This window comes from Dunckerocampus dactyliophorus, chromosome 18, assembly GCF_027744805.1.
Source record: "Dunckerocampus dactyliophorus isolate RoL2022-P2 chromosome 18, RoL_Ddac_1.1, whole genome shotgun sequence".
In the NCBI taxonomy this organism is placed as follows: Eukaryota; Metazoa; Chordata; class Actinopteri; order Syngnathiformes; family Syngnathidae; genus Dunckerocampus; species Dunckerocampus dactyliophorus.
The window spans coordinates 10,361,139-10,937,854 of NC_072836.1; the positions used below are offsets into that span (position 1 = coordinate 10,361,139).

At 40.9% G+C, this 576,716-nt stretch overlaps 28 protein-coding genes and 2 non-coding genes across 59 annotated transcripts; 18 read left to right on the forward strand and 12 right to left on the reverse strand.

Annotated features, from left to right (window-relative positions):
- The first annotated feature begins 66,394 nt into the window (after positions 1–66,394).
- pitpnc1a (phosphatidylinositol transfer protein cytoplasmic 1a) lies at positions 66,395–79,987 on the forward strand. Its single transcript, XM_054760071.1, has 6 exons — positions 66,395–66,433; positions 71,090–71,161; positions 74,376–74,471; positions 77,782–77,937; positions 78,273–78,336; positions 78,446–79,987. Exons 1-6 carry the CDS (start codon positions 66,395–66,397, stop codon positions 78,757–78,759), a joined length of 741 nt encoding a protein of 246 aa, XP_054616046.1. The 3' UTR covers positions 78,760–79,987.
- A 423-nt stretch (positions 79,988–80,410) lies between these two features.
- slc25a19 (solute carrier family 25 member 19) lies at positions 80,411–86,164 on the reverse strand. 5 transcript variants are annotated; one of them, XM_054759667.1, is made up of 7 exons: positions 86,034–86,164; positions 85,440–85,591; positions 85,208–85,363; positions 84,957–85,127; positions 83,727–83,907; positions 83,344–83,474; positions 80,411–80,925 (listed from the first exon to the last, which is right to left on the reverse strand). In XM_054759667.1, the coding sequence occupies exons 2-7, from the start codon at positions 85,569–85,571 to the stop codon at positions 80,728–80,730; spliced, it is 969 nt and encodes a 322-aa protein (XP_054615642.1). In that variant the 5' UTR covers positions 85,572–85,591; positions 86,034–86,164; the 3' UTR covers positions 80,411–80,727. The 5 variants fall into 5 exon arrangements, 4 of the variants coding, with proteins under 4 accessions (XP_054615642.1, XP_054615643.1, XP_054615640.1 ...); XM_054759668.1 differs by having other exon boundaries at positions 86,030–86,150; XR_008566758.1 differs by adding an exon at positions 81,336–81,606 and having other exon boundaries at positions 80,785–80,925; positions 85,440–86,151.
- Positions 86,165–86,434: 270 nt separating this feature from the next.
- mif4gdb (MIF4G domain containing b) lies at positions 86,435–92,634 on the forward strand. 2 transcript variants are annotated; one of them, XM_054759127.1, is made up of 6 exons: positions 86,435–86,584; positions 87,041–87,160; positions 87,233–87,342; positions 90,028–90,183; positions 90,322–90,414; positions 92,096–92,634. In XM_054759127.1, exons 2-6 carry the CDS (start codon positions 87,082–87,084, stop codon positions 92,321–92,323), a joined length of 666 nt encoding a protein of 221 aa, XP_054615102.1. In that variant the 5' UTR covers positions 86,435–86,584; positions 87,041–87,081; the 3' UTR covers positions 92,324–92,634. The 2 variants fall into 2 exon arrangements, with proteins under 2 accessions (XP_054615102.1, XP_054615103.1); XM_054759128.1 differs by lacking the exon at positions 86,435–86,584 and having other exon boundaries at positions 86,594–87,160.
- Positions 89,758–95,220, reverse strand: mrps7 (mitochondrial ribosomal protein S7). Its single transcript, XM_054759126.1, has 5 exons — positions 95,144–95,220; positions 94,615–94,806; positions 94,485–94,548; positions 94,147–94,314; positions 89,758–93,141 (listed from the first exon to the last, which is right to left on the reverse strand). Exons 1-5 carry the CDS (start codon positions 95,185–95,187, stop codon positions 92,920–92,922), a joined length of 690 nt encoding a protein of 229 aa, XP_054615101.1. The 5' UTR covers positions 95,188–95,220; the 3' UTR covers positions 89,758–92,919.
- A 209-nt stretch (positions 95,221–95,429) lies between these two features.
- Positions 95,430–104,586, forward strand: gga3b (golgi associated, gamma adaptin ear containing, ARF binding protein 3b). The gene is made up of 17 exons (XM_054759122.1): positions 95,430–95,469; positions 95,750–95,834; positions 95,913–95,988; positions 96,054–96,152; positions 96,817–96,940; positions 97,001–97,104; positions 97,256–97,336; positions 97,478–97,615; positions 97,682–97,763; positions 99,703–99,822; positions 99,905–100,144; positions 100,212–100,297; positions 100,366–100,478; positions 101,899–102,140; positions 102,220–102,389; positions 103,517–103,627; positions 103,696–104,586. Exons 1-17 carry the CDS (start codon positions 95,430–95,432, stop codon positions 103,804–103,806), a joined length of 2,022 nt encoding a protein of 673 aa, XP_054615097.1. The 3' UTR covers positions 103,807–104,586.
- Positions 104,587–104,863: 277 nt separating this feature from the next.
- On the reverse strand, positions 104,864–114,754 carry nup85 (nucleoporin 85). 2 transcript variants are annotated; one of them, XM_054759124.1, is made up of 19 exons: positions 113,974–114,754; positions 113,718–113,808; positions 113,477–113,633; positions 113,332–113,402; positions 113,202–113,245; positions 112,223–112,292; positions 110,819–110,940; positions 110,044–110,178; positions 109,208–109,330; positions 108,940–109,071; positions 108,756–108,862; positions 108,608–108,691; positions 108,472–108,537; positions 108,251–108,402; positions 108,047–108,164; positions 107,874–107,974; positions 106,626–106,777; positions 105,891–105,989; positions 104,864–105,086 (listed from the first exon to the last, which is right to left on the reverse strand). In XM_054759124.1, the coding sequence occupies exons 1-19, from the start codon at positions 114,004–114,006 to the stop codon at positions 104,991–104,993; spliced, it is 1,953 nt and encodes a 650-aa protein (XP_054615099.1). In that variant the 5' UTR covers positions 114,007–114,754; the 3' UTR covers positions 104,864–104,990. The 2 variants fall into 2 exon arrangements, with proteins under 2 accessions (XP_054615099.1, XP_054615098.1); XM_054759123.1 differs by having other exon boundaries at positions 104,864–105,089; positions 113,974–114,751.
- On the forward strand, positions 114,665–121,396 carry LOC129170951 (small ubiquitin-related modifier 2-like). The gene is made up of 4 exons (XM_054759129.1): positions 114,665–114,817; positions 116,074–116,205; positions 117,027–117,098; positions 120,662–121,396. The coding sequence occupies exons 1-4, from the start codon at positions 114,797–114,799 to the stop codon at positions 120,722–120,724; spliced, it is 288 nt and encodes a 95-aa protein (XP_054615104.1). The 5' UTR covers positions 114,665–114,796; the 3' UTR covers positions 120,725–121,396.
- An 841-nt stretch (positions 121,397–122,237) lies between these two features.
- LOC129171695 (jupiter microtubule associated homolog 1-like) lies at positions 122,238–135,661 on the forward strand. Its single transcript, XM_054760596.1, has 5 exons — positions 122,238–122,401; positions 124,777–124,919; positions 134,258–134,406; positions 134,786–134,816; positions 135,136–135,661. Exons 1-5 carry the CDS (start codon positions 122,346–122,348, stop codon positions 135,270–135,272), a joined length of 516 nt encoding a protein of 171 aa, XP_054616571.1. The 5' UTR covers positions 122,238–122,345; the 3' UTR covers positions 135,273–135,661.
- Positions 135,662–151,435: 15,774 nt separating this feature from the next.
- Positions 151,436–230,578, forward strand: LOC129170837 (septin-9-like). 5 transcript variants are annotated; one of them, XM_054758902.1, is made up of 12 exons: positions 151,436–151,677; positions 161,829–161,891; positions 193,739–194,482; positions 222,134–222,325; positions 223,645–223,773; positions 224,333–224,414; positions 225,065–225,202; positions 226,358–226,475; positions 226,731–226,826; positions 226,918–227,014; positions 229,378–229,429; positions 229,500–230,578. In XM_054758902.1, the coding sequence occupies exons 1-12, from the start codon at positions 151,656–151,658 to the stop codon at positions 229,642–229,644; spliced, it is 1,878 nt and encodes a 625-aa protein (XP_054614877.1). In that variant the 5' UTR covers positions 151,436–151,655; the 3' UTR covers positions 229,645–230,578. The 5 variants fall into 5 exon arrangements, with proteins under 5 accessions (XP_054614877.1, XP_054614880.1, XP_054614878.1 ...); XM_054758905.1 differs by lacking the exons at positions 151,436–151,677; positions 161,829–161,891 and adding an exon at positions 167,289–167,674 and having other exon boundaries at positions 229,500–230,574; XM_054758903.1 differs by lacking the exons at positions 151,436–151,677; positions 161,829–161,891 and adding an exon at positions 181,182–181,508 and having other exon boundaries at positions 229,500–230,575.
- On the reverse strand, positions 201,055–205,066 carry LOC129170838 (uncharacterized). Its single transcript, XM_054758907.1, has 2 exons — positions 204,556–205,066; positions 201,055–204,257 (listed from the first exon to the last, which is right to left on the reverse strand). The coding sequence occupies exon 2, from the start codon at positions 204,254–204,256 to the stop codon at positions 202,799–202,801; it is 1,458 nt and encodes a 485-aa protein (XP_054614882.1). The 5' UTR covers position 204,257; positions 204,556–205,066; the 3' UTR covers positions 201,055–202,798.
- A 22,646-nt stretch (positions 230,579–253,224) lies between the features above and the next one.
- On the forward strand, positions 253,225–309,264 carry tnrc6c1 (trinucleotide repeat containing adaptor 6C1). Of its 6 annotated transcripts, none has more exons than XM_054758598.1 (21): positions 253,225–253,362; positions 260,850–260,952; positions 261,369–261,390; positions 274,298–274,618; positions 288,007–290,550; positions 291,410–291,604; positions 291,804–291,970; positions 292,058–292,135; positions 294,268–294,486; positions 295,844–295,987; positions 296,085–296,204; positions 296,334–296,417; positions 296,592–296,832; positions 296,915–297,076; positions 297,164–297,340; positions 299,489–299,638; positions 299,902–300,012; positions 300,495–300,713; positions 301,970–302,043; positions 302,131–302,270; positions 302,354–309,264. In XM_054758598.1, the coding sequence occupies exons 2-21, from the start codon at positions 260,890–260,892 to the stop codon at positions 302,727–302,729; spliced, it is 5,607 nt and encodes a 1,868-aa protein (XP_054614573.1). In that variant the 5' UTR covers positions 253,225–253,362; positions 260,850–260,889; the 3' UTR covers positions 302,730–309,264. The 6 variants fall into 6 exon arrangements, with proteins under 6 accessions (XP_054614573.1, XP_054614574.1, XP_054614578.1 ...); XM_054758599.1 differs by having other exon boundaries at positions 295,847–295,987; XM_054758603.1 differs by lacking the exon at positions 274,298–274,618.
- A 135-nt stretch (positions 309,265–309,399) lies between these two features.
- LOC129170721 (uncharacterized) lies at positions 309,400–313,911 on the reverse strand. The gene is made up of 4 exons (XM_054758605.1): positions 313,548–313,911; positions 313,139–313,486; positions 310,518–310,624; positions 309,400–310,418 (listed from the first exon to the last, which is right to left on the reverse strand). The coding sequence occupies exons 1-4, from the start codon at positions 313,594–313,596 to the stop codon at positions 310,203–310,205; spliced, it is 720 nt and encodes a 239-aa protein (XP_054614580.1). The 5' UTR covers positions 313,597–313,911; the 3' UTR covers positions 309,400–310,202.
- A 775-nt stretch (positions 313,912–314,686) lies between these two features.
- Positions 314,687–318,817, forward strand: LOC129171428 (zona pellucida sperm-binding protein 3-like). The gene is made up of 10 exons (XM_054760072.1): positions 314,687–315,052; positions 315,118–315,233; positions 315,298–315,401; positions 316,186–316,360; positions 317,213–317,330; positions 317,393–317,475; positions 317,536–317,693; positions 317,751–317,906; positions 318,316–318,420; positions 318,478–318,817. Exons 1-10 carry the CDS (start codon positions 314,687–314,689, stop codon positions 318,654–318,656), a joined length of 1,560 nt encoding a protein of 519 aa, XP_054616047.1. The 3' UTR covers positions 318,657–318,817.
- Positions 318,818–319,187: 370 nt separating this feature from the next.
- On the forward strand, positions 319,188–322,807 carry LOC129171241 (zona pellucida sperm-binding protein 3-like). Its single transcript, XM_054759700.1, has 8 exons — positions 319,188–320,900; positions 321,084–321,199; positions 321,804–321,895; positions 321,969–322,146; positions 322,219–322,336; positions 322,406–322,491; positions 322,559–322,668; positions 322,727–322,807. The coding sequence occupies exons 1-8, from the start codon at positions 320,544–320,546 to the stop codon at positions 322,783–322,785; spliced, it is 1,116 nt and encodes a 371-aa protein (XP_054615675.1). The 5' UTR covers positions 319,188–320,543; the 3' UTR covers positions 322,786–322,807.
- A 727-nt stretch (positions 322,808–323,534) lies between these two features.
- c18h17orf75 (chromosome 18 C17orf75 homolog) lies at positions 323,535–329,736 on the forward strand. Of its 3 annotated transcripts, XM_054759913.1 has the most exons (10): positions 323,535–323,878; positions 324,044–324,118; positions 324,323–324,448; positions 324,524–324,652; positions 324,731–324,791; positions 325,069–325,188; positions 326,006–326,070; positions 326,141–326,280; positions 326,354–326,457; positions 326,964–329,735. In XM_054759913.1, exons 1-10 carry the CDS (start codon positions 323,736–323,738, stop codon positions 327,171–327,173), a joined length of 1,173 nt encoding a protein of 390 aa, XP_054615888.1. In that variant the 5' UTR covers positions 323,535–323,735; the 3' UTR covers positions 327,174–329,735. The 3 variants fall into 3 exon arrangements, with proteins under 3 accessions (XP_054615888.1, XP_054615890.1, XP_054615889.1); XM_054759915.1 differs by lacking the exon at positions 325,069–325,188 and having other exon boundaries at positions 326,964–329,736; XM_054759914.1 differs by lacking the exon at positions 324,044–324,118.
- On the reverse strand, positions 328,306–337,582 carry rhot1a (ras homolog family member T1a). Of its 2 annotated transcripts, XM_054759910.1 has the most exons (20): positions 337,199–337,582; positions 336,835–336,893; positions 336,307–336,388; positions 336,182–336,225; positions 336,042–336,095; positions 335,768–335,820; positions 334,234–334,342; positions 333,698–333,799; positions 333,520–333,618; positions 333,309–333,417; positions 333,105–333,225; positions 332,914–332,998; positions 332,472–332,617; positions 332,286–332,386; positions 332,083–332,213; positions 331,592–331,675; positions 331,384–331,506; positions 331,111–331,313; positions 330,141–330,263; positions 328,306–329,068 (listed from the first exon to the last, which is right to left on the reverse strand). In XM_054759910.1, exons 1-20 carry the CDS (start codon positions 337,233–337,235, stop codon positions 328,951–328,953), a joined length of 1,983 nt encoding a protein of 660 aa, XP_054615885.1. In that variant the 5' UTR covers positions 337,236–337,582; the 3' UTR covers positions 328,306–328,950. The 2 variants fall into 2 exon arrangements, with proteins under 2 accessions (XP_054615885.1, XP_054615886.1); XM_054759911.1 differs by lacking the exon at positions 330,141–330,263.
- A 521-nt stretch (positions 337,583–338,103) lies between these two features.
- adap2 (ArfGAP with dual PH domains 2) lies at positions 338,104–342,514 on the reverse strand. Its single transcript, XM_054759219.1, has 11 exons — positions 342,156–342,514; positions 341,976–342,100; positions 341,795–341,886; positions 340,737–340,825; positions 340,526–340,638; positions 340,307–340,456; positions 340,149–340,232; positions 340,008–340,070; positions 339,107–339,184; positions 338,774–339,002; positions 338,104–338,678 (listed from the first exon to the last, which is right to left on the reverse strand). The coding sequence occupies exons 1-11, from the start codon at positions 342,241–342,243 to the stop codon at positions 338,650–338,652; spliced, it is 1,140 nt and encodes a 379-aa protein (XP_054615194.1). The 5' UTR covers positions 342,244–342,514; the 3' UTR covers positions 338,104–338,649.
- Positions 342,515–342,524: 10 nt separating this feature from the next.
- atad5a (ATPase family AAA domain containing 5a) lies at positions 342,525–354,004 on the reverse strand. The gene is made up of 22 exons (XM_054759208.1): positions 353,264–354,004; positions 352,843–352,906; positions 351,230–352,764; positions 351,082–351,148; positions 350,822–350,983; positions 350,621–350,747; positions 350,267–350,527; positions 350,030–350,178; positions 349,107–349,248; positions 348,760–349,032; positions 348,547–348,643; positions 348,385–348,467; positions 347,318–347,454; positions 347,080–347,251; positions 346,832–346,999; positions 346,510–346,752; positions 346,266–346,330; positions 345,982–346,171; positions 345,708–345,856; positions 343,834–344,654; positions 343,248–343,406; positions 342,525–343,094 (listed from the first exon to the last, which is right to left on the reverse strand). The coding sequence occupies exons 2-22, from the start codon at positions 352,891–352,893 to the stop codon at positions 343,019–343,021; spliced, it is 5,127 nt and encodes a 1,708-aa protein (XP_054615183.1). The 5' UTR covers positions 352,894–352,906; positions 353,264–354,004; the 3' UTR covers positions 342,525–343,018.
- A 255-nt stretch (positions 354,005–354,259) lies between these two features.
- On the reverse strand, positions 354,260–367,450 carry rfx1a (regulatory factor X, 1a (influences HLA class II expression)). 7 transcript variants are annotated; one of them, XM_054759215.1, is made up of 19 exons: positions 364,031–364,178; positions 362,674–362,729; positions 362,354–362,631; positions 361,963–362,072; positions 361,783–361,878; positions 360,528–360,625; positions 360,012–360,441; positions 359,202–359,383; positions 358,504–358,623; positions 358,265–358,398; positions 358,073–358,191; positions 357,837–357,943; positions 357,558–357,709; positions 357,265–357,362; positions 356,585–356,734; positions 356,294–356,502; positions 356,043–356,196; positions 355,902–355,947; positions 354,260–355,824 (listed from the first exon to the last, which is right to left on the reverse strand). In XM_054759215.1, exons 2-19 carry the CDS (start codon positions 362,706–362,708, stop codon positions 355,664–355,666), a joined length of 2,679 nt encoding a protein of 892 aa, XP_054615190.1. In that variant the 5' UTR covers positions 362,709–362,729; positions 364,031–364,178; the 3' UTR covers positions 354,260–355,663. The 7 variants fall into 7 exon arrangements, with proteins under 7 accessions (XP_054615190.1, XP_054615191.1, XP_054615189.1 ...); XM_054759216.1 differs by lacking the exon at positions 364,031–364,178 and adding an exon at positions 367,290–367,450 and having other exon boundaries at positions 362,486–362,729; XM_054759214.1 differs by lacking the exon at positions 364,031–364,178 and adding an exon at positions 367,290–367,450 and having other exon boundaries at positions 359,202–359,377; positions 360,063–360,441; positions 362,354–362,729.
- Positions 365,654–366,839, forward strand: LOC129170989 (relaxin-3-like). 2 transcript variants are annotated; one of them, XM_054759221.1, is made up of 2 exons: positions 365,654–366,316; positions 366,417–366,839. In XM_054759221.1, the coding sequence occupies exons 1-2, from the start codon at positions 366,157–366,159 to the stop codon at positions 366,689–366,691; spliced, it is 435 nt and encodes a 144-aa protein (XP_054615196.1). In that variant the 5' UTR covers positions 365,654–366,156; the 3' UTR covers positions 366,692–366,839. The 2 variants fall into 2 exon arrangements, with proteins under 2 accessions (XP_054615196.1, XP_054615195.1); XM_054759220.1 differs by having other exon boundaries at positions 365,904–366,316; positions 366,414–366,837.
- Positions 367,451–367,456: 6 nt separating the features above from the next.
- On the forward strand, positions 367,457–382,005 carry LOC129170986 (interleukin-6 receptor subunit beta-like). 2 transcript variants are annotated; one of them, XM_054759217.1, is made up of 16 exons: positions 367,457–367,544; positions 369,642–369,793; positions 369,880–369,978; positions 371,574–371,715; positions 371,795–371,946; positions 372,049–372,191; positions 375,257–375,401; positions 375,506–375,582; positions 376,274–376,511; positions 377,531–377,731; positions 377,819–377,923; positions 378,010–378,144; positions 380,570–380,743; positions 380,843–380,912; positions 380,993–381,086; positions 381,153–382,005. In XM_054759217.1, the coding sequence occupies exons 3-16, from the start codon at positions 369,891–369,893 to the stop codon at positions 381,483–381,485; spliced, it is 2,097 nt and encodes a 698-aa protein (XP_054615192.1). In that variant the 5' UTR covers positions 367,457–367,544; positions 369,642–369,793; positions 369,880–369,890; the 3' UTR covers positions 381,486–382,005. The 2 variants fall into 2 exon arrangements, with proteins under 2 accessions (XP_054615192.1, XP_054615193.1); XM_054759218.1 differs by having other exon boundaries at positions 380,573–380,743.
- A 199-nt stretch (positions 382,006–382,204) lies between these two features.
- On the forward strand, positions 382,205–398,957 carry LOC129171506 (transportin-2-like). Its single transcript, XM_054760208.1, has 25 exons — positions 382,205–382,334; positions 383,377–383,476; positions 383,673–383,748; positions 387,597–387,746; positions 387,947–388,053; positions 388,996–389,129; positions 389,352–389,433; positions 389,535–389,657; positions 389,858–389,976; positions 390,062–390,122; positions 390,201–390,372; positions 392,190–392,342; positions 392,425–392,650; positions 392,836–393,007; positions 393,123–393,209; positions 393,315–393,422; positions 393,497–393,655; positions 393,727–393,814; positions 393,935–394,033; positions 394,273–394,368; positions 394,440–394,515; positions 395,804–395,903; positions 395,990–396,064; positions 396,274–396,406; positions 396,597–398,957. The coding sequence occupies exons 2-24, from the start codon at positions 383,378–383,380 to the stop codon at positions 396,379–396,381; spliced, it is 2,670 nt and encodes an 889-aa protein (XP_054616183.1). The 5' UTR covers positions 382,205–382,334; position 383,377; the 3' UTR covers positions 396,382–396,406; positions 396,597–398,957.
- Positions 383,224–383,292, forward strand: LOC129171809 (small nucleolar RNA SNORD41). Its single transcript, XR_008566841.1, has one exon. It is a non-coding gene; the product is annotated as a small nucleolar RNA SNORD41 (small nucleolar RNA).
- On the forward strand, positions 387,799–387,866 carry LOC129171810 (small nucleolar RNA SNORD41). The gene has a single exon (XR_008566842.1). It is a non-coding gene; the product is annotated as a small nucleolar RNA SNORD41 (small nucleolar RNA).
- Positions 398,958–399,456: 499 nt separating the features above from the next.
- fbxw9 (F-box and WD repeat domain containing 9) lies at positions 399,457–406,718 on the forward strand. The gene is made up of 7 exons (XM_054760800.1): positions 399,457–400,095; positions 400,166–400,313; positions 400,405–401,230; positions 402,574–402,722; positions 402,852–403,055; positions 403,172–403,237; positions 406,062–406,718. The coding sequence occupies exons 1-7, from the start codon at positions 400,019–400,021 to the stop codon at positions 406,137–406,139; spliced, it is 1,548 nt and encodes a 515-aa protein (XP_054616775.1). The 5' UTR covers positions 399,457–400,018; the 3' UTR covers positions 406,140–406,718.
- Positions 406,719–406,771: 53 nt separating this feature from the next.
- On the reverse strand, positions 406,772–408,030 carry LOC129171790 (guanine nucleotide-binding protein G(I)/G(S)/G(O) subunit gamma-7-like). Its single transcript, XM_054760806.1, has 2 exons — positions 407,807–408,030; positions 406,772–407,677 (listed from the first exon to the last, which is right to left on the reverse strand). The coding sequence occupies exons 1-2, from the start codon at positions 407,885–407,887 to the stop codon at positions 407,552–407,554; spliced, it is 207 nt and encodes a 68-aa protein (XP_054616781.1). The 5' UTR covers positions 407,888–408,030; the 3' UTR covers positions 406,772–407,551.
- A 631-nt stretch (positions 408,031–408,661) lies between these two features.
- On the forward strand, positions 408,662–417,922 carry dhps (deoxyhypusine synthase). Of its 3 annotated transcripts, none has more exons than XM_054760802.1 (10): positions 408,662–408,815; positions 409,105–409,307; positions 409,390–409,551; positions 409,642–409,763; positions 410,326–410,422; positions 410,508–410,594; positions 412,123–412,228; positions 412,304–412,407; positions 412,958–413,083; positions 416,121–417,921. In XM_054760802.1, the coding sequence occupies exons 2-10, from the start codon at positions 409,113–409,115 to the stop codon at positions 416,214–416,216; spliced, it is 1,095 nt and encodes a 364-aa protein (XP_054616777.1). In that variant the 5' UTR covers positions 408,662–408,815; positions 409,105–409,112; the 3' UTR covers positions 416,217–417,921. The 3 variants fall into 3 exon arrangements, with proteins under 3 accessions (XP_054616777.1, XP_054616780.1, XP_054616779.1); XM_054760805.1 differs by lacking the exon at positions 416,121–417,921 and adding an exon at positions 412,740–412,806 and having other exon boundaries at positions 412,958–413,082; XM_054760804.1 differs by having other exon boundaries at positions 408,691–408,815; positions 409,077–409,307; positions 416,121–417,922.
- A 23,006-nt stretch (positions 417,923–440,928) lies between these two features.
- LOC129171788 (Na(+)/H(+) exchange regulatory cofactor NHE-RF2) lies at positions 440,929–478,422 on the reverse strand. Of its 2 annotated transcripts, none has more exons than XM_054760801.1 (7): positions 477,965–478,422; positions 475,906–476,217; positions 466,327–466,374; positions 449,881–450,102; positions 445,450–445,603; positions 445,262–445,380; positions 440,929–445,177 (listed from the first exon to the last, which is right to left on the reverse strand). In XM_054760801.1, exons 1-7 carry the CDS (start codon positions 478,169–478,171, stop codon positions 445,019–445,021), a joined length of 1,221 nt encoding a protein of 406 aa, XP_054616776.1. In that variant the 5' UTR covers positions 478,172–478,422; the 3' UTR covers positions 440,929–445,018. The 2 variants fall into 2 exon arrangements, 1 of the variants encoding a protein (XP_054616776.1); XR_008566830.1 differs by having other exon boundaries at positions 445,149–445,177; positions 445,450–445,643.
- A 25,117-nt stretch (positions 478,423–503,539) lies between these two features.
- Positions 503,540–505,898, forward strand: LOC129171138 (suppressor of cytokine signaling 3-like). Its single transcript, XM_054759520.1, has 2 exons — positions 503,540–503,695; positions 504,499–505,898. Exon 2 carries the CDS (start codon positions 504,580–504,582, stop codon positions 505,198–505,200), a length of 621 nt encoding a protein of 206 aa, XP_054615495.1. The 5' UTR covers positions 503,540–503,695; positions 504,499–504,579; the 3' UTR covers positions 505,201–505,898.
- A 43,600-nt stretch (positions 505,899–549,498) lies between these two features.
- Positions 549,499–568,098, reverse strand: LOC129171628 (transmembrane protein 235-like). The gene is made up of 4 exons (XM_054760478.1): positions 567,674–568,098; positions 566,875–566,952; positions 564,788–564,925; positions 549,499–553,792 (listed from the first exon to the last, which is right to left on the reverse strand). The coding sequence occupies exons 1-4, from the start codon at positions 567,837–567,839 to the stop codon at positions 553,548–553,550; spliced, it is 627 nt and encodes a 208-aa protein (XP_054616453.1). The 5' UTR covers positions 567,840–568,098; the 3' UTR covers positions 549,499–553,547.
- Between the last annotated feature and the right edge of the window lie 8,618 nt (positions 568,099–576,716).

Consider the following 576,716-nt stretch of genomic DNA (forward strand, 5'->3'; position numbering starts at 1 on the left):
CGGTCCTATCCACTTCATGTTTTTCTTTATCTTCCTGTTTACACACACATCCACACACACAATATGAAGCCATTTTTGTGATGTTCAGAGTGTCCCTGAATGCAACATGTTGAGGAGCAAGACTCGACTTGTCACATCATCGAAAGGAGAACACCAACAAGTCACCAGTGAGTCATGAGTCCTTTGCTGACCTCTGACTGAGTGCTGTCATACCTGTTACTCCTCTCCAAACAGAGGTCAAGTCGACATGCATTTTCCATCCATCTGAGCCCCCCAGAGAGTGTGGGAACTGCAGCTAAAAGGTTGGGAAAAAATCCCAAGGTTCTTGCTGGTCTTGTAGAAATCAGTGTGAAATTTGGAGTTTGCGCTGTCATAGGAAAGTTTCTTGAACTTTTGCCACCTTGGTTTTCCTTCGTGGGTTAATCTTAGTCTTCAGTATGTTATCAGATAAGAAAAAAATCCCCAATAAAAACACGGGCTGCTGTTTCAGCCGTAACACATGCCAAACGAGAACTCACCTCTGAACCACCGACGTCACTTCCTGTCCATCCCGCCACTCAGTTGCCCTAGGGAACACAACAACACACACAAGCATGAGTCTTATTTATGTCTTAAATGGCTTATTTTCTGTTATCATGTCTACTGTATTTTGTAATACAAGTGTAAATGTGTTTCAGTGGCAGATTACTATCACTGTCCTGCTCCACTGAAAGACTGAGGAGATCATTCTTCCCCACGCCATGGGACTTTTTAACAGAACAGAGAAGGGGCGATAAAAACACACACAGGACTGGACTGAATGTATTATGTATTATTACACTACAAATTTGAAATGATCTGTTCCATATTTATTTATTTGTTTTTCTTTATTTTTCTTATCTGTCTTGTCTGGAAATGTGCATTTGTAATACATTTGCATTACAAAAATGCAAGTCTGACCTCACAAAACGCTCGGCATGATATATTTGTCTCTCGCCGTTTCGCCTGTGCAGTCATGTGTATGTGATGAAGACACTCGCGTTATGCCACTCTTCTTCCGCGACGGAGCGCCGCGGCCATTTTGTTTATGTATGTGTTCCACAGCGGAAGAAGATGCGAGCTTTTTGTGAGGTCAGATTTTTTTGTGAAGGTATTTTTGTGATGCAAATGTATTCCTTTGTAAAATGCATATCGTTGAGAGAAGCCAAACTCTTTACTTAAATATCCCCAGCAACTAAGCGGATCTTCGTTCTTCATCACCAAAATCCGACCACAACTGGACTTTGGAGACCAAGTGGGGGGTAAGTGGCTGTTGCTGGACTACACTGCTCATGGGGATGTCACACAACTTCATGCCAAAAAATCCCAACTCTCCCTTTAAGTGTGTGAATGAGGGTTTCCCAATCCTTTTCCACTCAAGACCATAAAATACATCATATATTGTCATAATCCTGGCATTTTAATTGTCTGCTGTGTGTCGCAGTGCACCGCTGGTCCTGCAGATGCGGAGGCACCGGTGCACACCTGTGAACAGTTAGTCATCACACCTTCTTAAGTCAGTGCCAGATTGTTTCTTGAACTTCCCTCGCTCCAGAGCAACCACACGTCGTGTTGTGCCTGTATGTGTGTTGAAGCTTTCTGCTCTTTAGTGTTTCTTGCTACTGTGAGTATTTTCCCTCCTTGGCTTCTAGCAGCAGCGTAGTGTTTTTTGGGCCATAGTATTAGCTTAGAGTCCTGCTTGGTTTTCATCAGCGCTTTATGTTTCAACCTTGTCGGTATTTTTGTCATGCTAGTCGCAATGTTACAACATTTTGAAGTTTCTAAAATCAAGCCTGTGATGAATTCTATGATACTAATTGTGATACTAATTTAATCAAAAAGTCCAGGGAAGAAAGCCAAGTGTCATATTTTGCATGTGTATGCTTCACACTGCATATACGCTGTGTATTCCTTTTCAGCCCACACTAACCACAATGCAAATGCGACATGCAGTATTTCTCGGCAAAAAAACATATTTCGCACAATTCAATTTCAATGACATTTTGTCTGCAGACGGATATTAAAGTAAATTAATATCCCATATGCCTTTTATCTTGTCCTGAAGCTCCGGTCCACGAATTTGAAGGTTTAAAGTTGTACTTAATTTTCCAAGCACTAATTACACTTCATTTGGTCCAACAATCAATATATAAATCGAATCCCAAATTGAAGATGAAGAAGTAATCTACCTAACAAACATGTATACGAAATGAAAATACACCCGATATCGATATATGTGAAAAAATAACATTTTTAAGGACATCCGCACGGACTCTCCTTACAGGGCGCCCACGCTCAGTGTCAGATTTTTTCACCTCTTTGTAACATTGCCACTGCTAGGGCGTTTTTCCAGCAGTGTTTTTCGTTACCCTCTTTGTGTGGCTTTGCCTTGTATCTTTGTTGGACTCTTTATATGTCTGCGTATGCTGTTTAGTTGTATCAGGTATTAAAATGAACGTCATATGTATATACATACATGTATATGTATATGTAACCCTCAGGATCTGTCAAGAAGTATCAAATGACTGTCTTACTGCGTCCAACCTCAGCAGCAATGGCACGCTGCAAGAGGCCTTGCTTATGCAACTCAACAATCCAACCGTGTTCAGAGAAAAAACGTTCTTGTCTTTGCCATCAAAAGATCATGACAGTGTGAATACCTGACAGAAAATGACACTGAAGCAGCTTCTTTACTAAGATTTTGGCTTTTAAAGGCTGTGGTTTTAAACTTTTGATCAGCTAAAAGCCTATTTCACTTTAATTGCTTACTAAAAATGTTTTGTGTCCCTCCCATTTCTTCTTTTTGCATTTTGAAGCACTACTTAGAACCTCTTTAAGAACCAACAGTGCAAAATGTAAATTCTTTCCATTTTCAACTGGTCTTAAAATTTTAATCAGGTGTGTATTATTTCCAATGGGGGGAAAAATGTGGAGGAGCGCCAAATTGTATAGCATTGTAATAACTTTTAAAAAATGTCAGATCAGTGAGTCAGACTAATGTCATCTTAAAAAAATAAAATAAAATAAATTTCCTCTGTTTGAGCTGTTACCTGATGTACATTATTCTAACAGCATCAAAAGCGCACAAAAAGCACAGCCGTGCATCCATGTTGCTGCCACAGACATCAAGACTAGTCAAAATGTTAAATGCTTTTGTTGTAAATTATTAATCCAAGTCTGTCTGCACAATCAATAGGAAAGGGGAGGAGGCGGCAGAGAAAAGGTCAGGAAATAATTGCCCAAAAAACAAACCCACAAACACAACACAGGAAACAATTGTTCTAAGAATGATGGGCATGGAGGCGTTATTTTTGCTCCACTCTTGTGGAAAATAGATTTTAGCTGCACCATTATGTTTTTTTTTTGTTTTTTTTTTATATTACATAACAACAAAACACAGCAGACAGGAAGGGAAATAATGAGTTGACACACCATACAGTACACCATCATAAAGGCAAGTACTGGGGAGAAGTTGGTGGGAGAAAAGTCAACATTTATGATTCATATCTTCACTATATATCTTTTTCTATATTACTCATTTCTTCTAAATGATATTATTTTCCGAGTGCGTCTGTTGGCTTGTCAGGCTGCCTGTTCCATTGTGTTCGAATTGTCTGAACCTATTTAATTGATTTGTGTGAGTATTTATTCAAAACTATTTTTTTTTATGACTTCATCCACTTTTCATTTCATTTACAACCATTTCTTGGTTACCCTGTCTCATCTTTTTCTTTATTTGGGGCTATGTCCATCGAGGCAAGTATGAGGATATAGTGAAAAAGCAGCAGAAAATGTATATATCTATATATGAGTGTGTTTATGTGTGTGTGTGTGTGTGTATATATATATATATATATAGATATATATATATATATATATATATATATATATATATATATATATATATACAGTATATATATATATACCATACACTGCTCAAAAAAAAAGGGGAACGCTCAATTCACACTCCAAGTGGTGAGCGTGACTCCAAACCCAGACCTCCATGGGTTAATACATTTGATTTCCTTTGATAATTTTTGTGTGATTTTGTTGCCAGCACATTCAACTATGTAAAGACAAAAGTATTTAATAAGAATATTTCAATAATTCAGATCTAGGATGTGTTACTTTAGTGTTTCCTTTATTTTTTTGGAGCAGTGTATGTACAGTATATAAATAAAGCTGATGCTAATTGCCCTTTTGAATGACGCTTAGTGAATATTTTCTCACTCAAAAGCACTCATCTCCATCACACAAGCCTGTGAGTTATTCATGGGCAACATGTGGGTGGAAAAAGAACATAAGTAGAGCCAAAGTTTTCTCAATCTTCATTTAAAAAAAAAATCTCTCCACAGCTTGAGCTTCCTCTTTTTTTTCTTTAAAAAAAAAATCTGATCTTTTTTAGTCGCCATGGTGACCATGAGGGAGCAAGACGGTAAAAGAAAGAACGAGGGGTTGGTGAAAAGGTCATGCTGGCTTGGCTGACTCCTGGCATACGTTTCTCCACGGAGGACATGCACACTGTCTGAGTTGTGGGTTTTCACATTGGATTTAGGATTTTTTAAAACATTGGATATCAAGAGTATGTTAACACCTTGTTTATTTCTCTGACAACCTAATCAACATATTTTGCAATCTAGCAAAAATGCAACAAACAAACACGAACACGCTTAGCAGGCCTACTGTGGCCCGCGGGCCGCAGTATGCCCACCCCTGTTCTAGCTGGATCCCATCAAACACACACACACCTGCAGCAATGCTGACTGTGAAGGATTTGGGAATGAAAGCACATTGAGACATTTGAAATATGCTGGTGAACAGGCTAGAAAAGCAACAAACTGGTTTTAGATAGATGCTATCTCTCACACACACACACACACACACACACACACACACAGAACGCACCAGCGTCATCACCACCCACTTGCCGACACAACTGCACACATGCAAATGTAATTTCAGAGCCAATTTGAATTGCAAAAGGGGGGAAAGTCAGTGGCGTGTGTCGTTACATATACGACATTTCCACATCCCAAACTGTGTTGTCAGTGGAGGTCCAAATTAATCCTAATGATGAAAATGAAACCCCACAATGAGGGCTAATTGAAATATGAGTACAATCAGCTGCTAAACTGTAAAGGTCAAATGCATTTTTAAGAATATCACCTGAGTGACAAGCCATTGTACCTCTAAATGTACTTTTAAAAAAGAACAAAAGGCGTTCTCATTCTGCTCTGCTCTCAGTGTTTCCAGTCTACCTACTGTCTACCTAGTGTTAACTTCACTAATATTAGGGGAAGGAATACATCAATCGCTCATGTTGCATCTATTGCACAAGCATGAAGAAAGAGGCTTGTGCGTGTGTTAGTATTTCACTTTTATCAAGGTGTAGACAGCTCCACAAAACCCTCTGGGATGAACTCATTACCCTAAAGGATTCTTAATTAACCTTTCCCATTTGCTTCCTGTTTCTCTCTCTCTGTCTACTTTCAGTTTCTCTTCTTATTTTGCTCAAATCTGCCAAATGTTACACTCTGTTAAAAATGGTACCTCTTTCTTCAGTTTTGATGCAGTTATATGACCTCATGTGATATAATTTCAATGCATTCAAAAGACTATGGTAATTTCATTACAGCAGGGGTGCCCACGCTTTTTAAGTCTGCGAGCTCCTTATAAAAACCAAGTCTCAAAAGATTTACCTCCTACCATAAACATGGAGAGTATATATATTTAGTTTGATCAGGAGTGTATATCAGGGGTGCACACACTTTTTCAGCAGGCAAGTTACAAGTCACAATAATCTACCTCTTACTATAAAATATATGTACCGGTAAACTTTGAAACTACCATACTAAATACCATACTAAATAACATGCAAAATACCGACTAAATACTTACGATTAGGAGGCCTACAGTATTTCACATTCACGGTTTCAAAGTTTACAGGTTATCAAAATAGTTTATATCATTCAGTAATTAACAATTCAAATCAATATTCACATAAAAATAACATAAGAGTTCAGTACATAAAGTAGTATGTTCATTATACACACAGTTCATGTATTATGACCCGTTAGCATTTACTATCAAACAGTACAGATATACAAGAAATGAAAATGATTAAGCAAAAGACAATGCAGCCAAAGTCAAGGCCACATATTAAAAATGTTGGTGGAGCACATGTCAGCAATGGGCACATTTTCCAATTAATCATGAAATAATAGTTTCACAAATAAAAGTGTAGAAAACACATATTTCTATAGTGGAGTTCAGCAAATAAATGCCTTTTTTCCTACATAACTATCTGCTACAAGTGAATGGATAAGCTTTATTATAGATATAGGCATCTGACCACCCAGTTAGTTTATCCGTAATCTGAATAATAAAGATGAAAATTGCGTTTAATCTTTTCCGCAGAAGAGAAACAGGGAATCAGGAGGGCCACTTAGTGTCGGCTGACTGATGTTACACAGTGCGTTTTGCTTTTTCTTTGGTTTTTGTGTTATAATTGCCACAGTAGAATGATAACCATAATGACAAATTGGAAAAGTGGGACAATTACCTTCGGATAATAAACAGAACTTATTGGAATTAACCTTCCTGACGTGTTCAGGTCAAGTCTGATTTGATTGCTTCAAGGCCTTATGATATTCTCCACATTGTGCACTTGAACATACAAAAGTGATGATCACCACTTTCATTGTATTTTTAGTGGTTTAATCAACCTTGTTACACCTGTGGTGTTCCCAGTCAAAAGTTACCACCATGGGAAATGAATTGGTACCCAGATTATATTCATCTATAAAATGAGAAAACATCACCTTACACACCAACCCGACACACACATGAACCACACATTTCAGATTTCACAATGTCTTTTGTGGGTACACATCTCTTTCCCACGCTTATGTGCCGAGCTTCCCATGCGAGCCACCTTCCTGATGAAACAATGTATCATACCTTCACACAGACTTTTGTAAACCCATCTCTTTCCCGTGCTTTTGTGCCTACTACCTCCTCCCCCATGTGAACCACACTTTCCAGACCAATCAAAGTATCTTATCTTCACACAGACCACCAAAGTGTAACATGATCTTTGACTTGCACTCCTTTTACTCTGAGCACAATGAGGAGGCGAATGACCAGGTGTTATCTGTCAGAGAGGCTCTGGACCAGATTTTAGAACAAGATAAAGAGGGCACTGAAGCTGAACCGGCAGTCGAGGACGATGTCACAGAAGTGAAAGGCAACACTGATTTTGATCCAGACTTTGAGGAGACTGACCAGTCAACAGAGGGAGAGGAAGAGGTAACTGAAGAGCAGGCACCTGAGGAGAGATTCCAGTCCAAGAGTGGAGACTTGCTCTGGTCTTCATCACGCCGGGACATAGGTGGTAGAGTAAGAGTGCAAAACATCATAAAAATTGCATCAGGGCAATCACGGTATGCAACATCTTGTGTGGATGACATTAGGTCCAGCTTCCAAATCTTTTTACCAGAGTTCATTGAGGGAATTATACCAGACATGACAACTTTGTAGGGGAGGTGTGTGTTTGGGGACTCCTGGAGAGAATTAGACCGGGTAGACCTCCAAGCCTAGATGGATCTATTGATTCTAGCAGGAATGTATCGCTGAAACAATGAGGCGGCAAAAAGTCTGTGGGATGCATAGTTTGGCAGGCCTGTATTGCGGGAAAATACTGTATGTCCTTACAATTTCATGTTCTGTTCAATTTGATAACGGAAATACACACACACAAATTCATACTGAGGAGTTTGGTCTCTGCTTTTCCATTTCGTTTTTACATTACATGTTCATTTTGGCATACATTTTCAGTGCCTATATGTGTTTTTACTAAGGATGTCCAATATTGACTTTTTTGACGATATCCGATATACCGATATTGTCCAACTGTCAATTTCCGATTCCAATATCAACCGATACCAATATGTGTAACATCAGAGTGGCTGAAAGCTCTGCTTCTGAGGGAGCGAGCTGGAGTGTCAATGTGGAGGAGGTCAGTCAAGTACGGAGGGCTGAGATTGTGTATGACCTTGAAGGAGTGTAAGAGGAGTTTGTACTCTGTTCTCTGCTGGACCGTAAGACAGTGAAGTTGCTGTAGAATGGGGGTGATGTGATGAAATGAGGCGGATCAGGTTCAAATCCGGGCAGCAGAGTTCTGAACCAGTTGAAGTTCTTGGAGGGACTTCTGGGGAATCCAAAAGCGAGTGAGTTGCGGTAGTCAATGCAAGAAGTGACCAGGCTATGGATAAGGATGGAGGAGGCATGGACAGTGAGGGAAGGGCAAAGACGATTAATGACATTTTTGACAGATTTTGATGGATTTGAATGACAGCTCACTATCCAGGGTGACACCCAGACTCTTTTCCTGAGAGGAGGGGGGGACGGAGGAGCTGTCGATGGTGAGGGTGAAACTGTTGACCTTGGAAATAATGATTTTGTTCCAATTAAAAGGAATTCGGTTTTGTCACTGTTGAGTTTGAGGAAGTTTCTGGTGAACCAGGATTTGATTTCAGATAGACAGGAGGTGAGGGAGGGGGGAGGGAGTATGGAGTTTGAGTTAGTGGAGTGGTAGAGCTGGGTGTCATCAGCAAAGCAGTGGAAATGGATATTGAACCTGCGGAAGATATTGCCAAGGGGGAGGAGGTAGATGATAAAAAGAAGGGACCCCAGGACAGAGCACACCTGTAGTGACAGTAGAGAGGTTGAAACTGAACGACTGTATGAACTGAGTGCGGTCGAAAAGAGTTGTTGCTTGTTGTTGAGAGGAGACTAAACCGATTGGTGCCACCTATCTCGACTCCTGTCTCATTTGGTGACCCTCGACGTGGGTAAAAATGTGGACTGACAACAGTGACAACAATGAGCTACAAGCTAACAAGTTGGCTAACGTCAGTGCAACACACTTTTGGCAACACAACCCACGCCCGTGCTTTCAAAACATCAAAGCCAGTTCCGACTGTGAGGAGTAACACAGGACGGGACAAAGTATTTCCACGTAGTGGCCGCACTGGATGCCTCGATGACGGCCAGTACGGGAGCTCAAAGGCCTAAATACTGCAATTTTTAAAATTGGTTTTCATTATAGGGAAAAACCCGATACCGTTATTTACCGATATTACATTTTTAGACCAATATCGGGTCGATAATATCGGCCCACCGAAACTTTTATCCCTAATTTTTACTGCAGTTATTCATGTTAAACTCTACTCTGAGACACTGAGTATTAAATAAAAATTGGTGGTGATTAAAGGTTTTTGTGTTAATTTAAGAACCGTTAAAACAGACTGCTCAGACTGAGGGTGAACACAGCAGGAGCATTAAAAGTGGTACAGGTGTCTCTCTGTCATTATTATATAGACCAGGGGTCGGGAACCTTTTTGGCTAAGAGAGCCATAAAAGCCACATATTTTAAAATGGATTTCCTTGAGAGCCATATAATATTTTTTAACATTGAATACAAGTAAATGTGGGCATTTTTAAGGAGGACCTCTAAAGTTATTCTTTTTATTAACATTGTTACACTGAAGCAATCCAATAATAAATAAATTACTTCTTACCATTAATGCGACTTCTGGTGCTGCGTGCTTTTGCACCGTACTCCGTATCTTTTTCTTTTTCCAGAATTAGCGATCTGACTATTTGATTTAAGGAAGGGAAGTTCATGCGAATAGGCTACCGCGAATAGGCTACCGCATTATCCAGTGATAATCGAATTTTGGCGTTTGACCCGGAAAATATTGGAAGGACAGCTGGCACTGGCTCTGGCCACCCGCATTGTGGTAGAAAATGGATTGATGGACTAAAATGCATAACAAAGTTTTATATTTTGAGTGTTATTTTTAACACTGTGATTTCTGTAATGTACAATAAAAGGTCAGCGAACAAAAAACCAAAAATACATTTTTATCGTGTTAAGACATGTTTGAGAGCCAGATGTAGGCATCAAAAGAGCCACATCTGGCTCCCGAGCCATAGGTTCCCTACCCCTGATATAGACTATTATATAGACTATGGTGTCAGTTGTGTTAAAGTAATGAGACACACCTCCCTGGCACACACATACTTTGAATGTTACTGAACTAAAAACAATGTTTTATGGTGGCAACAATATTACTGGAACAGATTAAAACTATTTCCTTTGATTCAAGGTTCCACTGCATTCTTCAACTGATTTATTAGGTAATTATTTCTCTCGAATGCAATTGCTATGATGCTGTGGGAAAAGTGCCAGAATAAATTTGCAGGATCTTACTAACAGTTTTTGATGGAAAGCAAGGAAGACAATGAAATATGGCTTGAATATAGTTTTTAACCATCCTACAAACGTTATATAAATATTCCATGTCAGTTGTTAATTGAACATGTTTGTGCCCACTTTACTTCAAGCAATCATTCAATCACAATCGTTGTTTTTGTCTTTTGTGAGACTTACACACATGCTGACTAAATAACTTTGTAACATCTTGTTTCTTTCAGCAATGATCGGCTTATGGATGGCAACCACTGTCTCCATAGAGATGTGGAGGCAGCATTTTGGGTGATGATCTGCAAGCCTAAAATGTGTTATGGCCACTGTGACGCGCTGTGTCAGACTCTACACACACACCCATGCAAAGGAATCACACACATCTCCATCTCCTTGGTGTGTGACAAACACACACCCTCACACTTGTGTGACTGAGCAGTTGTCATTTAATCGTCAAGGAGAAATGCAAGCTGAGCTTCAAGATGCAGGGATGGCGGGCAGAAATGGAAAAAGCAATAACATTTCACTGGCAATAAGTTGAGATTGTATTGTACATTATGCAAGAGACAATCTTGTGGTTTGATGCCTGGGTGGCTAGATTGTGACCTGCTGGGCTGAGAAACAGGTAAATGACCTGCATAAAAACACATGAGAGGTGTCTCATTTATTGAACTTTCTATATGGTTGGGTACAGGCAAATCTAAGAGGTTGGAGGAATTGCCATGGTAACGGTGCTGATGAAGAAGCGTCAATCATCACTTTAGAATGTTGCTAAAGGAGAATGATGAAGTTCATAATAATGACACTACACTGCTTTTTAAGGGTTTTTTAAAAGATTTATCAGGTATTCATGGTCGCACTTCAGAGTTGCAGACATCCCGCAAAGGTACTCTGTGTGTAGGTACTCTGTCTGAGCGCAGTGGCGACTCATCCAAGAGCTCACATCCAAAGAACTGCAGGCCTCACTTGCCTTAGTTAAAGGTCAGTGTACATGACTCCAACATAAGAAAGACACTGGGAAAAAACAGCCTGCATGGCATGGAGTTCCCAGACGAAAACCACTGCTGAACAAAAGGAACATTAAGGCTTGTCTCAATTTTGCCAGAAAACATCTTGATGATCCCCAAGACTTTTGGGAAAATACTCTGTGGTCTAACGAGACAAAAGTTGAACTTTTTGGGAAGCGTGTGTCTCATTACATCTGGCGTAAATGAAAAAGAACGTCATACCAACAGTAAAATCTGTTGGTGGTAGTGTGATGGTCTGGAGCTGTTTTGCTGCTCCAGGACCTGGAAGACTTGCTGTGATAAATGGAAAAATGAATTCTGCTGTCTACCAAAAAATCTTGAAGGAGAATGCTTGTGACCTCAAGCTGAAACCAACTTGGGTTCTGCAGCAGGACAATGATCCAAAACCCACCAGCAAGTCCACCTCCGAATGGCTGAAGAAGAACAAAATGAAGACTTTTGAGTGGCCTAGTCAAAGTCCTGACCTGAATCCTATTGCAATGCTGTGGCATGACCTTAAAAAGGCGCTTCATGCTGGAAAACCCTCCAATGTGGCTGAATTACAACAATTCTGCAAAGATGAGTGGGCCAAAATTCCTCCACAGCGCTGGAAGAGACTCATTGCAAGTTATCACAAACGCTTGATTGCAGTTGTTGCTGCTAAGGGTGGCCCAACCACTTATTAGGTTTAGGGGGAAATCACTTTTTCACACAGGGCCATGTAGGTTTGGATTTTTTTCTCCCTTAATAATAAAAAGGTTCCATTAAAAACAGCATTTTGTGTTCAGTTGTCTTGTGATTGACTAATATTGAAAGGTGTTTGATGACGTGAAACATTAAAGTGTGACAAAAAAAATGCATAAAATAAAAGAAATCAGGAAGGGGGCAAACACTTTTTCACACCACTGTACTTGTTATTGAATTTAAGTGTGAAGTTCTTTGTGTGTGTGTTTCTAACTTTTTGCCAACCAGAGATGAAGTCATGGTGACCCTATAAGAAAGGTTGATTTTAAATTTCCCACACAGTTCAAGGTACTGTAAAAAAGGAACCACCTCACTATGGCTGCGCTCTGTAATTATGTGAGTTGGCAATTACTGTAAATTGTTACGTCACAAAACAGGAAACGACGTGAAAACTAATGAAAACGAAGCTAAAGTCCAACCTGTCATGTGGGACATGACATAAAGTGGTTCTGCAAGGGGGGCTGTGTTCCTTCAATAGTTCTATTACCAATATCAATATCTAATATCAGTCAATATCAGTCTAATATCACACCTGAGAGAAAATCAATCGGCGTCACATGCGGCGTTTTGGCATCTGTATCTATAACTTGTATTGCAAATGACAGCATTAGTTTTGCACAGTGTTTATTTGTGAAACACATTCAGTGTCATCACAGTAGAAGAAGAACATTGCGTTCAATACGTGACATTAGTTTGAGGGAAGAGCTGATGCCAATATCAGTACCAGTAACGAAGTGCTGGACAGAGACGCTTCTTGCAAAAGGTAGACGAGGTGAATGCTTAGGGCCCCCAAGCCAACAGGGGGCCCCAAAGCTGCATGTTCAGCCTCATCTGAGAAGAATGAAATTGTTCTGTCTTTGTCTGTAGCTATCTGTGTGTTTATTACATCCCTTATATGCTGTCCTACTGTGGCCCTGTTGTCCTGGTTTGTGTCCACACTAACCCATTTCTGAGTGCGTGGTGGAGCCCCACAGGACACCGCCATGTCTAACTTGGGCGGTGCAATCAGGTGGCGCTAATAGCATGCTAGCAAGGAAGGACGTTTTCTGACTTGGAAAAAAAAACACAAGAACACAGCTGGCCTCACGCAGTGTATTAATAACACAACAAGACGTGCGCCTTATTGGATGAGGATGCACGCAAAACTGAAGCAAAATTGTGGTGCAGATTTCCTACGTTAAACGAAAAACACGCTAACCGGGGCGGCTGCTAACCGAGGTTCCACTGTATAAGGTGTCATGCTGATAAGTTTGACATGGTGATGTTAAATGAGCATTATTTTCATTGTTGCACTTTAAAATAGATGTTGGTTTGTTGTATTTTCTGATTCAAAGCAACATTTTTATCAACACTCAAAATCTGTTTTATTTATTGACATATCGAGTATTGTTCTTTTCCTTGTATTGTAGTCTTTTTCAGTTTAACTCAATTTCAGATGTTTCATTTGAACTGCAACCTGTTTTGCTCATTAAGTGTAATAGATGTGGTATCTTAGTGGACCATTTAAGGGTTAGGAATCTCTTCGTCCTCCAAACAGTATCTTGCTTAGGGCCCCCGCAGAGCTAAACGGCTCAGATATTAGAAAGAAAGCCAATGTCAAGCATCTTTAGCGTAAAACTGCCATACAAATATGCAAATCGCTTACCATTTCATTTAAGGATATTTGTATTATATGCATGCTAGCATGTCTTCCACAGCATTTTGAGCAGACCTCATAGGGGGTGCCACAAATGTCATTTACACTCAAGTATGGTCAATTCTAATGTTTCTATTTCTGTGCTAATATGAGAGAACCAAACGAAGCAACAGCTCAGGCATCATGGATGCCCTATTAAGAAGCAGAAACGACGCACATCCTCAGCCTCTTCACCTGAATGTAATGTAAAACCCCTTATTAATGTTGGCCCCTTGCAAAGCCCTCCATTTGCTGTCGAACGTGCTAAGAAAAAAAAAATACACTTTCTGCACGGTAACAGAACGGCTATATGAAAGTGACAGCAAAAGCTAATGATGTTGAGAGGCGAGGAAGCCAGGTCTCTTAGCAACAGCTTCACCCTCTCACGCCGCCACTCCGGCACCAGCTGGAACGCACACTGTTTGTTTGTTTGTGTGCGTGTGTGTGTGTGTGTGTCTGTGCTTTTAGTGTGTTGCTGACAGCAGATCTGAATGTGCTGGCCAAACTGTGGCAGGTATCATCAATGAGAACATAAACAGCTTTAGCACAGTGTCACATTATATTTGCTATTCAGTCCAATTAAAGATGTTGCCTTGCGGTAAGAAAGTGATGAAAAATGTTTAGCTTCCACACATGAACTTGCCGTCTGTGTGTGGGAGCAAAATGAACTCAGTTACATCTGTTAAAGGAAGGTTATGCTGGAGGCATGTATTGAAATATGGAAATGCAACACAGTTATATAACTAATATCTTTGTGGTTAAATGCATTTTCTTGATTTAGTTAGTTTAGTTAGTTTTAAGTATTTTCCTAATTAAACACAAATATTTATATTTTCATTTTCTTTATTTAATGGAAAAAAGGCAGCATTTTCTCAACTGTATTGTTGCGGAGCAACAACTTGCTATAGCATGGCGCCCCCGTGTGCTCACACCAGCAAAGGCAATAGCACTGTACTTTTATCATCATCGACCACACGCAGGATTAGTACTCCTGCTTACCTACTTGTAATCACAGTTGCACAATACATTTTTATCCCTAGACCGCTGACCTTTTGCTCATTCATTTGTTTTAAGTCTTTGTCATGTGCCCTGTGCCATTGTTATACAGTACAGTCTTCCCTCGATTATCACGGGGTATAGGTTCTAAAATAGCCCACAATAAGTGAAATCCGCAAAGTAGCCAACTTCATTTGTTTACAATTACTACAGTATATATGTTTTAAGGCTGTAAAACCCCTCGCCATACACTTTATACACTTTTCTCAGGCAGGCATTTTGTTTGAATTTTTATTTTCGATCTTCTAGGTTGGACACAAGAAATTATTAAGTGACTCACGCGTATTCACTTCTCTGCTTCGTCCTGGCATTCAGTTGTAGCGTTTCTGTATCCTTGTTAAATCATATTGCTGCTCCCATCGCCCTCCTCCTCGATTCATTTAGCCGGTTAGCTTCTTTTTCTTCTATTGTTTATTGGCGGTTAGCAAGCAGCTCACACATCTAGCTAGTTTGCTGGCGGCTATTGAACACAACAGGAAACGGTACGAAGGGGATTAATTGACAATGGTCTACAGCCAATCAGGACGCAGAACACAATGGGTGGGTTCTCCCTTAGCCAATAAGGACTGTTGTGGCTGTATATTTAGCTGGCTATTGTCTACTGTGGGTTCCTAATATGCGTAATGTTCAGGCGTAAACAAACATATACTAAGAGCTGCACTGTCTTCAACTGTCACGAGTACAACACCCTCTACTGGTAGCAGTAGTAAATACAATAATAGACACATACAACAGAGCACAGACAAATTGCTCTAATTCACCACAAAGACACAAAACACAATGCGTGTTCATACACTGTTAAATAAAAATATGTAAAATTGCGCTTAAAAAAAATCAGCGATGTAGCGAGGGAACACTGTACATCAAATTTATTTGCTTTATGTCACAATACAGTGAAACCTCGGTAAGCGTCGTTAATCGGTTCCAGAAGTTTTGAATCACACCAAATACATTTTTGCCATAACAAACCTGATTGTTGATGTTGACAAAGACAGCAGTGACGAGCAGCGAGGGAGGAGAAGAGAGATCCATACTGATGACACCTTTGTGTTTTGCTATGAGGTATTTCTTGAATTCAGTCGCGTTTTTCATGACGCAATCCCATCGATCTGTTTTACGGCAGGTACAGAGCGTAAATATAAAAGAGTTCTACTAAACATGGAGCATTAACATTTGAGAAATGACAACACGTTTTTTTCGCCACTGAAAAAATACAGACAAAAGCATTTGCTCGCAAGATATGTTTAGATGGATGGTATTTCTCCGTTTAGAAAAAAAACCTTTAGATCCTTTCGATTAATTCATCATTGCACTCTTATGATTGTTTACGTTCAAATATAACTGCATTTTATGTGTTTTACTGTATTTATTCATGTTATATCATGTTATACGTAACCGGATATGATGTCTGTCTGAAGTCTGCTCTACATGCAATGCGTAAGTTTTTACGTCGCTAATTCTTGGTGAATAAAGACGATAGAAACATCCTCATGCTAACATGGTAACAAAGTCTTTTAATAATTGTCACCAATAAAATAACCCCCCAATATATTATATATGTGAAGTATGATTATTGACCAGGAAGTGACGTAGGTTTCTCGCATGTGCAGAACCCATCACGTTTCCAGTACGGATTGCGTAATTACAGTGTTCTCGCTATTATTATTGTCACTATTACATTATTTTGCGGCAGAGGTCAATACGAAAAGCAACAGACCTGTGGCATAATTGTGTTAGTTGCTAACGAACTACAGCATCAACCGCTGATTAGATCAAAGACGGGCGACGAAGCTGGGGCACAATGACTTTCAGTTCCGAGTTCTGTTTTGTTAGCTTGCTAACAGGCTACGTTTTCTGATAAAGATATGTTACAAACAGAGTTGGACTCACGCAGTGTACCAATAACACGACAAGACGCACGTCATATTGTATGTTAACCGGAAAATGTACGTATACCGAGGCAAAATTTTGGTGTAAACCGAAAAAGTCGCTAACTGGGGTGGACGCTAACCAAGGTTTCAACGTATGATATAATCATATCACCTTGCAAATTTAATGCACATTTTTGACTCAGTTTTTCTCGTTTGATTAAAAATATTTACTGTATTTTCCGGACTTTAAGTCGCTCCGGAGCCTCTTTGAATGCATCTTCTGAATGCCTTATATTTGTATTTTGCTTCATTTACACATTTTTATGCTTTAAATGCTTATTTTTTTAATAATGTTTTATTTATTATAATTACTTTATAATCACTTAAAAAAAAAAAAAATATATATATATATATATATATATATAAAATATATATATATTTATATATATATATATATATATATATGTATATATATATTTAAAAATATATATATATATATATATATATATATATATATATATATATATATATATAAAATATATATATATATATATATATGTATATATATATTTTTTTAACTGTGAGAGAGTGAAGCCACAATATTCAAACCGCAAAGTGGCGAGGGACGGCTACATAATGAGTTTTCAAGTTTCAGAAATAATAGCCTTTCTCCAATTATTGCCTGCTTCTAATTAATGGCAAGTCCTCTTTGCGGTTTACATAAATAACACCACAAGAGCATTCATAGCAGCCTACAATGTATCAAAAACCCATAAAAACAAATTAATACATATTTTGAGGCACATTGGAGAGATTGACATCATTTCAGTGCTTGAAGTTGGACGCTCAAAGGCACCACAGCGGATTCAAACATGTGCACCTTTAGTAAGAAAAAACTCATCCATTGGTCCATAACTGCTCAGGGCGCAACATCTCCACTCTTAATGATCCTCTTGAGCGTACATCCACATGATCTGATTGTAGTGTTACTGTATATGTAACTGTGGCACAAATGAAAGCTTAATGAGCTTCTTGTGCGGACACTAACAGGCTACAAAAGATTGAAGATTGGATTCACATTCGCGAGGAGGACTGAGTGAGTGCCACACGCCATTGGCTGCACGGGTAGCTTAGCAACTGTTTGTTGTGGACAAGATGCAGCTTTAATTGAGTGGAAAGGCCAAGGGAAGCAGAACACAAAGTCCACTGGAACACAAAGTCCAGTGTTGGAGTGGTCTTATTGTCCACTGTTTGTTGACACGTAGTGATTTGACCTCGGCAGATCATCTGGTTTTGTACTGTTTGAGACTAGAAATGAAGCCACTTATATTTACACTCATATCCGGGACGTGTTGTAAAGATAACAGGTGGCAAAAAAGAGAATTATATGGTATTTCTTTAACTTTATTTGCTATTAGGGTTGGTGTGTGAATGTGAAGTGGTCTTTCTGTCTGTGCAACAAAGGCTCTCTACTGACATCTGTCATTCTAAAGCAGAATTGCATGCAATTGTTCTCAGCTATACGGTACTTTTTGTTGGTGATGATGGGACAGGGTTGTCCAAAATGTTTACACCGAGGGCCGCATACAAAAAAAAATGAATGTAGGTCCAACTTTAGGTCAATATATGCTAAGGTATCTAAACAAAACAGCAACATCTTAGCTTTTGTGTCATCGCTGACAAAGCAAATTAGTGTAATATCGATCATAATGAATAAATGAATGATGATATGGGCGGCAGTAGCTTAGGAGGAAGAGCAGCTCGTTCAGAAACCAGAAGGTTGGTGGTTTGTGGTTGGATCTCCGCTTCTTCCACCCAGCCACTGTTGTGTCCTTGGACACACTGGTGTATGAATGTGAATGAATGTTTGGTGGTGGTCAGAGAGGCCAAAGGCGTGAATTGGCAGCCACGTTTCCGTCAGTCTGCCCCCTGGCAGCTGTGACGACAGATGTAGATTACACACCAAAATTAATAATGAATTAATTTTATTTTATTGACTATGCAGAGGACCAATAAAAAAGAGCTGGGGGCTGAAAATGGTCCACGGTCCTCACTTTGGACACACTTGATCAAATGCAACTCATTAATAATAATGTATATGTGTGCATGCATCAAATAGCTTGCATTAATATATTAACATTGTTCTAGTAATTAGTAAGTAGTATGTAGTTAGCTCCCTGAAGACAGACACATAATTGTACACATTCAAAATACAGCTTTGTTTGTGTCGCTAAATATATATATTCACCTCTGCCAAGGAGTTTATTTTTTTGCCACATTTATCTGTTTATCTGTTTGTTTTTTGGTATTCAAAATAACTTGAAAAGTTTTGAATGGATTTGGATGGAACTTTCAGGAATTGTCAGAAATTGGATATGTAAGAACTGATTACATTTTGGGGGTGATCGACCGTCTGGGTCCAGGAATTTTTTTTAAGGATTCATTTACATTGTGAGATAGGACAATTTTTGCCATTTGTGCATATAACTCCACATAAAAAGGTCAGAGCACTTGGAAACAAAATACAGGACAGGTTTCCAGCAGTCTCTACAAAATATGAAAGACTGATCCAGGTAATGGAATCATTCCAGATCCAGAATATGAAAAAAAATAGGGGACCTTTGGAATTTTCATCGTAGGAAGACAACACCCAAAGCTATAAACATGCAACAAACACCAAGACACTGTGAAATCTGAAGTGTGCCAATGGACTTGTTATATCTCCGAAAGCTATGGAGCTTGATCCAGAAGAAAACCAACATTATGGAAAATGCCATTTTTGTGAATAACTATTGAACTAATATTGATATCATCCATCCATCCGTTTTCATGCCGCTTGTCCTCACTAGGGTCGCGGATGTGCTGGAGCCTATCCCAGCTAATTTTGGGCGAGAGGCAGGGTACACCCTGGGCTGGTCACCGGCCAATCCCAGGGCACATATAAACAAACACCCATTCACACTCACATTCATACCTATGTTGCCAATTAAACTAACATGAATGTGGGAAGAAACCCACGCACACACAGGGAGATGTCCAAACAGAGATTTGAACCCAAATCTTCCAGATCTCCTGACTGTGTGGCCTACATGCTAACCACAAGTGCAACCATCGATATCATCATGAATCCAATTGCTAATAGCATGTTTTCATGGTCAAGGAATCTGAATATGTAGATAAAATAAATGTAGGGCTCATATTATGATGTAAATCGCAATATGGGGGGAACTGTGGCGCTTGGCGGAAATGTGCGCTCTCCGAGTGCTCTTCTAGTTTACTTTATGGAATTATAATTAACTGTTTTCATTCATTAGATCAATTATAAAACCCTTTCAGCTCTGACCATCAGGAAAAATGTACATTTAGGTAAGTGTATCAGCTTTGCATTTTTGGTGAAGCCTTGATTTGTTATTTTAATGGATGAAATATGTATTACTTACTGAACTTATAGAGCTAATCGTCAATTGTGGCTGAATATCAGGATGAAGGACTTGTCCTCTGCCACTTTTTTTTTTTTAAACATTTCATTTAGTATATTCAATGATGTAACATCCGAGCCCGATTTTGTTGAAATTCGTTTTAAAAGCTTCAATTCAATCATGTATTATTAGATAATCTGTTTTAAATTAGCTTTCATTTTCAGCTTTTACAATTGTTTTTGTGACCGAAATCACTGAGGTCATAAAGCCTTGTCTGCAGTTTCCACGAAATAGAAACATGATTAAGACTTCCTGCCATCAATTGCAAACTAAAACCATTCTCAACGTTAACGGCGAAACTCCGGTGCACTATACACACATTAATATACATATAGGACAGATTATTTAACTACTGGTATGTGTGTTTAATGTCCATACGCATTGGACAACCCCAACTCCACGTGTAATTCGACTATTTAATTCGCCACCGTGCTTTTATTGTGACGGTCACACCCCAGTGTTTCCCGTCGTACATCGTCACAAACTGACGCTTGATTGCGCTTTCATTGTTTCATCTCTGCACGGAGCTGAGTGGACACAACTCACAGGAGCACAGGAGTTCTTTAACACGGTGTTTGGGTGCAAGGAGGCGAAGCTCAGTTCGGCGACTGTTCCGTTCTTTTCGGCTCTTTTGTGAAACTTCCAACCCCAGCTGACGTTATCCACAGAGGACCGTGGTGAGGGACTAATTGAAGGTGCCGTCTGTGAACTTTACAGCAGCATCTTTGTGAGCAGGTGTAGTCGATGCTGCCTGCAGCAAGAAAGGATTTTGTGCACATTATGGGTGGCATTCCACTAAATTAATGATTTCTACTCACTCACTTGAAGCTTCTCTGCTGTGAGACTGAACTGTGCTTTTAAAACAAGCAGCATTTTGTGTATAAAGATTATGTTGATGAAGGAGTACCGCATCTGCATGCCCCTCACCGTGGAGGAGGTAAGTCAAAGCTTTACTGTACATGCTATAGGGAGTCATGTTTGACTTGTTTATTCACGTTGTCAGGGATGCTCCTCATACTGTGTTAAATGATGTTTGGGAGATTGACGGCAGCAGCAGCCAGGGGGAGCTGCTACCCTCTTTGGGCTCCCTCTGGTTTGGGTTCGGGATTAATATATGGATTGTGCACAACATCAGCAGAGGAATCATGTGGTTCAGAGTGCGTCTAATAATTGTTCGTTTTGGTTTTGTGTGCATTTTGTGCTTTGTACCTTTACCCTCTTCGCTTAAGAATGCACTTGCTTGCTTTGATTAATGGCAACCATGCCTAACGTCTTCGCTCATGCACATGTCTGTGTTACACAGTGGAACCTCTTAGGCTTCCAGACAGTTTTTCACGTAGGAAATATTGGAAAAAACAGCAATTAATTAATGCAAGGTTGGCCATCATTAAACCCATCTTAACAGTAGACGTTTGACGTTACATTTTAATATGATAAACTACAACCCCAGTTAAAACGAAAACGCAACAACAAAATAAATTGGATGCAACATAAACGACTAGTGGCTTAAGCCATATTGTACTTTGCAGGGTGGTCATTTTTACAATTTCAATACATGACCGTATGTTCCATTTCTTTGCCATCATTAGTATTACGTCTGTGGTTTCAACAGCAAAAAAACTCCCAAGCATTGTAACCTATCACAGAAATTATGTCTGGTGTTTTTTCTTGATTTTTCTTGATTTAAAAAATTACTTAGAATATTTTGACCTATATGCGGTCGGGTATAGCATGTTTAATAATATAATGTGGAGGACGTCAAAGTGGCTGCCACAACCTTCAGTTTTTTTGTATGTGGCCCTGGAAACAATTTGGACAACCTTGCTTTAGAGGCATATATTTACCGCCAAAAGTTCCTAATATTTACTATAGAGTGGAACTTTGGTTAGCATCATTAATGTCACGATCTATGTGTTAGCCTGCGTGACAGTTTAGTGTGTTTACACTTTTATGCCTTAGTTCCTGTTCTATGCTCTTATTTTGGTAGTACTTCCTGTTTTGCCTGGTTTGTGTCCGCCTGCTTTGCTTTCTTCTTTGTCTTGCACCTGTTGCTAATTTGAGTTGTTCCTATTTAGTTCAGGTGTGTGGATCTTTCTGTGTTGTTGCATTTCGTTCATTTCGTTCCTTGGTTCGTTCGTTCCTTTGTGTCGGTGTCTGTGTAAGCCTGACACGCTACTGCAAAGCGTCCTTTATCAAGTTCCTGCCGCTGCGCTGCAGCCATCATTAAAGATAAGTTTTCCTGCAACGAGTGCCTGCTTTCTGCATACTGGGGTCATCGCCACTATGCCAAGAACAAGACGTGACAGAATGCAACAACCAGAAGAAGATGACCTCGCAGAGAGCGATTTCTGGACCTGGCAGATCCTAAAGGCTATGGAAGAGGAGTGCACAAAGTTCTCTCCAGAGGAGCTGGAGGACATGGTGTGGGGACCGGACGGCACGCTTATTCCTATGGCGTGGGTTTACCCGGGACCCGCCAAAGACACATCTGACCATCCGCGACGCCAAGGCATGTGTGGACCGGCTCCAGCGAGAGGTTCACGGCGTAAAAGGGTGAAGCCACGCAACTCCTCCTCACCACGCCAAGCAGAGGTGCAATTCCCTCCTTGCAATGTTTCTGAGTGCCGGCTGATTGCTCAGCCCATTACGGTTCCCGCTCAGCGTCAGCACGACGAGCTCTGGCTGCCCCCCTCCTCCGTTTCTCCGCTTCCCACGCAACGTCAAGAGGAGGTCAGTCTCCCTCAGATTCCCGCGTCCCGAAGCGCCGAGCTCCAACTGCCCTCCGTTGTTTCCAAGTTGCTTCCCAGGCAACGTCAAGAGGTCAGTTCTCCTCCCACCCCTGCACCTCGGCTCAAAAAGTGTCAGACTCACCCTGTGCCCACTCCACGCGGTGTGAAGTCACAGACGCCGCTGGAGCCCACACCACACAGCTTCAAGCTTCAGTCCCTCCCGGTGTCCGTGCCGAGTTGCTTGAGGTCACAGACTCCCCCAGAAGCCACACCTGGCTGCCTCAAACCTCATAACCCCCCCGTGCCCACCCCGCGGCATTTCAAGCCCATTCCAAGACCACGCCTGAGGCCACCTGCAGTTCCGTTCGGGAGGTCAGAGCAGGTGGAACTCCTGACCCACCTCCAAGCCCCCCTCCTCCCTTCCCTGGTTCCGCCGATGGCAGTGAACGGCGTCTGGGATCCGCCTTCGGAAGGGGGGGCTAGTACTAGCAGCTGTGAGTTGGACGCACAGCTAGCTCCTCCGTCGGCAAGCCAAGACGCACAGCTAGCTGCTCCTCCGTCGGCAAGCCAAGACGCACAGCTAGCTGCTCCTCCGTCTGCAAGCCAAGACGCACAGCTAGCTGCTCCTCCGTCCGCAAGCCAGGACGCACAGCTAGCTGCTCCTCCGTCCGCAAGCCAGGACGCACAGCTAGCTGCTCCTCCGTCCGCAAGCCAGGACGCACAGCTAGCTGCTCCTCCGTCGGCAAGCCAAGACGCACAGCTAGCTGCTCCTCCGTCGGCAAGCCAAGACGCACAGCTAGCTGCTCCTCCGTCTGCAAGCCAAGACGCACAGCTAGCTGCTCCTCCGTCTGCAAGCCAAGACGCACAGCTAGCTGCTTCTCCGTCTGCAAGCCAAGACGCACAGCTAGCTGCTCCTCCGTCTGCAAGCCAGGACGCACAGCTAGCTGCTCCTCCGTCCGCAAGCCAGGACGCACAGCTAGCTGCTCCTCCGTCCGCAAGCCAGGACGCACAGCTAGCTGCTCCTCCGTCCGCAAGCCAGGACGCACAGCTAGCTGCTCCTCCGTCCGCAAGCCAGGACGCACAGCTAGCTGCTCCTCCGTCCGCAAGCCAGGACGCACAGCTAGCTGCTCCTCCGTCCGCAAGCCAGGACGCACAGCTAGCTGCTCCTCCGTCCGCAAGCCAGGACGCACAGCTAGCTGCTCCTCCGTCCGCAAGCCAGGACGCACAGCTAGCTGCTCCTCCGTCCGCAAGCCAGGACGCACAGCTAGCTGCTCCTCCGTCTGCAAGCCAGGACACACTGCTTAGTCCTCTACCTGGAAGTCAAGCTGCAGGGCTCGTGGCAGCAAGCCAGGAACAGCAGCCCGCTTCGCCTATTCCTCCTTCTTCAGTTCCAGAGGACGAGACTCCTGCATATGTTCCGCTTTCAGTTCCTGTCCTGGCGTTTCCCACACGTCAGCCGGCTTCGCCTGGAGTTCCCGTCCTAGCGTCTCCAACACGCCACCGTGCCCCAACTCTCGTTCCCATTCTGGCATCTCCCACGCGCCAGTTGTCCTCTGCTGAAGTCCCAGCTACTGCTCAGCTCTCCTGCCAGCTCCGCCAGGCTCACCATCCTGGCCGTCCTCCGGAGAGGTTCCGCCACTCACTCCGCCGGACCTGCCATTCTAGCCGACCGCCGGAGGGGTCCCAACTCCTTTGCCAGGCTCACCATCCTGGCCGTCCTCCGGAGAGGTTCCGCTACTCACTCCGCCGGACCTGCCGTTCTAGCCGACTGCCGGATGGGTCCCAACTCCTCTGCCAGGCTCACCATCCTGGCCGTCCGCCGGAGGGGTCGTGCCGCTGACCCACCACCGGTCCTCCCACCACCCATCCCTCCTTTTTTCTTTTGTTGTGACTCTGGACTTTTTCGGACGTCTAGGATCCGTCCTTGAGGAGGGGGTACTGTCACGATCTATGTGTTAGCCTGCGTGACAGTTTAGTGTGTTTACACTTTTATGCCTTAGTTCCTGTTCTATGCTCTTATTTTGGTAGTACTTCCTGTTTTGCCTGGTTTGTGTCCGCCTGCTTTGCTTTCTTCTTTGTCTTGCACCTGTTGCTAATTTGAGTTGTTCCTATTTAGTTCAGGTGTGTGGATCTTTCTGTGTTGTTGCATTTCGTTCATTTCGTTCCTTGGTTCGTTCGTTCCTTTGTGTCGGTGTCTGTGTAAGCCTGACACGCTACTGCAAAGCGTCCTTTATCAAGTTCCTGCCGCTGCGCTGCAGCCATCATTAAAGATAAGTTTTCCTGCAACGAGTGCCTGCTTTCTGCATACTGGGGTCATCGCCACTATGCCAAGAACAAGACGTGACAATTAATCCATCCAGAAGGTCTGACTCTAACCAAAACATACTCTAACCAAATCAATTTTTCCCATAAGAAATAATGTAAATCCTAATAATTCGTTCCAGAAAGTCAAAAATGTTAAAACATTTTTATAGTTTTACAGTTGTTGCATATAACTTTTGAATGAAGGGATATATGCAAATTAACGGTTACTTTTATCTTCACTGAAGACGTGACTCGACTCGCAGCGAGATCTACACGGACACTAGTGCTGTGCAATATTCTGATATATATCATAGTGCGACAAATGTCTACTGTATAGTAGGGATCCACATTATTTGGCTTACGATCCGATTTTTTTTATAGTCTTGCCGATCCGATGTGATCTTTTTTTTTAAATACCTTTTGTTATAAACATGAATTTGTGGAATTGAATATGGTTATGAAAATAGCTCTTCAAAGTATTAAAAATAATGCAACCAAATTGCTGAATGTACTTTTTTATTACACAGCATGACCAACAATATTGTTTGGCTTTTGTAACAAACCTCTGAGCCTGGTCCCTAATCCAATAAAAGTCCATCCAATACAAGATAAAATTGGAAAAAATGGGAGTGCAAAATACTTTTAGGGTAGGACTAATCATTTGACATGGTTATACATCAATTTGTGGCGTGATTTCGAATGTGACATTTTTTGAAACAAAGTAATTTATTGACGGTCCCTAGTATAAACAACCAGCGGTTACAGCTGCACTTCTCGTGCGAGCTCCCCGCACCATGACACAGCAGTCGTGAGAGGGAACTACCGCCGTAGCTACGGAGCCGAATATCCAACGTGAAAGAGTGTGGCCCAGACTTTCGAACTTTATACGGCAACCAGATGGGCCCAATCTCGTGGCGGAAGCTGATTTTATTCGATTGCCAAAATACAACAGATTGGCAGCCAATCCCGATCCTGAAGATCGGATCAGGACATCCCTACTGTGTATCTATATGATATACATTATTCTGTTGTTTATATCATAATTTTAATGTCTGACCTGTGGTTAGCTCGACTAATGTAACTGCAGCAATGCAACTGCTTTAGCGGTAGATGGAAGCTAAACCAACAAAACCCGAAGAAGTGGTGCCAAAATGAGGGAAGAGAAACTCTATTGTTTTCAGACTTTGGTTTGGATTTTAAAAGTCAGACACTGAACAAACCATGGTAATCTGCAAAACATGAAGAACAGTACATAGACTGTTAAAGTACTGTGATGCCCCTGCTTGTGGTTAAGGACAGACTTACGCAATGCACTTTCTTCATTTTATTAATTATTTACAAGTGGAAAATTGTGTAGAATAACATTCACACAAGAGCTGCTGTCGGCCACAACTCGCAACAGTCATTCACACTCCAACTTCCTACTCCCAACTTCCTAGAAACTGAGCCAACACAGCCTGACTGCTTACTCTAGCTCGCTGACATCAGACACGTCACTCAACAGGCACCGCCCCTTAAAGGCGCACACAATGAGCCACAGATATTAAAGTACTAACGTTACCTCAAAACCAAATGATGAAAAAAAACAAATACACACACCGAACGAGCCTGAAAGAGTCGTTCAAAGGCACAGTCTATGACGGGGGTCGCGCAACTTGTACCCTCAAAAGAGCCATTTTGCCTCTTCCAATAAAAATTTATAATTTTTAAAATTTTACCTATTATAACAAGAAAATGCAACTAACACAAGGGCAGTGTGTATATGTATGCCTTCTCTGAAAATCACCTGTAAGCCTTTTTGAGCGGTTCCCGTATTTGTGTAAAATTAAAACAAAACGTAGCCAACTTAAATTCAATCAGTGCTGTCTGCTCGATACGGTTTACGCCTGAGCTGAAATAATGTCATTCATTTGCCTACTTGTGATGTTTGTTGCCACTATTGGTCCTGTCCTTGACTATCTTTGCAGAGAGGCATTCTTTCATTTTCGGAATAACTTCCTGTTTATTTTTGAATCTGGATAATAGATGCGCTGATATTTTTAGGAATGATTTTCCATGTATTCTCCATTTGTGAACGGCTTCCCCCTCCTTACGATCTCATGTGCAGCCCAGTGTTGCCAACTTGACGACTTTCTCACCGAATCTGGCGACTTTCACAACCCTCTCGGGGACTTTTTTTGTCAAAAGTGACTACTGACAAATGTAGGGACTTCTCCTGGCGTCGGTGGAGACTTTTTTGGTATTTGGAGGCTTAAAAGTGAAAGCAGGTGTTGTTCTGCGGTCGCTGCTGAGATGTCCACCCCGCCCCAAAGCAGTCACAAGCAGTCAGTGCACAGTCAGCTCCTGCAGCACACTACCTGTCTCTCATCACCTCGGTGATTAGCGTGTCACAGGCTCTGAGCTGCGCTCTCGTTTCATTTCACTGCACAGTTACTTGCTTCAAAGGTCCCTCACCTGACTGCACACGCTTACCTACCTCCCCTTCTCTTGCTCATCCAATCCAGTCAGAACGCAGTCTAGAGTCGGATACCTCAAAAGCTTGGAAAATGTTTCTCCACTTTGATGTAAAAAAAAATCACCGTGCTCGGCAGAGGGAGCCGCAACAAGGTGGCTGAATGCTCCGGAGCCGTGGGTTGCCGACCTCTGGTCTATGACAAGCAATCCTGCAGACATCTGTGAATTTACAGGAGTCATCTGTAAATTCACGTGTAAACATGGCCTTATAAACACAGTTGGAAAGAAGGGCTTCTGGGTGTTTTTTTTTGTCTAGTAAGGAGACAAAAAGTAATAACAAAAAGAGGGACTATGGCATTGTAAAGTGTATTTTTATATGTAAAAGGAAGATAAGAGAAAATTAGCATTCATTTATAGTAGGGCTGTCAAAGTTATTTCAAGTTTCCTTTAACGGCACTTTTTTTTTTTTACACATGAGATCAAAGTTATTTGTATCTACCATCGCCGTGGTTGGAAATGTCACGGACTACGTCGTCGACTTGCCAGAGAGAAGCGGAAAGGTACTGAGGCACTGCCGGTATTTTTTTGAAATTGACATTTATACAGTGGCACGGCATACAAGTGTCCCAACTAACAAGTGTTTTTTTAGAAGCGAGCCGTCTCTGGGCTGATTATTTTTTTTTTGCCCAGAACTGCGAGCTACAATTTTGATACAAGCTGCAAGTTAACGGCAGGCATAGCCGAGGACAGCTATGTTGGCTCTTCTGTCATTTCAGCGCTAGCAGCACTAGCATTAACTAGAATTATCAGTGCACTAGCTAGTCATCAACACATCAGTAAAAGATACGTAAATTATAGGAGTGGTCCCCAACCTTTTTTGACCCATGGACCGGCTTGTGTTCCCACAAATCTCCCGCGGACCAGGGGGGGTAGGGTCATACATTATAGCGATCTAATTTATCTTCTTTATTATGTATTGTGTAAAACTAAGACATGAATAACATCAAATTAAAAGCACAAAATGAATGCCGACCCACCATCCACCAGTTCAAGTTCCAGAGAGATTATTACATCGCTGTTTGACGTGCGTGGTAAAAGGCAGTGCGCTAGCATGAATTAACTTCAGACAAATGTGCACATTAGCACTCAATAAGTCATCAAAACTTACCTTTATGCATTCCCACATAGTATCAGCATTTGAGACCAAGTATCAGGTGAAAGAAAAATGGTAAAAATACAGTAGTAGTCTATCCGTGCGGCGAAAGAAAGTTAGCACACGCATAATAAACATGCGTCAAGTGAGACGGATGTAACAGAGAATCCGGCCACTTTTCAAAATAAAACATCAAAAAAGGAATACTGGGAGTTATTTTTTCTTTCTGTGCGGCCCGGTACCAAATGACCCACCGGGGGTTGGGGACCACTGCATTATTGCAATCTAATTTATCTTATTTATTGTGTATTGTGTAAAACTCTGACAGGAACAACATCAAATTAAAAACACGAAATGAATACAGTTACATCCTGGACTTTTTTTCCCATAAATATGCACATAAGCATTTAATAAGGTAATCAAATCTTACCTTTTATGCATCACATAATATCAGCATTTGGGAGCAAATATGAAGTGAAAGAAAAAGGGCGAAAATACAGTATAGCAGTCCATCTGTGTGAATTCCTTTTGTGGATGAATAGAGTATCAATTTGTGCAGCGTGTGAGAACGGGAGAAGATGTGTTCAAGGACGGTCAAACAAAATGGGACAAACCGCCGCTCATATTAAGCATTCATAAACTGGGGGATTTCTAACTATATATTATTTTTGAACCCACCATCCACCAGTACGAGCCTGGATTTGGCTTTTCAAAGAGGTTGTGTACCAAACAAATATGCACATTTGTACTCAATAAGGTAATCAAATCTTACTGTAATGCATTCCCACATAGTATCAGCCTTTGAAACCAAATGTCAGGTGAAAGACAGTATAGTAGGACTGTGCAGCGTGGGACAAACTTCGAAGGTGCGTTCAGGACTGTCAAAGTGGGACAAAACGCTGCTCGCATTAAACATGCAAAAACTGGGATTTGTAATTGTATATTCTTTTTTGAGTAAAATATAACTTAAATTTTGATGTAGTTGTAGTTGCATATCGAATCATTTACCACAGAGACTTACATCCTATTTATTATAGATAAAAACGTATTTCATCTGCGATTTAATGCGATTGAGTTAACTATGGACAAAATGTGATTAATCACAATTAAATATTTTAATCAACTGACAGCCCTAATTTATAGATATCGTTATCTGGATATATATATTTTTGTCTATATCGCACAGCACTAGCGGATACCACCTTCGTGTTATTTCTCACCTCAAGTCTCTGCTTTTCTTTTAATCACGGCTGCAAAATAACCCAAAATGGAGACAAAGAAAGTTGCAAGTTTAAGCTTTTGGCTAAAAAGGTGAGAAACACTATTGAACATGTTTTTAACTCATTCAATCCCAGCCATTTTTCAAAAGACAACCGCTTCATTACCGGCCATTTTAGACGATTTTGAGTGATCTTTCAAGGCACACAGAATATTGTGTTGTACAGCTATATAAACATGGAACCTACCAAAAGCAAGATTAGACTCCTGTCTTTGATCTGAAAAAACGTTTGTTTCTACCTTTTTGCATTTTTTTTTCGCAATCAATAGAACATAGGTAAGTTTCAGGAAGATATCAGTTCTCGAATTGAAAAAAGACAAAACCAGCTTGTTGTGGAAAACGTACAATTCAAGCATAACTTTCACTTTGACACAAATACTTTTTGATTTTGTGACGACTCAGATATCTATACAACTATAAAAGGGGTTTTATATCAAAATAACTAGGGATGTCTGATATTCTCGGCCACCGATAATCATCCAGTCGATACTGGCACAAAAACGTGATATCGGCCAACATCGGTATCGTTTTTTTGCCTACAATAAAAGTCGATACAAAGCTTTTAGCGGCAAGGTCGCAAATTTGCAACACTGCTGAACTTGCTGTATATACAGTGTGAACCATACACAGAGTGTGTGTGTGTGCCTATATATATATATACACAGCTCAAAAAAATTAAAGGAACACTTCGAAAACACATCAGATCTAAACTTGGGGAAAAATGATCTTGAATATCTTTCCTGATAATAAGTGGGTGATGTATTAGTATGTATATTAGTATGTATGTATATATATACATATATATATATATATATATATATATATATATATATATATATATGTATATATATATATATATATATATATATATATATATGGTTTTAATGCAATAAAATAAGAATATAAAATGAGAACATGAAAGTTGACAATTAATAATATTCAGCAAATTCATGTATTTTAAACAATAACCATTAACTAAAATTAAATGAAATCTTTCCAAAAATAACAACTCAATGCACAAGAAACACAAATGTATTTTGATATAAAATTTGTAATACATGAATTATCTACTCTGACATGGGTGAAGTAGCCAACAAAACAACTGTACTCATTTAATAGTATTGTTACTTTACAACAATTTTACTGAAGAAAAAGATGTGTGATGTTAGCGGTAACGGTATCGGTTGATATCGGAATTGGAACCTGCAGCAAGTTTGACAATATCGGCATATCAGTTATCGGCAAAAAAGCCAGTATTGGACATCCCTAAAAATTACAATTTTGCCAATATAACAACATGAACTACAATTTTCACATTTGGAACTGAACTATGTGTGTACACATGTGTTAAAATTTCTTGTCAAATGCACCTCTGCCACCCTGTGGCCGTTTTTATGGCTTAACAGTGCTCTGAAGTGTTAATGCATTAGTGGAGAGTTGCATCATCTCTTTTTGCACAAAAAAACGCGAAAGACGTATAAATATGTTGTTGGGATCGGGTGTTCAGGACTATAAATACATATAAATACGTCTTTCGTATTGAATGACTTAACAAGGGTATAAAAGTCCTTGAAGGTACCCTCATAGACTATAAGAAATGAGGGTACAGGAAGTATCCAATATACACAAACAAGGTCTCCAGTGAAACTGTTAGCGCCTTTTTCAGGAGCAAAACAATGGTTTCCAAGAGAGATCAATTGTACAAAAGCCGTAGTTTGAGTTAAGTCGGCAAGATATGGTAGAAAAATGTTTAGGGTGTTAGTTCTTTTCTTCCACATGCTTGATTTTCTTGTATCCATGATAAGTGCCCCGATGATGATGCATTTCACTGTCACCTGAAAGTGAACGCCAGATGTTCCCCTTCAAGTTTTTTATTGAGCACACCGTCGTCGTAAAGGTTTTAGCCGGTGCTTTAAAGTTTACAGAATGACGTGACCTTCCACCTCATGGAGTCAGGGGCACCTATAAATAAATGTGTTGCCATAGCGGTTCGTAGACCTTTCAATTGTATCTTACCGTTTGTGAGCCCATTTACTGCAGACCTTTTTTATTGTCTTTACATTAGCAGCAGTTTGAAATTGAACTCATCCATACTTTGGAAACCAAGCAGCCTGTCCTGAAGTCTATTGATCCTAATCTTGCTTGATGGTCCTGTTTTAAAGCCTTAAGTGGTTTTTCAGAGATTCATGTTTATCATTACCACTACACTACTTGATCACATCTTGACTTTAAGGCCTCTAAGCTTCACTCAAATGGAGGTGGTAGACACACAGCTGTTCTCAGACCAACTGAAAGCCGCCACTGCCATGTGTGTGATTGTCACAAGGCCTATTATTGAGCTGTCAGCGACTTGTGTAAAATTTGCTTTAAACACTTCGAAGTACTGCGTGTCTTCAGGAAGTAGGACGGTGCACACAGTCGAGCGCAAACAATTCTACACAGTCTGACATTGAAAAATCATTATTACCTTAAGTTTTTCCATCGATCCCTGTAGGCGCAGCTCCATTTGCTGGATCAGGCTCGTCACTAAAGCAGGTGATTTTAATGATCACCTTCAATTTGAGAGAAAACCTGCAGTGTCTCGGCCCTCCATGGCACGAGTTTGACACGTGTGGAGTAGACTGTAAAGGCAAAAGGTATAAAAATGCACCTATTTTGAAGCAATCCATGCAAAGTGAAGTGTACTACTTGCTTCAACCAGCAGTGGCGCTGCTGATTCAGCCCAAAGTCCTAGTTTGCTGTCTAAAGAGGAACCTAATGACATCAAATATTGGAAGTTCAGCTACATTACTCTGCTGCATATGACGCTGTGAGGAAGCGGGAGTTCAGAACATTCATAAGGAGTTAAAACCATGCCAAAACCTCACAAGACATAACTCCATACATACAGATATAAAAATAATCAAAAAATAAAAAGCTTGATTGATTTTTCTCGTTGATGGCCATTGCATTTTTGCGTAATCCTGCTGACACACCAAAATAGGTGATCATAATGCAACCAAAGGGGAGTGATGATCATATGATGCAAACATAAATTCATTGATGATTTTAATGGGTTTCTAAGTAAGTCTCAATGAGTAAATGATGATAAGTAAGGTAAATAAAAGCACATAAAGGGTTTTTCCATGCATTTTCCCTTTGACTCATGTTGAGTCATGACTCTTGGCTATGCAACACATGGCTTTGACTGCACGTCACGATTCAAGAGAGTCACGAATCCAAGCCGTGTTAAAGAGGCTCTTCACAAAGGAATTGGTACATACTTAGTCAGCTGAAGGCTGTTTTTACTAATCAGTCTTCACATGCATTTAAGTACAAAATAGGGTCATTTCAATTGAATGTATCTACTGAAAGGCCTCAGCATGTAATGCATTTACTCTGTATTGTTGTGGTCATGCTGATTGTATGACTCATGTTGCATGTTGCACGACAGCAGGGGACATCAGTGCACCTTGTAAGGGCTGTTTTGTTTTTATTTATAATGTGTGCGCGCATATGGAGATGCCCCCTGATATATATCTAACTAATGAGAGTCCTTCTCCCCTTATTGTAGCGTGTGACCCCCCACACCCACACACACGCACACACAAACAAAGCAGATGGAGCGAGACACACTGATAGGCCAGATGTCTAAGGATGAGACATTAGGGGAAACGACGGGGTGTGCGTCAATAACATCGGGTGACTCATTGTGCTGAAGTCAGCATCATTTACTTGCATTTGTTTATTTGCTCTCACTCGTTCGTCTTCACATATCTGAATTTTCAAACGCTGTGCAGCTTCCCCTGTAATTAACCAGATGCTGGTTAGACTCCTTTGAAAGCTTTCGTTAGTGCTTTTATTCCCACTGCTCCAGCGTGATGAAAAAAAGCGTTCCATGTAAACGTAGCCAATGTTACACCTCACCACCTATTTCTGCCAGTTGGTAACCATCACATCATGTCAGTCACATCCCATTTTGCTCTGTAATAATGTATCGGTTGCCCTGCAGCATTGGTATCACTTTAATCCCTGAATTAGACTGTGGGCGGCAGGTCACATCTTATGGAGGGAACAACCAGTAATTAATACAGTACAATTTGTCTCCACGCTATGAAATGATTAATTTTAATAGTGTTTTGGGGTTATTTGATCCTCTGCTTTTTGATGCACGGCGAACAGCTAGCAAGTGGTTGTTAGAGAGCGTGCAACGAGCAGAGACTATCTCGCATGACTGCATGATATGCAACTACAGTTTCATGTCTGTCTTGATATATTTTAAAGCAAGGACACGTTTTGAACAACTGCAGTGCATATTTAATAATAAAGAATAACAAATAATAAAATAATATAATAATACAGTAACAAAATACTATTTTTTTTCATGGCCTGAAAATGGCTTATGTAAGAGATCAATGCCTTTACAAATCACTTGTTTCAGCCAATATGTCAGAAAATGACAATATAAACAAACAGCATTATGAAGTTTAGTATTTAGCATTGAAATATCAGGAGAAAGACACATTAGAGTCCACAGACGGGTACAAGTATTAAAGAGCATTGAATGTTGAAGAAACACATTAGCTGCTGAAATTAGTAGTATTTATTGGTGGTGCATGAGCAGTATTATCTGCCTGATGTGATTGTACAATGTGGAAAAATAGAAAATGGATAAACAGCATAGCTCCAACCTATTCTCAATCCACATTATGCGTCCGAGGCCATTTTTCACCAGCACGCACACACATCAACTATTGCATTAGGGTGAGGGATGATGAGGGGCTTATGTAAATGAGGCTGCACACAAAGTTCTCGTGGTAAACTTGAGTGTGAGGCAAGAAGTGACGTTGCAGGGCTGCAACAGCAATACACGTATCTCCTGGCAAACACAAAGAGTCATACCTTTCCTAATAATAGCAGCGAGCCAAGGACTAAATTTAAAGCAGGGAGTGAAAGTCACTAGTAAGTCAGGTGACTAACTCAAAATACTATGGGTCACTGTAACACATTGAAAGCATTTTAATGTGCACTGAAATGCAACAACACACCAGCCATTTGTATACAGTTGAACCCCAGTTAGCGTGTTTTTTGGTTAACGTAAAAAATGTAAGGCAAAATTTTGCCTCTGTTTGCGTACATTTACGTTTCCGTCATTTATTTACATACAAAATAGCGTATGCCTTGTTGTGTGAGGCCTACTGTGTTCTTTATCTGTATTTTTATCACAAAAGGTCCTTGTTAGCAGCTTGCTAATACATGGAAACAGGAGCTGACCTGTCTGACATCATCATTTGTTGCAGTTCTTTGCTAACTAATACAGTTATGCCACAAAAATGTTCACACAAAACACTTTTTAGTTTTACAAACATAAAATAATTTTTAAAAAATTTATATAAATTAGCCGCACGGTAATCTCCGTTGGGCATTTCTGTGTGGAGTTTGCATGTTCTCCCCGTGCATGGGTTTTCTCCGGGTACTCCGGTTTCCTCCCACATTCCAAAAACATGCATGTTAGGTTAATTGGCGACTCTGAATTGTCCATAGGTATTACGCCAATGTTTACAATCTTACTGCAAATGAATATCTGCTTCAAATAGCGATTATCTGCCTCCTTAACTACTAATAATGGTATCAGTTCTGAAAAACCCATATCGGTCGATCTCTAATTTAGAGTCTCCAATATGCATGTTTTTTTAACTGTGGGAGGAAACCGGAGTTCCTGCAGAAAACCCACGGAAGCACGGGGAGGACTTGCAAACTCGAGAGGCCTGAGCCGAGAATTGAACACAGAAACGTCTGGCCCCGAGAGGCCCTGAGACAAAAGTGCTAATCACATTCATTTATAAATGTATAAACACCTTGATTAATTCCGCCACTCTGGTTCCATTGTGGATTATCATCAATTTAATTAAAAGACCTCCTGACTACCTACGGTCTGTGTCGCAGCAGCGCCTGACACCTGTTGCGCCACTTTACTGCTGCCTGCAGCTATGCGTTTTAACATGTGCACATTGTAGCACTGGGCTCCAGAGGTCAGGTTAGGCAAAGCATTGCCAAACGCACACACCCACTGAATGTTGTCAAGACGGAACTAATTTCACAATTTAAATAAAGTTTATTAGCTGTGGAATTGTTTATTTATAAGTGCAAGCTCATTTTGACAGATTGGTGTAATATACGGAAATTGGGGATGTTAAAAAAATGAATCGATAAAGGGCCAGCCTGCAAATCATTAATAAAAGTGACTGTACAGCGCTGCAAGGTTCTTAAAGGACTGGTGATATGTAGTTTCAATTAACATGTAAGTCTTTTGACATTTGTTATTGCTTGGACCCGCTCTGCCCTGCCTGTACACTTTAAAATGTTTACTGCAGAGCTGTGCAGGCGTGCTTAATGGAGGAGGTTTAAATTGGACCCTCCACTCAGCCTAAAGCTGTGCCCGTGCAGCTGTGAAGACAACACTGCATTCATCCTGCACAGACACATGCCTGTGAGGCTGAAGAACTGACACACTGGAAATAAATCCCACACGGTGTATCATGAATAAATCAGTCCTGCTGTGATCTTGGAGATATGGGGATTCACTTTAAATCTGCCATCTGTTGCTCTTGTTTTCACAGAATACATTCATTTGACAAGTGTTTCTGTAACGTTTGGCATTAGTTCATGAGATCTTCAAATGCTCATGACCCTTGTGTTGTTCTTGTTTACACTATCTGTGTTGCTCTTGTTTACACTATCTCAAGGCTCGGGAATAAGGGGCGTTTGATATTGCAGCCTTACGTTTCGGCCAAGAGCGATATCAATCTGATATTCGCACAAATCAGTTATACATTTATTGCTTATTTTTTTGTGTTGAACGTTAGAAAAAGCTTGATCGGGTGATTTTAATCCGAACAATAATCAGCAACAGTAAGTATGAGAAAAATGGACACATCTACTTCTTTTAAGCATGTGGGGTATAGTTTCATATACAACGTAGTAGAAGCTAGGCTTAATCTAGCAAACTTCGAGGTGCTCAATTAAGCGTTCAAACCCGACTATACTCACCAACAACGGGGGCTGGTCATCTTTTCGGTTATAGCTAATGACTTCATCCTGTGGGAGTTTCCCATGTAAACTATGCTTCAAATGCAAATGCGTGATAAGTTTGGTCAAATTAAACTTGACCGGTTCCACAGGAAATAACAAAAAATACAGCCGCAAGCCACATTTCCACTAAGCAGCATATAAGTAATGTATAGTAGCTTAAAATACTCGGTGTGACGATGACAACTGACAAAAAATAACAGAAACAAGCTGAAATGATACCGCATGACACAGGTGTAAGAACAGAAGGGAAGGCAAGGAGCTGATCAGCTCGAAAGACAAACGGATGAGGCGAAGTTGGAAACAGGAAGTAAACATTCAACAGGAAACTCGTAATAATCCGTCACCTCAAGCCGTACTTTTGTGTCAACACGCTGGCTAAACACGACGCGATAGCGGCCGCCGAGAATAGAAGCAGCACTGACACGCTGCAAGTGAGGCAACAGAGTTATGGGACAGGTGGTCGCGGAGATGCGGCGGCGTGAGGGGGAGCAGCTGGCCATGCCACACGACAATACAATCACAATGTATCAGGACCCATTGTGCACTGCCATTGGTGATGGACTCATAATGTGGTCATGATAAGTGGTGCTCATCAGTACTCATCTTGTTGAATGTGTCACTGAATGCTTTGGTTGAGCTTGTTTCTGGATATTGGACAGACCTTGGTTACTGAAGCGCTATCGGGAGATATACAGGACAAAAACATGACATTACTCTGCAAAACATTTCGCACTTGCAGCAGACATCTGAGTAAATAGGCTACTTCAGAAATCAAAGAAGCCAAATCACCATTTTTGAGAACACAGTTTTGTGCTTGTCTGTAGCTTTCATGCGAATGAGCTGTATTTGTCCACAGAAGCGCAAATGTGTACTTCACTTACACAGTGTAACTCTGCACTTGTCCAACATAATAACATTTTAAAATGTTCAAACATATCCGTGAACAAGTTGTGAATACAACGTGAGCGCACCGCAACAAGCAAACAATGCAGGCAGTGCGTATCAAAGCGTGTCTCGTTCACATGAATGGATTAATTTCTGTAGCCTCTTGGAGCTTCCGTGTGATTTTCTGTTAATAAGTGATCATAATGCCCCAAGGGATGTCTTTATAGTCCGCAATTCCTTCTCTAGTGCCCTATGATTTCCACGTTAACGGAATTGCGGACGCAATCACGGAATTGGCCAATAAAGAGGAGAGGAAGCTGGACAACGACATGTTTCTGTTGAACACCTTCGATACACAACTATTGTTTTGAAGAAAAGCCATGAGTATTACAATGATAACGGGAGAACAAGATTGTTAGGTGACACTAAAAAAAGTTGATGATGGATGAACATAATAGCCACTTGTAGCTCCACTCGTGTGACAAAAACAAGCTAGCTACCTAACCACGCAAAATGTGTAAACAAGAATGCCAGAAGGTTGAACGAGCTTTAAATGTGAGCGCTCACACACGCAAACATAAATAGGTTTAGCATGTGACAAGCTGTCGCTAATTGACTACACATTTTACCGGCTATTGTTCATTCTCCCGACAATAAACAAAAGTGAAAGTCAACACAAGACGTGTCGCGTATCTGGTCACACGTGTGCAAGTGCCAGCAAGGCAGACAGGCGATTCCGGTGCATGCTTATCAAAATAAAGCGCAGTGAAACATTTTTGGTGCGACCCATTACATGTAGCGGAAACCCTGGTTCCCATGTCTGTCAATGTTTGGCAGAGATCCAGCTTTATTTTAAGATGTGTAGCGAAACCTGCATTTTACAAAGCAATCCTCCCGTGAAATTGTGGGCATATTCACGGGGGCGGGCTCATCTAGTTAGGGGAGGGTTAGAGGCAGTAACATGTCCATAAGGAAGGTTTTTCCTTCTAGTCATGGAAACCCGGAACTTTTAAAAGCACCCGGATAAGCACGTCCTCTCTCGAAATTGGAGCAAAATAGTGAAGGAGATGATTTGTGCTCAGAAGGCCACATTACTGTTATACAGTATATAGTTAGCTGTAAAATAAAACCACAAAAACACAAAAATGTTCTGTCTTCCAAATGAAGGCCATGCTTGCGTAGTGGCCCTGGATGGATTGACAGTCAGTGTTTAAAGGCCCATTTATTTGTCTGCTGTACATTGCTTGGCCTTAAAAAGACAGAAGTACCAACAAGCGCACTGCTATTTCTCAAGGCGACAAATCTTTTATCTTTTTTTTTTCCAGCCGGCGGACATCTTTGCCTGAATGCAAACATTCTACACATTTACAGCCGGAGAGGTGCATCGAATGGGGTCGAGACTTGTCTGTGTATCTGCACATACACAGGAGTTAACAAAGTCAGGGTCGTGCACATAATACTCCCATTCTCCAATCCCCAGCTGCATTGGATGACGTGAACTCTTAAGAAGTTATCATTTCCAACATAAGTCACTTGATTTTCTAGTACAATGTCAGTACAGTTGAACTGTATTTTCATTAAAATGGCAACAGGTGCATGCCACACGCACAGAGGGCCACTTCATCAAGAAGATTTGTAATCATGTGTGCGTCGCTGGTGTTTCTATAGCAACAAGGGACACTTGTACCTGAGGTAGACCTTTCTGCATACACCCACATGGGATAAGAAACACAGCAAGCTTGCGTGAGAGCGCAATAGTCAGTGCCTTTAATTGTGTAGTGTAATTTTAAATTTAAAGAGCCTTTAGTTTACAAACATGTAATGGCACACGTGGTTAGGTGCTGTTGTTGAGAGGGGGGACTCATTAACCTTTCAAAAGCTTGAATGATAATCATGTGCCTCATTGACTTAATAGGTAAATCCATTGCTTTGATCTTCTAAAATGAAACATCTCGATTGACGGTACAACACATTTTATCTCCAACAAATTGGTAGCCTAAAGCAATCACAGGGTCAGAAATGCATGCCAAACATGGGATCGCCTTAATTTTTTTAAATGAATTTACATCTTCTGTCGAAGGGTTTGATTAAAGTAATTTACAAACTTCTGCACTTCCCCGGTATGTAGAGTAATAATAAAGCTTTCATCCATGTGAATGGTAATTCATGACAAAATCCAGAAGCTGTCTCATGGAGTACACTTTGGCCGTCTACAACGTGTTTCTAGTTTATTCTTTTAGATTCTTCAAAGATGACTGTTCAACTGGATCACTTTTTATTTTCATTTATAATTAGCAATATTTTAAAACATGGTACAGTTAATTAGTGTTGTAGTATTAAAAAGTGACTAATTACAGTACATGTTTTAAATGACATAAAATGACTTCCAGCGTTATTCATGTACTGTATTTGTGGCAGCCTGCCACAATCAAATATTACATGTGGACTAGAGCCCGACCGACATAGGATTTGTGGGGCCGTTACCAATATTGGAGGCTGAAAGAGAGCCGATACCCGATATATCGGCCAATAACCGATATATCAGCCAATATATGAAAAAAGACATTGATATACACATGGTATATACTGTACATCAGTGGTCATCAACCTTTTTGAAACCAAAATACCTGGTCTCGGCTGTGAACCCGTGAAAAAATATTTATATTTAAATTACATATTATAGATAAAAGTAAATATATATAAATATATAGATAGATATTTTGTAGAAAGTAAAGTAAGAAGTGATACATGTTTTAAATCTTTGTCTTTAAATACAAAGCTTTGTGTTGTTATTCTGTGATGGCGTCAACATTTCAGCTTTTTCTCACATACAAACTAGGGCTGTCAAACGGTGGTTACTAATTTATTTCATGAATTATGTTAAGACTCATGACTATGGTCATGAGCTTTGGGTAGTGACCGAAAGGACAAGATCGTGGGGTACAAGCGGCAGAAATTAGTTTTCTCCGTAGGGTGGCTGGACTCTCCCTTAGAGATAAGGTGAGAAGCACTGTCCGGACAGAGCGTGTGATTAAAGTTTATGAAGAGTTAATAGGCCTGCTTAATTCTACACCACCCACAGAACACTACCTCTTTTAGTAGAGTCTAACTACGACGACGATTTGTCCTTTTTTCAATAACTCCTCCTCCAACTCCTCCACAACGACATATGCTCGACCACTCCTCTTCAAAGGTAAATAACATTTATCATTACGTATTATTATATCATTTTTATTTTTATTAGGTTTTTTTCATTAATTATCCTCATTTAATATTACTACTGCATCCAAACTCATATTTACATACATACACATATACTGTATATGTATACACGTACATGTAGTACCTATATCATTGGTAATATTACCTTTTGTTGGACTTAGGAACAAATCGACTTGCGAACGGTCGTCTGGAACCAATTGTGTTCGCTAGTTGGGGACCGAGTGTATTTGAACACCTGTGTCCTCTGGACACAGATCTTCTCTAGATCAGCCAGGTTTCTGCGCTGTCGCTGAGAAACAGAGTTTGAGCTCCGTCCAAAGATTTTCTATTGGGTTTAGGTCTGGAGACTGGCTTAGGCCACTCCAGAACCTTGATATGCTTCTTACGGAGCCACTCCTTGGTTATCCAGGCTGTGTGCTTCGGGTCATTGTCATGTTAGAAAACCCATCCACAACTCATCTTCAGTCCTCGAGAGAAGGAGGTTGTTCCCCAAAATGTCGCAATACATGGCCCCTGTCATCCTCTCCTTAATATACTGCGGTCGTCCTGTCCCATGTGCAGAAAAACACCCTCAAAGCATGATGCTTCCACCCACATGCTTTGCAGTAGGGATGGTGTTTTTGGGATGGTATTCCTCATTCTTCCTCCTCCAAACAGGGCGAACGGAATTAAGACCAAAAAGTTCTATTTTGGTCTCGTCTGACCACGTAACTTTCACCCATGACTCCTCTTGATCATACAAATGGTCATGGACAAACTTAAGATGGGCCTGGATTTAAGCAAGGGAACCTTCCGTGCCATTCATGATTTTAAACCATGACGTCTTAGTATATTACCCACAGTAACCTTGGAAACGGTGGTGCCAGGTCTCTTCAGGTCATTGCCAGCTCCTCCCGTGCAGTTCTGGGATGATTCCTCACCTTTCTTAGGATCATTGATTTTCCACAAGCTGAGATCTTGCTTGGAGCCCCAGTCCGAGGAAGTCCAAGGGGTCTTAGCCATGTTAGTAGTCGGAGTCTTACTTTTTAGATTATGTCTGTCACAGGGCAGACTTAGGACACGCTGGAGGGCTTATGTCTCACAGCTGGATTGGGAACGCCTTGGTGTCCTCCCGGTGGAGCTGGAGGAGGTGGCCGGGGACCGGGAAGTCTGGGCTTCCCTACTGAGACTGCTGCCCCAGCGACCCGGACCCAGATAAGCGGAGGAAAATGGATGGATGGATGGTCTCTCACAGTGGACATTAGGGGTGTTTAAAATAATCGATTGGGCGATATATCGCGATATTACATTGCACGATTCTCATATCGATTCAAAAGACGTTCAAATCAATGTTTTTCTATGTATTTTGGGGGTACTGTATTCATTGCAGCGCCGTTTGTCCTGCACCTAACTTGTCCTGCGTTGGCAGCACACCACCCAAGCCCGCCAGAGTAATAATAGCATCTCGCGAGAGTTATTCTAGCGCAGTATCTTTACACTATATTCTCGCCGTAGTTAGAGAACAGCTAAAGTTTCAACATGGATAGGGAGTTACGAGATGCTCCGAAGCACATTTATAAATCTGTAATTTGGACTCATTTTGGCTTTTACAGCACCACACACGGGGGCCCAGATTATGACAAAAGCTATGTGTTACGCGAGAATCAAATACTGCGGAAACACCACGAACCTCTGTGCACATTTTGCCAGACATCACGTGAAGTGGAGGTAAAGGGAAAACAAGGGACTCGTCTCAACTAACTCTTGAACAAGTCAATTTAGCCAAACTGTCTTGAAGCTCACCGCGTGCCACCAAAATAACACACTCTGTTACTTTTTATATGTGCAAAGACATGCGCCCTCTGAGCTCGGTGGAAGGTGATGGCTTTTGTTACGTGATGAACACTTTAGAGCCACGTTATTCCATACCGTCCTGCCAACACATCACTGATGTAGCTTTGCCCTGATTGTACAAAGAAGTAAAAAACGATGTGCTGGATGATCTTTATTTTGCAGAGCGAGTTGCATTAACATGTGATGCTTGGGCTTCCAGGGCCACCGAGTCATACATAACAGTAACAGCGCATCACATCGACGACATGTGGAAGATGCGTTCTCATGTGTTACAAACACGTCCAATGTATGAGAGTCACACGGGAGAGAATATAGCGGCTTTGCTGCGTGAAGTTGTGGCTGATTGGGGCGTAAGTGCAAAAAATCCCGACAATGCTCCCAACATTGAAACCTAAAACACAGTCTGCAACTTGTTAAATACAGTTGCTGCTGCAGTTATGTTTCTGACATTTCAGATAATAAAATATTTCATACAAATTTTCTTTTGAATGTGTACTAGTTTAGTCATTAGTTGTTTCCAGAATCATATATTTTTAAATATCGCAATAATTGTCTTGCGCTTAAGTATCGGGATATATCGAATCGTGACCTATGAATCGCGATACGAATCGAATCACCAGATAAAAGGCAATGCACACCCCTTGTGGACATGCACCTAAGATGAAAATTTCAGACCCCTCCATGATTTCAAAGTGGGAGAACTTCCAAAATCGCAGGTTGTTCAAATACTTATTTTCCTCACTGTATATCAGATGACAACTAAACACATTACTTGGAACATTTTCAAAATTATTTGCATGAAGACAGGAACTTATGAATGTATGAGCCTCTAAAAAACCTGCATGGAACCATGAAATGAAATGGGACGCTGTGTATATCTGCAAAATTAAACACTGTATAACAGTCTTAGATAATGGTGGACATGTGAATTAATAGCTGCTAATGTTTATCTCAGAGATGCAATGTATACGACGTTAAAGCGCTGTAATACGCTCTCTAAAACTTGTGTGAAAACTGGAATGTTCTCCTTGACGGGCCCTGACAGCGTGGCACTCAAGTGTAGTGTTATATTGTTTTACAAACAGCTTACCACGGTGAAAAAAAAAAGTAGTTTCTTTTCACGTTTCAGTGAGTGAGAGAGAGCGGCAGAGAGCGCTGCTGTGTGTGTGAGGGGAAGGGGCCAGGTACAGGGAGCAAGCAGACAGACACTGGGAAGGAGCGACTGAATCGCGGCGTGCAAAAACAAAGTTATATATCTGCTACATATTCACCAATATTGATTAATGGCTGATATGTCATAGTCGGCCCGCCGATATATCGGTCAGGCTCTAATTTGGACCGACACAAATTCATTAGCGCGATGTTATTCCTCTCTGGTGGTGCAACCCCACCACCACAAATAGACTACAGTCCTGTGGGAAACACTGTTGACATCTATTGGGAGTACAAGCATCCCCCGCCACTTCGCAGTTGGAATTTCGCTGCTTCACTCTGTCACGGTTTTTCAAAAATATACAGCCTATTAGTAAAAACAAATATGCACATGAAGCAAATTTTACATTTTTTGCCTAAATTAAGCATTTTCAAGCATAAAAAATGATCAATTATAAAATACAAATACAAGGCATTCAGAAGACTGATTCAAAGACCCGGTGAATGATATGTAGTATTACACACTGGTCACTAGGGGTCAGTAATGTTACTGTAATGTTTGGTGAGAAAAAAGCCAGACTTGATTGTCGGGACAAGTACAGGGTTTTATTGCACGTTTGAATGATCTCACAATAGACACAATAATCCTTAATAAAATTTTCTAATAAAAAGACGGGCTACTTTTGCTTAAATCTCAACTCTGAACCCCTGACGTCTCATATGGCCGCCTGCTACTCAGCTGCCCTAGGGAACACATTTATAGCAACACACACAAGCGTGAGTCTTATTTATGTCTTAAATGGCTTATTTACTCTTATTATGCCTACTATATTGAGTAACATGAATGTAAAGGTGACTATGGGGGCGTTATTTCGTGTCAAGAGGGCTCTCATAATGTTAAACGTATTTAGAAGGTCATAAACAGGTTTTCTATGCACAATAAAAATAACAAAAATATTCCATTCATAAAAGGAAGCCTACTTTGTCAGAAATTCATATATCATGGTTGGGTCTGGAACCACCGCAATAAACGAGGGACTACTGTATACCACACCAACAAATAGCACCTAAAATAGTCTATAAAATAGTCCCAATTTATTGTACAAGCCTTATGTTTTTAGTGCATTATTGATTTTGGTGATGGCTTGAGGATAAAAACTAATAGTCTGGTGATGCGTGTCTTTGCTGCCTGGTAGCGTCTCCCTGACGGGAGAAAGTCGAACAGGTGGTGGGCGGGTGCGATGTGTCTCAGGATAGTGTCTGTTTTTTGGAGTCAATGGGAGATGAAAATTGATTCAAGGCTATGTAGGCATTTGTTTATTTTTTCAGCAGCATTGCAGGGCCTTTTTGTCTGCTGAAGAGCTGCTGCCATAGTAAACCAGGATGCTGTAGGTCAGGACACATAGGACTGGTAGAGGACTGGTAGAAGGACAGCAGCATATGTTGTGACAGGTTGTACTTCCTGAGGAACCTCAGGAAGTCACAGTCACTGAACCGTCGATGCTGTGCCTTCTTAACCAGGCTGTTTGTATTTTTTTTCCCCAAGTGAGGTCGTCTGAAATATGTGTGCTCAGAAACTTGAATGTTGGCACCACCTTCCCCGCATATCTCCAGTGGCTTCTCATTCCTCCTGAAGTCGATGATCATATCCTTCGTCTTCCTGGTGTTCAAGGTCAAGTTGTTTATTTTTATACCACTCTGCCAGCCTGTAGACTCCTGCCTGTACGCCATCTCGTCTCCACCACTGATCAGGCCCTGGTATGTCATCTGCCAGTTTAATGATGGCATTGGATGATGGCATTATAAAGACACTGGGTTCTGCCATCAGACAATGTACTCACACATTGAAAGTCTCGTTAAAGAATTCATCTCATCCTTTCACGAGTGATATATATTCTCTTGGAAAAATAAGTCAGATATGGTTTTGTCTAAACTAAGGTGATTTTGTGGTTCCTTTTTTTCTGATCTGGCCAATAGCCAATAGAATTCTGGGCCCCACTTATTTTTTAATAATTACCTATTTTTTGGCCGATAAAATTCATTATAAATAAAATGAAATATAAATAAACCAAATGGTTTATCTATGTGATTTGTATAGGCCGATCCCACTCATGGATGATTAGCATCAGAATCGTAAACCCTGATCGATCCACTTTGCAGTTTGAACATCGCTCCCTCTACCGTGGTTTTTTAGAAATTAATAAATGATCGCTGTTTCCTAGTTGACCATGGCTTATCATTAGTCAAAAAATATTGAAAGACAAGTTATATGTAGTATTGTGGTCACTAAGGCGTCAGCAATGGTACACTGATGAGACATTACATTACATCACACATACATGTGGAAGTGGTAAGTTTTTGGCTTCTTACTTTGGCCTTCCCCATTCTGTCTGAAACACTTAAGTTTAGAATAAATAAACTGGAGGCTGACTAGTTACCTAGGTAACTTGCTGTGCTTAAAGTGGCGGCCGCATGTTGTGTGCCTGCAGTGATCTCGTAGCCTGCACATAAGAGTTGTGCAATATAGTATAAAAGGTGACTATAGGGGTGTTATTTCATGTAAACAGGGCTCTAATAATAATGGTCAAAAACTTATTTGGAAGGTCATAAGCAGGTTTTCTACACTCTTAACTCTTCAAATATTCAATTTTATTAATATCGAATCCTACTTCATGGAAATTCACTTATCGCAGTCTGGAACCAATTACCCGCCATAAACGAGGGACAACTGTAGTTATAGTAGTGTTTATTGCTTTGGCATATGTGTTTTTATGCAGAAAAAATATTTTTAGGACAATACTTGTGTAGGAGTGGAGGTTGATTCAAGCAGATGAGGCCAGCAACGGACTGATAAGTATTGTATAATAGTCTCAAAAAATGTCCATCATTTGAAATATAAATATATGACTAATTATTGTTCTAGGCGAATGAAATTAAATAGGCCTCATGTTGAAAATTAAAGTTTTTCATTTATCAAAATTCCAGACAACACGACAAGTCTGTAGGCCAGCTCCTGTCAAGCATGCTGCGGTATGTCTTGTGTAACATTCTCTAATGCCTCAATGATTCTCTCTAAAATGTCAAACTTGGTTAGTTTTTACACATCTCATTAAAACGTTAGATCATATGAGCGAGAACTGGCTTGTTGTCACACCCCGAAATGATGTGAAATATTTTGGGACACCCGGTACTTTCTTGTAATAGTCATCTCATACAGTTTAGACAGCACAATGAGAAACGTGTGTGTTGCTGCGCCTTCTACTCTTGTGCATTTCTCCCCTTTGTATACTCATTCCTCTCCATCTGAGCTGGAGTCGTACAGTGAAGTGAACACTGTGTTCTCTATATGCATAATAAATGAGATGGATTCCCCCAAGCTGTCTGAAATTCAAGTTGTACCAAAACACTCATGAGTGGAACAGAGGAGTGGGGGGGGATGCTTGGCCTTACATAACACACAGAGATTTGTTTATCAAGCCGCTCAATGAGCTTTGTGAATATAGAGTCACCTCGTTCTTGGCTCCAGTCTTCCCAAAATGGAAATGAAGAATATGATAGATAGAATATGGAGCAAAGAGGGTTACAGTTAGTTACACATGAGCACAGTTAGTGGAAATGGAGTATATACCTATACTACGTTTCCGGCAAGTTTGTCCTTCTGTGGCGTATAGCTATATATACTGCTGGAGGGCATCAGAAATGTTCTGAGCAAAGATGTTTTCCCCCATGTGCGTCCATCCATCACCAGCATCAGAGGCTTGTCTATATATTGTAGGCCTACAATCATGACACACCTTGGAAAAAGGTGGATGTGACCATGGGAATGAGAAATACTGCAGGAATGAGATTGTGCAGGTAAATAGAGAGGAAGATGAAGGGGAAATGTCTTTCCACAATAGGAGCCAATTGGAGAAAAAAGAATAAGACTCAAATCCTCTTATGTAATGGCTCTCCTATCTGCCTGTTCCCTCAACATCTTGTTCCCTCTGCGGCGCGAGACCTTTTCCTATGCTCTAAGTCTCTCTGTCATCTTCTCAACCCCCACCCCTCCTGTCTTCTCGTCATCCTCACCCCCTTCCTCCTCTCCAGTAACACCCCCGCACCCCCCACACCCTTCCCCCCCAGTGGGCCACCCAGTGTGCAGCAAGGCAGTGAGTAAAGCTAGATGATGCAGAGTGGAAGCAACCATAGTGAGTGATCTTGACGTTATGCAATCAGTGGTTCATTGACCTCAGACACTGCAGGCGGGACGAAAAGACGGGGTGAGGAGGAAGACGGTGGTGGGCGAAAGTCAACACCTGCAGAGATCAGGATAAATAAGTTGTATTGATGGGATGCTCAATCGTCTATCAGTGCCCATTAAAACCAGCATTATCTGCTTTAATCTGCTCAAAATTGCACATTATAATGTGAATTTTATCCACTAACTTTAACCCTTTTAATGGGCTAACAACACAGGGCAAAATATTCGGAAATAATGGGAACACAGTGGAATCTCATTTAGTGTCATTAAACTGAAACCTAACGAAATAAATTTCAAACAGCTGAAGGGAAAGAAATTCAAATGGTCTCATTGTACAAGTACTTAGGCATTATTATCGGTGTGAGTTTGTTCTTTAAAACCAACATATTTAAGCATTTTGTACGGAAACTGAAGCTAAAACTTGGTTTATTCTTCAGAAATAAATCCTCAGAAATAAATCCTTCTTCTCATTTTATACAAGGAAGCGTTTAATTTCTTCTTTCTCACCTTTATGGTCAGGATTATGGTGACCTCCTTTTTATGAATGCGTCAGAGTATCTTTTAAAAAAGCTTGACACTGTTTACCACTCTGCTGTACGCTTCATGACTGGCTGTGGCAAAGGTGTTCACCATTGTACATTGTATGCTGCAGTTCCTGTATGTTCGCAGGTGGACTCACCTGCTGGACTCACCAGTCCAGCTGGGGTAGACTCCAGCATGCCCTGCGACCCTAACAGAGGAGAAGCAGTATAGAAAATGGATGGATGGATGGTGAAATTAATGGGCTTGGCCATTGTAACGTTTTTTAAATGGCTGAAACTGTTGATTGTTCACTGTAAACGTTGCATTGTATGTTGGGAATGTCTTTGTGTTGAGCTGCCGTCTTGGCCAGGTCACTTGTGTAAAAGAGATTTTTAATCTCTGAGGCTTATATGGTTAAATAATTTAACAGCACTTTTACCTTAGAGAACATGACTATGAGGCAGCAGCAAGAGATGAGCAGATAACGGCAATGACACCATCTTCGTGATTTGTTAGAGTTCCATCCATCCATCCATCCATCCATTTTCTATGCCGCTTATCCTCACTAGGGATAGGCTGGGATAGGCACCCCCGCGAGGTTTTTTATCTTTTTAATTCAATAGTGTTTCTCACCGTCTTTAGGAAAGTGCTGGCACCTGCAACTCTCTTTGCCTCCATTGTAGGTTATTTTGCAGCCATGATTAATAAAAGCGGAGACATGTGGCATAACATATATATGTTAGTTTGCCTACAGTCAACTGCTAATGATGTCAAAGATATTCTACGGCAACCGAGGAATGTACCTAAACGGAGGCAAAATACTCAAAATACAGGGTCAAACTGTTGCCGTCATAACGTTTTTTGTACGACCTTGGCTCATTTTCCACTTACGACTATTATTATTGCGACAGGGCCGCACGGTGGTCTAGTGGTTAGCACGTTGGCCAATACATGAACAGCCTGGAGATCGGGAAGACCTGGGTTCGATTCTCCCCTGGGCATTTCTGTGTGGAGTTTGCATGTTCTCCCTGTGTGTGCGTGGGTTTTCTCCGGGTACTCCGGCTTCCTCCCACATTCCCAAAAACATGCAGGTGAGGTTAATTGGTGACTCTAAATTGTCCATAGGTATGAATGTGAGTGTGAATGATTGTTTGTCTATATGTGCCCTGCGATTGGCTGGCGACCAGTCCAGGGTGTAACCCGCCTGTCGCCCGAAGTCAGCTGGGATAGGCTCCAGCATGCCCCCGCGACCCTAATGAGGATGAAGCGGTATAGAAAATGGATGGATGGATTATTGCGACACATAATTGCTGTTTTTAAGGATATTTTTCTGTATTGTTTTTAGCTGATCACAATGCTCCACATGCTGATTCCCTTTTTGGACACCCATTCGGGTAACCACATGTGCTTCCTAAGGGGCTTAAATAACAAAGCAATGTGGTGTGCATGCACGGGTCTGACATACAGTGATATTACTGCCTCCCTAATTCTTGAAAATCTTGGTCATTTTACGATGATCAAAGGAAGAAGCACTACAGACTACGATAGAGTGAAGAACTTCTTCCTGAAGAAAAAGCCACTGCGCTCATGTTGACAGCTTTATTACTCTAGGATATATCTTTGAATCAAGTGCTTGAGTGAAGCATTGAAATTAGAAAAAAAAAATTCTGCCTGTTTTCAGCTTGCCCTGCCTGCGTTTCCCTGGCATCCTGCTCCATGTACCCTGATGAGATTGGATCTAACTATTAGAGAGAGCTTCACTTTTTGCTGAATCGCAGAAATGTGGCCAGTCATGCGCTCACTCTCAGTAGCCTAGACACTTGGGGGATCTGCTGAAACTGCAAAGGACACACACTAATGCAGTCCTTGGGAGGAAAGAAGTGAGTTTTGGAGCTAGAGAGTACCGTATTTTTCAGACTATAAGTCACCCTTTTTTTCATGGTTTGGCTGGACCTGCGATTTATACTCCGAAGTTACTTAAATGTTTTTTCCCCACACTGACATCCATGAGACGGCGCTCTAGGCTTGTTTGACAGTATCTGCTACTCTTATCACTCCTGTACCATTGAAAATTTACAATGTAAACATGAACTTATAAAGACAACTGAGAAAGACGGAACACAAATGACCCCCAGGAAGAAAATCATATTCTGCAGATTACAAGCTGCAACTAAACTAGTTATGTTGTTTAGGCTATAGTTATCCGAATAACTGTTAGGTTAACATAACACCAATTGACATTACGTTAACAGACGCCTATTTAGCCTGTTCTCCATTTTATTATTACTACTACTTGCCTTTCAAAATGAAATGTCTGTTCTTGGTCTCTGATTTCATAAATTTGCAAAAAATGCAATTTATAATCCAGTACGACTTGTTTTTTATGTTTTTTTAAATCTTTTTCATTGTGCATTTTTGGTTAGTGCGACTTAAGACTCCGGAGTGACTCACAGTCCGGAAAGTACGGTAATATGACTGTGCAGCAAGGAAAGCTCATCAAGTCATAATTTCTGTAGGAGTCGTTTAATAATGTGTGATGACCCAGCAGTTCTGCATTGTTAAGTTGTGTTACAGTTGGCTCCATGCCTTTGCTAATTACGTAATATCTTGGCACGGGCAAAATTATTGACACAGTTTTTGAATCGCCTCTCATGGTCATGCTGCGAGTCATTTAATGTGGACCTTAATAGGAGTTTTGCTTCACTGTGTGGGAAATCAACCTGGGCAGAATACTTTTACAGTGGTTAGCATATGCCACGGTTAGCGTCATCTTTGGTTAACATCGAAATTTGGCCTTGGTTGGTGGACATTTTCTGTTAAATGTATAATATGATGCACATCTTCCCGTGTTATTAATACATTGTGTGAGTCCAACTGTGCTACCTTATTTCATTAGCACTCAATTAGCATGCTACATGGAACCAGGACCGTAAGTCAGCTCCGTCACCCATCTATGATGTCATCGGTGGTGGACTCTGTAGTTGTTAGATAACTAGCATAGTTAAAGTCTCTGCTTTTATTTTGATCACGCCTGCAAAACAACCCAAAATGGAGCCAAACAAAGTTGCGAGTTGGGCCTTATGAAATTAATTTATTTTTTTCCCAAATTCCATTGTATTTTTTTCTGTCTTAATTTTTTGAATTTATTTTTTTTACTCTTTACACTTATATTACCAGCCAAGTACTCATTCATGCAGTAGTTCCACTGTAAATTGCTGGATAGCTCAGTGGAAAACGGGGATCGGGGTTTCTGTGTGTTTGAGCACTTTCCATCCATGGATGGATGGATGGATGGATGGATGGAAAATGGCAATGACTGCCAAAATGAAGGAAAATTGCCGGGATTGGACAAAGTTGCGAGGTCGCACATAATTCACAGGGATTGGTTGAATTTGCATAAACTGGTGCAATTGTGAAATCCTGTAGGGTCTGCAAAATGTAATGGGTCATTTCTAGACCCATGCTCCCAACCCTCTACAAGGTTTGTGTGTATGTTCACAACATGTATTTTATGTAGTTCTATTTGATTTTAAGGATTATTGTGGACTATTAAAACTTATAGATATAGAAATGTGCTCTCCCAATGTTACATGTGATTCACATTCTCTCCACCTGATGATGCCTGAGGACTGATTTCCAACTTGTCCAAAATTCCTTATTTATATTCACAGTGAATCTTGAACCTGCGGCCTAAGCCATTATCCACTTATCACGCTATATTTAATCACGTTACAGCGCCCGTTCTTCGCCAGCTGTCAGTGTAGCAGCTACTTATATCACCTTCAGCCTATACCTACCAAAGTGTCTTTGTCCTGTACCATTTCTGTGTTCTGTGTTCCTGTGTTCTGCTTTTGGCCCCAAAGAGTGTTGCATGCAGTGCGTTACAATGCTATCATTAGTATGATGACACATTTTTGGATGTGGTGGTAAAGATTTGACCAGTTTGAGCCTTGAAAAGTGCGAACTACATGACAGCCAGTCTTCTTCATCCACGCGCAATTTTGCAAACGGATATCAATAGGCATGAGCTATTTATCTCATTTGCGGTACAGTCACTTGTCCAAGAGTACAAAGTGCTCAAAGCAGTAATTACACTGCCTGTGGCTGAATTTTAATTACATGTTAGTACTCTGCTTGCTACTGTCTTGAGTACAGTGTGTGTGTGTATGTGTGGACACAAACACTGATTGGCTACAACAGTGACCACGACTTCCCTCCCTTCCTCCCCCCACCTGCTGTTGTGAGAGAACAGAGGCAGAAAGAAACGGTTTGATCACATAATAGCCTCTGAAGCTTTCTTTTAAATGTGTATTTTACATTTATGTTTGCATGATGCACCAAGGTGGCATCTGGGTGACACTGCTGGCATATGTTGGATGCCTTAATTTGAAAAATGCACTTCTTCCAATGGAGCTGAATTTGACCGTATCCATAGCTACCACCATCATGTCCAATCGTTTTAATTATCACATTGTCACTTTGTTTGATTATCACATTTGTCTCATCTTTTGGTTTGTGTTTTGTTTGGATGAGGTCCTAAAGCGCTGCAAGGACACTGCAATACGCTAGTGTGTTGTCACACAAAAGAGTCGCTGAGAGTAGTAGTGTGAGCTGAAGCGTAGGCTGTGTGTCACTCTCCAGTTGTTCAGTGCAGGTACGCTGAGCTGTGCATGCAGGATGGATTATATTGCTGCGCAATGAGAGCTCACACAGTTTAAGAGATTGAATATTTGCAGGTGGAAGACTGGATATGTGAATGACTTAAATGTTGTGCTACAGTAATTTGCAGCCTCAATTTCTCATTTTGTGATCCCCACAAAAATTGCTTTTTTTCTGTATGTCAAAGACAAGTAAAATGTTTTATTAAAAATACTGAGGCAGCAGAATTATTGAAACACCAAATTTAAGTCACTCCCAAAACTTTATTTAGGTCAGGACTATATATAGGTTGATTTAAATACTAGTCAATGACAACTGAGCACAAAATGCAATTTTTAAATGAAATTGTGATGAAGATGCATCTGCGACGGAGCACCGCGGCCATATTGTTTATGTATGTTCCTCAGCGGATGAAGATGCGAGCGTCTTCATCACATACACACGAATGGAGAGGCGACAGTGCGCAGGGACACGGCGGGAGACAAATACAACGCCGAGCGATTTGTGATTTTTTTTTTTGAGGCGGCATTTTTATGATGCAAATGTATTACTCTTTTGAATGCATCTTGTTTTGAGAAGCCAAACTCTTTACTTAAATGACTTTTACTTTTACTTTTACTTTTCATGCCATGTTGTTCCTAATTTTCACTTTGCTGTGTTCCGATTTTGTTCGTCTTGCTTTCTGTGTCACTAAATAATTAAAGGTACTGTTGTTGCACACCTATTATTAGGCCTGTAACTAAAATAAATAAATAAATCAAACGATTGGAAAAAAAAAGGAATTTGACATATCTTTCGCCAGCCTTGATAAATTGATATGTGCATGCATGCGTATTTGTTTTCCTCGTCTTTACCACACAGGCTGGATGAGAAGAGGGTTCTCTCTGCATGTGTCTGCGCACATTGGTTCTATAGTGGAATGAAGGGAGAGGGTGAACCCTCCTGTTAGCCATTCAGCCTCTTTGTCCCAGTACGTGGAGGCGGGGGCTACTGGTGAGTGGACACAGAGTGCGAGCAGCAAGTTAGCAAACAAACCCTAATATGAATAAGGCACAAAGCGATGGTTTCTAGACCCAGTGTGGAGGTGCAGCAGAGCCTTCGTCCCGACAGTCAACGCTTACTGAGGCATTTGGTTGGCAACGTAAATATAAACGAAACAGTCACAGTGTCGCTAGCTACATGGCAAAATAAATGCAACCATTCAATACGGTTGAAAATCCAACATTTCATGAAATGTTAGAAATTTTTGACAGACACTACGAATTGTCTGGGAGAGCGTACATGTCATAAACAGCAATTCCTGAACTGCATAACCGAGTGAAAGAAGACGCATTGAAGAACATCAGAAACACTGCATTTTACTCCGCCACCACAGATCAGTGGTCCAGCTCAAATATGACCCCCTAGACTAGTTTTAACAATACACTACATAACTGTGTGTGTGTGTGTGGTTTTTATTGGAGTGTTTTTTTCTTAACAGACACGGGCTCTATTTTTTTATTGTTTTTGTTATGATTGTGATTTTTATTCAAATGCAATTTTTGCTGAAAGAGACTCAGCCCATTTTATTTTAATTGAGTTTTTTTGTCTTTTTTAATTTGTTTAATTTTATTTAAAAGCTCTTGACATTCCAATTACAATGTTGAGAAATTGAAAGGCAATGTACTCTCATTATACTATATACTGGCGTCTAAAAATGTCAATAATATTGATTAGCGACAATAATTTCTAGGACAATTATCATCCAGCAAAATTGATCGTGACAGGCCTACCTTTTATGTTTATGTGTTTATCAGAGTGTTTGAGCATTCTTCTTTGAGGTGGAAAAAGTCACATACAGTATGAGATCTGTTATTTGTAGGGATCCCCATTAGCTGTGCTCTAAAAGCTATATAAATGAAAAACGACAACATTCGACAAAATCTAATGAATCAGATCAGTTGAAGACTGCCCTAGTATGCATAAAGAGTGACTGATTCTAACAGAGGGCTGGCAATTTGGTTGTAATATTTCTACAATGGCTATAATGGCAATAAAGCTATCTATGTATTGAAATCGGAATGAAAACATGACCTCCATGTGAACTGTAATTTTCAGGCTGACCTCTAAAAGTGATCCCCTGGACAACATCTTGTCTCATTTACATCAGATCGTGATCCTGCCCAGCGCTTCCTGTATCTCCCCAGAGAATAAGATAAATGTTCGCTTTCTGCCTCATCAGAACACGGCCACTTCTTTGCCCTATTATTGTGGTTGACAAATCAATGCAGAAGAGGCTGAATCCCCAGGATGACGAGGAAAACAACACAATGGCTAATGTGCATGTTATGTCAGTACACCGAATGAGCCGAAAGGAAAAACAGTCAAAAGACGGTCCTTAATGTTTAATATGCCGCCGCCAGCCATCATCCGAGTGGCACTCTGAGGTCCTCTCGAGTGGGCGCTCGGCCGTGATGCCTTTCACCCGCCAGGGAGATTTAATGAGCGGTGTCAACAGTCTCTCATCTTTGTTTTGTACTTTGTCTACAGACAGGAAAATCCAACATCTTCCGTTGGCTGTCTGCTTGTCTTGTGCTGTTCACTCGTCACATATACTTGAAAGGAAAAAAAAAACCTATTACATTTTTCACTTCATTATTGTACCTCAGCAATGGATTTACGCTACACCCTTCAGAGGAGCGCCACTGTTGCCGTCCATGATCATCCAGTTTTAGTTGTCTGTCTTTTCTGCAATTGATTCCACATGGTTTGCATTCCGGCAGCCTCCTGGCTATTGTGGCTGTTGATATGTATATGTAAAATACGAGCTCCTTTTTTTAATCATGGCCTGAAAATGACTTTGTCATTGCACCAGAATTTATGTTGCAGTCCTACAGCTGCTCAGTCAGAAACATTAAACATTAAATTCCCTCCCTTAAAGTCCCTCCTCTTCACTTTCCTCACCTGATCGTCAGGTGGAAAATTGTGATATAAGAAGTTACACCCCAGGCTTCTTATCTGGTATAGACCGGCTCTTGATTTTCCACAACACAATTCCATGCTCTCCATTCCTGGCTTTTTGTAGCTGTTGTGGAGTCACAAGCTAGCATCCCATGCCATACTTGTCCTTTTTCCATTAGCTTAATGCAGCTATCCCGAGTTGGCGGTCCCGCTTGTAAGTGTGTGTGCGTGTGTGTGTAGTAGGTGGGGGCAGCAGAGCTCTAGATGACCCCTTCGCATTCCTGCCAAGTGGCATAAGTCATCGTGAGGGCCATATCCATTTCTCAGAACTGGAAATAGGACTACAAGCAGTCGGAATTCCGTCCCGGAACACTGACTCTAGTGCTTGCCGTTTTTCAAACCTATGGAAAATAGTTGGCGCGTCACTCGCCATTCCAGCCTGTCATGATGCCCAAAATGTTACTGCATGGGGCCAAGTGGGTCAGTGTGTGATGAGTGAAAGGTGAGGGCTCCGTGGGATAGGACTCTCTGAACTAAAGGTTACTATTGTTGTGTTGTCTGGTACTCACTAGTAATGAGGGCTTTGTCATTGCGCTGCAGACAGCTGCTAATCTGTCTTTCTTTGGCTTTTTTCTTGCTATGGTGCCCTTCATGTGGACATGGGCCAGAAATATCCAGACCTTATTTTGGAAATTTGGAAATATCCAAACCTTATTTTCAAATCCCAAGGTATGGTTCACATACTGTTGATATTCAATGCTTTATAGTGAATAGTTCATATCGTAAATCCCACATCTTTTATTCATGTACATTCTTGGTGTCTTTTTTCAGTAAAAACCTATAAAGTTTGATTCTGTTTTTTGAGGTGGTCTGTTGCTATAATATTTTTAGCATGCAGTAATGCAAAGCAAAGCAACCTCCAGGTGTTTAAAAGTGCTCCTGAAAAAAGGGACCCCAGTAAATACAGTAAATTTTACTGCTAAAATAAGACCAGTTACTTCCAGGTGGACTGTTATAATTATAGGTGTGAAATTCTTTTCCATTCATACCACGGTTTGCAAACACCCCCATTTTATATGATTCGGGTTATAAACAATTTTTGCCTCTGTTCTCGTCCAGTCTTCATATTGCACCTAACAAAGTGGTATTACTGTACAGTCATCCCGCGCTTCATTGTGGTTCAAATATCGCTCACTCACATGAACGCAGTTTTTCAAAAGTTAATAAATGATCACTTTTTTGTGGTTGACGATGGCCTATTCCGTGTGGAAGAGATAGGTGGCCGTTTTGGCTGATTTTTTTTGTCCTTTTGCCTCACTCCGTCTCAAATTTATTCTTTGTTTAAAATTGGATACTAACTAGTTAGCTTGGTATATTGCTATGCTTAAAGCGGCGGCCGTCTCTTGAGATCCCGCAATTATGTTTGAGATACTACATTAAGAAGGAATTTTACCAATGCTAACGGTGAGTTATTATGTCTTATTGCTTATCATGTCTACTATATTAGGTATACGAGTATAAAGGTAACTATAGGGGTGTTATTTCATGTTTACAGTTCTCTAATTATGTTCTTTCTCTAATTATGTAACGTTTTTAGAAGGTTACATATCAGTTTTTCAATGCTCTAACTATAAAAATATTTCATTTATTAATATTGAATACTACTTGGCAGAAATTAACTTATCATGGTCCGGTCTGGTACATTGATAGCGTTGCTCCTTTATTCAGCCATCTTGGATCACACACCCAACACCAAATCTCGTGATACTTCGTTTACATCATACAGTAATCCCTCGTTTATCGTATTCAATTGGTTCTAGACACAACCATGATATGTGAATTTTCACAAAGTAGGAGTTCTTTATAAATGGAATATTTTTGTAGTTATGACATTAAAAAAAAAACTGTTTATCAATGTCTAAATACAGTTTTTAACATTATTAGAGCTGTCTAGACATGAAATGTCACCTTTACATTTGAACTTCCCAATATAGTGGATATAATCAGATAAATGTGTTGCAGGGGAGATGAGTGACTGGTGGACAGGGAGTGACGTCGGGGGCACTGAACACAATAAAAAAGGCTACAAAGAGCCCTAGACCAAACTTCATCTCAATGTCTTTGTCACTGGACACCTCAGCATCAAACATAGTCCCATCGTCAGTGGTTCGAATAAATACGGCTTAATCCCGTGTTCTTCAATAGGGCTTAATCCCATGTTCTGCAAGTTCCCAGTTTAATCTCCAGATGTTTCTTCCCTTGAAACCTACTGACACATCGCTCAAATCTTGGCTGTAATCACTGTAAACATCTTCTATCTCGTCCATTCTCTCTTGTTTGGTTACTCTGCCTAAAATGAGAGCTGCGCCTTCGCCAGTGTCACTTGGGAAACGCCGCTTGTCTAAGAGGCTTGACACCCAAAATGGTGGCCACCACATACAAAAATAAAATTTTTGTAAGCCAGCCATCACACAAAAGTTTGGACTTCTGGACATGCTGAAGGAAGGCAGAAGTCATGTGGCTGTAGGGAGCCATTAACACTTAAAATCAGGGGTCACCAACCCGCCAATCGCAAGCTCCTGGTCGATCTTTGGGCCTTTGTCAGTCGATCGTGAGAATGTTAGAAAAAAACATTTATTAGATCTTGTGCAGATTCATGGCCGAGACCAGGGATCTTGGGCTTAAAAAGGTTGGTGACCACTGCTGTAAATGAATCTTCGGTTCATGGAGGATGAGGAAGAGGAGTAAAATACAACGACAGGAGCAATATGTTTTAACAAGGATACAAAAATGCTACAGTCCAACGGCACCAGGACAAAGAGGCATGGTCAGAGGAGAGAAATGGGCACAGGTAATCTAATAATTTCATGTGTCCATCCTAGTAGGTTGATCATTAAAATTCAAACGAAATTTGAACTTTGAGAGTGTTTAAATGAGAGAAATGTGGGAAAATGTTAATGCCTATCTGAGAAAAGTGTATGGTGAGGGGTTTTACAGCCTTAAAACACATATCATTGTAAAAAATAAAGCTGGCTATTTCATGGATTTCACTTGTTGTGGGCTATTTTGGGATTCTATTGCCCGCGATAAACCACACGAACACAATATTTCTCTTTAGAAAAATTGCTTCGATTTTCGCAAAAACCAAGGTACCACTGCCTGTGTTTGGCCCCCCTGCAAAAAGTTATTCCCCAATATGCCCCGCGAGTCACAAGGTTTACCCCTGGCCATGTGCCACAAACATGCATTTTAGCTCAACTTTTACAAAACAACCACATCTGTATGAGGTGGTTTGCTGGAATTACAATGTCAGGATGACTTTCACCTACTTTACTTGATTGAATGATTTATCTAATATGAAGTACATCAGATTTTTTGTCTCCTATCCTATCTTCCAGTACCGAATCGGGCAGCTGTACATGATCAGTAAGCACAGCCATGAGCAGAGCGAACGTGGGGAGGGGGTGGAAGTGGTGCAGAATGAGCCCTATGAGGACCCTGAGCACGGAGCGGGACAGTTCACTGAGAAAAGGATCTACCTCAACAAGTGAGTGTCCTCTGTTTGACATTGAGTATTTCACTACAATTTCTGTTCCATTGCATGGTAGTTTTGTCTGTTCACAGCCTGGTTAAGAGTTCTATTCATATTTGAGCTTAGAACTGATTGGTTGTGTGGCTTTTGAGGTCCAGTCGAGGGGGTGTTTCCTCAATTGAGCCTCCAATTTCCTCATGAAAAAAAAATAGCACTGAAGGCTTTGATGGATGCTTTCACTCTTCTCTCCAAAGTAGTTTATTTTTCTACTTTTTTTACGTTTTTTTTTTTAAAGTGCCTGCCCTTTGTTGTGGATGTTCTGGTTTCTAAATTCCCAAAGGAGACATTTGTTTTGCATTGTGTATTATTCAACAGCTCAAATTCCAACTTTGTCTTCTACACTATTCTGGCCTCACACGCGTTTGATCACATGTCCGCATTAGGCTGCTGCAGCATGAAACTGTCAGAGGAGATTTGAGCATTGAAAATATGATGACGTGACACTTGCAACATGTCAACATCTATAAGCGGTCTTACTGAAATGAACAGCTGTAGCATAGGTAGTTACACACTGTAGAGTACATGATATTATGAGCTTTGCAAGCTGCATTAAGCATGTTTATAACATTTGAGGAATGAGTGAGGGATAAAGTGTACTGATGTGACCCAGTCCAATGCATTCCAAGTGGGCCCTGTGCTCTCCTAAGCTTCACAAAGTGTAAAATTGACCGCTTTAGATGATTGACTGAATCCGATGCTGCATTCCATAATTCTCAAGTGTCTTCTCTTCCAAAAGAAATGATTGGTTTGTACAAAATACTTCAGAGAGGTGTGCTTTTCATTGAGTTCACCGCTGAGGTGAATCCAAGTGAAAGCTCCAGTTCACTTCATTGATTTTTTTAGCTTATTGAATTTCCAAACGATTGCAGAGGCGCAGCTGTGAAACAACAGAACGTTGCAGATGGAGAAGAAATGTAACTGTCTTAAGCAAATGTTGTATAGTTATTATCAAATCCATGTCAAAAAGTATTGACAAGATACAGCAGACTTTTCCATCACACACTCCAGTAAATCCCACCTAACACCTGGCACTAGCATTTTATGTCAACACTTGCTTCTCATGTGGAAGTACAGTGGAACCTTGGTTAGCGTCATTAATTCGTTCCAGCAGGTCCGACTCTAACCAAAACGGATGTAAGAAATAATGTAAATGTAATTAATCAATCCCAGAAAGCCAAAAATGTTAACACAAAACACGTTTTTATAATTTTACATGCATATGACAATTCTAAATGCATATAAATACATATAAATGATGAACGAAAGGGATAAATCAATATTTAAGGTTAGTTTTACCTTCATTGAAGACATGATTCTTGACGTGACTGAAAACAGGAAGGTGCTGGTGGTTGATCTTGCTGCCACTTCATCTTTAGGAGCGGTCATGTCTTCAATGAAGGTAAAAGTAACCTTAAATGTTCACTTATCCCTTTCATTTGTCATTGATATGCATTTCGTGTTGCATGTGTTTTATCCATGTAAAACTATACAGTCGTCCCTCGCAACATCACAGTTCGATTATCGCTCCCTCGCTATATCGCATTTTTAGGAAATTTATTTGATAATTAGGGCTGTCGAATGATTCAAAATTCTGATCAGATAATTTAGTTTTTAAATTCATTCATCAAGACTAATCAGCATTAGCAACTATGTCTGAAATATGCCCATTTTTACTGAATTTTGTTGAAAGAAAGATAAATGGCAGCACAGGATTATATATACACTGCCCAAAAAAATTAAAGGAACACATCGAAAACACATCAGATCTAAACTGGGGGAAAAATGATCTTGAGTATCTTTCCTGATAATAAGAGGGTGATGTCTTAGTAACAAAATGATGCCACATAATTTGATAGAAATGAAAATGATCACCCTATAGAGGGGGGAAATCAAAGACACCCCAAAAATGAAAGTGAAAAAATGATGCAGCACACTGGTCCATTTTGCTAAAATGTCATTGTAGCAACTCAAAATGATTCTCAGTAGTTTGTGTGGCCCCCACGTGCTTGTACGCATGCCTGACAACGTCGGGGCATGCTTCTAATGAGACTACGGATGGTGCCTTGGGGATCTCCTCCCAGTTTAGATCTGATGTGTTTTCGAAGTGTTCCTCTAATTTTTTTGAGCAGTATATTTGTATGTACTAACAGCTCCAAATGAACTGAATATCAATCAACCTAAAAGATAAAAGATATCAAGCTAAGTCTAAAAATCGTATTTGTCTAACACTAGTCTGTTTTAATAGTAGCAGAACATTTGAATCACACTTTAAAGCGTGGTATGAGCAATGAGGGGTTGCGTTCAAAGACATGGCGTAATTTAAGGTATTTACTTGTTTTCAGTGTATTTTCCAGCATTCTTAAAGGTAGCAAATAGTACACCCGAATTAAGAGTTACAAAGTCAGTGATAAGAATATCCACTTCACACACGCATTATAAAGCCATTTTTGTGATGTTCGAAGTGTCCCTGAATGCATCTCGCGTTCTTGTAATGAGGATGAGGAAGTGTCGTTCTCAGGATGAACGGACTAGAGACGTGTGTGAGTAGGAGATGCATACAGTATACAGTGTTGGAATTTCACTGCTGTTGATGTGTTCGGGTCAGAATGATAAAAGAATATAAAAGTTCATCAGACTCTGTGTGACAGTGTGGGGACGCTCTTCCGCCTGCCGTCATAACAGAGGCGTGCTTGCTCTGGTGCTCATGCATTAATTACAACAAAAAATTTTACGTCAAACAAATTTGTTACCGCCGTTAACGCGTTATATTTGACACCCCTGTTAATAATAAATGATCCCTGTTTTGTGGTAGTATAAGGTCTGTTATTAGACAAAACACATTGAAATACAAGTGAGGCAATGCGGCAGTAATGACAAAAAACATTGAGACATTACCTCAACACCGCATGACGTCATGATGTCAAGCATGAGAAAGTGAAAATAAGTTCTCCTCCCATTCCATGTGGAAGTGGTATGGTAAGTTTTTGGCTTAGGTTTAGAGGAAATAAATTCGAGGCTAACTAGCTCGCTTTCTAGCTTGCGGCCGTCTCAAGTCCCTGTAGCCTAAGAGTTGCGCAATGTGTTATATGTGTTGTAAGGTGACTAGGTGTTTTTTCATGTGTACAGGTCTATAATAATGTTAAAAACAATATTTAGAAAGTATTTAGAAAGTAATAAACTATGAAAATATTCCACTTATTAACACTGAATCCTATATTGCAGAAATTGATTTCTCATGGTCAGGTCTGAGAGTTAATCATCATAGATGAGCAACGTAACGTAGCTGGCTTCCGTTTCCGGTTGCCATTTTGTTTAGCTGGCTGATAGGATGCTAACAAGGAAGGACGTTTTGTGATGTTAAAAAAATGTATTAAGAACACAGCTGGACTCACGCAGTATATTAACACCACCATATAACAAAGCCATATTGTACGCTTACTGGACAATGCACGCAAAATTGTGGCATAAATTTTCGACATTAACCGAAAAACCACCTAACCGATGTTGCACTGTACAGTCGCTCCCACTGAGTAACCTCCATGATACAGAGGCAGGAGGCGCTTTCTAGAATAACATGAAATCCCCAATATTACAGCCAGTCCAATATACACTGCTTTAATGGTTTTGCCCTGGGCTTCTGCTTTCTTAATAAGCTTTTTTAAGTTCATATTAAGGACAATGTGGTACTTTTACGGACATCTAGGCACTCAATTCTTCAAAAAGCTGGGACAGGGACGAAAAGGCAGCCGCAAGGAGAACACCAAAGTGGCAGGATAAGATGGCGGGATTTTGTGGTCATAGATGACAAGTAAATGGGCCTTTGGGAAATTTGAAGTGAAATGCCTATGACAGACTCGGTGTGTGCGCGTGCGTGCGTGCATGCAGAGAGAAATGTGAACTCTGGATAATTTAAGAAGACGGCGGACTCTTCTCCCACCAACCACCTGTTAACATGTTATTGCTGGCTCTCCGTGCGTGTGCGTGTGTGCATGCTTTCTCCATTAAGCGCTTCTATGCACACAGGAATACATTTGGAGACATGCATATTTTGTTGCTGCAGGCATCTATAAGAAAATTAACCGAGATAGTTTGGGGAAAAAGAGTAAATAGTTCTGTACCCACACCTCCTCCTCCTCTTCCTCCTCCCTTATTTGCAAAACTACTTTGGTGAAAAAGGGGAATGATATCAGCCACTCCAAATAGGTGGTGCTCGGGTTATGGTGTTCCGTGTTATGCTGTTTTGTGTGTCGTCCCTCGCTAGATCGCGGTTCGAACATCGCTCCCTCACACTGTGGCGGTTTTAGAAAAATTTGTAAATGAGCACTATTTCGTGGTTGACTATGGCCTATTATTGGTCAAAAAATATTGAAAGAGAAGTGATATGCAACTTAAAGATCTGCTCCTATTAAAGCAACAGTAAAACTAAGCAGCATAGTGTTGTTTTGTTCTTTTTTTTTATTACTGTTTCATTTAATTATTGTATTTAGTATTTTTACGACTGTATTTTATGTCCTTCGTGTGATCTGTCTACAGCACACGTGTCAAACTCGTGCCCTGGAGGGCCGAGACGCTGCAGGTTTTTTCTCCAACCAGTTTCTTCAGCAGGTGATTTAATTGATGAGCTCCTTCCCTCAAACTGAAGGTGTTGATCATTAAAATCACCTGCTTTAGTGACTGGCTGGAAAGAAAACCTGCAGTGTCTCGGCCCTCCATGGCACAAGTTTGACACCCCTGGTCTACAGTGATTTGTTAATTTAGTTATGAGTTCCGACTTGGACTAAAATTAGACTTAGAACGTGTCGTACCAAAGGAACTTTGTTCGTAAACCAATGATCACCCATACCATCAAACTGCTGATTGTGAAAATGCATTACTCACAGCTTAATGTAAGCTGCTGGGAACAACTGTGATGAAGTGTATACGTTTTTTTCGCTCTGGCACATAAGCAGTATGCTTTGTCTGGAAAATGATCTAATGACCTGAGGAGAGAATTGCCCAAGTGTCTACTTTACTGTTAAGACTCGTCCATTACTGATTTAAGAGCAAAAGGGCTTTGTGCGCAACTTGCTGGGTCCGACCAGCCTCGCATGATTCATTTCAACATTTTCAGTCTGTGGACCAAGGCTCATTTGGGCTCCGCATTGCTGTTTGTGATGGAACTCCATAATGAAGCCGCCGTTCCTTCTGAATGTCCATTCCCCATCAACTGTTTTATTTCATTTGCCTGCAAAGTTTTACATTTTAAAAACCTCAGGCTTGATCATTTCTCATCAATTTCTGTCATCTCAACTTCTCGCAGTAAGCATTCGTGTTTAATTTGTATGCCCAATGAGGTGCCTGCAACTACTCAGCATTAAGAGTCCATAGTGTCGTTTTTATGACAAACTCCACCACAGGGTGCAAGGTGTAATCAACATTAGCAGAGGCCATCATGGCTGCCTTGCAGCACCTCTGGTAAATCTACACTGCTGGATACTTTCACTCCAGCTGTTTGTCTCATTACTAGTGTATATTTTACCTTCCACCCTGTTGCTAATAATCCCTTTGCATTTGTTTCTGGGTTACAGCAAGCTGCCAAGCTGGGCCAGAGCAGTGGTGCCGAAGATTTTCTATGTGACAGAGAAGGCTTGGAACTATTACCCGTACACTATTACAGGTGCCGTTTAACATTGTCAAATTTGGTGAAATTGTCCGAGATGATATGGTATGTGGATGGAAGTCATGGCACGCAGGTCTTAAGTCAGGGGTCTCAAACTCGCGCCGGGTCATATTTTGCGGCCCGTGACTAGATATGAAGGAGTAGTGCAAATACTATAAAACATATTTCTTTTTGATATGATTCTACTTTATAGCATTGATCTACTTGAGAGACGTGAGATGTTGTGTTTTCTGAATGAGTTTAAAATAGCTTTACTGTTTTTCAGACACCAAAACTACAATCCTACACTTATGTTGCTAAAACATCCTCGTTCTTTTTGTACCATTGCTGCTTGTAGTCTGGTTAAAATATGCTGCAAAAATTCCACCCCTTTTGTATCGCTTGTCTTTATTAGGGTCACGAGTAAGCTGGAGCCTATCCCAGCTGAATGCAGCAAAATACAAACGATGACGTGTATTTATTTTTTTGTTTCACCCTATCACTGTATCGAGATATTATCATTATCGGGAGCCGTGCATCGCGTATCGTAACGTATTGTGGGGTACCCTGAGATTCCCAGCCCTATTCCCAATACTTCATGCGGCCCAGCCACAACCAGATCTCCAGCGGCCCTCAGGTAAATTGAGTTTGAGACCCCTGTCTTAAGCAAATGAATTTAGTTAATTTGATGTTTGCATGGTGACTTTGAACACGATATACTATAAAGTGCTTATGCCATATGTATGGACACATTAGTACAGCATCACTGTATGGTACATCGGCCCCGGGATGCGGTTGCATTACCATGCTTGGAGGTTTTAAATGCCACCAAAAATCCCTTGTATACTTCACTTGGCACACCTCCAAAAGGTGAACTTTCATTACGCAGAACATGACAGTTACATGGCTGCACAGTGACGTGCACTTCACATTGTTGGTTCATTCAGTGTGCTTTCACATGGAACTGAGGTGATATTGCAGCTCCAAATGGTCTTTTTCGCTCCACATCACTCACATTGTTTTTCCTGCTTTGTTCTCTTCTCCTTCACACATTCTGTCCATTATACTGACAACCGCTGCTGGGGATTTGATCAGAGTACACGGTGAGTACTTTCAATATGTCTACACACAGCTGTACCAGTAAAACAAATGTCAGTAAACACAGCAGTGCAGTGGAAACTTCACTAGGTACACAATCAGTTGACATCAAATACAATAGCTATACCAAAACTTGGACGGTCCAAAGTGGCGTTTGTGTGTATTGCTGGAATGAATAAAGCCTTGTGATACTGAATAACCACAGAAAAACGAAGAAAAAGTGAAACACACTGGTAGTTATTTTTTATTGATGCTTACCAGTCACAAACGTGTACCCTCAATACCCTAAAGTATAAGCTGCACCCACTAAATTTAGAAGAAAAAACGGATTTGTACATATATAAGCCGCACCAGTGTATAAGCCACACGTGTCCATGTCGCAAAATGCGTGCACGAGTCTGTGAGGACCAGGCAGCTCTTTGACAGGAGCCAATCATGAGCTTTGAGAAACTCAGGACGAGCTTGTCAACCCATTGGGAATTGCAGGAGGTCTACTCAATATAACAGGTTGACTCACGGTGTCATCATGTGTTGTTGTGTCGTCGTCACAAATAACACTAAACTCATCCCACAGCAACTTAACACTTAAAAGTTATAAATATACAAACATATACTAATACAAGTTGATAATGAAAAAAACAACAACATTTTAATAACTAATAAAATACAAATGTGAGACAAATGTGTGCTGCCAATACAAGTTTAAAATGAAAAAAATCATTTAAGTTTTCCCATGATGCATTTCGGTTGAGCAAAGCATTTCATTGGAGGACAAGCAGCATAGAAAATGGATGGATAGTGCAGCAATGCTGCCTCTGTCCACCAGTAGGAGCCAGAGGAGCCCAGAGGGAGGCTGACATCATAGCAGTGCCCCAATGAATGCGTTGCTCAGACACAATGTATTATGGGAAAACTTGAAAAGAGTTTATTTTTCATTTTAAAACCGTATTGGCACATATTTGTAGATTTGTCAGGTATACCTGGTTCATTCTATTGCATGTTAGTTGTGAGAGACAGCTTAGGAGGGGTACCTGGCAGAATTTTCAAAGAAAAGGGCCACACCGTATGACGTATACCAAATATTTTGGCAGAAAAATTCTCCAATGATTTGAACATTCTTTCTTGGAGGTGGTCCGAATTGGTTGAGAAATGTGAGAAATATGTAACTTTGAAAAACTCCCCATTCATTTTCAATGGGAAAAAAATCTCAGAAAATGGGGAATTGTGGAAAAATCTGGAACTTTTTTGAAAAACAAAAATGGTACGATACTATTCCCGAATGAGCTGAACAACTTGATGCTTGAATGGTGTGAATCGGATGAAAAATGAAGGAGGAGTTAGGCGTCAATATTAACGAAAAAAAAAAAACGGCTGAGAATATTAATAGTGTAAATGTGATACGCATTCACACCAATTAATAGTAGTCCTGAAGTAAATTAGTTCAGAAGTAAAGAGATGTCACGAGATTAGAATTTAGCCAGAAATTAGCCATACCAAAAAGTAGCGTCTATACACCTGAATTTACGGTAAATAAATGTTAAGCACTGTATGTTAAACCTAAAACAGTACTACTAGGGGGGTCTTACAAAACCCAATTCCAATGAAGTTGGGATGAAGTGTAAATTGTAAATAAAACCAGAATACAATGATTTGCAAATTGTTTTTCAACCTATATTCAATTCAGTATACATTACTAAGACAAAATATTTCATGTTCAAACTGGTAAACTTGATTTTTTTGCAAATATTAGCTCATTTGGAATTTAATGCTTGCAACATGTTCCAAAAAAGCTGGGACAGGTGGCAAAAAAGACTGAGAAAGTTGAGGAATGCTCATCAAACACCCTATTTGAAACGTCCCAAAGGTGAACAGGGAACAGGTGGGTGCCATGATTGGGTATAAAACGTCATTCACAAGCAAAGATGGGTGAGGTTCACCACTTGCCTAGTTATTTTTTTTTGCCAGCTAATGATCCAATTTGCTATTAGCTATATTTGTAAAAGCAGACTCCCAACAGACTGTACAGGTGTACCTAATGTTGTGACTGTACTGTATTACGAAACAACACTATATGCTTTCCTAAAGTGCAAGTGTGTGTGTGTGTGTGACATTACTGTGGCCTTCGTCCATCAGATTGTGCGCTGATATTTAACTGTGACCATCACACGTGACACAAGTCATTTCACCTAATTTAGGAGCCGGGTGAAATCAATACAGTCCAATCAATAATTGCATTTTTCCTGTGACTTTCTGTGTATTTTCTTCTTTGTATGTGCTGTCTGTATAGCGACAGCCCATCTGTATTAAATAATATCTTCCAGGAGATGCATCTGTTGATCCAAATCTCAGTCAAATGTCTGCCTGCAAGTCTGCATCAAAGAATCAAGGACATTCCTCAGTGAACATATTAAGACTAACAACCTCTCCGTGCTATATAACGTGTTGTGCTATATAACATGTTAATTGATTTAAGATGAGACGACACACAAATGATTGGTTCCTAGACTTAAGATGGAGTACTTGTCCACTATCTTAAGTCCATCCATCCATTTTCTATGCCGCTTTGTCCACTATAGTCAGTAAGGGGAAAAAAAAAAAAAAGTTAGGTTTTTTTTTTTGTTACACATACTATTGTGACAGCATGCATGGGCCATTTACATTTTGGTGCAGAATGTTATTAGCACTGGCCTTGGCTGGGGTCTCCACTGTTCTCCACAGAGCCCTCCTCGTTCAATCAAGTGTTTGTTGGCTGTGCCGCCTCATTTACGCATTCAAGCTTGAGTGGCTTTTGTAGAGGTGTGCTGATGCAATCGATGGAGTTTGTCACTGAATATAGACAGGCATGGGATTGCTTTTTTTTTTTTTTTACATAGCGTTAATTTGAAAGTTATACTCATTCTTTCTTCACGTTGATCCTCATGTGTTGTTCTGCTTTTAACGCACATTCGCACCGTTTTTTTTTTTTTAATATTTGCTTATGTAACCAACATTATGGCACTCCTTGCGTGTGCAATCATTTCAAATGTTAATGTAAGCAATCCGTTGTGTTAAAGAGGTGATGGACAGCCGCTATGGTGGCCACTGGCAATAAATCTGCATGAGTTAGAGCGGGGGTGGGAAAACTGCGGTCCGCAGGCAACATCAGGCCCGCCAAGCGTTTCCAAATTCCTTTTTTTTTTTAAACCTTTTAAAAGGGTAATTCTGATTTTTTGACATGATGCTGTATGAAATCCCCATCAGCAATGTAGTCCAATAACAGCGACTTACCCCTCACTTGGTCTCCTGAGTCCAGATTTATATGATGAAGAACGTAGTTCCACTTACAGTGTAGTTGCTGAGGACAATTAAGTAAAGTGTTTGGCTTCTCAAAACAATATGCGTTCAAAAGATTAAAGCATTTGCAGCACAAAAATGCCTTCTCAAAAAAAACAGACGTCACAAAACGCTATGTTCCTTATCACGGAAATCTGACCAGAACTGGACTTGGGAGACCAAGTGGGGATGTCATACAACTTCATGCCAAAAAATAACTATCCCTTTAACATCAAAGCTGTAGCCGGCAACCTGGCTTCCAGCGCCATTGTGGCACGTTTCAGTCGTACAGGAAATAGTCAGATGGAATCTGTAGCTTGTACAAAAAGGCGATCCAAACAACACAACATGTCAACGCACAAACGTAACCTACCTACTGCACATGCGTGCATACAATTAAATATCTACGCAAAATACCCATGCCAAAATTACACACATAGCGTCCTGCCGCAGGGCATGCTGGGTAGCCTGTACTATTCTCTCCCAACATTTTTCTGTGTTTGTCTCATTTTTGATTGATTGTGAAATATGTTGAGGAGGACTTCAGGGAAAAAAAGGCGTTAACATACTCTTTGATATCCAATGTTTTATTGTTCATAGCTCATATTGTTGTTGCTGCTGGACTAAACAACATGCCCTGCGGACACTTGTAAATAACAGTTGCATTTACCACATAGCTTTTGTTTATCACCCACGTAATAGTAGTAGTTGATATGTGTGTTAACTTGCTGTGGATGTGTTTTTTGTTTTGTTGCACTGTGAGTATGTCATTCTTTGATGGCCAAATTCTGTAACCCAATATGGCACGCAAGTCAAAAACGTTTGCTCACCCCTGTGTTTGTGTGTACAAATCACTTTTTTTTTTGCTGTTTGTCATGGATAGTGCTCCTTCCTGCCCAAGTTCTCCATCCATATAGAGAGCAAGTATGAGGACAACAAAGGCAGCAATGATAACGTGAGTAAAGAGCAGTTCCATCATCTTTTTTTCAGATGTCAGCTTTTCTCTTATCTTTTTCTTTAAAAGTATAACTATATGGTATATTTTAGTAAATTCAGTGTGAAATATATACATAATACTAAGAAGAGGTAGTAGGTGGGTGCTGCTGTGGGTTTATGCATGAGCTGGTAAAAGTGTCTGAAGACAGTGTGAGACGCGCCACACTGAGGAAAGACGAACGGGAGTCAGTCATCAATTAATCATAAATCAGGTTTTAAAAGTGAAGAAGATGAGTGGCAGCCCTTGCATATGTCATCTTTCATTCCTTTCTGTTTGTGATCATTAGGACATCATTGCTTCTGCTCAACTCCACGTGCACTTAATTATTGACACCGCTCCCTCACACGTCCAGTAAAAATAGAAACTTAAAAAAAAAAAAAGTCTTCTCACTAATATAAATTGCTTACAGCGTCCCCCGTCAAGTTACGCAATGCTGGCCCATTGCTTTAAGAAGACGCAGCACCACCCAGTGGCGAATGAGGGTCGTTGCATCCCAATTATTATCGCTGTCACAGATGGTCCCTCCTAAAAGTTAACCTTTGAGCGTAACAAGTGTGAGTGTTGTAGCACACTTCAGTGGGAGTGTTGGCTCACACCGTTCTCAAGTGTGCACCCGCCTCATCGCCTTCATTATTTGTACAACTGCCGCTTTTCGTCTCATATTTATTTGACTAACCTTCTTGTCTCTTTCACTGGCCCTCCACATTTCCTCTATAGCTATATAACAACAATATAGGAAGTGTCCTAAAACTATAGCTTTATTCGGAGTCTGCACAAAATATTATGCACTATTGTAGTAGTAGTAGTATTAGTAGTAGTAGTGGTGGTGGCACTTTTTATAATATACTTTATTTCATCATAATTATATAGTGTTTTCACTGCAGGGGTTTGATCATGCAATCAATTTCACTTCCCGTTTAAGCAATATACTGTACACTGAAGGCTTTGAAGCTTAAAGTTGAAAATTCCAACTTTTTTTTTACACTCGTGTGACCATTAGGAATGTTTAAAAGTGACTTGCCTTCATGAGAATCTTTTGTTTTTATACAGTGGTACCTAGGTTTTCGTTTTCCAATAAAAAAATATAACATGTAACATAACATAATGTAACCCGTTCCAGACACCTAAAATGTTAACAATAATAAAAGGTTATAGAGAACGAGAGATGTATGCAGAAAACAATGCAAAATAATTACAAATGACGTATGAAATGAATTAATGAACATTTAACATCACTTTTACCTTTTTATTGAATGAAGGCTTGTTGTGAAGATGGTGGGAAGCGGCAACCTTTATTATGGTGTATTAGAGTGAGCTCTCAGTGCTGGATTATATCAGACTGTCAATGTAATCATTACTGCTACCACTAGAGGGTGTGTTTGAATGACCTGTCAGGAGACGTGTAAGGCTACAGAAAATAGTGGACTGGTACCTCAGCCTCGTCTTAGTGTGTATTCGTTTGCCATGATGAGCATATTAGAAACCGACAGTATTGCTATAACTGACGATTGTTGATGCGGCAAATGGACTAGTTTGTGTAACATTCTCATTTGAGTTTGCCAAATCAATGTGCCTTACAGGATACTGTAGTACAGTCATCCCTCACCTCATCACGTTTTCGAATTTTGCAGATTCTCTCTTTTCACGGTTTTTCAAACATATGTTAGTCAATAAATCCTGTTTCATGGTTGAGTACATATTTTTGCCAAACATTGAAATGCTCAATGAACTTAAAATACCAGACATAAAGAAGACTCATTCAAATTGTTAGTGTCATATTCTACATTGGTCACTAGGTGTCAATAATTGTTTGGGGTGACAAGCACCAGACTAGATCGTTGGAACAACAGGTTTTTATTGCAGGTTTAAATGATCTCACAACAGGCACAAAAATAATAGCATAATAATCCTAATCCAGTCGTTCCTTGTTTAGCATGGTAAACTGGTTCCAGACCCGACCGCGATAAGTGAATTTCTGCGAAGAAGCATTCGATATTATGCGTAGTGCGTTGTGCACTCATTGGCAGCAGAGGGCACGCGCGTCACACGGATCTGTAGCCTCGACGCAGCGGTTCCTCCTATTCTAAAAGCGCTATGTCGCGTGTGCGTGCTCCCAAATCCGCACTGAGGCTGTACTCAACACGTACGGATCCCAAAATTTTGCCCACGTTCTTGCAAGTAGACAGCACGCACTTGAAAGTACAGCGGGTTGGGACCACCGCTAAACCCACACCAAGCTAAAAGTCAACTCTGATTCTCTTTCGAGGTCACTTCCTATCGTTCACACATCCGGAACACATTCACTGCAACACACACGAGCACAAGTTTGATTTATGTCTTATAGATAGCTTATTTTCTCTGATTATATCTACTGCGTAAAACGGGTAATACGAATGTAAAGGTGACTACATGGGTGTTATTTCATTTCTATAGGGCTCTAATGTTAAAAACAAACATATTCAGAAGATCATAAACAGGTTTTCAATGCCATAACTACGAAAATATTCCATTTATAAAGAAGGATTCCTACTTGGCAAAAATTCACTGATCACGGTCGGGTCTGGAACCAATTAACCGCGATAAACGAGGCAAGTATCATAAGGTTTGGTGTTGGGTGTGTGATTCAAGATTGCTGAATAAACCAGCAATTCTGGGAGTAGTCGGCCCGCATCTTTATGACTACCTCGAGATTAACGTGCCAAAGTAAAATATAGCAGTTTGTTACAACTGAGACAATGTACAAGAACCCAGGCAAAATTTTGGCAAATTTTTTTGTTGAAAACCCAGGTTTTCTTATACTTTATTATTATTACAGTACCGGTACTTATTTTTAGACTTGAATGTTAAAATTGTACTTTGCATGTGCAGTTAATAAACAGTTATATGATGGCCACAATTTGACCATGGAACAGATTATTTCTATCATATCCTGTGCCGCTACTTTCAAAACCAGCAGGAAATGATTATATTGTTGTACCTGTTAATATCTTCCAGTCTTGCTTTCCTGGGCTGCATTTGTTTTTCTCCCACAGCCATTTGAACACACACAAACAGACACACACACAGCATGTGGCTGGGGAAATCACAGCAAGCCACCACACATCATTTGTCAATTCCCCCGAAAGCGCATTTATTGATCCAGCTGGCCTCACACGGTTGTCTTTATATGCAGATATTCGGCAGTGAGCCTAAAGATGAGGAAACTGAGGTGTGTTTCGTGGACATAGCCTACGACGAGGTCCCTGAACGCCACTACAAGGAGTCAGAGGTAAGGATGCTGCCATTAATTCACCTGCAACTACGCCTACCATTTGTTTTGAGAATGAATCACATGCAAGAGTGATTAACTTAATTTGTGACCATGCGCTAGTGTATTTATCTATTGAGAGGCTAGGGACTTGCTTGTTTATATGTGCGAGTGTGTTTAAGGGGGAGTGAAGTTGGTGACGATGGACAAGCCCTGAAGTGATTTGTGTGTACGGTCATAAAGAGTCACTGCAGTGGTGTTTTATTATCGGCAAGTACTGACACCACCACCGGCACACTGGGGGAAATGTAATAATTTAACGCAGGCCCAATTTAGAATGTGCTGGAAAAATACACACATACATAAACTGAAATGCACATACACTAATTCCTCATGCCGCTAACAAACTGATTTTAAAACTATGATATGAGTAAATACTAATAACATTTTATTATATGGTTATATGTGCTGAAATATTAATGTAATGCATTTGAGTACATGCTACATATTCAAAGCCAGAGACACACCTCCCACACAGTTATTTTGCACAAGGGGGCGCATTCTCTGTAAATGCGAGTTGTGTGACATTGCGCCATTGCGACAGTAATTGAGAACACACAGCAGAATAAGAGAATAAAGAGGCTGAATTCGCCTACTCACCTGTCAGTCCCTGGTGGTGTAATGGTACAGCTGCAGTTTTGTAAGGTAGAGACCACATGATGGAAATCAACCATATTTTGCACTAAAAATAATGTATTGAACAATTTTTTCCCATGTATTCCGTGTATCTTTTAAGTCAAATAATATAAAAATAACTTTTAATGTGCCAGTTGGGCCCTAGAGATGTGGTGACCACAGCTGTCCATGGGGGGCCCAATGTGATTTTATTTTATTTTTTTCAAAGCTAAACCATGATGGTAAGCGAAGATAGCAACAACGATGGTACTTGCAAAGCAAAATATTTTATTATTTTGCTCTTACTACATAACAGCATCCGAGTTTGAAAGCAACACAGCACACCTTACTATAAGGCAGTATGAACCATGTGATCTCTATCAGCCAAACAAAAAAGCATAATGATAACAAGGTTATAATTAAAAATAAAATATCACTATTAAAAATATAACCTATTTTTCCAAAGTAAATAATAAAAAATCCAAAATATTTTCATGTACGACAATAATTTTCCAACTGTCAAAAAATTTTATTTCTTTCCCCCAATTAAAATGTTTAAAAATGATGTCAAAAATGGGTACAAAAATACAGTACTTACTGATTAACTAATGCAGAACTAATGAGGAACTAATGACTAAGGCACAAAGATTTTGACTAGTGTTTGAGGAACTAATGAAGAACTAATGAGGAACTAATGACTAAGGCACACAAATTTTGAGTAGTTATTGAGGAACTAATGAGGAACTGATGAGGAACTAATGACTAAGGCACAAAAGGTCTGACTAGCTGAGGAACTAATGGAGAGCTAATAATGACTAAGGGACAAAAGGCTTGACTAGTTATTGAGGAACTAATGAACTAATGAGGCACTAATGTGTACAGTAGTTACTGAGGAACTAGGGCACATACATTTAGAGTAGTTAACTGAGGAACTAATGACTAACTAATGAGAAGTGGTTAGGGTTATGTAGGTTCATTCCTCATTAACTACTGTCATTTTGTGTACCTTACTGTATATTAAAAGGCAATGATGCTAATAATAGATGTTTGAGCTATTTACCATATTTCATTCAATTTCAACTCAAGTGTCATTTGTGTCAAGTGATGTCGTCCTGTAAAGCTTACCTGTAGACAGCAGATGTAGACATCAAGCAGAGCACATGCACTCCCTGCAGGGGACGACACGTCTGCCACAATCCCAACATGAGTGCCTGTGACAAATGAGCACAACCGTATAATTTGTCTGGAGGGAACGCTGATTAACCCACATACGATTCTTAATTAGAGCCCCTCCTGTTGCGCAGATTGTCTGTGCACGTGGCTTGTAAATGGATGCAGGTGTTGGTGGTTTTATGCTGTTATGTGCAGGTGAGATTAATGGGGGTCAATTATTTTGGGTCACAAAAGGTGTCCAAAGGGAGTATGTATTTTCTACATTGGTGACAAATGTACTCATTTTTGAGTCATCATCATTTAACAAGCAGTTATTTTTTTTTGCAGCATAACCAATGCATACGGTATGCCACCAATACATTTGGACGACAGTCAATGGATTTGGTTGCAGCAAGCTGTTAAGTGGTGGTATGCACCGTAACTGCGCTCCGAATTCCCACGCGGTTTGCATTAAAAGTGAAAGACAGGAAGTGATTTTTGCATCATGCATTTACTCGGTAAAACTAGTAGAAGAGGCCATGAAAGACCAAGTACGCACTGCGGGAGCGAAGTTCCAGACGTTCATGGCACCTCCACAATCCCTGGAAGTGTGCAATTGCCACCACCGTGATAGGCGAGGTGTGGAAGCGTGCAGCTAGTGATAGTGCTAAGAAGACAGAGCTTGGAGACACTGGGAAAATGGAGGAAAAAAGGCATAATATAACGAAAAAATACTAATCAGCATCACAAAGATGTTCTTTAAATGTACAGTGGAACCTTGGTTAGCGTGTTTTTCAATAGTGTCATCAAAATGTTGGCACTTGCAACAAAATTTTGGGTTAGTTTGCAGCCATGATAAAAAAAAACAGACTTGAGGTGAGAAACTATTGAGTTCAAGAAATAACTCATGGAAAAACACAAAGGTTGTGTCCGTGTTGCTCTCGCTGCCACATTGCCAACAGCATGTCTTCAATGAAGGTAAAAGTCACCGAAAATGTCCCTTTCATTCATCATTTATATGTATTTCTCAGCATTTTGACTTGTTTTCTGCATGTAAAACTATAATTGCAAACCTATAAAAATTTCTTTTCTGGAACGTATGAATTGGATTTACATTATTTATGGGACAAATTGACTGTTAGTGTCCATTTCGGTTACAGCCGGACTCTCTGGAAAGGATTAATGACGCTAACTATAAAGTTCCACTTATAACATTTTGAAGCCTTTAAAAAAAAAATACATATGCAACATGGACAATTATGTAAATATGACGTAATTTAACCATCCACCCCCTGCAACCAACCACCTGTCTTGGCTTCAGTGTTATCCACGTTTCTGCAGCAGCCCATTTCCAGCTGCCCCCAGTGACCTCTTGAATAAAATGCGGCTCCTTGCTGTGGCCAACAGCCATGTGCCAAGAAGTAAATACAGGAGACCCCATAGTGGCATTTTTTAGCATGTTCTATGATCTCACCTGATGATGTGTTGTCTCACGGCCATGTAGGACTTGCGCTACTTCAAGTCAAGGAAGACCGACCGGGGACTCCTGCAGGAAGGATGGATCCACACTCAAGACCCCATCATGTGCTCCTACAAGCTGGTCAGCGTCAAGTTTGAAGTGTGGGGCCTGCAGACACGCGTGGAACAGTTTGTACACAAGGTCAGCATAAAACAGACGTGTTTGTATCTTGCAGAGTTTGCGCGCCCATGTGATGCACGACCAGATGGACAAGTCAGATGTTGTATCACCAGCCTGCAAAATTTGGTCACATGGCACAGGTCTTGCTGTGCCATCTCTCTCTTGCTACGCTGCTAATACTTCATCTAATACTGTATGTCCTAAATGCATTTGTCCCAGCCCTTTCTTGCCTAAAGCACACAAAAATGACAACAAAAACGACTGATATGAATCATCTTATCTCTGTAGAGTAAATGAAAATATTTCAAACAACCAGTAGGATGCAGTTTTGACTGTTTTCTTGGTATGCTTCTCAGGTAATCCGAGACGTCCTTCTGTTGGGACACAAGCAGGCCTTTGCCTGGGTGGACGAGTGGATAGGTAAGTGACTAAACATGTTTTCTGAGTTTTTAGTAGGATTTTGCTAAAAAAATGTAAGGCGTCTTCATTCCTTTTACATTGTCGTTTCCGATTGTCTCGTCCCTGCCAGACATGACAATGGAGGAGGTCAGAGAGTACGAGCGTGCCACTCAAGAAGCCACAAACCTCAAAATCGGCACCTTCCCTCCAGCCATCTCCATCACAGAGACTCCCCTTCCATCCAACACCCGCAGTGGCCCAAACAGCGCCCCGTCTACCCCTCTCTCCACCGAAGCCCCCGAGTTCCTGGCTGTTCCGAAGGACCGTCCCAGGAAGAAGTCTGCCCCGGAGACCTTGACCTTGCCGGATCTGCAGGGCCGGCGGGATTCCATTTTCAAACTTCCCAGCTTCTTCTCCTGGAACGCCAGTCCTCAGCCTGAATGAGAGCGTGTGAGAAGCCGTCCCAAACGTGTATACGCCCTCTACTCTCAACAAAGCAGAGGATGCCTGCCTGCCCAGCACATCCCATAATGCCCCATCAGCCAGCCAGCTGAAGGAGACTTGTCAGCATCACTGGCTGGTGTTACAGCACAGCCTGCAGACAGGCAAGCCTGAAGTCTTGCTGTTCCTTAAAAAGGGATGGAAACTCCACGGTGGCCCTTAAGTCCAGTAAAGTCAGCCAGTGAGCACCACTTAGCCCAATTATGTGTAAAATACATTCCTTTAAAAAAAAGCTCAGGGTGTGGATGCTCAGATATGTTATGGTTGAAACACATGATGCACATGTTGTGGTTTTTTTTGCTTCTGGCGTGAGTGAGTGTAGTTGGGCCTGTGACTGTAACACTGACTACTATGGTTGCTACACTTGGCTCTAAGGTGACGGTATAGCTGTAAATGGCATATGATTTTTATTATGAATATACTGCCAAACAAAATCTTAAGACCGGGTGGGAAATTGCAAGTATTTTCAATTTGGGCTGGTGGAGCATCAACAACACGAAAAAAGAAGAAACATAATCGTCAAAAATGTATTGAAAACTGTACTATTGTTCATCAGATGATCAAGATGAAGATCAAAGCTTTAAAAAGTCAAAATCAGTGCCAAAATCGGGCTTCCATGTCATTTTTTCACACTCATGACCTCCGAATGGCAAAGGGAAAAAAAGGCTTTCAGTCCTTGAACAGGTTTGTTAAACTGCACAACTAAGGTCCCCTGCCATACGCCATTGGACGCAGCAAGATGGTGATGTTAAATAAGAATGCTGCCACATAGCCGGCCACCAAGTGCTGCCATCTTATTGGCTATATTGGGCTGCAGTTAGCATCAGTAAAGATTGAAATTTGAATCCAGGATAAACAACTTGTGTGACTTTAAATAAATAAAGCTCTATCTGGTTACAATCCTCAAGCACATAATGCAAATACTTGTCATTTTCCCCCAATCTTATGATTTTGTTGAGGACTATCAATAATAATCCTGCTGTCATGCTAAACTGACTGTTGTGTATTTAAATGGACACACTACCTATTTACTCTGCTAGTGTTTTGCATGAATTTGGCATAATTGTGTGCTTTCTGTGTATGTGTAGTTGTAACATCAAACTGTATTGCCTTTATGCTGGAGTTAACGTTATGTAAATGAAATGAATTTAAATAAATACGATAGCAGCCATTTAGGTATGTTTTTTCGCTAACGACTTACCACAACTCGCTTTGATGAATTATTGAGGATAGGGTAGTTGATAAATGGTTGCGGTAGCTAGCTGACTTCCTAACGTCATGCCAACGGTTGAAATGTTCACAAAAATGGTAGAAGGGCAACACGTTTTTCTTTCTTAGGAAAAAAAAACAATTTGAAAAACGATAAGAACGAATTTTCAAATCACATTTCATGCCTGTAATTATTTTGGAATAATTTCCCGCCATGATCGTTTCTTCTGGTCATATTCTTTCATTGAGGTAGCTTTACACACTGGCGCCCCATGCTGTTAGACTTGAGTACTGCACATTGACTTATGGCTGGCATTACAAGGACTGATTTCCAAGCCTACTTGTGTAGAATATAATAGAAATAGAAGAAAAAAGTATCACACGGAACACAAACTACATAACAACCATAAACTTTAATAACAAAATGCAGTTTCAATATACTTTTCTCAGCAGTGCATTCAGAATTTATCGTACAATATACGCATGTTGTGTACATCTTTGATTATTAAACACGAGTCAAGAGGTTAAATGTGCAAATGTTCAGTTCAATATTAAAATGACTACATGATATCCTTTAATAGAAACAAACCACGACAACGCTTAATAAAATATTAAAGCCGTTTTCACCAAAAAGACAAAACCACATTAAGTGTATGTAAACTCAATATAAAGCACCGAGCGACTACTTCCTGTGTCCCTTTGCTATGTTTTGCCGTTTACTCTCTGGCTGTCCTTGAGGTCACGTAGCATGTTGAGAAAAAACTCGTACCAGAAAAAAGTGAAACCGGTTGACAGTGCGGCCTTCAGCAGGCTGGGAGAGAAGCCTTTGAAGAAGCCTTGAACGCCCTCCTCTTTGGTGATTTGGACCACACAGTCCACCAGGCCTCGGTAGTGCCGCACCTACACATGAGGGTCACACTTAAGAGATTTATCTAGGAACATTTTTCCAACTGCAAACAATATAATCGAAGATTTTTTGTAGCATTCTCAGGTGGTATGCAGGGGTGTATTGTATTGGAGATCTATTTAGTCATTTGGGGGCCCACAGCAAACACAGTCATTGGGGCCCTCCACATTTTTAATCAATTAACCTAACATGCATGTTTTTGGATGTGGGAGGAAACCGGAGTACCCGGAGAAAACCCACGCACGCACAGGGAGAACATGCAAACTCCACACAGAAATGCCCAAGGGAGAATCGAACCAAGGTCTTCCCTGTGACTGTGTGGCCAACATGCTAACCACTAGACCACCGTGCGGCCCAAGAACATGAAGCAACATTTAATATAGTTTACTGCTTTAATACTCACATGTTTGTGATGAACAGCGTCACTCTCAGCTTCATCTCTAGAACTACAAACTACTCCATTCTCCGCGGCTGACGCTGACGCTGACAGCCGTGCTGCTGCTGCTGGAGTTGTGTGTCTACATTTGTTGACTGTTAAAAAGGTTGATATGATACCTTCGGCAGTTTTGATAAAAAAAATAAAAAATTTCCTCTCGCCTTCTCATTTCTGCTCCACTGGGGTAACCCCGCTTCATTTTTCTCCAAACCACACCAACAGGTTTTCTACCGTCTTCCTGAATCAATATGCACATGCACCATAACATGGAATAGTCATGCATGAGAAGGGATGTGGGAGCGGTCGATATGATCATGATGGATTACACATTTTGATGTAATTTTAAGCACGAGTTAAGACTAAAACAGTAAACTTTAGTAAAAAAAAAAAAAAAGACGTTTGGTGGCCCCTGGAAATCTCGGAGCGTTGGGCAATTTCATGTGTTTGCCTAATGGTTAGTCCGCCCTTGGTTGTATGCATTTGAGACCTAAGTGATTAACACCCATATTAAGGTGTGCACAATTATTAGGAAGCTTAATAAATGGGACAAAAAAAAAAGAAAAGCACAAGTGAAAAGATGTAAAAACGCATTTCATATGACAACACTGTTCAAATTCTCCTAAAATGTTAAAAGTAAATGAATCAAAATATTGGAAATTGGAACTTCACTCTTGTTATAAAATTATGAACATTCTCATAATATTACTTTATACCCATAATATTGTGAAGACTTTACCCTTGTTAATAAATTAACTTTCTTCCCATAAATGTATACATTTTTATTTGGGCTGTCAAATGTCAATTTTAATCAGATTAATCAGTTTTTCAATGAATTATGATTAATCACCATTAGCAACTATGTCTGAACTATACCAATTTTTACTGTAATGAACAAAGATTACCGACAGGGCAGGATTTATATATATTTGTGTGTATTAACAGCTCCAAATGAACTGAATATGTCAACCAAGCTAAAAGATACCACACACGTCAACGAATCTATTTGTCTAACATTAGTCTCTTTAATAATAGCAGAACATTTGAATCACACTTTAAACTGTGTTTTATGAGCAATGAGGAGTTGTATTCAAAGACATCATGTAATTTAAGGTAAATTTACTCGTTTTCGGCGTATTTTCCAGCTTACTTAAATGTAGCAAATTGTACATCCGAATTAACAGTTACGAAGTGAGTGATAAGAATATCCACTTCATGTTTTTTTTTATCTTCCTGTTTATTTACACACACACACACACACACACACACGCATTATAAAGCCATTTATAATGATGCATACATTATGTGCATCATAACACATCATTTTTGACAGCCCTAATTTTTATTGTTTTATTTATTTTTCCTGTAAAATGATGACTTTACTGTCAGATTTTGAATATATGCTTGTCAATTAAGACTTTATTCCCATTAAATTACGTAAAAAAAAATAAATAAATAAAATCAAGAAGATTCTCATTCCCGTTAAATTACAACTTTTTTTTCTCAATAAAATTACGAATATTTTGATTCCCGTTAAATTACAATTTTTTTTCAATAAAATTACGAATATTCTGATTCACGTTAAATTACAGTTAAAAAAATAAAATTAAATTAAGAATATTCTCATAATATTACTTAAATGTAATTTATTATCATAAAATTACAACTTATCTCAAAATATTTCAACTTAATTATCATAACCATGACTTTACTGTCCTATTATAATAAAATTACACAATTTCTCGTAAAGTTAAGTTATTCTCAATACTTCTAATTTGTTCTTGTCAAATTAGAACATCTTAATATTTCACTTTCATAGCATTCTACTTTTATTGTAATACATTTTTCTCTCTCTTTTCTCTCTTCCTTATGGACTGACTAACTGACTCATTATATGAGGTAACAATAAAAGATTAAAGCTGCGGAATGTGTTTTGTGTGCGTGCACAAGTTGTACTGTAAATGAACGAGCACCTCACCTGCCCAAATTGTACTCTGGCCTCCTCAAAACCTCCAACCTGGAGTCTTTTCTTGAAGAGGTCAAATGGATACGTGATTGTTTTGCTAATCACTCCAGCTCCACTGCCACAGACCAGACTTCTTATGTTTTCTTGGGGAAAAAAAACTCAAATCAATATCAATCTAACTATACATAAATCATCAAATGACCTGCACATGCACAGTTACAGTACATGGAAGAGTCCATTGCATGAGAAGGGAGGTGGGAGCGATCAAAACATTCATGATATATTACGCATTTTGATGAAGCATGTGAATTCAAACTAAAACAGTAAACTACTTTAAATCGAAGTAAAGAAATCAATCAGTTTTTATGATGAATCAACAAATGACCGGCACTGACCTCCTGATGTACCAGTGAGGGGGGGCGGAGTCAAAATTCTTTTAAAGATGTTGTAGAAGAAGAACTGCATTCCGGCGTAAGGAAAGACGGCAATGAGCGTGGGAGAGAGCCCGCGGTAGAACGTCAGCGCTCCTTCTGTGCGCCACATTGTAGACACGGCGTGTGTCAGGTTGTTGTACATCTGTTAACACACACACTCTGGACGTTACGTCATTTAACACACACACTCTGCACGTTACGTCATGTAAAATGAGCAATAACACATTCCCCGATACACCTCACACAGCGGCCTCCTCTCTAATAGACGCCATGCCCCAGTTAATTGGAGAGTGTGTCTTTCACCTCTTTTCTCGTGATTGCGTCATTATGCTTGTCATGTTACAACTTCAGTCCCGTAAAAATATTACATTTGTATTGCTTTATTTAATTGTACTTCATTCCTGTAAAATGGCAGCGTTATTCTCGTATTTGGAATATTTACTCGTAAATTAAAACTTTATTCCCGTTAATTTACAACTTTTTTTTTCCTTGTAAAATTAGGACTATTCTCGTAATATCGCAGCTTTATTGTCACATAAGTGCAATTTTGTTCTCATAAAATTACAGTTACCTCATTGTCACAAAATGACTTCAATCTCATTTTACTTAATGCAATTATTACTTTTTGTGTCAAATTACAACACAATTTTCAATACATTTTTCCACATCATTATTTCGAAAGTTGTGTTAATATTATGACTTTATTCTCATAACATTTCAGCCATAATCTCATGACTGTATTTCTGTGAAAGTTCCACCTTATCCCCGTAAAATAAGTGTTTCTTGCTAAATGAATACTATCATCATTATTCTTGAACTTATATAATATTAATAATAAAATATTTAAGATTTTTCCTGAATTAAATTGTTGTCTCTTAAAATGAAATCTTTATTCTTGATTCTAATATTTCTAGCTTTCGCTCATCACTGCAACTTGTTTCTTGTAATATGAGGACTTCATGATGTTAAATGATTCCTTCTTTTCATCATATTATTATTTAAAATTTTGAAATATACGTCTAAAATATAAATAAACAATGTTCTGTCATTTCTTTCTGTATTTGGACATCACTGTTGTATAATTACAATTGCAACTCACAATATAGTAGCATTATTTGTATTTTCATCTTTTTAGTGTTGCTATAATACTCCTTTGTAAAACAGCTCTAATTATGTGCAACAGCTTCCCACCTTAGGCTCGCCCTGAGCTGCAAAGCGTGTGCGTAGCGTGTCCAGAGGTTGACACACCACAGTAGCAGAGCAGGCGGCCAAGCCTCCACACATGAAGTGCATCCCTGATGTCTGGCTGTCAAAGGGCGTCATGTCATGGACCACCTTTGTCAGACACTCAAAGCTGGCAAACTATAGAGTGCAGACACACCAACACATTTTCAAATATCATTAGGCAAGTTTAAAAAAAAAAACCTTGAGAAATAATGTACCTGGACTGCTCCATAGCAAATAGAAAGTAGCTGTGCAGGGATGTGGCCCTTCCAGAAAGCAGAGAGGCCCTCCTCCGTGTGAATGCATCGTGACGCCTGAAATAATCCCCAGTACTTTCCCACTGGCCTTGCAGAGGACAAACTCTCAATCTGCAGCTGCACAGCAACATATGACCACCAATATGATGCCCACAACACATCCAGGTGAAAGGATATTTTCTCTTATCATTACCTGAAATCGTATTTTAATGACGTCAAAGGGGCTGACGAGGGCCCGGGTGACTATCCCAGCAGCTGAGCCAGCCAGGGCTGCTTCCTCTGCAGTAAGTGGCGCCCCCTGTGCCCTGGGGTCATAGCCTACCATGTCTCTAAGGCCTCTGCCACCTGTTAAAATTGAAAAATTACAACAGATCATGACCTTCTGGTATTTGGGAGAAATGTGGATGAATTGTTCGGAATTTTAAATACTACCTTGTGGTTTATATTCACAAATGACAGAGGTAATAACCCAGGTGAGAAACATGATAAGGAAACGTTGCATTACATAGTGAGAAAGGATAATAATAAACAAAACAATAGGATCTCAGAGTTGTTAGAGTGAAAATACAATTATGATATGACAGACAAATGTTCAAATCCAGCAGACGACGACCCCAAACGAAATTTAAGAGTATTTACTGACAAGGGATTTAATAAACATTGCAGCCTTCGTGCTGTCATGTGGTGAACTATGTACACAAACCTAGAGGGCATATTGTAGGACTTAGCCACGAGCTAATCTAACAACAGGAACACTTGCTATCTACGAATGGCCCGACTTACCTACCTAAATTTATAGTCCTTTATTAAATACTTCTTCAACCCGGTACACAAAATTCACAAAGTCCGACATTCACAACTTCAATTAATGCGGTATCCGGCATTGAATGATGCTATTACTTCCGGGTGCTATTCTGCTTCTCGTATCACCGCGGTTGACCAATGATTAAAATGGAACAATACCGCCAATAGTGGCTGGAGATAGACAATACATCCTCAGGTCACGTCATTGGGTTCTACGTCTAGAAAAGCTACATTGGACGAGGCCAAAATTTACTAGTTAAAAACATTTAATGAAATAATGAAATAATATTCATTCATTCGTTGTCTATGTGTCGCAGAGATATGCTGGAGCAACTTATTTAAATAACAGAAAATACAAAAACTGCTTTCTCCCTCCACAAGATGGCGACCGAGATTGCAGCCAGCCATAGGCAGGGATTTATCTTGTCGTAAATTCGTAATACTGACTCTTTGAATGTCTACTACCTGCCTAGGTGGAGTGTTGATGCAAAAAATCGTCGTGAAAGTGCATATTCACGGAACGTTTGTCTAAACGTAAGTATCACGTCATTATTTATTTTTAAACTAGTCTTACGGTGTTTTCTTGGTAACATATTACGTTTTAAGACAGGCGTAGCGTCCTATGCCTAAACCTGAACTCCTACTAGTTGAGTAGTAAAGCGGTTAGGCTAGCATCACGAACTTGGATGAAAACTGGTATTTATTTTACGAGTTTCATCAATACCGGTAACCAAGCTGTTAATTTGCCGAACACGTTCTTTATGGTTGTATTAGCTTGTTAAAATAATGTACTGCGACGTCTGTGTGAACTGTTAGCCCATGTAATCCCTGCTATCCCTATGTGAAGGACCTGTGGGAATTCAGCCAAGTTGATGACAACACAGGATTGTGCAGCTATTGTTGTCTTACAAAAGTCACTGTAGCCTCTGTTTACTCAATAGTTAAACACGAATTTAAAGATTCGATCTTTTAATATTATGTTCATGGAAGCGTGGCAGCTCTCAGGAGTATTTTAGGAGTTTACTGCAGCTATGGAGAACTCCCCTGAAGACTACAAGATCCAGTCGTTTGACCTGCAGACGCAGATGTTGCTCAAAACAGCCTTGAAAGGTGAGATTGTAACAATTCGAAGCGTAATGACACTTAAACTACATACTGTACTGCCATGTGTTGATTTTTCAGATCCAGGCTCAGTGAATCTGGAGAAAGTATCCAGTATCATTGTGGATCAGTCTTTGAAGGACCAGGTTTTCAGCAAAGAGGCTGGACGCATCTGCTACACAATTGTGCAGGTATTTACCATGTTAGGAGATATACTGTATGTTCACATACAGTACACTCCTGATCAAAATTTTGAGACCGTTGAAAAATTGCAAGAATTTACGTTTTGCACTGTTGGAGGAGGTTCTAAGTAGAGCTTCAAAGTGGAAAAAAAGAAATGGGAGTGAGCCAAAGAACATTTTTGAGTAACAGCCAATAAAGTGAAATAGGCTGTTCATCAGCTGATCAAAAGTTTAAGACCATAGCTACAAAAAAAATAAATAAAATGTTCAAAAAAGGCCTCATTAATGAGTAGCTGCATCATTCTAGTGGGAATGTTGCTCCAGGTGGTGAAGATGGCTTCACGGAGGGCATCCACTGTCTGGAACCATTTTTATAAATTTCTCTTACCATCTGTCCACAAATGTTCTCAATTGGGTTTAGATCAGAGGAACAGAAGTCCTTTGTCAGGCGGGCATTGTGAACTGTAGCATTGTCCTGTTGACAAAGCCAGTCATTACCACACAGATGAGGGCCTTCAGTCATGAAGGATTCCCCCTGCATAACTCTACATAGCCAGTTGCCGTTTGACGCCCCTGCACAACCTGAAGCTCCATTGTTCCATTGAAAGAAAAAGCTCTCAGGTGGGATCTCCTTGTCATGCCAGTAATGTTGGAAGCCATCAAGACCGAGGTTACATTTTTTTTCTCATCAGAGAATAAAACTTTCTTCCGTCTTTCAACGTCCCATGTTTGGTGCTCTCACGCAAATTCCAAACGAGCAATTTTGTGGTGTTTTTTCTTAAAACCCTTCTCTCGCAGATGCCGTCAGATGGATTTTGGACTGCACCCGGCACCAGTAACAACCTACACGTGGGCCGAGGGTTGTCCCGTGTCTTGATGGACAGCCAACCAGATCCTCCGGCTCAGGGCCGTTGACATTTTTTTGGGGTCTGCCACTTGACTTTTTTGTTCCATAACCCTCGTGAACTTTTAAGGAGTTTCAAATGACTCTCTCACTGCATCCCACCTCAGCAACAATGGTGCGCTGCGAAAGGTCTTCCTCATGCAGCTCAACAATCCGATCGCATTCAAAGAGAGAAAGCTTTTTTGCCTTTGCCATCAAGAGATCATGACCACGTGAATCTGAACAGAAAATGACACTGAATCCACATTTTTTTTTTGCCAAGATTGGGGTGGTCTTAAACTTTTGATCAGCTGATGAACAGCCTATTTCACTTTAATGCTTTCTTTGCAATAAACTGCTTACTCACAACATTTTTTGGCTCACTCCCATTTCTTCTTTTTGCATTTTGAAGCTCTACCTTGAAGCTCCTTAAGATCGAACAGTGCAAAATGTCAATTCTTGCAATTTTTCAACTGGTCTTAAAATTTTGATCAGGAGTGAATGTTCAATTTACTACACTTGTTCATATAGTGGGCGTGTCAGCATTTGTAGGCTGTATGTTGACCACTATTTTATATATTGCATACAGTCATGGAAAAAATGATTAGACCACCCTTGTTTCTTCACTTTGTTGTTCGTTTTAATGTCTGGTACCTTTGTTTGGACAAATATAACAGTGTCAACAAAAATAGCTCATAAGAGTAGCAGTACATTGCTATAGCTATTCATGTAAGAACTTAAGTGATTTTTGTTATCAAGAAAACCGTGTAAGTTGCTAGATATCAGCTCTTAAATTAAACTCTTATGAGCTATATTTGTTATCATCATTATATTTGTCCAAACTTTTTTTTTTGTCTAAACTTTTTTTTTGTATATATTTACCCTTGTATATTATATTTACTCAACTGCAGAGAGTATGAGGTGTTTATTAGGGGTAAGGTGAGGCTTTTATTTGTACACAGCCATTTTTATAGTAAAAATAGATATTTTGCATCATTTTTTCACAGTGACTTAATTCAATAAATACAGTATTCTTATATAAATATAACTGACATTTCTGACTTAAACATTCAATCTCACGCTATGTATTTATATTTAATGACACGACAAATATTTGTATTCATGAAAAATCACTTTATTTACTTTAAGTATTTACATCATTACTTTAATTGGTTCTGGGTCTCTTTAGAATAGAATGCTTTATTGTCACTATACACAATGAGATTTAAAGCAGCTCCTTTTCCAGTGCAGACGTGTATTTGCAAAATAGAATAAAATAATGTAAGAGGGATAAAAGAATAACGTACTAATGCATTTTTGTAGTAAAAAAAAAAAAAAAAAGTTTTAATGGAACTTTAAATATGAATTATTATATAAATATATATTCTATTAGACAGACATATTTTGTTATTACTAAATAATTATATTATAAATATTACTAAAATACTTCCATTATTTTTTATAAAATAATGAAAATAATTGTGTTATAATATAAATGTATTCACTAAAAACATTAACATTAAAATATTTACATAATTATATTTGTGTCTCTATTGGTACAAATGTATTTTTATCGTAGTCTTTTATATATGTATATTTTTTGTAGTTTTCCCACAAATAATAGCACTTCTAAGTATTGTCTAACGTACATACACATGTATTCTTTTGAAATAAAGTCATATATTACTGTGTGTATTTTAATAAAACAATATCAATTATAAAATAAATAAATATTACAGAATTACTTGACTTGAAGTTATTTTTTTATAGTGATTAGTTGTTTGTCCGTACTGACCTGACTCTGGTGGCAGGCGGAGGCCAAGCAAAACAATGGTAACGTGTTCCGGAGGAGCCTGCTCAACCGCCTCCAGCAGGAGTTCAAGGAGCGTGAGGGGACCAGAACTCGGTCCTTGCAGGAGTGGGTCTGCTATGTGACCTTCATCTGTAACATCTATGACTACCTCAAAGTAAGGAATGTTTGGCATTGTACCACAAAGCAAGACACTTTTGTACAGGATCGTTTTGTATTTCCATTGAAAGGAACCAAAATCAAACTTTCAAGGACCTCACAAGTGAAGTTGTTCCTCTTATATCCTGATGCTCAGGTCAACAACATGCCCATGGTGGCGCTGGTCCATCCTGTCTATGACTGTCTGATGAGGCTGGCGCAACCTGATGCTCTCATGAATGAAGAGGAGGTAAAGATGACTGTACTTTATATTTTTAAGCACTTTTCCGGACTTGCTGGTTAGGTTCTTGTTAATTATGATAAAGTCACGTGAAAAGTGGAACCAGACTGAGACTGGAAGCTGGTCAACCTTTGATTTGTTCAAATTTCCAACTGGTTTCCCTCATAAGAAGTACCGTAAATTCCTGTGTATAAGCCGCACTCACTAAATTTAGAGGAAAACCCTGATTTGTACATACATAAGCTGCACCAGAGTCTAAGCCGCACATATCCACGTCATAAAATGGGAAATTGTGGCACACACGAGTCGGTGAGGACCAGGCGGCTCTTTATTTGGCAGGAGCCAATCATGAGCTGTGAAAAAACCTTCAACAAGTTTGTCAACCCATTGGAAATTGCAGGAGGTCATTACTCAATGTAACAGTCTGATTCAGTGTCATCTTACAAAGAACACTAAACTCATCACACAGCAACTTAACACTAAAAAGATAGCTGGGAAATATACAAGTACCAATATGAGTTTAAAATGAAAAAAAAATATTTGAACATTTTTCCCATGATGCATATCGTCTGAGCAAAGCATTTCATTGGAGGACAAGCGGCATAGAAAATGGATGGCTGGCGCCGCAATGCTGGCCCTGTACACCAGAGGAGGGGGGGCTGACATCAATGCAGCGCCCCTGCAGGCACCAGTGAATGTTTTGCTTGGGCGCAGTGCATTATGGGAAAATGTTGTTGTATTTTTTCCATTTTAAACTCGGTACTTTTACTCTGTATCTTTTTAGTGTTAAGCTGTGTGATGAGTTTAGCGTTCTTTGTAAGATGACACCCTGAGTCAGACTGTTATATTGAGTAATGACCTCCTGCTGTTGCCAATGGGTTGACAAGCTCTGAGTTCACTGATAGCTCGTGATTGGATCCTGCCAAAGAAAGAGCTACCGTTTCCTCACTGACTCGCAAGCGGCACAGAATTAGTAGTAGTTTTTAAGTAAAGGAATGTCACGAGATTAGAACTTAACCATAGCTAAGATACACCGCTGTATAAGGCGCAAGGTTCAAAGTTTAAGAAAAAAGTAGCTGCGTATACACCAGAAATTACGGTAATAGAAATAGTATTCATCAAACCTTTTTACATTATTAAACTTTTAAATCTATGCAGGCATTTTTGCACTGCCTATGCAATTTGTAATTGCCACTTTGAGTGGCGGTCTCTGAAACATTGAATTTTTTTTTTTTTTTCTAAAAAATAAGAATAAAATAAAATTCCCCATGTTTTTTTTCCTCCAAAATATTCAGGGTTGTAGCATATAAATTCTTAAAATGACTTTTTCCTCTAACAACAATCTGGATCGTTTCCTCATATACAGCTTTTTCTTTATAAGTGTTTTTCCTTCCAAAAATATACAATTTTTTCACCTCAAATATAATTTTTGTTTTCTTGGCAGTAAGACTTTTAAACTTTTTTCTCAAAAATATACAATTTTCTTCCCAATAATACTAGTGTACATTATTTACTTGAATTTGAAATTGAATTTTGAATTTGAATACGGCCCAGAGTGAACCCTGCCTTAACCCAAAGTCGAGTGGGCTAGGCTCCAAATCGCAGGTGACCCTGAACGGTATAAGTGGTGACCAAGAATGAAAGATGTACAGCGGTTAGTTAGTATGATACCTTCTCCTTTCTGCCACAGGTGGATTGTCTGGTGCTGCAGCTACACCGCATCGGGGAGCAGCTAGAAAAGGCCAACAGCCAGCGCATGGATGAGCTCTTCTACCTGCTGCGGGATGGCTTCCTGCTTCAGGAGGGGCTGACCTCTATGGCCCGCCTGCTGCTGCTGGAGATCCTGGAGTTCAGGGCGGGAGGCTGGGTGCTCAGCGGCACGGCGCACAGGTACTACTACAGCGAAATCGCAGACTAGGACACTCGCCAGGACAACGGGAGTTCACCAGCAACTTTTTTTTTTTTTTTTGATGGACGCAAATCCCATAGTTGAGTGGAGATGATGTCGATGTGCAATAGATCACGAGTTCAGTTCCTGAGGTTCATCCACTGAGTTTTTCTTAAATTTATTTATAAAAGTTTTATATGTTGAAAGCATTCCTTTTATGAACATTTCAAGGTTGTTTGCTAAACATCAGATTCAAGCTGGTTTGATGCTTGCTTTATTTCTGATGTGTGACCAATAGTTAAAGGAATAGAAGTTTTGAGAGATATTTTATTAAAGGTTTGAATTTCTGTCGTGTCTGTTTTTTCAGCAGTTGTTACATGAGGCAGCTACAACAGAGCCGTTCCTATATGCAGGAATAGTTTGTTTTCATATGATTTATTCCAACAAATAGTTCCCTTAAAACGTTTTCTAGATGTTAGCATGACTTTTGCACACAGTCCCTAATTAGAGGCGTGATGCCTCTCACCTCTTGATAGTTCACTGTCACATTAGAGCATTTTGTTTGCGGTGTTTATTATTTACAAAAGCATGTGACGCCCTTCAATGTCCAGTCTTTGACACTTTGACTACCACCAGCGATAATGGGCGTACGCTCTGTTGGCTTCGGCCATCTTGTGCATCTCAGTCTTCTTCCTGAAGACGCTGCCCTCTTTGGCAGAAGCTGCCAGCAGCTCCTGGGAGAGTTTTTCGTACATGTGCGTGCGCCGATGTTTGTTGTCCCTGCACTCCGTGATCATCCATTTCATTGCAAGGAAGCGACGCCTGCTGTCTTCAAGAGGTACAGGCACCTGGGTGAGTGGAGGGTGTAGATACAGTGTAGTTACAGCTGCTTTGCTGTGGTTGCTTTTAAACTTTTATGGACAGATATAAAGGAGAATTACAGCCACAATGAAAAGACAAAAATTACTCCATATGCAATTATGACTATTCATTTCTTTTGTCAAATCTACAAACTTTCTCTTGGAAATGTTTTTTTTTTTTCCTCAAAAGATTTATCAAATATATAACTTCACAATATACAACTTTCTTCTTGAAAATAACTTTTCAAAAATGTTTTCCTCCAAAATACTTTTTTCCTTAAAAAAAAAGTGTTTCTCAAATGTAACTTCTTCAAAATCTTTTTTTCCCCCAAATTTATCTTTTTGCCTCCTGCAAAAATGTCCTTTTTCCTTCAATGTAACACAACAAAAATACGCTACTTTATCTCCCTACAAAATATACAACTTTTTTTCTCAAAACCTTAATTTTCCTTTTTTTTTCTTTTAGTGTGTATGCTGGTATTTGGGGGGAAATATAGTATATTTTGGGGAAGAAAATTGAGGAATTTTTTTTTTAATATTGAAAAAATATTGAAAATGTTTTATTCTTGAAAATAACTTCTGAAAAATGTGATTTCCCTCAAAAATACAGTTTTTCTTTAAAAAAATGCAACTATTAAATACGTTTCTCAAAAATGTGCCTTTTCTTCAAAATATGTCTTTTCTCCCCCTGCAAAATATCCTTTTCTTTCAATGATAAACAACTAACAAAAAATACACTACTTTTTTTTTTTTACTTATTCTCTCTCCAAATTTTTTTTTGTCAAATTCTTAATTTTCTTTTAGTGTGTATACTGGTATTTGGGGGAAGAATATAGTATATTTTTGGAAGAAATTGAGGGAATGCTTTTTTTCTTAAAGAAAAGTTGTCTATGAGGAAACAAGTCAGACATTTTTGAGGAAAAAGTTGGCTTTTTATACTACAATGCGCAATATTTTGCAGAAAAAAATAACCCTTGGTATAAAATCACTGACCTGGTACACCCTTCCACCTCTCTTGATGCTAGCAAGACCTACAACTGGCTGACAGTTCTCTATAGCCTGATGGAAGATGGCGTAAGGGCTGCACTCAATCTCCTCTCTTTTCCCCTCCGGAGCTTTGTGGTATTTCTCCACCTGTTTCCTTTTAATATGCTCCAATGTCTGTAGAAAAGAGAAGAATATGTGTAGGCTTTTCCTCATAATAGCACCCCTTTCTTGAATAGACACCTCAAATATCTCCTTCCATAATAGATATTATATCCTATCAAATATAATTTACATGCCTGGTACTCTCTGCAGTTGAACAAATAAACACCCATGCGTGTACATACCTCTGTCATGATCTCTCTTGCCAAAATCTTGTTTCCATGCTTCATCATCATGTTGATAAATTTACTGCAAAATGAAAAGACAAAATGATCAGAAGCGCCACGATGTATGCTATTTAAACGTGTGCAGTACCTGATGAGCGGGTCGTCAAAAACTGAGCTGGTGACACTGTTTGTTGCTGCCTTGATAGGTCTGACTGCCTTGAGTGCCCGCTCTGCCTTCTCCTCAGTGCTCAGTTCTGTTTCTGGTTTGTCGTAGGCCTCCTTCTTTACCTCTGGCTCCAGGTAGTACGGATTGTATCTGCTCCATCGCACCGTCAACACCCTTCAAAATCCGAACAGGTACACGAGTAGTTATTACAATATCAGGCAATAGTGTTCAATATGCAAAATTGTATAGGCTATGAAGCAATGATCAACACAAACGTGAGTACCTCTTTAGTAAACGTAAGATAATCAATTGTACTTAATATCTGACACTTAATAAATGCCAACGTTAACAATAATGGCGGTCTTGATTATTAGATATGTAATCTTGAACCAATCAAGAATTACAGTTTACAGCGATGTGACCGTCCATTTAGCTTTTCTAAATGGACATAATCCTATACAAATAAACAAAAAAAATCAGCTACTATATTTATTTAGAAATATAACATTACCTCGGTGTCCAAGGTTTTAATAGTCCAACGATAGAAGTCGCCATGTTGGAAATGTGTGTCTGTCAGGACCCCCACAGCGACAGTTTAGTATTCCGTAAAAATGCCTTTATAAAATAAAAAAAAAACAATTAAAATGTCTTTTTTTATATATTACGAGGGTGATTTGAATTAAATAAGTTTTACTATTTGTTGTTTAATGTTAAATTGCATAGTATTTTATTACTAATCGAGCCAATTTCGTACTCTCGTTCATACACACGCGATACCACGCGATACTTCGATTGCTATGGCGTACCAGGAAGGGGAGACGCTTGAATCCTGGCTCAGTGAGTGATTATTGCAATTTTATGAATTAAAAGACACTAGTAACTATATAAAATTACCATCCCAGGTTACGGGGCAGTTAGTTATTTCTTGCTGTAGCTATGAACTGCTTTTAGTCACTTTGGTGCCCGTTGTTTGGTCGGTAGTCTGGTATGTGCATCACTTCACACTCAGCAAGGTGGAGTTCTTTAAATGCTGTGTGCTGTTTATTGAGATTAATTAAAAAAAAAACAATTTGATGACCTTGATTGATTTGTAATTGTGTGAAAATATGTGTGTCAGATAAAGCCACCCATCCATCTAACAGGCAAGAGGACTGGGAGTACATCATGGGCTTCTGTGATCAAATCAATAAGGAGCTTGAAGGGTATGTCCAACATTTCCAACATTTCCAACCCGATTTGATATTTTAAAAGTTTATTATTTGGACTGTTTCTTCTTGCAGCCCTCAGATTGCAATACCATTGCTTGTCCACAAAATCCACTCACCACAGGAATGGGAAGCTCTTCAAGCTCTTACAGTAAGACAACGTGTAAAAAGAAGCAATCATGTTTAAACGGTAAAATACTTTTGTTTTGTGAATAGGTGTTGGAAGCGTGCATGAAGAACTGTGGGAGGAGGTTTCATAATGAAGTTGGAAAATACCGATTTTTAAATGAGCTGATAAAAGTCGTATCTCCAAAGGTGAGTTTTTAATCTTTAAGGAGCGTATGGTATTTCCTCAAATAGTGGCCAAGAGAGCTGTTTATTTACTCAACTGCAGAGACTACCAAGCTGACTTACCAACTAACTACCTAGGAACTAATTACAGCATACTTGTTTAATTACTGTCACTTATGATAGACACACGTGAGGGGAAATTAACAATTAAAAAATCTATTGTAGTATTAAAGGGATGTTTTTTCTGAATGTTCTGAACCCCTGTATCCACGCCAGTGTCTTATTGAGCAGAATAATGCTGCCCAGAGGCGTTGACATAGCTGTGTTGGGTTTTTTTTTGTAGCTAAATGTTGTTCTGACAGCACCTCTGCTGATTGCAGCCAAGTAGTGTACTCCATTTTGCCTCAATTGCTTCAAGTCACAATGAATTAACAATAAAATCCACACAATGCCGTAAGTGATTAGGACACCCATTGCTAATACAAGCATTACATTGATAAATATGTGAGTACAGCTGTAAGTTAAGGTTTGCATTTGCTGCGCGGCTGTGTGACCATGCTGAATTGAATTGTTTATTATTAGAGCTTATATTACAGTAGAGCTGAGGCCACTATTTGAGGATATACATCAGTTACATATATTTGTTTATTTGAATAAAACAGCCAGAATGCATGTTGTTGATTTCCAGTACATGGGCGACAGTGCGCCTGAGAAGGTGAAGACAAAGATTGTCGAGATGCTGTACAGCTGGACTGTTGCTTTCCCCAATGAGCCCAAGATCAGCGAAGCCTATGAGACCCTGAGAAGACAAGGTTTGTTTCCGAAGTTTGCCTTTTAATGTTATCAGTCATTTGACGACACTGTCATCACAGGGTTGGTGGCACGTGACCCAGAGCTACCTCTGGACCGGACGTTGATACCCTCTCCTCCCGCACGGCCCAAACACCCTGTGTTTGACAACGAGGACATGGGGAAGGTGAGGATTAGTATGAGTATGAAGGATGCAAATGTAGCTTTTTCCTGTGTAGAACTAGTTCTCCAAGGTGTTGCTTCAGTTACATACAATAAGTAAACATTGTTCCTCTTAACGTGAGCACAGTGATGTTTAATTGTGTGTGTTTGCGTAGCTCCTTGCTGAGCTTCTCCGGAGCAAAAATCCAGAAGACCTCCAAGAGGCCAACAGATTGATTAAAAATATGGTTAAAGAGGTAAGATACGTTAAATACAGTAACTCCCCTCTATGTATAAACTTTTGACTGGTACTGTAATTAAATGCTTGCTGAGAGGGGTGTACTCACTTTTGGGAGATACTGTATGTTAAGTTGAGAGTGTCTTGTGTTTTTTGGCAGGATGATGTACGGGTGCAGAAGGTGACAAAGCGTGTCAACACACTGGAGGAGGTTAACATCAACGTCAAGCTGCTCTCCGAGATGCTCTCCCATTACGATAAAGACACCTCTTCTGAATCCGACAAGGAGATTATTAAGGTTTGAACAAAACAAAGACAATAGGGCTTTTAAAACACTTTTCAAGCTTTTTCCTTCCTGCTTTAGGAACTCTACGAACGCTGTGACAAGCTGAGGCGGGCTGCTTTTAAGATGGCCACCGAGGCTGAGGACAATGACACCAGTTTAGGTTTGTTGCCTTGTTTATTTTAATTTTTTTTATACCTCCGCCAAAGTAAATTTGGTATACTTCCCTGGCCCCAGCATGCTTGTAAGAGGTCTGGGCCTAGCATGATTGCTCACATTCATAACACAACACATTCACATGTCATATATTTAATCATCTCACATATTTAATAACTCACATGTATTTCTCCAATCACTCCTCCCACCAGTTACTAGTGATAAGCGGCACCTTGTGTAATAGAAATTAAAAAAAACGACTCAAAATAAGCCACAAAGTCAAAGCCCACAGTATGTTTGCTCACTTGCTCATGCACAAGCACATACAATATAGACGTGTCCTACAATAATGTGGTTGCTCCTCCCACCAGTTATTCAGGAAATAAGCCACAAAGTCAAAGCTCATGGTATGCTCGCTTGCTTGCATGAGCACATACGGTGGTGTGAAAAAGTGTTTGCCCCCTTCCTGATTGATTATTTTTTTTGCATGTTTGTCACACTTAAATGTTTCAGATCATCAAACAAATTTAAATATTAGTCAATGACAACACAACTGAACACAAAATAGTAGTTTTTAAATGAAATTTGTTGTTATTAAGGGAGAAAAAAATCCAAACCTACATGGCCCTGTGTGAAAAAGTGATTGCCCCCTAAACCTAATAACTAGTTGGGCCACCCTTAGCAGCAACAACTGCAATCAAGCGTTTGTGATAACTTGCAATGAGTCTCTTACAGCGCTGTGGAGGAATTTTGACCCACTCATCTTTGCAGAATTGTTGTAATTCAGCCACATTGGAGGGTTTTCCAGCATGAAGCGCCTTTTTAAGGTCATGCCACAGCATCTCAATAGGATTCAGGTCAGGACTTTGACTAGGCCACTCCAAAGTCTTCATTTGTTTTTCTTCAGCCATTCAGAGGTGGACTTGCTGGTGTGTTTTGGATCATTGTCCTGCTGCAGAACCCAAGTTAGTTTCAGTTTGAGGTCACCAACAGATGGTCGGGCAGTCTTCTTCAGGATTTTTTGGTAGACAGCAGAATTGATGGTTCCATTTATCACAAAAAGTCTTCCAGGTCCTGAAGCAGCAAAACAGCCCCAGACCATCACACTACCACCACCATATTTTACTGTTGGTATGATGTTGTTTTTCTGAAATGTAGCGCCGGATGTAATGGGACACACACCTTCCAAAAAGTTCAACTTTTGTCTCGTCAGACCATGGAGTATTGTTTCCAAAGGTCCTGGGGATCATCAAGATGTTTTCTGGCAAAATTGAAATGAGCCTTAAATGTTCAGCGGTGGTTTTCATCTTGGAACTCTACCATGCAGGCCGTATTTACCCTTTTGTGACCTGTTGGATGGGTCGTTGCTGCGCTCTTGGGGTGATTTTGGTAGGCCGGCCATTCCTGGGAAGCTTCACCACTGTTCCATGTTTTTGCCATTGGTGGAAAATGGCTCTCACTGTGGTTCGCTGGAGTCCCAAACTTTAGAAATGGCTTTATAACCTTTTCCAGACGGATTGATTCTTTCTGGGGGGGCGGCAATCACTTTTTCCACACAGGGCCATGTAGGTCTGGATTTGTTTTCTCCCTTAATACTAAAAGGTTTCATTTAGAAACTGCATTTTGTGTTCCGTTGTGTTGTCATTGACTAATATTTAAATTAGTTTGATGATCAGAAACATTTAAGCGTGACGAACATGCAAAAAACTAAGAAATCAGGAAGGGGGCAAACACTTTTTCACACCACTGTACTCCCGCAATGTAAACATGTCATACAATTAATGCCCTCGCTCCTCCTGCCATTTATTAATGACAACCGCCACCTTACATAATACAATGCAATGAAAGCAACCGCTCCTCCTGCCAGTTATTATGATAATTGATGCAGTTGTACAGCCGCGAAAGAGGACATTCTAGTCTTTTGTGTGTTGACTTTGTCTACTCAGGTGACATCCTGCAGGCTAGTGATGACCTCTCCAGGGTCATCAACTCCTACAAGAAGGTAGTGGAGGGGCTGCCTATCAACGGCGACAGCGAGGAGGCTCGCGGAAGCCACGCCCAGAGCGGTCAGACATTCGTAGAACATAATGAAGATAGATTTTTAGCAAGTGCGTCATCTTCCTGTCTTTTTTTGTGCCGACTCCACAGAGACCACCGACACACTGATAGACCTGGCTGGCCCCGACACTCCCAGCCCTCCTCAACCCGTTGCCCCTCCTCCCCCAATGGGCTCCATTCCTCTCTCCGACCATTTGTCGGACCCCTCCATCCCTGCTCTGCCCCCTCCTCCGAAGCTAAGCTCGCTGGGCGGCAGCCCGAGTCACGCCCTGCTGGAGACCACCCCCTCCAAAGCGCTCTCACTTCTTGATAATGAGCTACTGTCTCTAGGTAGGTACGTCCTCACTGTAACCAATACTCACAGTAACACACTAACACGCGTACGTACGCCTTGCAGGACTCAATGACGAGCCTCCCCCCTCACTGAGCAGCCAATCCAAACCAAAGCTCAGTGAAGCGTCCAATCAGTGGAGCTCCTTGCAGGTAAAACTATCTTCAACTGCACATTGTTTAGCACACAAGGAGCTGAAGCCTTCTCATTGGCTCCACAGGCCCCACCTTTGGATGTGCTTGGGAGTGCAGCTTTGCCCCCGGCGGAACCAGCCACGACGTCACTCCAGAACCTTCAAGACCTGGCCATGATGGGCTTTGCTGATCACAAGAGGTGCCGTCATGTGTTTTATCTATGTTTTAACTCGCAAGCAAGGTACCAAAAATGTTGACTTACACCTTAACACCTCAGCATTATGACTACTGTCATGTAATTTAACAATACAGTATGCTTATTATTGTGGAAGTACTATCACTGCATCTTACTGTGTTTAATATTTTGACGATTCCATGTCGCAAAATGAGTGAAACAAAATATTAAGACACATGAATCAGTATATAACTATTAAGCACAATATTCAACACGGTACTGTTGATTCCAAATATTTATTACAAGTGATTTTGCGGATTGAAAATATTAAGTGATTGTAATATTTATATATTTCAGTGTTTTTGAGTACTTAAGAAAATGTGTGTGTGTGTGTGGGAGGGGTACATCTCATGTATTATATCTCATAATGGTGTGGTTGTAATTATTATTGTAATACAGTGTTCCTCGCTACATCGCTTTTTTTAAGTGCAATTTTGCACCTTTTTTTTTTGACAGTGTATGAACGCTCATTGTGTTCTACGTCCTTGTGGTGCGTTAGAGTGATCTATCTCTGCTCTGTTCAATGTGTCTGTGTTATTGTATTTACTACTGCTACCAGTAGAGAGTGTTGCATACTCCTGTGAGAGTTGAAGAGGTGTCCAGACGTGTCCAGTTAGTCTCAGTAAATATAGAGCCCACCAGTAAAGGGAGAACCCACCCATTGTGTTGTGCGTTCTGATTGGCTGTAGACCATTGTCAATCAATCTCCTTCGTGCAGGACTGCCTGTTTCCTGCTGTATGATCGCTAGCTAGCTGCTTTCATTCAGCATGTAAGATCGCTAGCTGCTAGCTAGGAGGAATATGTTTTAACAAGGATACAAAAACGGCGCCAGGACATGCCACGATCAACACGTGTCACTTAAAAAATTATTTTGTCCAATCTTATAAGTTGATCATTAAAATTAAAACGAAATTTGAACTTTGAGAGTGTTTAAACAAGAGAGAAATGTGATAAAATGTTAAGGCCTGTCTGAAATAAAGTGTATGGTGGGGGGTTTTACAGCCTTAAAACATATGATTGTAAAAAAAAATGTTTAAAAATGAAGTTGGCTACTTCGCGGATTTCACCTATTGTGGGCTATTTTGGGAACCTATCCATCGTAATAAACAATGGAACACTATATTTGAAAATATTTCAGTGTTTAAGTACTGAAAAATAACAATTATATTATACTATTTTTAAAAATTTAAAGGTAGAACTTTTGAAGCATCTCATGTATTAGATCTCAGAATGTTGTGGTTGGTGTTAAAATGAACCCAAAAAAAACAATTATTTTATTTACCAATTATGTATATTAATATGGGTAGTTTTTCCAAAAAGTTTTTATTATATTATATTATATTTTAAAAGTTTATTATTATATTATATTGTGTGTTTTTCCAGTCAGCTGACGATGGGCAGCAGTTTTGGAATGCCTGCACAGAGCTCCCACTCCTCAGCCTCTCTCCTCAAGGGCGTGATGCCTGCTTATCCTGCCCTGACCCAGACCATGACCTCCGCCCCGGGCAGCCCGCTCTTCCACTCCCTCTCCCCGTCCCACCCTCCGCTCATCATGAGTAGCCCGGCCCGAGCTGCAGAGATCTCCCTAAGCAACGTGCACGTCCCCCTGGAGGCCATCAGACCCAGTAAGTGGAGGTGGAGTAGAGGGATTGACTGGCCGTCATGTCTGCTGGCTCCTCATTGGCTGTGTCCTTCCTGTTCTAGGCAAAGTGCTGCCAGTCACCGCCTACGATAAGGACGGTGTTCGGGTTCTGCTCAACTTTGCGTCTGACTCTCCCCCCGGCAGACCTGACGTGTTGGTGATGGTGGTGTCCATGCTCAACACGGCGCCCCTCCCGGTTCACGGTGTGGTACTGCAAGCCGCGGTACCGAAGGTAGACATGCCAGTGTGGCCGTGTCCACTTATAATAGAACAACACCCAACAAAAGTGGTTTCGATGCAAAATTGTGGTGTTTTTGTAAATGCTACGCAATTGTCATATCACAACATGAGTTACTACTTTAGGTTTTTATTTTAAATATTTAAGTTAGTTCTTGTAATACTAAAACCTTATGTAACCCGCCCTGTTTCGCACCTGCCTGCACCGGGGCTCGAACACAGGACCTTCGCAATGGGAGGCGAGGGCGCTGACCACGCGACTAAAAGCACTCACTGTCGGCCGCGTGTTCAGCGCAGCTCCTAAGGCAGAGGGAGTGACGTTTATCAACGTACACTCGCACAGCCTCACAGGCTGGCATCCGTTACAAATATTCTCATAGAAATGTCTCTTATTGCGACCGTGTTCTTGGAAAATTCCAACTTTCTTAAATTCTGTCTGTATTCTTTGAGAATGATTATTGATTTGAGAGTGATTATTGTAAACAACTGAATCTCATAAAATTGTGCTTTCCTCTCAGCATTACGGCTTTATTCTTGTAAAATTGCGACTTTTCCCTGATTTTGCAACATAATTTTGTTTTTAACATTATTTTTGTATTTTTTTTTCAATTATATTTTTATTTTGTAACATTACGGCTTTTTATTTCCTTGTAAAATCACAACTTACTGCTATATACATTCATAAAATTGAGACGTTTACAATTTTTTGTATTACTTTTTCATTAAATTTTGTCAAAATTACTCATAAAATTCTACTTTTCACCTAAAATATATTTTTCCTCATATTACTAATTCTCAAAATGACAGCATTTTTCTCTTAAAATTGCGATTTTCCCTGATATTGTAACATTTAATATTTTATCGTTTTTGTTATAATAAAATTGCACTTTTCGCCCAATAGTACAGTTTTATTCTTTCAAAATGACAGCTTCTTCCTCTTAATTTGTCAAAATTACTGATTTTTAACTGAATATTTTTGCTTTCCTATAAATTGACAGCCTTTCCTCATGCATTGCAACTGCACAACAATGTTGTACATCCTGTATACTGTATCTGCCAGCAGGAAGTGTTTATGACAAGAATAAGGAACATTCTAGTGACTTCCTCTTCCTCTTGTACCAGTCAATGAAGGTGAAGCTGCAGCCTCCGTCAGGGACAGAACTGGCCGCGTTTAACCCCATCCTGCCCCCGGCTTCCATTACCCAGATCATGTTACTGGCCAATCCATCAAAGGCAGGTGACATTCACACACGTTACTCAAACGTGCTACTAATCACACGACTAATAATGCCATTCCGCAGGAGAAGGTGCGCCTACGTTACAAGCTGGCTTTCACGCTTGGAGATCGTCTCTGTAACGAGGTCGGAGAGGTCGACCAGTTCCCCCCACCTGAGGCGTGGGGTCACCTATAGCGGCGCGCAAGCCCCTGTTCCTCCTACCCAACAAGGACACTCCAATTCCAGTCAAGTGAGAGTGAAAACAATCATGCATACGAAAAATATGGGGGTAAAAAAAAAAAAAATCAACATTTCATCTTATTGTTTTTTGTTATTATTGCAGGTTGTTACATATTTGTATCTATTTATAGAGAGCGTAAGCTGCAGGTATGGCTAACAAATTAAACACTGGAGATGAGGACAGTCATATTTAATATAAATATTGTCTTTTTTTATCCACATGACAGCACAACAGAAAAAGCCATTGCCATGTATTAATGTATTTTATTTAGCATTCAATTTGTATTTATTACACAGAACATCCTGTCTGTCTTTGCTACTAGTAAACAATATTGTATATTTGCTCGAAAAGTAGGCAAACAATTGCACTTTAAACCTGAGTCATAATGAACAATAACCGAGTAACAGCTTTTATTTCATGTTTTTTTAAACTTATAGTTATTGAATATTTATCATTCTTAGAATTGAGGATGTGATTTGTTTTTAATTATGAACCATGACAATGTGAAATCAAATATTCAGGCTTCGGTTAAAAGTGTCGTCTGCGGTGACAACCATGTTGGATCTTGAACTCATTTGCATATGAGATATACAGAAGTGTGTATTGTGTGAAGTGTACATAAAATACAATGTTTGTGGATATAGTATGTGATGAAGATGTGTACATTTGTACATTGTGTCTGACTGCTGCATGGAATAAAAACATGTCTACGGGTGCCTCAAGTTCAATATTTTTTTTACCACCTCAGAAAAATGATGCTGCGCAAATACCACCATTTTTGCTACCTTTGCTTTCAATGATGGTTTAGCTTCCAATATGTGGCTTTTACACAGATTAGGAGTTAAACAATATTTCAGCCAAAATTTGGTTAAATGGTAAATTATTTCACTGTATAAGTAGCACTAATATTTTATTTTATTATATTATTCATTTGATGTCTTATTATTCCTGACGAGCTGTGTGCCACCAGTAGTGCTTGAAGGACAGTTTTGGAATCAATGACTTAACATATTTACAAACACACACGTATTTATTTTTTTTCAACAGAGACAGTTCATTATGAAAGACTTGAAATGTATATATAAACTGTAGAGGGAAAAAAATGCATCAAAGAGCTTCTGTTGTGGACGATTGTTGTTCACGTTTCAATTGTGCCTTCATTGATGATTGCCTGAGCCAGATTCCTGGCCAAGGCGAGTCTTAGGAGCTCTACTTTGGTCACCTCGATGTCTTCCTCCTCAAAAGAACAAATACTCAAATTGAGGCTTGAAGCCTTAAAATACTGCAGCATAGCACCAGTATTACCATTTCATTCTGAAAAATAGTTTTTTTTCCCCCTTGTAATATCACTACTTCATTCTGTTAAAGCTACAACTTTTTTCTTGTACATTTGCAAACTTAGTACACTGGAACCTCGGTTAGCGTACATCCTGGTTGGCGTGTTTTTTGACTGACGTAAATTTGTGCCAAAATTCTGCCTTGGTTTGCATACATTTTCTGGTTAGCGTACAATATGGCACGTGTCGTCTTGTGTTATTAATACACTGCATGAGTCCTACTGTTCTTCAGCAGCAGCGTTGGGAATCGTTTGAATTTGAACGATTGCGGTTCTGGTTCCAATTCGTTTAGATTACGATGCTTGTAAGAGGCAGGGTCATAAAAGTTTGCATGCTTGAAATGAGGGTGCTTTTTGGATGAAATGCCTCAACTTCTCCATGAATTTTTTAATGCTAGGAACTGTTTATCACCTTTACTATGAATTTCTCACAGATCACTTTTCACAGGAGTACACTTTCACAAAAGATTAGGGTTGCTCCGATAATCCTACCACAGATTAGATGGATTTACATGATTTCTTATGGAAAACATGGATTTGGTTGGAGTATGTGTCGGACTTTCTGGATTAATAATGCTAACTTAAGGTTCCAGTGTACTTTTTCCCCTTCAAAGTACCACATTGCCCCCCCCAACAAAATAACGTTTTCTTCACAAATATGGCAATATTCTCACAATATTGCAACTTCATGGAAATGCATACCTGTGTGGGAGGTGTGTCGGAAGCTGTGGTGTTCAAGGAAGATGTGAGTTCCTCCAAACAGGAGATGAGCTCGTAGGTTTGCTCTGATGTGAAGATGACCTAAAAAAAAAAAAATGTGGCTACAATTGGTGTGTGCGAACGTCCATCCACCCATCTTCTACAGCTCATCCGAGATCAGGTCGCAGGGGCAGCCTAAGCAGGGAGGCCCAGATTTTCCTCTCCACGGCCACTTCGTCCAGCTCCTCCCGGCGGATCCCGAGGCGTTCCCAGGCCAGTTGGGAGACATAGTCTCTCCAACGTGTCCTGGGTCTTCCCCGTGGCCTTCTACCGGTCGGACTTGCCCTGAACACCTGCCGAGGGAGGCGTCCGGGAGGCATCCTGACCAGATGTCCAAGCCGCCTCATCTGGCTCCTCTCAATGCGGAGGAGTAGCAGCTCTACTCCGAGTCTCTCCCGGATGACAGTGCTTCTCACCTTATCTCTCAGGGAGAGCCAAGCCACCCTACGGAGAAAACTCATTTCGGCTGCTTGTACCCGCGATCTTGTCCTTTCGTGTGCGAACGTGTGCCGTTATAACCAGGTATTGACAGGATTGACACGGCTGTCAACACACCTCAAGCATCTGACAACCTCAGAAGTGTAAGCTTGACACATCACTGGAGTGTGATTTGATCCAAATGTGATATACTAGTATGAATTCTACGTGGAAAAATAATAACATAAAATACACACGGACCTTTTCCTGCTCCAGCAGTGGAAGGGCGTCAGTCAGCAGGGTCATCCAGAAGTTTCTGGGGGCGATTTTGGCAGTCATAAGCGATAGGAGTAGTTTAGCCGCCTCCCTGAAGCGTTTCTCTCCGTACAGCTTGTGGAACTCACGGTACTTCCCTGAGGACAAGAAATATCAAGAAGTGGCCCATTAAACATGAATCGTACGGAGATTTCAACCGGCCAGGAGCCTGAAGAAAGTTAAATTAGCAGAAAAGGCACAAAAACTAAATCACGGAAAGGGGGAAGGAGAGTTTATTACTCAAAACGTAAATGTTAAGTTAAAAAAAAATGCTTGCGTAACACAGCATGGAGACAATCGGCGCTACAAAAAAAAGACAAATTATTTCAGATAGAAAACAAAAAAACAAAATAAAAATCACCCTAATTGCTGACAATCTGAAGATTTAATTTAATAAATATGTTTCATGTAGACATGACAGGGATTTCTAATAGGAATAAAGAGGGTGTCAAATTTTTTTTTTTTTTTTTTAATTACCATTTAGGACACACTTTTTTGTCTTAAAATGAGGGGAAAAAAAATGTGGCTTCTAGCTTCTTCTAGCTGCATGTATCTTTAGAGGTCAACAAGAAGAAGTCTCTGTGTATGGGAGTCATGTGAAAGCTCGGGCAGCTGTCAATGCTTTCAGTCATCCGTGGGTGATCTACAAAAATAAGCCCTGTTTTCTCCACAAACGAGAGATGGTAAAACGAACCCAAAACCTCGAAGCTTACGTCAGACTTCCTGAATCACACTGCTTCAAAATAGTGCTTCGGAGCTTGTATCGTTCAGCAACTGTCACGTGACCGATTACGGCCGTCACGGCGCGTATTCATGGCTTGAAACAAATTGGTGGCTGGGATTGATTTGACAGGTTGTTTTGGCGCTAACCTGCGCATATAAAAACCACCAGGCTATTGAACACGCTTGTAAGGAGAGCATTGGTGAGTTTTTTTGTGCATTACTAATAGCGACCTGTGTTTCATTCCGTTTAGTGACATACAGGTAGGTTGTGTTGACTTCAGATGTCCCCAAATGTTGTTTTGTTTTGTTTTGTTAATGTTTTCACTGAAGCATCAAAGCTCAGAATCTGTTCCGGCACAATTTGAAGGAAAGCCTCAAAGCTTCCCGAGTCGTCACCCGCCTACCTCTACCGTACACGTGCTTATTATGGTTCGTTTCATAGGTTTCAAGTGTATGTGTATGTATTCATACCGAGGAAAGTGAGCCTGTCACTGAGCAGCATCGCCGGGCCTAAATTGTCTATGAGGTCCAGATCAGAAAAGGTCCCTTTAGTGCAGTAATCCTGCAAGAACCTGACAAACAAACACTATTCAGAAAGCAAGACTTGCATCGTGAAGGCGTAAGCACAAAGCTGGAAGGCAAACCTCTCCGAAATCAAGGTGGCAAAGGCAGCGTCTTTGGCTCGGATGCTCCAGGAAAGAGCAGACCCCAGTCTGTTGTTCCTTAAAGCCCGCATCGCCATGATCTTACAAATGCTCCGCACTGGACAAACCCAAAACATCTTTCATTTTAGGCCGAGTTGAAATACCGCCTTGCAAAAGGACAGAGTAAAAGTGTAAAAGTGCTACCTTGCTCAGACATCTGCCTTTTCTCACAGATCCTTAGCACCTTGAGGGCTTTGCGCTCTGTGTTTAACGGGATGCGCTCCATCTGCAGTTCCAGGTAGACACGGCCAAATTCTGGGCAGTGGTCGAAGTAGTCCACGGACAGCTGCCACAGACTTGACACAAAAACACACTCTGGTTAGGACACGGACTCTGTCCTATCAATAATAATATGATAATAATACCTGTGATGAGTGAAGAGACTAGATGCGTATTCTAACAGCAGAAACTCTCTCAAGTTGGAGCCAAAGCTGAAAAGAAAAGAACGACCATGTATGCACACAAACGTGCCGTTTTCTCCTCCTTTAAAATTCTCCTTACTGTAAATTGTGAGACTGGAGGAGCTGGCAGTGATCGAGAAGATCTGTCAGATGGGCCACAAACCACCAGTTGTTGAGAGCAATGCTAAGGGGACACGTCAGGAATTCACCACACGGAAATCAGGGATGGATGTGAAGCTGCGTTTTACCTGCAGTCCTTGATGACCTGGTGGATATCAAACTCAAAGGCAGCTAGTAAGATGCTGTCGAGGGCCTCCGGCACACTCCTGGGGTCTAGAAACATGGTCATGCATGACTGTAGAGAGCGACACAAAAACAAAGACACGTATGAAACAACAGCAGCAGCATCAACAGCAAATGGTGCAGGAGTACCTGTGCATAGAAATGCAACTCTGTGGGTTTGACTGTAGGGTGGCAATAGAGCAGTCTGGTCACCAGGAAGTGGTACCAGGTGCTTAGCAGTTCTTTATGCTCCAGCAAAGTGTCTTCATCTCCCACTAGGATCTAAAATGAAATGGAATCAAGCGATAGCGCCTTAACCTAAGAAACGGTATCAAAAACTGACTGACAGGAGCGTCATCTACGAAAGGGCCACTATTTCAGGTACCCAATGTTGTGTCCTCTGCTACGAACGACAAACCTTGCATATGATTTCCAGGTGTTGGTTGCTGGCAAAAGAATTGTCCTGAAGGCAGCGGTCCACCTCCTCATGCCAGTGTCTCCACTTCACATCAAACTCTGTCAGTGTTTGAGTGCCAGTAGGCTGAAGGTAGAGGAAAGAGGATTTTATTTCAACTATGGAGCCCTTAAACAATTTTGGATGAACCACAGTACAATTTCTGTATACTGTAGAGCAGGGGTGTCCAAAGAAGCCATTTGCAGCCCGCGGCTTGTGTTTTATTGGCCTGCTGCACATTGAATTACACACAAAAAAAAAAAGAAAAAAAAGAGGGTGGGGAGGTTGTTGAAGACTGAGCTGGGCTTCGGCTCCACCCCTCCTCCCTCATGCACAGAGGGGGTCAGGGAAATATCAATATATTAATAATATCAATGTACTGCACAGCCCTAGAATACAGTATTACAAAACATGCAATTAATTCATTCATTCATTCATTGCATAGTATAACTGCCTGTTTTACTATGCATATGACAATAAAACTCTTAAATCTTGAATCTTAAGTAACATTACGTCTTTTCAAGGCATCATCCTGCTGGAAAAAGTTGAGTGACTTGACTTGCGAGCACCTTCTGGTGGATTAATAGCTGCAGTACTCTTTTGCCCCTGCAGCTACCACCATCATATCACTTTTATTTTTTATGGGAACTTAAATATAATTATTTACAATTTAAAGCAAAACATTTAAAAGAAACCCGTAAACCCCAAATGGCGATCAGGTGGAGATCTACTTTGTCGTGACAGTGGATTCAGGAGTTGATTACTTCGAGATACAGTAAGAGTGCAGACTATGATCTTACATTGTAGAAGGGCATCTTGCTAAGTAGGTTGTCCATCAGCTTGAACATGTCCCTGGCAGCAGGCTGGTGGGTGGCCTGTTTCACCAGCAAATGACGGACTTCTTCCAAGCGACCCTGCAGCACATAGCTCACAACCTGCGTAGTGAATACTTCGGGATGAGCGAGGACACCACTATCTGTACCTGTATCTGTTCACCCATCTAAATTATCTGTATCCGTAGCTGTACGCAGTGAGTGGGGCATAGATCGGAAGTGGGCGTGGTTGAACAGGAAATGGATGGGGCCTTAAATCAGTACATTAAGTCTGAAATTGACATGGATTGATCAGAAGTTGCTATATTTACTGTTTATTATTCAGCTATGTGTGTACTGTGTATGTGAGTAAGTGATCTGTAAGACTTTTTTAATGACCTGTGTGAAGTTGGTGATTCCTGCAAACATCCAGTGATGGCAAACAGGGAAATAATCTGTCAGCCTTGTTCACTGTAGTTTTCTCAAAAGCACCACGTCCAGTACTACAAGCAAAGTTTTCCAACTGACTTTATATCACAAGCCCCCCCCCCCCCCCAAAAAAGTCTACCAACTAACTTTAAATATCATACAAACCGAAATAGAGAAAGTGAGCTGGAGTCGAGCCACGCCAGCAGAGAGTCTGTATTGTGTTTGTGTGTGCGAAGCACGGCTCCTCTATAACGAGTATCCGGCTCATCCCTAGTGAATACTGTCATTACCCGATCTCCCTGTATGTGTGCACCTGATGATGTGATGCACCTACCACATCCCAGTAGTCACGGTGCTCAGCAGGGCTCTCACTTTGCAGCACGTGTCCTGCCTTCTCGTCCACGTCGGCCTTATGCAGCCTGACCCAATCCAGCAGGTGGAGCAACAGGGAGCCCGCTAAGAACACAGATAACAACTCTAAAAAGGTTCATTGCAAACTAGGAATGCAACAATTACCGGTATTGTAGATTAACCGCGGTAAAACTCCCGATAGTTAATATTACCATTTCAAATTAAAATAGTAAAACCGTGATTGATAACCATACTTGGATAAATTCACGGACCAGTGACACTACTCATTTCCTGGAGAAGCAAGTTCTGTTGTGTATGTGTCTCTCAAAGCACCAACTCTGATGTAAACAAAAGCTCTTGCTCTCAAAAATGGCACCAGCGGCCCACATTACGCAATCACAGCCCTTTCGAGCCCTGTAAGCGGCAAACACTCAGAAGAGGGGACACGTGCAGTTTGCAATTTTGTGCTTGGTCAAGGAAAGTATATTGCGTGTGTTATTTATGTGTGTGTGTGTGTGTGTGTGTGTTGTTTTTTTTTTTAACTACAAAAGCAGACCTCTGGCAAGCATCATAGTTCCCCCCCCATATTGTGATTCGCACCATAAATATTACTCATTTAGTTATCTACATATTTAGAATCCTTGACCATGAAAACATACCATTAGCAATTGGAATTATGATATCATCAATATTAGTTCAGCGGTTATTCACAAAAATCACATTTTCCGTTTTCTTCTGGATAGGAATAAATCCATAGCTTTTGAACATACAACAAATCCGTTGGCACACTCCAGATTCCAGTGTATTGGCTATATATATATAATGGTGTTTGTTGCATGTTTTCCCCTATTTTTTTCATATTCTTCATCATGCTACACGGAATGATTCCATTATCTGGATCAGTCTTTGATATTTTGTAGAACCTGTTGGAAACTTGTCCTGCATTTTGTTTCCATGTGCTCTGACCATTTTTTGTGGAGTTATATGCACAAATGCCAAAAAAATGGTCTTATCTTGCAATGTTAAATAATATTTTTAAAAATTCCTGGATCCAGAAATATAATCAGTTCTTCCATATCCCATTTCCATCAATTCCTGAAAATGTAATCCAATCCCATTAAGAACCTTGCAAGTTATTTTGAACACAGACAAACAAACAAACGCCAGCAAAAACCATTACCTCCGCGCTACGCTTGCGCTTTGCGGGGGTAATAAAACTTTGTTAGACTTCAGTGTGTGAATCAGCACTTTAAACATTTTGAGCACATTCAACAATAATAACTGATCATTTGGGTCACAATAATCATGATATGAAATTCTCCCATCATTACATCCCTATTGAAAACACAAAAAATATAAACAACAGTCAGTTCAAACTGGAACTAACCGGGAGCAGCATCAATGAACAGCACTTCGCAAAGATTCCAGATCAGTTCTATGGCCAACAGGATTGACACCTGTCAAAATATAAGAGAAATATGGTCATGTTATTGTATTACAATAAAACGGTTCTGAATGTAATGTTAAAGGCATAGTTCAGATTTTTGACATCAGCAGTGTAGTCCATCAACGGTGTTTTACCCTACACTTGGTCCTGTAATGGGAGTTCTGGTCGGATTTCGGTGATGAGAAACGTATTTGCTGGGGTTACTTAAGTAGAGAGTTTGGCTTCTCAATGCGCTCAAAAGAGTAATACATTTGCAAAAATAAAAATCAGACCTCACAATCGCGCAGTGTTACTGTCTCTCTTCCGTTGTATCACTGCACGCTGTCACCTGGCCATTCTTGTGTATGTGGTGAAGATGGTGTCATTATGCTAGCGTTGCAGCCATCTTGTTTATGTACAGTATGTGTTCCACAGCGGAGGAAGATGCGAGCTATCTTCGCCACATACACAAGAATGGAGAGGCAACAGCGTGCAGTGATACAACGGAAGAGACTGGGACGCCAGGTGTTGCCAATGAGCTCTCTGGAGGTGTCATGGGCTTATCAGTTTCCTATCATCAAAACACCAATCAAGGAGGGTACACACCTGAGGTCCCTATAGAAGTTTTAAACCCACCCCCTTCCTTCCTGCACTTACCCAAGGGTAGGGCATGGGGGCAAGGGGTTGGGGGGGCAGTGGGCAGGGCAGTTTTCTGGTCCCAGGTTGGCACCTTACTGCCTTACAAACTGAGAAGCCAAGCTCTTTACTTACATGACCCGGGCAACTAACCGTAACGTTTCTCATCACCAAAATCTGACCAGACCTGCGCTCACGAGACCAAGTGCGGGGTAAGTCACTGTTGATGGACTACACTGCTCATGGGGGTGTCATACAACTTAATGTAAAAAAATCAGAGCTATCCCTTAATGTTAGTACAAACCTGATTTCCATACTGCATGCCCGCCGCTGAGTCTTTAGTATTAACTGATGGTAAAGCATAAAAAATATTGTGATTATCTCTGTTATCCACATTGAAAATGAATTGTAGATGTGTTGAGGAAAATTCTGACCTGCAATTTGCTGAAGCTCTTCAATACAAGCCCGTATTATAGATCGATAGTTTTTACTAATGCTGACAAAACTAAGGGGTAAAAAAGTTACGCAACATTATGAAAAGTTCAAATTACTTTGGAATGATTAAAAACTGTAACTTACTGGGGTTTCTTGTTTTTGCTGGGTATGTCTTCTCGAATGGTCTGCAGGCCAACAAAGATGTAGTGCGACTCGTTGAAGAGTTTGCGTAAAATGGGGGAATAGATGTCCTCGTCTTTCCTGACCTCATGGATGAAGGAGGTACACGACCCTGAGGCACCTGCAACAAGAGGGCACAAGTCAGTTTGAGGTAAACACTGGATACAAAATATGTATCTATCCACACACATTCACACATACACACCTGAAGGTTTGTAAAGGGTCTCATACACAAGGATATCTCCTGGACCCCAAGCATAACCCAGATGTTTTCCACGACTGACTGCTGGAATACTCTGTATGAAAAAAAAACACTAATGCACTAATACAGTACATTAACCAGTACAGCACTCTTAAAAGAGATTACACCTTCCACAACTTATTCAAGTGGACCACCTTTAACAACCATACTACTGTTCGCAACCATACTCACAGGAAACTTAGCAAGAGACGTCACTTACGGTAATTGTTGGGTCTACGTCGACCTCCTCCATCAGGGAATGATATCACTGCAATACAATAAAATACGAAAATACGGAATAAAGTGGGTAAAGCCGTCACGCCATGAAAATCTTAGCGCGCCAGTCATTCAGTAAAAGGCCCCCATGGTGCGGGCTCATGACGTCACGACAGGGGTGCCCATTCTCATGCCTGGTTTTCCATCTGCAGCCTTCTTGTTTTTAGTCGATTTTAGTTGAAAATGACAACAAAAATACAAACAGACAATCGGTACAGTGAATGCTGAAGGAAAATGGGGCCCTTCCACATACAGGAGGGGTATTTAAATGGAAGTAATAACTGCAATTGTAATATTCGTCATGTTTTTGACTGTTCTTTCGTGCTTCATGACGTTTCATTTTCTGTTCTGAGTACAGGAGTTCAAGGAACGTTGGTTTACAAAATGAAGCAAATGAGATCGTTTTATGTGGCTAACAAAGACAAAAGCAAAATATAACACTATTGGGAGTTTGCAGTCTGTTTTATGTTTAAGTTTTGTTGTTGTACAGTTATTCTAATCTTCGAAGCCAACAAAATGGAAAACAACGACATGCGCGTTCACGTGGTGCCTCGGTTTCTCTGTAACGCGCATCCATTCTCTCCCGCTCATACCCCAACTGGCTTCCGTCCTCGTGACTGCCTGTAGCCAATTGAAGCCTGCTGCACCGTGCGCGCACCGTCGCGTGACCGCGCACGCCGGGTTTGGAAACTTTCAGCGGGAACGAGCACGTGCGCGCACACGTATTCTTTGTGTGGCAAGCGTAGAGAAGCGCCAAAAGAGTGACCATGGCTGATGAAAAACCTAAGGTGAGTGACACAGCACAGCGTTTAAATACGAGCGTATTCCGCAAAATATGTGCCATGTAAGCTGATTTAAAACGTATATTTTAACAGACTCCTGTGTAATATTTTCCAAGTTGCAAGCTACAACTACTACTCCTACTTTGCTAGACCGGAAGGCTTGTGAACGCGCATTGACGGGCGCGCAGCAGCCTGCCTTTTCTGCATGAGCACACGCAGCCAACCAGCTGGTGTCACCCTCAGTGCATGTCTCCTTTCACCAATGATACCGCTGCAGTCGCACCATCCTTTCACTTGTGGGCTCAGATACTCCATAAATACTCTAATTCATATTGAAAAGACTTCACTCTTTGGGGATTTTTAATGTGTCTGTCCTTAATAATGCAATTTCAGTCACTTTGTGACTGTAATGTATGTAAATTTAAAAAAATCCTAATTAAATGTAAAGAAAGGATGCTGACAACAGCATATGCGAGCAACTTCAGTTCAAGCAGTGGTTCTCAATTATTTTCTGTCATGCCCCCACTGGGGGACAGAAATGTTTTCGTGCCCTCCCCCGATTTGAAATACGATTGAGAAACAGATTATAATCTCTCTATTTATCTGTACTGTACAGACGGAGCTTGAAACTGAAACCAGCCAAATGCAACAAAATGGAGAGCAGTGACGCATACAAGCATATTCAAGAGTCAAATTTGATGCTGAGTACGACAAATTCATACATGTTGGCAGGTCTGCACTAATATTGAAAGTCCTCCATGCCTCTCACGCTCCCTCTGACAGTTCACCGTGCCCAACCGTGCGCCCCAACAGTTGGGCCGCCTAAATATTTGAGAAGCACAAAGGGATAGTTTGGATTTTTTGACATGAAGTTGTATGACATCCCCATCAGCAGTGTAGTGCATCAACGGTGACATTTCACCTACTTTGTGAGCAGAGTTCTGGTCAGTTTTATGTATGTAGTATGTAGTAGTATGCCTTCAAAACGGTAAGGTTTCACGAAAAAGTCAGGCCTAACAATCGACCTGCACTATTTTCACTCCATTCGTATCACAGCGCTCTGCCACGTGTCAACTGCACCACACTGCTGATGGAGATGTCATACAACTTCATACAACTAAAATAATCCGAAGTATCCCTTTAAATGCTAAGAATGGATGCTGACTATACAGTACAACAACAGCATCTGTGAGCAACTTCAGTTAAGTTCCCCGCATGCTTGTGTTGATCGTGTCATGTGTTTTTCTGTGTCTCTCGTACAGGAAGCAGTAAAGACTGAAGGTAGTGAACACATTAACCTGAAGGTAGCAGGCCAGGATGGATCCGTTGTGCAATTCAAGATTAAAAGACACACAGCGCTCATCAAACTCATGAAGGCCTATTGCGAGAGACAGGTAATAAGAACAGTACTAGATAGAGAACACATTTTTAAATTTGGGGGTGGTATTGCAAAAATAACGCAATTAAACTCGGAATAGCGTAAGACATTGCAAATGAAATGTTGCTAATATTATACCAGTAATGCAAGTTACAATGCATTTGCGTGACTAGATATGTTTTTTTTGGGGCTTATAAAAAGCCCCCTGCTGGCATGATAAAATCTTCCATGGTTTCATTCACCCAGTCAGCGTGTAGTACTCCTTTCAGTGTGACTTGAGGTTCTGTTTAAGTTCCCGTCCTCCCATTGGCTATCTGTTTAGTGACTGTTTATGCATCATTCGTCGAACTAGACATCAGTCATTGTTAGCAGCACCGCCACCACTCTGAGTGCCATTCTAGTTGTTTGCCTTTTCCCCACCCGAACTACTGTTTAATTCAGTCCAAATAAGAGCAATGACTTTTTCCATTTTGTGCAATGTTGTGTTGTCAAACGCTGAATGTTGTTTCATTTGTGCTGTAGTTCAGAGTGAGGACTTGTGGGGTTTTGTTTGTCCTATAAATCAGGGTAGTTGGTTCCTTGAGTCATGGCTTTCTATCTGTTAAGTGGGAAACTGTGGTGTTTCATTTGGAAATCATTATCCAAACTGCTTGATGGTTCAGAAGAACAACTGTTTGCGCTTTGCAAGTACGTTTGTTCTTTCATTTGAGGATAACAAACAGTAACATCTTTTGTTTGGGATGGAATTATGCTATATTTACTGCAAAAGTCTGATAACTGTATGTGTGTGTGTGTGTGTGTGTGTGTGTGTGTGTGTGTGTGTGTGTGTTTCTCCAGGGATTGTCCATGAGGCAAATCCGGTTCAGATTTGATGGACAGCCAATAAATGAGACAGACACACCATCACAGGTAAGTGATCAAATACAGTGCACTGTGGTGTTTATCATGTCCAAGTGATCTGGTTTTGAGGCATTTGCAGCCTCCGTGTAACGTCTGAGTCAAGGGTTGTCCATTCATTTCGTGCATTCTTTGCCATGTCTCTTCATGGGCATGCTTTACTGAGTAGTTGATACTCACTTTTTCCCATGCATCTTTACCAATATCGTCTCTAAATCAAAATGTTGATATGTTGTCTCTGAAAATCATTAGACAAAAAAACAAAGGTCTTTACAACATGTTATGCTCATCAGAACTTTTCAAATTTTTAAAATGGGATCATTCAAATTTTAATTATGATACAGGCGTATGTAGAGCCCTATTAAATCCGTTCTCTTTTTACGCTGATTTTTACCACAGCGTGTGTGCTTCATGGATTAGATCAGGGGTCACCAACGTGGTGCCCGCGGGCACCAGGTAGCCACCCACGACCACATGAGGTGCCCGCAAGCCTGCTTTTCATTCAGGTTTTCAGTTAATAATGAAAGAATAGTAGAAAGAAATGCATTCTGAAATACAAAATGTGAGTTGTGGACACCAGCATTTTGTTAATGTTCTGGTAAAACAAGCATATTCGCTTTGTTTGGGTTTAAAATAAGCTCTGAAAATAAATGTTACAAAAATGAGTAGCTCTTGGCCATTTTCATTTTGTAAAAGTAACTCTCACAAGGAAAAACGTTGGTGACCCCTGGGTTAGATAATAAAATGTCTGTTAATTAAATGCAAAAATCCTTATATTTATTGATGCAGTACATCAATGGACAATTTTGCCCAGTAATTGAGAAATAGATGTAGCCTGGCTAACTTTTGTAATGGGATTCCTCTGCACACATTGCTACAAAATCTTGTGATTAAGGAAATGTAATCACTGATGCCATTCCAACTGTATATGTACAATATTTTTTATGACACTATTATTTTGGTTACACAGTTAGACAATATGGGGCAAATTGCGCTCTTGTATTTGTATTTGTATTTGTACTTTATTTATCCCACAGCGGGGAAATTCACTTGTTACAGCAGCAAGCAAGATACGCAAGTAAAGAGTACAGTGTTAAGAATGCTCTTATTTTGAAGGCCGGAAGTGTGTTCGGTGTGTGTTGAAAATGTCTGTATGACGAGCTGGGTGCAAGAATAAACGTGCTTCTCGTCTTTTTTTCCACTCAGATCGTCACCATCGGGCATCGTAAAACACAACGCGGTGAAAATATACTCATCCAGCCCAAGGGGCACACACGCAACCGCAATGGCATGCTAAACTAAGCTAACCCTGCTAGCTTTCTTTCACGCTGCTGCCTAACAAGAGATTCCGCCAACTTTCACCGGTGTTTGTCGTAGGAGTGCTCCACTCGACCAGCCACCGATCAGTATCAGAATCGGCATATTCCGATACTTATGCCGATCACATCCGTCAATCAGCTCCGCCCCCATTGCAGCATTCAGCCTATAGCGACCATCTCCCGCCCACTTTCCCTTCACAAAGCCAAAACAAGCATGGCTGTCGTGTGGGGCTTACTTGTCGTGAGAGTGATATAAGTTTTGCACCCTGAAAAACATGCCACGTAAAATGTCTCGCCGGGGTGGCCCATTGCGTGGCATTTGGGGGGCGAGCACTTGGCAGGGTGTGGTGAATTATCAAGGCTTGCGATGTGATCACCGGTCAGGCAGCAGCTAATGGACTGCCCATGCGTGCGTGTGTGTGGGAGGCGGCAAACACCCGGCCATACCGGCCAGCGACACACCCACATCCAGAGAGCGTTGTACGAGTCTCCCACGGTTTAGATTGGCTGTCAGAAATGGAGGGCATTTGGGGATATCAAAGTAGTTCAGAGGAGGAAAAGCGGCCGGTGTTGATAATTCGCTCTGGATGTGAATGTGTCGCCCACCGTTGCAGCCGGTCACAGCTGCCCGCCGCCTCCTGCACGCACGGTCCGCCACACGCCGGCGACAAGCCCCACCAACCGCAGCTGCCTGTCGCCTCCCGTGTGTGGCGCCCACAAGGCGGATAGCCCAAAAAGTGATTGGATTCGGCAGACTGGCTGGGGTTCCTACTGGAGCGCAATCAAGCTGATCTCGCATCCAAATTCTCCTTAAAGAAGACGCCTGATCCTCTCAGTTTCACCAGTGTTTTTGAAAAAGTAAGTCAAATATATTTTTGTCAAAATTTTCATATTATATAGCTCGGGGGTCACCGGGGCGCCTCCCTCGACCACACGAGGCGCCTGCAAGCCTGCTTTTCTTTCAGCTTTTCCGTTAATAATATGAGAACACCAGAAAGAAATGCATTCTGAAATACAAAATGTGTGGATAGAAGTTGTGGATGCCAGCATTTTGTTAATGCTCTGGTAAAACAAGCATATTTGCTTTGTTTATGTTGAAACTAGATATGAAAACAAAAACGAGTGGCCATTTTCATTTTGTAAAAGTAGCTCTCACAAAAAAAAATGTTGGTGACCCCTGATATAGCCAATAGTACATTCAAAAACTTACACAAGATCGGTTTCAGTATCAGTATCGGCCGATTTCACTCATGGATGATCGGTATCGGCGGCATAAAACACTGATCGGAGCCTCCCTAATTTATCGCCATTTCAACATGTTTAGTTCGGGAGGAGGCGGTTTAGTGTTGGACCGCTACGATTGAGCGGTCCGCTGAGTAAATACTTCCCTACACAAACGTTCCTTCTCCTCACGATGACAGCATTTCATCGCGAGATTCCGCATTTAACAGTAAATTCAATTTTTATTGGCCAATTCCATGATTCCGTCCACGATTCCGTTAACGTGGTAATCACAGGGACCTGCGTATGCAAATATTTGTACATTTGCAGCTGCAAAATTAGGTATAGCTATTTTTACTAACTTCTTAGTGAGTAATGTAGGGATAACGTATCTCCTCCATATTGTGGCCACAGGCATTTATTTATACAGTACTCAACTGCTAAGAGTATCAGGGATCAATAGGGGGTAAGATCTCTCACTACAAATTTTATGCTCCACTTTGCATCCGGCAGCACGTCATCTTTAAACTGCATAAACTTTACCGTTAGAGATGCCATGTCTTCTTCTGTAGGTGGCGTGTGCTGTGGTAAAGACGTCTACCACCGATACATAGCGAGATCAGATGTCATTAGTAAAGTGATAGGGGTAAATGGGAGCCGTCAATTTGAGGCGTGGTGTTTATTAGTTCAAGTCAGAGACAACTCAACCGGCAATGAAGGTCACTATGGAGGAGGTTGGTGTCTAAGAAGGTGCTGACCCAAGTTAGTATTGTTTGGCCTTGGCAGAGGTCTGCACTCCACTCGGTTTCATTCTTCAAATTTGACACGATCATGTCAGAATCATGCTGCTGCCTTCACACTAACAGATCCTGACGGAAAAATCTGACTGTATTAGCAGGCTCAAATGGTCATTTTTGGGCCAATAATCTGCAAAGTGTCATTAATTGTTGGTTAGCTCCAGTGTTTGTTACTGCATATAATTGCATTACACGAAATGTGCATATTTCTGATGATTATTTTTGTGTCTTCTAACAGTTGGAAATGGAAGACGAAGACACAATTGATGTCTTTCAACAACAAACGGGAGGAGTGATTTAATCAAGCAGCGCCACATGTCACCTTTTCCTCTTTTATCAACAGAATCAGCTAACCTTGGTACACACAGCAGACGATTATTTACATCTTGTCCCGTTGGGGTTTAAATGACTCTGCTGTACAATATTTTCAAATCGTGGCCCCGTTACGTCTGTTTCTGTACATAAAAACCAACCCAGATCGCTCTACGTTTCGTTTTTTCTTGGTTCTTTCTGTGTTCTACTTAAATTGGAGTGGTTCTTGAATGTGAATTATTGTGAGTTTTCAGACAGCAGCCGACTGGGTTAAAAGCTTTGCTAGTGTTACACAAATTAAGTCTAAAATGTTCACGTTGCTCAAAGAATGTGGTCACAAGGGGCCAAACCACCTTCTAAATTGATCTTTGTGATAACATCACAGTGTGTGCTGCACTGTAGCGTTGTCCACTTGCGATCAGACCACATAGAACACGTCAATAGGTTCAGGCTACAGATCAATCAAAGAGTGTTGAAATGGCCTTGAAATCATTTGCAGAAAACAATAGATGATAGGCATTGTAATGGTGGAAAAAAATGGCTTTGAGTATCCATTTGGCAGATCAAGGATCATATTTTGGGAAGGGGGAGAATATGTTGCCATCACACAGTCTGTATTGTACCTGGTGAAATAAATCTATTGTTCTTTTTCCAAAACTAATTTAGTTTGTGATGCTTTCCAGTGTGATTTTCTTGCGTATTAGTCAGATGATGCAACATACAGTACAAGGTTTATTTCAAACATGCTTAGTGCTGTTACATTGAAGTACTGTACATCACGTGTTTACACTTGTACCGTTCAACATGTCCAAAAAGGGAGTAGGAAGAAGCAGAGGTTATTTAATTTTAGACATTATCCATGTCTTTGCCCTTACCATTTTCTAATAGGAAAAGAAAATGATGTGTAATAGTAGCGTTAATTAGTTAGTACAGGGGGCTCCAACAGGTAGCTCACAGGTAATTTAGTGTTTTTTCAGACGGTTGATTCAGACATTATTCCTCTATTTAATGACAAAATAGCGCAAAAAGACAATAATTGCACTGTTTGAGTGATCTGGATAAATAAAGTACAATTTAATGTTACCAGGTATATAAATAAAACGCAACTCACCTGACTTAGTCTTACCTTTTTAGTTCAAAAACATTGTATAATGAATACATAAACAATATATGATAGACAATACCTTGATAAAATAATAAATTAATGTATTCAGGATAAATGATATGACACCAAGTGGTAACATTGTTAGGTTTTTTTTTTAAGTCACATTTAGCTTGAAAGTTAATACTGATTCGATTTGATAAGAAAAAATCATCTTAAGGAGGGGACATGTTCTGCGCTGGTACTATTTGCTCTTTCATGGTGAAGCCTGCCACCAACAACGGAGGTGAGTTCCGTGTTTCTTGTCCAATAAGAGATAAGCTACGTGATATTCTGTCAAATCAGAGCACGCCAAACTCAAGTAGGCGGGGTTATGAGTCTGGACTTCTTTCACAGGGTCGGGTGGAGACCACTTCACAGTATACTGCGGCTCTTCGCAGAGCGCCCTTATCTATCCCTGTCTGTTGACTTTTTTGTCACTGCCAACACTTCGAAATACTCCTCGAAGATGACGACGACCACCACCTTCCAAGGAGTGGAGCCCGGCGCCAAAAATAGTTCCAGGTAAACGGCTGGGAGGTGGGGGGAACAAAAGAATAGCCTAGCAAACACCTCTTTTCTTCCCCAGAAGCTAACCTGCTAGCTATCGTTAGCCCGCTGGTACCGAGGAGGGATTCCTGTGGCTTTAGCTAAACTGTCACACAATCTTGCTAATTAAGTTAATCCGATGCGCCTTTTAGATCTTAGCTGTGAGGTCATTCTGTCTGGTCTTTGGTGACTGATTAAGTAGCCGTCGTTAATAACTTTTTTATTGTGAATATAATTATTTGCTGTGCCAAGCTACACAATAATAGACGCGGAGTCCCTGCCCCTCCCATGCTTTACTCTTAGAGTTGCGCATATTGTTGTTTTTTGATTGTGTACAGTTTTACTGCGTTTATCACCAAAGATGACCAATTTGTGACAGCGCCATGAGCGCAAGAATACTGTCGTCTTCAAATGTAACTAAACGCAGCTATAGTTCATTGTCTATTAGTGCTAGTTAAAGTTTAGGCAAACTGGCCCACTGAAGGGCTACTCATCCAAAAGGTATGCAGTCATATCATTGCTGTAAGTCATGGGTCTCGCCTTCATGCCTCCCACTTGGCAGAGAAAACAATGCAAAGAAAATGTGCTGTCTCAGTCAGTGGGTGTGGGCTGAAGGGAATATAAATTAGATATTGAGTGGGAGAAATTACGGTATTTACTGGATTTCTGCTGAGCAAAGATGTCAAATCTCGGTCAGTCATCAAGCCTTTTGATCTGGCAAGTGTGGCAAGTGGCTGGAGAGGGCGGGAGGGGGGCTTTGGAGATAAGCTAAGCCTCCCAAATCTCTCAGTTTTAGGTCTTGCCCCTTAAAGTGCCATTTAATGATCATTTCCGCGCCTGGTCGTTCTGAAAGGGCTCTGCCGTTGAGGCGACCAGAATGAGGCTACAACCTCACCAGTAGCTTCCTTATCAGACTAGCCATCTTTAGCTGCAAGCAGCCCCCAAACACTCCACCTTCCTCCAGCCAACCTCTGTCTGCTAAAGCCGTTTCACAACGATGTCATTTGCAGTGTGATTCTTGGGTGGGGTCCGCTGCCAACCAGGCCGCTTAAAGCCCCTCTCCCTCTCCCGCTCTCGCTCTCTTCGCTCTCTCGTTGCAATAAGCGTGGAAAGCATGAGCTCATCCCCTGGCCCAGTAGGTGAGCTCTGCTTTAGCCGTTTCCCACCAGTGCCAAGCAGGACAGTGCACGCACTGACTGATAGACAACACACACTGTACAGTAAGTGCACATTTGCCGTCTTCCCATATTGGCCTGCAGTGCGTAGATGTTTGTAGGCCCTTGGACAGCTGCTCAGTGTGTCAGCTGGTGGCTTCATTGACTCAGAGAGCAGTTTGCAGGGGGAAAAAAGAGGGAGGGGTCCAGTTGGCCTTTTTTGTCCTTTGGTACAGCAAGAAAAAGGCCTCTTCCTTATTATTGTCTTCCTTTTGTTCAACTTGTGTTGTGAGGGTACTTTGTTTACCAGGTCTATTCATCCATTGACCCACATCAGATGGACTTTTAACCTCTGTTGTGTAATATTAACCCCCCCCCCAAAACGCCACTGACTTCAATATAGTCTTTTAATAATGGCGATAACCCCCCTCGTGTGTCACTACAAAGGAATCTGAAGATAGCAGCTAGCTGGAGTCAGCTGCAGGGAAGACTTCCTCAAACAGGCAGACTACCAGCTTAGAGAGCAGAAACAACATTTTAACGTATTTACTTTGTTGCGTGTCTTTGAACAATATGCTGGCAGTCCCTGTGTTTTATTGCAATATTGATTGTTGCTGTTATTTTAGCACCGTGCTGCTGGGTGTGATTGATGGCCCAATTAATTGATGAGTGTGTCATTCACTTGAATGAATAAATGCCAAAGAGAAGCCTCCTTTTCCCCCCAGGACAGAAAATAATAGCAATAATTACCTTTTACTAGGATTGATGTTGAAGTGGGTGTATTTACCACAACACTCACCACCTGCGCAGCAAGACGTGGCAGCTGTAAAGCTGAAGTTGATAGTGAAATTTAAACAGAAAGCGCTTAGAATTCTGCAGCGAATGCTAGTAAATGTATCAACATTAACCCAAAAAGAAGAAACACAAGAGCAGTCTGATGTACTGATGTAAAGACATTCTCCTGCTTCACTAAATGGAGTAATATACAGAAAAAATTGACAGATCTGTGCAATTTTTTATAATATAATCACAAAAGGCATTTTTACAAAGAATAAATACCTTTAATAATAAATATCTTTAATAAAAGCCCCTGGCGGCTGTATGTGGAAAAACAGTGTTTTTGTTTATCCTTATTGCTGTGGGATGAAACCAAAAGCACACTCAAGATGCATATAACAATCATTGTCTTCTCTACAGGGTACTACGACCGCCAGGCGGCGCCTCCAGCTTCTCCTTCGGCACAGACGAAAACACAACCCCGCAGCGCAAGAACAAGATGGCCTCCAGCATCTTTGCAGAACCAGAGGACCCCCATGCTCATCGGAGGAACAACCCACCAAGTAAACAGTCCACACTTAAGTTAATTTTGCTTGGCCTCCATTTGGGTTCCTCTTGTGGATGTGCTGCACTTTGAAAACTTCATGTTGGAAAGCTTGTGCATCGCTAAAGAGTTTTTCCATTTAAGTAGTCAGAACATTCCATTGGTCTAACAGAAGAGGAACTCTGCAGTGCTAGGATATGGGTAATTTGACCCGGCGTCTTTGTTATTGGGGGGGGATTAGATCAGCCCTCATTGGAAAGAAATAGGTCAGTTAAAATGTGGGCCTTGTATAGACATGAGTGAACTGTAAACATACAGCCACAGAGTCTTCAAAGACAAAAGTATTGTAAACTTCACAGTATAGTACTTGCCAGTAATCCAGGTAAGGCTTTGTGTTAACATCATACATCCTTTGCTTTGCATTATGGCAAAAGTAGGCCACTGTAGTGTGGTTTTTCCAGTTTGTCAGTGCTGTTGAAGTGCTTCACCAAAGTACATGTTCTGCTGCACATTCCGTGGAATTTTCTATTTCAGCCCGGAACAGTGAAGCGACTAAAGAGGCAGGCATCACATGTTTTCACTTTGAATCTGTTAGCAGTGAAGAAACACCTACATGGCATGTACATTTATTTGGTATGTGTTACCAAAAGGCTGCTCCTGCCTTCTAATGGAATGGACCTTCTTCCTGCTTGCATTGTTAGACATGGGTGAAGGTCGAGCTCTTGTAGTATTTCCTGTCTAACAAGCACAAGTGGCGGATGTTTGTTTGTTGGAACATGTTTGTGTTGACCTTTCTCCATGAGCAGTGTCTTGTGACAGACCAGACGTTATGTGTTAAGCATCATATTTAGTATGCACACCTCATAGTGAAGCCATTGCAAATATAGTTGGGATATAATTGCAAATGTAAAGTATTTTCAGTAATTGTATGCCACTAGAATTCTCAGGGTATTTAATCGATCGCAACTGGACTGCTCAGGTTGGCTTCGAAGTTGTTGCACCTCTCATCTAACCATCAGGTCATGCTCAATGACTAGGTGAGGCAAACACAAGTCTCACTAGGTAGAACAGCCCTCGTGCTGCTAGAATGTATTGTACTGTACAGGTGGTCCTTGGGTTGCGTATGACTTCTGTTCCTAAGACTGTGATGCAAGTCCAGTTTTAATGTAAGTCGGATCATGTACCTAAATTAACTGACAAGTCAGTCACACTGCACACAGAACACTTGAAGGACATGTAAAATACATTAATGAAATACTAATTACAAGACTTCAATGAAACAATAGTAAAAATAAATTACCGTAAATAACAGTCCTTCCATGTCAGTAATAAACCACTACACTGTGATTGCGATTGCTTTCAGAGGATCAGTAACCTGGCAATTATGTGTACTGTAGCAGTAGAGTTTTGTGATGTGAACGTGACATGAGTTACGTGCGTGTGTGCGCGTACATGTGAGGCCAAGTAGGACGGCTGTGTGCAGAGAAGACAAATGACTTTGCGGATGATTTTCTGGGATGGTTAGGCCAACAGTAGCGTGTTTTCACAATAAAGACATGATTGATTGACCACCTACTCACCATTCTTACAACATCTGGGTAGACGTTATAATGCAATCCTTAATGATGGTCGCAACAGTCAAGTGCGGCCAATACTGAGCACATAGTGAAGTCTTCCACGGCGCACTGCGCAGTAATACGTTCTCAAGCAAGTGTCATGTTTACGGTCCAAAAAAGTTTTTAATTTAATTTATTGGAGCACATTTGTAAACACAGCATGCTGTAAACCAGGGGTCTCAAACACAGCTTACCTGGGGGCCGCTGGAGGTAGAGTCAGAGTGAGGCTGGGCCGCATCGAGTATTAGGAGTAGGGCTGGGAATCTCGGGGTACCTCACGATACGACACGCGATACATGGCTCACAGTAACATTAATATCTTGATACAGTAATAGGTTGAATCAAATAATTTCACAGTTTATATTTTGCTGCATTCAGCTGGGATAGGCTCCAGCTTTACCCGTGACCCTAATAAAGACAAGTGGTAGAGAAAATTAGTGGAATTTTTTTACCACATTTTTTTAAGTAACTCACTCACTCTTTGTTGAGTGTAGGCTAATGTGTGCATCCTACGAGTAACATTGGCTTGTCGCAGGCCGTATTACAGTAATCTTTGAAGACAAGTCGCGGGCTTGGATGGCCCATGGGCCACGAGTTAGAGACCCCTGCTGTAAACCAAGGACATTTTGACAAATGTATGCATTTTTTGAATGGGTTGGAGTAAATTTTCTAACCTCCTTTTTCAAATTCAAATTAGAAATATGGTTTCTCTTTGGGGACGCAAGGTACTAAAATACATCACGTATTGCCATAACATTGACATAAATTGTACATCAACTCATCAAAAAGCCCTTTGCTAAGACATTTTTTGCTGTTGTTTGATCATCAGTAGAATAGCTTTCTGCATTTCACGAGGACAACTGGTGATCCTAAAGGCCCTGTCACACCTTGACGATTTAGCCAGCTTACGCCAACGTATGAAAAATTTGGCCAATACGCTGGCGTACGTCGAATAAGTTATGGGTAAGTTTTGTATACGTATGTTAAGAGCACACTGAAGCACGCCAGCATACGTACGTCTTAGTACGTCCAAGTTGTCTAAAAATTTGGTGCATGAACCAAACTTTTCGACGTATGTCAACGTATGATTCATACGTCTCACATCTGCGCGCAATAAGTTATGTGATCGTTGACGCCCGTTCACACACGTTATTTGTAAGTTACACACATGTCATAATACGTCAACATACCTTGAGACAAAACTGTGTCTTCTTGGCAAGCTTTGGCTGAGAGGAGATGGAGGCTGTCGTGTTTGCATTAGCAGACAAGTTAGCCGCTTGACCAGTAGAGGACACTGTGACAGTGGGAATGGAACTAACTTTTGCTCTTTGTCTGAGAGAAACAATGCACATTTTAATCAAGCATTATTGATCACGTCAACATAAAGTGCATAGGAGTATTTACATTCAAAAAGAATGGAGAGATACAGCATCTTACTGTCCAAGTTAGCGTTAGGTTTGATGCACTGTTAGTGTAATTTGTAAGGCATGAATAAAGTTGATTGAAAAAAAAAAGTTGGTTCCTGTCACAGTGTCCTTCACTGGTCAAGTATGGAATCACAGGAGTGCCAAACTTAAAAGGGAATACGTGTGGAAATACAAAGAGAATCAATAATAAGAAAAATATACAAATGTAGTCATATTCTTTTTCCATTTTGTCATTGTTTTTTCTGTATTCTTTGTTTTTTACAATTTGCCGTTGTTTTCCCTGTTTTGTATTTGTCTTTTCCACTTGCGTTTTGTCATTGCATTTAGTAATGACAAAGACAAAAGAATGATTTCTGCATTGTCTTTGTTTTTTCCATTTTGGCGTCGGTTTTCCTGTTTTGTCTTTGTCATTACTAAATGCTATGACAAAACGCAAGTGGAAAAGACAAATAAAAAAACATGAAAAACAACGGCAAATTCGAAAAAACAAAGACAATACAGAAAAAAACAATGAAAAAATGGAAAAAGAATATGACGACATTTGTATATATTTTTTTATTATTGATTGTCTTTGTATTTCCACAGTTGTAGATTTTTGTATTATTAATTCTCTTTGTATTTCCACATGTGTTCCCTTTTAACTTTGGCACTCCTGTGATTCCATAGTCAAGCTGCTAACTTGTCTGCTAATGCAAACACAACAGCCTCCATCTCCTCTCAGCCAAAGCTTGCCAAGAAGACACAGTTTTGTCTCAAGGTATGTTGACCTATTCCGACATGTGTGAACGGGCGTCAACGATCGCATAACTTATTGCCCGCGGATGCGGGACGTATGAATCATACATTGACATACATTGAAAAGTTTTGTGCACGCACTAAATTTTTAGACGACTTGGATGTACTACGACGTATGCCGGCGTGCTTCAGCGTGCTCTTAACTTATACAAAACTTACCCATAACTTATTCAACGAACGCCAGCGTATTGGCCAAATTTTTCATACGTTGGCGTAAGCTGGCTCAATCGTCAAGGTGTGACAGGCGTTGGGCATAAGTTGTGAACGCCGGCTACATGCTACGCATTCGTTGATATACAGTAAGTTGTCTATAGGTTATAGAAACGTTCTATATAAGTTACTAATACGTCATGTATACGTCGAACTCATTATTAAGACGCTATGTATACGCCCAAAATTGCAAAAAAAAAAAAAAAAAACGTTGGCAGTTCAACGTATGCCATCAAAATGATCACGTCAGGCATGCGCTGGCTAAATCGTCAAGGTGTGACAGGGCCTTAACTTTGGGAAACCCTGATCTAGTACATACAGTACATCAAATTCAGTGTGTATCATACAGTATATTCCCACAGTAAATATTCAGTCACGAGCAAAGTACACAGAGCACCTTAACGTTACTAGTACACCAGATGATGCATCTGGCTTGTATTCATAATCACAGTGGATTCTGTGTTGACTGTAGCTAACTTTAGATCAACTGTTGGAAAGCAGCTGCTCAGCTGAGTTGGATGTCCTCGGGATGCGCATACTTTTTCCACTATCTAGAGTTCATTACGTGGATTTTAATTCATACAGTATGTTCCCAAACCGAACATATGGATTTTAATTTGGTGGTATGTGACTTGAGAATGTTTCATGTTGTTTGCTAACCTTTAAACAAAGATGGCACCCTCCGTGGCAGACGTCTCTGTGACACTCTCCCGTGTTTTTCTATTTTTTGCTATTTTATTGTTCATTTTGGACATTCAACACACTCACGCATTACATTACAACAGAGAGACACTTTTGAACATCGGCAGGGTTCACCATGAACTTTCATTTAGCCTCTCAGACTTTGCCTTTCTTCTGCGCCGGGAGAACGCAGCAGCCTGCGGACCTGGTGAGCTGAATACCCGGCGAGCAAAGCATCCGAGGCGTAAACGAGGCAAGCGAGCCGGCCTGCATGCTAGGCTAAAAGCTAGAGCGACGAGGCCATCGCTACCAAGCCTGCTGCTAGCCAACGTCCGCTCTCTTGAAAACAAGATGGACGAACTACGAGCAAGGATTACAGCTCAACGTGAGATCAGGGAATGCTGTGTCCTCACCTTCACAGAAACCTGGCTGACGGAGGATATACCGGACTCGGCGATCCAGTTGGAATCATTTGCTGCTTACCGGGGAGATCGGACTTTAGCGTCTGGTAAACACAGAGGTGGCGGCGTCTGTGTTTACGTAAACAAACGGTGGTGCACAGACGTACACACGATGGAAAAGCACTGCTCGCAGGACATTGAGCTGCTGATGGTGAAATGCAGACCTTTTTATTTGCCTCGTGAGTTTAGCGCTGTGTATTTAACTGCTGTTTACATCCCACCACGAGCTAACACTGCTAATGCACTAGGCCTCCTGCATGACATCATTGATAGACACGAGACCAAACACCCAGACGCTGTATTCATTATATCTGGCGATTTCAACCACTGTAACCTCAGGACTGTCCTCCCCAAATATTACCAGCATGTGAGCTTTCCCACAAGGGAAAATAACATCCTGGACCAAGTCTACAGCAACATGAAAGGTGCTTTGAAGGCTGTTCCAAGACCCCACTTTGGAAAGGCTGACCACATCTCTATATTCCTTTATCCAACATACAGACAACTTCTTAAAAAAGCTCCCCCTGTACGTACAGCAGTTAAAGTGTGGAATGAAGAAACTGATCAAGTACTTCAGGACTGCTTTGGCTGCACAAACTGGGATGTGTTTAAAACTGCAGCGGGGAGGGAAGATTGTACTGTTGATTTGGATGAATATGCTTCTGCTGTTACTGGCTACATTAGCACATGTATAGAGACTGTTACCACCACCAAGTATTACAGAAAATACCCTAACCAAAAACAGTGGATGAACTGTGATGTAAGGGCTAAGCTACGTGCTCGTTCGACTGCATTTGTCATGGGCACCGCTGATGACTACAAAAAGGCCAGATATGACCTGAGGAGGTCCATACAGGAGGCCAAAAGACAGTACAGACAGAAGCTGGAGGGCTACTATTCCACCTCAGACCCTCGGCGCATGTGGGCGGGGCTCCAGCACATCACAGACTATCGACAGCAGAGTAGCGTAGCCACGTCCAGCCAAACCACACTTCCTGATGAGCTGAACGAGTTCTATGCCCGCTTTGACACCCAAACTCCTGATGAGCAGAGGGGGTGGCTGAACCTGGGGAGCACACAGGACTCACCTCTCATGGTGACATCAGCTGATATGCGCAGGGTTCTAAACAAAACAAACCCACGAAAAGCAGCAGGGCCAGACAACATCCCAGGACGTGCACTTCGGGTTTGCTCATCAGAGCTAGCTGATGTGCTTGCTGACATATTTAACCTGTCGCTTGCACAAGCATCTGTACCGACCTGCTTTAAGTCCACCACCATAGTGCCCGTACCCAAGAAGAGCAACATGACCTGCTTGAATGACTATCGCCCTATAGCACTCACTCCTATTGTTATGAAGTGCTTTGAAAGACTAGTCATGACCCACATCAAAAAGAGCATCCCGGCGGCAACTGTGGACCCTCTACAGTTTGCATATCGCCAGAACCGGTCCACGGATGATGCAGTCAACACTGCCATCCACACAGCCCTTTCTCACCTACAGGGCCAGGACACATACGTCAGAATGCTATTTATAGACTATAGCTCTGCTTTTAATACAGTCAGCCCCCACAAACTCACAAATAAGCTCCTCACACTTGGCCTGTCTCCCTCCCTCTGTAACTGGGTGTTTAACTTTCTCACAGGCAGACCCCAGTCAGTCAGAGTCCACAATCGCACATCCAGCACAAGAATTGTGAGCACTGGGACCCCACAGGGGTGTGTGCTGAGTCCACTCCTCTACACGCTCTTCACCGACGATTGCGTGGCCTCCCAGAACAACACCAGCATCATTAAATTTGCGGATGACACTACAGTCATCGGACTGATCACTGGTGGTGTTGAAACATCATACAGAAGAGAGGTGGAGGACCTCATAGCTTGGTGTCGTGATAACAATCTCCTTCTCAATACAGATAAGACTAAAGAGATGATCATCGACCCAAGAACAAGGGAAAAGGAGCCGCATAGACCCCTGTTTATTGATGAGACTGAGGTGGAGAGGGTGAAAACCTTCAAGTTCCTTGGCACACACATCAGCGAGGACCTCACCTGGTCTCACAACACCCAACAAATTCTGAAGAAGTCCCAAAGGAGACTGTACTTCCTGAGAAGACTGAGGAAATTTGGCATGCCCACCACAATCCTGAGTTGCTTCTACAGATGCACTATCGAAAGTGTCCTTACCGCCTCCATCACTGTTTGGTACGGTAACTGTACAACACGTGATAGGAAGGCACTCCAGCGGGTGATCAAGACCTCACAGAACATTGTTGGGGCAGCCCTCCCCTCACTGCAAGACATTTATAAATCTAGAGTCCTACGCAGAACACACAACCTCATCAAGGACAGCACACATCCACAACACTCATTATTCACACTCCTACCGTCAGGCAGACGCTACAGGAGTTTGAAGTCCAGGACCACAAGGCTGGCGAACAGCTTTTACCCACAGGCCATCAGGCTCCTCAACGAAGCACTCGCACACGCCGCACGCAACACACGCACACACTCGTAGCACTTTATTTATTTATTTATTTATTTGCATTATTTACTTGTATTAATGTCTCTTCTGTTGTTGTTGCTTAATTTATTGGTATATATGTTTATGTGTTTATGTTTCTTATGTTCTTATTCTTTCTTGTGTTTTCTTTCTTTTCTTGGGAGAATGAACAGGATAAAATTTTCATTGCATAGTATAACTGCTGTTTTACTATGCACATGACAATAAAACTCTCTTGAATCTTGAATCTTGAATCTTTGGAAATACATGGGTTATTAAATGTCCCTTATCATGCTAAATTGACTTTTTAAAGATGTTGGAACAGTAATATAGTATGTGTCTGTAGAGCCTGTGTACGAGCACCAAATGTGAGAAAAGCTTTAATCTCTCTCACATTTGCTCCACTTTTGAGCAAAGAGGAGCTCAAACTGTGTTTTTTCAAGTAGGCAGGTTTTCATGATGTCAGCTGAGTTAGATGAACTTACCCCATGTATACGCCCACGACTTCACAGACGACAGCTTTGTAAAATAGAAAAGGTAGGCTTCTCTACACATCTTAAAATAAAGCGCTGCCATCTATATGCCAGACAGGTACAGACATGGGCGCTGTAAGTTTAACCTAGCATGATGTTGCTGTTAAAATGTGACTGTAATGTTAGCGCTATAGCTCACATAGCTATGCCAGTGTTGCTAAGGTTTGTGTCCTCCTGTCCCACTCCTTAATGTTGCATTGCTGTATGTGATATATGGCATCTATTACGCCAGACAAGTGCAGAGCTAGTTTGGACAGTGTATGCACACAGTTAATTTGCGTTAAAGCGCACGAAATGGCATGTTCGCAAGGCCAACAGACTTACTGTGGGACCAACGAGACTAAAATAGTTGAAAAATGGTACAATATGGCACCTTAACTTCTTCAGTGTTTAGCCATACTGAAGTCTGATGAGGACTGAGTGATGGTAAAACCCTGTCATCAGCATTATGATCCTGTTCCTATTGACTTAAGCTTGTGGAGGATCAGAGATGCACACTTAATAATGCACCCAGGAGACCTGTAAGTTTTTAAATAGGAGGATATTGCTGTCAACATGAGCGCATAATGCATCATTTTCATGTCCCAGCACTCTTACTAATTTAATCCTCTTCCTATTTGTTGCTTGTATTGCATCGTCCAGAGAGCCCAGCAGCAGACCAATAAACTCGGTGGGCCCAGCACTGAACCACTTGACTCCATTAACGAGAGTGGCCGCTCCTCTTGATTCTTTAGCAGCCATTGTTCCCTTATGACAAAGATGCTCTTGTGCTGGCATTGTTGCAATCGCTGACTCACTGCAGGCAGTGTTTCCTGTCTGTTGTCTCAGCATATGTATGTATGTAGCCATAAACCTGAGACTATATGCCTTGAGTTTGTTTGGATGCCTCATGGCTTCGAACACTTAGGGTCCGGGGGGGCTGCACGTGTGACTAATTGCATTAGGCTCCATATTGGAGGACATCTGTTCAGAAGGCTGAATCACAATGGGTCATTTATCGTAATAGTTTCCTGGCTAATCCTAATGTCATCAGTTAGCTCAGATTGGGTTTTTATTTTTATTTTTTATTAAGTGCTCAAAATGTAAGAAAGATAGTCCGAGTCTAATGACTCCATTGGTTAACCTTCACAGCTGGCGCGGCTGCAGGGACCCTGTGCGGGGAGCCGTCGGCCCCACTGAGACGGTGTCAGCAGCCCATTCTGTTCCCCAAGAACCCTCAGCCGGAACTGACCACCATCCACAACTCTGGGGCGGCTATGGTGTGGACCCAGAGACAAGAGGTACCATGCCTTGCTTTTGACTTTTGCCACAGATATTAGGGACTGAAACACTTATTTGTGTATTTTATAGTTTCCATTTCTGTTAAAGGAATGGTTTACTCTGCAGCCTTGCTTATTAAATGTGTACATAAAGTAAAAGTGAATTTCTGTGTGTTTTGATGAGCTTTGCTAGTCCACCTTTTTTAGAGAGTATCCCTCTAAAATGTGACTTGTCTATAAAAGACAGGCATTTTGCACACATGTAAGCTTTATTGACATGATGCCAGCGCCTCAGTTGTAAAGTCTTGATGATAGGGTGTTGTCCCAAACTGAGCCGGGTCACTTTGGTTCAGTGTTTTAATTTTTTTCCCATGTTTTCTCTCTTTTTTTTTTATTGTAGGATGAGAATGGCCAAGAACAAGCAAACAATGGTGAGTATGTTTTCTTGTCTTGTGTATATGAAAAAGGAAGTTCATCTCCTCCACTGTGTTATCACCCGTTTTCTTTAAAGCGTGCTTGTTTACTTGCTTTTTTTTGTGGTTACGATGGTTTGTTCTTTTTTAGAGCAAGCTTGCCCTCAAATTAAAAGCCTCTCAAGTGTTTGTACTAGATGCTTCTGAAGCAGTGATGTCACATGATTTATTTCAGATCTGGTTCAAGGCTGTAGCGCCACCTGTTGCTCTGACATTCACTTAACAGCCGACAAGTGTGTCTTCATGCTCATCGTGAATAGTTGGCTTTTTCTTGCAGAGTGTCCTGACAACGAGGAGGCGGAGCAAAGCGAGCAAGAGACACCACAGCCCTCCGCCCCGTCAGGAAGTGCCAACTCTGCTTCGAGCAACAGAAGAAACCCACCCGGCGGCAAGTCGAGCCTCATCCTGGGTTGAGACTTTGCTTTTTGAACACTTTTTTTTTTTTTTATTTTAATGATAAATCCTCCTCCCTCCCCACCACTCTCTTCCTCTCCATCCGCCTTGTCACCTCTTTGGCCTGTGTACTCCGCGCAGTCATGTCCTTCCATTTCAACTTGTCCTTTTAATCCTTTTTTCTATTAAAGAACTGATAAAAAAGCACTTTACGTATCTCTGTGCCCTCTCCACCCTCCTGTACCCTCCTCCATCCCACCCGTTTAAGGCCATCCTGTAGTGCATCGCGCCTGCTGGGGAAGGCATGACATCTAGCTTCGTCTCTCCCATTTGTCCATGTTGTAAATGGTAAAAGGAAAAAAAAAATGTTGCGTGAATTTCTAAATACAATAAAGATTGATATGAATTTGCTGGGGCTGTCTTGGTTTTCCTTGTTGGTTGTGCTACTCGGCTGTTGCTGTGAAACTTGTGCGTGTTGCCGTGCTGCTGTTTGGAGTGAGCTCAGTTTTCATATTTTGGAAATCTCCCATTAAAAACCTATCCTCTGTGGTTTAGGTAAATATTAGAGCATTTACGGTCTGTAGAAATATGTACAGATTATTTCAATTTAAAAGTAAAAGTATAAATGATGTGGACTGTATTTGTGTAATTTATTTCTAAGAAATACAATGTATTATTAAATACTATGCTAAAATCTGTACTAATAAAAACCATCCTCTCATAAACACCTGTTATTACACCATATAAAAACTACTATGAAAACTTCTAAATTAACCGCCAGTTGCCATTTGATTTACGTCCTAAGATGACATCATCCAAAAGACGTGCGGTCCTCTTGATGTGATTTGCTTTATGTGAGACTTGACTTCAAGGCTTTTCTGTATTTGGAAATGCTTGTCTTCTCATGCCATTGACACGTTTGGATATTAGCCAGTTTTCTCTGCTCTCTTTGACATATATGGTGAGAATTTAGTGTTAACAGTTGGAGGAGTCACCCCTTACGAATGAGGAGCGAATCGTGGCTGTTTGCGATGACTCGGTGTGTCTTTTTATTAGTCGGGCTTTAATTATGAGAGGCCATGTCACATGCAGTTTAATAACTTGTGTTGGGTATCATGGCCTCCATACTTATTTTTTTCATGCTGTTGCTTTTACAGCTGATCTTAAATTCAGAAATACATATGGAAATATTACCTAGAGTGGCAGATTTTTTGTCTTTAATCTTTGACTGCTACTGTACATTGGAATTGATCACTAAATTAATGATAAAACTGACAATTTGTGCTTTCATAAATTAGGAAATACAAGTGGAATTATTTCACGATCGAGTCATTTAGTTAATAAACATTGGTCATGAAATACAGTGCATTGACAGTTGGTCTCCCATATTTGTAGTTCATTTGAAGCCAAAAACTACAGTTCTCGACGTGCCTCTTTTCAATCAGGCGTTGTTGTTCTTATGCAGCAATCCATATATTGAAAAACATAGCTATAATCTTTTTTTTGGTCTCATCATAAGTCAGGAGATTTCTTTGTTTCAGTGTTGGAGCACGGATCCAAAGAAAGATGGCTATCCCCACTTCAGATGGATCCCCTCTGAGGAGTTGAGTCAGAACCTGTGTTTCCACTCTGAAAGGCATGTGGAGGTCGCTCAGGATCAGGACAAGAACTTCCTGTTCTGGAGACATGCCAGCATGCTAGCGTGAAGAACTAGCTGGAAAAACGTCTGGTGCTTTTGAATGCTTGAAGCAGGGGCGCCGCCAGAAATTCTGGGCCCCATGAAAAATGAGGGATGGACAACTGATTTCATAATACATGCTGAACATTTACCTGCCCTGACTGGCTAGGCTACAAAAAAACGGGTCACATTGACACCTTTTTGTTTGCCTTTCGTCTCTCACCTTTCTCTAATTCCTTTTTTTCACTCAAACATTATTTTAGTGGGCACTAGCGGCATAGTTTGACTCTGCTGTGCCGCAAATGCTGACTGACAGCTGCAGCACGAGCACCAGTTAGTAGTGGACCAAACCATTGCGTGTCGCTATAACGGGGGTGGTCAATCAATATGGAAGCTTGCTTTTTGGTCAGTGTGGCTATTTAAAAGTTACTACCAAATACAAGAGATTGTTTTAACCATTTTCTGACTATATTAAAAAGAAATCAGGACCAGATAGCAAATTTATTGACCTATTTACTTGGGCCCCTGTCAGTAAGGGGCCCTTGGAATTGTCCTAACTTTTTCCTCCCCTATTCTCTCTCCCCCCCCCCTTTACTTGAGGTATCTTTATGTGGACACGTAGCAGTTTTCCTCCCCCCTCAATCACGCATGTAATGGGAAAGATTCCCCTTTTTTCTCCCCCCCCCCCCCCCCCCCCACTGCCATCTGCTGACTTATTTGACTCATAATGAACGATTAGCAAGCCCCACTAATTTGCATCTTCAATATATTGACAGCAAATGCGCACGTGCTGTCCCAATGAGGTCATGGGTTCTCCCAGGAGACCCTCGACCGACACCCGCCTGCCAAAGCAGCTAGCCTAGCAAATGAGGGGGGGGAGAGGAGATGAGTCATCCCTGATTGGAACGAATCAATACCCCCATTCAGTCATAAAGGGCTGACTCAGCTTGACTCCGAGCAAAGATGTACCAGAAACTCCCGCTCACAGGAAACAGGATGTGGTGATTGATAAATGGAGCGACCCGCTCATGATTTCTGCCGCGGTTCTTTTTTACTAGATGACCACTCCGGGGCACTGGGCGATGTGACCTATGGAAAAGGCAGGGACATCCGTTCCCACATGGAGCAGGAAGTAATCTCTCTTTTTAACTGATCTCTAGGGCTTGGAAATATTTCATGGCTATTGACTTTAAATTTGACTGTATGTCAATTTCTCCAATTTATATGTTATCAATGAAAAATATCAAAAATCCTTTGTCCCTTACATACAGAGAAGGGCTTTTTATAATCTAACAAAAACTATATTTGATGTATAAATTAAATATATACACCATCCAACTATCCATTTTCTATGCCGCTTCTCCTAGAGTCGCGGGGGTATGCTGGAGCCTATCCCAGCTGACTTCGGGCGACAGGCGGGGTACACCCTGGACTGGTCACCAGCCAATCGCAGGGCACATATAGACAAATTACCAAGCACATTCATACCTATGGACAATTTAGAGTCGCCAATTAACCTAACATGCATGTTTTTGGAATGTGGGAGGAAACCGGAGTACCCGGAGAAAACCCACACACGCACGAGGAGAACATGCAAACTCCACACAGAAATGCCCAACGGAGATTCGAACAGGTCTTCCCGATCTCCTGACTGTGACTGTGTGGCCAACATGCTAACCACTAGACCACCGCGCGGCCCTAAATATATACACACCTGATCAAAATTGTAACACCAATTTAAAAAATAGCAAGAATTTACAGTTTTCACTTTGGACCTAGCCTAGGTCACAACCAGTCATCCAGGCTCCTACGGCCGGTCTATGTGCAAAAAAGACGTACGTAGGGCACACTTGTGACGTGCTGATTTTTGAGCCGTTTTGCTGGTGTCATGTTAGGGCAAAATGTCAATTTTTTTGTACATCGCACTTGCGGACCGCCATGTGTGTCGTGCACCCCACGTACTAAATTAGTGAAGCCAACGCACAATCAGATATTTCGTACATCCTCCATGCGTGTCGAGATCCTACTCCTTCATGGTCACTACAACGAACAAAAAAAGCAACGCAGCGATTTGGGGAATGAAAAAAAAAAAAATACACGTCCGTTTGTGACCTAGGCTTTAAGGAGGTTCTAAGTAGAGCTTCAGAAGGCAAAAAGAAGAAATGGGGCTGAGACAAAAACATCTAGAGTCAGCAATTTATTGCAAACAACCGTTACACTGAATTAGGCTGGGAAAAAAAGTTTAAAACATAGCTAAAAAAAAAGAAAATCACCTAAAATTACAAATAAAATAAATAGAAAAAGAATATATAATGACGAGCTGCGTCATTTTTGTTAACCACCTCAAAAATGGATTTCGGCGTGCTTGATGCTAGTATTTCCAGGAGGCTCGTAGGAATGTTGCTTGGCTTCACGGAGGGCATCCACTGTCTGGAACTGATGTCCATTTTTGTAAACTTCCCTTGCCATCCATCCCCAAATGTTCTCAATTGGATGTAAACCAGGGGAACACGCAGGATGGTCCAAAAGAGTGAGGTTATTCCTCTGGAAGAAGTCCTTTATCAGGCGGGTATTATGAACTGCAGCGTTGTCCTGTTGACAAAGCCAGTCATGACTACACAGATGAGGGCCTTCAGTCATGAGGGATGCCCCCTGCTACATCTCCACATAGCCAGCTGCCGTTTGACGCCCCTGCACAACCTGAAACTCCATTGTCCCATTGAAGGAAAAAGCACCCCAGATCATGATGGCACCCCACCCCCTCCTGCTGTGTAGAAAACATCTCAGGTGGGATCTCCTGGACATGCCAGTAACTTTGGAAGCCATCAGGACCGTCAAGGTTACAATTTTTCTCATCAGAGAATAAAACTTCCACATCCAAACATATACACAGTAATCCTGTTCTGTTTATCTTTCTGTTAATAAAATCATGTAAAAAAATGGCCATATTTCAGACATAGTCGCAAACGGTGATTAACCATGATTAATGAATTTGAAAACGTACAAATAAATAGGAAAATTAACATAAAGTATTACAATATAATATGCATTACAGTAACTTTTGTATATTATTTATTTTTTTTATCTTGTTTGCATGACAATTGTTTTTTAATACATATTTTATATTATACTGGAATACTGTAGTAATTTAACAGTATTATGAAAAATATAGTTATATTTTATACAAATTAAAAAAAACAATAACTAACATATTAAACAGTGGATTTTTTTTTATTATTTGTTTGTAATTTTGTACAAATAAATACTAATGAAAATATTCCAGTAACTCTGCTGTAATAATTTTTTGACAGCGCATTATTTAATATGCCCACCCGTCCGTCCGTTTTCAAAACCGCTTGTCCTCATTCAGGGTCAGAGGTCAGCGTTTATTAGACGTAAGGCTTTTATGATTTAGTATTTTTTTTACTATATACATTTAAAACATTTCTATGAATAAATAAGGACACTTAACATATTACAGTAAAATGTGTTTTTTTTATTTGCATGACATTATTTTATTTTATTGTACTGTAAAATTTTAATAATTTACCAGTAACATGGAAAAAATATTTTGTTATAAAGATAAGATAATGGTAATTATTTTTACATTTATTTTGGGCAGTTCTTCATTAAAAAACATGTATGTGCAAATGTTATTTTAAAAAATGATGTGCAATTTTGTACCAAATAATAATTAAACTTGAATACATTATAATATAGTATTTATTTTTCATGTTTTTCGAGGGTTTTTTTTTTACATACTGTAGTACAGTACAGTACAGTATACTGTAATAATACACCGGTGTCATGACAAAGTTTACAACTTGAGGCCTTTATTGCAGGTATGGATTTTATTATTGATTTTTTAAAGTAGTTCCAGGAATTTACCATATTTAGGTATGTTTCCTCTGTTGCCGCTAGAGGGTACTGTTGCTGCAAACGTGCAATTCCACAGGTCAATCCAAAATTTGTCAAATTAGACCTCATTTCCTGCAATCTGGTGATATCTGAGGCCAATTTTATGTCCTTAATTTCAAGAGTTTGTTGTTATTTTTGTCCTTGGAATGGTTTAAGCCAAAACATTCTATTTATAAAATCACCGGTGCTAGGAGAAACCCATTTTAGCTCAATTTCCTGAAATATTTTCCAATTTGAAGCAGCTGTAAATTCCGAGGATTTGAGTATAATTTTATGTCACTGGGGATCGCTTTTCTGCTTAATTTTCATTGAGAATAGACAACAGTTTTTCTTATAGTCACGATGCCAGAACCTTTATTTTGCACCTCCACCTGAATAGCCACGTACAGCACACGTTCAATGTCCAATGTAAATGATCAGCCTAGTGGGTTCAGGAATAGCACGGTAATTTTTAAGCATATATATTTATATCATGTATTCAGATAGAATGACCCTTCTGCTGTGTTGTGACCTTGATTCCAAACTTGAGGAAAAATAATGTAAGAATTACGTGCCATCAGCACTGTTGGCTTTTTTGGGAAAAACATCACCATTAAAAAAAACACACAACATGCTATCACATGTACATCTTCTCTTTTCTTGCATTGCTGTGGCTCACCAAAGAGGATTCACAGGATGTTGTCTGTGTTTAAATAGATGTACGTGGGCAGACAGACGCATTTGCTACTCTCGTACGCGTTACCTGAACATGTCTGCTGGCTGGCTAAGGCTCATTATCAGCATCTTTACTTTTTTCTACACAACCCAGGCTGCAACAGGTGAGACTGACGGCCGCAGATGCAATCCATGCCTAAAGATTACCAACGTAAATAACTGACTGCTGTTGTATCTATCCTCAGCGGACACCGATGGAGTGATATGGAGGCGCACTGGCGACTCCATGTCCATGCAATGCAGATCTTCTCAAACGGGCCAGATGTCTTTACGCAAAGGGCTCAGCAAGGAGTTTCAAGTTCTCTACAAGACATCCCAAAAAAACACTGTTGCTGACAAGTACACGGGCAGACTCCAGGTTACGGGATCCAACGGCTATGTGGATGTTCTCATCTCAAACCTGTCGCTTGACGACACGGGGCCATACTGGTGTGTCTATGAGACGTTTGACACCCACCTCCTTGAAATAACGGGCGTAAACGGCAATGGCTCCGTGCTCCTCGTGGTTACAGGTGAGCCTGCACGATTCATAACAGAATAGCATAACAGATAAGTGTACTGGTACTCATATTCCACACAAAGACCAGTGCTCGCTGCCATTTTTCTATGAAACGCTAATGTGATGGGACACCAACAATGTAAATGTATTTTATTCCAAACGTACCATAAATGATAATACATTTCACTAAAATGGCAAACTTTCCTTACAAGCTACATTGACTTTTTTATTCCAATTTCGCCATCTTACGACATTTCCTTCCAATGTTAACGCTCTAAAAATGCACAAACACACATCATTTGCGAGTCATTAAATATATATTTTTAAAAGCAGATTTGATTAGCTAGCGAGCTAGCAGTTCCTTTTGCAAAGAAGAATACAAGAATACAAATGTGAATGCTTACATCGCTAACAGATGAGCCGCAGTGTGAGCAACCAAACAAGAATCTTCTCCTGGTGACCGCTGTGGTTTCAGCTGCTGTGCTGTTTGGCGTCTTCGTCGCCTTCTTCCTATGGATCGTCCCCAAGGTGTGTGTCTGTATTATCTCATGATTTACTCAACTGCAGACAGCGCCAGGCGTCTATTTTGGGAGGCAACCCCGTTTTAGCTTGTATTGCTTTCTTGTTATTCCAATCCCAGCTGTTTTTGTGATCGATGTTGCTAAATTTGTTGCGTGGAATCGTCTTTAAACCCCGCTGCAAGCTTTAGCTGTGCAGATGCCCTGTCTGCTCTGTTGGCGGTGTGTGTGTGTTGTGCACAGTGGTCGATGAACATCGTTGTTCATGTCGTCACCAGGTCAAAAGGTGGCACTCCAAAATGGCACCAAGGCACATCGCGAGCAGTGATGTGTATGAGGACATGCGTGCAACACTCAGACCCTGAAGACTTCCCTGCCTGCGTGTGCGCTCCTGCTATACCGTACGCAAACAAAGACAGGCAGAAGCCCTTCAATGCTCTGCTGACGTCAAACCAATCAGGTACATCCGTTGTGAAAAGACTCTTCTGTGTCATAGTTTTGCCATTGCAGGATAGTGTTTTATTTCACGTGTCATTTAGTATGTCTTACAAAGTACTGTTTGTTGGTGCAGGCTTGCATATGGCAAGAGGTGTCACCAAGGATAACAAAATATTAGAAACTTCACAATAATAAACATTCATAAATAAATGTATCTCTAATAATGTCAATAAAAGCTAGGCATGACTTACAACAGTGTGAAAAAGTGTTTGCCCCTTTCATGATTTCAAATTTTTTTTGCATGTTTGTCACACTTAAATGTTTCAGATCATCAAAAAAATTTACATATTAGCCAATGACAACACAACTGAACCCAAAATGCAGTTTTTAAATGAAACCTTTTATTATTAAGGGAGGAAAAAAATCCAAACCTACATGGTCCTGTGTGAAAAAGTGATTGCACCCTAAAACTAATAAGTGGTTGGGCCACCCTTAGCAGTAACAACTGCAATCAAGAGTTTGTGATAACTTGCAATGAGTCTCTTACAGCGCTGTGGAGGAATTTTGGCTCACAAATTTTTGCGGAATTGTTGTAATTCAGCCACATTGGAGGGTTTTCCAGCATGAAGCACATTTTTAAGGTCATGCCACAGCATATGAATAGGATTCAGGTCAGGACTTTGACTAGGCCACTGCAAAGTCTTCATTTTGTTTTTTAAGCCTCAAAACAGACCCAGACCATCACACTACCACCATATTTTACTGTTGGTATGATCTTTCTCTGAAATGCTGTGTTACTTTTACTTTTACTGTTTGTAATGGGACACACACCTTCCAAAAAGTTCAACTTTTGTCTTGTCAGACCACATCGTATTTTCCCAAAGGTCTCGGGGATCATCAAGATGTTTCCTGGCAAAATTGAGACGAGCCTGAATGTTCTTTTTGTTCAGCACACTGACCTTAACTGAGGCAAGTGAGGCCTGCAGTTCTTTGGATGTTGTCGTGGGGTCTTTTGTGACCTCTTGGATGACACGTGACTGCGCTCTTGTGATCATTTTTGTTGGCCGGACACTCGTGGGAAGGTTCACCATTGTTCCACTTTTTCGCTCATTTGTGGATAATGGCTCTCACTGTGGTTCGCTGGAGTCCCAAAGCTTTAGAAATGGTTTTATAACCTTTTACAGACTGATTGATTTCAATTAATCTCCCTTAATAATAAAAAATGTCATTTAAAAACTGCATTTTGTGTTCAGTAGTGTTGTCATTGACTAATATTTCAATTTGTTTGATGATCTGAAACATTTAAGTGTGACCAACATGCAAAAAAATAAGAAATCAGGAAGGGGGCAAACACTTTTTCACACCCCTGTATCTTGAAATGAGAGTTAGCCATCTCTCTTACTGTCTGGATTTTTTTTAATTCCAATTTATTTTCCAGTGTCCAATGGGGTTATTAAATGGCACATGTTATCACATGTTATCAAACTGTTTCTAGGCAGAGTTTAAAGGACTTTATCAAAATCATCCCATAGGCCAAAGAAAAATGGCATATCGCTTCGTCATAATTGTGCCATAGCACAATGACAAACTAGCCACTTGTTGCTAGGCAGAATTCATATGGCTTAATAATAATTGTGTCATATCGCAATGTTATAAAATGGCACAAACCCAATAATTTATGATTCACTATAAAAAAAAATCGAAATATATTTTTGTTATCTAGCAGTTCCTGTTGCTAGGCAGAATTCATTGGACTCTGCCATAACTGCCCCATCGGCCAATGAAAGAAGGTGTCCACCTGTTCAAAGCTCCGTATCAAATTTACCCCATTGGCTAAAGAAAAAAAAACATGTCAACTTGTTGCTAGGCAGACTTCAGAGGACTGTTGCAAAATTGCCCCACAGCCCGTTGAATATAATTGGGTACTTTTGCCAGACAGACTTCAGAGTGTATTTTGTATAAAACACACTTTGCTCAATAATTAATGTTTCATTTTGTATTTTTGAAGACATTTTAAAGCTATTCTTTGTTGATGCAAAAAATGAATCTTTCTATGACAAACAAATGTGTCAAAAAAGCAAACAAAATCACAGTCATCTATAATGAAATGCTAATTAGAATAATGATCATATATTATGTTTATATTTGGATAACATAAGGTTAGGTTGACGCTCTGCCATTCCATGTAGCTTTGCTGCAAATATGATAATAAACGCATTATGAAGTTAATAGCAATGGAATCTCTGGCTGTGCATTATTATCTTTGTAAAGGCTGATTTTTTAAATATATATTACTGTATGTACTGTGTATTGTCCACGTCGTAGTCCATCCATGTTCTTCCGCTTATCCAAGTTGTAGCCAAGACTAAGCATGGAAGCCCCGACTGGTTACTCTCCCTGGTTACTTCATCCAGCTCCTCCTTGGGGATCTTGAGGGGTTTCCAGGCCTGTTGAGAGACATAGTCTCTCCAACGTGTCCTGGGTCTTTCCCAATGCCCCCTACAGGTCGGACGTGCTCTGAACGCTACGGACTGTAGACCCCACCTGTCGATCTTGCGATCCATCCATCCTTTACTCCTGAACAAGACCACAAGGCACTTGAACTCTTCCACTTGGGGCAGGATCTCAACCCCAACCTAGAGATGGCACTCTATCTCAGATTATCATCCTGGCCGCTTAACATTCGGCTGGGAACCGCTCTAAGCAAGGGCTAAAGGCCATGGCTTGATGAAGCCGAAAAGCAGAGACTCCACCCTGTAGCACCATACTGGATCCCCTCAACGTCCTGACTACGCCTAGAAATGTTGTCCATAAATGTTATAAACAGCATCAGTGACAAAGGGCAGCCCTGGCATAGTCCAACCCTCACTGGAAACAAGTCTGACCAAGCTCTGGCACCGGTCATACTGTGAGTGAAGTGGTCAAATCAGGCGGTCTGGTACCCTATACTCTCAGAGTATCCTCCACAGAATTCTTCGAGGGACACGGTCGAATGCCTTCTCCAAGTCAACAAAACACATGCACTGTAGACTGGTTGGGCAAACTCCCATCCACCCTCAAGGACCTTGCAGAGAGTATAGAGCTGGTCCACAGTTCCACAACCAAGGCGAAAACCACACTGCTCCTCCTGAATGTAAGGTTCAACTATCCGGCAAACCCTCCTGTCCAGAACCCCACGATTGTATGCTAGAAACAACCATAAAAAAACATAATCTAAATGTAATATGAGTGTGGATTAAAGGAATAAACCTAGATGGTGACTTATGTGTTTATATTTCTAGTGTGTACAGTATATAGTGGAACACACTCCTTCATAACAGATAGAGATTTAATATTAAGAAATGTGCGAACAAATTTCAATTTTAATTAGGGCTGTCAAACGATTACAAATTTTAATCAGATTAATCACAGTTTTCAAGTCAATTAATCATGATTAATCACCATTTGCAACTATGTCTGAAGGATGCCCATTTTTACTGTATTTTATTGAAAGAGGATTATTATATATTATATTATATTATATTATATTATATTATATTATATTATATTATATTATATTATATTATATTATATTATATATATATTATTTTCAATCAAGCTAAAAGATAGCACACATGTCTGAAAATCTATTTACCTAACACTGGTTTCCTTAATAGCAGAATATTTCAATCAGACTGTATCCGTGTTATTATGATCCATGAGAGGTTGCATTCAAAGACATCACGTAACAAGTGGTATTCACATGTTTTGAGTGTATTTTCTGGGAATTCCGAGTGTAATTATAAATGCAACAAATTGTACTTCCGCATTAAGAGCTGCAAAGTGAGTGATAAGAATATCCACTTATTGTTTTTCTTTGTCTTTCTGTTTATTTAGACCACAAATACACGCATTATAAAGAGGTTATTGTGATGTTCGGAGTGTCCATGAATGCATATCGCGGCAGTCGCGTGACCATGAGGAAGTGTCGTTCCGAACTCGAGACATGTTTGTTTGGTGTATGGTGTTGGAATTGCACTGCTGTTGATGTGTTCGGGTCAGAATAAAGTTATAAAAGAGCGGCAGACTCTGTGTGGCTCTACACTGTGCCGCCATCTCTCGTCATAAGAGAGAGGCGTGGCTTGCCATGATGCGCGTGCGTTATTTACGCTAAAAAAATAAATGTAATGAATGAAATGAATTAGTTACCAGCGATATTTTTGACAGTCTTAATTTTAATAATTGTCTACATCATTTACTGCATTGTTTGACGGACATTGTGGTCGGCGGTGGAAAATATTTCAGACGTTTGCGTAACAGGACGGCAAAATTCTGGCATTTGCTGACCAAATGAAAATGAAACGGCGGTAACAGACGGTGTACTTACGTGAGGTAACACCTCCCCCACTTCATTATGCAAACGGTTCAGCACTCCAGCTCAGCAAGCTTTTGGAGCCAGAGTTGAACCAAAAAATACGGCTCCAGTTTAGCACCCTTGTGGAACCATGATAATGGAAAACAAAAGCTCTGAAACCAGCTCCGATTGGATGTCCGCAGCTTCCCTCGGAACACGGTTGAATCTCTCCCAGAGATGGGGGTTTAAACTCCTTCTAGACGTTCCCAGCAGATCCTCACAATGCGTTTGGGCCTAGCAGGCGCCACTACCGCTTCATAGTGTATGTATAAAACATCGTTCAACTTTACGTTTGTGAATTTGCTTCATAATAATGGTTTCATATCGTATTTTTGCAACAAAAAAAAGAAAAAGCTGAATTTTGGATGGAGTTTTTGTGGGTGTCATTTCACCCATTTGTGGTTTCACAGGCACTCATGTTACTGAAAGCTTACGGTTAAAAGATAATATCACACACACAGAGACAACAACAAAAAAACATCTGCTTTGTGGTTCCAAAATGTTCCCCCACAAACATGAAGTCACCCTATCAGTCTCTGAATGTTGAGTGACGGCTAAAGAGAAGCAGGACCATTCATTTCTGGCCAGTCCCGACACAGTGGAGACGCTGTCATGGGCCTCCTGAAGAGCTCAAGAGTGTGAGTCAACATGGAAATGTCGCGTTTACCGGAAAATCTATCTCTCATCAAGTCGCAGCTTGCAAGAGAGGCGCTGATGTTTACATTTGCGGTGCGTTTGTGGCCACGACCTGTGACTTTTCTCACCAGGCCAGGACGTGCATAAGTGTTAACACATGCAGTGTTGGTGTCACAACACCGCAACAACCTCTTAAAAAATATATACACGTATATCTCAAAGGAAACTGAGACCCCGCTCTACGCGTCACAGCCAAGGGGCCCAAAAACTTTAACACCACCAATTTGATTTTTTCTGCATTGTGCAACAACATCATTTTCGATGCCTGTTGCAACCTGTTGGAGGAAACAGCAAATGGTAATGCGCTTCAGAATCGGAGGCAAAGTTACTTTATGATCAGGCACACTCTAAAATAAAAGACTCATACTGGACTTTTAAACTATTTTAAAGCTTGGAAAGGAAAACGGCATAATTCATCATTTTCAGCAACAGAGATAAGGTAAAATAGGCACAAGTACAGTCGTAGTAGGTTTTGTATCCCTCACACTTTCCAGGATTATTAAGCATGGAAACGTTCCAGAATATACAGTCATCCCTCACCACTTTGCATTTCGAATTTCGCTGCTTCATTCCATCAGGTTTTTTAAAAAATATATTAATTAACAACTCAGCCCTGTTTGATGGTTGACTGCGGCCCATTATTGGGAAAAAAACATGCATAAATAAACACATTTTACGTATTTCTGGCCTCAGTGAAGCCCTTTTAAGCATCAAAATGGCTAAATGAACTAAAATACAAGTATAAGGCATTCAGAAGACGCATTCAAATACATGTTTTTGATATGTATTATTCTACATTGGTTACTAGGTGTCAGTAAAGTTACACTGATGAGGCAATATCCACTGCAGGAAGTGCAAGAAGAAACCAATTAACCCCAATAAACGAGGGATGACTGTATAGGAATTTGCAGAAAAAAATAGATTTTTTTAAAAAAGGAAACACTTTTTTAAAGGGGAACCATTTAGTCAACTTTCTTGTTTTTTGTTATATAGACAGTATATACTGTATATACCGGTTAATTACATTTTCTTGAAGTTAATTAAAATTCTATTCATTAAGAAGTCCAAAATGTATTTAATAGTTTTTTTTTAATTATTCACTTTGTGTAGTAAAAATAATTAAACATAATAAAATGAGTTTTAGGCAACCCAAGTTAAGACAAGCAGCGTAGAAAATGAATTTTTCCTGTCTTTTTTTTCAAACAACTCGATTAAAGCAATATTCATTAAGAAGTCCAAAAATGATTTGAAATATAAAAAGAAAGAATGATTTCCTTGAAGTTTATTTAAAATATCAAATTATATATTATCAGGCTTTTTTCTAGTCTTCTTTCCCTGTGAACTTGATGAACTAGAAGTACTATTTGCTAAAAAGTCCAAAAATAAAAAAAATATATATATATTTTTATTTTATAGTAATTATATATAGTAATAGTAGTTATAGTATATATAGTATATATTGTATAGTATATAATTATAGTTGTAGTAAAGTTTATTTAAAAATCTAAAAAAAATTATTCATTTTGTCAATATTAAAACAAATTTTTCTAATTATATTTTTTCAGTATTTTTTTTCTAAGAAATTGATGAAAGTACTATATTTACTAAAATGTCCAAAAACATTTTCAAATGTTTAAAGTTTACATTTTATTTTTGTTATATTAAGATATATTTTTTTCTTATATTTTGATTTAAAATGTTCTGTTTTTGGTTTACATATTTCTAAAATGTGTCTTTTAAAAAAAAAAATCCTCTGGAATGTTTCCAGAAAGTCATATAAATACAAATATAATTGATTTAAAAATAATAATAATGATCAATATTGCAGATAAGTACAATTAGTAAATTGCCATGACATCTTTACTTTTCTCTCCATGATATTGTTGAAGATACTGTGTAGTCCAATACACCAGAACTATCCAGCATCCAGGACTGCCGTGCTGTGATAAGCTTGGGGTAATAGCACGGCGTGGCCACAAGACGTCGCTGCAGCTCAAATGTGCAGCTTCCAAACGGGGGACGTCACTCAGCTTGGCCTGAAGGTGAAGCTGGTTGCCACATTTTGACATGAGGAATTTAACGCATGACTACAAACACAACACGCAGTGATTGACGTTTTAATATGATGCATTTTAAATTAGAATTTAAAGCATTTTTCCATAGAAAGTATTCAAAGTAAAATATCTGTTCCGGGGTCAAACTGTGGCCATCATAAAACCCTGTTACAGTGCAAGCAATGTTTGAAGTCAATGTATGTTACTTCATTGGGGCGTATCTGGCCAATGTTATCATATGTTGTGATGTATTGTCCACGGTTTACTTGTTATTGTCCTTAAATTGTCTCCGGCACCATTTTATGACCACTTTGACGAAATACATATCCCGGTAAGCTCCGTTTCCTGTTCTACGGTCACCATCACACTTTTCCTCTTTGCCATCACGGTTACACTTCTCTAAAAACCGCACAATTCAAAGCAAAAGCAAAACAGACTAGTGGAGTTAGTCCTTAAAGCCACTGGAAGGGGGGGGGTACTTGCACGATTGCTATGGTTGCTATGATATGTTGTGATGTATTGTGGTCTACTGAGCAGCCAGCACAGATACGCATGTACTACATTTGTCACAATATGTTCCACTTCCTGTTCTATGGCCGTCGTCACATTTTTCCTCTCACTTGTTATAGGAGGGGGGGGTACTTACATGGTTCATTTGGCTTGTTACATATAATATGTTGGGCTGTATTGTAACGATGTGAGCAGCCATGAGCAGACAGAGACGCATTCATCGCAATAGGTTCTATGGTTACCGTCACACTTTTCCTCCTTGCCACCACTGATGCCCTTCTCTACGGCGGCTGTACTTGCATGACGTGAGGACATTGCTATGATATGCTGTGATGTATAGTCCTCAATTCATTTCTCAGTGTCGTAAAATCATCACCGTACTTCTAATGTTATACTTTTTTTGTCGTTGGGATTGAAGTGGAGCCTCTCAGACCGTCAACAGATGAGTGTTGCCACAACACACACACACACACGCACACACTTTGCTATACACACAGACTGGCGTGAGTGCCACAGACTTCCATTCAAACACACAGACGCACGCGCACACACGCATGGATAGATCCGCTGATGGTAAGTTACCATTGGTCTGTTTGGATGTCAGCTGGTGTGACATCCAAATATTCCATAACTATTCAAAACTAGCTTGCAAACATGAGCTGAGACGCGCAGTCGCCTTGTTTGTAATGGGTTTCTATTTGGTTAAGAAGAGATTAAAAACACACACGCACACACACGCGCACACACTCCTGCTGCATGGGCGTGCGTCATGACGCATGCAGGAAAGGAGTGCAGGTGTGATCTGTCCTTTACTGTCTCCTTCTCTTTGCAAGGAGCTGAAGTGGAATACAAACGGAGATAACTCATCTGGAGGAAGAGGACGCAGCCCAAAGAGCAGCGATTCCAGTCATAAAAACACAAATTAAGGCGCTAAGCTGTTCATTAGATTGCTTTCATTGATTTGTACGCGAACTTCAGGAGGAGCCATGAAGAAGTCTTCATATCCAGGTAAGTGCTGCTACGCACCATCAAGCCCCGCTGTCGTCATTATGGTGATTTTCCAGCATTTCCTTCTTCGTTTCAAGTGTATTTTTCATGCGTTTTTTTGAGAAAGACCCACGCATGATATCACCGACTGTGGGTGTGCTTAGAAAGCTCCGAATGGGCCAAAAATTAGATACACAAGCAACCTTGCTTGTAGTTAACAACCTTCACATTGTGCATCACACTGGGAGGTGTTTCTAATATGCTGGGTGTCATTTATGGGTGGGGTGGGCAGGTTATAAACCCCACCAGGTGATCGAATCCAGCCATTTTAAACCCCTCCAGTAATCATACAGGTGTGATTATTAAACAAAAAATGTCCACAAGGTTTAATGAAGTTCACAGCAACAAGTATCAAAAGGTACATTTTATTTGGCTTTGCTGCTATAGGCTGGCGAGTGTGTCGCCTGAAGCCAGCTGGGATAGGCTCCAGCTTACCTGTGACCCTAATGAGGACAAGCGCTCGAGAAAATGGATGGATGGATGTTTTGTACTGTAAATAACCAGTGGCCTCCACTGAACATCTGTTTTTTTACTCTACAGTAGTTGTCACGTCTTGTCTTGGGCGTTGTGGCGATGACCCCAGTATGCAGAAAGCAGGAACCAATTGCAGGAAAAATGTGTCTTTTAATATTAGCTGCAGCGCAGCGGCAGGAGGTCAAGATAGACAGGCTTGCAGCAGCGTGTCAGGCTTTCACAAACAATGCAACAACCAACTAAGCTGCACGCACCTGAACTAAATAGAAGGAGAACTCAAATTAGCAACAGGTGGATAAAGGAAAAAGCAAAGCGGGCGGACACAAACCAGGCAAAACAGGAAGAGCTACCAAAATAAGAGCATAAAACAGGAACTAAGGCTTAAAAGTGGACACAAACTAAACTGTCACGCGGGCTAACTCACGGATCGCGACAGTAGTCCCTCTTTTATTGCGGTTAATTAGTGCCAGACCCGACTGTGATAAGTTCATTTCTGCGAAGTAGGGTTCCCTCTTTATGAATAGAATATTTTTGTGGTTAGAGCATAGCAAACCTGTTTACAACCTTCTAAATATGGTTTTTAACATTATTAGAGCCCTCTAGACATGAATTAACACCCCTATAGTCACCTTTACACTCGTATTACCCAATATAGTAGACCTGATAAAAAGAAATAAGCCATTTAAGACGTAAATAAGGTCCGCACAGTCACAGTCTGGAGATCGGGAAGACCTGGGTTCGAATCTCCATTGGGCATTTCTGTGTGGAGTTTGCATGTTCTCCCTGTGCGTGCGTGGGTTTTCTCCGGGTACTCCGGTTTTCCTCCCACATTGCAAAAACATGAACACCTCTCGCCCGAAGTCAGCTGGGATAGGCTCCAGCATCCAACCCTAATGAGGAGAAGCGGTATAGAAATGGATGGAAGACATAAGACTCGTGCTGGTGTGTGTTGCTATAACTGTGTTCCCCAGGGGAGCAGCGTGTGTGGCAGACAGGAAGTGACGCCAGGGGTTCAGAGTTGAGTTTCTGCAACAGTAGCCCGTGTTTTTACGATGGATTTTTATTCGGGATGATTGTGCTTGTTGTGAGATCATTCAAACCTGCAATAAAAGCCTGTTGTTGCGGTGTGTGTGGTGTACCACGTCAGCGTCTTTGAATGCGTCTTTTGAATGCCTTATATTTGTATTTTTGATAATTTAGCCATTTTATGCTTGAACATGCTCGAGCAATTTCTGAGGCAAAAAATATGTAAAATGTACTCCAATATGCATATTTTTGACTAATAATAGGCCGTATTCAACCAGGAAACAGCATGACTTATTGATTCAGATATTTTTGAAAAATGCTGTAAAGTAAAGCTGCGAAATTTGAACCGCTAAGTGGTCAGGGACGACCGTGCATGTGAAAAGCAGATAATGTGCTTCTTGGAGCCGGGCGTGGACAAACACAGCTCATTAGCCTTAAAGCTACAGACACACAAAACTGTGTGCAATTGAAAGCGCTTTTAAACTGTCTTAAAATTAAAATTCCAGCATCAAGGCTCGATTTTGGCTAAAAAGACACTATGGTGGGACCTCTGAGACTTGAAAAGGTGTTGAAAAATAGAATAATATGGGTGATAGTCATTGAGGATGCACTGAGACAGCGGGTAGTATAGATGAGCGCAACATCTGTGCAAGGTCTTTGATCACATTTTACAGCCTTGAGGTTTAAACCCATTTTTGTTGTCGTCAAACATCACTCATGAGCGCCCGCTAATTGTGCACATCATGGAAGAAACATCCATCCATCTCTCTTATCCGCGCTCCTTTTCCACCACTTAACGTCACTCCCATCCACGGAGCCTCACGACCTCCTCCTCCTCCTCCTCCTCCACTTTTAAGCTCCAGCTCAGTCCAATGTACACAAGTCTATCCTGCGGAATGCCGTTTTCGCCGGGGTCCTCTTTCCAGAGTCTTTGTGCGCGATGGAGCGTCTTGACAGTTTTTTCATTGGAGACCAGCGCAAGTTGGGTCATGCCACCTCTTCTCCTTCCTCCTCTCCCGTGTGTGTGTGTGTGTGATGTGTTGTCACATTCCTCGTTGTGGAATCGTATAATAACAAAGTGTGCGTATGTGCATTGTTCAAGGCACTTCTACTCAATGCATAGGGGTGGTTAGACAAGCACCAATGATGTGTTTGTGTCTGTCATCCTTGCGCACTTTGATTTTGTGTTTGTGTGTCAATAAAAGTGTCCACGCCCTCCACGCAGTGGATCAATGAGTAACTCGTATGAATAAAACACACCATGTGCCTTTAAATGTGTTCACACTTGTCATTGTTTGGTTCCAGCTTGGAACTCTGGTGTGTTTGCTTTGCTGGTACGGTTCGTTTGCTCAAGTGTGAACGTGCTCATCCAAGCCCCGTGTGCACCGAACAAGCAAACCCTGGTGCCGTTCCATTCACTTGAGCTCAAATATGAACGCTTCACGGACCAGAGACACGAGCCAGTGGGAACACGACGGCAAAAAGCATGCAGAAATGACGAAAAATGTGCTCTGGCTGCTCTGCTATCTCCCTCTGTGTGTCTATGTGTGAGTGTGCTCTTTAAAAGTACATTTTAGAAGCTTTTTGTGAAATCTAAACTGGTACATAAGGTAGAACATAAAAATAACCTACAGATCCAACCCAGCAGATGTCATTGTGGTTTGGAATATTTAACTTATGTGATGTGATACGTCACAAAAACTGCTTTTTAAAAGTATATTTCGGGAGCTTTTTTGTGACATCTAAGTTGGTAAATATAGCAGAATGGAAAAATAACCCACGTGTTCAACCCAGCAGACGACATTTTGGTTTGGAGTATTTGAGTTACGTCACGTAAGATGTCTCGAAAGCTGCCTTTTTATAGCATATTTTGGAAGCTTATTGTAAAATCTTAGCTGGTAAATATGGTAGAATATTGAAATAACCCACGTATTCAACCAAGCAGAGGGCATTTTAGTCTGGAATGTCTTAGTTGTGTCACAGAACTGCCCGTTAAAAGTAGATTTTACAAGCTTATTGTTGAATCTAAGCTGGTAAATACAGCAGAAACTAAAAATAACGTACATATTCAACCCAGCAGATGTCATCGTGGTGTGGAATATTTGAGTTACGTCACGTAATATGTCACAAAAACTGCCTTTTGAAGTCGATTTTGGAAGCTTTTTGTGAAATCTGTACTGGTGAATGCAGTCGTCCCTCGCTACATCGCGGTTCACCTTTCGCGGCCTTTTTTTCATGCAATTTTGCATGCTTTTTTTTGTTGTTTGAATGTGCATTGTGGGCCGCCCGGTGGCCTCGCGGTTAGCATGTTGGCCACACAGTCAGGAGATCGGGAAGATCGACTCTGACACGCTGTACGTTGCACGCTGCAAGTTTTCTCCCCGACAAAACCCCACAATGCACCGACAAAGGCACCTGCGGTCGCAGCCGAAGGGCAGATGAAGATGCTAACCATCGCACAAACTGAACATGCTGAAGGAAGGTAGAAGTAGGGCGCCATTACGGAATAATTGAATCTTCGTTTCGTTACATAAAGAAGGAGGAAACTAGCATAAGGACAACAGCAGCAATTGTAAAAAATCAAGCTGACTGCTTTGCGGATTTTGCCTATTGCGGGTTATTTTTACAACATGGCGTGATAAACGAGGGACCAAACGAGATCTTGGTTTGGAATACTTTAGTTATGTCGCAATGGCTGCCCTTTGAAAGTATATTTTTAAAGTTTTTTGTAGAATCTAAACTGATACATATGGCAGACTATGAAAATAACCCACCAATTCAACCCAGCTGACAAAATCCTGGTTTGGAGTATTTGAGTTCCGTCAATAATATGTGTTGCCCTTTAAAAGTAGGATCTCGTCTCTGCTGTTGGCCTCATCGGGCTGTGACCTTCAGCGTTCAGCATTTACTGGTGCAGTTTGGTTAAGACTGAGGTCTTGCCGCGGGCGGAGGAGTTCAAGTATCTCAGGATGTTGTTCAGGAGCTCAGTGTGAGCCGCCGCTCCTTCATATCGGAGAGGAGCCAGTTGAGGTGGCCCGGGCATTTATTCTGGTTGCCTCCTGGCCAACTTCCTGGTGAGGCGTTCTGGGTGTGCCCAGCTGGGAGGAGACTCCTGGGCAGACCGAGGACACGCTGGAGGGATGACCTGGTGGAACTGGAAGAGGGGGCCGGAGACCAGGAAGTCTGGGCTTCCCTATGGAGACTGCTGTCGGATAAGCAGAAGAAATAGATGGATGGATGGATGGATGGATGGATGGATGGATGGATGGATGGTATTTAACCCAGCATCATGGTTTGGAATATTTGAGTATATTTTAAAAGCTTTTTTTGAAATCTAAAATGGTAAATAGAGCAGAATATAAAAATAACCAATGTAATACGTCAAGAAAGCTGCCCAATCAAGTCCTTCCTTTATGCACATGTTATTTACTGCACAGCCTTTGGTCCCATGACAAAAATACCAGTGTGCATATCTTTTTTAATGTTGGGTCCAGACAAGACGTCCCCCCCCCATGACCTCCACCATGGCAAAAGCCTCCCTCTCGCCTCCCGTGATGACTTTTCAGCCTGTTTACACAGCGCTCTAAGCTATTGTTAGATGCTAACTTGAAAGTCAAGCTATAAAAGTGCGTTGAGACATATTTACCCTGTCATCTGAGCGCAGCATGCCTATGGATGGCCCCCCTAACCCTTCAATTTGGCGTCCTGGAGGCCTGTGAATAATGGAATAATAAGAAGGTATCGGACGTGCGCGTACAGTCCTGCATGGTGTGCATAACATTCAGTAGACCAGCTGGTGGAGAGCCACGCATGGATCCACCCCCATCAATTAAGCACGATAGCTAGAATAACAAATTAGTCTAAAAAGGTCATTAAAGAAACAGTTTTGGCCCATGTTTTACAGTCATGTATAGAAAATAGGACACTCCTTGGCTGTTTGTGTTTGTTTCTCTTCTGCTCCTGAATCACTGCACACAAAAGAGTGAACCACCTACAGTATATCCCTCAGCCCCCCTCCCCGTGTTGCTTGTGCTTGTACTTTTCTGACGAATAGACCACACGGTGGCATGGTTAATAAACCCAAAAGCAAAAGTCATTGACCATTTTTCTAAAAATGATAAAACTGCGAGGATATCTGTATTGCGTGTATGCTAGCATGTCTCCCAAAACATTTTGACCACAGCCCATAGGGGGCGCCAGAAATGCCATTTACAGTCATGTGGTGTCCATATTTTTCACATGACTGGATGTAACTGTTTGTTCTGCGCTGCGCATGAAAGGGGGAAACTTTGTCAAAACACGCACCCCAACTGTGTTGCCTGTGCTGTTATTTTTCTGACACCACATGGTGGTGCTTTTACCCCAAAATTTGACTTTGTAAGTTGGACTGAGGGCCGCATGGTGGTCTAGTGGTTAGCATGTTGGCCACACAGTCACAGTCTGGAGATGGGGAAGATCTGGGTTCAATTCTCCCTTGGGCATTTCTGTGTGAAGTTTGCATGTTCTCCAGGTACTCTGGTTTCCTCCCACATTCCAAAAACATGCATGTTAGCTTAATTGGAGACTCTAAATTGTCCATGGGTATGAATGTGAGTGTGAATGGTAGTTTGTTTATATGTGCCCTGCGATTGGCTGGCGACCAGTCCAGGGTGTACCCCGCCTCTCGACCAAAGTTTAGCTGGGATAGACTCCAGCATGCTCCCGTGACTCTAATGAGGAGAAGCGGCATAGAAAACGGATGGATGGATGGAAGTTGGACTGACTTGCAATTCCTCGCACAGTTCTACAAAACTCCTGCTGTAACTTTTTTTTATTATTTAGCCAGATCATCACTAAATTTGGTACACATTTGGTACAAATTTAGGGAACTGACAAGCAAAAATTCTGTACAATTTCAGCAAGATTGGTAAAAAAAAATCAAACTACATTATAACTCACTGTCCAGCCATCTTCTATGCCGCTTATCCTCATTAGGGTCGCGGGGGTATGCCGGAGCCTATCCCAGCTAACTTCGGGTGACAGGCCGGGTACACCCTGGACCGGTCGCCAGCCAATCGCAGGGCACATATAGACAAACAACCATTCAGACTCACATTCATACCTGTGGACAATTTAGAGTCGCCAATTAACCTAGGAACCGCAGTACCGGAGTACCCGGAAACTGGAGTACCAGGAGAAAACCCACGCGATTCCGATCTCCTGACTGTGTGGCCAAGATGCTAACCACTCGGCCACCGTGCGGCCTCACTGACCAAAACTATTGGATATCTGTATTACATGTATGGTTAGCACAACACATACTGTAGGGGCCCCACTGAACCATGGAGTGTCCTAATTTTGTCACTACAAAAATACACAGCTTAAAAAGCCTTTTGATTGTGTACAGGCACATAAAGCAATCCCTGTCTCAGTGGTTCACCTATGACATACACTAATTACTGCATGTTTCCGCAGGGAGGTTCTAGTCGTAAAGCTCTACGGACGTCTTAAGTGACTCGAAGAGGAAGGTAGATCCTTATCATGCCACGCCAAGCTTTTTATTGGCTGCTTTAGTCGTATCCTGTCCGGGATTCGCATACTTTTACAGTGACTGTGTTGTGCAGAAAGGTGCATGAGTGCAGTCGAGTTCAGGGTCAAGGCTTGTGTGTGTTTTGGGTTTGGTGTGGTCCTCGCTCATTAGGAATGCTTCCAGATAACGCACTTAAAAACACTTGCAAAAACAAGCTTGAAAAACATAACAGCGACCCGTCTCGCCTTGTGTCACTCTTCGTGTGTGCTCAGCCGTCCATCCGCTCAGCTCCCGCTTCATTTACAAGCAATGTTGTGAAATATTTGCCCCATGCCCTCAACGTGTGGAACAGGAGACACATTTTATGTACGGCTACTAAGGTGATACGTACACGTTTATGTTGCATATGCAGAATCATAAAGGGTTGGAAGACACCCAGTGGGATACAAGGTGGTCGTCTCAACCCATGTATTGCTAGTTTAACACGTTTATTATTATTTTGGGGCTTCACGTTGGCAATGGTGTTTCCTACCATCGATAATAAATATATTGTTAATTTCATAAACAGTGTTTGCCCCCTTCCTGATGTCTTATTTTTTTGCATGTTTGTCACACTTAAATGTTTCAGATCATCAAAGAAATTAAAATATTAGTCAATGACAACACAACTGAACACATAATGCAGTTTTTAAATGAAACGTTTTGTTATTAAGGGAGAAAACAAATCCAAACCTACATGGTCCTGTGTGAAAAAGTGATTGCCCCCTAAACCTAATAACTGGTTGGGCCACCCTTAGCAGCAACAACTGCAATCAAGCGTTTGTTATAACTTGCAATGAGTCTCTTACAGCGCTGTGGAGGAATTTTGGCCCACTCATCTTTGCAGAATTGTTGTCATTCAGCCACATTGGAGGGTTTTCCAGCATGAAGCGCCTTTTTAAGGTCATTCCACAGCATCTTAATAGGATTCAGGTCAGGACTTTGACTAGGTCACTCCAAAGTCTTCATTTTGTTTTTCTTCAGTCATTCAGAGGTGGACTTACTGGTGTGTTTTGGATCATTGTCCTGCTGCAGAACCCAAGTTGGTTTCAGCTTGAGGTCACCAACAGATGGCGGGACATTCTCCTTCAGGATTTTTTGGTAGACAGCAGAATTCATGGTTCCATTTATCGCAGCAAGCCTTCTGGGTCCTGAAGCAGCAAAACAGCACCAGACCATCACACTACCACCACCATATTTTACTGTTGGTATGATGTTCTTTTTCTGAAATGTCGCATTACTTTTGTATGTATGGATGTAATGGGACACCTGTGATGGAAATAGTCGGCATGTGCAGCGTTGTTGTTTGCTTTGTAAATCACTACACCCTTTCATTCACAACTTATGTGTGTGTGTGTGTGTGTGTGTGTGTTTGGGTATGTCTTTTGTGTTTCAAGTACGTTTAAGTGCTGCAACCCCTCCCCTCTGTTTACCTTCGCTAGTCATCTGAGGCCAATAACTAAGCAGTTGACGTGTTTGTCCAGGCATAGCCATGCACTTGACCGCTCAGGTTATACTTGCACACACACACACACACACACACACACACACACATGCAGTGTATATCCGCATCCAGAATTGTCATCAATCAGGAGAGGCCCATAGCAAACACACACAGGCCTTGGGTTCATTGAGAAATCCTGCTAGCAGCAGTGTTTTTCCACGAACACGAGAGCTCCATTCTTCTCATGCGTCGTGTGCCTGCCGTGACCTCCTTGGTACATAACGTTGTCATTAAGCAAACACAACCAGGAGGTTTGCAAATCCCCTTCAAGGTTAAAGAGTTCTACTGTAGATCCTCGTGTCGGGAAGTTTGCGTTATAACCCATTGACGGTGCGATAGATGTGTGTGTGCATGGAGATGAGTGTGTGTTTTTTTGGCCTCAGACAAGACTGTGCAAGTGAGCGTATTCTACAAACACACACACACACACACACACAGCTGCAGAAAGACATACCAGTGTAAATCTGCAGGTGTCACTCTTTGACTTCATTTCCACGCATACTTCTGACTTTTGACAGTCTGTCAGTACTTTGCCCCGGCTTTACACCACAAAGCTGCTGGCGTGGGTTGTGTTACATCACTTTTGTGCCAAACAACATCTTATCAACACAATGTTTGAATTACAGACGCAGACTAAACGGGCGGCGGTTTCTTTGATGCCCAAAGAAAAAGCACATAGCCAGGAGCAAGAGGAGTTCTAAAGTGCTGATGTGTTTTTTGGAGGCACCTGAATGAATTAAAAAAAAAACGAGATGTGCCCGTTTTAGTCCTTGAAGTGTACAAACACCGCAACTTCAGCTACTCAAATAACCACTTAAAGTATCAGGTTTTTTTTTTAGATTCTACTTTGTTTTTTGTGTGATATTCGTTTCAACACTTGTCAATGAAGTCTTAGTATTTATATTTAAAGGTTGAGGTGCACGAGTTTACAGTGTGTCTGTGAAAGCAACCGTTTGGGCAGGAGGCAGGAAACACTGCAAAAAGAGGTTCAGACTCTGAAAGATCTAGAAAGAGGAGTCCAGAACTCAACACTAAGGCCGAAAATTAGTATAATGGGTAAGGTCAGTGTTCATGACTCCACCATAAGAAAGACACTGGGCAAAAACGGACTGCATGGCAGTTCGAAGACGAAAACCACTCCGAACAAAAAGAACATTAAGGCTCGTGTCAAATTTGCCAGAAAACATCTTGATGATCACCAAGACCTTTGGGAAAATACTCTGTGGTCTGACGAGACAAAAGTTGAACTTTTTGGAAGGTGTGTGTCCCATTACATCTGGCGTAAAAGTAACACAGCATTTCAGAAAAAGAACATCATACCAACAGTAAAATAAGGTGGTGGTAGTGTGCACTCATGTGTAATCACATAACAGCTTCACCTAATAGGCGCCAAATGATGTTGTTTAATGGCTTGTAGTGTATTGACGCTACATGTGGCAGCGTAAAACGTACAGGAAATAAGGAACCCTACTTTGGCTCCCGGATTCTCACTCTAAAGTATTTGCGCAGGTATATTTGCACTTATTTATTTATTTTTTTTATTCTTGTCTCTATTTGCAGCGAGGTTGGCCAGTGCGCGGTCAAGGAGGACAGAAAGAGACGGTTCCAGCATTGTCAGTCCCAGTAAGTAGACTGCACCCGTATGCTGATTCCTGTCATGACTGTGTTGCTGCATTTGGTCTCGACGTAATCACTGATTTCTTCCTGGAACTTTTTATGATGTAAGTCCGTGGTCAGTGACCCCTCAGCAGGATGCTGGAAGCTTAAAGGCACAGCAGGTGTTGTCTCTCCCGCCCAGATACCAGCAGCTAATAGATGAACTCTCAATCAGAGATAAAGCGATACCTGTCATGAATACACCCCAACTACATCATCTCTCTCAGCTCATTAGCATTAAAGCTGCACACACACAAAATAGCATGTTGAGGCTAGGGCTTACTAAAACAGGGGTGTCCAAACTTTTTCCAGGGAAGGGCACATATTGAAAAATGAAACGACGCAAGGGCCATTTTGATATTTTGTGAAGTAACACATGTAGATATGCTAAAAAGTGATTTATATTGCAAGAACAAGCCGCATCTCAGCCTTGGGATATTGGTGAAAAAGACCATTAGTAGTATGAACATTGCTCTTTGCTCTTTTTTACCCCATTTTTGCGGTTGTTTTTTTTCTTATTTATTTCAATTTGCTTCTGAAATAATCTTTGTACATTTTCTTTTCGTCACATTATGACTTTATTCCCATAATATTAGAACTTTTTCTCCAATCTAGTTCCCCCCCCCCCCAAAATATTTTGTTTGGTTTGTTTCTCATAATTAATTTCAACTCTATGCTACTAAAATGACCTTTTTTTCTCCTTTTCCCCTCATAATATTAGAAGTTTATTCCCGTCAATATAGGCTTTTTTCTCATTAAAATAGAGCCCTTTTCTGTTAATATTTTGACTTTATTCTCATAAAATGGCAGCTGTTTTCTACTGTTGTTTTTAAAAAAAAATTTTTATTTTTGCTGTTTTTCATCATATTACGACGTTTAAAAAAAAATTACGTCTTTTTTCTGTAATGTTGCAACTTTATGCTGCTAAAATGACGTTATTTTCCCTCATAATATTACATCATTCTCATAAAATTGCAACTTTTTCTTTTTTTCTCTTGTAAAATTCTTCTTGTAACATTTTTTTTTTAGCATTGTTGTTTACTTATATTTTTAGAATGTGTGCCGCGGGCCAATGAAAACACAGCTGCTTGCCGCCCCCGGGGTCGACTTTGGACACCCATGCACTGAATTGCAGCATCAAGGCGTCAAGATTTTGGCCAACACACTTCCAATACACTATTGTGGGACCTCTGAGACTTATTTGAAACTGTTGAAAAATACTATAACATATCTCTGCATGGAGTTTGCATGTTCTCCCCATGCGTGCGTGGGTTTTCTGCGGGTACTCCGGCTTCCTCTCACATTCCAAAAACATGCATGTTAGGTTAAGGTTAAGTTAATGCAGCCTGAAAGCATGTTTTGTATTTATCAACTCCATTGTCACTGTTAGCCAAGTATATGAAAGTTTGTGTATTTTCACCATAGTGTGTGTGTGTGGGGGTGTGTGTGTGTGTGTGTGTGTGTACAGTATTGGCACCTAGACTGACGATGTGGCTATGCTCACTGCTAAGGCATGTCCTCTTTGTGGAAAGAGCAAATACTTTCTGCAGCATCAGCACTAATGTTAGAGCGAGAGAGATAGAGAGAGAGCAGGAAGGACACACACACACACACACACACCCCACACACACACACATGCAGACTAAATGTGAGGGATGTGTGTTGTACCGGATGTGAACTCATCCCATAAACACTTGACGGGTAATGAGACAACGTACACATTAAGAGAGTTTATTGTGCTGTCAGAGGGTGGTTACTGCAGACGTTGTCCACTAGAGGCCGACAAAGTGCACATTATCCTTGCTTAACGGTTTTTGAGCATGTCAAGCGTGTGTTTTTGGGCCACACTGGAGTTATGGTTGCCCTCAGATGACTGTTACTGTGTGCAATGTGTAATCTGGGCCATTATACAACATAATTACATGACACAATAGCAGAGGCATATGATTGTTGTCCATTTCTCACGACAAACTGATGTCCAGTAAAGTAGGACACCATTATTGTGCACTTTTACTGTACAATTGATTGAAAGGGGTTTTTTTTAGCTTCAAGGGCGTTAATACCTTGTGGATTTACAAGATCAATTTAATTTACGGAATCAACAAATAATGTGAATTAATCAGTTCCAGGGTCAAACTGTGGTCAGCACAAAAGTTGTATTAACTGTTCAGGCAATGTTTGATGTAATATCTTAACGTTCTCAACTGCTAATCACTAAAACAAAGCTAAAAATAAGCAATATTAAGTTATTAAAATTGTACAACTTTTGCGATGCACAGTTCAACTTTTTTTTGCCAGGCTAAAATGACCATATATGTGGAATAGAACCTCCGCCAAGGCCTGATTGTTTACAAAAGTGAAGAAAATGTGCAGAGTTGTAGCTGCACCTTTATCCAGATCCTCACCAAGGAGTCCTTCCTTGGCTCATGCAAGTTTTTTGTCGTATTCGGTGTCTAATCCTGCTAATTGTATTTGTCTTATTGTAGTTATTGCTAATGTTGTTTCACTACTGTCAACATGAGCCTGGGGTGTCCCAAGATTTTTGCACAGTAGCGTGGAATAATACACACGCACTCAATGCGCACGTTCAGAGGAGGCGTGTGTTGCACAAGATGCCTGCGTTAGTGCGTTTGATGTCTCTACGTGACCTCTGATCCCGCAGCGTGTGAGGGGGTATGCAAAAGGTCAAGGGTCATCTGTGTTTCCTGAGCACAGAGACGGGTTGTTCACTCCCTCTCTTTTGTTGGTAGGTTCTTAAAAAGAGCAGAGCGCTCCTGTCACTTAGAGGATCTTTGCATTTTATCCTTAAAAACAGCAGCGTCCTCCTGTCATATAGCGGAGCAGCGTTACAAAAAGTCTAGCACTCCTGACTTCTGGGGGATGTTTGATGTTTTGGCCGTGGGTCCTAAAAAACAACAGCGCTTCTGACATATAGACGATCTTTGCCAGGTTTTTTTGTGGTAGGTCCTCAAAAACAGCAGAGCAGCAGATTCTCTGTTTCACAAAAACATTTTTGTGCTTTTTTTTATGAATGCTGTTACAGGCTGAGCCTGGCCCTTTAAGAAGAATTGCATTGTGGGAAGTTGAGTGTCTATCTCTTCCCTCTCTCTCTGTTTGCACTCACTCATTGTTTTCTGCGTCCTGATTGGCTGTAGACCATTGTCAATCAATCTTCTTTGTGCCGTCCTGCCATGTCTCCTGTGTCATCGCTAGCTTGCTTGCTTGCTAGCTTGTAAATTAATCTTTGGTTCGAAGAAGGGCAACAATACGTTTTAACAAGGATACAAAAACGCTACACTACAGGCGCCAGGACGAAAAGGCACGGTCACGGGAGTGAAATACACGTGAGCGACTTAATAATTTCTTGTGTCCGACCGGTAGGCTGACCATTAAAATTCAAATGAAGGTTTGAACTTTTTTGAGAGTGTTTAAACAAGAGAGAAATGTGAGAAAACGTTATTGCCTGTCTGAGAAAAGTGTATAACGTGTATGGGGAGGGGTTTTACAGCCTTAAAACATACATAATCATTGTCAAAAATGAAGTTGGCTACTTCGCGGATTTCACTTATTGCGGGCTGTTTTGGGAACCTATCCCCTGCGATAAACGAGGGAACACTAGAGGATTTTTGACAAGTTTTGTCAGTAAGTCCTTACAAAAAAGCAGAGAATTCCTGACATATGGAGCATTTTTGCCATGTTTTTGTAGTAGGTCCTCATAAACAGGAGAATGCGTTTGTCTTATAGAGGATCTTTGATGAGTGTTCAATTGCAATAAGCCCTCACAAACAGCAGAGTGGTCCTGCCATATGGAGGATCTTTGACAACTGTTTGTATTGCAGCGCTCCTGACATATGAGGATCTTTGACAGGATTTGTTGTAGGTTTTCAAAAACAGCAGTGCAATTCTGTCATGTAGAGGATCCCTGACAAGTTTTTTTTAGTACGTCCTCAAAAACAACAGAGTGCTTCTGTCATACAGAGGATCTTTGACAAGGTTTTTGTCATAGGTCCTCAAAATCAGCAAGGTGCATCTGTCATATTGTGAATAGTGTCTTTTGCAGGGCCCTTTGACATATAGAGGATCTTTGAAAGGACTTTGTTGTGGGTTCTAAACAAAGAGCAGTGTGATTCTGTCATATAGATGATTCTTTTGAGAAAGTTTTTGCAGTAGGCCATTAAAAACAGCATAGTGTTCCTGACATATAGAGGATTTTTGCCAAGTGTTTTGTAGTAGAGGACTTCTGTCATATAGAGGACCTTTGACTAGCGTATTTTTTTTTTTTTTGCAGCCCTCCTGACATGTTTTTGTTGTAGGTTCTCAAAAACAGTAGAGCATTTGTGGCTCATGTTCCCACAAACCTCAGACGGACCTTCAGTGCTATTTATTTCTATTTATTCATTATGTATCGTGTAAAACTAAGACAGGAACAACATCAAATTAAAAGCACTAAATAAATACAGACCCACCGTCCACCCGCACAAGCCTGGAGTTTGTTTTTCCAGAGAGAAGATTATACCCTCGCTGTTTGATGTGTGTGGTAACAGTCGATGTGCTAGCTGAGGTTGTGCGCCAAACAAATATGTACATTAGCGCTCAATAACGTCATCCAAACTTACCTTTATACAGTCCCACTTAGTACCTTCGGACCAAATATGAGGTGCAAGAATAACAGGAAAAATGCAGTATAGTAGTCCATACGAATGCTAGCTTTCGCGTGGGAGAAAGTTAGCACACGCACACAACTACAGTGAGTTCAAAGGTCGTTGGACAAAGTTGGGATGGGAAACACAATGAAATAAAACAACATTAACATGCAAAAACTGTGGGTTTTCTGAGAGGCGGGATACACCCCAGCCAATCGCACGGCACATTTTGACAAACATAGACAGGTCCAGATCCGGTGGTTGGGGACCCCTGATATAGAGGATCTTTGACAAGTGTATTTCTGCAGCGCTCCTGGCATATGAGGATGTTTTTATGAGGAAGTTTTTCGTAGTAGGTACTAGTAGGTAGTAGGTCCTCAAAAACAGGACAGCTCTCCTGACATATAGAGGATCATTGACAACATATTTGTAGTAGGTCCTCAAAAACAGCAGCGTGCTTCTGTCATAAGTGGCTCTTTGACAAGCAATTTTTTGCAGTGCATCCTTTTAGAATCTTTGATGAATGTTTTTGCAGTAGTTCCTTAAAAACAGGAGAGCGCTCCTGCCTTATAGAGGATCTTTGACGCATTTTTACAGGAAGTCAGCAGCGCGGCGCTCCTGTTACATAGACAACCTTTGTCTGTAAACAGAGCCGGCCTAGCCTTTGCAAACTTTATCCTCCGTGCTTCCGTCCTTTATTGTTTTCACGCGTCCCACAAGCAGAGCTGAATGGATTCATCACAGGGAAGTGTCATTTGAGGGAAGGGCCTTTCTCAAGTGAGCTGAACCAAAATAGCTTGTGTCACATGTGAATGTCTCCACTAGATAGCACAATGCCGCTACAGTCTTCTGGAGACCGCAGGCTGCAACATATGACCTGCACATGGCCATGGCGTCATTGCGCGCTCATTAGCGAGACACACTGAAGGAATCAAAGCAGGGAGGAGAGGAGGAGAGGCAGCAGAGGGAGGAAGTGAAGTCCAAAAAAAGACAGACAGGGAGGGAGAAAGAGAGGGAGAGAGAGAGAGAGAGTGCCGAGCCAAAGTGCAGACGCTACATGTGGCGCTGGAGGGAGTGATCTGGTTATGGAGGGGGACAAATTCTCAGGTAAGACACGCTCACGGGACACATGTGTTTCTTCAATAAGTGTCTCTTCAATCAGCTCTTTCATAGAATGTCTTTTTGTAGAGCAGCCTGCCTCCACTTCGCTCTCCTTGGTGTTTTCCACTCTCCCATTCTGTCCTCTTTGCTGACTGCATGCTTTCTTTTGGGGGGGGGGGTTACAGCTTTGGAGTTGTTATCTCCACAAGCTGGTGCTCACACATTATCTTGCCCTCAATTTAAAGTCGTAGCGTCACAGACAAACTACGTCTTGTTTGGTGTCAAAACAGGAAAGCGCTGAGAGCGTTTGAACACTACTACTCTTGTCCCTCGTGGCTCTGTCGCTCTTTTCGGAGGACAGGATGTAGAATGTAGCCTGCAAGGATTGCAAAACGTAGACTCGGTCTGTGTGAGCGTGTAATGCTGAAGTCATCAGTGAGTCATCAACAGGAATATATGGAAGCAGTGCATCCATTTAATAATAATAACAATATCTTAAGATTCTAATTCAATTAAAAATAATACAATTTAATTCCTGGGGCGATCATAAATAAATCAATTCATCACACACTAAATGAAAATGAACTGGATAATTTTGCCGGCCTCAGTATATTGTGGCCACGTGCATGTCTGTCTGTCTTCCTTGTCTCTCGACTCCAAACAGGCAGACTGTGTACATTGCTTTCAGCACCGTAGAACAACGGCGTGGACGGAGTGAGCCCTTTTCTCAGTCATACAGTTTCTTTGTCTCAGTGGGTGGAGGCGGGGTCGCTAGCATCCACACAGAGTGTAGCCTCATGAGGAGCAATGTGAGGTAACATAGTAGAAATTAAATTAGTAGATTGTAACACATTGTCACATATATTTTAGACTTTTTTTCAAGCAATGTTAAAATCTTGTCTCGCAGACCCAATCTTGTGTATTGTGTCGTCTCGTGAAGTGTCCCGTGACACCTAGGCCTGTCCCAGAAATCTATAAATCAATGAATCGCACGATGAATAGAAATTAAGTCGATCATTTTGCCGGCCTCGATAAATTGACATGTGCGCGTGTGTTTGTTTTCCTCCTCTCTGTCTACGAAGTAGTTTGGATGACAAGAGGTTTCACTCTGTGCATCGGGTCTCAACACCAGGGTGCGTTGGTTCCAAAGCGGAATGAACGGAGTGAGTGAGCCCTCCTGTTAGTTAGTCAGTGTCACACAACAGCAGCACTGTTGCCATTTTGTCAATTTTGTCCCTAAATCTGTTGACAGTCCGAAACCTCTTGGCGACATATTTTCTCAAAAGCTACTAGCGACATTTTCTGTCATCGTTGGAGAGTTTTCTGGTATTTGGGGACTTAAAAGTGGAAGCACGTCTTGTTTTGCAGTTTGTGTTTTCACTGAGCAGCAGCGGGTGATGCTGAGAGGTCCTCCCTGCCCCGAAGCATTCATAAGCGGTCAGTGCAGTGTCAGCTCTGAGAGCATAGTGGAGCTCCACGCATCCATGAAGGGGAGGATCTCGCCCTGTTTTACAGAGCGGGATCCAAAACGTAAATGCTTCTTAATCTTCCTTAAATTACTACTCATTACACTCAAGCCTCATTCAGACTCGGCCACTTACCTGTCAGTGTGTCAGAACGTGTGATGTCCTAACTGCAAGATAAAATGTGGAGGTTGGAGGCGAGTCCGGGTGTAATTATTATGCTGTCTAGACTTTGAGAGGCGCTGGCCGAGATAAAATATTTTAAGTGTTTTATTTAGATGAAGTGATGGCCAATTTTAAATTAACATACTAAGAATCAAGTTTCTTTGTAGTTCTAAATGTAATACTGGTGTTTTTATTCACTTTTTTGTCTCTGCAGCATGCAGCATCTGTTGCATCATATGCAAATAATATACAAATTAGCTGATGACATCATCTAGCGACTTCTACGACAGCCAATAGCTACATTTCTTACTGAGGAGTGGGCAACAGTGAGTAGCAGCACTCTGTGTGCACTTGCTAGCTGTGTGTGTCGTCTGCTCCACGATCGAATACTTTCTTTGTGCCTGTTGTGTATAAAACACGATCTGATGTCAATTTCAGCCCGTTTGCGCATCGTTATTTTGTGGCTGAAAAGGTTTGTGACGAAACATAATACAAAACGGTGGAACTTACTTCCGCTGCCGTGAATCCCGAGGTATAACACCTCGTTTTGCACCCAACGCATTTTGCTGCATTGAAAACATACTTTGACCAAACTTCGACAAAATGTTCCACCCCATTAAACGTAAACATCGTATTTCACACACAATGTTGCTATAAATGAATCAAGGAAGTGGATATGCAAATGAGCGTTTGCATTGACACACAATGTGAACATCAATTTTGGCTAAAAGAGACTGAGTCCATTTTATGTTCATTGGGGTTTTTCTGTCTTTTTTGTTTGTTTAATTTATTATGTTGTTTGTTTGTTTAATTTATTTGTAAAATCTTGACTAGTAATAGCATTCCAATTACATTGTGAAATACTCTAAATGAAAGTTGCTTGTGATACGGTGTACTGGCATTATTATGCCATATATTATCATGACGTTAATGAAAATATGGTCTCAAAATAATATTTTTATCGGCAGTAATTTGTGGGACAGTTATCGTCAAGAAAAATGTGTCATTGTGACAGGCCTATTGACACACCTGTATAAAAGTAACAATAATACTATTATACAGTACATAAAATACATATCAACACATACAAATTATTGAAATGTGCTGCTCATTATAATTTAAATAATTGCGCCTTTGCAAAGCCATTTTTGATTGACACTGAAGAGATATTTTACCGAGAGGTGTCGAGTAATACAAATGACAAACAAAATATAATAAATGATATAATATGATAAATATAAATTATGGGCCATGACTGAACTTGAGTTTGATCACGCAAACATGCATTTAATTCAGGGCTAGAGAACACTTTACAATAAGGTACACTAAATTACAGTAGTTAAGGAGGAACAAACCTACCTAACCCTAACCTTACCCTAACCGCTACTCATTAGTTCCTCAGTAACTACTTTAAATTTATGTGCCTTAGTTCCTCCTCCTACTCTACTCATTAGTTCCTCATTAGTTCTTCATTAGTTCCTCAGTAACTACTTTAAATTTATGTGCCTTAGTTCCTCCTCCTACTCTACTCATTAGTTCCTCATTAGTTCTTCATTAGTTCCTCAGTAACTCGTCTAAATTGACATGCCTTAGTCATTAGTTCCTCATTAGTTCTTCATTAGTTCCTCAGTAACTAGTCTAAATTTACATGCCTGAGTCATTAGTTCCTCCTTAGTTCTTCTTTAGGTCTTCATTAGTTTCTCAGTAACTACTCATTAGATTTTCATTAGTTCCTCTGTAACTAGTCTAAATTTACGTGCCTTAGTCATTATTTCCTCCTGAGTTCTTCATTAGTTCTTCATTAGTTTCTCAGTCACTACTCATTAGTTCCTCATTAGTTCTTCATTAGGTCTTCATTAGTTCTTCGTTAGTTTCTCAGTAACTACTCATTAGTTCTTCATTAGTTCCTCGGTAACTAGGTCTAAATTTACGTGCCTTAGTCATTAGTTCCTTCTTAGTTCTTCATTAGTTTCTCCATAACTACTCATTAGTTCCTCCTTAGTTCTTCATTAGTTCTTCATTAGTTTCTCAGTAACTACTCATTAGTTCCTCATTAGTTCTTCATTAGGTCTTCATTAGTTCTTCATTAGTTTCTCAGTAACTACTCATTAGTTCTTCATTAGTTCCTCAGTAACTAGGTCTAAATTTACGTGCCTTAGTAATTAGTTCCTCCTTAGTTCTTCATTAGTTTCTCCATAACTACTCATTAGTTCCTCCTTAGTTCTTCATTAGTTCTCCATTAGTTCTTCATTAGTTTGTCAGTAACTACTCATTAGTCCCTCATTAGTTCTTCATTAGTTCCTCAGTAACTAGTCTAAATTTATGTGTCTTAGCCATTAGTTCCTCCTTAGTTCTTCATTAGTTCCTTAGTAACTACTGTATTTTTGTGTACCTTATTGTAAAGTGTGACCCAGGGGTATCCAAAGTGCGGCCTGGGGCCATTTTTGGACCGCATCTCATTTTTTCTTGACATCTTCTGAAAATGTAATTAATTCATTATTAATATGCTATATTATTAGATATGACAGTAATACCACTTTGCGTTGTCACCTATAACAGAAAAGCTTAAATGTCAGTGTTTTTCTCCAATTGTTTAGTACATATTAGCACACATTGGATTGGTTTTAGCATCTTTAATGTCCAAAATTGCATCAAAATGGCGCCCCCGCATCCAAGATTGTTGTACACAATAAAAAGTTTGGACACCTCTGATTTAATATTACATTTAATAACACATATCCTATTCTTCTCCTTGACGTGTAGCCAAATAAGCTAATATCCGAGTATGGAGTGTCCAGTGTGTGTATGTTTGTGCTGCATGTGTGTGAATGTCTACAGTATGCATCCATGCATTCAGCTGTTGACGTCAATGTCTTGGTGTCTGGCTTCTTGTGTTTTATTTCAAGCAGCTATAATCGACACTGTCACTTCCTAGAGAGCCTCCATTCCATCGAACGGAGCCAGATACTTTTCCCCAGGAGTTGACGGAGATGAAAAAAACAGAAGAGATGATTTATTTCTCCACATGGGCATACATGTGACCCCAAATGACTGCTCCAAGTTATAGAATGCGGCGATGATATGTCAGCCTTGTGTCCACAAATTTCCATCCCATGAAGTTACTCCTTTTGGCAAATCATCATAAGATAGTGTAGAATATTATTTTACCATATCTTCAAGCGCACATGCTCTTTAAATACCTAGACAATGATTGATTAGGCTTCATTGTTTATCCTCTCTTTTTCTCTCTTCTTCCCTTGGCCAAAATCACTTCCCGCTAATCTGCTCCCCCCCAGTAGAAGTGATGTGCAGAGCCTGCTTTGTTTCCACATGAGTCCACAGCTAGATGAGCTGTCCTATTCATTGCACAGTCACAGTGAGGTCAGCTACTGACACATTCACAAGGTCAAGTGTCACGCTCGTGATGAGGGAAAATGAGTTGGACACATTTCGTAGGTATTAAAGTGGAACTCTGAGCGGCTCGGTTACGTTTGTGCTTTCTTCAGAGTAAATGTAATTTAAAAGACATTTTCTTCTTCTTCTTCCTATCATTTTTATTATTATTAATACAATTATTATTAATATAATGTTGTAATATAGGCCCATACCCCTGCCACCCTGAAGAGGATAAGCGGCATAGAAGATGGATGGATGAAGGTTGTCATAATATCATTATTATTAACAATATTATAACAATCATTATTATTATTATTATACTAATCAATGCAGCACTACAGTAGTTTAAATTTTCATGGTTTCAAAGTAGTTCTAGTAGTAGTAGTAGTAGTAGTTCTAGTAGTAGCTGCTGTCAATGCTGTTACAGTAGTAGTAGTAGAAGTAGTACCAGTAGTAATAGCATTTTTAGAGGTTGTAGTAGTAGGAGTAGGTGTAGAAGTTCTCATACTAGTGGTAGTAGCCGTAGTAGTAGGTCTGATTATTATGTGGATTTGGGGTAGTTACGGGTGTTGTAGTAATAGTAGTTAAAGCAGTTGTAGTAGTGATGGTGGTGGTGGCAGTTGTAGTTGGTGCGGTTCTAGTAGTTGTAGTTGCATTCCTAGAGGTTGTACTGTAGTAGCAGTTGTAGAAGTTCCCCTAGTTGTTGTAGTATTAGTAGCAGTCGTCGTGGCTCAGTACCAGTACCAGCAGTAGTAGTATTTCTAGAGGTTGTAGCTGTACTTGTAGTAGTAGGAATAGACCTTTTCCTAGTAGTAGTCTTTGTGGTTTTGGTAGTAATCGGGGGAATGGTGCAGTACTAGGTGTTTGTAGTAATATTAGTTCAAACAGTTGTAGTAGTAGTTGGAATAGTGGTGGTGGTAGTAGTAGTAGCTGTAATAGTTTTAGCAGTAGTAGTTGTAGTTCTAGTAGTGACAGTAGTATTGAATGTACTACTTATTGTCGTAGTAGGTGGAAGAGTTCTAGTTGTAGTAGTCTTATTACTCTAGCTGTTCTAGAGGTGGTAGTAGTAATTGTAGGATGAATAGTAGTTCTAGTAGTTGTAATATCTCTAGTTGCAGTCATGATTGTAGTACTCCTTGTAGTAATAGTTGTCATACCTATAGTGGTCCTAGTAATAGGTAGTAAGAGTTCAAGTTGTTGCAGTTAAAACAGTTGTAATATTGTTGGTAGTAGTAGTGGCGGTAGCTGTGGTTATTTTGTTTGTGATTATGATTATGATTATGATTATTAAACCGTGCAGCACTCACTATTGGAGCCAAACGGTTCATATGTAATGATTAGTGTCACCACCAGGCGGGGATGCTGAGTTAAATGCTTTGAAAGTTGTAAAAACCTCCCAACATGTGTTTTATGATATTGTATTTTATTGTTTAAATAGTCATCTCGTTTTTAATATCTCCAAAAATGGCTTTTGGATAAAGCGACACGTGAAATGCACAGCCGTGTTGCTTCCTGGACTCAGTGGATGCGTGTTTTGGTTGTCGCCATGGAAATGTGCTGAACAGAACAATATGTAAGGCCAATGTGGAACCATAATGCTGTCTTGTTACATTGATCAACTCATATGTTATCCAGTGGAGAGGTGGGAAAGAAAGAAGGGGGACTATGGATAATCATCTCCATGTAGGGCGGCTGTGCATGTGGCAACACACAGACGCACACATGCGCACACACACAGACACACACACACACATTTGAGTCATGTTGCCAACAGGTGTTGCATTGAATCAGCGTGCACAGAGCTCCAAAGCAATAGGCTGTGTGCTGCTGTTTAACATTTGGCTTACAAAAACAGCTGCTCTCAATCCAGCTGTACATGTACTCATGCATGATGTACATGTGGGTATTTAGGGCAGTCTGCGGTCATCACTGCAATACTTTCCATTCACATTCACTGCTCACATTTAGCTGAAAGGACAGTGATTTAGTGCATTTGTGCTGCCCTTCACTGGCCATAACGTTAGGTACACCTGCACTATCATATACAGTATATAATACATGTATTATTATTATTATTATTATCAGTAGGTGTTGCAGTAGTTGTATTAATTGTAGTAGCAGTGGTAGCGATGGTAGTTCACATTCATGTAACAGGCGTAATAGTAGTTGTAATAGGAGTAAATATTGTTGAGGTAGTAATTTTCGAATTAAGAGTTGTAATAAGGGTAGTTGTAGTTGGAGCTGTACTTATTACTAGTTCTAGTCGTAGTTCAAATAGTTTTCGCCCTTGTAGCGTCAGCTAGTGGTAGTGGTAATGGTTGTAGCTCTAATAGGTGTACTGTAGTAATGGTAGTAGTTGTTATTGCAGTAGTTGTAGTAGCAGTTAAGAGATTGTAGTAAGTGTTTTGTAGTAGTAGATTACTGTAGTTCTAGTAGTGGTCATAGTGATGGTGGTTGTAATTTTAGTAGTAGTGGTTGTACAGTAGTAATAGTTGTCATGGTCTGTAGTAGTAGTAGTAGTTGTTCTAACATTTCGAGAGGTAGTAGTAGAAGGCGTAATTGTGGTAGTTGTAAATGTTGAAGTAGTGGTTATAGAGGTGGTAGTAGTACTAGTTGTTGAAGTAATAGTGATTGTAGTAGTAGTTGTAATTTCAGTAGTAGTTGTTGTGGTGGTGGTAGTAGTATTTCAAGTAGTAGTAATTGTATGAGGAGAAGGTGTAGTAGTTGTAATTGTGGTAGTACTATTTCTAGCAGTAGTAGTAGTTTTAATTGTTTTTGTAGTCGTAGCAATACTGGTCATTGTAGTATTAGTTGTACTAATTATTAAGGGTGTCACGAGATTAAAACGTGATGAGATTTCTCTTGCAGAAAAAGACAGTGTTGCGATAATAAATAAATGAATCAATCACGCAATAAATGAAAATGAATGCATTAATTTTCCGTATATTTTGCCACGTGCTCGTCTTTCGCCTCCAGACAGGCGGGAGGAAAGTTCACTCTGTGCATCGGTTCAGCACCGAGACGCTTCAAAGAACAACAGCGGTCCGTAGAAGAACGGCGAACAGGGTGAAACCTCTTGTCAGTCATACAGTCGCTTTGGGTGTGGGGGGAGGCGGGGCCACCAGTGTACACACACACACCGCCAAAGAGTGGAGCTTCATGAGGAGCAATGCAAGGTAATAGTGGAAATAGTAGAAATTAGGAGGAAAAAAGATGCTTGCGAAGCCAAATGCCACAGCCCCCCGTGTGGGAATATTAATGAGCAAGGTGAGCCCGTCAACACGGATGAGCCAGTATGCCGGATTTATCCAAAAGTGGGAGCAACATAAAAGGCAACAAAACAAACTTGCCCACCTCAAACATACGACCCAGTTTTCCCATCTGCGAAAAAAATTACACATCGAGACGCAGAGCCTTCGTCCCCATAGTCAACACTCACTGAGACGTTTGGTCGGCAAAGTAAATCTAAATGGAACAGCGCAAAATTGTGTGCGTTCACAGAAAGTCAGCGCAAAAGAAATGCTGCTCTTTAATCCAGTTGAAGAGCCAGCATTTCAAGAAATGCTGCAAACGTTTGACAGTACGAATTGCCTGTGAGAAAATCCATGCCACAAACACAAATTCCACAACTTTACACAGCGAAGGAATTCTTATGATTTATGATTACTATGATTAATTATGATAGACTATCATAACATCAGTGGTCTATTTGGACTAAAAACAATGTTGACAGTAATATCGTTTAGCGTCAGTTTGTGGGACAATAAACACTTCAAAACGCACTTGCATTGTTTTGTGGGGCGGTTAAAATAAAGTTTGTTTGTCCGGTCATATTTTTTCATTGTACTTTTTAAAAAATTGATCCTCATGTATTGTCTCGTCTTGTGAATTGGTTGTTCCGTGCTAATAGGAGTTGTTGTAGTGGTAAAAGTTCTAGTCGTGATGATAGGAGTCCTAATAATAGTAGTTGGCTTGATTTGTAAACAGTATTAGTCATAGTCAAGTAGTGGCAGTCGTAGCTGTGATTGTACTAGTAATAGTATTGGTTGACGTCGTATAAGGTAGTAGTGTTAGAAGTATAGTATCTAATGCTGCTGTCTTTAATACTACTGATTAAAACTAATACTACTATCTTTGTACTTTGCTGTGTTTGTCCTCATGCATTCGTTCATCGTCTGGAGGCAGTTCTTACAGCGTGTTGCCGTGACAGCAAAGAGAAGAAGCACACCTCCAACAACACCGACTGACTCATGGAAGTCATGATTACAGCTTGTGTTCATTTAGGATCAGCTCCTCATTGTCATTAACATTTCTGTGTTGTATTACACAAAAAAACTACTCCAGCGACTGAGGGGGAATATTTTAAGGCAATCTGCTGGTGTCTATTTGTGTGTACGTACTCAATGTGGGTGTGTGCATGCAGTTTGCAACCTGTTGTCGCCCTGTCAGGACTCTATCGCTCCAGCCTGGCAAACATTTATAGAAGATGTTGTCTTTTTCCTGTGGGGAGTGGTGCCGCTGGTCTGTTACACTTGTGCATTCTATCTAGTGGGTGCTCCAATGTGACAGTTGTTCCAGCAGATTGGATTAGCACAGTCTGGGCTTGCAAGGACATGCAGTGGAAGGAAGTGGGCTTGTCACACACTTGTGTCTCTTTGTGTGTCTGTGTGTGTGGTTGTATAATAAGAAGGGTCGTTGCTGGGCTGATTGCATGCATCTGTCCCCCCATGTTCATATTTGTGCACGCATCTGCTGTGTGTGTGCGTGTACTTGCTGTGTGTGTGTGTGTGTGTGTGTGTGTGTGAATGGAATGGAATTGCACTCATGTGTTGGACACATTAGTGGAAATGAGGGTGTGTCCCTGGAGCGGGATTCTCCACATGTCGCCATCTTAATAACACTGTACTGTACTGTAGATCACTTTACTGTAAACTCCAGCAGTGTTACCCATGGCCACACTTTTATTTGGAGGTGCAATCCTGACCCCTGCTGGAGGAAAAATGCCGGACTACTGTCATAACATACTGTCATTGTTCTTGGCAGACACTGTGAGGGCCGGTATTGTTAAAAAAAAATAAAGATAATAATATATAGGGTCATGCATTGCCCTTTACCCTGGATTCAAAGCACAGTCCCCTGTACCAAGTGCTGACGTTGCTACCCACCACACCAATCAGCCACATAAATACCCCTGGGATTTTCTGAAGCTGTGGTGGTGGGTTGCATGGGAGACCGACTGCCGTTGCTGTGTCGGGCCGCTGCTGTGTTGCTGTGGCAGCAAATTAAAAAAAAAATCCTCTCCTTATCTGCCAAGTGCCAACAGAGCAGACTGGTGATTCCGGTGCACGACTTAAAGAGATAAAGAGTAGTGAAATGTTTTTTGACATTTGATATTGATTTTGAGATTTTATTTCAAACTAATTGTGGTCAATATGTAAATAATATTCTATACATGTATCTGCATAGCACAGGGGCGCTCACACATTTCTATCATGGCGTTCATGACGCGAAGCGCAACCATGAAACAATTGACTTTTTTTCTACCTAACTAGCCGCTATGAGCCAATGAATAACTTTTGTTATAGATGTAGGCATATTACCACGCAGTTAGTTGATCCAGTATCATAAAGATGAAACTTGCATTGTCCGTGTGTCCGGACATCTGTTCTCCACTTGCTTTCCCACAGAGGCACAAAAGCAAATCAGGAGGGAGGCTTAATGTCAGCTGCCTGATGTCATATGACATCTACTGTACAAAGTGACGTTTATGATGTGTGTGACACATTGACCCACACTACCTTCACGATCGCCGTAAAGGGCAGCGCTGATATACAGTAGCATTTATGCCCATTCATGCAATGTATTACTTAACATTGTTTTCACGTAACAAAACCCACCTCATTTTTAAGGTGTGGCGACTTTTATTTTGCTGTGGCGGTGGGCCACGATCAATTACCTTCACCTACGATTGCGTGGCCTCCCAGAACAACACCAGCATCATTAAATTTGCGGATGACACTACAGTCATCGGACTGATCACTGGAGGTGTTGAAACATCATACAGAAGAGAGGTGGCGGACCTCATAGCTTGGTGTCGTGCTAACAATCTCCTTCTCAATACAGATAAGACTAAAGAGATGATCATCGACCCAAGAACAAGGGAAAAGGAGCCGCATAGACCCCTGTTTATTGATGAGACCGAGGTGGACTGCAAGACATTTATAAATCTAGAGTCCTACGCAGAACACACAACCTCATCAAGGACAGCACACATCCACAACACTCATTATTCACACTCCTACCGTCAGGCAGACGCTACAGGAGTTTGAAGTCCAGGACCACAAGGCTGGCAAACAGCTTTTACCCACAGGCCATCAGGCTTCTCAACGAAGCACTCACACACGCCGCACACAACACACGCACACACTCATGGCACTTTATTTATTTATTTATTTATTTATTTGTATTAATGTCTCTTCTGTTGTTGTTGCTTAATTTATTGGTATATATGTTTCTTATGTTGTTATTCTTTTTCTTGTGTTTTCTTTCTTTTCTTGGGAGAATGAACAGAATAAGAATTTCATTGCATAGTATAACTGCCTGTTTTACTATGCACATGACAATAAAACTCTTGAATCTCTCTTGAATTACATGTAGCAAAAACCCTGAAGTTTTGTATTGGCTGAAGTGCAGCATGAAAAGTTCCAGCTTGAGGCTTATGTCAACGTTGCCCAGGGTAGCTCCTTTGATATTTATCATTTTTTAAAAAGGCAAAAAAAAGTTTGACATATATTTAAAGACAAATCCTTTTTGTAGTTACATTATTCCTTTGTGCTCTATTTTTCCACTTTTGCTCGTTTTTTCTTGATTTTATTTCTCCGAGAGCCACGTGCCAGAGGTGGACCCTGCACCACACTTTGGACACCCATACCTGTTTTGCCAGGAAAGCGTGGTGTTGCTAGGCCAGGGAGGAGTGTGTCAACTCGTGCTTTGAATACTTTGAATTTGCGCCCCCGTTTGCTAAATGAAGCGAGCATGTCGTTAAATTGTCTACACCAGGGGTCACCAACGTGGTGCCCGCGGGCACCAGGTAGCCCCCCACAACCACATGAGGCGCCCGCAAGCCTGCTTTTCATTCAGGTTTTCAGTTAATAATGTGAGAACACTAGAAAGAAAAGTATTCTGAAACATAAAATGTGAGTTGTGGATACCAGCATTTTGTGAATGTTTTGGTAAAACAAGCATATTTGATCTGTTTGGGTTGAAATAAGGTATGAAAATCATTTCTACAAAAATGAGTAGCTCGTGGCCATTTTCATTTTCTAAAAGTAGCTCTCGCAAGAAAAAACGTTGGTGACCCCTGGTCCACACGAATGTCTTCTACGTATAAGGTGTGATGTAAAGCGGACTTGTGGTTGCCATGATACCGTAAACATCAACATCTCTTCATCACCCCCTCTCTCTATTGCAGTTTTCCATAAACTAATGAATTAATAAATGATGGTAGACTATGGTCTATTATTAGTGAAAACATATTGAATATAGTAATAGTGGCAGTAGTAGCACTTTATGTACTACTAGTAGGTTTAGTACAACTAATTAGTGTATTGGTAGTAGTTGTCGTGGTAGTGGCAGTATTAGAAGTAAGAGTGGTAGTGGTAGTAGTATTTGGGTTGGTGGGAGTGCTTATAATATTTTAAAGAAGTAGATAAAGATGGTAGTACAGTAATTGTAGCAGTTCTAGTAGTAATAGTGGTGGTTGATGCTATTGTACTTTTAGTGTTAATTCAAGTAGTTATAGCAGTATTAGTACAAGTCGTGGTAGTAGTTTTAGTAGAAATAGCAGCGGAAGCAACTGCAGTAGCTGATCTAGTAGTGATTGTAGCATTATTATTTGTTGTTGCAGTTCTGGAGGTGGTAATTGTGGTAGTTCTGTGGGGTTCAAGGTTTTCTTGCCTCGGTCGCCAAGTGCTTGCTCATGTGGGGTTTCAGTTGGTTTCTCTTTTCATTTATGATGAGCGTGATAGACCTACCTCATGTGTAAAGTGCCTTGAGATAACCTTTGCTGTGACTGGTTGTGGTCGTAGTCGTCGTGGTAATAGTTCAAGTAGTTATCAGGGTGGTAGCAGCAGCAGTAAGCAGTGGTGGTATTGGTAGAAGTAGTAGAACACTGCCACCACTGTAAAGTACTGCCACAATAATAAACATATTGTAAATGCATGCTCTGTGTCAGTGCTGTGAATAGCTGATGGAATAGCTGTTGATAGCACCGCCTGCATGTCCTCACCATATTAGTCCATGAAACACACATCTGCCATCAGATGATGATCTTCTTTCTTTGTACGTATTAGACACAGAAGCCGTGAGCCCGGAAGAAAACCTCAGCAACAACATCTGAGTTTGCTCCATCGGCTGACAGCAGTTTAGCCATGTGACTGGGGCCACAGGAAGTGGTTTTGTGAAGACAAAAAGAGAGAGAGATTTCACAGAGGACAGCTGTGGAAGTGGGAGGGAAGTGTGGATGTGTGTGAGGAGGGGGAGGGAAGAACGGGTGGAAAAGAGGAAAAGAATTTGTAAAAAGTGGGAAGAGTTCGAGACTTTAGTTTGGATCTACTACTCTTCTTTTTTTCCCCTCCTCCCCTGTCGGACTCCTAATTTGGGATTTGTTTAAAATCAGGACTGCTCCTCTTGGACGACGTTTCCTTGCTAGGTGAAAGGGAACTCTTGCATGATACAAACACACTTGCCCCCCCCCTAAAAAATGTCTGATTCCACTGTCAACGCTCACTTGGAGGGGATCATATCAGACTTTGAAGGTTAGTTCCTTCCTTTTTCTTCTCGCTCTTTGCTAACCCTGTCATGAGGACAGCTGTAGATGCTTTCCACATGTTTGATTGGATCTCATCTGGAACATCTGAGGGGGCTTTCTTGACATGTGTGCTTGAGCTCGAAAGGCGAGTGGTCTACCTGTGGTTTGAGACGTGTGGTTGCAAATGATATTACGAGCTCCGAGACCCCAGAAAAGGGTGCAATCAGCCTTTTTCTTCACAGGAACCTGCCTTGGAGAAGGGCCATATGGGTGTGCAACAGACCAGAAGGAGGCTGGTACTGCTTTTCGGCTGCGTCTCAATTTGCCCACTTCCATACTGAGCAAATTGAGTGCTTCCACTTATCCACTCAAAATGGTCAGTGTAGCTATGGAAGTGTGAATGAAGACACAGTTTATGTTGTTGGAAAATGTGTTAACGTGGGTAATTGGTAATGTAGTTGTTCACATAGCCTTGCGATTGATTGGTGACCTGCTCCTGCTCTTGCTGTGGCCTCAAACAAAAAAGTGGATGGATGCATGCATGGATGATAGATTGGAGTCCAGTATTTACCCTTATCCGAGACTGTGCCCTTATTTCTGACAGTACAGCGACAACCATGATTGTATTTTGACTTGATTTTCAGTCACGCTGCATAATCACTATTAATTGACTTTATGAATTCAAGTGGTTATATTGGAGTCAAGTAATTACCCTGATTTCCACTTATGGTAATCTTATGTTAATCAAGTTGCAAAATTGCAACATTTCTGAATTTGCTGCTAATACGGTGCCTCATGTAGTTAATACTTTACCCCAAGAGATGGCGGACATCTGTAACTTCAATCTGAGCAACATTTGTGGGTGTGTTTCCATGCAAAGTTTAGGAGTTTATAGACTTTGAAGCCCTGTGTGCGTACAGCAGCGAGTCCGGTCGCCATAACAGTCCACAAGCAGCCCATACTTGCGCCGACGCTTTGTTGAAGTGTGTTCGGGGTGGCAGGACGTGATGGGTTGTCAAAACACAGCTCATGGTGAGGGGGGTAGCGGAAATGCAAAAAACGAGGTGATAGCGGCAGGCAGACGCGGTACTAGACACCTCGGCCACGCTCTGCCATTCCCAAGTATTTCTCCGATGTTTGCTTACTCGAGTTGCACAGTGTTGTTTACAGCCACGTCAAGAAGCTAATTGCTGATGCTGTATCCATTAGCTTCACAACAGATATGTGTTAGATAGATATAGATAGATACTGCGGATGGATGGATGGATGGATGGATGGATGGATGGATGGATGGAAGGATGGATGGATAGATGCGGGGTAGCACACTCAACAAGATGCCGTTCTCGTGACCCTGGCCCCTCTGGCCTTTCCCTTGTTCATCCAATCAGCAGTCATAACGTCTGCAGTGAGTCGGAAATGCACATTTCACACACTTCGGTGCTAAAAAAAATCACTGCGCTCAGCAAGGGGAACCGCAACAAGGAGAATGACGAGCCTCATGTTGCTGCGGAGCTGCGGATTGCCGACCCATGCCCTTGACGGACCAAATGAATATGAACACTAACAGGGTTTGGCCCGCAATATATCAGAAAAAGAGGCAAATAATTATATCGCTGGTTTCCAAAGTCAAAGCTGATGTGTGTGAATATCTTGTTTTGCCTAAAACACAAAAATACAGTCAAAACTGTCTTAGCGGCCACCTTTATAGAACGGCCACCTGCCAATAGCAGCCACTGAAAAATCCCCCGCAGCAAATTTACATGTTATAGACCCTGTGTATAGCAGTCACCTGTCCAACGCGGCCAGCGGCCACCCATTTTGTCTCCCTTGGTCAATATCTGACTGCATATAGCGGCCAAATTACCAACTCAAGTAGAAGCTTCATGCACGAAAAAGTTTCGTTTTTCAATCAATGAAGCCATCGTGTGTAGACTTTAATTACTGAGTCCTAGCTCAGTCACAATCATTCACAAGATCCACACAAACTGTCAGTTGTTCCACATAAAAAAGCCGTCTTCTTTTGAGCTTGCTATTTCCTGGTCAAACATGTAACTTTAAGAGCATTTGCACCAAAACATTACCGCAAAGTAGGCTGGGAACAGGACGTGCTCCCAGCGATACAATTAAAAAAAAAAACATACGCTAGCATGCATGCGGCAGCGGGAGCAAAACTGAGTTCGGTTGTACTTAATTGAAGTATTTTAGAATGTACTCACGTTATTTTTCATCAATCCTCATCCACAAATCCATCAAAGTCCTCATCTTCTGTATTCGACACAAAAAAGCCATCTTCTTTTCCGTTTGCTACTAGTCTGTTAACTTGTCAGTGTTATTCAGCTCCGAAGCAAAGAAGGAAACTTCTCCTGTTGCTTCTGCCAACTTTGTTTATTGAACGCGGCCACCAGACAGCAGCTCAGAACACACACACATCTCTCAGCATCGTCTCTCCTTCCTGCTTGCCCACAAGGCAAAGGTTAAACAAGCCCCACTACATAGCTGTCCCGCCAATGCCTGTAAGAAATGACATCGTTTATTTCCTGGTGTGCACTGGTCAATACTGTAATGCCGCTTGTTGTGGGGAAGGAGAGACTCACGTCGCCGATGCACTTTAATGGCTTTATTAACAACGGAGAACACTGCAGGACACACTTCCCAACTCTCTCTAAACTCACAGCTAGCACTGAGCCTAGCTCTCCTGCTTGGGACGCCCACCGTCACTTCCCGACACTTCCTGATTAACTAAAGCTGTAATGACACTGCCGTATGAAAAGTAAAATATTAAAAACAAGCGTAAGACATTACTAGCACAGCTGTGTTCTGTGGGTCGTGGATATATTCTATCAGTTATTATTAAGCCTCTAGCTTCCTTTTACTAAGTATGGCTATGATTGCACTACATTGTCATGTAGACCTACAAAGTACACTTGGAAGAATAAGAGGTGAATAAATGTATTGAAACTGATGAGGGGTAGGATTAAATAAGCTTTGCTTCTTCCTACTCCTTTTTGGACATGCAAAATTGTGAATTGTACTATGTGATGTGCTACTGTTTGACTCATATGCATGTTCAGGATGAATTAAAACCATGAACCATGAACCATGATAATAACAAGCCTAGTAGTGCTGTACAGCTTTTATCCGCAGTCCGCAGTGCCCTCTACTGGTCAACATTGTTATTAATTCCCCCCCCCCCCCCTTTTTCTTTTTTTTTTTCCTCTACTGGTCAACATTCAAACTGGATGCCAACCTGTCTATAGAGGCCACCTGTCTATAGCGGCCACTTTTGCAGACTCCCTCTAGTGGCCGCTATAGACAAGTTTGACTGTAATAGGTTTGCTTTCTTAAACGGCTAAGGAAATTTCAAAATATTCACATTTGAGAAGCTGAAATCAGAGGATATTTACATTTTTAAATCAAAAAGCGATTAATGGAATACCAAATTAGCTGTCGATTAATTGGACATCAGTTAATTGTTGCAGCTCTAATTATCACCCATTCTCCTTATATGTCTCTGGCCAAAGTCACAAGTAAATGTGCAAGCAATGGCTAGTTTTGTTTGTCGACGGACAACCACATAAAGGAGTTCCACTGGGTTTTCTCTGGGTTTTCTATTTGTTTTTTTTTTATTAAAAATAATCTGTGTTCCTACGTACCACTAAAAGTATCCTGTGTACTATCAGAGGGATTTGCACAGTGCAGATTATACCTTGAGGAACAGAATTGGTGTATTTTACTCCCATTTTTGACAGCAAACGGGAACACCTGGCCCACAGCCACTCCCTCCTGCAGGGTTCTTCTTCCTTTTCATCACTCGGCCCCTCGCCCACCACTCAACCTACTCCCCCATTCCATCCCATTGCCTCCCGTCTTCTTCTCTCAGCAGCTCGTCCATCCTAATACCCCATTCTCCCCCTCAACTGGTAGAAGATGCAACAGTTGGGGGGTTCACAACAGGTCAACATGTATGCCCACCTCCTTCTAAGCACTCCCAACCTGTCTGCTGTCTTTCATGACACACACACAGCCATTGGGAACGCATCTACACTTGTCCAAAGCGCCTTCACTGTCAACACCAGTTTGCTTGTGCAGTATGCATGCTGACTCTCCCACTGGATGGTTAAGGCCCAAGCAGAAAGATAAACAGTGTTTATTGAGGGGAAAAGAGGGGAAAGACGTGTGCACCATGAGGAAAAGTCATGCTTTTCGTCTCGTGTGGGACATATAACGGGCCACTGTTCTTGTCAGTGGAGTGTGTGCTTCGGCCTTGGATGGACCTTGTGTGTTGATGCATTCATGGTGCAGCAGAATTCTAGAAAGGTTACTGTGGAATACTTCAAAATGTTTATAAAGTGTGATGCGTTACTGTTCCTGCAATATGAATCACCTTCGCATTGTGTTGTCAACATTCGGCATTTTGCGTTGACAGTCTTTAAACAGTGTTTTGTTGTTTTAGAGTATTGATATTACAGTGGTTCATTTCTTTTCACACTTGTGTGACACTGAAGAATGTTTACAAGTAACTCACCTTTGCATTACGCCTTAAACATTCGTGATTAGCTGCTCAACAGAGGGTTTAAAGTGTTTTTTTGTTTGTTTAAATGGAATAACATGACAGTGGCTAACTTCTTTTTGGACTTGCATGAAACTCAAGAATGTTTAAGGTAGGGGTGTCACGAGACACCCAACTTGCGAGACGATGCATGACACTGGGTCCGCGAGAATGAGATGCGATGAGATTTGAACATTCATTGTAAGAAAAGTACAATGAAAAAATAGAACTGGACAAACACATTTTTCTACTTAACCAAGTCACGAAACAATGCAGGTGCTTTATGAAATGTTTATTGTCCCACAAATTGACGCTTAATGATATGATTGTCAAATTTTTTTGAGAATAAATAGACCAGTGTTATGATCATATATAATAATAATAATAAGTAATAATATGTCGTAATTATTAGGGGTGTCACGACACACTCGGTTCACAAAACGAAAAGATACATGAGAATTGGGTCTACAAGAATGAGATGAGACGAGATTTTAACATTACTTTTAAGAAAAGTACAATGAAAAGTCTAAAAAGTATACGACAATATATTCCAATCTACTAATTTAATGTCTGCTACGTTACACTCTCCTGCACTGGCCACCGAGACAAAGAGACTGTATGGCTGACAAAAGGGCTCACTCCGTTCATGCCGTTGTTCTATGGAACAAATGCGCCACGGTGCTGAAACCGATGCACAGAGTGAACTCTCTTCCTGCCTATTTGGAGGGGGGAGACAAGAAAAACAGACACACTTACACATGGCAATATATTGAGGCCGGCAAAATGATTGACTTCATTTTCATTTATTGTGTGATTAATTCACTATTATCGTCTCAGACCTTTTTTGAACTTGTGGCACGGGATCTTGTGACCCCCCTATTTGAAAGTGAGACACTTTGCAGTATACCTTCACCATTCCCCATTAATAGTTCTGAGTAAAGTGTGTTTTATTGCTTCAACTTGTTAATATTACTTCTTTTTACACTTGTGCGACCCTTACAAATACTACTCAAAACATTAACATTGACACACAAGCAATTTATTGCAAACAATCGTTAAACTGACGTAGGCTGAATAGGCATTGTGAACTGCAACGTTGTCCTGTTGAAAAAGCCAGTCATTACCACACAGACGAGGGTCTTCAGTCATGAGGTATGCCCCCTGCAACATCTCCACATAGCTGCCGTGTGACGCCCCTGCACAACCTGAATCTCCATCGTTGCATTGAAGGATAAAACATCCAGATCATGATGGCGCCCCCTACACTGTGCCGTGTGGAAAACATCTCAGGTGGGATCTCCTTGTCTGCCTGTAACATTGGAAGCCATCAGGACCGTCAAGGTTACATTTTTTCTCATCAGAGAATAAAACTTTCTTCCACCTTTCAATGTCCCATGTTTGGTGGCGCTCGTGCAAATTCCAAATGGTAATTTTGTAGCACTGAAGGAGACGAGGCCTTTGAAGACGTGTTGATAAAACCCTTCTCTCACAGATGCCGGCTGATGGTTATTGAACTGCACTTGGCACCAGTAACAACTCCAATATGGGCCGAGGTTTGTCCCATGTCTTGATCGGATCCTCAGGCTGCGGTGAATTCTTTTTGGGTCTACCACTTGACTTTTTTGTTCCATAATCCTCAGGATCTTTTAAGAAGTTTAAAACGACCGTCCAACCTCAGCAGCAATGGCGCGCTGCGAGAGGCCTTGCTTATGCAGCTCGACAATTCGACCGCGTTCAAAGAGAGACAGCTGTTTTGCCTTTGCCATCAGGACAGAAAATGACACTAAATCCACATTTTTTCCATGATTTTGACTTTTAAAGGCTGTGGTCTCATACTTTTGATCAACGAATATACTCTATAGCATAGTATAACTCTGTGAACCAACCTGCTTTTGTACTCTTGACCTTTCACCTTTTCAGCTCCAGACCATGCCTGGCCCTGGACAAGGTTGAAAGCGTTACCTTGAGTCCAATAGTGGGGTACATTAGCGCTGATTGCAGCCTGAGAGACTGAAATAAACTATGCCGTACTTCATTACTGGCAGTATGATTTGCTGTTATGCTCAGTGGTTTAGCAGATAGTTAGTATTATTTTTCCTACTGCGAGCTGAAAGAGAAAAACAGGATCTTTGCGTGCAGTACAAACATATATCTGATAACCCCACCGTGCAGCGCATCTGGCTTCTATTGATTTCTTCGTCGTCGCAGCTGCCACTTATCTCTCTTCTCTCAGTTGACCTCTTTTCCTCCTCCTTTTCTCGCCATTTCCAAGCAGACGGTCGGGGAGACTCACTGGCTCAGGGAGAGGAAATTCCACTGGAGCAGCAGATTTCTGTTGTGGGCTAACATGTCAGACGAGGCAATAACACAAGTTGTGATTGTCAAAATAAGTGAGAGGACCAGCGTGTTGGCTCCATTGGAACCTAACCTCAAAGACCACATCATTAGGAACACCTAATGAGACCAAAGAGCTGGACCGTACATTTAGCATTTGGTAATAGATTGAGACGTATTGATCTTTGACAACATAATCCAGAAGCGAGGAAACATTTTCCTGTAACAGATAGTCTTCATCTGCAGTCTCCATCCTTATCAGAGCTAACGGGTAGCGTTTACACTCACCAGTTAACTCACACGTTTCCTGTCGATGACGCCAATCGTAAGGGTGCCGCAGGGAAAGCAGCAGGGTTCACTTTTCAGTAGCGAACACACAGCAAGCCTTTGTTGGGCTCTGAAAGGGATGCTGTGTTGTTTTTTTCCCATGTGGGACATGATGAGTGAAACCTGCAAAAGATGGCAACCGCAGGTAGAATTGACCCATGGTAACATTAAATGTAAGTGAACTGAGTTGGAAACTTTCCATGGAAATTGACCATAATTTCCAGACTGTAGAGCACATCGGTGTATTAGCCGCACCCGCTAAATATAGGGAGAAAAAAAGATTTGTACATACAATATATAGGCCACACCAGCCTATAAGCCGCAGGTGTCCACGTCATAACATGGGATATCAATCAATCAATCAATCAAAGTTTATTTATATAGCTTTTTACAATAGCCCACAGGCTCCCAAAGGGCTTTACAATAAAACGATACATAAGAACACAGCATAAAAACAGAACATAAACACAAAGTAAACACAAAATAAAAACTCTATAAGAAAATGCTTCAGTGCTGCACAGTGATATTTAGTACACAGAAAGATGTTACAAAGAAAGATGTTTTAAGAATTTGATTAAATAAATGTTTTCTTCCAAACAGTGCCGAACAGTGCGTGTAATATGGCTAGTTAAACAGTGGGCTACCAGAAAAGTTATTCATTGTTGTCCTCCTCCTCCTTCTGGGAACGAAAACCACTAAAGTCATCACAACTGAACAGCCTCACAATTCCTTCATCACACCCTTTGTCAGTCTCGCTCTCTCTCTTCTGTTGTCAGTCTTTGAGTCACTTTTGTCGAAAGGCAAATTAGCCATTTAGCTTCAGCTATCCTCTTCATCACGCAATAGTCCAGCCTTTCCAAACCCGTCGGTGATAGTGGACGGTTGGCAGTCCGAGCAGTCCAAACAGAAACTGTAGTAATTCTACACTTGATCAAACTTACTTAAAATGTGTCAGATCAAAACACGATTGCTGCATAAGACTTTAAAACATGATATTAGCTTCCACCTCACTACTTCCTGAAGCTGCACTCTAAGAATCACGGGAAATTTGGTTTTTAGCTATAAATTAGCTGCATCACTGTACAAGCCTTTCAAAGCATGAGAAAAAAGTAGCGACTTATAAACCGGAAAATACGTTAATGTCAATATTTTTTGCATTTTGTTTTTTTCGTGTGACAAAACACAATTTTAGTATTATTTGATAGGGAATAATTTAATATAATTAATTATAATATTTTGTAAAATATATTGTGTGTGTGTTTATCTATTTACAGTAATTTCATATATTTCTTTGTTTGTTTAGTTTCTCTCTTTATTTCAAATAAGTAAAACTCAAATAATAAAGAAAAATTTAATATGTAACCCTGGCAGAGACACGAAAAACTAATTAGGAATCTCCAAGAATGAAAACGCCACATAACCTCTAGATGTATAAGTTTGTTGTATGTTTTGATTTTTACATACATTAAATTGTATTTTGAACATTTCCATAAATACTGTCGGTCTTTTCGACACACCCCAATTTGACCACCATGAACTCCACACAACATCATGTGATCTTCTGGCATCTCAATCCCCATTTACGTCATTGCGTGTCTAATGTGTTAGTAGAAAAACATCATGGCTGCAATGACCTCCCTATTTGGTGCAGTCTGCAGGCACATTTACAGGATACCTCAAGACCACTGGAGCACGGCAGACGTTCACGCTAACAATGTCAAGAGAAGCCCACATAGACAAGGTAGAGCAGATCTGTTTAGTTCACATGAAGACATATTGCTGTTGCATGTGACCCTCCTCATCCTCATCCTCATTCACGCATTCGCACACACAATGCAAAGCACACAGTGTTGCTCTCCAGCTGTGTTTAAACACACACTGACCGGGCTCTCAGTGTGTTAGGTTTCAGTCATCACAGAGCAGACACACCACAGTTAGCACGAGTGCACGCAAACGTGTCATTATATTGATGTCACGGTCAAATGCACCCATGTCTGTTTTATTCCCATAGAGAAAAGCAATTATTAAAAATGTTTAATTACTGCAATTAATTTTTGCAATATATTGCAGATTGCTATGATTTGTTGTTATGTAAGTACAGTGGGAGCTCGGAGGTGGCACACATTTCGTTCCAGGACTGCTGGACGGACAATTTTGACCAAACACATCCCACTTTTCAAAACGTTACGTTAAAACAATCAAACAAACTTCCAAGACTCTTAACTATTAATGATGAATGTCGATGCGAAGGTAAGTCACGCCGAAGCTACTTTTTAACATGACTTACAGTAAGTGTCTCGCAAATGTAAAAAGAAGCTAACCACTGTTAATATGAAGACATACGCTTACATTTACGTTGCAAGGTGCGATGCAAAGGTGATTCAAGTGACAGAAACACGTAATACATGTCACTCTTTAACATTCTTAAGTGTCACACAAGTGTAAGAAGTAGTTAATCACTAGGATAGTGAGCATTATGACTTCAAACAATAATAAACACTTTAAACACATGTAAATATGAATGTCTCACTCTAAAACATTTTAAGTGTGAAAAGAAGTTAACCAACATAATATCAGTGCATTAAAACAATAACGTGGTTTTGCCTTTTTTTTAAAACCTCATTTAAAATGACATCATGTTATGTTGTCAGGGATGAACTATATCATGTAAGAGGGATTGGAGCACCCTAATAAATCATAGCAGGGGTCTGATTGGATGACAATAGGCCCTGACATGCATGTAATGTAGACTGATGAAACAAAGTAAGGTTTAAACAGTGACTGAACAATAGTGGCTTTATTAAAGCTAAAAATCCAGTTTGGGCAATCCTGACTGGTGATTCAAATAAAAAGAAGCACTAACTCACTGTAATGAGCATTTCACCAAGTTGCTGTCTCGCGCGCTCTCTCTTTCTCTCACTGTCTCACACACACGCACACACAGAATTTCTCAGCTGACTCACTCGCTTGCTCTGTAAAAACAGTACGTTTCCAGGAATCTTCTCCCATGCTGGTGCGCGGCCTATAAGCAGACCAGATGCATACAGAGGCCGGGTATTTATCTAGGACATAGACTAATGGCTGCAGGGCCGACCCCATCTCCGGCCCCTGGGCCCGGCAGAGGTGAGCCAGGTGTCGTCCTCATTGCATATGTGACCTAACAAATGGGCTCATTGTTGTAGTTAGTATAAAACAGAAACATGATTAAATTAGTATGATTTATTTTACGGTATGTTTTGTATTGCGTTTGTTGTTGTCAGTGGTGTAATAATACACCGCAACTTGCGCTCATATTAAACATCCATCCATCCATTTTCTATACCACATGTCCTGATTAGGGACACAGGTTGGCTGTAGCCCATCCCACACTGCTCGCCGGCCAATCACAGGACACTTATAGACAAACGTTCACATTCACACTTGTCAATATACAGTGAGGGTTGGATCATTTTGACTACAACTGTGTGTATGTATGTAGCCTACTGTATATAGGTACTGTATATACAGTACAGTTTAAACATAAAAAAGGGCAAAATATTTTTTTTCTTTCCGCTTCAAGAACACATTGCTCTCTGTATAATGCACTGCAGTAAACTGCTGCGACCACATTAATGGGTATTAATAGAATAAGTTTTATTAATAAAATAAGTTTGTGCTGGCGACTATAGAATGATATCTAGTTATTATATATTGCATTGTATTGTTGTATGTTATCATGACAAACACTGTGAACAAACAAAATAATAGTTACAGAGGCCTTAAGCAGCCTTTGAATGACGTTGGTCATTAGCAGTAGTAATGTGTTGGTCGCGAACGAATCGGCTGTAAGAGCCGGCTCTTTGAAGTGAACGACAGGAGCCGGTTTGCGTCATTGGGAGCCAGTTGGGAGCCGATTAGGTTTTTTTTCCCCTCCTCTTTTTTCTGTTAAAGGTGAATGTCATTGGTCAAGATGTGTGGGGGCGTCGCTGTGTCCACACTGATCAGGGGGAGGGGCAGGGTTAAACACGCTGTGGTGCTCTTAAAGCTGATTCGTTCGTGAGAAAATTGCATGAAGAGATTTGATCTATTTTGAACTATTTTGTCTATTGAGACGGTCCTTTGTTTTTATAATATAACATCCATGGAGGTTTAAATAAATCAATGATTTGGTAATAAATTAATTTAAGACAACAAAAAATCTGAGGTGCGCTTTGGGGGCCGAAAGACTCCCAAAGCGCACCTCAGATGCGCTTTGGCTATTTTCGGCTCTTTTTAGTGAGCCGCTCCAAAAGTACGGGGTCTCAAAGAAGAGCTGAAATTTCCATCACTATTTAGCAGCGGCAAGCGTAATCTACGCATGCGTCCACGCAAACAGGTGTTCTTGATGTTGTCCCCTAAAAAGTCAAAGATGTCGAAGTAAATTCTCCGTGCAAATGTTTGTTTCTTTGTTTGGTTAAGAGATTGTTCGCCCTTTCAAGCCAATTGCCATTATTATTATTCATCGCGGTTTTTTTTTACATCGAATATCCGAGCACGATGCTGTCAAACTATGTGAAGCGTGTTAAGTCAGGTGAGAGCTAGCTTGTTTACGCTGATGAAAAATGTACTTTTTTTGTAAACAAAGGCCTCAAAACGCTGTGCAATTTGGTAAATTGTGCTTAAGATACACATGTGTAGCTATCTGGATGCGCCTGGTATGTAAATGTTTGTTTTTCATGCACAGTGGGTCTCTTGTTTTAAGGATCGTGTTACTCCCGTTTGTGGTTGTCGTTGTTTGTAATTTCTCCATCATAACTATTTGAAGAAGCTGCAAGAAGGAATGTGTGTTTATTAAAAAAAAAAAAAGACACCACAGATTGATGGAGTATCCTCTTTGCTTGTAGGGGAGGCTTAAGCGTTTCTGGCCCTGCCTAAGTTGTCATTTTTAGATCATGTTTGGTTTTCTTTGTTTGGCTTTTGTGCATACTTCTGGTAGGATGGGTCGTGGGTGAATAAAGCAAATGTTAGTCTTTTGTTTCCTGTCTAACCAGAAGTATTTTGTTTTCTAGCTCTGAAACGATCATTTGAAGTGGAGGACACAGATTCATCCGCACACCCCTCGCCTCTGTCCCGTCGGACCACCAACCCCCTCCGCTCGTCAGTGTCCTCCGCATCCAGCCAGAGGAGTTATGACCTCATCTCCCGCAACTCTGACTACTCTTCCACCAAATCATCACCCTCTGACTCCGCCAATCCACGTTCTCCGAAAATCGGCATGAGGCGCATTGAGTTACCAGGAGCTCGCAATCTTGATGCAGCTCCTTCTCGCCGCACGGAAATCTCCATCGATGTCTCCTCCAAGCAGATTGACAACTCACCCAGTGCCGGCATCGCCCGCTTTGGCCTTAAACGACCTGAGGTGAACCTGGGTAGTCGGAGCGCACCACCCGACAGCTCCCCAAATTCCATCTCCAGCTCTGCAAATAGGCGGGCAGAACTTAGCATGACACGGCCGATTGAGCCACCAGCACCCCCCAGAAGGATGGACGGCCAGCTTTCCTCCACTCCAGTCTCTCGGATCCCCGAGCCGCCTCAAAGAAGAGCGGAGCCCCCTCCATCCAACCTGGAGGTAGCCAGGAGGCCGGAGATACCGACATTCAGACAGCCAGATGGTTTGGTGCCAGGTGCCGTTATGGAGAACAACATCCACCCACCTCCTGCACCCAGTGCGCCTCTGCCCTCCCTGGCAGACAGCAGGGTGGAGTGGGTGCAGCCCACTGTCACAGAAACCCCCACAGCCAGCCCGACAGAGAGTAAGTACCTGCTCATTCAGCACATTTTCTCTGCAGCACATTCTAAAACCACATGACCTACTCACATTGGGTCATCATAAGCAATGCTGTGGATATTTTACCATTTTTATTCTTTGTTTGTGTGGCGGTCTCTTGGTGTTTTTATGTGAGCACAGTTAGAAAGGATGGCTTTGTGAATGTAGGTCACAAGGGTGATGATGAGAATTGCAGGTCTGGTTCCACTTCAGCAGGGAATTTTGAAAACAGTCATCAAGCCAAGACTCATTGAAGTTTCAGGAAAACGGAGTTAGGCAGGTATGAAAATCATGGTTTTGGTTTATTAAATTAATTCTACTCTATCACGGTTCTCCAAAAATTAGTTAATAAATATATGCTGTTTCGTGGTTGACAATGGCGTATTATTGGTCAGAAAATATTGAAAGACAATGTAGTCTTCAGGCCACTAGGTATCAGAAGTGTTCCATTATTGAGACATGACATTACATTACTGTCACACTGCATGTAGTCAGCCATGGCATGTCCAACAGGATAGCGGGAAAAGAAGTTCTCCTCCCATTCCTTGTGGAAGTGGTTGTTTAGTAGAAACTTTTGGCTTTTTGTACTTCGTCCCCACTCTGTTTTAAACCCTTTCTTAGGTTCAGCATAGAGTAAATAAATTGGAGGTTAACTAGTTAGCTCACTAGCTTGCTAATGGTTAAACAATTAACGGAAATTCACTTATTGCGGTTGGTTCTGGAACCAATTAACCGCGATAAACAAGTGATGACTGTATTTTTTTATCAATAAAAATGATTATACAGTAGGCTGTTGCCTATTCGCGGTTGGGCATTTGCGCCCTCACATATTTGTGGATTTCTTCTCAAACTAATACATTTTTAATTAATTTCTATTTGCTGGGAAACCCACTCATTTTAACTCAGAAAAAAGGCCATTTTTTCCAGAAAACTCGTCTTATTCACCCAAAGTCTGTAATAATTTATGAATAATAATAATAAAACCTAGCATGTTCAGCATACTAATGCAGCATACAATACAGCACAGCAGTACAGTAGTTGTCAATGTTAAGTGCTGAGAAATGTGCTACCACAAGGTGGCAATATATCAGCCGGTATTAGGTCTGTCACGATACCAAATTTTGTCTGGTCGGTAATTGTGCTATAAATTATCGACGATAATCGATAATTTCGACCTTTTTTTTTTTTAGACCATATTATCATTAAGTTTATCATTCAGTGATCACTGTGTCATGTCACATTTGAACCACTAGATGTTACTCAAGTGTAGTATATCTGTAAGAGGCACAGAAGATGCTTACTATAGCACTTACGAATCACGGGGCGTCCCCACTTGACATACCCTGGGTATCGCGAGCACACGCCACCCCTAAACTGTGGAACTGTGGTATTCGGCTTAGAAACTATAGATTTTGTGCTTTCATTCATATTAGCTTTTGCTTGCTAACTGCTAGCTAGCACTCAGTGTATTCAATCACTATGTAGCTAGCCCCCGCCTCCACGTACTATGACAAAGACGCTGAATAGCTGACAGGAAGCTCACTCTTTCCCTTAATTTGACGATATAAGCAATGCGCTCAGACACAAGTAGAGTGAACCCTATTGTCATCCAGCCTGTGTGCTACAGCAAGACGAGGAAATGGAACAGACATACGTACATGTCGCACATGTCAATTTATCGGTGTCAAAATTATCGACCTCGTTTTTTTTTCTTTTGTTCGATTAAACGTTTTAGCGGTTATCGTGACAGGCCAAGCCGGTATCTATGTACCGCATGTTAAGACAAGCACAAAAGAAGGTTTTTTTTGTTAAAAAATTGCCAATAATAGGTGCTAGCTAAGACCAGCACAATGTATTTGTGGATAAACCTGTAGTATAACAGGGCTGGCCAAAGTGCGGCCTGGTGCCATTCCTCAGCTCATTTTTCATTGCCCTGTAGCACATTCTAAAAGTACAATGAAACGAGAACAACAGAGGCACAGCAAAAATGTAAGACGCGTAACGTCAAAAAGGTAATGAAATTAAAATAATACGCTTTGTCACCTGTAACACAAAGCTTGCATACATGTTTGTTCTTTGAATGTACTGTATGTTACGTCTTAGCTTGTGTAGAATTCCAGCCTGTTTAAAAACAACAAAATATTAAAATGTTCCCAGAATGCTTGTGAATGCTTTCTTCATAATCATCGGCATCATTGTAAGGCACAGTAAATTTCATCATTTCCATTGGTTGTACATATACATTTGACAATTTAAAACGTGTTTCATAAGTCTGAGAGGCATATTGTAGGTTTTGGAGTATCTAAAATGGGCATTGTAGGCATGCAGCCATTATTTCTGGTATTTTGCCATTGCGGGTCTCGGAATGTGACTCCTGCTTCGGCTCTTGGTGTAAAAAAAAAAAAAAAAAATTGAGAATCACAACCTTAGATTAAATTCTAATGGTTGTGCTGACCCCCTTGACCTGTCTTTTAGCACCACCTTCAGGGCAAACTTTGCACTTTCATGCACATTGCTGGGACCGATGGCATTGTTCATGATTATTCACCCACACGCTTATTTCCTCTTTTAATTCCTTGACAAGGGTTCGTAATTTTGGGTTTAGCTTGTTTGCTTTTATTAGTGCATGTTTATCACACTTCTTAACAAGGGCTTGAAAAGTTTGAGAGCTTGAGCTCTTACTCCTATTTGTGTTGTTTCAATCCTCCTGGTATATTTGAATGACTCATCTTTTTGTGTGCATGTGCAGCACTCCTTTCCGGAGACAGCTGGAGCTCGCTCGTTGCTGCTCACTTGTTGTGTTGTAACAAGGCACAAGCCGTCAGGAGGTGATACATTCCAAATCTGGAAGCCATAAATCATTCGTAACGCCTACAGTTTAATACCATTAAGCAGTTTCCGACCATCTATTTTGCAGACAGGATAACAGGGATGGCTAGATGTCGAGCTTGGTCGTGTGGGTGAAATCAAAAGTTAGCTCATATTACTTCCTGCCTGCTTTTGCATATGGAGGAAAAAAAGAAGGTAGTCATAATAAGAAGAGGAAACTAAACAAGAAAAACATGCAGTGTTGTGTGTGTGTGTGTGTGTGTGTGTGTGTGTGTGTGTGTGTTATTTCCTGTCTGCAAGTAGAAAACAAAATAGGACAGCCCACTCAAGCCTCCAGTCACTTGGTAGTAAACAACCTACACACCACAGCTTTGAATGTATTTCCTCTACAAGTACACATTACTGGCTTTACTTTAGGCAACTCCCTTTTTACAGCTGTATTATTTTTGTTTTCCACACGTCACTTTTTTTCTCCACTCTGAAAGACTTTAAAGGAAAACTGCACTTTATTTTGGAATTTTACCCATCGTCCACAATCCTCATGTGAGACATGAACACACACGTCTTCCTCTTTTCTGTGAGTTCTAAACATATCAAAAGGGACAGCTCATTACTGCTTGTAATGGGAAACACTTACTCCGCCTATAAAGCCTTCTGGGGGGAAAAAAAACTACACAAAAAGCACCAATAACGCTCTATTTGCATATAATGTGACCTGCATATTAACCAAGCTACAGCAACATTATTATTATTAATATTATTGTTATTGTTTTGACACCTTGCCACACGGCCAATGACTAGCTTCACTACACATTCGCCCACAACGCATCAGCGCTGCGCTCTGAATGCCTCAGACCAATACCAAAAGGGTCACGCTTAATTTCGGAGCTGCTGCCACTGCTGCTGTGTTTTTATTTCTGAGTTTGGAAAAGTTAACGCTGAGTGTCTGTGTGCAATGCTATATTGCTACGTGAAAACAATGCACTGAGTACTTTGACGTTTCGGTAATGCTTAGAATGGGCAAAATATGGCAAAATACTGTATTATATATAAAACTATAAAACCTAGTTGCCGCTTTTTGGAGGGGTTTTTTCAGAAGGCTTTATAGGCGGACTAAGTGTTTCCCATTACATGCAGTAATGAGCTTTTTATCTGTTTTTATATCTTTAGAACACACAGAAAAGAGTGACGTGTTCATGTCTTACATAAGGATTGTGGATGATGCAAAATTCCAAAAAAGGTGCAATTTTCCTTTAGGTTTTAGCATAAGTAAATTGGAGAGGATAACTACTATAGTTAGTTTAGTAGCTTGCTATGCTTATGTATTTTATGTCCCTGCAGTGATCCCGTAGCCTGCGTAATGTGATGTAAACAAGAATATTAGGAGTGTAAAGGTGACTATGGGGGTGTTATTTCATGTCTACAGGGCTCTGAATAATGTTAAAAAACGTATTTACAAAGTCATAAACAGCTTTTCTATGAAAATATTCAGTTTTTTTTAATATTGAATCCTACTTTGCGGAAATTCACTTACGGCGGTCGGGTATGGAACCAATTAACTGCGATAAATGTGGGATGACTGTGAATCCACTCGTATTGGACCTGATTGTTTGCTTTGGAAGACATGCTAGCATACATGTAATACAGATATTTGCAAAGTTTTATAAAAACGGCCAATGACTTGTGGGAATAGAGTTTCTAAGTCCCGCCCGTGTCGTCGTGTTTTGCAGCCAATCTTGCTAAAATTTTCAGAAATGTGATTGTCAGTCCCCGACAGGTGTGTGTCAAATTTGGTGGTAATTCGGCTGAACACCCTAACGTTACAGTGGATGTTTTGTGGAGCGCGTTGAGCAGCAGTTCAAGAGTAGCTTAAGTGTTAGCTTACACAAACAAATGCCATGTGAAAATGAGGACATGCCATTTTGTTGCAGCAGGTTACTGAAAATGAAGAGTGACTGAAGATATCATGTCTGTAAAATGAAGGCCATTAGTCCCAAGTGTGTTGTCCTGATGGTGATTGGAAAAATACAAAATGCTGTTATGGCAGCAAGGTTGATCTGCAGGTGAGCACTTAATCAGGACATGATCTTATGTTATGATAACCCACTCATTTTGTACATAGTCTTGTGTCCTGTGTCGAGATCGTAGGTGTTGCTGTGGCACTGAAGGGTTTGATAAGATCATCTACATGGCATTTTTTCCATCCTAAAACGAGTATGAATGATTTGACTATCAATGACGCATGCAAAACTAGTTTCTATTTACAGACCGACGGCAATGCTTGATAAGCTCATATCTCAGCAAGAATGGGCAGCAGCCTTTCCTCACCGTTACGTTGATAAAAAAAAAACACAACAATGCCAACAGAACCCGTATGAACGTAGGCCTATTTTAAACCACTTCGTCACTGCACTTGAGTGAGATTATCTCACTAAAATGCATTCTACGCAGATATGTAATGGTGGTGGTTTTACCTTTGGTGGTGGTTTTTTCAATTTATTTTGAACATGCATAAAAGTTACATTGGAATACATCATGTAGTACAATTCACAGTGCATGTCCGAAAAGAAGTAGGAAGAAGCAAAGGTAATTTAATCAGACGCAAATTTATTTATGATGATGATTATAAAAAAATTTTGGGGTTTTTTTCTGCCTTTGTGTATGATTTTTGTACTATTTGACACAAACTTGAATTTAATTTGATGCATGTTTTGGAGTCATGTGAATATATGGGAAATAAATTGGTCAATGATTTATTTTTTACTTCAAAATTAACAGAATAAAATACAAATAATCTTTATTAAATATAAATCTTCCCTGCTTAACGTAACAGAATAAATTCAGTATCCAGGTTGCAGGGGTCTCCAACATTCATCACTATTAGAGGTATCAACTCTTGGTGTTTTATTTATGACTGGCAACATTTAAATTTACACGATATTTACCAAGCAGATCTCCACTAAAACAGTGTGGCCATCATCTTTGTGGTCATTAACCACAGTGCTTGCTTGTTTAACTGGTTAAAAAGTCACATTTGGAGTCTGAAGACCAGAAGCTCGGTGGATAACTAGAACTTGATAACTCTAGCTAGTTAGCTGCGGCCAAAGTATAGCCAGTGACGGACAGGCAAAGCATGTGAACAAAGGTGCAAGAAAAGGCGTACCTTGTCGGCTCAATGCGAGACTCGTCATTTTGTTGACAACCCTACGTGACACAGCAGACATGTAAGGTTTGACGTCGCACGCCGATCGTTTTTCGGCTTTGAAAGGCATTTATCGGCATATGCCGATCATGTGTTTTTTTACGAAAATTGGCCAATACTGATCAGAGCATCCCTAGTAATGTATCTTTTCTATTTCTAATGTATCTTTATCTATTTTTTAATGAAGCACACCAATGCACTCCCTAATACAACAATAATTGAATTTGTGTGTGTGTGTGTATATATATGTATGTACCTGTATAAATGTCTATATACTGTGTGTGTGTGTGTGTGTGTATATGTATGTACCTGTATAAATGTGCATATACAGTGTGTGTGTGTGTATATATGTATATCTATATATGTGTGTGTGTGTGTGTGTGTGTGTGTGTATGTACTGCCCCGCCTCTCGCCCGAAGTCAGCTGGGATAGGCTCCAGCGTTCCCCACCGCGACCCTAATTGAGATAAGCGGCACAGAATGGATGTAGTGTGTGTGTGTGTGTGTGTGTGTGTGTGTGTGTGTGTGTGTGTGTATAAATGTATATTAAATATATATAATATATAATTGGGTTTTCAACTTGTGTGGTTTCACACAATAAACGGAGACTGTAAACTTTGGTTCTTAATGCTAATTATGACTCATTCTCTCATGACATGTTGTGTCCTTTGCTAACCTAGTTTTTGCTCATTGAAAGAATCCATTGTGTCGAAGAAACATTAAAGCCTGTAGACGATCCGGTCAGGGAAATGTCACAAGGGGTGGGCACGGTCTCGCTAATAAATTATTTTCCATGAAAATTATGTGGTGTTTTTGTTTTTGACTTCCAAAGATTTTCCCATTTAAATTGTGTTGATCCAGCTTGGACTCAAAACTCAATACTTTTATTACGTTATCAAACGGCCAAGAATAATACAAAGCTAAAAGGGAATGATTGTCTTAATGTACGGTAAGTATTAATATTAGGTTTCAGGTCACGGGACTATGAACTCATTGCCATTTGTTTGGACACACTGACACGTGACATGAAACCTGAAACTTTCAAATATAAAAGACAAAAGACAAAGAGATGAGGACAAAGGCTCTTTGGTTAGATTACCGGTACGGCGTAAAATAGTCTAATCATTAAAATGCGTGTTCAGCAGTTTCCTTGTTCAGTTCAAAGTCAATTTTATTTACATGTATTTAAAAAAACAACAACAATCCATACACAGGCATAAAATGATTGAGGACATGCAGGGAAAAAAGAAATGTCGGCGTGAGGGGCCTGCCCCAGAGCAGTTTAGAGGGCTTTGGTGCCATGCTGAGAAAACAAGTACAGTAATCCCTCGTCACCTCTTGCTTGTAATTTTGCAGCTTCACTCTATCAGTTTTTTAAAGAATGTATAAATAAATCTTTCTATTTCACAGTTAAACAGCCTATCGTTAGTAAAAAAAAAAAAAAAAATGCATATTTAAGCAAATGTTTCATATGCTAGCATAAAAATGGCTCAATAAAGTAAAATACAAATAACACATACAGAAGACTCATTCACAGACGTGATGATGTTGTATTCTACAGTCGTCACTCGGTGTCAGTAATGGTACATTGATGAGACAATAGCCACTGCAGGAAGTACTGCACAGAACCCGAGTAAAAAAGCAACAAGCAACTCTCCCAGTGCTAACGTCTGAGTCCATATTATGTCTTATTAATGCAATATGCCTTATCTTATCTCTATTTGACATTACGAGTGTAAAGGTGACTGTAGGTGTATTGTTATTGTCGAGGGCTCTATTAATTAAAAAAAAAATATTTCGAAGGTCGTAAACAGCTTTTCTATGCTCTAACTACAAAAATATTTGATTTATAGATAAGGAGTCCTACTCACGGAAACAAGGGAGTACTGTGTAGTCTTCCATACAAGTGCTTGCCATTTTCTTCAAACCCCAAGCCAAAGAACCAAAATTGAAGCAATGACAGTGCACACATGTAAATAGCTACAAACAAAAACTCTGAAGGCTCAGTGTGTTCCCTGGGTTTACAGCTTTGGAATGTGCAGGTATAATGTGATCACTCCCCGCCAGTGAAAAACAATTGTCACATTTTATAAAAGAAATCAGTAAACTTCAGAGTAATCTAGGAAATCAAAACCTCCAGTGCATTTGTTGAAAAAAAGACACACTGCCCTAATATAATGGCAGGAGATACACTGCAATATTTTTTTGCCAGCACTGTATTGTGGCCTTCATTCAAATGTATTTAGAATGGAAATCTTAGATGTGTGGTCGATCATCTCCAAGTTGACTGTGCCAGAACCGTGTCACCACTCAGAATGAATCTTGCTTGGACTCCTGGGGCAATGGTCATACCCGAGTGATACTCATACACATCATGGACGGTATCGAGAGGAGAGGATGCCGGGAATTTTGTGGCCCACTGCCACCGCCACCATTCATATTCATGGGTAGCTTTATTTGCACCAGCGTAGAACCCCACCCAGGACTTGTTAAACTCAGACCTCCAGTTTCCGAACGCTTTGCTCACAAATAAGCGAGCACAAGCCTTACCGTCCTTCACAAAAAGCTGTAGGCTTGCATCGTAGCCTTGTAGCCTGACTTTTTCTGGATTTCGAAACTCTCCGCCTCTACAGATCTCCTCGGCCGGGACTGTCAAGAAACAGTACTTTGTTCTTGTCTTATGTAGCCGCGCCTGAAGACCAGCATTCAAAACTACAGAGGTGTCCAAATTGCCGAAGTTGCTGCTAATCAGCTTTGAATACATTTCTGTCTGGCTCTCATTGTCCTTAAACAGTACCACCATTACACGTTCCTGTAGGCGATCTTCAGGAACACCCTGCCAAAGAATACTAGCTCTTCCATTTGTGCCAGTTGTCACTACAAGTTGAATGTTTTCCTGAACAGAAGGCTGTTGTGGAACTCGACCAACATAGAAATTGTGGCTGCTGTTTGGAATATTGATGACGAAATGTCTGTTCATTCTTTTTGCAGCCCAGTTTCTGTTGAGTGGGTAGAATTTTTCCTCAAAGATGATAAAAAGCAGAAGTCCAAGGCAAGCAAGGTCACCCCATGTGACTCTGAGGGACCTTAACTGTGAATTGTTAATGTTGCTTCCAATGGCTTCTTTGAGCTCTCTCAGGGAGTTATTGTCACTTTGTTCCATTGAAAACTCTCTGAGCTCTCTCAGGAGGTTGGTGGTGATCTGGTATGTGTTGGCAGGATCGTAACGTGTGCCTGAATTTGAGTTTTCATAATGTTGCGTGATATAGACTTCATCTATTGTCTCACGAGCTTGCCATGCTGTGTGGTGTGCTCTCACTCGAAATATGATCCGGTCCCGGTTGCCGCCCATGTACTCCCTTTGTGGATGGAGAACATAATCGGGAAGCTGGGACTGGGCTTGATTGGGGTAGAGATTGCCAACCGTGTAGTAGCGGTATCTGATGTCCCCCTGAGGCAGTGGGTTCAACATCCTCTCGTAGTTTCCATAGTGATGTGACCCATAGTCTCCTTTGTTTGGGTCAAAAGTCAGTTGTATCACATCATTATTATCAATGTCAATCACGTTGGCAAACCAGTGGAGCAGCAGCAGGCTGTGCTTTGGCACCCTTCTGCCAAAGTCAAGCTTTTTCAAATCTGCTATGGTATTTAGCTTCTTGATGGCAGACACATAGGTGAGGGCAAGAAGCAGTGCGGCGCAGCCAAGCACGAGTCTTCCCGACATCTTCATCCTGTACGGGAGGTTTTAAAGGTTATTGCTTAAATTATTCACCCATGCTCAATTCTTTATGTGTGTGTGCCCAGGATGACATCATACACGACTCACCTTTTTGTTTTCGAACACTTAAAATAAGAAATAAAATATGCACAATAACAAGCCTGAGCCATCAAACAACTAAATGTAATTGTAACATAATTGCCACATTTAAGCATCTTTGACAATGCGTCGGCCATTAAGAATTCATACTAAGTTTTCAAAAGCAGAAAAGGCAAATGGCAGGAAAGGCAAATACAAATGGTCGCACTCACCCTCACAAGTTGACTGCTTTCACTTATCTGATCTGTATGTTGTCTGCGGGCAGGCTTTATGCTCTCAGGTTGCTACTACCATGGAAATGAAACTGTGCCATCAGGTTCATATTTGAACAGTAGAAAGAAGTGCTTACTTTCACTTTTGCGAAAAGGGAAGCCAGCAGTTTGTTTTCATCCGTGCCCATATATGGGACGTTTGGTTTCGGAAACAAGGCAGTGCAGAGTGTTGTGCAACTTGCACTTCACACTTTGGAATAAGGAAACAAGACAATTAGCCTGGCTGAATGCGTCATGATGACATAGGAATAAAACCTCCCATCACTTTTATTGGCTGTGTTTATCGAGTGGCATATATTTTTGTAATTCTGCTGGTTTGTTTATTTGTGACTGAAATGAAGTGGTCCACTGGTAACTGAGGTGGGAAGTACCACAAAGGACCACCTAATGTTATGTTAATCCTTAATTATATGTATTACCTCAGTAAGCAATCATGATTGCAAATGCCATTTTTTTTGTCTAAGTATAGTGGACACAATGGGTGCACTATATGGGGGTCACAGTTTTTGCATTTCATTTCATTGTTATAATTCCTCCATCTACCAGCAGGAGATGCTCTTGCATAGCTACTGGACCTCACAACACCTGTGATGTATTACAGTCATGCAGTGCAGCTCCTGCAGAAATGTGGAGCCATTCTAATTTAGTTAGCGACTCACTGTACACTACTGGGCTTCAGTATGACAATCTCAAATAAGAATGAGTGTGCCTAAGAGTATCAGTAATTTACTTAAATTTGTTCAAAATCTTGTAAATGTAGGGAGTATGTGTGCTTTTCCCAGAGAGGTGGACTTATTTCGTACATCCATGAATGTACAAATACACAACCCTGAATGTATATACAAATAAAATACTCTGCACAGTGCCCCTTTGGATGTGGCCTACATAAGAATGATTTTTTGTTTGTTTGTTTTTTCCCCTTGTGGTCACCACCCACATCTTTCTCACAGGCAGCACAAGTACAGTGGAACCTTGGTTCGCGTCATTAAATCGTACCGGAAGGTCCGACTCTAACCGAGTACATTTTTCCTCATAAGAAATAATGTAAATACACTTAATCCGTTCCAGAAAGCCAAAAATGTTAACACAAAGCACAGTTTTTAGAGTTTTACGTTTATAGTTTTGCATGCAGATAACAATGCAAAATGATTCTTTCCAGTTAGCTTACAATATGGTGCGCATCTTGCCCTGTTATTAATACACTGCATGAGTCCATCTCTGTTCTTAATGTATTCTACAGCACACAACGTCCTGTTAGCATCCTTTGCTTGCTAACAAAATTGCAACCATAACCTAAAGTCAGCTACAGTATATTGCCCGTCTATGATGTCATCAGTCGTTGATTCTCAAAAATGTTAACACAAAACCCGTTTTAATAGTTTTAGTTATAGTTTTAGTTATAGTTTTACATTAATAAAACAATTGTAAATGCATGTGAATGACAAATAAAAGGGATATAAGAACATTTAAGGTTGCTTTTACCTTCATGAATACGTGGCTGTTCCCAAAGACACAATGTGACAGCGAGATCAACACCTTCCTCTTCAACAGCACCTTCCTGTTTTGCCATGAGTTATTTTTTTAATTCGATAATGTTTCTCACATTAACCCAAAATGGAGCCAGAGAAAGTTTCAAGTGCCAGCATTTTGATGAAGAAGGTGAGTACCACTATTGAATTCAAGAAATAACTCATGACAAAACAGGAAGATGGTGTTGAGGAAGAAGGTGTTGATCTCTCTGCCACATCATGTCAGTCATGTCTTCAACGAAAGTAAAAGTAACCTTAAATGTTCATATATCCCTTTCATTCGTCATTTACATGCATTTAGAATTGTTTGATTTATGTAAAACTACAATTGGAAAACTATAAAAGCGTGTTTTTGAGAGTCCGTAATAATTCTGTTTGTCACGTACGACCAAGAAAGACAGAGAAGGAAAAACCAGCTACCATCATCAGGTTCATCAGTAGAAAGCAGAGGAATGATCTGTTAATCCAAGCAAAGAAATTGAAAGGTACTAATGTATACTTGTAGTAATGTATACTACGAACATTGAACACAAAAAAATTGGGACAATGCACGAGAGGCAGACAGACAAAAAATCACGGCAACGTGGACTCGAAATGGCAACGTATGGATAAGAGAACAAGAGTCACAGGCTAGGATGATGAGACCTCCAAAAATCAGAAGGAACTAGAAGAGGAAAATGAAGCATTGCTGTTGATTGAAATTATTAGCTATAGACTTAGAATAACGGGTTCTAGAGTGGATACAGAAAGTAGACATATACTGAAACATGGATGCATACTTAAATTTAGATGTTGATTTAGAGCAGGGGTCACCAACGCGGTGCCCGCGGGCACCACGTAGCCCCCCACGACCACATGAGGTGCCCGCAAGCCTGCTTTTCATTCAGGTTTTCAGTTATTAATGAAAGAACAGCAAAAAGAAATGCATTCTGAAATACAAAATGTGAGTTGTGGACACCAGCATTTTGTTAATGTTCTGGTAAAACAAGCATATTTGCTTTGTTTGGGTTTAAAATAAGCTCTGAAAATAAATGTTACAAAAATGAGTAGCTCTTGGCCATTTTCTTTCTGTAATAGTATCTCTCACAAGGAAAAACGTTGGTGACCCCTGATTTAGAGAGTAAAATATATGATGTGAGATAAGGGTACAAACAAAAATGGACTAATTCCAAATAATAAATGTATTATGCTGAGGAGAAATTTAAAGATAAAGTAGTGATGAATGGCTATGAACTGTATTATGTAAACAGGTGTATCTTTTGTATGTCAACTGTAGTTTAAAATGTAACATGACAACTGCTGTTGATGGTATAATGGAAATGATCACAGTGGATATTATTTATGAAAAAGCTAGAAATGTTATACAGTAGACGCCCCTACAACGTAAATAATCCATTCCGAGAACGTTTCCGTTATAGGGTTTTTACGTTATACGAAGCGTAAAATACATGTAAATAGCCTAATCCGTTCCAAGATCTTCCCAAACGCACCCCTTTGAACTTCACCAACTATGGTGGGAAAATATAAGAAAACGTTAGCATAAACATAGTAGAGTAACATTCCAATATAAAATAAGGTAATAAATAAGATTACTGTAAATGAATAAAACTGGAAAACAAAAACAATCAACTAGTTTAAGGGCGACTACGATGAGGAAGGGAGGTTGAAGGGAGAAGCCTGTCTCTCACACAAACTCACGTACTCGCTGTATAAATCAGCCAATGACATGAGAGCGTAGGCGGTGCCCCGATAATCAGCCAATGAGAGCCTGAAGCGTCAGAAGGCGTCGCCAAGTGTAGTCTGTTAGTCATGGAAAATGTTTCCCTCTCTCTGTCGCACGAGCTATTCAAATCAGATTTCTGAACTTGCACCGACTTGACGCTTTACGTTATATGGAATTTCTTACGTAATACGATGCAAAAACTTGACATAAATTTTTTTACGTTGAGTGGAATTTATGTAAAAGGAGGTTTACGTTATGCGAGGTACTACTGTAATCAGTTGTGTTCATAGATCACTAGGTTCATGTGTTAAAACATTCACAGATATTACAATGAACCTGTTTGACAGGAGTCAGAACAAGATTGTGTTTTATTGTGGAGGCGTAAACGTCGATCTGGAAAATTCAAGTTCATTGAACACAAGTGATTTCATAAATTCAATGTATAGCTGCAATCTGTTTCCAATTATATCTAAGCCCACAAGAATAACATCAAAAAGTGCAACTATTATTGACAATATTTTCACAAAAACGCAGTTGATGGAAAAGTAGCAAGTGGGATCATGATAGCTGATGTAAGTGATCATTTACCTCTTTTTACAGTTAATAAAAAATTATCAATGCAATACAAAGGGCATTACCTCAGAGACATTAATAAGCAACAGATTTAAAGAAGCTTTGGAGACAATGAAAAAGAAAAAAAAACAGAAATAGGATGGAGTGTATGTACTGTACATGATGTAAATATAGCTTATGATTGATTTGTGACGATGCCGATTGGTTTGTATGAAAAACATTGTGGACTCAGGAGGATTGTAAAGAAAGATGCTATTGACAAACCATGCATGACTAAAGGATTACCAAATGACTGCAAGAAAAGAAAATATTTATATTGATGTTTTTAAAATCAAGGTCGAAAGAGGCAGAAGACGGGTATAAGAAACATAAAAATAAATGAGTATGGATAATTAGAAGACACAAAAAGGAATGCTATGGTGATTTACTACATAAAAATAGAAACAACATGCAGGCTACTTGGGGAAAAATAAACAGTGTCAACATTCAGAAAAGATTTGGCAAAAGAGAAAGCAAGTATTTGTTAAAAGCAACAGCGATCTTAAAAAAAAAAACAAAAAAAACAACAAGATTCAGGACTAAACTGATGCAACGTTGTTTCTGTAAAAGGTGTCAGTTTATGGAACAATTTGAATCAAGAAACTAAAGAATCCAAGTCAGACATCAAATTTAAAAGAACGGTTAAAACTGGTATGTGGAGGAAACATGAAATATGTGTTATGTTTGATTGACATGCTATGGTTATTTTTATTGTGGGGAATGGCATTGGTTGAGTTGTAATTGTAACGTAAACGTGACCGTCTGCGTGGCTGGCTGCTGTATGTATATTTTTTGTTTATTTTATTTGTGCTTCATATTGCCGTGTTTTATATTTGATATTGTTTGTTCTTTATTGTTTTTAAATTGCTTACTTTCTTTGTGGCTGAATTTTTTGGGGGGGAAAAAAGGGCAGAGACACTGAGACTTGTCTTTTTTCTGCTCCCTTCCATTCTGGCTTGAAGACTGTTTGTGTTTATGTTATATTGTTTTTTTTCTTGAATGAATGAAATAAATTGTTTTTTTAAAAAATTAAAAAGAAACACTGATGGCATCAAAGATAGAGACGTCCGGTTCCAATTGCAATTTTGATAGCAAGCTAAGGATGTTTTGTGATTAAAAATACATTAAGAACGCAGTGTATTAATAACAGGACAAGATGAACGCCAGATTGTAAGCTAACCGGAAAATGTATGCAAACCAAGGCAAAATTTTGGCGTACGTTTTTGACGTTCACTGAAAAAACACACCATCTGGGTGGACGCGAACCAAGGTTCCACTGTGTCTCAGATGATAGAGTCCCCCTCCGTGTTTCTTTACCTTCGTCAGTACAGGAAGCACTGTTTCAGTCAGTAAACATGACTTACCTAAATTGTGCTCAAAATGTTCCTGCGTCTTGTGTGCTCACTTGTTAGGATCCATTCACCTCACTTTCATTTCTCTATAAATGACAAACACAACCAACCATTGCTGTTATACAAAGAAAACAGTGAGTCCATGTCTTTTATCCATCATGTTTCATCATGTGTCATGAAGGACCTGGGATGACGGCAAGCAAATTAGCCACCCAAACTCACAGTAGACCCAACAATTTGTCTCAAATGTGAGGGGGCTGCCTGCCCTGGAGCAGTTCAAGTTACAATACGTTGCTCAAGGGCAACGGCAAAGAGAATATGGGTTTGCGTCGGTGTATAGGTTCAGTTTTTCTATGCTCTTCTTGTGTAACCCAATCATCTCCATTCTACTTCTTTTCAACTCATAGTAAGTAAATGAATATTAAAAGTACCAGTGAACGACTCCCCATAGTGTCTTCCTCAAATACTTTTAACTCCTGTTGAAGTACAGGGCCTTTTAAAGTCAATGTTTTATAACTATTTCAGCCTGAAATATACATATCAAGTACAAATGAAATGTTTTTTTAACCCATAAGTCCACAGTTTTTTGATAGAAGAAAATAAAAAATTGAAGGAGTATGTTTATTGTTCAACATTGAACATGTTACAGTATATTATAGAAAAAATGTCAGCATTCTAAACCTGCTATAAAAATATTAGTGACTTATATATATATATATATATCTATATTTTTACTTTGAGTCAGTCTTTTAATGCCTGGAGTATACATCAAGTATTAATCATATTTTGGGCCTTGTCGAAAAGGGTCATTGACATTTTGCTGCATGCTGTGACTGGGAAAATGTAGCATCTGCTAGATAAAAATATTAAAAATCCTAACAAACGATTGTATTTGTTTATGTTGAGAAAAATGTGGGATGAAAACTGGCATTTTCAATGGTTTTCAGTGGCGTCATTTTTTGTCGCAAAGGATAAATACAGTATGTCGACTTATGTTTAATGTTAGGCTAATTTAAAGAATGTTTTAAAATGTTTTAAAAATAATATCCTTTGGTATATTTGATCTACAATGCACTTAACACAGGAAAATGAGCAAAATTAAAACATTTAATGGCACAAGATGAGCGCTGATGTTAAGTTTCCCACATTGTAAAACAAGAGTTAATTTAAGCTCCATATTAGGTCAGATACAGTTTCAATTAGACTTTAAAGGCCTACTCTGTGACTGCAGAATTTGGAACCTTATCACAGATTTGTTGAGTGGCGTATAAATTGTGCTGTGGGTGTTAGAGGCGGTCAGCATACACGGAGAGGTGTTATTCTGTGCTGCAGAGTCCATAATGAAAGGAAACAAATCCATCGGTGCAGTTCGCTGTATTTGCTTTTTCAGGAGCAGAACTCTTCGTTTGAAAAGAATGCAAAGCCGGTGAATGCATGTGGACGTACAGTATATGGCTGCACGGTTGCACTTCAGCCCCTACACTAGGGGGATAATTAGGCTTCCAGTCAGGCTGGAGACAGCTGTTTCCTCTCCTCTCTAATCCTACATACATGCATACTCCATAACAACAGTAATCAGTCAAAGTCATTGGCTTGCTCTCAGCTTTAAAACAAGTGAATGATGCAGCAGTCCATTCATAGAATAAAATTTGTATGTTTAGTTGAAATTTGAATTTTATGCACAAAATGCATTTTAGTTTTTGTCCTTTCCAGGAAATATCTGGGCTAACATTTCCTACAAGTCTTCTCACTTGATAATTCACTGATTAGAATATGGAAATCAAGGCGACCTCACAAAACCTGGTTTTAGCCTTAGCTCCAGTTGATGATTGTCTCATATATGACAATATTGCACAAAAACGCTTCCATTCCAAAAGGAGAAAACCAAAACGTACGAAAACCAAACATTTTTCCCACAAGAAATAATCCTAATGCAATTAATCTGTTTCAGACACACAAAAAATTATAGAGAATAATTAGTTTTACAAATGAAATCAGCGTTAAACACATATAAGTGATTAACAAAATGGACAAATGAACATTTAACATCACTTTTACCTTTTTATTGAATGAAAACTTGGCCCGGCTCACTTTCTGTAACGTGTGTCCCTCTGCAACTTGTGTTAACCACCAACTTTTACCAGTGCGTGGATGCTTTGTTTGGCCACTTGATTCTGCGGAATGATAAGCGAGCAAACGGACTAGATTATTACGCGCACTGTGTGGCTGTATGATAACCGAGACAGTACACGAAAACCGAAACATTTTTGACAATCATTTTCGTTGAGAAACAAACTGTTTACATAAAGTTCCAAAAGGGTAGAGAATAGGGTTGTCACAAAATCGTGCAATAAAAACGTGATATTTGTCATTTAATGAAAAGTTGTCCTGTGGGAACAGGTCAGTCAGACTGTGAACTAGGTAGGATCGGAACCGCACATTAAGTGCTTTACGCACACTATAACCCTTGCAATCCAACCTACCTCGTTGTTCCCAACGCCACTCGCTCACGATGTGTGTCTGTTTTTCCATCAGAGTTCAGCAGCTGTCGCAGTGTTTAATGTCCATTTGATCAAAACTACTGAAATTTGTCACATCAAAACACGATTGTTGCATAAGACGTCTGTCAAAACATGTGATATGAGCATCTGTTTCACTACTTCCTGCTTCCACACTCAAAGCATCATGGGAACTGTAGTTCTTTTAGCGTAAAACTAATCTACTGCAATCTGCAGTGTGTCTTGTTATAACTAAAACATTAGTAATAGCAACTACAACAGCATGCAAAGTTATAAAAGATTGTCAAAATGTACCTACAAATGTTGTTTTGTGTCCAGTCTTATATTTTGGCATTGTCGTTTTTTTCAAAGTAATGTTAAAATATCATCTCGTCTTGTTCTCGTGAACCCAATATTGTTTATTGTCTCGACTCGTGAGCTGAGTGTATCGTGACGCTCCGTTCAGTAGATGGTAAGAGTGTAACGGTACATGTATTCGTAATTGGATTTATTTCCGTACAGCCTTTCCACATGGTGCGTATTAAGTGAAGGACAGGCATTAAAACTACACAAAGGCACGCATCTACTCTGTAAACAACTAGGCTAGCGGGAATCATGGCTAGCGATAGTGCCATGGAGAAGCCAGAGCTTCTGCCGTTTTTAGGAACACTTTGCCTTCCTGGTGAAATATGTAAACGGGCAAAAACAAGTGGATAAGATGAAAGCGGTGTCATTTTTTCCATAGAAATCCGGAACAGGGCTACACACTGGAACTAATTCATGCTGCACTTAGGCAAGGAACTTTAATTTCCCGAAGATAACATAATCATTCAGACTGTTCAAACTGTTACATTTGTTCCTCAAAACACATTTTGTAAACCATTCTTTTTTTTCTTTCTGTTTTTTGTGATGATTGCTTTGCCATACTGTGCCGAAAATGAACCGAACCGTGACATTAAAACAATGGAGGTGTGTGCCGAACCGTGATGTGTTGGGCCGTTACGCCCCTAGTAGATGGTAATGAAGTTTTCATGAATGAGTTGGATGTGATAATTGCAGATCCTGGGGATCAGACAGATCAAGGTCAAGACTGCTACAGGACATAGTTTTGTAAATCTGAGTCCAAAGGCTGCAGTCTGTAAATGCATCAACACTCTCTCATCCTATTTAACCTGGTAATTAAAAGGTAGTTTATCTTTTGCTCCACAAGTTGGTGCCTTTTGCCCCTTAGAGGCTGGGGAGGGGGGCAGACTAGCTCGCTACAGGAAGTGGGTGTCTCCTGTTGCACTGCGTCCTAGTTCACATGACAGGCAAGAGTAGGAGGGGCTATTGGGAGCTTCCAGAGCCACAGTAGAGTTTGGCCTTTTACTAGCACGCTGCACTACAACCAGGGACAACTCTTTCCCACATACACTGCACATACGGTAAGTGGTTGTGTGCACATTAGAAAGTGTTCATCTTTTTTGTGTTGCGTATGCGTCTTGCTGAGTATGCAAGTCATGGTGGTGTTGATGTTTGTATGGGAGAGATATGCAAGCTATATCATTGCATTCAGGTTTGGTGTGTTTTCTTTGTGCACATGGTTACTATAACAGACGTTTTGAAGCTTTGGAATCATTCTGTGCATAACTTCCACACAAAACACACAAATACATAGCTTGTTATACAGAGACATTTCAGGGTGCTTGGCATTTATCTCATTAGTGACACTCTTCTGTTCGCGCTTCTGTTCTCATGGTGATCCATTACCAGATCACTTAACAAGCACCGGTATTCATTGCTGCACAGGATTGTGTAAGTCTTTTGATTGACTTGCACAGCTTTTAAGTGTTTTTTTTCCCACATTCAAGTTTATTTTTAACAGTATGTGTTTTTACATACAATACGTACACATTTACATATTTGTCTTTTTTAAAAAATATTTATATGAAGAACAGGAATAATGTTTCACTAACAAAGCAAATTAGTAAAGTAATTAATAAAGGAGTAAACATCCATTCATACGTTTTGATTATATAGTAATGTGTTAAAAATTCGGACACCACATGGTTTGTGTGAGCTAACTCTTCTACTCCTGAACCACTGCACACAAAAAGGTCAACATTTGGCAAAGCATGCACCCCTTCTGTGTTGCCTGTGTAATCATTTTTCTGACAAACACACCACATGGTGGCGCTGTTATGAAAAAATTATACCCTAGCTTAAAGCGCACTACAACTGTAACTTTTGGGTGTTTGGTCGAATCAGCACCAAATTTGGTACACACCATAAGTCATGTGCATATGATATAATAATGATAAACTTCGCAGATAGCTGTATTACAGGTATGCTAGCATGTCTTCCAAAGCATATTCGAGGGGTGCCACAAATGGGGGGGGGGGACAATTACCAGAGTATGTCCTAATTTTGTAGTCTAAGTACATAATTTGCTTGTGTGCATAATTTTTGTGCTTGTTTAACGAGTGGTTTACTGTCTCCCCGCCCTAACTGAATCCGAGCTGGACAGGAGCTTTGAAAGGCTATCACACATTATTTAGCGTGTGTTAATTTTACACACATTTCATAGAATTCTTTTGTATTGTCGTATGGTCAATACTTGTTGTCTCGCCTTGACCCGGTCAGTACTTGACAAGGCTCTCTGACAGTCAAAACGATGGAAAACAGCAGCCACTCTTCACTGTTTTAGAAAAGTCACCCGCCTCTGGTTTGCCTCACCAACATGCATGCACACACACACACACATTCCTGTGTGCACGCAGAGCCGTTGAAAGGCGCTCCCGGTGCACTGGCAGGCGAGAGCAGACACTGGCCTTTCACCGGCGTTTGACAGGATGCTGAAAAGGTCAACGTAACCTTGTCTATTTTGTGTGCCTTTTTTGTGTACGTCTGTGCCGTGTCAACCCGTCTACCAGTCAGCCCGTATGGATCCATTCTGCATCATGACTTTGAGGTGCAAAATTTGCTCAATAATTCAAATGCTTGTCGCTTGACATGTTAAACATCCTTATCCCCATGAGCGCGTAGGTTAGATACCTTGTGATCCGTCTGCTTGCTGTCAGCCAACCATTCCACTGATACACTTTGACCCCTGCGTTCTGGCTCACCACTAGTCTGTCTAATCACGTTTAGCAACTCGCAAATAGCTAGCTTGCTCATTATTCAGTGTCTTCCTCAAACCTTTAGAAAACAACTTCCAGGGTGATTTTAGGTATTGGGTAAACCCACTCAAGAGTTAATGGTTAGCATTTTGACAGCCTTGAAAGGTAAAATAACAAGCAGCTGCAGCGACACATACATATGTGAGGAATTTAATCATGTGGTGGATATCGCTTCCCTCAGAAGTTACATTTGCATTGGTGAATTTGCTTTGAACAACTCGTTCCAGATGAGTGGCCTTGTTGAGCCGAGCCTCACCGTGTCAGAGGCAGAGGCTGGAAGGGCCACGTTTCACTTGCGCACCACCACACAACACATTCCTCTGGCAGTCCAGACCGACTTCTGCTGTCATTCTTGCCAATTTACAAACATTTCCCAATATGCTGCTAACATATGATGGACGTCGATGCTGCTTGCACTGGCACGGATATCACTTTGGCCTTGTGGTGTCAAAAATGGCACAGCACTGACTTGTTGGAGTGCGCAAACGTCGGACGTAGTATATATCAGTGGATGTAAATGTTGTAATCTGATGGTGTTAGGTCAAACAATGTGCAAGACCATGCAGGGGTCAAAGGGCACATATCTCCAGGGAGCCATCTAATGACGACTCTGGGAACTGTTCCTTTCTGCACAAACACTCAGACTTTAATAACCAAGCTGACCATGTTTGTACTGTCACCATGCTAATTTTCATTCATTCATTTGTTTGTAGTTTGTTTGCCTGTGTAGTTTACTTGACTACATTCATTCTATGCTTGTTGCATTTTAGCGTCTCTTTCAGGACTCATTGGAAAAGATGCCAGCCACATGCTTGTTGAGAAACATCTGGGTCGCTATCAAAACAAATTTAGCCATGTTAAGATGAGACGAAGCCGCTTTTTGTCTTCCCTGGGAATGTAAATAAATGACAAAAGGATCTGATGTTTTGAAAGAGAACCCATAAAAAACATTTTAGAGCAGTGCAAAGACGCATACAAGACATTTAGTGGGCTTGGTCCGCTAATGTGTATTTGACATGGCTGTACAATTGAGAGTAAAAGCCTCCCTTCTCTGTTTGAAAGGCTTGTGTGTTATCACCTCCAAGGTATCTTGCGAGCTCCTAATATTATGAATTCATGTCACTTCACTCTGTGCCATGTTTTCTTTGTCAAAATTCATCCCTTCAGTTGTAGTATGTGGAGGAGGTCAAACCAACATCTTGTCATAAGGGGAAATAACTCTGCGCGACTCTTTTTCGCCCCAAAGTGGGAACATGACCTCTGATCCGCCTAACATGCTGTCAAGATCAACACATTGGGGAGCAGGGGCATGGCTCATCTGCACTAAAAATAGATGGCATGTTTTCTTTTTATTTGCAGCACTTCTCTATGGAAAAGCTATCGTTGCATCCCATTTTGAAGTATTTGCTGAGGAATGGATTAGACAAAAATCAAATGAATCACCAATCAATCACTTTTCTCCTCCGTTCCGCGCTCCCATCTTTGGCCGTTTTTTATTATCTTTTCTACGCTCCACTGCTCAGTGGCCTGCTTCCTTTTTGCCTCACTTATCTCTTGCTTATCCTAACATCATTTCCCCACACTCCACATGCCTCCCTACTCGTTTCTTCTCTATTTCCTCCTCCAAAATACTATTGCAGCAAAGCAGAAGGCCCGCCATATTTACAAAAACAGAAAGCAACCCCATACTGCTGGAGAACAAAATTCTTTGGGGCGCCTGTAATTGAAAACAGTATCAGCCATGAGTCATTCAGTTTTTTTCAACGCTTATTATTGTTCAGTTGAAAACATGCCATCCTGTAACTGAATCTAAAACAGGGGAAATCCCTCCAGAAACTAGACCTGTGTGATGCTACACGTTTGTGTAGCAGACCTGGCAACCTTGGAGACTATTGCACTAAACTTGCCTGCTGTTTTCATGCCGAGATCAGCTCAGCTCAGTGTGAATACGAGCATGGCTGCAATGATATATTGCAAGAATAACCTTCACATAAAGAATAACTTTCACATGTTTACCAGTCTGAGGCAAAAAGACGACATCATTGTCAGGCAAATAGACAGTCGCTTACTAATTACGCAAAGCAGTGTTTCCCCTTCATTCATACTGTATAAGGGGAGGTGGCCCCTGTCCCATGCTGTGTTGAATGAGTATACGAGAAATTTGCCAGAGGACATTCACTTTTAAAACATTATAAAATATCTCTGTTAGCTTAAAATGGCAACGCTGCACAGAAACAGAAATGTCCCATTGGAAACACAATTTTTGGTAGACGTTTATCCTAACTTAAACTAATGCAAATACTTTTTTCAATTTGGACTACTGCCCTTTAATTATTTTTGTCCGCCAGGAAACCTGACATTTTTTTGTCCAGATGACCTGGAGAGTGATTTGTTTGTTTTAAATCTGACACTGAGGGGGGAAAAAATAAGAGGGTGTGAAAATCACTGTTGCTACCAATCATCACCCAATCTAACGGCCTAAAGATACAGGGATTCCCCTGTGATTTTTTTTTAAGCTGTGGTGGTGGGCTGCATGGGAAGCGGTCTGCTGCTGCTGCTACGTCATTGTGGCAGCATTTTTTATATATATATATATATATATATATATATATAAATTTCCTGCCGGTTGTTTTCACAGGCTTGAACAAGAAATGCATTAATTATTATAATTTCAAGGTGTGGCGGCTTTTGACTGTGGCATTGTATGTAGCGTAATTATTATTGTAAGAAAAGACAACTTTAATTTATGTTATGGAAATTTTTATCTTTTTATTTTTTTCAGTAAAATTGGAATTATGGCTTTTAAAGGGTTAAAAAAAAACGAAAAAAAAATCGAATGGTTTAATATTGTATGTAGGCTGAAGTAGTTTTAAAAGATTGACTCGTTTAAAGTGTGTGCGTGGGGGGGGTGATGCGGTAGGGATGGGGAGGTAAGAAAAACATGAACATTATATTTTGACATTACGGCCTTTTTGGAAAACTGACATTTTTGGTCGTGGGGGTCATAAGTGTGAGTGAATTTTAAGGGCTTCTTAAAGGTGCCTCTTTGGCTTCAAATGACCCTTTTTCTTAGGGATGCTCTGATCGCTCGTACTGATACTCATAAAATACATACGAACACATAATCGGCATATGCCGATAAATGTCTTTCAAAGCCTGTCACAAAAACCAGTCGCCATGTGGTGGCGAACTGTACATGTCGACTGTGTCATGTAGTGTTGCCAACACCCGTATTGCTGCGAGAATCATAACTAGTCTTTAAAACCTCAATGGCTTCAGTTTGACAGCTTGCCACAGGCTACACCAGTCGATGCCGGCGTGTTTGATTGCTCACACATCAAACCTATTGCCGTTCTGCTTTTCCCGCCTCGTTGTTTACACGCTTTGCCGAGCTGTCACTGGCGGCAGCTGGCCAGCTAGTTACCTACCAAGCTTCTGGTCTTCCGAATCCATATGTGACCAGTCATCGTAAATAAATTGAAAAATTTACAGTTAATCCATGTGATCGGGATCGGACGATCTCACTCATGGATGATTGGTATCAGATTCGGCAGCATTAAACCCTGGTCAGAGCATCCCTACTTTTTCCACACAAAAAATATAAGACCACCACCAGTGGCTAGTATATGTTACCAACAGTGTTTAGAGGCTCACGTCCGTGATGTGTATTGACATACAAATGCGCAGTCTGAGAAACTCGCAGGAACAGGGCGGGATATAGTACATTTGAACACTATCACCCCCCATTGCAGTACCTAACCATGACAGACGGCACCTTTTTTAATCGTTAATTGAACTAACGGATGCTCATTCAACACTTTCAGCACCTATTGCGTCAATGTGTGCCAGCGCATCCACCAAAGCGATGCTCATGCAGTGTATGGTCTGCACTAATCTCCATTTGACCTGGCATGAAACAAAAAGTCAAGATGACCTCCACCAGATGGTATCTCACCAGGACCAGACAGTTCTCATGTGCGGGTCTTTTAGCATTTATAGGGTCCCGATCCAACCGGCTGCTCCAGACACCTGGGTTAACTGGCTCCCGACCCATTACATCGTCTGCACCACCTCGGTCAAAGCATGCACATGTTGAACAATATTTCCCAGCGTATTATTCACCACTTTTTGGCATGTCAAAGCAAAACTCATTGACAAAAGACCCATAAGTGTTGTTTTGGAAGTACACTGACACTGCATCTCAAGTGACTTTTCACACCCTTCACCTCTTTCCTGCCTAGCATCAAAGCTATAGTTATTGGTGGAGAGCATAGTGTGAAGGTTTGGCAAGTACAGGGATTTAATAAATGCAGATTTCTGGCAGTTTGCCCATGATGCTAATACAATCAAAATATATGACTGCAGGCAGGAAAGCATTTTTTAACAGAATCGCATAGTTTCAAGAGTAAAGGGTGAAGCTGAAAGGCAGGAGCAGAGGTAGAGGAATGCAGGAGGTGTGGTGTGGTGAAGAGGCGGAGGGTAGTAAGTCACAGTAAACTGCTGACTGACTGCTGGGACAGGATGGGGAAGTGGAGTTTTGTGAAGGCCGTAAAGAGACGCTTCCATAGGACTGACACATGGACGCACAATGGAGCACATTATAAAAGCAAGACCTGCAGTGATCATGACATGGGTTCCACAGGAGTGTTATTCTGCCCCAGATTTCTTCCAATCATAAAGACAGTGCCAGGTTTTAAGTGCATGGACCCTGTTAGTGCAGTTCTCTGACGTGAGCTCCTTGATTGATTCAGAATTGATTGAGTGGATTGGAAACGAAGCAGCTGGTTGGATAGACAGTCCGGAGAGGTCTGGGGAGGAGGATTTGTGCTTCAGTGGAATCCAATAGCTGATAAATCCTTCGGTCATGTTTTCATGTGCTCAGATGTGTGCATGCCTACGGGCCAGCTCAGTGTGATAAGAAGGAACGAAGAAGAAGGAAATGTGAACGTGTGTGTGTGTGTGTGTGTGTGTGTGTGTGTGTGTCAGTTTTCTGCCTGAGCAGTTTCTTTTTCACTCTTAGTGAACAGTGACAGTAACAAGAGGAAAGAGGCCTTCTGAGAGGTATGGTCCTCCATCCTCCATCAATCACTTTGTAAATAGACACTGTAAAATGTATATTATTATTTCTTCTGCTGAGAAGTAGAACAGGATGAAGTACCAAACACACACTGTGGCTTGGCTTCTAATTTGTTTAGATTTATTTATTTTTCAACAATGGAATTCCAACTGTCACCATAAAGCAGGGGTGTCCACAGTGCGGCCAGGGGGCCATTTGCAGCTTTTTTTTTTTAAATTGGCCCAAGGCATATTTAAAAACAGCAAAATTTGAAAAAATTTTACAATTCAAATTTTTGTGTACATTCTGCAATGCGATGCACCTCCACGAGTCAAGTTAGTGTGGCTAAAAGTGGACTACATTTTGGACCATGTTTTCATTTTTTTTTCCAATTGAGAGTTTTATTTATTAGATCAGTGGTCCCCAACGTTTTTTGACTCACGGACCGGCTTGTGTTCCCCCAAATCTCCCGCGGACCAGAGGGAGTTCGTACATTACAGCGATCTAATTTATCTTATTTATTATGTATTGTGTAAAACGAAGACATGAACAACATTAAATTAAAAGCACAAAATGAATGCAGACCCACCATCCACCAGTACAAGCCTGGAGTTTGTTTTCCAGAGAGATTATTACATCGCTGTTTGATGTGTGTGGTAAAAGGCAGTGTGCTAGCATGAATTAACTTCAGACAAATATGCACATTAGCACTCAATAAGGTCATCAAAAGTTACTTTTATGCATTCCCACATAGTATCAGCATTTGAGACCAAATATGAGGTGAAAGAAAAACGGTAAAAATACAGTATAGTAGTCTGTCTGTGCGGCATGAGAGAAAGCTAGCGCACGCACGACTCTGCATTCAGGGGCCGTCAAACAAAGTGGGACGGGTCGCTGCTTGCAACAATCATGTAAATGCCACAACTATGTGATGTGTAACTGTATATTATCTTTTAAATAAAATAATGGCCCTTATTTCCAAAATTGACTTGCATTTACATAAAATTAGATGTAGTTATTTACAAGTTGTTTTTTTTTTTTTTAATCATTGCACCTGAAAGCTTTCCGCGGTCCGGTTCGGCCCCACCCATGGACTGGCACTGGGGTTGGGGACCGCTGTATTAGAGAATTACCTGCATTACCTGCACAGGCAATCATTAAACACAAAAGCTAAACGGTTAGTTTCGTATTTTGTTCCCTTACTGTGCCGAAAATGAACCGAACTGTGACTTTCACACCGAGGTACGTTTCAAGCGGTACCATTACACCCCTTTTTGTCAACTATAACACTGTGTATGTGTATATATAACTTCTTGCCATGTCAACATTGGATTCGTTTTAGCCTCTTTGCATGTTCATCCAAAGTAAAACTACACACATCCACAGAGTTAAAAGTGTGTAAATATGTGTCATCCAAGCAGTTTTATTGTAGCTTTCAAATAGCTGATGATTATATTTAATGTGTTCTGCATCTTGACAGATTATTATGGATAATTTTCAGTATCGAGTGCAGGCCTGCCTGCACGTGGAATGGAAACCAAAAATCTTCCTCTGTTCACTCCGAACCCGTCATTCTCTTTGTCGCATCAGAGTCTGAGGTGATTTCCAGCTACAGCAGCAGCTCCATGACCGAGACGGTGGTGCCAGATGCCATGGCGTCGTATGGCGAGAGATCCGGTGGCCCCGTGGTGGACTTCACTTACGTGGGCATTGATGCCATTCTGGAGCAGATGAGGAGGAAGGCCATGAAACAAGGTTTTGAACTCAACATCATGGTTGTAGGTAAGATGCTGAAACTTGAGTTCATCTTGTGTGTTTGGTCTGCGTGACTGTTAGATGTGGATTTCCATTCATATCATAATCATATCATCGCATAATCATAACAGTTACTTCTTTCTGAGCCTTGTAATCAAGTCGTCGTTCTTCAGTTTTGTCAGCTCTTGAGACGACTCGTCTAACGTGTCTCGTTATTCAGCCATGAAGATATCGTAATTTTTAATCAAGGTCTGACGAACGGTAATCGGCATCTTGTCGCAGCAGGACTTAACCATAACACTCACTTCCCTTTTATCACTGTCATCATTTCATCACAAATGTGCACCTTCACTGCCACTCAAAGAAAAACTGCACTGTTTGTTAAATTTTGCCCATCATCCACAATCCTTACGTGAAACCTGAACACATATTTGTTTCCATTTTCTGTGCGTTCTAACGAGAGAAAACGAGTTAGTATGAGCCAGCTAACAATGCACGTCATGGGAGGTACCTATTTCCACTACGAAGCCCTCTAAAAACAAAACAAAACAAAAAACCCTCTAAAAATGTTTTATTGTTTTATATACATGCTGTCATCATGCATTAACAAGTACATTGATGATAATGTAAAGTAATAATGTAATACTTCCAGTATCTTCCCGTATTTTGATGATTTAAAACATACCGAAACTTCTTTTCTAGGCGCATTGATTTCACATAGTCCACATAGCTAACGCTACTTACGTCAAAAACAGCAGCATAGAAACAGCGACGAGACTTACAATGTCCACTCTCATTGGGATGGCTGTGTCTTCCAGCCCGAGACTTGTGCTCCAGTCCTCAGGTTAAAAATGCTGACAGCAAACGAGCATCTTGTTCAGTCTTCGCAGCGAAATTGAGAGCCAATAGTATCCTCTCTTTCGTCTGTCCCGTTGCAGTGGCTTGAGGCGTTGAGTGACGCTAAGATGAGCGAGGCGTCGTGTTACTCCGCCAGATAAATGTAGTTTTTTGTGTTAGCTGCTACAATAACTATCGCTGTAGCTTGGTTACGATACAGGTCAGTCGTGTAAATGGAACACTGTTGGTGTTTTTTTGAGGGGTTTTTATGGTGGGGCTCTAGCGTCAAAGTACAGTAGGTACCTCCCATGACGTGCATTGTTAGCTGGCTCATACTAACTCGTTTTCTCTCGTTAGAACGCACAGAAAACAGAAATATGTGTTCATGTTTCACATAAGGATTGTGAATGATTGGCAAAATTCCCCAAAAAAGTGTGGTTTTCCTTTTTAAAATGTCTAAACACCAACCTGCATTGCCGACTCTCCTCTGTATATCTTCTCACTCACAGGACAGAGTGGCTTGGGAAAGTCCACTTTGATGAACACGCTGTTCAAGTCTAAAGTCAGTCGCAAGTCTGTGATGGCCACAACCCAGGAGAAGATCCCTAAGACGATCGAAATCAAGTCCATCAGTCATGGTACGCTAGCCTCACATTTGCACTCAAGCAGTGCATCTATCCTTTATCTATACTTGACGTCAATTCACATCATCTCATGGTGTATTTTTAGCTTTCGAGCAAGGTGTCAAACTTGTTTTCATTGAGGGCCACATCGCAGTTATGGCTGCCCTCAGAGGGGCCGCTGGTAACTCTCAACATATCTGAATACAAATGTGTAATCGCCTTGTGATATTATTACACAATTGCCTGTGCATTTGATGGTTATATTTTTATAACTTGCTTTGAAATGAGAAGACAAGGTGATATTCAAGTATTTATTTTTTGTATTTATTTAACAAAAAAAGGCTTGGAATATCTTCCTGCATGATTAGATAATAAAGTTTAGAAGAACTGCATGTACCTGTCAAAATGGAAGAACAAGTGCATTATTGACACACATTATTTCCAGGCTGTCGCGGGCCACATGAAATGATGTGGCGGGCCAGATCTGGCCCTCGGGCTTTGAGTTTGACACCTGTGCTTCATACCATTGTCCGACCATGTTTTTCTTTGTGTGTGTCTGTGTGTGTGTGTGCAGACATCGAGGAAAAGGGAGTGAGAATGAAGTTGACCGTTATTGACACACCTGGATTTGGGGACCAGATAAACAACGAGAACTGGTGCATACCATTTTATTTTTGTAGTACAATGACGATAGGCTGCGGACAACTGTCAGACATCACAAAACCTTTATTAACTGTGCAGGCAGTGTTTGAAGTTGCATTGTTAACTGTCTTACAAGTGTAAAAAGAAGTTAACGGCTATATAATAAAACTAAATTTCACTCTGATGTGCGACACAGAGCATTTCATGTAATGCATCATGATTTAAAACATGTAACTTAAAATGAAGACACTGTGTACCCATGCTTAATTTGTGCGATAATGCGTGATGATAATTACTGCATGTGTCTTGGTGGTCAGTCTCTTCATGGAAAGACTAAAAACAGATTTTTTTTTTTTTTTTAATCAATTTTATGATCTATTCTTCTATTGTTATGGAGGTGTTCTATGTCATTCTGTGGTGGCAACAAATAACAGCGAAAAAGTTAAACCTACTTTAGGAGTTAATATTCCAGCTGTTCACTTAGCCCAAGTATCACTTGACGTCATTACAACATTTGAATAGTTGCAGGGGTTTTTTGGATTGAGGGGTTTTTAATTTGCACATCGAATCAGATGTTCTTCACTCTCTTCCTGTCTGTTACCTTTCCCTGTGACTTGATCCTCTTTCTATTTTTCCGCCCCCATGTTGCCCTGACGTCGGCCAGCTGGCAGCCCATTATGAAATTTATCAACGACCAGTATGAGGCGTACCTGCAGGAGGAGATAAACATTAACAGGAAGAAAAGGATCCCAGACTCGAGAGTTCATTGCTGCATATACTTCATCCCGCCTACTGGACACTGGTGAGGCTCACAGTAACACACTGGAGCAGGGCTTTGACTTTTAGTTCTTGTTTAGAAAAAAAAAAAAGCCTGCGGGGGCTACCTTTTGTTCCTTGTCAGCATTTTCAGTATAAATGAGTGCGGCTCATCCCCAGGCTTGTAGAGCACATACACATTTCCTCTCGGCACTTAGCAACATATCCCAGAACACAAACATGCAGAGGAAAGATGGCTCATCAGGCCTTGCAGCAGCATTGCATAGTCACTTCTTTGCTGGAGCCCTTGCAGAAGCCCATCTGGTTATGATCCAACTGCACTAACTGGCCTCTGCAGCCGCTGCTCACTGTGTGGGGCTCAAAGAATAAATTGGGGGTTGGTGCTCAGGCCGTTTATCATGTGAGTGGTCGTGCAGCTTTACAACACACGAGTGTTGTGAAATGTTTGAAACAGCTGTCATCCTCACACTGAAAGACACACAATGCTATTAAACCATGTCTTGTGGCCTGTCTCTACTCGGGCGAATGTGAAGTGCTGCCCTGTGTGTGCACGTATCATCCAGTAATGCGTCACATTGACCATTCACCGCAGTTGTCACATAGGCCGTACAGCAGCTGCTCTGCGTTGGCCTTAAAAGCCTAATGTAGAGGGACAGGATAGGCAAGCGAGACTGAATACCTGTGTGAGTGCGTGCATGTCTCTCTGGGACGTGCGCAGTCTATTTTGTGTGTGTTGTTGCTGTTGCCATTAACTCCTGCAACGCCCCTACAAACGGGTCACTATTCCTTTAAACTTCTCAAGAAACACTCACACACACACACACACACGTACACAGCAGATAAGTAAGTCATGGATGCAGCGTCCCTCTGGTGGAGGAGCTCTGTATTGCATATACATATAATGAGTAAACTGTCGTGGGGGTTTTCAAAGTGGTAGGTGGGCCTCCCTTGGGAGATACCAGAAGACTTCAGGGGAGGCACAGCAGCTTGGCAAAAATAAAGAAAAACATATTTTTCAAACCTTCAGAAATAATTGCTTTGTAATTTTTACAGTGAGAGAGTAAATAGTGGGGGTAAACTGAAAACCCCGCAAAATATGTTGCAGAATTTTTTGGGGGGAGTAGAGGAGACCCCAACTGTAGTAACCTTGTACTTATGTCTCTTTCTTTCGCTTGTTCAGTCTGCGGCCTCTTGATGTCGAGTTCATGAGGCGTCTCAGCAAGGTGGTCAACATAGTTCCAGTTATTGCCAAAGCGGACACACTCACCTTAGAGGAGAGGGACTTCTTCAAAAAGAAGGTAACTTCTATCCATGTGCTCATAGTGCTGCCATGGCCTCTAGTGGAAAGAGGTCTATAAAGTATTACATTCTTTTTTTTTTTTTATTAATTCATTCTGACCAATAAATGTGATGTATCATATCCTGCAAGACAGCAGCTACAATATAATTTTTAAGATGAGGGAACATGCATCTTAAATTGTTCATATTAAATGCCCGTGTTGCGTAAATCTTTTCAATGGTGTCAAAATATCTTGAATGTGGTCCCCGAGCAGATCAGGGAAGAGCTGCGAGCCAACGGGATCGACATCTACCCTCAGAAGGAGTTTGACGAGGATGCCGAGGACAGAATGATCAACGAGAAGATAAGAGTGAGGAGTTTTATTTGGAGGCTCTCACTGTTTCCCAACACCTGAATGCAAGTTGTCATACAAATGCTCATTTGTCATCTTGTCTGTGTAGGAGATGATCCCCTTTGCTGTGGTGGGCAGCGATCAGGAGTACCAGGTCAATGGCAGGAGGCTGCTGGGGAGGAAGACCAAGTGGGGAACCATTGAAGGTTAAAAATTCCTCTCTACTCTCTTCCTTTTCTGTTCCCTGCTTCTCAGTTTCAACTCTGTCGACTGTATTCCCTCATGTTCGATGTATAAACAAAGTTATTTGAACAATTGAACAATGCGCCATTTAGTTGTCAGGCCTCGCACAGACACGGTGTGACTCAAGAGCGAGAGCAACAAACGTGGCACTACCATTAGTAATAATATAATACCAGCCCCCACTTAGTAACAGTAATTCTTACTTGTGTCCTTAATTATATTATCTCTGCAGACAGGAGGCACATGTCTCACCGGGGAAGTTTCATTTCCTGCAGTGTGTGCACATTGCAGATACGTGTCTTATCTCGTCATAGAGACTGAAAACAGAGATGTGCTGTACACTCACCCGTCACAGTCGTTACAGTCGTCCCTTGCCACATCACGGTTTGAATTTCGCGGATTCACTCTATCATGGTTTTTTCAAACAGACACACACACACACACACACATATAGGGTGGGCCAATAAAATGTTACCATTTTTTTAATCATACACAAGTTTTTGAAATGAGAACTTATTCAAAAATTGTATTTACAGATTTGTAACAGAAACATCAAATTAACATTTGATACCAAAGGTTTCCCACGTTGTCTCTTGTTTTCTACACAATGATTGATGACATGTTCAATCCACGCTCCTCTTCTGTGGATTACAGCTGCAACACGCACATTGAAGTTTGTGATGACATTGCCACAGATTCTGTGTGGATACCTGAAGGAGAGAGTGTACTGCAACAACCCACAGACCATTGAGGCCCTGAAGACCAACATCCGTCAGGATCCCTCTTGAGATGTGTGGCAATGTCATCACAAACTTCAGTGTGCGTGTTGCAGCTGTAATCCACAGAAGAGGAGGGTGGATTGAACATCAGTTATTGAACTGTGTAGAAAACAAGAGACATTTTTGTAGGTTTTTTTTTTCTATGCCGCTTATCCACATTAGGGTCGCCGTGGTATGCTGGAGCCTATCGCAGCTCACTTCAGGTGAGAGACGGGGTACACCCTGGACTGGTCGCCAGCCAATCACAGAGCACATATAGACAAACAACCATTCACACTCACATTCATACCTATGGACAATTTAGAGTCTCCAATTAACCTAACATGCATGTTTCTGGAATGTGGGAGGAAACCGGAGTACCCGGAGAAAACCCACACACGCACGGGGAGAACATGCAAACTCCACATAGAGAGTCGAATTCAGGTCTTCTCGATCTCCTGACTGTGTGGCCAACATGCTAACAACTCGGCCACTGTATATACAGTATGTATATATAAATGTACTTATATAAACAACTGTATTTTATATAAACTATTTATTACATTAGAATAATAACTTTTTATACCAAAGAAGAAGATGCCTATCAAAAGGTTTCCAAAAATTTTTACCTAACAATTTTTACCTTGCTCTTCTTGCTCTTCAGGACCCACTTTTGGGTCCTGGCCGACTAGTTGAGAATCACTGATCTGGAGTACAATAGTTTAAAAAAAGGGGTCGGGAACATTTTGGGCTAAGTCACATATTTTAAAATGTATTTCTGTGAGAGTTATACAATATATTTTAACAGAATACAACTAATTGCATGCATTTTTAAGCAAGACCAACAATTTTAGAATATAATAAGTCTCGGAATTTATTCTTTATAATAACGGTATTATACTTAATGTTTTATTTTAAAATGTCAGCAACATTTTTTTTTTAAATAAATAGTTTATCGTGTTAAATGTCTGCGAGCCAGATGCAGTTAGCAAAAGGTTGGCGAGTCAACCCCTGGTTTAAAAAAAAACAAAAAAAAAACGCAAATAATTAACGCACCCATAAAAGCCCTAAAAATGCCTTTTTTTGATACTCATTTATTAAATGCATTTTAAATTCAGTGTTACACATTAAGAAACAATTACAGGCATGCAGTATACAGTATTCTACTTATAAAGCTTGCAGTTACACAACATAATTTACACAAATCCGTAATCTAATATGCGGGGGGTGTGAATGCCGAACCATGAGGGTGGGTATCTATTGTATGCTGGAAGTCACCAGGATATAATAGGCATATGAGTCATTTCTAGAATGCAAAAAATATCCAGTTATTTCATTAATATCAATCACACAATATCTTAAAATCTTAGGAACCTTTCTTTCATCATTTCCACTTAAACACTATCCATTAAAGAAATACTAAATTTGGGCCTTAATTGCAGTTCTGAGATTTTTGTGAACAGGCTCCCCCTAGTGGACAATTCGCAACATTCTCTTTGCCTGTTTCCCAGTTACTTGTTCCTTTCTGACATTTTTCATATAACAAATGATGTGTTTTCCTCCACTAGTTGAGAACATAGCCCACTGTGAGTTTGCCTATTTACGGGACCTCCTCATCAGGTGAGTGATCCGTGTTGATCTACCAGTTTGATCCACTTGATGTCTCACGGGCCTTACTGACCTTTTCCAGAACCCATATGCAGAACATTAAGGACATCACCAGCAGCATCCACTACGAAATGTACCGCGTGAGGCGCCTTAATGAGAACAACACAGCGGCCACTCACGCCAACGGTGTGCCAGAACATCATCATGTCACCGCCCATGAGATATAGTCCTTGATCCTCAACTCCCTAATTCGGTATGAGACTCTGGCCCACACGCCACGTCCCCCCCCTTAAAGCCACTCCATCCAGCCCCGTCTTACAGGTGGGCTAGACACTTAAAAGTCCTGACAGAGGCGCTTTTGTTTGCTTTCAGTGACTTTCTCTCACAAGCGAGAGTGAAGAGTTATCCATTTTAACCGCTTTTTTCATCCTAAAGTTCCTGATGGAGTCCGCTGAGGTGCCAAGCAGGTCGACATGGACTGATATTCTACATTAATCTTGTACACTTTTACTCTTTCCCAAGGTTGCTTTTGCAGCGCTGCCCTGTGCTTTGGACTGCACTTGATCACTACATCTGTGTCTGACCAAGTCAAAAGTGTTTGTGTGTGTGTGTGTGTGTGTGTGTGTGTGTGTGCGCGTGCGTGCATGACGAATGCCATATCATCATTCAGTGTGCAAAAAGGTTGAGGAGAAGGAGGATCAAAACAGCGCATATGTTTGTTTCACTTTGCCAAAAGCTGCGTTTGCTCACATGTTAAACATGGATAGCAGGACCTTGAATTCTCAGTACTTACTGCCACTGTCTTATAGCAATATCTATTTATGCACCACGTCAAATGTCAACATCTCTGGTCCACCCCCGTCACATAATTTCTACGACAATCCTGGTTGACTCACTCAAATCGTGCCTTATTTATTGGGTTTTTGTTTGGCCAAAGCTGGACATTTTAACGCCATCATTTAAAAACATGTTTAAAAAACATTGGCTCTCTATTTTTTTCTATTTACCAAGCATCTATGTCACTTTCATTCTTCCTTAATTTCCCCAAACTGCCATACTCTGTATTCTGTTTTTGTATTTGTATTATTGATAACAAAAATTTCCTTTGTCTTATTTTAAAGAAATAAAGATTGTTGTTGTAAACATGTCTCCTTTTAATTTTTTTTAAATGGTGTGTCCTTTAAAAACGCTTCTTTCTTAGCCATCAGTCTACTTTCCCACCTGAAGCTTCAACAGACCAGGTAAAGTTCATGTTCATGCAGCATTTAACTGAGTAGTGTAGAGTAATTTTAATTGCGATGTTGTTAAGGTGTTACTGGATTAGCCTTTCAAATATCAATATGGATGCCCGTGAGGTCCGTGCAGACCTGATTAACACTTATTACGTCTGTCTCTTCTTCCTCAGTGGGAGATGGAGGAAGTCCTTGCAAGGCTGAGCAGACGTCAACATCCTGAGGTAATGAGCGAGTGCAGAAAAGATGTTTTCTTTTGATTTCATGACTGAATTCACATTTATTCAAAAGCAAGCTTGTGATTTCAAGCCTTTGCTGTGCATGTGTGACTATACCCGGGTAGCAATGGAGGCACTGCTGTAGTCAAAACACAATAATAATGTCCAAAAAATGGACAAGTTGCACCACTGACCTGTGGAAACTCAACCTGTTTGATGTGTGTAAATTATACATAAGGAGGAAAAAAATTCCCCAAAAAAGTATGGAAATGAAGTTGTTCGGTTACAGGAAACTGTCGCGGTTCACCTTTCGTGTAGTTTTGCAGATTTTTTTTAGGTGCTTGTATTTTTTTGTTTTTTTAAATTACAGCGTATGAATGCTGTTGCAGGCCGAGCCTGGCCCTTTAAGAAGAATTGCATTGTGGGAAGTTGAGTGTCTCTCTTCCCTCTGTCTGTCTGCACCTCCCATTGTCAGTCAGTCTCCTTCATGCCGTCCTGCCATGTCTCCTGTGTCATCGTTTGCTTGCTTGCTAGCTTGTAAATTAATTTTCAGTTCGTCTGCAGCAATATGTTTTTACAAGGATACAAAACGCTACAGTACAGTGGAACGTTGTCAGGACAAAAAGGCATGGCCACAACAGTGAAATATGCGTGCGTTCTTGTGTTGATCATTAAAATTCAAACGAAGGTTTGAACCTTTTTTGAGGGTTTAAACAAGAGAGAAATGTGAGAAAATGTGATTGCCTGTCAGAGAAAAGTGTATAAAGTGTATGGTGAGGGTTTTTACAGCCTTAAAACATGTATAATCATTGGAACTTCACTTATTGCGGGCTATTTTAGGAACCTATCCCTGCAATAAACAAGGGAACACTGTACAGTGAAACCTCTGTTACCGTCAATCAGTTTCAGAAGGTCCGACTCTAACCAAAATGTACTTTAACCAAATACATTTTTCCCATAAGAAATCATTTAAATCCAATTAATCTGTTCCAGAAAGCCAAAAATGTTAACACAAAACATATGCATATTATAGTTTTACAATTATAGTTTTACATGCTGAAGGCAATTTGAAATGCATATAAATACTCATAAATGATGAATGAAAGGGATACAGCCTATGAACATTTAAGGGTAGTTTTACCTTAACTGAAGATGTGATTCTTGACGTGACTGTTCCCAAAGACACGATGTGGCAGCGTGATCAATACAGACACCACCTTCCTGTTTTGCCAGGAGTTATTTCTTGAATTCAATAGTGCTTCTCACCTCAATAACCCCAAAATGGAGCCACAGAAAGTTGCAAGTGCCATCATTGGATAAAGAAGGTGAGAAACTGACAAATCAGGAAAATTGCATGTGTGTCGATCTCGCTGCCACATTGTGTCTTTGGAAACAGTCACTTATTCAATGAAGATAAAAGTAAATGTTGATTCATCCCTTTCAATCGTCGTTTGTATGCATTTAGAATCGTTTTATGGAAAAGTATTAATTATAAAACTATAAAAACATGCTTTGTGGTAAAATTTTTGGTTCTGGTTCTTATTTCCATGTGGTAGCAAGCTAATACGATGCCAAAGAACACGACTGGACTCACGCAGTGTACTAATAACACGCCAAAACGCGCCATATTGTACACTAGCCGGAATCGAGACAAGATCATGGCCTAAATTTTCAACGTTGTCCGTAAAACACGACAACCGAGATCTGGTGTAGTAATTTTACAAGAATAAAATAATATGAGGACTTTTTTTTTTTTTTATTATTACATTAAGGTTCAGAGAAATGTATAATATGAGAAAATAGTTTAGAGTCAAAGGGAATAATTCATAAAATTACATGAATTGTAGTTTAATTTTTAGAAGAAACGACGCTTTATTATGGGCATAAAGTTACAATATCACAAAATAAGAATAAAATCATAACGGTACGAGAAGTCGTAAATGGCAGTGATAAGAGGACGAAGTTTCTTGTCGCTCTTATTTCTTATTCTTCTTATATCTCAACCCTGTATCAGCCCCAAAAACGACATGCTGCATCTCCTCTTGCCCAATCGTCACATCATGAATGTTTACAGCACCCCCTACCTGCCCCAAAATGACCTTCAAGTCACAGGCTGATTGATACCCATATCTGCTTCCTTTGTGTTTGCATGTCATGTCTACGCGTAAGATCATCTAGCTTGTATGCAGCTATTGTGTGTGTGTGTGTGTGTGTGTGTGTGTGTGTGTGTGTGTTGGGCACCAATTAGCGAGCAGATGTATGATTGGTGCATTTATTTTGTGTGTGTGTGTGTGTGTGATCCTGTTGTGTCCAGCCTCTTTGCACTCACGTCTCCATGCAGGAACTGATTTGTCCCCTTCTTGCACCATCTGCTGTATCGCGTCGTCTCGTCCCGCGCTCTTCCTCCTTTCTTCATCTGATGTCATTTTCTACCCTCGCCTTCGGCATTGTGCCAGCCTGCTCAGACGCGGTGGGGGTAGAGCGGGAGGGAGGGCTGCCCGCCGTATGCAAAATTGTTCAACTTCATGCAAATGAGCCTTGCGATTAATTAAAAGTCGGCCGCAAATTCAATTAGCCGGCTACGCAGAAGGAGCAAGAGAGAGTAATCGAGATTATGCGGATGAATGTGGAAACAAACGCTTACATGGGTATTGCATATCAATGTGTATGTCGTGTTTGACTTCATTAATTACCCCTCTGCATGCCCGTAGCTTGGCACAAGTTAAATCCTATCTAAAGGATGCAAAGGAAGTTTGCATTCGGTTGCACGCAAGGACAAATATCACAGTTGGTAACTAGAGAATTGGGTGAAGCTAAATGTAAAGACAAAGGAGGCAGCAGAGTGGATCTATATACACTAGGACCTTTCTCCTTTAATAAAGCTCTAACTGCAGGCTGCCTCGACGGCTTCATATGTGGCTGATTGCTACAGCCACAGGGGGACTGTTTTATTATGTCTGTCTGGAGAGAAAGGTCATACAAGGTTATGGCTCGCTACCACTGCAAACTATAACCACCATGATAAACATATACTCCCATTCAAAGTCCCATTTTGTAGTGTTTTGCCACAATTTAAAATAAGTCTCAAAGGTCCCACAATAGTGTGGTCAATTAGTGGCCAAATTCTAGCCTTGGTGATGAAGCCCTACGGGGACCCGCCACTTTGTGTGCCTCTAGCTTTAATGCTAATGAGCTGTGTTTGTCCACACCTGTCTTCTACAGAGTGTGTCTCCAAGTAAAGCACTTTATCCACTTTTTACATATACAGTAATCCCTCGACGCTTTGAATTCAGTCGTCCCTCGCGACATCGCGGTTTGGACATCGTTCCCTCACTCTGTTTTTCAAAGACTAATTAATAAATGATCGCTGTTTCGTGGTTGACTACAGCCTATTATTAGTCCAAAAATATGCATATTTAAGAAACTGGTACATAGTTTTTTCCCAAATTAAGCATTTTCAAACATAAAAATGGCGAAATGCACTAAATACAGTGTACTGTAAGCATAAGACCACAGCTTATGAATGTAGTCTTCTACATTGGTCACTAGGTGTCACTAATAGGTAAGACCTCCACACAAAGCACCAGACTTGAACAATAGGCTTTTATTGCAGGTTTAAATGACAACAGGCACAATAATAATAATGATAGCTGTCACGGGTTACTGTTGCGGCCATATCCCACAACAAGCTAAAACTCAGCTCTAAACCTCCGATGTCACTTGCTGTCCGCCATTGGTTCTGCTCCCACTACAAGGCAAATTTATGAAAATGTCATCAATATAAAGAAGGAATCCCACTTTGTGGAAATTCACTTATTGCAGTCGAGCCGGAACCAATTAACCGTGATAAATAAGGGTTTTACTGTATATTTGATAAATTATGCTGTTTCATGGTTGACTATAGCCTATTATTAGTAAAATAATTATGAATATTTAAGCAAATATGTATTTTCTTGCTTAAATTAAGCATGTTCAAGCATAAAAATGGCTAAATAAACTCAACTACAAATACAATATATCCAGAAGATGCATTCAAAAACGTTATGTTTGTAGTATTTGTAGTATTCTACACTAGGTGTCAGTAATATTACTGTAATGTTTGATGAGACACACAAATTGCACACAGATTGCCAGAACAACAGGCATGACTTTCCAGCTGCCCTAGGGAACACATTTCTAGTAACACACATGAGCACAAGTCTTATTTATTTCTTAAATGGCTGATTTACTCTTATTATGTTTACTATCTTGGGTAATACGAGTGTAAAAGTGACTATAGGGGTGTGTGTTCATGTTTAGAGGGTTCTCTTAATGTTAAAAACCATACTTAGAGCATAGAAAACCTGTTTACGACGTCCTAAGAAAATATTGAATTTATAAATAAGGAATCCTACTTTGCGGAAATTCACTTATCACAGTCGTGTCTGGAACCAATTAACAGTTATCAACGAGGGATTACATAGATAGATTTATGTTCAAAGCTGTCCTGCGTGAAGTGGTGGGTGTATACATGGGAGGTTCATCTAGTTAGAGGCGGGTCAGAGGTTTTTCCTTCATGATGTTGTGAAAGCCCGGAACTTCAAAAGCCAGCATTTGAACGCCCCATCTTTCAAAAGTGGAGCAAACAAATGAGGGCGATGATAGATTTTTCTCACGTTTGGTGCTCAGGAATGGTCTCCAGGGACACACATTACTGTTAGGACATCATTAAATAGTCCATTTGGCCTAATAGGGGACCTTTTAATACATGGAAATGACTCTTCCATTAGATTTTACCAGGCTGATCTACAGCACTGTTCCCATCAAAGATGGCTGTTCCCTATAGAATGAAAGTATGTAGCCTGTACTGTATGTGGCTGCGAGCGGCCGCTGGGTCCAATGTGCAGCCATGGGGAAAATTAAATTCTTATTACGTGACCCGCCTCTGTAATGTGTTCCTCCATTTACAGTATACCTGCGACCCCCCCACTAAATAACCTCGTCCTGCAGACAAAACACCTTCTTTTGTCTTCCTTTACTGCATTTCCACCTCCATCTTTCTATTGTTATTCACCTGCTGGCTCTTAAAGAGGCATAAAAGTGTTCCTCGTGTTGTGTGGCTGGAGAGTTTTTACTGTCATTGTTCAAAGTGGGAACAGTCATGTCACATTTATTAACCTTTTAACCTTATATATAACTACATTGTGGTAATTAGCCAGTTATCTTTAGAGGACTGCAGGCACTGTGCAAGCTTTTATTACTATACTCCATACACAAGGTGCATTCAATGACCTTCACCTTTGATCCCCTCATCTACACGAAAGTCGGCTTCTTGGAAATTACCAGGGCGTGCTTTACTCACGCACGCACGCACACACACACACGCACAAGCAAAGGTGTAACACAAACTCTCCGGCTTAATTAAGAGCAGCCCACTTTGGAGCTGCCAACTCGTTTAGCTAATTAGTCCCGAATATGAAATGCCAGCGTTTTAATTAGCTCTCCGCTGTTGATGAGGGCGAGCCAATCAGAGCGAGAGAAGCGACGTCTAATTTTTCCAACAGGAAAGGGACGTGATTGAATTTCTTTGTTAACAACAAAAACCTCGCAGGCGCTCGTTTTTATTCTGACTGGGACTGAAAATGAATTAGCACCAAAGTGCCAAGTGAACACATACATTGCTGAACTCGGAGGTTCTAAATTATTTTCTGTAACGCACCCACTGGGGGACAGAAATGTTTTCACGTCCCCGGATTCCAAATCCGACTGAGAAACGGATATTTATTTATTTATCTGTACTGTACAGACTGAACTCTGAACTGAAACCAGCGACAAAGGCAACAAAATGGAGAGCAGTGACGCATACCAGCGTATTCAGGAGTCAAATTGCATGCCGAGTTCGACAAATTCACACATGGAATTCATAATATTGAAAGCATTTACTTGAATTAATGTAGAAAAATGACCAGAGTACATACTACTGTTTTGTTTGTACTTTTTTAGCAGCAGTTTTCACTTGGTAATTAGTCATGCTGCAAGTTGATCCATTAAGTCAAGATTTTACAGAGTTTACAGCCATTTTAAGGGTTTATACCCCAGCGGCGTCCTCACAACTTTATTATTTTTATATTGTTATGCTGCGGCACGTTGTAGAAGTGATATTAAACACAAAAAACACCAAAAAAGGGGAGGAACAAAGCAAAAAGCTAATGAAAAAAATGTTAACTGGGGATTAAAACAAGGGATTTCTCATTCAGGAAAAAAAAAGTCTCGTGGCCACTAGGCCTGGGACAATAATAAACTAATGAATCACACAATAAATGAAAATGATGCTAGCATCAATATATTGCCATGTGCACGCGTGCCTGTCTCCCGCCTCCAAACGGGCAAGAGAGTTCACTCTGTGCACTGGATTCAGCACCTTGGAGCGTTTGTTCCATAGAACAACGGCATGAACGGAGTGAGCCCCTTTGTCAGTCATACAGTCTCTTTGTTTCCGTGGGTGGGGGCGGGGCCGGTAGCATACACACAGAGTGCAACATAGTAGGAATTAAATTAGTAGATTGCAGTATATTATCATATATTTTTCATTGCACTTTTCTTTCAAAGTAATGTTAAAATCTTGTCTCGTTCTCATAGACCCAATCTTGTGTATTGTCTCGTCTTGTGAACCGAGTGTCTTGTGACACGCCTACTAATAGGTGATGATAATAATAATAATAATAATAATAATAATATGCCTTGTCCCCTGTAACGCAAAGCTGGCGTAAAGTTTTGTCCTTAGATGGATATAGTAGTCCCTCTTTTATCACGGGTCCACACCCGACCATGATAAGTGAATTTCGGCGAAGTATGATTTCTTATTTACATTGAAAACCTGTTTATGACCTTCTAATTATGTTTTTTTTTAAACATTATTAGAGCCCTCTAGAAATGAAATAACACCCCTATAATCACCTTGACACTCATATTACCCAATATAGTAGACCTAATCATAGAAAATAAACCATTTAAGACATAAATAAGGCTTGTGCTTATGTGTGCTGAAGTAAATGTGTGGAGGACAGGAAGTGATGCCGGGGGTTCAGAGTTGAGTTTTAGTTTGGAGCAGCAAAAGTAGCCCGTGTTATTGTGATGATTATGATTATGAGGTATTGTTGTGCCTCTTGTGAGATCATTCAAACCTGCTATAATGTTGTTCCGCCGATTTACTGTAAGTCTGACGCTTGTGAGCCTGAACATCACGGACACCTATGCTACATCACGTTTTTGACTGTAGTGTAGTGTTTTTTTGCAAAACTAAAAATATCAACATGGTCCCTGCATCTTTTAATCTGGAAGAAGTTTAGGCATCCCTGACTGACAGCAAAAATAGGCATGCAGCTAGTTGGTTTCATACATTGCATAAGTACTGCATTGCTGAAAAGTAGACATGCTGTATACATATTAGAAATAATAGGGGACAATGTGAGTTCTCAAGGAAGGAAGGTATACTGTTAAGTTATTTCAGATACCCTGATTTAAAATGTCATTAAAGTATCCAAAAAAAATGGTTTCTTTCTTATTTTAATATATTAAAATGACTTAATATGGTGGCCGAGTGGTTAGCATGTTGGCCACACAGTCAGGAGATCGGGAAGATCTGGCTTTGTATCTCCGTTGGGCATCTCTGTGAGGAGTTTGCATGTTCTCCCCGTGGGTGCGTGGGTTTTCTCCGGGTACTCATGTTAGGCTAATTGGAGACTCTAAATTGTCTACAGGTATGAATGTGAGTGTGAATGGTTGTTTTTTTTGTTGTTGTTTTTTTTTATATGTGCCGTGCGATTGGCTGGCGACCAGTCCAGGGTGAACTCCGCCTCTCCCCCGAAGTCAGCTGGGATAGGCTCCAGCATACCCCCGCGAACCTAATTAGGAGAAAATGAATGAATGAATGGATGGATGGAATTTTCTCATGGTGCTTCTCAGTGCAAATGTATCAAAATAGGTCATGAAATAAGTAAAAATGACATGAAATAAATAAATTGGTAAGTAATATAAAGTTATTTTAGATGAAATTATTGTATGATGCTTGAGTAGAGCTGTACAAAAATAGGTCATGAAATAAATACAAATCTCATTATGTAAATAAATGGATAAGTCAAATGTAATTTCAGATTTCACATTTAAATAAATTTATGGATCATTTCATATGTAAGTAAAATGTTCCCCACGACCCTAATTAGGATAAGCGCCATAGAAAATGGATGGATGAATGTTTTTTCTGGGGGTTACCTTTTTTAATTTTTCAAATACTTAAATTAAAATTTGTCATTCAAATTTGCTGCATATGACATTTGTTCAAATGTTGCGTTTTGTTAGTACAGTATATACGTATATTTCAATAACTCCAGCTATCGCCGCAGTTTAAGAATAAGAGATATTTTTTGGGGTGAGCTTGTAGCATGGTGGAGGTGTTTGTATCAGGTGCAGACAGTGTCTGTTGAAGGTACATCAGACGAGTGGATTATTGTGCTCTTTGTAATTAAATGGATGAAGGCTGAGCTGCTGCTGCAGACGTGACGACAAGGAGTGGGAAATGGAGATGGATGAGCCCGCCGGGCTGTAGCTACGAGACAGGAATGTTGATTGGGGCTCGCTTGCCTGCCTGCTTGTGTGTGTGTGTGTGTGTGTAGAATATTTAGAAACGGTGTTTGTGAACGTTGGTCCCCATGCTGCATGAAAAGCTGTGTGTGCTTGTAAGATGGCGAACTGCTGCTTGGCTGTGCATTCAAGAGTAGCGATGGAGCTACAAAGCAAACATCTTCGAGGGTCTGCAGGTCTGCTTTCCACAGCTCAAACCGCAACTTCCTTGTTTATGATTATCTTTTGCAACCATGACTGCTGGGTACTTTCCAAAGGGTCACAACATTGGAGGGGAAACAGAAACTGGCAGGCGTCAGCGAGTGCGCTGAGTGCACTCAGACAGTAGCCGAAAAGAGACGCTCTCACGGCAGCCTCATCTTATCTTTCTGCCCAGTATTTGATCAGGAAATGTGCAAGTTCAGTGATTTTTACTTAAACAAATGTTAAAAGCGATTGGAATCATACAGAAAATACATTTATAATACCGTTCAATGGATAATTATTAATTTTCATTCGTTTTTTTAATTTTTCAGGTCCTCTGCCTCCCCTGGTTACACGTCACTGCTAGTATAAACGTAACGCAGATATTCTCCAAATGTTCTAATCATTTGACAAAAGGTCATCAAGTTGATAAGTATGTGCCACTAATTGATGGCGGCCATGTTTTTCCAATATATTTTGCTCAAATTTTACAGACATGTCCTTGTCAGTCCCCTAAAGCGGTGGTTCTCAACTGGCTTGACTGCGAGACCCCTCATCACCGCCCCTCAATGACAAGCGGCGACCCAAATTGCACTTTTTTTTTTCAACTCCAACACGCTCTTCTCCAGCAGACATCTGTAGCTGTGTCTCAGATGGACAGCACGTTAAGTCCCCGCTCGGTGTCCTCCTCCTCCTCCTCCTCCCACTCAAGCTTGACAAAGTCGCCCAGAAACACGTCACGCGCCCCAGCAGCAGGCGACGAGCATAGACAAGAATGCAAGATGCATTCAGGGACATCGGGCCATAGACCCGTGACCCACTGATAAGAGCTCCTCGACCCACGAGGTGAGAATGACTGCCCTAAAGGTGTGTACCAATGTTTGTGGTGATTCAGCTTAACACTCTAAAATTACAGCGGGTGTTTTGTCAAGCACATTGAGCTGTGTGAGAATTTTCAAGTCAATCTGACTTATGAGGGGGTGTCAAACTTTGGGGTTTTGTCCGAAAAATATTAGCACACAGTAGGGGTGCATGTTTTTGTGTGCAGCGATTGAGGAGTAGAAGTAGCTTAAAAACAAACACATGGGTTGTCCTAACTATTTCACATGACGGTATTTGGCTATAGGAGCGCTTTGCTGGAATGTAAAATGCAGCTTTAAAGGTTTGCGGGTGTCTAAATTGTGTAGAAAAAGTGAATATTTGTCCTCCAAACATTCTATCAATCTAAATCCCTCTGAGGGCCTCTTACTCAATCACCGGAGAGCATTGATTGAATTGAGAAGACCCCTTGCTTTCTTTCAGCACCATGAACCTGTGTGCGTGCGTGTTTGCTCGTGCGCGCTGTTAAATTATCTGAAGGGAATAATGGCCTCAATTTGCTCCCTCCCCCTCTGTCTCAATTTGAAACACATGCGCTCACACTTATTGCAAACCAAATGAAAACCGTAATGGTTATCGATCTGTGCTATGTAAAGAACCTCCTTTTTCACTGGCCTCCCGTGCCCTCTTTTCGCATTAGCTCTTCGATAACACCGCTTAACTATTAATATATTTGCTACAAAGTCAGGCGCAGATTTTTCAGTTCATTTTCAAAATTCTACTAACATTTTCTTGTGGATTATTGCCGCAGTCATTTATAATGATGCTCGGATACTGGTTTATTGAGCAGCACCGGTGAAGGTCATAAGGTCCAGGGGTTGTGTCTGGGTTGGTCTGTCTGAGGCCCTGACCCTTGACCTCTGCAGCATTCACCGAGGCTCTAAAAAATACATTTCAAATAAATCTCACCTGTGCAGCCGTTGTTGTGAATAAATAATATTCAAACTGGATATGGTATCGTGACTTAGGCCGTCATTGAAGTGGTTTTGGCACTGATACTGTACAGTATAATGTTAACGTCATCACAGCAGACCTCCACCAAATCAAAACTGTTAAAACAATAAAACACGGGGCTCCATTACGTTCGACACCAGGGTTCGTCAGCTATCGGATTTTGAAGAGTAAATTGATTTTCTTTTTAAAAAATTGATTAGGTCTGTCAAATTTTGCTAGACAATAATTGTCCTGAAAATTATTGTCGATAATCGATATTATTGACAAAAAAAAATTTGGAGACAATTTTTTTCATTATGTGGCATAGTAATGAGAGTACATCTTATCAAAAGCAATAAACTTTAATTTTTCAAGAGTATTTAACATTGTAATTGGAATGTCATGAGCTTTTAAATTAATTTTACAAAAAAAGGCAAAAAAAACTCGATGAAAACAAAATGGACTCTGTCTCTTTTTGTAAAAATTGCACATAAATACAAATCAGTCATAACCTAGCACAATAAAATAGACCATGTCTTTGTTAAGAAAAAAAAACAATGAAACCACATGGACTGATATAGTGTATTGTTAAACTAATGTAGGTGGTCATATTACAGCTGGCCTGCATATCTGTGGTGGTGGAGTTTAGTAAATCGCTGTTTTGTGGGTTTTGTGGGTTTCATTAGCCGCCACAAGAAGTCCAGGCTATTAAAGGAACTTTCCCAGTGCAAACATGTGAGCCTATATATTCTATTATTATGTCCTACTATGTTTGGTAATATGAGTGTAAAAGGTGACTATAGGGGTGTTAGTTCATGTCTAGAGGGCTCTTATAATGTTAAAACCGTATTTAGGAGGATGTAAACAAGTTTTCTATGAACTCACTACGCGATAAACGAGGGATAATTGTGTATGTAATATGAATATCACTTTTATGAAACTTTGTGGATTGGTCACTGGCAAAAAGCCTTACATTTCATTTGCAAATCTGTGACTTTTGTATGTTGAGTTTGACTTTGTATTGATCATCTTTTAACTGCTGATTTGACACTGGTCAACCTCGTTGTAGTGTGCATTATCACCACCTACAGGACTGGAGTGGAACAGCCATCCATCCATCCATTTTCTATGCCGCTTCTCCTCATTAGGATCGCGGGGGTATGCTGGAGCCTATCCCAGCTGACTTCGGGCGACAGGCGGGGTACACCCTGGACTGGTCGCCAGCCAATGGCAGGGCTGGAGTGGAACATTCAAATAAAAATGGCTCCTGCAAAAAGCTATTTCAGCTATTTATTAGTTAATTGTGATAAATAACATCTCTTGCAAAAACATGTACTTGATTGGATTTTAATATCAATAAAACAAATTTCAGTGATATTATCCCTATTACTACCTCGCTTCTCGCCCAAAGTCAGCTGGGATAGGCTCTAGCATACCTCCGCAACCCTAGTGAGGATAAGCGGCATAGACAATTGATGGATGGATATCCCTATAACTTTAGGTCACTTTTTTTTCTTCTTTTTTTCTTTTGTTTTGTAGCATTATTATAGATTTAAAATTTTAATGCTGTGTTGTCAGATGTATTTGTTATAGATGTCTCGTTTTGACTCGAATGTTGTGGATTAGTGGATTAGTCGGCAGTGATTATATGGTTAATTTAGCGCTACCTACAGGACTGGCGTGGAACACTGAAATACAAAGGCTCTTGCTCCAAGCTATTTTCCGTTAATGGTGAAAAATAAAAACCAAACAAAAGCATGATAGGATTTCTTCAGCCTTGGTGGAAGTCTTAGATCAGACAGCTTCTCTTCTCTTCTTATTTAACCTCGTCACTTTGGTAGCAGAGCATCCCGATACAGAGGTGGTCAAAGCTCAAACGGTTTCTCCTGCAAGAAACTTTGTCTCACTGTCAGTCGGCGACCCAGCAACTTAAAGGTCACTAATGAAGCGCAATCCTCCCATGAGCGCCAGCGCTTTGGATTTGTCACGTTAAGTCAGGCTTGCATCCATCACTCTGCTGCTCTTTTAACATGACAGCTTCTGTGTCCGGTCCGCTCAGCTGGGTGAATTGCTCGTTCGTTCTTATTTAACCTCTGACTGTCTATCCTCTCCAGCGTCCTTTCCCTCGTCTTCACCCACCAATGCACTGCAACTCATTATCGTCGGGTGCAAACTATTTCTTCCTTTGCTTTGGAACCAAATGAAATCAATATTTAGTCGTGAATTGAAGGACATAAAATCTGAAGTAATTGCATTTAGCGCATCCAGTTATTTTTGTCATTTTTACTTATTTCATTATCTATTTTATACACTTGCACTTGGAAGCAACATGAATTGTATTTTGTCTAAAATTATTTTATTTCACCAGTGTATTTCATGTCATTTTTAGTTATTTCATGACCTATTTTCATGCATTTGCACTTTAAAGGCAACATTAACTAATTGTATTTTGTCAAAAATAGATAATCCCTTATCTGTTTCAGATTTTTTCTTATTCCATGACCTATTTTGATATAAAGATGCAGTAGTAGTGAACTGAAGGAGAACATTTTATTTATATATTACATAATGCATACATTTATTTAAATGTGAAATCTGAAATTACATTTGACTTATCCATTTATTTATATACTGAGATTTGTCTTTATTTCATGACCTATTTTTGTGCAGCTCTACTCAAGTATCATTCAATAATTTCATCTAAAATAACTGTATATTACTTATCAATTTATTTATTTCATGTCTTTTTACTTATTTCATGACCTATTTTCATACATTTGCACTGAGAAGCACCATGAGAGAATTCATTTTGTTTATTTAATTTATTTTGCATATTTTTGACTTATTTACTTATTTCATTATTTCATATCCGTTAATTTATTAACATTTTAAATATGAAATCATTGCATTTACTTTTTTTTTTTCCTAACATTTTTACTTATTTCATGACCTATTTAGTTGTCAATCTGCACAAAAAAGTACCATTAAATAATTACATCTTCCATCCATCCATCCATTTTCTATACCCCTTCTCCTCATTAGGGTCGCGGGGGCATGCTGGAGCCTATCCCAGCTGACTTTGGGCGACAGGCTGGGTACACCCTGGACTGGTTGCCAGCCAATCACAGATAGTTACATCTTGTATTTCACTTTTCTATTTATTTAACGATTTATGCATTCATGATTTTTGTTGTATTAATTCATTTAACTCTCTGAAGTAATAGTTCAATCCAATTATTTTGGATTAGACTTTCTATTTAAATTCATTAATGGACAATTTCAAGCGTTCAATTACCTTAAATTAAATTAAATTAATATTTACAGTATTTGAATGTTTTCTTACTTTTAGTTAACAAGCACCAGACCAGGTGCTTAGTGGTTAGCATGTTGGAAGATCTGGGTTTGAATCTCCGCTTGGGCATCTCTGTGTAGATTTTGCATGTTCTCCCCGTGTGTGCGTGGGTTTTCTCCGGGTACTCCGGTTTCCTCCCACATTCCAAAAACATGCATGTTAGGTTAATTGGCGACCCATGAATTGTCCATAGGTATGAATGTGAGTGTGAATGTTTGTTTGTCTATATGTGTCCTGCGATTGGCTGGCGACCAGTCCGGGGTGTACCCCGTCTGTTGCACGAAGTCAGCTGGGATAGGCTCCAGCATACCCCCGTCATAGAAGATGAAGTATCTAATGGCATGAATGTGTTTTTCATGGACTAATTTCCATAAGTGCCATTTTCAGGAATGCAAGCTTGACTGGTGTGATCCCAAGCATATACGTACTAAAAGAGACTCATAATTGCTCAATTGTGTTGAACAATAGCTCTCTCTCCCGCTTCGGCAGTACGGTGTGCTAATGGTGCTAGCCTGTAAAACTAATGACAAAGAGCACGTTGATAATGATGGTGTGCACGGCAGTCATGTCGTAATGCAATGTAAGGTTAATTCATGTTAGCGTGAAGGGAAATTGCAAGTCGCAAATGCGGTGTGTTTTTAATAAATTGTTGCATGCCTGACTTATCTTTTTATCAGCGCTTTTATGTGTTTATTTTAAACACAACCTCTGTGATTGAGCACCAGTGCGTTCATGCGCTGTCTGTCTACATGTCGAGTGATTGCATATGCAGTGATCAGCTCTCTCTCGTCCGCTCACCTTGGTTGCGCTGGATGGTCTGGAAGGTCCCCGGGGGCGGGGGCGGTCCGGCACTAGAGCTGTCCGCTTGACGGATGCATGTGACGTAAACACACACTATTAAGCCGCACACAGACATGCATCTTGGCCTAGGGGCGTGCGGGCCGGCTCCCCAGAGGGGCTGACGGCTTTAGTTTTTATTGCCTGCATTGATCATGGCTCTGGCCCTGTACAAACGATCAATATGTTGGATTATAGGGGAGAGTTAACCAGGATGTTACCTAGTCCCTGTTACAGTAGTCCCTTATTGCCTCAACTACTCTTTACACAACTGCAGAGATTATCAGGTTTTTATTATATTCTCTGAAGGCGTGTTTTTATTTATTTGTATGAATGTACGTGTAAAGATGAAGCTAGATACAATAATTATTACTTTTCTTTTACAATCGGAACAACTAATACCCTTTTCCTTATGCATTTATGATACATGTACCAAAAAGTCGTAATACATTTGAGGATCTAGTTGTAACAATGTAAGAGTAAAAGTGGTCATTTGACAAGGCTAAAGGCCAATGACAAAAATGTACATTTCATTTGACTAAGTTGTACTTTTACAAGAATAGATGGGGGGGGGGGGGACATCACTAGAAAGCAACGAATGTCTACGTCAGGGGTGTCCAAAGTGCGGCCCGCGACTGTGATTTTATCGGCCTGCAGCAGTCTAAAAATGTAATTTAACAAGGAGATAAAAAAATTTAAAAAGCAAAAATGGGAAAATCAATCAAAAGTCAAAATATTAAGAGAAGACTTGTAATCTAGCAAGGAAAAAAGCCATCATTTCACAAGTAAGAGTATAAGGAAAATTGTCATTTTAGTAGCATGAATTTGAAATATTAAACTTGTTTTTTTAAGTCAAAAACAATGAATAAATGTTCCGTGACTGTTCAGAGAAATGGCGCTACCTTTGCACAATTAAAAACAAAAAGTCGTAATTTACAAGAAATAGTCCTACATTTTTGTAATAAAGTAAAAAAGAAAATAAAAATGAATTGTAATATAACACAATTGTCAGAATATTCAGAGAAATTGCGCTACGTTTGCACAATTAAAAACAAAATGTCATAATTGACAAGATATAGTCCTACATTTTTGATAGTAAAGTTGTAATACACCCAGGGCTGTCAAATGATTAAAAATTGTAATCAAATTAATTAGTTTACAAATCAATTAATCATGATTAATCACCATTTGCAACTATGTGTGAAATATGCCCTTTTTTACTGTTTTTTTAACAAAAAGATAAATGACAGGACACAATTTTATATATTTGCATCTGTTAACAGCTCCAAATGAACTGAAAGTGTAAATCATGCCAAAAGATACTACACACGTCTTAAAATCTAAAACACTAGTGTCTTTAATGGCAGCAGAACATTTGAATCAGACTTTAACCCCGTTATTATGAACCATGATGGGTTGCGTTCAAAGACATCATGGAATTTTTTAAGTTGAATTCAGTGTTTTAAGGGTAAATGTATTCTGGGATTTCCGAGGATACTTAAATGCAGGAAAAAATGTACTTCCGTAGTGTAAGTTACGATAGTCAAGTGATAAGAATATCCACTTACTGTTTTTCTTTGTCTTTTCGTTTAGTTAGACCACACATACACGGGTAATAAAGACGTTTTTGTGATGTTCCGAGTGCCCATGAATGCACCTCGCTGTTGTCTCGTGACAATGAGAAAGTGTCGTTCCGAGGAGGACCAGAGATGTGTTTGTGAGTGGGCAATACAAACAGTACATGGTGTTGGAATTGCACAGATGTTGATGTGTTCAGATCACAATACAGTTATAAAAGAGGGTTAGACTCTGTGGGGACACTATTGTGCCTCTGTGTGCCGTCACAATAGGGGGGGGTGGCTCGCGTGCGCATGCGTAATTAAATAAATTAGCTACCGCTGTTAACTGGAGCTATCTTTGACAGCCCTAAATACAACATGAAAAAAGTCGGAATGTTACGAGAAATAGTCATCATTCCACCCGAATGAAGTTGAAACCTTGCGACAAAAATAGTTGTAACACGGTGAGAAACTGGCCTGATTTTAGATGCGGAGCTGTAACATTGCGAGACAAAAAGGAATCATAATTGATAAGAAATAATCCTGCGTCAGCGCTACACTTTCCTAGTCGAAGCACATCCTGCAGAGAGGCGGGATGAATGATTCATGGCGGCACATAATGCCCTCGGCCATCTCCACAGAGAGCCTGACACAGACCAGCAGAGACAAAAGCAGCATCAGCAGCAGAAGAAGAAGCAGCAGCTGGAAATGCCTTAAGAATACATTAAATAGTGAAGATATAACAGATCAATTGAAAACATTCTTCCAGTGTAATAAGATCATCGTATCAGCTGCTGAATAATGTCTGGAAGGTGTCAAAGATACATTTGCTTGACATCCAGCGGGAAGCGTTCATCAATGAGCCAGTTTGGCAAGTTAGGTGAGAAAACGGCGGCTGGAAAGTCCTGGAACGTGATTGGCTTGAGATGTGTCGTCATTGTGTGCACCGCAATCCACCCGGCCGCTTTAGCAGGAAACACAAGCACGAGCTTTAGAATGAATACATGACCTGTATGGCCGAGCTGCTAAGCCATTTGTCATATTTCCACCCACAGATGTATCTTGGGTAACAAAATATTCCAAACATTGGTCGTTATTACAGCATTATTCTTGTAAAATGACTTTTTCTGGTAGTGATGCAAATTTAATGTCAGTAATGCGGTTTCATTTTTGCACGATTACAAATGATTTCTCATGTTACAGCTTTCTTTATAGCACCACTATATTCTCCTAAAACTGCAACTGTTTCTCTTTATTATACAAGTTTAATCTTAACGTTTTTCATCTATTTATTCCTCTATGACTTTTTATTTTTCTTCTTCCCTTTTTGCCTGCTCTATAGTCTCCCCCGACTTCAAACCAACCCAACGTCAAAGTGTTCATCTCATAAAACACAAAAAAAACGTCCCCCGTTTGCTGTCATTTTATATTTTCTGTGGCAATTTTCCCCACTCACCTGGCATCCCACTTATTCTACAGGCTGACATGGCCCGCTCAGGTGGTCAGATCGGTCTTCTCCCAAGCGGGCAGTTGCTGGTTCGATCCTCAGTCGTTCAACATTTCCACAATGGTTCTCTATTTTGACGTTCCAACATTTCAGATTCAGCCTCTTTTTAAAATTCCAACATTTACCATAATTCAATATTCTCTGGGGCATTAAAATGAGTGGACGATTTCAATGCTTCCCTGTGTTGGTGGTTAACGTTACATGTAACATTCCCCTGGTAATGTGAAATAACCTGGTAATTGCATCATTCCCTCACATATTGACCTCTGCTATTCCCCCCCTTTTCATTCTGATGCGTCTCACATCCACTAGGGGGCATATCTGCACTGCATCCAAGGATTGCTATGATATACTGCGATGCGTTAACCGGTAGTTATCTCTTTTTGTCTCGCGTTGCGTTCAGGAGCTTCAAGGACAAAGACGGCGTTTATTAATATCCTCATTGCTACTTATGCATGCACAGTTCTCCCTGGTGCTTATTGTAATGTATCATACTCACCTCGCGTTGTCCCGTTTCATCTAAATACACACGCAGCTTTTCTTCACGCACTCACTTCTTGATGGCGAGATCCTTCAGACGCCATATCTTATCTCATTTCCCACGACCCAGAATAGATTAGCAGCGGGATAATTAAGACCTGCTGAATAATTAAGCGGACAATAACGGTAATTCATGAATAATAAACGTGTTTATGATGTGCAGAGGCATAGATAGAGGTGGCGGGCGGCGCTGACAGGCAAAGATTGATGTCGTGGCCTAGATAGCAGCTCTCTAGTGAGCGCGCGCGTGCTGACTGTGAAGACACTGGTATTCATCAGCATACTGTCATTGCTCGGCATGCATAATCGCTTACTTATATATAATTTATATGCACATCCCAATGGCGGAGGTAGAATGTGAGAAGGAAGCGGGATAGTTTTGGCATGGAATTGTTCATGTTCTTTATTTCTGGACTTGCAGTATTGAGCGGCGCTCGTCGTACCTGTTTTACAATTAACGTATTCGCATCATAAACCATCGACATTAGTCACAGGCTGTAAAGCGTAGGGCTCTAACAGAGGCAGTAAAATACAATAAACAACAGAGGAAAACAATCATTTTTAGAATCACCTATTTAGATTAGATTAGTTTGTGCAAAATCATCTCGCTTGAACGCTTTTTTGTGCCGTTTCCTGCTAAATTCTCTTCCCTCAACCCCACGCCCACACACCCACCCCACCCCGCCTCCTTTTTACACACTGACATAGGGGAATTTTGACCCTTGAACTTCACCCGCGACCAGACAGGTCAGCGCGTGGGGGGGGCTCTTAATTGAATGTCTCAGCCGTACATTGATCGTAGCTGGCTGATCAATGTCGCAGTCTGTGGCCAGCCTGCCCTCACTGACATTTGCAACGTTGGTCAGATTATCGGAAATTGTTGTCACCGTTGAGCACCACTGGCTATTAATTACAATTTCAACGTATCTCCATCCATTTTCTATACCACTTCTCCTCTTTAGGGTCGCGGGGGCATGCTGAAGCCTATCCCAGCAGCCTTCGGGCAGCAGGCAGGGTGATTTCACTGTATCTACAGTATCTTAGCTATTTAGCCATTTACAGTATTTAATATAGAACCTATAAATTCTAACGAAAACTAGTAAAATCAGTTTTAATGTGCACTGTGACGCCGCTTGTCCCGCAATGATAAACACGTGCTATTGTTCAGTTTGCTCACAAGCTAGCTAACATATAGACAAACAATTAAGTGCTCCTTATTTTTCACGATAGAAGCTTTCCATAGGTAGTCATTCTCCACAAACCAGGAAGTAGCCCACTAGCTAACATACAAACAAACTAAAACATTACATTACAAACTCAAGTGTTATATTATTAAAGTATATATTATTAGTAATATAATATTACAATATTATATTTATCATGTTTAGGGGACTTAATTCACTTAGTTTAATATTTTTTGCCTTTTGAGTGAATGTACCAATACATCATTCTCTATGAAGCAGGAAGTAGCCTGCTAGCTAACAACAAAAACATATTGCAAACTGTAGTATTATATATTATTAGTAATATAATATTATAATATTATATTTCTCATTTTTAGAGGACTTAATTTCACTTAGCTTAATGTTTTTTGCCTTTTGAGTCAATGTATCAATACATCATTCTCGATGAAGCAGGAAGTAGCCTGCTAGCTTACAAATGGGCACACAAACAAAAATATTAGGTGCTCTGCAAATTTTCGTTTTTGTTTGGTCTGAATTTTTCTTTTTCACCCTTTTGAGTCACGACAGATACTTGCCGCAGGCCCGCAATACAAATGGTAAAGTCCTCCATGAACTCCATGAACCAGGAAGTACTGTAGCTGTGCTAGCTAACATACAAACAAACTCAGGAAAATACTGGGCACTGCAGGATTTTAATCACGTTTTATTTATTTAATTTTTTTAAACTTTTATCTTTTTTGTCTTTTGAGTGAAGCTTTCCCCTGTCTTCCAGAATGTCAGTTTTGCTTCCATAAAGCAGGAAGTAGCCTCCTAGCTAAGAAAAAAAAAAAATTAGGTCCGCTGCAATTTTTTTCATTTGTGTTTTTCACGCTTCTGAGTCACTATGGAACTGTTCTCCCTGCCCCTAGAATGAAATAATACTAGTGTTATGAACCAGCAAGGAGCCTGCTAGCTAACATACAAACAAACAAAAATATCTGCCGCTCCATGATTTTTTTCCCCCGCTTTTGTTTACTTTATTTTTTGTCATTACCTCTGCCCCAGAATCATCAATGTACTGTCGACCAGTCCAGGGTGTACCCCACCTCTCGCCCGAAGTCAGCTGGGCTCCAGCATACCCCCGCAACCCCAATGAGGATTAGCGGCATAGAAAATGGATGGGTGGATGTATGTACTGCTTCGTTCTTGTCAGAGTGCATGCTGCCGATTGCAGAAATTGCCCCTTTTAACTAGTATACTAGTCCAAAAAAAAAATAACATGAGCCCGTTAATCATCATAAAGAGAATATCTGTCAGGGTTTCGTTTAAAGTCAGTGTGTTGGAGCTACTTTTACCAGCTGCTGCAGAGGCTCTCCCATATGGGGCCGCTGTAAAACACACACAGATTTGCACGAGTTGTCAGGCAGCAGGTTATTTATAACTGTCTCTCACAAGATCCATCGCCATGGTGCCTGATTAGTGTCTCCCCGCCTCTCCTCTTCTCACACTTCCCCCCTCACAATCGATCATCTTGTAGGCAGAATAATTGTGTTTTGCCACCACCCCCAGATCCCAGATGTTGGTGACACACTAATAATCCATATGTCTGTGGTATCTATGTACAGATGCTCTGATAATTGCCAACGCACCACAAGGATCGCCCCTCTTTTGTAATCACATCCATTTGTTTTCTTCTGCGGGGTGTTCGCCACTTGATGCTTCGAGATTTATCTAGCGAGAGGAGGCTTTAGCGTGACGTAATCGGGCTATTTATGTAGCCTCGCATCACAGGCCTCACAGGCCACGTTCAGGTGTGCTGTCATTTGTATACAATGTGCTCTGTAGTTCATCTGCACACTCTTCAGAATACGATGAATGGAATGTGTCGTGTGATTAATGGGCCATGGGAAATGGTGTAAAAAGTTTGCGTGTTCATTCACACCCTTTATTTGAGACTACTGTTTAACTATCATAAATAGGGCCCTGAAAGTCTTACCATTTGAATTACTATTTTGTTTTTGCGTGTGATTAAAAACACATACAAAACATACGGGCCTTCAAACCATAAAAACAACACCTGAAACAAAACATCTAAAAAAATGGGGTCCCTGAACAAAACTGTTAGAATATCTGAATTGTATTCATATAAATGTAGCAGAAACTACCCTTCTGGGCTGTGGTTAGAAGGGTAGAAAATAATTACGTGTAAATGTACACAGCTGTAAATGGTATTACCTTGATTTTGCCCTTTGTCTGCTCTTGTGTGCTCTTGTACTTTTGCTGCTGTAAACCTGGAATTTCCCCTCGTGGGACTAATAAAGGCATATCTTATATTGTGGGAAGTATTTTGTCAAGCATGTTTATTTTGATGTAAAACTAACACAATTTGTGCACTAAGTCTATTATTTCACATTTAAATCAAGTAGTTATTCTTTTAAATAAATTCCAATTCTATTATAATTATTTGTTGACTTGATTCTAAGTATTATTTAAAAAAAAAAAAACCTTCAGAAATGATGTCCTCTAGTGGTGGAAAAAGGCAATGCGGGTCTCATGTTGCCTCACTGTTTATCTCCCGAACACAAGTAGTCTCTGCACGTCCTATGCGCACGCGCATTCTCTCGCCCTGTCTCTCAGTCTTGTGAAAAAAGTGTGCCCAAGAAGCATCACATCGGGAAAGGAGAGTGATGAAGGGGCTGCAGTTGTCATGGCAACGCCTGGGTGGTGGTGGAGATGGGGGGTGGGACCAGCGAGTTTGTTTTGTTATTGAAGGTCACGTGCGAGGCTAAGCTCCGCCCCCTCCCCCCCCCTCCTCCAGTTAGCACACATTCAAGTCTGGAGCTGCTCTGGTCACTTACTACAAAATGGCTGCACAGGCTCCTACAACCACCACGACGACGACAACCGACTGAAAGCTTCAACCGTAAGCATTATTTTTTCCCCCCCCCCCACTCGTGTTGCGAGTTTTATTTGTACCTCCACGCAACGCTTTCGCTTATCCAAAAAAAAAAAATGCGGAATTCCGAGGACGTCAGCTTATCCTTGCGAATGAAAAGAAAACCTTTCCAGTACAGCCCACTTTTGACATCGGTGTTTCCTTCAAAATGAGCGCCCTTTTATCAGGGACATTATTTTTATTTTGTGCTATGCTATGCAAGCTTGCTCCGTGTTGTCGGATGCTAGCTAAACAGCACACTTTATAGCGTGTATTAGACTTGGCAGCTTTGCAATTAGCTTTTAAAGTGCTCATCCATGTAGGGGAAAAGTTAACTACTTCCTAGCCGGTACCACAGAAGACGTGTTTGGAAAGTCCATCCATTCGTTAGAGGTGAGGGGATCGAGCCAAATATCGATACCAGAGCTTCATCGGATTGATACTATCGTGATGACATTGATATTTCTCAGTTCTCTCCTATGGTTATTATTAAACTCTGAGAATAAGTCCTTGAACACAGTAGTTTGCTCGAACAGTAGTATGTAATAAACTGCAAAAAGGGAATAATTGTATGATATTGTTTATGATTACATTGTCCCATATTGTTAAATTGCTCACAAATAAGCTAGATAGATAGATACAAATATTTTTTTGTTTGCCTAAAATCATTAAATTATCTTCAAAAATATTCAAGTAAAAATAATCTTTGTTTGGCTATACCGGTCCTGTATTGACGTGCACAAATTTGCAGTGTAGGCCCACCTTTATCCTAAATCCACTTTCTATACAGGATCACAGGTTGAGCTGGAGCCTACCCCGGCTGACTTTTGCTGGCGAGAGGCAAGGTACACCCTAGACTGGTCGCCAGCCAATCACAGGGCAAATACAGACAATCAACCATTCACACTGGACAATTTAGGGGGTATTCTGCAAAGCGAGTTCAGTGAGTTAGCGAGCTATGTTGAGTTGAAAGCCGGACTTGCGTGTTCAGTGAAGGTAGCTCTCTTTTAAAACAGCTATATCACCATGGTAACTTAGGCTAAACTCATAACCTGGTCAGGACCGGGTTATGTCAAGGCTTTCATCTTAAAATCAGCTATGAAAGTGCCACTGTTTCACTGTAACTAATTCAGAGATGGCGTCACTATTTATTAAGAACCTACGAGGGGAGATGGTGTGGAAAAAAAATAATTAAAAAAAGATATGATCCATCTATAAGCGGGATAGATTTTCAGACGAGAGAATACGTGAGATATGCTCACAAGAGCACCAGGAATAAAATGCAATATGAAATAGGTTCACACATTCAGACCCAGATCTCCTGACAATGCCGCCATGTTTGAAAAGTAGTTCATTGATATGACAACAAATCATTTTCTTGATTTCAATCAAGCCTTTATATTGCTTGTGATGCTTCATTCATCGCCTTCACCGTGACAACCGTTGTCATCCAGCAGCCTGTGTGTGTGTGCGTGTGTGTGTGTGCAGAATAGGGAATGCCAGTAGCAGCAGCCGGATGCTTGCAGAGGCCAGCCTGCCTGACGTAAGCCCATAGCCGTGCTGCTTTACTAATGTGTTGCAGTTCCTAATTTGGGGGCCTGGCAAAGGATGGCGGCAAAAGGGAAACATTGGTGGGAGGCGGCGGTGGTGGTGTGCTTTTTCTGTCCCTGCCAGGTCAGGGGCCCCCCTAGCCTGTGAAAGAGGTATTCACTGAGAGGCGCAGAGGGGGGCTGGATAACAAAAGCAGGCCACTAAATACTCTGATTACTATAAAGCTTAGGTCAGGTTTGGGGGGCATGTTGCCAGATTGTGGTGCTCGGTTTCGGTGTCAGTCATCAGTGGTGATGACGACGTTGCAGGAGCGTTACTACTTCAAATTTAATAGTTTCCTTTGGTCTGTTTGTTGTTGAAGGCTGATGCATTACACTTTGGTCATACTAGCTTATATATGAATATTCTCAAACCATGGCACCAGTACCACTGGCGGTATCATGCTCTATCTCGTTAGACTCAGGAACACCACATATTTTTAAAAAATAGAGACATATACATCCATCCATCCATCCATTTTCTATAAATAATTATTCAAGTAAATGTTTTTAAACCATAGATTCACGAAAATGTAATTAAAATGACATTTTCCTTTACTGAAACAGTGTTTGACTCACCGCTTATACCACAAGTAGGGATGTAATGATTACTTTTTAAAATTATTTATTATTATTAGTGTTTCAAATCAAATTTATCATAAAACACTGCTTGATAACCGTACTTCGATAAACTCACGGACAAATGACACTGCTCATTTCCTGGAGAAGTAGCTGTTAGTTACGTTTGGTATCTCTCTCTCAAAGCACCAACTCTGATGTAAACAAAAGCTCTTCCTTCCAAAAACGGTGCCCGCGGCCCACAATGCATTACATACATACCCTTTCGAGCCCTATAAGCAGCAAACACTCAGAAGAGGGCGCACATGCACAGTTTGCGATGTTGGGCTTGGCCAAGTATATTGTGTGCATTATTTGTTGTTGTTGTTGTTTTGTTTTTTTTATAAAACTTTGTTAGACTTCAGTGTGTGAATCTGTACGTTTTTAAACATTTTTAGCACATTAAACAATACCGTGATAACCAACACAAAGTGATAACCAAGATAATTTTGGTCACAATCACGATATAAAATTTTCATATCGTTACATCCCTTACCACAAGCCAATGACCTGCAAGTTATAAGCCACATATTCAAAGCTAAACCGCAATGGTACATATGTAATAAGTAACAAGCCATGTTTTCATTGGTCTTTTAGATACACAGTACAATTAGGAAAATACTGACATTCACATCCTATTAAAACAGGGGTGTCCCAATTAAAAAATAATAAAAAATTAAAGGCCAAAACCAATCCTAATATGCTAAGACGTTAGGCATAAAACAGCTTGCATCTCAGCTTTGTGTTTATAGGTGACCTAGTGTATTATTATGATGATATAACAGCTGAAATATCAATACAGTGGTACCTTGGTTTTTGTTAATCCATTCCAAAAGGTCAGACAAAAACCAAAACGTCGGAAACCAAAGCAATTTTTCCATAGGAAATGATGTCAATCCAATGAATCCATTCCAGACACTCAGAAATATTGACCAAAAATACATTTTATGGAGAATAATTCTAGTTTTGCATGCAGAAAACAATGCAAGATAATTGCAAATACAGCTGCAATGATTAATTGATGAATTGATGATTAATCGATTGTCCAATAAATCAACAACTATTTTGGTAATCGATTCATGTTTTCATTTAAAAATGTAAATATCCTGATTCCAGCCTCTCAGATGTGACTATTTTTTTATTTCCTTAGTCATCCATGAAAGCAGACCTATTATCTTTGTGTTTCAGGCAAAACAAGATAGTCACACACATCGGCTTTGGAAAAGAACTATCAACCTTTTTGCATCTTTCTGATATCTTTCAAAGCAAAACACTGCAGAGATGTGTGCTTAGAGCGTGCGTAACAACATTCCCACGCAAAGTATGGGATTTATCCACTTATACTTGTACGTACATTTATGCACAACTCTTACCATGCGTACACACAAAACAAACCTAGTGGTAGAGCAGTGAAACTACAAATAGCGATGGCTGTGCCTGTCCAGGGCAGGCCACATCGTCTTGCTACGTGCTTCACAATTTGACCATCAAATAAGGCACCGCCCCTCACCCTCTCACAGTGAGAGAATGGACGGGGATGCCATCTTGGTGTTTTGCGCTAAGTTCTCTCCCGACTTTACTGTACACTACAGAGCAAACGGGCTAGTTTGTTCCGCGCAGTATCGCGTGAGAACCGAGGCATAATTTTGGCAAATATTTTTGTCAAAATGAACCATATGAAAAATGGAGCGATTTTGTCCCAACCCCAGTAGAAAAGTGCAGCATGCTTGCTTCGGTGCAAAGTGGGGCATTTCTACAGTGTTTTTCCTTAGTATAGTACACCTTTTTGCCCTTTTTACCAATTTTTTGTAGTTTTCTTGTTAAATTGTATTTTGGAATGCTCTGTGGGGCGGAGCATAGGGCCACACTTTAGACACGCCTGTATTAAAACATCAAAGTCACTATGAAGTACTTAGACATTAGTCCTACTTGTAATATCGATATTTCCCACTTGTGTATCAGTGCATCATAATATTGATGGCTTTTCCTCACAGGTTCATATTACAATTCATATTGTCATTTCTTACATATTCATCTGACGTCATGATGCACGTTAGGCAGAAGATATTCTCAAGCCTGCTTTTGGAGCTCACCATTGGTTTCTCCTTTCTCTTGGTTGTCAGAAAGCATTAACGTGTTCGGCACTGAGAATAGCTTCAAGTACTTTAGTCCAATCCTCTTTGCAGAAACGCACGGCCATGCTTGCCCAGCAGTTTTGTTTCAGCAGCTTCTGTGGCTTTCTTCTTGCTGTCTGTCATGCCACTGGAGATGTTGATTTCAAACTGTTTAAGCACCGTGATCAAAGCCATTTCCAATAACTTCCTCCAAATGGTCAATTGGAGTGTACCTAATGAAGTACTTAATGAAGTGTTATCGTGTTATTACACAGAGATACAACAAAATAGCTACATTAAATTTAGCATGAGGCCACACATAACCCAGTGAAGGTTAGCGAGGACTATTGCAGCAACTGTGTGTGCTTTTACACAGGGACACGGTCTCACAATCAGATCTTTAGATGTATAAAATACAGTACTTGTCAGTGGCAATTGCTTTAAGCACAACTGCGTGAGAAAAGTGAATGTCTAATGGGAAACATGTGAAGGTGAAATATTGTCAGGACATTCCATATCAGTGCTGTTAGCACAAATAAAAAAAAGGCAGATAAATACCAGAAACAGTATTGTAGAAGAGCATTTTGGAGCTTTTAGGTAGGGGGATGTGAAACCGTATCACAGCCCAGAGGTAGATGGGTTCCTTGGTCAAGGGCACCTTGGAAATGCTGTATTAGCCACCAGTCTCCGTTTTCAGATATTTGCCCATGGTGTGTCTTAAACGTGCAAAATGCAAAAGAACTGCACATGGGATGAGTGTTCTGCTCAGTAGAAGTGTTTTTTTCCACAATGCGTTCCAGCAGAATTATACCGTCGCTTCGGCAGCAGCTGCTACTGCATGCGGTCGCTGGCGAACGTTCTCCCAAGGGCTTGCCGCGCTCTTGTTTGGTCTGCAGCGACGGCATTCCTGGCACTGTGCCCAGTGCATGCTGTCTCACACCCCCTCCCCCAACCATCCATCTCTCCCCCCACACACATGTTAGGGAAGCAACCCCGTCCAAACGCATAAAAGCACAGACCCTCTCCCACCCTTCTGCCTCCCATATTCAGGGAATTTAACATGTCAACAGACACGCGTTTCACCTTCACCGCGTCTCCCCTCGCCGCCGATCCTCCACCTGCTGTCATGAGGCAGCCCTCGGCGCGTGCGTCATTCTGTTTTCATTTTGCCCTGCCTTTGTCGGCACAGCGAGTGCCTGGTTTTAAGAGGGACGTGGGGCTGTAATCCTGTTGTTCTGACAGGAGGGCGTAATTCCACTACAACACCAGCGTCCTTTGTCACCATGCCTCCTTGCTGCTATATGGCTGCTCATGCACTCAACTAGCAAGCAACCCCCAAACTATATTATTGCATTTTACAACCTTACACATCTAAGTACCTTTTGGTTTTTTAAAAGTGGAGTGCATCTACTGCCAGACTTTAGAAACAATTTTTGCATATAAATTAATGCAAGTAGAATTAATCTGTTCGAGGGTTAAACTGTCATCATATCATCATAAAATCTTTATGAACTATAGAGGTATTGTCTTAAGTAACATCAGGAACTGTCTTGCACAAGTGTTTACAGAATGTTGACTAATTGCTACTTTAGACATGTACTGAGCAGCCAGGATGGAGACTTGCGTACCTCTTTTCTACGCCACCACAAGATCAATTTCTCGTTTATCATCACACTTTTCTGTAGTGGTATCACAAAAAAAACAACATAAAAAGGCAAAGCACACAATTATCCGTCACTGAGGGGAATATTTTCCCTGAATATTCTAATTGAGTAGAGCTGCAACAATTAATTGATGATTAATTGATTTAATTTAATTTAATTTAATTAATAAACAACTATTTTGGTATTGGATTAATTGTTTTTTAATTTAAAAATGAAAATATCCTCCGATTTCAGCCTCTCAAATGTGAATATGTTTACATTTCTTTAGTCTGAAAGCAGACCTATTATCTTTGTGTTTTCGTCAAAGCAAGATATTCACACACATCAGCTTTGCTTTTGGGAAAAATTTCCAAGTGATCGAAATTTTTGCCTTTTTTCTGAAATGTTGTGGACCAAATCACTAACTGTTTGGTTCACGTTGATTTGGTCCGTCTAGGGCCTCACCGATTACGCGATTAATCAAAGAATTATTCAGGAGCTTTAGATTAATCAACAAAAAAAAATAATGGTTAGTTGCAGCCCTAATTGAGAGCACAGTGTCATTAATGCTGTGGTTATTTAAAATGTATTATGCTAACCCTAACAAATGCTCAGGCGGAGCTTGACGTGCATCTCTTTCAGAGCAACATGTGACTGATGTTCTGCATTGATTTGTTCCAACTCCAACAACGACCTGGATGTCGCTTCAGTGAGCATTGTTCAGTAATACTACTACTACTACCACTACTACTACTACACAGGAAGCTAAATAGCTAGTCAACAAGGACTAATCAAGTGACATGGTTATAGATCAATTTGTGGTGTGATTTAGAATATATGACTCTTTTTTCTTTTTTTTTTTTTAACAAAATCTCTCAACGCAAAAGTAATACATGTATATTGACGGTCCCTAGTATAAACAACAAGCGGTTAGAGCAGCTCTTCCATTCCCATCAGTGGCGGAGCCAGAAATATTTCATTGGGGTGGACCATTGAGAGACCATTACTCACATTGAGGTGGCAATGGGTTGATACCTGAAATGTCCAGATGGCCAGTGGGTGGCCAGAGAGTGAAGCCACCACGTACCTCTGTCACTGCTTCCCGTGCGAGCTCCCCGCACCACAGCAGTCCGGGCCAGCGAGGGGGAACTACCGCTGTAGTTACAGAGCCGAATGTCCCACGTCCAACGTGAGACTAACTTCACCATGGTACACCGCGGACATGTCTGCATTGTGGTGTTGCGTTTTGTTCTTTTTGCGGGTGGCGGGAGTCGAGTGGCAACCAGCTTTGAGGCGCATTACCGCACCTACCGTGTTGGAATGTGGCCCAGAGTTACGGACGTTATGCGGCAACCGGATTGGCCCAATCTCATGGCTGAAGCTGATATTATCCGATCTTCAAGCCGATCGCGATCCTGAAGATCGGATCGGGACATCCCAAGTTGAAATGCATACAAACATGTAATAGGAAAAATCTCATATGGTTAAACTTTTTTTTTGGTGTCTTTCAGCTGAGAAAAGAAGCGACAATTACAAGTCGAGAACCGTTTGATGGAAGATAAGAAAAAAAAAAGGCAAGAAGACAAGAAAAAGAAAGAAGCTCCTCCGAAGAAGGTTAGCCCTCACTCTTTCTATCCACCCGTTTTATCATTTAGTCTTGTCATTTATTCCCTCAATCCAGTCAACGTACGTTCAGTCGTTAAACGGCATGCACACCAAAGGGTGTACCTGTTGCTGGAGCTCACCAGCAACTGTCAGTCAAACTGGCAGGCGGCTGTCAATCAGAAACATTTTCCCGCAGATAAAAAGCTATGGATGTGTTAATGTGAAAGAGGACAATTTATTTTGCATCTGCTGTCAGCTACAATCCCCTTGAACTCTTTCGCCCCGTCACAACAGTAACATGAACCTTTTGATTATTTAATACATGAGTGAGTGAACACGCTGTTCCAACAGAATGTTCTCCTGTGCTGCTGCTCCTGCTTATTTTACCTTCTAATCGTTTTTTTTACATTTTATCTCCCCCCCAGGATACCGAACAGATAACCAAAGGTGAGTTGTTGTTTTTTTTGTTTTTTTTTTACTTGTTTACATAGAACAACAGTCATTCAAGCGTTGGCTTCGGCTGCCAAACTTCCTCAACCAAAGTAGAGGCCAGGTCCAGTCAGTTATTATCATTTGTAAAAACGAAAAATAAGTACCAGCAGTACGGTAACACATAACTTTTTACACCAACAGCTGAGTAACAGAACCAATGTTGTAATTGTGTTTTTTCAATGTTTTTGTTTTTAGTAGTAATAAGCTTTTGTTACAAACCTGAATTTGTGGAATTGAATATGGTTATGAAAATAGCTTCAAAGCATTAAAAATAATGCAACCAAAGTATTGCTGAATTTACTTTTTTGTTACACAGCAAGACCAACAATATTGTTTGGCTTTTGTTACAAACCTCTGAGTCTGGTCCCTAATCCAATAAAAGATTCAATAAAAGTCCATCCAATAAAAGATAAAGTTGGAAAAAAATGGGCTGCAAAATACTTTTAGGGTAGGACTAATCATTTGACATGGTTATAAATCAATTTGTGGTGTGATTTAGAATATATTATATATTTTTTTAACAAACTCTCTTCAACGCAATACTAATTTATTGACAGTTTTTATTATAAACAACCAGCGGTTAGAGCAGCACTTCCCGTGCGAGCTCCCCGCACAATGACACAGCAGTCCGGGCACAATGAGGGGGAACAACCACTCTAGGTACGGAGCCAAATATCCAACGTCCAACATGAAAGTTCACCACGATACACCCCGGAACATGGTGGTGTCGTGTTTTTTCTTCCTGTGGGTGTCGGGAGTGGAGTGGCAACCAGCTTTGAGGCGCATTACCGCACCTATCGTGTTGGAATGTGGACCAGAGTTATAAATGTTATACGGCAACCGGATCGGCCTGATCTCGTGGCGGAAGCCAATATTATCCAATCTTCAAAATACAGCGGATCGGCAGCCGATCCCGATCCATGATCAGGACATCCCAAGTATGCAGAGGTAGCCAAAGCTGCTGGATGCTGATCGGTCGTGATGCTTAAAATGCAGCTACTGCTATCTTGTGCAGTTAAAAACTTGACCGGGAGGTTAATGCCACTGTAGTGTGACCCGGTGCTAATTAAAGACCGCCCGCCAACTTTGGGAGACTAATTGGCTTTTGGAGCTTTTATAGTAGCTTTGTTAGCATCCTCCTGGTTGTGTTTTCTACTTAGTTTTCTTTCACTGCATCTGCAAATTGACCGAGACTAAGGTCTCCACTAAATTAGGCTATAGTGAATATTAGGGATGTCCCGATCCTCTGTATTTTTGAAGATCTTATAATATCGGCTTCCGCCACAAGAACGGTCCGATGCGCTTGCCGTATCACGTTCCTAACTCTGAGCCACACTCCAACACGGTAGGTGCAGTAATGCGCCTCAAAGCTGGTTGCCACTCGACTCACGCCACCTGCAAGACGAAGAAAACACAACACCACCATGCAGACATGTCCGTGGTGTACCGTGGTGAAGTTAGTTTCACGTTGGATATTTGGCTCCATAGCTACAGCGGTTGTTCCCTCTCACTGTGCCCGGACTGCGTCATGGTGTAGGGAGCTCGCATGGGAAGTGCCACTCTTATAATAGTGACCAAACAAACACTACTAAACGTGTCGAAATGGCGGTGAAAAACCTTGGAAACTCCTCTGTTACGGAGCGTGAATAGAAGCTAGCGGGTTCCACTTAGTTTAGCTAGTGCAGCCGTGTCTGCGTGTGTGTGCGCGACTCAGGCTGGATGAGTATATTTTCACTGTGTTGTATTTTACTGCTTTAATGTACGGTAAGAACCATTTTACATTTCCCACTGACGACGTGCAGGTTCTGAGTGAAAAAAGACAAGGGGCACATTTGTTCTTGCACCCGTCAATTGCCATTCGCAACACACACAACACATTCCAGCCTTCAAAATAAGAGCGTTCTTTGTCACATTTGTCTAATTGTGCAAACAAAATAAGGGTGTCATTGAAATATCTTACATTAATAACGCGATTGGAATTAAATCTGTGACGCCATCTTCCTTAATCACAAGCACAGGTATTACAGTTTGTTGAAGATTTTGTAGCAATATGTGCTGAGGCTGACATCCCATTAGAAAAGTTAGCTAAGCTACATCCATTTCTCAATTACTGGACAAAATGAGCCAGTGATGTATTGCATCAATAAATGTAAAGATCTTTTATTGGATTAGGGACCTGACTCTCAGAGGTTTGTTACAAAAGCCAAACAATATTGTTGGTCTTGCTGTGTAATAAAACAAGTAAATTCAGCAATACTTTGGTTGCATTACTTTTAATGCATTGAAGAGCTATTTTCATAAACACATTCAATTCCACAAATTCATGTTTGTAACAAAAGCTTATTATTATTTAAAAAAAAAAACAACAAAAAAAACGATTGGATCGGCAGGACTATAAAAAAATCAGATCGGAAGCCAAAAATTGTGGATCGGGACATCCCTAGTGAATATTACTAGTTTACTACATCTTGCCGTCTCTCTGCACATTGTTCACTTCTAGCATCCTGCTTTCTCAGCTGCTATTTCATCACAGATAAATTGAGTCATATCGGGTTACTAATGAGAAAAGACTGTTATTTTATAACAATAGGAGACCACAACTTGGACAAAAAGAACAACAAAGGCTTACTGTCTAAAAAATATATATCTGTGACCGAATGAGGGATTTATTGACCAATCAGCTAAGAGAGGCTGCTTGTCTCTGATAGTGCACAACATCCAGGGAGCTAATTAGGAGACGAGGGATGTTGTGGAGTCTGAATAAACAGCTCTTCATACACAGGAGCTCTCCAGGAATACCCTGAGCGCCATAGTAACAGTACACCACCTCATCCCCTGGTTGAGGCACTGAGGCCCACCTCTGGGATCAGGCAGGAAAGGAGCTGAGGGAACAGAGCTTTGCAATAAGGGGCAAGATGGAATGAATTGTTGTGGTTACAGTTGTGTGAAGTAGAGTGCAAGGCACTGCCAAAAAGACGACGCCTCTGGTTTAATACGAAGGGGGGGGGGGGGGGGGGGGGGGCTTGTGAGAGGAAAAGAAACAGACGGAAAACATGCTCCAATTTCCTGCTTGCCATTGCTGCTGTGGGGGCCCATTGTGGGAGTGACTGGCTCATGTCTGTGACACCCATTGACTGTACCTGTACCTTAATGTAACTGGCCAACACCATCACTAAAGTTATATTATCACACCCACACACACACACACACACACACACACACACTAGTTTTATGACCACTTTGTCTCAGAGAGATCAACTTATGACGTATGTATTAGCCAAACATAAACATTAATGTATGTTATTGTAGCAATCAGACAAGATTGACGAGTCTTGATTGATGTTATCACACTAGCAACGAGCACTGCACATTTCTGTTTTAAATATTGCAATTGCTGGTGGTCAGGTTTTTGCATTTTCAGACTCCCAAGTCCGTTATCGCATAAAAGAACGGACAATACTCAACATACCATATTGACTTGAATGTAAGACAACCCTGAATAGTTGGCAAAAAAGATCTGTGAGGATAATTCATAATGCCAAGTATAGAGAACATACAAACCCTTTATTTTTAAAATCACAGATATTAAAATTCGCAGATTTAGTACACTTTCAAACCGCTAGAATAATGTATAAAGTTAATAATAACGCCTTACCCAAAAACCTAATTAAGTATTTCTCAATCAGAGAGGAGAAATATGATCTTAGAGGAAAATTAAACCTAAAACATTTATACGCGAGAACAACGCTGAAAACCCACAGCATTTCCGTGTGTGGAATTAAATTATGGAATGGATTGAGTAAAGAACTCAAACAATGTACAGAGATGAGCAAATTCAAAAAACAATACAAGCAGTTGATGTTTGCCAAATACAAGGCAGAAGAGTCCTGATTGTTCTGTCAGGTTTGTTATTTTATTTTATTTATTTATTTATTTATTTATATTAATGAAATTTTTATTTTTATTTATTTATTTATTTATTTTTATTTTCTTTGTTGTGTTAAAAAAAAAAAATATCACTGAAAACATGACATGGAAAGCAGGAAGTGAACAACATGTACTGTACAAGAGGTAGATTGGATGGGGGGTAGGATTAAATAAGCTTTGCTTCTTCCTACTCCTTTTGGACATGTGGAACTGTTAAAGAATGATTCATGAGATGTATTCCATTGTAACCTTCATGTTCAAATAAACTAAACCAAACCAATATTGAAACACACCCGTTTTTCAAGACGAGATTATGGAAAAACATTGTTTAATGACCAAAAAAGACAAAATTAGCTTGTTTTTTCAATAATTTTTTTCAAAATTGGTGAAATAAAAACTAGTGGATTTCGATTTTTTTTTTTTTTAAGTATGTTTTAGCTTAGGGCTCCCCAACCACTGGACCAGTACAGGGCCGCACCCTGTACTGGTCCATCAGCGGGGACAAACTGGGCTGCGGAAAACTTTAAAGAGCAATGAAATATATAGTTTTTAAAAATAGTTTTGTAAATAGTCATAGCGAATTTTATGTAAATGTATATCAATTTTGGAAGTAAAAGCTATTATTTTATTGGAAAAATAATATACTTTTAGAAAGTCCATAGTTTTTGCATGTTTATGTCATTTTGTTTTATTGTTTTGTGGAGCGTTTGTTCCCAGCGGTCCTGTAACACACAAGAGTTGTGTGTTCTGAGAAAAAGTGATAATACCACAAATAGGCCTGTCACGATAACACATTTTGCTGGATGATAATTGTCCAGCAAATTATTGTCCATAATCTGTATTACTGACAACATTTTTGAGACCTTTTTTCATTAATTATATGGCATAATAATGAGAGTACATGGTATCAAAAGCAATTAACTTTAATTTCTCAAGAGTATTTAAGTATCAAGAGTACTTAACATTGTTATTGGAATGTCAGGAGCTTTTAAATTAATTAAACAACCAACATAATCAATTAAACAAACAAAAAGACGACAAAAAACCTAACTTCAAATAAATTGGACTCGGCCTCTATTAAGAAAAAAAACAGTCCAATAAAAACCACACTTACAGACAGAAATGCAGTTATGTAGTGTATTGTTAAACTAATGTAGGGGGTCATGTTTGAGCTGGATTGCATATCTGTGGTGGCGAAGTACAATGCAAAGTTTCTGATGTCCTTCAACACGTCTTCTTTCACTCTGTTAACAGTTCCGGAATTGCTGTTTGTGGCATGTTGTTCATTCATGTTAGCGTATGCTCGCTCTCAAGGCTAACTTGCTGCCAGCGAAGGTAGCCCCGCCACCACCTACTGGGACAAAACTCAGCTCATAGATTGGTGAGAGGAGGATTCACTCACTCCGTTTATTCCACTGGAGCATCAACGTGCACAGACAGCTGCAGAGTGAACCCTGTTGTCATTCAGCCTGAAAGAAAGACAAGGGAAACAAATGCATACATGCACATGTCAATTTATTTATCCACTTCATCCATACATTTTTCTGTACCGCTTCTCCTCATTAGGGTCGCGGGGGCATGCTGGAGCCTATCCCAGCTGACTTTGGGCGACAGGCGGGTACACCCTGGACTGGTCGCCAGCCAATCGCAGGGCACATATAGACAAACAAGCATTCACGCTCACATTCATACCTATGGACAATTTAGAGTCACCTAACATGCATGTTTTTGGAATGTGGGAGGAAACCGGAGTACCCGGAGAAAACCCACACACACACGGGGAGAACATGCAAACTCCACACAGAAATGCCCAAGGGAGAATCGAACCCAGGTCTTCCCGATCTCCAGGCTGTTACTGTGTTGGCCAACGTGCTAACCACTAGACCACCGTGTGGCCTTATCAACTTCATATTTTCGATTAAATCGATTTATCGATTATCGTGACAGGCCTAGCCATAAATTGACTTTTATATTTTCCTGTTTTTCTTTCACCTCATCGACATGCTGCTACTGGGTTTGAATACATAAATGTGAGGTTTGATGATGTTATTATGTGTGTTTTGAGTGCTAGTGTTCGTATTTTTTCGATGTCCAAGTTAATTCATGCTCTCTGGAAAACAAACCCCAGTCTCGTACCAGTGATGTGCCTGTGTTCATTTTCTGTGTTTAATTTGATGTTGTCGGAAGCAACTTTTCTGTGGCTTTTGTTCAGTGCAGTCAGACGAGGAAATGCACAGCCAGCGCTTTTAATATGAAGGCCGGAAGTGTGGTGTTGGTAGTCTTCCCTCATGTTCACAGCGTCAGTGGTCATTTTAATAAGATACAATACAGTATATTGTGTTTTGTACAACACAACACAAATAATTAGTCGGGGTGTCACAAAACACTCAGTTCACGAGACGATACACGAGATTGGGCCTACGAGACGAGATTTAACTTTAAGAAGTGCAATGAAAAAATATATGACAATATGTTGCAATCTATTAATACAATTGTAAACACCGAGTGCAGATGAGTGTAAACTACGTTACACTCATCTGCACTCGGTGTGTATGCTACCAGCCCTGCCTCCACCCATCGAGACAAAGAGACTGACAAAAGGTCTCACTCCGTTCATGCCGTTGTTCTATGGACAACAGCACCAAGGTGCTGAAACCAGTGCAAAGAGTGAACTCTCTTCAGACACACATGCACATGGTGTTATATTCAAACCAGCAAAATTATCGAGTTCATTTTCATTCATTGTGTGATTAATTTATTTATTATCGTCCCAGGCCCAGTGCCCACAAGACAGATTTTTTTCTGAACATGATATCTTGTCACATTTTAATCTTGCGAGATCTTGTGACACAAGCTCTTGTGATACCTTTTAATAATTAGCATTACATTTTGGGCCTCCGTCGCAGATGGATCTCTGCAGGTCACTGGTATGTGAGTGAGTAACGGGAAGAAAAACTTGGGGGGGTAGTCATTTGGCACCAGTTTGCATGTATACATCTCTGGACACTGAATATAACAAGATCTTTTTTAGACTTTTTATGAGGGGAAAAAATATTGTCCTATATTCTGGTCCAAATTGTATATTTAGTTTATTTTTAACTCATTCAGTCAACAACGGGGTTTCGTAAAGGCTCTATGCATCCATACTCTGAAGTAGGTCATATAACCTTCTGTTTAAAACCTAGAGAACAGCTGTTACCAGTTGCTAGCTAGTAGTTAGCCTTCTCCCAAACCGGTGTCTATGCTTGATGACAGGGTCCTCAGAAGATTAATCATAAGTACTAAAGTGAATGTTCAAAGTAAAAGCTGCCTTTTATTATACTGTGAAGAAGACAGGCTGGTTTCTGACATCCCTGAACTGTCATGTTCAGGCATTTCACTATACTGACCAACTCTCAACGTCATGAGTTTAAAGGGCCAATGGCTTAAGGGCAGGAAGTGCCCGAGAAATGACTAACCAATGTCATGCGATCAATAAACTAGGGGTTAATGAGTTATTGTGTCTCTATTCACACTATGCATTATCCTCTGAGATGATGCGTGAAGTGCATGCATGTCTGGGCTCACATTTACAGTGCAATAAAAGATAACATTATTAAAAAGTTGTGTCGCGGTGGTCATTTCCTGACACATTAATTTCCCGTTCTATGTTGGCTTAATTACAGCCAGCACTTTGTGTTGTAGAGTCATAAATTGCAGTGCGGTCAGAGGTGGGATTGCCTCTTGGCATCATCACCACCTTTAACATGTTGGGGACACGTAGTTGGACTTGACAGGGCCATAACTGGTTGTACATAGTGATGAAGAGTACCTTTGGTAGTGGATTAGATTCAACAAGGAGTTTCAGTGTAAAGTTTTTCTTGTTGGTTTGTTTGTTTGTTTGTTTTTACAAATTATGGTTTATTGGAATTTCCATAGTGTTTGCAGAGTTTAACACACGAGATGACACTAAGTGATGCACCATTCATGGCTGTAGATGCTACATGATGAATGCCCCTGGCCTTGTGTTTTCCCACACTGCACTGTCAGTCTATTAAGTGCTTCTAAATAGCATTTTTGCCTGTGTTAAATGTGATGCATAGAGACAGTGTTCACGCTTAACTAAAGTGTCTGTCTGTATTTATTCTCTTCTAATTAATCTTACTAATCGTCTCACGTGTAAGACATGCATGCTCTCATTTCGAAGTTCATGGGCACCAAAAGAGACGTGGCGTCCTGAAGATAGTCCACACATCCCATGATAGTGTCATCACTAAAGTTGACACTTATTCACTTATACAGGGTCAGGCAAAATGATCTGACACATTTTTAGGTTAAATAAAAGGCAAATAAAGTAAAGAAACAAGAAAGTGTTTTTATTTTTGAAAAGTACATATAATGCCATTCTGTTTCATTATGTTTTAAAAATGAAATCAGTCAAATGGGATCCATTATTGTCCACACACTCAATGCAGATCCAGTAGCTCTGAAGTTGGTAACCCATAAAAAGATGGTGTTTCCAGCTGGTTTGGGATCATGTCTACCAAGATTGAAGTGCAAACGAAACGCTCGTGTTGCAGTTACAGATTCGTTTGTTTTGATAAACGTTTCCACAATGAAAGCGCGGTGCTCACCAGTCCAATTCATGGCAGCAACTGAAAAAGAAACGAAAAACAATGGCATTATAAAGAAACAAAGCAAAATGGCATTATATGAAAAAAATGGCATTATATGTACTTTTCGAAAATTTTTTGTTTCTTTACTTTATTTGCCTTTTATTTATTTATTTATTTATTTATTTATTAGTGTATAAATAGCTGGCAACATAAGTGAATACCAAGATAATTGTGACTGTCAAATATGGTGGTGGTTGCATGCATGAGTACTGTCAGCACTGGGAAGCTGCAGTTCAATGAGGGGAAACTTGAATTGAAGAAAAAAAAATGGAAACCCAAGTATGGAAAAATATTTGTTTCCAAGACTGTTACCATTGTTCTGTTTGTTAAAAGATCAAATTATGAATAACTTAAAAGACGAAGAAACAGACAGATTTGTTTGTCTGTTTTTCCAAGGCACTTCCTATGCCAACTAACGCATCCCAAAAAACATTTGGGAAGATTGACAAGTTGAATAGTCAACCCTCTGCTCTTTTCTTCCTCAAACCTTTTGTATGAGCTACATTACCTAGTTATAATTTCCTAGAAATGATATGGTGACATAATGGCATACGTAGTCAGAATAATGAAAACTAGCAGTTAATCCCATCATTTAGCTACATGATACTATACTACAATGATTATTTTTTTTTATCATTTAATCTGAAGGTTGTTGTTTCAATTGCTCAACTAATTGGTTGGACCCTGTGCCAAATCAACATGAACCAAACACAGTTAGTGGTTCGTCTAAAAAAAGCATGGAATATTGAAATCCATAGGAACCATATCTATAGTATTGTCTCTTGAGAGGATATAATAAAATGGTTGTTGAAATGTGAGGGGTGGTTTCATTTTGGTGACATATTGTATTGTAACTGGTGATGAAAGATAAGCTGTTAGAATTGTTGTACAAGTAGCCAAGACTTAGCATCAGTCTTAAATGACCTCATTATTGTTATTATTATTAGACAGACAAAATTTTCATGTCGCTTCCCCCGTGAGTCATGATTTCGTGTTATTTTTGCACCTCCACGCGCTAAAGCTCACACAGATGGAGCTTTTATCTCGAAGGTCGCATTTGTCTGCTTCCACCCGAGAGGGAGCACCGTAAATGCTCTGCCTGCTCCTCTACCCATTTTCAGCTCTGTGATATCTCCCCAGACATACCCCCCAACACCCAGCCATGCTTGCGATCATCTTTTCAATCAGAAATATTCAGATTCCTTTTTAAAGTGGGAAATGCACGTCGTCGCCCCTCAGGCCGCTGTTTGATGTGCATTTTTGATGAGGCGGGAATTCTCCTGTGCGCCCGCACAGCTGAGGACGGTGTGTTTTTGCAAATAGGCTGTCTGAGAAGGTCTCTTTTTGCTCTCTTGCTACAAAGCAGTGGCTTAATAATCAAGCTCAATTCGCTGCAGGGATTTTATTTTAGCATTCAGTTTGTTTCTACTGTATTTACTTTGGCGGGCTCATTTGCTTTCCTTGCAACAAGAGTCTACAGCAGCGTGGCATACTGTAGAGTCAAGTAGTGTTCTAATTGTAAGAGGATTGTCGACCTAAGCTGGTTTCCGGCAGTGAGACCCGAGCTCACAGTGGCTCTTGCGAGGGGGTGGAGTCTTAAAAAACAGACGCATACGCACATACCTCGTTCCCTTGCTTCTGTCTTTCTCCCACCCTCTCTTCTCATTTTTTATCTCTCCTCTCTGATTGGCTAACACAGCAGCCAGCCCCACTTTTTTTCCTCCTCCCTTCCCCCAGTGCTTCTAGAAGAATCGACGTCACACATCCAGAGTCCCCACGGTATAAAATCACCTCCATATCTGTTATTATTAAACAATGTGGCGTAACCACAGCATTTTTTTTTTTTTTTGCAAGGAATCACCTCTTAAAGTCAGTGGCTCGTCTCGCCTCCTGTACGACTCCAATAATAGTGACAAGAGTTTCTAAACAGACAGGGGGTGCGGGGAGGTCGTCTGGGATGAGGCACAGATAATAACAGCGAATGAGGAACAGATGCTTCAGCCTCTGATCCTGTGAGCAGACAGATGCAGGTGAAACCGGATCAGTCAGAGGTTGTAGCCCACTGCAAGAGAGGGGGGAAGAAATGTATGCTCCAAAAACGCACATGTCAAAAAAACGCAAGATGGCGTATGTGAGCAAACGTGTCCGATTGTATTAACAAGTGAGTGGCTGTATAGGCTCCACGACGGCATCCTGTCCTCCCCTCAGTGTGGGCCTCAGCGTTACATAACGCTTTGTTTGTATGTGTGTGTATGTGTGTGCGTGCGCGTGTTTGTGTGTTGGGGCTGGCCTTGTGTGTGTGCGAGTTATTCATTGCTTCGCTGCATACACTTGAAAGCTTAGCCAATGGCAGCAAGCTTGTTTCAAAAAGTGTTTATTTTAGTTTCACTGTTTATTTTATCGCTACAAAGAGTACAGTATATGGAGGCTATAAGCATATTCGTTACATCCTGTTTACATTCTTGTTTAGCAGCGTCCTTATTATGTAATCATACGTTCAGAGGCGATTATCTGCTGTGCTCTATGCCAGTAATGCATCTGACCCAGCAGTCGCTTTGTCACCCGTGAGCGGATAATCCTGTTTGACCTAAGGGTGACCCTTTGACCTTGTATTTGCACACTTGGGATTTGACACTTTACGGCAGTGGAACCTCCAAAGTCATTCCAAAAGTTGTACTATTTGGATTTCAACATCAATTTTCTAGTTAAGTGTGGTGTTCACCAACCATGTGTAAAGCCCCTGCATTCCCTTAAAGATCCATTTTATAGTATTTTTCAACAAGTCTCTGAGGTCCCGCAATAGTGTATTGTAAGTATGTTAGCCAAAATCTAGCCTTGATGTCACAGTTTAGAAGTGCTTTTAACAATCTCTACTGGGAGCACTCCGTTTTGTGTAGCTTTTTAATGCTAATGAGTTGTGTTTGTCAACACTTGTCGTCTGTGAGTGTGTGGCTCAAAGAAGCCATATTGTGTTCACTCTATCCACTTTATCTTTCTATCTACTTGTCCCTCGTTTATCGCGGTTAACTGGTTCCAGCCCTGACCACAATAGGTGAATTTCCGCAAAATAGGATTCACTATTAACAAGTAAAATATTTTCATACGTCGAGCATAGAAAACCGGTTTATGACTTTCTAATAATGGTTTTTAACATTATTAGAGCCCTGTAGACATTAAATAACATCCCTATTGTCAGTAGACATATAATAACACAAAATAACTCATCGTTGGCATTGGGAAAGTTCCTTGTTGTTGTAGTATCTGGAACGTAATGTGGGTCGATCGCATGGCATTAACAGAAAGAAACATCAGCCTATCATCCATCCTCACTATGACGTTAGTCACTTGCTTGAGATACAGGACAGGCAATATAACATTAGTGTGCCACACATAGACGTACGCTCTGACGATACTGCTAGCTTTGTTTGCGCCACGTTACGCACCACTTATGCAACAGGCTACGGGATCTCTGAAGTGACAAAAGAGACTGCCGCCGCTTTTAGCATAGCAAGCTATCGAGCTAACTAGTTAGCCTTCCATTTATTTATTCAAAGCTTAAGAATAGTTTTCAAACTGAGTGGGTAAGTAAGAAGCCAAAAATGTACCACTGCCAAATGGAATGGGAGGAGAACTTTTTTTCACTGTCATGTCGGACTCTTTATCCATGGTTGACTTAATGCAGGTAGTGTCTCATCAATTTAACATTACTAGCGCCGAGTAGTGATCAGAATACTGCATATAAGTTGATATTTTTGACTAATAAAAGGCCATAGTCAACCATGAAACGGCGATCATTTATGAATTCATACATTTTTGAAAAACCATGATAGAGCGAGGGAGCGATGTTCAAACCGATTGTATACACTTTTGAACTTGTACAATGTAGTAGAAGCCATATAACACATACAACAATATAACAAGAAGGAGCGGGACAGGAGGACACAAACGTTAGCAACACCAGCATACCCGTGTGAGCTGTGCTAAGGTTACAGTCACGTTTTAAAAGCAACTTTGTGCTAGGTTAGCCTATTCGCTGAAGAAAAACAGAACGATTGAACTTGCCGCATCTGATGGGCAGGGGCAGTATCAGAGACAGGTATCATGTCCATGAGGAAGGACGTTTTTCCTTCATGAACTTCTAAAGCGACTCGTCTCTCAAAAGTGGATCAATCAAGTGAGGGAGATGATTGCTTTTTCTCATGTTTGGTACTCATGAACAGGCTGTAGGTACACACATTACTATGTAAACATCATTAAAAAGTAAATTTTTGCTCCCACAGTGCCAGACTCTGCCAAGCTCGACCCCGTCCCTTCTCTCCCCCCCGCCAACCCCAGTGTCACCCCACCGCCAGTACCCCCAAGCAGTGGCGATGGCAAGCGTGCCCCCTGCGGAGGCCAGCCTCAGACCACCCCACAGACCCCGCTTCAGCAGCGCCACCAGGCCAGCAGAGAGGTGCCCCCGCGCTTCCGCCAGCAGGAGCACAAGCAGCTGCTGAAGAGGGGCCAGCCACTACCCCCGGGGACCCTGCCTCTCGTCATCACCGAGCCTGCAGCAGCAGTAGCCATACATCCTGCTCCCTGCTCAACCAACCTGTCTACAGGTCAGCTTACATGATCATTTTGGGCATTCAGATGCTGTTAAAGGCAAGCTATAAGTCGTTGTGCATCGGAAACCTATATGGGCAGAAGTCTTGGGACACAACTCTAAGGTGTTTTTAAGGTGTAGTCCACCTAGACACAAACACATGAAAACTAAACAGCTTTTTATACTAGATTATTAGCGGCAATGTTTTGCCTGACCCTTTACTGTGTTTGTGGGTTGTAACTTACTGTTTACTTTATTATTCATTTACAATGTGTGAAGCGATCCTATCCTGGAAGGATGGCATGGCAGCTTGAGAAAAATAAAGAAAAGCTTCTTTTGCAAACCTGCTAATGGCACAATTAATCCATTTTTACTCCCTACAGTGAGTAAATACACAGAGACTGGGGTTAGCAGAAAATATCGGAGTAGAGGAGACCCCGGCTGTAGTAATTTTGCGGCTGCACTCGATGACGGTATTTCAAAATATGTTAACTAATAAACAAACACTGTTTCATAGTTGGCAACAGCCAACTTGTATTTATTTATTATGCATATTTTAAGGAAATTTTATGTATTTTTGACCTAAATTGAGAATTTCAAGCAAATTACTGGCTAAATAAAGTAAAATACAAATATAAGGCATTCAGGAGACTCATACAATTGCATGTTTTTGATATGTAGTATAATACACTGGTCACTAGGTGTCAGTAATGTTACATTGATGACAGTACCCCCTGCAGGAAGTACTCGGTGTGACTCCCCCAATGCTAACATGTGTGAGTCTATATTATGTCTTATTTAGGTCTTAAATGACTCATTTTATGTCTTTTATGTCCTTTAAGTAAGGTCCGTTAAGGTCCAAAATCATACAAACACTTCCAAGAAGAGTTGGAAGCTGTAGCAACTGCAACAAGAGGACCGCTTAGCACCATGTTCCATAACTCTGTCCATATATCCGATGTGCCCAGGAATTTATTGGCAACGAGAATATATCCAGTTGAAAACAATAACATCTATGTACTATTTTTTTTTTTTTTTTTTTTTTTTTTTATAGCTGTGAACACTGATGTGTAGAAGAGTGTGTAGTCACCTGTGTGTCCGACTGCTGTTTATTTTTACTCTGTCTGGCTGGGAATTAGAAATGGGAATCGAGGAATCCAGAGGAAGAAAATGGAGTGTAAACACAGCTGGCATAACAGTATGTGTTTGTGTATTTTTCCTTCCGGAGTCACCCAGTGAAGCCTATTCTCAGGCATTTTCTGGCGGCTCAGAAGTATCATCTCCTCTTTAAAAGACGATGAAGTGAACACAGCGCTATCTCCATGGCAATGAGACGTCTATCCCACATCTTTCTATTCCCTCCTCCTCCTCCTCCTTTTCATTGTCCTCCTCCTACACTTTGCTGACTATTTCCTGTTTTTTGGGGAGGAGGAGAAGCAATACGGAGCTAGCTAGTTGGCTGGACACCCCAGTGGGGCCGGGCTTGGCATCACTAGAAAGGCGAAGGAATAGAAAGATCGGTGGAAGGAGCGAGCGTGGCAGAGGTCCAGTGCTGTGGGCTGGAGTGACTCATGGCTTACGGTAAAAGCGCCTGCTTCTCTCCTCCCCTCTTCAGCAAGTCTCCGGTTCTCCTTTCACTCGCCGTGTTGACTGACTCTCTGTCAGTGAAGTGGCTGGTTGCATGAGGACATGGAGAGGAGGCGGAGCCAGTATTGAATTTGTATTTATTATACTGTAACTTCCTTCTTCAAGTGTTTCCACTAGTTGAGTTCCCATTCCTTTGGTGCAGCATTCACTCGAATGATTAAGCTTTGAATGCATCCTGGTGTCCTATTTTTCATCAAGAGGGGAAAAATCAAAATGTGCCACGACAAACCATCTGAGTGTTTACAGTATTCTGCATATACTAACCGGGTGAAGGAACCTCAATCCAGCGCCTGGTCCTGTTCTCTGTTGTCCTCATCTTTCATGCATGTTTTTCTGTTTACTCTGTGTAATTTGTCCCAGAATGCAGCATATGCATTGGCTGCTTGTGACACTGAAACTCCCTAGCTTGTTGGACTGGATTGCCCATAAGCAAGTTGACAGTATTTGCTTATATACGTTGTTTATTTACTCAACTGCAGACAGTACCGGGTTTTCATTAGGGATATGGTCTATATTTTTCCCCAATACCTAATTCTTTTTAAAGGAGCCATATCTTGCTGATTTCAGGGGCTTTTAAAATGATATTGGATTCTGTGGGGCAATATTGTAAGTATATTAAGTAAGAAAATACTTCATAAATCTCAAGTTGTGTACAGGGTAAATGTACTTACTTCTCCTCTTGGCCAACATGTTCAGATTCGGCAGCCTCCTCCCCAACCACGCCTACTCTGTTGCAATTGGTCAGGGGTCGAGCGTCGGCTTCCATGTTTAAAAGTTCAGAGCTGCATGCAACATCTCTTTTTAAACTTTCGCCTTCAGCTTTACAGATGCCATGTCTGCTCAGCATATGGGGAGTCAGTCCCTATAAAGTTAATTACAGGCAGCTATTGTCAACTGTTTTTTTTTCCCCCTAAATGGAAAGATGCCTCTATTTTGGGGTGTTCCGCTTCTTTAAGTAGACGTTGCACCTGCGATTAATTGAGGTCTATTGCATCTATTATAGCTAGCAGAGGCCATAACTTCTTTAAATACTGCATTTGCACCAAGGTGGCCAAAGAGAGGTACGGGTACCCCCAGGGGTACACCAATTGTAATAGGGGGCACGTAAATAAAAATGAAAAACAATTACTGCCTAACGGTCACAATTCCAAGTGCAAAATACACATTTTTGACCCGGAATTACTATAAAATTATAATAATATTTCAAGTTAATTAAGATTTAAAAAAGTGTATGTTTGTGTGGGTCTAAAGGGGTACACCACTGTAAAAGGTTTGGGAACCACTGGTCTCAAAAGAAGAAAAAACTTTAATAAGCATGCCCCCCTACTGTGTTGCCAGTGCAATTATTTTTCTGACAAATACACCACATGGTGGTGTTGTCATTAGAGGCCATAAGATAGATTGACTTGAAATTTCTCACACATTTCAATGCGTTCTACAAAACACCTACTGTTACTATAGGGCAGGGGTGGCCAACCAGTCAGCAATCAAGCGTCACATTTTTTTCCTGTGTTACTGCAAAGAGCCACATCATACACATGAACATGATTCCCTCCTCACACACATACCTTCGCTCAGCCACATTTATGTGCCTGCCAGGTTCAGTCACTTTCGGGAATTCCAGGTCAATGTTGGCGTGGAGTGAGTGTGAAGATTTGAAGCTTTGAAATGCAATAGAGACGCCTGACACAAAAGGCATAGTGGCTTGCCGTTGTGCTGAACAAAAAAATATGAGCTCTCCCACTCTGGTAAACACGTCCTGTGTTCAACCACATATTTTTGTTGAACTGAATTTTTTCCTTGCCGTTTTGAGAGCAAATTTGACAAATTATTTTCTCGGAAGATCGCAATCCGACCTGGAAACTTAGAGCTATTTTTATTCAATGTGCATGCCAGCGAAAATACCGTAATAAACTCAAGCAAAGCGTGCACGCAAATACCGTAATGAACTAAACTTTGATATGCTTTCATGTCCTCAGGAGAGCTGCATGAAAACGGGCAAAAGAGCCGCGGGTTCGCCACCCCCGCTATAGGGTGTTTAGCCGAATCACCACCAAATTCGGTACACACTGTTAAGGGACTGATGAGCCCCATTTTAGCAAGATTGGATGAAAAATATGGCAAAACGTCTTTGCAGGGGAACAGGCGGGACTCAGTAACCAATGGTTCATACGTCATTAATCATTTGTGTAATGAGCTTTGTATTACATGTATGCCAGCATGTCTTCCACAGCATACTGACCACAACCCATAAGGGGTGCCAGAAATGTCATTTAAATTCAGCTTTATCAGCCATTACGTGCATACACGTGGCTTTATCAATGTTTCTAGAATAAGCGTGTTGCCCTTTAGATTTCCCCTTGTACCTTTCCAGTGGATCATGTCTCTGTAAAAGCAAGCTTGTTTTGTGGAGAGCAGTAATGTCACAGGTAATATGCTTTCCATTACTCTATTCTTACAACAGCAGCGGCATTGTCTGCCGACAGAAGGCCTGTCCCTGCTTTTTATTTCTTCAATTCATTCACTCCCATTTGATCATCTCCCTCCCATCCAACTCTTACCTTGCCTCATATTTTGTTGTGCAGTCACATGCTGGCTCTTTTGAAAATTCAGGCTGATTATCTTATGATGATTATCAGGCTGGTATTGTCCACATGTGCATGTATGTCAGCTACAGTCCTTATTGTGTGTGCCATGTACAAGAGCATATTTCCCTGCTTTGCTAGTTAAAAGTGAATAATGGGCTTTTGCTGGCAACAACAAAAATAGAAAGCGTGTGTGTGCAGGATAGACTGGATGTGCTCTGCTGATGACACAAAAAAAGTGCGTTGGGGATTCCCTTTTAGAGGTCTTGTGATGTGATTAAACATCAACTCTCCTCTGAGCACAAATCTCCAGTGTTTTATTTCTTTCTATCACATTTTCTGCGCCATAGGCGTTCATGCACCTCCGCCTCCGTTGCTGCTAACATCACAGCCTGCATGTATGGTAGCTAGCCCGAGGCAGGCGGGATTAGTCCACACTACATGTATGTCTGTCAGCATTTCCCAGTATTTTAGCGGTCTCGCTGTGTTGCCGTTCGTTTTGGCTCGCTTGCCATATCCCAAGGCTCTTTCATGGCAGGGAGGCGTGTGAGAGTGAGTTATTTAAAGACTGGCATGTTTGGAGAAAGCCCTTGACCTGGTTTATCCTTTCAGGGGAGGAGGAGAGGCTATGTGGAAAACATGACAACATGCATGTGAACTTTAGAAAATGCAAGCCTCTAGCCTCTGACAGTCTTTTAAAATCAAACTGTAGGGGTTAATTTAGTCATTTAGCCATTGATGTTTTGGTTAATAAAATTTTGGATATTGTATTGTATTGTACTTTATTAATCCCACAGCTGGGAAATTCACTTGTCACAGCAGCAAGCAAGATACGCAAGTAAAGAATACATACAATGTATACAAATTATACTTACGCCTGTGCCGTCAAACTGTTAAATCCACCCCTGTCAACATGTACCTATTTTTTGTACATGGCACGCATTTTGGCTTTTGAAAACACTTCGCTGCTCTCCAGTTACACACTTTGCATTTCGCTGGTTTCAGTCTGTGACACCTAGATTATGCTCCCGTGTTGGGGCACCACCGTATGGTACACTGGCTCGCTCCGGTGTACAGTTTTCGAATACAGTACACTGTCGCCAATAAGCCTGACTTTCATTTCTGCTAGTTACTAAGCATTAGTAACCTTTGCTGGTCCCCATCCACGAGTGCGTCTTTCAGTTCAGAACCTGAAAAATTTAAAACTGATGGACCAAATCAATTTTTCTCTAATCAGCCAATCGGAAGACGGAAAAATGCAGACGTCCCTGCGTGCTAGCTAGCTGGCTCTGTGAGGTGAATCTGAAAACTGATTGGTTAAAAAGCAGCCCCGTTGCTAATAGTGTGTATGTGACAGCAGCCAGCACTCCTTATTCTGAAGGCCCTGGGCAGATTAGATTGATATGACAACACATAGAAGCTGAAATCTGATTGGACAAAAAAATCTACATACACGACTGGAAGCAGTGCAGCCAAGAGAAACACTTACGAAATGAAGATAATAGACTGTTGGGAATAAATTAATAAAATTTTTAAGGGAACAAATTCTAGAATTTAAGATGTAAATGTATTTCAGTGCTTCTGGTAGTGTTTAGGTCAGCAGAGATGGCTTTGCTGGCCCTGACTGCACATCACGGATTGTAACAAGAAAAAGCTGAAATGTTAATACTATTAATAACACAAAGCTTTGTCTTTATAATTTGTTTAGCCTTTTTACAAAATCAATATCAAAATAGCCCCCAGGGGAGGGTGGAGTAACAATGTCTTCAATGTTGGCAGATCTGTTATAATTTTTTATATGTCAGCTTTTTAATTTTTGTCCATTGTTTGGTCTTGCTTGAATTATTGGGGATTTCCTTTTACACTTAATGAAAACTACGACGCTGCTGAGCAAGCACAATTTTTGGGGATATTTTTGTATTTGTCAGAAGGGTTGTTCATCTGGTTGGCAGCGTGCATTGTCAGCCCTGAAGGTCTCTGTTGCCCCTGGGGGACTTCATTAAGCCTGCATCAGTCCAGCTGAGGCCCCCCCACACATCCCTGCTTGATTATGTCCTCTGTCCATCACTCAACAAGCATCTCTCTTTCTGCCATCTCCTTTTGTTTCTATTGATGTGTCTTGACCACCAAGCCCTACAGTCCATTCTTTTAGGTGGAAAAATTATAATGTTTAAGGTCCTTTATTATACTGTGTTTCATTCATCCATCCATCCATCTTCTTCTTTCGCTTATCCGAGGTTGGGTCGCGGGGGCAGCAGCCTAAGCAGGGAAGCGCAGACTTTCCTCTCCCCAGCTACTTCGTCCAGCTCCTCCCAGCGGATCCCTTTCCAACGTGTCCTGGGTCTTCCCCGAGGCCTACTACCCTGGGAGGCGTCCGGGAGGCATCCTGATCAGATGCCCAAGCCACCTCATCTGGCTCCTCTCAATGCGGAGGAGCAGCGGTTCTACTCAGAGCTTATCTCAGATGCTTCTCACCTTATCTCTAAGGAAGAGCCCAGCCACCCTACGGAGAAAACTCATTTTGGCCGCTTGTACCTGCTTGTGTCCTTTGGGTCACTACCCAAAGCTTATGACTATAGGTGAGGGTAGGAATGTAGATCGACAGGTAAATTGAGAGCTTTGCCTTTTGGCTCAGCTCCCTCTTCACCACAACGGACCGATGCAGAGTCCGCATCACAGACGCCAAGGTACTTAAACTCCTCCACTTGGGGCAGGATCTCATTCTCGACCCGGAAATGGCAGTCTTCCTTTTCCGAGGGATAATCATGGAGTCGGACTTGGAGGTGCGGATTCCCATCCCAGCCGCTTCACACTCAGCTGCTAACCGATCCAGTGAAAGTTGAAGGTCACGGCTCGATGAAGCCAGCAGGACCACATCATCTGCAAAAAGCAGAGACCCAATCCTGTAGCCACCAAACACCCTGGCTGCGCCTAGAAATTCTGTCCATAAAAGTGATGAACAGAATCGGTGACCAAGGGCAGCCCTGGCGGAGTCCAACCCTCACTGGAAACGGGTTCGACTTGTTGCCGGCAATGCGAACCAAACTCCAGTCACCGGTCATACAGGGAACGAACTGCCTGAATTAGGTGGTCCGGTATCCCATATTCCCCGAGTGCTCCCCACAGAATTCCTCGAGGAACTCGGTCGAATGCCTTCTCCAAGTCCACAAAACACATGTAGAGTGTTTGAGCAAACTCCCAGACACCCGCAAGGACCCTGCCAAGAGTGTAGAGCTGGTCCACAGTTCCACGACCAGGACGAAAACCACACTGCTCCTCTTGAATCCGAGATTCAACTATCCGGTGGATCCTCTTCTCCAGAACCCCTGAATAAACCTTACCAGGAAGGCTGAGAAGTGTGATCCCACGATAATTGGAACACACCCTGCGGTCCCCCTTCTTAAAAAGGTGGACCACCACCCCGGTCTGCCAATCCAGAGGCATCGCCCCTGATGTCCATGTGACGCTACAGAGTCGTGTCAACGAAGACATCCAGGCCTTAAGGAACTCCGGGTGGATCTCATCCACTCCCAGATGGATGAGGTCTTCGAAGTATTCCTTCCACCGGTCCACAACATCTCTAGTCGAGGTCAGCAGCACACCATCTTACACGGTGTTGACCATGCACTGCTTCCCCTTCCTGAGACAATGGATGGTGGTCCAGAATCTCTTTGTGATCGGTTGACAGCTCCCCCCCCCCTCTCTTCACCTGAGTGTCCCAAACATTTGGCCGCAAGTCTGATGACACAACCACAAAGTTGATCATGGAACTGCGGCCCAGGGAGTCCTGGTGCCAGGTGCACATATGAACACCCTTATGCTTGAACATGGTCTTTGTTGTAGACAATCTGTGACGACCACAGAAGTCTAATAACAAAACACAGCTTGGGTTCAGATCAGGGAGGCCGTTCACCCCAATCACACCTCTCCAGGTCTCATTGTTACTGCCAACGTGAGCGTTGAAGTCCCTCAGCAGAACAAGGGAATCTCTCGATTGCTTTACAGTACTCCCTCTAAGGACTCCAAAAATGGGTGGGTATTCTGAACTGCTGTTTGGCGCATAAGCACAAACAACAGTCAGGACCCGTCGCCCCAGCCGAAGGTGAAGGGAAACTACCCCCTTCACCTCCAACGTACAGGCCCAAGAATTGCCTCTCACTGCTGGCATCACCAGAGTGGAATAAAGACCAACCCCTCTCAAGAGGACTGGTTACAGAGCCCTTGCTGTGCGTTAAAGTGAGTCCGCCTATATCTAGCCGAAACTTCTCCACCTCACGCACCAGGCTCAGGCTCCTTCCCCACCAGAGAGGTGACATTCTACGTGCCAAGAGCTAGCTTCTGCAACCGAGGATCTGACCACCATGGTTCCACCTTCGGCCGCCACCCAGCTCACTCTGCACCCGTCCCCTTTTGCCCCTCCCACGAGTGGTGAGCTCATGGGAGGGTGTACCCGTGCTGTGCCGGGCCGGACCCCATGGGTCTGGCCCGGCCACCAGACGCTCGCCATCGTGCCCCACCCCGGGGGGCTCCGGTGACCTGCATCTGGGTGAGGGAAATCTCGGTCCAAAGTTTTGTCTCTTCATTGGGGTTTGCTGAGACAACTGTGTTTCAGTTATTTTAAGTCTCAGAAGTCCCACAATAATGTTGTTGCTGTGTTGGTAACCGGTAAACTTTGCAACTACAATACTAAATCCTAACGATTCGTTTTTTCACATTCACAGTTTAAAAGTTTACAGGTCATCAAAATAGTTGATATCATTCAGTAATTCACAATACAAATCAATATGGCAATAAAGATAATTACACATAATCCCTCAATATTTGTCTACCTAAACTGAGTAATATGTCAGTGAAATTAGCTATGTAGCGTTCATTATACTGTATATACACTTCATGGAAATTAAAAGGATCATGCAAAAGACAATGCAGCCAAAGTCAAGGCAACATATTAAAAAGCTTTAAAAAGTGTGTGGCTGACGACATCTGTTCTCCACTTTCTTTTGCTGCCGAAGCACAAGAGCGAATCAGGAGGGGGCTTAATGTCTACAAAGTGATGGTTATGATGTAGGTGACACGGGACCCACCCTACCTTTGCGATGACAACACAACTGAACACAAAATGCAGTTTTTAAATGAAACCTTTTATTATGAAGGGAGTAAAAAAATCCAAATATAAATGGCCGTGTGTGGGGAAAAAGTGATTGCCCCCTAAACCTAATAACTGGTTGGGCCACCCTCAGCAGCAACAACTGCAATCAAGCGTTTGTGATAACTTGCAATGAATCTCTTACAGCGCTGTGGAGGAATTTTGGCTCACTCATCTTTGCAGAATTGTTGTAATTCAGCTGCATTGGACGGTTGTCCGGAATGAAGCGCCTTTTTAAGGTCATGCCACAGCATATCAATAGCATTCAGGTGAGGACTTTGACTAGGCCACTCCAAAGTCTTCATTTTGTTTTTCTTCAGCCATTCAGAGGTGGACTTACTGGTGTGTTTTGGTTCATTGCCCTGCTGCAGGACCCAAGTTGGTTTCAGCTTGTGGTCATGAACAGATGGACGGACATTCCCCTTCAGGATTGTTTGCTACACAGCAGAATTCATGGTTCCATTTATCGCAGCAAGTCTTCCAGGTCCTGAAGCAGCAAAACAACCCCAGACCATCACAATTCCACCACCATATTTTACTGTTGGTATGATGTTCTTTTTCTGAAATGTGGTGTTACTTTTACGCCAGATGCAAAAAAAAAGTTCAAAATTTGTCTCATCAGACCACAGAGTATTTTCCCAAAGGCCTTGGGATCATGTTCAGATGTTTTCTGGCAAAATTAAGACAATTGAGACATGTTCTTTTTGTTCAGCAGTGGTTTTCGTCTTGGAACTCTCCCATGCAGGCCGTTTTTGCCCAGTGTCTTTCCTTTGTTGGCGTCATGAACACTGACCCTAACTGAGGCAACTGAGGCCTGCAGTCTTTTGAATGTTGTTGTGGGGTCTTTTGTGACCTCTTGGATGGGTCGTCGCTGCGCTCTTGGGGTAATTTTGGTTGTCCGGCCACTCCTGGGAAGGTTCCCCACTGTTCCATGTTTTCTCACCATTTGTGGATAATGGTCTCACTGTGATTCGCTGGTGTCCCTAAGCATTAGAAATCGCTGATAGATGGTAATTAATCTCAATTAAGTTATGTTTTAATTGGGGGGCGCAATCACTTTCCCACACAGAGCCATGTAGGTTTGGATTTTTTTGTTCCTTATTAACAAAAAGTTTCATTATAAAAACTGCATTTTGTGTTCAGTTGTGTTGTCATTGAGTAACACTTAAATGTGTTTGATGATCTGAAATATTTAAGTGTGACAACCTTCCAAAAAGCTAAGAAATCAGGAAGGGGGCAAACATTTTTTCACACCACTGTATGTCCATTCATATAATGTATTACTTAACATTGTTTTCACAATGCCTTATATTTGCAGTTTAGTTCATTTAGCCATTTTTATGCCTGAAAATGATGTATGTAAAAAATACATACTGTAACATTTGCTTAAATATGCAAATATTTGGACTAATAATAGGCCATATTCAACCTCGAAACGTCATAATTTATTAATTAATATATTTTTGAAAAGCCATGATTAGAGTGAAGCTAGAAAATTCCAATCCAATTCCAAAGTGGCAAGGGATGACTGTACAGTCATATTTTGACAGCAACACCATGCTCGTTTAGCCTACTCTCTGAAGACAAAACACAATGATCAAACTTACAGTTTCCACATTTTGAGCCGACAGACTGATACTGTAGTTGGCAGAGCTCCTGGCTTTGTTTTAAGATGTGTAGCGATGCCTGTTTTTTTACTGGGAAGTCTGTGAAGTGGTGGACATATGCTAGATTTTCTCACATTTGATGCTTATAAACAGGCACTATCTACGAGGGCTGCACAAAAACAAAACCTTTCTCTTCACTGATTTGAGCTTTTCTTAATTGGTACTGTGTACGTCCACACAGTACGTTCACTAGTGATAACAAAAAGTCCTTGCACTATGTTTTCTACAAATTGGAGTTTACTGCTCATATCCCGCCTCACTCCCCTCCTCACTACCACATCCACCCCCCACCCTCTATTGCTTCTATTAATTCCCAACATGTCATCTTCTGTTGTGACCCCTTGACACTTAGGATGTCCAGGTTCAGCAGCACTGGGACCAGATTCCTATCACCTTGCCACCACCTGCTTATGTAGCCTGCACTGTCTAATGATCTTAATTAAGACTGAATAGATACATTTTGTTACCATGATGGCTTTTTGTGTGGTTCCTCCTGCTCTCTGCTGTGCTACTTTTGGCTTTTTCTTGTTGGAGAGATGCTCATTGCCCATGAAGTGGTCTTGGCTAAATATTTAGTGGCATTTAGTAAAAGATTAAAAGACCCAAAAGCCCCACTTTGTTTTGTTTTGCCTCATTCCGTTTGAGTGCATAAGTGCGTAGTTGTTAGCGCTCCATCCGCCACCTACCAACAATGCTGCTCCACATTACTTCAGCACTCACATCCCCTCCCCCAGCCTGCCTTCTTTTAGGGCTTGCATTTCCACAGAGGGGAGAGTATCCGTCGTCAGGATAGGAATAGAGCATGATATAAATAAAGCCGGCGGGGGGAGGCAATAGATTGAGGTGGCGAGACTCAGCCAAATCAGTATCGGTGGGAGGGATGGAGCATAAGGGGTGAGGAAGGAAGGGAGGGGTGGAGAGGGGGGTTGTCTCATGCCTCGCAAGAGCTGTGCAACTTCTTGGCAGCGTTTCAGAGAGGAGCCTCAGAAGCTTGGTGAGCCAAGCAGACATATTGAGACAAGGATGGTTGCTGTGTCGCACAAAACCTAGCTCTTTGCAGGATGGTCGGGAGGCACCTCTCCACAGGTATTTCATGGAAACGGGGCAGGTCCCCCGCTCTCCTTTTCCTTCCTCCATTCCTCCTCTGTTTTGGTTTTGTATTTTTGGCTTGCATGTACGCACTTTAACAAGGCAAAGCTGCAGCAACAGTGCATTGATGACATGCACTTCTGCTTTGCGTATGTCGTAGCGTCTGAGATATGCATGCTTTTACATGGTGCAGGCAAAAAAAGGAGCTCGGAGGCTTTTTGGCTCAAATTCAGGACTGAGAAAATGGCGGTCTTGCTCCTCTCAGTGGAGTGACGCTACAGAAAGACTGTGCTGTGTGTCAGAAACACAGTGCCCTCTTTTCCCCCTCACACTCACGCTGCTGCTTTCTCTCTCTCGCTCTCCCTACTTTAGTTTGCAAGCGGTAAAAGTAAGCTGGAATTAAAGGCAATGCTCTGTGCAATGTGATTGCTTCCTAAATGTAGATGTGCAAGCTCGTCTTTGCGTGCAAGCTGAACCTGCAAAAGGGCCATGTAAACAGTTGCAGCAGCCACAGTTGAAATCAGTGATGATGTGGCGTTGGGTTTATCAGTGCATTGAACATGACCGCAAAACTTGCTTATTTTGAATCAAAATGAGCATTGCAACTGCAGGAAGCTTGTTCCAGAAGGTTGCAGGAGAAAATAATCCTGGGTTTTGCTTTGAGATGCAGTTGCAAACGCAGATAGACTAGTGTTGATACAGTCTTGCATCATGCCAATTGGACATTATGACTTCACTGCCTTGCTGGTAGATAGAGGTCAGCTTTGTGGCTTGTGTCATTGATCCTGTTTCAGAATGCATTTGTGTGATTATTTGTCAACCACTGACGACCTAGAAGGCAACTATGTGGAGTGCATGCTCATCTGCTTTTTGTGTAGCAATGTCATCTTAGTTGTTGATGATGTGAAATTTACCTTTATATTGTCAATTGTGATTGCAGTTGGAATTTACAAAAAGAAAACAAACCAATTTAACCGTTCATTTTTCTTAAATGCTTAAAACAACATTGTATAATGCATTTACAAAGTTAACATTCACATTTTGTCATGTCTGGAAGAAAATTATACTGTATTTTCATTCATTAATTTGTTTGTGATAAGTTGTTAGATGTGAGTTTGAGTGATTGTTTTTGTTTCATTCATAGAGCTCCTTAAGGAGAGAAGTAGAGTCCCTGCATGTTGTCATAGTATTGCAAGATCTCTGTGAGCGTGATGACGACATCCTCTTTCTAATACATATTTTCCTGTTCATTTTATTTCTTCCTATACAGAACTGCCTCCACAGAGCAGCCAGGGAGCCCAATATGATAATCCCCTCTGGGGACACCTGCCAGCCGACAGAAGTGCCACAAGTGCTGCAACGTCCTCTAATACAAGTTGCGGTGATCAACTGATCGTTGTCCAGGAGGACACGGAGGCTTGGCCTTCTATTACTCTCAGCCAGACGGCCCCTCGAGAAGGATGCGCTTTGGAGACTGACCCTGGTCATCTGACCAGCAGCAGTAGCACTTGTAGTACTAGTAGTAACGGTAGTAGTGGTAGTAGTAGTAGTAGTAGTAGTTGTAGTAGTAATAATAGTGGTTGGTGTTGTACTACGAGTATGGCCACTGGGGCCAATAGCCAGACTGGCCACTTTCCTATCAACCACCTAAGCAGTAAGTCCAACACTGGACTCAGCCCTGCCAATCATACTGGAACCAACATGCACTCAAGCCAGGTTGCAGCCAATCGAAGCTGGGGTTCTGGGTCTGGACCTTCCAACTGCCCCTCTCAGTCCTTAGTAGGCAGTGAAGGAAAAAATGACAGTCCAGCAGGAGGAGGCAGCAGCAGAGGCTGGGCCTCTTCATCATCCTCCAACACAAATTGTAACTTGAACTTGAACCCCAATGCTAACCCATCTGCCTGGCCTGTGTTGGGCCATGATGGTAGTGGCGCGGGGGCAGGCAGCTCAGGGGGAGCCAATATCATTTCACCTCCTCAACTGACACCCAACTTCTGTAATCCCACTGGCCCTATACCATCCCAGACCAGCACCTATACTGGAGCCAACACTAACAGTAACTCCTCGGGTATTGGCAGTGCCTGGGGAGGCATAATGACCTCTGATGCATCAGAGCCACACCCCTCCCCATCCACAAATGTGTCTTTCAGTTCAGAACCTCAAAACCTTAAAACTGATGGACCAAATCACGTGAATAAGCAGGAACAGCCTAGCCCCATCCGCCACATGCCTAGTTGGGGCAATGCATCTGCAGGCCTGAGTTCAGTGGGTCAACAGCCATCAGGGGGCAAGCAAATCAACGGAGAAGATAATACATCTGCTTGGGGTATGGGTAGTGAAACAAAGGCACCTTCATCTAAGGAGTTCTCTGGCTGGGGCCATGGAGCAGGTGGCTCAGGAAATCCTGGTGGCTGGAGTGAACAGTCCAGTGGAGACTGGGGCAAGAAGCACACTGAGGAGGCCCAGGGAGGTTGGGATGGCCCCAGCTCTCCTCCCCATGACACACAACCTAGTTCTTGGAGTAGAGCTGTGAGCACAACTGGTGCCAGTGAAGGAAGCAGTGACAGCATGGAAGGACATTCGAGGTCCAAACACCATTCATCAAGAGATACTCCCGCTCCTCCTTTGCCTGCCCAGGATCTAGACCCCAGGGTGTTGTGTAATACTGGCTGGGGACAGACCCCTGTACGTCAGCACACATCTTGGGACATGGACAATACTAAAACCAATAATGACATTGCCGCTGAATCCTGGGACTCTCCAACTGTTCCAAGCGATGCCCAGGGGCCCTCCAGTACTAACATGGGTCCACCTCGAACTGACTCTGGAAGCAAAAATGAGGTGCCTGCTTCTCAGGGAGCCTCCGGTTGGGCAGGAAATGTTGCTCCTACCAATCAACCCAGCTCTGGTTGGGGAGATCCATCCAACAACATTAAGCCCCCAAGTGGTGCTGGTGGCTGGGGGAATCCACCAAAAGCAGGGCCCACCTCCAGTATGCCCAAGAATAGTGGTCAGTCTTGGGGAGAAGAGAAGTCAACAGGGTGGGATGATTCTCACAGCAAGCCAACATGCCAGAGCTGGGGAGAGCAACCCAAAGCATCCCACAGCAGCTGGGGCAATAGCGGTGGGAGCAATTCTGCAAATGACTGGGGAGAACCAGAAGAGAGCAAAAAGAATCCACCCAACTCTACCTGGGAAGGAGAAACAGGTGGCTGGAAAGAAACTGCTCGAGGCTGGGGGATGCCTCCTTCAGGGCCGCCAGGGATGTCCGGGGCTGGAGGAAACGGGGGCTGGGGAGAGCCTGTTAGTCAGCGTTCCAGTGGCCCTCCCCAAGGTTGGGTAGGCAAATCTCAGGATGGGCCCAGTGGTAACACCGGAGGGGTCATGGGCTCTTGGGGTGGCTCCAGCTCTGTCAAGCAGGGCGGGGGATGGAGCGGAGGTAAACAGGAGTCCTCAGCTGAACCTACAGGGTGGGAAGAACCCTCTCCGCCCTCAATTCGACGCAAGATGGAGATCGATGACGGGACCTCCGCTTGGGGTGATCCTAGTACCTACAACAAATCCGTCAACCTGTGGGACAGGAACAATCCCGGAATGTCCCAAGCGAAAGCTCCTACTGGAGGCAGTAACCCAACGGGTCCCAACAGTAGCCATCCCCATAATACACACAATCACGGTTATCAAGGACCACCTGCAGCTTTACAGAATCATACCCAAAATTCCCAAAACCCAGGTCCCACCAGTGGGCCCATGGATCCTGTTGTGCAGCACCAGTCGGGATCATCCCACAACCGGGGTACCCTGATAGCGCAAGGTAAGACAACATTTTCCCAGTTGCTCTTATTTAACCGTTTAAAGTAAATGTGTCAAACATGCAAGCTGGTTAGGTAGTTGGCATAGGTCGCTCTTAAGCTCCAAGCTGTTGATGTACTAAAAGGTATTATCTTGACCTTGCTTGCCCTTTCTGGATTTACATCTAATTAGCCATCCAAATGAGATAAAGCAGTGCAGTGTTTGAGGGTGGCTCCTCTCATTACACAACACTGAGCATGTCTGGCACGTCATATGGCATAACCTTAGAGGTAGCCAAAGGAAGCGCAAGAATGGTGTTTAGAAAAGTGCCTTGAAGAAAAAGAAAATTGCCACAAACAGTTTGAGGCCGATCGGAAGTGTGCTATTATGTGGGGGGCCATCTGTCAACAGTTGAAGGGAGAAAGCACTGGCACACCTGCCCCCTGCTGTTTCACACTTGACCCTGCATGCTGACTCGATAGTGGCTCAGCCAATTGCATGTTGCATGAATGTATAGCTCTTCACCGCTATTAATTGTGGCCTGTCACACTATTGGTTGTATATTAACTGTAATTTTGGAGCAGCCGTGAGGTCTTGTTCTGTCCCTGGACTAAACTGAGCTTGGCACTGCCAAAAGACCCGCAGACAGTGCCTCACCTTTTCATGCCAAGACTGACCAGTCTTGTGCCAATTCTTAAATGGCCATCTTCCCCTTCTGTTAGCCATCGTACTAAGCCAAGCACAGGTTTTAGCTCCCTGTGTGGCTGAGAATAATTAGGTTTATGGTGTTTAATATCAATTAAGGTACCAAAACTAGGAAAACAAAATGTAAACAAATACGTCTGTCTGTTTACAATCTATTGTCTTTTTGTGCCCACCAGGTTGGGGAGAACTACCGAGCTCACACGTGAAATCCGAAAGCTCATGGGGAGAAAATACACCTTCACCAGTCAGCGTGGACAACGGGACATCTGCCTGGGGGAAACCAACTGGGGCCTCCACAGGCTGGGGTGATGGCAACCCAGACAACTATAGCAGAGGGAACCCAGCAATGACATCTACATCGTGCAAACCTGGTAAATAATATAGTAACCTATTTTTGCAGAATTCCTGTACTGCCTTTTCTCAAGATGAGTCAGGAACACATTAGTATGGTCGTTTTTCACACATCCATCCTGACCCCTAGTGGCCAACAAATGTTTGAGCGTTTTATATAGTCATTGCAAAAAACGCTGTTGCCCTTTTTAACATTATTTGTCTGGTGACTCCATCCAGCCCCCAAACCTATGCAAGACGGATGGGGAGGCGGAGGTGAGGAGTTGATGCTTTCTGGAGGTCAGTGGGATGCCGAGGAGGGGGACATGTGGAATAGCACAGCCTCTCCAGAGAGCAATTCCTCCACAAACTCATGGGGGAACACATCCAAAAAGGTCCCACAAAAGGTATGAAGTGGGATACAAGACTAATCTGAACCAAAAATGTATATTTTTGTGATGTTTTTTAAATATTTTTCATCCTTTCTCTCTTAGGTGAAGGTGCCAGGGAAGCCGGAAGATGCCTGGATTATGAATCGTCTCATTAAGCAGCTGACAGACATGGGCTTCCCGGTGTGTTAATATAGATGTGTTTTTTTTACCCCATAAACATTCACAATTTTTGTTTTTATATTTGGTTTGCTTTGGTTTAATTTTATTTGAATATGCATGCAGGTTACAATGGAATACATCTCATGAATCATTTCACAGTTTCACATGTCCAAAAGGAGTAGGAAGAAGCAAATCTTATTTAATCCTACCCCCATCCATTCCACATCTTGTACAGTACATATTATTCACTTTCTGTATTCCATATAATAAAATTCCATATAATCAGTGTAATAATGAATAAATAATAAAAAAATAAAAACAAGCATGACAGAACATAAATATAATAATTAATAAATTAGATGAAGACAAGCATAATAAAGCAAGTTCCAGACTCTTCTGCCTTTATATTGTGCAAACATCAACTGCTTGTATTGTTTTTTTAACTCACTCGTCTTGGTACATTGTTTGAGTTCCTTGCTCAATCCGTTCCATAATTTAATTCTGTATACTGAAATGCTGTGGGTTTTCAGCGTTGTTCTCACACATAAGTTTTAAGTTTAATTTTCCTCTAAGATCATATTTCTCCTCTCCGAAAGAGAAATACTGTATGATGTTTTTAGGTAACAACTTGTTAATTTTATGCATTATTTTAGCAGTTTGAAAATTTACTAAATCAGCAAATTTTAATATCAGTGATTTTAAAAATAAAGGATTTGTATGTTCTCTATACGCGGCATTATGAATTATCCTCACTGATCTTTTTTGCAGTACATTGAGTGAGTGAAGATTGCTTTTATATTTATTGCCCCATATCTGCACACAATAAGTTAGGTATTGTAATACCAAAGAACAGTAAAGTGTGTGTGGAGTGATTTTTGATCAAGAACAGATTTTGCTTTATTCAATATTGAAGTATTTCTCGACACCTTTTGTTGTGTATTTTAGTTTTTTGAATTCCAACTCATTTTTTCGTCTATTATGATCCCCAGAAATGTATTTTCTTTCACTCTTTGTATTTGATTGTATATATCTTTTCTGCTATTTCCAAATAGCATTATTTTAGTTTTACTTAGGTTCAAGGATAATTTGTTTTTATCAAACCATGTCTTTAATATGACCATTTCATCCTTGACCCTTTTTAATCAGTTCTTGTGTGCTTTCCCCAGAACAAAAGGCAGTGGTATCATCCGCCAATAATACCAACTTTAAGTCCTTTGTCACTTTACAACTGTCGTTGATACAAACGACAGTGGCTTTACAAAGTGCTTCCTCTTTGCTAGGTAGCTTTTGACCCAATTCAAAACTAATCCTCTGATTCTATAATATTTGTTTCTGCTTCTTTAGGTTGTTGAATGATAAATGTCCAGTATAATGTATTCTTCTTCTTACAGGCGTTTTTTTTAGTCCTTTTGTCAGCCATGGCTGGTTGTTTTTCTTTTTCTTCTTGGACTTTTCTTGCCAGGGACAGTTCTTATCGTAGAGCTCCATATAATTGCATAGAAAGTGATCATATGCTTCATCCACATCACTGTAGACACTCTCCCATCTTTTTTGTTCTACATCTGACGGGGCTGACGCTGACGCTATCTTCTGTGCGTCGTCTTTGAAAAGTCTTTTTAGCCTCCACCTGTCTTTTATTGTAATGTTCATTGTAAATTATAAACATCGGAAGATGATCACTGATGTCAGTGATTAACAGGCCACTAGTTGTGTTATTATCAAAGTCATTGGTAAATATATTGTCAATAAGGGTGGCACGGTGGTCTGTTATTCTGCTTGGTATAATGATTTTAGGATATAGACTCAAATTTTACAAACTATATATTTGGCAGTACATACTGTAAGTAAAATAAATGTAAAATGTAAGATGAAAGTAGTAATACAGTATTGTATAATGAAACAATGACACGCTTAAACAGAATGAATGCGGTAGAACAGTATGAGTTTGCAGTTTAAATGGTGTGAATGTGCATTGGAATGCATGGGAAAACTCACAAGCTGTTGGATACGTTGTGGTCATCTGCAACCATTCATTACTAGGTTTTGTTTTAAATGTAAGGTTTTGGGACTGGCGTGATACAGTTGAAAATAGATGTAGGATTGTTCATTTGTCTGTGAGTCAATCAGTGATGCATTTCTGATGTGTTTGCCAGAGGGATCCGGCAGAGGAGGCTTTGAAGAGCAACAACATGAACCTGGACCAGGCCATGAGTGCCCTGCTGGAGAAGAAGACTGAACTGGACAAGCGAGGGATGGGACTCGCCGGCCACGACTACAACAACGGACTCATACACAAACCCATGAGCTGCCCTCGGCCTCCACTTCTCTCCAAAGAACCCTCAGCGGACCCCCGTTCACCCTTCATGGATAAAGTGAGTCTACAAAACGTCATATGAATAATATCCAAGGTTTCTCCTATTTTTTGAAGCTGTGGTCGTGGGCTGCATGGGAGGCGGACTGCTGCCGCTGTGTCGTGCTGTTGCTGTGTTGCTGTGGTAGCATTTTTTTTATATTTAAATTTACTGTCGGTAATCATGTCAACATTCGGGTCGTTTTCATAGGCTTGAAAAAGAAATACCTTTCTCTCTGCCTTTTCTTCCTCTCCTTATCTTCCAACAGAGCAGACAGGCGATTCCGGTGCATGTTTTTCAAAATAAAGAGCAGTGAAATATTTTTATGATATTTGGTATTGATATTTGAGATTTGATTTGATATTTTATTTCAAACTAATTGTGGTCAATATGTAAATTATAGGCAAGACATGTATCTATACAGCACAGGGGTGCTCACACTTTTTCAGCCTACGGGCTACTTTCAAAATGACCATGTCCCAAAGATGTACTTCCTGCTATATCCTGTATATATAGAGAACATATATATTTAGTATATTGATAAATATGAGTATTTATGTACAGTATTATGTATTTATGTAGTATACATGTACATTGTACATGTATCTCTGGGGTGCACGCACTTTTTCAGCATGCAAGTTACAAATCAAAATGATCTACCTCTTACTATAAAACATATAACATATGTATAAAGTCTAACCGGTAAACTTGGAAACTACTATATTAAATACTAATAATGAATATGTCACATTCACACATAATTCCTTAAAAGTTGTGTACATAACCTGAGTAGTATGTCAGTCAAAATAGCTACGTAGCGTTCATTATACACACAGCTCGTATATTACGTCCGGTTAGCATTTCACAAGATTGAATCAGGAGGTGGGGCTTAATGTCAGGTGACTGATTTCATATGACATCTACATGTGAGTGACACATAGACCCACACTACCTTCGCGATCGCCATAATAGGCACAACTGGTATGGCATTTATGTACATTCATACAATGTATTGCTTAACATTATTTTCACGTAAAAACAACTCATTTTTAAGGTGTGGCGGCTTTTACTTTGCCCTGGTGGTGCGCCACGATCCATTGCATGTAGCGGAAACCTTGACCATGTTTTTTTCTAGTGTGGTCTCTCTGAGAATGTTAGGTAATAGAGACTTTAGAAATTCTCTGTCAACTTGCCGTCCATTTGTTTGTTGAATGAGAAGCCTGATGAGGGTAAAAGTGGTTACAGTTCTCTGCCCAGATAAATGAGAGCATGTCATCCCTATTTGATGTACAGTATGCTTCAGAGTGTATTAGAACAAAGATACTGCTAATTGTAATTTTCTTATGAAGTGTGTTAATAACGCTCATTGTTTTTCCAGCAGATGCAGAGTGGAATGTTTGGTGGTGGTGGAGCAGCACAAGCCCGGGCCATGCCTCAGCCGCCTCCTCAGCCACCAGTGCCGCCTCTCAGCTCCTCTCAGCCTAGTCTACGTGCTCAAGTGCCTCAGTTTCTCTCCCCTCAGGTACAAGCAGATAAACACTACACTCATGCATCACTCAAGACTGCTAACTTTGACACATTAGCACACTGCATTCACACAAAAATTGTAATATTTTCAGGTTCAAGCACAGCTCTTACAGTTTGCAGCAAAAAACATTGGTCTGAATCCTGCACTTTTAACCTCACCAATAAACCCTCAACATATGACCCTTCTGAATCAACTCTACCAGCTGCAACTGGTTAGTTCGTTTTATTTACTGCATGTGTTCCCTTTTCATCAACTGAAGGCTTAAAGAAGTGACAATGAACAACTTAAGACAAATACTCTTATAATTGACCCTCAAACTGTGCATATGCCTCATTTGCAGGCTTACCAGCGTTTACAAATTCAGCAGCAGATGTTACAGGCGCAGCGCAACGTTTCTGGACCCATTCGACAGCAAGAGCAGCAAGTAAGTTCACACTTTACTCTTCGTTTTCACTCCTCATCCTGCAAATGTTTTTCACACAAAAAGAAGTAAGTGTAAAACAAAACAAAAAAGAAAAAGTGTAAAACAACCCAGATGGTTGAGCTTTTAGATGCAAGACAAAAAACAAACTTTTTGGCACTCTTGATGTCATTCCAGGTTGCACGTACAATCAATAACATGCAGCAGCAGATCCAACAGCACCAGCGTCAGCTGGCCCAGGCTCTGCTTATGAAGCAGCAGCAACAGCAGCCTCCCCATTCCCACTCGGGCCTACATCCTGGCGGGACCAAATCCAGCCTGGATTCCTTTCCAGGGCACCCCCAGGCTCCAGGCCTCCCTGACCTGCAGACCAAAGAGCCGCAGTCATCTCCCAACTCCTACAGCCCCTATTCTCTCTGTGAGTGGGATCTGACCTGTTGTGTGAATTTCACTCATTGTTATTGACTTTGTGCAGTGAAATCTGTTGTCATTCTCATCAGCTGGATTGAATACAAACATGAATGTAAACTGCATGGAGGTGGGTCTGTCTATGAAGGACCCACCCCAGCCCCAATCGCGCCTGTCGCAGTGGACACACCCCAACCCCATGGAAAGCCTTTCTGGGAGCTCCTCTCCCTTGGAGCCCAACCTGAGCAAGCACTGTGAGGAACAATCAAGAAGGAGAAGCATTTAAGTTTTCTACATTTCTACTCAAAAGTCACATCGAAACCTGTTGTTTTCACCTTTAGCTACCAACCTGGGTCCGCCTGGTAAGCCTCCTCAGTTGGATGACTCTTACAGCCCCTATGGTCTGATGTCCAGTTCTGAGTCTCCTTCCAGCCCCCTCGTGCCCCCAGACAGTTGGGGGCAGGGGAAGGGCAGCAGTGACAAGATGGCCAATGGGACCAACATCAACTGGCCACCAGGTACCATACACTTTTCTTAAACTTTCTCTTCCAGTTACAATGGAATACATCACATAGTTCAATTCAGAGTTCCACATGTCCAAAAGGAGTAGGAAGAAGCAAAGCTTATTTAATCCTACTCCTTGTCCATTTCACATCAGTTGCAATATATTTCTTCACTTCTTGTATTCCAATGTAGCCTTTACCAGTTAATACATGGGAAAATGATACAATGGAAAATGATAAGGTCATATAACAATGTAGTAATATAATTGCTAAAAAGTTTTTCCTCAATCATTATAAATTATAATTACATAATTAGTATAATAATAATAAATAAATAATAATCAGTTGAAGTAGACATAACTGATAACAATGAACTTACAAGAATGAAGAGTAATGAGTATTGTAGAGATTAGACATAGCATTTTGTACACAGTGGTTCAAAACTCTTCTTCCTTGTGTTTTGGAAACATCAACTGTTTGTATTGTTTCTTGAAATCGCTCATCTTGGTGCTTTGTTTGGGTTCCTTACTCAATCCGCTCTATAATTTGATTCCACATACTGAAATGCTGTGGGTTTTTGTTTTAAGTTTAATTTTTCCCTGATATCATATTTTTCCTCTCTTGTATAAAGGTATTGTATTACATTTTTGGATAGCAAGTTATTGTTTGCTTTGTGTATAATTTTAGCTGTTTGAAAATTTTTAATATTTGTGATTTTAGAAATAGGGGGTTTCTATGTTCTCTATACGCGGCGTTATGGATTATCCTAACTGATCTTTTTTGCAGTACATTTAGCAAATTAAGATTACTTTTATAGTTATTACCCCATATCTCCACACAATTAGCTAGATATGGTAATACCAGAGAACAGTAAATGGTATGGAGTGATTTTTAATCAAGGACAAATACTGGTATTTTCGCCACCTTATGTTGTGTATATTTTTAATATGAGATTTCCAGTTCATGTTGTCATCGCCTCCCGTGTGTGGCTTCCCATGTGTGGAGCTACAAGGCATAAAGTTCATATGTAGTATTCTACACTAGTCACTAGGTGTCAGTAATGTTACTTGGTCGTCGGAACAACAGGCCTTTATTGCAGGTTTGAATTATCTCTCAACAGAATAATAATCCCTAACAAAAGTCCATAATAAAAATATGGGCTGCTGTTGTAGTCCTCCTCGTTGACTTATCCTTGCCACTTGCCCTCGGGGCAGTCCCCGCTGCAATCATAAGTGTCGTTACATTTCTCTAAAAAGCCGAAGTGAACTTGTTGAGATCTACCCTTAGAGGGCTGAGGGAGTGAGTCAACATCGATGGTCACCCGAGAGTTGTATATTGCCCACAGTGCATTGCAGTGGTGCAAGAAAAACACATTCATGCGGTGGCACTAATGAACATCAAGCACTGGTGGTTTACCACCTAGGAAGAAGAAGATGCACAAAATGAGCTAGGTAGTTATTCTGTTTGACTACTTTTTCAGTGGCAACATGTCAGAGCAAACAATTTATGAACAAAACCCATAATGACAGCTACAGTAAAAATATTAATTTTTACTGTAGATATGGTGTAAATAAAAAGAATTGTAATATACAAATAGGGCTTATTAAATGATAATAATTTTAAAAATAATAATCAGCAGGTATTTCTTATTATTTATAAAAGGCAGTATAGTGCTACACCAACAACTATTGGTGGAGCCGAAAGTGAACAAGGGCAGGTGCGTTCCATTTATCGCTTCCGCTCTTCCCACATCCACGCAAGTGGCCTCTGCATGACGTCTGCAATGACTTAATACCAAGTGCCGAGAGGAATTCAAGAAGGGCGACTTAAACCGCTGTTTGAAGGCAGCCCATGTTGAAAGTCAAGTCTGAACCCCCAACGCCACTTTTTGTCCACTCAACTCCCCTGGGGAACACATTTATAGCAGCACACACAAGCAAGAGTCTTATTTATGTCTTAGATGGCTTATTTACTCTTATTAAATTTACTATATTGGGTAATTCTAATGATGTTAATGTTTATTTAGATGGTCCTAAACAGGTTTTCTATGCTCTAACTACAAATATATGCGAGGGAGGGAGGGATTACCGTATGTATAATATGTAATTATAAACTAATTATAAACTAATATGTAATTATAGAATCATTTGCAATCTTTTGCAGAGTTCTGCCCCGGTGTACCCTGGAAGGGTCTCCAGAATATCGACCCAGAGACCGACCCTAACATGACACCGGGTAGCGTCCCAAGTGGGCCCACAATCAACACAAACATCCAAGATGTTAACCGATACCTGCTGCGAGACAGGAGTGCAGGTGAGTGAAATATTACTTGTTGACTGAAATAGGTGAACAAGTGGTCCATGTGTACTGCAAGTGCTGCCACCGAGTCTTCCTCTTACTCTTTTGTCGTCCATTTTTCTGACTAGAACTGCTTCTGCAATCATTGTTTATTCTCTGCAATTTTCTTCTGTCCTCAATCTTATCATTTCCAGTGCATTTTCCTTTATTCCATTTTCTCTCTGCTATTTTCCCCTATTTGTTTTTGTCTTATTGTTTGTGCGCTGCCATCGGCTCAGGCTCTTCTCCCACTTCATCTCAGAATGAGGCTCTGCCTCCCTCCTCTGATTGGTCAGTCAGTGCCTACACTAGCTCATTCAGTCTGTCGTCCCCGGAGACAGATGATACAGGTACATGGTTCACCAATAACCCCCTCCCCCGTGTTGCGGTGGATAAACAATTGCAAAACACTATCCCTTCCTTCCCCTGTCTCTAATATCTCACTATTCACTGGAGAGAACACCTGTTCTGCTCGTCAAGCCATTTCATTTGATTAAATAGGACTCACTAGATTTGCCATCCTGCCAGTTTTCCTCTCCTTCAGTGCTCACCCCCGAGTGTAGTGTTGATGACTTCCGCCCCTTTCTCCAGCTTGTGCATGGGAAAACAGAACAGCATAACTTGTTCTTTTATTTGTACTGTTTAACCTACCGATCTGTTGTTAACATGTGGCGCATAAAGGTGGTCAAGTAAGTTTTAATTAGAAAATTAAAAAAAAAAAAAAAAAAAAAAAAAAGAAAATAAATTGAATATTAAGCTCAGATATTCCAGGAGCTTCTCGTTCATATGTTTCTCCAGTTTAGCCCTTTTTATCCTGTCTTTTCCCATGCAGGTAAACTGTCAGAGATGAAGTCCACTTGGTCTCCAGGTCCCATTTCCCACAGCCAGGCCTCTCTGTCCCATGACATGTGGAAGGTTCCACAGGGACCCCGAAGCAGCACCACAGCCCCCTCCCGCCCTCCACCTGGTCTCACCAACACCAAGCCATCCTCTACATGGGGAGGGAACTCTCTGGGCTTGTCCCAAGGATGGAGCAGCTCTTACACTACAGGTACAATTTTGCGCCATTCTGCTTGTACAGTATTTACTTTGATGACCAAACGTCTCAGTGAGTGTTGACTGTCGGGACGAAGGCTCTGCATCTTGATGTGTCTTTTGTTTTCCAGATGGGAAAATTGGGTTGGGTGGATGTTTGCGGTGGGCAAGTTCGTTTTGTTGACCTTAATGTTGGTACCACTTTATAAATAAATTCTGCATATTAGCTCGCTTGTGTTGATGGGCTCACCTTCCTTATTATTAAAGGGATGGTTAGGATTTTTTTACATGAAGTTGTATGACATCCCCATCAGCAGTAGACTGTTTTAACAGTGACTTCTGCTGTGGAACACGGGTAAACAAGATGGCCACGGCGCTCCGTCACAGTTGAAGATGCGAGCATCTTCATTACATACACAGGAATGAGAGAGGCAACAGTGTGCAGGGACACGGCGGGAGACAAATATAACTCTGAGCGATTTGTGAGGTCAAATTTTTTTTAAGGAGGCATTTTTATGATGGAACCGAAGTACCCGGAGAAAACCCACGCACGCACACAGAAATGCCCAACGGAGATTGGAACCCAGGTCTTCCTGATGTCCTGACTGTGACTGCGTGGCCAACATGCTAACCACTGCACCACTGTGCGGCCCGCAAGCTAACCAGTTAGCCCCAAATATGGGGGATATTGACATACAAGTGATATGTGATACTACATACTTGTGTGTCAATATCCATCCATCCATTTTCTATGCCGCTTGTCCACACTAGGGTATGCTGGAGCCTGTCCCGGCTGACTTTGGGCGAGAGGAAGGGTCCAACCTAGACCGGTCGCCAGCCAATCACGGGGCACATACAACCAACCATTCACACTCTCATTTATACCTGTGGGCAATTTTGAGTCTCCAATTAAACTAACATGCATATTTTTGGAATGTGGGAGGAAACCGGAGTACCTCCACACATACACACGGGGATATTTCAATACGTTTTGACTAATAAGAGACCATAGTCTACCACTTGAAGGACTGTACTTTTAAATGCAGTTACTGCCATCTTGTGGCTCTACCTGTACATCAAGCGGTTGACTAAGGCCACAGCTGTTTATTGCCAAAGTTTTTTGACACTGCTAATTAGTAGACCACCCTCCCGAACACTATAGGAGACTTGGTGATTACTTGAATAGAATCACTGCATGTATGGTAGTCTATTTATATTTATTTCATGATGAATGTGTTGCTAACAGACCTCTGCACTCACCATTTTCTGTAGCAGGCACCACCTGGAGTACAGACAGCTCCACCAGGACCAGTAGCTGGTTGGTCCTGAGGAACCTCACTCCACAGGTGAGATGCTCCAGGAAGCGTGTCAACATTTGATGCACGCTTTTCCGTTACTGTGCACTATATGTAACTTCAACCTCTCTGCGGCAGATTGACGGATCAACTCTGCGCACACTGTGCATGCAGCACGGCCCTCTCATCACATTCCACCTCAACCTGACACAGGGCAATGCTGTGGTGCGCTACAGCTCCAAGGACGAAGCTGCCAAGGCTCAGAAGTCCCTGCACATGTATGTCTTTGTCAGGTTCAAGGCCAACAGATACCCAAGTAGTTGCTAGTGCTGTTAATCCTGCTTCTGCTGTATCCACCCAGGTGTGTGCTCGGGAACACTACCATTCTAGCAGAGTTCGCCGGAGAAGAGGAAGTGAATCGCTTCTTTGCACAGGGCCAGTCGCTCGGCGGGACGACCAGCTGGCAGGCCACTCCGGGAACCAATCAGACAAGGATGGGCGGGTCTGGCTCCGGAGCCTCTCACCCCATCGGCCACGCCCCCCACTGGAACAACAACAACAATGGCACCGGAGGTACCAGCGGCACCAAGGGCGGCGGAGAGCTGCTGTGGGGTGGTGTGCAGCAATATTCCAGCCTGTGGGGTCCCCCAAGTGGAGAGGAAGGTCGGGTAATGGGGAGCCCCAGCCCGATCAACACGCTGCTACCTGGAGACCTGCTGAGCGGGGAGTCTATGTAAGGACAATGGAGCAAAAAACAACTTTCAAATCAATATGGAGATAATCAGCAATGGAGTACCCGTGAAGGTGAAGGGAGATACAAGAGGAGTCCTCATTGCTCGTCGCCTTCCTCTACTCCTTTTTCTTTAGTTTGTTTTTGGAGGAAAGTCGCAGTGTTGAGCTTTTACACTTGGAGACACACGAAGATGTCTTTTCATTCAAACTTTTTACACAGGTGAACTCTCCGAATGAAATGAGCTGCCATCTTTAACTCTCTCTGCCTTTTTGGAGGCAATCATACTGCACCTCAGAGACCTGCGAGAGGGCATCATTCCCAAAGTTGAAAAAAAAAAAAACTGTCAATCAGAGCGCTGGTTGTTATTCCTCGGCTGTTCCAGACTCTCAGCACTAATATTGGCCTTAACCTTGTTCCCCCCGTTGCCCTGCTTCCCTCACTCACTCTGTAAGCGGGTGGAGAAGCATATGGACACTTGCACACCCTCATCTCTGAGCCAGTGAAATTCGACGTGGGGAGTTCATGCTGCTGCGGCCTAACAGAAAGCAACCACAGCTCCCATCTACAAACAGTGCTTTTATTTTATTTGTATTTTTTTGCAAAGCAGATCCCCTCACAAAACACTCTCAAAGGGAATGATGCAACTATGTTCGCCTTGTTCAAGCCATTTATTTTTGTAGTGTATTTTTTTCTTGCTGTTCTTGAAGCATTGCAAACAAATTTAAGAAACGCTATTATTCTAATGTGTTAGGGGCTGGGCTTTGGGGGGCGGGGCGGATTACAGTACAACATGAACCACTGCTATTACTGTGGAGCTGTAACGACACCAACAAATGGATGCACCTCAACTCGTCTCGCAGTTTGGTCTGGGACCTTCTCACTGCTGTTCAAAACCTCAAGACAGGAAAATCAGCACCCCCTAATCCCACCCACACCCCCACCCTTTTGTCACAACAACTACAAAAAAAAAAAAAATATTTCAAGTGACGTGCAATATAAGCCACAACAGACTGTAACCGTCCATGCTCCCTACTGATGACCATAAGAGAACCACATTGAACTTCTATGTGACCTACGTATGTGCAGCGCCACCCCCAGACTTACTGCCACTAATACATCCCCCTCCAAATGTGCGTGCGTGAGCTCAGGAGAGTAGCAAGCTGGTCATTCACTTAAAGCACTTCTCAGCAGGCGACGTGTGTGTGTGTGTGTGTGTGCGCGTGTGCGTGCGTGTGTGTGTGAGAGAATATGGATAGAAGGCATCGAACCAAAATGATGAAAGAAGCCTGTCTTTACTTTTTTTTTTCTTTTGACTGAAATGCGTGTAGAGATGTGAAAGGCTGCTCTATCATAGCACTTAACAGGAGCCACCTACCCCTCACTGTGCCCCCGTGCTGCCGCCCAGGCTCGACCCGCACCCTTCAATGGCGGCTCAAGCAGAAGCAACACTGGCAAATAGAAAGTGACTGACTGCTATGTGGCTTCAAACTTATGGATGTGAAGATTTTTCTTCTTTTTTTTGTTTTGTTTTTGTTTCCCATCCTGCTCCACTCTCCCAGAATGAATATGGTAGCAAAGATGATGATCCGATTGGGGGTGTGGAGGGGGGGAGGTGTTCTTTTTTTTTTTTTTTTTTTAAACGAAGCCTTGTTTCCTGGAGAGGTGTGCCACCCCCACTAGCCAGTCGGCATCATGGCGTGGCCACTGAGTGCCTGCCTGCTGCAGGGTGCAGTGCTCTGCAAGCAGACCTCACCCCTGACCTCACCACCACCACCACCACCACCACCACCACCATCACCACCACCACTTCCCACATGACTTCCCTCCTCTTCCTCCAGCTCTTTTGTGTTTTGTGTACTACTACTAATACTACTACTACTGCTACTGCTGCTGCTGCCCTCAGCAACCTCCACTTCCACTCTTGACATGGAGGCATTTTTAAAAGTTTTATTTTTTGCCTATGTGCTTTTTGTTGATGTTCATTGACGACACCTATGTCATGGCTTTATGCAGTGTTCAGCCCCCCTCCCACCTGCTCGCGACACTTCCTCAAAAGCTCCGCTGCCCATCAACGTACCCACTTCCTCTCTCCGTCCAGGACACTCCACACTGGTGCTTTTGTTTCACCTCTGGGAGCACTCAGTTCCACTCGGAGCCACCTCCACTGAGAAGCAGCCTTCCATTTCTATGCAAAAGAACAAGGAGGTGTGAACACGCCGCCATTGCCACCCCTGATCCTCCTCTCTGCCAAACATCACCGCCCTCTCTCGCCACATTTACGACCAAGGCAGCTTCCCTTCAAAACATCATCTCCCACCGAGCTTGTAGGCGACACCAACTGCAGGCACTCATGCTTGAGGAACTTCTTCTTGTGCCAACTGACATCCAAATATCAATTTTTATCAAATGAGGTGGAGGAGGCCATGACAAACTAGTGGCCATGCTGCTTTTCACCAACAGGAGTTGGAGGCGGCGGTTATTTGTGGATTGGGGGTGAGGGGGTTTGGTCCTTGTATGTGTCTGTGCACTGTTTATGGGTCACATTGGGTACATCTCTTTTTAAATAACCAAAAAAAAACAACAGGATCTTGATCATATTTCTTTTGTGTTAGAGCACTCCAAATCTGAGGTTCTGTTTTTCTGTTGAGGCCTCCAACCTAAAGGTGGCGCTAGCTGCCAGTCACAAACAGGAACACATCTCAAGTTCGGTACCAAGTCTTAAAAGTGTTTTGTTTTGTTTTTATGCGTGTTCTCTGTTCCAGAGTCACTCTTTCAAGACTTGTCATTGAACAGAACAATCATTAATGCCTGTGTTCTTTATTATTTTATTTTGTGTGTATGGATTTGTTTTCTGTGCATTTACTCCACACTGGACTTGAATCACGGAACTGGGCTAGCTCGCACTGGAGGGACGGGGTGGCCGGGACTCAGAGGGGCATGTTTACACGACAACAGGAGTTTTTGTTTGTCTTAATAGTTTCTCATACAGGCAATAATGTTTTTAAAGCTATCATCAACACAGAGCAACTAAACACCGGAAGACACTGCAGTTAGGATCCTTCCGGTCGTGTCCAAAAATGTATGTTTAATATTCTAAATGTGTTTATCTATGTTGAGAATGGTAACACTAAATGTATATGTAACTGTGTTAAAAAGCTGTTTGTCTTCAGTGGAACAAACTAAATAAGGTACGCGCATATCTTCCATGTTAGATATACAGGCGTCCCTTGGCGGTTCGAACATTGCGTCCCCATTCTATCTCGGTTTTTCAAAAGCGAATTAATAAATGGCCACTGTTTCTTGGTTGACTACGGCCTAATATTCAACAAAAATAAGCATATTAAGCAATTTTTACATATCTTTGGTCAAAATTAAGCATTTCAAGCATAAAAACGACTACATGAACTAACTAAAATACAAATCCAGTTGAAGGGATTCAAGGATGTTGATGTCTATACTGGCCATTAGGTGTCATGTAACTCGCACCAGACTTTAGCGCTGTCAACATCCATTATTGCGGATTTCAATTATCTCACAATAGGCACAATAATCATCACAATAACACTGGTTACTCCAGCTAAAACTCAACTCTGAATCCCCGACATCGCTTCCTGTCCACACGTCTGGTAGACATTTATTGAAACGCACGAGCACGAGGCTTAGTTATGTGTTATTTGGCTTATTTTCTCTGATTAGATCAACTATATTGGGTAATCTGAGTGTAAAGGTGACTGTAGGGGTGTTATTGTGTGTCTAGAGGGCTCTAATAATATAAAAAACTGTACGTAGAAGGTCGTCAACTGTTGTTCTATGCTCTACGAAAACATTTGGTTTAGAAATAATGGCACCTACTTCACAGAAATTCATTAATTTATTGTGGTCGGATCTGGAACCGATTAAGCGCAATAAACGAGGGGTTACGGTAAACCTCATGTCGCCGTCTTCAAAAACCTCCAATTTTATACCCATTTTTAAGCGACTGCAGTTTTCCACTCACAGATACAGTTGTGAAATGAGTGTAAACAGCCTCTCCTGTTCTATTCTCAGCAACGACGCTTGAGCCCTGCCCCCTTTTCCTTCCACCTTGTGTAGGAGGTCAAATGTGTGCCGCCCCTTTATTTTTTTTTTTCTCCATAACAAAAAGTTGCAAAAAGGCAAGAGAAGCCAACTTTTGCATCACAATCGTGGATCACACACAAAAGAGTTGCATTAGCCGGGGGTTGAATATGCACATGCTAGTTTCTCCGCATCATAGGTGCGAGTGTGTGTGCGCGCGTGTGTGTTTATATGTACTGTATGTGTGTGTTCCATGCCTATTCCCCCCGCCCCCTCCTCATATGCACCCTCCCTCTAACATTGACAAAATCATAAACATATCAGACTAATAGAAAAAATAATGAAAAGAAATACTTGAATCAAAAAGCGCCAACAATGTAATGTGAACACTTTTATGTAGTTATTATTATTTTGTCTCCTTCATTTACTTTATTTCCAATTCAAAGAAATTGGGCGACTTTAAAAGGCAAAATGAACACCAGAGTGTTTGCACAAGGCTGCTTGTACTGTACATGTGTATATGTGTGTGTGTGTGTGTGTGTGTGTGAGTGAGAATGTTTCCAATAATGTGCGCAGACAAGTGTCGGCCATTTTTGTTTGTTTTCTTCTTCTTTTTTTTTTTCAACTCAGTATTGTTGTGACTAGCCTCTATAGCGTTGCACTGAGTGTCCTCATCCAGCTAAACCCAACGACATGACACAAGTACCGAGGGGGCAGACGGTGTACATGTTTACTCAAGGACTTAAAAAAAAAAAAAAAAAATTCAAATAAATAAGTGTGTGTTTTGTTTTTAAATGTAATGTTTATCAACCTTTAGTGGCTTTCATTGTGGACAATAATCCAAGGAAAGTATGGATCATATTTGAGTATTGCACCATTTTGCAGGCTATAAACCTAAAAGAAAAAAAAGGCAAAAAAAAAAAACATATGTATAAAAAAAGGAGTATTTGACAGACTTGTGGCCATAGTTTTTTGAGGGGTTAGAAGGACTTCTGCTGTCTGAGGGCAAAGGTCAAGACAGAGCCTCGGCTCACCTCAGAGGTGCCTACTTTTTTTTTCCTATCTCTCTCTCCTCTCTTCTTTCATTCATTTCATTGTACCCACCTGGCCACTGACAGTTTACAAAACACTTTTGTTTCATTCTGGAGTTCCAAAAGAATTAAAACAATGAATGGGAATGTTGTTGGGGTTTAAAGAAAAAAAAAAGGGGGGGGGGGGGGACAAAATGCTTCCATTTTTCAAAGTGCAACACTTCACAGAATGAAGATTTCTTGTGCTACTTTAAGAACTCTGGGATCCAACAGCGTTGTCTTGTTCTGTGTTTATGTTGGACTATCTGAAGCCTGTATGTTTTATGTTGATTCTATATATTTTTACTTTATACAAAAAAAAAGAAGAAAAAAAACAGGACAAAAAAAAAGACAATTGCTCACTATCTTGCACACACATGAAAACGTGGATCTCGTCTCAGGAAGGCCAGGGTTCCAGAGTACCAACTCCACATCATTTTAATGTACATTTTTATTATTGAGAATAATCTAAGCACTGAAAGTTATGGATTTGAGAAGGAGGAGCAAATACCTGTCATTTTTTTAAATCCGTAGCAGTTACGTAATAACCAAATAATGGACTTTAAATGACTATGGAGTGCTTTATATATATACAAATCTATATATTAAAATTGCTTTACATTTCAAAATGAAAATATGGATTTTGATTGTTTGAACAAAAAAAAAAAAAAAACGAGAGACCGAATAATGAATAAGTTGATGCAAAATGCTGTTTTGTTTTGACCCTTGTGTTTTTTCTTACTGAGGTCCCATCCTGACTGAATCAGGAGAGTCGTGCATTATTCTCTTACCTTCTTTCTCTCTTGTCGTTCATGAAAAAGATGATTTTTGTTGTTTGTGTTGAGGATGTTTGTAAAACAAGGTTGTAAAGGAACATGAAACTATGCACAAGTGTTGGAGGAGCAGAAGAAGGCGATTTCATGGCCTACACTGACTGTGGGTGATTTATTGCAGGGGTTTTATGGGATAGGGAGGGGATCCAATATGGTTTTATTTTTTATTTGTCCTGATTCCGATCGCGTTACATCGCCATGCTGTGTATTCCTAAAAACCAATGAGCGTCTCACTCTTTAGCACTGTGGGATTCCAGCCTGTCACCCTCAAGGTTTTTAAGGGTTTTTGTTTGTTTGTTTGGGAAGGGAGGGGGGTTATCAGCGGGTGTTTTGGAATTAGGGCTGCTTTTTTTGCCTTTACTTTATGGTTTGGAATATTACAAAAAAATGTCTGTACTGAGATTTGATGAAAGTCAGTGGCTTGTAATGGTTTATTTTTTTCTCTCTCTCTGTATATCTTTCTCCTCATAGAATGTGATTGTTCAAAATGACATGCACCGAAACAACAAATGTTGTCATGAACTATGGAGCTTCTTTCAGATATTAATAAAATAGCAATTTTTTTCTCGGCTGTTTAAAAGTAATGTGCACTTTCTTTCTGCATGCACACCACACCCAAAAAAGTACTAATCATACAGAACATTACAATAATTATATTGATAAAACACCAATGCTTTAATAATAAAATTGGTAAAAAAATTACCATTTGCCTCTCCAAACATGTAGATTTACAAAGTAAGACAATAAAGTATATCCAGACCTGACCAAAATCTTAAGACCAGTTGAAAAATTGCTAGAATTTGCATTTTGCACATTTGGATCTTAATGAGGTTTTAAGTAGAGCTACAATATGCAAAAACAAGAAGGGGGAGTGAGACAAAAAGCATTTAGAAAAAGTAAGTTATTGAAAATAAACTGAAATCGTCTGTTTATCAGCTGATCAAAAGTTTAAGACCGTCGCTCAAAAAATAACAAAAAACTCTCCAAACCAAAACAAAAAATGTTCTCAGAAGGACTCAGATAAACAAGAGCAATTAACTTGAATTTCTTTGTAGAAAGGCACTTTATGAAAGTAAGTACATTTACTTGTATTCATTTACAGCGCTGCTTTGACACATCCAATATGGCGGCGACGTTGACGTACGGCTCAGTGCTCAATGCGGCGTCTAGGTCTATGGTTGCGGTACACCGCGACACAATTTACAAAATAATATTTCAATATAAAACCTACACTACGTTTGGACCACTTATTTGTGTCACAGAGCTATAAGTAAAACCTGATTCAACATACTTACGTGAGCGCTCAACAACAAGAGCAGGCGAAAGCTATCTAACGACACAAAAAGCACTGCATTCTCGGACTTGCAGTATCAGCGGTGAGTACGCTTTAACACTACTAAGAAAGCTACTTAAGATTTTCAAATGTATGTTGTATGTATGTAAATTTATTATAAGTAATACTTTCACTCGTGTTTTTAGAGATGCTAAATTAGGAGAGTCTCCACTTGCCATTTTCAATCAGGCTCTGAGGGCGATGTGTCTGGGGCAGGCGTAGAAGTTGTCCTGTGGTTGTTTTATGGGGGCGTTAGCATACAATGGCGAGGTGACCTCCTCCAGGTGTGAGGGCACTTCCTGCTTATTCGGGAGGATTATTTCGGAATGTTGCTGCTTCCTGGTCATTTCCTCATAGACTGGAACAGCAGCTGGTGCACTGGGATGGCGCCTTGTCTTCACCTTAAAAAACATACTACAACTTGTTAGCTATCACACATTTAAAGTTAAAGTTAAATTGAAGTGACTCTATAGTAGAGTGCACTTTTTTGACCTACTCACACATTTTTCCACAGCGAGACACACGAGCACAATCAGAAGGAAGCAGGTCACTGAAAAGATGGCCAAGAGCAGAGGGGGGTAGTCGGAAGAGCACTGGCAGTTCCTCCCTGCACAAAACACCACCACCAGTCCTCCCAATGAAAATGTTACCATCATGTAGAAATATTTAATACTGTGAGACATCAGCTCAGTGAGCATCTATAGGACTAACTCCTGCTTTTTCTTTGGGCTGTTGCCACCACGGAAGGGTACCAGGAATGAGAAAGAGGGATCATGTGATGATAACCATAGAACAGGAAACTAATGCGTACACAGAACAACATGGCTAACGTGACAAAGCTGTATGTTTTATTATTATTTTTGTTTTCTTTTTACACTTCTATGACAGTTAAGAATGTTAAAATGACGGTTGTTCTCTTACACAGACTAAGGTGGAACTTCCAAGATGGTTGTTCAGATTTCAAAACTACTATTTTCCCCATAGGAAGTAGTGGAAATGAAAATGACCTGTTCCAGGGCCAAACTGTGATAATCATAACACGTTTATTAACTGTCCAGGCAACGTTTTAAGTCACATTTCTTAACGGCCATACAAGTTTAAAAAGAAATGAACCACTGAAACATGCAGTGGAAAACATGCAGGAAGAGGTCTTACGGCTTGTGCCTGGGAGGCGGGTCTACATTGGCCACTAGGTGTTTGGTGAGACAAGCACCAGATGTGATCGCCACAAAAGGCATTTGGTGCAGGTTTAAATGATCTCACAAGAGGCACAATAATAATAACAACATAATAATAACATGGGCTATTGTTGGGGCCGTAACCCAAGACAAGCTAAAACTCAGCTCTGAACCTCTGACGTCACTTCCTGTCCACCACTCCTCTGTCCGCCCACAACTAAGGTCCGCTAGAGAACACATTTACTGTGACACACACATGAACAAGAGTTTTATTAACGTATGAAATGGCTTATTTACTCTTATTAAGGCTACTATATTGGGTAATATGAGTGTAAAGCCATTTAAAACCGCCATTACATTGCACTAATGAGACAATAGCCAACTCAGGAAGTACGCTGTCCAGAAAAAAACAAGGAACTGCTGACATGTGAGTCGATGTTATCTTATTTATGTCTAATATGTCTTATTTTCTCTGATTGTGTCTACTATATTGGGTAATACAAATGTAAACGTGACTATAGGGGTTTGCCATAACTATGAAAATATTCCATTTATTATTATTAAATCCTACCTTGCGGAAATTCGCTTGTCGCGGTCGAGGCTGGAACCAATTAACCGTGAAAAACGAGGTATGACTGTGTTATTAACTGTACAGGCTATTTTTTTTAATTAGCATTTTAAATCCTTTTTAACTGTCATACAAGTGTAAAAAGAAGTTAACCACTGAGTTCATCCATCCATCCATCCATTTTCTATGCCGCTTCTTCTCATTAGGGTCGCGGGGGTATGCTGGAGCCTATCCCAGCTACTGTAACTTCGGGCGACAGGCGGAGTACGCCCTGGACTGGTTGCCAGCCAATCGCAGGGCACATATGGACAACCATTCACACTCACATTCATACCTATGGACAACTTAAGAGTCGCCAATGAAGCTAACATGCATGTTTTTGGAATGTGGGAGGATGCCGGAGTACCCGGAGAAAATCCACGCACACACGGGGAGAACATGCAAACTCCACACAGAAATGCCCAACGGAGATTCCAACCCAGATCTTTCACATCTCCTGACTGTGTGGCCAACATGCTAACTACTAGGCCTCTGTGCGGCCACAACTGATATAAACAAATCAAAATCAGCACATACAGTCAATATCTGTTCATATAAAAAGTTATTTTGTTGTTGATATTGACAGTAGCCATATGGTACTGAGCAGCCAGAACAGAGACAAGTGTACCACTTTCCTACATCAGTTGTCATCACATTTGCCCTGTGTGCCATCACCGCTTGTGCTTCACATAAAGACCTAGTTGTGTACATTATGTTCCTTCTTTTTAATTATTATTATTTGGCAACTTAGATATTTTATACTGAGCAGCCAGGACATAGAGGAATGTACCACTTTTCTATAGAGCAGGGGTCTCAAACTCAATTTCACTGGGTGCCAGTGGAGGTAGAGTCTGGGTGAGGCTGGGCCGCATCAAGTATTGGGAGTAGGGCTGGGAATCTCAGGGTACCTCACGATACGATACAATTCACAATACATCCATGTGATAACACCACTGTTATATTCAGTCTTGGTGTTTACTTGCCCCTGTAAGTATGGAAGTAACACTGAGCTTGCCCGGATGTTGCGGGCTGCAGTTACACTGCTCTTTGATATCCAGTCGCGGGCCGCAAGATACGATTTGGTGGGCCGCAAATGGCCCTCGGGCCGTGAGTTTGAGACCCCTGCTATATGGCTGGGAGCCGAGTGTCTTCACATAAAGACTTAGTGGTGTACATTCTATTCTTCTTGTATTATTTTGTTGACTTAACCGTGTTGAACGGAACAGCAAAGACAGACATGTGACCAATTTCACTACATCGCAATCGTGTCCATTTCCGGTTCTATGGTTATCATCGCATTTTTAAAAAGGAAGTTGTACAAGGAAGTAGTCGTTACCTGAGTCGTTAACCAACAGGAAGAGCTGCTGAGTGGTGAAGGAGCTGTTTTCTCTGTAGATGTGCTCACATACGTACAAGCCCGAGTCAGCTGGTTTCAAATGCAGCAACATCACCTTCACCTGTGAGGTGTTCCGTCCTCCAGACACCCGCAGGCGCCACTTGTTTTTCTGGTCCAGCCTAAGCTCGTCACTTCCGCTGCCATGTGGGAGCATGGACAGCAGTGTGGTCTGTGTGTGTCCTCGGCTGTGGTACAGGTGGAGGCTTGTCAGACCGCTGTCGTCCCTGTGACAGGAGAGCTCCAAGGACTGATTCTCCTTCAGCTGCTTGAAGGTCACATCTGCATGAGCTGCACACAAACAACACTGACATGAGCAGTAATGGGCATTAAATATGAGCTTCATTCTTACCCTCTAATAGCTGAACAAGGACAAGAGGGAACACAATGCTGGTCTTCATGTTCTTCTGGCTTAAAAGCACACTAACATTAAACCACAGACAACCTAGTCACAATGGGCCTCCTACCATTTCCTTTATTTATTGTTCTTCACCACCAAGCAGGAAGACGCCACAGCCACAAGTCTTGTTAAACTGCTTCTTCTGCACGCTACATACTACTACTACCTGTATTTCGCTCCAGTTCCTGTGTTAGACCTGTCAATTTAGTGGGGCATTCTAGCTCGGTTGCCGAAAACAACAAAAAAGTTTTATACTGTGCATTTTGTTTGCCACAATTTCAAAGGATTTGGGGTCATTTGCCCAAAATTAGCCATTTTCAACTAATTACCTTACATTACTTTGTGTATCAAAACAACCAGCAGAAATACCAACATAAATACACAATAGAAGAGACGTTTGTACCCTTTTTTTTACTGACAGGAGCAAAACACAAAAGTATTGGGATTTTTTTTTTAAATGAATAGCTAGATAAAATTAGGAGAAATATAAAATTGTTTAATTCAAAATAGAACATTAAAATTTTTTCACCAAAGTCATGGAATTATTTCTTGAATACATGTATACTGTGTGTGTTGATATATAAATGAAAGAAAAATAATAAACTAAAAAAACAAATAGATGAGAAATTCATTATTGAAATATTGAATTACATTTTAAAATAATCAACATTTAAAAATGTGAAAAATATAAAATTATTAAGAATTAGAAAGCTATTTAAATTACATTATGTGAATTAACTGATACATGTTGATAATTGCATTTTAATTTAAATAGTTAATACAAAAATAATAAACAACAAACAGGCAGAAACAGTAATTAATGAATACAAATTTTAATTTAAATTAAAAATAATTCAGAAAAAATCTAATATATGTAAAGTAAAAATAGAAAAAGAAAAACAGACCATTTTTTCTTAATCAAAAAGGTCTATATTGTTAACCGGCAAGCTGTTTCTAAAGCGGGCGTAGTGTGTGCCATCAGTGTGTAATTGGACTCAGGTGAGCAGAGTGTCACCTGATTGTCTCCACAATAAAAAGGTGCACAGCTGAGTAATTCCCAAGCTGTCGGCAGTGTGCTCAGGCAGATCGTGATGGCGCCTTTTCCTGGCAACGTGTCACTGCCCATTTTGATGCTCTTGGCTTCATCTTTCTCTTTCCGTAGGGATGACGCTTCTCAGCAGGATCATGGAGGGTACCACCAGGCGGCCTCCAAATTTGACACTAAAGAGGCTCCGGTGGACCAGGGGCAGCCTCTCAACACAGTCAGCGTGATGTGCCACCCGGACTCCCTGGAAATTCTGATCCAAGCAGACCTGTTTGGTGTTGGGGCACCTGTCAATAGCTTTGAGTTGCGCCTCGGGGTGGATCATGATGAAGGCTTCTGTCGGGCCACCCCATTCTCGGAGAACCAGTATAGGATTCTTGTCAGGCTGCTGGACTGTGGCACCAAATACTGGGTAAAAAGTCAACATTATAGCATCCACCATAAACCAAACTGGTTCTGAATCTGTGCTGTCCACAGATGACTGAGGATTCTCTGGTCTACACCAACCTACTCATCTACACTCCTACACCTTCTCCTGATGGTCTCATACGAATGGATGAGGCTGTCATTCCAATAGAGTGTCATTATGAAAGGTGGGTTTGTTTTTTTTTTCCCAGTTAATGTGATTAGGTTCTAGAATACTCTGGTTCTCCTTAGGCGCTACAGTCTATCCAGTTCGTCCTTGGCTCCCACATGGATCCCCTTCATGTCCACACAAGCTGCAGTAGAAACACTGGACTTTAACCTCAGAGTTATGACAAGTAGGTTCATCTCATGGGACTATTTACAGCCTGATAGTAGTACAAGGGTTTTATTTAAAAAATAATAATTTAACTATGTCGTTGTTTTCTAATATGGTGAAAGCGCATTCTGGTTCTCACTGAGAAGCTGTGGGTGCTGTTGACAGGTCCGCCCCTCCCAAAGCCATGACTTGGAGCTCTCTGCATCGAGAGTGCAAATGAATTTCTATTTCATATATTCACCAGAAGAGTGTGCCACTCACGACCCACACCCGGTCATAGAATATACACGGCATAATCTGTTTCAATTGTGCCAATTCTCAATTGTGATGAGGGGCTGGCTGAGAAATTATTTTGAAATGGACAATATTTAAATTACCGTAACAAAAATCAAGTGTTTGTATTTCTAAACATAATTATGGTTAAGTTTTTGTCGTTGACGATGACGTCACTAGCGATTTATACGACAGCTGCCTTTTCTACTGAAAAGTTGGCAACAGTGACTACAAGTCCCAGAAAGCACAGCGCTTCCGTGTAACATGCCTTCCGTTGACCGTGCGTATTTTATCACCTTTAACTGGTGGTTTCATGGCTGTCCTTGTCGAAACTAAACTTTCTTTTCTATAAAGTGACACTCCTTCGCTAGTATGTATCGAGACACCATACTACGGCGTGCTGTGAGGGTCAAATCAGTTTGTCGAAGGGCTTAATTGTTAACCTCTCGAAATGGTGCCTGAGTTGGTTTGTAATGGTTCCAAATGAAAGTTGGCCCAGTGTCAACATTGTACCTGCATTGACCTTCCAGGTGACTGGCTGTATGAGAGGAGCTCTAACGTGTACTATGTGGGCCAGCCCATCTCCATGGAAGCCTCAGTGCGAGTAGGACATCACATGGGTCTTCGTGTGTTCCTGAGCAGCTGTGTGGCCACACTGCAGCCCGACATCCACTCAGTGCCTCGTTATGTCTTCATTGAACATGGGTGAGCACCTCAAAGCTAGCATGTGTACCCTCTTGGCCACTTCATTAGGTACTCTAAGACTGTGCCTAAAAGGTCTTTTTATAGGGTGGGATAGTGACATTTCACTTAAATATAAACTTGTAGTTTGAGGATGTAAATTACACTGGAATACATCATACTGTAGTACAATTCGGTCCATGTCCAAAAAGGTGTAGGAAGAATAGCTTATTAATCTACACCTCTGCTTTGTCCAGTTTGTACAATAGGAGTCAAGTGTTTAATCACTACAGAAATAAGTCATCATAGTAGATATAATTTAGAACCGATGGAAGTTAATAGTTGACAAACATAGTGAGTACAATGCAAGTCCTAAAAAAATGACTTGCGTGCAGAGTGGTTAAACAAATTGTAGTGGTTCAGGACTTACTTTGTAAATATCTACTTGTACTGTTTTGTACATGAAGCCAACTGGGATGGGCTCCAGCATACACCCGCAACCCTAGTGAGGACAGCCTGTACAGAAGTTTGAGTTCTTGAGCGTTCCATAATTTGATTCCACATACTGCTAAGCAGCAAGTAAATGGGTCACTTCTGTGTTAGAGGTGGATGGTACTGTACCAATTGAAATTTTGGATTGGGAAAGTGTAAAACTAAAGGTCTAACGGGACATTGGTTTGACTCAACAGGGAATGTTGATATGCTTTCAATTTAACTAGAAGGCTACTTCCTGGTTCATGAATTACTGATTTATAACAGATCATAAACTACAATTGGCCTTATGGGCTTGGGTATGAACAATTCCATCAACTATATCTTAAAGGTTTGTGTTCATGCATGCTGGAGGTAACGCAGACTCCTGCTTCTCTTGAATAGGTGCCTGTTGGATTCAAAGCTTCCAGGTTCCAAGTCTCATTTCTTAGTCAGGACGCAAGATGACAAGCTCCAGTTGGTCATCGATGCTTTCAGGTTCCACAATGAGGACAGAGGAGAGGTTGGTTTTTTACTCAATTTGTTTTATATGCAGTTCATAAGATGGCCACTTCCTGTCTCCAGCTTTACATCACGTGCCACCTGAATGCAGTGCCAGTCAATGATGCAGAGGTGCCAAACAAAGCATGCACTTTTGTCAACGGGAGGCAAGTATTGGCTTAAGTTTCCGTGGATGAATACGGAGTGTGCATAAGTTTATATTTTAGGTGGAGGTCAGCTGATGGCAACGACTACTTATGTGGGTATTGTCAAAGCCAAAGTGAAGTTGGACAAGCTCACAGGAAGCCCGCCAAGTTTGGGCCTCGTGGTTTCAGCAAGCCTGACACCTCTGAACCGCAGTGGAGGAGCAGACTTCCTGCTGACGGTATGGTCACATGTCCTATGATGCGGTTGGGGTGACTTCAACGCTAATCTATTCCAGTTTGGGAAGAGGAGCAGCGAGTGGGTCCTGTGTTGGTTCTGCCGGCCAAGAAGAGTTGGACTCTTCCTGAGGAAGAGGTGCCTTCAGTCCTCCAGAAGATCAGCAGGCCTGCTCTGTATGGCAGCCAGTGGAAGAGTGGGCTCAACTACAGGAAGGGTGAGTTTATTGTAGTATTTAAACTCAATACTTTGTCATTAAGCCATTCCAGACAGCCAAAATATGAATGCAACAGTTTCATATGTAAAAACTAACCTTTTGTCACCTTGACATGATAGATGGATGTGACGAGATCCTCCAGACCAGTGTTTTGCAAGGAGTTATTTTGAGTTTCTCACCTTTTTTTTAGCAAAGTGTTGGCACTTGCAACTTTGGCTCTGTGGGTTTTTCCCAGCCATGCTCAAAAGAAAAGCATTTATAACTTTAACTACAGTTCAGTATTGGCAAGCTAATGGGGTGCTAAGGAGTGTTTTGTGACAAAGCATTAATGATGCTCGCCATATGCTAACAAAGGCACCCACTGTAAGTTGGAAGTTCTCCCTGCTAAAGTGTGCTTCCATGTTTTTAGACCCGGCGAAGGGGCTACTTCCTGGTCTGTTCACATCAAACCAAGATGATGTGACCTCTGACAATGAAGACATCCCACTTGAAGAATTCGCAAACGATCTAAAAGGTAAACCAGTGTTCTGTCATAACCTGACTTGTGATGATGACATGAATCTAATCCCAGATGAAGAGCATGAAAGTGGACCTGTTGAAGCAACATTGATTCCAGGGGTTGGCCAGGAAGACAACTCAACACTTGACATTGACCTTTGGCCTATCGCTCAGTCTAAGGATGTGACCATACTGTCTAATTCAACTGATGCACAGTTGGACCAGTCTGTTATAAATGACCCAAAGAAATAAACATTTGATTAAACTTGATGTGCTTTTAGTGACCTGATGGCTAAAGAACATGAAATTGTATACTTTGGGCTCACTGTTATAAAGTTTGAGTTATGTAGACCAAGTGGTGCCACTGCAGCAGCTGACATAATTCACCAGCAACTTTAAAGTGATGAATGCTGTTCAAACCCGGGTTTGAGGGAAAGTCTGAAATTTGATTACAAAATGAGGCTGCCAAAAGGTTTGCGTTCAGTATTTATCTACCCCCAAACTTCATGTTTGACTCTTCAGGGATGCCCTTTCAGTAGTCTTGCATGAAACCAACTATTGTGCTTTTTTTTTTTTTTTTTTTTAAACTGTAGGTGTGGCTAACGTGCCCTTTACTTCGCTGGCAGGTCACCAATGAACTCTGCCTAGCAACAAGTTATGACAAATGCATGACTTACCCGGAAATGGAACGTTTTTAAAAATAACCATAAACCCACACATGGCATCAATTTCATGTACAATTGCAGGTTGAAATGTAAAAAGGACATGTCAAGGAAATTTAAGTCTAGGGAACACAACCTGAGCTGTGAAATTTACAGCTGAGTTCCAAATCCAGTTAGCATTTTGAGCGCAGAAGACCAACTCTTAATCATCCATCTTCTTCCACTTATCCAAGGTCGAGTTGCGGGGGCAGCAGCCTAAGCAGGGAAGCCCAGACTTTCCTTTTGTCCAGCTCATTCCTGTTGCGAGACATAGTCACCGTGTCCTGGGTCTTCTTGGACGTGCCCTGAACACCTCCCTTGGGAGGCGTCTGAGGGGCATCCTGACCAGATGCCCAAGCCACCTCATCTGGCTCCTCTCAATGCGGAGGAGCAGCGGTTCTACTCCGAGCTTCTCCCGGATGACAGTGCTTCTCACCTTATCTCTCAGGGAGAGCCCAGCCACCCTACAGAGGAAAGTCATTTCGGCCGCTTGTACCTGCGATCTTGTCCTTTCAGTCACTCCCCAAACGACATGACCATAGGTGAAGGTAGGAAGGTAAATTTAGAGCTTTGCCTTTCGGCTCAGCTCCATCTTCACAACAGACCAATGCAGACGCCGCACCAATCCACCAGTCGATCTTGCGTTCCATCCTTCCCTCACTCGTGAACAAGACCCCGAGGCACTCCACCCATTTCCGAGCGAGAACCATGGGCTCGGACTTGGTGGTGCCGATTCTCACCTCAGCTGCGAACCGATCCAGTTAGAGTTGGTCACGGCTTGATGAAGCCAGCAGGACCACATCTGGAAAAAGCAGAGACCCAATCCTGCAGCCACCAAACCGGAACCCCTCAACACCCTGGCTGCGCTTAGAAATTCTGTCCATAAAATCAATGAACAGAATCGGTGACAAAGTGCAGCCCTGGCGGAGTCCAACCCTCAACTGGAAACGGGTCCGATTTATTGCCGGCAATGCCGGTACCCCATATTCCCGGAGTACTCCCCACAGAATTCCTCGAGGAACACGGTCGAAGGCCTTCTCCAAGTCCACAAAACACATGTAGACCGGTTGGGCAATTTATGCCCTGTAGCTATCGCTAGCACATGAATAATGCATAATTTCTGCCTTCTCCCCACGGGGGATTAACACTAAAAACAATGCTAGCAAAAGGTTTAAATACATTTTTAATTACAGCAAACTAATCAACAAATAGACACATGAGTTTAGCTGGCTCTTCGTCCACTTTGGGAAGGTGCAGTGAGGGGACAAGCTAACCGATAAGAGAACATTTTCACCACTGATGAAGGCTGATGAGTGTGAACCAATCAGATCCAGTGACACTTAAATACTTCCACCTGTCCTCCACATGTGACCTGATTGCCCAAAACCCTTCATACTATTTGAGTCACACTGAGGTTTATTCATGATAAACCAACACAATGTTGACAATCTTCCTGTCTGTCACGCTGCTGTCGTCCTATTCCTTTGCCATCAGAACCTTAAAGGATGGACCCATGATTGACAAAGACGGCCGTGAGTATAAATCTGCCGGCATCCGCGTTGATGAGGACGACGCAAGTGATGGGATGCAACCCGTCCACGTGACATGCACGGAAAGGTCAATGATTGTGCGGGTGAAGGCTGACCTGTATGGACCCAAACGCCTCGTGTCTCCCGGGGAGCTTTTTCTGGGTGGTGCTGAGCATTCAGGCTCGAGACCGTGCCAGGCCCTTCCTGCTGGAGACGCTGAATACATCATTACGGCCGGACTGCAAGACTGCGGCACCCAGCTATCAGTAAGTATCTGAACACATTCAAATCATTCAAACCGCAGTTAACTATTGGAAGATAGGCTGTGGTTGTCTACAATCAAAGTGCATCATGTGGCCATTTTTGGCTATTGTCACAGGATTTTTACAATAGCCTAACCATAATTTTTTAAGAAGCCTGTATTTTTTTTTTTTTTTTTTTTTGCCAAGGTATCTGACGACTCTGTAATCTACTCCAACCATCTGATGTTCTGGCCTCTGCCCCGTCGTCATGGCATCACAAGGATGACCCAAGCTGTTATTCCCGTTTCCTGTCACTATAAAAGGTAACACACAGGATAAATCTCTAAATATATCCCTGATTATGTTAGTAGCTATAATACTTAGTTATTATTACACCTTCCTTTCTGAACTTGAGAAGTAGACAGCGTGAATAGCACACCAAAATAAGTGTTGTTGTCTAAACTGGCGAGTTGGGTTGAGTTGGGTATTTGTCTCACACAGCTAGCACCACAAGCCCCATAATGCATCGCGGCAGCTGCTGCCTTGTCTGGTAGTTATCACCGCTCTATTGTTGGCAGTAAAGTCACTATTTAGCCGCCCTGTAGCTCGTTTTAGTTACGTTAAAGTGGTAGTGTCATGACATAAATTTGTGGAATTAAAACATGTTACAGAGCATATTCTGTAAATGGTAGTGCTAGTTGACTACAAGTCAGTGAGCTTACATGGTTGATTATATGGCTATGGCGGCCTGTCAGGGTCAAATATTGTTGCAATATGTACAGTACTGAGTGAGTTATCACATCTTAGCCTTTTATAATGGCACATTTAAAATAGTCAGCCGAACCATTAGTGAATAATGTGTAGTATGGACTACCTTTTAGCAAATTACACTTATCTTCAGCTGCTAGATACTATGTGTCTGCACAGGAGACACATTGTGAGCAGCCACTCTCAGGAGCTGCATCGGATGAGCTCCACGTCTACAAAGACCTCACCCTTCTCGTTGAAGCTGATGTCTGGTATGGGGAGGACTCCACATATTCCTCATTCTGGCTTTAAATGTAACAAGTTTGTTTCCCCATACTGTTGCAGATGACTGGACAAGACCGAGGCTCTCCAACATCTTCTACCTTGGAGACGTCCTCAACCTCGAAGCCTCCTACACCAACCCCGGTACACAAGAAAGACTGGTCTTTATGGACAACTGTGTTGCAACCCTGTCTCCAGATGCAACATCAGTACCTAGATACTACTTCATTGAAAACAATGGGTAATTAAATTATTCACCATGTGTCCTTTTAGCAGACCAGAGTAGTATGTGGTATTTTCACGTCTCCCTCAGGTGTCTATCAGACTCAAGACTGCGTGGCTCAAGAAGCCACTTCCTGTCCCGAAAGAAAGCGGATGTTCTCCAGCTGCGCCTTGATGCTTTCCTGTTTCGCCAGGATGAAAGGAACTCTGTGAGATGACACACTATTGATTTGCAACAGGTCAGAGACCCTCTTAGATTGTTTTTGTTCCTCTTTTAGATCTTTATAACATGTCGACTGAAAGCCAGATCTGAAATGTGGAGGGGCAGTCCCGTCAACAAGGCTTGCTCTTATGTGCATTCAAGGTAACACCTTTTTATGACCATTTGGTTTAAGTCAATAAGCACTTGACAGACATTCTTTCCTCGTGAGGTGGAAAAGCGTGGACGGGAGCGATGACATGTGCCGCTGTTGTGAAAGCACCTGCAGCCTGAAGTCCTCAACATGGAGCAATAAGGATTTAAGACGTCAGAAGCCAAAAGGTATGGGATAAATTATTTGAGTCTTGCAAACATTGTATTTATATTATTTATGTTCCAGGTGCCAATACGTGTGACACCATCATTTTGGGTCCTCTTGTGATTCTACCCAACAAGTAGCCAAAAAAAGTGGCCAATAAACAGTTTTATTTGGTTCTAGTATTGTGTGTTGTTAATGTCTGTTTAGTTGTGTACTGTCATTGGATTTATTGAATTACAGTATAATGTATAACTCCAGTCCACGACCACTAGGGGGCAGTAAAAACATTTCCCATTTCTGTATATAAACTACACAATAGTTTAAATGAGTAAATATAGAACGATTTATTCTATATTAGAGGACGTACACCACTATAACACGTGATGTAACGCAAAGATTATGGTTGAGTATTTTATGAAAAGATTGAGTCGTTTATTATCGCAAAATCTAGACTATGAAATGACAAACACTACAGTACATTAATTACGCGTTAGACGTCTTACTGTCATATTCCATATACACTTAGATATTGGCATATATTGTCTATTGCTCAAATAAAATGGGCGACTCTAAATTGTCCATAGGTGTGAATGATTGTCTATATGTGCCCTGCGATTGACTGGCGACCAGTCCAGGGTGTACCCCGCCTCTCGCCCGAATTCAGTTGGGATATGCTCCAGCATACCCCGCGGCCCTCGTGAGGATGAGCGGCATAGAAGATTTATATTGCTCAAATAAAGTATACAAACTAACAAATCATAGCACATTAAACAATCTTATCTAAGAGCATCAATGGCAGTCTTATAGCTAAACGTTTTGGTTTTCAATTGGGAACTAAATTGACGTGACAGCTTGTTGCGGTAGGACCTATTTGAGGACGTAAATTTAAGACGCATGCGCGCTCGCCACTTCAGCGACCGCAAGTGTTTACGTCTTCCATTACGTTGTATTGTGGCTAAAATCTCGCGTTTTCCTTTAAAATACCTACACAAATCCGGATATTTATGTCAAACCCCGTGCAGTTAAACTAGCGGATCGCATCAGTTTAATGAACGAAAAAACGACAGGCTAGTGTCGAACAGGAAAAACAATGTTTACATCCCAGACGTCGTCATTCCAGGATTCCATTGACGTAGAGGAGAGGGATGACTTCGACAGCGAGGAAATTTCAGGATACAACCAGAAGGTTCAATTGAACTGCTATTACGCCATCTATTTATATCAGGGCACAAGGTAACCATTTTACACTACCATTTTATTTGATATTTATTAGTACGTTCCCTCTTCTCTGCCAGCTCCCTGTGTTTTATGCATGTTATTAACCTTGCAGTGTGTTTCCCCTTCGTCTGCAAGCAGTGCATGAATACACTAACCAGGTGATGAATTAAATTGCCATAGATCTGAGGCTACTGCGGAAAATGTGTCTTGGAACCAGAGGCGAGCAGACTCCACAAGCAGTCAGGAGGACTTTAGGTAACACAGGAGTTGTCCTGTTCTGCTGCTTTCTCTTTTGGCTTCACATCCACAGGCCGCCATGGGAATCAACATGACTTTTTTTTTTTGCCATTCAGCTTTCTCCATCCGCTTCCTGTTGTGGCTTCAAACCTCCTTATTGGTCCTCACTCGGTTGCTTGTATCCATACTGACCTCCCCCCACTCTGCCATCCTTCCCTACAGCCTGACTCTGGTTGACAGCAGCCTGCCAATGGAGGCGGAACCGGAGCTCCGCACATACATCTCCAGGAGGCTGAGCAAAGGAGCCCTGCTTGGAGGCATGGGCAACATCGCCACGGTCGAACTCAGGTGGGACCGATATTCCTCTCATCTTAGAACACCACTGACGAAATGTCCCTCCTTAATGCGTCATTCTGCCTCCAGCATTCCAGAGCAGGCAGTGGGCTGCTATTGTTGCCTCCTGGAGCAAGAAAGATCTCCCGAGCAACCTGATGCGGACGGCAACGGATACGTCATCTGCTTCCTGGGAGGCTCCGAAAAAGGCCTCAACTTATATCCTCTTTCCCGCCATTCTAATGCCTCATAAATGCTCATCATATTTGACACTTAGGGTTCCTTGACTACATGCACATATAGGCTAGAACTTGATAAATACGTCCAAGGCCTGCAAAGCAGCCTGCAAACCCCAGAGGTACAGTAGGAGAAACTTATTGAAATGCATGCAGTAGATCCCTGCCATGGCCGCTAATGACCAAAAACCTTGAATAATGGATACAAAACATGGTCACACGTCTTGTTAAAGCATCTTCTTGCTGTAGAATGTTGAGTGAATTGACTCGTTAAAGAGCGCCCTCTGCTGGATTCATAGCGGCGGCTTTTTTCGCCTGCAGACAGCGCCATCAAACCACGTTCTGTTTGAAGGTATTGCTCAAATAACGCAAATGATTTCATACACGTGTCGTCGTCAGCTGCAAAACCTGGAGACAGAGCTGCGTCCCTACTTGAGCCTCTGGTACGAGGAGTCCGTCATGCACATTTACCGCGTGGTGCAGCTGGTCCAGAGCAACATCAGCTTCCTGTTGCATGCGGTCAGTCATGTTTGCAAAGTAGCTTTACAAGGCTTGTTGGAGGGGCTGGTTCATGCTTCGTGTTAGTTCTTATTTGGAGCACGTTTGCAAATATTTCCAACATAGGTCATAACCAAATGTGCTTTTATTGTGTGCACATATGCCTTTTTATTTGGATAGGAACAAATGCATGTATTAATTCATTTTTCTTAATTAATTTTAAAACATATAGAATGAAAGTTGTATTAAAAATACTTCAGTCTGTGCATATATATACATATTAAATGCATGGAAATAAAATGATAAATAAATAATAATAAATAACACAAATAATGTGGTCATGAAATGGAGGAATAATACATTTGTTTGTTGAATTTAAATTATATTTAACAATGGAATTAAGTAATGAACCATTTTATAAATATATAGTTTTTTATTTATTTATTTATTTTATTCATTAAATCTTGGCACAAAACCCTATAATTATTTTTCTCTGATTAAAATATGAGTTAATATGTTAGTTATTTACTAAGTTGTTCAGTCATTCATCAAACTGGAATATTTATGTATTTATAGCTTTTTAAAAGTACTGTTTTATTCATGTCATAGTAAAAGGTGCACATGGTATATTTGATTCTTATTTTTAAAAATAAAACAAATAAATTTGTTTTTATGGAGTATTATGTAACATTTGATCTACTGTTAAAAAAAAAAACTGGAGGGAGCGAATCCTTTTTATTTATTCAGTCATTTTATTTGATCTGTATTAGATTTTTTTGATTGCACTTGAAGTACACATTTACTTCCATTTTCCCTAAAAGTGCCCGTCCTCTACCAGGCTCTGAGTCACAGCCACGTGGAGGTGAGCAACTCAGACGAGAGGACGAAGGCGGATGTTTCTCGGTGAGTGGACGTGGAAGAAGGTGTGTTTTTGGGCATCCACATGCTTCACCGTGTTGCTGCTGCTGCTCAGGTTCATCAAAGCGGCGAGCCTGCAGGGTCTGTCTCAGCAGGACACCACAGCAGCCTCGCTGTGCAAGGCCATGTCTGAGGACGCACACTCTGACCTCATGATCGACTGCTCAGAAAGCCCGCCCGCCCTCACCAACACCAGTAAGTCAGTGCGAGCGTTACTGCAGGATTTCCTGAAGCGGGTGACTTGATGTCTTTTATTGTGTCTCCGCAGCAAGTAATCGTTTCTGCGATGACTGGAGTCAGGCCTTTGTAAACGCGGCAGAACGTGGAAACCCCTTCCTGCTCCGCCAGATCCTGGAGAACTTCAAACTTAAGGTGGGACAAGATTAGACGGCAAAACTATTTGAGACGGAATCAACCGCGCTTCTGCTGGTTGCAGCCAAGTAGTGCACGACATGTGCCTCGGCTGCTGCCAGATGCAGTTAATTGCACAATTATTAAGGATAATGTGTAAGGAGCACATTATTCACTTCACAGTAATGTAGTATAATCTACGTCAGCGTCAGCCGAGAGTACCAGCCATCTATTAGGAATCTTTTAATTTTTTTTTTATTAATTTTTACAAGATTTATTTGTGTTTTTTACCCACAAATAAATAATGCTAATTCAGTAAAATAATGACAAAATAATTTGCATTATTATGTGTAATAATTATGGTGGCCAAGAATTAGAAACAAAATTGCCACAAAGAAAATATATATATTTTTTTTATTTCCTGCCACCTCAAAACACACTGAAACGTAAAATGCAAAAAAAAAATAAAAAATTCTTAGGTTTGTGCTTCAGGTGCTCCTAAACGTGTTTCCTTTCGCCCCCTGCAGGCCATTCAGGACATGAACAGCCTCAAGCGCTTCGTGCGCCAGGCCGAGATGAGCCACTACGCTCTGTTCCGCTGCTGCCAGTTCCTGCAGGGCTGCGGCAACGCCGACGTGCTGCTGCAGAACGCTCGGTCCGAGCACAGCGACCTGCCCGAGGCCTGCCGCATCATCAGCGTACTGGAGGAGTTCCTGAGGGAGCAGGCGCAGGCCTGATGCCTTCGCTATGACATCATCATCCAGGTTAGACACTAGCATATTTATTATACACACGGATGGACATCTTTCATTTAGGTTGAACTACCTGGCTTCCGCCAGCAGGGGCGCTGTTGAGTTGCAGCTAGTTTGTATAATTGAAGAACATGATATCAGCTATGATAATTGATGCATAGACTTTGTTCGAATCGAAGAAATGTTCAATAATCCAAAATTAATTGAAAAAATAATAATTAGGGATGGTCTGATCTGCTACTGGCTAAACTTACTGGGTTGGATTCAGCTCCTGAATTAGATCTTCCTCTTCTGCCACTTGTTCCGGTGTACGATTGAGGAGCTTGTCCTGTTGCTCTTTCCGCCGCCTTTCATGACCGGCGTCAAAGATGAACCCAAGCTATCACGTAAACACTAATTGTAACAATGTGTGACATACCTCGAGAGACTCAACGCGCTGTAGCACAGTAGCTAGCTAACACGGTTAGCCTAGCGCCGTTGTCGTGTCAGCTGTGTGGAGTTACTTTCTTTGCAAGAGGGAAAAGTAGCCGTGTCAGCGTTGGACATGTCAACATTTGTAAAAGCACCACTACAGTAAGGAGTGTGTGGAATATAGTCAACTAGTGTGAGCAGCAACAAGTCATTCAAATCTACTGCAGTATTGGAAGATCAACCAACCTAGACTGCCCTCCTTGGCCAGTCACAGCCTCCATTATTAGCCATGATAAGAGGAGCAGGTACTTCACCGTGTGTCACTGTACATTATCAGGTAGATATAGTAATACTTGTCTGTTATAATTATTTAAATTATGGTCAACATCGCAACTCCTTCTTTCCCGTGTGTGTGAAGTATGTCACGGTACACTGGAATTTAAAAACAGCAGCACACACTCCTGTCATGTGAAGGATCTTTCACTAAGGCTTGGATAGCCGACACTACATACTCTGCATTTATGCATAAGCTACCAAACACGCAACCATAAAGCAAATTGTCACCTAATTGTGAAAGTGATGGTGTGTACTGTGAAAGTGATGTCTAAAATGCATTTTACTGTTGTGAATCAATGTAAAAAAAAAACTGGAAAAGTCCATCTGTACAGTATGGTCCCTCCTATCCTACAGCCATATAATAAACATATTGTACAACATATGCCCTTTATTTCACATATTTAAAACCATTTTATTTACTTGACGCTGCCAAATTAGCCGCCATTTGACCAATGACACGGCACACTGGAGAACCCCCCGACCCCCAACTTGTAATAACAGAATAATCCATTATTAAAAACCAGACAAAAACATATGGTTTACACTTGGTGCTAAATAGAAAAATACATGGAAAATATGACTGTTGGTGTAGAAACAAACATATGGACAGGTTAATAAATAAAACGAAACCACTGCATGACATCCATGTGTGTTAAAATGAAGTGCTGTTTGAGTGGGGGGGCATAAGGACATACAGTAGATGACTTGGAATAGGCTGTACTGCATATACACATGAACACGCTCAAGTCCCTTTGTGGCGTTCTGCCTCTACTAATACTCGACCTGAGAAGAAACTAAATGAGCCTCCAGCTAAAGAGACCTGGACTGCACTGTCAGCATTTCATAATGGACTGGTAGGTGAGGAGAATATCACAAATTGCATTTCGCCCTCAAAGACAGGAGGATCGACACGTGGTGTTTAGATGCATATGAAATGATTGGGGAGGGGGGCAGGGAGTAACTCGATGGGTCAGCCAGTCTTTCAGGAGGAGAAAGTGGAGGTTATCCAATGGTATCACCGCTGCTTTAGAAGCGCTCTGTACATGGCGAAGCCCAGCACGGCGAACACGGTGGCGCCCACGCTCGCCCTCAGCCAGAACGTGGAGTTCTTCAGGTCTGCTTGCGCCAGGTGTCTGGCAACAAAATGAGACGTACATTAGCGCAAACACTGTGCTAGCTTTGAGCTACAACAGTACGACCAGCTTCTAAAACAGCCATTCACACTTCAGCTTCAACTCCAAGGCCAACACAAGGGATGTTGCGTCATAACAGCCACTAGCTGGCGATAGTTTGCCAACACTTTGATCAACAAAAAAGACTGTGAATCAGCTTTGCAGCAGGTGAGAACATACAGTAAGCATGAGGAGGAATACATGGCAGTGAAGCCACAATGCAAATAAGGGATCTATGGAGCTACTTCAATACACACCTTGCATATCCACTGCAGGACAAGCGATTTTTTTTTTTTAATACATTAAATGACTGAAAATAAAATCAACATTGCAATCATTTGTATCGTGTCGTAATTTTACCAGCATCAAGTCATACAGTTGGTACAAATGTGTTTTTGCTGTATTCAGCAATGTTATATATCAGTCTGTCATTTCTCAGCCAATCAAAAATCACTCTAACAATATGTGTTCATTTTCATTGGAGACTCTAAATTGTCCATAGCCACGAATGGTTGTTTGTGTATATGTGCCCCGCCTCTCACCCAACGTCAATTGGGATAGGCTCCAGCACAGCTGCCACCTTAGTGAGGACAAGCGGGATAGAAAATGAATGGAAGCAATTCAACTGCATTTTTATTCTATTTAGCAATGTTATAAATAGTTTTATCATTTTTAACAAAAATATATTACAATATACTATATGTAATACGATATTACAGTAAGTATATTTATAATACTGGTATGGTGTGGTCATTTACCAGTATTATGTCATACATTTCAACATTTTTTATTCTCATATTTAGTAATTACTTTTAGGCTGCTGTTTAACAACTCCGTCTGCCTCAATACTGACGTCAGATGGTGTCATAGTTTGGTGTCAAAGCAAAGGCTGCTAAATCTAAATCTTCCCTGCAGTGGATGTGCATTGCAGATTGGAGCACTAGCTTTAGCAAGCACTACAGCAAGTCTAGGCGGGTCGTGGGGGGGTGATACGATACGAACACAGTTATCTTGAGTCTCGCTACATATCAACCTGTTGTGTGCGACTCTGCGCAGTTGGGCCTTAACGCTGCGCAGCAACTCCAGCTTGAGGAGCTTCTGACACAGGCAATAGGTGCACTTGTTGCAGGCACAAATGCAACGCAGACGGGCATGGCTGCGGGGTGGGAAAGAAACAAGAAAAGAAAAGACAACACGAGAGTGCGTGTATGCGCATGCAAACAGAGCAAACACGCATCACAAACATGGTGCCATCATGCATGGGTGAAGTGCAGGAGACGTGGGTTCTATTCCAAGTGTAAGTACGGACCAGCAAGCACCTATCCAGTAGCACAGGTGTACACTTGATGTGTTCGGCTTCTTAACTTTGAGTTCATCAGTAGCAAGGTTGACTTCAAGGATTGCTTCTAAATTCAGAGGAATGAGATTCTGAGGGCTTACTGCTAAACTAATCTGCTCTCAAATGTAATCTGATCATCTTTGGAGGAGTCAAGACGCCTCGTAAGATCTGGAAAGTGGATAGACTTGAGAGTCTGAGTCTAGGAAATGACTTACTTACAGTCAAACCTGATTGGTCAGGGCCAGCAATTGCACTAAACTCATATGTAACCTTCCTTGGAGAACCTGTTCTGTTTTCCTTAGGCTTTCAACTAGGCCTGTCACCATAAGGGATAAATCAGAAAAAAAACTATGTCAGTCATTTTCAGCGGCCTCGATAAATTGACATTGATACATTGGTGTTTGTATTCCTCGAAATTCACTCATCACGGTCAGGTCTGGACCCAATTAACCACAAAAAACAAGGAACAACTGTATAAGTTTGTAGGAGTGGTTTTAGCCTTTTTAGAAAATGTAACGTATCAAAATGTCCCCCGCATCCTTTGATATTTTAATATGTGGTCCTCCATGTAAAACTTTGTACGCCCTGGTCTATGAGAAAGTTTAGCCATCGGGGGTGGAGCTAATGATGGTCAGCTGAGCGAAAAAGAGACTGAAACACTCACGGGTACATGGCCATGGTGGTGAGTCTCGTGTAGAGGTCTTTGCTGGGCGCGTCTGTCGTGTTGCACGTGAACGGCTGGGGTGGGTGGAGCTTGTGCTTGCGACAGAACTCATGCGGCGAGAGGTTGTAGTTCTGGCGCACCTCGTGCAGGTCCGACTTGGCGGCTATCACCACGCATGGCGTCTTGCTGTCCATGAAGTATTGCTGCCAGACAACAAGAGTGGAAGTGAATTGGCTGTACGTTGACGTTAAGTCTCACTAACGCTGTGCATACCTTGAACATTTTAGCACAGTATTCAAAAGAATGCGGATTGTTGACGTCATAGACGAGGCAGACAACGTCACAGGCGAGCTCGACCTCTGACAGGAAGTCAAAATCTGGCATCACCTCGTGGAGCTGCCACGGTGCAGAGAGGACATTTGTTGGAATATCACAAACATTTTGCTAACTAAACAAAACACATGCATGGAATGTTATCTACCAGGAGGTACTTCTCTTGGCCGTACACATAAGTGGTGCTGATGGCATAGAGGGACTTGTGGTCTTCTCTAATCCGCCTCTGTCGCTGTGGTGGCAAAACACAAAGTCTATAAATATCCGCAGGACAGATAAGCTTGATATGCTCAACAGAGTGGCCTTCTATTCTGGCCATGAACAAACTGACAGAGGTGCCTGTGGTCAGTTATTACAAAGTGACAATTCTGTTGACCAATCAAACGGCTGCAGTCGGGATCCACCCTTTAGACACCATATACTGCTATGTCAGTAGCCACAACAGCAAAACAACAACAAAAGTAGTGGATATTTAGGTACCCTTCATAACCTTTCACTATTAAAACATAAACTCATTTGCGTCATACTGAAGACACAAAGTCTGTTATAAATAAAAACACATGGCTGTGCTCATTTAATGTATACTATTGCATTAAGTAACCAAGCTTTGATGGCGTTTGCATGGATGAATCAACTAACCTGGAGGTTCTTTCCTAAGAAGGCCTGTAGGAAGCCACTCTTCCCACTTGCTCGGGCTCCTAAAACGTTGCAGCGAAAAACGCTGCGCTGCGTCTGTTTCTTCTGCAGGTCGATGCGCTTGTTGCGAGTGACTGAAAGAACAATGTATATTCAGACAAGCTGTTTGTATGCATTGTTCACGGCAAGTCCACCTTTGCAGCAACCTGTTATTGCAGCTGCTTGGGACTCCTGCTCATAGATGATGGAGTAGCCCAGGTAACCCAAATACTCCAAACTCCGCTGGACGTCAAGATAGGTTGTTAACCTGCATGGCGGTTAAACATGCGTAAATAATAATACAATGCTCCTGTCACAATGGAAATGATTAGTTCATGACTTAAAAGACTCACGTCCACTGGGAGAGGTAACCCTGGTATGTGATCCATCCCTGGTCATTAGTGCACACTGTGTTGTTGACATCAGGACCCCACGGCATGTAAGGAAACACTTTGAACAGGTCCTTCACTTCCTCTGGCGACAGCGCACAATCTCTGTCCTGAGACAGCAAAACAAAGTAATGGCAGAATTGATCATCTGATACGTGAGAAATTATTATAATTTTTCGATGGTATACTTAAGACAAAATGACATGTTTATCACAAATAGTTGATGCTGATCTGAAAACATACCAAATAATTCATGTTTTACATTTTTAAATGTTGATTAGTTAATTCTGTCTAACCCATTGTTTCTGTTATTTTATCAAACATACCGCTATAAAAAATACAATTACAGCACTCTGATATCAAGTAGGATCATATGATCATATGCATAGTAGATGTAAGCACACACTTTGTCATGCTTGTCGAAGACACTCTGAAGAAAGAGGTAAGCGTTGTGGTTCAGCTCTGTGGTGCAGTCAGGAGGGATCTTGACCCTGGAAGACAGACAGCACAAGGAAACTACTGAAGGAAGTACAGGCATTCAGACTTGTATGCACCTCCATGGAAATGACAAAAAAAAATACATTTTCTTGCACTTACACAGGAAAGAGATATTCCTGCGTGAGCTCCAGGTCGTCATCGTAACCGTACCTCCTGAGCACGGTCCAGGTAGTCTCGTGTCGACCGCGCTGTATGAAGAGGGTGTGCAGGAACAAAAAGCCTTTGGACAGAAATGTGGAGAAGATGAGGTCAGCAAACAAAGTGATCATTAAAGTTCCGACTGCTAACCGGATGATGGCTAACCTTTTAGCGTGAGCCCGTTGTCCTTGACTCCATCAGCCATGTTCCTTCTGACCACATTTTTAACATCCTCTAAGGCCTGTGGCGCCAGCGGTGTGTTAAAACACGTTCTCTGCATTAAAACCCAACAATGTTCAGACTCTTTATATCACCCAATAGTGTCAAGATGAAACACAGCACTTGATCACACCCTCAGCTGAGTGAAAAGCCTCACCTGAAAGAAGTTGAGCTCGTTGTCGTTCAAGATGCCGTCGTTGTCCAGGTCGGACACTTTAAAGATTCTAGTTAAAGCCTTAATGCACGAGGGCTTCAGCTATAAGACAGAAAAAATGAGTCAGCTAATTTGAACACTTTTCAGTGGTGCCATCTTTCATACAAAAAGCAGAGTCCACCTCTTTCTCCTCTGGACAATAAAGAGGTCCGGTCGGGTGGAGAACTGCCTTTTGGGCGTAGTAGAAGAGCTCTGAGATGTTCTTTAGATTTTTGGCAGAGCACTATGCAGGGAAAAACAGAATTTAAACAGGAACTGTCAAAAGTAACACCTTGGAGGGAGCAACAACTGACAAAAAGGAGAGTCTGGCACAAAACCAACAGCAGGCATTGTCGACGCAGGATGCACTTTGCCATGCCTGTGGCGTTAAACGTCACATGACGTGAGCGCGTTCAGAATACTTCCACTTCCCATGTGTCTGTCCTCACGTCCTTGAGACTAATCTAGCACTCGGACTGGCCTGACAGAGGCCAGATTCCTCCATGACAACAACAACACAGTGTCGCTGGATCTCTGTGATATCAATCCATTTGGCATGTTAGCGAGGTCAGTCAGCAGCCCGACACACATATTTGCCATTGTGGCTCCCTCAACATTCAAAATTTGTTCTTCCATGTAATTGCACCCAAACACATGGGTGTGGTGACATGTTCTTACCTCAACACATGTCTCAATGTCCTGGTATTGATTCATGATTGGCAGGATGGTTTCCATGCTGCTGTGCTCCACCAGGTCGGATTTGTTGCCCACAAGAATCAACGGCACTCTGTAGAAAACACACAACTTGTGTTTAAACAGTGTTTACTGTTTGAATCAAAAATGACATTTTATTAGGTATTTTTGGCACAATGTAAAGTGCGGCCCGGGGGACATTTGCAGCCCACGGCACATTCTGAAAATACCACTTAAATTTAACAAGAAAACATCCGGCACTTATTTTATGAAGTATTAAGCATCAGGTCTAAATATTCAGAGGAAAAAGTTGTAATCTAACAAGCAAAAGCCTTATTTTACAAGAATAACATTGTAATATTATGAGGAAAAATAATGTCATTTTAGCAGCATTAAGTGGAAATATTTTTAAAAAGACAATAATTCTTAATCATAATATCAGAAAGAAACAAAAAATAAAGTTGTAATTTCTGGAAAATTAGGTTGGGAAAAAGCATAAAATCATGGAAATAAAGTAAAAATACTACAGGAATAAAGTCATAACTATGAGAATAAAATTTTGATGAAGAAAGTTGGAAGTGATAGTTAAAAAAAAAGACATGGGACAAAAAAAAGTTGTAATTTTACAAGAGTAAAGTCAAAATATTAAAAGAAAAAAGTCGTTTTCTAACGAGAAGTTGCTATTTTATGAGTAAGCTTGTAATTTTAGGAGGACATGTTATTTTAGTAGCATAGGCTTGAAATATTAAAGAAAAAAATGTCTTCTTTTTTTGTCGTAATATGAGAAACAAGTTGTCTATTTTGGAAAATTAGGTTGGGTAAAAGTTCTAATATTACAAAGAGAAAATTTACAAAGACTATTCAGTAAATTGAAGGGAAATTGAAAAAACAAAAAAAAAATTGGGGAAAAAGAGCAAACACAGAAGTTAATACTAATTATCGCACCATAATAATCATTCATGTATATTACAAAGCTGAGATGCAGTTTTTTCCTTGAACCACATATAACTTCTTAGCATGTCTACGTGTGTCGCTTTACAAAATCAAAGTTACCCTTGCATCCTTTCCTTTTCAGTATGGTTGAAAAAGTTGGGACCCCGCTGATGTACGCATTGTACATGACATTCGACAAAACATTCCAAATTACAGTATTAACCCGGATATAATGCTGCATTTTCTCCCGAGAAAATGGTCTGAAAAAGATGAGTTGTCACGTATTTTATAGATGAAAACCAACAACTGGTGCCAAAAGGCTTCTCCCCAAGTGAGTCAGAGCTTTTCTTCCTGTCACTCACATACACCAGTGAAATGATATGCAGCTGTGCTACCAAAAAAAAAAAAAAAAGAAAGTGTCTCAAAGGTTGTCAGCAAGAGAGTTGGTGGCTTGTGATGCTAATTTTAAGATAATGGTGATAAATGAAGCAGAATCATCAAACAGCTACTGCTTTGAGTTGATCTTAATAAACAAAAAAGGAGGTTATATTCAGGTCAATCCGGTATTAAGCTTGCAGCCACACACCTGCTGTCTTTGTCTATTCTGTCATTGATGAGGGGAATCCAATGGCTCGTAACCTGGCAGAAAAGCACATTAATTCATGAATTCATCACTAACACAGAGTCAGGGGGCCATAACATTAGGTACATCTGAACAATCAAACGAGAGCCAGTAACAGAAATAATGCTCAGTTTGACTGGCGACGTGGATTGTGCGGAAGTAGCCCACATCATGTTTCCATTGTTCCAGACGTCACAACTAAATCAACAGTAAGAACCTGCCAAGAAAATGTGCTCACCTTCTCTATGGACTTCTTGTTGTTGACTGAATACACTATGCATATAACATTGGCCTGTAAGGATGAAAACCCAAATTAGCCTGGCATTTACAGAGGTGTAGTAACATTCCAATATAATAGTAAATGTCAGTAAAACCAACTTTGGATATTTCTTGATATAGCTGCTCATCCGATTGCTCGGCCTCTGCAACACGTCAAAAAGGCTCACAATTAGCGTTTTACATGTCAATCATTATAACAAGACATTATAACCCATCTACAACACCTGAGTAATCCACAATGTGTGTGGGCACCCTCTCTGGAGTGACGTCTGCCGGGATGGTAATCTCCTCAGCTCTGAGAGGAACCTGAAACATTCAAGACACCAATAATATTAGCATACATGCAATACAGACGGGACTAAAGATGACAAAAATAAATAAATACATTTTCTCGAACTTTTTTGATAATTAGACAAATGGTCAGCGACTTATGGGCAATTAGTGGCAAAGTCCCACCAATGCCCCAGCAATGGTGTTTTGGTTGTTCGACCAATCTTGCTCAAAATGTATGACATGTGCTTGTCCATCTCTTAAAAATGTGTACCATATTTCATGCTGAATCTGCAAAACACCCTAAAGTTAGTGGCTTTTTGTCAAGAGCATTGAGGGAAATATGTGGGACATTTCACGTCAATTCGATTTAAGGGGGTCAAACTTTGGGGTTTAACGTGGGTTACTTAGCAGAAGAAAAATCTTTTGCCCTCTTTTGTGCAGAAGTTTCGGAGTGGAGTCACGACTATACAATACATCACCTCATCGGGAAACTCCTCACTGACCAGAGACATGATTAGGGACGTTTTCCCAACTTTGGCTGTACAGAAAAACAAAGAATTGTGTTTTATTACTGATGTTGCACAGAAATTTTGCATGTAATGTATACTACAAGTTGCAGTAGTACACATAACACTACAGAGGTAACCAGAATATTGACGGTACTGATCAATAGCCTACAATTTAGTAGGGATAATAGTAGTATGTGGATTAGACATATTAAAGTTCAGTAATTGCTCCACACAAGACATACTGATGTGCTAGCTATTAGCATCCTAGCTAGCATACACTTTAAGCGGATAAAGCGCTTTGCCGACTAGCAAACTGAAGCCACTTGCTACTTACGTTCCCCGACAAGTAGAATCCTCACGTCCTTCCTCATGCTTTAATCGCGTTGTATTTGATGGAGAAGACAATTTATTACTTCATGTAGTCCTCTGGTTCCCCGCCACTCCTCCTCCAGCAGTTTATCTAATGTTAGGCCCTGCTAACTGTCAAACTGCCTTTGTAGGACAAAACGGACGGTCAGTTCTCGGTGCCGCTCTGTTCGTTCTTTACGCGTTCGGTCCAAGCGAGCCCTTGCTTAGCTCAGTTGAATTACATTTTAGAAAGACCTTACTATTTTTTTGTCTTTGTTCCTGCATGGAATTCACATGTGTTTCGGCTGTTACGTAGCATTTCGCAGTTTGATGAGCATGCCTGACCTCCACTACCACCCGGCAACTACGGGAAGGCCGACTGGGACAAACTTAATTTGAATGCATACGATTGAACGTATACTGACCCCAAGCGGCAGAGAGAAGAACTGCAGTTATTAAATTAACCTGTAGTACAGTACAGTATATTTTTGTTTTATATTACACTGTTGGTGTCTGGTATTATTCTCAACATTTTAACATGTTTCATATTTCTATGTAAAATGAATGTATGCAACAGGGTTCAGAGTTAACCCTCTAAGAACCTGACTGATACTATCAAACAAATAACTCAACACAAAAAAATGCGTTTAACTCAAGGAGGTCTTTAAAATTCACTCACACATTTTTCCCCTAATGACAAAAAATGTGAGCTTCCCCAAAACTGTTGTAAAAACAGCTGCAAATACAGCTGTATTATTATTTTTTTTTTTTTTTAATCAGTATACATACCAGTATACATAAGGTTTTTTTATGGGAAAAGAATCAAAACTAAAGTAAAAACACACAAACACATATATATGTATATATTTTTACATTTTTTTTGCAAACAGTAGTCTCTACTGTTGGTGCTGTGTGCTTTGATTAGGAAAAATATCACCATCTGGTGTATGTAAAACAAATAAATCAATAAATAAATAATACATACGGTATGTAAAAAATTAAAGCGAGTACTACAGTATTGTCCAAACTGAATTAAAAAAAAAAAAGGGCTGCATTAGTTTTAAGAAATGTGGAACATTTAATGCGGGACATTTTTTGTCAGAAAAAACAAATGTGTCGGTGCATTTTGCCATTTTAGGCAAATTTACAGAACAGAATGTAAAATGTTTCGAAAATGGCTCTGCTCTGACATTTCAACAACTAAACAGCATAAAATGCCCTCAAGATCTCTTAGGTGTTAACAAAAACATGGTTCCCAGAAGACTTACTAGGATACAGTGTTTCGTAACGAAGGATATCACAATTGTTATTTGTACAGTGGTGGTCATTTTATAGACACATTTGCCACCAGAGCAAAATGATCACATGATGATTTGCTATTACTATTATTATGTACTATATAAAACGATGCTTCATTTCCTGTCACACCTCCGATGCTCATCTTTTATTCCTGATGTTGGCCTCAGCTGCAAAGACAAACAAAAAATGCGCATGCATGTTTGTTTTTTTTTTTTTTTTTTTTTGCACATTCTTCCCGAATTCCTATTCTTTATATGCTTACTGGTATAATCTTGTGGTGCCATGGGCTTGGACATGACCTGCCTGAGGGCATCCAGCCACTCTCTTTGCTCCCCCTCGTGCTCGCACATGAATAAAAACTGCCGCTCGGGTGTCTCCAGGGTGAGGCCAAACTTCCACTTGTTTCCACGAGGGTGTTTTGGAGCACGGTCGCTAACAGAGTAACTGGTGCTTTCTGTCCCAATGAAGATGACCCCTAGCTCCTCTGCGTCCTATACTCACAAGAACAAAAGCACATTTAACCATAATGTCACTGTTAGACGCCAACCTGGTGCATGGCGAGGAATTTGTCAACAAAATTGTTGTTTATTCTCACCAACCGGCCTTTGAAGTAGAGCAACTTCCTGTTTTGAGAGTCCAAAATGAACCACCTCCTTTTGAATGGTTCTTTTTGCTTGTAATAAAAATATAAATGCATTAAATGTCTAAAATGACAACAATAAAAAATACATACATACAAATATCTCCAAGTCACTGGTATGTGTATGTGACTGGAAGAAAACCTCTGACTCGCTTGAGAAGTCGTTTGGCGCCACCTCCTGGTTTGCATGTATAAAGACCAGACCCCAAAATATAAGACGACCTGTCTTTTTAAGATTTTAACTTTTGTTGTCTTATATTAGGATCAATACAACATAAAAGGTCTGCACACTGAAACCAACTGAAATTAAATCCTTCATGATATGAAAATCTAAGAATTTGAATTAAATGTCCCTGCATTAGAGTGGACATTGGGTAATAAATACGATACTTAGTTGAGGCACTAATGCATTTTATTTGAATTTTTCTTGCAGAAGTGAATGCACCTTTTTATATGCACTGTATGATTGATGGTGGACAAAAGACAAACTAAATATTCAAGCACATCACGAGCAATGTCGGGAGTAACAGCACTAAAAAAGACAGTAAAAATAATTTTAAAAAAAAATCAATGATCCGGACGTCGCGTAAGTCGCCATTGTCCACTGCTACTGCACAGGAAGCTAAAAAGCTAGTAAACAACAGTTGCAGTTGTTCACCTTCAGGGAAACACTGCCCCCTGGTGTTTTGGTAGATAATTGCAAGCTAGCCCTCATCTCATGAAACATCTCCCAACCGCATATGCCACTACAAAGCTACTTTGAGAAAGTAACTAATAACGAAGACTAATTACTCTTTTAAAGAAACTTGCCCAACACTGATCATTAGGTATGATCATTTTGTGCGTCAGAACTTACCAGAGGCCCTGTCTTTTCCATGTATCCCTCTTTAGGGTAATTGTGCATAATATTTGGTATCAGCTGCCAACAAGATTGAGACAAGATTCAATGGTCAAGCAAAGTACGAATAGGTTCATTGAATGATATCTGGGTGCTTACATCTGCTTCAGTTCCGGTCGGATATGCTGTCTTTAGGTATGCATAGCGAACAGCACGAAGGGCGTTGTACCATGTGACTGTTTCCTATATGTACAAAAGGAAACTGTCAGCTTCTTCATAAAGACAGTCGGTTGGAATCATTTGACACATTGACACACCTCGGGACTCTCATGATAAACAAAAAGGTTCCTGGTGCGGTCTTTGTTGAGGTAAGTAATCTGCATCCCATGGGGATGACCTATCTTCTCCGGTTGAAAAGTCACATTCAAGTCCTTGATAGCGATGACGGCTTTTGGGCCTTTGGACTCCTTAATGAAACAAAGAAATGAATTCACTCATTCATGATTGGCGACGAGAGCAGCGTGATATCAACTAACATTTTCCTTGTTGTAGTAAGCCAGAGTAAAATCTCGCTCAGACAGAACAAACTTCCTCTTTAGGAACTGTGTGTTCTCCTTGCCTTTCTTCCACAGCATCCCTTCATAGAAGCCTGCAGTCAAACCATACTGAACTCTTCTCCAAACAAGAACAGTACTCATAATAATAATAAAACTCATACATGGATGGATGATAGGATTAAAACAACACCTGTGGTATAAGACGGAGGCGGATACTTTGTTTCTCCTGTGAATTCCGTCCTTTCATATTTGGCCCGGATCCACTGCTCTCTTAGAACACTGAGGTGGAAACAAATACGGGAGGATCACTGCAGCATTACTTCATTGAAAAAGCACACAGTTTTCATTCTACTGTATTTCTTTTCATTCTAATTGTGACTTTTATTCATATAGCAAGTTTTTTATATTTTTCCCTTTTTTGTGCAATATTAAAACCACTATTTACAAAATGTAATATACATTCTTGATCAAAATTTTTATCAGAATTTTATTTTTTTATTTACAATACATTTTAAAAAATCTCAAAGTGAAACATTAAAGGAGTGTTAGAATAAATTGTCTAATTTAATAGCTAATTTAAAGCAAAAGTCGGGTCACACGGTGGCCTAGTGGTTAGCATGTTGGCCACACAGTCAGGAGATCGAGAAAATCTGGGTTCCAATCTCCGTATCGCATCCCTGTGTGGAGTTTGTATGTTCTCTCCGTGCGTGTGTGGGTTTCCTCCCAGATTCCAAAAACATGCAGGGTGTACCCCGCCTCTCGCCCTAAGTCAGCTAGGATATGCTCCAGCATACCCTAGCGAGGATAAGCGGCATGGAAGATGGATGGAAGGAAAGTAAAAGTCATCCTTTGATATGGCAGATATTCAGAAGATGGGTTTTTTTGCCAAATTAACTAAAACAAAGTAAAAAAAAAAAACTAGAACATTTATTTTATATTTATTATGCGCATGTATACACACCGAGTGAAATCATCACAAACACAGAAAAGCCAGCCAGTGACATGTACAGGAAGGCGGGCCTTAAACAGAAACCCAAGTCACAACAAAAAGAGTAATATGTGACAACCAATTGGATTTTAAAACCTTTTAGCTGGTATAATTTTATAGAAATTTGATTAGTAATGCCTTACATTATTGAAAAATTACAGTTTCAAATGCTCCCAATTTCCTGTAGTTGCACTTCTTTGCGTGTGGCACTGATCATTCCAAGGTTTTTAGTTGGATTCATTATGCTGACAAATACTTACGCACAGTCAGTCTGCTGAGGCCGGTAGTAGTAAGGAGGAAGTACTTTTTCATACACCGCTGTGGCTCTGGCATTACCGCTTGATTTCATAAACTTCTCCAAGGAACAGGAAAAAAAACATGCATAAAGATTAAACATGTATGCAACAAATGCAGATGATATTTGTGTACATGGATCCATACCGCCACAAGCTCATCTTCCCAGTAGTCAAGTTTTATGGACTTTACTCGGCTGGATAGGTTGCGGTGTATGCCGGAACAAGTTAAACACACAAACAGACCCAGCTTGTAAGATGCCCAGTCTGGATCTGAAAGGACAAGATTGTGAGTCAGTCAAAAACAAAACATGTGAAGAAGCCCCACCTGGTGCTCCACAGTCTGCACAGTGACTGTTCTCCGGCAGCTTCACCAGCTCCAGTAAGGTCCGTTTGTTTCGCTCCCGGTTTGCCATGTCTTCCACATCAAAGCCTCGAAGAAAAACATGGTGCCTACATCATTTCACAAAATGCAACCAACAAAATAGGTTTCTAAAATGAAAAGTGGAACTAGCGAGGGATGTCACAACACGTGGCTGTCCTTCCTCTTAAACTCATTCCGCAGCAGTAACAAGCCTCAGTGGGCGTTGGCTCGTCTACCTTAACAATGCACCTCCTCTCTATTTTGTAACATGCATACTAGATAAATCAAGTGACAACACTTTGTAAAATTGTGATAAAACTTTATTCGGTCACAACAAACCCCCGATGTGAATGTGTACAAATTTAGAAATGGGAAAATATATACATATATATACACATTAAAAAATGTGAGTATGTGAAAGTGTCATTAGGGGTCAAAAGCCTGCCATTCATACCTAACTACTTTATGTGGTCAATGACAATTTACACAAATACAGATTTTATACTATTTTTCATGTTCAATTCTTACAAATGATTGACACTTGCTCTAATAAGCAGTTTCTACTTGATTAAAAAAACAAAATCAAAAATACAAAGCAAATGAATACATCAACACTAAGGTGTATAAAACACTGTACAAAAATACAAAACTTAGTTATTTTAGTGCAGTCTTTCAAAGGCACCGTCCCTATGTGACAGAACTGATGTGAGTCTAAAAGTTCACTTGTCACACACACAGCTCTGCATTCTTCCAGTTTATCTTAGAAACTCTTAATTATTTGTGTATATAAGGTTCACAACGAAGCATATGGGCTTCTCTGAGGATTATTAGAAGTCTGTGGCAAGGTACGAGAGAATATCCTTAGGAAGACCCAAATTGATGGAGTCTAGGTAGTGTAGAAACCTGCAACAACAAGAAAACATGTCTTAGGGTGTCTGACAGTTTGCAGTAAACAAATCAGTTCACACTTTTTTTTGTTTTTAAATATCCTGTACGTAAGTGCTGCCTGTGCTTAGCCACATCCTTGCCACACAGTCAACTTGTTGCTGTTCTCACCTTCGTTTCACCTTGCCTTGCTCCTTAAGCTGCTCTGACCTGCAGATGGTGCGTAGGGCTGGCAAGTAGTCCACAGCAGCTGCAGATCTGTTGCCCACAGTGCCAAACGCTCCTCTGAACACCAGACTCTCTATGATGTCTCTCCTCTGCTGCACCAACCTGGAACAAAACCATTATGAGCTCATTAAAAAAAATGTTTCACAGTTAGTTATGTGAAAAAATTAGGACACCCATGACAATTGTGAAGCAAGTTGCCAAGTCCTGCAAGCATGTTTTGCTTGATGGGGGCCATGGGTTTAAACCAATCTTGCGCAAAATTTACAGACATGTGTTTGTCAGTCCCCTAAAGGGGTGTATCAAATTTGGTGAATTACCCTAGTTACAGTGGCTGTTTTGTAGAGCATATCGAACTGTGTGAAAAATTTCAAGTCAGTCCAAACTTTGGGGTTTAATTACAGTAACACCATGATGTAGCACAGGCAACACAGTATGGATGCATGTTTTGACTAATGGGGTGTCCTAATTTTATCTTATTTTTTTAACATGATTGTAGTATAGGTTATACGTATTTGTTGGCTGAACTCACTGGGGTTGACAGAGGCTGCTTTGAGTGAAGTTGCATCCTTCACGATGAGAAGCCACAGGGAGGGTCAGTTCCTCCGCCGCCTCCAGCTGCTGCGCTCGGTCCAAGGTCTCTGCTGCAGAGAGCTGACACTTGCGGAAGCTCATCTCCTCTACCGCAGCCTGGATCTCCAACACCTGCTCTCCCATTACCCAACTCAGTGTGTCCATCTCAACTCTCAATTCATCCGTCATTCCGTCCTTCAGTGCTGCACTCACTGGCAGGTTTCTCCTACAGACATCATCCGCATGATGAGCAAGAAGGGAGTCTATGTCAGACATGTTGTCGAAAAAGTCACTTATTGATTCCAGGCACATGGAGACAGGGAGAGTCTTTTGCCGCTCTTCAGGAGTCAGTGGTTTCCGTTTCTCCCTTTGTGGAAGTAAACTCTCGTTGGTTTCTGCCTTGGCAGGAGGTGGTGCCGTCTGCGGTTTGCAGAGAGAGAGGAAACTCTCCTCTGAGTCAGAGCCTGAGTGGCGTCCATCCTGGTCAGGAAAGCAGTGTCTTCTTTTGCTTTTCTTCATCCTGTGGGACACTTTAACCGGACTTCCGTCGTCTGAGCAATCGGCCAACTCTGCAGAGTGAAACAGCCTTGCCTGGGAAGGCGCTGTGTCAGACTGAGGGCAGGTGGACACAGTAACAGAGGGGGTCTTGGGTTTATAGGCGGGCCTCAACTGTGTGCAGGGTAAAGGTAAGAGGGTCTCCATGTTGGAGTAAAGAAGGTTGACTCCTCGTCGACTGCTCTCTGTTAGCAACTCCCAGCACGTCGCCACATCTTTCTGACTCTGTTGATGCAAAAGGCATGTCACGATATGTGTGCACAGATAGGGTACTCTGTTAATGTAACATTATGCAGTAGTGTTAAAGTAATACAATAAAATATAATTGTCTAAGCCTTCCTGTCTATACCTTTAACAAGGGCATTATGTTTGTTTGACAGATATTTTGAATTAAATGTATTTGAATTATTTTTTGGGCCACACGGTGACTGAGTGGTTAGCATGTTGGCCACACAGTCAGGAGATCGGGAAGACCTGGGTACGAATCTCTAGTTGGGCATCTGTGTGTGGAGTTTGCATGTTCTCCCCATGCGTGGGTTTTCTCCGGGTACTCCGGTTTCCTCCCACATTCCAAAAACATGCATGTTAGGTTAATTGGCCACAGGTATGAATGTGAGTGTGAATGGTTGTTTATATTCCCTGCGATTGGCTGGCAACCAGGGTGTCCCCGCCTCTCGCCCGAAATCAGCTGGGATAGGCTCCAGCATACCCCCCGCAACCTTAATTAGGTTAAGCGGCAAAGAAAAAGGATGGATGAATTCTTTTTTAGGGTGGGTAGTAAAGGTAAGACGTTAAGTCAAGTCTATTTTTATTTATACAGTGCTAAAAATCACAAGAGGTTATCTGAAAGAACGTGGAAACCCTGCATAAAGTAATAGTAAGTAGTTATCCCCACATTAAGAAAGCACTTTGGCAACAGAGGCAAAATCTCAAAAAGACCTCAAACTCAGTGTGAGGCAGCCGCGGATCTTCACAGTAATGACGCAAAAAAAGCTAAATTCTTAAAAAAAAAAAAATCCCTATAGTTAAAGGGTTATAAAAGAATTTTGAAATCATACAGTATATCTAACAAAACATCAGAATTTCACAAAATGCATGCAAAGTGAAACCAAGTTTGACTTTTTCAAACTATAATGATGATGGTAGCCAATCAGTCATTATTGACCCTTGTAGAAATAAAAAGACAGTGAAAGTATTATTAAAGCCGGCTACACTGTAACAGTTGTAATACGTCGCCTATGTCCACTTAGCAGTGCATGTTGTGAGTGAGCGGCTTACCCCAAGCAGCTCCCAAATGTCTCCCTTGGGCTGTATATTCAACAGGCCCAGCAGGCTCTCAGTGCAGCCGCTTTCACACGGAGGCTGGGGTGATGCAACAGTCAGGGTGGGTGCTTGCTCTCCACATAGATCGGACTTCAGTTCAGTTCCTAATTAAAACAACACGTACATTTTAATTGGCACATTCTCTCATGGGTTTTAACTCTTTACTTTTTGGTGATTCATATTTAGCAGTAATATTTGATCGCAAACAAATAATATGAACATGGCTTACCATTTTGGTTGGTGTCGGGAGATGGTGTGGTCGTGTGGCGGCCACCAGCACTGCGAATCCAACACTGCAGTTGCAGCAAGCTCTGTCTAATGTCACAGCCGTTGACTTGCAGCAGAGCGCTGACATCACGCTGGTCTGTCCTTGTGTCCTCGGTCAGACACAACAGGCGCAAGTAGCTGCTCACGTCCAGCTGAGGCCAGGGAGAGATTGGAGAGCACAAGTTTAATGTGGGAACCAGGAACCCCCTCTTGTGTCATAAGGAGGAGGAGAAGGATCCTGCTCACCAAAGATGGTGTTTTGAAATAGATCTCTTCAAAGTTGCCATCAAACATGGTGCTGAATGCAGGATCTGCAAAAAAAAAAAAAAAAGTAAACGAAACTCAAAAACCAGACAGTGCATAATTATATTATCTTACTGTATATATTTAATCAAATGAGATCAGATACAAGAGCTCTATGAAAAAGATCCCATTACAAATGTGCCTAATTTTTGTGCCCAGTGATTGTACACGACCTGCTTCTACTCACCACTAGTGGTGAGGATGACCGGCCTTTTGGTGGTGCTCATGAATGTCTTGATGGCGGCAAAAAAGCCAGCGTCTTCGTCAAAAATCACGTCCACTTCTTCAAAGAGGATGAGCGAGGTGGCCGACATCTTCTTACTCTGCTCCTCACTGTTGTCCTTGTTCACTATTGCAGTAGCAGGTGATTTGACTCTGGCCTCTTTTTTTTTAGGGGTGTCTTCTTGTGCCTTTTTTTGTTTGGTAGAAGCTAAAAGAAAAATACAAATGCTAACTACTGCAAGGCTGCAGCATTAAGATTGAATCTCGAGCTGGTTGAAAGTGTTTACCGTTTTTGTCATCCTGCTTAGCACTCAAAGGTTCCTTGTTGCTGGTGCGGCCCATTTTGAAGAAGTTAGCTAAAGATGTTGGCACCAGGCCTCCTTTTTTAGCACCTCTTGGGGACTGGGGAGGTTTTCTAGGAGAGGAGAGGACCCTGCGAGGAGAGTTCAGCTTCCCTAAATGACAAAGCAACTGCATCATTAGCAAGCAAAAGTTTGAATATAATCAGACCAGGGACAGATGTGCTTGTACATACTGGGTGAGAACACATGCTTGCCAGTGCTGTTGCTGGCATTGTAGCTGTTGAAGTAGGTGGGCTTGTGGGCGTTGACTCCCTGGCTGTCCACCTGGTGTGACTGGGTGGCCTCCTTCAGCTGGGAAAGGATAAGACGGCCACTCCGCTGAGAGGAAGCATTCACCTCAAATACCTATAGACAAAAGTGTCACATAAAAAGTCCATAAGAATTTAACTGCTGTGTTGTGATATTGCTCACCTTAAATCCCAGCTCCTGAGCACAGGCATAGACTGTGGCCGTCTTGCCTATCCCTGTGGGTCCTGTGATGAGGACTGTATTGCATAAAGTGTCCTCTGCAAGCAGGGGGGAGTCCTCTCCACAGTCCCAGTCAGAGTCTGTACAAATAAAATTGTATTACAAATTGTGGATTTGCCAGACAAAATAAGCTTTTAAAAAGAAAACTGCACTTTAAAAAAAATAATTTTTGCATATCATCCACAATCCTTATGTGACACATGAACACATATATCTTTCTCTTTTCTGTGTGTTCTAAAGATATAAAAACTGCGAAAAAGATGCAGCTAAGAATACACATAATGGAAAACACTTATTCCGATTATAAAGCAGTCTGAAAAAAACTCGAAAAAGTGCCAACAATGCTCCAATTACATGTGAAGTGCATATTAGCCAAGCTACAGCAACATTGTTATTATTAATTATTAGCACTGATCTAACTGTTACTGGCGTATTGACACCTTGCCACACCACACCGGCTAGCTACTAGCTGGCTGGCGACTAGCTTCACCACACACTCACCCGCAGTGCGTCTCAATGCCTCAGGCCACTACCAAAAGGTAACGCTACTTATTGGAGCTGCTGCTACTGCTGTTTTTGTTTTTGAATTTGGAAAAGTTAATGCTAGGTGTAGGTGTTGGGTGTAGATGTAGGTGTAAGGTGTAGACTACCTTTTTATGTTGCTATGTGAAATCAATGCGCCCAGGAAGGAAGTTCCGGTAATGTTCAAAAGGACCAAAATAAGGCAAAATGCTGTAGGTATTACATGCTATCATGAATGTACCTGTTACTACATTGTTACAGCATGTATATAAAACCATAAAACATTCTTGGAGGTTTTCTGAGCTGTAATAGCGGCCTTTGTAGGTGGCATATGTGTGTCCCATTATGTGCAGTAATGAGTCTCTTTATCTGTTTTGATATCTTTAGAACACACAGAAGAGAGAACGACATGTGTTCATGTCTCACATACGGATTGTGGATAATGGGCAAAATTCCAAAAAAGTGCAGTTTTCCTTTAAAGGACGCACCATTGCTGCCTTCCTCTTGCTTCTTCTCCTTCTGCTTATTCCTCTCCTCTCTGTCTGCATGGAGCTTCCATTCCTTCAGCCAACTACACATGAAGAAAAACAAGTAGGTGAATAGGTAAGATTTTTTACACAAATGAAACAAAACACATTTTTAGCACTCACCTGTGAAGCCTCCGCACTGAAGATGTGTTGCCAATGATGTCACTGGAGTGCTGCGGCTGATATTTTTCTGTCCACAAGACGTCCTCCTTTCCTCCTTCTGTGGAAAACATGGCAGGCAAGTTTCACTCAGTGGGGCTTATAGTAGCCAAGGACATCTGAACATGTGGAAGGAGTACTCAATAATGTCAGCACAAACAACCTTGATAAGACTACCTTTTGTCTCAGTGTCCTCAGGCAAGTCATCGAGCACAACCACAACATCATTAGATGTTCCGGGCAAAAGCTTGTCTTTGCTCGCTTCCGCATGCAGTTTGGCTCCTCTCTGAGATCGTCTCGTGCGGGCTCCCCTCTGAGGCGGCTCCGTCTTGAGGGTAGAAACATCTAGATAGGTGGCCCGCTGCTTCTTAGCTACTTTGGACCCCTCATCATCCATTCTCTTCCTCTTCCCTCCTGCTGGCTCCACTGATGACTGTGTGCTTCCAGCCTCTGTTATACGTCAGGAAAACACAATTGTTTTACTTTTCAAATAATGTCAAATAAGTAAAATAGTGGTGGCTTACCTGAGTAATGCTGGTGATCGGCACGTCTGGCCAAGAGGCGAGGCAGCAATGCCTTACAGGGGAAAGGAGGGTTTGAAGCGATGACCTCCTCCACAAGTATCTGGCGAACATTTTCAGACATCTCAGGCCTCCAGCCAGAGCTCTGAAGAGATAAAGAGGGGGTGTGGAGAAGATCTGATTATAATGTATTAAGTAAAATTTTGCCCTGAAGATACAATAATAGTTTTCAAATAAGCCACAAGTGACAGGGCTCTCACAAAAGTACATCATAAGTGAGTACGTACACTCCTCACAATGCATTATTACTGTATACTATCTTCTCGAGGGACAATACTACAGAAATGAAACTTGGATATACTTTAGAGTAGTCAATGTACAGCTGTTATAACAGTATAGATTTACTTTCGTTCGACTGTTCTTCCTCAGCAAAGCACTTGTTGCACAAGTCATCATGGGGTGTGTTAGGGCTTGTTATGTTGAAAAACCATGGGACCCAGTTTCCCAAGTGAGGGGCTCATGCACTGCTTCGCAATGTCAAAGTACATGTTGTAATCCATGATACCCCTCAATAAACCGGCGATCCCCAGTGCTGGCAGCACTCGTACAGCCCCAGACCATGAAGCTACCACCATCATGCTTGACTGTAGGCAGAACACAATTGTCCTTCTACTCACTTGTGTTGCCAGCTATTCTGTGTGCCAAGACATTTTAGTAAATCTATACTGCTATATAAGCTTTACACTGACTACTCTAAAGTATATCCAAATTTTAATTTCTATAGAATTGTCTCTTTTGAAGATATCGTGTTATAAAAATGCTCACTGAAATGGGAGGAGTGTACTCACTTTTGTGCAGTACTGTATATGGAATGTTGACTAGGACAAACGTTTTTTTTTATTCTTTGTTTATGACGTTTGACCTACTCGTTCATGGAAGTCTCTGACGTCTGGTTCTTTTTTCACAGCAAAGGACCCGATCAGAGATGGCGGTGGCTTGGACACTTGGATGCAAAGCTCTTTGAGATGACAGAGTTTTGGAGACTCAGGCCAGGGTAGACTCCATAAGGGGCAATCTGTCATTGCACAAAACACGCTAAGCTGTACTGACGCCCTACAGAATAATCAGTAATCAGTGTAAAGAACTGAAGATAGTGACTATACCTGCGGGAGGTTGTGTCAAATGTATGACAGGTTGGAAAGAGGAACAGGAAAGGGCATACGCCTCCTTGGTGGCAGTGGCCTTGGCAATTTGCTTCTTGAAGGAATCAGGCAAGCCGCTTTTCAAGAACTCTCTCCGGGCCCTGAATTGTTCATCATCCTGGGAGTTTTCCGAACCCTCTTGGCTGCTCTCATCAAAGATGGAACTCGCAACAGACAACTTACGAGCGTTCTTCTCTTGGCTCGGCACGGCAACCTTGGAGCCTTTGACAACCACACAGACAACCATGTTGTGGACTGATACAGCTTATTCCGAAGTGATTAGCATTGAATTATATTAAAAGCGGAAAAAGCTACCTGGAGGAGCTTTAGTGTCTTTGCCCAGAACGTCATTGAGGCTGCGTAGTGACTTCTGAGTTTTACTCTTTTGTTGTCTAATCTGGGGAGAAGCAGTCTCTTCCTCCTCGAGGCAGATGACAGAATCCTGAAATGAAGCTCTGAGTTAAATTGACAGTATTACCTTTAAGCTTCATGTTTTGTATGAAAATTTGACCGTACCTCGTCTTCACAATAACTCTTTGCGATGGCGGCCTCAGTTCTTGATGAACGCCGTAAGGTGTTGTTAACCTCAACAGCAGCAGCTTTCTTAGTCTGTTGAAAGGCCTTTGCTTTCTCCACTAGTTTCTTTGCCTTCTTCTGCTTTTTTGAGTCATTTGATGCCTTAAAAAACAAACACAAGAGCACATGTGAGCATAACTTATAGTATGAAAACATTCAAATTTACTTTCCTCCCTGACAACAATAAAAATCTTACTAACATTAGAGGTCAGTGGAGGGTTTTTGTCACTGCCACATACATTTTGATGAACCCTTGTCAGTTTAATCCTGATGAAACAAGAATGAATTAATTATCATCAAACTTATGTGGCATTAAACAATGTAAAGTAATGTTAAATGATGAACAACCTGATTGGACTCTCTTTACAGTCTGGAGGACAAACCATCTCCACAATGTAGACTCCATGTTTGGACTTTCGTGTTTTAGGGGTGGCTAACTTAACAAGTGTCTCTTTGGGAGAAGCAGCAGAATCCTTTGAAACATCTCCAGTTGCTGGTGAAGCTTTGAGGGCCTGCCTGACCACAGCCTCTCTTCTAGACCTCCTCACAGGAGGGATGAGGGGATGTGAAGCATCTTGCTCCTGTCCATTGTTTTCAGATTTAGGGGTCAAAGTCTCCTCTGCCTTCTTCCCTTTTCTTTTTGGTTTTGGAGCTTTTTTGTTTTCCGGGGTTTCACTTCCCTCTGTTCTGACTGTATCAACATCGTTCTCTGCGGGTTGCTTTTGTTTGGCCTGGTTCTTGCCCAGCTTTGCTTTAGACCCATCCAGGCTGGGCTGCCTGAAGGCAGCCATGAACTGCCTCTTCTCTGCATCAGGGCATTTAGGTGTGGATTCACTCTCAAGCACAGCTAAGTCAAGATCCTCCTCCTCAAGAACAACATTGGATTTCCGCTTACCAGTCGGCTGAGATTCCTTTACAGGGCTTCTCGCACCCTTTCTCCTGTTGGTTAGCGATGATGCCTTTCGCGCAGGATTCTCTGGTACCTCCTTGTGGGAAATGGTGTGCATTTGAGCCTCTATGGTGATGGTTCGAGGTGAGATTTGGATAGAGAGCTCCTTAGATGCCTCTTCAGATTTGGAGCTGTCCATTCCATCAAAGTCTTTAAGCGCTTTATTTCCCTCACACTGCACACTTTCTTCACCTTTGTCCTCACTCTGACTGCGCACAAAATCCTCGAAGGAGATCATGACGGTGCTACTGTTCAACTCAGAGTCCTTGCTCACATCCACCTCCATGTTAGCATCACAAAGACAACTGTCTGCCACTTTCTCCTCGGATTCGGAACGATTTGCCTCTTTTTGTTTGCTCTTCCTTGAATTGCGCACAGACGTTTTGGCAGGTTTGTCCTTCACAACTAAAGCGGATGTATTTTTTCCACAGCTAGAGGCATCACCATGATGTTCATGATCTTTTTGTGTCTCTTGTGTTCCATTACAAGTCTCAGAGCTAAGTTGGGCCAGCAGCGCAGCAGTATCACTACCAAGGACACCACACAAACTGCTGGATTCCCTCACCGAGATCATGTTTTCATGCGATTCCTCCACAATAAAGCAGCTGTCATCATCAGCCGGGCTGACAGCCTCAACCGCCACAAGTTTCCTCACAGCTTTAGTGGCCTTCCTTCTCCGTTTGAGAGACGGCTGCTTCACTGCCGCCTCTGCGCTGGGGTGTTTCTCTGCAGACTTATGATTGATCTCCTTAGGCTGTTCTGATGGGCTGGTCTTCGCTTTGGAGGTCAGTGCCCCACGGCTGAAGTAGTCCATGATGTTATTGGAGCGAGGGGGCGAGAAAGGTTTCTCTACAGCTTTGGCCACAGGGGAGAAGTAGCTGGTGATCGTTTTGACAACCGCATTGCCACCATCTTTGCTAGATTTCTTGCAAGGCTGTAAACAAAGTAGGGGAAGTTAACATGCAAAATGTAAAGATGTACAATCTATTGCGTATCTTAAATGCAAAAATACCTGGGTGTCAAAGTCCTCTATGACAGATGCCATTGCCACCACACCAGCCATACTTTAGAGACACCTGAGGCAAAAAGTAACAATCATTATAGGAGAAAACCCTTCAACTCAAAATAATCTGATCACTTGCGATCCTAGCTATTGAGTTAGTCATTTTAATTATGCACACAGGCCAATAAATCTGAAATTATTCAAAATCAATCCACTCAAACTGACACCAGCCATTGTACAGTAGTGTTTTAATACAGACAACAAGACAGCTATGACATACTGTATAATAACAATGTTCGCCTGTTTGTTTTCAAGACAGAACGTCTATAAGTACACAATGAGACAGGAGGTAACAACACTACACTACACTACAATCGTTATTGTCAGGGCGCCTAGACAAACAGCACAGTATTACGGTCACAACACTTACCGTATACACTAAAAACTTAAGAAACAATCCTGACTCTGTGTCCAATTGACGTCCCGGCGTCGACAGCAAAAGAAACATCCACAGTCTGAGACGAGCATTTGCTTGTTTGAGAGCATATAATGCAACGCACTAGAAAAACAACAAGCTAGCAAAACACGCTAGACAATTTATCAAAGAAACTTTGCCGCTCAACAGTTCCCAAAACAGGTCCGTACAATATCCCCATGTTGCCCTCGAACGTACGACCACAAAGAGGAAGTCGCTAAAGTTGTAGTTTGCTGAAATGTTTAAGTTTGGCGTTGAAAAGACATGACTCCGGACGACTGTTTCAAAAACGCGCCAGACCAGACGAGTTGCGAAGGAAGAGCGCCAAATATACGTGACCTTTTGCGTCACGTCATTGAACCAATCACAGAAAAGAACAGCAGTCGTCACAATTAAACGTCAGTTGACCAAAATAAAGATGGCGCATAAAACTGACAGCGACCTCTATTGCCTAATGCCTACTTAACTTTCCTATAAATTGTTTAATACTGTCTTATATTATTAAAATAATACACCAAATAATAATCATTAAAATAATTTGGATTTTTTTTTGTAATGGAGTTCTCTCATTGACATTAATGCATCCACATTCAGTACTTTGAAGTTTTCATATTTGTCGGAAGAATTCGAAAGTTTGGACACACCTTTCCATTCAACTGCATGAGTGTTTCCAAACTTTTGATTGGTACTGTATTTGTGCTTTTGTTGCAGTGTATTGCTCTGTACCCTGTAGGGAGAAAATACCTTGCAAGCTGTAAGTCAGACAAAACACAATCATACACAGATATTTCCTACAATACTTAATATGACTGCTCAGTTGTATCTGCAAATTCAAGACACTAAAGGTGATATTTGGGGCAAAACTGCAAAAGAAGAAAGGCAATTTTAAAAACTTTTAATTTATATATATTTTTTAAGTAAACATCTGAATTGCATTCTACCACCTCCAAGGCACAGTCATCCTTATTTATAGTAGACCAAAGCCAGAAAACACTGCACTGAACGTTTTTTTAAACTCATTTGTATTGTTCATAAGAAACAATGCACTATAAAAATTACTGGACATTTTTTTACTAAACAATGACATATTCTGTAGATCATTAAAAGACTGCAGTGATAACTGTGGTATAGGGTTTTTTTTACTTCCTAAAAAGGATAGATGTGCTGGTTTGAGGCATGAAAACATGTAAGTAGTGAAAATCCAACAATGACATGTTTGTATCAACCAATCTTGATTAACAATGTTTAAGAATATGGATTTATAAAGCAAATCAACATCATTAGCAGGAAGGTGAAAATGCATTGATATGGTGGAGGGTTGAGCAGACCACAATGAAAACACACAACACTTCCAAGAAGATTAAAAATAACTCAAGAAGCGTGTCCGACTTTTTAAAAGACATAAGACAATATGTGCAAATAGGCTAGCCTGTGTGTGAATAAGTCTTCAGGTATGATGAAGAGAACATACAATCACAAATAAAATCAAGAACTCAGACAAAAGGTTGTCTACAATGTGTGACATCACGGCACCGTACACTGCACAACAGGTTCACTTCGTGACAATAAAGCTCAAAAACAAAGGAAAATAAAACAGTCGGCTAAACATCACTGTTCTTACTCAGGCACAGAGAGATCATTTAAAACAAAGATCAACGCACAAACGGGCTTGGCACAGACATGGACAAACAAAACGAGGAAAATGAGGGCACAGTAAAGTTTTAAATTAAAATGAAAATGAAGCACTTGGAACATAAATATGACACACACAGACTGGAGATTTTTGCAGCAACTAATGGGAGTCCTCAGCTGTAGCTTTATCTGTACAGGTGTGTAGCAGCTGTGACAGGCACTCCTAGAACCCACAAATGCAATCAAATCGGACATGTCTCTCACAATAAATGAAATTAAAAGCCTTGAGCTCCACTTTCATTCAAATACACGGACAACGGGGCACATACACACTCAAGGGATAAACAGACTTCCCTTCCTGTAAATGAACTACATTTGGCAAACAAGGCCCAGTTGTACACGCTCCTCCTTGCAGACACACAACACAGTGTGTTCATCATGGATTTGTCTATACAGCAAAGACACTATAATCTAGCCACTAGTTTCACAGACAGGAAGCCAGGATCTAATTAAGTGCCAATGCAGTGACTGGACAAACTTGCTTTACTCACATCCTTACAACTAAAGGTCAAAATGCACATTGCACCTCTGCAGCCAGCTGATTTTGTGTGTTATCAGTGGTGAGAGACTTACACCAAGCAGGATGGATGCAGCAAAACTGTGCACATTTACAAAAGCTGCTGTATGGTATATACACGTCTTCTTTGTGTAGAATCCTTTTAGTTAGTTGTCCGCTGACCCTGCAGCAAAGAGGACCCTCTGGTCCGTTCTGGCCAGCTTGGCAGGAGGCTCCAGAGACTCGTCTCCTAACACCACAGCATCTGACGGCAGGGATAGTTCCTGACTTTCCTCATCGCTTTCCTCCTCCTCTTCCTCTTCCTCTTCTAAACCAGATGTGATGGAAAAGTTTGTTACAACATGCTTGAGCCACAATTAGAGTGCAGTATTAGCATGAGATCACCTTTGTCAGGATCCAGCATGTTTAGACCCCGTCCTAAACTGGCAAACTAATCACAAGAGAGGAAAATGTGGTACTGTTATTGTAAAGATGGTATTTGTTGTATTCAGGCATGCTTGTGTGTGAGTGTGCGCGTGTGGTTACCTCTCCCATGACGGCAATGGGGGTCTCTCCTTTAGCCTGTGCTACTCTATGCTCTATCAGGTAGTACATGTACTCATCATACAGAAGGCGGATCAGGTGAAAGGAGCCAAAACTGGCAGCACTCCTCAGGGTCAGGTCCCGAATCACCATGGAACTTGAGAGCAGAGATAAAAGAAATTTAGCCATGACGCAAGACAGGATAAATAAATCTGAAAGCAAGTATAAATCTGAAAGCAAGTAAGTGAACACACCTGTAAAAGGACCACTTGAGCAGGAACAGCTTGGCAGCCTTAGAGAAGGTAGGGCTGTGTTGGTGGGGCTTTAACACCTGGGAAACCACCCCATCCAGCCAGGCAGCCCACTGCTCCAGAGAGTTCTGCTGCTGGAGGGTCAACTTGAAGTCCTGCTCCAGTCGCTGGACAACACGGTCCTCGCAGCGGCACACCCATGAAGCCTGCTCCTGCACAGGGTGAACAAGATGAGGGTAAGATGATTACGTGGCCTGACGCAGTGCACAAGCAACATTCATATACTTTATTAACCTGAACGTTAGCAAAGTCAACGCGGTTGAGGTCAGAGAGCATCTGGTTGATTTGGGCAGTGTTCTGGAGGACGGCGCGGGCTGCCTGGGCAAGGTGGTTAAGACTGGTGTAGCGACGTAGCGTCTGGGCAAATGCATTGGCTGATGTTACCTATGACAGAGCAAGAACAAAAGAGATGATGAAAATAATGTTAGTTGGTTGCCTTACAAGAAATGACAATGTCAGTACAAATAACATAAATGCCGAATTGATGTTGGTCCCTTCAGCCGTCAGGTGTGTGGTCTAAAAAAGCAAATAAACGTTGGTGTCTTGCACCAGGTCGAAAAACATTGGTATTTGGCAACTTCCTGATTTCCTGAACTCCACAAGACAGCAGTAGTATGTAGTAGTAGTATGAGCCGTCAGCATCCAGCAGCTTTATCTACCTCTGCATGTGCTATCAATTTTTGATTTCACTCCTCAGCTATTGATGTGACACACTTGCCGTACTGTTGTTTGCAATTAACTCATCAGTAGTATAAATGCTGCAGTTTGCTCCATATCACTATTACAACATTGCTTCTGTTGCTGGCATGTTGTGCAATATCCTTCTAATAAATTACCATTTGGTCAAAGAAAGCTGTGTTTTCCTTCCAAAAAAAGTTATAAAAGCTATAATTAAATTAACAATTACAATGTACCTTGATGCGGACCATTTCCTCTGGAATGTTCATCATTGCATTGGTCAGCCAGCTGTCCAGGCTTTTGGCAAAATTCCGGATGGCTTGCGTTAAGGCACCTGAGGACCAGAGGAAAAAGGAGGAGGAAATTATAGTAAGTTCATATTTCCCTTTATTTATTAACTTTACAATAAAAACTATGGCACAATTCCAGTGAAACCAAGAAGAGCATAGCGCATTCCTGAAACAAATGCTAAATGAGGAATATGCAAATATATTAATAAACATTCTCTGATAGTATTTAGATGCCTTACTGGGGATTGGCCTGAGGACATCAGGGATGAGGATCTCCACCAGTCCCTGATACAGGCTGTTGTCACAGTCACGGCTCCAGCGCAACACAGGTTCATACTTGCACAGCAGCACAAGACAGGACTTCGGGAGACGCTTTTCTGACTCGTCGTGACTGGTAACACACAATTTTCAATCATATATTAATGCCAAACAGAACAACAATGTTCCTATATGTTGAACATTAGTCTCCCTGCCCACTGAGTAAGTACATCAGTTAGTGACAAATCTGGACAACTCACACAGCCAGTGTGGCATCGCCAGCCTGGCTCTGGCTGAACCTCCAGAAGCTTTTCCACAGGGTCTCCACCAGGGTGAACTGAAGATTGACCATCACATCCAGTATGGCCTAACAGAGCAAAAAGACAGAAAAACAGATCTTAGACCTTTATGGTAGTAGATAATAAACCTGTGGTCAATAACTAAACTTTATGTATTGTATTAGGTACAAAATTATACTGATACTTGTGTTTATTACCTCACAGTGTTCTCTGTAGAGCAGCTGAAAGCTCTTTATGTGATCCAGTTCAATACCCTCTGGCGGGGGCCTCCCCTGAAGGTCAATGTCTGAGAACTCAGGGAGTGTCCTGGATGCGTCTGGACAAAAGACACAGACACTCAGTTTGAAAAGTCATTAAAACTCTACTGCCCTCTAATGAAATGAACCTACCAAGGAACTGCTGGTACTGCTGAACCTGGGTGCTGATGTCCACTTGTCCAGAACCCGGCTGCTGAATTTGCTGCTGGCCTGCTCCTGATGCCGTGCCGTTGGTCATTCCCTCCACTTTATGCACAGGCTTCAACCTGATTGGACCAGGGTGAGAGTACTTGAAACAACACAATTACAATGACAAACAAAAACAACTCATCTTAGTTAGGGAAAGGTTCACAGTGGTGTAATGTGTGTACCTCTGTTTCTGAGAGAAGGGCTGCTGCCTCATAGCAAGATGCTGCTGATCTTCCATTAGGCGGAGAAGAGAAGAGCCTGCCTTGATCCTTAGCCCATAGTAGTGGTATTTAGAATTACCCCTGTCAGGTAGACAAAGGGCAATTATTTTACACAAATTCAATTTATAATATTAAAAGTGATCTTAAAATGATCTATACGTGACATTTTTCCTAATACTACGTTCAGCCAAACTTGCTGAACAAATGAACTGACAAGATGTTAGTCCTAATAATTAATTCAGCCAAACTTGCTGAACAAATGAACTTGCACAGCCTCTCCTCTCACCCTCATACATGCTGTGTTTTCATCACCACCCACGTTCCCGCCCACACTAAGAACATTTTGCTGCGCTTTAAGATTTTCTACACAATTTATCTCCTCTTAGAATGCCGCAATGGAGCAGGGATGAACAATATATGCACTATTTCTATATGCAAATACAGTTGTCTGTTGTGTAGGCGTGTAATCAACAGAAAGTGAGCAGATTATGTCTCTGCGCTGCTCTTATCTTCACATAACATACTGATCATTTGCAAGTGAAAGCCACATATGTATCTCTTATTAAGAACAGGTATATTGTTGCTGCCTTCAAACAGGCACAAGTAAAATTATGGATGAATAGATTAAAAATCTACCTTAACTGAATAACCTATCTTACCGTGTGCCAAGCCTTCGTGTCCGTAGCCCCATGAAAACAGATCGAATGAGTTTCCCAAAAGAGGCTGCATTAACAGGCTCCAGTTTCTGCTCCTGACAATGCAGCAGGTAGTGGCAGTAGAGGGTCGAGCGTGGCAGACTGACTCCTTCGGCAGTCTCGTAGTTGTCCAGCAACCACTGTACCTGACCGGCAGGCAAGGGGCAAAGAGGAGACTGGTGCAATTAGCAAAGCTGTAAAGCATGCAAACATAAAAAACACAAACAACAACAACATACAGACATATGCTGCATGCATATGTTTTAATTAATACAACAGTTTATATACACATTGTGGATTATTTTGGAATGAAAATGCAAACAGCTTTGTGTGCGTGCCGTGGCATACAACATTGGTATGCAATGAATTAATGACCTGGAATACTGATGGGATGTCTGCCAAACATAAATTGGTAACTATTATCAAATGAATGATTTTTTTTTTAGGATGGCATTGTTGACATGGTGTCGTAAGACATTTCAGGCAAATCAAAAGGTACCCCTGGTCACATGCACTGTAATGGTATGAAAGCAATGAGGTCATGGTTTGGTCTTTTTTGAGCTGGAAATCACAGTTAAAAATAATGGTATGCTTCAACAGCTTCAGCTGGGTTCTTTTACAAAATATTCTCGTATAAATACTTTCATATTTTTTTATGGTAGAAATCTGAGCATTTTTAATTGTGCTTTCCACTTGACACGTGTGCGGCACTAAAAGGTTGTGCAAATGAGTACAGAATGAGTAGAAATTCCTTCTCTTGAAGCCTCTGCATACCTTCTTGTCTGCCGACGGCACGCTACTCTCCTCGCCCTCTGTTATACTCACAGTGGCTGGGGAGGCGCGGGCGGTGTGGGAGTAGCTCTGACTGTTGCCAGCTGCCCCGCCGCTGCTACTGCTGCTGCCCAGCATGTAACCCCCCTGGATCACATAACTTCCTGTGGTGCCACCATTAGTGCCCGCCCCATCCCCTGACCCATTTGCAGTGCCACCTGTGGACACCACTGTTGCCCCTCCCCCTGCTGCACTGCTAGGCTGAGCCACAAACATGGACACAGATCCTGTTGTGCCAGCGGTCACAGAGACAGTTAGAGGTGTACCAGGGGTGGAGGACTGCGAGCCTGAGGTTGGCTGACCTTCATAATACTGGGCAGCGGTGGTCTGGGTGTACAGGGCTGTGTCAGTGTAAGGGAAGGTGCCGGAACGACTGGATAAGTGATAGAAACAGGGTTGGGTAGTTAGAGCCTTGAGAAATACAAATACAAATGCTGTAAGATTGGGAATGACTCTAACATGGTGCTGGTTGTGTAGTTGGCATCTCCTCCTTCCACATACTGCACTGGATTGGTGTACACATGTTGCACCTGCACTGGTGTCAGCTGCTGTTGTACCTACAAAAGACACACACTGACACATCGATTCTTTGGATAATCAGATTCAGATGATTCATATACACTCATGAATCATCACTCATTTCACTCATGAACATCCGTTAACTCTATAGCTGAAATCTTGCTTGTGTCCCTGACCTACTTGGGTGTAGCTGGTGAGTCTCTCTCCACCAGTTCATGGCTGGCTGGTTAGAATGGCTGATATGCGGTGGAATATGGAAGTCTGCAGCCTGCTCTGAATCCTAAGCACTGTCTTAAGTGCTGCATGATGCCTTTCTTCCATAGATTCTGCGCTCTGACTAATGTTGTCTATAAAGGAGCTATATGCCACCACACGGTGTAAACTAAGCACACATTTTCACTGATGATTGTCATGTACAGCAATGAAACTCACCTCCCCAGTACCCGCAGCACTCATGTAGCCCCAGACCATAGCGCTACCACCACCATGCTTGACTGTATGCAAGGCACAATTATCTTGCTAATCACTTGTGTTGCCAGCTATTTAGATAACAATGGCTGTGTGTTGAGTCGACAGTATATCTATACTGCTGTACAAGCTGTACACTGATAATTCTAAAGTATATCCTAGTTTTTCTATAGTATTATATAACGTAATAAAAATGCTTGCTGAGGTGTATACTCACTAAAAGCAACAGTTATCTCCAATTATATCAAGATGGTTGCATTCCAGAGACTCTAGGATTTCACGACATTGTGATCACGCCAATTATTGCAAATTCAACCATTTTGTCCAATCCCCGCAACTTTTTTCAGAACATTTTGACAACTTATTGTCATTTTGGCCAATCCAATTTGTCCCTGAGTAGTGCTCAAACCCACACGTGAACTGTCTAACCAATCAAATGTGTCCCTATATTGTACACCCATGCCCTCACTTCCTTTTCACCTTGACAGTGATATCTATGTGGGATGATAAGCTCTCATCGTCTCTCATTTACCAACAAAAATCATAGCTATAGATCAGGCTCCATGGTTCCCCAATGTTCTCAACAAAAGCGGGGGTAAACTACATGCAATGTGTTAGAACATAAATGAAAGTGGGAAATAGGAACTGGGAAATCAGACATCTCAAAAACGGTCAGCGAGATCCTGGAGGGAATGACTGCTACAGTGTGCTTGTGTGCTCCACTTACCTCTGGGCTGATATGAACTGGCTGTAGACTAGTGACACTAAGCTGTGAACCGGGCTCAGTCTTGGCTATCTGCGAGGTGGCCTGCACTACAGACCTCTGCTCAAACAAACATAAGAGATGGTGTTTTTTTTTAGCAAAGACATTTGTTTGTGAGGGGTTTTGCACATGAGAGCATCTCACCTGCTGGGCTGTTTGGACCTGTTGGACGACTTGTGTGGGAACTCCCGTCTGTACGGCAGCTGGAGGGGAACTGGAGTCAGACACACTGTCGCTCGAGTGAAGGGAGCCCTCTGTGAGACAAACAGCAATTGTAAATGGACCACGAGTGCCGGCATACTCACACTCACCAGATTTACTGCACTTGCACTCGCACCGATTTGCCAACCCATGTGTGTGAGCCATCACTTCAACATACGTATGGTGTTATAGAATGACAACTTCCTGCTTTGGGGAATGTTTTATCTTTTTATGTATTTCCATACATACAAATATGAAGACTATAACATACAATGTAATGAATGCAGCATACTTGCCTATATTACATCAATAAACTGTATGTGTTCAGCATTACCTGTAACTGTAACAACGATGTACTGGGGAGCGCTTTGTCCATTTCCCGACTGTGTGGGGGAGCCCTGGATTTCCGCCGTCACATAATGAGTCTGAGCGGGCTGAGCTGGAGCTGTGGTCTGGGTTTGACTACCTGTAGTCGGCTTCTGAGTGCTGATGGAAGTGGCTTGTTCAGGTCCGGGTGCAGTTTGGGCTGTGGATGTGACAACAGTAGGGGTGACCACCGTCTGGATCTCAGCTAGGAACTGAGGGGCTGTTGCAGGTGGAGAGCTGGTGTCAGGCTGCCCAGATGTGACAACAGCCCCTTGAGACTGGGCTGCTGGCTGGATCTCGCTGACATAGCCTGAGGTGGCCATTACACAGGCTGGAGGATCACCCTGAAAGCGAGAAACAAGTTCATATCGTTATCTAAGGGATAAACATTGGATGGTAGGAGATCAATCTGCATTCAACAAATGTACAGTCCTGTCATGATTGTCTTTTTTTTTTTTTTTTAATTCTTGGCAGGTACTTCTTCCACTGGATGCAAATAGCTTAATGGAATACAGTGGCAGACCAGCTAATGTGGAGGTGGAGCATCTGCAGTGTCTTCTTACCTGTAATGTGACCACACTGCCTTTTAAGAGTGGAACATGCTAACAAAGTCCTTTACTACATCAACTACAGTCCACTCACTGGCCGCATTCACTTACTGGGCAATATTGTGTGTGTCTGCTTAAATAAACCTAATGTTGTGGCTGTTTTCTGTCACCGAACAAGAAGTGACTTGGCCCTTATGTTTGATTTAAACACCAAAACACTGACTGAAAAATCAAACTGACTGACTCGGTCAAGTTAAATAATATCAGCTTTTGCAGCTGACTTCAAGGCTACCCAGCTTTATATATAGGTATATATAAATGTGTGTGTGTGTATATACACACACACACACACACACACACATATATACACATATACTGTATATATACACATATATATATACACACACATATATATATATATACATATATATATATATATATACATATACATACATATATATACACACACACACACACAGACGAGTAGCTTTGTTTTGCCACGCCCCTTACAAGGTTAATATGCGCCACCTGCCCAACCTGGGAGGCGCTTTTCTTGACCATTTCCAATATTCATACGCATTCAACACTATCGTGTTTATTGGCGGCTATCCTACATCGGCATCTTTTTTGTGCTTTCTACGCAACGTGCTCATTGACTTTCGTGTTGAATTACATGAAATTTTATTTGTTCAATGATTGCGACACGTTGCAGGCTAATTAGACACTATAACGCCGGTGTAATGAAACAACACAAGCCATGTGCAGCGTGACCCCACTGACGCTAACTATCAAGCTAACGCCTCAACAACCGCCATTTTGTAACTGTTACCTTTCGCTTTTGACATCGCCATAACAACGGCCCGCAGCATCCGTTGGCTGCGTTGTCACGGCAGGCAGGCAGGCAGACAGACAATTCACTGACAACCCAAAGACGAGTGGGCGCACTCGGCAAATGCCACACAACAAATTTTCGTTAGCTTCAAGAGTAATGTCATAGAATCCAGCTGTCTATTATGGCTACTCAAACAACAAGGGTAAAAAAGCGCACTTCATGTCATCCAGTAATGGACGTCAAATATCCCCCGTGTGGACTTCACCTGTGGCTCCACGTGTGCTTTTCCCGGCGGTAAAATGTCGTCTTTTAAATTTATGGCCGATTCAGTCGTTGTTGTTGTTGATTCTCGTTGCCGGGTTCTTGTCGCCAGGGCTACCGTGGCTATGGCGCCTCGTCCTCACCAGGGCAACTGTTGCTACCCACCCCGCTCCCTTCCCTCCCCCCTCCTGTCTCTGATTGGCTGAGTACGACAAAATTCTCTTAAAGGGACAGTACTAGCATATTATCGCTACAAAGGTCTGCACGCCCATCATACTATTGATATTATATCCTCCTAAAAAATAAAAACATAAATCACAACATTATTCAAATAATTATTTGTGTCTGTAATGGTAAAGTTATTTTCAAACATGCTTAACAAAATTACAATATGGGACATCACATGTTTACATTTGCACAATTCCACATGTCCAAAAAGGAGTACGAAGAAGTTGAGTTTATTCAATCCAACCCCTTCTCCAAGTCTCTGCAATGATTAAGTCTGTTCACATCCTGTGTTTAACCATGTTTCTATTTTCTAAACGTGAAAGAAAAAAACAAAGAACGTGTAGTAACGGATTCTGTAGGATAATGTTGTTTTATTAATTGTTAGCTGAGTGAGTAAACATTTATTTAAGTAGGTTATAGAAACACAAAAATAAAGTGCATTCACATAATCAGCAGTCAGATATGGTCACAGAATCCTTCTCATAATTGGAGGTTAAAGAACACATAAGGGGAGGCAAAATCTATTTAACAGAACGGTCCTTGAGACCTCTATTAGGTTGTGGAGATTTTCATCTCCAACAATTGTAACGTCATGAGGCAAGGAAATAGTATTCCAGCATGTAGTTATTTTAACTAATCTAAAACAGTTGTGTGTGTGACTTGGTTACATTACTGCGTAATTTACATTGTACATGACAGGACTCCAAGTGACTGTATGATCTCATTTTTTTAATGAATGCCATATCTGAAATGCCAGACTGTTCAGGCTTTTGTCATATTAATTGCAAATTCATCATGCTATTGTAACTTTCCAAATGAGCAACCTTTGGCTAATGGCTACACAGATAAAAAGTGTTTTATTTTGTGTGACTCATGACGAGAGAGGTCTATGTTATCGAACTTTTGGAAATGTCACCTGTGATGTCTCTCTTCTCCCAGCTCACCTTTTTGTAAAAAAAATGACAGGATAGGCCATTACCAAGGAGCAAAAAGGGTAGTGATGCACATGTGGACGTCATACATAATTGGTCATTTGTCGCTGAAAATTATACAAAGATAACTGTGAACTGCTTTAATCTATCCTAATGTAACGCAATAACTGGCCTTCAAGTGTGGGATTAAGTTAGGTAAACAGGACCTAATGAGAACCAATCAAAAATTCTGCCTTTATAAAGATAATAAATTTGAGATTATACACTGTCAAAGTGGTATTTATTGAACGTGTTAGTCGTATTTTGCAGCAGTGTATAACACCGTCATGATGTACCGCTAAATAGAGGTACAATCACAATAATTGCATTGCCATTGTCGGGTGCAATCTTGGATCTTGCTGTTCAGTTATGGCTAAATAAGTATTTTGTAACAATTGGCCAAATGTTATGTTTATTATGTGGCTCACGCCATTTGGCTATTGTTCACATACCCATAAAATTACACTTTTGATTGCAATTACACTTTTGGTGCAATCTTGGATCTTGCTGTTCAGTTATGGCTAAATAAGTATTTTGTAACAATTGGCCAAATGTTATGTTTAATATGTGGCTCACGCCATTTGGCTATTGTTCACATATCCATAAAATTACACTTTTGATTCATAGTTATGACATGTTTTACATATGAAACTGAGGTGACAAAAACGCTTCACAGTCTTCCGACCTTTGGTCCGCTTTTTATTCTTCATAAAGGTCTCCGACTGTATCTCCCTGTCAAATCTTCCATTCTCTGCATGCGTAATATGCATGTCTACGCGACAGGGCTTCAAAGCCCTTTATAAAGCCCCGCTTGGGTCACCCCCAGACAGTCACAGCTGTTGCAAACAGGGAGAGAGAAACCTAATTGCTTCAGAAAGCATTCCATATATACTTTGTCATTGTTGCGGTGCTTTTCTTTCTTTGGGGTGCTATGTGGAAACTTGTGGTACTGGTAGTGTGTCTTCTGTCAAAGGAAGTTGAGACAATGGAGGACCCAGTATATGGTGTCAAGCTCTGCGGTCGCGAGTTCATCCGAGCGGTTATTTTCACCTGTGGTGGATCACGATGGAGACGGTCACTCAGGGCTTCAGGTGAGACACTGACATTGTCTCTTCAGGAACTGTTGCAGTTTCATATCAATTCTAATGTTATAATGATGATTTTGTTTCAATGCTCATTTTACTGCAGCAGAAGACTTTTTAAGCTCCCATCAAGAACAGTCCTCTGAGGAATTGAGCCAAAGTTCAATGATGGACAACATACTCCACAGAAACAGGGATCTGGATTTCATATCAAGAGAAAACCACGACACAGTCTTCAGCCGGCCAACGCGTTCTTTTATCACCGAAGAGATTCTAGAAGCCCTGCGGAAAGCGGACCGCAAGGGGCGGGATGTGGTGGTGGGTCTTTCCAATGCCTGCTGCAAGTGGGGCTGCAGCAAAAGCGAGATCAGCTCCCTCTGTTGAAAACTGTAGGTTATTATTAAACATAAATATATGCACTTAACTTTTACTTATGAGCTTTTGGTCCTTTTATACCATGCCAAAGCATTTTTATTTGATATAAACTTTGAAGTGTACCAAAATGATGTCAGATTTTGTGTTTAACATAATGTTTGTTAATAGTCTCTTCTTCAAAATCATTTAATAAATACTTTCTTTATGTTAATAGTTGATTTGATTGTGATATTGTCTGTTATTTTGTTTGGTTGGATTGGGTTAAAAATTTTAAAGCTTTTTGGAGACATAAAATATACAATTACCAGCCATAACATTAAGTACACTCACATAATCTCTGACGGCAATCATTTAACAATGTTTATTCTGTGGTGTGGCAGTTTGCTGTGGTGATGAATTATACTGTATCATATTTTAAATATTTAAGGTACATATTTAAGTACATGAAATGGGTAAGCGACCGTAAACGTTTATTAATCTAAACAATTTGCATGTCTGACTCCAACAATGCCAAACATCACATTACAAACGATTCCATATTACATAACAGCAATATTACCGATAATATATTAGGTGCTGTGAGGTGAAGTTTGTATTTGGTACTTACGTCTTTCTTAGGACACATTTCACATGCAAAACATCTTCTCAACCTCAAACGGCTGCGTGATAGTGCTTTTTGCTGTAATGTTAGTCAGATAGCTGGCTCATTTAGGGCTTTAGTTTACATTCATCCTCAAACGGTAGTACTTCCGCGGTGTATTCCAAAAGGGGCGCGGCTACGGACTATTCCCGTAAATGTCGTCACATATCGCGAGAACAACAACGACGGCCAAATGTAACGTTTGGTTCTCATTTGGATGAGGTAAACAACTATTTATTTACTGCTAATTATTCTCGTTCTCTTCTTTTTAAATCTCCAATAGAATCTCGTCTGCACTGAAAGAAAGTTTTATTTATTTGAGGCTCATTTTTAGTTAATTCAATACACTTCATTTGAGGATAATCCACTGTAAATGTTACATGTGTGATCATTCAGGTATTTTATCGCGATAAAGTCGTTTTGCGGCAGTGACATTCTGTAAAATTAAACGCTTCTTATGGCGACCATGAGTCAGCTAGTGTGGTTGCCAGTTGCGCATATCAAGAAACAGAACTCAGTCTTAACTTAGAAAAGGAAATGAGAAAACTTGTCGACTGTCGTTGATCTGAGAACGTGATTTTGTGTTTAAATGCTAAATTAACCATTAACTAAAACAGATTATGCTTTAGGTACTTTGGGTAAATACTTTATTGCAATTTCTCTTTAAAATACTGTAGAGTATGTACTGTATAGTACAGTAGTCATATATTCCGTCACATTTAGGCAAAGGCGGGGGTGTCAAACCAATGCTTAACAAATTTATTAGAACACCAGTTATACAATTAAAAGTAAAACTTAAAACTAAAGATGTTATGTTTTTTTACTTTGCAATAACTTGATTAGCCTCACTTGATCAGGAAATGTGCAAATTCAAAAATTTTTACTGAGAAAAATGTTAAAAACGATGGCTGATACAGAAACTAAATTTAGAACACAGTTCAATGCACAAATATCCATCTGTCTATTTTCTATGCCACTTATCCTTGAGCAACTATTCATATTTATTTCATGTTATCGTTATTCGTTTTTACTGAATGACCAGTACTGCCAGTAGTGGCCAGTACTGTCTACTGGTTAGCATGCTGGCCACAAAGTCTGTCAGGAGATCTGGACAATCTGGGTTCGAATTTCTGTTGGACATCTCTGTGTGGAGTTTGCATGTTCTACCAGTGCACGAGTGAGTTTTTTCCTGCCACATTGCAAGAACATGCACGTTAGGTTAATTGGCAACATGGGGGGTAGAGCAGGTCATTCAGAGACCGGAAGGTTGGCGGTTCGGTCGTCACTCCCTCCACCCAGTCACTGTCGTCGTGTCCCTGGGCAAGACATTCACCAACCTTGCCTCCAGTACTGCCCACACTGGTGTATGAATGTGAATGAATGTTTGGTGGTGGTTGGAGAGGCCGTAGGTGTGAATTGGCAGCCACGTTTCCGCCAGACTACCTCAGGGCAGTTGTGGCAACAGATGTGGATTACCACCACCAGTGTGTGACTGACGAGTGAGTGAATAATGAGTTCACATCATTGTGAAGCACTTTGGGTGCCTTGAAAAGCGCTATGAAATCTAATCCATTATGATTATTATTATTACAATTATAACTCTACATTGTCCGTAGGTGTGAATGTGACAAGCGGAATAAAAAATGGATGAATGAATTATTCATTTTTTTATTTTTCATTATGACTGTTGAGGCTCTGCCTCACCTGCTTCCTTTGACTGTTCATCACTGGCAAAAACATTATATTTTCACAGTTTTGTGATACATTTTCTTTTCAGGAATTCAAGTAAATAACTAGAATAAGAAAGAAATAATAAGTACACTGCTTTTTTTGTTTTCGTAAAAAACTAAATTTGAAAATGTATGGTGGTGTTATGTTAAGCGCCGTAGTTCAACATATGCATGCTATGCTATGCAATGTTAACTTTTTTAACTTCTGTGTAATCTTCTGATGTGTTTTTTTATTGGCTTGTGGCATATTGAAGAAAGAAAATTCAACAAAAACCAAGCAAAAATTGAAAAAGTAGAGCACAAAGGCACAATGTAAAGAGGCAAAGCTGAAATGTTTGTGTGACTAGCTAATAGGCCTAATAACACATCTTTTGTCTTTTAAATATTCATGGTTTTTTCACGTTTCTACAAAATAAAAAAAATATATTTAATTGTATTCTTAGCCTATTGCTACTTTATTGATGACTAGACAACACGCAGGCCAGCTCATCCTCTTTTTACTGCCACGCATTTGTGTACAAATGATTTTCCATTGTCTGGAGAATATATTAAATGGTTGGTAATAACTCAATTTTTTTTTTTGCGACAGAATCAAATCTTCCTGTGCCTCTGGAAAAGGACGAAACTTCTAATTCCACCACAATGCACATTCACACTGCATCAGTGGCAAGCCTGGACCTCTGGTTGACATAAGACTTTTTTTCACATAAGAAACAGTTGAAACGTGCAGTCAAAGTCACTGTAAGTGCAAATAATTTCTCTCTTTCCAAATATTCCTTAAATGTATCTTACCTACACAATATTTGTTTTTCTATTTACATTTCCAGACACAAGAACAATGGGTTCAAATGTAATGGCCCTTCTTATAGCAGGATGGCTTCTCTTGATATTGCTAGTCAACATGCCAAATGATGTTGCTGCTGCAGGTTTGATAATATTGACTTTTTTACTTCATTGCAATGAGTTTTATGCCACTACTTAGCTTATCATGCACTGGAACAGGTGCTGGGTGTTTTTTTTAATCAACTGGCTAATATTAATATAAAGAATTAGGGCACTATAAATACTGATAGTGGTTTGTGCAATACTACCGAACCCCAGAGGGGACATGGAGAAAAAAAAATACGATGGGTAAAAAAAAAAAGAAAAACACACTTTTGTGAGAGCTCGCAAAACTATATTGGCTATTGGCTGTCCTGGAAGGCCATAGATGACATTGTTGGCAAGTTTGCTTATTTTTTGCATATGATGTAAGAGATGTAGGAAAAAACATAAGTATGATAGATTAAAAAAGTAAATAAAAACACATTGATTATGTTTAAAACTACTAAAATATATACAAAGCAACAACTTTGTGAAAATTACCTTTAACATAATTTAGGGCAATTTTTATTAGGTTGTTAATAAATTTACTCCTGTAATGTGTAGGACCACAAAACTCACTGAACACATCAGTGACTCCTTCCTGGTATTACTACAGCAATTAGTTTGGAAAATGTGCTTTTAAAATATTTTTGGGAATTTTATTACAACTATTGTTTAATAAATTCACTTCTGTAACATGTACTTTCAATAGAATCACTTCTGTGAAGGGTAGGACAACAAAATTCACCTCACAAATCAATGGCCAAGCAAAGCTAATGGAATTTTACAGAATTGCATTTATTAAACAATACAAATTCCCCAAAGTTATTTAAAAGCACTTTTTTTCCAAAGTATTTTCTGTAGTATGAGCAGGAGAAGGCCATTGGTGTGAGGCAAGTGGTCCAACACTCCATACAATCCATTGTATTTTCCATGTGCCAAAAAACGTTTGTGGTTTTAGACTGATCTGTGTTGATTTAGTTTGAAGCAAACATCACGTGAAGAAAGGATGCAGTCTTCTGATTTCCTGTTTCCTGTTTCACATGCTGCACCGACACAGGATAATACTGCTTAACATTTGTGTACAGTATTTTGATCCTATCTTCGAGCATCAAATATAATCTAAAATGTCACTCACGGTAGTAGTAATTGTGTTGCGTTTTATTATTTTTTAACATTGTCTTCCTTAAAAAGCAGACAGTGTGATCAATTTTATTTTTTTTTTCATGTCAAAACTGTCCGATTAGTAGAGTATCTTAGCGTGTATTTGCTGATACTACATGTCCCAGAATGCAGTGCAATGACTGGTGCGTTGTCACATAAATGTTTTCTGGTTCTCTGTCGGCTGTACCCCCACTTTTTTTTACGCGAACGCTTCTCATTTGAATCGAGTTTCAGTACAGTATTCGCTTACTGTCAGAAATCAGAGATGCATTTTATCGATTAGAATGTTTTCAAATCGATAAAATTTGTTATGTTTTCTAAATGTGTCGCTAGTGTGCTAGCTAGTGAGTCTCCAGCTGGCATAACAACCATCACATCAACAATGTCAGCAGTCACATTAGAGAATAACAATATGTAGCAATGTCGACCACCTTTACAATTATAATTAATGTTTTTTTTCATATTAATCTTGTTTATTCACTGGGTTCTCAAGATCCCCGTTTTGAACCCAAGTGCCACATTCCGTGTGAGGACAACAACTGTTGGTTACCACGTATTCATTGCTTTTGGGATCAAGCATTTGATCCTCAGGTCCCGGCAAATTATAGCCTACACTGGAAGAGGGTGCATAGCGAGTAAGTTCAACATGACATTAATTAGTCAACAAAAAAATATAGCATGTCGGTACTTAATCGCCTTTCCTTTTGCTTCCAGAGAAGGCCACGTTAAGACTGGGGCCAGTTTGAGTGGCTTTATCGACCGTGTGCACTTTTCCATGAACAGTGAACTTCGTGTTTGGGTCAAGGCAGAGAGCCAACGAGGTTCTGCTAAATCCCAAGAGGTTGTCTTCAACACAGGATACATCGGTGAGTCCAGGACATGCTCTCTTTATTTAGGTGTTTTTTTTTTTTTATTAAAGTTGATTGCACTTTCATGTACCGTATTTTGTGCTAATCTTCTCCATGTAGTGAAGCCAGCCGCTCCTAAGATTACATGGAGCCAGCAAGATCCTTTGGAACTTTCCTGGAATTCCACCTGTAATGAGGCGCACCTCTCTTTGGGATCGTGTGATGTGCGATTTCGAACTGAGGCCAACAAAATGTGGTTAGAGGTACCTTTTTGAGTTTAATGCAGGGGTGTCCAAAATTTTTGCACGTATTGAAAAATCAAAGTGTGCACAAGTGTGATATTTTTATATACATTTTGTACGGTAGTTTGTAAAAAGGTAGGGTGTCCCAAAAAAAAACATTTGCACACTGTAAATAATTGTAAACTAAGTGTTTATTATAATTCATAGAATTATAGAATTTACAAACATAATTTTATTGTTTTGTCACTGCCTGTTCTCAAACTGACGTCCGTTGTGTCCAGACACTTCTTAGAATGCGAAACAACGGAATCACACACATCACGGAAAAAAAAATCCCTATTTCTGTGCATTCACGCTTTTTTTTTTTTTACTTCTTTTTTCAGAGTTTAGTCTGGCTGCCATCATTCATTTCAATGGGTTAAATCTGCAAAGAAAAACAAACAATTGGGTTACCAGCTGCTAAAGGTTGTATACATTTTTGGGACACCCTGTATGCATACATAAACATACATGTACACATACATGCATACAGTGTTTGCCCCCTTCCTGGTTTCTTTTTTTTTTTGCATGTTTGTCACACTTAAATGTTTCAGATCATCAAACAAATTTAAATATTAGTCAATGACAAAACAGCTGAACACAAAATGCAGTTGTTAAATGAAACTTTTTTTCAAACTTTTTTTGAAAAAAAAATCCAAACCAACATGGCCCTGTGCGGAATAAGAGATTGCCCCCGCTGTTAAAACATAATTTAACTGAGATTAATTGAGGTCTTTCAGTCTGGAAAGCTTTGGGACTCCAGCGAACCACAGTGAGAGCCATTATCCATAAATGGGGAAACAAACAACAACAGCCTCACTTGCCTCAGATACTGAGCAAAAACGGCCTGCATGGCAGAGTTTCAAGACGAAAACCACTGCTGAACAAAAAAAAGATTAAGGCTCATCTCAAATTTGTTTGAAAACATCTTGATCATTCCCAAGACCTTAGGGGAAAATACTCTGTGGTCTGAGACAGAAAAGTATAAGTTTTTGGAAGGTGTGTGTCCCATTACATCTGCCGTAAAAGTAACGCTGCATTGCAGAAAAAGAACATCCCACAAACAATAAAATATGGTGGTGGTAGTGTGATGGTCTGGAGCTGTTTTGCTGATTCAGGACCTGGAAGACTTGCTGTGATAAATGGAACCATGAATTCTGCTGTCTACCAAAAAATCCTCAAGAAGAATGTCTGGCCATCTGTTGGTGACCTCAAGCTGAAACCAACGTGGGTTCTGCAGCAGGACAATGATCCAAAACACACCAGCAAGTCCACCTGTGGCATGACCTTAAAAAGGCGGCTAATACTCAAACCATCCAGTGTGACTGAATTATAGCAATTCTGAAAAAACGAGTGGGCCAAAATTCCTCCACAGCGCTGTAAGAGACTCATTGCAAGTTATCGCCAACACTTGATTGCAGTTGTTGCTGCTAAGGGTGGCCCAACCAGTTATTAGGTTTAGGGGGCAATCACTTTTTCACACAGGGCCATGTAGGTTTGGATTTTCTTTCTCCCTTAATAATAAAACGTTTAATTTAAGAACTGCATTTTGTGTTCAGTTGTGTTGTCATTGACTAGTATTTAAATTTGGTTGATTATCTAAAACATTTACTGTAAGTGTGGAAAAACATGGAAAAAATTAGAAATCAGGAAGGGGGCAAACACTTTTTCACACCACTGTATATACTCTCCTGATCAAAATCTTAAGACCAGTTGAAAAATGTCAAGAATTTACATTTTGCACTGTTTGATCTTACGTAGAGCTTCAAAATGCAAAATGAAGAAATGGGAGTGAGACAAAAACAAATTTGAGTAAGCAATTTATTGAAATCGGCTGTTCATAAGATGATCAAAAGTTTAAGACCATAGCTCAAAAAGCCCCTGAAACCTCCCTTTTAAAACAGAAATAATGTTCCAAAAAGGACTCAGTAATGAGTAGCTGCACCATTCTTGTTAATCACCTGCATGCTTGATGCCAGTGTTACCAGGAGGCTAGTGGGAATGTTGCTCCAGGTGGTGAAGATGGTTTCACGGAGGGCATCCACTGTCTGGAACTGATGTCCATTTTTGTAAACTTCATTTGCCATCCATCCCCAAATGTTATCAGTTGGAATTTTGATCAGGAGAACATGCGGGATGGTCCAAAAGAGTGAGGTTATTCCTCTGGAAGAGTCATTTGTCAGACGGGCATTGTGAACTGCAGCGTTATCCTGTTGAAAAAGCCAGTCATTACCACACAGATGAGGGCCTTCAGTCATGAGGGATGCCCCCTGAAACATCTACACATAGCCAGCGGGAGAATCTGTGGTGAAGCTCCTCACTCGCCGGATAGTGGCTATTCCAAGTGGTATAGCTAAGTGTCAATGCATCAGTAACGTAGTTCGATCAGCGTAACAATGCTAATAATAATAATAATGTCGCTGTAGCTTGATTAATGTGCACGTCACATCATAAGTGAATGAAGCGTTAGCGCTTTCCTGAGACTTTTTCAGACAACTTTATATGCGGAATAAGTAAGTCCCATATGTGCGGTAATGAGCTGTCTCTTTTTATCTCTTTTTATATCTTTCGAATGCACTGAAAAGAGAAAGACATATGTGTTCATGTCTCACATAAGGATTGCGGATGTGGAAAATTCCAGAAGAAGTGCATTTTCCTTTTAAGATCCAAAAGTGCAACTGTAAATTCTTGCAATTTTTCAACTGGTCTTAAAGTTTTGATCAGAACTGTATATACAGTATGCTGTTCACCTGCTGTATTATGACCAGGAGTGTATGTATTATGTGTAGCATTGTGTTATACGTTATTAGTGTCAAAATTCCATCATTTTCTCTTTACATTTTTCTTTACATTACATTTTTCTCTACAATTTTTCCCATTTTTGCTATATTTTTAAAATTTAATTTCTACAGTGTGCCACGGGCCAATTAAAAAAAACGAGCCTTGTGCTGCAAATGGCCCCCGGAGTGCACTTTGGACACCCCTGGTCTAATGGCTCAAATATGCCAACTGATTGTAACCTCAATCAACATGTTTTCCTTTTATAGGAAGAGATTGGCGCACAAGTCAACTATGAGTTCAGTGATGCGGTCCAGCCTGGTGTGTTCTATGAATTTCAGGTCCGCTGTTCCTGTGCGACAGGATTGATGAGTGACTGGAGTGCAAGCCACAGAATAAGGAGCTCTGAGAGAGGTGACCCTTCTTTTTTGAGGCAGTTTGGCAAAGAGGAAGAGGAAGGATCTACTGCTATTAAAATGTCACAAGCTTAACATTTGGAGCGCAACTTGTTGTTTCAGCCCCCACTGGAGAGATGGATGTATGGAAGGATTGTGGAGTGCCTGCCACTAATATTGATTGTGTTATAACCTGGAAGGTAGATAACTTTTTTTAGACAACCCTCAATTTTCTCATTGTAACATTGGCTATACAATATTTGTGTTAGATGGTGTAGCATAGCTATACCCAAAAGGGTGAAAAGTAGTCATGCACCTCTTTAGTGTTGCCTGTGTTATTATTTTTCTGACAAATACATCACATGGTGGCACAACTCAAGTTTGACCCCATACATTGGATTGACTTGAAAATTCTCATGTAGCTCAATGTCCTCTCCAAAACACCTGCTGTAATCACCACCAAATTTGGTGTACACCTTTAGTGGACTGAAAAACACGTCCGGCGTCAAGCAAAACGGCTTTGCAGGGATAATTAAACGTTGAGGATATCTACAGTATATTACATGAATGCTAGGATGTCTTCCAAAGCGTTTGGACTACAACCCACGGGGGTGCCACAAATGTCATTTACAGTCAGTCAAGGGGCGTCCTAAATGTTTCACCCATGTATTTGGAGAGTGACAGAGTACCTTTACAGAGCACCATACTACATTTGAAATAAAACAAGTAAGATGTGATGTGTGAAATGTCAGCTTAAAAATTTTTTCACAAAAATTTGGCATTCCATTTTGTAGTTAGCCATTTTTTGCATCGTGAAACTCTTCAGTTTATTTATTTGTTATTCACTTATGTCACAGTGTCCTCTTTCTCACCCTTTTTGTTCCACTGCAGAAGCTTCCTATATTTCAGGCTAATGGTCACATTCTGGGATATGAAGTTACGCTGCTGTCCAAGCACAGCACGGCTGTATCAGTCAATATTTCCACAGCCGAGCCGAGGGGCAGGTTGGTGTGCAATGAGATGCAGTGCTACCTCAACTCCTCTTTAACGAGTGTATCATCGGTCAATATATCAGCCTACAACGCCCAAGGTGCCACAGAGCCTTCTTACCTTGCCATCCCAACACCAGGTATGACTGCGGTTGGGTATTGTTTACATATTATCCGATACCGGTGCCAGTTTGCTGCTTTTGAAACAGTGCCAGAACCGGTACTTAAAAAAGAAATTCATACAGATTTTGTCCAAAACAATGCCGTTTCATTTTGTGACATGCAAGTTAAACAGAGTGGTCATTTAAATACTTCATTAAGTAATACCTAAATACAATAAATATAATGGTAGCTAAGTAATAAGTTCTCTAATATCAAATACAATCTACAACAAATTGTCATAGTTATCACAGCAAAGCCAGCAACGATACAGAACAAAGGATGTGCAAAAAAAAAAAAAAAAGATCAGAACACTGCTGTTCATGAATACACCTCGCTTGCGGTGACCATGGACTGTGGATAATGAAGTGTTATGTGGCTGTTGTGGACACCGACGGAGGAGTGTGTGTGCGGTGTTGAAAGTGAGCACTGCTGTTGCCGTGTTAAGGTCGGCAGCAGTTTTAAAAAGAGCATCAAACACTGTGTACCCTGCATTATATCACCTTCAAGCACTTGTTGCAGGTGGCTAAGTCTGCATTAATTTAGCGCTGAAATGAGGCACCAATTGCTGGTTTCGGTATGCATCCCTATGTACGACTTGCACAGATTATTATAAAAGTTGTGTGTAATTTAATTTGAACATTGTGGGAAACTTCCCATGGCAGCGTGTGCTAGACAAAGCTGGGGCAGGGAGAGGCGGCAGGATCACAGTTAGCCTCGTGCACACAGAGATCCCGCTAAATTGACACATGCTAACAGAAGTTGCTGCATTTATTTGTCTGTGCATTTCACACAGAACTCACTGAAGCGGGTAGCGGAAATGTAAATGTGCACACATTCAAACAGCAACGTGGCATTCTACCATTACATAATTATATTCACTGCAAATGTCTGGTATTCAATACAATACTACACAACAAAAATTGATTTTAGTCTTACTCGTATATTCTAACTCCTATATGTTCAACTATCATCTTGTTTTACTTGATCTTTTGTTTAGATAAAGAGAGAAATGAGCAAGCCATTGATGTCAGGATGAATACGGAGAACCTTAGCGTTTCGTGGGATCTGCACTCTCAGCTCCCTGACATCAACTCGTTCAAGGAATATGTAGTGCAATACAAACAAGCAGGACGCCGTCTAGGCCAGGGATTTTCCTGGATGAGAGTGAATGAAAGCCGTGCTTTGGTAACATTTAGAGGTTTGTGTCACTTGCATTGTTTTACATTAAATGCATTAGTATTTATAGAAGAGCAAAACATTTAATGGCTTATTTCTCCCTCTGTAGGTCATTTTGAAAAGTCCACGCCTTACCAAGTGTCACTGTTCAAAGTCACACACAATGGACAAAGTCAACATGTTTCATCAGTTATTGAATATTCCCATCAAGGAAGTAGGTACCAGTACATTCAATTATTAGTCTTTAGAAGAGATTTATTTATGTAATGATGTATTTATGTTGTGGCTTTTTCTTCCCAGCTCCCTTGAAAGTGCCTTCATTTAAAGTGACTTCCATTGCTGCCACACATGTGACCTTGTTTTGGGAGTCTGGACCGCTGACCATGCAAAAGGGGCACATCCTATGCTACCAAATAGGTGTACATGGACAAAAGTGTAAGCAACAACATTATTTGATTCACAAATTAAACTCAGGATATTGTAGCAATTGATCAGTTGCCGTAAATGCTGTAATTATAGCCAGGGGTCGAAACCACAAAGAGGACAAGGTGTTAATTGGAAAAAGGCAATAACAATTGGAGAGAGGCTTTTATTTCTGAAATTTTAAAATATCCTTCCATCCATTTTCTATATCCCTCTTCTCCTCATTAGGGTCGCTGACTTAGGGCGACAGGCAAGCACATCCTGGACTGGTCGCCAGCCAATCGCAGGGCACATATAGACAAACAACCATTCACACTCACATTCATACCTATGGACAATTTAGAGTCACCAATTAAACTAACATGCATGTTTTTGGAATGTGGGAGGAAACCGGAGAACCCAGACAAAACCTACTCACGCACTGGGAGAACATGCAAACTCCACACAGAGATGCCCAGGGGAGAATCTCATTAAATATAACAACTGAATTTTTGAACTTCAATAATGGTTTGGAGTGCATTAAAAAGTGAAAAGAAACACTCAGCTCTTTTTGACCACACAAGTGTATTGCACAACACAGCAGCAAAAGAACCAATGTTGTAATCGCGGTAAGGAGCAAACTGCTCAGCCAGCATTAATGCTACTGATGAGTTCAACAGTACGGCAAGTTTAACGCGCAGTAGTTTCACACCAACATCTGAGGAACGCAACCAACATTTTAAAGTGCATGCAGAGGTACATAAAGCTTCTGGATGCTGACCACTCATGATATAGTAGATTCGCTTTTTGTGAGAGTTACGTTCCAGGGTCGCCAACGAATGGTGAAAAACCGCAAGTAATTGATATGCCCCTAAACATTTTTGACAAACAATCCCCCCATCAACATTTGCAATAAAAGTGACTGATGTGATTATTAGATTAGCTTTAGCTCCCCCTTTCCCCCGAAATATGCTTCACACATAGATTAAGCACATAAAATGTATATATAGTCACCACTAATGAATGATCATTTAAGATGATCGATGAACACATAGAATCAGAGTCATGGTGTAGAAGTTCTAAGTTTCATTTTTGCGTCTCACAGCAACTATGGTGGGTTCAAGGCCCACTGAACAAAGAGTGAAATCTCAACGCTTGACGGAAAAAATAGCAGTGAAGTCAAATGGTGCAATGACAATAAAAGCCTATTGTATTCTATAAATCTGTAAAAATGGTGGGTTTTTAAACAGTGGTACATGTATGCTGCACGTTTCACCTGTATTACCACATATTTATAAATTATTACCGACTTAGGGTGAATGAGATGTGTTTTCTACTGAAAAAACAGCCTATTTTTGGAGAATAAAATAAATCAAATTTCACCAAAACTCAGTAAATTTGTGGGGCCGTGAATGCTGAGTGGCGAGCTTGCGGAAATCCATTGTACAGTCGTCCCTCGCCACTTTGCGGTTCGAACATCACTCCCTCACTCTTGTGGTGTTTCAAAATGTTATACAGCACATGTGTCAAACTCGTGCCCTGGAGGGCCGAGACGCTGCAGGTTTTCTCTCCAACCAGTTTCTTCAGCAGGTGATTTAATTGATGAGCTCCTTCCCTCAAACTGAAGGTGCTGATCATTAAAATCACCTGCTTTAGTGACTGGCTGGAAAGAAAACCTGCAGTGTCTCGACCCTCCATGGCACGAGTTTGACACCCCTGTTATACAGTATGTACTATTCTGGTCACTAGGTGTCAGTAACGTTACACTGATGAGACATTAGCTTACATTACATTACCGTAACACTGCATGGCGTCAGCCATAGTATGCCTGACATGACATAGAAACATTTAAAAAAAAAAAGGTTCTCCTCCCATTCCGTGTGGAAGTGGTATGTTTTGGGCTTCTTACTTTGTCCTTCTTCCCCACTCCATTTGAAACACATTCTTAAGTTTACAATAAATAAATGGGGGACTAACTAGTTAACTCGGTAAATATCGCTATATGCTATAAGCAGCGGCCGTCTCTTGCGTCTTGTAGCCTCCACATAAGAGTTGCCCAATGTGGTGTAAACAAATAATAGGAGTGTAAAGGTGACTATAGGGGTGTTATTTCATTTCTACAAGGCTTTAATAATGGTAAAAACCGTATATAGAAAGTCATAAACAAGTTTTCTTTGATATGATTGTGATAATATTCCATTGATTAGTATTGAATCCCACTTTGCGGAAATTTACTTATTATAGTCGGGTCTGGAACCAATTCACGGCGATAAATGAGGGATGATTGTACTTCAAATACAGCTATTGCTGTTTTGTGCAGTTAATGAAAAAAAGCAAACAACCTACATCCTGAGGTTACCTCCAGCCACAGCTTTTAATGCCAATGTTTTTTGACCTGCCACTAATTAGAGACGCCAGTTATTATTTGAATGAATTGACCATTTCTCTTTCCCTACAGCAGTGTACAATGTGACATACTCACCTCGGAATACAAGTCACACATTTGAGCTGCTGGATCTAAATCCCGATCAGGAGTATGAAGTGTGGATCAAGGCTGTGACTAAAGCGGGGCCGGGACCCAACGTCATAGCGAGGTTCAAAACAAAACAACAGGAGCATCTTCATTTACAATGTACATTTTTTGTTGTTGTTGTTGTTGTTGAAATTCTGGTAAAGGTTTGATATCTCAGGTGTGACACATCACTTACTGAGCTCTTGCTCTCTTTCACAGCGCACATACTAACGCTCCTGCCCTTAGTATGTCTTCTAGTCATGTTAGGCTGTCTTTCGATTGCACTGAGGTGAGATATTTTTGCCTGATCTAGACTTTACATGCAATGGTTTCAATGTCACTAATGACAAAACATACTTTCATGTCAAGTTTTCACAGAGGAGCAAGCAAAGTTTGTGTGTGTTTAAATGAAAGAGTTCCAGATCCGTACAATAGCACCATCTTCAAAATGATGAAGTATCAGGTGAGTTTATTAAAATATTCTATGGCATCATTGTCGTAATAAAAATATATGCGATGATCCCCGTAGATGACTGACCCCTTGGCTTGGATCTGCACCCCCATCTGTGAACCACATCCCACCATATCCTTTTTGGAGGTAGTGGCAAACCAGCGGCCTCGATGTGGAAAAGACTCCCACCCTGAATCCCAAACAACCAAACCAGCGTCTACCTCAGGGCAGCGTGATCAGACACACAGATGTGCCAGAGAAGAGTACAGAAAAATGGTTGACTCTGATGAGGAAAAGGGCACGAGTGGGCCGGGGTACATGGAGGATTCTTCAGATGAAGAAGAAGAAGGTGTGGCATCAGGTTACGAAAAGCACTTCATGCCAACCTCTGTGGAAATACTGGAGGCTTGACTACTCAATGTGCAGGCTAGTTTATCGAGTGTTGTATTTTTTTTTAAACGCTTTCATGTATATATTTTCTGAGCATAAAGATACATTTCAAAGCTGCACAGCTGTTGGATGAAATAAACAATTATTGATTAATTTGCATATACTGTTAAATTGTATGGATGTGGAATGTTCTAACTTTTGCACATAATAATGTATGTAAAATGTAGTCTTGTTTTTGAATACATAATTAACCACCAAGAATATATGAAAAATATTTATTTTATGTTAGTAAGTTTGTGAATGTTTGTCAGTATGATGTCATCAGTGGTTATTTCTCACAATTAGAAACTTTCCCAATCTTGCAAAAAATGTTTTATACAGAAAGACTGATTGTGAAAGACTGCACTGGAGGTGCTTGCATTCCTAAAAGCAAAACCTTAATTTAAATATTATCAATTTCACACGGATTGAGGAACGTGACAACGCAATATTGACCTTCACGTTCCCACTTTTATTTAATATGCATCTTGATTTCCTTTAACTAAATGCCTTTTTTTCTCATCACCCTACTCTTGCCACGTATTTTCTTTCCTTGTCCTTGACTGAAAAGCATTCATATTTGACATTTGCAATGGAAAGTGTTCACACTGTTGTACTCTACGTTGTAAACAAAACACACACACACAAAATAACTCCCCTATCGTCAAGTGGTGACATCACATACGTAATCCCGCGAGATAAATCAAATGTGCATAACGGAAGCTGCCAAGGGCCAGTTTCTAGTGTGCTGGTTTGAACAAGAACCGCTACGAGGGACGACAAGGCAGGAGAGCGGCCCAGCATTCATTTTCCAACGTTAAAGGCAATATTGTACGTATTGTAAAGTTTGTACTGTTAAAATTTACGACATGTTAAATTGTATAGGTTTCGTCATTGTGTAAAGTGTGTATTAATGGTGTGGATTTTTTTTTTCTTTGATTAGCATTAGCTCCCATAGTAGCATTAGCAGCTAGCACCACCTTGCGAAACGTGTTTAACAAGTTTATGATCGTTGTTCGCTGACATCACTGCGTCGCTTGCGTTAGGTAACCCCATTTGAGGTTGTTGTCCACTAAGAGACTTGCATGTAGTTTTATTAGTTAATGTTGGTGGTTTAATTGTCTATAATGTGTGCCGGTCACATGTGACCACCATGCTTTAAAGTTCTAGCAGGCCCAAACTGGAAGGACAACCGTGTAAACTGTGCGTAGCCACATCTTGGTGTTTCTTAACAATCACAACAATGTATTTCTTTGTTGTTGTTATCGTGTGGGTAGAATTGTCTGTTTGTATTTAAATTTTACCTCGATAACTTGCAGAAATAGACATGCAAACCCGCCGTTACCCCAAGTTAGCTGTCCAAAGTTAGCCTCACCGCTAAACGCGACCACCAGGCAACGCATTAACCCCCATATTCATGTGTACTAAATCTTTAGATCTATTTTTATGTGTATACCTATTCGGACATTTACATTTAATTCCGTGAAATACACCGACCGGGTGGCGTTGGGGGTAGGAGATGGATTAACTTGGAAGGATTAAGCCGGGGTCATAGATTTTAACCGCCCGTGTTGTTGTCCTCGTTTGCGGCCTCCGGTCTGCTCCCATTGGGGATTTATAGTCGTCCTACAGTTACTGAAATGGGTCATAGTTAAGATTACAATGTTAGTTACAGTATATTTACAACCCTGGCAAGTCTTTTTTACTTTCTCTATTGCCTCTGGAGTTGATGCATCAAATCAAACTGACTTGCACTGATGGTCGTTTGTATTCATACTGTCTGATCCAGAAAGACCAACACTTTGCATTCCGTTATTATAAGATGGCAAAAGAGGGGGTTTGAAAATGGGCATAATGGGTGCTGTCTCCACAGGATGGAGTGGCAGCCAGATGAGCAGGGACTTCAGCAGGTCCTCCAGCTGCTTAAGGACTCGCAGTCACCTGACACAGCAACACAAAGAGCCGTCCAGCAAGTATCCTAATGTTGAGATCTAAAGCTCTGGACGCCAGTGTTTAGAAAGACTTATTTAATTTACCAATGCCAATTGCATTCTCAGGGTATTGTGCGTATGTTGGAAATGCTGGGTGATTTAAATGTAACATAATGAACATCAAATACTGGTTACTTGCTGTTGCTCTGAATGAAATTGTCCTTAGCCAGCATCCTAGAAACTTGAACAACTGAACCAGTTCCCCGACTTCAACAACTATCTCATCTTTGTCCTTACAAGACTCAAAACGGAAGGTAAGCAGACAGCTGCCAGCATTGTTCCCATTTTGTATTGAAGCTTTACTCTTTAAGATCGAGAATTATAAGTATGGATTTGTATTCTATTGATAGTGATTCATGACTCGTAAGGTCCTCGGATTACGCAAGTGTTACGTTAGTAGGATGACCATGTAAGTCAGAATTGACACCTAAGTTAACACCTAAGTGTAGTACACAGAACACATGAAGGGCATATAAAATACAGTAGTAAAACAATTAAATGAAACTGTAATAAAAAAAACTGCTTGGTTGTATCCCCGTGGTTGTCTTACACACTGGCAAGGGCGTTTCAAGGCAGGGAGAGACGGGCTTGTTGGAAAGAGAGAGTCTCGAGAATGAGAACACTACCGCTTCATTATCACTGTCCATTTCATTGGAGCAGTTCCTTTTTAACATGGTTAAGTGTACCATCTCTAACCTTGAAATAATGATCGCAGTGTTCGAGTTGCTTGGACCAGGCATGCAACCAATGTTGTCGGCATTTCTCCACTTTCTGAACATTCCTCAACGTCTAATTTCACGTCACTTTTCACTTTCCTTTTTTTTTTTGGCACACTGCCTGAAGAGTCTCCCTCATGCTTAGGATACATAAAGGGAAAAATTAACTAAAAGGAACAAAATGGATGTCCTTCAGTGTAGCGACACACAACTACATATGCGGTATGCATAGGATGCACGTAACTAGTTCTCGTTTTTTTCTTTTTGTACAGTAGTAATTTATGGCGTGTGTAACACCAAACGTGGGCACTTTGAACTCTGCTATATTATACTCCAGTCTCTCTTTTGCTTTTGCTGCAGTAGTCAAGTTCTTTATACCCTCAGTCTCCTCTTGGGTAAAATACAGGTAACCCTTGTTCTCTAATGTTGGTGTGACGGATGCATGTAAAGGTGGTATGATGAAAAACAAAATGAGCGGGCATTGTGCAGTGGAAAGCAACTAAATTTAATGTCGAAGATTATAAATGAATATAGTGATAGCAATGTTTTTTGTTATATATCCGTTCCAAAGGGTCCTTCTGAAACTGAATCGTAATACATTTTTTTCATAGCAATAAATGAAATTCAGTTATGCTATTCCAGACACCCAAATGTTAACAAAACACGCTTACAGTGGTTTTGCGTGCAGAAAACAATGCAAAATGCGTATAAGTGACAAATAAAAGAGATAAATGAACATGTAACTGTCACTTTTACCTCGAGTGAAGACTTGTTGGTGAGGACCGGAGGGGAAGGAGTGAGCCACATGGGGGACACCTTCATACTTGGCTACAAGTTCTTTCTTCAGTTCAATATGATTTCTTGCCGCCTTTTTCAGAGTTTCTGGCACAGCTGTCTTTGGCGGGTGGTGGGTTATTTTTAAGGGTGTCAAAACACTTCTTAACTTCCGATATGATACCGATAATGCACCCTTGAATATCAGCCGATATCAGCACGAAACTTACATACTTTTAATACTTATTTTATAGTGTGGAATGTTAGAAAGGCCTTAATCAAGTGATATTACTCAAAAAGAGAACGATAGTCGGCAACAATAGGCATGATGGAAAACTGACCTTTACTTTATGCATCTGGTTTATAGTAGTGGCAGCTAGGTAAAATATAGCATGCTCAATGTTTTAAACCTGACATTACTTACCACCGACAGGGGAGGGCTCTTTCCTGTTACAGCAAATGACTTTTTGCCATCCCGCAGGGGAGTTTCTCGTATGATGCTGCTGCCAATGCATGATGAGGTTGGTCATAGTAAACTTCCCCGGTTCTGTGCCACCATGGAAAACGTGTGTATGACAAGTTTTGCTCTCAGCTGCAGTGTCTTTTTCGGAAAAATGCTGCCACATGGCTGACGTCACTCCTACTCCTTGTTACTTTAACACACTAGCACACGCAGTTGTGATCATGTGGGCTCCGCACTCATTGTATTAATAACATGGCCAAGGCGTGGCAGTCTTTGGCTACGTTCACACCGCAGGGTGTGATGTCCAGTGCCTACATTTGTGAGTACCTTTCCCCAACCCTCACATGGCAAAACACTGGTTTTCAATGACGTATAGGTCGGCTCTACGCGACCCGAACATTCACACTGCAGTAGTATTAGACATCGGATTTATATGTACATAAGAAAAGTGGCCTGGGTTGTACTTGAAATCTTTCGTAATTGTACTGTTCACCCTAAAAAAAAAATCAGATACAGGTCACGTGAGCAAAAAAATCGGAGTTGACATACAGTGTGAATATAGCCTTTGTTTTGTCACTCAATTCTGCGGAACAATACACAGGAAAACAGACTAGCTTGTGTAACATACTCATTTGAGTTTGCCAAATGAATGTACTTTACACGATGCCCGTTGTATTGTGTAAATTAAAGTATCATGAGAGAAAACAAGCAGTGCTGGGAGGTCCATTCACATCTTTATTGATACCACAAGAGTCAGTGTGCTAAAGAGTAAAATACAAGTTTGTTACAGGTAATATTTTACCATAACCAAGACATTGTACGAGAACTGAAGTGAAATTTTGGCAAAAAAAATTCCCTGAAAACAAAGGATGCGCCAATCGATCAGCCACCGATCTGTATCGGCCGGTTTTGCTGAAAAAGCTTGTGATTCGTATATGCCGAATGATCGGCATATATATAGAATAAACGCCTTTCAACACCGATCACAAAAGCTGATTACCTCTGGCTTGGACTGTTGCAGCTTAGACACTAGCGATCGTCCCCCACCCACTTTCCTTCACACTGCGCAGGTGTGCCAAACCCAAAATAAACATGTCTGCTGTGTGGAACTTGTAATGTACTGTGTAAGTTGTGTGCAAGAAGCGAAGATTTTGTAATGTCCCTTCTCAGCTGCCGTAGCGTGCGCAGTAGAGTTGCACAATGTTGTCTAAGCGCATACGATGAGGCAATAAAGATGATGGCTACCACTTGAACTCGTGCAAGTCGTGTTGTCAGTATGGCCACATTATTTTACAGAACTTACCTGCCGTTTGAGAGAGTGATATATAAAGTTTGCACCCTGCAAAACATGCCATGAAAATAATCTCACCGGGGTAGCACATTAATTCGGCATTTGAAGAAGAAACACTTGATGTCGTATGGTGAATTTTCCAGGCTCACGATGTGATCATCAATCAAATAGCAGCTAATGTCGCCAAAACATTGAACACTCGCCCGTATGTGCTTGCCAGTTGGAAGTCTAAAGCAAATAACCCCAAAGATAATTGAATTAATCTGACTAGATGACCAGTCTCTCAGTGGTGGTGATGCAGGGTTGCTGACTGCTTTCTTATTTGGAGCCCCGCTGCGTGCTACTGCAAGTCCTGCTAGAGCTCCATCAGACAACGTACACTCCAATTCAAAGTCTCCTTAAAGAAGGCGTCTCATCCTCTTAAGTTTCATGAGTGCTATATGTTCTTTTGAAAAAGTAAGGCAAATATGTTTTTGCCTTAATGAAGGTGGTTTTATGGTTCCATGTTTCATATCATATAGCCACGAGCAGGGGTGCAACCAGGAATTCTGGCCCCATGGCGGGGGGGAAAAAAAAATCACGTTGGGCCTTGAACTCTTGCCCCTTATACGGCACCCGTGGCCAATAGCAATCATAAATAAATTTTGAAAAATTTACAGTTAATCTATGTTATCGGTATCAGCCAATTTCACTCATGGATGACTAGTATTGACAGCATAAAACCCCGATCGATGCATCTCTGAACTGAATCATGAAAATTAGAGCATTCGAAAAACAAGGTTCCACTGTACTCCCATTCCAATGGTACTTTTATTTTTTATTTTTTATTTTTTTAAACCATTGTGTCTTACTTTCCAGATGAGCCAACTCGCTCCCTTAGCGGTCTCATCCTGAAGAACAATGTTAAGGCCCATTACCAGAACTTCCCACCAACAGTCGCGGACTTCATCAAGCAGGAATGTGTCAACAACATTGGCGACCCCTCGCCACTCATCCGTGCCACTATTGGTGGGTTCCTGGTTAAATCAACATTGTCCTTTACTCTCACTACTCTAATGCTTTGGAGGTGATGCATAAAAATATCTGATTTCCCTGTGAAGGTGTTTGTATTCATACTGTCTGATCCAGAGCTGCTGCCAGCAAAGCATGAATAGACTCATCCTTTCCTTCTTTTCACTATATTGAAGTATCTTTCTTGTCATTTTTAGGCATCCTCATTACAACTATTTCATCCAAGGGTGAGCTGCAGTCATGGCCTGAGCTGCTGCCTCAGCTCTGCAACCTTCTCAACTCTGAGGACTACAACACATGTGAGGTACATATATCACATTGTTCTTAATAAATGTCTCTCAAAGCTGATGGCCAGATCATGACTTATTTTACATGCTATGCACACTTTTGTGTGCAATGCATATAAAACTTCTGTTTGAAACTTTGACAAAGTTGCATGTACAGTGGAACCTTAAAGGTAAGAACACAATCCATTACGGGACAGTTTTTCCCTGTAGGAATCATTGGTCAGTTCTGGGGGTCAAACTGTCACCGTAATAAAACATTTATAATGCAATTCTCTTGACGTAAAGACTAAACTCAGGGTATTTTTACATGCTTTGGCCATGTCATACTGAGCAGCGAGGGCAGATGTGTATACTGTAGGGGTGCCACAAGATCTCGTGGGATTAAAAATAAATGAATCGCACCAAAAATGAATTGGATAATATTGCCATGTGCATGCATGTCTGTTTTCCTTGTCTCTCGCCTCCAAACAGGCTGGAAGAGGGTTTATTGTGTGCATCGGTTTTTGGCATGTTTGTTCCATAGAACAAAGGCATGAACGGATCAATCTCGTGTATCGTCTCGTGACACCCCTAGTAGACTGTGTTCCTATGTTCGTTGTCTGGCTATCATTACACTTTGCCTTTCTTGGCCATCACTGGCACCCTGATATGGAGGTGCCATAAAAAGGCAAGAAGGGAAAAAAAAGCAGAACTTTAAAGGTTACTGATGGTTAATTCTCAGTTTTGTGTGACCTTTTGAGGCATGTTTTCCCCACTTTTTTCCCAAATTGTAGACTTGCATATTTGAGGTTCCACTGTATACATGTCTGAAACCCCTGTGTAGATGAATGTTGCACATTCATTTTTGACCTTTTTTATTTTTTTTTATTTCATCTTCTCACGCAACTTTGTTCTCTCCTCTGTGTCCCTGTATGTTTGCGTTTGATTTGACAGCCTCTCTGTGTGTGTCCGTGTCTCAGGGCTCGTTTGGAGCACTGCAGAAGATTTGCGAAGACTCATCCGAGCTGCTGGACAGCGACGCTCTCAACAGACCGCTCAATATCATGATACCCAAATTCCTTCAGTTCTTCAAGCACTGCAACCCAAAAATTAGGTACAAGACGGGAGGAGATTTCCACTCGTTGGTTTCTGGTATACACAGTATAGTGCGTTTAGAGTATAGCTGACTAAATTTTTTGTCTTGCTTTTTCTGCAAGCCAAAATGCATAACGGTTACGAAGAGCGAATAAGCCCGCCTGTTTCTAAGTTTCATGCAATAATTTTAATATGTAAATTCTTATCACTAGTTTGATTCGTTTTGTGGTCCCTGCTGCAGATCCCATGCCATAGCCTGCGTGAACCAATTCATCATTGGCAGAGCCCAGGCTCTAATGGATAACATTGACACCTTCGTAGAGGTGTGTTTGGATACAGGAGCAAGTCACACCTAGTTGCCACATTAGTCTCCCATGCTTTTATATATTCCGCTCTCTCAAATGTGTAATTTCACCCCATCTAGAGCCTTTTTGTGCTGGCGGCAGACGAGGACTCTGAAGTCCGAAAGAATGTTTGCCGGGCTCTGGTCATGCTTCTGGAGGTCCGCATCGACCGGCTCATCCCCCACATGCACAGCATCATCCAGGTGAGTGCTGAATCATGTGGACAGCTAGCACATGTTTCCACATTTTCTCTCCTGGACATGATGACAAACCCAGCTCATTGATTCACAATGATACCTTATAAGTTCCTAAACCTCTGATCCAAATGTGCTCAACTCTGCATCAGATGAATTATTTTTTGTGTCGTACAAGTCACTGATGTGTTTGTCTCATCCCCTTGCAGTACATGCTGCAGCGGACCCAGGACCCAGATGAGAATGTAGCTCTGGAAGCCTGTGAATTTTGGTTGACTCTTGCAGAGCAGCCCATCTGCAAGGAGATGCTGTCGGGACACCTGATGCAGTGAGAAGCTATTGTTATGCATTGCTAATAGTGTTGCAAACCACCCTTCCTTTAATATTGTGCTTCCCTTCCTCGGCCTCATTAGACTGATCCCTATCTTGGTAAATGGGATGAAGTATTCAGAGATTGACATCATACTGTTGAAGGTGAGGGTTGTCATTTCTTGTTCTGCTACAGTACTGTAAAATATCAAATATGGCTCACCAGTGTTTGTATCGGAACAGGGAGATGTGGAGGAAGATGAGGCGGTCCCAGACAGCGATCAGGACATCAAGCCTCGTTTCCACAAGTCGCGCACTGTGACCTTGCAGCACGAAGGTTTAGAGGGAGGGGACAGTGAGGACATCGAAGATGATGACGATGACGACGACGACACATTGTCTGACTGGAACTTGCGTAAGTAAAACCTACTGTCAGTCTTGTTAGTTAAACTGAAAGGGAAAAATGGATCACAACACTCTACATTATCCAAACTGTTTTTACAGAACCTCCAGGATTTTACAATCTTGCGATACCACCAATTCTCGTAAATTAAACCAATCCCTGCAAATTATGCGTGACCTCTCAACTTTGTCCAATCTCCATAACTTCCTGCACATTTTGATCAGTCTAATTTGTCCCTGTGTAGCACACGTCAACTGTCAAACCAATGAAATGTATCTGCATCGCCCACTAACGTCTTCACTTCCTTGTTTACATTGACAGAAATGTCGACTTGTGATAATGTCCTAACCTTGAGTATTTACATTTAGTCTTCTTTTTTTTCCTCATGTGAAGGCTGTGATGATTTTTTTTGTCTTTTCCATCCAGGAGTACGGGTGTGTTTTGTTAAGGACAAGTAGAGCCCGTTTTGCACATTTTTGTGTGCCATGTTGCTTTTCTCTTAGGTTTTATTCTTTTATATTTGTTCATTAATTACAAAATGTTGCTATTATAACTACAGAAAAAAATCTAGTTTTTTTTTTTCTTTTCTTTTTTTAGGGCCCACACATTAGCACACATGGCCTGACATGCTGATTCTGATTTTGACCGATTGAGAGAGAGAGAGAGAGATTTTTTTTTTTTTAAATATAACTGACAGCATACACAATGTTCAAATCTTATTTTGTTGAAAAACATTGAACAATACAATGTGGTTTTAACTCCACACGAGGTAGTTCTCTCAAATATAAATGAAAAGCTTCGAAAATTGCTGACCAAACTACTAAATTATATCACTTACTTTTTGATGTATTTTTCCACATTTTAAAAAACCAACATAACTTGCACAACAGGTTCCACTGCAAACCTGATTTGAGCCTCAGTGCACAGTAGAATTTTGCTTTACAATATTAAAGGAAATAACAAGGTTTGAGGTGGTTAATAAAATAATATTCTACAGGACAAACAATGGCTAGTCATCCAGTGCCATGATCTCCATAATTTCCCTCGTAGTAGCTTTGCTCTTTTCACTTTTCATGGACCGCTGTTGCAATAGGATTGTAATGTAAATGTTTCGACTTAGCACAAATTGCAGGGGCGCAACGTCTTCAGTGTGACACCGCACCGGAGTAGAGCAGGTAAATTGTACATGTGAGGATTGTACCTGCTGACTAAGGTTCGAGTGAGCATGTATACAGCTCTAATTGTCCACTGTTTATGGTGAAGGGATGCAGGGATGACTAGTTTGGGGCTAGTTAAGTAACGGACTACAGTGAAAGAGCCGCTGTCTCGGTCCCGTTAGCTTTAGCTTTACATGGCCGTGCTCCGAGTGACTGTTGTTGACCCTTGCAGCAGATGCCGAGGTAGGGAATGTTTTCATATGTCAGGAATGGGCCATCACCAATCCCCCAAAATTAAGGAAATAGGCGTTGATTTTTCAGCCGGCCGATCGGGCATGTTTAATTTTTTTCAAATTTTTCACTTTTTCCCCACAATTTTATCTCAACACAAAAGCTTTTTTAAAAATCCACTGCAACTTCAGAGCAAAATTTGAGTAACTCGTGTGAAATCGGGCCACAACAATTTAAAAAAAAAAAAAAAAAAAAAAAAAAAAAAGGCCGCCAAAGTCTTAGAGGAACTGGCTTTAGATTGATCTGACTGAGACTAGGCTGCACTCAGTCTAACATGCTCCTCTTCTGGACGTAAATGATTTGGCTAAAGTTTAGTAATTACTAATTTTACCCAGTCATCGATCCACAAAGTAAATATGGATTCATTGTGTTTTGTTTTAGGAAAGTGTTCAGCAGCAGCACTAGACGTACTTGCCAATGTATTTCGTGATGAGCTGTTGCCCCACCTGCTGCCACTGCTGAAAGGCTTGCTCTTTCATCCTGATTGGGTTGTCAAAGAGTCCGGCATCCTTGTATTGGGGGCGATTGCAGAGGGTAAGATTTATCTTTGATTGCAATTGATCTCCAAAGGAAAATCCCAAAAACATTCGTAGTAATTAATTTTGTTGTACCTCAGGCTGCATGCAAGGTATGATCCCCTACCTGCCAGAGCTCATCCCGCACCTCATCCAGTGTCTGTGCGACAAGAAGGCTCTAGTGCGCTCTATTGCCTGCTGGACCCTTAGTCGTTATGCACATTGGGTGGTCTCCCAGCCGCCAGACTCCTACCTCAAGCCCCTAATGACAGAGCTTCTCAAACGCATTCTGGATGGCAACAAAAGGGTACAAGAGGCCGCTTGCAGGTGAGCATTGCCACCTGATCGTCATTGTAATGTGGAAATGAAACACCCAGGTCATTGAATAACAATGATACATGTTGTTTTTCTGATCCACATCATTCATTGACTGGTAGAGTCGTGTATGTGCCTTTTTTAGATTAGATTAGTCATGTTGTTGTTGTTGTCCGCCATCTTTGTTTTCACCATAGTGCATTTGCCACCTTGGAGGAGGAGGCGTGCACAGAGCTTGTACCATATTTGAGCTTCATCTTGGACACTCTGGTCTTTGCCTTTGGAAAGTACCAGCACAAGAACCTCCTCATTCTTTACGATGCCATTGGAACTCTGGCGGACTCAGTGGGTCACCACCTGAATCAACCTGTAAGAGCCTTTGTGTTTACAATCTTGAAGTTACTTTTATTATGGTTTGGCTTGTCACTGGCTCTCATTGAATCTAGAATAATGCAGACTTCCAAACTGTACTCTTGTTTCTCAGGAGTATATTCAGAAGTTGATGCCCCCTCTTATTGCAAAGTGGAATGAGCTCAAGGATGAAGACAAGGATCTATTTCCTCTTTTGGAGGTAAATGTCTAATTTTCCTACAAATGTGGTGCTCCGTATGTTCATCTTATTTTGACAGACATTGGCATTGTCTGCATAAAAATATTCTATATTTATCTCTTCCAGTGTTTATCTTCAGTCGCCACTGCACTGCAGAGTGGGTTCCTGCCTTACTGTGAGCCAGTCTACCAGCGCTGTGTCACACTAGTCCAGAAGACTTTAGCTCAGGCCATGGTGAGGGATCAAACACATGCAATTTTTTAGTGCATGTCCATCATGACAGAAATGCTGAAATGTTGTGTCCGCAGATGTACAGCCAGCATCCGGACCAGTATGAGGCTCCTGACAAGGATTTTATGATTGTGGCCCTGGACCTACTCAGTGGCCTGGCTGAGGGCTTGGGCATTCACGTGGAGCAGCTTGTGGCCCGCTCGAACATCATGACGCTGCTTTTCCAGTGCATGCAGGTAGGGAACGAATGTTAACGCACAAATGGGACATTTTGAAGTGTCTAATAAGACTTCTGGCTGTGTTGCAGGACACTATGCCTGAAGTGAGGCAAAGCTCCTTCGCTCTGTTGGGAGATTTAACAAAGGTCTGCTTCCTCCATGTTAAGCCGTGCATTGGTGAGTGTTCTGCACAATTGACCTTACTCCGCTGTAATGTCTTCTCGTTGGTTATCCAACTACTTTACTATTGTTGCACCTCAGTTTATAACTAATGCGGTTTCTGTGTCTTTTCTCCAGCTGAGTTTATGCCCATTCTGGGCCTCAATCTGAACCCAGAGTTTATCTCAGTTTGTAACAATGCCACATGGGCCATTGGGGAAATTGCCATGCAAATGGGTGAGTAGATAAAGCTTGCCCCTTCTCACTCAAAGCAAGATCTCACAATATCTGGACATGATGAAAAATCCAGCTCAATGACAAACGATGATATACTTTGTTCCCATAATATTTTCTGATCCAGATATTGCAGACCTTTGCTGCAATTGTCTCGATTTGCACTGTAGAACGGTCATGCAACTATCATGCGAGGTTTCCAGTGAAATTTGCATAATCATAATTGGATTGTACTGTTTTAGGTGCAGAGATGCAGCCTTATGTAGGAGTGGTTTTGTCGCATTTGGTGGAGATCATCAACAGACCCAACACACCCAAGACTCTGCTGGAAAACACAGGTACATAGTTGTCACACACAGGTGGATCATTGAGAAAGAAATCTTCTAAATGTTTTCTCTTTTATGTGCAGCCATTACAATAGGCAGACTGGGTTACGTATGTCCTCAGGAAGTGGCGCCACAGCTTCAACATTTCATTAGGCCATGGTGAGTCACACATCTTGGTCTTTTCCTCTTCCACTGTAAGAAAAGGACATACATTTGGGGAAACTTTTGGATTCATTCTTGATCCAACCGATCCAACGGGAACTGCTCAGTTATTTTGGGCTCGCATTCATGTTTGCTCTCAGCATGTTATTTTTCCTCCATAGATTCATTGTCATTTAAAAGACAATGTACAGTAGATCCCCACGCCTACCAGTGAATGGCGAATATCCACAAGTAATTGATGCGCCCATAAAAATGTGTTTTAACGGACAGCTGAACTTTTTTCCGGAATTTGCTCATCATCCGCAATCCTTGTGAGAAAAGGACATATAGTACATCTTTCACTTTTCTGCGCTTTCTAGAAAGCTGCCTCGTGCTGTAGTTTTTCACTAAGAATGGACATAATGGGGAGCCTATAAAGCCTTAAAAAAAAACAAAAAAAACATGACCTGCATATTAACAGATCTTTTTTTTTTTTCTTTTTTATTATTAATGATGCAATTATGAGAGAATTTTTGTTTTGTTACTACAGTCAAAGGTTTACACACACAAAGATGACTAAGTCTTCAAACAATGTGGGAAAGCACACACGATGATGATGACAGCCATTAATCCAAAAGACAGATTATAGTTTGCAACCTTACACTGGAACAAAGACCCTAATTTTGGAGACCTGTCCTGTGGTCTGATGAAACTAAAGTGGAACTGTTGGGCCATAATTACCATCGTTGCATTTGGAAGAGAAAGGAGCACGCTTGCAAAACTGGACAACCATCCCAACTGTGAAATATGGCGGTGGCTCCAGCAGGTTGTAGGGCTGTTTTGCTGCTGGAGGAACTGGCGCACTTCATAAAATTGATGCCATTATGAAGAAAGAACATTATGTGTGAATATTGAAACAATATCTGAAGCCTTCAGCCAGAAAGTTGAAGCTTAGCCGCAACTGGGTCTTCCACATGGACAATAACCTTACTCGGCATATTGCCAAAAATAGTTTTCATTAATCTTTGATTAATTGTTGAAGCTGTAATGATAAACATGTGTTTACTGAGACTGAAAAAAAATCTGGAATTTTGAAATGTCAAATTTGTAGGAACCCTGTTTTTACTACCACACCAGAAGCTAGCTCGTCAGAGAAGAGAGTTGTGGTTGCTCACTCTCAGGGATACGCTGCCCCTGGCGTTTTTAGTGGTTTGCTGACAGCCAGAGAGCTATAAATGAAGGACAAATCGTCTATGGCCATGTGTTTCTAGTCAGAGATCCATAAAAGGCAAATTTGTCTTACCAGGTGCACATCGCTGAGGAACATCAGGGATAATGAAGAGAAAGATTCAGCCTTTCGCGGAATCTGCGTGATGATCGGTGTCAACCCAGCTGGTGTTGTGCAGGTGAGCTGAGTTTCTCACTTTTCGAAAACCACTATATAGAGATGTTTGAGCCGTTTCGATAAATAACCAGAGTGGTTTTTGTGCAGGATTTCATTTTCTTTTGCGATGCTGTGGCATCCTGGGTCAGCCCTAAAGATGACCTGAGAGACATGTTTTATAAGGTGGGTGGGTCCTCTAATCCTTATTCCATGCTAATTTTAATCTGGCTTGCCATACTGTGATGATCACCTCAAAGACATTCGAAATCTGACATAACTGTGCGGATGCTGTTTGAGTCTGAGACGTGTGCTGGACCTGGGCCACAAAAATGTCATCCTTGGCTACATACTTCCACGAACTAGACTACACTGACAGTATGTTTTAATTTTAGATCCTGCATGGCTTCAAGGACCAGGTCGGCCAAGAGAACTGGCAGCAGTTTTCCGAGCAGTTCCCTCCATTGTTGAAGGAGCGCCTCTCAGCATGCTATGGCGTCTAGCACAAGTCCACACCGGACCTGTTCGGTATGTTGGGGAAATATCTTGCTTTTGCTCACAAGTCTTCTGGAAATGATGACAAACCCAGCTCATTGACAATGCAATGAAAAATATTTGTTCCAACCATTTGCTGATCCAAAATATTACATGACATTGGCCACCCATATCAATTTCAGCTCTACAGATATTGCAAATTTGTATGTTCTCTGTTCTGCAGGTTACCATAGGGGAGGGTGACTGGGGGAACTGATTGCACTGCCCAGCATAGCGGGAGAAACCACGTGGAGGCAATGTGACAGGCCTCCACTCGGCAGGGGGTCTTCTTCTCCCCCCTTTCCCTGTGCCCTGTGTCTCTGTGAGGGAGGGTGGGAGGAGGGAGGGTAAACTTAGGGATATACGTATACCTCTTGGATTCATAACGCCTCGCACAAATCCAACACACTCAAAAGTGACTTTCACCAAAAGCACCGCAGGGATTCCAGTTGGGCGGGGGCTGGCTTTGACCTCCCCCTTCCGCAGTCGGATTACTTCAAGGTAGCTGGCAGGGGAGGGGGGGTGTCAGATAGGTACATTAAAATGAATTATCTGAACCAGCATAGGGTGCCATAGTCCCAAATCTCACAATGCACATAGTCAAATGTATGGACAGACGCGCATATGTCATCAGTGTGTTTTTAAAAACTGCTAATGTGACTTTACTCTTACAAGTCACCTCTTGGCTATAGCCAGAGGCTAAACAAAACAAAGATGCTTTTACTATGTAATAATGCAGGAAAATGTGCACAAATATTTGCACCTTTTTACAGGAAATGATGCATAAACCTCTTTGATGTGCATACACTTTGGGGCTTTTCCTCCTCATTGTTGTACATTGATGCCGAGCTATGATTTGATCGCCTCTCAAAGTGATGCATGTAGGAAAAGAATCCCTGATTGTTATATCGTCGCAGTAGAGAGAGGCTGCCGAAATGCGGAGCAGTCAGCTGCTTATGTTCTTACAAACTCATCTTATTGCTCAACAAAGGTTGTGCGAGAACCAACTATAGGTAGACGAATACTTCATTAATTAAAGACCAGCTGAAATGCTGTAGGCAGGTTGAAGATTCTTCTGCTGCATTTTCTTTAAAGAGCTTTCAAACCAGATGTAATAAAGAGAGAAGCTGTCAATAATATCTAGGTTCTTACTGATATAAATGCACTTTTTTCTTTTGTAAGAAATGTATTTCCAACAATATATTGATCTTGAGGGTTTTTTTTTTTTTTTTCCCCAGATAAGGGATTCTTGGCTTGTCAGTGGATTGTTAAAGATAATGTTAAGCAAGGACTAGGTAATACTTGAGGCTTCTTAACATAGTAATAATTTAGCTTGTGTTAAAATGAAGCTTGAAGAGGATACTATTTCAGTATTTTGCATACATGTCCCGGTGCAGCTTTTTTTTTTCTTTTTTTTTTTTTTAAGGCAGTTATTACAGTAATGTCGTAAACCCTGCATGCGTTCCAATGAGTGTTATTCCTTTTTAAGACATTTTATAATGTGTCCCTTTTTTGGAGGGGACTTTCAGAGCTTTGGCAATGGCAATATAACTTCACGCTGGACTAAATGGGCTAGTGCTCCAGCTTCTGATCAAAACTAGTGATCTGGTTTCATCCCCACCTGTTGACACTGTGTAGCTTATGCCTGGAAAATACACTGATCCAAATCTTTGTGCCCGACACTGGATAGCCGGAGAGAGCGAACTTTATCCGGTGTCGAGCCATTGTCCATAATGGACGATCGTATCGGAAGCGTGGGTATGGATGTGAGCCTGTGTGTGTGTGTGTACGCATGCAAGTAATGCTTATGTTTTGCACTAGCCCACACCCTAAGGTTATGCGCCGGGCATAGTTTTCTGGAAAGAGTGTGTGTTGGGGGCCACTGCCAATATCAACAAAAGGGTGTTCAAAGCTTCTGATAGTAAAGTACAAATCCCATCCATATCATGTTCCTGCGTATTGGCTAACTTTTGTGAATTTAGTCTAACTTTTTTCCTACTATGTTGAAAATGAACTTTTGTAGCACAATTGCATTGCCTCATTTTTTTTAAGCTGCTAAAAGATCATTACTAATGACATCACTTGTTTATTTGCTAGTTGAGCATGAGGCAGTAGGTGGAAAGATTTTTATTTTATTTTTTTATTATTTTGATGCTTTTAACTTATTTTTATTTTACTTTTTTGTGCAATCTATGTGCACAAATTTTTTTTGGACTTTAAAAGTTTTTTTTTGTTTTTATTCTTTTTATTTAAAGAAAATATTCATTTTAGATTGGACCATTTGAGTTACATCAAATTATCCATTTTTGATGTGGTGGTTGACTGAAGGAGTCTGCTGGGTGCATACTTTACTTTTTTTTTTCTTTTTTTTTTTTTTTTTTTAGGGGAAAAAGTCATTGATTCATTCATTCGCTGTATCAACCTGATATCAAGGCTGGCGAGTGGATTTCATCTGCCCTTTTTTTGCTTAACTGTGGTGCGAGGTGGGTTAGCTGATGTAGTCCTTTCTATTTAATTTTGTTGAAGGGGGAAAATAAAAGTTGTTTTCTATCAAGTTCACTTGTGCGTGTTTGACTGTGCATCACAAACAATCTTGTCGATAGCTCTTTTAGAGAATCTTGTGTATATTGCATATTTTTAGTACATAGGTCAAGTAATCATTGAAATTAGTTAGTGAAAATACATCAACTATGTATAAACACCGCAATCAGAAAGTTATGTTAATTTAGACATGATCCTGTTATATAAATGGAATTGCCTTTGGTGAAGGATTACTAAATAGATAACGCTTGTCTGTTACAGAACAGAAATTGGCATTCGACAAGCACAACAGAAACTGACAAAATGTGAAAGATGCAGCAGTGTTCCTGGATGGCGTAAATAGAATGTTAATTTAAAGTGATAGTGTGGATAAATTATTTTCTGGACTAAATTCAAGTTCAATAAATCATATTTCGTATCGGATGTGTTAAATGCAGACATTTAAAAAGATAATACGAAAGTGTCAATAGATATACGTCTTTCATCTCCGAGATCGCGTGAAAGTTGAAACAAATGGCGTTTGAATTGCTAAATTTGAATCAATGTACTGTTTAATCCACCAAGTCAATGTCTTTGAGAGCTGAATTAACTACAACAATTAAACACAAATATTGTATTTATCTTATTTTAAACACCGTTTGAAAAATGTCTCACTTCGATGACGCCACGTTACATACCGGAAGGAGACTTGTATGCAGTATGCCCGTCAATGTTGTCACCGGAAGAGACTTTGTATTTTGCTCATATAACTGGTGATAGTTTGGCGTTAATACTCTTTGGCGGATGGTTTTTTTTATGATTTTGTTGTATCTCGTCGTACTACATAAGGCCCATTTGACGGTAACGTTATCGCAGTACGTTTTATCAGCGTAGTGGCTTGTAAACATATTAGATGTGCGTTTCCGCCTTATTTAGTGGATCAATGTATGGTAGTTTTATAAAAATCACATTGTTAGCAAAGCTTGCGCTGCCTGGTAAAAATACAGCTACCAAAAGAGGCTAGGTTACGGTAGTAGCCGTGAAGGACACGTCTTTAATGCTGATTCGGATATATATTCAATCAGGATGAATAGAAGGCATGAAGGTTATGATGGGGAACAAAGTGGACCTTCTCAGGATACCTCTGGTCCAGAGATGCAAAGGTAAGACTACCTATAATTGTAATTATAATACTGTTCATATAATATTACACATTTATATATATCCCTTCAGTCCTCTGGAAGGTGGCTGTGCATGTCAACCAGATGTTGACGCCTGTCCTTCCCCTGAGGCCAGTGGCTTGTTGTCATTGCCATGGGAGATGGTAACCCATATTGCCTCACACCTTCCTGCTCTCTGTGTCATCTCTGTGCTGCCAAATGTGAGTGGTAAAGGCTTTTGACTCATTGGTAATGCAGCCAAAACATTAGTGTATAAAAGCACCATGCTTTAATAGTGTCGTCTCCTTTCAGGTCTGTTCAGCTTTGCGGAATGTCTGCAAGGACAGCACTGCCTGGCAGCTTCGGGCGCACAGACTCGTTGGCTCAAAAGCTAGCTTTCCTGTGGGTCCGAGGGAAGACTTTGACTGGCCCAATGCTTGCTTGGAGATGGAGCAACTGATTACCTGCTGGACCGGCATGTCACAGCATGTTGATGAGGAAGACCAGGAGCAGCGACGAAGGACAGAGGGACGAGGAGAGATGGAGCCAGAGAGAGATGCATATGGTGCTGGTGAACGATTGGTTGGTGAGCTTGTCGGAGAACCGGAGCAGATTTTGGGAGATAATCCAGAAGAAGATGGATTATTTGAGGAGCAGAATGGCGCGCTTGATCACCAGGATAATGGAAGGCATGTCGAAATAGAGCAGCATCAACCACCAAAATGTCAGAGCCCAACCCGAGCACTTGAGCGCATCACCCTGAATTCAGGCCACATTGCTCAGGTCAACTCAGTCCTCCTGGTGGGTGGCGATGGAACTCTCTGTGCTACCGGCTCCAGAGATCGGAACGTTAATATTTGGAAACTGCAGGCAGACGCGAGCAGCATGCTTCTGCACACGCTGCTAGGCTGCCACAACTTCAGCACCCACCAGGGATGGGTGTGGTGTCTGGCATCCCAGGGACCCCTGCTGGCCTCGGGAGGCTTAGACAGTACGGTGAGACTGTGGGACCTGCAGGCCTGCGGGGCAGAGAAGGGACTGATCAACGCTGGAGGCGCTGTGCTCTGCTTGACCTGTCTGCCAGATGTTCTGCTGGCTGGAACATTTGACGAAAGGATCAGCATGTACGACCCAAGAGGTGAGACGCTTTACATACACTTACTGGCCTTTCCTTTAAGACATACAGGAGCAATTTCATCAGAGCTATATCAATACAAAATTGCTAAATTGTGGTTGTAATTTGCTGTGTAGAACTGCACTGCATCATAACGAGAGCTGTTATGCATCCATTTTCGGGGGCTCAAAGTATTTGGACAAATTGACCATAATTTTTAAGTGCAGTTTTACACCAGTGCAAACTACAACAATAAGCTCATAAGCAAATAAGTCAGTACTGTAACAGAGCCAATCAAAACTGATGAAATACCAGCCATTGAATCTTTATTTTCAATCACTACCACCACCTAAAAGACTAGTCTGCATGCTGTTAGTATTCCTGATTATTCTTGTTACCTCCACCAAGCACACATTTTCCATGTTAAAAGGTTATATTTTGATTGCTGAGTTAATTATTCAAAAACGAATTTCCACATTTAAATTTTGGTATAAATCTGATCGTTGTCCCTCGCCACATCGTACTTTGAATTTCGCAGCGTCACTCTTATCACGGTTTTTCAAAATATATTAATTAATAAATCATTGCTGTTTTGTGGTTGAATACAGCCTATTCTTAAAAAAATCTGCGTGTTTAAGCAAATTTTATGTATTTTTTGGCTAAATTTAGGCATTTTCGAGCATAAAAATGACTAAATGAACTAAAATACAAATATGATATGGTCACGAGGTGTCAGTAATGTTACATTACCCAAAGCAAGAAGTCCTGGAAGTAAAAAGGAACGCTTCCAAGGCTAACATGAGTCTATATTATGGCTTATTTTCTATTATTATGTCTACTATATTGGGTAGTACGAGTGTAAATGTTGATTATAGGGGTGTTATTTCATGCCTAGAGGGCTTTAATAGTATTAAAATTTGTATTTAGAAGCTCGTAAGTAGGTTTTCTATGCTCTAACTACGAAAATACACATTTTGTGAAGGAGTCCTACTTCACGGAAATTCACTGATCATGGTCGGGTCTGGAACCAATTAACAGTGATAAATGAGGGATGACTGTATTAAATATTTTATATTTTTGCTGCTAGTCCACATGCACTAAATACAGTAGGTGGGGCTGTGGTGAAAAAAGTCTGGTGTGTGTGGTACTTTAATTTGCATTACTGACACCTTAGCCACTGGAGGGTAACATTATTGCCATTTTTAATGTTTTGGATAATTTTTCCTTGGTGCAGGTTTGTGTTCTACAAGTGCCATTGTAGTTTTTCTTCATAAAGGCCGATGCAGCTCTTGAATATGAATATCTGAATATCTTCCATTCTGTACTTGCATCTGTAATTTCCACTTATTTATTTGTTTTGCACATAGCTGCTTTTTCTTGCTTGAAAAGCCTCCGTCTCCATACCAGCGCAGTCATGTGTCTGGCAGCTGACGACAAATACATGATCTCTGCGAGTAAAGACTGCACCGTGGCAGTTTACGACCGCCGGGCCAACAAAGTCCTAAATAAAGTTCGGGTAGGTGCAAATCACACATTAGTGTTGGATATACAGTAGTTACATATAGGCCTCTCTTAGCACACATGTTAGAGTGACCAGATAGATTCCTGTGCCAGATGACCGCCAATAGACTTCTCTGCCTTCCAGCTGAGCTCTTACCTGCGTTCCATGAGCTACGGTGACAATGAGGTGTGGGGAGGAGACCACAAAGGCTTGCTCCACTCCTTCTCCATGCAGGAGGGCATCTTAAAATCCATGGCACACTTTGATGTGGGGCACACAGCTATGGTGACCGGCATTCATAAATCACCTGGAAGTCTCTACACATGTTCCTCTGATTGTACCGTCAAGGCATGAAATCTTATTTCTTTACTTATGTCTTTCTCACCTTTTGATATATTCAAATATTATATTTATATATATTCATTATATTTGATATATTCAATTTAAGCTCTCCCTTCCCTCAGGTGCACATCCCTTGTGGGCCTCCAAAGACATTATGCACACTGCGTCACCAAGCTGGAGCCTCAGGGGTGAGTTAACACTGCAAAGCCTTAGTGATTTTATGACTTATTTGCTTCTATTATGCAAAGAGATGACATTAACTCATTCAATACCAAAGACGTATTTATGCGTTTTTATAAACCCAAATGCCCGATCACAAACATGTATTTATACGTCCTTTACATTATTTTGAGCGAGAGGCAAAAAGAGGTGATGACGTTACTGCTCATTAAAAGATGTCACTTTTAGAGCATTTTTAAGCAATCAAAACGGCCACAAGGTGGCACAAGTGCATTCCGCATTGATCTTTTGCATGTAAAAACACACTCGACAGCAAGGAGTTGGAAGACCTTTGAGGAGTGTAGCGTGCAGAAGATCACGCGTTGTAGGGAAATTTTAACGCATGCACACACAGTTTAGTTCCAAATGTGAAAATTGTAAATAGTTCATGGTGTTATATGTGTAGATAAATTGTTATTTTTATGTAAAACAACGCTTTTTTGTGTTGTTTATGTTGTTGTTGTTTACAGATTTGAGCTGTCACAAAAGCAAAAAAATTGTGTCAAAGTGAAAGTTTTGCTTGAAATGTACCTTTTCACAAAAAGCTGCCTTTTCTTGTTGGGAAGTGATATTTTCCTGAAACTTACATATGTTCTACTGCTGATTTACTAAAGAACACAAAAAGGCACAAACAAACTTTTTTTTTTTCTGATGAAAGACAAGACTCTAATCTTTCTTTTGCTAGGTTCCATGTTTATGTAGCCAGAGAACACAATATTCTGTGTGCCTTGAAATATCAGCCAAAATCGTCTAAAATGGCCGGTACTGAAGGAGTTGTCTTTTGAAAAATGGCTGGGATTTCATGAAGTACAGTAGTAACTGATGTTGCGGGCGCATGTGCTGCTTTGTGAACAAATAGAATGTAAACTCTGACTTTCTTTCAATGTATTTCTATTGTGCAAGTTCACGTTTATCATTAATAACTGTCAGGAGTGTGGAACGTACGTGAGCGAATTAGGCTCTGGCTTGGTGCCTTATTTTGAGTCGTTGTATGTATTTTTATGATGTACTGTATAGTGGCAGTTGTCCTTTATTGTCGGGAGGAGTGATCATATGAATTGCATGAAATGAACATTGCTCTTGCTCGTGCATGAGCAAATGTACCGTAGTTTCTGACTTGACACTATTTTGAGTCTACGCCTATGCACTCCCTGACCACGAGCGAATGGTGAAAAAATGTTAACACAAATCAACAGGGGGTCATCAAACCAAACACCTCCTTCACATGGGAGAACACACAATGTAACTGCACCACACGGACTATGCGGTAGGAATGAGTGATATGAACAATATATAATATAACCTATATAAATTTGGCCTACGATAGAGATTTTTATCCTATCGCCCTATCGTATGATGATGATGCAACCTAGCCGTATGCTGCAAAATTTCGAGTGCCAAGCTGCAACGTCACTGTAATGTAGCGCTGTAGCTGGCGCAACAGAAGCATGTGCGCAGTCCCTCCTATAAGTTACAAATCTTCTCCTCCAAGGCAAATAAACTACATTTTATAGTATCATTATCCCTGGATGATGATGAATCGCTCAGATAAGACAAAGTAGCCATGGTAACCACTGAGCGAGCTTGAATGTAAGTACCATGTACATGGTGTATAGTCCATAAGTACTTAGTACACTTTAACAGAAGTAACTGGGTAACTTTCCATTGGTTAAGTCTGCATGTGGGCTGTTATTTTTGGCTACATTGTGATTGGGGTAGACATTTGGGTTAAGTTCCTGTGGGGGGGTTTTGTGATAAAGGGACAGTTCGGATGTTTTCACATGAAGTTGTCTGACATCCCCATCAGCAGTGTAGTGGATCAACAGTGACTTTTCCCCCACTTTGTCCCGTGAGCCGAGTTCTTGTCGGTTTTCGTTGTGGAGGAAAGTAGTTTCAGCTAGTTGCTGGGTTCTCTCAAGTTAGGTGTTTTGCTTCTCAAAACATGCGTTCAAAAGGGTAATACATTTGCATCAGAAAATTTTTGCCCACAAAGTCATAACTAGCCGGAACTACTTTACTCCACAACGAAAACCGACCAGAACGGAAAAGTCACCATTGATGCACCACACTGCTGATGGGGATGTCATACAACTTCATGTGAAAAAATCCAAACTTTCCCTTTTAAGGGTGTAAATATCAAGCTGATTCCCTACATATAAAGAGCACCTCCCAAAGGCAAAGTTGGTTTTGCCTTTGACAACTTCCTGTGCAACTCAAGCTTTGCGAATGTAGGGCAAATGAGAGGGGTTTTCTACCAAATAATGTTTTGTGTGGCTGAGAATGCTGAATTGCAAATATCCTGTGTATTTCTATTATGCAGGGTGGTGGTTATCATTAATTAATTGGTGGGAGGAGTGATCACATTAGCTATGCAAATTGCTTGTGCGTGAGCAAGTACTGTTGGCCTTGACTTTTTGGATTATTTAGAGTCTTTCTATTCTATTTAAAGTCGCACTTTGCATTAATTAACAAGAGGAGCGATCGCATTAGACGTACTGTAGGTTCTGACTTATTATTTTACGTCTTTGTATGTACACTGTTTGTATTAGGTAAAGGGGCTGTTATCATGAACAACTGACAAGAGGAGCCATCACGTTAATCATACTGCTCATCTACAGTACATCGTGCTTGTGCATGAACAATCACTCCCATCACTGGCCCAGCTCTTCCAAACATGATCAAAGCACTCATACTAGTCAAACAACCGGACTTAAGTGTCAAGTGTGTTTAAGCAAGTGCAATATGATGATATTTTTCCTGTGTTTTCCCACCCTCCTTCCGCCATTTTGCCAGCTGAGTGTGGAGGCCGGAATCCTTGCTGTTGCCTCCGGGGATATGGGTGTGGAAATTTGGAGGCCCAGGGAGACATGAAATCGGAAGTGGGCGAACCTCAATGCCTTCCACTACCACAACTGATTGTTCATTTATGAAAGCAACTTATGTTCAACATTTTATTTAAAATAAACCCATAAGAGGTCAGTCTGGAATTGAAGAGATTACAGTATAGTGGCATTTACGATAGATATGTGAGCAATGACTCACAGGACACAATATGAAGTACACCCACTCAAGATCTCAATCAACCGTTCTGCCTTTATAATGCTACTTTGATAATGATAGAATAGAATTGTGATGCACTTGTGTTCAGTATCATGCACAATCTAATAAAAGCCATGAGAAGAATTGACTATTCTGCACTTTGAAAGATGTTCATTTTGTTGTGGCATTTGTTAGCAACACCGCTGCGACTTAAGGTAACCAAAATATTACAAACACCTCATCTTATGTGCACGCTATTGAATTAATTCACAGCTCTTCTGCTGTTCTTTTATAGCACTGTGCAGGTAAATTAAAACAGTCATGCTTTTTTACATGTTCACATTGACTGAAAGCATGACAGTTATGGCAATTTTTCCATCAATAAACATTCTCCAGAGAAACATAGTTGTCTTTTGTCTATTTATTAGGAGTAAGACACAGGTCTTACAACAGTGTTTCTCAAATAGTGGGGCGTGGTCAACTGTCGGGGAATTGTGAGAGGCAGGGAGGACTTTCAGTATTAGTGTAGACCTGCCAACATGTATGAATTTGTCATACTCAGCATGCAGTTCTGGAATATGCTTGGATGCTTCACTTCTATTTTGCTGCATTTTGCTGGTTTCAGTTTCGAATTCAGTCTAGATAAATAAATATCATTTTGTCAATAGTATTTCCAATCGGGTGCAGGGGGGCGAAAACATTTCTGTCCCCCAATGGGGGCATAATGAGAACCACTGTCTGAGAGGGAGAAACATTCTGCTGTCTGTGTGAGGAACAAAGAAACATACAGGCATATATAATCAGGATCAGAAAGTACATACAGTACGTACAGTAGTACAATACGTATCTATGGGGGAGTAGACACCTGCTCTGGAGAGGAGCAACCTGCAAGTTAGCTAAATGGAACAGGTCTAGCTAGGTTTGATTACAAAATGGCACAATAGCGGGAGGAGAAAAGTTCACAAAAGTTGCAACAAAACAGCAGAAGTTCATACAGCGGAAATATTTATTTTGCCACGACACACTTTCACATGAAAGATGTATGTGGCATATTGTCTCAACTTGTAAAGCTGTTCATTGTCTACCAAATTAATGAAATGACAACAAAATTAGTCCTAAGTGTTCACAGTGCATTCAGATGAAATTGACCGTGCAGCACAAGCACATTACAATTGTTGCACTTACGACACACTTAAGACGCAGATAGACATCAACAAAGCAGGAGAATGAAGTAATTTGTTGTCTCAAAGCAGCACACAGGACCTCTTATCTTTGAATGGGTTGGAGGAGGCTGCAATTCCGGTGAGCAGAGGGTCACTACGCCTGTGGTCCTGGCAGTACTGGACCAGCTCTACTGCTGTGAGAGAGATCTGGGGCACAGGTCAAGAAACTTTTACAAGTATGTAACATTTTTAAAGTGTCAGTTTTTTTTTCTTCATCAATGTCAATCACAGTCATACCATTACTCTTAAAAAGTATGATGGAATCTTGCAACATACCTTAATTCTCTCCGTGCTTGCCTCCACCCGAAGTTGCTCCACAAGTTTTTGCACCTGAGCGAGGCTATTACAGCCACTCATTTTTAAAAATCCAAAATATTTTATATTCTTTTAGAGTAAAAAAAAAAAACAAAAGAGAGCGAGCACGGTAATTGTAAACAGGTTCCGTTTGATCGTACTTTAAAAAGCTTGCAGTTTTAACCAGAACTCCAGTTTTATTCACTGCTCTGGTGTGGTGGGATTGAGAGCCCCTTTGAATGCTGCTTTAAAAGGTCATTCTGTAAAGGTCACAAAGATCACGCCCATCATGAAAAAAATGATTCAATGTTCTGCTTCTAATACAATGGTTTACTCATTAAATATCCTGTATATACATCGCTGCTCATTTTGGTTCAAAGAAGGTTTTTTTTCTTGCCTATTTCTGAATTTATGAACATGTAAAAATGAGTACTAATATTTACATGGCCATGAATCTAGGAAGAGGCAGCATTAGGTAGAATCTCAAGACAGATTTATTAATTTATATGTTTTTCTTAATTACATTTTATATTGACTTGGACAATTTGTAAATTAATGTTTGTGAGTTATTTTTATTTTGTATATAAATATTTTGATGGAGGAGAAGAATACAGAAAAAAACAATGAAAGATTCAGCTTTTACACTTTTATTTAAGTAAAATAAAATTTCAACATGTATTAGAAAATATATCAGAATTACTTTATTGTGTCTAATTTCCGGTTAAATGTGGTTTGCTGTTTTGGTTTCAAATATTGGGGGTAATACACTAATACGCCGCTGCATATGTCCATGGCGGCAGTGAGCCAATTTGAACACACGTCGAAGAAGAGCTATAAGGTACTGTATGTTGTTTGTTCTTTCCCACTTACCGTAGTGTAACACAATTCCTGTCACCTACATGCGGTGTTTACAGGAATAGTCAAGTATTCTTTGTTATGTGGTGACAGCTATAATCGTCCTCGATACTTTGTTTCCAGTCGTCTCTTTAAGGTATGTGAGTATTTTATCCGTAGTCGTGTTGTTTTCGTATCATTATTGCATTTGACTGCAGCCAGCAATAACTGTTAGCATGACTATAATCCGGAAGTGTGATATTCCACTACTGACGCAGTTGAAGTAACACGCTATGTAATTATATCAGTGTTTAAAGTGTGGGTGGGTTAAACTTCACAAATAAATGAAATACATGTAGCTACGTTAACATTCCGAGAATGTCTGGTTATATTAGTCGAATATAATCAACATCTGTAGCTAGCCCACTTCCAGCTGTCGGTTTTAGGTGAAAAAATGGCAGAACACGCCCCCTCTGTTGCCCTCGAGGCTGTACTTAAAACCACCAGCGACCTACCTGAGGACTTGCCGAGAATTAGAGGCTACGACTTCAACCAGGGACTCGATCTCCAGGCTGTGTTGAAGTCCTACCTCACCACAGGCTTCCAGGCCAGCAGCCTTGGTTTGGCCATCCAGGAAATCAACCGCATGGTGAGGTTGCTGGCGATGCTCTTCAAGCTCTTGTAAGTAGGCAATGATGTGCCAATGTTGTTACCTGTCGAACGATTTCCAGATCGAGAAACGCCTCGAGCCAATTCCAGCAGAAGAAAATGAATGTAAAGCATCAGGTGATGCGCCTCGCCGACCAGGCTGCACAATATTCCTGGGATACACTTCAAACCTGATCAGTTCTGGGGTCAGGGAGAGCATCCGATACCTGGTAGAGCACAAAATGGTAAGTCCACCAATGCTATTGCAATTTCCTCCTTGGCATTTTGTATATTGCGTACAGCATATTTGATGAGGTTGTTGGCCGTTTGGATAGGTGGACGTGATTGTGACCACAGCAGGTGGCATCGAGGAGGACTTGATCAAGTGTCTGGCTCACACCTACCTCGGAGACTTCAGCCTCCCTGGCAAGGAGCTTCGCTTGAGAGGAATCAACAGGTGGGTAAATGAGGGTTCGGTGATACTAGTGTTTTCAAGTTTCACTTGTTTACCTTCATTTACGAAGAGCCCACAAGTTATCAGTACGGTTTAGATCTGGTGAGGAAGAGGGGCCATGTCATTATTCTTTAATGACTTAAAAATAATCATCTTTCTGTGATCAAACATCAATATTTTAGCAATTTCAAGAATATTGCATCCGTCTGAAAAACAACAAGACATAAACACAACTAAGTAAGGTTGACTAAGTTTCAATAATGCAGCTCTGTGTACCGGTGCAATAACCATGCAATAAAGAAGTGCAATAATCGTGCAGTAAACCTGTGGTTGATCAACATGTACATAGCTGTAAATAGTGTATATACAGTAACTTCTTGATTTGTGTTACCCTTATTTTGTTGTTTCTATGCTCTTGTGTGCTTTTGTACTCTGCTTTTGCTGCTATAAACCTGGAATTTCTCCTTGTGGGACTAATAAAGGCTTATGTTATCTTATCTTATCTTGAAGTGATGGCATGGTCTAATATTATGCATCAAACTCTCTTCAACACTCTGTCTTCAAGGATTGGAAACCTACTGGTGCCCAATGATAACTACTGTAAATTTGAAGACTGGCTCATACCCATCTTGGACCAGATGTTGTTGGAGCAGAACACACAGGTGAGGATACCCATTTACCTAGTTACCTAATAATCTCTTTTACTACTACTTACTATAACTTGTTTGTTGTGTTTGAAATTAATAGGGCTCACGTTGGACACCTTCTAAAATGATCCACCGGCTTGGCAAGGAGATCAATAATACTGACTCAGTTTATTACTGGGCGTACAAGGTGAGTCTCTTGCATTTTTGAAGACTATTGAAAATGCTCCATTTGACGCATGTATTCAATTAACCGTGTCAACTATAGTTGTCGGCTGCACGGTGGATGAGTGGTTAGCATGTTGGCCTCACAGTTAGGAGGTCGGGAAGACCTGGGTTTGTATCTCCGTTGGGCATCTCTGTGTGGAGTTTGCATGTTCTCCCCGTGCGTGCGTGGGTTTTCTTCGGTTTCCTCCCACATTCCAAAAAACATGCATGTTAGGTTAATTGGCGACTCTAAATTGTCCATAGGTATGAATGTGAGCGGGAATAGTTGTTTGTCTATATGTGCCCTGCGATTGGCTGGCGACCAGTCCAGGGTGTATCTCGCCTCTTGCCCGAAGTCAGCTGGGATAGGCTCCAGCATACCCCCGCGACCCTTATTAGGATAAGCTGCATAGAAAATGAATGGATGGAACTATAGTCGCCAGGTGCGTGTTCTATAAAAGCAAATAACAGCCAGCGTTGAAAAACACTGACGTAGCTTTACCTACCTCTGCATGCACTTTAAAATGTTTATTTTGCTACACAACTGTTGGTGTGAAACTCATGCACGTTACACTTATCGTACTCTTGCCGCAACAGCGACCTCATCAGCGGTATTAATGCTGGCTCGGCAGTTTGCTTCTTCCTGCTGTAACAACATTGGCTGTGTTGCTGCAGTGTTGTGCCATATACTTCAAAGAGAGCTGTTTTCTTGTTGCGTTATTAAAGTAAAAAAAAAAAAAAATGGAGTTCTGTATACATTCGGCCCTCATTTATGGCGGGGAATTGGTTCCAGACCCGGCCGTGATAAGTGAATTCCCACTATTAATAAATGTAACATTTTTGTAGTTGGAGCATTAAACTGTTTCTGACCTTCTACATAGGGGTTTTACCATTATTAGCACTCCTAAAGACACCTTTTCACTCGTATTATTTGTTTGCACCACATTGCGCAACTGTTACACGCAGGCTATGGGATCTCTGAAGGGACACAAGAGACGTGCTCCGCTTTAAACATAGTATGCCACCGAGCTAGCTAGTTAGCCGCTACAATTTATTCATTCTATAATTAAGAAAGGGTTTGAAACTGAGTGGGGAAGAACAAAGAAGCAAAAAAAATACCATTTCCACACGGAATGGGAGAAGAACTTTTTTTCAGTCTACATTTATGGCTGACTGACTCCATAAGGTAATGTAGTACAAAGTCATGTCTCATCAATGTAATATTACTGACGTAGTGACCACTGTAGAATACTACATATGACTTGTCTTTAAATATTTTTGAATAATAATAGGCTATAGTCAACCACAAAACAGCGATAATTTATTAATACATTTTTGAAAAACTGCGATAGAGTGAGGGAGCGATGTTCGAACCGCGATGTAGTGTTGGACGACTGTAATGAGTTTTCACAATTCGTCAAAAACAGCCTCTGTCCAATTATCTTTCTCATTAAAGCCTCATCCTCATGTGAAACTGATTTTCTTTGTATTGTGCTGTTGTTTGAGTTTAGAATAACATCCCAGTCTTCAGCCCTGCGCTGACAGATGGCTCCCTGGGTGATATGATATACTTCCACTCCTATAAGAGCCCCGGCCTTGTGCTGGACATCGTGGAAGGTTAATGGCCACATGTACAGGTTATTGTGTTATTGGTGGATAATCTTCACTAAATGTGTGCCTTTTCTTTTCTAGATATACGCAGGTTGAACACCCAGGCGGTGCATGCCAACAAAACAGGAATGATCATCCTGGGCGGTGGGTTGGTCAAGCATCATATAGCCAATGCCAATCTCATGGTAACTACCCTTTTCTTCTGCTCGCTAACAGAAGTAGAGTGACAGCAATACCAAAACGTGCTTTAAAAAAGAGTTCATGTGCAATTGACACAGTATTATTCGAGACACTCCTCAGTGTTGTATTGATTTGAAATCCCATGCAACAAAGGCAATGTGAAATGGGTCACTGTTGGATATCTGTGTCATCTGTGGCCTGCTGCATCGACTTATTTCTCAGAACTCAGCAGGCTATGGCAATGTATTTCTTCTTCATGTGTGCATAAAAGCTTACACCCTGCTGCCTTTTGAACCTTTTGGTAAGGTGATGGTAGTGAGTATGCATCAATTTGTAGTTACAGATCACCTCCTGCTGCCACTAGATAACCCAACCTGCAAACGTGGACACAAAAGGCTTGTGAGGTCTTTAATTTTAATTAAGTCACCCAAATAGACCAAAATAGTAATCCTGACATAATTTTCGGTATCAGTGCAAAATGTTAAAAACATTACAAAATGTGTAAATCGCATATTTAAGGCTCAAACACATATGTACGGATTCTATGTTTTCCAGAGAAATGGTGCCGATTACAGTGTGTACGTCAACACAGGCCAGGAGTTTGACGGCTCCGACTCTGGTGCCCGACCCGACGAGGCCGTGTCCTGGGGCAAGATCAGAACAGATGCCAAACCTGTAAAGGTACTGCTGTTGATCCTCGCAAGACCAGTGTTGTGGCTCTTATTAAATATGCAGTTGTCCTTCGCTTCATCGTGCTGCCAACATTGCACCCTCACTCTGTCATAGTTAATGATTGCTGTTTCGTGGTGAATATGGCCTATTATATGTAAAAATATGCATATTTAAGCAAATTGTAAGTATTCTGGACCTAAATTAAGCATTTACAATCATAAAAATGGCTACATGAACAAAAATACAAATATAAGGCATTCAGAAGACGTGATATTTAGTGTAATATCTGTGACTGGTGTGTGTCTTTAAGAGGTGGGACCTGGGATGTGACGTGTGTAACGTCAGCTGGCCAGAAATGACAGTTGTGTGTAACTGATTGTTAGCAGCAGCATCTTTGGTTAGCAGTGTGGAGTGAGCAGATACTAGCGTGAGTTGTGGCCAACAGCAGCTCCTTTGTGACTGTTCACTGCATACTGTATGTGTTCTCTGCTCATTAGAAAGCGATTGAAGTGCATCATGAGTCGCTCCTTAACCAAAACCAATATTCTACACTGGGCAATAGGTCTCAGTATAGCTACACTAGCTATAGCTACACATGAGACAATAGCCACCGCAGGAAGTTTGCTGTCAATGCTAACGTGTGAGTCTATTTTATGTCTTAGACGTCATATTTTCTATTATTACGTCTACTAGGTTAAAAGTGACTGTAGGGGTGTTAGTTCATGCCTTGAGGGCTCTAACAATGCTAAAAGTTGTATTTAGAAGGCTGTAAACCGGTTTTGTATCCTCCTATGAAAGTATTCCATTTATGTGGAACAAATCCTACTTCTTGGAAATTCAGCGATTGCAGTCGGGTCTGGAACCTATTAACCGCGATAAATTAGGGATTACAGTACTCCAAATTCTGCCTTGCCATTTATTCACTAATGCCTCAAGCCAGAGGTTTGCAAAGTGTGGTACAGTGAGCCTTCCATCAGATAATATACAGCACTCCCAATGGGAATTTATCACAGATATTGACCGTGCTAAATAGATTTTTGCAAAGTAGGATTCCTTATTTATGAATCAAATATTTTGTAATTAGAGCATAGAAAAGCTGTTTACAACATTTTAAGTAGTTTTAACGTTATTAGAGTCCTCTAAACATGAAATAACACCCCTATGGTAGATAGATAGATAGATAGATAGATAGATACATTATTAATCTCCAAGAGAAATTCATACACTGTGTGCACAATTATTAGGCAAGTCAGTATTTTGACCATATTCTCATTTTTATGCATATTTTCCAACCCCAAGCTGAATAAACTTGAATGCCTATTGGGTTTAAGCATACCAGGTGATGTGCATGTGTGTATGCATGTGTGTACTGAAGGAGGGTATGGCCTTAGGAGATGAACACCCTTTATTAGGTGTGCACAATTATTAGGCAGCTTCTTTGCCTCTGGAAAAATGGGCCAGGAAAGAGATTTAACAGGCTCTGAAGTCAAGAACTGTAAATTGCCAAGATATTAGGACGTGACCACAGAACCATTAAATGTTTTGTTGCAAGTGCACAAAAGGGTCGCAACAAATTTGTCAAGAGAAAACATGCAAATTAACTGCCAAATATTTAAGAAAAGAAATATTTGTGAAGCCCCCAGGAACCCATTATCCTCCAGTGCTGTCATATTCCAGAATTGTAATCAACCTTGAGTGTCCAGAAGCACGGTACATGGTGTTCAGTGATCAGAGACATGGCCAAGGTAAGAAAGGCTGAAACCCGACCACCACTGAACAAGACACACAAGTTGAAAGGCTATGATTTGGCCAAAAAATGTTAAAAGTTTTATGGACTGGTGAGATGAGTGTGACTCTTGATGAACCAGAGGGATAGGCTCAGAGGGATGGGCTCATCAGCAATGGACAGAGAGCTCCACTCCAACTCAGACGCCAGCAAGGTGGAGGTGAAGTACTGGTAAGGGCTGGAATTATTAAAATATGAGCTTGTTGGGCCTTTTCAGGTTGAAGAAGGACTCAAATGCAACTCCCAAACCTGCCATTTTTTTCACACAGTGGTACAGGAAAAAGTGTGCGTCTTTCAAGAAGACCATTATTTTTATGCAGGACAATGCTCCAATCTAATGCATCCTAGTACTCCACTGTGTGGCTATGTAGTATAGGTCTTAAAAAATAATAACATGACCTCTTTGCTCACCTGACACCCCATTGAGTACTTGTGGGCCCTTAAACGTGAGATTTACAGTGAAGAAAGAAGGTACACCTCTCTGAAAAGTGTCTGGGAGGCTTTGGTAGCTGCTGCACAAAAAGGTGTTGGTCAAATGATCAAGAAACTGACAGACTCCATGGATGGAAGGCTTTTCCGTGTTATTGAAAAGAAGGGTGGCTATATTGGTCACTGATTTATTTTTGGAAATGTCAGAAATATTTATTTGTAAAGTTTGTGTTTATCATTCTGACTTTAAAAAAAGAAAATAAAGTAATGAGATTGGAATATTTTTGTTTTTCTTTAAGTTCCCCAATAATTCTCCACGCTAATATTTGTCTAAAAATTGTGCACACAGAGATATTCTCAACAAAAGCCAAAACCTCACTTTCACTTCCTCAAATATTCAAGTTTGAGGTTTATTAACATTTTGGATTGACCAAGAGCAGTTATTGTTAAATAATAAAACTAATAATGAATAATGCAAATAGCCTAATAATTGTGGACACAGTTTGAGACATGTGACATTTTTCTGCCAATGTGTTCAAACCAATTGTGCAGAACAAACTGAATAGCGTTAAGAGTGCTGGCATCAGTGTGTAAGGCAGGGGTGTCAAACTCGTGCCATGGAGGGCTGAGACACCTCGGCCCTCCATGGCCCAACTTTGACACATGTGGTGTAAGGTATTCATGTGGCCTGAAGGGGGCGTCAAAGGTACAAAAAAACTGTGGATGATTGGAATAACTATCATTGCATTCTCATAATGACATATCATGAAAACATCATTTATGTTATGAAAGTGGCAATTTGTATTATTATTTGTATTTTGTATTTTCCAGGTGTACGCTGATGCCTCTTTAGTGTTCCCCCTGATTGTGGCCGAGACGTTCGCTCTCCACGCTGACAAACTGACCGCAGGAAGGAAAATGGAGTGAATGGACAGAAGTAAACAGGAGCTCAGGACGTTTGTCTTATTAAAGACACCAGTCAAACACTTTCCCCCTGCTTTACGCCAGGTAAACTTTTCCAAGCACCGCAGCATTCCTGTGGGAATAACTCTGCCATGTAGAAACGAGACCACATGATGTCTCTTTGCTTGACACGGACAATATTTACTTGTTAGGACAAGTAGTTTTACTCTTATTCAGAGGGCTGAAATAACATAGTCGCATGCTGTGGCATGCACCAAATGCACCCTTATCTAAACCGCAAAATCATGATGGCAGATTGTCGTATTTTTTTAATTTATGGCTGAAAGGAAAATTGACTATTTTCAGAAGACACCATGAGTCATGCAATGCTTTATTTGACAGTGTTTTGAATAGTATTGCATGCATCCCTCGTATCTCAAAAATATGTAGATTGTTATACTGTATACTTACTCTGACCTTTTCATAGTCGTTTATTTGTTGTTGATTTGTTTGGTGGGGTAATAAACTATTTAACCTTTTATGATTAAACTATTTAGATGGATGGGCCCGGGCCTAAGGGAAAAAAAAACATTTAATTTAGGCCATGTCCACATGAATGCAGGTATTTTAAAAACGTTTTGGCCTCTCGTCCACACGCAAATGAAGGTTTTTGTCTTTAAAAAAAAAAAGCGAGAGCTTTTGGAAATTGGAGATTTTCAATCAAGCCATTGCCAGTATCATCTCATGGTATCAATCAAGTCTGGCTTCAGTGTGCGTGTATGTGTGTGGGATGGGTAAATAGTACGGGTGTCACAAGACACTCAGTTCTTGAGATGAGACGATTCACAAGATTGGCACTACAAGATGAAATTTTAACATTACTTTTAAGATAAGTGCAATGAAAAATTATATGACAATATATTGCAGTCTATTAATTTAGTTTCTACTACGTTACCTTGCATTGCTCCTCATGAGGCTACGCTCTTCTGCACTCTGTGTATAGTAGCGGCCCCACCTCCACCTCCACGGTGGCCTAGTGGTTAGCATGTTGGCCACACAGTCGGGAGATCGGCAAGATCTGGGCTCGAATCTCTGTTGGGCATCTCTGTGTGGAGTTTGCATGTTCTCCCCGTGCGTGTGTGGGTTTTCTCTGGGTACTCCGGTTTCCTCCCACATTCCAAAAACATGCACGTTAGGTTAATTGCCGACTCTAAATGGTCCATAGGTATGAATGTGAGTGTGAATCGTTGTTTGTCTATATGTGCCCTGCGATTGGCTGGCGACCAGTCAAGGGTGTACCCTGCCTCTCGCCCGAAGTCAGCTGGCGTAGGCTCCAGCATACCCGTGACCCTAGTGAGGGTAAGCGGCATAGAAAATGGATGGATGGATGGATCGTTCCAGGCCTAGTGCCCACGAGTTTTGTTTTTTTTTTTTTTTGTGAACAAGAAATCTTGTCACGTTTTAATCTCATGAGATCTTGTGACACCCCTAGTAAACAGAGTTTTTTGGTTTCTGTTATAAGAAATGTGTGGCATTTTCTATGTTTTTAACTCTTATTTAACAACAGAACACTATGTTATGGAGCCTGTGAATATTCTCAATTCATCCAGGTCATTGTATTGTCATGGTATTCTATCTGTCACAACTGGACTGTTCAGGTTGTCTTAGAAGACGTTTTGCCTTTCATCCGAGCAGGCTTCATCAGTTCACACTCAAAAGACTAAAAGGGACACACACCAGTCAGACTAGATAGGACAGCTCTAGTCTAATTCAAGCTCAAAGACGTTCGGTATGGTTGGGACCTGCCTCCTCCTTTAGAGGATAAATAGATTGGGTCTTGCACCATGCTCTCAGACTAGAGCTGTCCTATCTAGTCTGACTAGTGTGTGTCCCACCTAGTCTTTGAGCATGAACTTATGAAGCTTGCTCGGATGAGAGGCAGAACGGAATGTCTTCCAAGACACTCTGAACAGTCTGTTGTCATCGATTGATTGAATCGATTGACATTCATGATGGTTCCTGTGCTTTTGGTAACATGTATTTTAAAGGTAATGTACATGTTATTATATATATATCTCACAAACTAATATCTAATATTGCACCATATTGATGAAAAGAAGTGTTATACTGTAATGCGTGGCCAAGTTGGCTGTGGTTGAGTTTTCAGGCTTCTTATTGGCCAAAATGCATGTTTGCGCAGACATTTTTTTTTTAAACCTCACTCATGTGGATGGAGATAGTTTTGAGAGGAGTGCGTTTTTGAAAATATCTGTTTGTGCGGACATAGCCTTAGATGTGGCTTTGGAGTTCACGACAGTGAATAGTACATGAGCCCTTATGACAAAATGAAGGCACATGCAGGAGGTTTGTAGTTATACTAATGGCATTGGACTTGTGTTGGATAAAAATTGTGCTGCTTTTCAACCTCTCAGGAAAAAAAAACACGTTTTGAATTTCAGTCACCATAAATCCTTGACCCTTTTTGTTTTGAATAGACGAAGGGGGAAACTGTGACTTACTCTGCTTGAATTCAAAACTGGGATCATCTATGTTCACTTTGGTTGTTTGAATTTGTTCCCACCCATACCTAATACAGCTACTTCAAACTCATTTTCCTCTTCCTCGCTCTCTGCTGTCTGCTCAGACAACCACATAATCAAGTCATGGTGATAAAGACATTTCCCATTGAGATAAATCAGTCAGCTGTTGTGGCAGTAATAGTTCCTGTGCCTAATGACGCTTCCCGTATCCTCACTGTTTTCATAACCATCTTATAGTTTCACTTTGTTTGCTTTTTTTTTAGTGATTAGACAGCATTGACAAATGAAATAGAGAACATAGTTGGATAATGGGTGAGTACTAGCAATGTACTCACAAAAGAATAAAGAGTAATAAGAGACAAGAAGGAAGAGTTGTAAAAAAATAGCAATTTTTTTGTGCTGCGTTTGTAAAACCTGATTTTCCACGCTTCTGTGTTGAATGTTTTTAGCTTTTTATTTGGAAATGAGGAGTGGAATAGGAACTGTGACACAGTCAACTTTCCCAAAACCTGAGCCCAAAATGCGACACACACACGCACACACGCAAATTGGGTGTTCCTTTCCCACTTTCCAGTCAAGCCATTTCCTATGGATTGAGCGCACATTTTTTCCCAATGCAGTGGCGCTGGGTTAGATATGTATAGCAATGGAATAGAAATACAGTATATTAAAGGAGGTCAGATTTTATTGATGAAGTTGAAGTTTTTTAAATTTATTATTATTTCTGCCTGCGACTCAAAGTCAAGTTTAAGATGAATGTGCTCACACAACAACAGAGTTCCGACTTGCCTGCTCTCACATTGCGTCTAAATTATTGTGGTTCCACTTATCTCTGATAGGTGTCAATAGTGCACATTTCAAACTGTTGTCGGTGTCAAATCATAACACGGAAAGAAGAAGAAAAAGGTTTTACTGTCTGCGAACTAGTGATTGGTTCTTATTAGTGATGGAAATTTTGGCTCTTTAGAAAGACGGTTCTTTTGGATCGGCTCACTAAAAAAAGCCAGCTCTTTCGTCTCTTCAGGGGCTCCTCAGATTTTTTTTTTTGTTGTCCTAAATTAATTTATTACCAAATTATGTGTATTGTCAAATGAATTACCGATGTAAAAATAATGATATCAAATATTTATTTGGATTTATTTAGATTTATTTATGTAATGTTAGATTATAAAATCAAAGACCTATCTCAATAGATAAATTAGGTCAAATCTCTTCATGCAAATTTCTCACGAACGAATCAGCTCTAAGACAACCACAGCGTGTTTAACCCTGCCCCTCCCCCTGCCCAGTGTGGACACAGCGATGCCGCCACACATCTTGACCAATGACGTTCGCCTTTAATAGAAAAAAAGAGAGGAAAAAATAATTGGCTCCCAGTTGGCTCCCAACAATGCGAACTGGCTCCTGTCGTTCATTTCAAAGATCCGCCTCTTAGAGCTGATTCATTCGCGACTGACATATCACTAGTTCTTATAGATCGGCGCACTAAAAAGAGCTGGCGCTTGTAAAATGAATGAATAATGTATTAATAATTATTTATATGACTCGCATATGGCTTATACTCAATTTAGAACAGAGTGCTTGGCTTTTTTCTTTTTTTTTCCCCCTTTCAACTGCACTGATGAGTGTACAGCTCTAATGTGTCTGTGCAGTGTTAGCATTTGTATTGCCTGATGGACATGACATTTAAATCTTGCATGCTATACATTCTACATCTAATTGAAATGCGTCCAATTTTTACTGACTTGTTTTCTCACCTTTTTCGTGTTTTCCTCCCTCCTGTTTCTCTCGCTCAACGCGGTGGCTCAGTCGCCACATGGTGTAGTTCAGTGATTCCCAACCAGGAGTATGTGCACCCCTAGTGGTACGTGAGCAAATTGCAGGGGGTAGGTGGAAACATTTAATAAATGATTTCCAAGATAAGTAAATTTTCTCAGTCATTACATATTAAGCCAGACAATAAAATGGAACGTGAGCGCCACAACTAGTTTCCCCAGGGAGACAATAACCTGTAGCACACCTGCAGCCACTATACCTGCAAGCAAATCAACAAATGGCTGAAATGCCCAGTTCCTCTGGATTCAGAACAGGGTTCAGAGGAGCCCGCCGAAAAACCCAGAAAGAAAGAGGCAGATTTATTTGATTTATTTATTTTGATGACTTTATCTGGGGAAACATTGAACAGGCAAAACACAAAACAAAGTGGCGGCTTGCAACTGATACGCGTGTTTGTTTTTATTTGTGTAGAAACTCAAAGGAAAAGACACAGGTGCGTATGAGCGAGGTTATGGTTTAGTTTATTTTTGGACTTAAAAAAAGTTGCATTGAAGTACATCAGATGTTTACACTTGCACAATTCAACATGTCTGGAAAGGCGTAGGAAGAAGCAGAACTTATTTAATCCTTGTTCTTCATGTCTCACAGTTACTGATTATTTGTTCAACTTCCTGTGTTTAGCGTGTCCCACTTCACCTTTTTTATTTTATTTTTAGACGTAAAAGGATAAACCTGAAGTAGTAAAGTTAATAGGGCTTGCATTTGTTGTTTAATATGAAAAAAAAATAAAAGGAAAACGCGGATAGAAAATTAAGTAATGAATGAAGGAGTAAAAATTGACAGGAACGTATGTGGTAATAGACAAGTACAGGATTATAGGATAAACAATACCTTAGTTGAATAACAAGAATAGGGAATAAATAGCATCGGCACACACCGGCTCCCTTCTTAACATTATTTCGGCCAACTGTTCCGATTTTGAGATGCCAGATGTTCACCCGTTTTGTGCAGATGAAAATCTGGTAGTGTACTTGTAATCAATGCTAAGTGAGCCATAGTCACGCTATGGTAATGTGCAGCATCTGCACACTGCAGACAGTGTTCACACCACCACCACCTCCTCCTCCTCCCCCCTCTTAGTGTTTATTATCTGTGTGATATGCACTGCAGTCAAAATGGCAAATGTCTTGTCTCCCCTCCGTTGATCTGTTATGTTACCATGGGAACCAACACATTGTCCATTAGCAGGTACGCCGGTCTTTGCGAGGGACGGGGGGGGGGGGCTTTTTCAAAACATGCAGTCTACCTCATGCTGAGAATCAGGAAGTGATTTGACTGACACAGCTGGGTTTTTGTGACCTGGATGATGGCAAAAACCAAGTTGCAATGACAAACATTCACTGCTTGATTGGTTTTGATACCAGTTCTTGTGCCCACACTTGGTACGATAGCAGCATTTAAGTCATGATCAAGTTTGTGATGTGACACAATACAAGCCTTCCACTATGGAGGGTTGCGTCTTGATGTGCCACAGCCATTTTGGTGTCAAATGTAAGTCTCATGATTATTACAATATGGCTTGGTTGTCGCCATGGCAACCCCAGGTCACCAACTTTATGACCTAGTACTGTCAACAACGATTTACACCTGTAGAGGGAGTCCTGCAGCAAAACAAAAAACTTTCATGTTGCTACTTTAAGGTTTTGTTTTGGGTTTTTTTTTGCATTTTCATCAAGACGGTAGTACACTTTGGCATTATAAACCCTTAAATATGACGACAATATTTCCCATGGTTTCACCTATTGCACTTACTCAGTGGTTCTTCAAGCCAGGAATACGCACCTAAAAGCTGCATGACTGTGTGTGTGTGTGTGTGTGTGTGTGTGTGTGTGTGTTCAACCTGAATACACAACATTTTTATTAGAGTATATAAAGACCTGCAGAGATTTCTGTAGAACACTGTGATTGACAAAGCACACCACTGGCACATAAATGTTCTCCAAATTGGGATTTATTTTCATATGAAATAAAGGCATCCATTCAATTGGACAGTTAACAGCAGTATTATTATATATATGATAGTTTTCCTTAAATTAATAGCATGAAAAAAATCAGATTTAAGTGGATTCGAAACAAAACACCCCATTTATACCACATCACCAACATAATGCCAAGCTTTAATATGTCAAAATGGCACATTCTGTTAATATGAACACAGCATGCATAGGGATGTGTGTGTGCTTAAGTGTGACCAAGCCCCTGTTCCTGCTGAACTGAGCCAGCCGACGTCACACACTGATTATCAGCACAGCAGGCACAGGAGACCGGCCCAGTAGGGTATCAATAATCACATGCACACATACTGTATATACTTTCAAAGGTATTTATATTTTCTCCCCTTGCACAAAAGACATTATCAGACCGAAGCTCTTTGAGCAGATGTCGTTGCCTGCTCCCATGAGGTAGGTGCAGCACATCACCCTACCTTGTCATCACACAGTCGTGAGTCATCTGTCAAAACATGCAACGCAACACTCACACAAAGTCAGACAATGTGCTGAAGTGAGTAAATAGGCACCATCTCACAGAAGCCACACTGATGAGTTGACGTTAATCACTAAATTATGGCAGGAGGAGACTTAACAGCGACATGCACGAATCTCAGCAGTAACACTTACCATATTTTGCCATCACTTCAATGAGGTTAAAACATGATTAACCATTACAAGATCATACATTTGTGATTTTAAAACATTTCAAACATGACAAAATAGTAACAAACAAAAATAAAACAAAATGCTACACTTTAAATTAATAAAAGAAAAATGCAAACAAAAACAGTCTAATTAAAAAAATATGCACAAATAATGTAAAATAAAAAATATAGTATTTCATTTTCATTTTTTTAGGGCTTTTTTTATTTTAATGCAACATTCCCAAACCTAAACTTTCCTCTTCCCAAAGGAACACAACTTTAAAAACTGTCTATAGTTGCAAGGCAGATTTTTCCCTAAAAAAAACAAACAAAAAATAACACTATTAGCTCCAAGTACAAACATAAAAGAGGACTTTATGACATATTTCTTATAATATATCAAATGTAGACTTTTTTGTGGTGTTTAACATTTATTTCTGAGCAAAAGAAACAGGACTTTATTTACATTAAATTTAGTTAGTTTTGTTTTTTAATTAATTTATTCAACAATTATTGGACATTTCTCACAAAAATAGGACATTTTTAAAGCCCTAATTAAAATTCTTATTTATTTATTTTACATATTACCAGCACTGCCATTGTTATGCTGTCATTTTTTTTTTCTTTTGAGTATGGCCTTAATATTCCTTAATTTGTACAAAAGTGTGTATATGAATGAAAATATGTCTCCAGTAAATATCATGCTTTACTTTCCATGCAAAATCCAACAAAATTCCCAATAGAACAGGCAGTGCCATTTTGGAGTTAAAATTGTTACATGGCAGTTGGCTGCATTGAGCACGCTACATTTTGGCATAATTTTAGACGCGCGATGGGGTTGGCTCACTTTTGGGGAGAGCAGCATACGCCTGACTGCGACCTTGACCCCTTCTCCCTTTGCAGGCCACATACCCGTGGCGGCAGAACTTAACCACTGTGAACATGGCGGACTTTCACTGTTCACATGTGGGCTAAGTCCTGTCGCCACATGGCCACATTAGAGGAGGGTGTGCTCGCTTGCCAGTATTCAAATCAATGAGGTGTGTTTGACAAAGAGTTGCTTCCTCATGTCAGCCATTGGAAATCCCTGGCAATGTGATTCAGTCTTTAGTGCTAAAAAATCACTCTGCCAGGAATTCCCCTGGTCAACAGAGACGCTGCCATAATAGTCACCTTTTTTTCAAGAGGTGGCCACTGCACTGCTCCTGTATCCTTCTATGTCTGTGTGTGTGTGTGTGTGTGTGTGTGTTTGTCGTCAACTCCCAGACTTCCCGTGGCCTCTTATAAAAATAGCTTTTCAATGACAGAATGGAGAATTTGGTTAGAAGGAAGTGGCACTCCCTCTTAATAGATGTGTGCCTTCATCTTTGCTTCAACACACCAAAGAGACCTTAGCTTAGCATTAGGGAATGTTTTTAAAAAATGCTTCTGCATCCACACCGTGCTGCTCCGCATTCACTAAGAGGCAGCATGTACAAGGTATGAGTCAGCGGGACGCTTTTGGGGAAACTCCAGATGCTAAAATAAGTTTGATCCTGTCTATGGGGATGTGGAGTGCAGCACTAGTGGACACAGGATTGTTTGTGTATCGCCAATCTCCTACCAGTCTGGAAATAAATGCTCCTTAAGTAGTAGTATCAGCAGCATACTCTTCATGTGACACCCTATAAAGATGATTTTACACAAAAGCACTCCTCTAAATACATAAAATAAATGAAAAATAATGTCATTTATGGCCAAGGTCTATGTGTAGTGTCTTTATCACAAGAATTGGGCAAAGTAGGAATGGGAAAAAACGAATGTTGTTGATATATGGTTTACCTTATGCACTGACTTTTTAAACTTACAAAACATTTTTTCAACTCTCTAAATTGTTCATTTTAAAATTAAAATGTACAAAACCTATTTTACCCCATAGGGAATAATGCAAAGTGAACTAACGTGTCCCAGAGGCAAACTATGGCCACAACCAAACTCTTATTACTTTTATTACTTACGTAACATTTAATTATCTTCACTGTCATACAAGTGTAACGACAATAAAACTATGAAGCATCTTTGCGTATTGTACTAAGTAATATTGTTAATAGAAAATACAACCACAATAAAGTAAAACTCACCACTTGAAGCTCCCTGACAGATGAGTAATGGATGACAAAAATATGGAATTTTGGTAGTGCTCATGCTATGTTTATGTTTATATTCTCAGCTACGTGCTATTTATATTAGCATCTTTTTTGTCCAATTGTTTTGTTTAACATATACTGTATATGTTTCATTTAGCCACACCTTTTGCTATATTGCGGTGAGTTACATGTCTAGTTCTATGGTTATCAGCACAGTTTCCTTTTTCCTGCCAGCACTTGAACCCTTCTGTGGTGGCGTCACAAAACAGCCAAAGAAAAAGTACTTTACTGTAAATCAAGGCCCTCCATGTTTTCCTGTATGCTATTTCACACTTTGTTTTTAACTCCTTAAGCTGGTTCTTTTTAAACAAACAAAAAAAAGAGGGTCATTTGAGGTCCCAGCGCCCATCAAAGACGTCATCATCAAGCTGTCTCCTCCCAAACGACTTATTTTCTTTGCCTTTTCATCTTTTCCATCGCCTTTCCTTGCTTCGAACCCGCAGCTGGTCCTGCCTATGGACTCATTCCTTCCTTCCCTTCTCCTGTGATGACGCACACTGTCCAACACCTCACCTCAAATGCTTGCTGTGTGATGTCTCACTTCTTTTGTTTTCCACCTTGGCCTGTCTTGTTTAATTTGTGTGGAGCCTAGATGCAACCTTTCGCTTTCTCTTTACCGGGAGACCTTTTATTATGTGTTGTAAGCTTCTGCTTGGCTCATCGTTTTGCCAAAGTGTTGCATCCTGATGCATAAGAGAGAGGAAAGTCAGGTTCTGCATTAAGGGAAGTGAGAAAATGTCCTTCGAATATGCTTTTATATCTTCAATAGAGTGGTGGTTGATTTGCTCAATTAACGTGCACATTTTAGAAGAATTTCCTGCCGACTCTCCCTGTCCTTTCTCTGCTTTGTGGAACTGCAGGATCCCCCTCTGCTTTACGTTGCCAAGGAAGCCTGTGTCAAATGGGGCTAAATATAACAATGACTGGCAATTTTGTCACTTTAAGTTCTGCCTAGCAACAAGTGGCCACACTGGGGAAAAAAAAAGAATCTGGAGCAAATCTGTTGAGCTAGATTTCTGTGTTGTTTAGCTGACCTAAAAAAAAATGTCACCAAGCATTTCAAGGATTAACTCTGCAAGCTCGTTTTGCTTTTTCTTTGGCTTTTTTTGTGAAATGGCTTTTTGTGTTTATTTTTTTCCCCCCACAGAAGGGCAATTTAAAGCCACAAATTTGCGTTATCGAGCAGATATTAACGTAAATAGCATGTTGCTGGAAACATTACGGCTAATGATTAGCAAGAACATGACAACAGGCGCTTCCCAACTATTTTTTTTGTGTATTAGACAATTTTTTTTTCTCTATTTCACACATCTGTGTTCTTACTTATTAATTACATTTATTTATTAGAGAAATACCTATAAAACGCCACTAGGTGACAGTATCACTCTGCAAACACCTTAGTTTTACTTTTATTCTAGTTTTATTATACAGCGATCTGGATGAATGAGAATATTCACAGGCTTATCATACAGCGGTTAACTTATTTTTGCACTTATATGACATTTAAGAATGTTACGTATTAATGTTATATTTGACTTAGAGGTCCCACTGTAAAAAAAAAAAAATAGCCACTGTTTATGACCCTACACCTTGACGGTGGTACAGTTGTCACTGTGTGTGTCCTACGTTGTTGATATCGGTCCACATGACGCACCGCCGAGTGTAGACGTGGCCCCTGGCTGTTTTCACTGACTGTCTCTCCCTCTTCGGGTTATGACTTTGCCGTTTACACAAGGGCACACGCTTAAGTGGAAAAGCCTCTGTTGAGACAGCTGGGTCTCAAGCCTCTTGTTTCAACACATATCTTCTCCCGCTGACCTCGCCGGCTCGCGCACGCACATGTGCATTGAGAAAAGCCTGCACACAATGCTATAGAGAAACAAACAGGGTTATGTTAGCGAAGGCTGTTGTGTGAGCGTTAACCGATTTCTCGCTTGGCCTCATAAATCCCAGAATAGCACGAATACGCACTGATGTGACATCATTCGCACCTCTCCCGGTTGGGAAGAGCTTGACAGAGCAAACACTTGTGCACTTTAATGGTGGTGAAGAATAGTTCTATCTGCCTTCTTACCAATTTTCCATTGTGTCGAAGGTTCAAGAAGCAGTGTCAACATTGCACAGAGGTTCAAATATCATGTAAATTCCCCCTTTGAGGAGTGTAAATACGCCATGTTTGCTTGTCATAATTGCTGACCCTTATAAACACTCTGCTGCTGATTAGTGTGGACTAGCAGAGTCCAAAAACGGCAACGCTTTGTCATTCTCTGTGGTAGATAAACTTTCAATTGCAACATTAAGGCCTGTAAATAACTTTGTACATTTTAGAATATCTCCTGCAGTGGGTTCCTGCTAACTCTCCCTGTCCTTTCTCCGCTTTGTGGGGCAGAAGAATTCCTCTGTCCAAAGTTGTCGAGGAAACCACGAGGCTCTTTTACACAGTGCTAGGAAATCTGACATAAGGATGCCTTTGCTTTTTTAGTCAGAACCCAGCAAAGACGGAATATTGCGGCGAGACATAATACTGCAGCACTTTAGAACATAACAAAGTTGTAATGTTACCAGAAAAGTTGCAAGATATCACCCTTTATTTCTCTCAGGAACGCTAAAAAAAACCTTTTTAGTGTATGTAACTGCTTATCCTGGCATTCTTACTGCTTTTAGCACACTGGTGTCCAAAGTGCAGCCCAGAGGTAATTCGCGCAACGCCGCTGTTCTATCAGCCTGCGGCATATTCTACACATGAACATTACGGAGGAAGAATGGGAGCACTGAAAGTGGGGAAAAATAAACGATATTTGGAAAACCGTTTGCTTTGGCACCTATAACACAAAGTTGAGATGTACGCTGTTTTTTCTTTATGCATATTTAACAGCTTAGCATGGCTTCACCTACGCTGGATTGGTTTCAGCACAGGGGTGTCCAAAGTGCGGCACATGGGCCCACTTGCGGACCACGGCATATTCTAAGCGCGATTTGGAACAATAAAACGGAGGATAAGGGCCACTGAAAAGAAAAAGAAAAACTATATAACACACTATATTGGAGAGTACTATTACACTAATCAGCTGGAATTTCCCCTTGTGGCGTATCTTATTTTATCTTAACTATTTGCTTTGTCACCTATGAAACAATATTGTAATGTAGGCTATTTTTCATGAAATACACAGAAATTGGGCACACTTGAGAAAAAGTGTCCCAACTTTTGACTGGTTGTTCCTTCTGGTATGTCCATTTTAGCACAGGGGTGTCCAAACTGGCCAAGGGACCATTTGCGGTATTCTATCACACTAGATTACTAGTTTAAACTATAAGACTCTAACACTAATAACTACTTGCTTTGTGTCATATAACTAAGTCCAGGACCTGACAAAAGTTTAGACACACTTTCTCATGTTATTCAATGAGTAGGTGTGTGTAAACTTTTGACTAGTACTGTTATTTTACTGCTTAGCATATCCTGACCTACATTGAATAGATTTGTAGCACACGGGTGTCCACACAGTTTGGCACGGATGTCATTAGTGGCCCAAAGCATGCTTCCAAACACTACGACAGAGGGATAGGACCACACTGAAGAGACTTCGAACACCCCTGGTTTAGAGTGATTAATAAATAAAAGAACTTACACCGCAGCACACCTCAGCTACAGCCAGACGTTTGAGCCCACACACCTTGGCGTGTCTCGCACCACGCCCTGTTAGCTCGCCTGTTACAGCAGACGTCTGGCTATGCGAGCCTATTCATTTCATGTTGCGTGCGAGGGCCTAATTATTGCCGAGACCGTGACATTCAACGACATTCAAACACTGCAGTTGGGAATCAGTGGGCCGCTTTGGGTGACGTTCATCTGTGGGAATTCCAGATGAAGATTCTGGAAAAGAAGAGAGTCTCTGGGGGACTCTTGTGCTCTCTTTGTGTGTAACTTTATCCTGAGGCCTGATCCGTTGCCAATACACCCTCAGCGCCACCAGCCCTCTACTTAGTCCACAGCCGCCCTGCTGCCTGCCACTGAACCGCATATGCACAAATGGATGGCGCCCGCACACAAACACACACACACATTTTATTCCACTACGCCATCCTTTTTCCTGAGCTTGCTCCCATTTCCACAGTATCCTGCATAAACGTTATTCTCAATTGTCCCGTCTCTTCATGTGATCCAGCTAGTAAAAGTAGCTGCCGGATTCCCCTACTTTAACGCAGGGGTTGTCCAAAGTGTAGCCCAGGGGGCAATTTGCGGCCCGCTCTTGCTTTTTAACGACTTGTAGCATATTCTACAGAGAAAATTTGACACATCAAATCACAGATGAGACAAAGCGATGATATCAATGTTTTGTTTTGATAGTTTTGCATATAGTGACCTACATTGGGTTCATTTTAGTATCTTTAATGCACAAAATGTATCAAAGTGACCCCCGCCCACCCCCACCCAGAATCCTTCAGTCTTCCTCTATGCGGCTTTCGGTGGAAAAAGTTGGGACACCCCTGGCTTAGCGTGCCTCAACCCATGTTAGCAATGAAATGTTATGAACATTTCATACAATGATTATTGTGACTGCTCATATTTGATAAAAAATATGTTTGACAATTTTTTTGATTTAGATTTTGCATCTTTTTAGAGGCACAAATCACAGATTATCAATAAAACGTAAAACATAAAACGTGTGTTAAAAAAAAAACAGGTAGATGACGAAGAACATCAAAGTGGCCCCCGCATTCTTCCATTTTTCTATATGCGGCCCTCTGTCTAAAAAGTTTGGACGCCCCTGCCTTAATTGGTGTTTAGTATCCCGTCTTGGAACAATGAGGGGAATGTTTAAGGGACGTCTCGCGTCTGCTTCTCGAGGACTTTTAACAACCTCCATTGCAACAAGTTGGCCAGTTATGTCGACAGAAAGATGTCATGTTGAGAGGGGCTTGCGGACGGTTGCGCAGGAAGGCAGACAAACAGGTTAAGGAGAGTCAATTATGTCATTCAGAAGGGTGGAGTTGAAACTGCCTCACTGACACAGATACAGTCACATCCATGCAGCTACTCCTGTCTGACCTTTGTAATGGTCCAAGACAATATGGGAGCCATGCACTTTACTTGGAGTCAACAGGTTGCAACAGGAATTGTATAGATTTGTCGTTAAAAACGCTAAAACCGTCTCCACTCATGCGTGAATGTCGCACCTACCTGAGAGAACATGGGTACTCCTTTCTTTTGTCTCCGTACGCTCTCCAGTGTCGTCCGCACATGTCACCTCTCTGTGTAGTCTTCGTCCTCCAGCACCGCCGTGTGTGTGTGTGTGTGCGTGTGTGTGTGTGTGTGTGTGAGAACGCGAGTGTGTCTGGGAGCCAGACGTGGGTGAGAGTAAGCCAGTAGGCGGGTCTGAGCCTAGTCCAGGGGATTCCTTTATGACGATGTCAGTGGAGAGGAGCGCCTCCCCTTCTGTGTGTCGAACCCGCCCCCCACCCCTTTCCTGCACCGCCACAGGAAAGGGGGCAGGGAGCTAATTGGCCACACTGCCGCTAATAAATGAGCAAAGGCGCTCGGAGTCAATAGCAGGCAGGAAATGTGCAGAACAGACCAGAGGTATGGTTCCTGTTGGAAATGTGGCAGGAATGAGCGTCATTCGAAAACCACCTCTTTCTCCATCAGTGTCACGCAGGTTTGTGTTTTCAAAAAGAGCTATTACTAAGAAGGACAAAACGATTGTAACGTCCCATACTAGAGAACTTTTCAGCAATTTTAAAGAAGATCAGGGGTCCAACAAAAGTGTATTGGAAGTGTGTTGTCCAAGATCTAGCCTTGATGCTGGATTTTAGACAGTTTAGAAGTGCTTTTAGGAAGACCTACGTGGAACACACTGTTTTGTGTGACTGTAGCTTTAATGCTAATGAGCTGTGTACAGCCAGAGTGTGTGTGTCCAAGAAGCGCTATTCAGTTAAAGAATAGTTGCCATGCCATAGCACAGATGCCACAGCAACGTAACATGAAGGAGCGCGTCGCTAGAACACCGCTGAAGGAAAACAAAGCGATTGAACTTACAGCTCCCATGTTTGTAGCTGACAGATAGTTGTCAGGCTTTATTTTAAGATGTGTAGTGAAGCCTGATTACATTTTTTAAATATTTTTTTTTTTTTTTTATTTTACAAAGTGGAAAACGTATACACAGGCAGGTTCACCTAGCTCAGTGCTTCAGATAGTGGGGTGAGCCCCCCCTGGGCGCGCGCGATAAACTGTCGGGGGGCGTGAGGGGCAGGGAGTACAGGGAGACCTGCCAACATGTACAAATTTATCGTACTCTACATGGAATTTGACTCCTGAATACGCTTACATGCTTGTATATAGCAAGCTGTTTCAGTTTCGAGTTCAGTCTGTACACTACAGATAAATACATAGATATATCAGTTTCTCAATAGTAGTGGTCCCTCGTTTATCGCAGGGGATAGGTTCCCAAAATAGCCCGCAATAAGTGAAATCCGTAAAGTAGCAATAACATTTTCTCACATTTCACTCATGTTTAAACACTCTTGAAAAAGTTCAAACCTTCGTTTGAATTTGAATGATCAACACGAGACATGACACTGTGACTGTGCTTTTTTGTCCTGGCGCCGTTCCGCTGTACTGTAGCATTTTTGTTTCCTTGCTAAAACACATTGCGGCAGTCCTTCGCACCGAAGATTCATTTACAAGCTAGCAAGCTAGCGATGACACGGGAGATATGGTAGTGGTCTCCAGCCAATCAGGACGCAGAAAACAATGGGCGGTGCAGACAGATGAGCGAGGGACGAGATAGACACTCAACTTCCCACAATGCAATTCTTCTTAAAGGGCCAGGCTCGACCTGTAACAGCATTCATACTCTGTATGTGAGTGTGAATGGTTGTTTGTCTGTATGTGCCCTGCCATTGGCTGGCGACCAGTCCAGGGTGTACCCCGCCTGTTGCCCAAAGTCAGCTGGGATAGGCTCCAGCATGCACCCACGACCCTAAAGAGGAGAAGCGGTATAGAAAATGGATGGATGGATGAATGTACATCGTCTTTTTTTGTTTTTTTTACATTTTCAAAATCATTTGTTGAAATGACTTTGAATTGAAGACACCTGCTGCAGGTGCGCGTGCATAGTGACACATTTCCCCTTAACTAATCCTGATTACTGCATTACAAATGAAGAAATCTCAAGATTGAACAAGTTAAAAGACCACAGATGGCAAATGCAGTGTAAACCCAAAGTGATTCATGTATCAGCCCTGTGTTGCGTTAATGTGGATTATTATTTGGTGATTTAGCTAGAATTGCAACTTGTCCATATAAATATAATTAATATTTGTGCTGTTTATCTACTGATCCACACCTTGACACTCTCCAATGTACACACACACACACACACACACACACACACACACACTGAGGGCCAGCAACACAATCTTCTAACAGGCACTATTCGAGGCTTTACAACTTCCCCTCAAGCCTTTGTGTGTCTGCGTGTGTGAGAGAACAACAAAGTCTTGTACAGACAACTACGCCCCTGTAGACGTCACGCATTCCACTTACACACACACGCACACACACAAGCTCGTTTCTTAGCAACATATGCATTGAGGCCAAGTGAAACGACTGTGCCCGTAATACACACACATGTGACCGCATCGCCTTCCTTTATATTCGGATGTTTTCTACGTTTGCATCACCGCGTTGACTGTAATGGTGTGGACGTGCGTTAACGTTTAGTGACATAAGTCCATTTAAGCTGAATAGGGGAGGGGAAAAAGTTTCCATGTCTTTTTTGTGGTCAGAACCCGTGTGCAAGCTGTGTACACTCCCCTCTAATTTAGCCTGGCGGAGATGACAATTAGCAGAGTCAGAAGTGTAATTAGTCAGATGAGAGATTAGACCGAATAATGACCTCAAGCAGGTACACTTCACAGGAACATTTAGGAAAGCCGCTCCCAAAGTAGACTAACAACACTCGTCATAGTCTTTGCTTTGACCTTGTACAGAAACATGACGAGGTATTGATCAATTTTCCCCATAAGAAATGTAAATCCAATTCATCCGTTCCAGAAAGCCAAAAATGTGAACACAACATGTTTTTATAGTTTTGTAATTCTAGTTTTATGTGCGGGAAAACAATTGGAAATGCATATGAACGCATATTAACGTGACCGGAAGCGCTAAGAAGGTGGTGGTGGCTGATCTCGCCACCACATCGTGTCTTGGGGAACAGTCACGTCTTCAAAGAAGGTTAAGGTAACCTTTTAAATGTTCATTTATCCCATCCAGTTGTCATTTCTATGCATTTAGAATTGTTTCAAGCATGTAATCCTAGAATTGAACTATAATAAAACTATAAAATTGTGTTTCGCGTTAACATTTTTGAGAGTCAACCGCTGATGACATCATAGAGGGGCGACGTAACTTCCGGTTTCTTTTTTGTTTAGCTATCTAATAGGATGCTAACAAGGAAGGACATTTTGTGATTTGAAAAAAATTCAGGAAGAACACAGTTGGACTCACGCAGTGTATTTATAACACAACATGATTGGCACCATATAAATTATTTTTCGACGTTAACCAAAGAACATGCTAACCGAGGCGGATGCTAACCAAAGTTCCACTCCATACATACCTTACAGCGCCCATTAGCTTGTGCACGTATACCTAATATCGTGTCTTTATTATTCATAAGTCCATCCATCCATCCTCATTAGGGTCGCGGGTATGCTGGAGCCTATCCCAGCTGACTTCGGGTGACAGGCGGGGTACACCCTGGACTGGTCGCCAGCCAATGGCAGGGCACATATAGACAAACAACCATTCACACTCACATTCATACCTATGGACAATTCAGAGTCGCCAATTAAGCTAACATGCATGTTTTTGGAATGTGGGAGGAAACCGGAGTACCCGGAGAAAACCCACGCACGCACGGGGAGAACATGCAAACTCCGCACAAAAATGCCTCAACGGAGACTCAAACCCAGATCTTCCCGATCTCCTGACTGTGTGGCCAACATGCTAACCACTCGTCCACCGTGTGGCCCTATTCATAAGTCATGCATGTACAGTAAATATTCATCCATTTTTATATGAATATAGTATATAAAACATACGTATTAGTATTTGATCATTATTGTACATTATTTCTTTCGCATTTTAGTGCCGTCAAGTGTTTTTGTAAGTCCGTGTGGATGAGAGTGCGTCAGCCAATCACGCGGGATATATTCAGCTGGGTGACTGTCTTTAGCGGGTGAGTCACAGAAGAGTATGCCACTCTATTCTCAGCCGCAACGTCTGGGAGACAAAACACAGAAACACTTCCTCTCTGTTTGTCATGCGCTGTCAGATCAAATTATCCATCAAAGGGTCCTAAATGTTTTTGTGTTGTAAAGCGGGAAAGTCATATGACACCCGAGGATGATGTTAAAGATATCAATGTTCATTTTTTCAGCATTAATGCATCACTAAATAAAATCTACATCCACGATCGTAAGTTTTGCGATTACTTGGTTTGTGACCAAGTGCCTACAAAATTGTGAGTTCACTGAGAATTATGTAGGAAGTTTTATGTTGTTGCCAGGCAGAGTTCGTAGGGCTCGGTCATAAGTCGCTGAAAAAGAAAACAGCCACTTGTTGCCGGGCAGAGTTTGTGGGGTTCAGTGGCCACTGCCCCACAGGTCGATGGCAAACAAAAAATGGTCGCTTGTTGCTCGGCAGAGTTCATAAAGCTCAATCATAACTGCCCACAGGCCAGTTGAAAATGGCCTCTTGTTGCCAGGCAGAATTTGTGACCCGTAGGGCAATGAAAATATTGCCAATAGTTTCCAGGTGTAGTTCATAAAGTGCAATCATACAACTCCTCAATTTACCAATGGAAAACAATGGCCACTTGTTGCCAAGCAGATTTCAAAGGGCTCTATTATAACTGCTTCATAGGCCAATGAAAGGGTTTTCTCCTGCCCGATGGGCAAAAAAGGAAGCTAGTTTTTCATTGCTGTTTATTAGTTATCAAGGTTACCTAAAAACTACTAATCTACAAAGTTGTAAAATGTTGGTCCTATGTCTGCAATGCTTGGATTGCCTTTAGAGGTAGCAAAATGTTAGCATAGCCGCCGGTTTATGTAAGCATTGTGTCATTTAGCAGATGCTAAGAGGCACTGGCGGGATGACGACGTGCGCGTCACTCCTTGGAGCTGATGAAACGGGCTGTAACGTACATTTGAACGCTTTGGCAGGACGTTTGGCTTTTAGGTCTTTAGCGTAGCAACTTGCGAGTACCATTCCCAGCATGTTAGCATCTCTCTTTAGTTGTCATTTTGTGTTTGCTAGCCAACAACCTGTCGGCTTGTAGGGTGGCCTCCCTACTCTCAACTGTCAGCCCTTCAAAGGTCTTCCTCCTCGTCGTCCTCAGCTCCACCCTGAACTTTCCCCAATCACTCCTGGGACGTTTGAGGTCACAACTTTTTTAATACGCGGGTCATAAAGTGCACGAAAAGAAGCTCTTGCGCGCCAGTCGTCTGGAAGGCTCACTTGACGTTGATTGTCCTCAATCTCTCTCTCGCTCTCTTTCTCTCTCTCTCTGGTATTTATGTGTTGGCAGTTGCCGTGGAGACAAGACACACAAACACTGTGGCGGTAGACAGGAAGTGCTGTGGAACCACAATGGCGTCACTGCGGCTCTTTCACTCGCTCGCCTGGCTCTCCAGTCTGCCTGAGCCAGCGTGCATGCTATTATCCTTAGCGGAGGAGACCACACCGCTCTCTCCCTCGTTTCTTTCCAGCGCTCTCATTATTATTAGCATTGCTTTTTCAGCTGTCTCCCTCCTCTCCTCCGTCTCTTCCCTGATTTTTTGCGGTTGTGTCTGTCTGGAAAGCCTTCTCCAGTGTTGGGAGCGTGCGTGCATGCGTGCAGTGCCTAGTCATAACACAGGCGGCGGCACTGCAAACCGCGATGCTGCGTACGATAAAAGCGAGTCAACAGGTGAGCAAGTGAGACCTTGGCAGGAATGCGTGTGGTCCTGTTGCAGAGTTTTTACATCAGAGCGGCTTTAGTGTCCACAACGAGCCTCCTGTGTCTTTTGTGCCGATCCCAGCTCTAAATATACTCCGCTGGAAAAACCCCTTGAATAGATATCATCCTAAAAATAGCCGAGCCAAGACCACCTTTGCAACCCCCCACCCTCCCTCAGAACTTTCTCACTCTATTCTCCCTCCCATGTTGGCTTGTATTGCACAGCAATGCTTCCAAATTCCACCACAAATCCCTTACGTTTATGAGAGTTTCCCATTCAGATCAATTATACTTGCAATCATCTGTTCCAGGGTGAAACTGTGGCCATCATGGAACCTTTATTAACTGTACAAGAAGGGTTTTAAGTAACATTTTAGCATTATTAGCTCTCATATAAGTTTAAAGACAAGTTACCCGGGCTAATATTAATCACAACACAAAAAGGTCTTCAACAAGAATCCTGTCAAGCTAACAGCAATGGAAGAAAAACAGGAAGTAGTAACCTGCCAGAATATAAACGATACCATCATTAAACATCACGGAACGGAAAGTAGTCTTTTTACCGCAGTTGTGAAAAGTATGATAAACAAAAGGACAAAGAAAATGTGGAGAGTTAAATAGAATGAATCAGTTTTGGGCTTTTGCAGTCTTAAAACTTTCTAGAAATAATGTTGATGTAACCTTTTAAAGAATATATTAGCAGTAGCACTTGCATATGGCAACAGAGGCTAGCTACGGTGAAAATAGGAAGTAGGAGCCTACCCAAATACGGTTCAGACGCGACCGCGATAAGTGAATTATCGCAAAGTTGGATTCAGTGTTAATAAACTGAATATTTTTGTAGTTAGAGCATAGAAAACCTATTTGATGACTTTCCAAATACGGTTTTTACCATTATTAGAGCCCCGTAGACATTAAATATTGTCACTTTTACACTCGTTGTTTACACCACCGTACGCAGGCTACGGGATCACTGCAGGGACATAAAAGATGGCCGCCACTAGCATAGCAAGCTACCAAACTAACTAGTTAGCTTCTTCAATTAACTTATTATAAACTGATAGCGTTTCTAATGCAGTGGGGAAGAAGGACAAACTAAAAAGCCCAAAATTTACCATTTCCTCATGGAATGGGAGGAGAACTTATTTTTTCACTCTCATGCCGAACATGCCTTGGCCGACTCCATACAGTGTGAAGGTAAAGTAATGTCTCATCAGTGTAACACTACTGATGCCTAGAGACCAGAATACTACATATGATTGTCTTTCAATACTTTTTGACTAATAATAGACCATAGTCAACCACCAGCAATCAGGCTGATCTTTCAAGGCACACACAATATTGTGTTCTATGGTCATATGAACATGGAACCTACCAAAAGAAAGATTAGACTCCCGTCTTTCATCAGACAAAAAAGTTTGCTTCAAAGTTTTTCAGTTCTTCCGTAATCAGCAGTAGAACACAGCTAAGTTTCAGGAAAATACCAATTCCCAACTACAAGAGGGAGAAAAGCAGCATTTTGTGAAAAGATACTGTACATTTCAAGCATAACTTTCACTTTGACACAAATATTTTTTGCTTTTGTGCTCTCTAGACAACTATACCAACATGAACAACACGAAAAAGGGGTTGTTTTACATCAAAATAACAATTCAGTTACACATTTGGAACTGAACTATGTGTGTGCACGCGTGCTCATGTGTGCGCATGCGTTAAAATTTCCCGACAATGCCTGCACGCTTCGCTCCTCCACGCTCTCTCACTTCATCCTTCCTGTCATGTGTGTTTGTCGTTGACACAATCCCTGCCGAGCTCTTATCAAATGCACTTCTGCCACCTTGTGGCCGTTTTTATGGCTTTAATTACTCTGAAGTGAAATGCATTAGTGGAGAGACGCATCATCGCCTCTATTTGCCTATCGCGCAAAAAACCAAACAAACATAAAAGACGTACACGTTGTTGGGATCGGGCATTCGGGATGATAAAAACGTAACAATACATCTTTGCTGTTGAATGAGTTCATTTATTTTTTGAAAACCGCGAGGGAGTGATGTTTGAACCGAATGTAGGTTTTTGCCTTTTGGAGCATACTTTATTTGAAATTTGACATTGAAAGCTACGTTGTGCGTCCGCCATTGTTCAGATTGTTGTGGGGGACCCCCAGGAACCGACCTGGGATGCCTTGGGAGCCTTTGAATGCTGCACGATGAATGGAGCAGCAATGGCGGAGGATTGTAAAGCGATAAAAGAAGTGTGGGAGTGTAAAACGGGTTTTTCAAGGCGATAACGCTGACACTTGTCGCAGCAGGGATTGATTGTACTGGTAGCCGTGTTGTAACAAGACAAGGACGAGCCGTCATGAATCAACAGGATTAATTAGCAACAATGAATTCAAGATGTGCAACTGCTTTTCTTTTTCTGTCCGTGTGAGGAAGCCATTAAAGCGGCTTACTGTTTGCACTAAACCTTCACGCTGCCCTGGATGGCTTTTCTTCAGTGGTCAGCGAGAGCGGAAGCCTATCTGCGGCCACATGGCGTTTCTGTTCCTCCGCTCAAGCCGCTGACATCATCATCACGGAGTGACACACGGCCGGGAGGGGGGGAGGTGGGGGTGACTTCCTCCTCCATGCCATTAATCACACTCCCCAATCCCTACGCACTTTACAGCTCCGCACCACATTCTGCCCGCTCGCGTCAGCTTCCTGGCTCCGACGGCGGCCGCTGACGCCGTTTACCAGCCGCTTGGCCACTTAACGGCGACCCTTGACCCCTTGTTGTTGGCACCTCCTAAAAGTTACAACCATGAAATTCATCCCCCCACCACACACACACACACACACACACACACACGCACACGCACACTGTCTGTCTGCTTCTCACCTGCTGCACACACAAACAAGGTGTGCCTTTTGGCAATCAAAGCCGTTAGACGACAGGTGATGGTTCCACTTTCTTATCACTGCTTTGATAACAGACAACATGAATACATCAGACAGCACAGTGCTCCTGTCATTTAGAGGATCTTTGACTAGTCTTTTGGTCACAGGTTTTTCAAAACAGCACAGCACCTCTGTCATATAGAGGATCTCTGAAGTTTTGCAGTAGGTCCTTCAAAGCAGCGCAGCGCTTCTGTCACGTAGAAGATCTTTGACTGGCGTCATTGCAGTAGGTCCTTCAAAACCGCACAACGCCCCTGTCGTATAGAGGATCTTTGACTTTTTGCAGTAGGTCCTTCAATACAGCACAGAAAGTCTTTGACTGGCGTTTTTGCAGTCGGTCCTCAAAAACGGCACAGCCCTACTGTGATAAGAAGGATCTTTGACTTGCATTTTTGAAGTCTGTCCTTAAAAACAGCAGAGGGCTCGTATTAGCTAGAGGATCTTTGACTGATGTTTTTGCAGTAGGTCCTTAAAACTAACACTGTGCTCCTGTCACATAGAGGATCTTTGACTCGTGTTGTTGCAGTAGGTCCTTAAAAACAGTACAGCGCTCCTGTGATACAAAAGGTTCCCAAAGTGGAGTACGACAATTGTAATGGGGGCGCGTGTATTAAAAAAAAAAAAACAATTAGCGCCGAACACTATAAATTACGAGTGCGCCTGAACGCCTCACGGCGCAATGGCGAACGGAGCTAAAAGGCAGGAAGGAGACAGCACACGATGTTGTTCAACAAACAACAAATAACTAAATTTGGTGATTATTTTGTGCTTTAATAGTGTTTAATCTCCAAGGTTTTATCGATATTGGTGTTCCAATCCCCGCGGCGTCACCCTGTCACTGTGAGTGGGCCTTAATCCTTGCTTGTATGTATTTGTGTACTTCACATACCGCTTCATCGTGATTGTTCAAATGTACCCTTAAAATTGGTAATAAATGATTAGGCAGATTTAAACCATAGCCATCGTCAAAAAACACGATGCTTGAAGAATGCCAACATGAGACTAGAATAAAAGATGTGTAGGATGATTACTTATCTATTTATCAGTGCTCATGTGAAACGTCATCCAAAATGTGACCATGCAAAATACACAATTTTGACCAGAAATTACTATCAAATTAATACCAATATACTGTATTGTGTTAAAAATTTCAAGTTAATTAAGATAAAAAGATGTGTGTTCTTTAAGTGTGCAGGAATAGGGGGCACATGACATCAGGTCAAATGTCTAAAGGGGTACGCCACTGTAAAAAGTTTGGGAACCGCTGGTATAGAGGATCTTTGACTCGCATTTAAAAATAGCACCGCATCTCTATCATGTAGAGCAGGGGTGCTCACGCTTTATCAGCCTGCGAGATACATTTATAATGCCCAAATCCCAAAGATCTACTTCCTACTGTAAATATAGAAAATATATATTTACTGTATTTAGAAAAAAAATATGAATACGTATTTATGTAGGTTATACATATAGAGGATCTTTGACTTGCACTTTTGCCTTAATCCTTAAAAACAGCAGCGGGCACCCGTCATATAGAGGATCTTTGTCTAGCGCTTAGGTCCTTAAAAACAGCAGATGTTGTGTTTTTACGTGTTAAACTTTCCAAAAACCCATAGAAATGGAAAACCCTGTTCTCATGTAAATGTTACCTAAAGTGGAACACCATTTTTTTTCTTTAGGGAAGAGTGTAACAAATCCGTTCCAGGGTCAAACTGTGGCCATCATTCAACCTTTATAAACTGTCCAGGCTCCGTTTATTCCACATTCCTAACTGTCAAAGGTGTAAAAATAAAATGGTCATACATTGTTAGCATTACTGCTGGTGGAGGTTTGCGCTCCACTGAGTGCCTTTAAAAGCAGACGTCTTGCTGCAGCTCTTGTATTGATTGGCCCTGTGTTCCCACCATTCCACAGGGACCGAGATGACTAATATTAATAATTATCCCGCTATTCTTGTAAAGCATGACTTGCTCTTTAGTCAGATTTACTGCTTTCCAGATCAAATAAGTGCATTGTTTGTTGAGCAAAACCAGGTGCTTTTTTTGAACGGTGTGGGCGTCGCACAATGTTTAGTAAGCTCAGCCTAGGTGTGTCTCTGTGTGCATTTCCGTTAGCCCCACCCATGAGATGGGCACACGTGCTCTCTACTGTCAACTAAATTCGCTTACGTTCATATTCTTTTTTTTTTCTACAAATTACTCAACTGGGATAGTTTTGTTTCTGTCCTCACGCTCGCTGTTGTCCTTATTTGGCTTCCCTTTGACTTAGTATGAATGTGGCTGTGTGTATGTGTGTATGTGTGTATGTGTGTGTGTGTGTTTCCTCCTGACTGTGACTCACTCCTCGTCTGACTCACGAGCACTAACAAAAACATAGAGTTACCATGGGGACGCTCGCCTGCTCTCGGTTTCCCTCCTCTCCCCTCCCTGTTGGCCCTCCTTTTGCGGGCACCGCTGCATCCTGGGCAGCTCTGGCACTGCTCAGCGGGCGGCACCCACGGAGTGGCGGCGGCTTACACATTATTACACTTTACTGAGAAGAGAGAGTGCATGCAACAACAACAACAACAAAAAACTTGGTGAAAATGTGTTTGAAGGAGCAGCAATCATCTGTCATCACTTGTAAATAGAAATGTCTGCTCGGGTTGAAAAAGGCTAAACATACGAGCACAGCAACCACCTGTGGTTCTTTTCTTTTGCTTCTTTCCAGACTTTTTTAGTGCACTGAAATTGCACCCCACTTTATACTGAGGCTTGCTTCCTTTAATGTCACCGCTGGACCCTGTCGAAACCTCCAGGGAGCGTGATAATCCGCAGCATTTTGACAAAGGTCCAGTACAGTGGTGGCTTTACCCCAAATGTAGTAGCTTGGCCTACTTCCTGGATGCTAAATGCTGATGTGGCGCCACCCAGTGTGCTTTTGCTTCCTTTTTGAGTGAGACGGTCAATCTATGCAGTTTTACATTTTTTAAGTGTCCCTAATACCCAATATTATACTACCTATAATTTAGTACCCTAATACCACTGGTGATAGTTGTACTTAAAATACACCTTAATTTTATTTTTCTAAGATTGTGTATTAGCCCTGAGAAGCACAGAAAGTCTGGTGCACATTTATTTTAAATAGAAAATGTTTTTTTAATGTCTAAACTAGCCTATTAGTATCGTATAAAACACAAACACTGCTACTACTACAAGTCCCATAATGCATTGCGCGGTAATTTGAGTTGTCTTTCGGCTGTTCCCCACTGTTCACCTGTAAGTACACTCACTCGTTAGCGCATGTTTGAATCAAGTTAAAGCACTACTTGTATGACATTAATGTAGTGGTGCATTGTCCCATACTCAAATAAACATTTCCGTGTATATTTGCTCTTTTTATTTTGTCGCTACTAAGCTAGCTAGTTTATTTACGTGATCAGTCCGGAAGTCTTAATGGGTACGATTACGGCAGGCTGTAAGGGTCAAAACAGCAGCGCTGATTTAAAAAAAAAAAAATACCCGTGAGGTCAGGTTTGAGAAAGTAAAACTACAGTGATCACGTTACTATCAATGCAATTGCGTGTCAGTTTGTTGTTGAAACGTTTAGTCCTCCTGCTAGAGTGAGCACAGTAATGTCAATATGTCCACATAAATGACGACTTTCCAAAGACAGTTTCTCCTGTGTGTGGTAATAATAATAATAATAATAAAAATAATAATAATAATCTTCCGTAAGATCTTCACAAGCCTCTTATTTTTGTCCTTTCAAAAGTCCAAACTGCCTCCGAGTGCTTATGATGACACTAACTCACAAGCTTCACATTGTTTCCTTCTGGCAGAATCAATGGGATGAAAGTTGAATATGGAATTCCATCTGGATTAAAAGCACTGGAAGGATTCAGGTTGAAGAGACAAGCATGACACAATCGTCTTGTTTTATAGCACGTTTATGTACTGTACATATATTTCACAGTACAAAACTGGATTGAGAAAGTGGGCTTTTTAGTGAGCCAAATTGTTCTGCATGCATTCTGCATTTAGCTACTACAAAACTTGTCTGGACTAGAAAGCGCAGGCTAAATGCATGCGAATAGTAAACTTGTACAGTTTACAGTCTTGTGACACGACAAAGAAGCAGACCTCCAACGAGGCCAAGCGACCCTAATTTAAATCATCTTCATAGATACCAGGTTCCTTCAATGTATGTCACATTTTGTCATTAAGAGTTATGGATTATTTCCTAAGAAATTCACAAAAACGACCCAAAAAATGCATTTATCTCAATTTGAACAAAAGTTCTAGTTTGCATGTAATCCTGCTAAAAACAGATGGAAAACATCCTTGGTAGAAGTGATATCGTGGTGTGTCGTATTGTTGTCTGTTACGATTTATTGTCAATAAAGCAAATAATACTGTTTCCTAGTGTACTGACACAAAAGAGTCAAATAGCGATATCACAATGTATTGTCTGTCATGATACGGTATCGTTATCGCATTGTAGAGCTTTGTTGTCGGCAAATACCATTATTGCAATGTACTGATCAACGCTAATGCAATTGTATCGTCTCTTACGATATTGTAAATTGACACATCGGCGACAAATCACAAAGTATGACATCACAATGTACCGTATCGTTATCTCTTGCGATTCAGTATCGACACAATGGCATCAAATACCAACATAGCAATGTATAGTATTATGATATGGTACTGACATGCTGGCGTCATGTAACGATATCGATGTATCGTATCCTTGTATTATGATACTGTATCGACACGTTGGCATCACATATCGCTATCGCATTGTGTTGTTGCGTCGCCACTTATGATGCGATATCAACACGACGTTGCTAAATATCGATATCTCAAATACTGTCTTCATTGACATTGTATCGTTATCTCTTCCGATACAGTCTGAACGCCCCGCCATCAAATGGTGATATTACAATGTCTTGTGATGGACATTTCGGCATCAAATATCGGTATCGCATCGTGTTGCATTGTCGTCTCATGATGCAATATTACGACGTCTGTGTCATATTGCTACCTAAGGTATAGGATCGACACGCTGGAATCAAATTAAAAGTACAGATTTTTCCATTTTGACTAAAGAAGACAAGAAGTTGTATACATTTTTGTCCAATGTGTGGTAGATTGTTTTCTCTCGATGATCACGCAAGAGTTGAGTGAGCTGCTCCTGTGATCCTTTGTACCCGTGCATCTTGCAGTGTCGCCCTGTCTTCATTAACATAATTAGCATGTAATACCACACTATACCGCCTCCGTATAGTGTGCCACAGCTTCTTACGACAACCACAACGTATATTCTCCACTTCCACTCCCAATGATATACGTAAGTATGTTCTTCACGTTACGCCACTGCTGGGAATAAATAGTGATGGCTTGTCTGCGAGAGGGCGTGTACATGTGGTGCAATGCTGCTCTCTGCTGGACACATTCAGTATCATCTATCCTTCTAACGACCATCCTTCCTTGTTGATTGCAGAGATTCATCCGTTGTCAGTGGTGATTAACGTCCACTCTCTCACAGGGTCCTTAAACCTCCACGTGGCCGTGATGATGCTTTTTAAATCCGTTTAAACACTTTAAATATAAAAAAAATGACTTAAGTAAATATTTAAAGAGAAAAAACCCATCCTTCGGTTGTAAGCTTGCTTGTTTCTTCGCTGGTCGTCGTCCCCCGTCTCAGAAGTTGCTGAACAGCTCGTATTTCTTCATCCAGTCCATTTGTGGCGCCTTCCTCTTCTCTTTGGCGTGGAGCTTCCGCTTCTCCTCTGCCGCCGTGGCGCTCAGGCCGATCTCGGCGAACGGGTCCGAAAAACGTCCGCGCTCGTCGCCGGCTGTCTGGAAACGACAAGAGATGAAGAGCCGGTCAGAGGGTGCATGAAGATGGTGTGGATCGCGAGAAGGACCAGAGGCCGCACCCACCTGTGTGCCGTTACCGTGGCTACTCAGGTCGGAGTTCATCGACCTGAATGAATGTGAAGAGGAGCTGCCGTTCATGAGAGGACCGGGTGAGCCATTAGATATGTTTGGACCATCATAGTCTGTCAGAACAACATCTAATCAGACGGCATGTTGAAGACCATCACATGGACCAGGCCGTGACACCTTACCTTTGACGTGGCTGACAGTGGGGATGATCCCCTTCATCTTGAAGTACTCGTCCGTGTCTGGATCCACAACCAGCAGCCAGGTCTCGTCCCCTCCTTTCTTTATGAAAGCCACCACCTCGCCGTGACGCATGCTCTCGATGTTCACGCCGTTCACCTGAAGGAGACCCACCAGCAGGAATCACCACAAGTTCCTCCTGTCATATAGGGGATCTTTGACAATAGGTCCTTGGTCAGTCCGTTCACGCCGTTGTGCTACGGAACAAATGCGTCAAGGTGCTGAAACCAACGCGCAGAGTCAACTCTCTTCCTGCCTGTTTGGAGGCGGGAAAGACGAGGAAATCAGACACGCACGCACATGGCGACATATAGAGGCCGCAAAATGATACAGTTCATTTTAATCATTGTGTGATTAATTCATGTATTAGTATCATCCCAGTTCTAGTGCCCGTGAGAACGATCATGTGACACCCCTATTACACATTGGTGACACATTTACGAACAACCCAAACGACCTTCGGCGATGGCGATCGACGTAATGGGCACCCCTGGCATAAAGGATCATGGACTAGCGTTTTAGCAGTGGGTCCTCAAAAACAGCAGAGCACTCCTGTCATATAGAGAATCTTTCACTATTCACTAGTGTTTTTGCAGTTGATTCTCAAAAACAGCAGAAAATTCCTGTCCCAGAGGATCTTAGACGAGCAATTTTGCAGCAGATCCTTCAAAACAGCAGAGCACTCCTGTCATATTGAGGATCTTTGACTCGTGTTTTTGCAGTAGAGCCACAAAAACAGCAGAGCACTCCTGTCATATGGAGGAGCTTTGCAGTTGATTCTCAAAAACAGCAGAAAATTACTGTCCGAGAGGATCTTTGAAGAGTGATTTTGCAGCAGATACTCCAAAACAGCAGAGCACTCCTGTCATATGGAGGAGCTTTGATTAGCATTTTTGCAGTTGATTCTCAAAAACAGCAGAAAATTCCTGTCCCGGAGGATCTTTGACTAGCAATTTTGCAGCAGATCCTCCAAAACCACAGAACATTCCTGTCATATTGATAATCTTTGATCCTCAAAAACAGCAGACTGCGCCTGTCGCATAGAGCAGAGGTCCCCAACCGGTCCGTGGCCCCGTAACATTCGTGTACAGGGCTGTGGAAAACACAGTTTTTGTATGGTTATGTTGTTGTGATTGATGGTTGTGTTTATTCCCACTTTGTTCGGCGTCCTTAAATGAACCATAGTTGTGTGCTCGGAGTGAGCTTTCTCCGACGCTTCCACAAATAGACTAATATTTCCCCCGTTGTTCTTTCGCCTCATTGTTGTTTCCAAATGCTGATGCCGTGCGTGGATGCATAAATGTGAGCTTTGATTACATTATGTCTGTGTTGAGTTGCAGCGGTTCATAACCTCAGCTTTAGTCATGCTAGCACACAATGTTCACGCATCAAACAAGGATGTCATCATCTTCTTCAGTTCGATGTTGTTGTAAGCTACTTTTCTGATTTTGTTCAGTGCTGTCAGACATAATAAAGTTTTATGATGTGATGGCCGGAAGTTTGTTTGTGGTCTTGAGCGTGTTTCTTTGATGTTGAGCTTTCACATTGTCAGTGGTCATCTTACATTACTGCCTTCCGCCAGAGGTTTTTGGACCGCAAACTGGTCTGTGGACTCAAAAAGGTTGGGGATCACTGATTTAGAGGATCTTTTATCTAAAGTTTTTGTAGTAGGTAGCAATGGAAGCATAACTTCTTTGGCAGAGCTAAACATTAGTCAGGAAAGAGTCAGTCATTTTCTCTGAAATGGGCTGCCAGTGACTCTTTCATTTGTCCACTAGAGGGAGTTAAAGCTCTATCCATTTTTTTACTGCTTATCTTTTTCAGCGAACATCCAGCGAATCTGATGCCGACTGCGGCAGACTTTGTGCAAGAGGCCTGGTACACCCCGGACTGGTCACTGGTCAGTCCCGGGACACATACAGATACAAACATTAGCCTGCCGTGTGACGTTTGGTGGTGTCTAGACGTTGGCCTCTCTGTGGCAGGCAGTTTGACAACATGCGCAGTTAGCCATGTACACAAATTATTAATGTCTCTCCTGGGTTTCAAACCTGGTGTCACATGTCCCGTGTCCTGAGGGGGACCTAAATAGTGCTGGTATAAAAAAAAAAACCTGATAAAAATGCGCACTGAGACAGATTTAACAGGTCATTCGGGGGCAAAGTGGATCACTGTAAAGCCTGGGAAGACAGGTCATCCATATTGTTACAGCATGGGGCGCAAACAAGCATGCTTTATTCAGCCCAACAACAACAACAACAACAGGTGTCATGTTTTTGTGCAGCGCTTCATTAAAACGCCGTCCCACACATGACAATACACTCTGACATAATTAATATGCAGTGGAGGAAGAGTGCACGGGTCTACTTCTCTAGGTAATCTCATACGAAACACCCAAGGTGCGTGTGTGTGTGCGTGTGCGTGCGTGTGTGCGTGTGTGAGATTCACTTGTCAACATATGCAGCATTTTCATGAAGAATGATGAGCATTCCCTGCATAAACGTAAGAAATATCACATAACACACGGAATGTTTGGAGCTTTTTTCAACGCTGTGACATGTTATTGCAGTCTGCCATCGGATCTACAACCGGAGGGGGCAAAGGTCATGGGAACGAGGGGTAATGAAGATGCTGCGTGACTAAAAACTGCTTATGATGATAATTTATTAAGGCCGTTTGGGGAGGACACACTTCATACAGGACTGATGTATTACTGTACTTCGTAGGATGGGGATTTGCAGTATTACCGGTTGCAAAAAATGGGCAAAAAGCCAAAGAAGAAGCAAAACACAGTTAATCCTTTGATGTTCATGTTTCGCAAGGTGTCGTGCAGATCAGCTCTTCTGAGGTTTTGTGCCACATTCGAGGCGTATTTTCCCAGCTTTTTTTTTTTTTTAGGAGACACCTAGAAACACTTTAAAACAGTAGAGTGACCCTGTCATATAGATGATCTTTGACAAGCATTTCTGCAGTAGGTTCTTAAAAACAGCAGCTTACTCCTGTCACATAGAGGATCTTTGATTAGCGTTTTTGCCCAGGTCTTCAAAAACAGCAGAGTGCTCCTGTCATATAGAGGATCGTTGACTCGCACTTTTGCAGTAGATACTTAAAAACGGCAGAGTTCTAACATATAGAGGATCTTTGACTTGCTTTTTTTTGTTTATTTTAACAGCTTGTCCTTAAAAACAGCAGAGTGCTCCAGACACATCGAGGATCTTCGACTTGTGTTTTTGCAGTAGGTCCTTAAAAACAGCAGCTTACTCCTGTCACAGTCTTTGACTAGCATTTTTGCCTCGGTCTTCAAAAACAGCAGAGCGCACTTGTCATATAGAGGATCTTTGACTCTGACTTATGCAGTAAATACTTAAAAACAACACGGCTTTAATATACAGAAGATCTTTGATTGGCTTTTTGTTGTATTTTGTTTTTACAGCTCGTCCTCGAAAACAGCAGAGTGCTCCTGTCATATACAGATTGTTGACTCACACTTTTGCAGTAGAGCAGAGTTCTAATATATAGAGGATCTTTGACTAGCTTTTTTTTTGGTTTGTTTTAACAGCTGGTCCTTAAAAACACCAGAGTGCTCCAGTCATATAGATTATCTTTGACTAGCGTTTTTGCCTTGGTCTTCAAAAACAGCAGAGTGCTCCTGTCACATAGAGGATCTTTGACTCACACTTTTGCAGTGAATACTTCAAAACAACACGGCTCTAATACATAGAAGATCTTTGATTGGCTTTTTGTTGTTTTTTGCTTTTACAGCTGGTCCTCAAAAACAGCAGAGTGCTCCTGTCATATAGAGGAGCTTTGACTAGCGTTTTTGCAGTAGGGCCTTAAAAACAGCAGAGTGCTCCTGTCATATAGAGGAGCTTTGACTAGCGTTTTTGCAGTAGGGCCTTAAAAACAGCAGAGTGCTCCTGTCATATAGAGAGGAGCTTTGACTCGCACTTTTGCAGTAGATACTTAATAACAGCAGAGTTCTAATATATAGAGGATCTTTGACTTATGTTTTTGCAGTAGGTCTTAAAAAACAGCAGAGTGCTACTAAGGGAGGAGCTTTGACTTGAAACTGCAGAGCGCTGTAGTCATATGGAGGGTCTTTCACTCGCGTTTTTGCAGTAGATCTTCAAAAACAGCAGATTGCTCCTGTTATATAGAGGCTCTTTAACTCACATTTTTACACTCTTGACATATAGAGGATCTTTGAGTTGTGTTTTTGCAGTAGGTTATTAAAAACAAACCAAAACCCATCTGCATTATTATTGGTTACCAAAAAGTTAATGAGTTAAGGTTTTTTGCTACATCTGAGGTGTATTTCGGCCCCAAAAGGTAGAGTCATAATAAACAAGCTTCAGTGTGTCCTTTCGTCGCCCTACCTCAATGATTCTGTCCTGAGGTCGTAGTCCAGCCTGGTCCGCAGGCGAGCCCGCGTCCAGCGAGCGGATGTACTGGCCAGGTCTGGACCGATGGCTGTGCAGGTTGAAACCGTAGCCCGTCTCCGCCCGCACCAGGTGGCACACACGAGGCGCAAACTCCGTCGGGTCTCCATGGAGCCGGGACCGGGCCTGGGTGGGGACATCCGTCAGGGGAGGGACCTCCTGCAAGATTGAGATAATGGTCATGAACATGTTTTTATGTGCTGTGACGTATTGGCCGTCATCATCATCATCCTCCATTCAATCGCTACACAAAAATATACCAGTAATTGCTTGGTCATTTCTAAGAAATGGCTTTAAGGACTTGATTGGAAAGTGTGACTCATGGAACGATGCTGCTTAGCGTCAGGTGTGTGTCGCCATTGTTTCCTCATTTGTTCTCTATTCTTTCTTTAATTTACGTGTTCTGTTTGGCTTCCCATTTGCGGCACGTCACTGTCAGCACCGATGACATTTATAGCATCACAGTGATGTCCCACCTACACACACTGCTGATATACCCTGCCGGTTACTTCACTATTTGTGCAACAGGCATCATGTGAACGCATGCTGGGGTTCATTGAAGTTCACTTCATCTTAGCTCAGCATCATTTAAACCAGGGGTGTCCAAACTTTTTCCATTGAGGGCCACATACTGAAAAGTGAAGGGACGCAAGGGCCACTTTGATATTTAGTAAACCAACACAGAGATATGCTAAGAAGCTATATGTAGCTCAAGAAAAAAGGGCATTTGACCTTTGTCATGTAGGTGAAATGCTACTAAAAATCACGTTTTCCATAATAATACAAGTTTATTCTTGTAAAATTGCGACTTTTGTTCTTCATTCGATTCAGACTTTTTTCTTAATATTTTGACTTTATTATCATAAAATGACAGCTGTTTTTTCCCCTCATTTCTGCTGGGTTTTTTTTTTTTAATTTTCCAACTAATTTTAGCTTTCTAAACTTTATATCTTTTAAAACAATAATGTTTTTTTTTCTTTATTTCAACATTGTTAACAAAATGATATTTTTCCTAATTTTACAAGTTTATTCTTTTTTCTCATTAGAAATGTTTTTTTCCTCTTAATATTTTGACTTTACTCTGGTCACATTTCTGCTGTTTATTTTTTTCTGTATAATTTTCCAAATATTTCAATTTTCTTTCGAATATTTTGACTTTATTCCCATGTTATAAATTTTCCCCCAACCTAAGTTTCCAAAAATTACAACTTTAGTCATTGTTTTTGGCTTAAAAAAAAAAATCTTCTTTAATATGTCAATTTCATGCGACTAAATTGACATTTTTACTCATACTCATACTCATACTTTATTCTTGTGCAATGATGGCTGTTTTTCCTTGCTAGATTGCAACTCTTCGTGCGTCATCCGTATATACAGTATTTTGACTATTTTGACTTTTGATTGATGTTGTCATTTTTGCTGCTGCTATTTTTTTTTTGAGTTTCCTTGTTAAATTAAATTTTTAGACTGTGCTGCGGGCCGATAAAATCACAGCCGCGGGCTGCAAATGGCCCCCGGGGCCGCACTTTGGACACCCCTGCAGTAAACACTGGTCTGGCTCGTGTTTGGAGCGGCAAAATTGATGACTGCGTCTGTCAGCTACGTGTACAGCAAAAAAAAAAAAAAAAGTCAGAATTAGGATCACAAAGTCAAAATATTGTGGGAATAGAAGTTGTCATTTTTGCAAGAATAAAGTGGCTATTCTTGTGAGAATAAATGGTGTGATATTTCAAGAAATACTCGTAATTTGTTCAAGAATAAAGTGGTAATTCCGTGAGGGGAAAAAAGTAGTAATATTACAAGAAAAAGCTGTCATTTTTACAAGAATAACGTAGTAATTCTGTAAGGAAAAAAGTAGCAACATTACAAGATGTAGTTGTAGTTTTTACAAGAATGAAGTGGTGATTTTATGAGCGAAAGTAGCAATATTCTAATAAATAGTTGTAATTTTTACAAGAACGATGTGATAACTCTGTGAGGAAAAAACATAGCAATATTACAAGAAGCAGTTGTAATTCTTACGAGGAAAAAAATGATAATTCTATGAGGGCTTCTTGAGACGTCATCTGTACTTCTGTGAAGAAGGTGTCGGACGTTTCGCTCCTCATCCGAAGAGCTTCACAGAAGTACAGATGACGTCTCAAGAAGCCTTTCCCTCGTTGGACAACTCCTGTACGACAGAGCCGACACAGACGAATTCTATGAGGGGAAAAAGTAATATGAAAAGAAATAGCTGTCATTTTTACAAGAATAACGTGGTAATTCTATGAGGGAGAAGAAAGCAGTAATATTACAAGAAATAGCTGTCATTTTCACATGAATAATGTGAAAGTGGTAATTTTGACAAAAACAGTAGCAATACTGAGAACGAATAGAATACGAATACGAGACCTAGTTGTAATTTTTACAAAAATGAAGTGGTGATTCTTGTGAGAGTAAAAGTAGTCACGTTACAAGAAACTGTGATCATTTTTAACAAGAATAAAATGGTAATTCTGTGAGAATAAAAAATGAAATATTACAAGAAACAGTCATTTTTACAAGAATAATGTGGTAAGTCAATGAGAAAAAAGTAACAATCCATCCATTTTCTATGCTGCTTCTCCTCATTAGGGTCGCGGGGGCATGCTGGAGCCTATCCCAACTGACTTCGGGCGACAGTCGCCAGCCAATGGCAGGGCACATATAGACAAACAACCATTCACACTCACATTCATACCTATGGACAATTTAGAGTCGCCAATTAACCTAACATGCATGTTTTTGGAATGTGGGAGGAAACTGGAGTACCCGGAGAAAACCCACACACACACACGCACGCCCGGGGAGAACATGCAAACTCCACTCCAGAATGGAACCCAGGTCTTCCCGATCTGCAGTCTGTGACTGTGTGGCCAACATGCTAACCACTAGACCACCATGCGGCCAAAAGTAGTAATATATAATATAAAAAATTATTAATATTATTATTATTATTAACATTTTTTACAATTAAAAGAAAAAGATTATAACCCCCTAAAGGTTGACATACGACACACTTCCCAACATTGAGCAACTTTAACCGATTCTCAACAAGCACTGTGCCAAACTCAAATGCACTGTGGAGTTTGGTGTCGTTTTTCTGATGAAACGCAGAGTAAGAATTGACTTTAAAAGTTCCCACCATACACCAAAACCAGAAAGCTTCCTGTGTGGATTACCCCAAATGCAACACAGCATGTGCATATGGTTCCATTTCAGCCTCATGAATCCCTTCTGATTCCCCTCATCCTGACCGAAAGCGACCTCGCCAGGACTGGGAAGACAACATCAAGTGTTTAAAAAGTGGCATCTTAATGCCAGAAAGAAGATGGAGAGAGTGGAGGAAGGAAAACATGCTGGGAAGGAGAGAGTGTGTGTGGGAGGTAACATCAAATTAGATGCAGCAGGAGAATTGAGATGGACACTTTTACAACAATTTAAAAGAGAAATGTGAGATCAATTGGGAGATTGGGCAAAACTACTCTTAGATAGCACAGCTGGGAGTTATGTGTGTGTGAGGGGATGCAATCCAATAGAACTTCTCCGCACCCCACTAATTACATTCTGATGTCTGCCATTTTTGATGAGGTTATGTCCCATCACTGTTCCTATCACTACTTATCTCCCAGCACGTCAGGCGATGCATGCTTGTGAATAGAAAACGGCCGTCATTGGGAGAAAAGCAGCTGGTTATCAGCATCGGGACGTTATGTGTCAATAGTGCCATGTGGGAGGAGGAGGAGGAGGAGGAGGAACAGCTGGAGGTGCTCGGAAAAACACACAAAAAAACCCACATTTTGTTCCCCTCGCATGAATGTAGCACAACTGAACACAAGGGGAAAAAAACACATGGAAAAAAAAAAAGATGGCTTTACTCTTAGAGTTACACACATAAACAACACACACGTCACACAACAGGATGTGTGCTTTCAAAGAAACATCTCTGAATTCCTTGAACTTTATGTCACAATGGCCGTCTTTTTCTGACTCTGGCAATGTAGCAGACTCTTGTGACTCTTGTCCACGTCACCTTCAGATGACATGCCAAACGACCACCACAATGTACACCACCGGACAGCTTCACTTCCCAATACACAAGTGGTTAAAAGCACTTTTTATGGGCAAAAAAAGGCGCACGAATAAATCCACCTCCGTTAAAGAAAACAGCCATAATATTATGAAAGTCAAAATATTATGAGAATAAAGTTCTTATTTTTACGTTAAGTTTAAAGTAATAATACAAAAATAATATGGAATCAGGAATTTAACGACAAAATATGATGAGAATAAAGTGGTACTTTTACAATAATCATTTCAAATAAGTATACTGGCAAGTTACAAGAAAAAGGTCAAAATATTGCAAGAAAAAAAAGCCATAATAGTAAAAAAAAACTTGGTAGAAAGAACAAGAAGCTCCCACTATTTCTTTCAAGCACGGACTGGATTTACGCTGTAACTCTGGAAAAGCCACACCTCGCTACAGGCGTCATCTCCCGCTAACACCAGCCTTTGGAAGCAGAGGCAAACACCGAGCCCCGGAACAGCTCCACCTCGCCATAAGCGCCATCTGCAGCTGGCAACGAGCCTCGGAGTGCCTGCGCCTCACAACTGGCCAAGCAGCGCCTAACACCGGGCTTCAGAGAAGTGACGACTCGCAGCGGCCAGCACTGTGCTGCGGACAAGCTACACCTCTCACCAAGCACCATCTGCGGCAAACACCGGGCCGAGGAGTGGCCACATCTAAGCCACATTTAACCGACCAACAACATTCGAGATGTCACTGAAATGTAAACCTAAGAAAACGACAAACCCAGTTCATGTAAATGATGGTGCGTCATCGTTTCCTGTGGAAAATGGAGACAACCAGCTAATTGTACCCTGAGAGCTGTGAAAGACATGATTAATCAGGCATTACACCAACAAAAAGCCCCCAAGTATTTTTGAGAGGCTGCCGACATTAAAAAATGTCCTCTTAAACAGGGCACTTATGGACTTGAGTCACGCAGCTTGGACTCGAGTCAGATTTAAGTCACAATTTTGATGACTTTGGACCTTGGACCTTTTGACTTGACAATGTCATCAAAGACTTGCAACTCGACTTGGACTTTTGACACCAATAACTTCCATCCATCAATTTTCTATGCCGCTTCTCCTCATTAGGGTCGCGGGGGTATGCTGGAGCCTATCCCAGCTGACTTTGGGCGACAGGCGGGGTACACCCTGGACTGGTTGCCAGCCAATGGCAGGACACATATAGACAAACAACCATTAACACTCACATTCATACCTATGGACAATTTAGAGTCACCAATTAACCTAACATGCATGTTTTTGGAATGTGGGAGGAAACCGGAGTACCCGCAGAAAACAGTGGTTATGACTTGTAAGGACTCTGAAATCTCAAAACTATGACTTCAGACTTGACTTGAGACTTGACATTAAACACTTGAGACTTAAACCTAGGTCACAACCGGACGTATGCCTTTTTTTGGCCGTGCGTAGCTGTGATGACCATGAAGGAGTTAGATCACCGCACGTACGACAAACAACCTGTAAGTCGAACGTGCGTCCTGTGCACCAAATCTGAGACTGCTGAGACGTACGGCTGTCGCTTCATTTGTACAGCCAACGCACATAAGTTGTAAGACCAACGTCCGACGAACTTGCAATAAAAGTACTGTCCTTGCGTTCCATGTGGGCTTCGTATGAAGGTTGCAAGCTGTACGTTTTGCGTACAAACGACATAACATCCATACCGGAAACATGATTGGTTCTGAACATGTGCGAAACCTACGCCACTTCCGCCACTCGCAATTATTTACGACAGAGCTTCTGTAACGCCACATGCCATGATATATATATATATATATTTTCAATTTATGATGGTATATAAATTATTATATATAAATGGTCAATGGTCAATACCCATACTTAGTATGTGTAATATAGTGGGTGTTCTTTTCCTTAGTGACGAATATTAAAAGACTTGGCCAGCATGTAGATCGTCTTTATTCGCCAACCGTGACCTCACGCAGCACATGTCATATCCGGGCACATAAATAACAATATGCATTGCAACAGGAATCAAACATAAATATATATTTACATATAGTACAGTAGAGACATAGCAAACAGGAAAAAACAAATATACATTGATAAATCCAAATACAGATACAATAAAGCATATAAAACAAACCCTGCAGCTTTACATCCCTGAGTTTTCATGCAATAGATGCACTCTCGCCATACGGGCAACGCAAGACCGATTTACTCGACATGCATGGAGCGAGCAAGAAATATCTGAATGTGGCTGCGCTAATTACGTAGGTGGAGTGCGCGTGTGGCGCACAACACACATACGGAGCCCGCAAGTGCAACGTATGGAAAATTTTACCCAAACATGGCACCAGCAAAACGTACGAAAGATACACATTGACTGTACGGGTGACACACGAAGCCGTACAAAGTGCAGACGTTTGTCTTGCAACCTGAAAAAAACGTAAGTGCCCGTAGAGTTTGTTTGATGTTACAAAGAACCTCTGCGGCCAGTCTACGGCTATAAAAATCATCACGTCACATGCGCGCCCTCCGTGCGTTTCTTCTGTTTTTTGCACGTAGATTGGCCGTAGGATCCAGTACGACCGGTTGTGACCTAAGCTTTACTCGAGACTTGCAAAACACTTACTCGCTCCCACCTCTGCTAGTTTTTGCATAACTCTGCTCACAAACAAGCAAACAATGAATGAACCACTTCACAAACGTAACAACGTTGGAGTAATGATTGTCGTTATGACACACACGATGAACATTTCATAAGATGAGCAGTCAAAATCATTCAAACAATTTACAGATGAAAACAGGGCGCCTCCCTGTGTGTTCAGAATACCTCCAATAGTCGTTCTGCGCTCTGTGGTAAGACTTGAGAGCATTCCACGCACACCACAAGCACCCACCCCGCTTGCTTGTCAATGAAATGTCACTTCCATCACTCCATGCTTGCCACCTGAATGGTACCAAAACCCAAAATATCTTATGCCAGTTCCCTGCACATGTAAAATGTGTCCTTGCGATGTGGTTAAGTCTTCACTGATCATGGTATGCATGCTTGAAGAAAAGCCTTCAGTGATTAGCATAAACTATGTGTTCTCCTTCGACTTTAAGTATGCAGTTTTTCCTGTTGAGTTAGTGTTATGTAAGGCCATTAGGCCTGCTGGCAATCTCCAATCTTGTGAATCTGATGACAAAAATAGTATTCAGAGTAATGTAACTATTGAAAGCAAATACAGGAAAAGTACTCATTAATTATAAATGGAAATGAGGACATCTTGTAATGCCATTAAGTCTTCGGCAAGGCTGCAATCATCATCTTTTATCCCATGACAGCAATGTTTGTATTCTTCCATGACATATTTTACATGCTGCTTGCCTCTAAGCTTGGAACATTTGGAATTGTTTCCACCGGGGCTTCTTATCATCATCTAGAATTTAGTTTGAATAGCTGAACTCTTTCAGAGCAATAAAAATAGGGCTAAAAACTGAATTATTAATACTTGGTATGGTCAGATTTTGGACACAGGACTTCTGTGCTTAAGTGTGCCTAATATTGTATATTCATTAGGGGCGTAACGGTTCACATGGATGTATTGAACCGTTTCGGTCCTGCATCTGCATGTTCGGCGTACCGTTTTGATTATATTTGATGCTACTTTTCTAATTTTATTTATTACTAGAGTGATCTAAGTGCTTCACGCGAAACTAAAGTCCTGTGGGCGAGTTTCGGACACTACTGACTGAGGGGGAGGAACACTAGTAGCTCGCAGGCGTGACAATGGCATCATGGCAAATCCAAGTGAGAAGCCTGAGCTGGAAGACCCTCCCATCTCACTACGGTCTCCTGTTTGGGAACACTTTGGCTTTGCTGTTAAAACTATGGATGGACAAAGGCAAGTGGATAAATCCAAAGTTGTGTGTCAACATTGTTCCAAGGATATTGGGTATGCTGCAGGAAACACGTCTAACATGTTAGCGCACTTAAATCGGCATAATCGGGCAGTGAATGTTACATCTACAGGAAAGAAAACCAGCTTCGTGCAAACACTGATAACGTCAGCATATAAACAACCTCTAGCAAGCAACTGTGACCGGGCCAAAGCAGTAACACATGGTATTGGAGTTTTTTATAGCTACAAGATTACGTTCATATTCAGTTCTTGAGAGCGCTGGCTTTAAGTACAGTCATGGAAAAAATGATTACACCATGTTCATTTTAATGCCTGATACAACTAAAGGTACCTTTGTTTTGACAAATATAACAATGACAACAAAAATTGCTCATAAGAGTTACATTTTTTGGCAGTACAATGCTATAGCTATTCATGTAAGAACCTAAGTGATTTTAGATATCAGCTTTTAAATGAAATTCATTATATTTGTCCAAACAAATGTACCTTTAGTTGTACCAAATCAAGTCCCATCCCTAGCAATCACAGAGGGGTGGCAAATACTGTAGGACAAGTATGATGATAACCATTGAGTTAGAAAGATTGCCATTTACTTTGGCATTGGAAATGTCCTGGCTGCTCAGTACAATATGACCAATACTGTTACATAAATAACAAACTGTGAAAATGAAAGCATGCGGCAACAGAAACATACAGAACTACATCAGCAAATAAATGTCTGTGACAACTATAACGACGAACAAGGACATAAGGACAAAGGACAAAATAATATCAACAACCACAATGACAATGTTGCATTGAGACAATCACACATAATAGTAGTCATGAAATGATGAACTATGATAGTGATCACAATGACAATACTGTCTTCATACTTATTGTGCGACAGGAATGTTAACACGCCATGTTGGCTGGCCAAGCAGTAGCTAAAATGCACCAGCGTCATCTTCAGGCTTTCTGAAATTATTGCGCATTTAATCACAAGGACACTGAGAGATACACAAACACAAACAACCTAATAGGTTAAACATACAGTAACCCATCCGTATAAAGCACCTGGCCTGCTTTTACGTCTATTGAGTCGGCAAAAATGAAGGACAACATTCCAGACCTACAGGATCGAGACATATACAACTACTCAGGACAATATTTGAAAGTATTCAAAAGTCTGGATTCGTTATGAACCTTCAGCTTCAGCTCAATTGAAGCCATGGGTGTTTAGTCAGGAACGATGACGTTGTGTTAGAAGCCCACTGCACCTGCAGGACTTGCAGAGAGCTGTGTCCATGTATCAGCTGTTTTTTTTGGTGTATGGCAACAGTGAAAGAGAGGAAGCACCTTTTATCGCCGAAATCCACTTATGTTTTTTCAGGATCTTTGGGAATGCGGTAAAATGCTACTTCCTTTGCATCTTGTTGTTTGTGTGTCTCACCATAGTTAAAAAGACTGAGAAAACATATCTAAAACTAATCAGTGTACAGCATGCCAACATAGATTCATCTCCCAGAGCTCTGTGCTTCTTGCTTCTTGCTTGAATTATTGGGGGTGGAAAACAATGGTCAGTCACACCCTGAAGTGGACGTTGATTTGCTGACATTCGGTTTGGGCTTGGGCAAGGTGAGTAGCGGAGAAGAGACGTGAAAATGGAGGCGCATGTGAGAGTTGTCACGCCAATGAATGGGAAATTTACATTTAAAAAATACCCCAATGAGGATTGAGTGATATGCCTTCTTTGAAGAAGGAGTTTGCTTACCACCAAAGCAGCTTGGCTTCCACATTAACGCAAAGCACCCAGTCGTGAGCACAGTCACAGCTAACATTAGCAGCAAAGAGCCATGCCAAAGCTCTTTGACAAACAGATCTCGAGGAGAACACCCCGTGTATAACCAAGACTGCGACCGACAGGCTGAGAAATGTTCTTGCCAAGTGGATAGCGATGAACTGCAGGCCGATATTACACAGTGGAAGACCAGGGGTTAACAGAAGTGTTGCAAACTGGTCCAATGACTCATCATACACGACACCATGCAGGACTACAGTGACAATCAAATTCAGCAAGATGTATACGACGACAAAAAGAAAAACGACCTTAAGATTTTGGTGAAGGATTCGCCCAACTGTGTTGCTATAACCACAGCAATATTCCCACCTTGTGGTCGAAACTAGAGGTTGCAGACAGCACTTGACTCTGAGTCTCGAGTATAACAGAATGTAAATGGCTACGACTGCATCTGTTCATTCTTTCATTCTCTTTTTAGTTATACAGCCATCTTTTGATGTGCCAGCATAATGTCATGAATTTAAAAGGAAATACCTCAAGTTGAGGGCTTTTCCCAGCAATTTAAAAAGTAATCATAGTTAATTAATTGCTCATTTTTTAAAACCCTCTCAACAGCGCTATTAAAAATTAAAGCAAGTACAAGATAATTATAATTCCTCACGCTAACCTTTTGTTTGAATCCTTATCAACAAACGTGCTGGTGTCCAACCACTCGGACGTTCACCTACTAGCTAATTAAAAGCAGTGCAAACAATGCATGAGAGAACAAACAACAGCAGTGACAGCACACGGGGCAAATGTCACTGTAGGCAACCGGTTGGCATGGAGACAGTCGGTGGAGTAACTTGGTTTGAAATGATGACAACATATGCACAGCCTTTTAAAATGAAACTCTTAATACTGTCTTGTGTTGCTCACGAGTAAGAGAAAAAAGGAGCAGTCTAAGAGAGGAAATGACAGATGGTTGCAGATGGGCAGATAGGGATTCATAAAGATGAAAAAGGGGAATTTTAAAGAAAGAAGGCACTCCACAGAGACAGAGGACAATGAGGCCCAGTGGTAATGTCTAACAGCTCTGCCATACCAGGCCGGGAGTTTTACATGCTCATAGCCACAGCGTGTACATAATCTATTTAGTCTGCTGTTATTATTTACTGCTGCAGACAAACAAAAAGACGTCTTTTACTTTTTCTACCACAGAGAGGAAAATTGTGATGACAATCATAGAACAGAAACCGGACTTATTTCGGAACGCAATGTCTCTGCCCTGTCTGCCCAATACAATATGGCCACAATAATGATAAAAAACAACAGCACTCTGCAGGGCTTAAAAGTCAAGGGTAAGTACACATTTTATAAGTTTTCCATTGGTTAACTTCTTTTTACACTTGTACGACAGTTATGAATGTTATTTCCTTAAAACATAAACAACACACCTCTGCCCTGGCTGCTACAATATGGTTAAGTGGAAAATAGCAATATCAGAAGAACAGACTGCAAATATGTGGTTTGACTTCTTTTTACACTTGCATTAAGCATCACTTGCTTTTTTCACAATCATTCAAAGTGGCTGCAATCGAACCACTTCTTTAAAAAAAACTAACCACAAGTCTTAGTTAACTACAGACCAATATCCAACCTGCCATTTTTGTCCAAGATCCCAGACAACGCAGTTGCCAAACAGTTACGCAATTTCCAACAAAACAATCAACAATCTATTTGAGGATTTTCATTCAGGCTTTAGAATGCACCATAGTACAGAAACAGCACAAAAAAACCCCCCTCATCATTGCCTCACACACAGACCTTGTTTCAGGACTAGTTTTATTAGATCTTACAGCGGCATTCGACGCAATTGATCACCAAATTTTGAAACAGTGATTAGAACAAGTCAATGGCATTAAAGGAACCGCATTCAACTGGTTTCAGTCGTACTTGTCAGATCGTCTGCAGTTTGTATGCATTGGTAATAAAGAATGTAAACATATGAAGGTCAGTCATGGCCAGGGGTGGACTTACCATTAGGGAAACACTGGTAATTAGAGATTTTCAGGGGTCTCTCATAAGAACGAATTCATTTTTTTCTTCAATTTAAAGTACATATTTCTGTTTTAGTCTTAATTCACGTGCTGAAAGCTACATCAAAATGCGTAATTTGTCATGATCGTTTCGACCGCTGCCCCCTCCCTTCTCTATAAAGGACTATTCCATGTTACTGTGCATGTGCATATTGATTCAGGAAGACAGTAGAAAAAACAAACCTACTGGAACGGTTTGGAGACAAATGAAGTGGAGTTACCCCAGTGGAGTGGAGAAGAGGAGAATGAGAGAGGAAAACAAACAGTTTTTATCAAAACTACCGAAGGTGTCAATTCTTTTTCACAGTCATAACAAACGTAGACACACGACGACAGCAAGAGCCAGACGCTCTTGACAGCAGCAGCACTGCAGTAGTTCTAGACTCATGGCATCTCACAGGGTTACGCACTCGGACCTGTACTATTCAGCCTTCATATGTGAACTCCATGCGTTGTCGTAAAGCATCAAGAGCTGGATAACCTCTGTTTTCTCCCTATTAAATTCAAAGAAGACTGAAATCATCGTCCTTGGTGCCCCGCACCTCGGAGACAAGGTTGCTAATTATGTAACTGCCCTAGACGGTCTTGAACTCACCCGCAACAGTGCACTCCGGAACCTTGGCGTCATCTTTCATCAGCAGCTTTTCTTTATTCCAAAATAAAACAATGACACGTTGAAACATAAAAAAATGTCAACTTTCCTTCCACGACTAGATGCCAAACTGGACTCCCTGTTAATAGGTTGCCCGAATAAATCTCCTTCAGTTGGTTGAAAACACTGCCGCACGAGTCTTAACCAGAACCAGAAGCAGAAGAGATCATATTTCACCCGAATTAGCCTCATACAACTTTTTAAAACTGTCAACTGAGTCCAAAATTCTCCTCCTTTCACATAAAGCAGACACCAGTACAGTACAGTATATCTTAGAGAGCTTCCAGTGCCCTATTAACCCAGTAGAACACTGCGCTCCCAGAATGTACTCGTACTTGTGACTCCTAATTAAAAGTACTCAAAACTCACTTTTTTTCCAAAAACATATCGTTAGTGCTGACCCCTTTCTCCTGATACCTTGATCCTCTCTGTTCTCTGGACTAAAATAAAGACTCTTCTGTTTTCTAACCTGGTCTACCATCTGTCCTTCTACTCTGTCTCTCTATCTTAACCCAACCGAGACAGACGGCCGCCCCACAGAGCCTGGGTTCTGTTCAAGGTTTCTTCCCCACAGGGGAGTTTTTCCTTAGCTCCGTCGCCAAATACTTGCTCATGTGGGTTTTCAGTTGGTTTATCTTTTAATTTATGAGGAGCGTGGTCATACACCCAATCCATTTTTGAAGTGCTTTGTGATACCTTTTTTTGTGATTTGGTGCTACATGAATAAAATTGAAATGAATTTGTAACACATAAAACATGAACATGCACGTCTCTGTCCTGGCTGCTCAGTACATAGCTTATTGCTAAGTTGACAAAAACAATAAGAGGACAACAGAGTGTCAAAATATGTGACGACTCGCAACCTCCGGTCTTAAAAGTTAAGGATGAGTATGTTTTATCCGTTATGACAGTTAAGAATGGTACTTCTGTAAAACATGAAACATTGACACACGCCTCGTGCTGGCTGCTTAATACAAAATGACGAAAGCCACAATAATAAGACAACTGTAACATTCAGCAGTAAGCCATGGATGGATAGATCTTATTATATAGAGATTAACTTGTATGATAGTTACACACTGTCTTTGTCATGGCTACTCAGTACAATATTGTGACAGATAAGCAAGCTCTAATTAGGCAAAGAGACTCTTGAGGCGCACACAGTGTCCCTTTTAAGTTTTACGATATTGGGGTAGACTTATTTATACACTTGAATGACAATTAAGAATGTAAAACAGAGCTATGTCACCAATTTTCTGTGGGTGAGTCATTTTAGCATGCAGGGGTAAACTCCTTTTTACACTTAGACGATAGTTGAGAACGTTTAATGGCAAAGCTTGACTCTGGAAGTTTTTACTGATTAATTCTATGTCCATTATTTCTTATGAGGGAATATGTGAAATAATTAACTGAGCACAACATTTTTTGTTTATATGATAAGGCATTTTACTCACAAAACAACACACAAAAGTGATACTCATTGTTTGCTGCTATTGTTCCTTTACAAATATTGATTCACTCATTCCGTATTTGTCTCTGAGGTCAATACAACAACAGAGCAGTATAATATCGTCATTGTGTCTGTCCCCACCCTCAGTTAGTGTGTTTTCATGCACTGTACTAGTGTTGATAGCAGTGACGTAGCGCCCATGTTCACACCCCTGTTATCAGTACGGTGGCAGATGTTCCACGCTGGCCTGTCAGCAACTTTGTTTTTCATGTGCAGATTTTCTCAGCGCAATCATGTTTACGTGTTCGCTTAATCAAGCAGGAAATACATATCCACCCACTCAACTTGTGGGAACGTATGCTGGCTGCACAGCTGTGAGTGCACATTAGAGTAAAGTGAATAACGTGGAAAGGACAGAATGAAATCTATTATCACAACATCATAAAAAAAGCACAATACCACTGGGTTTGTGTGGGCAGCTCATGCAAGTTGTATGCACCAAGCATATGCTTAGGAAATACTACTAAAAGCAACTATATTGTATGTTATAATTGTACCATAGAATAACATATTTAAAATCATATTGTTGCTACATAAATTTGGAATAAGTAGACTAGCAGACTGCCATTGCCAGTACCTACTTTAGTGTAGCCATTCCCTTTGAGATTAATTCAATTTGGAAAATCTTGATCCAGAGTCGGGCCGTTAGCATGTTGGTCACACCGTCAGGAGATCGGGAAGATCGGTTCGAATCTCCGCTTGGGCATCTCTGTGTGGAGTTTGCATGTTCTCCGTGGGTTTTCTCCGGGTACTCCGGTTTCCTCCCACATTCCAAAAACATGCATGTTAAGTTAATTGGCGACTCTAAATTGTCCATAGGTATGAATGTGAGTGTGAATGGTTGGTTGTCTATAAAACGAGTAACAGCGCTAAAAACAGCCAATAATCAATGCTAAAAGTCATATCTCCAATTTTGTTCCCATTATCAGTCAACAAAGTGCAGAAAACAAGACTAATGTATTGCAAAAAAGGCTGATAAAACACTCAGCATTTAATAAGAACATTACAACAGCAATGCGAATGGTAGCTAGCCAGTCAGTGGCTTGCTAACGGCTACCTTTAACTCATCTTTTGTATGATATTTTCAGAATTGCACAAATTTATATATACTATACAGTCGTCCCTCACCACTTCACGGTTCAAATTTTACGGCTTCACTCTTATAACGGTTTGTCAAAAATATATTAATTAATAAATCATGCTGTTTTGTGGTTGTATACGGCCTGTTATTAGTAATAAAATATGCATATTGAAACACATTTTAAGTATTTGTTGCCTAATTTAAGCATTTTAAGCATAAAAATGGCTAAATGAACTAAAATAAAAATATAAGGCATTTGGAAGATGCAGTCAAAGATGCTGTGAATGATATGTAGTATTCTACACTGGTCACTCGGTGTTGGTAATGTTACCGTATTGTTCGATGAGACACATAAACACCCGACTTGATAGCCAGGACAACAACTCTTATTGCAGGTTTGAAATATCTCACAACAGGCACAATAATCCCTAATAAAAATAAGGGGGACTGTTGGCAAGCTAAAACTCAATTCCAAATCCTTGATGTCGCTTCCTGTCTGCCCGCCACTCAACTCCCCTAAGGAACACATTTACTGTATAGCGTCACACACAAGTATAAATCTTGTTAACGTCTACTACATTGAGTAATACGAGTGTAAAGGTCACTGTAGCGGTGTTATTTCATGTCTGGAGAGCTGTTAAAAAACATATTTAGAAGATCGTAAACAGGTTTTCTCTGCTCTAACTATCAAAGTATTGGATTTATATATAAGATATCCTACTCTGTGGAAATGTACTTATCATGGTCGGGTCTAGAACCAATTAACCGCAATAAACAAGGGGTTACTGGACTGTATAATTATTTTTAATTAATTTCAACAAATATTGAATATGACATTGTGATATCACCACATTTCCTCCTTAACTTGCGGATTTTGCCAAATGTTGGTCTTGTTTTCAGTGAAGGTCATTAGGATGCAGAGCATTGTTTCCATAGCAACAACTATTTGAGATGTTCAGAGAGGCTGAAATATAAAGGCAGGAATAGAAACCCCAATGTAAAAGTCCTATCAAGCCAATCGGATAAACACAGAAAGTAGAAACCTACAAAAATAAAACTGGTAATGCTTGAAAACAACCAAGACTACAAGTGGCGTCTCAAAAAAATGTTTTTTCACGCAGCCACCAAAGTGGAGAAAAAAATAAGTTAATCACAAATAAAATGTAGACATATTCAACAACAATGCAGCAGCAGGCAGGCAGCAGGCTAGCTGGTGGCTAACTTTAGCTTGTCTTTTCTCTTTGATTTTCTGAACTGTACAAATTTGGAAGTACACCCTGAATAAATTGATGTTACTTACTTGTTGCGTCTGTATGGTGATCTGCTGTTCACTCCTGTAGGAGGAGCCCTAGGCAACAAGAAAAACAACAAGAATTACTTACTAATGCTTTAAAAAAAGAAACCACGGTGTACCTTCCAGCAGGCACCGTGATTCTTACATAAAGAGATGTCCGGCCTGTTTTTCAGCATTAAAATTGCATTCATGACGCAGTAAAAAAACAAACAAAAGCTCGGGTGATTACATTGTAATTGATAGCGTATGTCCTCAGGGTTAATAACACACATTTACATTAATGATCAACGCTGTGCTCCATCATACAATACACTCCTGCATTACACAACTTACTGAGGAGACACACACATACTCGCCTTTCCCCCCTCAGGTCCCTTTTACATCCAACACACTGATATATTATCCAAACCCCTGTGTCTTGATGTAACATAGTTGGTATTTGACATGGAAAAAGGGGGGCGGCTGGGGGTACTAAACATGAGCTCCAGATGTTAAGTCTAAAGAAATGCACAAAACAATTTTAAGTCAAAGTGGTACACCAGTTGAACACAACTAGAACAATAAAAATGTGGCTAAGAAAAGTAGAATAATCACACACTTCAATATAATACAGTGGATTCCTGCATATTTGACATTCAGTGTTTACGACCCCACACATTCACAGATTTTTGTTTGACCATAATTTCCGGTGTATCAGCCGCTACTTTTTTCTCATGGTTTGAACCCCGTGGCTTATACAGTGGTGCGGCTAATTTGTGTTCGCATTCTGGTCTTGCGAAATCTCGTGTGCTTCGGGGCAGTCATTCGTGTGCGCGTCTTATAGTGATGTGTGATACAACTGATTTATTTTTTGATTCGATACTGACTAAAGTTCAGGCTGTTATCTGAGATAATGATCTGATATCGATACTTTGTGCAAATACGCCTAACATGTCGAGTATAAAATAAAGAATATAAGACATCAGAGTAATTTATTCATTTATTTTAAACAACAGAATATCATTTATACAAGGTCTCAATAATTTACTTTCCACTGTGTTCCTGTTAATGATATCTCAAATGACTGAAGTATCAATATCTGAATATTTGTAAATAGATTTGAGAATCTATTTTAGAGCCTAAAGATTTGGTATCAGAGTTATCGATATTTTAGTATCGATCCGCACATCACTGCTCATCATGGAGAACACTCTGAGAGGTGCCTGTGATGCGCGGCTTTCAGGTTGAAGTTGATCGATCTTTTGTTCGGGGCTGCCGGTGAATCTTGAGAATGTGGACCTGTGTCGGGACGTCCACTGTCACCGGCGGGTTTTGGGGGGCTGGACTGCTGGACTGGCAGATTCGCCTCGGTGCGGGGGTGAGCCTGGCGCTGGGAGTGACAATGAAAGAAGGAGAGAGACCGGTGGCATGTGTGCTGACGGAATTGTGGGGCTGTTCAGTTCAGACACTTGAAGAGGACCACTTTAGTGGTTTTCATTCCCAGGAGGAAGACAAGGACAGCAATGAATGATTTTACTGGTAGGCTACTCTGTAACTTGCCATGTTACACGCACTGTTTGGGGAAAAAAGCAGTTATTTAATTAAAAGTAAAAAAAAAATCTTTGTGCAACATCTTTCTGTGCACTAAATATCCCATGTTACGGCGGAGACACCTGCAGCTTAAAGGCCCGTTCGGCCTATATATGTACAAATCTTTTTTTCTCTTTAAATTTAGTGGGTGCGGCTTACATTCCGGTGCGCTCTATAGTCTGCAAATCACGCTATTTGTAGGACATCCTGCCCATTTGTGATTTTTCTCTATGCTTTTACTGGAGCCTAGACATGAGCATTAAACCCTCACCATAGTTGGAAACCATAACTCGCCACTCGCTACACTACATTGCCCTTGAACAACAAAAAAAAACTTTCAGTGTTATCAACTGCTGCTGCTGCGACTGCTTCTTCTCCTCCCTGTAGTCTTGGAGACAGAGGAGAAGACATTGGTAGCAGCTACACCTCTATTCACTGTCAAAAATCAACAGATCGCGCTCACATTCCGACAACAATGAAATGAGCTGCGGGAATTATTTATTCAGAGCCGTGCTTATTCACTATACAAACTCAGGACAAAAACATGATGTACTGTAAACATACTGCAAAGTGCAATGTTTGTGTGATAGCCCCAACTTTTGTGCACTATGATTACTCCAAACTGTTTTTATTCTGTTTTTAGGTTTGCTGTGCATGGAACGTAGTGTCGAATATGCAAGGTGCTAGTTATCATTAATAACTGGCGGAGGAGCGATCACATTCATTAAATGACATATCTACACTGTGCACACCTCTTTGGGTTATTTTGAGTCATTCTATTTTTTCTGGTTTTAATGCATGCTGCAAAAGTCTCAAAAAAGCAGGATTTTTTTTCATGGTGATTTTGCCATTAAGACATTATCGTTATACAAAGAGCCTTTTTCCAGTAACCCCCTCAAAATGCAATCAATTTTTTATTGCATTGCATTACTTTGTATACAAATTCATATTAAATCCTCACAAGAACAGTATGTTCTCCTATATAATCTTGACAAACATTGGATACGACACTGCTTTAACTTGTGGCTTTTACGTTCTTTCCAGCGTGGTTAATTGAGATGCAGAGCATGATTTCCATAGCAACAACGATTTGTTTAATTTCTAACAAACTTGGCGAGGCAGTGACGGATTAGAAGTGGAACAAGACTGGAAAGAAATACAACACAAGATGTTCTGAGAGGATGAGGCCAGGAAGAGAAGTCCCACAATGTGCAATCCCTTCAAAATAAGAGCCAGGAACATGTCTGGCTAAAGAATTTGCTGAATGTGCATGTAGAAAGTTCACTCAGTAGAGGTGGAAAGATTGTGGTCAGCATCACAAATGATTCCTGGCAAAGGACAGTTTCAAGCTGTTTAAGCGAAAGTGCATCCACTGCATTCATGTTTACTTCCACTGCATCATAACACACATTACTGCAACTTTGTTAAAGATTTTGCGGATTATTTCAAGTTGTTGTGTTTTTTTTTTGTAATGGTAATTGCTATTATGCAAGGTGGCAATTATCATTAATATCTGGCGGGAGGACTTTAATTATACAACATGTCCACAGAGTGCTTTGACTGTGTGCATTATTTTGACTCATTCTGGTTTTTCCTAATGGTGTGAGGAGAAGTTGCATTACTGATACGATGCGTCTATGCTGAGTACCTGTGTGCTTTGACTTTGTGGCTTATTTTGAGATCTTTTTAATGGTTGTTTCTAATATGCAAGGTAATTGCTGTCAGTAATGACCCGGTGTGAGGAGCGATCGCATCAACTACATGATATGCCCAGAGTGTACTTTGACTTGATGGATTATTTTGAGACACTGATGTTGTTTGTAATGGTTATTTCTTTTGTGGAAGGTGGCACCCATCATCAATAACTAGCAGGAGGCGCAATCAGTGTCCATTTCAAACAATGTGATGAAAGAAAATACCTTCCTGTAGCCACATTTTTATACCGACCAAAATTGAACCAGTTCTTGTTATGCACATGTGCAAATTAGTCACACAGTTTTATGGAAATCTGCATCGCAGTTTTTGCCGGATTCTTCTGATGAACAAACCAACAATACCGATCACTTGTGGATTCGAGGGTTGCATCTGTTGGGCGTTCAGGCTCATGTTGTGGCTTACAGTGTTTCACATGTGTCCGTATGCGTCCTCGTGTTGCCAGGTACAAAAAAAGGTTTCTGCTGAGCAAGTGACACCTGACACTTACAGTAACTTTGGTGGCAAAGGGACACGCCCACATGAACATGGAGGGTGCAAAGACGAGAGTTGTGACACCTCAGGTAAGACAATACATAGGAGGGTGTTGGCGCAGTACTATGCACGTACTGTATATTTATACACGTGCAGCAGGACAAGTGACAGACTGTCTCGGTGTTTGTCTGTCAGCGTCCTCCCCTGCTGCGTCACTCATCAAAAGAAAAGTAAACATGTGAGGAATGCAGCAAAAACAAAACCTGGCCATGAGCGAAACCACGGCAACAAAACACACTTGGAGGATGTTTACTGGACAAATGTGTGACCGATTATACCTGAAGGCCTACATGAGAGCGTGTGTGTGTGTGTGTGTGTGTCGTTTAGATCCACACATACTGTAAATGTTGTTGTTGTCACTCTGTGCACCCATGTGCCTTGACTTTGTGGATTATTTGGTGTCATTGTGATTCTTTCTAATAGTTATTTTTATGATGCAAGGTAATGGCTGTCATTAATAACTGTTGTAGGAGCACTTGCATTAAGAATATGACACATTTACATTGAGCGACCATGTGCTTGACTTTGTGGATTAGTTTGAGTCACTGTGGTTCTTTCTAATGTTTATTTTTATGGTGCAAGGTGACGGTTATCATTATAATAACTGTTTGGAAGAGCAACTTCGGACTTAGTGGATTATTTTGAGTCATTCTGGTTGTTAGCAATGGTTATTTTTCATACCTTATGTACTTTCAACCTTTGCAATGCGACTAATAAAGGCGTAGTCAAGGAGTGCAAATAAAGTGCAAAATAATAATAAGAATGTCAGCCATGAAGGCAAAAAAGATGAGTGTAATGGGCACTTGCCTTTTGCCGGATTGCCAAAATACTTGAATATTCACATTCCTGTAATTTAAATTGAATCTGCTTAATTTCACATAAAAGTAGGGACCTGTTTAGGCTACAATTTAGTAGGACTTTTTAAAATTAAAATGAACAAAAACAAAAAGCCAAATGCTTGACATGATGGCAAAATGCAGTGGCAACTCCAACTCTAAAACGACATAGTGGTACAATGTAAAATTTTCCAAAACAGTACTAGTTTTTGCTCAAACCAGACTGTGTTTTGCTTTTTCTTCTACAAAAAGATGAATGAAAACGTACAAAGTAATGTTAACTGACATTCAAAAGCAATATCCATACATATCCTCACTTCTTATCCAAGTAAAATTTGATTATTGTTTATGTTTACAGTGGTTAGCTTATTTTTACACTTGTATAACAATTACAATAAAAAAAATATGTGTAAGGTGTAGCTATGATGTCCATCCATCTTCTATACCGCTTCTTCCTCATTAGGGTCGCGGGGGCATGCTGGAGCCTATCCCAGCTGACTTCGGGCGACAGGCGGGGTACACCCTGGACTGGTCGCCAGCCAATCACAGGGCAAAGATAGACAAACAACCATTCACACTCACATTCATACCTATGGACAATTTAGAGTCACCAATTAACCTCACCTGCATGTTTTTGGGAATGTGGGAGGAAGCCGGAGTACCCGGAGAAAACCCACGCGCACACGGGGAGAACATGCAAACTCCACACAGAAATGCCCAGGGGAGAATCGAACCCAGGTCTTCCCGATCTCCAAGCTGTTACTGTGTTGGCCAACGTGCTAACCACTAGACCACCATGCGGGCCGCTATGATGTCATGTATTAATATTAATACTGCAATGTTCTGTTGTTGTGGGGTTTTTTTTACACTTGTATCACAGGTTTTTATAAGAAAATGTGGCATTTTACCAGCAGTTTAAGTGCAGCAGATGCACAACACAATCCTGCAAGGAGTATGTTGCCATAGGACTTGCCTTTTTATCTACAGTATTTTACTACAACGTTTTGTGCAGTCTTACACACAAAAGTAGTTACAAAAACACCAACTTATCCCCCACGCTGCATGACTCAACTACCCTGCACATACTTTGTTTCCCCCCCATGTCAGAGGGGCCCCACTTCCTCAAGCTAACTAACTAGTTAGTGGAGGTCTTGTGTTCCATGCAAACTCAAATGCGCAATCAATGCACTTTTCTAGTTTGTTAGTATCACGCTGTGGTAAGCTGCATGGACAAGTGACAAGTACACGCTCAATGTAATGTGCTGCATCAGCATAAAACAGTGGTCTGCCTTGTAAACTCAAAAGTGGAGCACCTAAAATCTATTGAGCTGCTTAGTGTCGTTGCACTGCGGTTCGAGCTTTCCTTAGACACAAAACACAAAGAAGAATTCATTAAGAATTCCCCCGAGCTGACTCGCTGGGATTCCTCCCCAATGGTCACAAAAGCCAACCACACACACATTTGGGAATATAACTGATTGGCGTGCTCTTGTTGAAAGTCTAAGTGAGAACACATGTTGTGTGAGAGCAGAGAGTAGCTTAAGGGCTCCAGAATAAGGACAATGATACTGCTTTAATGTCCTATGTTCACCCCCTGCTATAACAGCATGTAAATAAATACAACTCTAAGTGATTACGATGCAACATTGTGAAAATAAGTTTTTGTGGATTTCCTGTTTTGCAGAGCCGCCGCCAAAGTCTCATTTCTCAAAAGGTCATGCCGTCTGAACTTTTTTTTTTGTGACCTTTTCTAAAACACAACATCTGGAAGGTTTTCAGCAAAAAAAGCCTTCCTCGCCTGAGGACACATTCAGAAAATATACATGCACTAATGCAGTCTAAACTTGAAGATGAAAGTATCCACCACAGGTGGGTAGTACCAGGTCACATTTACTTAAGTAACTTTTTGGGAAAAATGTACTTTAATGTAATTTTATTGCAACATACTGTTTACTTTTACTTAAGTATTTTTGTTAAGAAGCACAACTTTTACTCCGTTACATTGAGTTAGATTATGTTCGCTACTTATTTTTATCTACCCTAAATTCCGGTGAATAAGACGATACTTTTTTTCTCAAATTTGTAACCCTGCGGTTTATACATCGGTGCAGCTAATATGTGGCTAAAAACTACATTCCCCATGATTCTTGGTGTGGTCATGTTCTAATCTTGTGACATCTCCTATGCTTCAGAACCACTACTAATCCTTTAAATATTAAAACGCTATTACTAAGAAAGTCCATCATAAGGGCAGAAAAAAGTTCAGCAGATGTCGAAGCCACCAGTCTCGCGTGTTTGCTAAACCTCTGCTCTTGTTGAGTGGAGCCAGTTATGCATGCACACACTCCAGTTCACAGTGAGCACAGTTTATACTAAAATCAAATGTAAAACTTGTTGGAGTTGGATTATTCAATAAAAAACATAAATATACTGCCAAGATTGCAAAGCCTGTTATGTTGAATGAAAACAACAAAAAAAGAGGGGACGTACTGGAGTTTGTGCGTAGACCTTATGCAATGTACGTAGCGCCACAAGCGTACACGTCATATCCGCTCACGTATCCTATACATCAGTGATCCCCAACCCCCGGGCCGTGGGTCATTTGGTACCGGGCCGCACAGGAAGAAAAAATAATTTCCATTATTTCATTTTTTTTTCGTGTTTTATTTTGAAAAGTGGCAGATTATCTCTGTTACATCCGTCTCACTTGACGCATGTCCATTGTGCGTGTGCTAACTTTATCTCATGCCGCACAGATAGACTACTGCTGTATTTTTACCATTTTTCTTTCACCTGATATTTGGTGTCAAATACTGACACTATGTGGGAATGCATAAAGGTAAGTTTTGATGACTTATTGAGTGCTAATGTGCACATTTGTCTCAAGTTAATTCATGCTAGCTTTTACCACACACGTCAAACAGCGATGTAATAATCTCTCTGGAAAAACTTGGCTTGAAGTTGAACTGGTGGATGGTGGGTCGGCATTCATTTTGTGCTTTTAATTTGATGTTATTCATGTCTTAGTTTTACACAATACATAATAAATAAGATGAATTAGATCGCTATAATGTACGAAATCACATCCCCCACGTCCGTGGGAGATTTGTGCGAACACAAGCCGGTCCGTGGGTTAAAAAACAAAAAAAGTTAATGACCACTGCTATATATCAATAAATAGAAATACAGATACACTAAAGCATATAAAACAAAACATAAAATGCTGTGTTCTCTTGGAGATGAATAAAGTACCTATCTATCCATCTAACTCTCACTACTGAAAATAAACGACCGGATGTAGACCTTCTTCTTCTTCTTGTTTATGGAGGGTTGCAACCAATGTTTAGGTGCATACCGCCACCTACTGTACCGGAATGTAGACGCTTTGTGCACATTTGCAGTGACAACCCGGTAGTGACAAGCTTCCGTCGTAGAACATACACGAAGAAATGAAATGGATGCCGCTTTCAAGTTAAACGCAATGGATTTGAGGATAAGCGACATGGAAGATGGATGGATGGCAATGGATTTGGCTGCCAAGACAAGGAAACATGGCTGCTTCACGTCGGACTACTGCAAGTTGAAGGAGGACACAGTTCACCGAAAGAGAGCGAAAGAACCGATGTGTGTTATGAAGGAATTAGGATGCTGCTCAGTTCTGACACGGATTCACCAAGCGTTGGGTTAGACCGTCGTGAGACAGGTTAGTGTTACCCTATTGTGTAACGTCTTTCTGTAGACTAAATCATTTTCTGACGTGCACACCTGCGGCTTATGTACCGGTGCGCCTTATATAAGAACAAATCTGTTTGTTCCTCTAAATTTGTTGGGTGTGACTGATACATCGGAATTTATGGTATCTATTATTGCTTGCAAGAGTTATTTGTTTTGGGTTGTCAGAGAGACTTCTGCCTTGGACGCTTTCACGTGACTTCGTTTCACCAATCCAACGTAATCACTCGTCACGTTTGACTCCACGTTTGCTGATCAAACGGAACCAGCCAGTCGCATGACTACACACAAAGTCTTTGAGGCGCCTGCGTTCATGTCCATCCACTGAAGGTATGGATCGCTTGCATTCCTTTGCTCAAATCAAGAAACTGTCGCTCAAAGTCAACACAATCTTCTAGCGTTTGCAACCTGTGAGAGACCACACACACACACACACACACACGTGTACAGACACAAAGTGGCTGGACACAGAGCGCTGTATGCACAGGCTGCTTTGTTTGTGTATTTCTATGTACCCTCTGCCAGCTGAGCCTATTGTACTGACAATTAATAATTTCTTGTGGCTGAATTGGCATTAATTTACATTTATGATTTTATCAAGATTTAATGTAATTTATTGTTTTAGTTCAAGTTATATTGTTGGCCAGTATTTGAATTTGCGCATTCCTATTTTATAATTTTGTCTATTTTAATGTTCATGCTCTGATTTAAAAAACAAAAACAAAACAACTACTCTACCAGCCTCTGGTATCAACCACTACCTGCTATCTGATGCATCTGTTTACTTTTGTCAGCATATGTGAAGGAATGCTTTGTTCAAGACTCAAAGAAGCCTTGTATTGTTTCCACTGCGTGATACTGTTGTTGGTTCCTTAATGGAAGGGTGCCATGAAATGGTATTGTGATAACCGTCTTGAAACGCAAATAAATTGAATGCAGTATTGATCTGACATTTTTGTCCACCTGCATTTTGTATTTCAGAATGCAATTTTTTGTAGTGTATACATTAACTGAAAACCTGTATGAAAACCACGCTTGCTGGTGCTTCATGTGGTCATGAGGGCTACCTGGTGCCCGTGGGCATTGCGTTGGTGACTCCTGACATAAAGGTTTGTCACTAGGTTACTGCTTTTATAGCCTTGACAACCTGAGAAATGGCTGTATTTGTGTCAGTGATTATTGAATGAAGGGACACGTTTACCTTCTTCACAGCTGATGATGGTAGCCTCCTGGTCGGCTTCTGCACCTGACAACTCTGACTCCTCTGCAGCATGGACTGCAACACCGCCGAGCCGTTCTCCTGCTTCTTCTTGCTGGGTGAGGATGGGACCGAAGACGACGGGGAAGGGGTTGGGTGGGGCGGCGGAGGAGTGAACCGGGGAGGCGGCTCCGCTCCAGGGACAGCCATCTCCTCTGTGGGCGTGAGGCGTAGGTTGCGCAGACATTCGTGCGTATCTTGGTCCACCACCAGTAACCTGGTCACGTTGTCCACAGCCTTGATCCGCTGTACTACCTGAAGGATGGGAGAAAAGTTGACATGTTATATTATTGATGGGTTTGCTCCCCATGCCAGAATGACTCAAAATCATCCACAAAGTTCACAGTACTGTCATATAAAAGATATGGTCACTCCTGCCACTTGTTAAAAAAGATAACCGGCATTGTGCAAAATGGAAATAAACAGAAAGACAAAATAATCCACAGTCAAACCCCATCGTATGCTTGCTCGCTCACAAACAAGCTCATGCTGACACGTAACTTGTGTGTCACATAATATATGCGATCACTCCTCTAACCAGTTATTCATGATATGTACCACATTTCATAATAGAAGTTTAAAAAACGTAGTCAAAACGCTCAATGGCTCATGCATGGACACATGCTCTATAACTCATATGATCACTCCTCCAGCCAGTTATTAAAGACAACTGCCACCTTGCACGATAGAAATAAACAGATTGATTCAAAAACAATCCACAAAGCCAAACCCCATGGTACATTTACTCATGCGTGGGCAAAGGTGAGCACTACAAAGTGCATAAAATCGATGCAATCGCTCCTCCTGCCAGTTATTACTGATAACCACCACCACTACAACTAATCCACAAAGTCAAACCTCACAGTGTGCTTGCTCATACTTGCATTATGTAGTCAGGGTGATTTCTCCTCCTGCCAATTATAAATGATAGCTGCCACTTTTCATAGTTTAAATGAATAGAAAGACTAGAAGTAAAGCACAAAGTCAAATCTCACAGTATGCCTGCTCACCCACAAGCACATGTGAGTACTACATACAGCACATGTCATATAAATAACGCAAACACTCCTCCCACCAGTCGATAATGATAACTGCCCCATCATTGAAATTCCAAAAAAGACTCAAAATAATCCACAAAGTCAAATCCCACGGTACTAAAGGCTCGCACACACAAGAGCACTTGTGAGTGGTATGTACATGTCCTATTATAGCAGGACATGTTATCATTAAACAGGACTGTCCTGTTTAATGATAACCACCACTTTGCTCAAAAGATAAAAAAGAAAGACACAAAACTAATCCACAAAGTCAAACCCCACTGTATGATCACTTGCTCATGCACGGGTACATGTTTGCAATGCAACGAATGGGATCGTTCCTCCCGCCAGTAATTAATGATAACCACCACCTCGCACAAACAAAATTAATAAAACTCAAAATAAAATTTTTGTACATTTTTAGCAATGGAAAAGGTCTGAACAGTTACCTCAGAGTGCCATTTGTTTATCTAATGGGCCAAATGTGGGCTGTAGTATACAGTAATTGTAGGTCTTAATTTAGAGAACAGGAAGTTGTAATATTCTCACTACACAAGTGACACATCACTTTCCGGTAATGACTGTCAACATGATACATTCAACTGGTGTTCCTGGTCAACAGCTTTTTTGTGCTTATTTGCTTTGTGAGCGTGAGCCTCTAAATCGGACAAAAAAAAGTCACTTAGGGGTACAGAAATGTACACTGCATATCAGTTAGCGCCATTATTGGGGATCATATTTGGTCACTTTAATATACTATAGTTCAGCAAAATAATATAAAAATAATAAAACAATTTAAACATAAATACAAATAACGTTCTAATAAAATATCAAATCAAATAAAAAAAACATGAAATAAAAAATTAAACATACTGAAAATGATTGAAATACAGTAAATATATTTGTGGGGTACACATATTGATGTATTGTTCATCATGAACACAATGCATTATTATCATTAATACCTGGTGGTGAGTTTCTCTCTCCACATTCACACCATTCACTGCGACCACACGGTCCCCCGCTCGCAAGCCCGCCTCCTCTGCAGGCGAGTCGGGCTCCACTTTGCGGATGTACTGTCCAGTCTTGCCCTTTTCACCGTGCAAGTGAAATCCGTAGCCTTTCTCCCCTTTTGTCATGACACAAAGCCTCGGTTTCCGCTCACTCGCCATGTCCTCTTGTGCTTTAATCCGTCAGGTTAAAAACAACAATGCAAGGGTGCTAGTTAAACACTAAACACATATCTGCCAATTACGCTCACTTGCAACCAAGTGGTTTAAAAATTAGGAAATTCCATGTGTTCAATCCAGGAGAACTTCTGAAAGCTGATTCTCAGCGCCTCCAGTGCAGCATGATCGATTTTAACGCATCACGTTTCAATCCAACTTTTCCCCTCGACATTTAACCATAACAACTGCTCCCTTAGTTTTGCACCGCCAATGTGGGGCTTCATGCACCAGCAACAGCACCACCCCCTTCACTCGAGCTAATGGTGCACACAACATAGTGCAACAGCGACTCCAAGCGGCAAAAACACTACACTACAGTTTCACACAGCAATGAAATTAGTAGTTTTCGTTGACGCTTTCATATTTTGTCTCCACAGTATGTTTATTATTGTGGTGGTATTTAGAAGATCTTAAACCACAGCCACAAAAGAAACACATTTCCTTGTATTATAACTATTGTTAAATGCCTTAAAAATGCCTGTTTAATAATTGTTGCAATGACCAATGATATAATTGACAAGACTTCAAGTTTGGCACCTGCACTTCTCATATTGACCACAAGGGGGCAAAAAACCAAACTTTGAAAAGTCTTGCGCTTATACACTTTACTCACACTGTACAATATGTTTATGTAATACAGTAAAAGTTTAATTACGGTACAAAGAATATTTTATAAGCCTATGTAAGTAAATTTTATATAATCTGCAAAAAAAGAAGTCTGCAAAAAACTATTATAAATAAATGTAATTGAAAATAAACTGTTCCTACAAATATTATTACTATTGGTGTTGTTGTGATTGTTAGACTAAATGCTAAAATCCCTTTTTATAGACTGCTTTTCTGTGTTCAGTTGTGTCAAAATGATATTATCATTGTCAATATTAGGATTATTATTATTGTTATTACAGAAAGTATATATAGACTAATAAATATTAATGTACAGTGCAGCGTAGTGGACACACCGCGTTTTCTTTATTTTCATGATTATTTCCATTGTAGAATCTCACAGAAGGCATCAAAACTATGAAGGAACACATGTGGAATGATGTACTTAACAAAAAAAGTGTGAAATAACTCTAAATACGTCTTATATTTTAGATTCCTCAAAGTAGCCACCCTCTGATGTTCTCTCAGTGAGCTTCATGAGTTGGTCACCCGAAATGGTTTTCACTTCACAGGTGTGCCTTGTCAGGGTTCCTTAATGGAATTCCTTGCCTTTTCAATGGGGTTGGGAGCATCAATTGTGTTGTGTGTGTCCAAACGTTTGGCCTGTGCTGTACTTTTGTTTAGTGCATATTCTAATAATATATTGTGTAATGTAGAATGTTATTATTTATTGTTATTAGTAGTAGCAGTGTTAGTAGTGTGTGGCTGTCAAGTCCAAACCAAAAAAAAAAAACATAACTTTTTTTTATATCGACGGCAATACCACTACCCTTGTCAGTCCAGGAGGGCCAAGAAACCATCCACACCAGGGTCCCCAACCATACCCGAAGCAGCGGAATCCTCGCTCTCCTTAAGTGGAGACACGTGAGATGAGTCAGGCTCCAATTAGGCCCAGGCTGTTTCCCAGAAGCGTCTACCCCCCCCCACAAACAACCAATGAATGCCTCACTCCTGGCCCACCACAGCTGGAGAACCACACACCCCAAGGTGTCCAGACCTGACCTCAGCTGGCTTGCACAGACTGTCTTCTTTGGCTTGTAAAAAACAAAACAAAAAAAAAAGAGTGACTGTTACACAGGCTGCACGCAAACAAACACAACAAAGATGGTTTCTTGCAAGATTATTGTGGTCTTGGATCTGTGCAGCTGTATCTAACGCAGTGTCTGGTGAGTGCATGCACACTGTCTGCGTGTATTTGTTGGAAATGCACTTTGGATGCGTCTGTGCTTCCAGCAATATTTTTTACAGTGGAACAATAAATCAGACCAAAGAACATTGTACACTGGAGAGGGACACTAAATGCATCCTAAGGGCAGCATTTCTCAGAAAGCAGCCACAACAAAGCCTGATGTCCTCCTCCGTCCTATAGGAACCATCAGTTTTAATAAAGTCCATGCAGAATTTATAACAATATACACTATGATCAACAATCAAAAACATGACCATCATATGGGTAAGATGTTTTATAACAGTTCCTCTTAGGCAGTATTTGTTTTCAAAAATAGTACAATGGATGGAAATGCTCTTTCAGTCCGTATATGGGCGATGGGCCACAGGTTACCCTACATACACTACTATAACTCACGTTCTCTGCCCAGGATACACTTATAAAAGCATGACAACATGATGCATCTTTGTCTGCCGAACCTACCATTAAAGTTAAACTTGTATTTAGTGCACAGAAAAAACGCTGACTGCATGGGGATCGCATGATTTAGGGATTTCCCCGCTGTAAAGAAGGCCTCTCGGGTGATATTATTAGTTTGATATGCAGCATAAGGATTAACCGATAAACAAGTTTCACCTTGGTGTTGAATTAAACGTCATTGTTACGCTTCATTCATGTTAAAACACGGAAAATAAACAGCCAGGTAACCTGTAATAATATATTTATGGTTTTGTTCCGAAATTAAATAAATATAAGGTATATACAATAATATATAAGAATAAATAAATGACATTGACAGGTTAATTCAATTCATGTCGCATTCCGTGGCGCTTTTCACGACAGGTTTCAATCTGCTGCAGCATCATGAAATAAAGGACTATTAAATAAATTAATAGGTCATTCAATAATTAATGCCATGAAATAATATTGTTATTACATATAATTAATATATAATCAAATCATTTAAAAGTCCATTAATAAATACAAATGTCATTAGTTAAATATATACGTCATCGACTATATAAGTCAATTGTAAAAGAAGTCATTTTAAAATACTGTTAATATAATTATTTATGATTCCGTTTCAAAAATGCAACTAATTAATTAACAATTTAATGCACCTATTTCTCTCAAATATCCTAACACATTTTACAGACTCCGAATCTATTTGCCTCCAGGAAATGATTTGCATGACTTGTTGGCCAGGTTTTTTTGTCATACACCTTATTTGTTGAATACGTGAAGAACACCTTGATAATGAAACACTGACCTGTCCTCCTGCGCCACCATTAGGACAACATTTTTTAAATTAGAATGAATTTATCTCGAAAAGTTTTCATCCAAATCTTGTCAAATTTATTAACAACATTAATGACCTCAAGAGTGTGAACGCTATTGGTTTTGGTGATGATCTGACCTTTCCTGCAGCGCCACCATCAGCAGAAAGGGCACTTTCCTCATGCAGGGCAAAAGGGCAGGTGCTTGAGCATACATTAGCTTTTCCATCATTTACAGAATAAGCACTGTCGGCTGGCACAATGTCAGTTTCGGAAGCCACCTCCATTGTTGACAAAGCAGTTAATTGAGCACCTGATATAACACACATGAAAAATGGGCCACAACAGGTATGTTATCTGGCTGGCAGTGACTGACACTGACAGATCTATGCAGCGACTGCAAGATACAGGACGAGTGAGCAGCGGTACCTGTTTATCTAGCCTTGAAATTTGGCATGAAAACCCAAATTATTATTTTAAGATTTGTAGACTATATCAAGTAGAAAAAAAAGTACTTACTGCCAGTAGTTAGTGCCAGATTACTTACTGCCACCTTGGCACACACGGTCGAATGTCTCCTGTGTTTTTTAATTTCCATCCATGTCAATGCTTGTGTTTCCCCTAGTCTGGGTAGAGGAAAGCTCATCAAGACAGCTGATGGTAGAAGCACGTACCCTCTGGTAATACACATTTAGTCCAAAACTTTCCTTTATCTCTGGCATATTATCAAAACAACTGTCCTCGAAATGTGCTCAACATAATACCAAAGAATCTGACGCGGCAAAGGGTGTCTTTTGGAAATGTGAACATGCTTACTCCGTTTGCTCGAGTGTTCGAGCAAAAGCCTGCCACACGAGTGGGGAAAAAAATATCACAACAGACAATTTAAAAAAAAGCTCCATAACAATATGACACCAATGTATTCCATGCAGGGGCGCTGGCAAATTACCTTGCCCACCCCCACCCCACCCCGGGCAGCTTTCTAAAACCCAACAAGAGCTTTACATAACTCCAACTCTGAAGGTGTGCAAATGTCTCGCTTCTGATTGTTTGATATTGTTCAAACAGTAGTGGGTCACTACAAGTGCATGGGAGTCCACAAGAATAGCAGACTGGACCGGAAGGACAACAGCAATGCTGTCTACAAGAAGGGCATGAGCACACTCTATTTCCTGAGGAAGATTAGGTCCTTCAATGTGTGCAGCAAGCTGCTGGAGATCTTCTACCAGTCTGTGGTTGCCAGTGCCCTGTACTTTGCTGTGGTTTGTTGGGGGAGCTGCACCAGCAAAAAGGACATAAACCAGACGGACAAACTGATCCGGAAAGCCGAACAAGTTATCGTCACTCAGTTGGAGGTGTTTGCAACAGTGAAAGACAGGAGGATACTGGATAAACTGCTCTCCGTCATGGACAACCACTCACCCACTCCACCGGACAATAGAGGGGCAGCGGAGCTCATTCTCCAACAGACTGCTCCAGTTATGTTACCACAGTAAACGCTACAGGACTTCATTTATTCCACATGCCATCCAGCCCTACACTACCTCACCTGCCTGTAAAAGATAATTCACAACATTATTGTGCTGTACTGCCTGCTCTCCCTTGTATCATTTCTAAATGTACTTGTACTTACCATATTTCTACACACTATTAGTAAATATGCATATCTTGTTTATCTCATATTCTTTTTATTTTATTATATTTTATTCATATTGCGTTGCATTTTACTGAAGAGTGTTTGTCTTTTTCTTCTGCAATTGAGCTACTGTAACCCAGCAATCTCCCTTGTGGATCAATAAAGTCTGTCTATACTAGCAGTGTAATATTTACTGCTAGTAAGTTGTCGTTGCAACAGTCTGCATATATTATAAAATTCACTATTTGATGCAAGCCAACATAAATGTGATAAAGGTCATCTTTTACAGTCACACTGTAATTTGGATTGTAAAATTGTACAACATTTTTTAACATTTATGAAAGACTTAAAAAAAACCAAAATGACATGTCATTGAACACAGTGTTGCTCAACTTCATCACTCGGACCGGTAGGAGTAAAATTGTTAAATTTGGTAAATGGGGGACGGACAACTGATTTGATAATACATGCTAAACATTTACCTGTGCTGATTCAATGCTGGAGGCCGCACGGTGGTCTAGTGGTTAGCATGTTGGCCACACAGTCACAGTCAGGAAATCGGGAAGACCTGGATTCGAATCTCCGTTGGGCATTTCTGTGTGGAGTTTGCATGTTCTCCCCGTGCGTGTGTGGGTTTTCTCCGGGTACTCCGGTTTCCTTCCAGATTCCAAAAACATGCATGTTAGGTTAATTGGTGACTCTAAATTGTCCATAGGTATGAATGTGAGTGTGTATGGTTGTTTGTCTATATGTGCCCTGCGATTGGCTGGCGACCAGTCCAAGGTGTACCCCCACCTGTCGCCCCTGCAACCCTAATGAGGAGAAGCGGCATAGAAAATGGATGGATTAAATGCTGGTTAAAAAGGAGTGAGATGTAGGTTAAGACAACATGCTAACACGTTGCTAGCTTATTTGATTGTGCAAATTAAGCTAACAGGTTCATTTCCAGGACACACAGACAAGCCAGGCTACAAAAAACGGGTCACATATTGACACCCTTTTCGTTTGCCTCTCTTCTCTCACCTTTCTCTCTTTCCTTTTTTCACTCCCAGAGATTACTTTAATAGACACTAGCAGCACAGTTTCACTCTGCTCTGCTACAACTACAGACTGACAGGCAACATCTGCAGCTATGAAGCACAGAGAAGGTAGTAGTGGACCAAACCATTTCATGTAGCAATGGGGGTGTGCGCAGTCAATATGGAGGTTTACTTTTGGTCAGTATGGATATTTACATCAGTTAGTACCAAATACAAGATATTGTTTTAATAGTTATCTGTCTATATTTTAAAAAAATCACAACCAGACAGGAAAATAATTTTTCCTATTTACTGGGGCCACTTTCAGTCAGGGGACCTTGGAATTGTCCTAACTTCCCCGCTTTCCATGCCTAGTTCCGAGAGAGAGGGGTCTCGAAGTGACTCCACTTTTAAAAGAAGTTAAATACGTCATCATTTGACCACACAGGTTTAAACACAGGAAATATACCTTTCAATGATATTTGGCACCGCAAAAATAACAAAATTAACATACAGTATGCAAGCATTAGCTTGCAGTAGCACTGAGCTAGCTAAAGAGGGTGCTGTTGCATGAGTCAATTGCTTTTATACAGTATTAATGTATACAGTATATTTGCTACTTAAGAGGCATTAGACTGTTTGGCACATAGTTTTATGAGTGATTACATTTATTATATATGTAAATATATCCTAAAATGTAAACCCAGGTGTCTCCCATGCGTCCAAAAAACATTTGAATGTTTAAAAAAGCAAGACACAGTTGAACTTGTTGAAAAAAAGCCTTCCAGGAAATCTGCAGCTATGACCTACATATGAAAGTGTTATGTTTCCTTGTCTTATCCGACTACAATGTGAATGCTTGCAAGTGTGAATACATGCAGCCAATAAAAGCTTGTGTCAATGTCAATAGTTTGCCATGTTGACAGAGGCTCCAAATGAGTATTTATGGAAGCAAGTAGTGATGTAATGTGACCCGGTGTTGCCAGCATTCATTACACTTACTGGAAGGAATGGAGGGTTTTTTTTTTTAGACGTTGTACATGTCCTGGTGCAGAGCTGCAGTGTTGTTGCACAAACAGAAAAAAATATGTGCACATTCATAGAGAGTTCTGTGTGGCTTTCATTCTGGGAAGTTTGTTTTTAATCTAGTGCAAACCGAGGAACATTATTTCCTGTGGGAGTGCAACAAGTGAGATCACTAATGTTGTCTGTCCACAACAAAGGCTTTTGCATAAAGACCTACGTAGCTGAAATGTGTTTCTGGAATGACCAGATTGTTTGTTTACTGGCTGGTTGGGACGCACTGTACTTCTAGGATTTTTGGCAGGGAAGTGTGATAGTGGAGGAATAAAGAGGCAGTAGTTTTTGGAACCACTCCAGGAGAATTTCCTGGCTTCAGGGAGCGCCCCGTTTGGGGGAACAAAAGGAAATGCCTTCAGTGGAAAGTGCAAGATAAAAAAGACAGCCCTTAACTTCAACTACTTATTTGTTATGTGATGTTATTCCTGGAAAACAATGGAAAACTGCAGGGTCAACGTGATGTAGAATTATAGCTACTAATGCAACTTGACATCCTCAACAGTCCTCACCTTAAAGGAAAACCACACTTCTTTTGGAATTTTTTGCCCATCCTCCACAATCACACACACAGAACACACGTCTTTCCCTTTCCTGTGCGTTTCAGACAGTCACCTCGTACTGGCAGCTTTTCACGCAAGAACAAACATAATTGTGATTTACCTATTCCGCCTTTAAAGCTCTCTAAAAAAACACCCAAAAATCGCCATTTACATGGCGTGACCTGCAAATGAACCAAGATATAGCAACATTGTTATTATAGGAGCTAACACCAAGGAACTACTTTTCTGGTGTAGTGACACGGCTAGAGTGACTGTGTATATAGCTGTGATATCAAGCACTATGCATCAGAATGAATATCATGGTGACTTATTCAATGGACATTTGTCTGGCTGGTCCAGCTGGTCTGCAGCATCTTTTGGTGGAAAAAGTTTCTACCACTGCAGGGTTTGTTAGAGCTAACAATTGTCAAGTCTCTTGGAGCAGTGTCCTCCTTGTTAAATACATCAAGTCTTTCCATTGATAATAACACTGTGTGCCACTGTGTGCAGCAGAAACACTCGATTTCTGTTGGCATGGCTTGGCAAGCGCCGCATTCATACCACCAACTTATGCCGGCCCTGACTCTCTCGGCTCCCGTATGCCCTGACGTTTCAACTTCATCATCACCATCACCACTCCCTTCTCTCTCAGCTTCTAAAAACCTGTAGCTCATCCTCCGTATATTGAGCCTAAAAAAGATAAGGTTCTGGATCTTCGTTTAAAATAGGGGAAGAGTGTCGCGTTATTGCTCCACCACCTTGACGCACGTGGTGTATTTTTGGTTGCTTGGAGTGCCAAGGGCTGCCGGGTGGGTTGGTGTTCGAAATGAAAGAGGGATGACTCCAATGGAGGAACACACCTGTGTACACTAACAATGACTGCATTCTCGCCTTAACAATAGCGTGTAGCCCATAGTGCCCTTATATGACCTCATTGTATGTGTGAACACATTGACGTGCAAGGTCACCGAGCTGAGTCACATGCAAAATAACTTTCTGGTGGGAACAAGGCATCCTGAACCATCTGTGACTGAGTCAGCCTCTTAGACAATGTGCAAAAGGTCTCATGGGACCATCCTGGTTCCACACGCTAACCATTCATCTATCCATTTATTCAAGTGCTGGGATCTGACGTGTTAACCTTGATGTGCACACTCCATCTGTGTGGAAACGTCATACTCCGCTTATCAGCAACTTGCAGGACAAAGTTACATTGTGTTTGCATAGCATGATACTGCAGATATCCATTCAAGCATACAGTTTTTTGCATGTGAATTCTGCAATCATGGATGTGTGCATGAGTGTGTGTGTGTGTGCGTGCACTAAAAAAAACCTGCAGCATTCTCAGCTATCAGTCCAAGCTGATGTTACAGCGCAGACACATTAATTACCATCATTCCCAATGACATCAGCCTGCTATTTCCAGACGTCTTGGTGGGAATCATAGTCCATTCTGAACATCCCCATTATGTCACCGCCGGCTCCTCCGTCTCCCGCCACTTGATACTGATAAACGCACAGGGGCGGCGGTGCCAGGCAGGCCGGGTCCGATCAATCCTAATACCGGACCATGAATAACAACAGCCCATTCTCAGCATGCGCCCTTTGCCAGATAGGCAGTTTTCAGATGTGTGTCAGTGTGTGTGTGTGTGTGTGGCGATGACCTCACATCCTTATTTTCGGCTGCAGACAGTAAAGTGCCTGCTTTCTCTGACACCCAAAACAACTAGCAAAGCACTCAGTAGCATTCACTGAAGTTTAATTGAGCATTTTCCTTGCACCCCTCATCAACAAAGTAAACATCAGAAATGTAGTTTTTGCATAATGCAACCAACTCACAAACTGTTTAATCCAACAATGCATGCCTTTTGCGCCGTCCTGCTAATTGACAAACAAACAAGCCACATTTTTCGCAAAATTCTGAAAAATGACCAACAAACAATCAAATTAATAAACCACACTTTGTGCTTGTGCTTGATCCTAACAAGTAAAGGAATTAAGAAACAAACTAAACAATCACGTTTTTTGTTTAAATCGGGTAACGAAATAACCAAAAAACTGAATTTTCCTGAACAAGAAATGAACGAGAAATTTACAACCCAACAAATGAACAAAGAATATTTTTAGTATAATCCTGCTGATTAACAAACTATGGAACCAACAAACTAATTAACAAATAAGCAAACTAACAAACAAACAAACTTTTCGAGTAATTCTGACTAACAAACTAACAAACACATAATCAAACTAACCATCACTTTGTGTGGAATTGTACTAACTAATGAACTGCGAAACCAACAAAGTAACAAACAAACCATGCTTTTTGTGTAATCTTGCCAACTAACTACCTGACAAGCCAACACATAAACTACGGCCCCGTCCACACGGAAATGTTTTTTTGGCGAGGTGAAAATTGCGTCCACAGTGTGTCTGATTAGTAAATAGTCATATCTACACAGGAACGTATCAGTGGATGCAAAAGATGCACAGTAGCGGTCAACTCATTCAATACCAATCTTTTAGGTTTTCTTGCGGGTTTTAAGCCACAAAAAGGGCCACTAGGTGGCAGAAGTGCATTCGATAAGAGTTCGGCAGGGATCATTTTAAGGGACAAATCACACATGACAGCAAGGAGGAAGTGGAAGAGCATGGAGGAGTGTAGAGTGCAGAAGGTTTATAGGGACATTTTAACGCATGCACACAAATTGTTATTGTAAAACAACCCTTCTATGTTGGTGTAGTTGCTTAGATATTTGAGACGTTACAAAAGCAAAAAATTTGGGTCAATGTGAAAGTTATGCTTGAAATGTATCTTTTCACAAAAAGCTGGTTTTCTCCCTTTTCTGGTTGGGAACTGATATTTTCCTGAAACTTGCTGATTACTAAAGAACGAAAAAAGGTAAAAACAAACTTTTTTTTTGGTAGCTTCCATTTTTATGTAGCTATAGAACACAATATTCTGTGTGCCTTAAAAGTCAGTCAACATTGTCTAAAATGGATGGAACTGAAGGGGTTGCCTTTTGAAAAATTGCTGGAATGGAATGAGTTAATTGGTTCAAGACCCAACCGAATTGAAACCAACTGAACTTCCGCAAAGTAGGCTTCAGTATTAAGAAAGGGAATATTTTCACTGTTTCCGATCTTCTAAATACATTATTAGAGGCCTGGTCTGATTGTGTCACTTGGTGAGCAGCGTGCTACGCTGGCACATTTTTTGCAGAGTTCGGACTTTGTTTCACTGTCTTTCACGCCACTTTGAGTCCTTCCTCCTGCAGTAGCAGCAGCTGATGTCTTTCTTGCAGCAAGTGCACTGGTGCTTGCATGGCGCCCTGCATAAAAAGATAAATAGCAGAAATAGCAATTATATCCCAGCATGGAATTTGTATTATTGGAAATAACTAAGCAAAATAAGAAGGATTTCCTAAATAAAATGCATCCTGAGAGCCTTTTCTATATAGCATTGTTTAGCATTAAGGGGTTAAAGTATCTGATCTAATTCCTGATCAAAGTGTCACCATTTGAGGTTTAACAGATGAAAATGCCCACTGAATCTGGGAAATTGTGTCGTGTAGCAACTTAAGAGCACGGCTTCCCGTTTGTGCTGTAAGGCGGAAGTAGCTTCACATCGTTTACAAAGTTTTGCGAGCTCTGGCAAAAATGTCTTTTCTTTTTTTTACATATCAATTTTTTTTTCTCCATGCCCCCTTTGGGACTAATTTACAGATAAAAGGTACGAACAAAAATGGGACTGAGAAGTAAATGGGACTGAGAAGTTTATGAAAACAATTTGAAAACATTTTTTAAGCAGTAAATTATTCCGTTTTTTTTGGTTATTTGTTTATTTAGCTTTTAATATTTAGCTTTTGACTCCGCACACATGCTGTTTTCCAGCAGGTTCCTGCTCTGCAGAACATAAACACATACATCACTACCACATCAGCCAGCACAGGACAAAACACGGGCGACCCAAACATACAGAAATTGGGAGAAGCAGCGAACAGGATGGAACAATCTCAGTGAGTGCAGTGGCTGTCCATCAGATGATGGTTATCCTCTTTATGAGCAACCTGTACTAAACTGTACAAAGAAGGAGAAGGAGGGTGCATGTACTTCATAAAACATAAAAAAACCCTCCAAAGGAGTCAGTGCCTCACCAGCCATGAAAGTCACTGCAGATTACTGTGTCTGAGTAGTTTCTGCAGAAACGCTCCCAAAGAGTTCCTTGGAGTATCCCATCTGTTTTATAAAGTAGTGCATGTCATGTCACGTGTGCATGGGAGGCCTGTAGCCTGCGTTGTCATCAAACTGAAGCATGCCACATTGTGTCTGGGCCTAAGCTTGTTCGTGAAGGTGTGACGCAACGTGGAAAAGCTTGCTAGTGGTCTGACGACTTTTTTGGAAACATGGGAAAACAGGAACATCCAGAGTGTTGCCGTTGCAGCATCTCAGCTGGTGCGGCGTGTGTTTTCCTGCGCAAATGCTGGCTTTTAAAGAGATATTGTGCAAGTCTTTTCCTGCCTCCCACAAACAGGGTTTGGCGTATTGTGTAGCGCCAAATACGACAGCAGAAAGCCCAGGGTGTTGCAAGACAGCTTGTGTACTTTTCAGATGACTTTCCTCTCCAAAGGAGAGTGAAAATTTACCTTACATGGCTTGTTTGCGTAATCCAAAGTCAAAGACGATACGCATTAATCACAGCCATCTATTCTTAATAAAAAATGCTGCTACCAGTAAATGTGCTTAAGGGCCATGTGACACGCAGGGCCCCGCTGACGTTTGTTGTGACATTTGCTTCTTCCTCATCACGACAAGCACCATCACTTCCTTTTTAGTACTTTTGCACAAGTGTGTACAGTTAAAAAAGTATTCCGAGGCATGAAACCTGTGACCTGTCATGTGCTTCCCGGGTCGAATTAGACTCACTTTTCCAGTTGCAATACGAGACATTATGCTGATTGTCAGATTCCGGGAATAGAACAACAAATAGAACATGAATAATTGTCAATGAGAGGCCTTTAATGAGCAGGTTTAGTCCCTTTTCAAATGTGTCATGGCATGTCTGCTTCTTTTTGTCTTTGGTGAACCTCTGCAGACTTCCTCATATGAACTTTTTGTAATAATTGAAGTACAGTTTCAATGTAGCAGTGACGTGCGGTGAGGTTCACGGCTGGTGAGTCATTGACTCCTTTGGAGTTTTTTATGTTTTATGAAGTACACGCACCCTCCTTCTCCTGTCTGATCATGTCATGGTGAGCTTGGGTATAACAATCCTCCATCTCGGCAGTCCAAATTCATCCATTCATTCCGCAGACCATCAAAGTATCTTGCATTTGACTTGTTGCACTCACTGAGTGCACTCACACGGTATGCAGGCTTGCGCACTAAGTCGAGAGGAAACGGTTGTGGCAGCCTCATTTTAGGTTTCTGCTCTGTGTTTGATCAGGAAACGTGCAATTTCAGAGATTTTTTACTAAAGAAAATGTTAAAAAGAAAGAAATACAGTTCAATGGCCAAATATTTATTTGATGTTGTCATAATTCATTTTTCATCACCTTCCCCCAGGCACGTGCACATCACTGCAATGTGGTATCTGTTGATGAAATGTATGAAGGAAACTTTGAATTGAAAAGGAGAACATTTATCACACCACAATAAAGATTTTATATATTTCCAAGAAAAAAAATCACATTAATCACAAGGGATGGGAATCTCTGGGTACCTCACGATACCATACAATTTGTGATACATGGCTCACAATAATGAGCAACCAAAAAATGATTTCATAGTTCATATTTTGCAGCCATCAGCGGGGATTGGCTCCGGCTTAAAACCGTAAGTTTTAGCATGCGCCTTACAGAAATAGACCGTGTAATTGAGACTGCACCTTATAATAAATATCATAAAATATGGTAATAATTAAACACGACGAGATAAATATTGCAATACACTAGGTCCCCACCTTACGAACATCCGACTTGCGAACATTCGGAGATACGAACACAAGCTGACTGGTCTATATTTGCATGTATTTTGCCTTGTAGTAACTCCATATTTATACTGCTACATGCTTGACCAGTAGAGGGCACTGTGACACTGCTAATGGGACCAACAGGTAGAAGAAGACGCTGGGGAGAGAGTTTAAAGGAGAAATGGAAAGCTAAATTGTAGCTAGCTGTACGATGCAACCCGGACAGAGCGTGTGATTAAAGTTTATGAAGAGTTAATAGGCCTGCTTAATTCTACACCACCCACAGAACACTACCTCTTTTAGAAGAGTCTAACGACGACGACCATTTGTCCTTTTTTCAATAACTCCTCCTCCTCCTCCACCACAACGACGTAAGCTTGGCCACTCCTCTTCAAAGGTAAATAACATTTATCATTACGTATTATTACATCACTTTTATTATTGTTTTTTTCATGAATTATCCTCGTTTAATATTACTACTGCATCCAAACTCATATTTACATACATACGCATATACTGTATATGTATACACGTACATGTAGTACCTATATCATTGGTAATATTACCTTTTGTTGGACTTACGAACAAATCGACTTGCGAACGGTCGTCTGGAACCAATTGTTTTCGTAAGTTGGGGACCTAGTGTAGTTGGATGTATCGATTTTTTGCCACACCCGTAGTAATCACAAGTATAAAGCAAGACTTCTGGATTGTCCGAAGTCCCTGTCAAAAGCAACAGATTTTTAGAAAGAGAAAATACATTTTTAATATTTTTTAAATTAAAAACTACTTGCTTTCATTGCACTTCTAGTGAATTCCTTTGTGATTTTCATTGGCTGTGTACACCGCACAATGACAATAACATCCAATCTCAAATTCATATCATAATTTATATTGTCGAAAGATACGGTACATTTTAGGCCTTATTCAAGCAATATTTTGACTTTGTCCCTGGAGGAATTTTGTAACCTTTTTCTTGTAAAACCGTATGTTCCAGTATTGCATTTCTTTCTTTTGAAAGTGCCCCGATGCAAGCAGACTGTAAATCAAACGCTGACTGCTTTTCATTGTCTGCATACACAGTCACAATACATCTTGCAATAAATTCCACTCTAATAGAACAGTAATAGTATACTAAAATAATAGTATAATAAAAGTATGCTTTTTCTTCCTAAAATATGATCACTTTATTCTTCCAAAATTTTGACTATATTCACATAATATTTTGACATTTTCTCCTCCAGAAATTACAACTTCATTATTTGAATATTCCTATATTTTCTTATAAAACTATAACTTTGGCTATATTTGATATACATTTCAATTTAAAATCTTTTTTCTTTTCAGTCTAAACCCAATATTTCTTCATAGTAATGCAACTGCTGTCATGTGCAAGAGCAGATGTTAAAGGGACTGGATGCAGCGGGTTCTTCCGGCTGTCGACGTTCACAAGTACTGCTAGCATTATGCAGACATAGCACACGCACTCGCACTACTTATGTTTGAGGGCCAGATTTGGCCCGTGTTACAATTTCGGAACTGTTTGGAAAATAGCATTGAGTTGGTCCCTTGTGTAAGGAACACACAAGAACATGGTTTTGGTAACTAGAGCAAAGCATGCTGGGAAATACGTACTCTGCCTATTGCACAGCTGCAGACTCTTCCGGGTTACACATCCCACCGATTGTGATGTTTTTGTCCATCCATCCATCCATTTTCAATACCGCTCCTCCTCATTAGGGGCGCGGGGGCATGCTGGAGCCTATCCCAGCTGACTTCGGGCGACAGGCGGGGTACACCCTGGACTGGTCGCCAGCCAATCGCAGGTGATGTTTTTGTGTTGATATAAAATCATTTTAGAGAATGACAAAGAGGTGGCCGATCAACAATCACTTTATTGAAACAAACAACCACGCCAAAACACCCATAGTCCATATATCCGTAAAAAGGAAACATTTCTAACAGGAATGAACAGACGCGATAAAATTCCTCAACTCCACACAAGTAAAGTTTAAAAAAAATGTTTGTCGGCATAAAGACACATTCACCAGCTGTCATGCGCATTTTGTCCCAACCTGAAAACGCAACCACAAGGGTGCGTTATATTGGTATGTTCCAATCCCGGCATATCCCGGGATATCCTGCCCGAAAGCAGGATAAAAGGTGTGTAGGCTGCTTACTATTACTATTCCTCAGTGCTAATGAGACTTTTTCTCAAAATCCGACCATACTAACTACTATTTTTTCAGCCTGGATGTCCTGTCATGTTCGCAACGTCAAAGAGCATTTGTGTGTGTGCACTGATGATGCATATGAGTGCGCTGCATTCACCACTCGTGTTGGTTAAAAGGACAAGAAGGTTTGAAGGTTTTTAATACTTTCAATATCCAGAAATATACAAGTGTTGAAAATAATAATAAGAAGAATACAAAGTTGGGGGCGGAATGGGGGGTAATGTCCAGTGGCCCACAACCTACAGGAGACTTTGAGCGTTGGCCCCCTGTACGATTGAGTTTGACACCCCTGGCCTATTGTAACAATAACATGAAAGTAAATTGTTGATCGCCTCTCTGAGGATGCTTTTGTGTGTGTGTACGCGGTACGGACGTGTACGTGAATGCCAACAGCCATGAACACCAGTTATCTTATTTGTGCTGAGCTAATATTTACGATATATATAAATAATATTTATGCAATTAAATTAAATATAGACATTTTTTTTGTACAATCTGCTCTTTCAAACCACTACTACGGCGGAGGTGTCTTTATATTTTTTGGTTTAAAAAAATGTAATATGTCATGAGTTGCATTAGATGGCATTAGATAAAAACAAACCAGGTTCACTTTCATGTGCGTGTGTTTTTTTTTTTTTTTTTATCACAAGGCCCCATTGTGTGCAGTAATGTCAGTTAATGGTGTGACTGGGTATGAATGGTCACGGTTAATGGCTCTGTGTTTTGCTCTTCCCAGAAGACATTTGTGACAGTAATGCTACGCCCCGCCAGAAATAGACCTCATGTGATATGAATGCTCGCTGCCATGCGAAGCGTTGCTTGTGGCCTCGAGGCGTCTCTCGCTTTCAAAGCAAACATTCCGTACGACTTCTATCTTCGTGTACCCACCCGTCAGGCATGTTGGCCCTCGGTAACGGTGATGTATGTTCTCATGGCAAAAATCCATCTCTTTCAAGTGACAGGTGCAAAAATGTGTATATAGCCAAATAATTCTGTAATTTAACAATTAACACAACTGGGTGCTGGAATCTTGCTAAACCTTTTCCAGCAAGGGCCACGTAGTGATAAATGAAAGGATGCAAGGGCCACTTGGATATTTTGTAAAGCAGTACATGTAAATATGCTAAGAAGTTATATATGTTTCAAGTGATAACTGCATCTCAGCTTTGCGATACAGGAGAAAAGGCGTATTATTAATATCAACTTCGCTCTTTGCTCTTTTTTCCCCCTTTTTGCTGTGGTAATTTTCCAAATATTACAAGTTTTTTCTTAAATAATCTTCGTAAATTGTCTTCTCGTAACGCTATGACTTTATTCCCATACTCTTATGACTTTATTCCCATAATAATTTGACTTTATTCCTATAATATTATAACTTTTCCCCAAGCTAATTTTCTAAAAACTGCAACTTTATTTTGTTTTGTTTGTTTCTCATAATATCACAACTTATTTCAACTCTGTGCAACTAAAATGACATTATTTTTTCTCGTAATATTATTTGTTTATTCTTGTAAAATGTTGACTTTTTTTCTCATAGGACTACGACTTTTTTATATTAATATTTACAATTTAATGTCATAAAATTACAGACGTTTTTTCTTAATTTTACAACTATTTGCACTTCCCTGTAAATCTCCCATGATATTCTCATAATATTCTAACTTTTTCCGTTACCAAATTGCACAAAAATTACAATTTGATCATGTGTTGCTTTTTACTCATTTTATTACGACTTGAAAAATATTGAACCTTTATGCCACTCAAATGACATTTTTCCCTCATAATAACCACGTTATTCTCATACAATTAAGAGTTTTTCAACTTTTTTCTGTTAATATTTTGACTTTAGTCTGGTCAAATTACTGCTGGTTTTTTGTTAAATTATATTTTTAGAATGTGCCAATAAAAAATCGGCCGCGGGCCACAAATGGACCCCGGGCCACACTTTGGGCACCCCTTTACTGTACTATTAAAATAAAGTATTTGACTTACTTCAGCCTACAGTTTTTTATTGACTCAAATAGTGGCATCCGCTCTTTGATAGACAACCTTTTCCCGGTGGTGTCACTTGTCAGCAGGAGGAAAAACAAACTGATAATAACTGTTGCTCTTCCTCGCATATTTACGGTAATTCTCTGAGGCGACGGAGTTTCGCAAGACTCTTGAAAACAAAATGTACCGCAGAGGATTCCTAGAATTCCACGCCAGGCGCACACACACGCGACAGCCAACACATGGCACAAGTCTGTACACAGTGAGTTGTGGGAGCAAAGAAGCAAAACACACACAAGACACTTCCCATTATTTAAAGTCACAGAGTGATAGAGATCCTCTGTACCGGGAAGTGAACGGCAAACGCACAATGCCGCTTTAGTTGCATGCAAATAAGGTGGACGTGCAGGTGCAGACAGGAAGTGGATGTTGTCTACATCAAAGTGACTGAACGCTAACAGGAAAGATGAGCTTTGTTGACGTGCCAGGAAACCTCCTGCATATGCGTGCCATGTCAACAAGGCACAATAATCTCTTCCTTGGTTCAGAACTCTTTAGTCCTGCAACTTTCCATTTATTTATGCTTTTTAATAGTAAAAGAGATGCAAATATAGGACCTCCTCCAAGGCCAAACAAGCCTAATTTAATTGAATAATGTAGTTTTACTCGTCAGGAATGATTATTATTACCCAGTGGGTGCCAGCTGTCAAATCTTTGGATCAGAAAAAAAATGTACACCTACCATATTTAATGAAATGAAATGGTTTTTGCATCCCCTTATGAACTAGACAAACAGTGATGAAAAAATAACTGATAAATTATGCACATTCTTGACACGGGAAGCCACTTAGCTCCCCAGAACATGAACATGATGGGCACACGCAGCGTAGTGGACTGTCTATACCAGCGAGGGCCACATAGTGAAAAATGAAAGGATGCAAGGGCCACTTTGATATTTAGTAAAGCAACACATAGAGATATGCTAAGAAGCTATACTTGTATGCAGCTCAAGAAAAAACAGCATTTCACTTTTGTAGTAGAGGTGAAATGCTACTAAAAATGACATTTTTTCCATAATAATACAATTTTGGCTTTATTCCTGTGAAATGACAGCTGTTTTGTCCATTTCTGCAGTTTTTTTTTCATTTCAGCTTTCATTTTTTAAATTTTCTTCTTGTAATTATAACTTTATATCTTTTAAAACAACAATGTATTTTTCTTTATTTCCACATTGTTACTAAAATGGTCATTTTCCTCATTTTACAAGTTTATTCTCATAAAATTGCAACTTCTTTTCTCATTAGAAAACTTTTTTTTTCTCTTAATATTTTGACTTTACTCTGGTCAAACTTCTGCTGTTAATTTTTTTGTATAATTTTCCAAACATTTCAACTTTCTTCTTGTATATATTTTCTTCTCCTAATATTTTGACTTTATTCCTATGTTTTCCCCCAACCTGTTTCCAAAATTACAACTTTATTCATTGTTTTTGTCTTTACAAAAAAAAAAAATCTTTAATATTTCAACATCATGCTTCTAAAATGACATTTTTCCTCATACTATTACTTTATTCTTGTGAAATGATGGCTTTTTTTCCTTGCTAGATTACAGCTCTTCTCTTAATATTTTGACTTTTGATTGATTTTCCCATTTTTGCTGCTGTTGTTGTCTTTTTTTTAAGTGTTAAATTCCATTTTTAGACTGTGCTGCGGGCCGATAAAATCACCCCTGGTCTATTAGATGTCATGTAAAATTACCTTTAATACTGAGCAGGGGACTTGTTTACATCATTGTAGTATATAGCAGCCATCACCAAATGGCGGACCTTGGTTCGGCTACGGACCCAGTGATGGCCCTTTTGGGACCCGGGACCAATTAAAGTGAATGGGAAATATAATAATAACATATAATCATGCTCGCGGACCGATCGCAGTGGCAGTTTGCATAATTACTCGTAATGACTTCAGTTATTACGGTTATGTGACAGCAAATACGGTGACGTCACTCAAAATGAGCCAATGAAATTGTCTGTTTACTTGTCGAGAAATGACAGAACCATGGCTTGCTCAAAAGTAATACAAGTTGATAGAGAAAAGCGAACATTTAAAAATGAATGGAAGGACCAATGAGTGGTCATTCTTCCAGAATCCAGTAGTCAAAAGTGCGAATGCGACATCACATTACCCAACAAAACACAGGGGAAGCGTCCACCAAAGTCTGACGTGAGAGCGTGGAAAATAACGTTCCTTGGAGCCCCGTATGAAAAATATACGAGAGCCATAACACTTTAATTTACAGCACACCATGTTATTATTTATGTGAAATTCGGTCCCGATTTCTTTTAAATGCAATTTATGATGAAGTGCAGGGTTTCATTACATTTGATATTCATATTGGCTTGTCTGTTTGATGCAATGTAAGGCAAAATAATAATAATGTGAAAAAAATTGCATGAATGTACGCTACTCAATTGAAATTGAAGACCCCCGCTGTGGAGTTTACTAACCAACTACACTTTCTGTGCTTTAGTCATAAAAATGTATACATGTTGTACATTTAAATTAAGAAAAGACTTTCTGTATATTTTCTTCCCTAAGCCTTCCACACACTTCAAAAGTGAAATAGTTTTTGCATGCTCCTGCTAACAGTGATGGATAAAATATCGTCCTTGGCTGAGGTAACCAAAATTTCATTGCCAGCACGGCTTTTGCCTCTGAGATTCCACCTGCACACCAAAGAGCTCCACAATATTTTGTAAAAAAACATTTTTCCTTCCTCTTTCTTCCAGCGGGAAGAGTTCCTGCAAACTTCCCGTGTGTGCCCAGCGGGTTTTTACGGGAACCTGCGAGCGAGGCTACATTTCTGAGTCAGTGTGGGAAAAACTTGTTGTTTTTTTTAACCAATGAGTTGTCATGCTGTCGACCTCATGTTGGCCACTGAGCAAATATATTGACTTTGCGCCCTGACGGGGCTGTGGATTTACAAAGATTCACTTTAGTGGAGAGTCCTTCAGCAGCCCGTGTTGTTTCGAAAGCGTTCGCACATTTTGCCTTATTAACGATAACCGCCATCTTGCACTGTAGAAATACACAGAATGATTCAAAATAAGCCACAAAGTCAAGAATGTCAGTAATGCAATCCATCAATCAATTTAATTGATCTGTTCTTGTTGCTTTTCATTTACTGGTATTGGTGTTTCTTCTGTTCTTATTCTTTTTCTTGTGTTTTCTTTCTTTCTTTTTTTTATAGGGAGAATGAACAGAATAAGAATTTCATTGTAGTATAACTACGTGTGTTACGGTGCATATGACAATAAAACTCTTGAATCTTGACTCTTGAATCACCGACTGGTCCCTCCTTATTATCAGGGGCACAGCTGGAACTGTAGGGTGTTTCGCCAAACCACCATGAAACTTGGTACGCACCTTGACGGCATTGACGGTTATGTAATGACTATAAAACGGTAAGGATATTTGTGTTCCATGTACAGTACGCGAGCGTGTCTTCCAAAGCATTTTGGGGACAACACATAGGGGGCGCCACTAATGTCATTTAACACAGGGTGTCCTAATTTGTTCACTTTGAAGTCCAATATAAACCTGTATGAGATATATAACGTAATTAGGGACACGTTCCTCTGGACGAAGTGACGTGAAAGTGAAAAGTAAGCATGCTGTAATGACACTAGAGCGAGTGGTAAAGCTAGTGTGGTGTGGGTGGTTTGAAGAGTGGAGGGGTGATTCTCCTTTCCAACTTGAGCCAATGTTCTATTCCCTTTTTTCCCTTCATTCCACTGGCTCTCATCCCGCCTCCCAGGGTGGGGGTGAGTGGGGGGAAGCATGGATGCTAAGTCCGTGCCTCACCATGATGACACAACAGAGTTTCTGGAAACAAGTGAACCGCTACGAGGCTGCGGGCCTCGCTATCTGCCCCTCCCCCCATTCCGGGCGGTGGTCTGAATCAGACAACACCTGATTCCTGTGTGGACACAGCTGGCATTTACCAAAAGCCATCAGGAGGCTGTGGCGTGAGTCGACCAGCCACCAGGCCCCTTTTCCCAGTGCCCTCCCCTCCAACTTCTGTCGGCCTGCTGGAGAATGCCTGGGAGAGTTTGACTGCAGCCGCACACTGCAGCTCATTTTTAGGAGCAAATATAGCAAAGATCCACTAGATGGCACTGTGCAGAAAAAAGAGCTTATATTTAATACAAAATAGTGATTCGATGTGTCCCTTTAGTGCAGTTTGTAGGGTGCAGTCATCCCTTGCGTCATCACGTTTTTTCAAAAACTAATTAATAAATGATGTTTCATGGTTGACTATGGCTTATTATTAGTTAAAAATATTGAAAGACAAGTCATATGTAGTATTCTAGTCAGTACTAGTCAGTAATGTTACACTGATGAGACATTACCTGTATTGAGTCAGCCATGGCTGAAGAGTCCGACATGACATAGTGAAAAAAAGTTCTCCTCCCATTCCGTGTGGCAGTGGTACGTTTTTGGCTTCTTACTTTGCCTTAATGGCAGGCGATCCACCCACATTACATTCGAGATACTACAACAAGAAGGAACTTTGTGAGTTATTATGTCTTATTATTGCTAATCACGTCTACTGTATTAGGTAATACGAGCATAACGATGTTATTTAATGTCTACAGGGCTTGTTTTTAGAAGGTCATAAACAGGTTTTCTATGCTCCAACTACAAAAGTATTCCATTATTATTAATACTGAATCCTACTTTCTAAATCGCGGTCGGGGCTGAAACCAATTAACCGCAACAAACCAGGGATGACTGTACTGCGTTTTTTCACTCCTACACGGGACCTTAAAACCTTCAAGTTTAAATTTAAAAAAAGCTAATGTAACCACCTAGCATTGCGACACACAGGTAACCAAGAAGTCTCTTGAAGTCAAGACTGTCCCATTAAAGCTTTTCATTGCTTTCCTGCCAACTCTCCATGTCCTTTCTCTGTTTTTGTGATGCGCCTGGGCCCTCAGTTGAAAGTTGCTAAGAAAAAGGAATTCCGCCTAGCATCAAGTGGTGTAAGAAATGTCACATGACCAGGAAAAGGATTGCAGCAAATGTGTTGATGTTAGTTGCTGTGCCTGCAAGCTGGCTAACATTTGATCCCAACTTGTAATCAATGACGTAGACTATTATAAAGTTTATACTAGGTTGTCTAGTTTAGTTTAGTTTAGTTTTTAAGTAAAAATGCACGTATAAACAGTAGTTTTGCTGTTATTCAGCCTACGAGAGCGGCTGGCGTCCATCTATTTTTTGCTCGTATAATAGAGAGGCTTTTAACAACATCTTGTGCCGATGACTAAACGAGATGAGTTGTTTCAGGCAAGGCATTGCCCGGCATGACATCAGAGCCAAACGGGTTAAATGAATTTCCACTAGAAGAATTACCTGAGGCTCCTGGTGGTGGTGGTGGTGGTGGGAAATCATGGCTGAGTCAGCAAGGCGGGGTCTGATGTGTACAGTATGAGCACCTTCTCACTCATGCTCATAATTGCTAAAGACTTGCTTTGTCTTTGCGTGAAGCTCTGAAGTCAACCATTGCTCGTTCAGTCACTCCAGACAGTCTAACAGCAGAGTTTTGATGACATGCACTGTCTTTCTAGTCATAGAGAGATTAGACAACATAGTCAAGCAATCAAAGCCGATCGGATATGTTCAGATGAATTTACTGTCTTAAATCTACTCACAATACACCAATGTTGACCTTTTTGCGTTTGCATGGAGCAGCATTCCTGCAATCCTCCCCATCTGTTTACACTTTAAATAATATATACAGGTACTTAAAAAAAAATAAAACAAATACAAATATAGTATAAAATATAAACATTTAAGTATTTTTTACATTTATTTCTTCAGGTTGTATGAATTAAAAATTAAAATATTTCATTCAAAGTCTGCATAGTTAGCATTGAAAACCACTTTGCAAACTAATTAGCACTCACTCAAATTGAATAATATGATTGTAAGTCATAATATTCATGATACATTCTATACTGAATGCATAATATATACATTTATGTTTGATATACATAAATAATAATTACAAATAGCGATGTCCAACCCTCAATTTCCGATTCCGCTATCAACCGATACTGACCACATATCTTTGTCTTGAGTAAAATTGTTCTAAATGAACAACACTCTTAAATGAGTACAGTTGTTTTGTTGGCTACTCCACCCATCTTTGAGTAGTATGTATTACAATGTATTACAAATTTAATTTAAATGTTATTTGTGTTTCTTGTGCCTCGATTTATGTTATTTTTGGAAAGATTATTTTTTTTTTCTTTTTAGTTAAAGGGGTTTAAAGTTTAAAATACATGAATTTGCTGATTATTATTTTGATTGATAAATTTCATGTTCTTATTTTCTATTCCTTATTTTATTGCATTAAAAGTACTCATTCTAACTACTATATACAGTATATATATATCTATATATATATATACATATATTTAATTTATGAAAGTACGTAGATTTATTTGTATTCACTTACAGCGCAGCCTTGCCACATTCAATATGGCGGCGGCGTCGACGTAAGGGTCAGTGCTCGATGCGGCGTCTACGTATACGGTTGTGACAACAGCACTTTCTGTTTCCCAGCACGCTTTGCTGTACTGTTGTTGTAAATGACTGCAAAGTTACACATTTAGGGCGTGGCTATTCAGCATTATTCGTTGGCAGCGTCTGGTCTGTTGTTATCTACCTCTAGCTCTTTCTTTAAAGACACCGTGAGAATGGTCGCGATTTCTATGGAGCTGGTAAGTTCATTGTGAGTTCTGTTGTTACTCTACTTGCAAAATGCGTTACATCTTCCGCACAGACTCGTGAGCGGCACAGTATTAACCACACGATTCAGCAATGTTGCAAGTATGTAACGTTGGTGGTAAAAGCTCTATATCGGTTCGCAATGTAGGGAAAAAAAACGATACCAATGTTGGCTGATGTCACATTTTGATGCCAATATCGGACAACCCTAATTACAAATATTAATTGCGGTATTAATTTAGAAATGGCCATAAATTGTCACAATCACTGTATTCTTTACAATGTATAATATCAAAAATGAAATGAATTGGTGGTTTAACATGTATTTTGTACAGCACTTGCTCAAACGCAACAGCGCAACATCCAAATTCATTTTAATAAATGCCAGTAATAATTATGGTTGACATCTTTCACACAATAAATGTCGTGCAGAATGCTGAAAGTGAAATTTGGCGCCCCCTGTGGACGAGCGGGGCTTTTACAGCTTTGGTGAGTTCCAGAGAATTTCTCAGAAGCCGATTACACGAACAGTTTCGGCAAAGCCTGAATCATTACCTCACACAACTGACGATAAAGAGGAACTTCTGCCTAATTATGAAAATGCATACATCATACCTTTTTTGGACGTGTGGGGAAGAAACAGATTTAGCCTACATGAATAAAAGTGATAAGAGACAGACGTGACCAAAGTTGGATTTAAAAAAAAAGTGGAACTCATTCAGATTGATCAAGGGGGAGGAGCAGGGGAGTAATATGCTTCTCAGGAATGAAAAAAGAGCAGAGAGAGAGCGAGAGAGAGAGAGAGACAGAAAAAGAAAACAAAAAAAGAGCTTCCTGTCAATCTGCCAGCACAGAGAGGCTTTACTGGAAAGAGGGGGCGGGGCCTCGTCGCTGTAACCCACCAGACGCACACTAAGCACGCCTTTATAAAGACTGCTGTGTGTCACTGAAGGGCGCAGACACTTGAACAACTGCTGCTCAACCCGCAACAAAGTACCCGTTTTTACATTTTTTACATTTCAAACATCTTCCAACACAGAGGCAGCGCCTTTTGGAACATTTGGATTAAACTTAAAAAAGACTTTTGAGAAGAGGTGAGCATCTTTTTTTTTTTTTTTAAATCCTCCCGTGCACTTCAAATAGGATGTGATTTCAACTTTTTTCACGGTGCATATGGAGTTTATTATTTGTTATAATTAGAAGTAGTGTGTGTTTATTGAGTACAGTGGCTGGGTGCAGACGCAAGTCCTGGAAATTGCACAACAATTAGTATTTACTGGAACTGGCCGTGGTGCCTGAGGGCACATTACACAAACAAAAGTACTTACCGGAGTTGCTTACTCATGAACTGGAATGCTTGAGTCAAAGACACCACGATTCATCTTCAAAGTTCAGCACCATTGTTCTTTAATTTAAGATTTTGATGCTGAACCACAAGCAGTTCGAAGTTAGTCTCACTAAATAGGCAGGTTGACTTGTTTTAACGCTAGATTGAGGGGATTTTTACTCGAGCCAACACTAGAAATAGGGAAACGGGCTGCTCTTATCAAACAATATTCAAACATGCTCCTGTTTATTTCAAAAATGAGCTGCCTTATGAACAGTTGGAAAGTTAAAGTTGCCAGATGACTTGTTTTTAAGCTTCATGGATTTTGTTGTGCAAGAGTGCACACTAGAAATAGGAAAAGTTTATTGTGTAGTGCAGAAAGCGCTAATAATGGACTTCAAAGTAAATTTGTGAACCTATTTTGGAACCAGAATGTGCACTAGGATAGGGAATCAGCCCGCTCATATCAGTCCATTAAAGGGCAATGTACACTGTGCTGTGTATTAAGGGCAAAAAGCACAATAATAAGCTGTTGTGGTCCTAACCCTTGTCATTTTCTTGCCTCTTAAGGTGTCACCTCCCCATCATCTTCCCAGTGTCTTCTTCTGTGGTGCCCAGTGCTCCTCCAGCCTCCAAAACGGCCACAGCGCCATGGTAACTCTCAGCAAGTGTTTCTCCGCAATGAGCAGCAGCCACTTGGACTCTCCTAACATGCGGCTGCCTCAGCGTTACAAGATGTTTGCGTCCAAGGCTCAGTACCAGATGGTTCTGGCCACGTTGCACAAGCTGCAGGAGAGCGGCTTCTACTGGGGCGCCATCACGGGAAAGGAGGCCAATGCCTTGCTGGGTGCCGAGAATACGGGCACCTTCCTCATCCGGGATAGCTCCGACAACCGGCACCTGTTCACCCTAAGCGTCAAGACGGTGTCGGGCACCAAGAACCTGCGTGTCCAGTGCGACGCAGCCTCCTTTTACCTGCAAACAGACCCCAAAAACATTCACCTGGTGCCCCACTTTGACTGCATCCTCAAGCTGGTGCAGTACTACATGCCTCAAAGCAAAGGGAACACCCGCAGTGGGAATGTGGACTATATTTACACCGGAGGCGAGAAAGTCCCTCTGGAGCTGGTCAAGCCACTGGCCTGCAGCCTGTCCACCTTGCAGCACCTGTGCAGGAAAACTGTCAACGGACATTTGGACATTTCCTCCAAAAGAGACCAACTTCCTCATCGTTTGAGGGAATTCCTGCAGGACTATGACGCTCCTATTTAAGGGCAGTGGACTGGGTTTTGTTGGGAATGTCTGCCGTTCCTACAAGTCCAGGTCACGACAGGGTGATCAAAAAGGGGGTGCACTCACTGCACAAAAGGACTGAAAGTCTGAGTGAAGTTCCCGGTGTCCTCCTCTATTCATGCTGCTATCAAAGGGCTGTGAGGCCTCCATGAGTCCAAGCTTCTGAACACGGGCTTTGTTTGTGTTGCTGACGTTCGTCCAGCATCCTGGTATGTTCCTCCCTGTGCATTCTGGGAATTCTACAGGCTTACCAGCAGAGTGGCTGCAGCATTGTACCAGCTGTAATGTCTTCTTCCGGTAAAAAGGGCTGAACTTTGACTGAATCTTGCAAGATGGTAGATTACTCGAGCAAATGGCTTAGACTCGTCTAATTATTTTGGGGGGGGACACTGACAGGAACGCCACTGCTTCCCAATGAATGTATTTAAATGAGGCGTCTCTCTGTTGACGAGATGTGATCTTATTTGATTGTCTAAAACATTTTTTTAGACATCAATCCATGTTTACATTGAAGACACAAGGACACACGTGTGTGTTGTCTCGCTCTCTTTTATAAAGATGTACTTTTTTCCAGCCACAGCGCTGACGTCCATGCTTGAACGTTGATGAAGTAAACACAACTTTGCACTTATTTATACTTGGAACAACATTTCAGTAATTTATAATAAAGAATGTTATTTTTCTACTGGATGACATTGTGTTTGCTCTGTTCTTTAGCTCTCTTAGTTTGTTTAAATAACAATACTGGATAGCTACTCTATATAATTACATGAATCTTTCTTACATTTTTAATTTTTCTTTATTAAAATGTTTTAAATTTATATTGTTAAAATTAAAAGTAATAAAATATATGTAAATATTTTTTCTAAATGCAATTTCGTTTAAAATAATGAAAGACTGGGCAGTAAGAATACAGTATAGCTATTTAATTAATTCCAGAAATATTTCTGTTTTTAAAATGAAAAGTAATGAAATATATGATTTATTTATGTTTTTTTAATACATTTTCATTTAAAATCATTAAAAACTGCAGTAAGAAGGGGAAGGCTTTGCATCAACAGGTGCAGTGCAAAGCTGAAATTATATAAATACACACATATAATTTAAAAAAGTAAATATAGTAGCACAAAAAAGTAGAAAAACATACAAAAAGTGAAGCACAAACTTATGTAATTATGTACTTGCACCAAACCATCGACCATTTTCTATACCACTTGTCCTCAATTGGGTCAAATGAAAGCCGGAGCCTATCCCAGCTGACTTTGGGGAAGAGGTGGCTGAACCAATCAAAAGGCACATACACTATAGACCATTTACACTCACATTCACACCTATGGACAATTTAGCCTCCAATTGGCCCAACACGTTTGTGGAATGTGGGGGGAATTGGAAGTACCCGGAGAACATGCAAACTCCACACAGAGATGCTCAAACGGAGATTCGATACTCTGCATGTGAAATGATGGCAGATGGCGTGCAGCAGTGTAAGGAAACCTAATGTAAGGAAATTTAAATGTGTGACAACAAAAAATACGGCTTCCCAGCCTTTCCTCTCTTCTCCGCTCATGCACAAACAAGTGCCCGCCATTGTTGTGTAAGCACGCACACCGACCTGTGCCCACGTGACCACGCCCCTCTAAACCCGTGCAGCCTAAACACTCAAACTTATAACCCGTCTCCTACAGTTTCAAGCTGAATAAATCCATAGCTATCCAGTGCCTGCATACAATAACTATACACTCAGAAATCAGAAAGACTGCTTATAATGAAACTTTAAGTACTAAGAGCAACATTCTTCTTTCAACAACCTTAAAAAGCCCCATTTCTACGTCCATATTGTAGGTGAATCCCACCTTAAAGAGCTTTCCCGTAACACAGGAACAGTGCAGGTAAGTTGTCCCTGCTTCAAAGTAATTAACCAGCAATAAACCAGCATGTGTGAAGAGGCAACCTTCCTCTCGTGTGCCAGTTCTCTCCTATAGCATTAATTTGCCCGCATGCTCGTGCTTGTTCCTGCACATTACACCACAAACATTAGCTTATACACGACTTCTCGGAAATGCAGCCTAGCTTAATTCCATTCTCTTCCCCTTGTTTGTGTTATTTGGAGAGAAAATTCTTGCACTTTTTTTTCTCCCACTGGACTCTGCCTTGCGTTACTTCCATTGCATTTTTCCTTGTCCTACTTTTGAAATGTGGGACTTCCCAGTTGTCTCAAATGCAGCATGTGTGTGTGTGTGTGTGTGTGTGTGTGTGTGTGTGTATATACTGTATATAGCTGCTGATACCGATCATCCATGAGTGAATCACATAGACTAAGTGTACATTTTTACTATTGGCTATGTCAGGGGTCACCAACATGTTTTGCTGTGAGAGCCACTTTTATAAAAATGAAAAATATTTCCATAGCTCATTTCAACCCAAACAAAGCGAGTGTGCTTGTTTTGCCAGAACATGAACAAAATGCTGGTATCCACACCTCACATTTTGTATTTCAGAATGCATTTCTTCCTAGTGTTCACACATTATTAACTGAAAACGGGAATGAAAAAAAGGCTTGCAGGCGCCTCATGCGCTCGTGGGAGGGCTACCCGGGGCCTGCCAGCACCAAGTTGGTGTCCCCTGGGTTATGTGATATGAAAGGGGAACCATAAAATCACATATTGGTGGAGGTGATCTGTGTTTTTCACGGAAATCGTCCGATACTGATCGATGGCCGATCGATCGTAACATTCCTACTACTGATTCCTACTACATTCCTACTACTACTGATTCCTTAGGGCACCCCTATTGTTGTATGAACACTGACTTTGAGCAGGATTCCATTACACCTTTTGGGGTCTGTCCTAAATTTATTGCTTTCCCAAGGTTTCACGAATGCAGAAAATGCATAAGCTTATGCACGAAACTATAGAAACCACATGATTTCTCCCAACCAACCAGCGAGGTAATTATACACAAGTTTTTTTTCGACAAAAGTAAACGTTTCTTAAATAAAATGTCTTGTTTTTGTGTGAATCCCATCTTTTTGCTTATGAAGTAAAATAAAATTATTTTTTTGAGCTGGATTTCATTGCACATTTTTGAGTCGGTCTTGCATTTTCCCACTTTCCCGAGGTTCCCGGGATGTAAAATGGCAAGAATTGGGCCGCACGGTGGTCTAGTGGTTAGCATGTTGGCCACACAGTCACAGTCTGGAGATCGGGAAGACCTGGATTCATGTTAGGTGAATTGGTGACTCTAAATTGTCCATAGGTATGAATGTGAGTGTGAATGGTTGTTTGTCTATATGTGCCCTGCGATTGGCTGGCGACCAGTCAAGGGTGTACCCCGCCTGTCGGGATATGCTCCAGCATACCCCCGCGACCCTAATGAGGAGATAATGTAAAAAAAATAATAATTCTTCTAACTTTGATACATTTTGCACACACAATTTTCAGATTTGTCCCTCTCTGCCTATGAAGTATATGCTAAAGCTAACAAATCACAAAAGTTTGCACGGCCAGGATTTACTACTTGATGAAACTTCATTAAGATGGCTGATAGTAAACATATACAACCACTCGGAGAGCGGCAAGTGAGAGCTAGCGCACGTTTACTGCAACCTGCCACAATGATAGATGAGCGGGAATCCACTGTAACTTTCAATGCGGTGACGGGAAGGGCACTGTGGCTCTACCTGCTTCCACAGCACTCTTCCTCTCAGCCAATAGGGCAGCCGTGCAACAGATTTAAGGTGGCTCTGATTTGTGAGCTGTCAGTGGACAATTCTTATATCCTCTGCCTCCACCTTTGCAGGGTATTGATAAAAAATGAATCATTCACATGTGAGCTAATTCTAAGAGTAATCTGAGAGTTCTGTGCAGAGTTCTGTCTGTGCTGTTGATGCAGAATTTTGAATTACGTGCGAATTATTATTATTCTAAAGAGACCTCTGAGTGCCCTTTTGCAAGCATTAGGATTTGCAACTGAAGCCAATGCAGGCTTCGGTGGAGGACTACAAAAACCACAGCAGCTTGTTTTGTTTCTCTGGGGAAATTCTCTGGTAGTGACGTCATGCGACTACATTGGAGCGGATGCCGAAGATCAGTCAGCAGTCGGGTGCAACAACCTGTCATTTTGTAGCGTTGTGTGCTGTAGGGGCATTTAGTGAAAGCCATGAGTTTACTAAGTAACTGCTTTGTAAAACAATTACATTCATGCTTATCAATTCCTGTTTGGCAGATGATTTCTCTGTGGTAACAATGCTTCTTGCCAATACGTTTGACCCAGTTGTAAAACACACAACTGATTATATGGGTTGGCTCCATGCATGTGCCAAATCTCACCTACGCTTTGTTCCTCTTAGGTGGATTTACTAATGAATAAACAAGTCATAATGGCAATTGTACAAGTTATTCTTTTAACCGTGGAGCTTGTGGAAGAACCGTGAAACCATGCAACTTTCTAGCACCGAATCCTGAAGCCACTCACTACACACTGCTGTGGGATGTCATTCCACTCGTCAAGCAAGAGTTGTCACATGTGAGAAAAAGTTGTGTGATTCAGAAGGCTCAGTGGCGTGTGGAAGAACCATGTGAGAACCTCAAACTGGCCACACACTGCTGTGGGCTGGCATTCCAATCCTCAATCAAGAGTTGACACAAGTCAGCCAGCATAGTATTGGTCGGCAGCCACAGTAGTGTGTGTAAAAACCGTACACGGCGACAACAGCCTGGCAGCTCCTCCTAAAACTGGACGCACACTGCTGTGGGATGGCATTTTTTGCATTATTTGTCTTGGTTACTCTGACACACAACAGCACACCCAAGCTCATACTGCAAGTGTTCAGTTGGCCTGACATCAGGTCACTCCGTTCTTTCTACTTCTACTTTCTTACTTAAGTAGTCTCTGATAACACCACACTGTGGGGGTGTTTGTTGTCATCTCAGAGGACAGAGTTTGGTCTCGGTTGTTTAACAATTTTTATTTTTTTTAAACAATCAGAAGAACCATACAACTACAACATCATCATCATCTGGTCACACACTACTGTGGGGTGGCAAGTTGTTCCAGGCCACTTCATTCCTTTTACTCTCAAACTCTGGAGTTTGTAAACACCACTCGGCGGGGCTAGCATCTTGGAGGATGGTCGTAGACTGCGGAGATATTGGGTTACGACTGGTTGCAGAATCTCATTTTGACATCTATCTGCATTGATTGCCTTCAGTTATGACAAACCCGTAATGGAGATGCCACTCCACAACATCACACAGGCATAGCATACCTCTCCACACTCAGACCTTAGGATCCACGTTCCATGGGAAGGATATGGACTCATTACTGATTGATGCTAAGATAAGTGGTGTTTTTTAATGGAATCGGATGAAATGCATTCGATTCAGTGATGTGCAGTCAGGGGAGGCAGGTGAGGTCTACCCTGCCGTGATGAAAAAATACAAAAATGAATAACATAAAATAAATATAAAAATTAGTCCATTGAATTGTATTATACACGCATTTTCTGTATGATTCCCATCGTTTTCAATATTTTCGTCACTAAAAATAGCTGCATTTGCACATACTGGGAAGAAACCTAAGGTGAGGCTGGCTTGAGCGTCTTTTCTCGGCTTTAGTGCAAAATCCCTGCCTACTGTGTGAGTTGGATCATTGCGCCTTCTAGTTTGTATTGTTTTTGCCAGCATGCCACCAATAATATAACATTTATTATACACCGTGACTTTCTACAGCCCGTATAATGTCTTGAATGTAAGTGTGACATCATTATACTTACTAATCAGACAATAAAATACATAGAAATGTCATGTGGGAGGCGTTTGAAGTATTGCTTCATCCTGAGGGGTGGGGGCGTGCTTGAGATGAGATAATTCTTCAATGAATGAACCTGAAGGAATTTTACAGCCAAGACAGAGCTCACCAGGAGGTGGTCAGACTTTTACACCAAAGTATCAGAACTAGCGTCCAAGTATTTTATACACTGATAAAAAGGTGAGAACACAATTTTTTTTTTTTTTTTACATAATAATAAAAATAAACGGGACTAAGTATTTGAAAACAGTTTGAATTTCTTTTCATTTTTTTTTTAACCAAAGTGAATTATTGTCTTGTTTTTCTGGTTATCCTCTTAATGAGCAACCTGTATTAACATACAACTCCATAGGAGTCCATGAACCTCACAGCACGCCACTGCTTAGATGACTTATTGAAGGTTATTTCTGTGCTACACAATGTTGCGCACAAGAGGAAGACTTGTGTGGCATGTCAGCATGATCCCTTTTACCTCACGCGCTCCCAGTGACCTCAGCATGTTGAGGCAGCCGCAGCACTCCTATATGCGTGTGTGTGTTTGTGTGCGTGCGTGTGTATGAGCTGGAGAAAGAGCTTCCCGCTCGCCTCTCCACCGGCTCAGCCTGTTTACAATTCCACAACTGCTGGTTGCCATGGCGCCCCGTTGTCAATGAGCTCCAGATGCCAGATATCACAGTCAGCCAGAGGCAGTGACTCATCACGGCCCAGCAAGTCCCGCCTTCACCAAAGCGAAGTGTCTTCTCCGGGCACACTCCTCCTGTTCCTCCACATTTTATGTGATTTACTGTTAACATTCTCCTTTCCTGCGCAGGACTGACGGTGACGTTCATCTGCTTCACTTGAAGCCCTCCACCAATGCCTATTCTCTTCTCTGCTTAATGCGTCAAGACAGCTGGTTTCCAGCTGACGGACGAAAGGTTGAAAGTTGGGATCATATATCATCAGTTTGGCTCTTGTGTTGACGAAAACAAATAGAAAACGGACCTGTGGGATTGTTGTCACAACATACAGAGGCCCGGGGTTCCATTTATGCAGTATGTGAACCAATGGGAGTCTTCCTCCCCACATGAAGGCAGTGCCATTGATCCATCTGTGAGGGTCTCACATGGGTAATTCATTGTAATTGACAACACATCATCAGTTACACCTGTTGTCAATGGGACATGCAAATAACTGCACACACCACTTCTTTAGTCCCTAAAACTCCAAAAGTGGTGGTATGTACAGTATAGTAGTTACCAAGAAGCCAAAAAACATGAGCTTTTTTGGGTTTATTTTTGTGAGCATGCACATGCAACAGCAAGACTTTCAAAAATCATCATCACTACTGTTGACGAGTGTGTTAAGTGTGTTAATCCTTTAGTTTGATGTATTTCATAGCCTTCCCTTGACGCTCTCCCAGGTGTCACCTTTCTCCTGGCTCGTTCAGACAGTTTGGGTAATCTTTAACACGACCACATTGCAAACAACTGAAATCCAAGCAAGATTCAATATCTTGAATCAACAGTCATCAGGAACGTGATCATTTAAAAAAATGTATGAATCTTAATATTTACTAAAATCTGGGTTATATGAGTAGAAATAATCAAAATAATCTGCCATCAGAACAAGAATAAACAAAATTGGTCAAATTTGGTCAAAAAAGTCTTATTTTCTAGTTCCTGTTGTGACATTATTTGAAAAAATATATCTCAGACTCATATAGTATATTAGTTAAGATAAGGACATGTGTTGAAGAAAGAATTTGCCTGCTAAGAAAAAATACCACGTTAGTCAAAAATAACTATTTTTGATGTTTTCAGCTATTTAATTTATCTTATATTTTAGTTTTTGCAGTGCACATGTTTGGATATGTCAACATGGTCACCATTCATTATTGTATCCCACCGGGGAGAGACTATGGACTTCCACCATAGAGATTTTTTGTGCAAACAACACAGTTTGATTTATGTTGCTGCTCTATAGCAGCACAGTCAGTTATGTAATGCCTTAACCTCTGACCTTGGCTATGCCAACCAACTTGTTGATATACTTTTCAAAAAACTGAATCGGCCTCCTTCTAGCATGTGTGTATTAATTCAAGTGTGGCTTTTGTGTTCTTACGCACCATTTACACCTTTGTTGAGATGAGGCCTATAGCAACCGAACTGTACTGTGAGAGAAAAACCACACTGAGGTCATGTGGTCACACCCACAAGATGGCTTTACGTCACATTCCTCACACTGTTGTTGCGACAGTATACAGCATGCTGCGAAACATCACTAAAGAGCGCAAAATGGTCACACAGTGTGACTTTTAAGCCACTTGCTGGTTCAGTCGTGTCCTTGATTGCACTCCTTCAGTTGTCACGCAAAAGAAAAATGTCAGCTGAGCAGAAATCCCGACCATGCAGGCGTCGTGCACTTTCGGGAAACACCCGGTGAGTCACCGCTTTGAGACGAAGGCCTGGAGGCTCTCCCAGAGTGAAATGACGCTCGTCTTGGTTTGTGAACACTTGAATTGTGCAAACAGAGCCGTCATCCGTGCCAGTCACAATGGCAACAAACAGTACATCTGCACGCAGCGGCCAACGAGCAATGAACATTAGAATTATATCATCAAAACACAGCGCAAAAATAATGTGTACTGATTGACTTAATAATGGTATGTCGTATTTGCAAATGATTTACAATGGTTAAATATTGGGGGGAGGATCTACCGGCCACACTATTCTCTAACAGCATCTGATATGATTTCCCTCATGTTTATTTCATCTGAATACCTGCAAAAAAAGAGGTGAAGCAGATATGCTTTGGTATGATCCTTCTATCCAAGAGTGGTGCCAACATAAAATGCACGCCTTTTGTTGTTTCTTTGTCTCTAATATCCTGTGAGGCAACATACAGTAATAATGTCACAGTTGTTGGACACCCAGTGGTGAACTACTGGCTCATAAGTGACTGTACAGTATGTGGACAATAAATTCATTTAAACAAAGAAAAAATATACATACGTATTTTTGGATGTGGTTTGTTGTTGGAATTTAAATATAAACAATTGAATACATTGAATTTAATTGAGGGAAAATAATAATAATAATTAACAAATCAGCAAATGTATTTAAGCTGTTTTAATATTATTTTTTTAATAATAATATAATAAATATAATAATATATATAAATACTATATATATTAATACAATATAATATATAAATTATATAATATAATATAATAATAATAATATTATAATATATTATTAATATATACATCTATCTATCTATCTCTCTCTTTCTCTCTCTCTCTCTATATACAGTATATATATATATATATATATATATATATTTGTGTATTTTCATTTCAATGTTAATATCATGTATAATTTGCTGTGTATAATTTTATTTAATTAAGGTAAAGGCAGCTCATTGTTAGCAACCGTCATCACTTAATACAAAAGAAAAGTCTTAAAAAGTAACTTGCTCATAAATAATAAAAAAAATATTCTACCAACATTATTTTTACACATGCATTATTATCTTAATTAATTCAAACAGTACATAATTTATAATATATGTATGGATATATGCAGTAATCCCTCGTTTATCCTGGTTAATCGCTTCCAGGCCCGACTGTGATACGTGAAATTCCACCAAGTAGGATTTCTTATTTTTAATTGGAATATTTTTGTAGTTTTGTAGAGCAAAGAAAACAAACCTGTTTACGACCTTCTAAATAAATGCAATAACACCCCTATAGTCACCTTTACACTGCTATTACCCAATACAGTAGACATAAAAAGAGCAAATAAGCTGTTTAAGACATCCAATCAATCAAACCCATGTGTGTTGCTGTATGTGTCCCGGTGCTAGGGGGAGCGCAGTGTGTGGCGGACAGGAAGTGACGTGGGGGCTTCAGAGTTGAGTTTCTGCTTGGCGTGTGTTACGGCTGCAACAGGAGCCCTTGTTTTTATTAGGGATTTTTACTAGGGAGTATTGTGCCAGTTGTGGGATCATTCAGTTCTGGTGATCAAGTCTGGTGATTGAATGTCTCACCCAACACACCAAGCGACCAGTGTAGAATACTACGTGTCATCATTGTATTTTAGTTAATTTAGCCATTCTTATGCTTGAAAATGCTTAACTTAGGCAAAAATACATACATTTTGCGTCTATGCGCACAGTTTTTGACTAAACATAAAAATAAAAAATTCGAACCACGACGTGACGAGGGATTACTGTAATGTAGAATCTGTATTTTTATGACATTATCGCGGTTTAATACATAAAATATATAAAATAAAATTGCTGTTTAGTTGTCTATAGATAAAACACATTTAATTAATGGTGGGTTTATGTAAATATTTGTCTTATATGTCTTATATTTGTCTTATGTAAATATTTTGTCTTTTCTGGTCAAGTGTTTCATTGACATACAATAAAGCAAATCAGTTGGGGGAGAAAAGCAGCTGAGCCATGAACATTTAAAAAAAAATGCACTGGTAAAATAAAAAATATTGGCAGAGGCGTGTTCCTGAAACAAGAGGAGTTGCTCACACTAAACAAAGACCCCATTAAAAACACCCGTCAACAACACTTCCTTCTTCTGCTGAAACTGTGAATCACCAACAGTTCTCCTCAGAAGTACTAAACCGCTTCCATGGGCACTCCGGGGAGGTCTCCTTTGGCTGTGTGCTTGGTAGTTAATGACTGCATCCTCAGACCAGATAAGCACTTTTAGATGGTCGTATCAGCGTGTGTGTTGCATCAGCACTTTAATGTATTGGTTGCTATTTCTAGCATACTGTTTTTGCATTCCTAATTGCCTTATTTGTGATTTTTGTGATACAATTTGATTGATACCCTTTTATGTATGTACTGTATGTCATTGATGCTTACAATTAGGTATTGTTTAGATCACATGTGTCAAACTCAAGGCCCGGGGGCCAGATGTGGCCCGCCACATCATTTTAAGTAGCCTGCAAAAGCCTGGGAATAATGTGCGTCAATAATGCACTTCATGGTTTTCCTTTTAAATGTATTTATTCTTTCATTTTGACGGAAAAATTGTACTGCGTGCAGTTTTTCTAAACTTTAATATTATCTGATCAGATATTCCAAGCATTTTTTGTGTCATTAAAAATTAATCCCTGAATGTCTGCTTGTCACCTTGACATTTTCACTTCACTTCTCAATTCAAGGCAAGTTATCCATCACTTTGTTAGTAAAAATATTAGAATCAAATGCACGGGCAATTGTGTAATAATATCATGAGTTTATATTTATATTCATATACGTATATTAACAGTTACAAGTGGCCCTATGAAGGCAGCCATAACTGCGATGTGGCCCTCAATGAAAACGAGTTTGACACCCCTGGTTTAGATATTATCCAATACTAGCGATGTCCGATAATATCGGCCCTCCAATAATTATCGGCCTGATATTGCCATAAAAATGTAATATCGGTTGATATCAGTAGACTACTGATATATACCAAATAGTGGTGCAAGGCCCCCTGGGCGGGGGGGGGCTTAAATGCTCCCTGGGTGGGAGCATGCATGTCGACGGTGCGGCATAAGAGGCAGGGAGTACTTTCAATGTTAGTGCAGACCAGGCCAACATGTACAAATTTATCGTACTTAACATACAATTTGTCTCTTGAATACGCTTGCATGCTTCACAGCTCTCCATTTTTGTCCCCTGCACGGGCATGACAGAAAATAACTGAACCACAGGACGACCGTTACAATGGTGTTTGCTAGTCAGTCCTACATGCGAAAAGTCCAGCCGTGCGCAGCCTGCAATACAATGTTTGTGAAATTCATCTTCCAAAGAACTGGGTGTGATGGACTGAGTTCCTTGGAAGTCTGAAATTTGGACTCAAGTGACCGCAGAGGTTATATCATGCCACATTATGGCCTACCATAAAACGAACGACTTGTATGTGGCAGCTGTGAGTCACTTCTGTGCGAATAAACAAGTACTGCATTGTAATGAATTATCTATGAGAAGTCATGCTAAGTTGGAAAATGATTGTATGATGGAGTATTCTGTGTGAGAGACAGTCATTTCCATGGTAGTGTTGAAACAGGCGTCCTCACACTGTCCCTTGCCTCTGCGTTTCCTCCTGGAATGCCTTCCACGTCAATGTTTCTCAAACTTTTTCAGGAAAAGCAGCCTGGAGATGTAAAATATCGATATGGATGGGTGGCGGCAGAATGACTTATTGCAATGTTGCAATAACTCTGTGCTGAGACATGGAGAAGGGGTAGGATTAACTCCCTAAATCTTAACTTTCCCTTCCTCTTACTCTTTTTGGGACATGTTGAACTGTGCAAATGTAAGCTTGTGATGTTCCTTGATGTAACTTGCTTGTTAAGCACACCAAAGCAAATAATGCAATCATAAAATTAAGTTGTAAAAGGAGACATTTTAGAAGAATGTTGGATTTTTGCCTTAATATTATAAGAACATATTAATACATTTTAAATTAATAAATACTTTTTTTTCACATAGTATTTCAACTTTATGGAATTCTAATATTCTGACTTTACGTATGATACATTTTTTTTTAAATATTAGGACTTTATTCATGTAAAAGTATATTTTTTTACATTATGTGGCTTTTTTCTTGAACAATTCAGACCTTTTTTTTCCCCCTTTTTATTATTATACTTTATTCTAGGAATATTAAAACTTTTGTCTCCTAATGTTACTCTTATATTCTGATAAAGTTATCACTTTTTATTGTAATTTTGTTACATTATTCATGTACTCTAACACAGTTTTTTTGGAACACTATGGATGCACTTGAGTAGAATTCCGACTTGTCTTAATTTAGATATTTGAGTAATATTGCATTTTTATTCTACTCATTTTATTCTGATAAAATTGAAACCTATTTCCTCAGAATATTTTGCCTTAACTGTAATGATTACAACCTTATTTGTTTAATTCTGTGACTTTATGTAAACTTTATTTATTCAGATACAATTTCAACTTCTTCCTTGTATTGTTATGCCTTTAATCTCCTAATTTATTACTTTATTCTTATAATATTGTTATTTCTTTCAGTGTGATCCTAAAACTCCTTTGTGCCCATCAAGTATTTTGTATTTATAATGAGTATCTAATTCAGAGTTGATTGCAAAATAATACAAATAGATTTAAAAGAAATCTATAAAAAAAACTTTATGTCAAAGAGAGTTTTGTAGTTTTCCGGGTACGTAGCCTCGCTAAGTGTCCTTATAAAAATGTCACTGGTTTCCTCGGGACATCATTACTGTTATAAAGAATCAGACACTGAACGCAGGTGATCATTAAACCCCAATTCCATCAGGTTGAGTAATAAAGTACACGCATGGTGACTGTGAGCTGACAAATTCCCATCATGGATACACACACTGGCAAAGAGTGACACATATCCTGCCCTTGGTGCTTACTATCACTTTAATGCTCACGTTTCATAGCCTCTCAGGTGTTGACATTGGTGGAAAAGAAGAAAAATTGCAAAACCAAGACGCCTGCCAGTGCCTGCTTGCAACATAACCCTGACTAGAAACATTGTTGCTCAAAGAAAGTGCTGAAATAGACTGATAACTAAAACCTTGAGAAGGGAAGGTTGCGTTTTATAGGTAAGAGATACAGTACAGTCATACGTCAGTAGTGACTAGCAGTACGTCGCTGCTTGTTGTTTTTCTGAAATGAAATCATTTTCTCAAAAACAACATTGTGCTTGTGGCTTCTCATGAACTCATATGTGACGACTGTAGATGATGTAATCGTGTGATACACTTCCCAGTCAGCATCTTTTCAGGACACAGTGGCGCCGCTTTAACTTTTAGCACTTCACATGCTAACATTAGAGCAGGGGTCACCAACGTGGTGCCCGCGGGCACCAGGTAGCCCCCCACGACCACATGGGGTGCCCGCAAGCCTGCTTTTCATTCAGGTTTTCAGTTAAAAATGAAAGAACAGTAGAAGGAAATGCATTCTGAAATACAAAATGTGAGTTGTGGACACCAGCATTGGCTAAAAGTGGCAGCTCTCTTTTCTAAACAGTTTCTAGCTACTCCTTTCCTGTAGTAAACAATGATGCAATGAGACGCTGTAAATGGATTTTTGTTGCAAAGTGATGGCAAATACAATTAGCAAGGCTCCGCCATATCTTAAAACGTGACTTTACCGGACGGTAGTCATAAAGTTAGACATTTAAACAGAAGCACAATGTTAACACAAGGCAAACATCCTGGTATGACAGGAACTGTTTTTAAGGGCTTTACCGCAAAAATGCTAGTCACATATCATCTATATGACAGAAGCACTCTACGATTTGTAAATACTTACTGCAAAAACACTAGTCAAAGATCCTCTATAAAACAGGAACTCTCTGCTGTTTTTAAGGGCTTACCGCAAAAGTGCTAGTCAAATATCTATATGACAATTTTTAAATACTAGTCAAAGATGCTCTATAAAGCAGGGGAGCTCTGCTGTTTTTAAGGACCTACTGAAAAACTGCTTGTCAGAGATTGTCTGTATGACAGGAGTACTCTGCTGTTTTCAAGGACCTACTTCAAAAACCCAAGTCATAGATCCTTTACGTGACAGGAGGGCTCTGCTGTTTTTAAGGACCGACTACAAAAAGGCAAGTTAATAGAGCTCCCCTGTATGACAAGAGCGCTCTGCTGTTTGTAAGGACCTACTGCAAAAACACTAGTCAGAGATTCCTTATGTGACAGGAGGACTCTGTTGTTTTTAAGGACCTCCTCTATCTGATAGGAAGGCTCTGCTGTTTTTAAGAACCTACTGCAAAAACGCCAGTGATAGACCTTCTATTTGACAGCTCTGCTTAATGTATCTGGCTAGGACACAGAGGAAGAGTTTGATGGCACATAGATTCCTGATGAACGATTCATAATTAAGCTAGTGAGGATTAATGGAACTCATCACACACTTTGAACAAGGGAGAGGTTGTTCGGTTAATGTCCATCCCCAAACAACCAGTGTGACTACACTCGATGTGCCTCCGATGAGAAGTGTGTGAAGATCAGTTCCAATAAAATCGTGTGCCAACATCCCGCTGAGTAAAATGAGCGTGCAAATGGGACTTTTAGAGAACACGATCAGTGCATCTATCAGATATAATATTGCTGCCTGAAGGCGTGCATGTTGTGAGTAGTGTGTGAAGGGTTTCCTGACGCTCGGCGGCATGAGTCACGCTTCTCAAACACCGCGTCGGGTTCCTTGAATTGTTACACAGAGAACAGTATGTACCACGACTTACTCGCTCCCACTGCTCCTCCTCATTCTTCTTTGTGTGCACAAGTCATTCATGCGCTCCGTGGCAGAGCACCTCAGATGTTTACTACTACTACTAATACTACTACTACTACTACTACTCCAACTACTACTATTACCAAAAGTCTTAGGCCACCATTACATTATAGAAATTATTATTATTATTTTTTTTATTAGAATACAAGCAAAAATGCTTTTTCACCTCTTTAGACAGGGTTATCCAAACTTGCCCCTGCCCTCCTGCAAGGGCCACATGGTGAAAAATGAAAGGATGCAAGGGCCACTTTGATATCTTGTAAAGCAAACAGATGTAGATATGCTAAGAGGTTACATATATTTCCAGGAAAAGGGCATGTCGGCTTTGTGATACAGATGAAAAAGCCTATGATTCGTATCAACTTCAAACTTCTGCAGTCATTTTCCAAGAAAGTCAAAAACGTTGTTATCTAATCATTGACAGTCGGAATTTTACAAGAATAACATGATAATATTATGGTGACAAATAAAAGGATTTCCGTGGCAAGTTTACAGATTAGAAAGAAGGAAGTTTGAATGGTTATCAGAACAGTCATATTATAATGAGAAAAATTGTTATTGTAAAAAGGTAAAAAAGAGAAAAGAGTGAATTTGATACTAATAATATGCTTTTTCACCTAAATCACAAAGCTATTTTTCTTACTGTATATATGAACACTGTATATACTACTAAACACATATACATATATGTGCATGGCTCAGATCAAGGGTACCCAAGTGTTACATTTCAAATTTTAAACTCGTGGATAGACCTTGGTAATGTTATCAACACGAACTTCAAACATTGCAAAACACACACCCAACATACCAGAGCTCGAGACTTCGAGATTTCCCATAGCAACCCTCCGTAGTTCGCTCTTTCTTAAATGTAAAGTACATAACTCGGTGTCCGCTCGGTGTTAGACTTTTGTTCAAATAATCTTATTTTACTCTTTTATACACAAAAAAATCACTTTAGTTGCAGAGTTGAGTAACTATTCCATGAATATATACCATTGTAATCATCATGGGGTTTGTTTTTCCATGGAATTATGTTCTTCAAAATTTTAATCGGCAGGCGGACACGAAGGTTATGTACTTTTCACTAATGATTACACAACAGTTGTTTTTTTTTACACTGAGAATATTTGAATAAAACACATTAGAAACCAATTTCAGACATCATTCTTTAATTCTAAGTAGAAATCATGACAAAATTATCAGAGAAAATATTGTTTATTTCACCACAAAAGTAGACATGCTTTACATGTAACATTTCAATGTCCAAATATAGACACTTTTTTAGAACATAGCCGTGCTAGCGCAAAATAAAAACATGAACAGGCTTAATTTATGGTTTGGTAAGCTTCCTCACTCTATAAACGTCAGCGTGATAGGGATAGTACACATTGTTAGAACAACAATTTCAAATACTACTCAAGTGAAGTTGAAGACAGCAAAGGGTACCCTTGATCTGAGCCATGCACATATCCATCTACAAAATATCAAAGTGGCCCTTGCATCTTTTTGTTTTTCACGATGTGGCCCTTACTGGAAAAAGTTTGAACACCCCCTGTACTAAAATGACCTTATTTTTCCTCATATTACAAGTTCCTTCTCGTAAAATTGCATTTCTCTTTTTTGTCAACTTTATGCGACTGAAATAATGTTACAGTTTATTGTGGTTAATTGGTTCCAGACTCAATGGCGATAAGTCATTATTAAATGGAAATTTTCATAGAGCATGAAAAACCTGTTTATGACTTTCTAAATAGGATTTTTACCATTATTAGAGCCCTGTAGACATGAAATAACACCCCTATAGTCACCTTTACACTCCTGTTGTTCTTTGTTTACAACACATTGCGCAACTGTAATGCGCAGACTACAGGATCACCACAGGGACATATAAGAGACGGCCGCAGGTACCGAGCTAACTAGTTAGCCTCCAATTTATTTATTTTAAATTTAAGAAAAGGTTTCAAACGGAGTGGGGAATAAGGACAAAGTAAGAAGCCAAAACTTACCACTTTCACTCCGTCATGCCAGACATCCATCCATACTACATATAACTTATCTTAAAATATTTTGACCAGTAAGAGTCCATAGTCAATCACGAAACTGCGGCCATTTATTAATGAATACATTTTCAAAAAACGCAACGAGTGAAGGAGGGCTTTTCGAAACGCGATGATGCGCGGGGTCCTCATAATATTACGTTATTCTTATAAAATGTATGCCTTTTTATCATAAGATTCCAACTTTTTTCTTTTAATATTATAAGTTTATTCTTGTAAAATGAGTGCAGATTTTTCAACTTTTGATGTTTTTTTAGTTTTCTTGTTAAATTCTATTTTTAGAGTGTGCCGTGGGCCAAATAAAAACAGCGTGGGCCGCACATGGCATTCATTCATGAGGGGTTTTTTTTAGAAGTCTTTGTTGGCTCTGTACTAGTATATCGTGAAATAAAAATTGTAAAAAAAATTGTAAAGACGACAAAGACGACCCAATGTCAGCTGGACGCAGGCGGTAATTAGAGAGAGGCTGTAATTAATGAAAGTTAAAACCTCCTTAATTATAACTTCATTTGTAACTTTAATAATGATTTGGAATGCATGAGAAAGTGGAAAGACATGATTTGAATCACGTGGTCATTTATGAACAATATGTTGGACAACACAGCAGCAACACAACCAATGTTGTAACAGCGGTGAGACGCAAAGTGCTCAGTCAGCCTCAATTCCGCTGATGAGTTCATTGTAAAATGTAACTTGTGTGACTTTCACACCGACAGCTGAGTCGCGCAGCCAACATTTTAAAGCGCATGCAGAGGTACACAAAGCTGCTGCATGCTGACCGCTTGTGATACTTCAAATACAGTTACTGCCATCTTGTGGAGATAATAGGAGGTTGGAGGTTGCCCTTACAATTAATGCAGATTTTGTTGAAATGTTTACCATCAAAGCTGTAGCCAGTAATGGGATTTGCAATGATATTTGGAAATTACCATAAATCTTGAGCTATCAAATTAATTCCAATGGTCTCTGAAGTAGTGACTAGTAATATATGGGCCATTATGGTAATCAAAGGGACTATGTCATAACAGCTCAAGGAAGAGGAGGCTTTGATAGAAAGCAGAGCGGGTGGGGTTCTGTGTACAGAGCAGCTCGGGTCAGTGGAAATTCACTTATCACTGGAACCAATTAACTGCAGTAAATGAGGGATTACTGGATAAGCATCTTTTATACGTCAAATTTCAGACAGCTGGACTTCTTACTCATGCAAGCCTGTAATTTTATTAATATGTACTATGTTTGATTTGACAACTGATGTTGGTTAGTGTATTTTTATTAAAATTCCAAAACCCATTGCTTCACTTCCAAAGTACAGTATTGGTACCGCCGGTACCAAACTCTGTTTTACTTTCAGTAAGAAAATAACGCCCATTACTAGCGCCCTTTTTGTATCAATATACTCAGTGTATATACACCTCAATCAAAATTTTAAAACCTTTTCTTAAGACATTTTGCATTGTTGGATCTTAGATTCTAAGGAGATCTTCAAAATGCAAAAAGAAGAAATGGGAGTGAGACCAAAATTTTTTAAACCACTAAACTAAAATAGGCTGTTCATCAGCTGATCAAAAGTTTAAGACCACAGCCTTTAAAAGCCAAACTATTCACACTGTCATGATCTCTTGATGGCAAAGGCAAAAATGCTTTCTCTCTTTGAATGCGGTCGGATTGCTGACCTGCATAAGCAAGGCCTCTTGCAGCGCTTCATGGCTGCTGAGGTTGGTCGCAGTAAGTAATAAATGAAGGTTGTTACTGGTGCCGAGTGTAGTCCAGTAATAGTCCATCAGACGGCATCTGCGAGAGAAGGGTTTTAAAAGCAAAAAACATCTTCAAAGAGCTGGTCTCAAAAAACGTAATGTAATTTGCACGTGAGCACCAAACATGGGACATTGAAAGGTCGAAGAAAGTTTTATTCTCTGATGAGAAAAAATGTAACCTAAGCAGCGTTACTGGCATGACAAGGAGATCCCACCTGAGATGTTTTCCACGGAGCACAGTGGAAGGGGCGCCATCATGATCTGGGTTGCTTTTTCCCTCAGTGGAACAATGGAGCTTCAGGTTGTGCAGGGGCGTCAAAGGGCAGATGGCTGTGTGGAGATGTTGCAGGGGGCATCCCTCATGACTGAAGGCCCTCGTCTGTGTGGTAATGACACAGGACAAGGCTGCAGTTCACAAAGCCCGCCTGACGAAGGACTTCTTCCAGGGGAAAAACCTCACTCTTAATGTCACATCAGTTTCCAGACAGTGGACGCCCTCAGAATCAGAATCTTCACCACTTGGAACATTCCCACTAGGCTGGAAACACTGGCATCAAGCATGCCCAAACCATTTTGTGAGGTGATTAACAAGAATGGTGCAGCGACCCATTACTGAGTCCTCTTTTGAAAATGTTATGTGTATTTTCGGGGGATTTCAGGTTTTTTGGAGTTATGGTGTTAAACCTTTGAGCAGCTGATGAACACCCTATCTCAGTTCAATGGTCGTTTGCAATAAATTGCTTACTCCAAAAGTTTTTATCTCACTCCCGTTTCTTCTTTTTGCATTTTGAAGCTCTACTTAGAACCTTGTTAAGATCCAATAGTGCAAAAATGTAAATTCTTGCAATTTTTCAACTGGTTTTAAAATTTTGATCAGGTGTGTATAATCAGTATAATATACCTTTTTCTTCATTATATTTAATGGTAACTTTTTAGTTAGTTTATACGGAGCCCCGGAGGGGACATGGAGAAAAAAAATATGATGGGTAAAAAAAAAAAAAAAAAAGACCGAACTTTTGCGTTCCCTCGCAAAACTTTTGCGAATAACGCAATACTGTTTTGCGTTCCCTCGCAAAACTTTTGCGAGGGAACGCAATACTGTTTAAGAGCATTGCACATTGTGTACGTATACTTCCGTGCTCAGAACGGAAACAAAACATACACGACAATGGAGTGGGATAAGTTTATTGAGTTTTATTTTGAGTTGGGCCTAAAATACAAAGATATTAAAACAGTGCTTAGCAGTAAACATAGGTTCGAGATAAGTCAAAGACACCTAAAAAGAATCTGCAGCAAAAGAGGGCTCTCTCGTCGCAAAGCGTATTCAGATGTAGCGGTCCTGGTTGAGTTCATCAAGTACCAACTGCAATACTCCGGACAACTTCAGGGGTATAGATGGATGTACGCGAAATGCAGAGAAAGTGGACTACGGGTGAGGAAAGAGGATGTGCGAATGGCATTGAAGGAACTGGATCCAAGAGGAGTCGCATTCAGGCAAGCAAGGCGCTTACGACGACGGAGGTACTTCTCCAAAGGGCCGAACTTCATCTGGCAACTGGACTCATAAGATAAACTTAAATTTGCGGATGACACCACAGTCATCGGACTGATCACTGGTGGTGTTGAAACATCATACAGAAGAGAGGTGGCGGACCTCATAGCTTGGTGTCGTGATAACAATCTCCTTCTCAATACAGATAAGACTAAAGAGATGATCATTGACCCAAGAACAAGGGAAAAGGAGCCGCATAGACCCCTGTTTATTGATGAGACTGAGGTGGAGAGGGTGAAAACCTTCAAGTTCCTTGGCACACACATCAGCGAGGACCTCACCTGGTCTCACAACACCCAACAAATTATGAAGAAGTCCCAAAGGAGACTGTACTTCCTGAGAAGACTGAGGAAATTTGGCATGCCCACCACAATCCTGAGTTGCTTCTACAGATGCACTATCGAAAGTGTCCTTACCGCCTCCATCACTGTTTGGTACGGTAACTGTACAACACGTGATAGGAAGGCACTCCAGCGGGTGATCAAGACCTCACAGAACATTGTTGGGGCAGCCCTCCCCTCACTGCAAGACATTTATAAAACTAGAGTCCTACGAAGAACACACAACCTCATCAAGGACAGCACACATCCACAACACTCATTATTCACACTCCTACCGTCAGGCAGACGCTACAGGAGTTTGAAGTCCAGGACCACAAGGCTGGCAAACAGCTTTTACCCACAGGCCATCAGGCTCCTCAACGAAGCACTCGCACACGCCGCACGCAACACACGCACACACTCATAGCACTCTATTTATTTATTTATTTATTTGTATTATTTACTTGTATTAATGTCTCTTCTGTTGTTGTTGCTTAATTTATTGGTATATATGTTTATGTGTTTATGTTTCTTATGTTCTTATTCTTTCATTTGTTTTCTTTCTTTTCTTGGGAGAATGAACAGAATAAGATTTTCATTGCATGGTATAACTGCCTGTTTTACTATGCACATGACAATAAAACTCTCTTGAATCTTGAAACTGAAGCCATATGGCTTCTGTATCAACGGGAGCATTGACGGGTTCTCCAGAAAGATGATCTGGCTCAACGCGTACACCACAAACAGTGACCCGAAGCTGATTGGAGGCTATTACGTCGAAGCAGTTCAACGTTTGGGGGGCTGCCCACGAATTGTGAGGGGTGATCCTGGCACTGAGAATGGCCGTGTAAGAGACTTTCAGCGGTTACTCGTCCCTATTCCTCCAGACGGCACCGTTGACAGTTACTTGGAGGGAGCTAGTTCCGCCAACCAAAGAATTGAATCTTGGTGGGGTTTTCTACGTAGACAGTGTGTGGAGTTTTGGTTGTCTTTGTTTGCAGACCTCAGAGATAATGGATTATATGACGGCGGGTTTCTGGACAAGGCAATCCTTCAGTTTTGTTGCATGGGACTCATCCAGGTGAGTGTTGTTATAGTGTTTTTGTATGTGTGCGTGGGTATGTTGGTTACGGAGACCCCTATGGGGTAAATCACTACACTGAAGTCTGCCCACTTGTTTTTAAGTCTGTCTTGCCATTGAGTCACCTGACCTTTGGAACACACCAGATGCACTAGAGAGTGCTCCTTTGGTTTTTGATTTCATTTTTCTAGTCCCAATTCTATCTCTTATTCTCTGTAAAAGAGTCTCCTTATCGGTGCTGCGTTGTTCAGTGTCTGTTTGTTGACAGAATGACAGGACAGCTATCCGGTCGCCATAAGACCTGATGTCATTGGCCATTTGCTCATCCGCCATTATGCGCAATACTGTCTTGTCAACCTGCAAACATAAAATACTACAATAAATATTTGAGATGCTTACTTTGAACATGAATGATAAACACATAGACCAAAGGTCATGACCCTGCCCCTTTCAAAATAGTGTCACTGCAGTGCATGCAGTTTCAGTGCATGTACAGGTATATCTTTTGTTACTGTAACAACAAATGTGTAGTTGCCAAATAGAAAGCTTAAACTGCATCCTATTCACCACCAAGGAAACTAGAATTGAATAGGACTGTGGACTCTGAATGGAACAAAGTGCAGTACGCCATGGAGCACAAAGTCCATCATGATGGTGAGCAGGAGAGGTGGACGGGGCCAGGCGGACAAGAGTGTACAATGTATTGACTAGCTCTGAGCTGAGTATAGAATAGTTATACGCTGTGTGTACACTTTCATGAAATGGATGAGTGTTATTTACTGAACACAATGAATTTATATGTATGTTTATATATACACAGTATATATACATGTGTGTAGAAATCCATTATACTGCAGAAATATGACCTACATGTAATGTCAATAAAAACCTGAGCAGCAGTATGAAACGTTTTCCTTCTTTGACTTTTTTCCTGAATTTACACCTTACATTTATTTAAGTAACGGCCTTGTTAATACATTTGATAACTATGTATAACCTAAATCAGGGGTCACCAAGGTTTTTCCTTGTGAGAGCTACTTTTACAAAATGAAAATGGCCAAGAGCTACTCATTTTTGTAACATTTATTTTCAGAGCTTATTTTAAACCCAAACAAAGCGAATACGCTTGTTTTACCAGAACATGAACAAAATGCTGGTGTCCACGACTCACATTTTGTATTTCAGAATGCATTTCTTTCTACTGTTCTTTCATTATTAACCGAAAACCTGAATGAAAAGCCTGGCGCGGGCACCACGTTGGTGACCCCTGACCTAAATCATTATCACTGACTTAATTTAATAAATTCATTAATTTAACTAATCACCCAGAGAAACAAATGTAGGTTTAAGATATATTGTGTGGGAGTCCCACATAATATACACTTGAGGTGTGAGTCTTGTCCAACGTCCTGTTTATTTACAACAACCAGTGTTATAAATCTACAACGTTTTTAGTAACACATGCCTGTCTTTATTTTTAGGAAACTTGAAAAATGACAAATCTGGTCTTTTGGACCGTCTGTTAAGAGCAATTAACGGTTGAGTAGTGTGCTGAGGACATGTTTACAATGCAATGTTTCTGGATTCTGTTCACCATCATTGTTACAATAGCATTGTGATGGAAATGTTTCGACTTGGCAGTGGCGGGGGGAACGTTTGGTGTTGTGACACTATACCGGAAGAGAGTCGCTGCTAGTTTTACATGTGAGAGTAGTACCTGCTGTAAAGTTCTAAATACATTAATGTGAGCAAATGCACAATTCTAACCGCCCACTCTTTGTGGTTTAGGATGTAGCGGAACAGAGTGAAACAATTATGGCGGCCAAACCCAGGGTACACTAGTACGGGAATGGATGCCGATAGACAGTCCTACGAGTCTCGTGTCCTCACGACTAGCCACGGCGTCCACAATTATGACATATGATGATAAGATAAAACACACGTTGCTCTGCAACAAAGAAAAATGCAACACGTTTGCATCATATGATGCACAAGTGTATCCGCCCTAGCATAAGTTCTCTATGGTTGGCGCATAGAAGTAATGAGCGCGAGCATCACCTTAATCTGTGTTGCTACACAACTACTGAAATAATTTTACACCCACCTTGTCTCTCTTCATCCGCATAATGTCCTCATTAGGGACCTCTCTAGAATGCAGGAAATGCTCCAAGTCCTCCTCCTTGGCTGTCTTGTTACGAGGCTCCTTACCGTAGTACACCGAAGTGCAATATGCTCTTAAACAGTTTCCGTACAAAAGAGTTTTGCGAGGGAACGCAAAACAGTTCTGCGTTATCTCGCAAAACAGTATTGCGTTATCTCGCAAAAGTTTTGCGAGGGAACGCAAAAGTTTGGTCTTTTTTTTTTTTTTTACCCATCATATTTTTTTTTCTCCATGTCCCCTCCGGGGGTTCCGTAAGTTTAGACTGTCCTCTTCTAATTTTAAATATAGTTTCTTGCTCCCCAAAAAAGGCAAGTTCTACAACAGGGGTGTCCACTTACAGTATTTCTATTTGGGGGAAAAAATGTACTCATACTTTGTTTATATTCTCCTTTCACATCCTCCGACATTGTGGAAACAGTGACCATTTTTTATGCATTGGTCCATTTAAGTGGTCGAAAGCGAGATTAACCGCACCCCCTCCACAGAGAGCAAGGAATAGGAACTGACACAACCGAGAGCCCCCCCAGAGAACGCCACCACTTCCAGATGATTGCCTCTTCTTCTGAAGTGAGTCTGTCTTACCAAAAATGTACTTGTATCACGTTTACTCATTTTGCAAGTCACAGTGAGTTCTCCCATTTTCTGTCACACATGAAAGTCCACCATTCAAAAATTGACGTACAAGGAGCCACCTGGTAAAAACAAAACAATAAAAAAAGAATGTAATGAAGCCACAATGTGTTGTAACATGACCTTCCACTGTTGTGATGTTACACTGGCTGCTACTTGGCCTGTACTGGCTGAAGAATAGTTCGAATAGAAGAGATAGAAGACGGCCCCTGCTTTAATATTGGTGGACCAGCTCGCACGCCTTTTGTTGCATGAGCATTAGCATTGATATATTTGAATCTTTTCGGAATTACTTTACCACAGTGGTCTAAAGGTAGAGTATACGTGACAACTATAAAACCAATTAATAAGAAAAGTAAAACAACAAATATTCCTAATAGAGGCTTTCATCATTTTGTGATTCCTGCTCATTTATTTTAAGGGTAAATACGTAACTAATAATAATAATAATAATAATAATAATAATAATAATAATAATAATAATAATAATAAAATATGTGGCTTTAATGACTTTGTATATATATATATGATATAAATGAATATGTGTGTGTTTTTGTCTATTTATATTTCTATTTATTTATTTTACCATCCACGTCAAAGTTATTTTGATCATCTAATGTGGTTTAAAGTTAAATTATTCAAAGTATACATTATACAAGAAATAAAGAATTGATACAGCAATAAAAAAGTCAAACATTGACGGTAATAGATTCAATAATAAAAACAACAGGGCCTTCACATGACAGATAGGTCAATTATTACTACTATTACTACTACTACTACTAATAATAATAATAACAAATCTAATATTGCCGGTAGTGGATTTAATACACAAAAATCAAATATTCCTGGTAGTAAATTTAATCATTTTTAGATTTTTCCATGGTGGTTTAGGCCAATAATACTAGACAACTGTAATTAATGAAATAATATAGATGAATCACACTGCTTTTTTAAAAACCTTAGCAATTCAAGTATACGTATACATATATGGACACGTCTCACACCTACACAAACCTACACAAACTACTGAGTAAGAAGTCGTGGGAAGTGAGTGTTCTCGGGTTTTTGGGCTTCAAAGATGTTTGAAAAAATCTCTTATGTCTCCTTCATTCAACTCCTATGAACTTTCTGCGAGTGACCTTTGCTGCTTCCTGGAAGAGACTGTTGCAAAACTCCATTTCTTTTGCGTTGCGTTTTTACATTCACTTCAGAACTTCTCATAAACTACAGTGTTTTATATTGTGCTGCTGCCACTCGGCCCATGTTGCTGTGGTAAAAACCTGGTTACATAAAGGTTAAAACACAACAATCATGACACATGCAGATGTTCGTATTGGAAATTTGGCATTTTAATGAATTTGATGTTTTGATTTTAGAGATGATCTTTTTTTCTGATCTAAATTTCCTGTTAACCGTGACAGTGTTGCTTGGAAATGGAACTGATGGAAGTGCAACATACTGTCCTCTTGTTCCTGTAAAGTGCCATGTTACACAGGGAAGTGCTTCATGTCTTTTTTTTTTACTTTGATTGCTGCATTTCCTGTCATTCATACGTTTTATGTGAATGGCCCCTGAGGGTTTTGCCTAATCATGCTGATGCACCAACTAACACCTATATATATATATTAAAAAAAAACTCTACAAATGTTAAAACCTCTTTGACACAATGACAGTGAAATTGCCACACATGCCCTACTTAGAAAATGACTCGATATAAATTCAACATGTGTGTAAGGTACGGTATATGAGAAGAAGGACGATTTTCCATTACATCTGCCAGTGAGGTCACAAGGCAGTTTAGAATAAACACTAGCAGCTGCAGCCTGTGAGACTTGTAATTAGAGGAATTCAAATGTGTAAAAAAAACCCATATAGTGCAGCATATAGTGCAGAAATGCATTTGGCTGCAGATGACTGCAATCCTGTGAAAGAAACTAGACTGAAGGCTAACCTTTTTCAGTGCCTACAGTTGGTAATTCACTACATATGCGCAGTTATGTCACCTTTTTTTTGCATTATTATGCACAATTACCACATTGTCTTTGGTTTTTGTTAGTCATCTGTTCCAAAAAGTCAGAAATCTGTTCCAGACACCCAAATATATTACCAAAAAATACATGTTATTGGGAATAATTGTAGTTTTGCATACATAAAACAATAAGAAATAAATATAAATCACAAACAAAATGGAGAAATGAACCAGCAACTTGGATCCACAACTTTGACGATATCTTCGTCAATCAGTGTTCAAGTGTGTACAACAGTAGAACAAGTGTCGAGTGTTACACCAACAGCTGAGTTGCACAGCCAACATTTTAAAGCGCATGCAGAGGTCGATAAAGCTGCTGAGTGCTCATGATACTTCAAATGCAGCTACTGCCATCTTGGTGAGTTCATTTGAAAAACACATCAGGAGCAACAGCTGTTAATGCCACTGATCTGCACAAAAGACCGACTGTTGGTCACAACAAACCTTTACTACAAACACGCTTCCAGTAAGCGAGGCTGTTATCTTATCACGGTATTTTAACTGTCATTGATGAGGTGTGGCACACGGCGATATAACACCTTGACTTGAGTCACATCAAACAGGAGAGTAACCTTTTACGATCAGAGCAGGCTGTTACAACATCGCCAGTAGATTTGATCGGAATCTGCCTGCCAACCCGGAAAAGTAAACAAAGGTGGAAAAGAGAAAGTGAAGCGGACGGGAAGGAAAGCGAATGCATGAACCCCCCACAGCACCTCAAAGATATAGACAATAGAGATATATGGTATAGTTATACACGATATTGGGACACCACCTTCACCATCAAGTCGCACTCATGCAGGCGCACATGCAAGCGCGACACAGGCATGTCACATTAATTGGCGTGATTGTTCCTGCTGCTAGTTATTAACGACCTCGTATAACAAAAATTAATTAAAGCTGCGAGCAGCACAGCTACGCAATTCGGGGTTCGCGTGTGTTGCAGGGCAAGCGCATTTCCTGTCACCGCTGAAACGAATTCAGGAAGTGACCTAAGTGTAGCTTTAATGTGTCATCTTCGTCATACGTACCAATTATGATGAAGGTCTGACCTTGCGGAGCTGCGTTATTAACGGTTACAGTTTAGTGGCGAAGTGTCAGATTGATCATCAAAGGTTGTCGCCGTGCCCCGCCCGCATCTCATGAAACAGCCTTAAGTGCTTCCCAGTATAACATCGCCTGTCTGTCTAGTATCTGTGATTTTCATTTGGGCTCATTCGGGCAGAGTGCCTACGACTAGTTGGTTAAAATGCAACCCCTGAAACCAAAATGTCCGACTTCCTGTTTGCGTTGAAACGTGGGTTGTTCGGACGTTTTCATGCATGCATCCACGGAACTGGTGGCATCGGTTAATTTTTTCAATATTTAACTAACTACTGGTGTTTAAGACCACTGAAATGACGTGCTTGCAAGTTTTAATGAGTATCAAGGCCCTCGCAAATGTGAGGAAAGAACCGGAATCATAATAAAAATAATAAATATAGCATTTTCAAGAGGGCCTTCGTGTGGCCCTAATAAAAAGGCACAAAGACAAAACCCACAGTGCACTCGTTCACACACGAGCTTGTGTTAAAGATTTGAAGCCATAGCTCCTTTTGCCAGTTGTTAACAATAACTGCCACCTTGCAGGACAGAAATCAATAGAGAGACTGAAAATAAGCCACATAGAAAAGCCTAATGCAGGTAAACCAGCTGACATCATCCCAGAGCGTTGGGAGAAATTTTACACGGCAGAAGTGGCTGCGAGCTTGAATTACTGCGATCCGATAGATAATCTTTGTGTGCATCGTTGAATAATTGGCTGTAAACGGCCGAGAGAAAGGTGGAGGAAGGGACCCTCGTTGCTCAATGGAGCAGGACAGCGGCCATTTGTCCTGCCGCTGGCCCAGTGTCCGCTGTGAGAAACCCAAGCTCCTCCGGTCTGAGGTAATGCCACAGTGCAAGCAGGCGGTCAGCCAGCCGTGAGTGGATCAGATGTCGGCAGGGAGACCGGGCAGAGACACTTCCATTTTTAATCAACTGACTGACGCGAGTCTGTAGTCTTTTTCTGTCTCACTTTCATGTGGACGTCATGGGCTTTATTTCTGTTCTCATGGTATCGAGTGGCAATGGGCTAACCACTTTTTCTGTCTGCATTTCTCAGCTTTGAAGGTTAAACCAAAGTTGTGGAATGGAAACCTTCAGAAGGATTTGTCAAATAACTAACAATTTTTAGCATTTGCGCCCTCAAGGTTACTAGCTAACAATACTATTAAACGCACGGTGGCCTAGTGGTTAGCCTTTTGGCCACACAGTCAGGAGATCTGGGTTCGTATTTCCTTTTGGGCATCTATGTGTGGAGTTTGCATGTTCTCCCTGTGCATACGTGGGTCCCCCCCCCCCCAAATTCCAAAATTATGCATGTTAGGTTAATTGGAGACTCTAAATCGTCCATAGGTATGAATATGAGAGCGAACGGTTGTTTGTCTATATGTGCCGTGCTGCCAACCAGTCCAGGGTGTACCCCGCCTCTCGCCCAAAGTCAGCTGGGATAGGCTCCAGCATACCCCCGCAAACTTAGCGAGGACAAGAAAAAAAATACCATTAAAATATAAAATGGCAGTTATTAGGCAATTATTTTAACAAAGTCATGCATTTCTTTCTTAATTTTGCTTGTAAAGAAAAGCAGGCTTGGATTCAAGAAATAACTCACGGCAAAACACACGTGTCTGTGTTGATTTCGCTGCCACATGTGTCCCTCCAAACAATCACGTCTTCACTGAAGGTAAAAATAACCTTAAATGTTCAATTATCCCTTTCATTCATCAACTGTATGTATTTATATGCATTTTGAATTGTTTTCTGCATGTAAAACTATTTGTAAAACTCTAAAAATGTGCTTTGTGTGTACTTGTTAATTTGTCCAATAAAAGAGGGCTGTTATTTTCTTCCAGAATGCTTTTTGTAATACAGAAAAGACATTATTACTTACAGTAGGTTAGTTAGACAAGTGGTACGGAGGAGTTAGACTTTAGATGTGGTGAAACTAAAAGGCAACCTTGAGTAAAGTGTGAGTATCATTTGAGTGTCTCATTGCTGGGCAGAGTCCTGGCTTTCTCGAATCAAATGGTCACCCTAAACTAGATTGTGAGACCTGGTCTTTCTTTATTTTAATTGCAAGATACTCCAGCTAGATTTTGCTAACTAGATAGATAGCTTGAAAACGACAGCCCAGTGGTCTGCCATTTAGTTTCTGGTACTTGTGCACGTCCACAGAAGTCCAAAGCGGCATCATGATGTCAACAAAGGGCCAAAACTGCACCGTCTTGATCCGTTCTCGTCGATTTTTAGCAATGCTAAACAGGTCTGTTGGAGCAAGATCTGCATAGTTACGTCAGAGGGACTGCTTTGTTTCACCAGGTTCCTTTTGGATTATTAAGTAAACTTGCTATCTCAAACAGAGAAGCTCACAAGACTTGTCCTTGTACACTCAGCTACAACTGTTCAGGACAGAAATACACACTTTTACACAATGAATTAACTATTACAATGAATTATAAAACATTCTAATAAATATGACCCTTTATTATACAGTTAGAATAAATGCTATAACAAATATTACCCTTCACAATTTTTCTTTCATCAGAAGAGGAACTGTAAAAAAAAAAAAAAATCCCTGCTTATGAAAGTGACCTTAAACAGGCTTTGTGTTGTCTTCTGTTAAATTATAGCAGGGCTCATTTACAGTACTGATGAATTTCACAGGAACTATGGTCACCTGCCCGAGCCCTGTAATGTGGAATTTCAACAGTTGTACAAGTAAATGTTTCCTCTTTCCTAATACTGTAAGCAGATACGAGCGACGCAGTCTGCCGGTTGGCTTGAATAATCAGACGACGGGCCAATGGTTGATCATTAACTTTCAGCATGTAGTAGTAGTAGTAGGTGAGCTCACCGGGTGGTGAGTCAGTGGGTGAGTTATACGTTTAAACCAGCACCTCGCGTAACCTCATGACCGTGTTGCTTTAGCGTCATGGTTTTTTGGGCACGGTTCTCTTCTCTTTGACGCCACCCCCACTGCAATCGTTGTTTGGTGTGTCAAAACAAGACTGGGCGACTTTATTTTGTATTTTGAGTAAAAGTACAGCTCTCAAGTTGAGCAGACAAGTGTTACACTTGTACTTGTTTACTGCTTGCTACAGATGTCTGGCAGTCAAGTTGACATCCACCTGTTCTGTGGAAAGTATATCAGTGCGGTCGGCAGATAAGAATCTTCTTCATACATTGCTTGTCCGCTGTAACAATGTTGCATTGTTTTATAAAAAAGTTCTTCTCCATCAAGTACAAGTAGTTTGTCCCTTCATTGCGTCCCACGTCCATTACCACACTAACAGGCTTCCATTGGTTTAGCAGAAAGACTGTCTGGAAATTCAATTGTTTCTATTTGCTTCATAATCATTTGTGACTCTAATAAAAAAAAAGTCATTTTTTTACGCTTTATACACCAGAGAAAGGACAGGGACAACCGGCAGGAGCACACATCAAGGGGACACTAAAGTACGGTTCCTTTGACTATTGGCGGTGCCCTGATTTGTACTCATGGATTCAGTATTGCTCATGCACAGTCATATTGTTAATGCGATCGCTCCTCCTGCCAGTCATTAATGATAACCGCTATCTTGCTAGCTAAAAAGAAACCAAAAGACTCTAAACCAGGGGTCTCAAACACAATTTACCTGGGGGCCGCTGGAGGTAGAGTCTGAGTGATCAAGTATCAAGTATTAAGGAGTAGGGCTGGGAATCTCGGGGTACCTCACGATACGACACGCGATACATGGCTCACAATAACAATAATATCGTGATACAGTAATAGGGTGAATCAAATAAATAAATAATTTCACAGTTTCTATTTTGCTGCATTGAGCTGGGATAGGCTCCAGCTCACCTGTGACCCTAATGAAGACAAGTGACTCACTCCCTCTTAGTTGAGTGTAGGCTAATGTGTGCATCCTACGAGTAACATTGGCTTGTCGCTTGTCGTATTACAGTAATCTTTGAAGACAAGTCGCGGGCCGCAAAATGTGACTCGGCGGGCTGCAAATGGCCCACGGGCCACGAGTTTGAGACCCCTGCTCTAAAGCCTAAAGGACACTCGCACACGCATGGGCACATGCATGCGTGTAATGCAATCGCTCCTCCTGCCAGTTCTTCATGATAATCAGTACCTTGCATAATCGAAATGAACAGAAGTCAAAGCAGATGATACACTCGTTCACGCACAGGCACACACACGTGACATAGATGAGTCTTAATTAATACAATTAATGCTACTCCCACCAGTTATTAGTAATACGGTAACCTCCACCTTGCATAACAGAAATAAACAAAAGATCTCAAAATAATCCACAAAATCAAAGCCCAAAAAACACTCACACACAAACACGTGCACTTGCATAACACAGGCGAATCATATAATTCATGCGATCGCTCCTCCCACCAGTTATTAATGATAACCACCATCTTGCCCAGTAGAAATAAACAGAAAGACTCAAAATAATCCGCAAAGTCCAATGTGCTTGCTCATTCACAGCACACGTCATAGGATTCATGAGATTGCTCCTCCAGCCATTTCAGAGGACTCGCGTGATGCTAAGATTTTGTGAAACGGGCTATCCGTAGCTTAGCTGCAGTGGCGTATATGCTGGAAGTAGGAATCGGCATGTCAATCAACAGTTGCCGCTAATTCAAAATGTTCACTTTGAAGTCTTGTTGTGGCACGCAGCATGCTATCAGCCAGACATAGAGGACGGCTGGGGGGGTTGGTGGTGGGGTCAGGCAGCACGTGTGGCAGCGGCGCCAACAATGACCTCATGTTGGCTCTTCCCGTCTTCGCTCTAAATTCGCTGTGGGGGGCTGGGAGCTTGCCTGTGGATTAAGTCTGCAAAGGGCACATCGTCAACATGCTTCTCCACTGTTTGTTTTGACAGCAGGAGTCACGTCAGCGCTGGTTTGGAGTCAGAGCGCATATCACACGTGTCCATGGAAACATCGCTAGCACCATTGTTTGGTTACATCAAGTCTGAGCCTACATAAGCCAAGGTTACATTAGCTGAAATTAAACAAGCACTTCTGTTCACTTGAGAAACATTTTGAAAGTGCCTGCATCTCTCTGCTCAGCATTTTATGCAAATTCCCCCGAAAGTTCATCCTCACTTGAGACCTTACTTACTGTAATAGAAAGACAACAGGAGGAAACAAGACTCAGGGTCTTACTGGAAGTCACCTAATGGAAAGTAACTGTACATTTAAAGCTATTAAATACCATTTTGAGACCCTTTTTTCCGTAAGGGGCAATTGCTCATTATCATATATTATAAGCATATATCTTAAATGTTATGAGTCTTTTGATTTGTTCTTAGAATAACAAGACAATTTGGATTGAATTTTCTCGCATATCAGCCACAGTGTAACTGTTCCCCACCCCATCATCAACAATAGGTATGCTTGCACAGTCTAATGTAATACAAGATTTTTTTCACATTGATGTGCAGCCACTGCACTGGATTTCATGTGCAGGTGATGTCATTTTATGAGCGCTTTTGCGGGAAAGTAAAGTCAAGTAAAGTACCTTCCAAGCAGCCTACAATGCCAGTCAACAGTTCGGACACGCTAAGGAAGGGTCTCCAACTTTTGTCTAGTACTGTACAGTGCATCAAAGCTCTGTGGTAACAAATAAGCAATTTCTCAGTGTATGTTTTATATTAGTTTAGACAAGTGAGCCGAACTTGAAAGAAATAAATCTGAAATGTTTTAAACATATTTACCGGAAAAATGCTGCTTAATTGCTATAATTAAATAGTTTTGAAGCAGTCTACAGTACCAGTCAAATGTTTAGACACGCTTTCTCATGCAGTTGAATGAGGAAGCGGCTCCAAACTGCTACTGTATAATGTGTCAAATTTATTCTCATATGTGACAAGTCTATTACCCAGTTAACATTTTGTAATGGTTTAGAAAAATGATCAAAAATGGAATAAATATTTTAGGAATGTGAAAAAATGTCTACAGTAGTAGTCTACAGTACCAGTCAAATGTTTGGACACAATTTCTCATGCAACCGAATGAGGAAGTGTCTCCAAACTGCTGTATAGTACGTCCAATTTCTCATGCATAACAAATAAGCATATTTCTCAGTAAAAGTTGTGTAATGGTTTAGATAAATCATGCAAAACTGAAACAATATTATTTTACGTTTTTAGTTTATTTTATTACCGACATGCAGTCAAACGCCCCAAACAGGCGTGCAAATTTTATTAAAAAATATTCCTAAAAAAATCAAACACATGAGATATCAGCAAATCTTGTGAGGCTTTCGGTCCCTTAGCATTGAAGGAATGACCTCCGCAAGGGTTTTTTTTTTTGTTTTTTTTTGCTGTTCTTGCCCTTCTTACACTTTGTCGTCTTGTTTACATAGTTTCCTGTAAATTCCCAGTAACTTTGTGTGTCAATTTTCCAATGAACCAGAGATGGACCTTATTGCGACATAGGAACGGTTCCAGCCCCGTAAGGCTATATTCATTCCAACAAAATACCTATGAAACACCGCTAGGTGTCTTTCAGGTGTATTTTATACATGAGGGGTGAATGATTGTTTTAAGCATCAGAAAAACTAAAAGGGATAAGGGATTTTTGATGATTTCTTTTTCAACATACAGTAGTCCCCCTCAGGGGCTGAACTCTTGCTCCAACGGCCCTGAAGCGCTTTTATCCCGGTGTAGAAGAACTCTTTTGTTTGGGACTCAAGAAACCCCTCAACTGCAGCTGTGACATCATCATCACTGGCAAAAAGGCGACCAGCCAAGGCTTTTTTTTCATTTGGGGGAGAAGATGGAAGTCGGAGGGGGCCAGGTCTGGCGAATACGGTGGATGGGGAACAAGTTCGAATCCACAATCGTGAATTGTTGCCATGGCAGCCACTGAGTACACTGACCCATCCATCTATCCATTTTCTATACCGCTTCTCCTCATTAGGGTCACGGGGGCATGCTGGAGCCTATCCCAGCTGACTTCGGGCCACAGCCGGGGTACACCCTGGACTGGACGCCAGCCAATGGCAGGGCACATATAGACAAACAACCATTCACACTCACATTCATACCTATGGACCATTTAGAGTCGCCAATTAAGCTAACATGCATGTTTTTGGAATGTGGGAGGAAACCGGAGTACCCGGAGAAAACCCACACACGGGGAGAACATGCAAACTCCACACAGAAATGGCCAATCTTCCCAATCTCCAGACTGTGACTGTGCGGCCTACATGCTAACCACTAGACCACCGTGCGGCCCAGTACACTGAGCCACTGCATGAATGCCTGTTTTCTCCATTTCTCACTGAATCCCTGACCCTCGCTTATTCAAAAATCTGCAAAAAATATACGAAGCATGTTAGAATCTTAAAATTTGACAGGAATAATTACACAAGGTTGAACTTTCAAAAAAAAAAAATCATAGGTTTGACCATGCATCCACGCTTCTTAGACACGATGCTTAAAACTTTTCACACACCCCTCGTAGTTTTATCATACGGTGGTCAACTTTTAAAAAAAAATACTTTTAGGACTGTTATTAAAACAGCACCGTACACTTAATGAAGGTTATGTGATCATTTTAAAAAAAGTATTAATATAAAGCTGCAAAATGATTGCTTTAAAGGGTTTTACTTTGACCTTTTGTGTTTCCCAGAGTATTATGACATTCCTTTATTGCATGCAGAACCTTAATATCAGTATCAGGTAATCCTTGTACACTAGATGGAGGACAAAAGCAGCTCCTGTGTGATGAGTAACCTCCAACAATACGAGTACTTACACGCAGGATACAAGGATGAATAGGTAGGTGAAAGGGCTTTGACTGAACAAATACATCATGTGAAGGCCGGTGACACCCTATAAATAAGGGAGGCCACGCAGGGCAGTGAGAAGATGATTGGATGCTGACACCTAGTGGATTATGGGATGGCTGGTGAAAGAGAGTCAGCAGATCAATGTGACTGCTGAAGCCTGGCCAACAGGATGATTAATTACCGGCCTTACAGGCTTTCATCATGGCTTTGTGATAAGGTTCGTGTAATCTCCCGCTCTTCAGAAACACACCAGGCGATTAATCTTTACAACAGTGTTCGTTGTTAATATAGTTGTTTATTAGCTTCGCTGCCGGGTAGAATTTCATCAAGTGTGCGCTTAAAATATGCTAACAGTTCCCAATGTGACTCCACCTGCAGGCTGAAACGTCCACTTAAATTCTACGGGATATATTGTCATGGCAGTTGCCGCAGTATTTTATGACTTGATCTTCCAAGTTCCTTAATTTGAATTCATGATATTCTCCCCTACATAAAAAACAAAACGTCCGCAGACACCACCCGAGACCACAGTAAACTGGCAGTAATTCATTTTAACTACACTTGCTCCCCAACCTGTAAGGTTTATTGCTTTACTGCAAAGTTTCCCCGAACCTCAATATTTTCCAAGTATGTTTTTGTGCCAAACTACATCCATCATATCAGCTCATTAGGCAGTCGTTGTGACAGTATTGGATCCAAGTAAACAAGCATGTGCCATTCTGCAGCAATTAAGTGACACACTAGCCATATTATTTTGTGCTACACCAGTTGCAGCACACAACTTGGTTTTTATTGTCCTGTGGCGTATTCTAAAATTCAAATTAAAGTCACACTAAAAAGAAAAAAACAAACATGTATGTTACAAGAAAAATGTTGTTCAGTTCACCCTATCACAGGTTTTCAAAAATACAGTCAAACCTGTCTACCGGCCACCTTTATAGAACGGCCACCTGCCTATAGCAGCCACTGAAAAATCCCCCGCAGCAAATTTACATGTTATAGAACCTGTGTATAGCAGTCACCTGTCCAACGCGGCCAGCGGCCACCCATTTTGTCTCCCTTGGTCAATATCTGACTGCATATAGCGGCCAAATTACCAACTCAAGTAGAAGCTTCATGCACGAAAAACGTTTGTTTTTCAATCAATGATGCCGCCGTGTGTAGACTTTAATTACTGAGTCCTAGCTCAGTCACAATCATTCACAAGATCCACACAAACTGTCAGTTGTTCCACATAAAAAAGCTGTCTTTTTTTTAGCTTGCTATTTCCTGGTCAAACATGTAACTTTAAGAGCATTTGCACCAAAACATTACCGCAAATTAGGCTGGGAACAGGACTCACGTGTACTCACGTTATTTTTCATCAATCCTCATCCACAAATCCATCAAAGTCCTCATCTTCTGTATTCGACACAAAAAAGCCGTCTTCTTTTCCGTTCGCTACTAGTCTGTTAACTTGTCAGTGTTATTCAGCTCCGAAGCAAAGAAGGAAACTTCTCCTGTTGCTTCTGCCAACTTTATTTATTGAACGCGGCCACCAGACAGCAGCTCAGAACACACACACATCTCTCAGCATCGTCTCTCCTTCCTGCTTGCCCACAAGGCAAAGGTTAAACAAGCCCCACTACATAGCTGTCCAGCCAATGCCTGTAAGAAATGACACCGTTTATTTCCTGGTGTGCACTGGTCAATACTGTAATGCCGCTTGTTGTGGGGAAGGCGAGACTCACGTCGCCGATGCACTTTAATGGCTTTATTAACAGCGGAGAACACTGCAGGACTTTACATCCACGCCAACATAAACACACTTCCCAACTCTCTCTAAACTCACAGCTAGCACTGAGCCTAGCTCTCCGGCTCGGGACGCCCACCGTCACTTCCCGTCACTTCCTGACGAACTAAAGCTGCTATGACACTGCTGTATAAAAAGTAAAATATTAAAAACAAGCGTAAGACATTACTAGCACAGCTTTGTCCTGTGGGTCGGGGATATATTCTATCAGCTATTATTAAGCCTCTAGCTTTCTTTTAGTAAGTAAAAACCTTGGCTATGATTGCACTACATTGTCATGTAGACCTACAAAGTACACTTGGAAGAACAAGAGGTGAATAAATGTATTGCAACTGATGTGAAACTGATGAGGGGTGGGCTTCTTCCTACTCCTTTTTGGACATGCAAAATTGTGAATTGTACTATGTGATGTGCTACTGTTTGACTCATGCATGTTCAGGATTAAAACCATGAACCATGATAATAACAAGCCTAGTAGTGCTGTACAACTTCCGCAGTCCGCAGTGCCCTCTACTGGTCAACATTATTATTATTACTTTTTTCCCTTTTTTTTCTTTTTTTTCCTCTACTGGTCAACATTCAAACTGGACGCCAACCTGTCTATAAAGGCCACCTGTCTATAGCGGCCACTTTTGCAGACTCCCTCTAGTGGCCGCTATAGACAAGTTTGACTGTATATTCATTAATAAATCATGCTGTTTTGTGTTTGAATATGGGCTATCATTGAAAATATGCACTATAAAGCAAATTGTATGCATTTTTTTTGCCTAAATTAAGCATTTTCAAAGATAAAAATACAAAAATAAGGCATGCAGAAGACTCATTCAAAGATGCTGTGGACGAGATGTAGTATTCTACACTGGTCACTAGGTGTCAGTAATGTTGGTGAGACACACACGCTCCAGGCTTTTATTACAGGTTGGAATGATCTCACCACAGGCACAATAATCCTTCATAAAAACTACTAATAATACTGTTGCAGCCATAACCCATGGCAAGCTAAAACTCAACCTGAACTCCTGACATCACTTCCTGTCCGGCACTCTGCTCTCTAGGAACACATTTATAGCAACTGGGAGTGTCATGAGACACCCAACTCACGAAAACAAGACGTGATTATAACATTAATCCGAACAAATCCTGTATACTGGCTTGTTCATGGCGACGGGATCACTTTGCTCATTATTAATATTCCCATACGAGTCTGTGGCATTTGGCTTCGCAATCATCTTTTTTCCTCCTAATATCTTGTACATTACCTTCCATTGCTCCTCATGAGGCTCCTTCGCTGCACTGTGTGTGTGTGTGTGTGTGTGTGTGTGTGTTTGTGTGTTTATTCTAGCGGCCCTGACCTCCCCCCACAGAGACAAGGCAACTGTATGACTGACAAGAGGTCTCACTCAAAAGGTTGTTCTATGTAACAGAGTGCACAGAGTGAACGCTCTTCCCGCCTGTTTGGAGGCGAGAGACGAGGAAAACAGACATGGCAATATATGGAGGCCGGCAAAATTATTGTGTTCATTTTCATTTATCGTGATGAATTGATTTATTTTATTATCGCAAGACATAATGTCACATCCTGTCACATTTTAATCTTGCGATATCTTACGACACAAGCTCTTGTGACACCCCTAATAGCAACACACACACAAGCACAATTTTTATTTATGTCCTACATGGCTTTTTTCTGTTATTTTGTCAACTATATTGGGTAATACGAGGGGTATTATAATTATAAAATATTATAGTATTTTTCAACAGTTTTAAATACGTTTCAGTGGCCTTGATGCTGGCATTTAGACATTTTAACCGTCTATCTGAAGCTAATGCTGATGCTAATGCTAATGCTACGTTTGTCCACATCTGTCTCTGGCAGAGTGTGTGACTCCAAGAAGGACTATTGTGTACTTTATCCACTTTTTACATGTGCACTGTAACTCTGCACTTGTCTAACGTAATAGATGTCGTATGTACCACATACAACAATACTGTAACAAGGCAGGAGGACACAAACGTTAGCAACACTGGCGTACTCAACATTTCAGTCACATTTTAACAGCAACATCAGTGACTTGCAGTCAGGGGAGGCAAAAACAAAACAATAGCATCAAATAAATATTAATATTTGTCTATTGAACTGTATTATAAAGATTTTTTCTGTATGACTGCAGTTGTTTTTAACATTTTCTTACATTTTCTTAAAATGCTAATAATAGTGCTAATAATGCTAATAAATGCAATCACTGAGTGGCTCAAGAAGGTCACAACATAAACAATAAAAAAACCACCCTCTTAATGTTATGTTATGATTTCATTGCCTGGTGAGGATGCAGGTCACAATTTGAGTTTTGATTCATTTGCCATCTTGGCAGTCAAATTCATGAATTCATTCAGCAGAACATAAAAATAGCCACGGCGGTGACAAGCATTTTCCAGTTCGTGCATGCCCCCACCCCTTCGTGAGGAGGAGAGCACTGCAAGTGCTTCCTGTAAGATATTTCTGTGTATTTTGCCTGATTAGCAAGAATAATTACATCACACTTACATGAAAGACATGACACAGGCTGCAGAAAGTCACGGTACGTTATGTTCCTGCAACATGCTGAAAAACAGAAACTGCTAGCCGCCATGGCCGCCATGATCCAACTCAGTGCACAATTAGGCCGCCATTTGCAAACGCAGGCAGGGGCAGAACAGTTCCGTTATGACTCCAAGGGTAAAACCCCCTGAAAAAAAGACAATTTGCATGTGCCACAACTCCAGAAAGTTTCATAGGAATCACTTAGTCTGTGCGTAATCCTGCTAACTAATAAACAAGGCAATAAATAGTGCTCTTGTTCTTTTAGGCTGCGTTCACACTTGTGGTTCAGTACTCTGGTCTGGACAAAAAATTAAAAAAGATACTTTTTGCACACTTTACAGCAGTTGGCTTCTTGTTCACACTGGTACCTGTATTTTTGTCATGGGACCAAAGGCTGTGCAGTAAAGAACTCCACTGGACAGCTGACGTATTACGGTATTGAGGCTCGAACAAAGCCGAGCCAAAGTGCGAATGCACCCTTATTTTCCAAAAATCAAATATTTTGCAGGATAGTCAGTACAGTCGTCCCTAGTTACATTGCTGTTTGAACATCGCAGCCTCACTCGCGGTTTAAAAATACTTCATTCATTGATAAATGCCGGCGACAGTCCAGGGTGTACCCTGCCTCTCGCCCAAAGTTAGCTGGGATAGGCTCCAGCATAACCCCGTGATCCTAATGAGGACAATCGGCATAGAAAAGGGATGGATGGATGGATGACCACTGTTTTGTTTCAATAAGGCCTATTATTAGAATATTCGAAGAAATTGCACATATTCTTGGTGTAAATTTAACATAATCATATCATAATCATAATAGACGAAAAAATGAGTTGGAAATCCATCCATCCATCCATCTTCTATCCTGCTTCTCCTCATTAGGGTCGCGGGTTATGCTGGAACCTATCCCAGCTGACTTCGGGCGACAGGCGGGGTACTCCCCGGACTGGTCGCCAGCCAATGGCAGGGCACATATAGACAAACAACCATTCACACTCACATTCATACCTATGGACAATTTAGAGTCTCCAATTAAACTAACATGCATGTTTTTGGAATGTGGGAGGAAACCGGAGTACCCGGAGAAAACCCACACACGCACGGGGAGAACATGCAAAACACCACACAGAAATACCCAAGGGAGAATCAAACCCAGGTCTTCCCGTTCTCCAGACTGTTACTGTGTTGGCCAACATGCTAACCACTAGACCACCGTGCCAAGTTGGAAATCTCATATTAAACATATACAACAAAAGGTGGCAAGCAAAATCTGTTCTCGATCATAAATCACTCCACACCCTGTACTGTTCCTTAGTATTACCATATTTAATGTATTGTGTGGAGATATGGGGTAATAATTACAAAAGCAATCTTCACTCACTCAATGTACTGAAAAAAAGATGGGTGAGGATCATTCATAATGCCAAGTATAGAGAACACACAAACCCTTTATTTTTAAAATCACAGATATTAAAATTAGCAGATTTAGTATTCTTTCAAACCGCTAGAATAATTCATAAAGTTAATAATAACTTGTTACCCAAAAACCTTATACAGTATTTCTCAATCAGAGAGGAGAAATATGATTTTAGAGGAAAATTAAACTTAAAACATTTATATGCGAGAACTACGCTGAAAACCCACAGCATTTCCGTATGCGGAATTAAACTATGGAATGGATTGAGCAAGGAACTCAAACAATGTACCGAGATGAGCAAATTCAAAAAAACAATACAAGCAGTTGATGTTTGCTGTGAAAGGATGATTCATGAGATGTATTCCATTGTAACCTTCATGTTCAAATACCCTAAACCAAACCAAACCAAACACGTTCACACATAAAAATGACCAAATGAACAAGAAAACAAATGTACGGCATTCAGAAGACGTGATACAGTAAGTAGTGTAATATCTGTGGCTTGCTGTGTGAGCCTTTAAGAGGCGGGGCCTGGGAAGTGACGTGTGTGACGTCGGCTAGCTAAAACTGACTGTGTTTTTTATGGCTAGAAGTGTAGAGAGTGCGAGTGACTCATGTGAGTTGTGGCTGACAGCAGCTCCTGTGTGAATGTTCACTGCATATGTGGTCTCCGCTTTTTAATTAAAGCGACTGAAGTGCATTGTGAGTCTCTCCTTGACCACATGCAGTGACATAACAATAATATTCTACACAGGTGTCAGTAACGTTTACATTTATGAGACACTGTCAGTGCAATGTCTTATTTATGTCTAAAATGTCTTACTCTCTATTATTATTTTAATACGAGTGTAAAAGTGACTATAGGGGTGTTACTTCATGTCTAGATAGCTCTAATAATGCTAATAAAAATGTATTTCGAAGGTCGTAAACAGGTTTTCTATGCTCTAACTATGAAAATAATCTATTTATAAAGAAAGAATCCTACTGTGCGGGAATTTACTTATCACGGGTCGGGTCTGGAACCGCGATAAACGAGAGATTACTGTATAACAAAAATGAAACGACTCCATGCTGGGCTCATCAAACTGCCAGCAAGTGAAGCCTGTAAGAATGCTAATGATGCTGTAAGGCTGCTAACAAGCTCAGCTCTTCAAAAGAAAGGTGAAATGTCATTATTTTTTCACTGTGAGAAGCATCTCCAACTGGGTTTTGTGCTTCACAGCAGGTGGTGTCTGTCATCTAAATGTGAACATGCATTATTGGTACACATGTCTCTTATGCTGGCGTGGCCTCACCGTCAATCCCGCAGCTACATTTTCAGGCAGCTGATACGACAATACGCTTCATTTAACAGCCTCTCGTGGACTCCTCTTAATTGCGCTCAGTTGTGACGCAACTGCTGCACATTGAAGATAAGAGTGAGTTCTGATTAATTGAGAGCAATATTTCATTTTCGGTTGAAAATGAAGGCTGGAGAAGGAGGGGTTGACAAGAGTGACAAAGGTGGAGGCGGTTCGTGTGACCCTGCAATTTTATTATACAGTACATTGTGCTGCTTCCATTAATAGTCACATAGAAGTCTGTCTGAAGATAATGCCACCCATCGCACTATACAGTGTACAGTGAGCACACAGCATATAATGTAGAGGCTGTATAGCTAATGTATTTGGAGCACATTTTCCATCACATTCATGTCATTTCTCTCTTAAAAGTCTTAAAAGATGTTATCCTTCCTATCCTATCCTTCCAACCTTCAAGTTCTTCCAGCCAACTTACAACGGGATATTTAGCTGGATGAAAACAGGTCCTATTCAACAGCCCACGAAAACGAAACATGATTTTTCAACCACTGTGTTCCACAGGGGTCTGTCCTCTGACCATCATTATTGTCTGTTTTCCATATTGTCTCCTCTGCGTGACTTTGCCTGTAGTTTCTCAGTCATTTACTTATTTAGATCAAACTTCATTCTTCTTCAATTTGTTGAAAAATTCAGAAAACGAATCCGTTTTTCTGATTTAGAGGCTCATTAAATTTATTTTAAATAGTTCATGCAACTGGCTTCAAACTTCCATCACAATTGTGATTGAAGATGATGAGAAACCTCACTGTTTTCCGCACCCCAGAAATATGTTGTCTGCTCCCTGTCTGATCCCTGAACCTTTTTTAATTTACTCCAGATTTGTTCTTCTACAATTCAAAGATTCTGACTCTAGACTATATTATGTAGAAAAAAAAAGGTGCGCTGTTGTAAATGGCAAACTGAGAAATCATTCATGGCGTTTGACGGGAGTCTGTCCTCAGACAGTCATTATTAGCTCGGAAAATAATGTCAAAAACTGTGTCAAAAAAGTGTTGACTTTGTCTGTAGGCTGAGATATTTTCTTATTTAGATCAGGATTTGTTCATCCAGGCCAGGGGTCACCAACGTGGTGCCTGCGGGCACCAGGTAGCCCCCCACGACCACATGAGGTGCCCGCAAGCCTGCTTTTCATTCAGGTTTTCAGTTAATAATGAAAGAACAGTAGAAAGAAATGCATTCTGAAATACAAAATGTGAGTTGTGGACACCAGCATTTTGTTAATGTTCTGGTAAAACAAGCATATTCGCTTTGTTTGGGTTTAAAATAAGCTCTGAAAATAAATGTTGCAAAAATGAGTAGCTCTTGGCCATTTTCCTTTTGTAAAAGTAGCTCTCACAAGGAAAAACGTTGGTGACCCCTGATCTAGGCTACATTTTTTAAATTGATCGTAAATAATATTATATTATATTTAAAATTATTATTTGAAATTCATTTTTACAAAGGAAAAATAGGGGCTCGTTTTCAAGCATGGCAAACTGAAAAGTACTTTATAGAATTCCGCAGGGCTCTGTCCTCGGACCACTGCTATTGTTGGCGTATACATCTTCTTTTGGGAAAAAAACACAAGAGAACACTCCATTTTCATCGTTATGCACATGACACCTTTATTTTTTGGGTGAAACCTGTTGCAATAAGACAGTTAGCCAAACAACAAAACAACAAGGCAAACATGACTCACCATTTCAAACACAGCACATATTTCACTTGAAATGGAAGAAGATCTGGTTAGCGATGCCTTTCATTCATTGGTAAATTACTTTCTTTGACCTTCATCTCCTACCTTAAAAGATTCAGACGTCTCCTTTTTTAATTTTTATGCTGGATTAAAAACAGGCAAAAAAAGGAATTAGGTCCTATTGGTGGGTTGCAACTTCCAAGTATGACGCTTGGGGGGCAAATATTCAATATGGCCAGGTACATGCTCAATGTCTTTGTACAATGTTTGGCAGATTAGCGTGAATAAATGCCTTTGAAATAATTTGCTGTAATTGTGTGAATGTGTATGGTGCCTTGTTGCATAAAGACAAGAAATAATTAAAAACAAGGCACTCAAACAGCGGTAAAAGCTTATCTTCTGCACCGATCATAGCATCATGTATATAGCAACATGTTTATCTGCATTCTTACACAAAGTCAGTCTGCATGAATACATTCTTGTGTGTCCTTCGTCGTTTCGCTGTTTGCCAATGGGAGTGTAGCGTATGAATTAATATGTTAATGAATTTGTTGTAGACAACGCATTTGCGACCCTGTAAAGTTGCTTCCTAGCAGCCTGCAGTTGACATGGGCGGTCCATGCATTGTATTGCTGTGCCAGAACGCTGCGTTATTTCTAGAAATATTTGTTTTAAACAGATGAAGGTGTGTGTTCTCGTACTCTAGTGTTCATGATGAGAGCATTGTAACTTTACTTTACAAGTTCGAATATGCGGTGCAGACTTTTCCCCCCTTCTTCTAAATGTAACTTTTCCATCTTATTTTCTTGGAGCGGAGAAGGCTTTGCATGATGTTTAATTGGGCACTTATACTGATGAAGCATTGAGATGAAGCGGTATGAGGAAATGACTAATCTGTACTTTTCTGTTATGAGGCAATTCTTTCTGGAATGATCATTTTCAGAGGCATTTTTGAGTTCCGACAATATTTTAACCTTGGTTTCCATATAAATTTTGCTTGACAATAGAGACAGGTTCAGCAGCCATCTTTCTCTGTGTTTTATTGAACTTTTTTCCCTTCCGGATAGACTGTCTAAGAAATAACGAAATCCCTAGTGCCACTTTTGAGAACAGCACAAGTATGCAGCACGTCTTGCTACGATTGGTTTGACCCCGATCTACAACTCAGCAATTTATCAGCACAAGTCCCTAAATTAACAATGATAACCCAGTCAGTGGCATTCCACAAGGGTCTGTCCTCAGACAGCCGTCATTGTAACCAGTGTTCCATCTTCAATCCAGGAAGTAAGACACAGTCTTGAAACTTAAGAGTAAAATTTAAATTCTTATTCAGTGAATTTCCTTGGGCGTATTTTTTAGGCTGACTCATGCTGGGCTAATTCTTCATGTGGCATCGAGTTTCACCCTGCCATCTGTTCATATTTATATTCATTTAATGCATGGATGTGTGATTGGATGTGTGTGTGGCTGCAAGAACAATTTCCTCCAGCTAAACTCAGACAAAACTGAAATCATTGTCTGTGGCCCACAGAAACAAAATAAAGTTTTATCAATAACCTTGGAACTTTCTCTCTAAAATGTAATCATCTAGTTGAAATCTAGGGGCAATACTGGGCTTAGACTTTAACAGCCAATCAATAACATCAGCAGTTTCTTACCACCTAAAAAAACATGGCCAAAATCAATGGAACAGTGTCTGAGCCAGATTTACAGAGACTAATCCACAGCCTTCTAAAGCTCTCTAAACAAGCCGTATAACAGCTACAGTAAATCCAAAATGCTGCTGCTCGAGTCCCGACTAGAACCAGGAAACACAACAAGATTAGTCCAGTGCTCAGGTCTATGCGCTGTCTTCCTGTCGCTCGGAGAATAGACTTTTAAACAGTTCAGTTTGTGTACAAGTCTTTTCATGGTCAAGCGCCGCAGGGTTTTATGCTGCTGATTCCGATCATCCATGAGTGAAATCGGCCGATATCGATACTGATCATATGGATTAATTATACATTTTTCCATTTATGATGAGTGCTATTGGCGAGGCGTGGCGTATAAAGGAGAAAAGTAGGACAATTAGGTCATTACTTATACAATTAGTCATTAATTAAAGGGGTGATTTTTTTTTTTCATGGGGCCCAGAATTCCTGGCTGCACCCCTGCTTTGGCTATATGATATGAAAAAAGGAAGCATAAATTAATTTAATTTAATTTAGAAAAAACACATTTTACTTACTTTTTGAAGAGAACATATATCACTCGTGAAACTTCCGGAGGTTCAGACAACTTCTTTAAGCAGACTTGGGATGTGAGTGTGCGTTGTTGGAGCACTCGGCGAACCCGGTGTCTTCCCCCGCTGACAAAGGCTGGTCATGTAGTCTGATGAATTTATTTTTTGGGTACAATGTTCCCTTGCTCTATCGCGGTTCACCTTTCGCGGATTTTTTTTTGTGCGTCTTTTCTATTTATTGCAGCGTATGAACGCTGTTAGCCTGGCCCTTTAAGAAGAATTGCATTGGGGGAAGTTGAGTGTCTCTTTCCTCTCTTGTCTGTCGGCACCGTCCATTATTTTCAGTGTCTTGATTGGCTGTAGACCAATGTCAATCTATCTCCTTTGTGCCACTCTGCTGTGTTTCCTGTGGCATTGCTAGCTTGCTAGCTTGTAAATGAATCTTCGTTTCGAAGGAGGAGAACTGCAACAGGAGTGGAATACGCGTGAGTGGCTTAATAATTTCTTGTGTCCGACCAGTAGGTTGGTTATTAAAACTCAAATGAAGGTTTGAACTTTTTTTTGAGTGTTTAGACAAGAGACAAATGTGAGAAAACATTACTGCCTGTCTGAGCAAAGTGTATGGTGAGGAGTTTTACAGCCTTAAACCATATATAATAATTGTAAAAAAAAAAAAAGTTGGCTACTTCGCCGATTTCACTTATATAGTCAGGTAAATTCCACACGGCAGACATGCTTGTTTTTGTTTCGGCACGCCTGCGAAGTGTGAAGGAAAGTGGGAGCAGGAAGCGACCCAAGACACTATACTACATTCTGCGATTGCTGCAATAATACGAGCCACAGGTGCTCGGCGTTGAAAGGCATTTATCAGCATATGCCAATCATGTGATTTTTCATGGAAGTCGTCCGATACTGATCGATGGCCGATCAATCAATAGTTTTATGTCATGATTTTAGAATGATTTTATGAAGTGGGGCCACACGGTGGTCTAGTGGTTAACATGTTGGCCACACAGTAACAGTCTGGAGATTGGGAAAGACCTGGGTTCGATTCTCCCTTGGGCATTTCTGTGTGGAGTTTGCATGTTCTCCCCGTGCGTGTGTGGGTTTTCTCCGGGTACTGTGGTTTCCTCCCACATTCCAAAAACATGCATGTTAGGTTAATTGGTGACTCTAAATTGTCCGTAGGTATGAATGCGAGTGTGAATGGTAGTTTGTCTATATGTGCCCTGCGATTAGCTGGCGACCAGTCCTGGGTGTACCATAGCCGCGACCCAAATGAGGAGATGCAGCATAGAAAATGGATGGATGGATTTTATGAAGTGATTTTAGCCTTCTTTTCTGTAAAGCACTTTGAATTTCCTTGCTTACAAACTGTACTCTATAAATAAACTTGCCTCGCCTTGTATGCTGAAAACTCACACCCCCTCTGTCCTTTGACAGCGACAGTACTGCTGTAATGAACCCAAGTCACTATAATGATTAAAACCTCTGCTTGTATGTTGTTCTTGGCTCCTGGTATAATTACTAGTACAATGCATTGTGTAATAATGATAAATAACTCTGAATTGGATGTACAACATATTTAAGTACAACAAGGAAGGCAACTACTGTACATGTTTTCTTTTGAATCTCAGGTTGCTTAAGAATAAAATTCTCTTTTATGGTATTTTTTTAAGGTGGACTGCGGACATTCACAAAGTGGCGACGGCGACGCCACAGTCGTAACGTCCTTTCATTTGGGTGATTTTGGCGGCGAGCAGGAGCAGTAGGCCGGTGGCCAGTTTCAAAGAGTAAGAGAGCCACGCCATAACAAAGGACCAGCCAAACGACACGTCCACGTAGGCCAGGTCCTCCGGGGACACATTGCGATGGAACTCCTCCATGGCCTTGTTGTGGTACTCGATGTAGAGGCTGACCCCAGTCAAAGTGAAAAGACCTGGTGATGAAAACAAACATACAGATGGGACAGCTCTGCAAAAACATAAATAATCATACCGAAAAAACTTGATCTGTCGAAGTAATGTGCTTGTTTTTATATTAAACTGAAAAAAATTATTGTATTGTTGTATTAAAAAAAAAAATCTTACTTTTTTTTGTAGACCTTAAAAGTATTTTATATTTTATACAACCTGGTGGTGCAAGCAAACAGTTGGGACCACACTGCAAAAAAAAAAACAAAAACAGGCAAAACCTTTAGGAAGCTCTGCACCCCGGTGTCTTCCCACGACTCCTCCCACAATATTCTATAAATGGCCAATGCTAAATAGCTCATAAATATGGTGATGCTTTTAAGGGTCACGTGTTGGACTAACAGTGAGGGAAAGATAGCCGCTTCCAGGGATGAGCAGGATCCGTTACGAATAATGCATTTTTGCTGAATACGAGCATGAAACGAGTGCATCTCGTCGTTATCCGTAATCGTGATGAAAGAAAATCCTCATTATGTATTCACTCTCTACGTTCTGTGATTGGCTCGTCACACACAGCGACCGCCCCTCCAGAGACAGGCTGCAGCCACAGAGGAGTTGATCGGTGCCTCGTTCACGTACACGGTGCAATTGGCGTTGCCCACTGCCTCCACTTTATTAGGTTTTCCTCACCTCCCCTCTAAAGTTACTTGGTAAACTTGTCTCGTAAAGTACGCGGTGCGTTTGACAAGACAGCGCTGCAGGCTTGTGTTGCGTCAGTCACGTATGCAACAACTCAATTTGGGTAGCATGACTGCTTTTTCCATGAAGTCATCATAAAACATGCATGCTAGCTACAATATAAGAATGTTGTTAATTTTCAGTTGGCAGTACACAGGCAGTAACAGTAACCTGCATTGACTGGCCACAACATTAGGTACACCTGCACAGCTGCATCAAACATTCTGCCAGTATGGCTATCATACTACATTACGTTACATTACATACTACACGTGGTAAAATATTACACCTCTCTCAATACGTTGCAATCTTAAACTTGTTTCGGAACATACGTGGTGCTCGTGTTTCAGTCACTGCCGGTGTTTTTTTTAATTTATTTTCGTCCGCTTGCTTATAATTTGGCTGGTGATATAAAGTCAGTTGGCAAACTTGATTGTAGTTCTGAACAAGGCTGATACATTATTTCCCTGTTTGCCATCACTGGATGTTTGCATGAATCACCAACTTCACACAGGTCATTCAAAAATAAAGAAATAATAAAGTCTTCCAGATCACTTATACACATACAGCTGAATAATAAACAATAAATATAGCAACTTCTGATCAATCCATGTCCAGACCGAAAATAATGTAGTGGTTGAAGCCCCACCCATTAAACTACGCCCACTCCGAGGAGAGATATGGATAAGGATAATTTAGATGGGTGAACAGATAGTACAGATAGTGGTGCACTTGCTCATCCCTAGCCGCTACCTGAATATAATCTAGTTTAAAATACATATATAAATTGCTCTGTCTTGTATTATTCATGCTGTGAGCTATGCTATGATTTGAAATACACTACTTTTTCAAATTTACCAGACACATTAGGTGTACAGTCGTCAGTCGTCACTTTGCGGTTTGAATTTCACGGCTTCACTTTATCATGGTTTTTCAAGATAAATTTATAAATTATTTTACTATTATAAGTATTAACTATTATAAGTCAAAATATGCATATTTAATTGGATTTTATATTTTTTAATTTAAACATTTTCAAGCATAAAGAAACATATAAATATAAGGCATTCAGAAGACATGATATGTAGTGTAATATCTGTGACTCTAAGGAGCGGGACCTGGGAAGCGACGTATGTGACGTCAGCGAGCTAGAGTTGACTGCGTTGAGCTGAGTGTTAGCAGGGTGGCGAGCAATGTCTTTGGTGGAGAGTGTGAGTGACTGGCGTGAGTTGTGGCTGACAGCAGCTCCTTTGTGAATGTTCTATGCAGTGAACATGCCTGAACATGTGTTCTCTGCACACCTGCACATGTGCTTCTCCTTGACTACAAAGAGCGGCATTGCAGTAGTATTCTACGCTGGTCACCAGGTGTCAGGTGTTACACTGACTTTCTTATCCTACTTTGCGTAATTCACTTATCACGGTCAGGTCTGGAACCAATTAACCTCCATAAACAAGAGATTACTGTAATGGCACAAAGTATCGAATCAAATCGGTATCACTGATGTCAGCCTAAATAACCTATTCATACAGGGCCAAGCCATTCAAAAAAAATATAGCAAAAAAAAAACAATACTTAAATAATCTTCCTCACAGTATAACTGGTTGCAAACAGTATAACAAAATTAAATACATCTCTATATTTAGATATTTACGCTAACAAATAAATACACAATATATGCGCAATCGAAGGAAAGCTTAGACATTGTGAAATATACGTGATGATATGTATTTTAGTTCATCTGTGTTTTTTCATGTGCGCATGAGCTTCATTTTGCGGCGTCACCATGAGGTGCTCCTGACTCCCGTGTCTGAAAAATATGAGCTCTACGCATGTGTGAAAGAATGCGTAGGAATGCACACTGTTTTCCCACATAGAATTTTTCTATAACTACCAAAGTTCGCGATGAAAGGTGCGCATGCACATTTTGCCATCACTGACACTACTTTTTTTGTGCACGGCAATGTTTATAAATGAGGCCCCAGATCTGTTGCTAATACAGTTAATGACATGTTACCTGATTTCCTTTTTTAATTAAGCTAGCGGTAGCAGGGGTTAGTCTCAGCGAGTTACCGGAGACAAGAAACCGTGAGTCCTGATTAAGCAACTCTATCGCAGTAGACAACAAAACCTTTTAGACAACGTTTGACACATGAAGGCAGGCACAATCACCATGCCATAACCTGCTCACTGAAAGAGAAATTTATCATCAATAAGCCTTTTCTAAAGGAATTGAAATCATCTGTCCTTCAGCCTTGAGCTTTTGTTGCAGACTAATGACACACAAGCAACTAACACAGTCAGATCAATTTGCTTTCACATTTATCAGCATATTGTCTCTGACTTCTTCAGTCAGCCCATCGGGTTTGGCGGACTATGCACGAGTTGTGAATAGATACTATGACAGTAGATCCCGGCTATTTACATTTCGAGACTGTCCGCAAATAACAAATAAACGCGAGGAAATGGGATGCCCATAAAAATGCCACATTCCGCTACTGCTCCTCCCCTTTCCGAACCCTCCTGCTAACTTGATGTCAGCAAAATTTTCGGTAAACATTTGCAATAAAAGCGACTGTGGTAATTATTAGAATAGATTCAGCTCCTGAACACTCATCGTCTCTCTTCAATTGCCATTGTTCACATGTGACGAAGGAAGCTTACAAACTAAATGCATAGAAGCACAATGCAGTTTGCACAATCCTTAAACATATTTTATCTAATAACAGCTAGCGGTGGTATGTGTCTTTCTCCAAGACGCGTCTGAATAATCCACACTTCTCACCTGTTGTAATTCCAGTAACGATTTAAAATCATCCTGCCCCAAGTGGAGGAGTTTAAGTACCTCAGGGTCTTGTTCATGAGTGAGGGAAGAGTGGAACGACAGGCGGATTGGTCCGGCATCTGCAGTGATGCAGGCACGCCAACCGAAAGGCAAAGCTGTCAATTTACCGGTTGATCTACCTTCCTACCGTCACCTATGGTCATGAGCTTTGGGTAGTGACTGAAAGGACAACCTGGCGGGTACAAGTGGCTGAAATGAGTTTTCGCAGTGGAGTGGCTGGGCTCTCCCTTAGAGATACGGTGAGAAGCACTGTCCTCCGGGAGAAACTCGGAGTAGAACCGCTGCTCCTCCGCATTGACAGGAGCCAGATGAGGTGGCTGGGCCATCTGGTCGCCTCTCTGTTCAGGGTACTGACTGGTAGGAGGCCTTGGGGAACACCCAGGACACGTTGGTGAGACCATGTCTGTATCAACTTAAGAGTCCCCAGCAAATAACTGGAACTACGTTCCTCCTCAACATATTCCGACCAGAACTCCGCTCACGGAACAAAGTGGGGGGTAAGTCACTGTTGGTATACGACACTGCTGATGGGGATGTCATACAACTTCATGTCAAGAGAAGACTGAGGAAATTTGGCATGTCCACCACAATCCTGAGTTGCTTCTACAGATGCACTATGGAAAGTGTCCTTACAGCCTCCATCACTGTTTGGTACGGTAACTGTACAACACGTGATAGGAAGGCACTCCAGCGGGTGATCAAGACCTCACAGAACATTGTTGGGGCAGCCCTCCCCTCACTGCAAGACATTTATAAATCTAGAGTCGTACGCAGAACACACAACCTCATCAAGGACAGCACACATCCACAACACTCATTATTCACACTCCTACCGTCAGGCAGACGCTACAGGAGTTTGAAGTCCAGGACCACAAGGCTGGCAAACAGCTTTTACCCACAGGCCATCAGGCTTCTCAACGAAGCACTCACACACGCCGCACGCAGCACACGCACACACTCATAGCACTATTTATTTATTTGTATTATTTATCTGTATTAATGTCTCTTCTGTTGTTGTTGCTTAATTTATTGGTATATATGTTTATGTGTTTATGTTTCTTAGGTTCTTATTCCTTTTCTTGTGTTTTCTTTCTTTTCTTGGGAGAATGAACAGAATAAGATTTTCATTGCATAGTATAACTGCTGTTTTACCATGCATATGACAATAAAACTCTTGAATCTTGAAAAATCTGAACTAACCCTTTAACTTACGTTCACCTCTCTTTTGTTAATAAACTTGACTGTCAAAGCTGGTGTTTCCAAAGATACACATCTTGCACTGATATGACGTCGTACATGTATGCTGTACTGTAAGCTATACTATTATACTGTCAATTGTATGCTTTATATTCACATACAGCAGACGCCCCTAGAACATAAATAATCCGTTCCGAGAACGTTTCCGTTATAGGGTTTTTACGTTATACGAAGCGTAAAATACATGTAAATAGCCTAATCCGTTCCAAGATCTTCCCAAACGCACCCCTTTGAACTTCAAAATATTCAAAGTCCACCAAATATGGTGGGAAAATATAAGAAAATGTTAGCATAAACATAGTAGAGTAACATTCCAATATAAAATAAGGTAATAAATAAGATTACTGTAAATGAATAAAACTGAAAAACAAAAACAATCAAGTAGTTTAAGGGCGACTACGATGAGGAAGGGAGGTTGAAGGGAGAAGCCTGTCTCTCACACAAACTCACGTACGCGCTGTATAAGTCAGCCAATGAGATGAGAGCGTAGGCGGTGCCCCGATAATCAGCCAATGAGAGCGTGAAGCATCAGAAGGCGTCACCAAGTGTACTCTGTTAGTCATGGAAAACGTTTCCCTCTCTCTGTCGCGCGAGCTATTCAAATCGAATTTCTGAACTTGCACCGACTTGACGCTTTACGTTATATGGAATTTCTTACGTAATACGATGCAAAAACTTTACATAAATTCTTTACGTTCAGGGGAATTTCCGTAAAAGGAGGTTTACGATATGCGAGGTACTACTGTATTTATACATTACTACCGACTTAGGGTGAGAAAAAAAACGACCTCTTTTTAGAGAAGAAACAAACTAAATCATGCTCTTGATGTGGAGCGGGTTTCTTCATTTAATCATAAAGAATAGCAGTAGTTGTAGTCAATTATATGGACTCAAAGTCAATTATGAGTCAATTGTTGCTTTTTATTGGAAACACTTCCTCTGAAAAATACATTCATGCAATTTCGTCTCCACCGCAGACTTTTTTTTCACAAAGTCTACTATGAAAACTGCATTAAAAAAAGAACAGTGTAACCTGTCACAGTTGTGGTGCTTTCAAAGACCTTTTTGACCCAGCAGCCAAGTGTTTCCCTAATATGGGCGCTGTGATATAAAGAGATGAGATATAAATTGCAATTATACCTTTTAAAAGAGACAACATCAGTGAAACCCATCACCTCATCCTCATATTGGAGTTTATTTTCTGGATGTGGGTAGGAAAATTGTTGCTACGCATGAAATGAAGTGTCTCTGCTCTGCTGTGTGACATACTGGAGGCTGAAAAGCGTCAGACAGGCAAAGTGCAGACCCTCTCTGTGACAGATTTCTGCATGTGTCTGCAGCCATGGCCTCTTGAGAGCACAGCCATTCCTCATGGCTTACTTTATGGACAGTGCATTTATTCATTTTACACTTTGCATATGTGACAAAAAATGGCAGATTGCTAATGACCCATTTTGTAGCACGTTACCGCTTACCTATAACAAGATAATAAGTTATATTATATCTTATCTATAATAACATATAATATAGATATAGATATAGTATTCCCATTTTCCATGACAACAATGGAGGGAAAAGAGCCATTCCTTTGATAAGTACATCCATCTATGCCGCTTATCCTCACTAGTATGCTGGAGCCTATCCCAGCTGACACCCTGGACTGGTCGCCAGCCAATGGCAGGGCACATATAGACAAACAACCATTCACACTCACATTCATACCTATGGACCATTTAGAGTCACCAATTAAGCTAACATGCATGTTTTTGGAATGTGGGAGGAAATCGGAGTACCCGGAGAAAACCCACACACGCACGGGGAGAACATGCAAGCGGAGATTCAAACCCAGATCTTCCGTCTCCTGACTGTGTGGCCAACATGCTAACCACGAGGCCCCCGTGCGGCCTCCTTTGATAAGTCCTCTCTTTCAAAGGGGATATACTGCGGAAAACGACTTCATTGCTTGTATATTAGGGGTAACGGTACATGTATTTGTAATCTGATTTTTTGGTACACAACATAACGTACGTCACAGAGGCATACCGAGTTCCCACATGGTACACATTGAGTGACGGACAGGAAGTACAACTGCCTTGCGGTATAGACACACGTCGACTCCGTCAACAAATACAGTGCTACCCATGGCGCCAAGGAGAAGGCAGAGCTTGAAAACCCTCTTCTGTTGTTAAAAGTCTCTTGGAGACAAGACAAGTGGATAAGCAGTGTGTGTATATATACACTCAACAAAAATATAAACGCAACACTTTGGTTTTTGCTCCCATTTTTTTATGAGATGAACTCAAAGATCTAAAACTTTTCCCACATACACAATATCACCATTTCTCTCAAATATTGTTCACAAATCTGCCTAAATCTGTGATAGTGAGCACTTCTCGTCCTTTGAATAGGAGTGCTGCAATTGCAGCCCATCACTCTTCCCACCACAGGGACTTGTACGCCGGCAGGAGAATGTGCTCACAAAAGGCATGTTGAACGAAAGTAAAAAACTAACAGTTTGACTTAAAACACAACTTGTTTCAGGGTTGCGTCAGGGTAGGCTGCCTCATAACTGACGATATTTCTGTACTTCATCTGCGAGGATCTCCTGCTCATCTGCCAATTTTTTTTCCGCGTGTCTCCGTCAGCGTAGTTAGAAAAATTTGTAGGTGCAAAGAGCGGGAATTTTCCGCATGAAAAGGGCCGCTCGAGGGTGTGTGGGTGCGAAAATGATGTCATTCGTCCACACTGACCACGCGGATGCGGAAAGCATAGAACAGGCTTTAGAGAATTGCCTGCTAGCAAGCTAAGTCGAGTAAAACTTTCATTTCAATGTACGACATGCACCAAGCTGCTCACTGATTCATTTCTTGCTTGACCTTAACTCATTCACTCCCAGCCATTTTTCAAAAGACATCCCCTTCAGTATCGGTCATTTTAGACGATTTTGACTGATCTTTGAAGCCACACAGAATATTGTGTTCTACGGCTATATCAACATGGAACCTACCAAAAGAAAGATAAGACTCTCATCTTTCATCAGAAAAAAGTTTGTTTGTACCTTTTTCTGTTCTTTAGTAATCAGCAGTAGAAAATAGGTACCTTTCAGAAAAATAGAATTTGTCCTGACTAGAAGGGGGAGAAAAACAGCTTTTTGTAAAGAGATACATTTCAAGCATAACTTTCACTTTGACACAAATGTTTTGCTTTTGTGACAGCTCAATATCTAAACAACCGTTCCACAACATTTACATCAAAATAACAATTTATTTGCAAATATAACATTGTGAACTATTTACGGTTTTCACATTTGGAACTAAACTGTGTGTGTGCACACACGTGTGCATGCGTTAATGTTTTCCTACAATGCATAATCCTTCCGCACGCGACACTCCTCCATGCTCTTCCATGTCCTCCTGGCTGTTGGGTGTGTAAACACATGCAAAAGATCCATGCCGAGCTCTTATCAAATGCACCTCTGCCATCTTGTAGACGTTTTTATGGCTTAAAACTGCAGTGACAGTCACTTCTTTTAGTGTGCAGTTGCATCATCACCTCCTTTTGCAAAAAAACGTAAAAGACGTATATACGTTTATGGAAGTGAGGAATTTAAAAACTGTACAAATACGTCTTTGGTATTGAATGACTTAAAGTGAGGTGGTGTGGAAATTATTTTTTGCGTGAGATAGGACAGTCTCCCTAAAACAGGCTGGGGGTTTAAGGGTGCTGCAATCCTTGACCCCTGGGATATTTCAATAATGCACACTGTAATAATAATGACATACATTCATTTTCTATGCCACTTAATCTCAATAATCATAATAATAATAGTAATAATGCAGTCGTCCCTCGCAATATCAGTTATCGCTCCCTTGCTGCAGTGTATGGCGGTTTTTACATTTTTTTTTTATTCATTAATTGCCTAATATGGCTTACTATTAGTAACAAATATTGTACTTATTCTTGGCCTAAAGCAGTGGTTCTCAATTATTTTCTGTTATTGCCCCACTGGGGGACATAAATGTTTTTGTGCCCCAAACTGTTATCTATTTATTATATGTACTGTAAAGATTGAACTCAAAACTGAAACCAGCGAAATGCAAGAAAATGGAGAACAGTGACGCATACAAGCGTATATTCAAGAGTAAAATTGCATGCTGACTACGACATTATAGCAATCTAATTTATCTTATTTATTATGTATTGTGTAAAACTAAGACATGAATAACATCAAATTAAAAGCACAAAATGAATGCCGACCCACCATCCACCAGTTCAACTTCAAGCCAAGTTTTTCCGAGAGATTATTACATCGCTGTTTGACGTGTGTGGGAAAAGGCAGTGTTCTAGCATGAATTAGCTTGAGACGAATGTGCACATTAGCACTCAATAAGTCATCAAAACTTACCTTTATGCATTCCCACATAGTATCAGCATTTGACAACAAATATGAGGTGAAAGAAAAATGGTAAAAATACAGTAGTAGTCTATTTGTGCGGCATGAGATAAAGTTAGCACACGCACGATGGCCGTGCGTCAAGTGAAACGGATGTAACAGAGAGTAATACAAAATAAAAAAAATTAAAAAAGAAATAATGGAAATTATTTTTCCTTTCTGTGCGGCCCGGTATCAGATGACCCACGGCCCGGTATCGGGCCGCGGCCGGGTGTTGGGGACCACTGCCCTAGGGAACACATGTACTGTGACACTGCTCGAGCTGTATTATTCACCTTTTACATGGTCTTATTTACTCTTATATTGCCTACTATATTGGGTAATACAAATTTAAAGCATCAATACATCAGTTTATTGTAACGGCGGAAGTGTCATGAGTGAGTGTGCTGCTCTGCTGCCACCTAATGGCTATTTCTGTTACAGCACACTCAGCCATCAGAGGTGGAGCAGGCCCACCTGTGTCCAATTAGGCTGGACTATTTAGACCAACAGCAACTTCCCTTTGTTGCCAGAACGACTTCTCCTGCACACCTGATGTCCTTGCCTACCTGTTTGTTCTGTAGCCTTTCCCTAGTGCTGGTCGTACCTCGTTCCTACTGTGAGTAGTGGTTGCATTTCTTGTTTTTTCTTGCCGTTTGTGGCTGTTGCGTACTAAGGTTTTTGTTACCGAGTTGCTAGTATTGTTCCTATCTCATTTTGATGACAGTGATTTTTTGTTCCACCCTTTTTTCCCTGCTATCCGTGTATGCAGTGTTTTTTGTTAGTACTTAGTTTTTCCTTTTTCCCGTGACTTGAGCCGGTGATTTTGTGTTGTGTACTTTTTTCATGGACATTGATATTTTGTTTGTTTGTACTTTTTAATAAATCATTTTTGTTACACGGAACTCTTGTTGTGCTGTCTGCTTTGGAATCCATCACAGACACTCGCCACCTCGTGACAGGAAGTGCGTTGTCCAGAAAACAACCACAAGGAACTGCTAAAGTGTGAGTCTTTGTTATCATGTCTTTAGGGCCCCAATAATGTTAAAAAACATATTTAGAAGATCATAAACAGTTTTTCTACAGTATGCCATAACTGTGAAAATATTAAATTTATTAATATTGAATCCTACCTTGCGGAAATTATCGCGGTCGGGTATTGAACCAATTACTGCAATAAAGGAGGGCCGACTGTATTATTCTTGACAAATTGGATTTATATAACGCCTTTCTGGACACCTAAAATACTTCACACTGAAACCTACAAGGTATTATTCATTCACTTCACAGTCACCACTGGTGGTGGTAAATTACATCTGTAGCCAAAGACACCAGCCGTACTAAAGGAAATTCAGTACAAACAGTCTCTCCGACTACCACCCGACATTTCCTCTGTCCAACAGTTACATAATATATTAATATACTGTATATCCTTTTAATTGTTTTGTGTGCAATTCCTCAGTCAACTGTACAATGGTACACCTGTTCTCATCACTTTGCCACACTGTGCATTAGCACAGTATCGACAAGGCTGAAATAAGGCTCTTGCAAGCCACCTCAAGACAAAAAAAAAAAGGTGGATTGTATTCTCCACATGTACACACACTCCCACATATCCTCCACTCAGGCACATTTTCTTCAAACAAAAGCCTCTCCAACCCACACACCACACGGCATATAAGTGGCCCAAATGATATGAAACAAATCATATATGTCTGTGTGTGTGTGCATGCGTGTGTTTGTACGTACTGCAGAAGAAGAAGTAGAATGCGGTCCCAGTCAGTAGTTTTGGGCTGCAGGCCAACGAACTGACGAGTCCGAAAATCCACCCGAACACCAGCAGCACCAGGCTGAGGGGCAATACAATCACCACCGCCCTGTGCAGCTCTGTAAACATAAATCACAGCGACGGTATAGGATTCCTATTTGTCACCCTGGAGCCCGACAACGGACTAAACACACTTACAAATTGCCCAAATACACACGCTACATGCAGAAAATGTGACTATAATTGTATTGTATTGATCGTGACTTGTTTAATTGTCTGTTCATTTTTTTTCATTGATTTGTTTGTTTGGAATACGCCAAAACAATAAAACGTGGAATTTGGTGCGTGTGTGGCATCGATGCCAACCAAGAACCTGTTAAATTTTGGCAAGGATCGAAATAAAGGCCAGCCACAACGGCAAGACGGGCAGTGAGCAACCACATCCAGAAGATGGAGATAAACCTAAAGGGCACTTGTGACCTGTATATGCAGGAAGTATGCAGTAAGACAATCATCTGTAGGATAGCGTGACCCAATGTCTGATCATATCTGGACAAACAACGTCAGCAATGAAAAATCAGTTGGTATTTGGCCATCTCCGTCGGCAATTTCTTTCATAACTGAACTTTACTGAAAAACAAAGTATAGACTGAATATGATATTACAATTTGGAGGCACGTTTTTACCATCGTTGGTCGACCATTTAGGCATAGTCATTGGACGGTCTCACCTGTCAATCATTCTATCAGTACCACTGATTTGACGTGACCCAATGTGTGTACAAAAAAAACTATTTATTGGTTGATGAGTGTCTGGAATGCACTGCTTGGCTGAAACCAGCAGAGGCACTGTTGCTTCAGTCTTAGCTATGGGAAGTTGAGCTATGCAGTACATCCACAGATACTGTTCTGCTATACTGGAAACAGGAGTTCAGAACATTCAGAGAGCGAGTCTCCCATTAAATTGAAAAGTAAAATTATTACAAATAAAAAAATCTCATTTTAAATTCATTCATTCATTTTCGATCGCGGGGGTATGCTGGAGCCTATCCCAGCTGACTTTAGGCCGGGAGGCGGGATACACCCTGGACTGGTTGCCAGCCAAAGAATCATTCACACTCACGTCATACCTACGGACAATTTACCCGGAGAACACCCACGCAAGCACAGGGAGAACATGCAAACGCCACACAGAGATGCCCAACAGTGAGTCAAACTCAGATCTTCCATATCTCCTGACTGTGTGGCTAACACGCTAACCACAGGGCCTCATTTAAAATTACAAATACAACTAAAAACGTGAAGAAAAAAAATTCAAATCATATATACTAAATGTAAAATAAATATATTTCACATTTTAAAACACCATTAAAATAAATATTATAAATAAATCATGGATTCAAATGCAATAAGTAATACTACAAATATAAAAAACAACATTACAAATTAAATATTATAACAATATACTGTATCATAATATTTATTAATATTATTTACAAACTAATATATTACAATAAACTGTTATTCTTTTTGTCATAGTCAAAAACTTAGTTGCATCACTAATCATTACTTAATTCCACTGTCCATACATGTAACCATTTTCAATTTATTGTTTTTTTTTGTTGGATCAGTACCCTGCCAGAGTAGCCCTATAGGGTTATTTGCCTGACATCTCTGCTCTACTGAGTGCTATTCTAGTTTTATTTTTGGCTTTTTTCTGTGTATTATTGCCAGCCTAGTTGTTAGCATGTTGGCCACACAGTCAGGAGATCTGGAAGATCAGGGTTTGAATCTCTGTTGGGAGTTTGCATGTTTCTCCGGGCACTCCGGTTTCCTCCCACATTCCAAAAACATGCACGTTCTAAATTGTCCATAGGTACGAATGTGAGTGTGAATGGTTGTTGTCTATATGTGCCCTGCGATTGGCTGGCGACCAGTCCCCCACTGGGATAGGCTCCGGCATACCCCCGCGACCCTAGTGAGGATAAGCCGAATGGAAAATGCATGGATGGATGGTCTTCTTGCCAGCAAACAAAAAGCTGTGACTGTTGATGAAGACAAACACTCACCGAGAAGGTGCCTCTCAACCTCGGACAGGGCGGACATATTCGCAGTGAAAGTAGAGATGACGGAACTCCTGTTTGCTCCTGGAAATGTCAAGAGAAAATGTTAAAAGGAGAATGGACTTTGAGAGAAAAAAAAACAAGCAATCAGGCTGTTGGTGTCTTGAAGAGAGCTCCCTTTGACGGGGATGAAAATGTTGATTTGTGGTATATTCTTGAACGTGTATGACATTGAAAGGTTACACAATACACATGATGTTACAATTATCTTCATGGCACACTGTACACCTGACACATACAGACAACATGGTATGGTCCATATTTGCAAGGCTGATTTAAGCACTGTGTCTTATGATCTCTGGCACAGCTATCATCCTACTTTATATGATCCTTCCAGATAATTTCATACAGACAATTGCCCTGTGGGATTTCTCAGCAGCCAGCCTGACTAGCACTTGGAGGCGAGATTAGATTTTCATTTGCAGATTTAAGTCTTGCTCACTCTCTGCAGTCTAAACTCATTAGCTTTATTTCTTTATTGAAAAGAAAATGAGAGTACTGGTAGCTCTTCTGAGCCCATATACAATATATAAGGTGGTGCCGTTTGCACACCTAGATCAAACCAAACAGTCGTATTTTGTTCAGATGCTATTAAATTTGACTTGAGAGATGATGCAAGGCTTGTGTTACATTATTTAAAAAACATTCATGGGTGTGGGTAGCTGTTTTAATGGAAAATATGCACAATGCCATCCATCAGTCTTTTCTTAAAGACACATGAATAACTTTAATTAAACACACACACCTTCATTAATCGTCCACAGTCCGGAGTATGAACTCAGGTCCTCGGAGTTTGGTTTATTCACATCGATGATGTACCAGTAATCAGTTCCGATTGATACGGCCAAGAGGCAAAAGCTGAGCAAACCTGTAAAGCCCGCCGACAGAACCACGAAGCCGTACCTCATCATGAAATTCGCTGTAGTTGCTGTAATATTCCGCACATTTCTTCACAATAAATTAGAAACCCAGTTACGCTGGAGTCCGCACCGACCCTCAAAAGCTCTCTACAAACCACTCTCTTAAAACTAGCTAGAGTTCAATTACGGATTTAAAAAGCACACTTTCCGGGCACTTTCCCCCTAAAACAACAACAATGATATGCTTCTACGCTGTAGGTCACTGACAGGTGATTCACAGCAGGATGAACAGCGCCTGAATAAGAGGAGTGTCAAGAAGAAACAGAAGAAACGTCTAATTTCCGGTTATGCACTTCAAAATAAAAATAATATCATTACGCGGAGTTTATTTTGTAAATCACGCTTCCGGGCATGATGTTGCTCTCTGACTGTCGTTTCAAATTGATAGTAGTCACGCAGTGTTTCCAAAGAGAGTCGTCGTTTACGTTTTAGGTTGCTAACTACTGTTGGTTACTTTTACTAGCTCCTTTCTTTTAGTTTAATTTATTCTTCCTTTGTATGATTAATCACACAGATGCTTATGGGATACCGTGCGCATAGTCAAAAAACAGATGTACGGAAAATCAAATCAGGATGAAAAATAACATATTATGCAGCAGCATTTATGGTAAGGCATCAAGAAAGTGGAGCACTATAAGGTAACCAGAACAACACCCCAATCAGCACAAGAAGACAAAAATCAATAAACACAGCAATCTCATTGGACTACAGATGGTCAGCTAGGACGCTCAGCTGGGTGCCTCTTGTGCGGCTGCCCTGAAGAGGCTTCATTTGGAAATAAATAAGTTTATTTTGCTAAACATTTAGAACATGGTTGTATTATATTATTATTATATATTCATATTTTACATTTTAGTCTTTAGATACAAATACATGGTATGCTATTCACCCAACTCCGGTTTCCTCCCACATTCCAAAAACATGCATGTTAGGTTAATTGGCGACTCTAAATGGTCCATAGGTATGAATGTGAGTGTGAATGGTTGTTTGTCTATATGTGTCCTGCATTTGATTGGCACCCAATCCAGGGTGTACCCCGCCTGTCGCCCGAAGTCAGCTGGGATAGGCTCCAGCATACCCGCGACTCTAGTGAGGATAAGCGGCATAGAAGATGGACGGATGGATGCTATTAACCCAATTCTTGGTGTTTCTGTTTCCACATCGATCATCTGAGAGGAGGTGGGGGCGTGGGAGGTTGTTGGGGTGGAGGACACAGCGCATAAGGAGCCGACAGGCAGAGAGAAAGAGACAGGACGGAAATACGTCAGCTGCGGATCGACTGTCAACAAAGGCTGCAATTCATCAAGTACAAGTGGACTGGACTTTTTACATGACATACAAGAACAGGGGTGTCGACGATGCACTCAGTTCACAAGATGAGACGGTACACTAAATTGGCCCTACGAGAACAAGCCGAGACAACATTTTAACAATACCTTTAAGAAAAGTACACTGAAAAAGTATATGACCGGACAAACACTTTTTTAATTTAATGGAGTCACAAAACAATGCAGGTTGTGAAATGTTTATTCTCCCCCAAATTATTGACGATAAACAATGCTATTGTCAGAATTATTTTGACACCAAGGGGTATACTGCAAAACGAGTTTAGTAGTTAGCAAGGTGTGTTGGGTGTAAAGCCAGGCTTGCCTGTTCAACGAAGGTAGCTCTCTTTTAAAGCAGCTATAACTCCATGATAACTTAATTAACTTAACCCTAAATAGGCTAAACTCAAAATCTGGTCCTGACCAGGTTATGTCCAGACTTTCAGCTTAAAAATCACTGCTGTTTCACTGTGTTACCATTTATTGAGAACCCGCTGGACTTTGGGAGCAAGAAGAACTACGACGGCAGTGGCTACTTTGAGATCACACTGATTCACTAGCATTCCCTCATCAAATTCGCTATAAGAGATATAAATTTTCAGCTGAGAGAATAAGCTCACTCAAGTTTCCTCACTTTTTGAGCCGTGCATCAGGAATAAAATGTAACATGAAATGTTACCAATGTTTGTAGACGTATACGTAAAAGCTGTTCTTGCATGAGTACTCTGCTAGTTAGTCTTCTTATATTACAATATTTGAAGAATATTTGAGGAATAAGTACTCTAAGGCACCACTCAACTACAACAAAATATTTCCTTATTCTAACAAAAAGGAAAAAAAAATCCACAAAAGGAAAAAGGTCGCCACAAAAGTGCAAAGTAAACAAGTTCCAAAGCAAAATAGTTACCATACTCACCTCTGTTGGTCCGGCTGGTCAAGTTTTTCCACCCTTCTTGTAAACAATCACAAGGCCCTTCTTGTAAAATCCAAAGACGTTCCAAACATCTTTTTTTTTGTCTGCTAGCATTCACAAGCATTCTCATCTTCAGCCATGGCAAGCTATAGAGCATGCGCGACAATCCTTTCGCTGAAAGCCTAGGCTCTCGCATTGTTTATAAGACTCTGTGTCAACCGATTGGTTCTCTCGCGATACCCGGTGCATGTCTCCACAATCCATCAATCTAAAGATTTATGGCTGGTTCTTACCGGTGCAGGAGGCTTCCACCGGCGCAGCCGAATCGTTCGCTCGTCAAACCGGATATCGGTTTATCGTTCACAACCGTAATAAGTATTGGTCCAAGAATGGATCCCTGTGGCACACCAGAGGACAGTGGAGCAATGGAAGACAATATCATCAGTCGTGACTGCAAAGGTCCTGTCTGTCAAATATGACTTAAACCACTGAAAACTGGACAACGGTCTGAGCCAAACATTGGAGGAGGATGGAGTGGTCCACAGTGTCAAGTGCAGCAGTGAGGTGGAGCATCACCAGCAACACGGGTTTTTTGGAGTCATTCTGAACTTTAAGTAGTGCGGACTCAGTGCTGTGTCGTGATCTATAACTACATTGAAACGTATCTAAAATATATTGTTTTCTAAAATGACTGCAACTGAATGAAAACAACCTTTTCTAAAACCTCAGATAACAACTCGGAAATTAGAAAAGGGCAGATTAATAAAGAAAGGATTATTATGTTTTTTAACACAAAAATAGCTTCTAGGTAACACTTTCCAATAAGATACACAGAATTACAGTAGGTTATGAGGAACAAACCTACCTAACCTAACCTAACCCTAACCATTACTCAGTGGTTAGTCATTAGTTCTTCATTAGTTCCTCAGTAACTATTTCAAATGTATGTGCCTTAGTTCCTCAGTAACTACTGTACTCATTAGTTCCTCATTAGTCCTTCATTAGTTTTTCAGTACCTGGTCTAAATTTCTGTGCCTTAGTCAATAGTTCCTCATTAGTTCATCATTAGTTCCTCAGTAACTACTTTATTTTTGTGTACCTTATTGTAAACTGTCACCAGCTTCTAATATGCTGTGGAAACAGGGATTAATGATGCAATTAAATAGAATAGCTATTAAAGGAGGAATGTATGGGTGAATAAAAAACTTTTAACAAATAGAAAATTCATATTGAAATTGGAGAATGATAAAATATGTGTTAAATATGAAGTGGAAAACGGAACTCCACAAGGAAGTATCATAAGTCCTGTATTATTTTTTCAATAATGATCAATGAGGGTAATGGTGAAGTAGAATGTTCTGTGGGTGTTGACCTTTCTGGAGATGATGGAGTCATGTGGAAGTGTGTAAATACAAGAAGATGTCATGTAAGTCCAAGAATGGGCAAGAGACGCTGAAGATTTTCTGTTGGGAAAACTAAAGTAATGAACTTTATGAGAAGGCAAATTCAAGAGAAGGTGAAGGAGACTGCAAAGATAAATATATGTCAAATTAGCCTAAAGATAAAGAAAGGAGGAAACCTGTAGACATGAAGCTCATGATGATATGGAGGTTTAGACTGGACATTGAGGGGGGCCTTGTTTGTTTTGCTTGTCTGTGTAATGAGCAGTGGAAGCACCTTTGGAGACAATTAGAACCTTTTCTGTGCGTGATTTGAACACCTGATTTCCCTTCCTCTATCCTCAAACCATTTTCAAACAATTGGGCCACCACTGCAGGATATTTTGAAAACATTCACGTGTACTTTTATGGATTTGTTGATGCTGCCTTCAGGGAATATGAACATTTGGCCGAGTTGTTTTTCAGGCAACAGCTCTCAAAAATATCCCTACAGCTCCTAAACTTGACTGAATTTTAAGAAAATGATATTTTTTTCAATATCTTGTGAGTAAATCGAGAAACTGACATTTTTCAGTGTCGGTCTGACAGTAAATTGATTTTCCTTGCTGCTCTCAGACTCAACCAGTTTTCCCGTGAATGAAACTGTCAGTCAGTTCAGTCGGCTGCATCTTGATTCTCCAGTGTGTTTTGTTTATTTTGCCATTCGAGATGTCGGAGGTCAGATGATGATTACAGCTGCATCAGCAGCGTGTGTCCAATCACTCAAATGTGGTCTCGTAAACGTGAGCGAAATATGCTGCGGGCTGCTGGAAAGAAAAATAGGATTACCAAGCCGCAATAAAACAATCTGCGGTGAACTCGGAAAATATAGTGAAGAGAGAGGATTTGGGCTTCATCCTGACCCATACTGATCATTTTAAAATAAATTAGCACCATCTTAGCAGGCCAGGTCACGGAGAAGTCTGCCAAAGCCAAGGCAAACAACAACAACAATGTTTAATTTGGGAGGTATGCATGATTTATACTCTATTTTCAACCAGCTTCTGAACTCTTGGTTTTGGCCGAGCTTTGTATGCTTTACGGCTTCTGCAAAATCACATGGTTGGGTTTCACTGTTTTAGCAATCAGATAAAACAGCAAAACAGGCCACTACGGCTTCTCTTGCTTTTGTACAACACTGAACAAAAGTAACTGTGTATGTTGAGGAGCAGAAAAAGCTCACATTTTACAGTAGAACCTAGAACACAATCACTTCTGGAATGTCAGTCTTGAATGACATGCGATGGACAAGTATATACTACAAGTATATACAAGTATGTACTAAGTTTTTAACATTTTTAACAGCCATACAAGTGTAAAATCAGTTAAGCGTTGAATAATTAGGACTGTCACATGATTCAAATTTGTATTCAGATTAATCATCATTAATTAATCATCATTAATCATCATTTGCAACTGAAATATGCCTATTTTTGTTTTTTATTTTATTAACAAAAAGATAAGGACAGAACGGGATTATATATAATCTACATTCTTGTATAAAGTACATACAAATATACAGTATAGATATTATATATTTGTATGTATTAACAGCTGCAAATGAACTGACAATTTAAATCAGGTACCACACGTGTCTGAAAATTGTATACAGTGGTGTCTTGGTGAACGTCATTAACCCATTCCAGAATCCGTCCAACTCAAACCAAAACGGACTCTAACCAAAGCAAATTTTCTCATAGAAAATAATGTAAATCCAGTTCATCCGATCCAGACACCCGCAACTGTTGACACAAAACACATTTTATAGACAATAATTATAGTTTTACATCAAGAAAATGATGCAAAAGTAATTACAAATGACAAATGAATGGACAAATGAACATTTAACACCCCCCCCCCACGCCCCCCCACTATTCTGCTGCAACCACAATTTGCAAAAAATGTCCAAAATATGTCAAACTCAATATCAATTTTCCAGAACCTGTAAACTTGTAACTTACCGTTTAATATAAAAAATGAAAAAAAAAAACAACAACTGCTGCCGGCAGTGACATTGCGGAAATGCGCCTATATGTCTGGTGACGTGTGCTGTGTTTACCTCCGCAAAATTTTAATGCTTATGTTTTGTTGTTATGGATGTAAAATGAGACAGGCAGGAACACCGAGTGTCATCCTCAATGCGCTGCCGGGTTAATGGACTGTCACGCAGGAACCGGAGATGTGTGTGCTTGTGTGCACCACAGTCGATGACAAAGCCACGTCCGAGCCATACCTCTGAAATGACTTCTCTTTAAGCTGTAAAATTCAGATGTGTTGCACTCTTATCTCGGTATGGTCCATCGCTTTCTCTTTTGTACAATCCATGTATTTTGTTACGTTGTGCATCTCTCTCTAGCATAGCAAGTCTGACATAAACAAACGCTGTTGCCCTAAAATGGTGCCCGCGGCCCACAATGCATTGCACGTTCACGTGCAAGTATCGTAAGATTTTGTCTTTGGCGCGTGATCCAAACAAGCCGGATGGTAGTTTTGATGCTAAACAAGCGGGTGAATGCAAGCCAAGGCAAAATTTTTGCAAAAATTTGGGACGCTAACCAAAAAACACGTACACATATGTATATATACTAAAATAAACTAAAACTTTTCTGTCAAGTGTAGTTCTGGTGGTTCAGTGTAGTGTTTAAGGCAAGTGGAGAGGTGAGTTGACATCATGCATGAGGCTTTTTAGCATTCTTCCTTGTCATAAAAGTGTACAAATAAGTTAAACATTGTATAATAAACCTTAAGCAACGTAAAACCCCTCAGTCTTTGATGAAGCATGACGGACGAGTAGTGTTTAGGGAAGTGGTCATTCAAGTGTAAAATGGAGTTAACGCCTGTATAGCAACACTTGAAAACAATAAATTGTGAGATTAGGGAGGTGCTCGTATCAGGGAGGTGAGTGTTCACTTAACGCAGAGCTCACATTGCAGTCTACATTCCAGTCTTCTTCTTTTATTATACTGAATACTGTAGTAGTAGTAGGACGTTGGCCATATTGTGCTGAGCAAGTCAGACGTGTGTTGCAATTCACATTTTTGATTCTTTCGGGGTCGTCACACTTTTGCATAGCAGCCGTTCATCCTTATTAATGGATGCAATAATTAATTTGGAGGCATATTTTTGCAGATTCACATTTGATTTTAGAGCTTTGGCACTTTGTGATTCCTCATTAGATTGTTTGAAAGCTTACAAGTGAGTCCGGATGTAACAGAAAAAAAAAAATTGTGCATCCTCACATGAGGCAACCAGTCCAGGGTGTACCTCGCCTGTCGCCCGAAGTCAGCTGGGATAGGCTCCAGCATACCCGTGACCGTAATGAGGAGAAGCGGCAAAGAAAATGGATGGATGGATGGATCCTCAGATGAAAGCGTGGAGATGGAATGCAGCGTGTTGCAGCAACAAGGTATGCAGTGTTTACAACACGATTGAACCCCCCCCATGCTCTAGGTCAGCTGGATTGTCTTACCTTACATAATGATGTATTTTTACCTTCAACATTTCTCTGCGCTGTGGCATACAAACGCTGAGTTTTGCATCTCACTTTGTGTTCATTTTCATAGATCATTTCGGAGAGTGCTGGAGTCTAAATTGTCTGTGCTGAGACTCGAGCCTTGTTAATGGACTTGATCCTTTCGACCAGCTGCCTGAGGGGGTCCACTCAGTGACGGGCCCACTGGCCTTAACGCTGTTTGGCTTCAGATTGGAAAAGGGAATAGGGGTATTTCACCACCACGTTGTTTGTGTGTTGCACTTTTGTAGACCCAGACCTTGATAGTTATCCCCTTTTTCCACGTACTGTTGAAAATTCCTCTCTCTGTCTGTGACCTCTAACACATTATAAAATAATTGGCTTGTGTCTGCAAAACAAAAATCTGTCACAGAGCATCCAAAACATTAACTCCACATGTTTTTGTTTTTTTTTTGGCCTTTTTATTTCCATTTGTGTTACCACCATGACAGGGTACATTTTATTGAATTGTATTTAATGTTATTTATCATTATGAATTAGGGTCTCACTGAATACAAAGCAGGTCGCACGGTGGCCTAGTGGTTAGCATGTTGGCCACTCAGTCAGGAGATCGGGAAAATCTGGGTTTGATTCTCCCTTGGGCATCTCTGTGAGGAGTTTGCATGTTCTCCCCGTGCGTGTGTGGGTTTTCTCCGGGTAATCCGGTTTCCTCCCACATTCCACAAACATGCAGGTTAGGTTAACGGAATGTGAGTGTGAATGGTTGTCTGTCTATATGTGCCCTCCGATTGGCTGGCAACCAGTCCAGGGTGTACCCCGCCTCTCGCCCGAAGTCAGCTAGCATAGGCTCCAGCATACTTTAATTTAGGCTGGGTTTTTTTATATATTCAATTGCTTAACATATTTTGGATTGGATTTTTTCCCTTGATTAATAACCAATTAAAGGTTCAGGGCTACAACTAATTATTCTTTTCTTAGTTGAGTCATCTGAAGATTGTTGTTCCGATTAATCCAATCATCAGTTAGGCCCTGGAAGGAAAAATGAATATGAACCAAACACAAACAGTTAGTGGTCTGGTTTGCAATATTTCAGAAAAGCAAAAATGGCAAAAATGTTGATCACTGTTTTCAGTGAAAGCTGATGTGTGTAAATACAGTGGAATCTTGGTTAGCGTCCGCCCCGGTTAGTGTGTTTTTCTATTCATGTGAAAAAATTTATGACAATATTTTGCCTCGGTTCATGTACATGGTACATAGTTAGCCTACAATATGGCACACGTCCTGTCGCGTTATCAATACATTGCGTGAGTCCAGCTGTGTTCTTAATGTATTTTCATCACAAAACGTCCTTATCTTCTGACATAGAAGCTAGCTTGCTAACTTACAAAGTGTCAACCGGAACCGGAAGTCGGCTACGTAGCCTGTCGATGATGGCATCAGCGGTTGACTCTCAAAAACAGGGGCGCCGTAAAGGAGGGAAAAGTTAGGATAGTTCCAAGAGCCCATGACTGACAGGGGCCCCAGTACTGTAAATAGTTGAATAATTTTGCTATCTGGTTGTGTTTTTTTCTAATATAGACAGAAGAAGATTAATCTCTTGTATTTGGTAGTAACAGTGACATTGGTCGTAACAGTAGTAACAGTAGTAAATATCCACACTTACCAAAAATCAACTTTACTGACCACCCCCCATAGCGACATGGTTTGGTCCAAAACTGC

What these genes read in the sequence shown, in the direction of transcription:
- pitpnc1a (XM_054760071.1), top strand. Translation starts at nt 66,395, where the DNA reads ATGCGGCCCAGCCACAACCAGATCTCCAGCGGCCCTCAG. An exon ending in AGATCTCCAGCGGCCCTCAG is followed by an intron (nt 66,434 to 71,089) that starts GTAAATTGAGTT and finishes TGTCATGGATAG; the next exon opens with TGCTCCTTCCTGCCCAAGTT. An exon ending in CTGGGTGGACGAGTGGATAG is followed by an intron (nt 78,337 to 78,445) that starts GTAAGTGACTAA and finishes CGTCCCTGCCAG; the next exon opens with ACATGACAATGGAGGAGGTC.
- slc25a19 (XM_054759665.1), bottom strand. Translation starts at nt 85,622, where the DNA reads ATGATCTGTTGTAATTTTTCAATTTTAACAGGTGGCAGAGGCCTTAGA. An exon ending in CAGCTCAGGGCGAGCCTAAG is followed by an intron (nt 83,908 to 84,956) that starts GTGGGAAGCTGT and finishes GTGTGTTAACAG; the next exon opens with ATGTACAACAACCTGACACA. An exon ending in CCAGAGTACAATTTGGGCAG is followed by an intron (nt 80,926 to 83,343) that starts GTGAGGTGCTCG and finishes CCTCATGTGTAG; the next exon opens with GTGCGGCACTACCGAGGCCT.
- mif4gdb (XM_054759127.1), top strand. Translation starts at nt 87,082, where the DNA reads ATGGAGAACTCCCCTGAAGACTACAAGATCCAGTCGTTTGACCTGCAG. An exon ending in GCTCAAAACAGCCTTGAAAG is followed by an intron (nt 87,161 to 87,232) that starts GTGAGATTGTAA and finishes TTGATTTTTCAG; the next exon opens with ATCCAGGCTCAGTGAATCTG. An exon ending in ACATCTATGACTACCTCAAA is followed by an intron (nt 90,184 to 90,321) that starts GTAAGGAATGTT and finishes CCTGATGCTCAG; the next exon opens with GTCAACAACATGCCCATGGT.
- mrps7 (XM_054759126.1), bottom strand. Translation starts at nt 95,187, where the DNA reads ATGGCGACTTCTATCGTTGGACTATTAAAACCTTGGACACCGAG. An exon ending in TTAAAACCTTGGACACCGAG is followed by an intron (nt 94,807 to 95,143) that starts GTAATGTTATAT and finishes CGGATTTTGAAG; the next exon opens with GGTGTTGACGGTGCGATGGA. An exon ending in GAGGTGGAAGGGTGTACCAG is followed by an intron (nt 93,142 to 94,146) that starts GTCAGTGATTTT and finishes CCACTCACCCAG; the next exon opens with GTGCCTGTACCTCTTGAAGA.
- gga3b (XM_054759122.1), top strand. Translation starts at nt 95,430, where the DNA reads ATGGCGTACCAGGAAGGGGAGACGCTTGAATCCTGGCTCA. An exon ending in TAAAAGTCGTATCTCCAAAG is followed by an intron (nt 96,153 to 96,816) that starts GTGAGTTTTTAA and finishes GTTGATTTCCAG; the next exon opens with TACATGGGCGACAGTGCGCC. An exon ending in TACTGGCCAATCCATCAAAG is followed by an intron (nt 103,628 to 103,695) that starts GCAGGTGACATT and finishes GCCATTCCGCAG; the next exon opens with GAGAAGGTGCGCCTACGTTA.
- nup85 (XM_054759123.1), bottom strand. Translation starts at nt 114,006, where the DNA reads ATGGAGGAGGTCGACGTAGACCCAACAATTACC. An exon ending in AGCAAAAACAAGAAACCCCA is followed by an intron (nt 113,403 to 113,476) that starts GTAAGTTACAGT and finishes TTTACCCCTTAG; the next exon opens with TTTTGTCAGCATTAGTAAAA. An exon ending in CTCCAGTCTCACAATTTACA is followed by an intron (nt 108,538 to 108,607) that starts GTAAGGAGAATT and finishes TTTTCTTTTCAG; the next exon opens with CTTTGGCTCCAACTTGAGAG.
- LOC129170951 (XM_054759129.1), top strand. Translation starts at nt 114,797, where the DNA reads ATGGCTGATGAAAAACCTAAG. An exon ending in TGGCTGATGAAAAACCTAAG is followed by an intron (nt 114,818 to 116,073) that starts GTGAGTGACACA and finishes TCTCTCGTACAG; the next exon opens with GAAGCAGTAAAGACTGAAGG. An exon ending in AGACAGACACACCATCACAG is followed by an intron (nt 117,099 to 120,661) that starts GTAAGTGATCAA and finishes GTCTTCTAACAG; the next exon opens with TTGGAAATGGAAGACGAAGA.
- LOC129171695 (XM_054760596.1), top strand. Translation starts at nt 122,346, where the DNA reads ATGACGACGACCACCACCTTCCAAGGAGTGGAGCCCGGCGCCAAAAAT. An exon ending in TCGGAGGAACAACCCACCAA is followed by an intron (nt 124,920 to 134,257) that starts GTAAACAGTCCA and finishes TAACCTTCACAG; the next exon opens with CTGGCGCGGCTGCAGGGACC. An exon ending in CCAAGAACAAGCAAACAATG is followed by an intron (nt 134,817 to 135,135) that starts GTGAGTATGTTT and finishes TTTTTCTTGCAG; the next exon opens with AGTGTCCTGACAACGAGGAG.
- LOC129170837 (XM_054758902.1), top strand. Translation starts at nt 151,656, where the DNA reads ATGAAGAAGTCTTCATATCCAG. An exon ending in AATCAAGTCCATCAGTCATG is followed by an intron (nt 223,774 to 224,332) that starts GTACGCTAGCCT and finishes GTGTGTGTGCAG; the next exon opens with ACATCGAGGAAAAGGGAGTG. An exon ending in CAGATAAACAACGAGAACTG is followed by an intron (nt 224,415 to 225,064) that starts GTGCATACCATT and finishes GACGTCGGCCAG; the next exon opens with CTGGCAGCCCATTATGAAAT.
- LOC129170838 (XM_054758907.1), bottom strand. Translation starts at nt 204,256, where the DNA reads ATGAAGATGTCGGGAAGACTCGTGCTTGGCTGCGCCGCACTGCTTCTT.
- tnrc6c1 (XM_054758598.1), top strand. Translation starts at nt 260,890, where the DNA reads ATGGAAGATAAGAAAAAAAAAAGGCAAGAAGACAAGAAAAAGAAAGAA. An exon ending in CTCAGTTTCTCTCCCCTCAG is followed by an intron (nt 295,988 to 296,084) that starts GTACAAGCAGAT and finishes TAATATTTTCAG; the next exon opens with GTTCAAGCACAGCTCTTACA. An exon ending in GAGCAGCTCTTACACTACAG is followed by an intron (nt 300,714 to 301,969) that starts GTACAATTTTGC and finishes CATTTTCTGTAG; the next exon opens with CAGGCACCACCTGGAGTACA.
- LOC129170721 (XM_054758605.1), bottom strand. Translation starts at nt 313,596, where the DNA reads ATGAAGACCAGCATTGTGTTCCCTCTTGTCCTTGTTCAGCTATTAGAG. An exon ending in CCTGTTGGTTAACGACTCAG is followed by an intron (nt 310,625 to 313,138) that starts GTAACGACTACT and finishes TGTTTTGTGCAG; the next exon opens with GGAGGAACTGCCAGTGCTCT. An exon ending in GTCTCGCTGTGGAAAAATGT is followed by an intron (nt 310,419 to 310,517) that starts GTGAGTAGGTCA and finishes ATGTTTTTTAAG; the next exon opens with GTGAAGACAAGGCGCCATCC.
- LOC129171428 (XM_054760072.1), top strand. Translation starts at nt 314,687, where the DNA reads ATGGCGCCTTTTCCTGGCAACGTGTCACTGCCCATTTTGATGCTCTTG. An exon ending in GAGCAGACTTCCTGCTGACG is followed by an intron (nt 317,694 to 317,750) that starts GTATGGTCACAT and finishes AATCTATTCCAG; the next exon opens with TTTGGGAAGAGGAGCAGCGA. An exon ending in TGGGCTCAACTACAGGAAGG is followed by an intron (nt 317,907 to 318,315) that starts GTGAGTTTATTG and finishes CCATGTTTTTAG; the next exon opens with ACCCGGCGAAGGGGCTACTT.
- LOC129171241 (XM_054759700.1), top strand. Translation starts at nt 320,544, where the DNA reads ATGTTGACAATCTTCCTGTCTGTCACGCTGCTGTCGTCCTATTCCTTT. An exon ending in TGCTCTTATGTGCATTCAAG is followed by an intron (nt 322,492 to 322,558) that starts GTAACACCTTTT and finishes TTTCCTCGTGAG; the next exon opens with GTGGAAAAGCGTGGACGGGA. An exon ending in AAGACGTCAGAAGCCAAAAG is followed by an intron (nt 322,669 to 322,726) that starts GTATGGGATAAA and finishes TTTATGTTCCAG; the next exon opens with GTGCCAATACGTGTGACACC.
- c18h17orf75 (XM_054759913.1), top strand. Translation starts at nt 323,736, where the DNA reads ATGTTTACATCCCAGACGTCGTCATTCCAGGATTCCATTGACGTAGAG. An exon ending in AGCAGTCAGGAGGACTTTAG is followed by an intron (nt 324,119 to 324,322) that starts GTAACACAGGAG and finishes CCTTCCCTACAG; the next exon opens with CCTGACTCTGGTTGACAGCA. An exon ending in ATCGCCACGGTCGAACTCAG is followed by an intron (nt 324,449 to 324,523) that starts GTGGGACCGATA and finishes TTCTGCCTCCAG; the next exon opens with CATTCCAGAGCAGGCAGTGG.
- rhot1a (XM_054759910.1), bottom strand. Translation starts at nt 337,235, where the DNA reads ATGAGGAAGGACGTGAGGATTCTACTTGTCGGGGAAC. An exon ending in ACATTGAGACATGTGTTGAG is followed by an intron (nt 333,800 to 334,233) that starts GTAAGAACATGT and finishes TTCCCTGCATAG; the next exon opens with TGCTCTGCCAAAAATCTAAA. An exon ending in CAGGAATATCTCTTTCCTGT is followed by an intron (nt 332,999 to 333,104) that starts GTAAGTGCAAGA and finishes TCTGTCTTCCAG; the next exon opens with GGTCAAGATCCCTCCTGACT.
- adap2 (XM_054759219.1), bottom strand. Translation starts at nt 342,243, where the DNA reads ATGGCAAACCGGGAGCGAAACAAACGGACCTTACTGGAGCTGGTGAAG. An exon ending in GCCTCCGTCTTATACCACAG is followed by an intron (nt 340,639 to 340,736) that starts GTGTTGTTTTAA and finishes GTTTGACTGCAG; the next exon opens with GCTTCTATGAAGGGATGCTG. An exon ending in TCTACTTCAAAGGCCGGTTG is followed by an intron (nt 339,003 to 339,106) that starts GTGAGAATAAAC and finishes TTGTGAGTATAG; the next exon opens with GACGCAGAGGAGCTAGGGGT.
- atad5a (XM_054759208.1), bottom strand. Translation starts at nt 352,893, where the DNA reads ATGGCTGGTGTGGTGGCAATGGCATCTGTCATAGAGGACTTTGACACC. An exon ending in TAGAGGACTTTGACACCCAG is followed by an intron (nt 352,765 to 352,842) that starts GTATTTTTGCAT and finishes CTTTGTTTACAG; the next exon opens with CCTTGCAAGAAATCTAGCAA. An exon ending in TCCCGACACCAACCAAAATG is followed by an intron (nt 345,857 to 345,981) that starts GTAAGCCATGTT and finishes TGTTTTAATTAG; the next exon opens with GAACTGAACTGAAGTCCGAT.
- LOC129170989 (XM_054759220.1), top strand. Translation starts at nt 366,157, where the DNA reads ATGTGGAAACTTGTGGTACTGGTAGTGTGTCTTCTGTCAAAGGAAGTT. An exon ending in ACGGTCACTCAGGGCTTCAG is followed by an intron (nt 366,317 to 366,413) that starts GTGAGACACTGA and finishes ATTTTACTGCAG; the next exon opens with CAGAAGACTTTTTAAGCTCC.
- rfx1a (XM_054759209.1), bottom strand. An exon ending in AACTACACAACCAGCACCAT is followed by an intron (nt 360,442 to 360,527) that starts GTTAGAGTCATT and finishes TCACTTATCCAG; the next exon opens with TCGTTCCGGCACCTTCCCTT. An exon ending in ACACGAAGGCTTGGCACACG is followed by an intron (nt 358,624 to 359,201) that starts GTAAGATAGGTT and finishes TCTACCTGACAG; the next exon opens with GGGTAATTCTAAATACCACT.
- LOC129170986 (XM_054759217.1), top strand. Translation starts at nt 369,891, where the DNA reads ATGGGTTCAAATGTAATGGCCCTTCTTATAGCAGGATGGCTTCTCTTG. An exon ending in AAATGATGTTGCTGCTGCAG is followed by an intron (nt 369,979 to 371,573) that starts GTTTGATAATAT and finishes TGGGTTCTCAAG; the next exon opens with ATCCCCGTTTTGAACCCAAG. An exon ending in TCAAAATGATGAAGTATCAG is followed by an intron (nt 381,087 to 381,152) that starts GTGAGTTTATTA and finishes TGATCCCCGTAG; the next exon opens with ATGACTGACCCCTTGGCTTG.
- LOC129171506 (XM_054760208.1), top strand. Translation starts at nt 383,378, where the DNA reads ATGGAGTGGCAGCCAGATGAGCAGGGACTTCAGCAGGTCCTCCAGCTG. An exon ending in GTACAAGAGGCCGCTTGCAG is followed by an intron (nt 392,651 to 392,835) that starts GTGAGCATTGCC and finishes TTTTCACCATAG; the next exon opens with TGCATTTGCCACCTTGGAGG. An exon ending in TGCTTTTCCAGTGCATGCAG is followed by an intron (nt 393,656 to 393,726) that starts GTAGGGAACGAA and finishes GCTGTGTTGCAG; the next exon opens with GACACTATGCCTGAAGTGAG.
- fbxw9 (XM_054760800.1), top strand. Translation starts at nt 400,019, where the DNA reads ATGAATAGAAGGCATGAAGGTTATGATGGGGAACAAAGTGGACCTTCT. An exon ending in TCTGGTCCAGAGATGCAAAG is followed by an intron (nt 400,096 to 400,165) that starts GTAAGACTACCT and finishes ATATCCCTTCAG; the next exon opens with TCCTCTGGAAGGTGGCTGTG. An exon ending in ACCAAGCTGGAGCCTCAGGG is followed by an intron (nt 403,238 to 406,061) that starts GTGAGTTAACAC and finishes CCATTTTGCCAG; the next exon opens with CTGAGTGTGGAGGCCGGAAT.
- LOC129171790 (XM_054760806.1), bottom strand. Translation starts at nt 407,887, where the DNA reads ATGAGTGGCTGTAATAGCCTCGCTCAGGTGCAAAAACTTGTGGAGCAA. An exon ending in CAAGCACGGAGAGAATTAAG is followed by an intron (nt 407,678 to 407,806) that starts GTATGTTGCAAG and finishes CCTGTGCCCCAG; the next exon opens with ATCTCTCTCACAGCAGTAGA.
- dhps (XM_054760802.1), top strand. Translation starts at nt 409,113, where the DNA reads ATGGCAGAACACGCCCCCTCTGTTGCCCTCGAGGCTGTACTTAAAACC. An exon ending in TTTATTACTGGGCGTACAAG is followed by an intron (nt 410,595 to 412,122) that starts GTGAGTCTCTTG and finishes GTTTGAGTTTAG; the next exon opens with AATAACATCCCAGTCTTCAG. An exon ending in TGTGCTGGACATCGTGGAAG is followed by an intron (nt 412,229 to 412,303) that starts GTTAATGGCCAC and finishes TTTCTTTTCTAG; the next exon opens with ATATACGCAGGTTGAACACC.
- LOC129171788 (XM_054760801.1), bottom strand. Translation starts at nt 478,171, where the DNA reads ATGGCGAGTGAGCGGAAACCGAGGCTTTGTGTCATGACAAAAGGGGAG. An exon ending in CATCATCAGCTGTGAAGAAG is followed by an intron (nt 466,375 to 475,905) that starts GTAAACGTGTCC and finishes CTTGTTGCCTAG; the next exon opens with GGCTCCTCCTACAGGAGTGA. An exon ending in GCCACGGTAACGGCACACAG is followed by an intron (nt 445,178 to 445,261) that starts GTGGGTGCGGCC and finishes TGTCGTTTCCAG; the next exon opens with ACAGCCGGCGACGAGCGCGG.
- LOC129171138 (XM_054759520.1), top strand. Translation starts at nt 504,580, where the DNA reads ATGGTAACTCTCAGCAAGTGTTTCTCCGCAATGAGCAGCAGCCACTTG.
- LOC129171628 (XM_054760478.1), bottom strand. Translation starts at nt 567,839, where the DNA reads ATGATGAGGTACGGCTTCGTGGTTCTGTCGGCGGGCTTTACAGGTTTG. An exon ending in GGTTGAGAGGCACCTTCTCG is followed by an intron (nt 564,926 to 566,874) that starts GTGAGTGTTTGT and finishes TTATGTTTACAG; the next exon opens with AGCTGCACAGGGCGGTGGTG. An exon ending in ATTCTACTTCTTCTTCTGCA is followed by an intron (nt 553,793 to 564,787) that starts GTACGTACAAAC and finishes TTTCATCACCAG; the next exon opens with GTCTTTTCACTTTGACTGGG.